The 575,371-nt window shown below is 46.9% G+C and overlaps 10 protein-coding genes across 13 annotated transcripts in view; 4 read left to right on the top strand and 6 right to left on the bottom strand.

The window, feature by feature from the left end:
- Positions 1–27,665, bottom strand: part of LGALS3 (galectin 3) — a 27,712-nt gene extending 47 nt beyond the window's left edge. Inside the window, exons 1-6 of the mRNA XM_035102440.2 lie at positions 27,519–27,665; positions 7,727–7,748; positions 5,075–5,503; positions 3,146–3,234; positions 1,697–1,865; positions 1–237 (exon numbers count right to left, since the gene is read on the bottom strand). The exon at positions 1–237 is cut by the window's left edge and continues 47 nt beyond it. Of these exons, the coding sequence (XP_034958331.2) occupies positions 82–237; positions 1,697–1,865; positions 3,146–3,234; positions 5,075–5,503; positions 7,727–7,744 (861 nt within the window). The 5' untranslated portion in view covers positions 7,745–7,748; positions 27,519–27,665 and the 3' untranslated portion in view covers positions 1–81. The remainder of the gene's footprint in view (positions 238–1,696; positions 1,866–3,145; positions 3,235–5,074; positions 5,504–7,726; positions 7,749–27,518) is intronic.
- Positions 27,666–38,415: 10,750 nt separating this feature from the next.
- Positions 38,416–57,668, bottom strand: MAPK1IP1L (mitogen-activated protein kinase 1 interacting protein 1 like). Its single transcript, XM_035102211.2, has 4 exons — positions 57,477–57,668; positions 50,235–50,262; positions 45,014–45,718; positions 38,416–43,016 (listed from the first exon to the last, which is right to left on the bottom strand). Exons 2-4 carry the CDS (start codon positions 50,256–50,258, stop codon positions 43,005–43,007), a joined length of 741 nt encoding a protein of 246 aa, XP_034958102.2. The 5' UTR covers positions 50,259–50,262; positions 57,477–57,668; the 3' UTR covers positions 38,416–43,004.
- A 25,787-nt stretch (positions 57,669–83,455) lies between these two features.
- SOCS4 (suppressor of cytokine signaling 4) lies at positions 83,456–99,397 on the bottom strand. 2 transcript variants are annotated; one of them, XM_035101829.2, is made up of 2 exons: positions 98,267–99,397; positions 83,456–85,418 (listed from the first exon to the last, which is right to left on the bottom strand). In XM_035101829.2, the coding sequence occupies exon 2, from the start codon at positions 85,306–85,308 to the stop codon at positions 83,998–84,000; it is 1,311 nt and encodes a 436-aa protein (XP_034957720.1). In that variant the 5' UTR covers positions 85,309–85,418; positions 98,267–99,397; the 3' UTR covers positions 83,456–83,997. The 2 variants fall into 2 exon arrangements, with proteins under 2 accessions (XP_034957720.1, XP_034957785.1); XM_035101894.2 differs by having other exon boundaries at positions 98,278–99,397.
- A 54-nt stretch (positions 99,398–99,451) lies between these two features.
- On the top strand, positions 99,452–131,119 carry WDHD1 (WD repeat and HMG-box DNA binding protein 1). Of its 2 annotated transcripts, none has more exons than XM_035101726.2 (27): positions 99,452–99,565; positions 100,714–100,844; positions 101,342–101,427; positions 103,466–103,577; positions 105,704–105,855; positions 106,833–106,944; positions 107,596–107,646; positions 108,518–108,613; positions 111,764–111,856; positions 112,729–112,835; positions 113,657–113,798; positions 113,972–114,176; positions 114,375–114,562; positions 116,395–116,579; positions 117,172–117,413; positions 118,565–118,702; positions 120,610–120,766; positions 122,044–122,158; positions 123,075–123,206; positions 124,679–124,914; positions 125,633–125,763; positions 126,170–126,211; positions 126,863–126,915; positions 127,028–127,186; positions 128,802–128,935; positions 129,116–129,251; positions 130,122–131,119. In XM_035101726.2, exons 3-27 carry the CDS (start codon positions 101,351–101,353, stop codon positions 130,323–130,325), a joined length of 3,399 nt encoding a protein of 1,132 aa, XP_034957617.2. In that variant the 5' UTR covers positions 99,452–99,565; positions 100,714–100,844; positions 101,342–101,350; the 3' UTR covers positions 130,326–131,119. The 2 variants fall into 2 exon arrangements, with proteins under 2 accessions (XP_034957617.2, XP_034957348.2); XM_035101457.2 differs by having other exon boundaries at positions 100,714–100,930.
- A 20,191-nt stretch (positions 131,120–151,310) lies between these two features.
- On the top strand, positions 151,311–194,047 carry GCH1 (GTP cyclohydrolase 1). Its single transcript, XM_060270910.1, has 6 exons — positions 151,311–152,071; positions 164,042–164,151; positions 171,261–171,316; positions 179,993–180,024; positions 181,351–181,435; positions 183,305–194,047. The coding sequence occupies exons 1-6, from the start codon at positions 151,726–151,728 to the stop codon at positions 183,429–183,431; spliced, it is 756 nt and encodes a 251-aa protein (XP_060126893.1). The 5' UTR covers positions 151,311–151,725; the 3' UTR covers positions 183,432–194,047.
- A 13,584-nt stretch (positions 194,048–207,631) lies between these two features.
- Positions 207,632–325,292, bottom strand: SAMD4A (sterile alpha motif domain containing 4A). 2 transcript variants are annotated; one of them, XM_060270895.1, is made up of 13 exons: positions 325,071–325,292; positions 322,425–323,215; positions 266,487–267,008; positions 252,499–252,762; positions 247,249–247,358; positions 244,579–244,665; positions 241,804–242,098; positions 232,591–232,676; positions 230,568–230,686; positions 229,248–229,449; positions 223,589–223,715; positions 222,587–222,670; positions 207,632–216,592 (listed from the first exon to the last, which is right to left on the bottom strand). In XM_060270895.1, the coding sequence occupies exons 2-13, from the start codon at positions 322,618–322,620 to the stop codon at positions 216,564–216,566; spliced, it is 2,121 nt and encodes a 706-aa protein (XP_060126878.1). In that variant the 5' UTR covers positions 322,621–323,215; positions 325,071–325,292; the 3' UTR covers positions 207,632–216,563. The 2 variants fall into 2 exon arrangements, with proteins under 2 accessions (XP_060126878.1, XP_060126884.1); XM_060270901.1 differs by lacking the exon at positions 252,499–252,762.
- A 10,184-nt stretch (positions 325,293–335,476) lies between these two features.
- Positions 335,477–347,832, bottom strand: CGRRF1 (cell growth regulator with ring finger domain 1). The gene is made up of 6 exons (XM_035101348.2): positions 347,600–347,832; positions 345,559–345,698; positions 344,282–344,459; positions 343,108–343,255; positions 341,320–341,427; positions 335,477–339,381 (listed from the first exon to the last, which is right to left on the bottom strand). The coding sequence occupies exons 1-6, from the start codon at positions 347,701–347,703 to the stop codon at positions 339,088–339,090; spliced, it is 972 nt and encodes a 323-aa protein (XP_034957239.2). The 5' UTR covers positions 347,704–347,832; the 3' UTR covers positions 335,477–339,087.
- A 2,031-nt stretch (positions 347,833–349,863) lies between these two features.
- GMFB (glia maturation factor beta) lies at positions 349,864–369,614 on the top strand. Its single transcript, XM_060270878.1, has 7 exons — positions 349,864–350,071; positions 356,215–356,311; positions 359,564–359,613; positions 361,169–361,220; positions 363,386–363,466; positions 364,540–364,613; positions 368,638–369,614. The coding sequence occupies exons 1-7, from the start codon at positions 350,069–350,071 to the stop codon at positions 368,707–368,709; spliced, it is 429 nt and encodes a 142-aa protein (XP_060126861.1). The 5' UTR covers positions 349,864–350,068; the 3' UTR covers positions 368,710–369,614.
- A 7,226-nt stretch (positions 369,615–376,840) lies between these two features.
- Positions 376,841–386,296, top strand: CNIH1 (cornichon family AMPA receptor auxiliary protein 1). Its single transcript, XM_035101022.2, has 5 exons — positions 376,841–377,024; positions 379,039–379,107; positions 383,133–383,245; positions 384,278–384,421; positions 385,337–386,296. Exons 1-5 carry the CDS (start codon positions 376,944–376,946, stop codon positions 385,362–385,364), a joined length of 435 nt encoding a protein of 144 aa, XP_034956913.1. The 5' UTR covers positions 376,841–376,943; the 3' UTR covers positions 385,365–386,296.
- A 2,159-nt stretch (positions 386,297–388,455) lies between these two features.
- On the bottom strand, positions 388,456–396,945 carry CDKN3 (cyclin dependent kinase inhibitor 3). The gene is made up of 7 exons (XM_035101117.2): positions 396,872–396,945; positions 393,098–393,150; positions 392,826–392,870; positions 391,902–392,124; positions 391,063–391,094; positions 389,693–389,796; positions 388,456–388,830 (listed from the first exon to the last, which is right to left on the bottom strand). Exons 1-7 carry the CDS (start codon positions 396,943–396,945, stop codon positions 388,744–388,746), a joined length of 618 nt encoding a protein of 205 aa, XP_034957008.2. The 3' UTR covers positions 388,456–388,743.
- Between the last annotated feature and the right edge of the window lie 178,426 nt (positions 396,946–575,371).

Below are 575,371 nucleotides of genomic sequence, written 5' to 3'. Positions count from 1 at the left end.
AGCCAGACATCTTTTTAGAAAAACGAAAGCTGCTGTTTTAATGAACGCAGCGTTGGCGTATTGGGGTGCTGCCGTCTTGGCTTAGATGGTTGTTGGTGTGACACTGGTGAGGGTGATGTCACCATCGATGCACAGCTTGTTGATCTGGTTTAGCTCCTTGATGCGGTGGTTGTACTGCATCAAATGAGCATCGTTGACGGCGATCTTCAGGTGATCGGCTTCGCACAGAATATGAATCTGAAAAAGGAGAGGTGTTCAAAACCAGGAAAGCAGGTTGGCAGAGGCTGTGAGAGATTAACTAAGTTTCAAATTATTTGAACAGAGCTTGGCTTCCTAGCACTCCAGCATCAAGGCTTAGGGCTATATTCACTTGCATTCATTTCAGTGGTTCTACCCTTGAGTCAAGTCAGTAAACCACTGCTGCAGGTCTTAAGTCTGTGAAACTCCCATTTGGGATTAGGTAGGCAACCTTGCTGCACACAGCAAAGACTTTCTTCCAGCAGGCGTAACATGCTGGTATTTAGTTTTATGGTGGTTTTTAATGGTTCTGTTCTTTGTATGTTTTGTTTTATGTACCCCTCTTAGAAATGCTGATAAAGCAGTCTGTAAATGCCATATATATATATATATATATATATATATATATATATATATATATATATATATATATATAAATCCAGGTTGTGGTCATCTTCTGTTCTTACTGCTATAACCACTAAGCAAGACTGCTGCTGAAATGCGTATGTTGCTGTCTGAATGATGGATGCTTACTAGAGGCGATGCAGAAATACGGTGGCAGGCGTATGGTGTAATGAAACAGTGGTACGGAAGCAGATGTAATTTTTGTGGATTTAGATCAGGTGTGGGGAACCTGTGGGGACCTGCAACTCCTGTGGCCGTGGAAGTTGTTCACTCCTTTAGGCACAGCTCATTGTGGAAATGCAGCAATTAATCAATTTTCATGGTAAAATAAGCCGCCCATCATTAAATGGCGTGCTATGGTCCATGGGGTCACGAAGAGTCAGACACGACTAAACGACTAAACAACAACAACATCATTAAAACATCAATTTCAGCCAGCGCTTTCATTATACAGCATAGACATTTAACCCTATGCCAAAGGATAAATGGACATAAATCTGACATCAGGAATCAAAAGACAGAGAAACCAGTAGGAGAACACTTCAATCTCTCAGGACATTCTATACAAGATCTCAAAAGTAGCTGTCTTATTACAAAAGAATTTCAGAAATAGACTGGAAAAAGAAGTTGCTGAATTGCAACTTACTACCAAACTTAAAACCGTGTAGAGACCTGGTCTGAATAGAGACATTGGATTCTTATCTCATTATACACGATAAAGCTATTTTTAGCCATCTCACCCCTTTTGCCTGTAAGACCAATTGCAGTAATTGACAGTCGTCCACAGGTTTACCACACCTATCGGCCAATCCCCCATTCCCACCACCCTTCTGAGTAATACCCCTCCGCACCCTCTCACTATATATCAGGGTCTGGTGACTTCTGCTTCAGTGTATCTGAAGAAGTGTGCATGCACACGAAAACTCATACCAAGAACAAACTTAGTTGGTCTCTAAGGTGCTACTGGAAGTATATATTTTTTATTTTATAAACATTTAACTCATTCATCTCGCTTCTGCTTCAGTTAAGAGAGAGAGAACCCCATTTCCCTTACCTTGAAAGGTTTGCCAGCCTCGAAGGGGAACCTGGGGGCTGTCCGGTCTTCCTTCCCCCAGGTGTTCTGAAGCATGGTGTTGCACACAATAACTTTCCTGCCCTCTTCGTTGAAGCGGGGGTTGAAGTGGAGAGCGATGTCATTGCCCTTCTTCAAGTCCACTTTAATGCTAACAAACAGGGAGACACGAGCTGTAACCTCTCCCGAGGAATGTCTCGACGTTTGATCGTTAATCACGCAGCGGGAGCCGTTAGGAATTAAGATCACTGGGATCAAATATTTCTTTCAATTTCTTGTTGAGTTTAGTCACAACCGCCCTAAGCTGTCTAAAGAACTGAAGTTATGTGCTGTTGACATGGGTAAAATGCTGAGAGCTTTTAGAACTCCTTGTCACAGTGTTCTCGCAGAGTCCAACAAATCCCCTTAAATAAGAATCTATTGCATACAGCCAAAGGTCTTTACAACGTACAGCAGAGGGCAAGAGCAAGCCTTTCCACTGAAATTGCACAACCTACCCTAGAAACATTTTCAGCATAAAAAATGTACAGCATAAAATTTTAAAATTGGAAAGCATTAACAGGGCTGGAACAGAACTTCTTAGCTGCCAGAGCAAATTTGGCTAATAGGTGTGCAATTTGTAGCTTTTTGTTAGCTTATTATTATTATTATTATTATTATTATTATTATTATTATTATTATTTTAAAAGCCATCCAGGAACTCTGACAGTCAAACTCTTAGCTGACAGTTTTGCAGTAAGGAATGTGATGAGGAAATGCATTTAAAAGTGTGAGATGAAGGATGGGGAAAATTATACACACCCTAAGCAAGGGGGTTAGACTGGATGGCCCTTGTGGTCTCTTCCAACTCTATGATTCTAGGACGAGAGCTCAATAAAGACAGGGTAGCATCTAACAAAGCGGGTGGTACTGCCCCCCTGGGGGGTCGGATTACATGGGGGGTGAGCAAAGAGAAGGAGTGGCAGGGGGCACTAGAGGTATAAATGACTGAAAAGTTGGTATCACAGGGATCAAGTTCGTCAATTTTGTTGACTTAAATAATCTTTTAACAGGATTTTGAATACCGGTAAATGCACCATTAACTGTTGCTGTTCTGAATTTTACTATGTTGGGAACCACTGATCCTAACGACTGCATATGCTTTGTGAAAAGCCGCTCAGAGATGACGATTTGCCTGGAGGATATGTGGGATAGCAGCCCGGTCTAGACCATGGTTAGCCGGCTCATTCATGCGCTTCCCCCTGGCTGACTCAAAATAGCACATCTCCACCCCTATCTCTGGGTTCCTCATTCTGAATTGTGAGCCTGGGGAGAAGGGACAGGGAAGAGGGAGACACCAAAGCCGTAATTGGGCCTCAAACATTCAGTCCCCTCCTACAGGAAACTCTGAAACACCTCCACACCCAACCCCAGTCCCTTTTCCATCTTTACCAGCTTGCCCTTTGATTCACCGTCCCGACAATGGTCAATAAAGTGCGAGGCTGGAGTCCGGCCGGCAGTGGGATGTCACAGGGAACTTTCTGCAAAAGATGGTATAATGTTCAGAGTGTTGGTGCAGTGGGTCTCAAAGGGTGTGGCAGGAAAGGATGGCAAATGGCAGGAAGATTCAAGGACAATCACAGGAACATTTGAACATTTCAGTGTATAGTATCAAAATACTTTTTTATTTTATTTGCAGAATAAAAAGGTAAAGGGACCCCTGACCATTAGGTCCAGTCGCGGATGACTCTGGGGGGGGGTTGTGGTGCTCATCTAGTTTTACTGGCCGAGGGAGCTGGCGTGCAGCTTCCGGATCATGTGGCCAGCAGGACTAAGCCGCTTCTGGCGAACCAGAGCAGTGCACGGAAACACCGTTTACCTTCCCGCCAGAGCAGTACCTATTTATCTACTTGCACTTTGACATGCTTTCAAACTGCTAGGTTGGCAGGAGCAGGGACTGAGCAACGGGAGCTCACCCCGTCACAGGGATTCGAACCGCCGACCTTCTGACTGGCAAGCCCTAGGCTCTGTGGTTTAACCCACAGCGCCACCTGCATCCCATATTTGGAGAATAGTGGATAGTTATCTTTCCAAAATGAGAGCAAGAGTGTCGGCAACCCATTGACTATAGTTCTGCACATCATATTGTTGTGAACAGGGATTTTCCAAGTTCAGAAGAGAGAAAGGCTTCTTTGTGGAGTTGGGGAGGTGGAAATTTGCTTGTCTCAAATTAGACGTAATGTAAGTGAGATTAGGGACCCAGGTGGCGCTGTGGTTAAACCACTGAGCCTAGGGCTTGCTGATCAGAAGGTCGGTGGTTCGAATCCCTGCGACGGGGTGAGCTCCCGTTGCTCGGTCCCAGCTCCTGCCAACCTAGTAGTTCAAAAGCACGCCAGTGCAAGTAGATAGATAGGTACCACTGCGGCGGAAAGGTAAATGGTGTTTCTGTGTGCTCTGGTTTCCATTACAGTGTCCTGTTGTGCCAGAAGTGGTATTTCATATTTCATATCAAGAGGAAATTTGGTGTGGTGTGAGCAAATATTTCTTCTGAAAGTGTAGCCCAAAGGGAAAAAAAAGCTTCAGAACCACTGGTGTAGGGCGGTACCCCCCAACCCCCAAGCAGCTCACAATATATAAAATATAAACAAATCACCAAAATATAGGTAAAATAGAATAGCCGTTTAAAGCCACAACTAATAAGATAGCTGGGGGTGGGGGAAACCTTGGTGCAACTAATAAAAAAATATTATTTTCACAGCAATTTTGGTCAGATGTCCCTCTGTTCTATGGGACCAAAGAATAGAAGACATTTGGGCATATAAGCAGTATACAAATCAGTATATAAAAGTGGGGTACAAATTAATAATGAAATGACTCTGGCTAGTTTAATTTAATTGCGTCAGCCCTCAGATCTTTGCTTTAAGCTGCGTAACTCATGTACCCTTGTGGAATGGAGTTTTGAGTGGGCAACTGTTGTCAAGCAGAAAAACCTATCTATGGGGAATGTTGCAAACTGATCCTAATCACAGCTTCACCCAGGATTAACTTTTTGTTCTGTGAACAAAGGGTATTCGTTTTCTTTTAAAAAAAACCCCACACAAAATCCTAAATCAGGCATCCCCAAACTGCGACCCTCCAGATGTTTTGGCCTACAACTCCCGTGATCCCTAGCTAACAGGACCAATGGTCTGGGGTGATGGGAATTGTAGTCCAAAACATCTGGAGAGCCGAAGTTTGGGGATGCCTGTCCTAAATCTTGCAAGCCACTTTTGATGTTATTGCTTACCGTCAAGCAGTGTATACATTTTCTGAAATAAGACAGATCAGAGAGAGAGAGAGAGATTTCTTAGCCTTAGAGGCACACACAAACAAGTTTCTCACCAATGGGCCGGAAGGTCCTCCGGACGGAACAGAAGGTGGGAATCCGGGTCCAATCTGCGGTGCGGTCGGCTGTGCTGCCCCACCACTTGGGGGCTGTCCGGGGCCAGGATACATGCCAGAGGCACCTGGTGGAACGATTCCGGGTGCGCTGGGAAATCCGCCTGGCTGGGGTGGGCCTCCAGGGTATGCGCCACCCGCTTGTGGGGCCCCTGGGTATGCGCCACCTGCTTGTGGGGCCCCTGGGTATGCACCGGGGGCCCCAGGATACGCGCCAGGGGCCCCCGGGTATGCGCCGGGTGCTCCAGGATATGGGCCGGGGAACGCTCCAGGATAACCCGGGAAAGTGCCGGGCTGATTTCCCCAAGGGTTTGGCTGGGCATTTGGGTTGGCATTGGGGTTGTTGGCCCCTCCGGACAAGGCATCAGACAACTGTGTAGAGAACAAAGCAACCGTTAGCAAAAATGTATAAGAGGCCCAAATATTTGCTGGAAATGTAAAGAAAAAGAAGGCACTTTCTATCATATATGGTGGTCTTGTAAGGTAATAAAATCATTCTGGGAAATGATATATGATGAGATGAAAAAAATGTTCAAATTAACTTTTGTAAAAATAAAACCCAGAGGCTTTTTTTATTAGGAAATATAGGTGCAGATATTCCAAGGGAGCAAAAAAGACTTTTTTATGTACGTGACGACAGCCGCACGGATGCTACTAGCCCAGAGATGGAAAGAAGATAAAGTCCCTACCAGAGAAGAATGGCAAATTAAACTGCTAGACTATGCCGAAATGGCAAAACTGACCGTAAAGCTCAGGAACCAAGAAATCAAAACTTTAATACAGAAGGGGAATTTTTTTTAATTTACCTTTGAGACGAGTGTAAGCAGATAAAAACATTAGCAGGATTGCAATAACACTTGTAATGTAGCAAGTAATATGGAAACAGTGGAGTAATATACAATATGGATTACTGAAAAATGTGCAGTAGATAAGGTTAGCAATAGGACCCATGGAGGGGAAGGTGGAAGTCCACAGATTCGGAGGGATCTTTAATTGTGGATGTGTATAGTTGGATTGTTACTCTTATATCTTTATACTTGTAAAATCAAATAAACATTATTTCAAGAGAGAGAGAGAGAGAAAGAGAGAGAGAGAGAGAGAGAGAGAGAGAGAGAGAGAGAGAGAGAGAGAGAGAGAGAGAACAAAGCAACAGCTGCAGTTTCGTTTCAGCAATTTCTGAGCATTGGCATATTTCTTGTGTTATACTGTACAATGTTGTTTAGTGTGCACCAGTGTGTCCCAAAGCAGGTGGCGCCACCCACTGGGGCGTGGTGGGATTACCTGGGGGACGCGCAGCCCAGCCCAAACCCAAATGGTAGCTTTCCATGTCTCCCCTTTCCCCCAGTCTCTGCCAACTTTTGAATACATTGCTTTGTAAAACTGAATTTGTGGCCTGTTTTACAGCTTGGAGTCTTGCGAGGCTGGTTCACCAGTAAGCAGGATTCAAAGCACAGGAGAACCTCTCCCCTCTTATGGTTTCCAGCAACCAACTGGTATTCAGAAGCACTGCTGCCTCGGGAGCTTGGGGTAGCTCAGTCGGTAGAGCAGGAGACTGTTAATCTCAGGGTCGTGGGCTCGAGACCCATCTTGGACAAAAGATTCCTGCATTGCAGGGGGTTGGACTGGATGACCCTCAGGGTCCCTTCAAACTCTACAGTTCTAAGGATCTCTCCTCCTTCATGAATTCGTCCAATCCTCTTTTAAAGCCAAAAAGATTGGTGGCCACCACTGCCTCCGCAGGGAGCATGTTCCATGCTTTGCTGTGTGAAGAAGGGGGTGATTTTTAAGACTCCTGCCCTTAGTGACTTTAAACCAGACACTGGGAAACTGTTAATCCATTGCATTAAGAATTGACTGAACAGCAAAGGTACCGAATGTGGTATCTTAGCCTCTTGCTAAATGGTCAACAGATTTCAGAAACCTGGTATCACTCAATCAAGTACATCAGTTTTGTTGGATTAATGAAACTACCATATTTTTCCGTGTAGAAGACTAGGGTTTCCCCCCCCCCAAAAAATACAGTCGTACCTCTTGTTACGTTGTGTTTTTTCAGGATACGAACACAGTAAACCCAGAAGTGTATACTTCCGGGTTTTGCTACGTGTGCATGTGCAGAAGCGCTCTGCACGTCTCACGCATGTGCAGAAGCGCTCTGCGCACCTCCTGGGTGCGCAGAAGCACTCTATCACGCCGTGTGCATGCGCAGAAGCAGCGCTCTAGTTGCAGACTTTTGGGGGTGCAAATGACACCCTGGAACGGATTGAGTGTCCGTAACTAGAGGTACCACTGTAATGTCAAAAATCAATGGGCATCTTATACACGGATAGTGCTGAGGGTGGACTGGCGATTGGTTGTTGCCTTCAAAATAGGGGACGTCTTATAGACGGAAAAAACGGGTATATAGTTTTCACTGGGTTTTGACTAAACGTGCAATTAAATGTCTCCGCTGAAACCGTGGCTGGTGCTTTCTTGATGATACAGAAAGCGCCCTGCTTTCTCAGGCCAAGATCACGTCTCAGCTCACAGCAACAACACAGTAATCCTTTTTAAAATTGGCATCAAAGGCACTACTGCATCAGGAGAGCAGGTACTTACTGAAAAGCCGTCAGACATCTTCCTGAAACAAAACAGAAAAAGAGAACAGGTGAATGCAAGGCAGCAGCCATAGATTCCAGTGGCCAAATGCAGATCTTGGCAGAGCCAAGGGAGGCTTTGTGGTACAATGGATAGAGCAGCTTTTGCCAATCTGGAGAAGAACCAGCTTGATGAAGGCTGGGATTTATTTATTTTCGGGCAATGAAACAGGTCAGAATCCCGACGTTGCTTTCAAGCCCTCATGTAAATTCACTGGCATTGGAGTGCAAACGTCTTTAAATGTTTACTTGCCATTTTGCCTAATGTAGAGCATGTTCGCCTCTTCTTTTCACTAATGTGTGCATCTTCATAAAGACTTTTACTGCAGCACCTTCACATTGCTTGGCTGCAGAAGGGCATTGCAAAATCCAGAATGGTACCAGTTTCAAAGGACGGGTGTTTTTCAGATCTCTAGTTTTTCAGCGCTTGTGTTGTTTCGTAAAGTGAGAATTGGGTAGGTTTGCCTTTAAATGCAAACCGAATGGAATTTCTCCCCCCCTTCCTAGCATTGAGCCATCCAGATCTGCTACCAATTCATTTCCTTCTGTGTTCTGAGTATACACATGATGTTGACTCATCTTGGAACAAGCAGCGAAGACCGCCCAGGAACATATTTCAGGTTTTGCCCTCACTTCTTAACACAAACAGAGCTGTCTTCCGGACAGGGTACACTCCCCTGAAAGCTGGCCAAAGGAGGGGGGGGGGAAGAGACCCACATACTTCATAGAAAGCCTACAAAACACGCACAAACACGCCCTTTCAAAGAGATATTCAGGGAAATTGCCACAGCATTCACTCTGGGAAAACACACAGCCGTTGTCCGTGGCTTCAGGCGAAAGCTCTGTGCAAATATGACTCACTCAGGCCTCGACACACTCATGACTCAAATAAAATGCTCCCCATTCATGTTAAGAAAGTGTATCTACCCCACGCAGTTTACTTAGTGCCCCACCATAAACAACAGCGCATTGGCATGACGAGCGCTGCCCTGCTGAATGAAGCCTTCCTCACAACTGTCCTTCGAGGTTTGTGACAACAGCTCATGCGGCAAAACTGTGACTCATCCCTTCACCCCACCCATGATTGATTTGATTCAAGTATGCTCACTCTACAATTTATCCTTCCCTGCCATTAACGATAAGGATAGATTCATGGAGGGGAGGGCTATCATGGAATCCCTGTGACGGGGTGAGCTCCCGTTGCTCTGTTCCAGCTCCTGCCAACCTAGCAGTTCGAAAGCACGCCAGTGCAAGTAGATAAATAGGTACCACTGTGGCGGAAAGGTAAATGGTGTTTCCGTGTGCTCTGGTTTCCATTACAGTGTCCTGTTGCGCCAGAAGTGGTTTAGTCCTGCTGGCCGCATGAACAAACACCAGCTCCCTCAGCCTGAAAGTGAGATGAGCGCCGCAACCCCATAGTCGCCTTTGACTGGACTTAACCATCCAAAGCTCCTTCACATTTATCTTCTCACCATAGAATCATAGAATTGTAGAGTTAGAAGGGACCCCGAGGGTCATCTAGTCCAACCCCCTGCCATGCAGGAATCTCAGCTACAGCATCCATGACAGATGGCCACCCAACCTCTGCTTAGAAACCTCCAAGGAAGGAGAGTCCACCACCTCCTGAGGGAGACCATTCCACTGTCAAACAGCTCTTCCTGTCAGAAAGTTCTTCTTGATGTTTAGCCGGAATCTCTTTCTTGCAACTTGAAGCCATCGGTTTGAGTCCTACCCTCCGGAGCAGGAGAAAACAAGCTTGTTGCCCTCCTCCATATTACAGCCCTTGAGATATTTGAAGATGACTCTCATATCTACTCGCCACGATGGCTCTGCTCTGCCTTCATGGCTGGAGGCAGCAATACTTCTGAATATCAGAACAGGAAACCACAGGAGGGAAGAGGGCTCCTGTGTTCAGATCCTGCTTGCTACTTTCCCACAAGCATCTGGGTGGTCACTGTGAGAACAGGATGCTGGACTGGATGGGCCATTGGCCCAATCCGGCAGGCGCTTCTCATGTTCTTACGAGTTCCATCTGCCATACAAGCTGTAAGTGGAGTCGCTAGGATAGCAAATGCCATGTATCGCTGTGTATTCTGTTGGAAGCTGCTCAGAATGGCTGGGGCAAGCTAGTCAGATGGGTGGGGTATAGGTAATAAATTATTGTTATCATGGGCCTCAGCAGAGGCATGTACCTAGGGCTTGTCTGGCACAGCTCGCAGGGTCGTTGTGAGAATAAGAGTCAGTTCAAGGTCACCCAGCAAGATGAAGGAGGATCTGAATCCAGGCTACGGGAGCCAGTGTGGTGTAGTGGTTAAGAGCGGTGGACTCGTAAACTGGGGAACTGGGTTTGTGTCTCCGCTCCTCCACATGCAGCTGCTGGGTGACCTTGGGCTAGTCACACTTCTCTGAAGTCTCTCAGCCCCACTCACCTCACAGAGTGTTTGTGGTGGGGGAGGAAGGAAAAGGAGAATGTTAGCCGCTTTGAGACTCCTTAGGGTAGTGATAAAGCGGGATATCAAATCCAAACTCCTCCTCCTCCTCCTCCTCCTCCTCCTCCTCCTCCTCCTCCTCCTCCTCCTCCTCCTCCTCCTCCTCTTCTTCTTCTTCTTCTTCTTCTTCTTCTTCTTCTTCTTCTTCTTCTTCTTCTCCTCCTCCTCCTCCTCCTCCTCCTCCTCCTCCTCCTCCTCCTCCTCCCCACTGGATCCGATTCCAACACTCCAAGATGTTGCACTACCCAGTTTCTGTCCTATTAGGAGTTGGCAAGGTCTCTGCACAAGCTCAGCTTCTTCTGCTATGGGAGATCCTCTCCGCACAGGCAAAAGGTTCCAGGTTCAATCCCCAATGGCATCTTCGTAGGGCTGGGAAAGCTGAACCCCCAAGAACCACTGCCACTTTAAACAGACGTGGTTAACGCCAAATAATTCTGTCAGCTGTCATTTGTTGAGGGGTGCTGAGCATTTTCAGGAGACCCCTATTCCTAAAGCAGTTTAATAGTCAACTCCTTTTCAATGGGACCTCTGAAAACCATAGCTCGGTGACTCCTTCTCTGCAAATGGTCATAGTGATTGCGGTAAATTATTTGTTTGTTTGTTTGTTTGTTTGTTTTTTTAAATAATTTTTATTAAGGATTTTCTTGGTTTACAAAGGTAGTACAATGTCTTATAATCTTTCCCATGCATCGTTTTTACACATTGAACTTGACTATTAAGACATTAGGAAGAAAAAAGGGGGGGGAGAGGTAGGTGGGTGGGGTGGGGGTGCCGATGTTTCTATTTTCCTTGGTATGTGTAGGGGTTCAGTGTCAGCGTTGGTCCTGCAGGTTTTCTGTTGTTCGTTTGTGCTCCTTTGTTAGTGAGAGAGGTCGGGGGTTGGCTTAGGATGCGCTTGTTCGTTTGTGTTTGGCTGTGATGGTCTTTGGTTTCTTGTGTGAGTGGGGTGGGTGGGTGTTTTGTTTAGGATAGCCATATTGATTTGTATGCTGGTGGAGGGTTTTTGTCATTGTCTCGTTGGGCTGTGTAGGTGATGAAGGGGAACCATATTGGGGTGAAGGTGTCTTCTTCCGTTTGTCCCCGTGTCAGTTTCAGCTTACTGGTTAGTTTTTCTAGTAGGGCTGTTTCCCATACTACTTGATACCATTGATCCATGTTTACTCCTGACAGGTCTTTCCAGTTTCTGGTTATGATGGTTCTGGTTGCTGACAGTAGGTGGGTTATGAGTTCTTTGTATTCTGCATGGGCGTTGTTGTCTTGGAAGATGTTTAATAAGACCAGTTCCGGGGTGATTTCTAGCACTTGCTTAGTTATCTTACAGATTTCTCGTATGGTTGTTGTCCAGAATGATTGGATTTTGGGGCAATCCCACCACATGTGGAGGTATGTGCCTGTGGAGGTGCATCCTCTCCAGCATTTTGGTGAGGTTCCTGGGCGTATTAGTGCTAGTTTTCTTGGAGTTAAGTACCATCTGTAGGTAAGTTTCAGGGAGAGTTCTCTTCTTTTCGTTGATATGGATTTAAAGGGGGTTTAGACCACATTCTGGTCCATTGGGTGGGGTTTATTTCATATCCTATGTCATCCTCCCATTGTTTTTTGATTGCGTCTAGGGGATTCGTGGGACTTTTGAGTAGTATTTTGTATATTGCGGATACCAGTCCTTTGTTGTGTCCCTTTGTCAGTAGGAGGAGATTTTCAAAGGCCGTTGGGGGTCTAGTTGCTGCTGGTTTTATTGCTGGGTTGTTTAGGAGAACCTGTATTTGGTTTTGTGCTAGCCAGGGTATTTCAATGTCTTCTAGTTTGTCCTGTATTTCTTGTGTTGTCAGGGGTTCGTTGTTTTTATAGAAGTCTGATAAGCGGTATAGGCCTTTGGTTTGCCAAGTTTTTATTTGGAGGTTTTGTGCTGCGTGGTGGAGTAGTGGGTGGTAGGCCAGGGGAATTAGTGGGGACGTGGTTGGGGATAGTTTGTCTATTTCTGATTTCCATGTTTTGAGCATGGTTTGTGTGTACCTGTTAAGCGTTGTGGGGATTTTTCTTAGCTTGTTTGGGAGGAATGGGTATGCTGTAGTGCTGATATTTTCGATTGTCTCCCTCTCAAGGTGTATCCATTGTTTAGTCTCATCTTCTAGTATATATGGTATTATATGGCGTATTTGGTTGGCACTGTAATATGCTTGTATGTTGGGGATTCCCCAACCTCCTTCAGAGGTGGGGAGGTGCAGGAATTTGGTGCTCATTCTTGGTTTTTTGTGTGAGAAGATAAATGAGTGTAGTTTTTGCTGCCATTTGTGAAGTTGGGCTGGGGGAATCCAGATTGGGAGGGTTTGGAATAGGTAGGTTAGTTTCGGGAGGGTGTTCATTTTGATCATGGCTATTTTGTCTGAGAGGGTGAAGTTCATTTTGCTCCATCTCTTTAGGTCTTTGTTTATCTGCTGCCACAGGGGCTTGTAATTTTGGAGGTATAACTTGTTGAGGTTTTTGGTTATTTGTACCCCTAGATATCTAAACTTGGTGTGGCAGAGTTTTATCTTGGTGATGTTAGTGAGTTTTCTTTGAATGTGTGGGGGGGTGTTGAAGCACATGGCTTCTGATTTTGTAAAGTTTACTCGTAGGCCCGACACCGTTGTGAATGTGTTGAGTTCCCTGATTAAGGAAGTTGCTGTGTTTAAGGGGTCTGGTGTTGTGACCATTAGATCATCAGCGAAAAGCCCTACTTTGTAGGTTTTGCCTTTTATTTCCACTCCCCTGATGTCTGTGGCTGCTCGGATTCGGATTGCTAGGGGTTCTAGAGCCAGGATAAAAAGGAAAGGAGACAGTGGGCATCCCTGTTTTGTGCCTCTTTGGATTGCTATGGTATTTGAGTCCATATTGTTGATTCTGCATTTTGCTGAGGCTTGGGAATATATTTGTTTAAGAGTTTGTAGGAAGTTGGGGCCAAAATTCATGTTGTTTAGTACCGCTAGTAGGTACTTCCATTCTAAGCAGTCGAACGCTTTGAGGATGTCTAGGGACATAATTGTTAGTGGGCATTTGGTTGTCTTGCTGTGCTCGATTAGGTTTAGTAGTTTCCTGATGGGGTCTGTAATATTGCGACCGGGGACAAAGCCGGTCTGGTCTGGGCCTATTAGTTTGGATAGGAAGATTTTTAGGCGATTGGCCAAGATTGATGTGAATATCTTGTAGTCTTGGTTTATTAGTGAGATTGGGCGGTATGATTCTGTTTGGAGGCTGTCCTTCAAGGGTTTCGGGATTGAAATTATTTTGGATTGGGTCCAGGTTTGGGGGATGGGTTCCCCTTTCATGATGTCGTTAAATAGACGTGTCATGTAGGGCATCAGGGGTTCTTTGAATTTCTTATAGAATTCTGTTGTGAAGCCGTCTGGGCCTGGGGCTTTGTGCGGTTTCAAGTTTTTGAGGACTTTGTCTATTTCTTCTGGGGTGATGGGGCTGTCCATGAATTCCTGTTCCTCATCGGTTAAGGAAGGCATGGTCAGTCCTGCTAGGAATTTACTGATTTCCTTCTCTGATGGGCTATGAGAGGTGTATAGTTTGGAGTAGAATTCTGCGAATTCTGAAATTATTTCTTTGGGGGAGTATGTTATGTCGCCGTCTTTTTTGGTGATGCAGTGTATTCTTGTTTTGAGTGCTTTTTTCCTGCATCTATTCGCTAATAGTCTGGAGTTTTTACCCCCGTATTCGTAGAAGCGTTGTTTAGAGTATAGAATGTTGATCATTGTTTTATTGATGTCTAGGGAGTCTATTTCTCTTCTTTTTTGTTCTATAAGGTGAAGGAGCTTTTTAGATCCTGTTTGTTTGTAGCGTGATGAGAGAGTCGTGATGTCTTGTTCTAACTTATTAATGTTTGAAGAGGTTTGTTTTTTGAGGAGTGCTTTTTCTTTCATGCACACTCCTCTGGAGACCGCTTTCATTGCGTCCCATAAGAGGGGGGTTGGTGTGTTGTCAATGTCATTTTCCTTGAAGTAATTTTGGAGAGTTTTTGTGAGCCTCTCTCTGATTTGTTTGTTTGTGGTTAGGATGGGACTGAAGGGGTGGTTTGTGTTCCCTCTCCTATTTTAACAGTGGCTTCTACTGGGGCATGATCTGTGATTTTGATGTTGCCTATGTTTGTTGATTCCACCAAAGGGATCAGGCCCTGTGTGAGTAGAATGCTGTCCAGTCTGGACATTGTGCCATGGCGTCCGGATTGGAATGTATGGGTGTTGTCTCCTGGGTTTTGTTCGCCCCATATGTCATATAGACCCCTGTTTTTTAATATTTTCAGTAGCTTGTGGGAGTCCCTATTCGTTGGGGGGGGGTTTTTTGAGGGAGGTTGCCCTTGGATTTGTAGGGTGGGTGTCTTTCAGGGATATGCCTTTCATATTTAGGTTAAGGTCGCCTCCTAGGATTGCCTCCCCTTCAGTGAAGGAAAGGAATTTGTTTAGTGTCTTTTGGAGGAAGTCTAGTTGTTTCAAATTTGGGGCATAGATAGAGCCGAGTGTCAGTTTAATTTTTCCGTCTAGTTCCCCGTTAACGAAGATGAATCTGCCTCTTTTGTCCTTTAGGACTTTTGTGGCTTTGAAGTTCAGGTCTCTATTGAGTATCACTGCTACCCCTCGGGCTTTTCCTGAGCCATTTGCCACCCACTGTTGATTGTAGCGGGGGTCTATCAGGAGCTTGTTCCCCTTGGGTGGGTTGTGTATTTCTTGTAGAAAGGTGATGTGTGGCTTCATGGAGTTTATGTATGTGGTGATGCGTTTTCTTTTGATGGGGTTTCCCAACCCCCTCACATTCAGTGTAATTGCTTTTAAGTTAGCCATCTTGCTTCACTATTGTGTGGGGCAATTCCTTGCCAACCCGCCCGGGCTGTCTTGTCTCTCTCTTTTTGTTTGGTGTACCACTGGAGTTGCGCTGACCTAGGGTGTGTTGGGTAAGGGGTAAGTGAGGTTGGAGTTAGAATTGGGTTAAAGAGTGGAGGGTAGGTTGTAGAGAGTTTCCTATATGTAGTCATATAGGTGTTTTGGGAGGGCGTTTCGGACCTTTTGGCGATTAGCCGGTTGGTCCTGGGTCTCGGCTGGTGTGGAGGTCCCTGTACTAGGACAAGACGACCCCCTTGTCGCTTGCGATAGGGGGTGTCCAGCGAGACGGTATAGGGCGTCTTTGTGACGCCAATGTCTAGTATGGGGTTCGGGAGCGATGTTGCCCGTGCGAAAGGTAACATCGTTGGGGTTTGTGAGTGTGTGTCTTGGTACGCTCTGGTGCCACCGTTCTGTATGTTAGTTATCAAATTTTTGCCTGATTGTGGATTGTGGTTTGGGGATTGTGAGGTTTGTTTTACCCTATTGTGACTGGGGGGGGGGGTAGTGAAGGTGTGGGTTGTTGGTTGATGGGGGTGTGGTTGGGGTTGTGGTTGTCTGGGCTGGTGCTGGGGTAGGGGTTTCTGTGGGGATGTGGAGTTGGGGAGGGTATTGTTGTTAGCTATTTTTGTAATTTAAGAAAAGGGATGGCGGATAGTCACCAGTCCTGCGATATGGGGTGTTTTCCGGTTGCTTCGTTTAGTTGTTGCTGCTGCTGTTGCTGTTGCCGTTGTCATTCCTCTGCGAAGTGTAGATTTGGGTGATCTTGGTTTGGTTTCTTGTGCTGACTCCTCGGTGAGGTGATTCTGTACGTGTCCGTCGTTGGTTGTCTCGATATGTCTTGTTGGGTCGCTTTTTCTGTCTTCCTTTCCTTTCCACTTTCGTCCAATTGTTTGCTGGTGTTGCATTGCTGTGGCCCTGGCTGGTACTTAGTGAGTCTCCTTGTTGTTCTTCCGGCGGGAGGTCAATTCCAAGGTCTTCCAGTAGTTGCTTGGCTTCTGGTATGTTGGTTGCCATGTGTTGTGTTGAGTTGATTGTTACAATGAGGCGGAAGGGAAAGCCCCATCGGTATTTGTACCCTGCTTGCAGGATGCGCTGGGTATATGGGCGTAAGCTCCTCCTCCGATTTAGGGTGTCCTGGGATAAGTCTTGGAAAACCATTATGTTATTTCCTTTGTACTGGAGGTTGGTTAAGTTCCTGAGATAGTTCCATATCTCCTCTTTTTTCCTGTATCGTGCGAAGCACACGATGATGTCTCTGGGACGGGCGTCAGCTTTTGCCTTAGCTTTTAGGGATCTGTGGGCCCTTTCCAGGTCGCCTATCTCGAGTGTCAGACCTGGGATTGTGTTTTTTAGCCAGCTTACGATTAGATCTGCTGGACTTCTTTCCTCTGCGTTTTCGGGGAAGTTGTGGAAGCGGATGTTGCAGCGTCTGCTTCGATCTTCAAGGTCCGCTTGCTTGATTCTCAGTTCTTCGTTTTCTGTTTCTAGTTTGTTCAGTTTTTCTTCCATGAGTGTATTCTCTTCCCGGTACTGCTCTATTGTTCTCTCTTGTATTTGATTCTTATTTTCTAGGTCTTTCACTTTGGAGGTCAGCTCACTGATTAGTGTCTTCAGGGGGGTCACTGCGGCTTCTACAGCGGCTTGCAGTGCTGCTTTTAATCTCTTTTCCATTTCCGTCATTTCTTCCCTCATTTCGTTTAGCGTTGCTGGGCGTTCATTTTCTTGGTGGGGTGGTGTGGCTTCGGCGTGATTTGCCATTGCCTTGGTTGATGTTGCCTCGGTCTCTTTGCTGGTTTTGGTATGAGGCCTGAGGTTTTCTTGGCTTGGTGTGTTGTGATCAGGGGTTGTGATGTTGGTGGCTTTTGGGTGTTGTTGAGTTGCTCAGGCGTTGTTGAAAGTTTGGTGGCTTGGCAGAGCGTTCGGTTTAGGCAGCCATATGTGTTACTTCCTGGTAGTAGATTAAGTTCTTCTTTAAGGTTTCCGCGTTCGTCTCGGTTGCGTTGTCGGTTAGGGGGGCAAGTAACTAGGTCGATGTGTGGACCGATAGGCGGGTGGTTTGTGCGGGGGGGGGATTTCCGTCAGTTGTGGCGCCGATGGTCTGTGGCTGTGATGGGGGGGTGTTCTGAGGGGGAATAGAGGGAGCGAGGCTCCTCTCTCGGGGTTGGTGTGGTAGGTAGGTTGAAGAAGGGGGCTTTAATTTGTGGGGAGGGAGGGGGAGGAGGTAAGGAAGAGGGAAGGGGGGTTAATGGACAAGGGTGGGGTTGTAGGTCCGGGTGTGGGGTGGTGGGTGGGATTAAGGAGAGACTGATGGGTGGTTGTTTTTGTTCTAGTGGGGAAGAGGGGAAGAAAAAGGGGGGGAAGGGAAGGAAGAAGAAAGACAGAAGGGAATAGTAAAAGGGTGAGAGGGAGAGAGGAGGCAAGGAGAGAGAGAGAAAAGGAGGAGAGAAAAGCAAAGATGGAAGGGAAAAGGAAGGGGGTGGATGTATGGGGGGGTAGTTTTGTGTATTGGAGGGTAGGAGCAATGAGAGCAGTTGTGGTTGGGGGTGGTAGCCTTATTGTGAAGTTGTTGTTATTGATTTGAGATCTATAATCTCGCCTTCACACACTTATCTATATTTTCACAGAGGGAGGAGGGGGAGAAAAGGGGGGGAGGCGGAGGGGGGGAGGGTAAGGGGAGAGGGCAAGATAAGGGAGTGGGTGGGGGGACAGTCTTTTCTGGGGGGATATTAATTGGGGGGGCAGAAGAGATCTTCTGGTTTTGGCTGGTTTTTACTTGTTTTCCTCTTCTCTTTATCCTGGGGGGGCGTTAGAGTGGTGGTGGCGACGATGTGATGGCCGTGGGGGGGGGGGAGGTTCCTGCCCTCTCACCTGGGTTGGGGGTGGCGGGGGCCCTCTTCTCCCTATCTTCCCCTCTTTCCCCTATCTTCCCCTCTTTCCTTTCCTTTCTTCTTTCTCCTTTCTCCTTTCTTCTTTGCTTCACCTTGGGGGTGGTAGTGTCGGCGGCGGCAGGCAGGCAGGAGCGCCAGAGGGGTCGGTGCGCCCCTTGGACTCTGGCGCTCCCGTTTGTTTGTTTGTTTATACCCCACCCATCTGGCTGGGTTTCCCCAGCCACTTTGGGCAGCTTCCAACAGAATATTAAAAACATGATAAAACATCAATCACTAAAAACGTCCCTAAACAGGGGTGACTTCGGATGTCTTCTAAAAGTCAGGTAGTTGTTTATATCTTTGACATCTGATGGGCGGGCGCCACCACTGAGAAGGCCCTCTGCCTGGTTCCCTGTAACCTCATTTTTCACAGGGAGGGAACCGCCAGAAGGCCCTTGGAGCTGGACCTCAGTGTCTGGGTTGAACGATGGGAGTGGAGACGCTCCTTCAGGTATACTGGGCTGAGGCCGCTTAGGGCTTGAAGGTCAGCACCAACACTTTGAATTGTGCTGGGAAACGTACTGGGATCCAATGTAGGTCTTTCAGGTTAATGCTTGATGTGTCGTGCTTAGTGGCATTCCCAGGGGGCGCCCCATGTCATCACCTCTGTGACATCCTCAGTGTCTGCCCCCTCCCCAATGACATTACCTTAGGTCTCAGATTTGAGCCCTAAAATCTTATGATCTGGGGTGCCCCTGACCTGACATCCCTATTCTCTGTCCTATTTGCATATATATATATTACTTAATTACTGCAGCTCTTAAATCATTCTGATTTTCCCATCAGGCAGACAGGCCCAAGTCCGCCTCTCCGTATAGTTTCTTTCATCCAGGACGGGATAGGATCAGGATGGTGCCTTCAAGAGGCAGAACCCAAATCCCTGCTTATCTCTAGTGAGTCACCTCTACAGTACCTGACACTTACAGGCACCTTGGAAGGAAACATGCCAGTTACCTCTTGGTACGCAAAGAGTATGTTTATCAAGACCTTCATCTGCAATACAAAACAGACTTCAAGATTCAGATCTGCCTAAAAACCAGGCATCAACCGAGGAAGAAACTCCTGCGCAATTTATTCCAGCGGCAGAACCTAGGTTTCGGGGGAACGGAATTTAAGACGATCAGAGTTTTAGGCAAGCGTCACTGAGAAAAGGAATCGCACCTGAAGACTGCAAGGCTGAGCAACCATTCTGTTTCAACTGCTATAGCGAAAGAGAGAGCCTTCATACCAAACATTCCAACCCAATTAGGCAATAAAATTAGGAGAGGTAGAAGTTGTTCAATAGCCAGCTCTAAACCAGCCCAGCGGGACTGGGTGACTTTACTTTTGTTTTCTTCTGGGGCTTTGTTGCAAAGTTTAGCAACAAATGCTAGTTTAGCACCAACCATGCAAACCGTTTCTCAAAATACGCTTACAGAAAATCTAGTATGTATCATCCTGGCCCTAACCACAAGGAATTTAACCGTGTTTACTCAGTGCTGAAGCTAAGGCACTCTGAGCAGTCTCAAAGGCGCTATTCTCTTATTCTTCCTCCAAGTTTACAACGTAGTGTACTTATATTTGCAAGATTAGCTCAGAGAGAAAGGTACTTGCCGCATGTCTACTCATACCTGTGTGAACTGTTATAAGGGGAAAAAACTGCTCCTTTTCCCTTATGGGGTATCAAAGAGCCCTTATAGAGTCCTTATGTAGGTTCCCTATCGGCAGGAGAAAATAACAGAAGCCAACCAGAGAATATTGAGAAGCAAAGCAGCTAATAAGCCTGACCTTTATTAAACTGTTGCAACAGGGTCCTCACTCACCACACGCAGGAGGGAGGAGGAACCCAGAAGAAAGGTGTGCAAGCCCTTATATAGACTTTTGAAATTGCCATCCTGTAGCTCAAGATCTTAAAAAGCAGAGACATCACCTTGCCGACAAAGGTCCGTATAGTTAAAGCTATGGTTTTCCCAGTAGTGATGTATGGAAGTGAGAGCTGGACCATAAAGAAGGCTGATCGCCGAAGAATTGATGCTTTTGAATTATGGTGCTGGAGGAGACTCTTGAGAGTCCCATGGACTGCTAGAAGATCAAACCTATCCATTCTTAAGGAAATCAGCCCTGAGTGCTCACTGGAAGGAAAGATCCTGAAGCTGAGGCTCCAATACTTTGGCCACCTCATGAGAAGAGAAGACTCCCTGGAAAAGACCCTGATGCTGGGAAAGATTGGGGGCACTAGGAGAAGGGGACGACAGAGGATGAGATGGTTGGACAGTGTTCTCGAAGCTACGAACATGAGTTTGACCAAACTGCGGGAGGCAGTGCAAGACAGGAGTGCCTGGCGTGCTATGGTCCATGGGGTCACGAAGAGTCGGACACGACTAAACGACTAAACAACAACAAGCTCAAGACCACCCTCCAATGCATCATACATACATCACAGAAAAGGGGGGTTTACAGCAGAAGGGGCGGACTACCGCAAAATCCTGTCTGGCAGGAAACCTGTTGATGGGTTTACGTGGAGAGCCTGGCTATTCTTTTGTGATAATAAATACTTAATTCTTGAATCCAGGTCACAGGCACTGGCAGAGGAAGAGGAGTGCCGGGGGGGGGAGAGCACATTGCCCCCGGCAGAACGATCCCGGTGGGGTGCCATCGCGGTTGCCCCCTGCCCATGCTGGGCGCCATGCCCCCCACAGGCGGCGCACCACACCCCCAGGACACATGCCAACCCACCCCCCACCCCCGGTGCCGGAGCATGAAGCTCCGCCACTGGTCACAGGCTCACCCTATTCATACCAATTGCGCCCTTAAAGCAGGATTTGTGAGCACACAGACAATGGGTCTTCTTCCATTTCCATCCAAACTGCAGAGGAATATTTGAGGTCACCGAAAGAGTCAAAATGGCTTTAGGACTGTCTTCCTGTACTACTGTTTCAGACATGTGGTTTATATATATATACAGTGGTACCTCGGTTTAAGTACACAATTGGTTCCGGAAGTCTGTGCTTAAACTGAAGCGTACTTAACCCGAAGCGAACTTTCCCATTGAAAGTAATGGAAAGTGGCTTAATCCGTTCCAGACGGGTCCGAGGAGTACTTAAACTGAAAGTACTCAAACCGAAGCGTACTTAAACCGAGGTATGACTGTATGTACCGGTATGTGTTTGCCTGGTACATTTATGAACATTTAGACCTTATAATTCTCATAACAGAACATTCTCTAGCATATTGATGGCCTGTAATAATAATAATAATAATAATAATAATAATATCAACAAACTGTCCCACTTGGTCACCTGGAGCCAACTGTGACTCACCAGAGGTGATCAAGAAAACTTAATACAAGCCTATTTAAAGTACAAGTTCATAGAATCATGGACTTGTAGAGCTGAGCAATTCTGCCCAGGAATACAATAGAATTATTTGCAGACAGGTGTTGGGCCTATCCCTATCAGGGATGCCTTAAAGCGCCTTATTGTAGGACTGCATGCAATGTCAACAATGGAAAGAACACTGCATCTTTCTGCATATGCTCCTTCTTCCGTCCTCCTCATCCCTCCCTGCCATTACAATGCCCTTTCAAGAACCAAGTCCAGGCTGGTGAAGGCAAGCCCAGGCTACTCTCCTGGAAGCAAAGAATGCCTTTACAAAACACAAATCAGGAGGCTCCGAGACTCTTGATAATAGCAGCCCTCTTGGAACAGCAACTATTTAGACAACAGAATCCCATTCTGTTTGGGCCTCGGAAGCACCAAACAGGCAATTAACTCTCTTGCCTTCAACACAATTGCAGGCAGCCGAGATCAAAAGGGTTGCATGGTTTTGTTTTTGCATTACTATCTCGCTTTCATTGCTGCCTGTTCTTAATGCTTTCCTTACGACTTACGTCATTCACCGTTTTGAAAATCTGCCCCATGCTAGAAAACTGGGAGAGCAATGCTAGAATTAAAAAAAATAAAGCGGAGCCTCCATTTCGCTTGATGCTCAAGCTGCCTCGGTAGCGCCGAATGCCAGCCATCAACTTTGGCTGGTGGCCCAGCTGTGCCCCTATCTGGACAAGGACAGACTAACTTCTTTTGTCTATGCCCTGGTAACCTCTAGGATAGAATACTGCAACACATTATACGTGGGGCTGCCTCTGAAGATGGTTCAGACACTTCAGCTGGTACAGATTAGAGTGGCCAGGTTGCTTCACTGGGACATAGGCTCATACTACTCAGAATCTGGCCCAACCTATAAATGGCTCAGGACCGCAAAACCTCAAGAACTACATCTCCTCATATGAACTGACCCCGGACCCTGATATCATCATCTGAGGCCCTTCTTTGTGTCCCCTCCTCCATGAGAGGTCCAGAGGATTGCAACATGAGAGCGGGGCCTTTTCTGCAGTGGCTCCCCATTAGTGGAATGCTCTCCCCAGGGCGGCTTACTTGGCACCTTTGTTACATATCTTTAGGAGCCAGGCAAAAACATTCCTTTCCCCACAGGCCTATTAATGTGCATGTGTGTGTGTGTGTATAATTGTTTTTGTTTGTTACTATGTTATGTATTTTTCTGCTTTTATATTGTAAACCGTCCTGTAATCCTCAAATGAAAGGCAGTACAGTATAGAAATTTAATTAAAAAACAACAAGAGCTTTATGCTACTGATCGGTAGGAACAGCAGGCAAATGCCCTCCCTTTGCAAAGGTGTTTGTGAACAAGATGTGTCAAGACGGATCTCTGTTCTAACCCGGCGAAGCAGTTGGTGCGTTAGGAGAGTGTCAGTTCAGACCAGAGCTGAATGGATGAAGCCATATTCTACTGAGTCACGTTCATTGGCCCATCTCTCCCAGTGTTGCCTACTCTGACTGACAGCAGCTCTCAAGGGTCTCGGGTGTCACCCACTACCATGTACTGGAAGAAGCAAAGATCACCAGTGTCGAAGCGATGATTCTTCAACATCAACTTCGTTGGACTGGTCATGTTGTGCAGATGCCTGAATATCGTCTTCCAAAGCAACTACTCGATTCCAAATTTAAAAATGAAAAGTGTAACGCTGGTGGACAACAAAAAAGGTTTAAACACTTTCAAGGCAAACCTAGAAAAATGTAGTATAAACACCAACAATTGGGAAACACTTGTCTGCGAGCGCTCCAGTTGGAGAAAGAGCCTTTACCAAAGGTGTCATGGGCTTTGAAGAAACTTGAACTCAGGACGCAAGGGAGAAATGTGCTAAGAGGAAGGCACGCTTGGCAAATCCACACCATGATCCACTCCTGCCCGGAAACCAATGTCCCCACTGTGGAAGGACTTGTGGATCCATAATTGGCCTCCATAGTCACTTACTGACTCATTTTTTATGGAAGTCAATCCATCTGGTATGCAGGCTGAGACCCTACCTGGCTGCAGACTGTCTCGCCAGAGTGGTGCATGCTCTAGTAATCTCTCGCTTGGACTACTGCAATGCGCTCTGTGTGGGGCTACCTTTGAAGGTGACCCGGAAACCGCAATTAATCCAGAATGCGGCAGCTAGACTGGTGACTGGGAGCAGCCGCCGAGACCACATAACACCGGTCTTGAAAGACCTGCATTGGCTCCCAGTACGTTTCTGAGCACAATTCAAAGTGTTGGTGTTGACCTTTAAAGCCCTAATCGGCCTCGGTCCAGTATACCTGAAGGAGCATCTCCACCTCCATCGCTCTGCCTGGACACTGAGGTCCAGTGCCAACGGCCTTCTGGCGGTTCCCTCGCTGCGAGAAGCCAAGTTACAGGGAACCAGGCAGAGGGCCTTCTCGGTAGTGGCACCCGCCCTGTGGAACGCCCTCCCACCAGATGTCAAAAAGAAAACTAACTACCAGATTTTTAGAGGACACCTGAAGACAGCCCTGTTTAGGGAGGCTTTTAATGTTTAATCGATTATTTTATTTTTCTGTTGGAAGCCGCCCAGAGTGGCTGGGGAAACCCAGCCAGATGGGCAAGGTATAAATAAATTATTATTATTATTATTATTATTATTATTATTATTATTATTATTATTACAGTGGAAGACAGGAGGCAGTGGAAGACAGGAGTGCCTGGCGTGCTATGGTCCATGGGGTCACGAAGAGCTGACACGACTAAACAACAAATTTTTATTACTCAGCTAAGAGTGATCGCCAAAGAAGAAAGAAAGAACTGGAGAGGCCATTGGGGACTGAACCTGGGACCTTCTGCACCCAAAGCAGCCACCCTGCCCTGAGGTATGGCTCCTCCCCAGCTGGGTGCATCCTGGGCGGTCAAGGGCTCAAGGCTGGGCTGGGCATCGGCGCTGGGAGGGGCTCAGACCTACAATGCAGAAATAATGCCAAGGGGATTATAGAGCCTCGCCCATTTCCAAGCAAGGGAAAACAGAAAAGGGGCCTTCTGTTCTCACACGGCTGTGATTTCAAAAGGAGGGATGTTGACACTGTGACAAATGAAAAAGCCACCACACAAAAAGCTGGGAGTCACAGGGAGTGGGGCAGAGGGGCAGAGCAGCTGTAAACCAGGAAGCCTCTCCTGAATCAAATCGCACAAAGTTTCCGTTAACTTTTTTTTTTAACCCTCTGCTTTGATATGCTACTTAGATACCTTCGCATTTACCTGTCTAAGCATTCTGCAAAATAAAATGCAATAAAATACATTTATCCAGTGTTTTTTTCCCCTAAAGAAAATGTTTAGGGGTGCTCTCATTTTCCTACTCATATTGAAATACTGCTCCTCAAAGAGGCCAAACTTAAGATTCAGAAAATGTTTAGGGGTACGCGTACCCCTAGCCCCCCCCAAAGCACTGTATTTATCTGCAAAATAAAATGCACTCACAAGCTGGGATCAGGCACGAACACTACTATATCATTATTACCAACCTTTGTTTTGTTTTATTTTAGGGCAAAATAAAAACACATTGCACCATTTCTTCCCATTTTGCTGAGGGCAGCATACTTGGATGTGGTGAGCATCAATGCTTGGATGTAGTGAGCACCACCTTATCGTTACAACAACCCTACGAGGTAGGCTGGGCTGTGGAATGGAGCCACAGGTTAATTCTGTGTCCAGGGCGGCTGTCTATCAGCTCCATCTGGTACGCAGGCTGAGACCCTACCTGCCCGCGGACTGTCTCACCAGAGTGGTGCATGCTCTAGTTATCTCTCGCTTGGACTACTGCAATGCGCTCTATGTGGGGCTACCTTTGAAGGTGACCCGGAAACTGCAATTAATCCAGAATGCGGCAGCTAGACTGGTGACTGGGAGCGGCCGCCGAGACCACATAACACCAGTCTTGAAAGATCTACATTGGCTCCCAGTACGTTTCCGAGCACAATTCAAAGTGTTGGTGCTGACCTTTAAAGCCCTAAACGGCCTCGGTCCTGTATACCTGAAGGAGCGTCTCCACCCCCATCGTTCAGCCCGGACACTGAGGTCCAGCGCCAAGGGCCTTCTGTCGGTTCCCTCCCTGCGAGAAGCCAAGTTGCAGTGAACCAGGCAGAGGGCCTTCTCGGTAGTGGCACCCACCCTGTGGAATGCCCTCCCACTAGAGGTCAAAGAGAACAACAACTACCAGACCTTTAGAAGGCATCTCAAGGCAGCCCTGTTCAGGGAAGCTTTTAATGTCTGATGGATTTCTGTATTTTAATATTTTGTTGGAAGCCGCCCAGAGTGGTGGGGGAAACCCAGCCAGATGGGCGGGGTATAAATAATAAATACAGTAATAATAATGATAATAGAATGCGTCGCCCAGCGTGGATTTGAAATGGCCAAAAGCAGTTCCTCCCTTTGCTGCTGTTGTTTCTATGATAGTTGCGCCCTAAGCGGAGCCTTCTGGATCAGGCCAGTGGGCCACCATGATTAGCATCCAGTCTTCCACAACTGGCCTGCAGAAGCATCACAGCCTCCGCCCACGCAGATGGAAGACTCTCTGCAAGTGTTACTAAACAGGAATCCGGATTGTAAACCGCTTTGGATCTTGGACAGAAACACAGGATATGAACTGCGATTGTCAATTACAGCAGTCACCGCACCCAGCTATGGATTTCTATTGGACGCAGAAAAAGCAAATGTTTGCTACCTATAGCTCTGTGGGAAAAGATCGGTGCAGATGTGACCTCACTGAAGCTAAACAGCAACTAGGTTTCTGTCACAGCGTTCAGTTGCGCCAGAAGCGGTTTAGACCTGCTGGCCACATGACCCGGAAAGCTGTCTGCGGACAAACACTGGCTCCCTCGGCCTGAAAGCGAGATGAGTGCCGCAACCCCAGAGTTGCCTTTGACTGGACTTAACCGTCCAGGGGTCCTTGACCTTTTACCTTACCTAAACAGCAACTTCTGAAAGAGAGAGAAGAAGCTGTTGCATGCAGGATTAAACTATTCTGTGCGACTGCAGAAGCCTTTTCGCTGCTTGGCTGCTTGCCAACACGTGCAAAAAGCCGAATCCGGAGTCACAGTTTAATGTTTCTGCACCACTCCGAAATCTGTACTCTTTTCCTCCCACGCACCAACCCCATTCTGCCTAGATTTCAGCACAAAACGACCATTACTTTACAATTCTGCGTTCTGCGTTTCCATTCTCCTCGCTGTGCCCAACCCCCAGCCCTGCCCCGCCTCTGCACGAGACACAGAGTTCGACCCACTGGTGGCCGCAGTACCAGGGGCTCAGGTCCAATCCAAAGCACCTCCCCAAGAGCGCCCTCCCCTCCTGCAACTGCGATTCAGAAGCATGGCTGTCTCCAAATGCGCAGGCGGAGCAGAACCAACATTTTTGTCCCCTGCTCTTTTGTCTAATTCATGGATAGCTCAGTTGATTAGAGCATAGATGGGCTGTTGGCCTGATCCAGCAGCCTCTTCTTATGTAACTTGCCGGATCCGTGCGTGTGGACTTAATATCGGACGGGGATGAATCACCCTGGCAGGGTGGCAGAGCTCCATGCTGTGAAATAGGCTACGGATTCAGTTTGACACAAACCCACATATTCAGACGTTGACAGCGGCTGGGGGGCGGGGGGGGGGGAGAGACGTCAAAGTCTGTTTCTTGCCTAAGGCCCCTTTTGGGTTTGGGCTGGGCTGATCCCGGACGGCTTCGGCTTTTGGAAGCTTTTGAGAAGTCAGCTCTGCGCAAGATGCGCTCTTGGCGGGGGTCTCTTTACTTAGGAAACTCCTCCACGCCCCTCGAGGGCGCAGATGCCCAAACCGGGGGCAGGAGGAGGAGGACCCCTCAAATCTCCGCTGCCAGGAGGTCATCGCAGACGGCGGGGGTTTGGAGGCGGCACCCTCCTGGGCCAGAGACCCCCCCCCTCAAAAAGAAAAGAAAAGGGGAAAAAAAGGTCAGACGGTTCCCCTTTTTGGAGCCGTCTCTCAACACCGACAGCTGGGTGGGGGGCTGGAGAAAGGACCACCCCCCCCAAAGTGGCACCATTCTCGGAGTGTGTGTGTGGAAGTTCGGCCAACTTTCCTCCCCAGCGCCCCCAAAATCTCCTGGGCCCGATTCCCCGACGCCCTTCTTCTTACCTGGCAGGATCCCGTCGGTGCCTCGGACTGAGAAGGGAAAGAAGAAGCAGCCGAGACGGGTTCGGGCGGGGCCGGCCAGGCGCTCATATCCCCGTCCCGGGACCGCCCCGTCGGGTGTCCCGCCCCCCGCAGCTTCCCCAAAATGCCCCTCCCAATCGCCCACGGCCTTGCACCGCCTTCTTATGCAGCCTGGCCCCCATGGGTGCCAACCACCTTAGGGCTGCCCACCCACCTACCCAGCCGGGGTTCCCCATCCCTCGCCATCCCGCCCCGTCCAGGATGCCAGCGACTCCCCTACGAGGAAAGCGGGCGGCGGTTGGGACTTTCCCCCTCTAGTGTAAAGGCGAGAGAGAGGAGAGACCGGGTGGAAGGTTGCAAATATCTGCATGGCGGCAGGGAGAAAGTGTACAGAAAGAAAAAAATTCCCCTCCTTCTTTCGTAAGGCTTGAGCTTGTAGGCATCAGCGAAGCGTTGGGAGACTTAAGACAGAGGGGAAAAGGCACTTTGTATTAGTATGTTAGTATTAGTACTAAGTATTAATACTTTAGTACTAAGTACTAGGCTAGCACCGATAAAATATCATTTTATTAGCATTTTAGTACTAAGTATTGATACTTTAGTACTTAGTATTTTAGTACTTAAGTAGTAGCACTGATTTAAAAAAATAGTATCTTATTAGTATTTTTGTTCTGAAAATGGAGCAGCAGTAAGATGCTTTTTTAACATTAAAAAGGGACCACGATTATTTCAAGGGCACGGATGCCTTGATCAGGTGACATTTTGGCCCCACACTCACCTGTTGTAATAATAATAATAATAATAATAATAATAATAATAATAATTCAACATCAACTTTGTAGGACTGGTCATGTTGTGCGGATGCCTGATGATCGTCTTCCAAAGCAACTACTCTATTCCGAACTTAAAAATGGAAAGCGTAATGCTGGTGGTCAACAAAAGAGGTTTAAAGACTGTGTCAAGGCAAATCTTTAAAAATGTAGTATAAACACTGACAACTGGGAAACACTGGCCTGTGATCGCTCCAGTTGAAGAACAGCCTTTACCAAAGGTGTCATGGGCTTTGAAGACACTCGAACTCAGGACGCTAGGGAGAAACGTGCTAAGAGGAAGGCACGCTTGGCATATCCACACTGTGATCAACTCCTGCCTGGAAACCAATGTCCCCACTGTGGAAGGACGTGTGGATCCAGAATTGGCCTCCACAGTCACTTACAGACCCATTGTTAAAATTGTGTTTATGGAAGACAATCTTACCTGGCTACGAGGGATCACCAAAGAAAGAAAGAAAGAAAGAAAGAAAGAAAGGAAAGGAAGAAAGAAAGAAAGAAGAAGAAGAAGAAGAAGAAGAAGAAGAAGAAGAAGAAGAAGAAGAAGAAGAAGAAGAAGAAGAAGAAATAAAGGCCTGACAGATAATAATAATAATAATAATAATAATAATAATAATAATAATAAATAATAATAATAATAATAATAATAATTTTATTTATATGCTACCCATCTGATGGAGTTGCCCCAGCCACTCCTGGCTGCTCCCAACAAAATATTTTTAAAATAATAAAGCGACCATTAAAAGCCTCCCTATACTGAGGGCTGCCTTCAGATGTATTCCAAAGTCAGATAGTCACTCTCTGAAAGGAGGAGGCAGGAGGGCGTTCCACAGGGCAGGCGCCACCACCAAGAAGGCCCTCTGCCTATAGTCTCTCTGCATGTTTTGCAGTTTTAAATCTCTGCTGGGGTTGGGGTCAGCTGGTTAGAGCATGGTGCTGAAAATGCCAAGGTTGTTGGTTCAATCCCCGTACAGGACAGCTGTATATGCCTTCATTGCAGGGGGTTAGAGCTGGCCCCCAAAACTTTGCATCTTGGGAGGACAAAGGCAAAATTGCAATGTGAAGGTCACAAGGCCTCTGATCAGGCAGGCATCTGCTGGAGGCTTGGCTCAGATTAGACTACTACAGCAACCTTTGCTAACCGGGTGCCCTTCAGAGGTTTCTGCACTACAGCTCCCAACAGCCCCAGCAGATGGGAACCGTAGTCCTAAAAACTCTGGGTTGCGCCTGGTTAGCAGAAGGCAAGAGAAGAGCATTGCCTCTTAGGAGTTAAGAGTAGTGCTTTTTTTCCTGGGGGGACGCAGGGGGGCACATACCCGTAAACATTTTGTGAATCTAAGTTTGGCCTGATTGAGGGGCAGTATTTCAACATGAGTAGGAAAATGAGAGTACCCCTAAACATTTTTTAAGTGGGGGGGGGGAAGCACTGGTTAAGAGCATTAGCACAGCTGATCTTATCACTATGGAAACAAACACATGGATGATTCATCAGAACTTGTTTTCCACCCTTGATCTGCATGTGCAACGTGGATGTCTTCCTAAGGGGTCACAAGGATTTGCATTTTCGTGAGGTTCTGCCAATGTTCAGGGGCATCAGAGCAGAGGGCAGTGGTTGAAATTCACCCAGAGAGAAATGTGAGGTGGCACAGTACTTCAGGGGCAGCCATAATATCATAAAGTTTATGAGTTTGCAGTGAAAATGTGGGTCCCATTTAACGTCCAAAAACGGAGGTGCTGTTATGGTTTAAGGTTCAAGCACCCGCCCATTGCTTTCCATTTGTTTTATTCATTTCTGTTAATGCTTCTGCACCACTTGATTGTAAAAGAAACCGACCACCTCAAAGTGGTCTGCAAAAAGATAAAAATAAAATAAAATCAAGAAACATTTGCAACGATAGTTTAAAATGGCTGAAAAAGGTTGCTGACCCCTGGATTAAATTTCTGGCCTGCCCTTCCATGGGAGCCCAGTGTGGCAAATAATGTATTTAGACTAGCCATATTAGGGTAGGAACAACTTTCTCATGGTATGAGTAGTGTGGGGTGGGGAATGCAACTTTCTATGGAAGGTGATGGACTCTCCTTGGTTAGAAGATTTTAAGCTGAGTACCTTATCAAGGATGCTGTAGCGATGGATTTCCTGTATTGGGGGGGTTGGGCTAGATGACCACTGAGGTTCCCGCAGATATTTGAAAGAGGGGGGAGTTGGGTTCAAGAGAAGACGTCTGTCTCCCCTCTTTTGAATTTTAAGAGATTTCGGGAACAGTTTATGAAAAAAATTCCACTGAAGTCTGCCGAATGCCTCCAGGTGATTCCAGAATTACTCCATTTCAGCTTGTGGGTCGCGATCTGGGTGTCCCATTCCTCAAAGGGGAGTGAAACTGTGGCCTGAATACATATTTCACACCCTTTCTTGAAATGCTTTTGTGCATAACTGTGGCTGGGTGGTGAATGCCTCATGACTCATTGCTTGGCATTCAAAACTGTTTTGAATGCTTGCAGAACTAAGCTTAACAAAACAACCATCATAATAAAACGGTGATTCCCCACCCCCCAATAGTAGTCCTCCTGGTATTCTGGAGTCCAAAGCAATGCAGGAAACCTCATTAACAGGCACGCAAGGCATAGAAAGGGATATCTGAGTCGGTACAGCATGAGGCTCTTAATCTGAGGGTCGTGGGTTCAAGTCCCACCTTGGGCAAAAGATTCCTGCATTGCAGGGGGCTGGACTGGATGACCCCATGTGGTGGGGCTGGACTATATTTCGGGGGGGGGGGATAATTGAACAAATTCCTATGCCCCACAAATAACCCAGAGATGCATCCTATATAATAATGTCCAAGATGTCCCTGCGTCCAAGCTGTCCCGTGTGTCCCTGGGTCACTGCGCATGTGCCCCAGGGATACAGGGATTGGACAGCAGAGACTGCGCACGCGCACTCTCCCCCCCCCTCTGCCTCCTCCAACCGCCGCTCCTGCCGGACACCGCCTCACTGCAGGGCACGTCAGGGAAGCGAGGGTGGAGACCGGTGAAGGCCTCCTCACAACCCTCCCTGGCCATGAGGAGCGGCGGTTGGAGGAGGCGGGGGGGGGGAGAGTGTGCGCGTCCTTCCTGTCGGCGGCTGCGGGAGAGGAACGGAGGAGGAGAATGCAGCGCTTTCTCCTCCTCCGTTCCTGTCCCCCTGCCGCCGACAGCAAGGACAGGTCCCAGGGTTCGGAGAAGCGCTGCGCAAGCGCTTCTCCGAACCCTGGGATGTCTTCTTCCTGTCGGCGGCTGTGGGAGAGGAACGGAGGAGGAGAACGCAGCGCTTTCTCCTCCTGCGTTCCTGTCCCCCTGCCGCCGACAGCAAGGACAGGTCCCAGGGTTCGGAGAAGCGCTGCACAAGCGCTTCTCCGAACCCTGGGATGTCTTCTTCCTGTCGGCGGCTGTGGGAGAGGAACGGAGGAGGAGAACGCAGCGCTTTCTCCTCCTGCGTTCCTGTCCCCCTGCCGCCGACAGCAAGGACAGGTCCCAGGGTTCGGAGAAGCGCTGCGCAAGCGCTTCTCCGAACCCTGGGATGTCTTCTTCCTGTCGGCGGCTGTGGGAGAGGAACGGAGGAGGAGAACGCAGCGCTTTCTCCTCCTCCGTTCCTGTCCCCCTGCCGCCGACAGCAAGGACAGGTCCCAGGGTTCGGAGAAGCGCTGCACAAGCGCCTCTCCGAACTCCAGGATGTTCTAGCGCCCGTTATTAAACGGGCTGAAATACACTAGTTTTAAATAAAAGCACACATTCTACTCATGTAAAAACACGCTGATTCCCGGACCGTCTGTGGGCCAGATTGAGAAGGCAACTGGGCCGCATCCAGCCCATGGGCTTTAGGTTGCCTACCCCTGATTTAATCAATCTGAACCCTTCATCTCAGGTCCACTGAATTTGTACCACTATGTACAAGGAGCAGCCTTTTACACCCAAAGCTTGCAATGTTTCCCTAATATTTACCTGATTGCAGGTAGACCAGGGCTGGATCTACAATGATCTGCTAAATGTTTTTATTTTATTTTAAATAACCTTCTACAATGCCATTGGCCGTGGCCATGGCAGTGCCCTCTGGTGTTGCATTTCAATAACGCATTTTTAACGTTCTAAACGACGAGTGTTGGTCCACCCCAGGTGGGAAGCAAGTACAGCAGTTCCACAGGCCAGGTGGCGGCAATTCACTATCAACTCCCTAAAAGGAAAACTGTCTCATCTTGCAGTTTCAAAGCTCAATCTACACTCTTGTGTATACTTACCTGGGAGCAAGCTCTATTGGGCATAGTGGGACTTACTTCTGAGTAAATATGCCTAGGATATGCATGAGCTGCAAAAAGGAGTTTCTTTTAGTCACAATGAATATAATGACCATAGCTGCCAAGTCTCTTGTTTTCCCTGGGAAATTCCCGTTTTTCCAGCTGTTCCTAGCTGAAAAAATGGATTTTTTTGTTTCCCCCCGGTTTATTCTGGCGCGGTGGCCATTTTGGAACTGGGCAGAGCATGCTCAGAAGCGACTTTTGATGCTGCTCTGCCCAGTTCCAAAATGGCTGCAGTGCGACTTCTGGCGTGGTGGCCATTTTGGAACTGGGCAAAGCAGCATCAAAAGTCACTTCTGAGCATGCTCCGCCCAGTTCCAAAATGGCGGCAGCGCTACTTCCGGTCTGCTATTTCCGGCCCAGTCCCTTATTTCTCTGACAGCAACTTGGCAGGTATGATAATGACTCCAACTCCCATAATCCCTGAGCGCTGGCCATGCTAGCTGGGGCTGATGGGAGTTGTAGTCCAACAACATCTGAAAGGGCCACAGGTTCCCCTCCCTTGGTGCAGCTGTTAGGAGTTTCAGTTTAGGATCTGGGTTCAAATTCCCACTCAGTCATGAAGCTTATTGAATGGCCTTGGGCCGGTCACTGTCTCTCAGTCTAACCTAGCTCACAGGAGGGGCAAAATGGGATATGTAAGTGTAATGATTAAAAATTGTTGAAAGCATACAGAAAATCAAGAGCTGGTATTCATCTCGGCCACTTTCTTCATTCCCAGGTGTGTCCTGCTCAATAACGGCAGGATCATCCCATGAGCAGGAAGGACCCAGATCTGTCACAGTCACAGGTATAATCTCTGATGTGACACAATTATCTCTTGCAAAAGCTGTTGTGAGTCACAAAGGAGCTGCCTCGAGTATCTCATCCCGTAGCAATTCATTCCACCTCTTTTCAAGTCCTTGAAGCAGTTTGCATTCATTATTCCACTAATCCACGCAAATACTTTGGAACTCGCTGCCTCTGGATATCAGGAAGGAACCTTCACAGCCCTTTTACCGGCTCTTACTAGGAAGATTTCTGCATAGACAAGCCTATGCAGAAATCTTGTATGTTGGTGTGTTTTCAGTTCATCGCTGATTTTAATTTAATTTTAAAAAATACCAGTAAATATGTAGCTGCTTTTAACTGTTTTTATCCGCAGGCAGCTTAGCCAATGGTCAGGGATGATGAAAATTGCAGCCCAACATCATCTAGACTAGAGAGCCAAGATTGGTAACGGTTGCATTTGGCAGATTGTGCAGGGTCAGGGTGTGTAAACCAGCTCACCTGAAGCAGAAGTGCTAGCATTTACTATTTCTGTGTCCCAATAGCCCTCGAGGAACCAGCAATCTGTTTTTCACCCAGGGCACCTCCCCTCTTGTTGCATGCAAATTGTGGATTCATGTTAACAAGAGACATGTTTCTGAGATCCCATTTTTGGAAACGAGCTTTTAGAAGGCAAGTTGCATGAATCCCTGGATGCAGGGCCGGTGCGTCCATTTAGGTGAACTAGGCAGCTGCCTAGGGCGCCAAAATGGAGGGGGCGCTGGCCAGCCTGCCCACCACCCGCTGCCACCTCCACTGCGCCTGTCAGCTGTTGAGCGGCTTCAGGCTGCTATCTTGAAGCGCACGCTTGCCTCCGGAGAGCGGCCTGAAGCCGCTCAACAGCTGACAGGCGCAGTGGAGGCGGTCCCAGCTCGTGCTCCCCGCGTGAAGCTCCGGAGGTGCGTGGGGAGTGCGAGCCTGAAGCTGCTCAACAGGCACAGCTGACAGGTGCAGTGGAGCCTCTGAGCTGTTTTTTATTTTATTTTTATTCTATTTTATTATTATTTATTATTAATGGGGGGAGGCGCCAGAAGGTGATCTCACCTAGGGCACAAAAAAACCCTAGCACCGGCCCTGCCTGGATGCACCCCACAAAACAGCTCTGGAAGTGGTTGGAAAGCGCATTTGTGACTCCATGGGCCTCCCGTTGGGAAGGTTCTTCTAACAGCACGAAATAAGCAGCTCTGCTTACAGTTTAATATTCTTGGTTGCACTCTGAGTCAATGCTGCTTCTCTTGCCCATGTAAGCAAGGACCGATCATACCTTACACTGCCCCCTCCGAAACACAGGAGGAATAAAAAACATCCAGACCCCCAACACAGCTCTTATCGATAAGTCTGTAGCCAAATGAAGCGGACGGAGTGCAATGTTCAACTTTAGGTCCAGGCAGGGGAGGTGGAGACACAAAAACTGACTCCATCAGAAGGTTGTAGACTCTCCTTCCTTGGGGGTTTTAAGCAGAGGTTGGATGGCCATCTGTTTTGGATGCTTTGGCTGAGATTTCTGCACTGCAGGGAGTTGGGATAGATGTCAAGGCTATTCTACCTATCGTCCTGCTGCATGCGCAAATCCAGCTTAAGGATAGGAGGAACCATCTTGCAAGAAAATGAAGTTTCCCAAAATGCCAGGCTTCGGGGTTTTAGGTCTGTGCTTAAAGACAGTGGTCCTTGCGCCCTCTCCTGGTTGAAGAAGGAAATGGCAGTTTAAATTGAAACAGTGGTACCTTGGTTCTCAAACAACTTGGAAGCCAAACACTGCAAACCTGGAAGTAAGTGTTCCAGTTTGCAAACCTTTTTCAGGAGCTGAACATGCTCCGTTTTGAGTGCCACACTTCCGTTTTGAGTGTTATGCTGAGGTCTGTCTGTTTTTGCTATTTATTTTGCATTTTTGTTTTTGTTTTGCGGCTTTTTTGTTACTGTTCAGCTACCGATAGATTGATTGTGTGACTACAGTACATTGTTTATTGCTTTCATTTTATGGATCAGTGGTCTCGTTAGATAGTAAAAATCCATGTTAAATTGCTGTTTTAGGGGTTGTTTTTAAAAGTCTGGAACGGATTAATCCGTTTTGCATTACTTTCTATGGGATAGCACGCCTTGGTTTTGGAACGCTTTGGTTCTGGAACGGACTTCCGGAACGGATTAAGTTTGAGAACCGAGGTACCACTGTACATCCAAGACAGCAGTCAAGTGTTTTCTCAACTTGGGTCTCCAGCTGTTTTTGGACTACAATTCCCATCATCCCTGACTGCGAGCTAGGAATGATGAGAGTTGTGTGTGGAGTCTGTGTTTCTTGGTACCCAAAGTATTGCTCTGATGTGCAGAGATCTTTCCTATTCTAATTAATTCAAGAGGGTACTGGAAGCTTCTCTTTGTGAAAGAAACAAGCCGAAGGTTCATGATGTTTGGGTTAGTCCTTCAGGGAACCAGAGTACAGCTGGCTTAAACTCTTTTCTGTCAAGGTCATGCTGACTATAATAAGGCCAGATGGAGACTGTGCTTCATTTTTCTGTCTTTCTTTCCTTTTGCTGTGGTGTTCTGTACTTAATATGCTTAAGTGTTAAGGTTTTAGTGTCATTTAGTGGAGGTGCTGACCTTTAAAGCCCTAAATGGCCTCGGTCCAGTATACCTGAAGGAGCGTCTCCACCTCCATCGTTCTGCCCGGACACTGAGGTCCAGCACCGAGGGCCTTCTGGCGGTTCCCTCGTTGCGAGAAGCCAAGTTGCAGGGAACTAGGCAGAGAGCCTTCTCGGTGGTGGCGCCTGCCCTGTGGAATGCCCTCCCAACAGATGTCAAAAAGGAAAACAACTACCAGACTTTTAGAAGACATCTGAAGGCAGCCCTCTTCAGGGAGGCTTTTAATGTTTAATAGTGTTGTGTTTTATTCTTCTGTTGGAAGCTGCCCAGAGTGGCTGGGGATACCCGGCCAGATGGGCGGGGTATAAATAATAAATAATTATTATTATTATTATTATTAGTTATTGTAAGTTTAAGTCTGCTGCAACTGGATTTCTTATGGACAGCGCCAGTCCTGAATGCATTGGATTTGTGACCATTATGCTCATTTACCTTCAGTAGCGGCATCAAACTCTGCTGGATGGAATACAATTGCCTCTGGTCTATTTTATGGGAATCCTGCAACGTGTTTTTATTCTGCTAACTACCGTATATGTTGGGAGTTCTGCTCTGGATCAATAACTGAATAGAATTTCATGACAAGTTATAGTCCAAAACCAGCTGGAGACCCAAGTTTGAGAAACACTGTTCTAGTCCTTGGGATTCTTAAGGAACTGCTAATTTAAAAAGGGAATGAGGAAGGTGTATTGCAGAGATTCAGGCTCTCAGTTCTTGCAGGGATGCGGGTGGCGCGGTGGGTTAAACCACTGAGCCTAGGGCTTGCCGATCAGAAGGTGGGCGGTTCGAATCCCTGCGACGGGGTGAGCTCCCGTTGCTCGGTCCCAGCTCCTGCCAACCTAGCAGTTCAAAAGCACGTCAAAGTGCAAGTAGATAAAAATAGGTACCACTCCGGCGGGAAGGTAAACGGCGTTTCCGTGCACTGCTCTGGTTTGCCAGAAGCAGCTTAGTCATGCTGGTCACATGACCTGGAAGCTGTACGCCAGCTCCCTTGGCCAATAACGCGAGATGAGTGCCGCAACCCTAGAGTCGATCACAACTGGACCCAATGGTCAGGGGTCCCTTTACCTTTACCTCAGTTCTGTCTGCAGTGACCAGTGGCCAGGTTTTCCTGCAGGGAGAAGTCCCAGCTCTACACGGAAATGCCAGGTATTAAATCTGAGGCCTTCTATACGCAAAGCAGTTGCTCTGCTCTGGAGCTCTGCTTCTTCCGGGAGCAGGCCCCCTGCCTTCTGGGCCCAAATACTTTCTCTTGCTCTGGTCCGTGATGTGACACAAGGCAGGTGTGTTTCTGGGGAGATGGGCAACTTTTCGAAACAACCCAAATCTGCATTGACCGAACTAGATCACTGCACCGTAAGAGCTAAATTTTAACAACTGCTAATGCCCAATACCAAGATGAAGGTCTACCCTTCACTGTTGAGCATGCCGCCTTATGGAAGTAAACCGTGGGCAACTTCAACCCGCCAAGAGTGATGCCTCGATGCCTTCCACACGCGCTGCATCGGGTGGAATTAGAGCAGGACAGAGGCTGAAAGATGTGCTCTCAGCTCTCCCAAACCCACATTCCCAGCATGTTCTCACTCCTGTCTCAGCAACATCTACGCTGGCTTGGCCATGTCTGCAGAATGGAAGATGGCAGGATCCCCCTAGGACGTGCTCTGCGGGGAGCTGGCTTCAGGCACCAGGCCCACTGTCAGACCAATTCTGCGTTACAAAAATGTCTGCAAGCATGACACGAAGGCTGGCGACCTCAAGCCGGCCATGTGGGAATCCCTTGCAGACGACCACAGTGCCTGGAGACAGACAGACAGGTTGTATGTTCACAGCAGTGACCAGAGGAAAAAGGACTGCTTTAAAACTCTTGGAGGCAGCAATGCTTCTGAATATAGTCATACCTCGGAGGTCGAACGGAATCCGTTCCGGAAGTCCGTTTGATTTCCAAAACGCTCCGGAACCAAGGCGCGGCTCCTGCAGCCAACCAGAAGCAGCGACGGATGTTTGGGTTCCAAAGAACGTTCGCAAACCAGAACGCTCACTTCCGGGTTTGCAGCGTTTGGGAGCCAATATGTTCGTCTTGCAAGGTGTTCGACTTCCAAGGTATGATTGTATCAGTTGCTGGCCGCTGTGAGAGCAGAATTCTGGACTGGATGGGTCATTGGCATGATCCCGCAGACTCTTATGTTCTTAAGATAGGGTACTGGATTATTGTCATACAGCGAGGTGGGAGGCAGCTTTCATCACCTACGGCAGAAGCCCTTGGAAGCACTCTGAACACTGTCATCTTGAAAATACGTTTAATGTCCAATTGTATACAAAAAATGACAGCATTTTCAAAAAATATCAAATCCTGTATTTAAAGCCTCTTCACTACCATCATACAACAAATTTACCATCTAGAAAGAAATAATAATAATAATAATACAGCAGCAGGTGATATGGTCTATGCTTCAGAAGTGTGATTGCTTAATAATTCCATATTGTAAACAAATGCAGTTAAATATCCACCCCAGAAGCACAAGCCAAAAAACAAACAAAATCCCCAACCCCAAATTTCTCAGCAGTTTTTTCCTAAAAAAACAAAACAAAACCCCAACTCACAAAGTACAGATTGATACAAATTCCATTGCATAACAAGCATCAATTGGGCTAAAAACTGCTCACACTCGGGACAGAATGATTAAAAAGTTTTACTACACAGCATTGAACAATTGCCTGGGATGGTGGGTAGAGTCTCTCCCCCCCCCATTATTTATGAGAAAGGGTAGTCTCATGACCAGGGGGGTGCGAGCGGTCCAAGTAACATCAAGGGATAATAAGCAGAGGTGGTGAATCCCCAGGAAGGATGCCTTGTTCATAACCAAGTCTAATCCATTTTGGATTTTTGGGAAAAGCTTCCTGGAGGAGCCAAGCACAAAGATGCAAAATACATTTTGATTCTTCACAGGACTTCCATCTCCCTTGCATATACTGCTATGACTCTTTCCATATATACCCAGAAGAGAAACTTTGAGATATATATATATATGTATATACTCCACATGCGCACACTAGGAGTGAGCACAAAGAGAAGAAACACCATCGTGCGTCTGCAGTGGCACAACCGGAAACCCTCACCTGCCCCAGCTGCAACAAAACATCTCTCTCCTGTATCAGGCTCTGAAGGTGCACTTTCCCATAGTTTCCCCGAGACGGACAGATGCCAACCGGGAATGCAGCCCTTTTATCCATGTTACCGGAGAATCCTTCCCCACAGCAGGGTGCCTTCCAGATGCTTTGAACTTCCAACTCCCATCAAGCCCACCCACCCACCCCCAACTTGGGACTGACAGGAGTTTGGCAGTTCGAAACATCAGACAGGCACCTGGCTGAACCAGAGCAAGGCACCTGTCAACCGACTCCTATCTAGTCGCTGCTGGGTTTGGGCAGCGTTTCTGAGCGGAGTGGAAAAGGAAGAGAACGTGGAAATCCGGGCACAGGACCTCAGCTTTCAGAAACCGGGGCAGATCTCCCAAGGGTGTGTTTGTCGCTGACTGGGGTTCCAGCAACCTGCTTGTCCCTCTGCTCCTGCCCATTCCTAGCACCCCAGAACTATGCCAAAGTAGTGAATGGCTTAAGGGTGGCATCGTGCACAAACTTCCGCACAGAATCCAGGCTCTCTCTTTCTCAGCATGGCATCTGGGCAGAAGTTTAATAAGTGTGCAAAGCCCTGAATTCAGGTCTCATCCTCTTAACCCGGAACAGATGAAGCAGTGGCCAGCCAGCCCTTTCTGTCCAAGCTGCTTAGTCCAGTGTCTTAAGAAACAGCAACCCCCCCCCCGCTTCCTTTCCAGGCAGGGTGTATACTCAGCTCTCTCTTGGGCTGCAATCCTATACCCACTTACCTGGGAGTAAGTCCCATCAAGTTCAGTGGGGCCTACTTCTGAGCACACCTGCATAGTGCAGCAGAGCTGCATCGTATGCGGGGATTAGGCTCCAAAGTCAACACGCAAGGTGAAAACAGTGTATAGCCAAAACCACCTCCTCGTCCTGGCTGAGAGATCCCATCGCTTGTTTGCACTGGGCTTTGTGCCTCCACTGCCTCCCCAACACTTATGCATGTGCATGATCAGCAGGAACAAAAGGGAGGCTGGCCGAGACTTGGAAGGTCCTTACAGTTTCAGGTGGGATCTTAGCAGCTGCATTTGCAGGAGCTTCTGCCAAGCAGGTTGCAGCTGAATTCACAGACAATGTGGTGCCGCTCTTAAGTCAGGTCTACAGTCTCTCTCCTCTTCCTCTCCAGGCGCACCCCAAATCCTGCAGTCTCTACAGAAGGTCGGCATCAGGGTGGAGGCACTGAGCACACATTTGGATAAGTCTGTCCTATGAGCTTGAGGTTCGGCACAACTGCTCCAGCCTTGTGAAAAACTTCTTTATCGTTTGTTATTTCCAAGAGTTCATTTTTTTATATTAAAAAAAAGCACACAGAAGACACACACGTGGGTCGTCTCAGGCTGGTTCGTGGTTCACATCTCTCTCCTGCACACCTCAGAAGCTCGCACGCTTCGGACCTGGAACAGACCACTCCCGCCCTGTCCAAAACCTGATGGAATGGCAATTACGGTGAACGACTCCAAGTGCTAACGGTGATTCTGGGGCCTTTCCACAGGTCAATGCATGCCCACGCTTCATTTTAGCTTTTGTATACTATGGCAAGTCCCCGTACAGGAGAACAAATAGCTTTGCTGAATGTGCATGCGGGGGATGGGGGGGGATATTCTAGCACAGAAGCAGCACAGCGCACAGCCTTCAAAGAGCCATAGTAGAACATAAAACCAAAGGTTGCTTTTTTCTTTTTCTTTTTTTAAAGGTTAGCAGGACTTTTAATTCAGGGTTTACTAGGCTTGGAGTTCTTGACAAAACTGGTGGAGTTGGGGATGGAGAGGGGAATTGTCACCCATCACTAACCTCAATTACCACACCGAACAATATCCGATAGTTGCGGGTGTTGCAAAGTCACATACCACCGAGCAAGTCACAACAACAATGAATGTGCTAGCCGGGGGGGGGGAATGCATTCTCCCCTCCCCACAACCAAGAAAATACTTAGGCTTTGAATTTCTGGGAGGGTGCTATATCCCCATCAGAGAAGCGCAACATGGAAGGAAGGCATGCAGCCAAGGGGAAATAAACGCTTGCCACAAACTTACACAAGCACAAAGACCCCTCAATTCTACACACGCAGGTTTTTTAATTTTGTTTTTACTCCCCGTTCCATGTTCACTCCACAGCACAGAATCGTAGAGCCGGAAGGAACCCAAAGGGGAACCTAGTCCTGCCATGCTTAACCAGTTGTTGTTGCTTTTTTGCAGCCGCTAGAGAAGAACATCTTCATCCTCATCTCTTCTCTTTCATGAACTCAGCCTTGCAATTCTCAGGGGTGAGACACCAATGAGCAACAGAATGCCCTCCTGCAGAGCCGTTTCCTACTGATGGCTTCTAAATAGCCACTTGCCTGTGAAGAGTTAAGAACTGCCTTTGGAGGAGCAGGCAGAGGTTTGTTAAACAGACGACACAGCTGGTTTTGCAGGCGACTAAACTGTGGATTTATTTGCAAGGCTGCCCTGTCCTGCAACATTGCTGACGCCAACAGCAGCCAGATGAGCGGGAACGAACTCTGAGAAGCCAGAATGGAAGGGGAAAGTACACACACACACACACACACACACAGGCAAGTTAAAACTGCTGCTGCTGCAACCACTGCTCAGTGTTGGCTATACACAATTTACTTTGCTGAACCAAGATGGCCTGAGAACAGACTTCAGGAGACACCCCCAGCTGCAGAACGACCTTCCTATTTAATCCTGTATTAGACTCTGCTATCTGATTTGGGAACAAGAAGACCGCACTCGGGTGAAGAACTGTGCAACCGTGCTTTGTGGAGTTGTGATAATAAACACAATCGGTTCCCAAGTGAGGGCAGCAGTTATGCAAGGACCATGGGTTCCGGAGCAACTAAGCAAAGAAGAGGATTATTCTGGTCAGATTCCTGTCTCCTCCCTACAATAAACATTTTAATTCCATTTGAAGGACAAAAACAACCCAAAAGTTATCAGCGCTCGTCAGTCAACCCAACGGCAGTTTTAGTCCTAGATTGAATATATGGACCACCTCAGAGGGAAAAATCCATTCTCTCAATGAAAACTGTGAAGTCTAATTCGGCTGGCAGACTAGCCCCTCAGAATGATCTATCCAAACTGCCCAAACACCTACGGTGCAACGATGCTCACAGCTGCCTGCAGGAGCTAGACATAAAAGTGTCAGATCTAAATCTCTGCAACTACCGTATCTCCCAGAACATGGCTAAGATAAATTGAATGCGATGTTGAGAATTGCCTCCAGATTAACATGGCTTGGTTCTTTGCAGTTTGATGAGTGACTCGTAATGTGTCTAGCCTATTTGTCCAAGAATTTCTCCAGAATACACCAAGTTTGTTGAATTGACTTGACTTGAATAACCTGAACACACAGACACGAGTCCGGAAATGGCGATGGGTCCAGGCCTTCCATCAAATTCCTGGACTATTCTGGAGCAGTCCTAACTCACTGGGCAAACAGCCGCATATTCCAAGGTGGGGTCCTCACCTCCCAAGTAAGGATCGGGGGCAGCTGGGGCGTGTTTTATCCTAATTCACTGACAAACAAAAAGGTTACTTCAGCATTTGAACAGAGTCCAGCTTACGCAGAGTCCTCCTCCGTGCCTCAGGTGAGCAGGCAGGTGGTGAGCGAGCTCTTTGGAGACTCCAAAAGGTTACAGAAAACGAAATGTTCAACTTCTCTTGTAAATAGCAGTTGTAGGGGAGGAGACTGCACTTCATCAGCCCGGCACAAGTTCAACGGTAAGGCTGGGGGGAAAGATTAAAGAGAGAGAGAGGTGTCAGTCAGATTCTGCAGTTCCACGATCAAACTACAGAGGGTTTGCTCCAGGAGCCAGACGAAGGTTGGACAAATGCATTTCTCTCAACAGATCAAAATCTATATCCGAGTCTATTGTGTGTGACTGAGGCCAGTTTTTTTTATCTGTGTGGGGAAAGGACAGTGCTAGACAGGCAGCAGATGCTTTTTTCTTTTTTAAAATGATGCTAACCAGGGCTGTTCTTGCAGTTGACATAGAACATGCTAAGGGGATAGGAAATTGCACCCTCCGACCAACAGAAACAGGGTGGATAAAAATCAATGATTTAAAAAAAAAATATCCGATTTTTTTAATTTAAATCCGATTTTTTTGATTTATATCAGATTTTTTAAAATAAAATGCTTTTTGAGGAAAATATATTACCATCCAAAGGTTGTTCCATCATGAAATAAAGATTAGTTTTTTTATTATGTAGAATAAGGTTGTATATGTTTAATTTTTTGGGTAAATAAATTCCATTAATCCATTCACAATGTCATGCTCTTCCAGAGGTTTTTGTAAGATTATTGGGCAGTTTCTCTGCCTACAAGATATTATCACAGATGCTTGGTTTACTTTTGCAGTTCTCAAAACTGAATCTGACTCAACAGAGATCACATGCCTCTTCTTCACAGCAAAAATGTTATAACATGAACAGAGTTGAGAAAAAGACCTTAATCCTATTGTTCTACAAACCTATGAATACAGAAGCAACCCCTTCAGTGCTAAGTTTCAAGAAGTTCAGTGAATAGAATAGAAACAATATTTTTCTGATTGTTTGGAGTGGACAGTATTTAAGTTTTTCATGTGTAGGCTGGGCTGACAGTCTAAGTTTCTTAAAATATATATATTTTGTTTTTGTTAAGCCAAATTAGTTAACAAACATGGATGTTTGTTTAAGCAAATAACATATGCTGTAATGTTATTGTTTCAGTTGAATAAATCTATTTAAATTGTAATTATTAAGGTATTGATTTTTTTCTCCTTCCTAAGTACAACAGTAAAGTTATCTAAGTATGAATGATTAACCTATTAAACTGGGGATAAAAAACTAATATGAAAAGTTGTTATTCTAAAAATCTTCATCTACTTGCATATTAAAGTTATACCAGCAAGAATTAGTCTTTATGCAGAAAACTATGATTTAAATCAAGCCTTACTGACTAGTGATTTGAATCGTGATTTAAATCAGTTTGATTTAAATGAAATCCACCCTGAACAGAAGCCATGCCTGGAGGCTCCCTGGTTTTTAGACTGTTGTCACCCACCAACGGGTTTCTCTCCTGAAGCATAAGGGCCCTAAACTTGACTCACTGAAATGCACAGAAGAGGCTACGATCTGCACCTAGCAATGCACCCAGGGCTATTTCCCACCCCCAACAGCAGGCTGCTGCCCATTGCTGGCTACAGTGGGGATGTTCTCCCTCCCCTGTGGGAGCTGCTAGGATGCCAGCTGCGTTGGAATCACAGGTGGGGAGGGGGCTGTGGCAATCAGGCCCTGCTGTCAGGATTCGCACAGGCATCTGGTTGGCCGCTGCGAGATGATGATGCAGGGCAGGCCAAGACGCTACGCGTCAAGAGGGCACTCCAGAAAACACCCCAAGATTCTTTGTGATACGCAGGAATTCCTAAGACAAGCTGCCATGGAAAAGCTTCTCTTAGAAGATCAGGGAGGGAGGGTTACTGTTTTGACGTTTCTGTTTTGACTATTTGCGTTTTTATCTTGTGAACCGCCCCGAGACCTTTTGATGAAGGGGCTGCATATAAATCTAATAAGTAAATAAATAACCCAAATAAATGGAATAAGGAAAATAAAGCTTATCAAACTAAAAGTTGCAATCCAACAGCTGCCCCTGAAGAGGTTCGCTGGCTCTGATGAAGCACAGCAATTGGGGGAAGGACATTTCTGAAGGACTATTAGAAGAAGAAGCAGCTTGCTGTACTCACATGAAGGCCCCCCGGCATGGACGGAGCTCCAGCGGGCGCAGGTGGCACTTGGTAAGGATTCGGCGGTGTTGGGTACAGTCCTGGAGCCGGATAGGACCCTGTGGGCGGGGGAAATGGGGCTGGCGGCGAAGGCCCCCATGGTCCAGGGGGGACGGCGCCCCACGGCACTGTAGGAGCGGCCCCCGGTGCCTGGGTCGGAGTGGAATACGGCCCTGGGGGTGGGTACGGCACACTAGGCGCAGGGTACTGACCCCCCACAGCGGGGCCCCACCCTCCTCCGGCAGACATGGACCCCCACGGCCCGACGGCGGCAGGGGGCGCGGCCGGCTCTGCTGGGCCCCCGTAGGGCCTGGGGAGTTCTGGGAAGGACATGCTTGGAGGAGGGTACTGCCCAGGTGGGGCAGAGCCCGGGGGCGGGTAAGGGGTGCCGGGAGGGGGGCAAGCCGACCCAGGAGGAGGAAAAGGAGCAGGGGCTCCGGGGGGGAGGGAAGGGTACATTCCCGTGGGAGGGGGTCCAAAAGGCACGTTGGAGGTGGACGTGCTGGGAGGCAGCCCCGACATTGCCGCGGGGGGAGCGCTCGGTGGGTTGTTCCAGGGGTTGGAAGCTGGCCAGGCTTGGGGGGGCTGGCCGGGTTGCTGAGCAGGTTTCGTGTTGCCCAAGGAGGCGTTCTTGGCAGGAGACGTGTCCGGCAGAGCATCCGCCAGCTAGGAAAACAAAACACCGGGTGAGACTCCACCCCTGTTGCTACTCCACCAGAGGAGCCAACATTTTATCATCACCACCACCATCTCTGGTATCAGCCACATACGAACCTCTCATCTCTCTCTAGACTGTTTGGATACCCTCCTTGCTGATCCCATCGAAGGACACCAGATTCAAGACATGGGTGAACTCTCTGTGCCTTTTCACAGCAAATTCTCTGCCAGTGAGTCCTGACCCGACTCTGGGGTGGCCAGCTTCTCACTGTGACCCACCAATATTACAGCACCTCCGCTTTATTGTTCTTTAAAGAAGGTTAAGGCGATCAATGGTAAACTCTTAAGTACAGTGGTACCGCGACCTACGAACGACTCGACAACCAAATTTTTCGACTTACGAATGGGGGTAATGGCCGCATGCTTATGAATGTCTCGACATCCGAAAGGAAACCGCGGCGGTTTTAGATAGGGATTTTTCGACTTACGAATTTTTAGATGGGGTTGCTTCGACTTACGAATGTTTCCGTTTCCAATGCATTCCTATGGGAAATTGCGTTTCCAATGGCGTTTTTCGACTTCCGAATTTTTTGACCTACGAAGGTGCCTTCGGAACGGATTAAAGTCGAGGCACCACTGTATCCCAGTAAAACCATTTCCAAGTTAACATGTAAGCCGGGTTAAGTGTGCTTTTCTCAAATTTCCCCCAGGTAAGCACTGTTCATTATTAAGGCGGGGGGGGGGGGGGGGAGACTATTTATACAGCTTGGAAATTTTAACAAAGCACTTTTAAAGTGTTGAAATATATAAAATAAAAAATGTCCAGTAGCACCTTAGAGACCAACTAAGTTTGTTCTTGGCATAAGCTTTCGTGTGCATGCACACTTCTTCAGATACTGTACACTGAAACAGAAGTCACCAGATCCTTATACAGTGGTCCCTCGACTTACGAACTTAATCCGCTCCGAATGCACATTTGTAGGTCGAAAAGTTCGTAAGTCGAAAAGCAGTTTCCCATAGGAATGCATTGGAAACAGGTTTTTTTGTGCAAAACTCTTTATCAAGTGTACTTTAAAGGCATGCAAACTGCACAGCAACATTACTTTTCAACAATAAACATTTACAACAGCACTTTATTATTTTTGGGGGGGACCTGATGCAGGTCACTGCAGTGCTTTTCAAAGACAGGCAGGCACAATGAACATGCCTCGGCCAACATTTTAAAGCATCACACACCTCAGCTTTGGAACATGTTAAGGACACAATTCTAAGGCAGGCCCTCTTCGAAGGAGCATGCCTCACCCTCAAGTTACATTTCTTTACACCACACACCTCGACTAGGGAACAGGAAAACCAGGAAATGCAAACTGCAAACAGCAATGAACTTTTTAATTTTGAAACCAAAGAGATCATTTCTGGGAAGAGGAGGCAGAGGGCGACAACTGGGAAGAGCAGCAAGGTTCTTCCTCCTGCCTCGCCTGCTTCACCACAAACCGGTCCAAGGTCTGCTGCCTCTGTCTCTTGTGGAGCATTGCTCGCCATGGGGCAACGACCACATTATCAAAGTGCTCCACAGCTTCCTGGGCTGCAGCCTGATCCTCACTGAGATCGTTCACAAAGGTCTGCAGCTTTCCCCACAGTTTGCAGGCCCTCTTATAAGACGACAAAGGCAACTGCCTTGGCTTTTCCTCCTGCTTCTCAGGTGTGTGCTCCTCAGGCATCTTGGTCTCCTCCTGTGTGGTGAAGGTCCTCCTTGGCATCCTTTTCCGAAAGAGGCCCGTCTCATCGCAATTGGAGACCTGCTCCGGAAGGTAGCCCTCAGCAGTCACGGTCTCCAAGAACTCCGTGGCGAATTCTTCCGCTGCAGCCAGATCCGAACTTGCAGCCTCTCCGTGCCGGACGACGCTGCGAATACCGGACCTCATCTTGAATTTCTCAAACCACCCGCGGCTTGCCTTGAACTCTTCGTGCGAAGTTCCTGGCTGCTGGGCGATCAGGTCAGCATGCAAGGCCCTGGCCTTGGCACACACAAGTGCCGAAGTCACAGTGTCCCCTGCACGCTCCTTCTCGCGGATCCACAGCAGCAGCAACTTCTCCACCTCGTCCATGATGGCAGAGCGCTTCTTGGTAAGGATCGTGACACCCTTGGCTGTCTCACGACCCTTAATCCTCTCCTTGTCCTTGAGGATGGTCGCAATGGTTGAAGCACTCTTGCGGTACTCTCTTGCAAGGTCCACCACTCGCATGCCTTGCTCATGCTTGCGGATGATGCCCTGCTTGACCTCCAAGAGAATCAGCTCCCTCTTGCGCTTCCCGGACTCTGCTGGCTTCTTTGGTGCCATGACACCACAAACACTAGGAAGAAGAAAAAAACATCATTAGGATCCTGAAGACAAAAGAGCAGAAAGCGCACTTTAACATGGCATGGAAAAAAGTTCAGCTTAACCAGACATGCAATTTAGCATCAAGTTGCAAAGAGCAGAAACCAAAAAGAACTCTTAAAACAGCAGAAAGGCCAGAAAGCAAAAAGGAGCCTTAAACCTGCTCAGAAAACCTAAACAAAACCTCATGGCCAGCCTGAAAAATTTAGCATCAAGGTGCAAGGACCACAGGCAAAGAATTTTTTTTTACACATGGCATGGGGAAAAGGGCAATTAAACCAGACATTCAGTTTAGCATTAAAGTGCAAAGACCACAGGCAACGAAAAAATAAATAAACATGGCATGGAAAGAACACCCCCTCACACACACAAGACCCACCCCACAACCCCCACAGTAAAGAGAAGGAAAATCAACCTACCTTTCCAGCAGCAGAGAATTGCAGGAAAAAGAAACTCCAACACTCTCCAAGCAACTCCAGCTGGCTCCAAATCTCTCTCTCTCCCTCCGCCGCTCCACACCTCCTCACTCCACGCCTCATACAACCCACAGAGGTCTGGAAGCATGGCACAGGGGTTTTAAAGCCTCTCATACGCAAAGCGCCATGGGAGAAGCCGTTTTCGGGGGGGAAATATTCGGGAAAATTCGTAAGTCGAGGGAACCACATTTAAAATTCGTAAGTCGAGGAAACCGCATCTAAAACCGCCAACGGTTTTTCGTTCGGATGTAGAAAAATTCGTAAGCATGCGGCCATTTTTTCCCGTTCATAAGTCGAAAACTTCGGATGTCGAGTAATTCGTAAGTCGAGGGGCCACTGTATATAGTGGGAGGGTGGGGTTTTTCATTATAACTTAAAAAGTGTTGTTATATCTGAAGAATCTGAAGTATGCATGCACACGAAAGCTCATAACAATGACAAACTTAGTTGGTCTCTATGGTGCTACTGGAAGGAATTTTTTTATTTTGTTTTGAATACGGCAGACCAACACAGCTACCTACCTGTAACTAGAAGGGTTGTTACAGTAACAATTGTACTTAGTCAGGTTTCTGTTGATTTGGGGCACTGGGAATTTTTCTGGGAACCCACATAGCTTACTGGTGGGTCACAATTTGTTCAGGCCCTTTCCAGTCCATGGTTGCCTGCCTATTCTCTCTCTCCCTCCACTCCACATTTCTTCCGCTGCCGATGTCGCCTCTGCCTTGCAATTTGTCAGGATGTCTCCAAGGTTTAGGCCTTGCCTTGCCTTCTTCAGAAAAGTTTTCTTAAACCTTATGCCTCCTCTTATCAAGCTCCTACCACACGCTTGTCAGGTGGACAATCTCAACCTCTTCCCCCCACCCCACAACAACGCAGGTTATAGTCCCAGTGGGCAGAGATTAACCACCAACATTGTGTGGGATGGGGGAGGTTAAGTGCATTTACAAAATGAAGCAGTCCAACCGTAACATTCAAGGGTCAGCATAAAAAGCTATAGCATCTTCATGTGCTTCGTTCCCCCCCAAAAAATTCAGCTCTCAGGTTTGCATTGGAATACACACTGTCATTTGTTCAAACATCTGAATTCTTCTCAATGCAATCACACATTGGTTGCAACCAGGGTGGATAAAATCAATGATTTTTTTTTAAAAAAATCAAAACAATCAGTTTTTTAAAAAATTATATTGGATTTTTAAAATAAAACGCTTCTGGAGGAAAAATCTTTCTAAAGATAGTTTTCTATTTAAGTTACATTATAGTCCAAAGGCTATTCATCAGGAAATAAGGATTTGTTTTATGTTTTTCATGTGTGCCCAAAACTCAGTCTAAGTTTTTTTTAAAAACAAACAAACGGTTTAACCACATCTGTTAACATCTATAATGTTATTGTTTTAGTTAAATAAGTTGTTTAAACAGTTAACTTATTAAGCCTCACAGTAATTTCATAATTATCTGTCTATGTATTTCTAATAGTATAACCAAATCAGTCATTTTTTATTTAACTGTAAAAACTACTCTGAAAATTTATTATTATTCCAAAAATGAAACCTTCATGTGGTTGTAAATATTAAGATTATACCAGCAAGAATGAGCATTTCTGTAAAAAAATGATTTAAATCAAGTCCACCCTGGTTGCAACTTAGAAAGTAGCCAAGTTGGAAGACTTACCGAGAAGTCGTCAGCAGCTGACATTTTCCTATAAAAGAAATAAATGAGATTGGTTTAATGCAGAATTTCAGACTACAGCAGGCATGTAATTTAGACGGAGCACATTTTGGTGAACAAATGAGAGTTCTTGAAGTGCATATCATCAAGACTTTGCATGCTCAGCCAGCTTCACCATCAACTGCGCTCCTACAAAGCACTACAGTCGTACCTTGGTTGCCGAAAAGAATGCGTTCCGGGAGTCTGTTCGACTCCTGGAATCGTTCAAAAACCAAGGTGTGGCTTCTGATTGGCTGCAGGAGCTTCCTGCAGCCAATCGAAAGCCGTGCCGGACGTTCGGCTTCTGAAAATCATTCGAAAACCAGAACACTCACTTCTGGTTTTTGATCGTGTGGCAGCCGAAACGTCCAGCAACTAAACCGTTTTAAATCCAAGGTACGACCCTATTTGAGAGTCACAGCCTGCAGCAGCCACCGTATCGGTGCCATCAGCGTCAGTATTATTATTAATGGGACTTATCAGTCACTTGTTACCAATGGTATATTTAAAAACATAAATACACAATATCATAAAAGGAAAAGGAAGAAGTCACATACAATAACATTTGTATAAATCAAAACAACCCCACCCAACATTGGTGTTGTTGTTGTTTAATCATTTAGTCGTGTCCGACTCTTCGTTACCCCATGGACCAGACCACGCCAGGCACTCCTGTCTTCCACTGCCTCCCGCAGTTTGGTCAGACTCATGTTCGTAGCTTCGAGAACACTGTCCAACCATCTCATCCTCTGTCGTCCCCTTCTCCTAATGCCCTCCATCTTTCCCAACATCAGGGTCTTTTCCAATGAGTCTTCTCTTCTCATGAGGTGGCCAAAGTATTGGAGCCTCAGCTTCACGATCTGTCCTTCCAGTGAGCAACATTGGTAGCATCTTGTAAAACCACAAATCATCTTATTGGTTGGACCCGCTAGACGCAGTGATGGCCAAACTTGGCCCTCCAGCTGTTTTGGGACTACAACTCCCATCATCCCTAGCTAACAGGACCAGTGGTCAGGGATGATGGGAATTGTAGTCCCAAAACAGCTGGAGGGCCAGGTTTGGCCGTCACTGTGCTAGAGTATGATAAAAGCAGCTGCTGCCTATTTCTGCTGGATAAAAAGGTCCTATATCACTGAGAATGAAAAGGGCCCCGTGTTAGTACAAGTGATCAGTTGAAGTGAGCACCTATTGCTCATTTGAGTCCTAGGAGACACCATCCCCAGTAAAAGATTCTTATTAAGACCCCTGAATAAGGACTGAGTCCCCAGTCAGGAAGAGCATCAGAAAAGAAAAATAATGGAAGCATCACAATACACACACACGTCAGAAGAACAAACTCTCCAGGTCAAGGTAGCCGGTGCTACCCGTGTTTAGCAAGAAGTTCTGCCTTTAAAGGCAAGTGACACAACTGCGCCAGTAAGTCTGCTGACGACACATCAGCTATTGGGCCAGCATTCCATTTAACACTGAGCAATACATAATTGCATGCCTGCAATTTGCAGCGAACTATTCCCAACCTCAGAACCTCTGCCACCCCTGTTCCTGAGCATCTGCCGCTGCCATTTACCCCTGGCTTAAATGCTGCACAATAACTTGAGAAAATTCTACCCCATCTTTCTTCCCCAGAGGAAGTGTTTAAAATGTACAACGAGCACAATCAAACCATGAGCTAAACGGTTAAGTTTCAACCGTAAAATCAGTAATCACAACAGGCATCCAGAAAGGCCAGCAGATCAGAAGGGAAAACAACAAAAGCCAATGATCCTCCATCCATTCAGCTTCCCTCAAAAGCCTCCCTAGAGATCTGGGTCTTCATCTGGCACCAGCCGGCATAGAGCAGTGGGGTCATTTGGCTCTCCCTGGGGAAGGCACTCCAAAGAGGAACAACGGAAGAAACTAAGGCCTTGGGCCCAGTTGCCAAACCAGAAAACAATGCCTTATACAGTATATTATGTTGAACAGAGGATGCAGGAGGGCACATAAGGGAGGTAGCTGTTCTTAAGGAACCCTTAATTATAGTTAAGAGCAGGAGCAGATGCTCCCCCCAAATTTAGCATACCCCTATTTTCCACGTGATCCACCCGTTCTGGTCGTCCTAACGTAACTGGGGTAATGAGGGATCCAGAGAAGAGTGGCAAATCCATCACACTAGCAGCAACACAGATGAGCCCCATTGAATCCCCTGATGCACAGGATGTCCTACAACACATCCAGAACAATATCAGGTACCCATAATATCAGAGGCAGTCTACTTAGGAATACTACTTGCAGGGGAAATGTAGGTAGGGGTGTCTGCGGTTGTGCCCAGGTCTTGCTTGTGGGCTTCCCATGGGCATGCAGCTGGCAGCTGTGAGAAAAGGATGCCCTTGGTTTGACGCAGCAGGAATCTTCTTGATCAGGCATAGGAAAACCCCAGCCCTCCAGATGTTTGGGACTACAATTCCCATCATCCCTAGCTAACAGGAACAGTGGTCAGGGATGATGGGAACTGTAGCCCCAAACATCTAGAGCAGGGGTCAACAAACTTTTTCAGCAGGGGGCCAGTCCACTGTCCCTCAGACCTTGTGGGGGACCGGACTATATATATATATTGGGGGGGGATGAATAAATTCCTATGCCCCACAAATAACCCAGAGATACATTTTAAATAAAAGGACACATTCTACTCATGTAAAAACATGTTGATTTCCGGACCGTCCGCGGGCCGGATTTAGAAGGTGATTGGGCCGCATCTGGCCCCCAGGCCTTAGTTTGGGAACCCCTGATCTAGAGGGCCGGAGTTTGCCTATGCCTGTTCTTGATGCTCTTAATAGGTAAAAGGTAAAGGAAAAGGACCCCTGGACAGTTACGCCCAGTCAAAGGCGACTATGGGGTTGTGGCGCTCATCTCACTTTCAGGCCGAGGGAGTCGGTGTTTGTCCGCAGACAGCTTTCCAGGTCATGTGGCCAGCAGGACTAAACCGCTTCTGGTGCAACGGAACACCGTGACAGAAACCAGAGTGCACGGAAACACTGTTTACCTTCCTACCGCAGCAGTACCTATTTATCTACTTGCACTGGTGTGCTTTCAAACTGCTAGGTTGGCAGGAGCTGGGACAGAGCAGCGGGAGCTCACTCCGTCGCAGGGACCGCCGACCTTGCAATTAGCAAGCCCAGGAGGCTCGTGATTAAGACCACAGCGCCACCCGCGTCCCTGATGCTCTTAATATCTTAACTGCAGCAGAGGCACTTGTGCTAGATACAAATATTAGCTGGGACAGAACTCTTGGCAGAAGGCTCCGTTCTTATTCACACTTGCATGTGTGTGTGTATAACATTTCTTTCTTCTGGGTTTGTATCCAATGTTGGTCCTACTCAAAGCAGAGCCACTGGAACCTGTGGGCAGGGCAATCTTATGTCCATTAATCCCAATGGGTCTACTCGGACAACAGCAACCCTTAGCTTCCAAGAAGGGAAGCAGGGAAGCAACAGACATACTGAATTACTCTAGTAGAGGAGTGGTATCCAAGAGTTATTCCTCCCTCCCCACCCTGATCAACACTCAACAAAGCCTAAAAATAGAACTGCTTCTCAGCACTAATTGTCGGCTTTGATGACCTCTGTACTGCCACACCCATGCCATGAATGGGGAAAGGGAATGGAGGAGAGAGGCAAGACCTTCAAGCCAGCTGCTGACTAAGCCCTGGATTGGCACAGCTATGACCAGAATGACAGAGATGCAAAGGCCCTTGGTACTAGTTTCACAGCCGCACCCACCAAGGGAAGCCGGGAATTCTGCAACAGTGAAACTGGATTATAAAACAAGTTGCACACAAGCGACTGAAACTAATTCAGCCTGGCTGCACAACTTCCCCTGGACTTTTGGATACTTTTCTGGTAGGGACGTGTTAGTGGGTTGGAGGAAGTGCTCAAATAAGGCACGGGCAAATGAAATCTGAGAGAACAGGGGGACAGTAGCAAGCTAAGCTCCCTTGTTGATCAGACCAGGAAGCAACCCCAACAAAGTTTTGACCTGCTCTGGTTTAATCCTATTCCAAGAATCTTCTTTGCTGATCTGATCCTTTGGTCAGAGCATAGGGCTGGGTCAATCACTGTCTCATATCCTTCAGCCCATAGCGTGTCAAGACTAATCTGAATTCTGACGGAGGCCATGTTCAGACATAATAATGAACTATGGGATGGAACCTGGACAAGTCTCAGACTGACACACAGCCTTCCTCCCCCTGCCCCACCCCAACCATAAGGAGATCAAAAGCCTTTGCCTCCATTTTCAAATAGCCACAGTTTAGTGGTATGTCCAACCCACAAGTTAATTTTAACTATAGTTTACTGAAGCAAGTAAGATTCATAAAGCAAGGATTGAAGTTTGTCTGTTTCAGTAAGACAACCCACAGTTTGCTTGGGTTAGAACAAAATGCTAAACCGTGGTTTGTTAGAAAAAGAAGCCAAAGCTTCTGAGGGAGAGGGAGGGAAACATGTGATTCTGATGCATTCAAAGGACCAACTAGCCAACCCCTTCACAACAGCTAATCATACCTACCTATGAACAAACGATAGCGTACAGTATCTGGAATCCTGTGTTATTCTTCTTATCCGCAAATTGTCTTGCTGCTGAAATCTCAGCAGGCAAAAAAACAGAGCTAAATTGTCTCAATTCCCTCATGGCTGTTTAAATTGTTTCATTGTTGGCAACCATTTGGCACCACTTCACTAGAAGCAAAACAGCACTTGTGATCAACTAGTATTTCCAGAGGTAGTGCAGTTCCAGCTTTTAAGTGCCCCATTAAACCTTGCCCTACAAAATAATCTTAGGTGGAAGGAATCATCCTAGCAGAATGGAAAACTGTGGTCAGCTATTTACGTAAGAACCATGATGATGGGGAAACCCAGCCAGATGGACGGTGTATAAAAAATAAATTATGATTATGATTATTATGTCACAAACCCAAATAAAAAAATATGGCAGGGGGTTGGACTGGATGGCCCTTGTGGTCTCTTCCAACTCTATGTTTCTATGATCAACATGCTGCATTATTGCTTAAACATACTGACCCCTAGGGAATGGGAGGGAGGGAAATACCATCATTTAACTGGAAACTGTTTTTGAATAAGCCATTTCTCGAAGTGCCAGAACACCCTACGCCCGAAAAAAACCCTCAGTTAAGTGATATAAGACACCTGAGGCCCCCCCCCACAATTTGATGTGGAAGGAGGGGAGCATTTCCCATCTGATTTGGTCCTAGAGATGCAGAATGCTGTTGCTTTGGTACAAAAAGCATTACAGAAACAGAGGTACTTTAGACGTCTACTGAATGTTGCAGTAGGGATCCGCAATCCATACGGTGTACGTTAACACAATTTAGGTCTCTGGAGTATGTGTGCACGGCGACAGCTTGCTTTCCAGCTTGCCACAGGAGTGCAAATATTGATTGTGGGCCTCCATGAAGTTTATGAAGTGTATGGTCCTCTAAAGCTTGTGTGTTAACAAACAGCAAAGCAAGAGGGCGTACCTGATCTTTATACACACACACACTAAAGGGCATGCCAGAAGAGAAAACGTTTGCTTGTTCATACATAAAATACAGCCATTCTTTAGGTATCAGAGAGAAGAGCGACATGGAGACCTGTGATGGTACAGCTGTAATTCTAGAAACGCTCCTTTTGCAGCAGAACTCACTAGCATTTTCTTTCTAGTAAACATGGCTAAATTCCAAGCCCCACAGCTGCAACATCTCATTTACAATTGCCAGCAACACTTTGTATCATTGTTTTTAGTCTTGATGCATGAGAGTGGCTTTGGTTTTTTCCTAGATGGAAACTACTACAGTACTACTAATAATAACTAATTAAATTTATATACTGCCTTTCATCCAAGGATCACAGGATGGTTTACACAAAAATGCGTCACATAATAATAAACAAAGCAATATCCCCCAGTTTAAAAGTCCCAAGGCCCGGGAGAAGAGCAATGTTAGCACTTGGCACCTAAAGATATGTAACGAAGGTGCCAGGCGAGCCTCACTGGAGAGAGGATTCAACAAGTGGGGAGCCACCATAGAAAAGGCCCGTTTATAGCGTAGTCGCCCTCCAGACCTTTCGTGGAAGGGGCACACGAAGAAGGGCCTCAGGTGATGATGATCACAGGGTCTGGATCAGTTCATATGGGGAAAGGTGGTCCTTGAGGTACAGTAAACCCGCAACTTATGTGGGGGTCATCTTTTGGGGATTGTGCCGCCCTAAAGCCAAAATCGTCTATAGTCAAAACACACTGGGTTCAGTAATAATAATAATAATAATAATAATAATAATAATTTTTATTTATACCCCGCCCTCCCCAGTGAGAGCCGGGCTCAGGGCGGCTGACATCAATAAAATTACAATAAAACATAAAAGAAAGAAAGAAAAACAATTGATTAAAATGCAGATTAAAATAAAATTTAGATTTAAAAATTGTTTTAAAATGCAGCCTCATTTTAAAATGGCCCAAATCAAAACCCAAAGGCCAGGCGGAACAGCTCCATCTTGCAGGCCCTGCGGAAAGATGTCAAATCCTGCAGGGCCCTGGTCTCCTGGTTCCACCAAGTTGGGGCCAATACTGTAGGGGGGGTGGGTTTGCCAAAGTCTGTGTGAAGGTGAATGTTAAATCTGCATAAGTTGTGGGCTTACTGTATTGCGGTCATGAGCTGTTTAAGGATTTATAGGCCATAAACAGCACTTTGAATTGGGCCCGGAAACTAATTGGCAGCCAGCACAGAATTTTTTTTTTCTTCAATCTGCTCTCATAACAATGGGAAGGCATCCTCATTGAAACATTGCCAGACATTCCAAGCACAGAGACAGGGCTGTGGTTTGTGGCAAATGGTGATATTCAGGGATTCCCACACACTAATCAGCTGTAGCTTACTTGGTCTCTAAGGTGCTACTGGAAGGAATTGTTTTGTTTCGTTTCGGATAATAATAGTAACATTTCGCCGTTCCGGTCTTAATTTTTTTGGAAACCGCTTTGAGGTGGCTTTCCGCCCTATGACCAGGCGGGGTCCAGATTTCATGAAGCAAATAAACAAAGGGATGGGGGATCCGGAAGGGCGAAGGGAGGCTGGCGCTACCGGGCGCCCCTCTCCGTTCCCACCAGGGCCGCCCCTCCCCCCTCACGAGACGCGCCCCTCCCCTCCCTCCGGGCCCCTTCCCCCTCCATGGCGGGGCCTACCTGAGCGCGCGCGTCGAGGAAGTCTCGCTACAGACGCCGCCGCTGCTGCTTCTCCTTCTCCGCCTCTTCCCTCGATGCCCTTCCTGAAGCAGGCGGAAGCGGAAACGAGCCTCGTTCTCGCTCTCTCCTTAGCCAGCCGGAAACGGAAACGAGCCTCGCTCCCGCGTCGCAAGGGGGGAGGGGAGGGGAGGGGGCAAGGAGCCGCGCCTGATCACGTGACGCTGCCCCGCTGCCTTCGCCACTGAGCAGGCGCGGAGTTGAGCTCCGCCCCCTCTTTCGAAGAAGTCGCTCGAAGTCTCTCCCCCGCCCCTCGCCGCGGCCACGTGACGGCAGAAAAAAAAACCCGCTCTCACCCATGCGCCGCCGCTGCCGGAAGAGGTAGAGTCTCTGTGGTGCCCCCTGCTGGCGGGAAGAGGGAATTGCACGTATCTCGGGTGGGCCGGGGAAGTTTCGAACTCAGCACCTTGAGTGATACTTTTTAAGAGCTGCGTGTGTGTGTGTGTGTGTGTCTAGCCATCTCTCTATCTAAAATATAATCGTGTGGTGTGTGTCTATATAATATGTGTGTGACAAAGGTCCGTATAGTTAAAGCTCTGGTTTTCCCAGTAGTGATGTATGGAAGTGAGAGCTGGGCCATAAAGATGGCTGATCGCCGAAGAATGGATGCTATAGAATTATGGTGCTGGATGAGACTCTTGAGAGTCCCATGGACTGCAAGAAGATCAAACCTCTCAGTTCTGAAGGAAATCAGCCCTGAGTGCTCACTGGAAGGACAGATCCTGAAGCTGAGGCTCCAATACTTTGGCCACCTCATGGGAAGAGAAGACAAAGATGGAGGGCACAAGGAGAAGGGGACAACAGAGGATGAGATGGTTGGACATTGTTCTCGAAGCTGCGAACATGAGTCTAACCAAACTGTGGGAGGCAGTGGAAGTGCTCTGGTCCATGGGGTCACGAAGAGTCGGACACGACTAAACAACTAAACAGCAACAACATATCATAGAATATGTGTCGATATATGTACGGTATGTATTGTTGTGAACTGCCTTGAGACCTGCGGATATAGGGCAGTATACAAATTTTATTATTATTATTATTATTAATAATAATAATAATTAAAGGGGTTGAGAAACCCCTCTTTTATTGTCCATTCCGTATCGCCCAACCACTGCCACAGTGTCTTTTCTCCTGGCAGAGGAGCAGGTGACAGCAAAGGTTGCAAGGTTTCTTAGCTGGGGCAATCAGAATAAGGTCCACTATCTGACCGCTGATTCAGGTGTTATCTGGCCCCTGTGGCAGTTTATTTATACAGTAATCCTAAAAAAGCTCAACAAGTTCAATCCTTAAAAAAAGCTGAACAGGTTTGTTCAGCCCTCACACATTTTCACTTCATCAAATCTGGCCCTCTTTGGGCACCCCTGGGGTTTGGATGGCTGCTTTGAGTCCTATCAGGGAAAAAGGTGGGGTATAAATAAATAAATATATAATAACAACAATAATATTAAATAAAAAATTCCTTCCAGTAGCACCTTAAAGGTAAAGGGACCCCTGACCATAAGGTCCAGTCGTGACCGACTCTGGGGTTGCACGCTCATCTCGCATTATTGGCCGAGGGAGCCGGCGTATAGCTTCCAGGTCATGTGGCCAGCATGACAAAGCCACTTCTGGCAAACCAGAGCAGCACATGGAAACGCCGTTTACCTTCCCGCTGTAGCGGTTCCTATTTATCTACTTGCATTTTGACGTGCTTTCGAACTGCTAGGTTGGCAGGAGCTGGGACCGAGCAACGGGAGCTCACCCCGTCGCGGGGATTCGAACTGCCGACCCTCTGATCAGCATGTGTGTCATTGGTATGAGCTTTTGTGTGCATGCACACTTCTTCAGATACAAAAGCTCAAACCAATGACAAACAACTTAGTTGGTCTCTAAGGTGCTACTGGAAGGAATTTTTCTATTTTATTTTTTGTTTTGTTTTGACAGCAGACCGACATGGCTACCTAACAATAATAATAAGTAAAATGAACCATGTTGGCCCCAAAAGGGGTAAACCCGAAATCAGCACAGCTGGGAAAACTTCTGGAACAGACAAAAAATTACCATACTTTTTGACCTGTTGGTTGATACTAATAAACAGTTGCTCATCTCTGCATTTCAGAGTCTTTCAGGCAGCACAAGACTCTTGGCATCAGATGACAAATCTGGTCCAAGACGCCCTTTGATAGCTCTGGCTGGTACTGTATAGCGCTGTCTGCTGCAGGACAGAGACCTTAGGCTCTCTCATCCATCTCTCTGTGTCTCTGAGTCTAGACTGCTGCAATTAAGCCCTTTGTGGAGCTGCCCAAAGAGACAGTTCAGAAATAGCAAATACCTGGTCCAGAATGCCACCGCCTGACGTGTGTGGGTTGGTGTGGTCATATTTCATTGAAATTGTGTTATTGATGATTAGCAGTGTGCTTCCGGTCCCTTTAAGCCCACTTTGACCTAGATATAGCGCTAAATGGTGCCGTTCTGGGATATCTCGGTGCTTGTTCCCAGATGAACTTCCCTGTGGCTTGAGATCATCTAAGAAAGCCGAGAGTTACGTACGTACATTCCCCCTTACAGGAAGCACAGCATTCTTCCTTGGTCCCTTGGAGCTGTGGAATGCCCTCTGCTGGGCCGTGCGATAAAAAATGACACAACTTTGCATGACTTTTCCACATGCGGATTTATATTGATAGATGCAAAAAAAAAAAAAAAAGGAAATAATTACAATTGTTGAAGGTAAGGAGCGTATGGCTCCTTCCCTTCTGGCGTTCCACAGGCGTGGGCACAAAGCACTCTCATTTCAACATGCCATCAGCCAGCAGGAAAAGGAAATCCAGGCTGATAATTGCATTAATCCCTGTTGCATTAAGTGTATTAATAATGATGCGCTCAAAGCTTTTTGGATGGAGGGGGAGGGATTTAATCCTCAAAGAGCTGCTGCTCATTTTCATGAAACAAAGTGAATGGAATACAAGTACACTTGGCAATAGGGGCAGTTTTGTACAGTGGCTAGAGTTTTTGACCTGAGCCATTCCTGGTTCATGACACAGTTTGCTGTGGGATATTCTCACTCTTTCAGCCTAACCAACTTTGCAGAAAACGGGAAGAGGACAAGAAGCATGGAATACATATTTTAGACTGGTCAGAATCTTGTTTATTTCATGCTTTGTAAACTGCCTGTTAATATTATTATTATTATACCATCCCTCTGCTGTGACCTTAATAATAATAATAATTTATTATTTATACCAGCCTCTCTGGGTGGCTTCCAACAGAAAAATAAAATACAATAATTTATTAAACATTAAAAGCCTCCCTAAACAGGGCTGCCTTCAGATGTCTTCTAAAAATCTGGTAGCTGTTTTTCTCTTTGACATATGATGGGAGGGTGTTCCACAGGGCGGGCGCCACTACCGAGAAGGCCCTCTGCCTGGTTCCCTGCAACTTGGCTTCTCGCAATGAGGGAACCGCCAGATGGCCCTCGGTGCTGGACCTCAGTGTCCGGGCAGAATGATGGGGGTGCAGACACTCCTTCAGGTCTACTGGACCGAGACCATTTAGGGCTTTTAAGGTCAGCACCAACACGTTGAATTGTGCTCAGAAATGTACTGGGAGCCAATGTAGATCTTTCAGGACCGGTGTTATGTGGTCCCGGCGGCCAATCCCAGTCACCAATCTAGCTGCCGCATTCTGGATTAGTTGTAGTTTCCGAGACACCTTCAAAGGTAGCCCCACGTAGAGCGCATTGCAGTAGTCCAAGCGGGAGATAACTAGAGCATGCACCACTCTGGCAAGACAGTCTGCAGGCAGGTAGTGTCTCAGCCTGCGTACCAGATGGAGCTGCCCTGGACACAAAATTGACCTGTGCCTCCATGGGCAGCTGTGAGTCCAAAATGACTCCCAGGCTGCACACCTGGTCCTTCAGGGGCACAGTTACCCCATTCAAGACTAGGGAGTCCTCCACACCTGCCCGCCTCCTGTCCCGCAAAAACAGTACTTCTGTCTTGTCAGGATTCAATCTCAATCTGTTAGCCGCCATCCATCCTCCAACCGCCTCCAGGCACTCACACAGGACCTTCACTGCCTTCACTGGTTCTCATTTGAAATAGAGGTAGAGCTAGGTATCAACTGCATACTGATGGACACCCAGCCAAACCCCCTGATGATCTCTCCCAGCGGCTGCATGTAGATGTTAAAGAGCATGGGGGAGAGGACAGAACCCTGAGGCACCCCACAAGTGAGAGTCCAGGGGTCTGAACACTCATCCCCCCACCACTACTTTCTGAACACGGCCCAGGAGGAAGGAGCGGAACCACTGTATGACAGTGCCCCCAGCTCCCAACCCCTAGACGATCCAGAAGGATGTTATGGTCAATGGTGTCAAAAGCCACTGAGAGATCCAGCAGGACTAGGAAACCGCTCTCACCTTGTCCCTAGCCCGCCGGAGATCATCAACCAGTGCGACCAAGGCAGTTTCAGTCCCACGATGAGGCCTGAATCCCGATTGGAAGGGATCCAAATGGTCCGCTTCTTCCAGGCGTGCCTGGAGTTGTTCAGCAACCGTCATCCCAACCGATAGGCAACGCCAGTGCTTTTTTTTCTTTAAAAAATGTTTAGGGGTACTCTTATTTTCCTGCTCATATTGAAATACTGCCCCTCAATGAGGCCAAACTTAGATTCACAAAATGTTTAGGGGTATGCGCACCCCTGCGTCCCCCCCAGAAATAAACACTGGGCAACGCCTTTCCCATCGAACTGACTCGACTCTGCTTAACATACTGTCTGCTTAACATGCTCTCCAAATATGGCTTTGCTAATGCAGTATAAATAACCAGGTTTCCCAGCCCCCACCCCGACCCCTTGGGGATTTTTATGACGGCAGTAGCAAATCCAGCGAATTCCATGGAAATCGCCTAATTCTTCCGACTCCCAGGGCTATTAATGTAATACCCACCAGTTCCTTTTTCCATTTATGAACAAAGGAAGAGATTAGGCTGCAGAGGGGCATTTGCAGAACAGCAACCGGTCTCCCTCGGGGAGTTTTATAGACATTTCGGTGATAAATTAGACTTGCTGCAAACTTGCTGCAAGGGGGGTGGTGGAGGGCAGAGCACTCTGAAGCTATTTGTTCTGAATGGGCCTGCTCAAGGGGCTGTTTGATGGGAAAGAGTTGGTCCTGCTGCCTCTGAGCTTCAAAAATCGCACTACCAAGGCTCCCCCGCCCCATCCCCAGCACCCTCTGGCCTGCCTGTCCAGGGCATTGGTCTCAGACATGCCGACCTCCCATAAGGAGGTTTGCAAGGATACAGAAGTGGGTGAACTGCGGGAATACTCCAGCAGCCTCAGGCGTCAATTGAGGGGAAGTCAGACTGTATAATTGAAGCAATCAATCTCTCCTTCGGCTCTGTAAGGCAGCTGACGGTGCTTCTAAGTTCATTTCCATCACTGCTCGCCAAACCCATTTCCAGCGTGATCCGTATCCGCTGCGTTGCCCGTTTTGTGATGGATGTGAGCACCGCTGTGCCGTGTCACTCTTTCACGTCCCTCTCTCTTCCTTCCTTGCCTCTGCATGCTTAATAAAATTAGAAATAAATCTTTCTGGAAAGACGTGCCGTCTTCTAAGCTGCTGCTGCCGTCTTCTTTTCTGCTGCTCCAGAGAAGCGGACACGGAGCAATGGATTCAAACTACAAGAAAGAAGATTCCACCTAAACATTAGGAAAAACTTCCTGACAGTAAGAGCTGTTCAGCAGTGGAATTTGCTGCCAAGGAGTGTGGTGGAGTCTCCTTCTTTGGAGGTCTTTAAGCAGAGGATTGACAGTCATCTGTCAGGAATGCTTTGATGGTGTTTCCTGCTTGGCAGGGGGTTGGACTGGATGGCCCTTGTGGTCTCTTCCAACTCTATGATTCTATGATTCTAAGCTTCACTTTTTGAGCTTCTCCTGAAACCCCAAGGAAAGAGCACTCCATTGCCTGGATGAAAATTCCCTGCCTGTTGAAGCCTAGCCTCCAGCATTTCTCCGATGAAAACGGGGGGTCCTATTTAATTAATTTAATAATAATAATAATAATTTTATTATTTATACCCGGCCCATCTGAATGGGTTGCCCCAGCCACTCTGGGCGGCTTCCGACATATATAAAAACATAATAAAACATTAAAAAACTTCCCTGTACAGGGCTGCCTTCCAGATGTCTTCTAAAGGTTGCGTAGTTACTTATCTCCTTGGCTTGGGGGGGGGAGTTGCATAACTCCATACCCTCCAACATTTCTCCGATGAATGTCCTAAGGGAAAGTGGAATATTCCAGGATCCAATCAGAAGCTGGGACGGCTTCTGTAAATCTAGGATTGTCCCTGGAATACTTTTTTACACCTCCATCAGGTCCCTTCTTCCACACCTTTTCTCTAAAGTTAAAGGGGTTGTGTGTTTGCCTATATACAGTTTCATCTGTGATAGTTGCAGTGGAACCAGGAAATGGCCGAAACCAACTTGGTCCCTAGCGGCAGACAAGAATTGAATTAGCTGGTGGGCTGAAATGCTTTGTGCCCTGTGTCGTCCATTGCTAACAACTCCCCCCCCCCAAAAAAAGAGAAAGACCCCACAGAGACGTGCTAAAGGACTTCCAGCCACCCCAGGTTGTTTTCTTGTTCAGAATAATAATAATGCATTAGCAGAAGATCAAACAAGGGTAATAAATCTTCTGCTGCAGCCCCCCTCATTACGCTAGATAATTTGAAATCGCCTCTTGGGCATTAAACAGTTCATTAGTGTTTTGTGAGGGAGGGGAGGCAAACGAAGGGAGCAAACATGAACTGCGGAGGAGAGGCGGGCAGAGGAGAGAGCCGTCCTTTTAATTGATATTTAAACCCTGACAAATTGATGCAACAAGCTGCAGCTGGGTGGGTGGGGGAATCAATTGGGCTCCACAGGTCGATGGCGGTGGCAGCAGCGGTGGAAGTCTGTTCCCAAAGAACCACGTTCCTGTACACCTAACAAATTGGTTCATTCATGAGGACTTACAGCTTGCCCACCTCTTGTAAGACACAGGGTTGGTTTGGGTGTCTCTGGGTTGCATCCCATGAGCCCTGCCTACAAAACAAAAATAAACAAAACAAAACTGTGTTCCGAAAAGGTTGGGGGGCAGCACAAGTTTGGATGGGGAGTACAAAGATCAAAAAAATCTTGTTGCGAAGATAGAAGTCCTTGTGCTAACGGGATCACTTTGTGGGATACAACTCCATGTTCCTCTTTCTCGGAGTGGTGAGGCGCTCACAGCATCTGTTAACTGATTTGGAGAAGGGGCCAGAGATGCTGGTTACAGGAGGGAACTTGAAACAGTTTGATGCTAATATCACATGCTGCAGACTTTTAGGGATGCTGAGGTTTTGCTTTTCTGCACTCAACTGGAAGCAGAATGGAAATAGTCGTTCTGCATGTTACTTTTCTGCAGAAATGCCCTTCATAATAATAATAATAATAATAATAATAATAATTTATTATTTATTATTTATACCCCGTCGTTTCTTTCTCATTGCTTTTGGTTTTCTGAATATAGGTAGAAGATGTAAAGAAAAAATTTGAGAACTTGAGGAAGCTCCAGGAGAATGGATGGCAAATGGCGGACAATGTCCAGGCCAAGAGACCACCCCTCAAGGTATGAGACGCTTCTGTAATTCTGCTCTTGGGTTGTCAATCTAACATGACTACCAAAAGATAGACTTTCCCAAAGCAACTCCAGGAGGTTGCTAAAAAAAAAACCCCACAAATACTTCTCTCACTTTTTGCAGTACATCTTGACTATGCCTTTAGGCAGGAAACCAACCTTTTCTCTCTATAATAATAATAATAATAATAATAATAATAATAATAATAATAATAATAATAATTTATTATTTATACCCCGCCCATCTGGCCGGGTTCCCCCAGCCACTCTGGGCGGCTTCCAACAAAACAGAAATTCTAAAATACAGAAATCCATCACACATTAAAAGCTTCCCTAAACAGGGCTGCCTTGAGATGCCTTCTAAAGGTCTGGTAATTGTTGTTCTCTTTGACCTCTAGTGGGAGGGCATTCCACAGGGTGGGTGCCACTACCGAGAAGGCCCTCTGCCTGGTTCCCTGTAACTTGGCTTCTCGTAGTGAGGGAACCGCCAGAAGGCCCTCGGCGCTGGACCTCAGTGTCCGGGCAGAATGATGGGGTGGAGACGCTCCTTCAGGTATACTGGACCGAGACCGTTTAGGGCTTTAAAAGTCAGCACCAACACTTTGAATTGTGCTCAGAAACGTACTGGGAGCTAATGTAGGTCTTTCAGGACCGGTGTTATGTGGTTTTGGCGGACGCTCCCAGTCACCAGTCTAGCTGCCGCATTCTGGATTAGTTGTAGTTTCCGGATCACCTTCAAAGGTAGCCCCACATAGAGCGCATTGCAGTAGTCCAAGCGAGAGATAACTAGAGCATGCACCACTCTGGCAAGACAGTCTGCGGGCAGGTAGGGTCTCAGCCTGTGTACCAGATGGAGCTGATAAACAGCTGCCCTGGACCGAATTGACCTGCACCTCCATGGACAGCTGTGAGTCCAAAATGACTCCCAGGCTGCGCACCTGGTCCTTCAAGGGCACAGTTATCACATTCAGAACCAGAGAAGGTTCTTCTAAGGTTTACTTACAAGTAAGTCCTGTTCACCAAAGGTCCCCTGTAATGTTAGTTAGTTGCTTTCTTCGTGCAGTTTTTGTCCTGTTGTTTCCTGTTCAGTGCTGCTGGAAGGATTGGTGATGAACTGGCCCCTTAGTTAGTCAGGTTCTGTTTCTTGTGGCATTGAGGAGCTTTTAATTTCTGCTTTCCTCTCACCATTATTGTTATTATTTATTTTATAACAAAACTAGCTGGCCTGGCCACGCGTTGCTGTGGCTCATCCCTGTGATTGGCCCCACCCTGTCTCGAGCCATGAGGTTTCCCTCCTCCTCCTCCCCCCATCCCTCACCCAGGAGAGCCCCCACCTCTACTCGGCCTATTCTGCAAAGCCGAGCCAAGATGTTGTGGAGAGGGAAGATTTCCTACCTGCAGTACCAGTGTAGCCGCCGCTAGAGGCCGCTGTTGTGCAACCTCTCCTGTGTTCCCAGCATCCCCGGCTGTCTGAGTTTTGTGTTCGGAAACAGTGGGTTTTACTTGCTTTACGTGCCGTAGGTGTGACATCTGTCTACGCAAATGGTATCCAAACCCTCGGATATTCGCATGTGACGTTGTGTCCAAATTTCAACGCAGTCGGTCAAGCGGTTGCAAAGGTCATAAAACACAAACATGGACCTTTTACATTTATATATATAAGATAGCACTTGATCACTGCAGATGGTGACAGCAGTCACGAAATTAAAAGACGCCTGCTTCTTGGGAGAAAAGCAATGACAAACCTAGACAGCATCTTAAAAAGCAGAGACATCACCTTGCCGACAAAGGTCCGTATAGTTAAAGCTATGGTTTTCCCAGTAGTGATGTATGGAAGTGAGAGCTGGACCATACAGAAGGCTGATCGCCGAAGAATTGATGCTTTTGAATTATGGTGCTGGAGGAGACTCTTGAGAGTCCCATGGACTGCTAGAAGATCAAACCTATCCATTCTTAAGGAAATCAGCCCTGAGTGCTCACTGGAAGGACAGATTGTGAAGCTGAGGCTCCAATACTTTGGCCACCTCATGAGAAGAGAAGACTCCCTAGAAAAGACCCTGATTTTGGGAAAGATGGAGGGCACAAGGAGAAGGGGACGACAGAGGACGAGATGGTTGAACAGTGTTCTCGAAGCTACCAACATGAGTTTGACCAAACTGTGGGAGGCAGTGCAAGACAGGAGTGCCTGGCGTGCTCTGGTCCATGGGGTCACGAAGAGTCGGACACGACTAAATGACTAAACAACAACAAGATAGCACTACTTTGCTTTAAAACACATTTTGGAGAGGAAAGGAAAGCAGGAAGCTGACTCATTAAGGAGCAGATAAGAAGCTAATCATCATCAATCTGCCAGCCCCTACTGAACAGGAATCAACAGAAGGATCAGAAGCTAAAGGAACAGGAACTTTAGAGCAGGGAAGTCTTACAGGACTGGATATTCAGGGTTAGCCAGTTTCCAAGACCAGAGGAGCACTGATCTTCATTGGAGATTACTGTATTACATTTATATTCTGCCTGTCCTCCAAGGAGCTCAAGGTGGTGTATACGATTCTTCCCCACCCTTGACTGACAACAACCCTGTGAGGTAGCTCAGGGTGAGAGACTGTTACTAGCCCCAATGGAAGCTTTTTTGAGACCGAGTGGGGATTTGAACCCTCACCTCTCAGCTCTACGTGGTCCTACGTGATAACACAAACCTGTTTCCCCACGTAGGCGGAAGCCCTGAGGAGGCACTCTCCAAAGGGAAGAGTCCTCCTTTAACATGGCGTTTCGGCAGCAGACTGGACTGCTTGCTCATTTCCCGAAGTGAAAATACTTCCCCGCTCTTTCCCGTTCTGCGCAACCTTGTTTTCCTCACAAGCCTGGAGCAGGAAAAACCTGAGAAGGTTGTTATCGTCAGTCAGATGATGTGATGCTCCGGGCAGCCGCTGTGTGGATCTACATCTTTTATAAATACATAACGACAACAAAAAAGTGGCCTTTTGACCGCAGCTGCCTCATCAAGGTTTTGTGCAGAAGCTGCTCGTCAGGGACTCCAGCTCTTATTGCCCCTGACAGTTGGATCCATGTTTTCCGGGGCTGATGAGAGTTGGGGGTTCAACAACATCTGGAAGGCATCAGGCTCACCCCAGCTCTGCTCTGAAGAGACCCCGAGTTTCCACTCGAGCTTTGTGAATTCAAGACACAGAAGTGGACGCCAGGGATTACGGTATAGTAGTTGAATATAAAGTGGAGGGGGAAAGAGAAGGTGTTATCTACTTAATAGAAGGCATAAGGCTGAACCCATCCCATCCCTGTTTCTGTATCAGTATTTATGTTATTTATCATGGACTGGTCGGACACTGAGCCTCTTGGAGCTCCTGTGGCTCTGTCTCAGCTCCTGCCAACCTAGCAGTTCGAAATCACGCCAGTGCAAGTAGATAAATAGGTACCGCTGCGGCAGGAAGGTAAACGGCATTTCCGTGCGCTCTGGTTTCCGTCACGGTGTTCCATTGTGCCAGAAGCGGTTTAGTCCTGCTGGCCACATGAGCCGGGAAGCTGTCTGTGGACAAACGTCAGGTCCCTCGGCCTGAAAGTGAGATGAGCGCCGCAACCCCATAGTCGCCTTTGACTGGACTTAACCGTCAAGGGGTCCTTTACCTTTTTTTACCTTTAGTTGGACACAGCGGAATGGTGGGGGGGAACCAGCTGGGGAATCACAAAGGGAAGAAGGCTCGGAGGTCGGGGATTGGTGGTGCGACGGCGAGAAGCGGTCAGAGGGAGAAGACTGGGAAGAGGAGGCGGTATTGGAAGCTGAAGAGGCAACAAGGCTTCGTGAGCGGGGAGAGTCTGTGGCAGAGAGCAGTCCAGAATCTGAGGCAGGCGCTGAAGCAGGAGAAGAAGGATGCCAAGAGGCAGAGATGAATCAGGCTGGTGAGAAGGCAAGGATACCTCCCCCTCCTCCTGCAACAAACTCCCCTCCCCCTTGTCTCCCAGAACCAGAAGAGGGATGAAAAGGGCGGAGGAGAAGCTTGCTTCATGCAGGCACCGTCTCAGGTAGCTTAGGGAGAACCCTGGAGAGGAGGGGGACTTAGGCAGCTGTGGGGAGGCAGGGACCTTCAGTCTCAGCAATGGCTGCACGGAGGCAAGACCTGCCGGTGATGAGATGCTGTGCTCATTAGGCCTGACCCTCCTGTGCAGATCCTGCTTTTGCTAATAAAAAGTTAACTCCAACTTGCTTGGTGTGATTTACTGCTGGCTGGCTCTTGTCATTATTCCTGCGCTGTGGAGGAGAAGGCATCCTGCCGATACCTGATGAGATGCTCACCTGGAAGTCCCATTTTGTAAGATGTAAGGATGCAGGGCCTTGAATGTGGTGGCCCCTAACTTTGAAACATCCTCCTGTTACAAGTCAGACAGTCACCGTCTCTGGGTTGGTTTCCCAACAAACCTTTTAAGCCGACAGCTTTACCCCAGTCTGCATCGTACAGTATTTGAAACTGTGTTTATGTTTGCAGTTGCTTTCTGTGTGTATTGCTGCTGTTTTCATTGTTAAATCGCTTCACAGAGGAAGCAATTTGTAAACAGAATGGGGGGGGGGGAACACACATACATATATAACATTTTCACTTCAGATGTGAACACACCTGCTAGGTTCCCTCCACTGGCTGATATTTCCTGTCCCTTACATACTAATTTTGAGAAAAGCTTGAATATACTAGAAGTCACTTATGTGTATCGTATGTTCGAGAAAGGTTAAAAAGCCCCCTGGTTTCATGGGTAATTTTGCTCCATTGAATGAATGTTCAAGTTCCTTATTGGATTTTTATTACGGCTCCGATTGACAGAGAAAATGACCAGGATAGACTTAAAAATGGGAAGGAAATGCAGGATCCTAATAAATAGGTCACCAGAGGTCTCCTGTTTCATAGGAAGGAAGCTGTCTCTCTGTTACGCCAGCCATAAAAAATGATTCAACCCGGAGCGAGACAGGAAGCTGATAATTTGATTTATCGTCTTAATGGCTACGATTCATGAATAAATAATAGGACGGGTTATGTTATCTCTCGTAAAATGAAAAAAAAAAGGGAGGGGGGGGGCGAAAGCAAGAGCCATTTCTCTAATGAGTGGCAGGCAGAACGACATTTGGGGCCACGTTTGCCCTGTTTAAAAAAGGTTAAGGGAATCACTTATTTCTCATCATTTCGCAGATTGTGTCTCGGTCTTATTTCCCCAAGTCCTGGGGAAAAAAAACGCACGCTTAACTAAAAGCCATTCACTTCCCATTAGCTTTAACATCCAGGAAAGAACGTGGAATTGATCACCGGGTCATCAATAAACCTGGCCAGAGATCTGGCTAAAAGCTTCCTTGAGCCTCCTTCCTAACCCCCAACCTCCACCCCAGGGCACATGTGTCCCCCTCCCCCCCAAAAAAACTGAGTTAACCCCCCCCCTAAAAAATATTTTTAATTATTTAAGAGCCTGTGTCTGCTTTACAATAAGGTCATATATGATTGGATCATACAAGGGTGACTTCTTTGCCCTGGAACCTGGGGGGCAGTTTATTTAAAGAAACGCACCGCAGGTTTGGTTTTAGAAACGGAAGCGCTCAAATATACTGGTGCCTTCATACAATTCCCTATCTCTTGGGATCCTGAAGCATGATGTTCACATGGTTCATTTCGGGAATGTCCAAAAATAGGCACGCATGTCCTCAGTTTTTCAGTACACGCCACTGAATGCTGGCTATCGCGCTCTGTTTTAACGTGCTGCGGTGGGACTCTGTGATGGAGATGGGCAGAATTTGGCCGAGAATTGTCAATACGTTCCTCTTGACTTTCGCTAAATTATATATTTTTTCCAATTTTTTGTTTCGACTACGTCAGACCACCACGGCTACCTACCTGTAGTAAATTATTAACAGCCACCTTAACTCTCTCTCTCTCTCTCTCTCTCTCTCTCTCTCTCTCTCTCTCTCTCACACACACACACACACACACACACACACACACAAATTCACACTGATACATAGCTGACGTGATTACTTTGGACCAGTTGCTGTCTCTCAGTTCACATAACCTCCCTTGCAGGGTTGTTGTGAGAATAGAATGGGAGTCCTTGTTTATTTATTTTAGCATTTACAGGATGCTTTGCGGCCTTAATTCTCCCAAGATCACTTAAAATGTTTTAAAAATGCAGAAGTCGTTATAACACATAACAAGCCTGCGTAACATCTTATTTATTTATTTTAATCCCTGTGATTCAGTATCTACAGACATAGAATCATAGAGTTGGAAGGGACCCTGAGGGTCATCTAGTCCAACCCTCTGCAATGCAGGAATCTCACCTAAAGCACCCATGACAAATGGCTGTTAGGTTTTAAAGGAACTGGGGCAGAATTTATATCACTGTAAAGGAACAGAACATTTATGCGTCAAGGTTTTTGTGCATGAGTGTTTGCGTGCATTTATTTATTTGCTGCGTTTCATCTCACCTTTTCCTCCAAGGAGATGAAGCTGGCATACATGGTTCTCCCACTCTCCATTCCACCCTCACAACAACATACCCTCCAACTCTTCTCCGATGAAAATAGGGTGGCGCTGTGGGTTAAACCAATGAGCCTAGGGCTTGCCAATCAGAAGGTCAGCGGTTCGAATCCCTGCGATGGGGTGAGCTCCCGTTGCTCGGTCCCTGCTCCTGCCAACCTAGCAGTTCAAAAGCACGTCAAAGTGCAAATAGATAAATAGGTACTGCTCCGGCTGGAAGGTAAACGGCGTTTCCGTGCACTGCTCTGGTTCACCAGAAGCGGCTTAGTTATGCTGGCCACATGACCCGGAAGCTGTCTGCGGACAAACGCCGGCTCCCTCGGCCTATAGAGCAAGATGAGCGCCACAACCCCAGAGTCGTCCGCGACTGGACCTAACGGTCAGGGGTACCTTTACCTTTATTCCATAATAACAATACTAATAATAATTTAATTATTTATACACCGGCCATCTGACTGGGTTGCCCCACCCACTCTGGGCGGCTTCCAACATATATAAAAACATAATTAAACATTAAACATTGAAAAACTTCCCTATCCAGGGATCCCTTCAGATATCTTCTAAGGGCTGTATAGTCCTTGGCTTGGGGTGGGGTGGGGTCGCATAACTCCATACTCTCCAACATTTCTCCGATGAAAATAGGGACGTCCCAAGGAAAAGCGGGATGTTCTGGGATCGATTCAGAAATCAGAATGGCTTCTGTAAATCCGGGACTGTCCCTGGAAAATAGGGACGCTGAGAGGGTCTTCAACAACCCTGTGTTGCAATTCAAACGAGAATCAAACATAGAGCAACACGTGACCATACATGGGAATGCAATATCAACCCTAAAAGAACTATTTATAATGTCAATAGGGCAGCAAATAATAGTATACAATATAAACAACTCATATATTTTAATTACCTACGGGACCGCCTCTCCTGGTATGCCCCGCGGAGGACCTTAAGGTCCACAAATAATAATATTCTGGAGATCCCGAGTCATAAGATGGCTAGATTGGCCTCTACTAGAGCCAGGGCCTTTTCAGTACTGGCCCCAACCTGGTGGAACGCTCTTTCCCAGGAGACCAGGGCCCTGCGGGATTTGTCATCTTTCCGCAGGGCCTGCAAGACAGAGCTGTTCCGCCTGGCCTTTGGGTTAGACTCAGCCTGACCCCTGTGTTTTTCTCCCTCATGGCTTGGATTTATGGCCTACTTGAAATGAGGCTGCACTTTAAATTTTAATACTGTATTTTAATCTGTATTTTAATTAATTGTTTTTATGTTTTATTGTGGTTCTGTTGGTGTCAGCCGCCCTGAGCCCGGTTTTTGACTGGGGAGGGCGGGGTATAAATAAAAATTTATTATTATTATTATTATTATTATTATTATTATTATTATTATTATTATATAAGATACTCTTCAATACAATAATAAAGCAGCATTCAATAGGCTATGAAAGTCTCTGCTGGTCAAAAATAAAAAAAGTCAATTGTCGAAAATCAAATAGGGAGGTAAGTGGTATAATGTTCCAACGATGCTGAATTATAATCAGTTGTCAAGATGAACAGTATTTCCAGATAATTCACTGTTTCGTCATTACTTCACCAGCAAAGTCATGGGTGGTAGAAATATATTCATGGGCAGCAAAAAATGAATGCAACAGTATAGTATATGTACTAAACAAAGAAGCTAGGATACATAATAATAAAATAAAATACAAGCCTGACACCACATTGACTCTCAATATTATGTAATAAATGGTGGGTGGGTGGGTGTGATACATAGAGGAGAAAGTAGATAGGGAACTTGGGAATATCCAACGAAGAGTGAATGTCTGATTCAGAACAGGCAGAAGAAAGTAATTCTGAATGCAGTGCAGCGTTAAACTGTGGAACTCCCTCCCACTGGAGGCGGCGAGGGGGTCACCAACCTGGATAGCTTTGAAAGAGGATGGGACTGATTCGTGGAGGTTAAGGCTACCAGTGGCTGCTGGCCCTGCTGGCAATGGTCTACTTCCGCGCCAGTAATGCTTCAGAATATGGCTCAGAAACACAAGCTGGGGGAAGTACTTTGGTGGTTAGCTCCCGCTCGCAGGCTTCCCTGGTTGGTATAACAAGCACACTGCATCCGATTTGGGGGGGGGGGAATACAGAACCCAATGAAAATGAAAATGACAGCAAATGCAATATATCAATTAAATAATTAAAACGGCAGCATGAGAAGCGCATAAAGCAACAGAGCCTGTTTAAAAATGCATCACCACAGCAGGAGGTTAAATCAGATTAAAGGCAGGGCAGGATAAAATACGGTAAGTCTTTGCCGCCTTCCTTGAACTCGAGAGAGAGAGGAAGCCAGGCAAACTTATTTGGGGAGGGAGGTGCACACAGGGTGTCCCATTTTAGAGAGGCCAGCTCTCTTTGAAGGTGTCCTCTGTTTGGAGGGCTGTTTGGTTTAAAGATTTAACAAAAAAAAAACCATGGAGGGAGAACATCAGGGACCTTGAAACTGCAGATGGAGAAGGACACACTGAGTTACCCTCTTCCCTACTAGTGCAAGAGGCACTATTTTTCTATTTAAGATATAGCCATTGTTTCTAGGTTTGACAGTGGGGCATAGTGGTTAGAGTGTAGCGCTAGAATCTGGGAGACCAGCAGTGAAAATAGGGAAGTCCTATTCAATGACAACAACAACAACGTTATTATTTATACCCTGCCCATCTGACTGGGTTGCCCCAGCCACTCTGGGCAGCTTCCAACATATATGAAAACATAATGAAACATTAAACATTGTAAAAAAAAAACCCTCTATCCAGGGCTGCCTTCAGATGTCTTCTAAAGGTTGTGTAGTTACTTATCTCCTTGGCTCGGGGGTCACATAACTCCATACTCTCCAACATTTCCCTGATGAAAATAGGGATGTCCTAAGGAAAAGCGGGACATTCCAGGATCAAATCAGAAACTGGGATGGCTTCTGTAAATCCGGCACTGTCCCTGGAAAATAGGGAGACTTGGAGGGTCTGGACCAGGTTCAAATCCCCACTCAGCCAGGAACCTTACTGGGATGGGCAGTGCCTCTCAGCCTAGCCTACTTCTCAGGGTCGTTGTGAGGAAGCGGAGAGCCATGTACACCACCTCAAGCTCCTTAGAGGAAAAGGTGGGATACATAAATTCATACATTTATGATTGGATGTTGGAGCGGACTACTTTGTGTTATAAGTAAATTGATAAGTTTCACAAAACAGAGCCCTGAATGGGAAAAGATGAGGGATGGGGAAAGGTGTTTGTGGGTTTTGTCATTAAAAAAATATTCTTTATGGGTTTTCAGTGGTTTTAGATTGGTTTCAACTAGGGCCAGGGCCTTTTCAGGACTGGCCCCGACGTGGTGGAACACTCTGTCACAAGAGACTAGGGTCCTGTAGGATTTCCGCAGGGCCTGCAAGACGGAGCTGTTCCGCCTGGCCTTCGGCTTAGACTCATTCTGACCCCTTATATGGGATTTGGTATGTAACTTTTCCCTTGGCTTTTTTGCTGGCCCATGTAGGACCAGCATGAATAGCTGGCTCGGGTGAATATCTAATGTTTCCTCCCTTTATGTTCTTGGTTTATGGGCTACTACTAAAATGAGGCTGCATTTTAAGCTGTATTTTAATTACCGTAGCTGTTTCTTTGTTTCTTTGTTTGTTTGTTTGTTGTTTCCCCTATTACGTTTATTGTAATTCATATTTGGTGTTAGCCGCCCTGAGCCCTACCCTGGCCAGGGAGGGCGGGGTATAAATAAAACTTTATTATTATTATTAATGATACAACAAATATAAAATCAAAACCAAAGGAACTTAGTGTGCATGCACACGAAAGCTCATACCAAAATAAAAACTTAGTTGGTCTTTAAGGTGCTACTGAAGGAATTTTTTTTATTTTACTTCGACCCAGACCAACACGGCTACCTACCTGTAACCAGACTTCTGATGGTAACTAAGGTGAAGATGGTATCAAGCATGAGAGAGAAGGAGCACTACAACACAGTTGCATACTAGTTGACAATGCAATGCAGTGTAGGAGATGTAAAGTATAACTTGTAATAAACAGAAGGCGATGGATTATTCATGGAGAGATTCATTTGCCCCGAATGCCTCGTGAAACTGCTGGAGAGAGGAAGATGTAACTTTTCCTTGTTGATATATATTCAGTAAATTCCCACCAGACTACAATAAATGGGTCCGACTTCGCTTCCCTATTCAAAAATCTGACGTGCCCAGTAAGTGTTTCTCGAAGGACTAAATTCCATGCATTGCTCCACCAGTTCATAAAGCTGGTATCAGCTAAAGTTTTCTCTGTTTGAACAGCACTGCAAAGAGCAGCGGTTAATAAAAATACTACCAGATTCTTTGCCTTAATTTCTTCCTTTACTCCTTCAAAAAAGAAAGCAAAGGCAATTTTGGTGAGAACAAGGGAAAGGTGTGTGTTTGAAAGTACATATGAATAAGGTACTTCATTTTTTTTAAAGGGTGGTTTTTCTTGTTTAAATTATTGCATTGTTGCATAAATTGTATTGTAGCATTGTATAAGTTTTATCCTTCAATAAAGTTCGTAGTAACAAAAAAAGCTGTATCTACGCATATAAATTGCCACATGCAAAGTTTATGCAAATCATTGTCCTGTTTTGTCCTCTTTTTTGGCAATGTGCAATTGGGCAAGAGTTCCACAGTCGGAGTGCTCCCGCTGAGAAGACGCACTCTCGTGTCCCAGCCAAGTGCACCTCTTCAGCCGCTGAACATCTTGTGTGAGCAACTATGGTTAATTGGGAGGTATATAAGCACCAAACTCCCCCCCCCCGGCACAAAGACCCATAGTGCCCTGTGCAGACAGATGTCTTGGCAGGAACGGGGTATCTGAACACATGATTAAACCATCAATCAAACAATGATGTGCTTTTATTTATTTATACCTCACAAGCATGTGGATGGTCGTTACTCAAGAGTAGTCACAACAGACCCTGACAGCAAGGCTGGCACTAAGGTGGCTTTCTTACACATGGCCAAAAATGAGGGCACAGATGTGCGTAGAATCTGCACATCCGAATTTATATTTATAGCTGCAGAATTTAGAAATAATAGGAGGAGTTCAACGTCCGGCTCTTCTGATCGTTCTGCCAGGGCAAGCAGAAATGCTTGCCAGACAGAACCATCTCCTCTCTCCTCCTGCTGCATGCTGCTTTGGGGGGGGGGTTCTCCTGGCCTTCCAGGGCAGAATTGGGGGAGGCACAGGGGCATGCAGAGAGTGTGCAATGGGGAACACCCGTTGTGCTTCTGCTAGCATGCCAGGTTAGCTGAATCCGGCTCAATTTCTGCAGCCAACACCATCAGTGTAAATTAAAGAGAAATGCAAAACATCTCATTGTACGGGAGAACACACCTGTGCAAAGTCTGCTGCTCAGGTGCTCACTGTTGATGGGCAACCTCAAGCCTTCTGTGGGTCTCCTTCCTTAGGGAAGGAGCACCTCAGAAGAACAGTCAGAAAAAGAGGGAACAGCCCTGGAGCTCAACAAGGCAAAATTCATTATTACAGCTCAGGGCCAGCACACCCATAAGGCAAGGTGAGGCGACCACCTCGGGCGGCAGGATCCACAGAGGCAGCAGTGCCTGGTGGAGATCTTTATTCAGCCCTTCTTCCCGATATAGATCTTCACTCACCCCTTCTTCCCTGGCAGGGAGGGTGGCATCTTGTGGTTTGCCTCAGGTGCCAAAATCTCCTGCGCCAGCCCTGTTACATGGGAAGAATTTTGAGTGCCTTATTTATCAAGTACCAGGACTTTCTCTGCACCACCCTCTTTTCTCTCGTTCTTCAGAAATTTACTCCAATATTGGGGGGCGTCTTCCACTGCACTCGAGGGCAGCAGGCTAGCATAGCAGTAATAACTGGTTTCTTCCCTTCTCTACTCTCCCACGTGGAAAACTGTAATTGCTATGTGGGGCAGTCATGACTCATAATGACCATTAGGCATCACTGACCTGTTTCCCCAGCTCTGCATGCTAATTAAAATGGAAACAATTTTGCTAGATGACGATGATGAACCTCGGATGCAACAAACCACTTGATGTAATGCATGTTTGTAACACAGACTTTAGGCTTGCCATACGTCAGGAAAATTCCTGACATGTCCTGGTTTTCGAGTGTAAAAATGGCGTCAGGAGGAAATTTTGCCGATTTGGTGGGTTTCCTTAAAAAGAAAGCTCATCAACAGCCTTGCGGGAATTTCACTTTTTGAACTACAGATCAGCTGAATGGTTGTAAATGGCCATGAGTCCTATGATGCCTGAGTGGTCCTGGCAATGGATTAATGCCTTGGCATGTAGACTGTCCCCTGCTATTTCGTCTCATTTTTTTCCTTGCCTCCCACTTAAAACCTTTGCTCCCTTTTCTCTCCAGTATCTTGCTTAACTACAACATTAGGAGGCCAGTTTATGTTAATCTATGTGGGCTTGTCTCTCTTCTTGTTCCCATGCAAACTTGCTTGGGGGGTGGGAACGTGTCTCTTGCAGCCGTCTGGACCGAGTGCTCCCTGTTTTATTTTCTTATTATTTAATACCACTTTTCCCTCCAAGGAGCCCAAGGCGGCGTACATGTTTCTCCTTCTTCCCCTCCTCATTTAATCCTCATAACAACCCTGTGAGGTAGGCTGGGCTGAGAGGCAGTGACTGGCCTAAGGCCACCCAGTGAGCTTCATGGCTGAGTGGGGATTTGAACCCCCATCTTACAAGTCGTAGTCTGACACACTGATCACTACAACATACTGGCACGGTTTGGAAGGCCCTCTCATGCATTCCTGCATTGCAGGGGGGTTGGACTAGATGATCCTTGGAGTCCCTTCTAACTTTACATTTCTATGATTCATGCACCTGAGTTTCTTTAGCTTCTGGCCTAGGGCTGCTCTCTCTCTCTCTCTCTCTCTCTCTCTCTCTCTCTCTCTCTCTCTCTGTGTGTGTGTGTGTGTGTGTGTGTGTGTGAGAGAGAGAGAGAGAGAGAGAGAGAGAAACTGAAATGGTCTTCTCTGCCTTACTACAAAAAATCTAGAGAACCGGAGTTCTCTAGACACATTTTGAAGGCTTAAGTGGATTGCTAGACCAATTTTTCTGCCAAGGTTAATACCTGTAGGACAGTGATGTGCAACCTTTTGAGCTTGGTGTGTCAAAATTCGCCAAAAAACCGAGCATAACTCGGGTGGTGTGTCACTTCGAGACAGAAACCATAATTTTGCGATATTTATAGTTTAAATACGGTAACAAAAATGTATAATTGTAATATATAACTGTATGTAATAAACCAAAAACTAATTAGAACCATAGAGTTGGAAGAGACTACAAGGGCCATCCAGTCTAACCCCCTGCCAAGCAGGAAACACCATCAAAGCATTCTTGACATATGGCTGTCAAGCCTCTGCTTAAAGACCTCCAAAGAAGGAGACTCCACCACACTCCTTGGTAGCAAATTCCACTGCCAAACAGCTCTTACTTCAGGAAGTTCTTCCTAATGTTTAGGTGGAATCTTTCCCAACCTGTTTGGGTCTACACTTCTCATTGCCCCTGGTCATTGACCATGCAGATATCCTAAATATCTGGAGGTCACTAGGTTGGGGAGGTTGCCAGATGTTTTGGACAACGCCTACCATCCCTGACCACTGTGATGTGCTGGATACAACAACAAAAAGTCACCATTGTTATAACGTCACTTGCTCCCATTCCCAGCCACTTTTGGGCACCATTTTCCTACTGGATGCTTTTATTGTGATAGGTTCAAGTAGCCTGTCTTTCCTGCTTGATGACACATATTTTAACTGTAAGGTCTCTTCTTTAGAGAAGAGTGCCATTTTTATAAGATAACCCCACCAACTCACCCTGTTTCTGGCTTGGCATTTTGTTGGCTAATGTGTAATTTCTCTACCTTTGAGGGCCCTAAATGCCACATACTGCAACTGTAAAGAGCTGCGGTCGCCGGCAGGGTCCGGAAGGAGTGGACAGTCCCTATTTTTGCTCACACAGTGGCCAATGAGATGAGCTGTTTTGCCTGCCGAGATAGTAAAGCTTGACGGAGAAAAACGGCTTCTGTTGTGGAAACAAGATACCACGGGAAGGAATGCTACGTCTAAGAAGAAAACATAAATATTGCAGCAAGTTGTAAGATTATCCCTTGACCTTCTGCTTTTAACTAAACGATCCTGGTTTTCTCTTGCTCAGAACGATGGTGGCTTCCATGCTAGCCATTTTTCCCAGATAGTGTCATTTTTCATTCATGTTAGTAAGGAGGATGTTGCTGCTGCACCTTTGCATGCCAAGTGTTTTGTCCTCCTGAGACTTTCTCAGGAGCTAGCTTTTCAGATGTTTTTTTCTGAATGGAATTGCAGTGCCGGCCAGCCCCAGTGTAGACTGCAAATACGCTCAGCAGGAGAAGGCTTGAAAATGAACTCAGAAACTCCTTCAGTGGGTGTGCGACTTCAGATTTCGCTTTGACTAGATGAGGTTTCATTAATGTCAGTCGTTATTATGACCTCGTTCATTGGCCAAGAAACACAGAAAAGCAGGCGCAGGCTAGTTTCTGACAAAACCAATGAACGCAACCTGTGCATTTCCCCTCTTGTGTCAGGCTCTGCACGGACTAGGCTTCTTTTCTAAGAAAAATGAAAATGGGAATTAGGGCTTCTCTGGGGAAATCTGCAGACGTACAGCAGAGACTGTTGGCTCTCTTGCCAGCTGGTTCCCTCAACATGAAAGGTGCTTTCTTAAGCTTGCTCATGCGTCAGGGTATACTTAAAGCACATTCCTGCAGAGACTCATAAAAGTCTGTGGCTCTGTCTGGTCACCGAGAGCGGGAGAGACAGCAAAAGAGAGACAGAGAAAAGGCAGGTGGGAATAACCTTCCTTTGTTCTGGCTCAGACAAAAGGTTTGCTACACTCCCCTTCCTCAACACACAGGAACAAGTGATGAACATTAGTAAGTGCAGTTGCCATGCTCCAGAAACTGAAACCTCTGCACCAGGCACCCCCAACCTGCGGCTCTCCAGATGTTTTGGCCTACAACTCCCATGATCCCTAGCTAGCAGGACCAGTGGTCAGGGATGATGGGAATTGTAGTCCAAAACATCTGGAGGGCCGAAGTTTGGGGATGCCTGCTCTGCACTATTATTTCCCCCCCCACACCCCCGCCAGACGTGCAGGCTGTATTTTCACACATGTGCAATGTGATTTTCCTTAAACATTTTTTCAAAAATAAGTTGCTTTCATTGTAGCTTAAAATATAAAAAAGTATTATCTTGGGAAACGCCGGAACAGATTTAGGAGGTAAGCAGAGAGAGAAGAGGGAGAGGAAGTTCTGTTGCACAGTCAAATGTCCTTGTGCTAGTAGCAGCACTTACCTGTATATCACCCGCTGCAAACATGTTTTCCATAGTCCATGGGTAGGCAAACTAAGGCCCAGGGGCCGGATCCAGCCCAATCGCCTTCTAAATCCGGCCCGTGGATGGTCCGGGAATCAGCATGTTTTTACATGAGTAGAATGTGTCCTTTTCTTTAAAATGTATCTCTGGGTACATTTATTTATTTGTGGGGCAAATAAATAACGTGCTGAAAACGTTTGCTGACCCCTGAGATGTGGTCCTTACATTGCCTCTAGGGAAAGGCTAGCTTTATTGGATTCCACACTTAAAAGCCTTGTCAAACAGTGTCTTTCTCTTTTGTACTGCAAGGAAATGGGGTAGGGTGGGGGTTAGCCCTCCCCTACTCATAGAGCCACAAGAAGCAAATGTAAATACAAAGCAATTAGGAGAGGAGGAATAGTTTCAGCATGCGGATGAAATAAAAGCAAAAGGAAGCGACTACAGGGACAGATTAGATATAGGTCGTCTTGAGAACTTTTAAAAGTGAAAATTGGGATTTCTTCTTTTTAAATGAAACAAGATTAATTCAAAAATATTAATCCTGAGGGGCAAAGGTATATGCGGGATGGAAGAAAGAATAGAAAGCTACACCACTGCCTGAGGTTTGATTAAAAAAAAAGACCCTTCCCATTGATATTATTAAAGCTGAAAACTAGGTAGTTTTATGACTGAAATAGAAGGAACTACAGTGGAACCTCGGTTTATGAATTTTCGGTTTATGAACACCGCGGACCCATCTGGAACGGATTAATTCACTTTCCATTACTTTCAATGGGAAAGTTCACTTCAGTTTATGAACGCTTCAGTTTATGAACAGACTTCCGGAACCAATTACACCCATGCTTCAGTTTATGAACGCTTCAGTTTAAGTACTCCGCGGACTCGTCTGGAACGGATTAATCCACTTTCCTTTACTTTCAATGGGAAAGTTCGCTTCAGTTTATGAACGCTTCAGTTTAAGTACTCCGCGGACTGTCTGGAACAGATTAATCCACTTTCCATTACTTTCAATGGGAAAGTTTGCTTCAGTTTATAAACGCTTCAGTTTATGAACAGACTTCCGGAACCAATTGTGTTCATAAACCGAGGTACCACTGTAATCGACAGGGAAGCAATGTTAAAAAGTGTGCCTCGAGAATAGATAATTCACCAAGTCCTATTCATAAATTTCTAAGTGAGTGTCTGGCGCTTGCTGTACGAGGATCCAAGGCCCTCTTGACTCTCCAGGGAGACTTCTGGAGTTCGAAAGCTATTTTAAAATAGCAAGTGAGGAAAAAGCCTAATAACCCACTTCTTAGTCCTGAGGGGACACAGTGCTGTCCTTGAGATGGGAGGACAAAGCGCATATCTAGTTCAATTTATACTTTGTTTGAGAGACGCATGCTTGAAAGAGGATGGTGTTTTCCTATAAACTTCGGTCTTCAGGCTACCTGCTTCTCTCTGCTCACGAAGACCCCCCAAGCTCTGCAGTGAAAATACTCTCCTGCATTAAGTAGGCAATGGTCCTGAAGAATGCAGATATAATACATCTGTCCAACCAGGTACTGTCCATGTGAAACTAGACTTGGGCAGTTTTAGGGATGGAAAAATGATAAGAGAGCGCTAATCTAAGCAAAACTAGGGCTGCCATACGCCCTGGTTTTCCCAGACATATCCGTGAATTGCATCTGGGCGAAATTTCTGAAAATGTCCGGGAAAACCCTTAAGTATGGCAATCCATATTGGAAGTGTTGATATAGCTCAAAAAGCAAGAAAAGCTCAACAACTATGCCAAAAAAAGCTCAGCAACCTTTGGGTCTGGATTTTCACTTTTTGAAACATGGCAACGCTATGCAAGACTGAGTTGTGTGTGTGAGAGAGGCAGGAAATCCACATCTCTCTTTCTTAGAACTGAAGAGTTGGAAGGAACCACGAGGGTCATCTGGTCCAGCCCCCTGCAATGCATGAATCTTTTGCCCAAACCCACAACCCTGAGGTTAAGCATCTCGTGTTCTACCTACTGAGCTATCCCAGTGTTGTCTTATTTGGGAAGGAAGGAAGGTAAAAGGAATGGGTGAGCAGGGAAGAGTAAGGAGTGGATTTGGTGAATTTAGATGTGCCTCCTTCAGCACATTTCAATCATATTTGTTTTAGCACATGCTTTATAGTGAATAGCTTGTGAGTTTTGCACTGAATCGGGTGCCCTGCCCATGATTTAATTCCTTGTAAAACATTTACTAACTTTTTACACTGGCATCGCTTAATATGGTGCATTATCGTTCTGGGTTCTTGATAGGTATTTCCAAACTAGGCAATCTAAGCTAAGTATATAGTTTTAACACAAGTAAAAAATGATCAGAAGACCAAATTGTGTTGTACCATATACCAGATTACGGTCACATGGACTCAACAGACAGATAATATATTTTTGTTATGACCAAGATTAAGAAGCCACACAGTAGCAGCAGCAGCATCATAAATAGACATTAATTTTACTTTTTATAGAGAGGACCAAGTACTAATTTTCAAAGAAAGGTATAAAATACAAATTAGTCACTTTTGAGTAGACAATGCATACAGTGTTTCAAACATGCCTGTACTGCATATAAATCACAGTATATAAAAGACAAGTCAAAATTCATTTTGACTTAGCTTCAATCTAAAAGGTTAGGCTTGAGTGAAAACTTAAAAAAATCTACTTGAAATTCCATAAAACCCTATAGAATATTATTACCAATAAAAGCACAAGTTTTGTGTCTTCACCCAAAAAATCTGCCTGTTGGAGCTGCAGAATAAAAATCTATTTGGACCATAAGGCTCAGGCAGAGTTCAGTTGAAACTATAAATATTTTTTTTTCCAGGGGAAAACAAGTATTTAGAGGGAAAAGGACAGACTCCCAAAGGTCTCTCAGAAAGTCTTCTAGAGTTGCTGGTCTGGTACATCAATCCTGAGGACTCGAACTTTGGACTTATAATGGTATTCTTTCAGATACAACTTCACAGAGGGAGGAACGGGAAGGGCGTCTATGCCATCGTAAGTCGTATGGTTGCAAATAACTGTCCTGCATATATGTTGAAGGGAAAAGGGGAAAGTCCTGTTTAAGGGAGTCGAGAGAAGCGGCTCAAAGAACATGCAAGAGCTTGGATCTTTGTAATGTTCCAGGAGTCCAGTGATGTCGGGAGAATGGAAGACACATGGGTCATGGGCATCGAAGCTGAAGTTGTGATTCCACTGCTCAATCCTGGCATGAAGGGAACGGCTGTAGCGCCTAAAGCTGACAGAGAACAAGTAATCTTCCTGGGCAGAGTCTCGTAGCAAAAAAGTCCCTTCTGGCTTCCCATCTAAAAGTGCTTCTGCAGCGTATTTATCCATCACTCCCCAGTAGCAGGGATTATTATTGATCTGAAGGAGGTCAGGGACAAGACAATGAACATAATCTATCTGGGTGTGATATTTAGGAGGCGTTTCCAGCTGCAGCAGCTCGTCATCTGTTTCCCACCGCGGCTTGTTTCTCTTCCTGGAGCTAGTGCATAGTGTCACCACTTCATCGTCTGAGTCCATGTCACTTTCCTCTCTGCTGTTCCTTAGCTGCTTGCCTGCGGCAGAGTCACCTTGAGGGTCGCACCTGCAGGCTGCAACGTCAGGAATGCTGCATGCCCGCAAAACCGCTGACTCTCCCCCTTCTGCACTCTCAATGCCCCGGAGTTCTCCGTTCCTCCCTTCCACTTGCGACGACTCCATACTTAACCAACTTTCGGAGGCCTGTTTTACGGGGGCAGTGTGCCGTTTGATTAAATGCCACCGGAAGGCTAGTTCAGATCGTGGCGGGAAAGGACACTTGTCCAGCATGAGCTCGCTGATATGTATCTTTCTCTTTGATGGAAGCACCGAAGAATGTCGACTGCTGCAGTTCTTTATGGGGAAGCACTGGCCCACAGCATCCTGCAGTTTCTGCTTAAGGGAGCGGCCTAGGAGTCTGTGGCCGCAGGAACGCTCCAAGTCAAGCTCAGTAGAGGAACAGCTGTGCTTCCTCTCCTGGTTCCTTAAACTAAACATGGATTTCCCTGAGGTGCTGGCCGTTTCAGCGTCAGAACTGCCTTCGCTCCTTTTTGACCAGGAAAGCTTCTTTCCGCTCCACACATAGCCGTCCTTTCTGTCTGCACTTCTACTGCGGCTGGTTTTAGGTCTCACGTCTGGGTTTTTAGGACTCCTCTCTTTATTTTCTGCCATTTCCCCACAAATGCAACCGGATTCACAAAAGTTCCAAGGCTACCGTTGCCAAATCCTCTGGTCCCAGTTTCTATCTCTGAAAGCTTCCGTCAGGTGCTTTTCGGATGTAGCTACGAAAACAAAAGAGACAATCCTCAGCTTACGTTATGAGTACATGCGTAATAAACCCAAGCATACACCCAGGCTTCCTTCGCCCAGGCATGAAGTGTCAGAGCCAGGCTTGCTTTCACAGCCTTTCTGCACCTTCCCTAGGAATATCTGGTGGCTTCTCCTTCCCCAGGCTTTGAACTACTTCCAGGAAAAGCAGTAGAGCCGCAAACAAGGGGCAAGGATAGTGCACGCTGCTGTATGTTCCTAGGGGAGGTTTTGAAAAGCATCTTGAAATAAAGGGCCCGGCCACAGTGCTTGTGTGCCCAGCAGCACAGCAGCAGCTCTATTAGAAAAGAAAGGACTATACTGGTTTCAGTGGGTTGATTAGAATTCCACCTGATCCGTTAAATTCATACTGAGACAAGCACTAAATATATTCTTCCTCTTTTGTTATCCCACACTTCCTTCAGGAGCTCAATGTGGCAGACATTGCCTGGAGACATTCTACCGCTTTAAAAATCCTGTATGTGGTGTTGTTTGGGAATTAAGGGGTTAACTTGTTTCCAAGAATCAAGCCTTGGCTGGCAGATATCCACTTAGGAAAGCGTTACTAATTAATTGGAGGGAGAGGTTGAATCAGATAATCTATATCTGCCACAGGATCAGGACAATTGTATTTTATTTGATATTTTGAAACGTTTTGTGGGTGGAAATGCAAATCAAAGCTAACCTCCCAAGTTATATCTTGCTAGCTTATTCCACTGATATTCAGATCAAGGTGATTAGCTCACATGGACACCATATTCACGCAAGATCCTTTTCACCTGTGGAGCTATAAATATTAGCATTTGTGCCAGCTACACACTGGAATACCCATAGCTACTTGCTTAATGTTGTTTTTTATTTTTTAAAAAACCAGACTACCAGAGTTCCAAATTCTTTATTATTTTATAATCTGTGTTTCTCAAACTTGGGTCCCCAGCCGTTGCTGGACTACAACTCTCATCATCCCTGATCGCTGGTCCTGCTAGCTAGGGATGATGGGAGTTGTAGTCTAACAACAGCTGAGGAAACAATTACAAATTATAGAGTAACAAAGGGTCCTAAAAATGTACAACTCAAGTGCAAAAGGCCATGGTAAATAGGGGTGACTTCCAGTGCTTCCAGACAAATGGAACTGTGCCTGATGGACCTCTGTATCAACAGAAGCACAACCCCAGCTTTCAAGGACTTCCTCCATGATCATGTTATGAGAGATAAACTGCAGAGAGGGCTTAGCATCATCGCTGGAAGTGGGCATTCTTCCAGCACCAGCACCACACTGTTGGGACAAGTGCTGTACAATAAACCTGCAACTTACACAGGCCAAAATCACATAAAGTCAAAATGCATTGAGTTCAATGGCGGGTGGGATTTTCCAAAGTCTTTCCCCCCAGATGTCCGCCCGCTTCATAGTGGCTGGTGGTAATGGGAATTGTGGTCAAAAACATCTGGAGGGCACCAGGTGAGCTAAGCTGTTGTAGAGGATTTTGCTATGCCTGTCCTTTTTAGACAAATGCTATATATATATTCATGCCAGTGAGTCATTCAAGAGCAAAAACCCCAGAAGAGAAGGCAAAGTAGGCCAAGAAATATAACATGCTCAAAAGATTCACGTTATGCTTGTTCAATATTAGTTCACATAAGTGTGATGTTAAGAGATGTTATTCTATACTGACACTTTCAGGTCACACTCAAGACAGAAATTAATTAAAAATACATAAGTTACATACTGGGAATCTCTTGGTACTCTTGTCACTTGCTTTTCAAGATGAAGGGTTTTCTCTTTTTCTTTTTAAAGGACACCCCCAAGGCACTTGAAGTATCTAGGGCTTTACATATTGAAGAGGATTATATAAAATCCAGTTCCTTTCATGAAAGCAATTTTGAAAGACCATGATGGATGGCTTTTTTTTAAAGGGATTGCAAGGGAGGGGGGAAATGACACTACCAAAATTAAGCCTTCTTCAAGATTCGACTCATGCACAACACATGCCTTTGTTTGCCTCCCCTACAGTAATGTTTATCTAAACACATTGCTGGTTGCAGGGAATAAGAAATGTGCAAGCGGAACGTAATATATTTATAATGTGGAGCAAGGGCACGTGAACCTCTGAGGCATTTCTAAATGAGTATTTTAATATTATTTATTATTAAGCCACATACAAGCTACCTTTAAGGCAAATATTTTAACTCAATGTGGTTTACATACAAATAAAACAAAGTACTGTATCAAAACTACAAGTTGTTTTAACCTCTCTTAAAAGATGGTAGGCACTATGCTTAGGGGAGCGGGTGGCTCTGTGGTCTAAACCACTGAGCCTCTTGGACTTGCCGATCGGAAGGTCGGTGGTTCGAATTTGCATGATGGTGTGAACTTCCGTTGCTCTGTCCCAGCTTCTGCCAACCTAGCAGTTCGATAGCATACCAGCGCTAGTAGATAAATAGGTACCACTGTGGAGGGAAGATAAACAGCATTTCTGTGTGCTCTGGCACTCATCACAGTGTCCTGTTGTGCCAGAAACAGTTTAGTCATGCTGGCCACATGATCTGGAAAGCTGTTTGTGGACAAACGCCAGCTCCCTCAGCCTGAAAAGTGAGATGAGCACCGCAACCCCATAGTCGCCTTTGAATGGACTTAACTATCCAGGAGTCCTTTACCTTCTACCTTTTTACAATGCTTAGATTCCCTAGAGGGGCTGCAGTTGAAAAGGCCACAGCCCTGTGCTAGAGATTAAGAGGACAGCCTCTTCCACAGGTCTCAAGAGGAAAACAGGCTCCAAGGGGTTTTAAGGGTCAAAACCAGCACTTTGTGTGAGGTCTGGAAACCAACAAGAAGCCAGTGACAAGAAATCACACGATTTTGGTGACAATAATAATAATAATAATAATAATAATAATAATAATAATAATTTATTATTTATACCCCGCCCATCTGGCTGAGTCTCCCCAGCCACTCTGGGAGGCTCCCAATCGAATATTAAACCGATACAGCATTATCACAAAAAGCTAGGCCCCTGCATTGCACACCAACTAATGTTTCCAAATACTTTTGGTGGGGGGGGGCTTCTCTGTGCCTCTCAGAGTGCACCACAGTCTAGCCTGTAAGTTACTGAAAAAGAATGGATGACAGATATAGTGAGACTGCCGTCCAAATGACCAGTTGGTGGAACCTGCCCTTAGCCACCACTCTGCTTCAGTTCTGCTTCTAATGGCAGACCAGGAGTGGGGAACCTTTGGCCCTCCAGCTGTTACTGAACTACAGTTCACATTAGCACTAGCAAACCTGGCCAATGGCCAGAGATGATGGGAGTTGTAGTTCAACAACAACTACAGGGCCCAAAGGTTTCTCCACATCTGCAGTAGATGCTGGAGCACAGGAAGATCGTGAACTTGGTTCACCAAAAGAGAAATACTATTATTCATCAAGTGGAAACCGATCCCTGGAGAAAAGGGACTACTAGCTGGCATTGGTAGCATTTTGCATATCCATCTAATTACGGTCTCCACAAGCTTGTTTACAGCTGAAGCTGCTGCCTTTGGGTCTCTTCTAAAGGAAAAATGGAGTCAGGCATCATCTGCACACCAAATGATTTCACCCAGTGATTTTATACAGATATTATACAGACTGAAATAGAGCTATGAAACTTTACAGAACAGCTCACAAGTGTCCATGAAGTAGTAAACCCTCAACTGCCTGGAGAGCATTAGAACCAGCATAAAGCTGCCCTGCTATTGACTCCAGCAGGAGGTCCAAAAGAAGTCACAATTAACATAATGTGTTCTACACCAAACTTCTTCTGAAATGTCTTCAGAAATTTCAAGTGATTTCTATGCATGTTTACTCAAAAGTTGTCCTCTCCTATTTCATGTGTTGTTAAAGGTCTAGTTTTGATAATGTTGTTGTTTAGTCGTTTAGTCGTGTCCGACTCTTCGTGACCCCATGGACCATAGCACGCCAGGCACTCCTGTCTTGCACTGCCTCCCGCACTTTGGTCAAACTCATGTTCGTAGCTTCGAGAACACTGTCCAACCATCTCGTCCTCTGTTTTGATAATACATAGCCGTAAATTTACATTGCCTGGGAACAAGGTACTTTAAGGGCTTTCTTCTCCTGGACAGTTGAGATAGTGACTGGAGGCCTTCTTCAGGCAACCCCATAGACTCTGAAGTTAAGCAGCTGCCCCCCGGAAATGGAAATGCCACCACTGGAGATAGAAAGCTTTGATTATAGAATTCCCTCTAGATGGATGTTCACCTGGAGCTGTCCGTCCTTATTATCTTTTAGGCATCCGGCAAAGCCTATCTTTGTTTATGTGAGCCTTTGGTGACCAGTAACACTGTTCAAATGGTGACCAGTGGTTTTAAACTGCTTGAATCTGCTGTTAATTATAATACAGTATTTTATGTTATGATGCTTACGGTTGTTTCAGGACTTGAATGCCATTTTTGGAAGAAAGTCAGGCCACTTAAAAAAAAAACCCCATTAAGCTTTCTTTTAAATGTCATCTCAAAAGCCACTGAGAGGTCAAGGGTAGAAAAACCTCAACAGGGAAATGTTTTCCTTGATGATGTCTGGTGATAGACTAAGCAATCCTATGCAGGCTTACTCAGAGGGAAGCCCCACTGTGCTCAGTGGGGCTTACTCCCCAGTGTTCACATTGCAGCCCGAGACACAAATCTGGTGCCTCATCTGTAAATGGCATGAATAACAGTGTCTCTTCTACTGCTGATAAAGATTTATTTAAACAAACACAATGCTTATCACCTTGAGCGGATAGGATATGTTGGACTATAAATCAAAAGCAATAAACCCTCTTTCTCAACAATAAACATTCTTCTGCAGAGAAATATTATCTTACACATGCCATAACCTTTGGAGAAATCTAAGCACGCACACACACACACACACACTTCTCCATGTTTATACCTCAAAGCATACAGTATTTCCCCTGCCCAGCTGAAGATAAAGAGGAAGGAGCTCATCTGTACACACTGAGGTGAGGCACAGAAACAGGGCTTTCCATCGGACCTTTGGAGCAACCATTTTACATCATGCTTACATTTCTACTTTTCCCAGCTCAGCTCTCCACCTCTTCTTGTTAAATGGACTGAGATGACTGAAAAAAGCAGCTGTCGGGTCTTCTCTCTATCTATTTAATTAATCTATTCCCTTCATTATATTTACCCCTCACAATACTGCTACTGAGAGACACCCAGTGTCTGTGTCCTATTCCCCAAGGGTAGATATCACTGATTTCTCAGACATTATCTCCTTCTCTTCAGTCAGCAAATGAGCAAGAGAAAGGGGCTATTTTATTAAATGTTATGCTTAGCCAGCACCATTTTTAAGGCTAGGGGAACCTAATAGTTCATTAACATGAAAAGCAGGTCCAAAAAAACAGAACAAGGTCTTATGCAAATACAAAATTCTAAATGTACAAGATTGCCAGCGTAACCTCAGTAACTTATTGTAAGTACATTTCCATTTTAACAACACAGCAAGCCAACAGAAAATTCCCGATCATCCTTGGTTTAGAGGAACACTCACAGAAATTGGATTCATGCCAGCTGTACCGACTTGCTTAATACCATGCCTTAACTTGTTCTCCTTCCCCTAAGTCTCCATCCCAACCCCCCACAAATCAGGCTTTAATGACATCTTCATAACCCAAGGATATTTGAACCAAATAAATGCATATAGCTTTATGTTCACTAATGCCAGCAACACAGATAAGAACAAAAGACCACATAGATATTAAGTATATTTTCACCCAGAGGGCAACATTGATGGAATGGGCCATTTGATAAGCCACGTTATGAGCATCTGCTTTGTAGGCTTTATTTTCACTACGGAACAGAGCGGATGTGACATAGGTCTCAGCAGAAAGGATGCTCACGTCTTCCATGTACAATTTACTTGTTAGTGGGCACACACTGAAAGCCTTTTAAAAGCATTCTGCCTTTGACAAAACACTTAAGCACGCAGCTAGCTCCCACACACAGACAATAAAATAAAGGCTTCTCTTTTAGACCATATGATTCCGCCACAGGGAAGTAATCAGAGCATGAAAAACACAGTGGTGGAGTTTGATTCATTGTTCTTTGACACAGGACTGTCTCTTTTGTTGGTTACAATCTCAATGGACTCTTATCTTAGGGAAGCCAACATTGTTCCTTTTCACTTCTCTCATACAGCTAGTGACTAGATCAGGCATGTCCAAAGTCCGTTCTGGGGGTTTAATCCAGCCCTCATAGGCAGTTCCTCTCTGTGGTTCTAAAAAACAGTCAACAACTTTGGGGTAAAATCCTAAAAAACGTCAACAACTTTGGTCGGCCCTCATGCATGTTCACTTCATCAAATCTGGCCCTCTTTGAAAAAAGTTTGGACACCCCTGGACTAGATTTTCTCCTACAGGAGCAACTGGGAGAAATTTGACTGATCTTTACAACAACAGGAAGGACAGCAGAAGATTGGAGAAGTCTGAAACCAATCACTTTGGACCCTGCATCATGTGTGGACAGATATAAGAGGCCCAGAATAACACTCCTCTTCTGAGACTAAGGGCATATCCAGACTTGCCTTTGCCCCACTGCTCTCCCCTGGGAAAATCCAATATTTACTGCTGAATCAGAGCAATTGTCAATTGGGTTCTCTCCAGGTTGACGTTTGCTCTGATTTATTGCCAAAGACCGGGTTTTCCATGGGAAAGTGGCAGGGCAAGGGGAAAACCACTGAGATTCCTGCACTGCAGGGGATTGGACTAGATGACACTTGGGGTCCCTTCCAACTCTACAATTCTATGATTTTATGACCCTTGCCTAGAAAGTATGGGGCATGCAGAAAGCCCAGACTCATGCTTTCTAGGCACGGGACAAGTGGAAATATGGATAACCTCCAAGTGGCTGATAGTTAAAGGCCAGGGAATCCATAAACCTGCATTTCCCTAAAGAGAGAAATTCTATCTCCAGTAATAAATCCATAGGAGCAATGGATATGTTATAACCGCATACATGCAGGCTGCAAACAAATAGTATTTGCTATCCCAGTGTAATTTAAACTGCAATCTTAGTTCCATTTGCTCAGGGTTGACTTCAACTGCTAGGTTGGCAGAAGCTAGGACAGAGCAAGGGTTGGCAAACTCCAGAGGCTCAGTGGTTTAGACCACAGCACCACTTCGTCCCTACACTTCATGAGCGTAGGCAGGGGGGGCAGGAGGGGGCAATTGCCCCCCTAGAAGCAAAAGGCTGAGGGGCGCAGCGTGGCAGCCCCAGGCTCCCGCTCCCGGTGCAAAGCTCCAGAGGCGCGCGGGGAGCGTAAGCGGAGGAGCGCTAAGCGGGAGCGGGGAGCGTAAGCGGAGGAGGCAGCCACAGGCTAGCGCTCCCCGCGCGCCTCTGGAGCTTTGCGTCGGAAGCGGGAGCCTGGGGCCGCCTCCTCGGAAGAGCTGGGAGGTGCAGGCCACGTAGCCCCGCCCACATTCCCACTGTGGCCCCTCCCCTCCCCTTGCCCCCCTAATTTTGATCCTGGGTACGCCCCTGCTACACTTCAACAGGATTTACATTTGAATAGACATGGTTAAGGTTGAACTGTTGGGAAGAAACCAGACAGATACCAAAAGCTGCTGCCCATCAGCACTCTTCTGTTCTTCAGGGCAATTCGTTCCTCCCTCCCACCACTCAAGGGACGGCTCTCTCAGCTTAACTCAAAATAAGCATCAGAAGAAAACCTACTAGAGCACCATTTAGTCTATAAAGCATATCAAGGACACACATTCTATGAAAGTTACCATATGCTATAAGCAAATAGGTTGTGAAAACTGCTTGCAAGTTTTTTTTGTTTTTAAAAAGATTTTTGCCCGGGAGTGATTACTGCTGTTGGTCTAGTGAGATTAAAAGCTAGCTTCAGCTGCAGAAATGGTAAGAGGAAATTCTCTTTTCAGCTCAGGTATTTTGTAACCTGTGTGCCAAATACATTAAAAACATATCTAAAAACAATATGTATAAAATATTGCTTCAAAGATTGATTGTATTTTAAAGCAGGTTCTCATTGAAGCACAACTGACTACAATTGACCTTATACAATTCTGCAGATGTTAACATGCACTCAAAATGTAGTAAATATATTGGGCTTCAGGGCCGTCTTAAGCTTATCTGGCGCCGTGGTGCAAGGATCCCTCCGGCACCTCCCCCCCCCCCCGGTGCCATGCGTTGCTTCCTTGAACACCAAGATGGGTCGTGGTAGGGGGTGGCCGGCATCTCCCCACTGCGGCGGCTACCCAAATACCCTCCCCTCCTTCCCCATTTTAGTCACCTCTCCGGCACGCTTGCCTGTCCTTGCTACGCCCAGTGCCGGCTTGGAGAGACGCGGCCCGCCATCTTGGAGCGAGAGGCAGGAGGACAGGTTCCCATAGAGTAGGTGCCTGGGAGCCGGCGGGGAGCACAGCGGCCTGGGGGCAAGGCGCAGCAGGAAGACCCCCTTGCCAGAGCGACCAGTATCGGCAGCCAGAGCCAGCCGGTCGGCCAGAGCCAACTGGCCCCTGCGCCCGGCGTGACAAGCAGCAGCTGCTTGGCTGGGTCGCCGACGAGGAAAGCGCGCAGAAGCGACTGCGCTTCAGGGCTCCCCGCGCTCGGGCTCTACGCGCAGGCTGCTCGCCACGCATGCCCCCAGCAACCGAGCCCGGGTGTCCACCTCGGGGGCGCTCTCGAAGTCTGCCTCGGGCTCCTCGCCCCACTTCCTCGGGCCACTGTTTACGGGGCGGAGCCACTGTTGCTTTGGCGCGCTTACCCGCCCACACTACGCCCGGCGCCAGCTCGGAGAGAGCAGCGGCTGAGGGGATTCCTGCAGCCAACAGAGAGGAGGCAGCAGCGGTGGAGGAGCCATAGGGTTCAGTGGCTCGTTGTGCCCCACTAATACTAGAGTGCCTCTGAGAGGCCCGGCACCCTGGCGCAACGCGCCACTAGCCCCTATGGGAAGGACGCCTCTGTTGGGCTTGAACTGCAAAGTGCCGAGAAAACAGGCTGTCAGCTTTTCAGTAAACTTAAGAGGGGACTGTGCAGTGTTGTACTTTTTGACATCTGGAGATTCACAGTGCAATCCTATATATGTCTACTTAGCAGCAAGCCCTATTTGAGTACTCCCAGAATGCAATACCAGCAAAATCCAATCCATTGCTTCAGTAAAGAGGCATTAGGTATCATTATTTGTGTGCTTGGTCACATGGGCAGACGAGTTGTGAGAATCATAGAATCTTAAGAGTTGGAAGGGGCCTAGAGGGTCATCTAGTCCAATGCCCTGCAATGCAAGAATCTCAGCTAAAGAATCCATGACAGATGGCCATCCAACCTGTTTAAAAACCTGCAAGTCCACCACCTCCCATGGGAGTCTGTTCCACTGCTGAACAGCTCTTACTGTCAGAAAGTTTTTCCGAATGTTTAATCGGAATTTCCTTTCTTGCAACATGAAGCCATTGGATCAAGCCCTACTCTCCAGAGCAGGAGAAAACATGCTTGTTCCCTCCTCCCTGTGACAGCCCTAAAGATATTTGAAGATGGCTCTCCTATTTCCTCTGTCTCCTCTTTTCCAGGCTAAACTTACCCAGCTCCTTCAAGAGCTCCTCATAAGGCTTCGTTTCCAGACTTTTGATCATCTTGGTTGCCCTCCTCTGCACACCTTCCTGCTTGTCAACATCCTTCTTAAAATTGTGGTGCCCAGAATTGGGCACAGTATTCCAAGTGTGGTATGACTAAAGCAGAACAGAATGGTACTATTACTTCCTTTGATCTGGACACTATAATTCTGTTGATGCAGCCTAGAATAACATTAGCTTTTTTTGCATCACACTGTGATAGTGAGATGGTGCCATGGGGTGGGGAAATCACTTCATGCAAAAACTTTGTTTTATCAGTGCTGTTTTTGGCAAATGATTCTCAGTCATCAGCATGTAAGGTATAAGAAGTGTGAAGAGTACTAAACTGTGCGTCACCTTTGTTTTCGTCCCAGAGGCAGAAAATTCAAACTGCATGCTTCCATAGGTTAATCAATACTACTTATTTATTTATGGCATTTCTCTGGGTAGTGAAGTGAAACACCTCACTTTCAGGTATAATAAATATTGCTAAAATTTAGCAATACAAAGAACAAATCTCTTATTTTTTTATTCCCCCTTCCTTCCTTCGTACAAATCCCTTATAAAACACATAATGCCAGAGAAAAATCAATAAAATTGGTACCTTAAAAGCCAAAACCTCCCTCAGAATCCTGGAAGGATAAAAATGTATTCATCAGGCACCAAAAACAAAAAACGGGTCAGGTGAGGCTCTCTGGGGAGGGCATTCCACAACCAGGGTGATATTACTGAGAAGGCCTTATCACTACTAGTTGGATCACACCTGGTGGTAGTACTCAGAGACCATGGACTCAAGGTCTGGGTATATGTGGTAACCTGGCACAAAACTGCCTGGAAATGAACAAGAAGCCAGAATAGCTGATAATGTACTAGCATAATATGTTTCAGTTGCCTAGTCCTGGTCAACAACCTCACTGCCCCATTTTGGACTAAGGTAATTGTTTTCAATTATGTACATAACACAATAATCTAAGGGGAAGTTATGAGACCATGGATGACCATATCGTAGCCAAGCTACCGTACGTCCAAGTAAGATTTTTCATCAGAAGCCGATAAAAGGCAGGACATTTTCAGCCCCCGAGGACACCTGTGCCTCTAGTCTAGTGACAATATTGGATCGCTGAGTACCTCCAAACTGCAAACTGGATCATTTAGGGGAGTGCAACCTCATCCAGAATAGGTTTATTATTATTATTATTATTATTATTATTATTATTATTAATTTTTGTATACCGCCCTATACCTACAGATCTCAGGGCGGTTCACAATATAAAACCACAAAATATATAATCAAAACAAAAAACAAAAACCACTCACTCAACTTGGGAGACAAACCACCCACTAACTGCCTCTCTGTCTTATCTGGATTAAGCCTCAGTATATTCAATCTATTGCCATCTCCAGGCATGAATGGGGACAGAAAGCCTTGGGTTCTCCTGTGCAAGGCTCATTCAAATGAATGGAAACTGAAGAAAAATATTACTCTTGTGCAGCTCCCATTTAAATATCTACAATTTGTTTCTCCCCTACACAGAAATATATTTAGCTTAATTACTGTTCTGCAATTGTATTTCTAGAAACAGAATAAGGCACCTATTTGTGTACAAAGTATATTGCCATATCCTGAAACATCTAGTGAGGCAGAGGGCCTTCTCGGTAGTCGCACCCTCCGGTCAGATGTCAAGGAAATGAACAACTATCTGACTTTTAGAAGACATCTGAAGGCAGCCCTGCTCGGGGAAGTTTTCAATATTTGATGTGGTATTGTGTTTTAATTTGTTAGAACCCAGTTCAGATGGGCAGCATATGCATTAATAATCGTAACAATAATAACTGTGCACACAATATGAGACCAGAAATATTCACACACGTATTGTAAACAGGGCCAAACGAACAATCCAGAGCTATTTCATGTATTTTGTCAGCCTAGATTTCAATAGCTACCAAGCTAACACTAAAAGGCAAGAACAAGCTTTTTTGTTCCTTGTGGTTTTTCAGTAAGACACACACAACTAGTGTTGCTGCTATATTTTTATATTATTATCATTAACACTATAATAAAGGACACACATCTTAAGACCTAGGTTTGGCTTTGAACAAATGGCTTCTGGAATATTTCCAGAACAGAAGGTGGCAGTGAATCAGACCTGAATTTTAGTCATTATTAAGTGGTATTTCCATGCATGTTTCAAGACATGAGATGTAAAATGTGTGCCATGTATGAAGTAGAACTAGAAGCAGCTACACTTGGAAATGCCATTTGAAAGAGAAGAAAGCCTCGCTTTTTAACTTTCTCAAAGTGTGGTGGGCATATCAAAGTTTTTTTTTAAATAAGTGCAGTGCTTGGTTTTGAGATGGGAATACTCCAGAATAAAGGGAAATCCTTTGAAATAAGGATGGTCTGTCAGCAGAGTATCACTTTCTGTCATGGGTGGATATAAGATACTGAAGTGACCCGTAACACAGTCAAATGCTTGGTTAGTCACTAGTAGTAGATGCTGTCCAGAAAAACCTTCAGCAATGTAGTCAAGGATCCTAAATATTTATTTGCCTATCCATTTTTTAATACACATCCCTAGAGCGGGTTAAACCTGGGAACTTCTTGAATCAAGATTTATTACTGAGCACCAATTCCAACCTTTAAAGGTATAGACTCATCAAAAAGTTTTGCCTTCAGCTGCTTTCTAAAAAAGAAGAAGTTACATTTCTACGACAGCAGTTATGAAACCAACAGCGAGCCAGATTTTGTCAGAATACAACCTACTACTCTTCCCACCAGAAAGATACCCAGCCAATGCAAATAATAGACCCCCAACTCCAGTTCCAATAACCCTCCAGATACACTTTCCCCATAATGTTTAGCAGTGCTCCCCCCCTTTTTTAAGGAATGTTTTTTAAGGGATGTTTAGGGGTACTCTCATTTTCCTATTCATATTGAAATACTGCCCCTCAATGAGGCCAAACTTAGATTAACCAAATGTTTAGGGGTATGCGCACCCCTGCAAACCCCCCCCCCCCAGAAAAAAAGAACTGATGTTAAGGAAGAATATTAGGGTTCATTAAATTTCCCACAATGTTAAGAAACATGCCACAAAGACGTGAACTGATAGAAGTCGGAAAACCTTTAGCAGTCAAAGAAAAAGCAATTTCCATAATGAAGGGGATGCTGTTCTACGCCCCCCCCCCCCCGTGAGCATGCTTACCTGCTGCTTACCAGAAGAGACATGTTGGTGGGGGGGCGCGTGGAGGTCTCGCACCCAAAAGAAGGGGCCCAAGAGGGTCTTCACCCCAGCAAGGACAGGCACATCCGCTCCCCATCAGACACAAAGCCAGACTGGATTAACTGCACAGCTGGAACTGGGGGGGGGAGTTGGTGGGCTGGGCTGAGGCAGCAGGAGATGGCGAGGGAGGAAGGAAAGAAAGTGGGGGGGGGCAAGGAAGGAGAGTTTAAAGGAAAGAGAAGGAAGGAAAAGGGAATTGGGAAGGTTGAGAGAGGAAAAGCATCGGGAAAGGGGGAAGGACGGAGGCAGCAGAAAAGGGAAGGTGGGCAGAATTGAGCACAGGGGAATTTTAATTACTGTATTTTTCTGTGTATAAGACTATATTCCCCCCCCCGCCAAATTTTTTAAGTTTAAAATTGGGGATCGTCTTATTCCCGGAATGTTGCCATTAATTGTTTCTTAATTTCGGGCTCAAAAAATAGGGGTCGTCTTATACACGGGGACATAGGGAGGCTCGGTTTTTGGGGGGGGGGTGCCGTCCTAAAACTTACTCCCTAGGAAGGAAAGAAGGAAGGAAGGGAACCCTCCTCCCCAATGGGGAAGGGGTTATTTGACAAAAAAATGCCAATGGGGAAGGGGTTGTTTGAGGAAGCAAAGGCGAGAAGAAATGAGAAGAAATAAACGCAGGAGGGGGGGGGAGATATAAAACAAAAACAGAAGAGAGAGTGGGGAGAATGGTGGGGGGACTCCGAAATAAAGAGATTAATGGGGAGGGGGAGGGGAGGAGCCCGTGAGGCAGAAAGTGCTGAAAACGGGGGAAAGTGTAGCAGTATATCCTATAAACCTCCACATGGAGATGTGGGGAGAAGAAGGAGCGGTGGGGGGAGAAGGGAGAGGGGGGAAAGGGCTCGGGAAGAGGAGCAGCTGAGAGGCCCGGTCAGCTGCCCGCCGCCCTCCTCGTCCGTCTCCCGGCCGGGCAGAGGCGCTTCTCCCCCGCCGCCTCCCTCTTCGTCTTCTCCTGCTCCCTCGCTCGGTGCCAGGCGGCCCGGTCACCTCAGGCGCCTCCTCCGCCCCCCCATCATGTTCTCGGGCGGCAGGAGGCAGGATCCGGCCGGCCCGGGAAGGAGGAGGAGCAGAGAGAGGGAAGGAGGCCGGCCGGGACTCTGACGCCGCGCGCCGGCTCCGCCTCAGGCCCAGAGCGCGGGAAGGAGGAGAGCGGGAAGGAGAAAGACCCCGAGGAGGAGGAGGAGGAGGAGAGGCCGGGGGGGCCTCCGTGTCGCGGTGAGGAGGGGGGGCTGTTGGGGGCCGTGCTGTGTTGGGGGGGGGGCGCGTGCGTGCCTCGGCCCTGTTTCTCTCCTCAGAGGAGGGGGAGGAAGAAGCGCCCCCTCGTCCTTCGCGAAAGGGGGGGGCGATTTGTTACCTCAGGCTGCCCCCCTAGGCGGCGCCACGAGGGGTGAGGGGCAAGCGACCCCCCAAAACAAGGACCTACTACTACTATTATTTTATTTTGTGGTGAGGGGCAAGCGACCCCCTGAACAAGGACTTATTATTATTATTGTTATTAGTGGAGAGGGGCAAGCGACCCCACCAAACAAGGACCTGATTTTTATTATTATTATTATTGATATTAGTGGAGAGGGGCAAGCGACCCCACCAAACAAGGACCTGGTTTTTTATTATTATTATTGTTATTAGTGGAGAGGGGCAAGCGACCCCACCAAACAAGGACCTGATTTTTATTATTATTATTATTGATATTAGTGGAGAGGGGCAAGCGACCCCACCAAACAAGGACCTGATTTTTTTATTATTATTACTGTTATTAGTGGAGAGGGGCAAGCGACCCCACCAAACAAGGACCTGATTTTTTTTAAAATTATTGTTATTAGTGGAGAGGGGCAAGCGACCCCACCAAACAAGGACCTGCTATTATATTATTATTATTATTATTATTATTATTATTATTATTATTATTATTATCATCTCTCTGACTTCCTTTCTCTCTCTTCATTCTTCACCTCTCCAAATACTGTAGCAAACCTTTTGGGGGAATAAGGTATGCAAGGCCATACCATAGCTGCCAAGTTTTCCCTTTTCTCGCGAGGAAGCCTATTCAGCATAAGGGAAAATCCCTGTAAAAAAGGGATAACTTGGCAGCTATGGGCCATACCCCCCCCTTTCAAACAAACCATTATGAGGCAGCATTGATCCCAGAATTTGGGGGCCTGAGAGAGAGAAAGCAGGATCACCTGTATGGCCGATACCTTTACAAAAGGTGTGCTTCTAAACAGTTCAATCCAAAGTATTTGCACTCCCCATGTCATTGCTTCTTTTATTCTTTGTGAAAGACACCCTCCTAATGTGTTGTTGATGATGATGATGATTTATCGCCTTGCATGTAAGTCCCACTGTGGTTTTTGCATTTACAGGACTATACGCTTTCACTGCTAGTCACTGAATCTGGAATTGCACTGCTTTTACCTCTACCTCAAGTCACTGGTGCCGATTAGAAAACTGCCTGTTTGGGGATTTCATCGAGGGGCTGCTGACAGAAGAAAACGTAAGCATAACAAGACAAAGGGAGGAAAGGAGTTGGTGAAACAGCCAGTCTAATAACAGCCAAGCCTTCATAACATACGGAGTAAGGTATTGACTTTTTCCTATCCTAAAGTACCGCGTCTGTGGCAAAATGATGAAAAAGGACCAATACAGTTGTCCATAGTATAGTAACTGAGATTCTCTATAATGACATTGCAGTCTGTACTCTCTTTCTGGACATAAAATGGTATTTATTATTATATGTTACCTACTACTATTGCCTCTCCACTTCCCCATGCCCCCCCCCCCGGCCTAAAATTAGGTAGTAAGCTTCTACAGGCAATCCTTTGGCTGTGTTACACTGTAAAATTTCATGCAAGTTAATGACTTCATATTAAAAAATAAATAAAAATAGTTTGGATGTAATTGTAGATTTGGTGATTTTTGAACTCAAAAACAAGACCTGTTAAATCACTTGTAATTGTTTTGCTTGAAGCCCTTTTTAACTTTGTAACCTAGATAAAGAATATGCCTTTGTCACAAAAGCCAATGAGATACGGCCACACAGAAGGTCACACAGATGTTTGCTTTGATGACATTGGGAGGTAAGTGACTGAGGGGCTCGGGTGTGTGTTAAAAGTTGCACTAATTTTGCAACCGAGTTGCATGTGATTAATGCGCGTGCACACACACACACACACACACACAGAGTGTATATGTTGGGGGTGGGTAACCTGTGGCCCTCTGGTTGACTCACAACATCACTTTTGTTGTTGTTGTTGTTGTTGTTGTTGTTGTTTAGTCTAGCCATATATAAAAAATTAAAAAAAAATTCTAGTAGCACCTTAGAGACCAATTAAGTTTGATCTTGGTATAGTGGGCATGCACACGAAAGCTCATACCAAGAACAAACTTAGTTGGTCTCTAAGGTGCTACTAGACAATTTTATTATTTTTTCATATTTTCTACTGCCTCAGACCAACATGGCTACCTACCTGAATCTTGAACATAATTAGCCATTGGCATTGCTGGCTAAGGCTGGTGGGGTTTGGAGTCCTGCAACATCTGAAGGATGATAGGTTCCCCATTCCTGGCATAGATGACAGGAAGTGATTGTTGTTCCCACAGTGTTTGTTTCATGTGAAGAACAAATAAATGACTTCATAATTCTTAAGACCCAAATATTTTTGTTTAGGCTATGGGTCAAAGTGATGCTGTGCCTTTATTGCCTATCCCACCTGAATGACTGCTGCCGAATTACAAGGGAACTCCAGCATTATGTGGAACTGAATACTCCATTGACAACTAAGAATAGTACAGTCATGCACAGATGGATTTGCATGATCTCAGTGCAAGCAGATTCTACATTCATCTTTTCTGCCAGTGGCTCAGTAGTGAAAAGCAACAGAGGAATGAGGACAAACTGTCATGGCCTGGTGGCCAAAACAGATGCACATAGCCAGGGTGCTGTCCTTTTTCAGAGTGGTGCAGTTTGAACTCTGGAAAAATGGATTTCATTGGTGCCAAATTTATAAGAACTGCCCTCCTGGATCAGGCTCATGGCTCGTTTAGTTCAGCATCCTGTTCTCAGAGTGGCTGACCAGATGACTGTAGGAAATCTGCAAGCACAACAGCAGTTTCCCCTTTGTAGTTTCCAGCAGCTGTTATTTAGAAGCATACTGCCTCAAACTATGGAGGCAGCACATAGCCATTGTGGCAAGTAACCACTGATAGTTAAATTCATGAGGGAGGAAGCAATTTGCCTACTATACACCATTCATTTAAACCACATGACTTCAGCTAAAGAACCCTGGGGACTGTGGTTTGTTGGGAATTGTAGTTCTGTGAGGGTTTCCCAGGATTCTTTGGGGGAAGTCATGTGGTTTAATTGTATGACCTTGCTGCCCAAGGTTGGGTTTTTTGCATGTATTCAAGAGATTGCTTCTTTCCTTATGCCTTGTTTTATCACCATAATCTATAAGGTCGAGATGTGAAATAGTCACCTGAAATTTATTAGGACACCTCATCTTTTTACAGTGTCATCCATAGTGACTGTTGACACCAAAGCCAGAACCTTCTGCTTGTGATCAACAGTCGTACTTTGGATCCCGAACACCTTGCGAGTCGAATGTTTTGGCTCCCAAACGCCGCAAACCCGGAAGTGAGTGCTCTGGTTTACGAGCATTCTTTGGAAGCCGAACGTCCCAACGTGACTTCCGCAACTTCTGATTGGCTGCAGGAGCTTCCTGCAGCCAATCAGAAGCTGTGCCTTGGTTTCCTAACGTTTTGGAAGTCGAATGGACTTCCAGAACGGATTCCGTTCGATTTCCGATGTACAGTGGTGCCTCGACTTATGAAGGCGATCCATTCGGAAGTCGAAAACTTCGGAAGTCAAAGCATCCATTTTGCGCATGCGCAGAACCCACGGGCGGCGAAAATACTTCCGGGTTAGCGGACTTTGGAAGTCGAAACCTGCGGAAGTCGAGGCATTTGTAAGTCGAGGTACTACTGTATGTTGTTTCTGAGAAATGAAAGCATTGGCAAAGAGACTTCCATCACTGTTTTACTTTAGTGAAAACTGTGAAGAATTTCGATACAGTTTTGTGCATGTTTGTGTAAGATTGATCTTATTTCTTTGAATAGCTGCATTGTAACTTGCGGCAGTGATGGAGATGTCAGGATTTGGGAAAGCCTGGATGACAATGACCCCAAGTCAATTAACGTGGGAGAAAAGGCCTATTCGTTTGCTCTCAAGGTACTGCAATTATGAACTAGTGTCATCAAATAGGCCTTGTGCATTAGGCAAATACCTACAACAAGGTTGTCATTTTCACAGCTGTGCTTTATACTGATTGGAAGTCAGCAACATTTGAACAACCTGTTGCTTCTGCTATGCCATCTATTATGTCAGGATTGAATATAGTCACTGACTTGATTACCTGTGACAAGTGAGAATTATGACTAGGCACCAAAACTTTTGTAAATTGGAACAGCTGGTTCTCTTCATTCACCTAGGTTGTCTATGCTACAAATTGTTTGTGTGAACTCATTAGACAAGTAAAAACTTCTGGTGTAGCAACTTTCTTTTCAGTGTTCTGCAGGGTGTTCAAAACTGCTAGCTTAATTGAAAGAGGTATCACTTATCATTTGTATCGTCATCTGCATGGGCAAACTAAGGCCCGGGGGCCAGATCCAGCCCAATCGCCTTCTCAATCCGGCCCACGGACAGTCCGGGAATCAGTGTGTTTTTATATTAGTAGAATGTGTACTTTTATTTAAAATGCATCTCTGCGTTATTTGTGGGGCATAGGAATTCGTTCATTATTTTTTTCAAAATGGATCCACCCCCTGCTGAAAAAGTTTGCTGACCCCTGGTCTTCTGTTTTAACACCAGCAGATAGTAGATGCATTTAGAGTTGGCTGGAATGTTTCTTGAAACAAAGTAATTATTTTATGTTTCCTGTTTTGATGGAAAAATAGAAAAAGATGAGTAAAACATTAGCAATGCAAATCCACATGTTCAGCATCAGCAACTCCTTTCTAAAACAAAATTTGCACTACATTTTATCTTGCTAACTTAAGTTGGGCTCTTGTTTCGGAGTTTAACAAGACTTTCTTCATTGCAATATTATCATTTTGTTAAATTTGATAATCAGACTGCAGTTTTTAATAACAGTATTTTATTGATAACAGTCGCTAACAGTCATCAACAGGTTTACCACTCCTATCAGCCCATCACCCCTCCCCACCCTCTGAATATATATAAGGGTCTGGTTACTTCTCTTTCAGTGTATCTGAAGAAGTGTGCATGCACACGAAAGCTCATACCAAAATAAAAACTTAGTTGGTCTTTAAGGTGCTACTGGAAGGAATTTTTAAATTTTGTTTCGACTCAGACCAACACGGCTACCTACCTGTTACCTGTAACCAGTATTTTATTTGTGAAACCTTGCCCAAGTCTGCCCTCTTGTGAATGCAGCAAGTTAAAGCAACTCAATTGATACTTATAATTGAGATTATTATTATTATTATAAGCCTCAAATGAGACTACTATTATAAGAAAATCACCCCCTAAATTTTTCAAATCTTTATCTTTTATTAAAGGTTGGTTATGCTGTGCTTGTGAATTTATCTGGCTACTTGTAACAACGCCAGCATTTAAGTTCTTGTGCTGTTGTGTGTTTGCTGCGACCATTTTACCATTTCCCTCTTACCATTTTTGCCCTGGGACTCATGTTTGCTGCCCCCACCCCCATGTCGTTACTGAATCTGTGCTTCAGTGGCTAATCTGCTACAGCATCCAATTATAGTACGTACTAGACCAGGCATAGGCAGACTTGGCCCTCCAGATGTTTTGGGACTACAATTCCCATCATCTCTGACCACTAGTCCTGTTAGCTAGGGATGATGGGAGTTGTAGTCCCAAAACATCTGGAGGGCCGAGTTTGGGGATGCCTGTACTAGACTGTTGCTTGCTATTCTTAGGTGGAAAGTATTTTGAAAAGGTAATTTTACAGTGGTTCTTAATTTTACAATTGTGCGTATATATATGAATTTTCCCAGAAATAGTTTTAATTGTAATTTGTAATCCATGCAAGGACATTCCCAAGCCCATATTTGCCAAGGGAACATAAATCGGGGAGAAGGAATGGCCTCTCCCCAGTCTATCCTGGCCATTCTTTGAGCCCAGCTGAGTAATATGTATATTTGCCCTGGTGTATTGACAACTTTATTAGTTGTCAATTGGAAAGGCAGTTTTCCAATCCTTTTTTGGATTTCAGTCTAACATCTTAAAATTACACGGAAGCATGGAATGAACTGCTCCTGGAGTCAGTGGGTGTTTATTTAAATCACCTGAACCTTCCATTGCTTTATTTGTAGAATGGAAGATTGATTACGGCAGTCTCTAACAATACTGTCCAGATCCATACATTCCCAGAGGGTGCTCCAGATGGTATCCTGACACGCTTCACAATGAACGCAAACCATGTAGTTTTCAGTGCTGATGGGAGCAAAGTAGCTGCTGGATCCAGGTAATTTGACTCCGAAGTAGAAGGAAAAGACACACAAACTGCTTTCCCTTGGATAGAAGACATTGTTTTAATATTCTGTTTATGTATGATAGAAAAAAAGTTTGCATGCTCTGCTGATTGACTGTATTTAATGTTGGGATTGTTGCAGGGACATAGTAAATTCTCTCTACATATAATTGGCATTCCCTTGAGAAAAATACATCAGCTTTGCTCATAGGAAGCTGTCTACATTCTTGCACTGATCTGGTGGAGAAGTGAGTCTGGCTGTACCTAATTTAATGCAGGCTGCAGAAGAGTATGTACAATACTGTATAAGTTATCACTTTACTGAGTTTCTGAAGGTTAGCTTAAAACACTCCAGCTGATTTTTACTGCCATTTTTCTACCTCTTGCTCTTGTTATAAGCATTTGCAGGTGATATTTGTGGAGGCGGTTCTCAGAGTCCTCAATTGTCATTTTAAATTACTGTAGATCAATTTGTTGTAATTGCCTTGAGGGGCTCATGGCAGGAAGACAATTTGTCAGAGTTAGTAGTTCATTATAATCAAGAGTTTTAATATGCATTATGAAAATGATTTTTATGTCTATAATGTTTGATAACACAAACGAATATCTGAATTGAAGAGATTCAACAGAGGTTGACTTTTTCTGTGGTAGAGTAATTGTGTGTGATTGTGTTAAGTGTGCCCACACTTGCGTAGAAACATGCAGTGCCTTTCAAAAAGTACATCTGCACTGTAATTGTAATTGAATCATTTTTAAATGGAAGAAATACAGATTCATTTATTCCAATAAAAGTTTTTCAATTTTTCATTATATAGCACAACTTCTAATAATAGAAACAAAATAAAAAAAATCCCTTCCAGTAGCACTTTAGAGACCAACTAAGTTTGCTACTGGAAGGAATTTTTATATTTTGTTTCGACTACGGCTGACCAACACAGCTACCAACCTGTTCCTATTATGATTATCCCTAGTGACTTCCTGGTGAAGATTGTGGAAGTAACTGACAGCAGCCAGCAAAAGACATTTCGAGGACATGACGCACCTGTTTTAAGTGTGTCACTCGATCCAAAGAACACTTTTCTGGTAACAACTTTTCCAGTGGACTTTCTCTTCTCTTGTCTCTTAAAAGTGGAGCACATATTTTAATTAAGGTGGTTTTTGTAAAACATCCTTCATGAAATAAATTAATAATTTAAAATTTCAAAACTAAAATTACTTTGTGATGTATATAGAGCACAGAATAACCTTCAAAGCTATATAACTATAACTCTCAGGATTCTTTGGGGAGAGACATGACAGTCAGATGCTAATAAAAAGTTTATAGTGTTCATTATCACTTTTTAAAAATGAGATTTTGTCTTGGCTTTGTAAATAATCAATCATTTCTTTTAAGAGTGCCTTCAAACAAAATATTTCATTCATATATATATTGATGTGGCACTGGCAAAGTGACTCCATGAAAAAGTAACTATGCCAAAAAGTAGAAAAGATAATATGAAAATCAAATTCAGGCTTGATTTGTTCAACTATTTATTCCAACATTTGATATGAAAACATCAATGGCACCTTAAAGGCTAATACATTTGAAGACCAGTATGTCCATGAACGTTTGATTGCATAATATGTTTATGATACTGTTTGCTGTGCTGCTGTTTTAAATGTAAACCTTAATGCAGTAGTACTTTGCTGGTTGGTCAGAGGCTAATGACTCTCTAAAAATGTTTCCTTGCACAGGCATCAGCAAGCTGTGATGGATCAGTCAGAGTGTGGAAAATTTCAGAGCAGGTAAAATGCTACTTCTTGGAGTTAAACCAGGAGTTTTACCACAAGAGATGCTTAAGTAGGTTTTTAAATTTTATTTCTCTCATGTCTGCATTGACCTCATACCAACTCCCATTGTCTGTGTTCAGATATTAACACTTTCGTGCTCTTAGAAAAACCACCCCCTTCTGTGTTTAGTGCAAGAGGGCCCATGCCTTCTGGAAGAGAGTGTTTCTTTACAGGAAAAGTGGTCACAGGCTACTCAGGCAACCAGGAACATACACTGTGAAGGCAGCAGGTTCACAGAGTACATATTAACCAAATCATTCAAATTCATGGCTTGTCCTACATATCATTTTCCACACCAACCCTGTTCAGACATTTTAAAGAAACATTCCAGTTAAGGGATGGAAGTGTCTCCATTTCACTTCTCGAAGTTCCTAATGATCTCAAAGTTTGGGTTGCACTATGTAGCAGGAGGTGGCTGAATCTCAGCAGAAGGCATTCTGCAGAGATACTTAACTGGCATAGTTGAATACCTTTTTTCGATTATCCTAGGCTGTGGATCCACAGTGGCTATCTGTCCTTCCTTGGGTGGGGACTTACATTGCACCCCCCTTCATCTAAAACTCATCATATTTAAATAAAAATAAAAATAAAATAAATGTCCAGTAGCACCTTAGAGACCAACTAAGTATTTGAAGAAGTGTGCATACACACGAAAGCGTAGACCCAGAACAAACTTAGTTGGTCTCTAAGGTGCTACTGGACATTTATTATTTATTTATTTATTTCGACTGCATCAGACCAACACGGCTACCTACCTGAATCTCATCATATTTAGGAAGAGTTCATCTCAAGATGGATAACCACTATTAACTTATTTTGCTTCCAGAGTTGTGAGGCAAACTGGCCATTGCTGCAGAAGTGTAATGATGTGGTGAATGCCAAAACAATATGTAGACACGCGTGGCAACCCAAAACAGGAAAGGTAACAAGTTGTCTTTATGTTTTTTAATCTGTGTGTGTGCAAATTTGTTGCTGATGTTTTTTAAAAATTATTATTTTCTCTCAATACATACATCACATATCCATAACATTCATATTACAATCCCTCTTCTCCCCTCCTGGGTCTCCCCCAACAACCCCTTCTGGTTTATTTTCCCTTATTATACACTGCTTTCTAAAAATACACTATATTCTTTCTTTATCTTCTACATATTTTGTTAATGAAGATGTGAGTGTTGATTTAGATCCTGTCATCAAGTCAGTAGTCTTCCTTTGCTTCAGCAAGTATAATATAAATGTGTGTGCAAATTTGGAAAAGCAATGGGTCGGGAAATGTTTTAGAATCTCTTCTTTTCAAATTGTTGTTCCTCTGAAAATCAACCTGCCCTGTTGCCACTGTGTAGTGGAGATGTAGCAGCTGAGTGTTTAGAAACGCAACATGTGGAATAATGGCAGAGCCTTGCTGGGGATTAAGGATGGAGAGTGTTGGTGAAGGTGCTGCTGTTCTAATCATAAATGGTGTGTCTTCTTAGTCGTTGTCTTCTTTGGCGATCACTTGTAGCCGAGTAAAAGTGTCTTCCATAAACACAGTTTTAACAGTGAGTCAATAAGTGAGTGTGGAGGCCAATTCTGGGATCCACACATCCTTCCACAGTGGGGACATTGGTTCCCGGGTGGGAGTTGATCACGTGTGGATTTGCCAAGCGTGCCTTCCTCTTAGCACGCTTCTCTCTTTCATCCTGAGTTTGAGGGTCTTGAAAGTCCATGACACCTTTGGTAAAGGCTGTTCTCCAACTGGAGCACTCGCAGGCCAGTGTTCACAGTTGTCAGTGTTTATACTACATTTTTTAAGATTTGCCTTGAGACGGTCTTTAAACCTCTTGTTGACCACCAGCATTACGCTTTCCATTTTTAAGTTCGGAATAGAGTACAGTGGTACCTCTACTTATGAATTTAATGCGTTCAGAATGCACATTTGTAAGTCGAAAAAATGTGTAAGTCGAATCCCATAGGAATGCATTGGGAGAAAAAAATTGTAAGTAGAAGCAACCCTATCTAAAAATTCGTAAGTAGAAAAAATCCTATCTAAAGCGCACCCAAGATGGCGGACGGAGCTCTATTCGTAAGTAAAAACATTCGTAAGTAAGAGTTATTCGTAAGTAAGAGTTATTCGTAAGTAGAGGTACCACTATAGTTGCTTTGGAAGACGATAATCAGGTATCCGCACAACATGACCAGTCCAATGAAGTTGATGCTGAAGAATCATTGCTTCAACACTGGTGATCTTTGTTTCTTCCAGTACACTGATATTGGTTCACCTGTCTTCTCAAGTGATGTGTAAAAAATTTCGGAGACAGTGTTGATGGAATCTTTCGAGGAAGTGGAGATGGCGTTTTTAAGTGGTCCATGTTTCACACGCATATAGTAATAATAATAATAATAATAATAATAATAATAATAATAATAATTTATTATTTATACCCCGCTCATCTGGCTGGGCCTCCCCAGCCACTCTCGGCGGCTTCCAACAGAAATATTAAAATACACTAATTTCTTGAAGATTAAAAGCTTCCCTAAACAGGGCTGTCTTCAGATGTCTTCTAAAAGTCTGGTAGTTGTTTTTCTTTTTGACATCTGGTGGGAGGGCGTTCCACAGCGCGGGTGCCACTGCCTGGTTCCCTGTAACTTGGCTTCTCGCAGCGAGGGAACCGCCAGAAGGCCCTCGGCACTGGACCTCAGTGTCCGGGCAGAGCGATGGAGGTGGAGATGCTCCTTCAGGTATACTGGACCGAGGCCGTTTAGGGCTTTAAAGGTCAGCACCAACACTTTAAATTGTGCTCGGAAACGTACTGGGAGCCAATGCAGGTCTTTCAAGACCGGTGTTATGTGGTCTCGGAGGCTGCTCCCAGTCACCAGTCTAGCTGCCGCATTCTGGATTAATTGTAGTTTCCGGGTCACCTTCAAAGGTAGCCCCACATAGAGCTCATTGCAGTAGTTCAAGCAAGAGATAACTAGAGCATGCACCACTTTGGTGAGACTGCAGGTAGGGTTTCAGCCTGCGTACCAGATGGAGCTGATAAACAGCCGCCCTGGATACAGAATTGACCTGCGCTTCCATGGACAGCTGTGAGTCCAGAATGACTCCCAGGCTGCGCCCCTGGTCCTTCAGGGGCACAGTTACCACATTCAGGACCAGGGAGTCCCCCACACCTGCCCGCCTCCTGTCTCCCACAAACAGTGTCAGGATTCAACCTCAATCTGTTAGCCGCCATCCAACCTCCAACCGCCTCCAGGCACTCACACAGGACCTTCACCGCCTTCACTGGTTCTGATTTGAAAGAGAGGTAGAGCTGGGCATCATCCGCATACTGATGAACACCCAGCCCAAACCCCCTGATGATCTGCAGATGCAGAGGGTGGGCAACATATGAAATGGCGCAAGAACCTCTTCCCATACAATAGATGATCACGATTAATTACATTTATTGGTTGCTCTTTTCACAAAGCAAAAAGGGCAACCAAAAGTAACTTCTACTGTTGCTAATCTTTTGCTCAGAAAAATCTCTGGCCACCTATGTAGCTTCAAATTTGGGAGGAAGGGTGGCTACTTGTCATGTTTGCCAGAGGGCAGTGCCACGCTTGTCATGGCAAACAACATTGTGGAAGACTGGTACTCAGTATAGCTGCTGTAGTATGCATGTGCTTGGCTGGTTTCAGACATTTGTTGGCTCAATCTCCATTTCTCCTGAGGGTTTGCAGTCTAACCATGGGAGCTGTCCTGCTTTTTCTGACTCAGATTGTTGCCACAGGCTGGCCTCTGCTTTGTTGGAACAGGACAGAACCCATACAATACATTGTGTGTTCTGTGTACAATGCTCTGTGTCTTGTGAGTCCCTTCCAAAATGAATGAAGCATCAGTGCCTGCTTATCAAACATTGTATTGTTTTTAACGTTGTTCTTTTATTGTTTTACACTGCCTTGATACTGCTGTGGCATAAAAATACTTTTATAACTAAAGCAACAAAACCAGAATTGCAATTGAGATTTGCAGGGAAACCTAGTCAGATGGGTGGGGTATAAATAATAAAACTATTATTATTATTAAAAACAAAACATTTCCCCCTCTGAATAGTTGCTTGCTGTTCCAGTAGAGAAAGTGGTCAAACTATACAGACGAGAAACTTGGGATCATCAATTAGATCTGCTGGATAAGTTCGTCACAATGGTTGGTATCCTTCAGGTGCTTGCTATTCAATCTGTACATATTGTAAGAAGAGGGCTTTCCTGGCACATGAAGGAAGTGCTGGCTATCCATTGTTAAACCGATTTTCTAAATGAACAGTCTACCTGCAGGGAATCCTGTATCTCCTTATCTGGGAGAGTAAGCCTCATTGAATTCAGTGAAACTTACTTCTGTGCAGACCTGTATAATAATTGTGCTGCAAGCATCCTTGGGATATAGCAGTTCCTCTTTGGAAATCTGATACAGTATTAGTGGTTGTACCGCTTGCTGAAAGGAGTCTACAACACTTGCTCTCAATATCCTATGCATATGTATAAACAGTTCATTGCAAAGGTACTGTTCAGTTTCAAGTGCACTCAGACATTGACTCTTAACCAAAGGAAACTAGACCCAGTACTCCTTCCTATGCATCATTGCTCAGGCAAGCACGGAGTGCATAGCAGGACAGTGGAATGTGTTACCTGTGGGATATTAATTTTCTTTCCAAATGTTAGAATTGTAAAATTGAACCTGACATTTCATAGGACTGAGCAGTGGTTGTGGCAACTGGAAATAGTTTCACAACTTTCATATTTATATAAGATACAGGGTTCCCCCCACTTAAATACAAGGCTCCTCATCCCTCACGAGGATGATAAATGAAAAGTTAAAACAAGTGCCCAGTATCTTCATACATTTGTTTTGTCTTTCAGTTTGCTTAGAAAATCCCAATATAGATGCTTTCTTTTCCCATAAAGAATTAATAATCAGCACAGTTGCTTGGTGCCCAAAATGAAAGTGAGATTGTTCAACTTGTTCTGCAGTTAATGACGCATCATTATTATTTTCTTTCTCTACCCCCCACTCCCTACCAGCCCTTCAATGTTGTAGCCTGGTCTCCGTGTGGACAGTATCTGGCAGCAGGAAGTGTTGGTGGCTGGATAGTAATTTGGAATGTGGACACCCAGGAGTGCTTGGAGAGGTGCCTGTAGTTTTCATAATGTGTCTTGTAAAGATGAGCTTCCACAAAGTAGAACAATTATTAAGAGAGCAATTGGGAGCCACAGGTCTATGAAATGAACATTTGGCCCTCTTAATAGCTTTTGCTTACCTTTGGTTTAATCTAGAGGTGAAGCAGCTTGTGACAGGACAGATGCCTGCCTTGTTTTCGTTGGGCCATCTCCATTCCACGCAATCATAACTGTCAGCCTCTTTGTACTGCAGTGCTAAGTGGTGTGGATTTTCTGGAATTTTTTGAATTGGGATTGTTTTGGGGAGAATAAAATCCATTGGAAATTAGGGCAACTTGCATTGGGTGAAAAATCCCAATGCCCTAGAGCAGGGATGTGGAATTTCAGGCCCATGGACCTAAGACATCCCTCTTTGTATATAAGCTGTGCAAACTGCAAACGGCCCACATTAATTTTTAGCTGGGTGTTGGGCCTGCCTGGGCATAGCGGTGTGGGTTGCACAGACCACATGTGATTCATCTGCCTTAGTAAGAACCAATTAGAATTGTTCTTAACCACATATGATTCAGAAGGATGTAGCACATTGAGCTTTGATGAGTCAGGAGGACTAGTGTGTTTGTTTCTCACTTAATTGATTACAGTTACAGTATTAGGACTAGTACATGGCACAGGGTTTCTTCACAGCGTTCTTGTGTTCTGCTGTAATGACCTTTGCTAAGCCAAGAATGATTTGTCCAAATCTTGTGAGCTAAGCAATTTTTTTCTGTAGCAAGGGCTTAACAGATCGCAATTTTAGACCTGCACAGAACACTGGTCTTTCATTATTTTTTAGGGTGAAGCATGACAAAAATTATACCATCTGTGATCTGGCTTGGCACCCAAAAGGCGGGCAGATTGCTTATACGGACATGGAAGGCAATCTGGGACTACTTGAGAACGTCTGTGATGTAGATGGAAAGAAATCAAACTGCAAGGTAATACAAACCGGAAGCTTTCTTGGCTTCTTCGGTATCCTTTCCCATCATGGACGGTAACCCTTATCTACTCATGTAAATCTGGAGTTTGGCAGGCTTGGGGATAAAATGTGATGTTTTCTTGATGGCAGTATGTGCATTTTATGACAGTAACTTTTAAACCACGGCTTTAGGCATCTGCTCCTGGTGTCAAAGATTACGATGAACTGTTTGATGAGGATGACAGCGAGGACTTCCTGAACAGAGACTTGGTTACAGGCGATGGGGGTTCCAAAGCAGCGAGGAATGATGAAGATGAAGACGACGACGACCTCATGATGGCATCAGGCCGTCCCAGAAACCGAGGGGCAATAATAGAGGATGATGAGAACTCCCTAGGTTTGAATTTTCCAAAGCATGGGTGTGTGGAGCGTGGGTGGGGGTGGGTGGACAAACACTGCAGGAACTGCAGACACATCATAGATGCTGCCAACCTGGCTCACAATTTCCTTTGGTTGGGGGGTGGGTGTTGAAAGATTAAAATAAAAAGCCCTTGCTTTCCTAAGCCACTGATACAAAGCTATTTATCTTTCATAGATACTGGATACCTGAAAGCTAACTCTGCCCTTGATAAGGAGGAACAAGAGGATGACCAGGAAAGCCTTGCCCCGCTGCTGCCTCTGTCGTCAACCCAGAGGCCTTTCTACGATGGGCCAGTGCCAACTCCTCAGCAAAAGCCCTTCCAGCCTGGCTCCACTCCGGTTCATCTCACTCACCGCTTCATGGTGAGTTTCGTTTCCTTGGCTTAATAATAATAATAATAATAATAATAATAATAGTTGGGAAAAGGCACTCTTGGCCATCGGTCCCACCTCAGGATCCAAGAGTGATACTGAACCGAGAAGTACCCCCAGGCTATGCAACTGATCCTTCAAGGGAGTGTGATGCCACCCAAAACAGTACCAGTTCCCAGATCAATTGGTCCCTTCATCAATTGTTGTCTCCTTTTTTTGGGGGGGGAGCGAGCTGAGTTCTTTTTTCTGTTCTTTTGTTGTTGTTGTTTAGTCGTTTAGTCATGTCCGACTCTTCGTGACCCCATGGACCATAGCACGCCAGGCACTCCTGTCTTGCACTGCCTCCCGCAGTTTGGTCAAACTCATGTTCGTAGCTTCGAGAACACTGTCCAACCATCTTGTCCTCTGTCGTCTCCTTCTCCTAGTGCCCTCAATCTTTCCCAACATCAGGGTCTTTTCCAAGGATTCTTCTCTTCTCATGAGGTGGCCAAAGTATTGGAGCGTCAGCTTCACGATCTGTCCTTCCAGGGAGCACTCAGGGCTGATTTCCTTAAGAATGGATAGGTTTGATCTTCTTGCAGTCCATGGGACTCTCAAGAGTCTCCTCCAGCACCATAATTCAAAAGCATCAATTCTTCGGCGATCAGCCTTCTTTATGGTCCAGCTCTCACTTCCATACATCACTACTAGGAAAACCATAGCTTTAACTATACAGACCTTTGTAGGCAAGGTGATGTCTCTGCTTTTTAAGATGCTGTCTAGGTTTGTCATTGCTTTTCTCCCAAGAAGCAGGCGTCTTTTAATTTCGTGACTGCTGTCACCATCTGCAGTGATCAAGGAGCCCAAGAAAGTAAAATCTCTCACTGTTCTTTTTTTAAAGCAGTGCATATCTACATAGGCTGCTGTTGCACAAAACAAAACAAAAACCCTTCCAGAAAGGGTATGTGTGCGCACCTCACAATTCCTGAATTGAGGCGAAAAGTAGCGTAAGATTTCTATGTGAGGGGGAGTGACTCTTCCCCGCCTCTTCCAAGAAAGAAGGTGATGGGGTGTTATTCCACAGAGGAGTAAACAAATTTCAATAAATAAGACGCCATCTTTACAAGGAGAGAAATGAAAAGAGAAATGTCCCAGGAGCAAGCAACTTGCCTGGTCTCTATAAGACATTGCCCCTGGCTTTTGCTGTTTGGAGTAATAAACCACAGTAGAATTTAAGTCTGCACTGCAGCCTAGAGCCCTAAACTCTTCTCTGTGGTATAATATTGGCCAGCATTTATCAGATCATTTCACAGCAGACATTGGAGTCCTCTCTTGGGCATGTGGTATTGTCATCCCCTTTGCTTTTTGAAATTTCTTCTGCCCTCAGCCCTTTAAACCAAACATGTCAAAATAATCAGCCACTTGTCCCCATCAAATTAAGGGGGAAACGGAGAGTTTATAATTTTTATTTAAGTTTTTGTATGTTGCTTTTCAAGAAAAGGATCGCAAAGTGGCTTCCAAAAATCCAGCAATAATGTTTAATAATTTATTATTTATACCCTGCCTGTCTGATATTTGTGTGAACATGTATCAGTCTAAAAACATAAGGATGATTTGCTTACACCATGTCCATCTACAGAGTGCATCTTTTCAGGACTTTGTGAATGGGGTGTATCCTACCATGCAGGCCCTGCTTTTCCACTTAAAGCAGACACAGACTCCGTGGGGGCCTCTGCTAGAATTAGACCAGGTGACCTGGGATCCATTCATAGAAGAAAGCAGGCATTAGAAGGCTATATGTTGCTTTTCTGAAAGTAGTGTTACTGTTGACATTCCTCCTATAGGTGTGGAACTCTATTGGTATTATTCGCTGCTATAATGATGAGCAGGACAACGCCATTGATGTGGAGTTCCATGACACGGCCATCCATCACGCAATGCACTTGCCAAATTCTTTGAATCACACAATGGCAGACCTTTCCAGTGAAGCTATTTTGCTAGCCTGCGAGAGCACAGAGGAGCTAGCGAGGTAACGCTTATTTGAATGTTTCTGTGAAGAACACAACTTGTTGAAAAAACAACAACTACCAAACCTATTTTTTGGCATGCCATGGGTTTACCTGTAGTGGTCGTGATCAGGATGAATGGATCTCAGAGCAGTTGTTAGTTGAACATACAGTATCTTGGAGATACTGTTACCGTTTGTTTCATGCAGAACCTCAAGGGAACAGCTGAGGAATGAGGAAAAGGTGGAGCTGATAAATGAAATAAGACTTACTAATTAATAAATTGGTGATCAGTTTTCCTAGTGTGTTTTCAACTTGTAACAGTACAAACCAGCATTCTGGTTTAATTTTGTCTCCAACAATACTGCTACTATTGGGTGACGACACCCCACCCCACCCCGAGAAACATGTTAAGCAGAAAGACTCTAGTTACAGGTAGGTAGCCGTGTTGGTCTGAGTCGAAGCAAAATAAAAAAATTCCTTCAGTAGCACCTTAAAGACCAACTAAGTTTATATTTTGGTATGAGCTTTCGTGTGCATGCACACTTCTTCAGAAAGACTCTAGTTTGAGCATCCCTAATCACTTGTTTTTTGTTCCCCCCCCCCCATTTTTAGCAAGCTTCACTGCATACATTTTAACTCTTGGGATTCCAACAAGGAGTGGACAGTTGACATGCTGCAGAATGAAGAGATTGAAGCGGTTTGTTTGGGCCAGGGCTGGGCTGCGTGTGCCACAAGCACCCTTCTCCTCCGCCTCTTCACAAATGGGGGAGTTCAGAAAGACATCTTCAGCCTCCCTGGCCCTGTGGTGTCCATGGCGGGACACGGAGACCAGTTATTGGTGGCTTTCCACAAAGGTGATTTCCCTGGCAGGCTTCTTTTTCCTGTTTAAATATGTTTCGGTGTTAGTTACGTTTCCTCCCCACCTCCTTTTTCGCTGCAACTTCCATTTCAAAAAATGTCATAGAAGCATCATGCTTTGATTTCGAATGGGGAAATGTCGAGTATGTTAATTTAGTTGCATTTCTAAAGTGAGCTGTCATCACATGCCCAACGACTTCCATTTGTTTGCAATTTTACTACTGGCTTTCCACCACCCGTCTCTCTGACACCCCTGTCTTGCCACAATGAAGTTTAGGCTTCATTGGAATTGTTTTAGGATAATGAGGGTGAAAGCTGACAGTATCCATCTGCTAGCAGAGCAGACACTGTTGACAGGATGGATTCTCTTCTCCCTCACAGACCCCCACCCTTCAGGATGGGGAACCCTCCTTAGCAGACTTGGGGGAGGATGGGGTGGGAGGATGAACGGCTGTGATGTTGTGGGGAAGAGAAGAGCGGAAGGAAATACTACATAACAAAACAATACATAAGAATAATAAAAGAAAGATAAAAAGAAGAAGAAAAAAGAAAAAAGAAAGAAATAAAAAGTAAAAGAAGTAAAGAAGATCTATCAATTTCATTAACATCTTTTTTTACATAGATATTTGACTTCCACCAATCTCACAACACTTCCTTTTTTACCTAACCTACCTATCTGTATTTCAATTTTCTCGTCTTAATATGCAAGTTTCTTCACGAGATTATTCTAGACACAGCCAAATTTTAACCCTTGAACCTTGTCTTTCGAAGTGTTCGTTCAAACAGTCCCATTCCTTCTTAACTATATTTATTGGTTTTTGTCTTATTATGTCCGTCAGCTTAGCAAGTTCCAGATATTCACAAAGTTTGCACAACCATTCTTCCTTGGTGGGTATTTGATTGCCCTTCCAATACTTAGCCACCAGAGAGCCAGCATGGTGTAGTGGTTAAGAGCGGTGGACTCGTAATCTGGTGAATGCTTAAAAATGAACCAGGGGATAGAAATTCAGCCAGGTCCTTCAGGTGCCCAGAAAATGGCACACTGACAGAGCAACTTCCAGGTATCTTCACTCACCATAAGCAGCTCCTATTCTGCAACTTCCTTCGGTCTAGAATTAATCGTCCCCCACCCCTTTTGCTTTTATAGGTACTGGCTTTGAAGGGGATCAGTGTCTTGGGGTCCAGCTGCTAGAGCTGGGAAGGACGAAGAGGCAGATTTTGCACGGTGACCCACTTCCTCTTTCCAGGAAATCCTATCTCACATGGCTAGGATTTTCAGCAGAAGGTAAGATGGTTCGCTTCTCTCCTTTATTCTGAGATGTGTCAATATCATTTCCCGGGGGGGGGGGGGGGAGAAATGTGCAACATTGTGTGACAGAGTTCCCATTCCTCTACTCTCCCCTGCAGCCCTCTCACGCCCCATCAGTTCTATTCTAGAAGTTCCTGTGATCCTTTATATTGAGGGGTGGGTGGGTACAAGGGGGTCTGCAAGCAGAAGAGCAAGTCCCATTGCACAAGTGAAAGTTCGTTCTGTTAGTGGATGGACACAACTGGATATTGCTCACCAGCTTGGATCCTAAGTTTCTCTTCATGAAAGTGAGGGAAGCCAGTTTCTACCACCTCCCCTGCAGCAATCTGCACTATATTCCAAATAATTCCCAAAGGCTCCCCCCTACCCCCAGGACAAGTGGGCGGGGGGGGGGGGGGGAGAAGGGAAAGCCCTGGTCCATGAATGTGAACTCCTTACGTTCAGACCCTATTTCTGCAACTGTAATTTGTTATAGCCGTTTTTAATATTCAGTTTTGAACGGGACGCGGGTGGCGCTGTGGGTTAAACCACTGAGCCTAGGGCTTAGAATCATAGAATCATAGAGTTGGAAGAGACCACAAGGGCCATTCAGTCCAACCCCCTGCCAAGCAGGAAACACCATCAAAACATTCTTGACATATGGTTGTCAAGCCTCTGCTTAAAGACCTCCAAAGAAGGAGACTCCACCACACTTCTTGGCAGCAAATTCCACTGTCGAACAGCTCTTACTGTCAGGAAGTTCTTCCTAATGTTTAGGTGGAATCTTCTTTCTTGTAGTTTGAATCCATTGCTCCGTGTCCGCTTCTCTGGAGCAGCAGAAAACAACCTAAGTTTTGCTCTTGAAAAACTCTTTGCGCAGATCCATCTACCACAGACCTGGATGTTCACTAATAATGCTGAACTTCCCCGCTTAGGAACTTCCCTTCCACTCATCAGTATCATTATTTTATTCCGATTCTTTCCTGCCCTTCACCATCAAGTCCAAGGGCTGCAATCATTCAAAAAAGGTAAAGGTAAAGGGACCCCTGACCATTAGGTCCAGTCGCGACCGACTCTGGAGTTGCAACGCTAATCTCGCATTATTGACCGAGGGAGTCGGTGTATAGCTTCCAGGTCATGTGGCCAGCATGACAAAGCCGCTTCTGCCGAACCAGAGCAGCACACGCAAACGCTGTTTACCTTCCCGCTTGAAGCGGTACCTATTTATCTACTTGCACTTGACGTGCTTTCAAACTGCTAGGTTGGCAGGAGCTGGGACTGAGCAACGAGAGCTCACCCCGTCGCGGGGATTCAAACCGCCGACCTTCTGATCGGCAAGGATACTGACAAGCTGGAACGTGTCCAAAATGGTCAAAGGCCTGGAAACAATGCCTTATGAGGAACGGCTTAGGGAGCTGGGTATGTTTAGCCTGGAGAAGAGAAGGTTAAGGGGTGATATGATAGCCATGTTCAAATATATAAAAGGATGTTATATAGAGGAGGGAGAAAGCATCTTTAAACTTGAGGAAGATACCAGGGTGGTGAGAGGGGAAAGCACTGCTCTTTTGTGAATGACAGATGGGTATCCAGCAAGAGTAACATCATTGTTGCTGTCGTCTACCACCTTAATAGGGTCACTGATACTTGTGCACTTGCTTGCTCTTGAAGATTACAAGGGGACATGGCTGTTAAAACCGAATTTCAACAACTTAGTTACTACAGACTACCAGAAGGTGGCGACATTTCCAAAGTTAACAGCCCCTGATTCTCTTCAAAATGTGCCATACAGTACTTTTTTTATTCAGTAAGGCAGAGAGGAGTACTGCACTTAACATCCTACCTGTAGCTCATGCGTCTGTTTCAGAGAGAACCCTCAAAACAACACTGTGTTCCTGATTTTGTAGGTACCCCTTGTTACGCGGATTCAGAGGGCGCCGTGCGCATGCTGAACCGAGGACTTGGTAATACCTGGACCCCCGTCTGTGACACAAGGGAGCACTGTAAAGGGAAGTCAGATCACTACTGGATTGTGGGCATTCATGAAAACCCACAGCAGCTCAGGTAGGAAGTTCAGAGTTTGCATGGTTATACAACTGAAAAGCACGTGAATATTCAGGTCGTTTTGTCCAAAGCCACCTGCCTGTTAATCCTCTGCTGCTGTCTGTCTATGACTTCCCCACTGCTGCCTGTTTAGTCCACACCCCTCCAGCTTAAATTCCTTGGGTGGGAAGAGGTCTGTGTGGAGCTGCTAGCAATGAAAGCGGCTCTTCCCCTTTAAACAGCCAGCTGTGCAACTAAAGCTGCACTTAATTGACTTGCTTTGGTTTATTTTCTGCTACCTTTCCACAGTGAGCTGTCCCCAGAGCAGCTTCTAACAGCAGCTAGCTAACAAAGCATGTTAATTAAGTAAAACAAAAACCGCAACAGTTTGGTAGGTGGAATCAATTCACTATTACAGAAGAAGTAATCGAGACTTATGTACCTTCAGAGTGAAAATACAGTTGACAAAGAAAGCTCCAGCTGCTGGAGAAGCAGGTCTTACTGCCCTTAGTCGCTCTTGCCTTCAGTGATGGTATTGTCACGAATACCATCACCTTAGGGCTGCCCTGAATCTCCTCTTTTACTGCAGACACCCTGCAGATATAGAGCGCAGCTGTACATGGTCGCTTTTCTTTTATCTTTCTCTTCCAGTGGTTGAGTTATTTCCCCCGATAAAGCTAAGCTTGGGCTCATTGCAGCCACTCAGGGAGGCATCTTGCTGTTATCTGTGGACTTGGCCAATTGTACAGAAATGGCATGTTCTTCTGCTTCCTCCATCGAATCATTCATTTCTAGGGAAACTAATGAAAAGCCCCAGGATACGTCTGGGTTGATGAATGCAAGTCACAGTCATTGTGGTTTTCCTTCCTCTTCCAAGAAAGAAAAAGACAGAAAGTGTGTTATTTAAATACAGGGTTTCTCTTTATGTGTATTTTTTAAAAATATGTCACCCAGGAGAGTGAGTGAATGCAAGATTTGATTGTAATAGTGTAATTGAATGGGGCTAAAATTTTAGATTTAGCAAATGCTTTTTTGGAGTTTTGTTCTACTTTTTGTAATATGTTACTTTTTTAAAATAAAAACTAATGCATGCCATTTTTCTCCCCTCTGATGGGGGAGAGTACAGAAACTGCCCCTCCCTGATCTGTAGACTGAAGTGGTAAAATGCAAGAAAAGCTGTACCTTTTATTTATTGTGCTGTGAGTGCATGAACTGCTCCTTTAGACAGAGCCTACTTGGGGGGGGGGGAGACACTGCTTTTAGGTGTGCATCTTAATTCTGTGCTTCCCTCCTTGCAGATGCATCCCTTGTAAAGGAGCCCGTTTCCCCCCTACACTTCCCCGCCCTGCAGTAGCAGTGCTGCCATTCAAGCTTCCTTTTTGTCAAACAGCAACAGATAAGGGCCAGATGGAGGTAGGGAAAGTCAACATTGGTTTGGTTTGCTGGCTATCTTGCATCGGTGCCCTCTTGACATGTGTGTCCAGATTATTAAAGCAGCCCTTGAAATGTGTATGTAGTCAGAACTTGTGATTTTGTCCCTAGATCCATATTGGAAATGAGTGTTGTTAACAATGAAAGTGTTGTTAATGAAAACAACATTTTGGTTGTTGTTATTTATTGCACTTTTCACCCTTCCTATGTTTGGATCCCAGGTGAAAAATAATAAACGCATAAAACACGGTTATGTCACATAAAAAAATATAAAAAGCGATTGCGGTCATAGACAAATTCCTTAAAGCAGCAACGCATAGCAAATGCTGGACTCAAAATAATACCAAGCACCAAAAACTGAAGTGGATACAATATATCTTTATTTGGGGCTGGAAGACTAAAGGCCTAAATAAGGGATTGCAGTTTGCTTCCTTTTCTCAGACCCATTTTGTATGATTTTTGCTTTCTCTGTATTGCATGGAAGTGGAGCACACGAGTTCCTTGAGTAGTTTATCTGACACACCACTGATGCAAATTATCTCTGTTGTGAAGAAAAGCACTGCAGAACCCCTGTTCTTATGTGTGGGGCTGGTCAGAAACATTTGTTGAATTCATATTTAAATTGCATGTATTGAACAGAAAATGCACAGAAGCTATGCCCGTAGTTGTCTTTGCATTCATTCATTCATTTAATACACCACTGGGTTGTAAAAACCCTCAAAGTGGTTTACATGCATTGCATGTGGAGCGCAGGCATTTGTGTGCTTGTTTATTGTAAGTACTAGAGCAATCTCAGGACCTTGTTAAATTCCTGCAAATATCGAGACCTACAAATGGTCCTGATTAAACAGCAACGTGTTGAACTGTTTCCCCCCTTTCTTTTTCATGCATGCTTTAGGAGCAATTTTGGCGCTCTGTCTTGTTTCACCGCTACCTCGACTACTTATCCCAAAATGGATATGAACACGATGAAAGTGTGAAAAGCCAGGCAACCCAAGAACAGCAGAGTCTCTTGATGAAAATGTTTGCAGTAAGTGAGGGAGGTTCTCAATTCAAAAAGCAACTAAAGCTCTTGAGCCAGTGTGGTGTAGTGGTTAAGAGCAGTGGACTCGTAATCTGGTGAACCGGGTTCGCTTACCCACTCCTCCACATGCAGCTGCTGGGTGACCTTGGACTAGTCACACTTCTGAAGTCTCTCGGGCTCACTCACCTCACAGAGTGTTTGTTGTGGGGGAGGAAGGAAAAGGAGAATGTTAGCTGCTTTGAGACTCCTTATGGTAGTGATAAAGCGGGATATCAAATCCAAACTACTACTCCTCCTCCTCCTCCTCCTCCTCCTCCAAGTATTTTGGTGTTGCACTGCTTAGCAAAATAGCATTATTTCTTTGCAGCTTGGGAATTTGGTTGTGACCCTTTATTAACCCCTGAAACATATAAAGGGTGTTTAGGCTTGAGCACACACTATTGCAAGATCTAGCTTGCCAACAGACATGTGTGGTCTGAGCGTGGATAGGTAACGCAGATAGATCTGCTTAATTAACACAGAGATCTTGTGGCTGGGCAGTGCCAACCCCTCTCCTGTTCCCAGGCTGCTGAGAAGCCCCAGGTGGGCTGGCTGTGACTGTAGCCAGAGCTGCTGCAGTGGGAGGAGCCAGAGGTGTCAGGGATGGAGCCAAGGCACAGCGCAAACTATGTGGAATGGGGCAGAATGGAGAAGGGTGAGGAGGGCTGGATCAGAGAGGAGGAATGTACCTGGGGGCTTAATGCATGAGTAGTTAATGCCTGTTGGGGCAGGAGGCTCTTAGGGGAGGAGCCTTGCTGAGCCAGGAGAAAGCTATGCCAAGAGAGGAAAGTGATGTGACAACTGCCCCCCTTTTGCTGGTGAAGCCTCAGTAAACTAACCCTAATGCGCCATAGTTCCTTGGTCTGCCGTGTCATAGCCCTAGAACTTTGCACTGCCCATTGCTGTCTTGTCACCTGTACAGTTTTAAAATTTTGAGGTCCACTTCTTAAATTAACAGTTTTCAAAGGCAGTGAAACTCCGGTAGCAGGCTGGTTCCCACCAAAGTTACTGCTTTTTGAAAAAGCAGTATCTGAAGAAGTGTGCATGCACACGAAAGCTCATACCAATGACAAACTTAGTTGGTCTCTAAGGTGCTACTGGAAGGAATTTTTTTATTTTATTTTTGCTTTTTAAAAGAATGCCCACAGGCAGGCAGCTTTTGCAGTGACAGGGAGGAGGATATGTGTACAGTGGTACCTCTGGTTGTGGACTGGATCTGTTCCAGAGGTCTGGTCAGATCCCGAGGTTTCCGCAGCCTGAGGACCTGAGGTAAAATACTTCTGGGTTTGCCGTTTTCGCATCCCGAAGTTTACATAACCATAGGGTTACATAACCAGAGGTACTACTGTATAGCTTTTGTTACCTTGATTTTACAAGACAGCGTTCCCTTGCTAAACACCACAGGACTTTGTTTCTCTTTTCCCCTTTCGTATGAATAGCTTTCCTGCACCCTGGAACGCGAGTTTCGCTGCATGGAGCTTGCTGAGCTTATGACTCAGAATGCCAGGAGCTTAGCTATCAAGTACGCCTCTCGCTCTCGGAAGCTGAATCTCGCCCAGCGGCTCAGTGAACTGGCAGCAGAGAGAGCGGCTGAGTTGGCAGCTGCTGAAGAGCATGGCATGCAAGAGGAAGAGAAGGAGGAGGAGGAGGATTTCCGAAACCATCTGAATGCTGGGTAAAAAGAACTCCCAGAGTGACACTACAGTTGGCAAACTTTTGCAGTGAAGGAGTTGCAGGGACCTCATCACATGGGCATGTACTATTGACAGATAGTGAGTGTGGGTATTTGTGTGGCTTGCAGTCCCATATTCTATCTGCCAGTGCCTGAGGTTTGGTGGTGTCCCTTCCCTGTCAGCATTGTGGATAATGGCAAGCCTTTATACTGGTGCTCAACCCCTGGACTTAAACAATGCTTAAAAAGGGAACAGGCACCATTGGAGAGCCAGTGTGGTGTAGAGTGTGCTTTTAACCAGATACTTGATGTTAGCTCTAGGACAGTCCGTTAAGGTGCTGTGCAAAATATGTTTCTGTTCTTTATATTTTCCCTGTATCCTCTCCTTCCTTTTAGAAACCTCAGAGCGATTGATATCTTCTTCCAACCACACATGCTTAGTTTCATCAGTGGTACAGCACTGTCTATTCCTAGCCCATCACTGAGTTTAACAGAAATTTGGTGATTTATTTATTTTGGTGCCAGGGTGTGTAGTTATCTTCTTTTTTTACCTAGGCATGCAGTTTTAAGATATTTTCTAGCGTGTGACCTAAATCGGTTGTTGTTTTAATCTTACTAATGACCCAGTGTGTTACATGTGTGGCAGCTGCCTCTTATCTATCTGTTTATCTAAATATCTAACTAAATGAGTAGGCTGCTGAGTTCATTTATCTGCTTTCAGTTACAGTAGCACCCCCACAGAATGGGGTCAGGCCCGGATCAGAAACCTTCAACGTCAGCAAAGTATGGAGACCTACGAGGAAGAGGAGGAGAAGGAAGAGGAGGAAGGCACATCTGAAGTGACAAAACCTAGTAAGACTGACAGATGCACACAAGTATTAAGGGCAGAACGCTGTATCGATGTCATCTTTCTCAGATCCTGAGGGTGGGTTGTTGATAAGAGCAGACAAATAATGCATGACAGGCTCTACAAAGAACTATTTTCTGGGGTTTATTTTTCTTGATTCATTTTCCTTTTCAAGGAAGGAAAAGCTTGCTTCTCCTTTCCCTCAGTAATCAAAGTAGCATGTAGGGTCTGTCTTCTGTGTTTTCTAGCTTTTAACATTTTGTAGCTCACCATCTATTTTGCTTACCTGGTGTTCTTCACTAGGGCTATAAAACAGCACTTATTCATGGTTAACCTGGAAGATGCCTCAAATTTCACTTCTCTTCTAGTGTTTGCACTTACATATACACCATTTGTCATATCTTTCTGAAGGACCTCCGCCGGTGTCTGAAAAGGTGTCTACTCCCAAATCTGGTGAGTTAAAATCATTATTATTTTCTAGGCAAGGAAAAAATATTCATGGTTGTGCCTTTTTGTGTGCAACCTTTGGTGTCAGCTGCCCAACTGCAGTTCCCCTCCTTTTGCCAAACAGCACGCTTGCATCACTTAATTCTGATGTAATAAATTGGAACACTTCCTCTCCAGCTCCCAGTGTGCCCCCAAAATCAGCTATGGGGAGTTGGGGGATTGTGAGGGGCATGGGGAGAGGTGGCTTCAGGCAAACCTCATTTTATTGTGTTTTGCTTTATTGTGGTTCGTGGATATTGCTCCTTACCAGGACACGGGTGCCCAGCCAGGGGAAGGAAGCTCCCTGCTACTGCCCCTCTTCTGGCCATAGGAGTAGACTATGGCTGGAGCTGGGTTTTATTGCAATATTAGCTGTATTACAATGGTCTGGACCCGAACCCGCAATATCTCTGAGGTATGCCTATAAATGGAATCCCATTGAATGCAACCCTAAAAATAAAGAACACATAACATTAATTAACAAAGCACTTCTGTATACGCAGGCCCACTTAACTATTGTAAATGGGGGAAAAAATAGTTCCTTTTCCCAAAAGGCACACAGAATGTTTTCTAAAGGTTTTCATTGGTGTTCTTCTCCCCTATCTCTTCTCACTCCAGTAACAAAAGCTGCAGTTGTGTCCAGCAGTCAAAAGCGAGTCAATCCCTTCAAGGTGAGAATTTGGTGGTTTTTAGTTCACTTCAAATTTTAAGTAAAATGTGTAAAGATGGTCAGAAATCCTGAGCGATGGAAAGTAAGGTTTTTTAAATGTTTTGCTCCTCTAGGTATCCAGTAGCCAAAAGGATCAACTGGTTCAGCTGGCTAATATCATAGACAACATATCCAAACAGGGCAAGAAAAATTCCATGCCAAACAGCCGAGTTGCTCCAAACAAGAAGAGTCCAGTTATAAAACCGCTGGTTCCTAAGCCAAAGTCAAAGCAGGTGAGGATCTTGAGCTTCATGTTGACTTACAGTCGTACTTTGGAAGTCGAACGGAATCTGTTCCGGACATCCGTTCGACTTCCAAAACAACTGGAAACCAAAGCACAGCTTCTGATTGGCTGCAGGAAGCTCCTGCAGCCAGTAAGAAGTTGCAGAAGCCCTGCCGTATGTTCAGGTTCCAAAGAATGTGCACTAACCGGAACACTCACTTTGGGTTTGCGGTGTTCGGGAGCCAAAATGTCCAAGTACCAAGACGTTTGGGATCCAAGGTACGATTGTATTGCGGTGGAGCTCAGCTAATTCATTGTTGTCAGCTCATATCAAGTGCAAGAAATGTTGTACCCTAAGTGAGGGTTGTAAGATCAGGCATGAATGTCAGTTTGTGAGATGAAGAAGTGAGAGAAACACAGAGCGAACAAAACAGGGCAACCCTCACCTCTTCTCTTGTATCCTTTATCAGGCTTGAAAGATCTTTAATACTTTTTTTCATCATTTAGGAGTAGCATACTAGTGATTTTATTGGGAATACTGGGTGATGCACAAAGACTAGATTATTGCATTTTCTCTCAAGGGCACACATTTTACCTGTTTTGCTTCTGAATTGTTGTTAGGTGTTGCTTGTTGTCACTGAAGAAGATTTTCATATCTGAAATTTGTTGGGCTCATCTCAAAAAACTGTTTTTCAGTCACTTGTTGAGGGTTAGGTTGTGGTGCACCATTCATAAATAACAATATGCACATGATAGACAAGTGAACACTGAACGGTCAAGAGTTGTTACTTTATCTCAAGGTGTATACAATTTTTCATTGGTTGTTTGACAACGTTTTTTTTAAGTGGGTAAAAAATGATGTTGCGTGGTCAAAAAGCTAAGACCCTGGAATACGTATTGTTTTTCAATACAAAGAAACAAAGTAGGTGAAGATAAAATACAGGCATACAAACAATAAATGCACACACACACAAACAAAGCAAAAGAAATGCTATCTCACTAACTTCTTCTGTTGTAGTTAATAAGGCATTTAAAACTGATGACTAGGAGAAAAAAAATATAAAGACACCTGGGAGGGCGTGGGCTTCCAGGGAACAGCCACCCCTCATCAACTCCAGTTCTTCAAACGGCTTTGACAACAGCGGAGGGGCAGGAGACAGGAAGGAGGAAATGAGCAGAGCGGGGCTGGGCTCAGGCAGCATCCAGGAGGACTGCCTACAGCCCGTGATACCAGTAAGGGAGGAGGGGCCAGCAGAGGTTTCTAGCGGGGAAACATCGGAGGGACGTCCTTTCAAATTCACCCCGGAACTGAGGCGATGAATTACTCCCCAAATTACTCTGTTGGGGGAGGAGCCGAAAAGCGCCATTGTGAGAATCTGATGATACTGAGTAGACATGTTTCCATGAAGCTCTTGCACTGTAAATAATATCCACAATAAAAGTCTTAAAGACAAGATGGTTTGGAGTGTCGTTGCTCGAGGGTAGCCAGCAACACCCCTGGCAACACCCTTTCAAGGGAAATGTTTAAAAATCAAGAGATGGGTTCCCAGGGTATTTTATGGTCTGAAATGCGTAAATAATACATGTTCACTCTGAATTTTAGAAATCTGTATCTATTTGTATAGGCTGCAGCAGCTGCGTTTTTCCAACCCCGAACACCCAGTACTGAAAAGAAGAACATAGACGAGAGAGGAGGGAAAGCTGAAGCACCCCCACCTGAACCACCTCAAACTCCGACTGAGAGCAGTGACAATAAAAGGTCAGTGTCCCGGGGGGGGGGCAGTCCCAGTCTTTCCCATTGCCATTGTGGGGTGGCAAATCCAGAGAGCTCCCCGGGTGTTCCAAAAGTTTCACTGCAGAATATTTCAGAATCCCCTTCTTCTTCTTCTTCTTCTTCTTCTTCTAATTCTAATTCTAATTCTAATTCTTCTTTTTTGAGGCCAAAGACTGGGTTCCAGATGTGGCTAGAAGAGAACAGAAGTTGCATTGGGGCAGATAATCCTCATTTTGAAGAAACAGAGATAATAAAAGAAGGCATGAGTCGATTCAGAAATCTGTCTGCTGAAGAAAGGATGGTAATGGAGTTCCCTCATGGAATGTTTTACTTCTGTTCATTTGCTTCTTCTATAGAAATCCTTTTTTTCCTGTTTCCTTTCCCGTCCTGGGGTCTTCTGCTTTTCCATTGTCTGCTCCAGCATTGTTACCATGCCCCAGAATGAATGAACATGGAACCAGCTGCGTGAAGCATTAATCTGCCATACGTTTGGCACAGTATGGCCTATGTTGTGCCACACCAGGTGTGTAGAAGCTTAGGCCCTCCAGATGTTGCTGCACTACAACTCCCACGAGTCCCTGCAGGCATGGGGGGGGGGGTAAGCTAATGTCGCAGAAGATGTAATCGGGATTCAAGATGACTTTAGCAGAATGGAGAACTGGGCCTAAACTAACCAAATGAATTTCAGTAGGAGCAACTGGGCACGAAGAACCAGCTACACAAATAAAAGATGGGTGACAGCTGACTTGCCGCTAGTAAATGTGAAAAGGATCTTGGGGTTTTAGCAGACCACAAGCTCAACATGAGTCAACAATATGAACTCACCTAGTGAGCTTTCATGACTTAGTAGAGATTTGAACCTGTTTCTCTCCAGGTCTATTTCAATGCTAATCACTACAGCATGCTAAGTATAATATTTGCACTGCACCCCCTGCTCAACATCTCCCCATCTTTGCTGCAGTTGGAAATCTGGTCTAGGGGTGATGCCAGGCTCTTCTGATCTTATTACGTTAGGATTCAGTGCTGGGGAAGGAGTATCCCATTCCACAGAATTCCCCAGTTGAGCAATATCATTCAGTGACCCTGTCTCATTCCTGCACCTTACCTCTGAATGGCTGAATAATGGCAAATCCCTGCTACGTTAGTTAATTGGTTTCCTCCCCTGCCCTAGGTTTGGACCGAGAAAGCCAAAGGAAAGGAAGCTGGCGACTCGTCGGAAGGGAAAAAGCGGAAGCGCTTGGAAGGTGTTAACAGTGATGGGCAAGAAAGCCAAGGGAAAAAATCAAAGGAGGACACAAGCTCAGTCACAAAACCCAGTTCTGTTGAGCAGTCTGCCATCGCAAAGCTATCAGCATTTGCCTTCAAGGGAAGATAAACCAGCCTGTGCTTTCCTAAGGGTACCTTGTGGGTTGACTTTAACCTGTTTGAACCAGCCTCCAAAGAGGTGTTCCCCTTTTTATGTCATGCCCACACATTTAGTTGGTCCCAGTAAGCCTGCTTCAGTAAGCCAAATCCAAATGTTTCCTTTGGGACTGCACCATGGCAGCAGAAAGCAGATATGGCAAAGGAGAAAAGGCAGACATTCCGTTCCATAGATGCCCACTGTTCCTGCTTGACAATGTTCTTCTGACCTTCTGTTTTCCACTACTTCTTTGTTGCTTTTTTCTTTTTAAGTTACAGAATGTGTGAAAGCCTTTGTTAGGCTCTGGCACTTTTGGGGTTTGCCTGTCTTGCAACGACAGCCTTGTGAGCTTTTGACTTGACTCACTGTGTGCTAATAGGTGAGCGGAGAACAGTGGAGCCATCATGCAACCCATTTCCCACCCAGCCATGTTGAAGAAGAATCATTCACCCAACACCCATCTGGTTTGTGTAACTTTGCCCTTGATCTACGTAGGAAGGGAATGTAGGAGAGACTTGTCTCTTAGGTCGGGGTAGCTAGCGCAGTGCCCTCAAAATGTTGCTGGACTCCCCACTGGCCCCAGCCACCCTAGCCAGTGATCGAGGATGATGGGTGTTGTAGTCCAACAACATTAAATACTCCTGCCTTAGGCATGGGGGCATCATTGGCTATCTCTGAATTCTGGTTGTTGTTTTTTCAAATGCTGGAATTTTGGTCTTTTTATGTAATGGTTCTACTAAATAAAGTGGTGACATTTGTATATCTTAGTTGATGAGTACTTTGTTTTCACTTTCAGCACTTTTATGTGATGTAGCTCCAGGTAACTCAGTTTTATATTTGGGTAGGTCTGTTTTGTCCCTTCCAACTTAACTGATGAGAGAGGAAATCCTTCTCCCCTCCCCTCATATGTCAGTTCAGCTCCCAGTACTTTCGAGCCCTGGAGAGGAAGGACTTAGCCTACAGATCAGGAATGGGGAGCTTGTGCCCCTCCAAATGGTGCTGGACTCCTAACTCCCATCATCCCCCGGTCCCTTGGCCATGCTAGCTTGGGGCTGCTGGGAGTTGGCGTCTAACAACATCTTGGGGGGACATGGGCTTCCCATCCCTGTGCAGTAGGGCATAACCAACTTGCTACAGCCAAGTTGATGATATCCAAAGAAGCAGTTATCACAGCCATTGTTATAGTAAACTCTGTTGGACTGAATAAATTCACTAATTCATTGGAAGGATACTGTTGAATTGAATAATCGATCCAAGGATAACAGTGCCCTGAGGTAAATGAGCAAAGAGATGCAGGAGCATGGCTGTCCTGAATTGCAAATCAAAAGCTTGTCGTTCCCTATCCCACTTTCATTCAGAGGTGTTTGGAGAGGGCTGCAGTTTGAAGAAAGCAAGGCGGTTTGCTAGTCTTAACGGACTGGGTATGAATGGACTGTGAGTCAGGGATGTCTACTTCGGAGCTCAGGCATTCAGCAAATGGCTTGCCTAAGGCTGCCAGTCTCTGCATCTGTAGCCCTTTCATTTTGGAATTAAAAAAATATGCTGAACTGCCTTGTAGGGCTACCCTGGCAGCTTATGTAGAAAATCTCTTAAGGTGCTTCTTCACACATGATAAAGCCAGGTTGTTAGCTAGGGATCATGGGAGTTGTAGGCCAAAACATCTGGAAGGCTGCAGTTTGGGGATGCCTGCCCTATTGCTTGCCCTCAGCCTCTGATAACCCAAGGTATGCTGCTTCTGAGTACAGAAGTTCTGTTTATTGTTTGGGTCTATTCTTGGATATTAGCCATATCATCCATGAAGCCAAGCTCTATGCGGAAATTCAGCATTCACTCTGACCCAGGTATCAGGGGTGCAGATTCTCTGACCCACACCCTCCCCGTAGCTGCACTTTGTTTTTAAACCACTGGGGCTGCTTCCATGTTAACTTCTTTTTTTCGAATCTGCCGTCATTCGTTCACTTGTTTTTTATGACGCATCCAGACGATGCTGTCAGTCTGCTCCACTCTGGGGTTTGCATTCCTTATCTGGACCTATGATTGAATGCTGGCGCTCTTCTGTAAGCATTGTGATTTAGTTCTTCTCTATCTGTATCTACGATAAAACAAACACTAAAAGCAAGACTGCCAGATATATGCAACTTGGCTAACTGACTGCTTTCACCTCTGCTAGCAAAGCATTGTGGGTTGCATCTGGGGGATAAGTGACGAGTTTCCCAATAATTAGCCTCTTTTAATTACCCCAGTGCTCGTTTCTGTTTCCACGAGGGAGCCTTTAATGCTTGCTCAATTAAAGCCCCCACCCCACCCCAGACAAATTGACAGGCAGCCTTAAAACAGGCTGAACCTGCAAACAAGATTTCAATTAATTCTAGCGAGGAACTTAGCTGAATGCAATTTACATACTTGTGAGCAACTGGTTCAAAATTGGGAAAGGAGTACGACAAGGCTGTATATTGTCTCCCTGCTTATTTAACTTATATGCAGAATTCATCATGCGAAAGGCTGGACTGGATGAATCCCAAACCGGAATTTAAGATTGCCGGAAGAAATAACAACCTCAGATATGTGGATGACACAACCTTGATGGCAGAAAGTGAGGAGGAATTAAAGAACCTTTTAATGAGGGTGAAAGAGGAGAGCGCAAAATATGGTCTGAAGCTCAACATCAAAAAAACCTAAGATCATGGCCACTGGTCCCATCACCTCCTAATAATAATAATAATAATAATAATAATAATTTATTATTTATACCCCGCCCATCTGGCCGGGTTCCCCCAGCCACTCTGGGCGGCTTCCAACAAAACAGAAATTCTAAAATACAGAAATCCATCAAACATTAAAATACAGAGATCCATCAAACATTAAAAGCTTCCCTAAACAGGGCTGCCTTGAGATGCCTTCTAAAGGTCTGGTAATTGTTGTTCTCTTTGACCTCTAGTGGGAGGGCATTCCACAGGGTGGGAGCCACTACCGAAAAGGCCCTCTGCCTGGTTCCCTGTAACTTGGCTTCTCGTAGTGAGGGAACCGCCAGAAGGCCCTCGGAGCTGGACCTCAGTGTCCGGGCAGAACGATGGGGGTGGAGACGCTCCTTCAGGTATACCGGACCGAGGCCGTTTAGGGCTTTAAAGGTCAGCACCAACACTTTGAATTGTGCTCGGAAACGTACTGGGAGCCAATGTAGGTCTTTCAGGACCGGTGTTATGTGGTCTCGGCGGCCGCTCCCAGTCACCAGTCTAGCTGCCGCATTCTGGATTAGTTGTAGTTTCCGGGTCACCTTCAAAGGTAGCCCCACGTAGAGCGCATTGCAGTAGTCCAAGCGGGAGATAACTAGAGCATGCACCACTCTGGAGAGACAGTCAGTGGGCAGGTAGGGACTCAGCCTGCGTACCAGGTGGAGCTGATAAACAGCTGCCTTGGACACAGAGTTGACCTGTGCCTCCATGGACAGCTGTGAGTCTAAAATGACTCCCAGGCTGCGCACCTGGTCTTTCAGGGGCACAGTTACCCCATTCAGGACCAGGGAGTCCTCCACACCCGCCCGCCTCCTGTCCCCCACAAACAATACTTCTGTCTTGTCAGGATTCAATCTCAATCTGTTAGCCGCCATCCATCCTCCAACCGCCTCCAAGCACTCACACAGGACCTTCACCGCCTTCACTGGTTCTGATTTAAAAGAGAGGTAGAGCTGGGTATCATCAGCATACTGATGGACACCCAGCCCAAACCCCCTGATGATCTCTCCCAGCGGCTGCATATAGATGTTAAAAAGCATGGGGGAGAGGACAGAACCCTGAGGCACCCCACAAGTGAGAGCCCAGGGGTCTGAACACTCATCCCCCACCACCACTTTCTGAACACGGCCCAGGAGGAAGGAGCGGAACCACTGCATAACAGTGCCCCCAGCTCCCAAGCCCTCTAGACGGTCCAGAAGGATGTTATGGTCGATGGTGTCAAAAGCCGCTGAGAGATCCAGCAGAACAAGGAAACAGCTCTTACCTTTGTCCCTAGCCCGCCGGAGATCATCGACCAGTGCGACCAAGGCAGTTTCAGTCCCATGATGAGGCCTGAATCCTGACTGGAAGGGATCCAAATGGTCCGCTTCTTCCAGGCGTGCCTGGAGTTGTTCAGCAACCACTCGCTCAATCACCTTGCCCAAGAATGGAAGATTTGAGACTGGGCGATAGTTGGCCATATTGGCCGGATCTAAAGATGGTTTTTTAAGAAGCGGTTTAATAACCGCCTCTTTCAGCGGGTCTGGGAAGGCTCCCTCATGGAGAGAAGCATTTACCAACCCGCGAAGCCCATCGCCCAGCCCTTCCCGGCCAGCTTTTATAAGCCAGGATGGGCAAGGATCAAGGAGACAGGTGGTTGGTTTCACTCGTCCAAGCAGCCTGTCCACATCCTCGGAGGTAACAGATTGAAATTGATCCCACAAAGCTTGACTAGACAGGACTCTAGCACTCCCCCGCCCCGGCCCTGCTCCCACGGTGGAGTCTACCTCTTCCCGAATCTGAGCGACTTTATCTGCAAAAAACTTTGCAAAATCATTGCAGGAGATCATGTGGCCCATACTGGGCCCGGATGGAGCAGGTGGTTCCGCTAAATTGCGAACCACCTGGAAGAGTCTCCTGCTGCTGTTTTCTGCAGATGCGATGGAGACGGTGAAGAAGGTCCTCTTCGCCGTCGCCATTGCCACTTGGTAGGCTCGAAGTTGAGCTCTAGCCCGTGTCCGGTCTGATTCAAAATGAGTTTTCCGCCACCGGCGCTCTAGCCGTCTCAATGACTGTTTCATCACCCTCAGCGCCGGGGAAAACCACGGGGCTGTCCGGGCTCCATGCAATCTGAGAGGGCGCTTCGGAGCCAGACAGTCAATAGCGCTGGTTAACTCCGCATTCCAGCGGGCCACCAGGGAATCAGCTGAAAGGCCATCGACATGGGATAAAACATCCCCTACCACTCTCTGGAAGCCAATTGGATCCATTAAGTAGCGGGGGCGGACCATCCGAATTGGTCCCACCTCCCTGCAGAGGGGAAGGGTTGCGGAGAAGTCCAGTTGCACCAGAAAGTGATCTGACCATGGCACTTCTTTTGTTTCACTTTTACTTAATGTCAGATCACCAACATCCATAGAGGTAAACACCAAGTCCAAGGCATGTCCACGGCTATGAGTTGGGCCAGACTTATTCAGGGACAGCCCCATGGTGGCCATGCTTTCCACGAAGTCCCGAGCAGCTCCTTGTAAGGTCGTGTCGGCATGGATGTTAAAATCCCCTAAGACAACCAAGCTAGGTGTCTCCAGGAGCACATCCGACACGACCTGAAGCAGCTCGGGCAGGGAATCCTTGGTGCAGCGGGGAGGTCGGTACACCAAAAGGAATCCTGTACTGCCCCTATTGCCCAACTTCCAGAACATGCACTCAGAAAACTCCATCTTACCAATAGGACGCCTGGTGCAAACTAATGACTTCCTAAAAATCACTGCAACCCCCCCTCCCCGCCCAGATGGCCTGGGTTGCTGTGCATAAGAGAAACCTGTTGGACAAGCAGCGCCAAGAATGGGCCCATCGGCTTCATCCAACCAGGTCTCTGTCACACATGCCAGGTCAAATCCTCCATCCACAATCAGGTCGTGAATGGCAGTGGTCTTATTCATCATCGACCTGGCATTGCACAGCAGCACCTTCAGGTCATGTGGGTATCCCTTGCTGATTCCAATATCCGTCCGGTCAGGACCAGACCCGGAGGCAGGGATAGTCTTCAGACAACGACTAAGTCTGCCTCCTCGGTAATGACATGGTCTGGTCTTAGCGTAACTCCTCCTCCTACCCGTGACCACTGAGATCGGTTGTCCCAGTGCATCCCCCCCTGTGGAATCTGCCCCAGCCATTTTGCTTGCTGGGACCCCCTCCCGGGCAGCCCTGACCCCTCCCCTTAAAAACAAAATAAAACCTCTGTAAAAAACAGCAAGAACGGAACAAAAGAAAAACACAAAAAACACAATAAAACAATAAAACCAAAAACAATAAAAATTACAATACACCAATATTTAACATATTCCCACACCCAACTAAAAATCCCTCCCACCTACCACCCCAAAGAAAATACCCTCCCACCTACCACCCCAAGAAAATAAAAACATACAAATTCTTTAAAAAGCATTTTAAAAAGAACTCTGTGCTGTTTTAAGTTCCCCTGGGCAGCACCAGCAGCAGAGCAGCGGCGGCAGTCCTTATGAGGCCCTCCAGGCCCCGCCCTAGACCAGGTGGAAGGAGGCAGGGACAGGGCCTGTGGGCACTCACAGCAGGAGAGAGTCCTGGGCAGCACCCACCACACAAAAAACACAATAAGACAATACTAACCAAGAAACAAAAATCACAGAAATAACAAAATTTAAAAAATTCCCAGACCCAAGTAAATAACCAACCCCCCAACATAATGTGTTTAAAATGATAAAAGGAGAATTTAAAACATTTTTAAAAGAACTCTGCACAGTTCAGAGTCCTCCTGGACAGCAACCTTCTGGCAAATAGAAGGGGAAGAAATGGAGGCAGTGAGAGATTTTACTTTCTTGGGTTCCATGATCACTGCAGATGGTGACAGCAGTCACGGGATTAAAAGACACCTGCTTCTTGGGAGAAAAGCAATGACAAACCTAGACAGTATCTTAAAAAGCAGAGATATCACCTTGCCAACAAAGGTCCGTGGTTTTCCCAGTAGTGATGTATGGAAGTGAGAGCTGGACCATAAAGAAGGCTGATCGCCGAAGAATTGATGCTTTTGAATTATGGTGCTGGAGGAGACTCTTGAGAGTCCCATGGACTGCAAGAAGATCAAACCTATCCATTCTGAAGGAAATCAGCCCTGAGTGCTCACTGGAAGGACAGATCGTGAAGCTGAGGCTCCAATACTTTGGCCACCTCATGAGAAGAGAAGACTCCCTGGAAAAGACCCTGATGTTGGGAAAAATCACAAGGCCACAAGGAGAAGGGGACGACAGAGGACAAGATGGTTGGACAGTGTTCTCAAAGCTACGAACATGAGTTTGACCAAACTGCGGGAGGCAGTGCAAGACAGGAGTGCCTGGCGTGCTATGGTCCATGGGGTCACGAAGAGTCGGACACGACTAAACAACAACAGAGCAACTATCATGGAAGGATTTTGGCCATGGGGAAGTAGAAGTCCTGTTTTAATTCAACTTCCAGCTAATTGCTGATAAGCAATACCCCTGCATAGAATATTGGAGTTGATGGGATCTCAAAAGGTCATCCAGCCGAATCAGAAAGACCTCTGCTACAACATTCCTGAAAGGTGACCTCCCAGTCTGGAAAGAGAGTCCAAGTTCACTGCATTGTCTAGCTGACACCCCTTCAAGTATCTGAAGATGTTTATCCTGTCAATTTTAAATTGCATTTTCTCTTAGCTAAACAACTCTCTTAAGATTTCCTCCCAGGAAGCTCCCACATTCTTCTCTGGGCGCTAGAGGATTCTAGCATGCGAGTAAACTTAAGCTTTTTCATGCAGGGCAGGGGGGCAGGAACTTTGCATTATCTGAAGCTCACTGTTTGGTTTTGCAGATGTGTTGAAATCTGGGGGCACGGCCTTCTGTTTATTGATTAAACAAGATGTAATACCTGGCCTTAGGGCAGCCTTTACCCTGACCCTAGGCTCAGTAGTTTATCTGTTACAACATACCATCCTTGCCGTGAATTACAAAGCTGGAGAAATTCATTACACACACTGAAAAAAAAGTTAGAAGTAAAGAATGTGGAGACTCGCGTCAAGCAGCATAACGTACAGCAATCTTAGCAAACAGGTGATGCGCAGTGTTTTGGGTGTCTTCTATGAAAAGGTCCTTCTTGGTGGTAGCACCGCGTCTTTGAAATAGCCTCCCAAGAAAGACTCGCCTGATGTCTTCTCAATGGTCTTCTCAGCCCTGGAGAAGTTCATTGACCCAGGCCTTTTTATTTGTTTTACGCTTACAAAGGAGGAATGACCGCTGGGAGGAGCACAGGGAGAAGAAATGTTGTGGTGCATCTGCATCAGCCCAACCAAACACCATCTGCCCCAGCTGCAACAAAACATGTCTCTCCCATATCGGTCTCTACAGCCAAAGCAGGCACTAATTCTCCAATGGTCTGACTTCTCCCCCAAAAGGTGCACTCCTCCACTGTCTCCCGAGACAGACGGATGCCAGCCAACAGTTAAGCACTTAACATTTTCTATATTTTGGAAAGTTGTCTGTCTCCACGCTGCATTCAGACACCTCCTAAGGTATTGTAGCCAACTTTGGAGATTGTAGAGCAGGTTTCAGTCTATGGATGCCATTGGGTGCCATTTTGAACCAAGATGGCGGACTGAACCTTCAAAACAACACAGATTTGGACACCTAAAATATTGTAACTCATGTCCCCGAGTTACACTACTGGCCAATATATTCCGAAGCAGATAGTCTGCCACTGAGATATATTCCTACCTCATGGTTGTGGCTGAGGGTTGCATACTGTATATAATTTCTGCAACAATTTTGGTACACAAAATTATCTTCAGCTCATCGTGAGGGTAGGAGAGTTGGACCAGTGGCCATGTATGCAGAACTGGATGGGGGACTCCTGAAATTATTGGGGAGAAAGAGTCCTCAGCAGAATAGGCTTATAAAAATTGAGACTCTTCACTTGGGGGGGGAATGATGATGGAGAGAGGCTGCAAACCTCACTGAATTACTTGCACATGCCATCAGTTCATCCTTTGCACCACGTACACTTCATACAGATCTCTTGTTTTGAGTAAAAATGCATTTAAAGTAGTTGAAATGTTGCAATATTTATGTTGTTTTCCTTCCCCTCTGGCTTCTGTAGACTTAAAAGAAATCCACTACAATATTTTCAAAATGTTCTTTGCAACCATCCTCTGGAGTACTGTAGAACTCTCTTCACCATGGTGATGATGATTAAAAGAAGACTTTATAATAGTTTATAATTAACAAGGAAGCAAAGATCCCCCAGGCTAAGGAAATGGGGCTTCTTCTTGTGTTGAAAGTTGCATGTGTCTTTTTGCTGTTATAGCCCTGGTGGTGATGGTGCGCAAACACAACCCCTGAACACTGAGCTGCCCGTTCTGTTTTCTCTTGTTTGAATGATCTTCTTTGGCGATCACTTATAGCCAAGTAAGATTGTCTTCCATGAACAAGGTCTTAGCTTGTGTGTGTCTGTAAGTGAGTGTGGAGGCCAATTCTGGATCCACACATCCTTCCACAGTGGGGATGTTATAAACAAAATGCCCTTATTCCCTTATGGGGTACACAAGAGCCCTTGTAGAGTCCTTTGTAGGTTCTCCATTGGTAGGAGAAAATAACAAAGGCCAACCAGAGAATACTGAGAAGCAAAGCAGCTAGTAAGCCTGATCTTTATTGAACTGTTGCAACAGGGTGCTCCCCACACAGGCAGGAGAAAGGAGGAGGACCCAGAAAAATGGCGTGCCTGACCTTATAGACATTTAAAACTGCCCACCCTGGAGTCCAAGACCACCCCCAGAACCATCATACATACATCACAGAAGGGGTGTAGCCCAAGACCACCCCCAGATACAGTTCACACAGCATCATTGATACTGTATATTCCTGCGTATAAGACTAATTTTTAAGCCAGGAAAATCTTCTCAAAAGTCGGGGGTCGTCTTATATGCTGGGTCGTATTTCTTATACGACGAGTATATCCCAAACTCTATATTTTAACTGGAAAAGTTGGGGGTCGTCTTATACGCCCAGTCATCTTATACGCCGGAATATATGGTACATCATCTCTATATCACTGACATGTCACAAAAGGGGAGGGGTAGGCAGGGATCAATTGAATTGAATTGATCCCTTCATGGATCAATGCCTTGTCGTGGCGAAGGGGCTTGAATAACTCAGAGAAGCTATGAGCTATGCCATGCAGGGCCACCCAAGATGGACAGGTCATAGTGGAGAGTTTTGACTAAACGTGATCCACCTGGAGAAGGAACTGGCAAGCCACTCCAGTATCCCTGCCAAGAAAACTCCATGGACAAAGACAACAGGCATATAAAAGTTATGACGCTGGAAGATGAGCCCCTCAGGTCGGAAGGCGTCCAACATGCTACTGAGGAAGAGCGGAGGACAAGTACAAGTAGATTCAGAGCTGATGAAGCGGCTGGGCCAAAGCCGAAAGGACGCTCAGTTGCGGATATGCCTGGAAGCGAAAGGAAAGTCCGATGCTGTAAAGAAAAATATTGCATAGGAACCTGGAATGTAAGAACCATGAGTGGAGGTAAGCTGGATGTGGTCAAAAATGAGATGACAAGAATAAATATCGACATCCTGGGCATCAGTGAACTAAAATGGAAGGGAATGGGCGAATTCAGTTCGGATGACTATCATATCTACTACTGTGGGCAAGAATCCTGTAGCAGAAATGGAGTGGCCCTCATAGTCAACAAAAGAGTGGCAAAAGCTGTAATGGGATGCAATCTCAAAAATGACAGAATGATCTCGATACGAATCCAAGGCAGACCTTTTAACATCACAGTAATCCAAGTTTATGCACCAACTACCGGTGCTGAAGAAAGTGAAATTGACCAATTCTATGAAGACCTACAACACCTTCTAGAAATGACACCAAAGAAGGATGTTCTTCTCATTACAGGGGACTGGAATGCTAAAGTAGGGAATCAAGAGATAAAAGGAACAACTGGCAAGTTTGGCCTTGGAGTTCAAAATGAAGCAGGGCAAAGGCTAATAGAGTTCTGTCAAGAGAACAAGCTGGTCATCACAAACACTCTATTCCAACAACACAAGAGACGACTCTACACATGGATATCACCAAATGGACAGCATCGAAATCAGATTGATTATATTCTCTGCAGCCAAAGATGGAGAAGCTCCATAAAGTCAGTAAAAACAAGACCTGGAGCTGACTGTAACTCAGATCATCAGCTTCTTATAGCAAAATTCCAGCTTAAACTGAAGAAAGTAGGAAAAACCACTGGGCCAGTAAGATACAATCTGAATCAAATCCCTTATGAATACACAGTGGAAGTGAGGAACAGGTTTAAGGATTTAGATTTGGTGGACAGAGTGCCTGAAGAACTATGGATGGAGGCTCGTAACATTATACAGGAGGCAGCAATGAAAACCATCCCAAGGAAAAGGAAATGCAAGAAAGCAAAATGGCTGTCCAACGAGGCCTTACAAATAGCGGAGGAGAGGAGGCAAGCAAAATGCAAGGGAGATAGGGAAAGATACAGGAAACTGAATGCAGATTTCCAAAAAACAGCAAGGAGAGACAAGAGGGTCTTCTTAAATGAGCAATGCAAAGAAATAGAGGAAAACAATAGAATGGGGAAAACCAGAGATCTGTTCAAGAAAATTGGAGATATGAAAGGAACATTTCGTACAAAGATTACCATAATCAAGGACAAAAGTGGTAAGGACCTAACAGAAGCAGAAGACATCAAGAAGAGGTGGCAAGAATACACAGAGGAATTATACCAGAAAGACATGGAGGTTTCGTACACCTCAGGTAGTGTGGTCGCTGACCTTGAGCCAGACATCTTGGAGAGTGAAGTCAAATGGGCCTTAGAAAGCATTGCTAATAACAAGGCCAGTGGAAGTGATGATATTCCAGCTGAACTGTTTAAAATTTTAAAAGATGATGCTGTTAAGGTGCTACACCCAATATGCCAGCAAGTTTGGAAAACTCAGCAATGGCCAGAGGATTGGAGAAGATCAGTCTACATCCCAATTCCAAAGAAGGGCAGTGCCAAAGAATGCTCCAACTACCGCACAATTGCGCTCATTTCACACGCTAGCAAGGTTATGCTTAAAATTCTACAAGGCAGGCTTAGGCAGTATGTGGACCGAGAACTCCCAGAAGTGCAAGCTGGATTTCGAAAGGGCAGAGGAACCAGAGACCAAATAGCAAACATGCGCTGGATTATGGAGAAAGCTAGAGAGTTCCAGAAAAACGTCTACTTCTGCTTCATTGACTATGCAAAAGCCTTTGACTGTGTCGACCACAGCAAACTATGGCAAGTTCTTAAAGAAATGGGAGTGCCTGATCACCTCATCTGTCTCCTGAGAAATCTCTATGTGGGACAAGAAGCTACAGTTAGAACTGGATATGGAACAACTGATTGGTTCAAAATTGGGAAAGGAGTACGACAAGGTTGTATATTGTCTCCCTGCTTATTTAACTTATATGCAGAATTCATCATGCGAAAGGCTGGACTAGATGAATCCCAAGCCGGAATTAAGATTGCTGGAAGAAATATCAACAACCTCAGATATGCAGATGACACAACCTTGACGGCAGAAAGCGAGGAGGAATTAAAGAACCTTTTAATGAGGGTGAAAGAGGAGAGCGCAAAATATGGTCTGAAGCTCAACATCAAAAAAACCAAGATCATGGCCACTGGTCCCATCACCTCCTGGCAAATAGAAGGGGAAGAAATGGAGGCAGTGAGAGATTTTACTTTCTTGGGCTCCTTGATCACTGCAGATGGTGACAGCAGTCACGAAATTAAAAGACGCCTGCTTCTTGGGAGAAAAGCAATGACAAACCTAGACAGCATCTTAAAAAGCAGAGACATCTGCTAGTCAGAGCTTGGAGTGCAGCGGCGCGCGCCTAGTGGCGCGCGCAGTTTAACCCATCTTTTTGACCTAGGGCAGCAAGTCTCATACGTTTGTTAGGGGGGACCTAGGCCTCTTCCTCTTTCCCCCTTGACCTCAAGGTTTTCAAGATGGAGGTGGAGGGAACAACCATTGTCACCTGCAATTCCTGTGCAATGTTTGTTTTCTTGCCAAAGGATGTGGGTAGCTACACCTGCAACAATTGCAAGTTGGTTGCCCTACTAGAAAACAAGGTTGCCCTTCTGGAAGAGAAGGTGCAGCAGCTTCAGGGGCGTGTATCTACGCTCCAGAGAATTAAAGAGCTGGAGCTTTTCTTGGATGCAGCAGAGCACACTGTCTGCACCAAGGAGGAGACAGGGGATCTCCCTGAGGAGGAGGTCAGTTCCCCAACACAGCAGCCAGATGTATGGAGGAACGTGACTCATAGAAGTAGAAGGCCCAGGGATCGCTCTGAGTGCTTAGAATTACACAACCGTTTTGAAGTGCTCATGGAAGACGAGGAACAGACTCCCCCTGAGGATCTCTCCCTCATCACAGTTGATGAGGAATATGAAGACGAGCAACCAAGTCAGTCCTCTGGAAATATGCAGGTAACCTTGGAAGGGACAGCACATAGAAGAATCCCAACCAAGCCTATGAAGAGGCGTGTAGTGGTGATTGGGGATTCCCTACTGAGGGGTACAGAAGCAGTGATCTGTGGGCCTGACAAGATGTCTCGAGAGGTGTGCTGTCTACCTGGGGCCAAGATCAAAGATGTAACAGAACGGCTGCAAGGAATCATAAAACCCACCGACAAATACCCCTTCCTTTTGGTGCATGTGGGAACCAATGACACTGCAAGCCATAGCTTACAGAAGATCAAAAATGATTATGAGGCTCTGGGCAGGAAGTTGAAGCAATTAGATGCACAAATTGTCATCTCTTCTGTCCTCCCAGTTGAACGACATGGCCCAGGGAGAGAGGGAAAAATAGGGGAAGTGAACAACTGGCTTCGCAAATGGTGCAAACAGGAACGGTTTGGATTCCTAGATCACGGTCTGCAGTTTCTTGAAGATGGACTTCTGGCAAGTGATGGACTGCACCTCACAAAAGTTGGGAGGAATGTTTTTGCCACAAAACTCAAAAACCTCATCAGGAGGGCTTTAAACTGACTTATGTGGGGGAGGGAGACAGTGGTCCTGAAGGTAGGAGTCTATCAAATGCTGAAGATGATCATCCAAATGTCAAGGACCAAATGGAGCAAGCAGCATGCAGACCTAGTGGTGGGACGAAAATATCCTTAAATAAGAGACATGGGGGAATGATCAACGGTCTTCAATGTCTGTATACTAATGCACAGAGCATGGGAAATAAACAAGATGAACTTGAGCTCTTGGTACAGCAAACTAAATATGACATAATAGGCATCACTGAAACCTGGTGGGATGAGTCTCATGACTGGAATGTAGTAATAGAGGGATACAATCTATTTAAGAGAAATAGACCAAACAGGAAAGGAGGAGGAGTAGCTTTATATGTTAGGGATATGTATACCTGTGAAGAGATCCAGGATTTAAAACTTCAAAGCCAAATTGAGAGTATCTGGGTCAAAATTAAGGGAGAGAAAAACAACAGTGATCTCATTGTGGGAGTTTACTATAGATCCCCAAGCCAAACTGAGGACACAGATGATGCCTTCCTGGAACAGATGGCCAAGCATTCCAAAGGAAGTGAGATAGTAGTAATGGGGGATTTCAACTATCCTGATATTTGTTGGATGTCAAACTCAGCCAAGAGCATAAGGTCGAACAGATTCCTCACTGGCCTTGCAGACAACTTCATTGTCCAGAAAGTGGGAGAAGCAACAAGAGGATCAGCCATTTTAGATCTGGTCCTAACCAATAGTGATGACTTGGTTAGTGGGGTAGAAGTGGCAGGATCATTAGGTGGGAGTGACCATGCTCTTCTGGAGTTTATTATCCAGCGGAAAGGAGCAACCAAGCATACCAAGGTCCAAATTCTAGACTTTAAGAAAGCCGACTTCAGAAAACTTAGGGAAACGCTGGGTGAAATCCCATGGACAGTAATACTAAAAGGGAAGGGAGTTCATGATGGTTGGGAGTTTGTTAAAAGGGAGATATTAAAAGCACAACTTCAGGCAATACCAATGAGACGGAAACATGGAAGGTGCCTAAAGAAGCCAGGCTGGCTATATAAAGAACTTTTGACTGAGTTAAGATTTAAAAGGGATATGTACAAAAAATGGAAAAGGGGGGAATTCTCCAGAGAGGAATTCAAACATATAGCCAGCACGTGTAGAGACAAAGTCAGAAAAGCTAAAGCACAGAATGAACTCAGGCTCGCCAGAGAGGTTAAAAGCAACAAAAAGGGCTTTTATGGGTATGTCCGTAGCAAAAGGAAAAACAAGGAAACAGTGGGGTCACTCAGAGGAGAAGATGGTGAAATGCAAACAGGGGACAGAGAAAGGGCAGAACTCCTCAATGCCTTCTTTGCCTCAGTCTTCTCCAAGAAAGAAAACAACGCCCGACCTGAAGAATATGGAGCAGATGATTCAGCAGGGGAAACACAGCCCAGAATAAGTAAGGAGGTAGTACAAGAATACTTGGCTAGTTTAGATGTATTCAAGTCTCCAGGGCCAGATGAACTACATCCAAGAGTATTAAAAGAACTGGCAGAGGTGATTTCAGAACCACTGGCAATAATCTTTGAAAATTCCTGGAGATCAGGCGAAGTTCCAGCAGACTGGAGGAGGGCAAATGTTGTCCCTATTTTCAAAAAGGGGAAAAGAGAGGACCCAAACAATTACCGCCCAGTCAGCCTGACATCAATACCAGGAAAGATTCTAGAGCAGATCATTAAGCAAACAGTCTGTGAGCACCTAGAAAGAAACTCTGTGATCACTAAAAGTCAGCATGGGTTCCTGAAAAATAAGTCATGTCAGACTAATCTGATCTCATTTTTTGACAGAATTACAAGCCTGGTAGATGAAGGGAACGCTGTGGATGTAGCCTATCTTGATTTCAGCAAGGCCTTTGACAAGGTGCCCCATGATATTCTTGTAAAGAAGCTGGTAAAATGTGGGCTAGACAATGCTACCATTCAGTGGATTTGTAGCTGGCTTACTGACCGAACCCAAAGGGTGCTCATCAATGGCTCCTCCTCATCCTGGAGAGTAGTGACTAGTGGGGTGCCACAGGGTTCTGTCTTGGGCCCAGTCTTGTTCAACATCTTTATCAATGACTTGGATGATGGGCTTGAGGGAATCCTGAGCAAGTTTGCGGATGACACCAAGTTGGGAGGGGTGGCTAACACCCCAGAGGACAGGATCACACTTCAGAATGACCTTAACAGATTAGACAACTGGGCCAAAGCAAACAAGATGAATTTTAACAAGGAGAAATGTAAAGTACTACACTTGGGCAAAAAAAATGAAAGGCACAGATACAGGATGGGAGACACCTGGCTTGAGAGCAGTACATGTGAAAAGGATCTAGGAGTTTTGGTTGACCACAAACTTGACATGAGTCAGCAGTGTGATGCAGCAGCTAAAAAAGCCAATGCAATTCTGGGCTGCATCAATAGGAGTATAGCATCTAGATCAAGGGAAGTAATAGTACCACTGTATTCTGCTCTGGTCAGACCTCACCTGGAGTATTGTGTCCAGTTCTGGGCACCACAGTTCAAGAAGGATACTGATAAGCTGGAACGTGTCCAGAAGAGGGCAACCAAAATGGTCAAAGGCCTGGAAACGATGCCTTATGAGGAACGGCTTAGGGAGCTGGGTATGTTTAGCCTGGAGAAGAGAAGGTTAAGGGGTGATATGATAACCATGTTCAAATATATAAAAGGATGTCATATAAAGGAGGGAGAAAGGTTGTTTTCTGCTGCTCCAGAGAAGCGGACACGGAGCAACGGATTCAAACTACAAGAAAGAAAATTCCACCTAAACATTAGGAAGAACTTCCTGACAGTAAGAGCTGTTCGGCAGTGGAATTTGCTGCCAAGGAGTGTGGTGGAGTCTCCTTCTTTGGAGGTCTTTAAGCAGAGGCTTGACAGCCATCTGTCAGGAATGCTTTGATGGTGTTTCCTGCTTGGCAGGGGGTTGGACTGGATGGCCCTTGTGGTCTCTTCCAACTCTATGATTCTATGATTCTATGATTCTATGATTCTACATCACCTTGCCGACAAAGGTCTGTATAGTTAAAGCTATGGTTTTCCCAGTAGTGATGTATGGAAGTGAGAGTTGGACCATAAAGAAGGCTGATCGCCGAAGAATTGATGCTTTTGAATTATGGTGCTGGAGGAGACTCTTGAGAGTCCCATGGACTGCAAGAAGATCAAACCTATCCATTCTTAAGGAAATCAGCCCTGAGTGCTCCCTGGAAGGACGGATCGTGAAGCTGAGGCTCCAATACTTTGGCCACCTCATGAGAAGAGAAGAATCCTTGGAAAAGACCCTGATGTTGGGAAAGATTGAGGGCACTAGGAGAAGGGGACGACAGAGGACAAGATGGTTGGACAGTGTTCTCGAAGCTACGAACATGAGTTTGACCAAACTGCGGGAGGCAGTGCAAGACAGGAGTGCCTGGCGTGCTATGGTCCATGGGGTCACGAAGAGTCGGACACGACTAAACGACTAAACAACAACAACAGGCAGGGGTTCTACTAGTTCAACCTTGGCAAACACGTCCAGACAAGCAGACATGTCAGGCAAGACCCATGTATAAGATTAGCATAGGCAAACACCTCTGACGTCCCACCACTCAAAGTACAATAGAACTTCCTTTGCATGTCTGGACCCCTTGGCAAATCCGGTGATGGGATTAAGCTTTCCTTTGCCAGCAACCAGCTCAGAAATTGCCACCTCTGGGCACTTCTTGGAGTCCCTTTTTCAAGGGCAAAATAGCGTTGGAATGGAGAAAACTGGCAAGGAGTTGATTTTATATGATTTTTAAAGCTAGGTAAGCTCCCTGAGCTGTCAAGTCAAAAGAATAAATTTATGCATAATATTTGTAACATTTAACAACTTTAAAGATGTGCCCCCCCTAATTTCCATAACAGGGACATAGGTTTCCGAGCAGGAGTTGATTACGGAGTGGGTTTGCCAATATTGTCTTCCTCTTAGTATGTTTCTCCCTTTTGTCCTGAGTTTAAGCGTCTTCAAAACCCATGACACCTTTGGTAAAGGCTGTTCTCCAATTGGAGCGCTCGCAAGCCAGTGTTTCCCAATTGTTGGTGTTTATACTACATTTTTAAAGATTTGTCTTGAGAGAGTCTTTAAACCTCTTTTGTTGACCACCAGTATTACACTTTCCATTTTTAAGTTCGGAAAAGAGTAGTTGCTTGGAAGACGATAACCAGGCATCCGCACAACATGACTAGTTGAACAAAGTTGATGTTGAAGAATCATTGCTTCGACACTGGTGATCTTTGCTTCTTCCAGTACACTGGCTCCGCTCACAAGGATCGTGCAAGCCCATTCACCACAAGAAGGTGATGATTCAGCGAGTGAGGTTTTGAATGATACTAGGTGCCCCAAAGGGACAAAGAGGAAATGAGTCACTAAAACGTATTTATGACATATTTTCCTTACCCAGGTCCTTATCTCCTCAACAACTAACAATTTCCTCCTTTCCATTTGGCAGCAGGAATACAGTACTGACCACTGAGCTAACAGAGATCTGCAGGCAAGAGGCAAAAAACAGTGGAAAAACAAAACAAAAAACAAAAGCACACAGACGGGGCTTGCAAGATCAAAGTCTTAAAAGGTTATCTGGTGCAATCTTCCTTCTTATTACAGTGCTGGAATGGGTTGAGAGGGTTGAACCTCACTCCCAAAGGAGGGAGTGACAGCTACCAACCTAGATATGGCTGATTGGGGACACTGTGTGCCTGTCTCCATGGGAGAGAAAGTGTGTCTGCGTCTATATCTGCACTGTGTGGCCTCGCCAATCACTGGCATGGAGCTCTCCGGAGGGCTGGCGATGAGGAAACGGCAGGTTTTCAGGGTCAAAAAGGTGGCCTGCGCCCAAGGCCAGCTCAAAACATTTTGCTGCCTGAGTTGAATGACAAGATGGCACACACAAGCACACACATGCCCAGTTACACACAAAGTAGCCGACTAGACTAGCAATGGAGTAAGACAATTGGTCCATGTTGCTCAGTATGGCAGCAGCACGCCAATTTTTCAGACAGGCATGTATTTCTCAGCCTTTCCTGGACATCTTGGGATTGAGCCAGGGACCTTTTGCAGAGAAAGCAGATGTTCATACCACTGAGCAACAGCCAGGTGCGGGACAGGCCACACGGTGTACACAGTGTTGTGTAGTGGTTAGAGTTTTGGACTAGGACCTGGGAGACCAGGGTTCAAATCCCCACTCAGCCACGAAGCTCACTTCGAGAGCCAGTCACTGTCTTTCGGAGAATCATAGAATTGTAGGGCTGGCCTGCTACAGAGAAAGGCAGGATACAAATGTGAGAATCTTTTCCTACCCTGATTCATTCCTATACCTCCAGGTCTCCTTTCCTCTAAGAAGACTCCAGGCCATTTTGCACACGCTACATTTATTATTTGTGCCGCTTCCTGCTAGAATTTGCCAGGTACGAAGCATCACGGGACCAGTGCATGCCTTTCTTCACGGGGAGGAAACCCCTAATGGTTTGATGGTGATATAAATGCAATCCCTTACAAGGAAGCAGCGTCTCTAGCGCCCGATATTACCCCAGCTGAAACAGACATGGCTTAAGTGAGCCTGTGGTTCACTCCCACTTGTATCTCCTTACAAGTTTTCAGGAAACATTTAGCATGTCTCTTCCTGAGAGCTTCCTCCAGTCAGAGGGTAGAGGACTCAGTAGCCAATATTATGCATGCATGAATTTAATAATGTGCATCGTACAGTACATATATTAAAAGCTGAGACACTCCCTGCCATAGCTGTCAAGTTCTCCCTTTTTTTAAAGGGAAATTCCCTTATGCCGAATAGGCTTCCTCGCGAGAAAAGGGAAAACTTGACAGTTATGCTCCCTGCCCACAGGTTCATTCTCTGAGGGATCTTAATCTGTTTTATACACTGTTTTTCTTATTGTGTGCCTGGTTTTCTGCAAAGGAGCTTATCTCACTTTGCCATTGCAAAGACCTGGGGCTCATGAATAGGAGTTTGAACCCTTTTCTTGTCTGTGTACTAAGCCATCCTGGAATCACCCTCAAGGCACTTCATATGCATTATTCACTAACCCACACAACAATCCTGCAAGGCAGGCCATTATCATTATTCCACCTCTCTCTTTCCCCCAGTCTCTGGCTGTTATACTCACCCTCACTTCTCTGAGCAGGGAAAAAGCTCCTGGGGCAGAAGACTCACTCAGTTTGGGTTCCTCTGGAAGGAGGATGATGCTACTTACTCCCCCCCCCCGGGAACTTTTGAAGAATTGAGTACAGTCAAGAATAAAGATTATTAATGGCTGATTGCGCTTGGTAATATTGGTACATGATTTTTAAAAATTCCTTCCAGTAGCACCTTAGAGACCAACTAAGTTTGTCATTGGTATGAGCTTTCGTGTGTATGCTACTGCTACTAGACCCCTTATTTAGAGGTTTCTAAGCAGAGGTTGGATGGCCACCTGTCATGGATGCTTTAGCTGAGATTCCTTCATTGCAGGGGGTTCGACTGAATGAGCCTTGTGGTCCCTTCCAACTCTATAATTCAACAACAACAACAACAACAACAGATGGATCAATGGGCTGACTCGGTGCCCATCTGTCCTGGATGCTTTAGCTAAGATTCTTGCATGGGGGGGGGGGGGTTGGACTAGTCAACCCACGGGGTCCCTTCCAAATATTAAATTCTGTGATTCCAAGAACATTACAGTGAGATTAAATTTTAAAAAAACAGGAACGAAAGATAATTGGACTCCACGCTGGGCATTCGGGTTTTTGCGATTTCACATTGTTTTGATGTTTTCATGATTTCAACGTACCCGTCGGCCAGGATATTATTTTTTTACGAGTTGGCGGTGCGCAAAGATCCTCATGAACCAAATAAAAGAATCACGCAGCCTTCCGCGACGACCCGGGCTTCTCCTGTGCTCCCCACGGCGACCCAGCGTCTCCCACTTCGAAAGAGGTCCCTCCGCGTCCCCGCTTGGCCCAGCCTGGGCTCCCCCGGTCGGCCGCCGCTACCCCCGCTTCCGCCCGTGGAGCTCGCCGACCGCCTGATCCTCTTACAGGCTGCCAGGGCGGGTGACGCACGGGCAGGGGAGCCCAATAGGAGCTGCGCCGAAGCCTGGCGCGCTATAAAGTGGGGCGAGCCGGCCGGGGGAAAGTCCGAGGGTGGAGCCGGGTGAAAGGCAGGGCTGGATCCTGACATCGGTGTACTTTTCCCTCCTCCGTCGAGGCGCGCCACGCTGTTCCCTGCCGGAACACGCGCCCCCAGGAACTTCCCAACCTCTCCAGCGCAAAGGCGCACGGGTCACCGCTTTGGCGCACCGTCTCCAGCGCTGGAGACGACGCTGCGCTGCGGATCCCTGCGCTCCTCGTGGGTAGAAAGACTCGCCCCCTCCTTCTGAGACCGGGCACGGCCCCTCGGGTGTTCGTCCCTCCAGGGCGCGCGTCCTTTTGCGCGCAAAGTCGCCAGATCGGTTCGGTTGCAGAGCTTCTCGGGGATCCCCAGCCCAGATCTCCAGGGTTTCCCCCAGTCGCGCACGGACAGGTCTCCCGGTTCCGGCGCAATGGAGAAGGTGAAGGCGCGGGCGCTGCTGGAGCAGCCTCTGCGAGCCGCCAGCTACAACGGCTACGCGCTGGCGGAGAAGCCGCCGCAGGCGCTGCCCGGCCGCTCCTCCGCGGACGCGCCGCGCTGCCCGAAGGCTGCAGCCAGCTCTTTCGAGAGCTGGAGAGAGGAGCGCACCCGCAGCGAGGAAGACAACGAGATGAACCTGCCCGGCTTGGCCGCAGCCTACAGCACCATCCTGCGCGCCCTGGGCGAGGACCCCGATCGCCAGGGGCTGCTCAAGACCCCCTGGAGGGCGGCCACCGCCATGCAGTTCTTCACCAAAGGCTACCAAGAGACCATCACAGGTGAGCAGGGCTCCTGTGCACGAGGGTGCACCTGGAGAATACATCCCCGCCAAACTAAAAACAAAGCAAAATGCCCAGTGCTTTGCATTGTTCCTGTTCCCAACAGCCCTGTGAGGTAGGCAGGTTGCTCTTCTCAAATTAGGGGCAATTCGAGCTGGCTGTAGTCTCCTGTTTCCAATAAATGAATGTGCTTAAAGGGCTCCCTGTAGGACCTTTCAGGCACCCTCCAATGGGGTAGATTACAGCAGACTTGGTGCCTTCCGGCTGTTTTGGACTGCAGTGCTCACTAGGCAGTGCTGCCCAGGGCTGGTGGCCTTGTTTTAGTCCAAAGCAACCAGAGGGCACCGGAATGGAGAAAGGTTGGGAAAGAGACTTGCCTGAGGCCCCTTGAGGAGCTGGGATGAGGTCATCCATGGGTCACCCTGCAGGAGATTACAAAAGTGGGGAAGTGAATTTCCAATGAAATCGTTGTTACTTTGGAAACACCTTGGAATTTAAGAAGCTGGCTTGTACAGAGGTAAGCTGTCTAGCTCAGTATGTCCACACTGACTGGCAGCAGCAGCTCTTCAGGATTTCAGAAAAGGAGGGTTTCCCAGCTATAACTGGAGATAATCATAATACAATAATTTATTATTTATACCCTGTCCATCTGGCTGGGTTTCCCCAGCCACTCTGGGTGGCTCCCAACAGAATAATAATAATAATAATAATAAAGCAATAAAACATCAAACATTAAAAACTTCCCTAAACAGGGGTGCCTTCAGATGTCTTCTAAAAGTCAGGTGGTTGTTTATTTCCTTGACATCTGATGGGCGGGTGCCACTACCAAGAAGGCCCTCTGCCTGGTTCTCTGTAACCTCACTTCTTGCAGTGAGGGAACCGCCAGAAGGCCCTTGGAGCTGGACCTCAGTGTCCGGGCAGAACGATGGGGGTGGAGACACTCCTTCAGGTATACTGGGCTGTCAGGTTAGCAGTGCAGATGAGGTCAGGTGAATGCCATAATCCCATTGTTCATCAGGCTACCCACTCCCAATAACTTTTTTCATGGTCAGTCACCACCAGTATAGACCACATGAGCATACATGCAAAGTTGGGATGCGGGTGGCGCTGTGGTCCAAACCACTGAGCCTCTTGGGCTTGCCGATCGGAAGGTCGGCAGTTCGAATCCCTGTGATGGAGTGAGCTCCCATTTCTCTGTCCCAGCTCCTGCCAGCCTAGCAGTTTGAAAGCATCCCAGGGCAAGTAGATAAATAGGTACCGCTGTGGTGGAAAGGTAAACGGCATTTCTGTGTGCTCTGGTTTCTGTCACGGTGTTCCATTGCACCAGAATCGGTTTAGGTTTAGTCCTGCTGGCCACATGACCCGGAAAGCTGTCTGTGGACAAACACCAGCTCCCTCGGCCTGAAGTGAGATGAGCGCCGCAACCCCATAGTCACCTTTGACTGGATTTAACTGTCCAGGGGTCCTTTGCCTTTTTTTTTTACTTGTAAAGTGAGTTGGGTATTTTGTCCCAATCACTTTGCCCTTGCTTGCATTTTTGTCCGTCCTGGACAGGGGCCACACCAGGACAAATTCAGAACCGCTTCTGCCGAAGGCGTAGCGAGGCAAATGCTTCAAAATTCATAGAATCATAGAGTTGGAAGAGACCAGAAGGGCCATCCAGTCCAACCCCCTGCCAAGCAGGAAACGCCATCAAAGCATTCTTGACATATGCCTGTCAAGCCTCTGCTTAAAGACCTCCAAAGAAGGAGACTCCACCACACTCCTTGGCAGCAAGTTCCACTGCCGAACAGCTCTTACTGTCAGGAAGTTCTTCCTAATGTTTAGGTGGAATCTTCTTTCTTGTAGCTGGAATCCATTGCTCCGTGTCCGCTTCTCTGGAGCAGCAGAAAACAACAATTCTTGCTCTGCATTAAACTACAGGCTTTGGAGTTAGCGCTGCAGCTGGCTGCCACTTGTCAGTTTGTTTGCTTTTGTGTGTTGTAAGGTCTAGCCGCGTGCACTTAGCTGCTGAGCAACTAGCACGAACCGATAAAGCGACAATGGCAACAGCTTCTCCTTACTGACTTCTGCCTGGTGAATCACCTGAAAGTGCATTGCAGATCACTGTTTTGAGAATCACTTGCGATTTTTAATCAGTAGTGCAACTCACTTGGTGTAGCACTTTCCATTTTCTTGACTCGATACTTGAGAACATTAGATCATGGATCCGAACACAGGTGAAGTAATCTTAAGAGACTCTCAGGATCTGGTGCCAGATGTAAATGTTGTTGAACCAAATGCGGATAGTGACCCTAGTGCTATCAAATTCAATTTATATGTAAATGGGCAATTGCCAAGAAAGTCCAGCCTATTGACATTTTACTTCAAAATACCTGAGAAATTTGGGGAACTGGTAAAAGAGGAAGTTGAAAAGAGGAGTCTAAAGTGGTTAAATCTCTCCAGAATGCTTGTGGATATTCAAAGCCACAATATTAGAAGCTTGGCTAAAATATACACTGTAGGACCAGACTTTGGGACAATTGATAAACGGCTTCTGCTATTAATTCAGGCACTGCACGCAAACACGGCCCTCAGAGTTAGGTGTAGCCACCTAGGACATCTAACAGATCCCATTAAAACCTATAAGGGTGTCAGACAAGGGTGCCTTCTGGCCCCACTACTATTCAATTTTTATTTAAATAATTTAGTAGCCGCATTAAATGATTTACAATTCCATCCACCGAAGCTCGCAAACCGGCACATTTCGGTTTTACTATATGCCGATGACGCGGTAATCCTCTCCAGAACCCCTATTGGACTCAAACGGGCACTAAGGAAGCTTGCTACATACTGCGAAACCGATCGCCTTAAAATTTATTACCAAAAAACCTTTGGGGGAAAAAATCACAGCTCAGAAGCTGGGAACTTCAAGGCCACAAATTAGAACAAGTTACAAATTACAAATACCTCGGAATGGTGGTACAGGCCTCAGGATCCAACAACCTTCACGTAAGTTCTATCAGCCGAAAAAACCCCGCAAACTTCATCCTCAAATTTTTTAGAACACAAGGTTTTTTTTTGTTTTGTTCCTGCGGCCCTTAAGCTATTTAAGGCCAAAAGGCTGGCTCCGCTCCTCTACAGAGCCTTCCTGGGTCCGCCCTCCTCTTCCTTCTCTCCCTTGGAGCGCGTACAATCCAAATTTCTCAGAGCCCTCCTACACGTCCCCAGATGCGTTTCGAACTCATGGGTCAGACTTGAAACGGGAATGATGAGAGTGGAGGCTTTAATCAGCCTATCATCAATCTACAAATGGCTGGCATTAAATCTGCTCCCCCGATGAATAGCTCCATTGATCCTCTGTGACCAGTTCCAGTCCGGCTGGCAGTTAGCAGTCCTTAGCTGAACACTCTCCAGAAAATGGGCTTTGCCCTCCAAGCCCTTCTAAGTATGGGATTGGGCCAAGCAAAAGCCACGTTCAGACAAAGACTCATACCATAGACATTGAGAGACAACAGGACTGCTCAAGATGCCCTGAATATAAAATTTGAGAACGTGAGAGAGATATAGCCGCTCCGGCACCCTACCTCTCCTTTCTCTTATCAAAAACCGCAAGAAGGGCGTATACACTCACCAGAAGCACGGCCCTGCCCACGCCTGTCTTGGAAGGATCCTACAAAAAAATACCATATGCTCAAAGATTCTGTGCCTGCCCATTAGGGGAAACAGGAAGCCCAGAGCACCTTTTCTTTCAGTGTTTCCCAACCTTGTGCCTCCAGCTGTTTTTGGACTACAACTCCCATCATCCCTAGCTAGCAAGACCACTGGTTCCGGAATGATGGGAATTGTAGTCCAAAAACAGCTGGAGGCACAAGGTTGGGAAACACTGCTTTAGATGCCCCTTCTATGAAGAGGCACGCAGGGAAATCTTGGACCCCATACTGGCGAGGTCAGTAGGCCTCCCGGAAAAGCAAATATACGACCTGCTCCTTTTAGGTAAAGACCAGAAGATAACCAGGACGGTCGCCAGATTCTGTGTCCAGATATGCAGACATAGACTCTCTCCTCAGAAGCACCAGCCCGTCTGAATGTCCCAAAACACAGTTCCCCGAGTGTCCCAGGCTCAGTTTTCTGCGGCAGCTTTTTAAGTTTTAAGCTTTAAGCACTCTTATCCCCCTTGCTTTTATAAATATCAATTCTATTGTTGTATAAAGCGTCACATGTATGATATGTTCTCTGGAATTGTTCTTCCAAAGGAATTTTTATAAGAGCTGGTCTTCGACCGTAATAAAGTATTCGTATTCGTATACACTGTATATCATTTGTTTGCTGGCTTTCCAAAGTTCAAACCATGCTCAGGACTGCTTCCAACGGGAAAATACACGTAACTGCAAACGTAACGACAAAACTACTCATAATAAGCAATATAGGAAACATTTAGAAAATACAAAACCAAGCCAAACAGTTTCCACAGTGGATAGTTTTGTGGCAAAGGATTTGTGCAAAAGAGACAAGTGTGTCGGTCTGCCTTGAAAGTGGCAGAATAAAGCCTGACTCTGCCCTCCCATTTCCCCTCGCACTGTGTGCAATCACAAATGTGAATTAAATTAGACCTCTTTTCTCTGCTGCCAATGTTGATGGAGGAACTAGCAGATGCTTTCCAAACAATTGATTCTATTTGGGGCTCGGCGCATGATTCCAGACCTCTTTAGAGACACTGATGGCAGAAGCAAACCTTGTTGCCTCTTGTACGTCACCCTTCTTGTAAATACCATTTTTGGCAGGAAAGCAGAGTGAAGAAAGGCTGCAATTTCGACCAGGTGTCTCGGAAAGCCTTTTATTGCCTCTGAATGATCTGCCGTGTTTTCAACTTGTTTAAACAGTCAATGCATTGGGGAGAGTGCCTTGATTTGACTCTCATGAAAAGTAAACTTACCAAAGCTCTTTTTTATTTTTCAGAATTTTTTTTAAATGTTGGCATAATTTTTTATTTTCTTTTTTACAGTTAAGCTGAAAGGAGTAAAACTTTGTAACCAATAATATTTTCTTCTGAAGGCAAGTTTCGTTCTGCGGTGTTTATGTTCATAACTATAAGACTTCCTTGCAAGTGGTGTTGATGAAGCAGAGAATGGGGAAAATGCAGAGTGCACCCCTTCGATGGGCGGTTACTTTAATGGGCATAGTCATAGTACCACCCTATTCTGCCATGGTCGGACCCCACCTGGAATACTGCGTCCCATTCTGGGTGCCACAATTTAAGAAGGGTGTTGACAAGGCTGGAATATGTGCAGAGGAGGGAGACCAAGATAATCAAGGGTCTGGAAACCAAGTTTTATGAGGAGCACTTTAAGGAGTTGGGGGTGTTTACCCTGGAAAAGAGGAGATTGAGAGGAGACAGGATACCTATCTTCAAATATCTGAAGGGCTGTTGTACTATTGCTTTTCTGTTCTCTCTTGGAGATGAAGAAGGAGAGAGGAGCCATGATTTATTTTGTTCTGTTTTGTATATAATAAGAGAGCTGGACCATAAAGAAGGCAGATCGCCGAATAATTGATGCTTTTGAATTACGGTGCTGGAGGAGACTCTTGAGAGTCCCATGGACTGCAAGAAGATCAAACCTATCCATTCTTCAGGAAATCAGCCCTGAGCACTCACTGGAAGGACAGATCCTGAAGCTGAGGCTCCAATACTTTGGCCACCTCATGAGAAGTGAAGATTCTCTGGAAAAGACCCTGATGTTGGGAAAGATGGAGGGCACTAGGAGAAGGGGACGACAGAGGACGAGATGGTTGGACAGTGTTCTCGAAGCTACGAACATGAGTTTGACCAAACTGCGGGAGGCAGTGGAAGACAGGAGTGCCTGGCGTGCTATGGTCCATAGGGTCACGCAGAGTCAGACATGACTAAACAACAACAACAACAACAACATTGCTTTTCTGTTCTATCTTGGAGATGAAGAAGGAGAGAGGAGCCATGATTTATTTTGTTCTGTTTTGTATATAATAAAGTAGCTTAGAAATCCACCCCCCCCCCCAATGCTTAGCTTCTGCGTGGACTCTGCTATTGTATTGTGTGCACATATCTTCGGATATGTGTTGCAGAAGCGTGTTGGGAAAGATGAGTGACGAATCATCTTGGGGGTCGCTTGTGGGGGGGAGAACGTTGCCCCCTGGCGTTCTCTAGTTGGTGCAAGAAGCCCAGTGAGGTCCAGCTCCGTGTACCCATTCACTAACAGTGCCCAGAACTAGACACGGACGAGATGGGCCAGCAGCCTCTTTTATTATGTTCTCAAGAGACCAAAGGATGCGGTGCCTTTGGCACTTGCTTGAAAATCCAATGCTCTCACAGGCATTGAAAGGTTGACCCCCCCCCCCGCTGTAGCAGAGTGCAACTCTTGCCAGTTATGTGGCAAGATGGGAGATGGAAAGGCAAGAGGCAGGAGTTTTGAGGAAAGCCCTTTGGCACATGGGATAAGCATTGCTGGCTGATGTTTCGGTCGGCTCCTGCGTTTGAAGCAACTTCGTAAACTTCTCGTGGTTTTGGTTCTTCCTGCTGTGGCTGGAGAATGCAAATGCCCCAGACAGCCTTCCATCCTAGCCATTTTGTGTCTTCCGTTAACCTGCCCTGAAGGCAGCCTCTTCAGCCCCATTACGGCTGTCAAGACTTTGCTTTCCGCTTTCCGCTCGCCTCCCGAGTGACATTAAAGCCATGCAAATAGTTCCTATAGCAACAGGCTCTTTTACCTCTGACGCAAAGGCTCCAAATCATGGGCGATTCTCTTCCCTTCCTATTCAGGTTTTATCTCCTCCCAACTGTTGCGATCCTCTCTTTCATCTCATCCAACGTCCACTTTTGCCTGTGGGGAGTTTGCACTCCACACATGCTCTCAATACCCTATCGGCGGATGCTCTGTTAGTTGTAGGTAAATGCATTTCAGGGGGTTGGACTGGATGACCCCTGGGGTCCCTCCCAAAACATCACACAGAAGTTAAATTCTATTGAGTTCAGTGGGGCCTTGCTGTGCTTTTACCTGGGAGTAAGTCCGGTTGGACTCGATAAGACCTAGCATCTGTGTAGACGGGGATAGAGGATCACACTCCTGTTTGCGTTTGATTTCAGTAGGACTTAAAAGCATTTCCCTTGGGCAGGGAGTCCAGTTTCCTTTGCTAGTTGACTCTGGTTCCTAAGCAGCGCCTTCTTAAGAGCAGCCCCATCAGAACCCAGGCGTAATAACCGCTGCTAATATGATGGTGGTGTTTCCGTCCGTTATTCCTGCACCAGGGTATAAAAGTCATGATTGAATTCATTCTCACAACAGCCTTGCGAGGCAGGCAGTTTTGTAGCCATTTTACAGAGAGTGAGTTGCCTTCCCCGACCTGGTGTGCTCACGAGAACATAAACAGAGCCTGCTGGATCAGGCCAATGTCCCACCTGGTCCAGCACTCTGTTCTCGCAAGGCCACATCCAGTTCCCTGTGGGAAACTAGCGAGTAGGATTCATGTATAAGAACCCCCTCCCCTCCTGTGGCTTCCAGAAACAGGTGTTCAGAAGCATAGCGAAGTATTAAATGTATGATTGTGTTTTTATATTTTGCTGGAAGCCACCCAGAATGGCTGGGGCAAGCCAGTCAAATGGATGGCTAACAACAACAACAACAAATTTTTATTATCTGAAGAAGAAGTGCATGCACACAAAATCTGAAGAAGTGTGCATGCACACGAAAGCTCATACCTATGACAAACTTAAGTTGGTCTCTAAGGTGCTACTGGAAGGATTTTTATTTTTTGTTAAAATAAACTCCCCATAGGCAAAAGTGACGTTGGATGAGATGAAAGAGAGGATCACAACAGTTGGGAGGAGATAAGAAAGGTTGTTTTCTGCTGCTCCAGAGAAGTGGACACGGAGCAATGGATTCAAACTACAAGAAAGAAGATTCCACCTAAACATTAGGAAGAACTTCCTGACAGTAAGAGCTGTTTGGCAGTGGAATTTGCTACCAAGGAGTGTGGTGGAGTCTCCTTCTTTGGAGGTCTTTAAGCAGAGGCTTGACAGGCATATGTCAAGAATGCTTTGATGGTTTTTCCTGCTTGGCAGGGGGTTGGACTGGATGGCCCTTGTGGTCTCTTCCAACTCTATGATTCTATGATTCTTTGATTCTAACTTTTTATTATGTGTGGCTTCCCACACATATAAAAACATGATAAAGTGTCAAACATTAAAAACTTCCTGATACAGGGCTGTCTTCAGATGTCTTGTAAAAGTTGTGTAGTTCTATATCTCCTTGGCATCTGATGGGAGGGCAATCCACAGGGAGGGCACCACTGCCGAGAAGGCTCTCTGCCTATTATTATTATTATTATTATTATTATTATTATTATTATTATTATTATTGCTGCTTCCAACTGTGGAGGTAGAGCATAGCCAAAACGGTTAGTACCCACCGATTACCTCTCCTTCATGAATTTGCCCAGTCCTCCTCTTCTAAAGCCATTCAAGTTGGCAACCATCATTGCCTCCTGCGGGAGAGAGTTCCACCGATTAACTCTGCACACTGCATGAAGGCACCCTTTATTTATCTGTCCTGAACTCTCCAACATTCCGCTTCATTTGCTGTCCACGATCCCTGGTGTTCGGAGAGAAACTTTCCTCCGTCTCCTTGCTCTGGAGGCCTTTGAAGTCCCCATCAGTCACGCAGCCGGAACTGATTGACGGGAGTTGTGACGCACAACATTTGCAGGGCACCAGGTTGGCAAAGGTTGCCTTACGGGAAGGGAGTTGGCCAGAGGCAAATGTAATTGTGGCTGCCCTTTGTACTCGCTTGGAAAGCCTCCCTGCTCTCCCCCCCCCAACAACCCGCCTTCTCCAGACACTTCCTGGTGATGGACATGACAGAGGAGCCGAGAGCCGCTCCATCCCTGGTCGCCAGGGTTACCTGCATCTGGCTGCGCACAGGAAATTAAAACCGCCCGCGATAGCATATCACTATCAGCCCCAAATGGCAGCTCCTAGGCATCCATCGGTGCCTATGTTTGTGAGGGGTGTTTGTGCGTCTGTGTTTGTGTCAGAGGAAGCTGTAAAAGAAAAGGCGTCTAGCACAGCTGTAGGTTTTTTTAAATTAGCTTTTGAGTCACTTGGAGACGGGGCGGGGAGCTTTTGATGGGCTCCGAGGGTGGGGACCGCTGCCCGAAAGCCCTTTTGTTCTTATTCAGATTGGCTCTTGCACAGGAACTGTGTAAAAAGTAAAAAAATGAAGTCCAGCAAAGCATTTATGCATAGACTTCCTTTCCTTTCCCTCCCTCCCTCCTGAGGGCAGGTAACCCAGAGTAGGAAAATTCCAGACGGCAGCAAATGTGTGATTCTGGTGACGCCTCTTTCGACTTTCCCCATCTGCTTTACGGTTTGTTTGTTTGTTTGCTTGCTTTCACAATAGTGCGAGGGAGGCAGCTGCTGTACCCATTTTACAGATGGAGAACTGAGAAAAAGATGTTGCTCGGCGGGGTCATGGCAGCCTCATTGCAAAAGGTCGATCACTGCCATTTCCCAGGAAGGACTTAGGAGAGTGCCCTTTCTGAAATAATAATAATAATAATATTCTGAAATAATAATAATAATAATTATAATTATAATACCCCGCCCATCTGGCTGGGTTTCCCCAGCCATTCTGGGCGGCTTCCAGCAAAATTAAAATACAATAATTCATCAAATATCAAAAGCTTTTCTAAACAGGGCTGCCTTCCGATGTCTTCTAAAAGTCAGATAGGTGTTTATCTCTTTGACATTTGATGGGAGGGCGTTCCACAGGGCGGGTGCCACCACTGAGAAGGCCCTCTGCCTGGTTCCCTGTAACCTCGCAGTGAGGGAACTGCCAGAAGGCCCTCGGCGCTGGACCTCAGTGTCCGGGCACTACTATGGGGGTGGAGACGCTCCTTCAGGTATAGTGGGCAGGGTTGCTGACCGTCAGGGTTGATAATACTGACCTAGGTGGGTCTGTGGTCTGACTCTGTATAAGGCTGCATCCTATGCTCCTAAGCTGAGACACAAACTAAAATCTCACAGATCCAAGTCTAACGGGGCTCCTCGATGCTTTGCTGTTGCTTGAGGCTCAGGTGGCCTGGAGCGCCTTCCATCTGCTTTGGCTGGTGGCCCAGCTACGCCCCTATCTGGACACGGACAGCCTAACTACTGTTGTCTGTGCTCTGTTAACCTCAAGGTTAGATTACTGCAATGCGTTAAACGTAGGGCTTCCCCTGGAGACTGCTTGGAAATTTCGGCTGGTGCAGAATTTGGCAGCCAGCTTGCTCACCGGGGCAAGATGGTGTGAGCAATTATCACCGATCCTGGCCTGACTGCACTAGCTGCCAATTAGTTTCCAGGCCCAGTTCAAAGTGCTGGTTATAAAGCCTCAGGACCTCAATTCCTCAAGGGTCACATCTCCCCATAGGAATAGATCCAGGCCCTGCAATTGTCATCTGAGGCCCTTCTTTGTGTGCCTCCTCCTCGGGAAGTCCAGAGGTTTGCAACACAAGGAAGAGCCTTTTCGGTGATGGCCCCCTCTTTGTGGAATGCTGTCCCCAGAGAGTCTCACCTGGTGCTATCATTGTTGTTGTTGTTGTTGTTGTTTAGTCGCTTAGTCGTGTCCGACTCTTCATGACCCCATGGACCAGAGCACGCCAGGCACTCCTGTCTTGCACTGCCTCCCGCAGTTTGGTCAGACTCATGTTCGTAGCTTCGAGAACACTGTCCAACCATCTTGTCCTCTGTCGTCCCCTTCTCCTAGTGCCCTCAATCTTTCCCAACATCAGGGTCTTTTCCAAGGATTCTTCTCTTCTCATGAGGTGGCCAAAGTATTGGAGCCTCAGCTTCAGGATCTGTCCTTCCAGTGAGCACTCAGAGCTGATTTCCTTCAGAATGGATAGGTTTGATCTTCTTGCAGTCCATGGGACTCTCAAGAGTCTCCTCCAGCACCATAATTCAAAAGCATCAATTCTTTGGCGATCAGCCTTCTTTATGGTCCAGCTCTCACTTCCATACATCACTACTGGGAAAACCATAGCTTTAACTATACGGACCTTTGTCGGCAAGGTGATGTCTCTGCTTTTTAAGATGCTGTCTATGGTGCTATCATTACATGTCTTTAGGTGCCAGGTGAAAACATTCCTCTTTACCCAGGCCTTTGGCCATTAAATAATCTATGGCCTGTTAAATGGGGGGCGGTGGTGGGGGAGGACTGTTATTATTTAAGATGTATTTTAAGCTGTATTTTAATTAACTGGTGTTTTTTTCTATTACGTCTTATTGTAATTATATTTAGTGTTAGCCACCCTGAGCCCGGCCCTGGCTGGGGAGGGTGGGGTATTATTATTATTATTATTATTATTATTATTAATTATTATTTTCTGCATTATGTTCTTGATGTTGTGCACTGTTGCAGGATCTTTGGATAAAGGGCAGTCTATAAATCAAGCAAATAATAACTAAATAACTCTGTAGCCACAGGCCCATGTCAGCAGAGGTAATTCAGCTCATATATATTCCTCTAGGAGGACTAGACACTTGTTTTAAAAGGGTCGGGGATTGTTCTGTCGGTGCAAGCATTTCAGCTTGCCAGGCAGAACAATCTCACTTCTCTTCCCTTGCACACTGTTCTGCCGGGTCTTAGCTAATTGTGGGGGGCGTTGCGTGTTTGTGGGGGGGGGAGAGTGGAAGCGGAAAGCCCCATTTGCAAACAGAAGTCATTGCCCAGGGCTTCTAATGATGGGACCCATAAAACTGGGCCAGCCAGATGCAGAAATCTGTGCCTGTATCACAGAAGTACAAATGTGCAGAAATACGATATATAATTGGGCCAAACAAGGATCGATACCAGATATTTGGTTTGGCGATGACCCAGCTGGGAACAGCAAGGGCGGAAGCAGTCAAAACACACCGTTCTTCCTTCACCGTAATCAGTAGCAACTTGGTCATTACTAATGTGCTTTGCTTGATTTCAGATGTACTAAACGATGCCATATTTGATGAAGATCACGACGAAATGGTGATCGTGAAGGACATAGACATGTTCTCGATGTGCGAGCATCACCTGGTTCCATTTGTGGGAAAGGTAATTTTTGACTTGCTTTCCTCCTTTTTCGCTTTTTTGTTTATTTTTAAAAAACCAACCACACACAGAGAATGAACAGGCGTATGAATCTGAATGTTTGGTTCACCAAACCCTTTAGGGCAGGCATCCCCAAACTTCGGCCCTCCAGATGTTTTGGACTACAATTCCCATCTTCCCTGACCACTGGTCCTGTTAGCTAGGGATCATGGGAGTTGTAGGCCAAAACATCTGGAGGGCCGTAGTTTGGGGATGCCTGCTTTAGGAATTCCATCGGCAAGTTATTGCAGAATCATAGAACTGAAGAGCCGGAATTTACCCCCAGGGGCAAGGGCGTACCCACCACGGGGCAAGTTAGGGCAGCTGCCCTACTCTAGAAGCAGGGCTGGTGGGCAGAGGCGGAGCACAGCCCGGCGGAGCGCGAGTTCACCATTCCCGCCGCGCCGCGCCGTACCCTCCCTCCAGCTCCCCGGCGCGCCCTCAGGCAAGGCCAAGCACGGCGGGGAACCAGGGAGCGCGGCGCGGTTGGCGGGAACGCCGAACACGCGCTCCGCTGGGCTGGGCTCCGCCTCCGCCCACCAGCCCTGCTTCTAGGGAGGGGCACAGCCCGGCGGAGCGCGAGTTCGCCGTTCCCGCCCACTTTGTGGCCCCTCCCCTTCCGTGCCTTGGCCCCTCCCCTTGCCCCCCCCTAGTTTTGATCCTGGGTACGCCCATGCCCAGGGGTCATCTAGTCCAACCCGCTGTAATGCAGGGATCTCAGTGTCTGAACAAAAATGTTTTAAGCGGGCTCCTGCTTGATGCCCGTTTGTTGTGGGTTTAGCTGTGTGAGGATTGTCTCATTGATCTTTTTGATTGATTTTCATGTAAATCCCACCTTTTCCCTCCCAGGAGCTCATGGAAACATACACGGTTCTCCCTCTCCCCATTCAATCCACACAACAACCCTGTGAGGTAGGCCAGGCTGAGAGGAGGCAGTGACAGGCCCAAAGTCGCACCTAGCGAGCTTCATGGCCGAGTGGGGGGATTTGAACCCTGGTCTCTCCCAGGTTCCAGTCCGAAACGCTTAACCCAGCGTTTCCCAAACTTGGGAAGTCTCCAGCTGGTTTGGACTAAAACTCCCATCATTCCTAGCTAGCAGGACCAGTGGTCAGGGATGATGGGGATTGTAGTCCAAAAAAAACTGGAGAAACAGCTTGGGAAACCCTACTCTAACCACTACATTACAACATAGGGCTGTCTTTCTAGTCCTCATGGAACAGGATACTTGGGTAGTGTTTGGTATTATGCGAGAAGCAAAGTGTTGACCTTAGCCACATGGGCTGCATTGCATGTTAGTTTCACCTGCGGCTCTGTTTCACCTGCTGCTGAATTTTCTGCCCAGAATTGCCACCTGGAACCAAGCGAATGTCGGTGCAGAGCTCAGCACTGATCCAGCCGGCAACTGGTTTCTGGAGGCGGGTGGTGGTGGGGGGGTGGGCTCAGTGTCAGCAGACAGCTTTTCCAGTGCTGGATTCAGAAACCCAAACTTAGGAGCCAAGGAAACCCGAATTGCGTAAAAGAGGATAAATGGCACAAGTTGAAATTGCGTCTCTTTGGTCACTTAGTACAATTTGCTTTGCCTCAAAGTGAGTTTTGCAAAGCGAGTGGGTGCTGGTAAACAGAGGAGGTCTCAAACGAGCTGTTTCCAGGATGTGAAAGCGTAACTCGCTTGTTGCGCTTTCAAGATCCATGTTTTTCGAGAACGGCTGGTGTGTGTGTGTGTGTGGAGAGAGAGAGAGAGAGAGAGTCTCTCTCTGATGTCTCCCTGTAAATCCTACCAATGCAGTTTCTGGAGACCTTTCCTTGCCGAAGTCTTTGCCGACTTCCCTCTGGAAAGGTCGCCCCCCTCTCTTCACGCTGGTCTTTGCCTCCTTCATCATAGCTTCTGACATTTCATTTCAAAGCCCTTTGTACCAGCAGCCTTCCTCGAGGGCAGATGTCTGTGCATTAAACCTGATTGCCCTGGACATAAGCTCTGATCTCTTCCAGGTCACACGAACCGTCAGTTAAAAAGGCATCATCGCAGGAGCACAGAACCTGCTGTGAGCAATAAACTTCTGCTTACTTTTCATATTTTTTAACAAAGAGGAGCTTTCCCCCCCAAAACAATAAGGAAACAGCTGGGGGAGCAAAAAAGACTCTTCCCCCATTGCTGTGGGAGGAGAAAATACAGGCAGAGAGGAAGCAGGATAGTGCCCCAAATCTCTGGCAAGGCTTTGCACCTTCTTGCATGATTATGGTTTAATTGCTGTTTATCAGCTCCATCTGGTACGCAGGCTGAGACCCTACCTGCCTGCAGACTGTCTCGCCAGAGTGGTGCATGCTCTAGTTATCTCCCGCTTGGACTACTGCAATGCGCTCTACGTGGGGCTACCTTTGAAGGTGACTCGGAAACTACAACTAATCCAGAATGCGGCAGCCAGACTGGTGACTGGGAGCAGCTGTCCGGACCACATAACGCCGGTCCTGAAAGACCTACATTGGCTCCCAGTACGTTTCTGAGCACAATTCAAAGTGTTGGTGCTGACCTTAAAAGCCCTAAGCGGCCTCGGCCCAGTATACCTGAAGGAGCATCTCCACCCCCATTGTTCAGCCCGGACACTGAGATCCAGCACCGAGGGCTTCTGGCGTTTCCCTCACTGAAGTTACAGGGAACCAGGCAGAGGGCCTTCTCGGTGGTGGCACCCGCCCTGTGGAAAGCCCTCCCATCAGATGTCAAGGAAATAAACAGCTATCTGACTTTTAGAAGACATCTGAAGGCAGCCCTGTTTAGGGAAGTTTTAAATGTTTGATGTTTTATTGTGCTTTTAATATTCTGTTGGGAGCCGCCCAGAGTGGATCAAAATAAATTATTATTATTATTACTACTACTACTATTATTTACACAACATGCTCAGTGTGCATTGTAGGCAATAAGCGGGGCAGGTCCATGCCTCAACGAACTTAACAATCAAAAATGAAACACTCTGGAAACGAGGCAGAGATAAACAGGGAATCAACATGCAAAGTGACTTTTTTTTTTTTTTAGAAGATCACTTTTGTGCATAGGCTTAGTTATGGTCAGGCCTGAGAAACGAGGGTGGGGGGGGGGGCTGTATCTGGCCCCATCTGCATTACACATTCGAAGCAGTTTAGTGCCACTTTAAACAGTCGTGGCTTCCCCCAAAGTCTGAAACTCCAGAGAGCTGCTGCCAGTCAGTGCAGACAATACTGAGGAAGATGGGCCAGTGGTCTGACTCTGTCTAAGGCAGTTTCTTGCATTGCTCAGGCTAAATATTATTGTGTTTTAATATTTCTGTTGCAAGCCGCCCAGAGTGGCTGGGGAGATCCAGCCAGATGGGCGGGGTATCTATATATATAAAGTGTGTGACCCTGGGGTACTGCGCATGTGCCCCAGGGACACACGGATTGGACGCAGAGACTGGACGCACACGCACACGCGCTCTCCCCCCCACCTACCGTTTCCCTGCGGCTGCCGTTGGCGGCGGCGGCGGGGGGGGGGGGAGAGCTTGCACGTGTGTGCGTCCAGCAAGGACAGGTCCCAGCAGCGGCGGACCAAGATGGCGGCATCGGGCTCCGGGGCCTTCCTCAAGCCCCTCAGGTGTGGGGATCCAAGGAAGGAAAGGCGGCCTCCCGTCCACTCCAGGCCCTTCCCTGAGCGCTACCCAGCCGGCGGGAGTCCGAGGCGAGGCAGCCTCCGTTTCTTCTCCCCGCACCTGGGCAGGGGACGGGCCAGCCGGTCGCCCCCGCCAAAGACTCCCAGTCCTCCGGCTCCTGCTGCTGCAGCTCCGGCGGCCAGGCTTTCCCCCGTCGTCGTCGTCGTAGGCGAAGCCTGCGCCGAAGCACACCATGGCTGAGGGAGGCGGCTAGGTTCCAGGCGCCGGACTCCGCCTCCCCTCGCGCCTTCCCCTCACGCGCTTTCCCTCCGTGAGGGGCCTGCCCTTCAAGGCCAGGCGCTGCTTGCCGTGCCCGCCCCCTGTGCCTCTGGGCGTGAGCAGAGGGCTGTCCCTCTCTCCTCCGCCGAAGCGGAGGGCGAAGGGCGGGCTGCCAGGCGCCCACAAAGGCAGGTTTAGGTGAGACCGTGTGTGTGTGAGGGGACGGCGGCAGGAGGGCTTGGCCGGCGCTGGGGGAAGGAAGGGGGGAAACCTTTGTGTAGTGAGGGGAAGAATAGGGGGCTCTCTCCTTCGCCACCCTCCCCTCGAATCAGCCCCCTCTTCCCTTTGTCTCGCCTCCCTACCCCCTTTTCCCAGCGGCGGGAGCGGTGCTCGCTCCGGAACTCATTGTCGGGCAGCAACGCCTCTGAGTGTGTGCAGAGTGCCCACACTTTTCTAGCGCCCGTTTTCTAAACGGGCTGAATGACACTAGTAAATAATAAATTTATTATTATTATTATTATTATTATTATTATTATTATTATGACAGCCAGGATGACATCAGTGGCAACCACGATTGTGGATTTCTTTCTGGGGCCTGGCAAGCAGCTGACGTCTGCTCTAGAGAAGAAGAGGTTTTTTTTGGGGGGGGGGTATTTTCTTTCTGCTCTCCAACCTCCAAACTTGGGCCCTGATGCTTGTTCTTTCCTCCTTTCTTCCCTCATAAAACAATGGCACTGTGGCGCCCGTAAGATTATTCTCTCTCCAGAGAAAGTACATTCTGTGGCTTTCCTAATTGTTATTGTTATTTTTCCTTTCTAAGTAGTTCCAGCTAATTTGGCAGGGGACAATTTGTCCCTTCTTGCAGCTCCATGTTCAGTGGGGCTTTTCCCGATGCTTTGATCACGCAGACACAACCACTGTCTGTTTCCCCCCCCCACTTGGAGGGCAGTGTGCTTCTGGGTACCAGTTGCTGGGAGCCATCGCAAGTAGAGGGGACCGTCTTTTGAACTCGGGTCCTGCTTTGGGGCTCCCCGTCGGGGCATCTGGCTGGCCACTGAGAGAAAAGAACCCTGAATTAGATGTCCTTTGGGCCTGATCCAGCAGCCCAACTCTTCTTACATTCATTAAAGAAGCCTTCGCCTTTACATTTGGAAATAAAATATCATTAATAATAATCTAATTTAATAGCTCTTCTCTCTATCTAGGAAACATAGGGGAAACGATTTATGTAATGGCGAAACTTGCCGGAAGCATAAGAAATCAAGATAACAAACTTTTTTAAATAAAAGAATGGAAATGGTTTCTTGAATATTTGCAGATAAATTGTGAACATATGAAACATTAGCAGGATTAATGTCATAACCTGCAGTTTTATAAGAGTATATATTTACAGTAGGTATATAAACGAGCAAGTTAAATGAACTTGAGTATGCAGAAGACATAAACAAATTAATTTAAGGAGCCACAGGAAGAGGGGGAAGGAAGTCAAAATTTGGAAATGTTAAATTGATTGTAAAACTAATGAAATGTGTAAAGTTGAAAAATATAAATAAAAAACTTAAAAAATAGAAAGAAATGATTTATGTAGTTCTGAGTAGGTATGAGATTTACAGAGATTTTTTTTTAAAATCATTTTTTTAAAAAGTTTTTCTTGCATAACATTTACAGAGAATCTACACACCTTTGGGGTGGGGGAAAAAAGGTATCTGCAATTCTTTGCGGGAAGCTGTGATTGTTCAGTATAAGCACAGAAAGGCATAGAACTTTCTGTGAGCAATAACCTTCTGCCTTATTCCCCCCTTTTTAAAAAAAAAAGAGAGAGAGAGAGAAGTTTTTTCCAAAGGCCGCAAAAGTTCTGGAGGCTGGGACTATCCATGGCTATGAACCTCCAGAACTGGAAGAAGCAATGATTCTGAATACCAGTTTCTGCAAATCACAGGAGGGCGGAGAGGGCTCTTGTGCTCGGATCCTGCTTGTAGGTATCACACTGTTGGCCACTGTGAGAACAGGATGCTAGACTAGGTGGACTGTTGGTCTGATCCAGCACTCTCTTATGTTCTTGTGACCCATTGAAGTCCTCAGCTGTTTAAAAACCAGCTCCGTGCAGCAGCGTGTCAAACGGATTTGTGTCGCCGTTCTTAGACCTCCCAAGCAATCTTCTCGGCTCTTTTGGAAGCCTACTTTGAATGGTTCAATTCAATTCAATAACCTTTATTAGGCATAACAGACCAATACTTTTTGAAAGTATTCTATATAAAATATTTAAAATATGGACTCAAAAAATAAGACTTGTATTAATTAAATCATTAACTCTAGAATTCAATACTAATCCATAGAAATAGATTAAAACTTCTCATAATAAACAATTTATATAAATGATATAACCATAGCTGCCAAGTCTCCCATTTTCCCTGGGAAATCCCCGTTTTTCCAGCTGTTCCTAGCTGAAAAAACAGATTTTTTTGTTTCCCCCCGGTTTATTCTGGCGCGGCGGCCATTTTGGAACTGGGCAAAGCAGCATCAAAAGTCACTTCTGAACATGCTCCGCCCAGTTCCCAAATGGCGGCAGCGCTACTTCCGGTCTGCTATTTCCGGCCCGGTCCCTTATTTCTCTGACAGCAACTTGGCAGGTATGGATATAACAGTTTTATAATGCCGCATTACTATTTAACTAAGATCCCTAATCCTCTTTATGATAGCTTAATCTTTCTATATGGACTGAACTTAAAAATTCGGCTGCAATGGAAGTAATTTTATCATTACTATCCGATAACAATGTTTGAATAGGTGGAAGCATAAGCCTTTCCCTTTGTAGGGCATCCAATAATTGACTTCTAGCGTTAGTGCCAAAGTTGCAAGAGAAGAAGAAAATATGTCCCAATGTATCCAATTCCTCCTTACTGCATTCACAAATAATGGTTTCTGATTGCCGCTTCCCTTCTTTACAGGAAGCAGAGACAAACTGGAAGTGAGTTCACCGAGCATGTTGACTTTTCTGGTCCTTCTCAGCCTCTTAAGGCAACTTGCATGACCATTATTGCCTCTTCCCTGCACAGGCTCAAAAGCGCACTCCTGGGTCATGCTTGATCCGGCATGGATGCACATGCATGAACCCCCCAGGTCTTGCCCGACAGCCGCGCACCTTTGTGATCTCTTTCATGACTTTCCTCCCCCCTCCTTCCCCCCTCCCTCTCTTAGGTGCACATAGGCTACCTCCCTAACAAACAGGTGCTTGGACTCAGCAAGCTGGCAAGGTAAGAACTTCCAGGTAATTAAAGTAATGCTGTTTGCTAAAGTGGATTCCCTTGAGCTTGAGCTGCATAATCGGACCCTTTTCTAAATGCCAGGAAGCTGTGCTGTTGTGTGTTGGCCTCCTAGTCTGGGGCGAGACTCACTTGCAGGATGACAGACAGGTGCCCTGACAGACCGATTGTCTTAGCGTTACATTGAATTCCTCCATGCGCAATTTTGATAGGTGCACGTTGGCCAACATTTCAGCCTTTTTGCCACTTTGTTAATGCCTTGCTTGCCCAGGCATTGTGTTTTAGTTGAAACTGCTTTCAGGGCTCCTTGGTTTAATGTCCTTTCTTTGCCTTCCATCTTTTTGCTGTTGGTCGTTCCATAATCCTAAATTGTGTGGATAGTTTTATTTTTGTGAATTGGCCCTGGAATTTCCCGATACAAATTCAATGATTAAAAAATGATTTGAAATAGCAAAGCACATGCTAACGTCTTTAAACAGTAAACCCTCCATTCACAATTTGGACTGATATGGAGCTCAGCTACATTAGTAAAAATATATATGACGTTTTGAATTCATTATAAACATGCAACACCAGATGGCACCAGAGAGCAAAACAAATTTGATGTGGTTTTTACATAGTGTTTTTTTCCTATTGTTATAACGATTTAATTTCTGACTTATTTATAGCGTTTCCCCCCCTGTGTGTAGATCCACCTGTGGTCTGTACTGCTTATGTTGATTCTCCTGCTTTAATCAGCAACTCAATTAAATCTGACCTTCCACATTTCTTTACAGCCACTGTTTGCTTGCGTGATTTGATTTCTATACCACCCAATATATTAGAAATGTCTCTAAGCAGTGTACAAAAAAACCGAAGCAGCGACAAGCAACTCAGGTTTTTTTGCTTACAAAAACACACATGTAAATATAAAACTGTAACATAATACAAAGTTACTAATATGTGAAAATCAAGATCAATTCATTTTCCTTCTCACCCACCCTCTGGGTTCTCACTGAGGGTCCAAACAGCCTCTCAGCTCGCCCACAAAAATCTCACCATGAGAAAAGTTCCTGGAAACAGTGGACGTATCACCCCAGACTTGCTTTTTATGGGCAGGCCATAAAAGGTAGATGGTTCTTACTGCCCATAGCTGCCATTCAGCACAATCCCCACACCCAATTCCAGTTGCAGCAGAGTGCGAGAGGGGCCGTTATGCTATTGGCCTGGTTGTGGGTTCCCCAAAGGTAAATGCAAGTGGCGCTGTGGTCTAAACCACTCAACCTCTTGGGCTTGCCGATCAGAATCCCTACGACAGAGGTGGTTGAATTTTAACAAGGAGAAATGTAAGGTACTACACTTGGGCAAAAAAAATGAAAGGCACAAATACAGGATGGGTGACACCTGGCTTGAGAGCAGTGCATGTGAAAAGGATCTAGGAGTCTTGGTAGACCACAAACTTGACATGAGTCAACAGTGTGATGCAGCAGCTAAAAAAGCCAATGCAATTCTGGGCTGCATCAATAGGAGTATAGCATCTAGATCAAGGGAAGTAATAGTACCACTGTATTCTGCTCTGGTCAGACCTCACCTGGAGTACTGTGTCCAGTTCTGGGCACCACAGTTCAAGAAGGATACTGACAAGCTGGAATGTGTCTAGAAGAGGGCAACCAAAATGGTCAAAGGCCTGGAAACGATGCCTTATGAGGAACGGCTTAGGGAGCTGGGTATGTTTAGCCTGGAGAAGAGAAGGTTAAGGGGTGATATGATAGCCATGTTCAAATATATGAAAGGATGTCATATGGAGGAGGGAGAAAGATTGTTTTCTGCTGCTCCAGAGAAGCGGACACGGAGCAATGGATTCAAACTTCAAGAAAGAAGATTCCACCTAAACATTAGGAAGAACTTCCTGACAGTAAGAGCTGTTTGGCAGTGGAATTTGCTACCAAGTATTGTGGTGGAGTCTCCTTCTTTGGAGGTCTTTAAGCAGAGGCTTGACAGGCATATGCCAAGAATGCTTTGATGGTGTTTCCTGCTTGGCAGGGGGTTGGACTGGATGGCCCTTGTGGTCTCTTCCAACTCTATGATTCTATGGTTCGAATCCCTGCGACGGAGTGAGCTCCCATTGCTCTGTCCCAGCTCCTGCCAACCTGCTTGGCAGGGGGTCAGACTGGATGGCCCTTGTGGTCTCTTCCAACTCTATGCTTCTAGCAGTTCGAAAGCATACCAATGCAGGTAGATAAATAGGTACTGCTGTGGTGGGAAGGTAAACAGAATTCCCATGCGCTCTGGCTTCTGTCACAGTGTCCCATTGCACCAGAAGCGGCGTAGTCCTGCTGGCCACGTGGCCCGGGATGCTGTCTGTGGACAAACGCCAGCTCCCTTGGCCTGAAAGTGAGATGAGCGCCGTAACCCCATAGTCGCCTTTGACTGGACTTAACCGTCCAGGGGTCCTTTACCTTTACCTTTACCCCCCGAAGCATCCGATTGGCCATGTTGGAGCATCACAAGAGACCTGCTGGATCAGGCCAGCATCCTGTTCTCACAAGAGCTAGCCAGATGCCTGTGGGGAAACCTACAAGCAGGATCTGACCACAAGAAACCCTCCTGTGGTTTCCAGCAACCTGTATTCAGAAGCATTTCTGCCTCTGCCCATGGAGGGAGAGCAGAGCCCTTGATCGCTCCATGAAACAGGATGCAGGTCTGCTCTTTGATTCCTCAAACCTTGTGGCAGCATCTCGCCTCTTACTAGCCTCAATTTCTTTATTGTTTTAGCTTGCTACTGACATCAGTGGGGACTTTCTGGCCTTGTGGCATTTGGTGACTCACTTGCCTCTCAGCTCTCGGCTTCCTGGGCACAGGGGCTCCGGAGGGCAGCCTGCATAATTGCTGGCTTTTGTCTGTCTCTGGGCGAGCAAGTGCTAAAATTACCCTCCAGCGTCTCGCCCGCCTTGCGGCACTTGCCTTCATCCTCAAGTGTAGGGGGGGGATTCACTTCAGATGCATTTATCGGCCCCCTGCTCCTGGCCAATCGATGGGTTTGCATCACTCCACACAATTATCCCCAAATTGCCCAAGCACAGAAAGGACTTTTTGGCGAGAATGGCCTCTCGCGTCTGATGCTAATAACGGCACTGAAAACATGTCATTTCCTGCACGTCTCCCAGCACTCAATAAATCACTAAACAATGTTCACTCGCTGGATTCCTGGCCGGTGTCAAAGATGTTGTGACATGACTGAGCTTCAGGGCCAGAGTTTAAATCTTCCTCCGGCCATTTACTCACTGGGTGGCCTTCGGGAAACAGCTACAGTATGCCGTTCCCCAAATCTGTAATATGTGGAGGAAACAACCCACACACAACAGCCCTGTGAGGTATGTCAGAGCTTAGAGCAGTGGTTTTCTTTTCTTTTTTTAAATTTAAAAAGTTCTTTATTTCAGTTATTAAAACATTACATATCATAAGACAACATTCAAAAGAAAAATAACATACAATGATCTAGAAATGAAAAAAGTCATAAAAAGAAACCATAACTTACTCCCATAGTACATAAACACAGCATAACATAGAATAACATAACTCAAATATAACTCAGGTATAACTCAAATATTTTCAAATACCGTAGCCCAAAAAGAAAATTGTGGACTTAAATTATGAGAACAAAGAAAGGAAAAGAAAGAGGTGGGGGGGGGGAGAAAAAAAAGAGAGAAAAGGAAAAAGAAAGGAAAACACAGGATAGAGAAGAGTTAAAATACAAAAGGTATAAAATACTTCCGGTTGATGACTAGTCGCTTGCTTTTCTTTACACGTTTAACCTGCTTCTCTTCTTCAGTTAATTTTTTAAGCCACCTGGTATAGGTGTGCCTTCATCTTTTATCTAATAAAATTCTCTCTTTATACATTCTTTAATTTAAGCGGATCACCAAGTTCGTTCTTATCCTTTTTTCAGTGGTTTTCAAAGCGTGTGGCATGCCACACTGGTATGGCAGGAGAGAATGATGGGCCGCTTCAAGCACAATCAAATACACATAAATACACATTTTAGTATGGTATCAAATTTATTTATTTGCAGACTATGGACAAATATCTTTTCAAAACAAAAGCAAGAGCATCAAGCGATACCGAGGGCAATCCTAGTTGCATTTTCCAATATACAGTGGAACCTCGGTTTATGAACACCTCGGTTTATGAATTTTCGGCCGCAGACCCATCTGGAACGGATTAATTCACTTTCCATTACTTTCAATGGGAAAGTTCGCTTCAGTTTATGAGCGCTTCAGTTTATGAACAGACTTCCGGAACCAATTACACCCATGCTTCGGGTTAAGTACGCTTCAGGTTGAGTACTCTGCGGACCCGTCTGGGACGAATTAATCAACTTTCCATTACTTTCAATGGGAAAGTTCACTTCAGTTTATGAACGGTTACTCCGCGGACCATCTGGAACGGATTAATTCACTTTCCATTACTTTCAATGGGAAAGTTCGCTTCAGTTTATGAACGCTTCAGTTTATGAACAGACTTCCGGAACCAATTGTGTTCATAAACCGAGGTTCCACTGTACAGTATTTCTATTTTAAAATTGGTGTAGTGCAAACAAATTTTTATTCTCAAAGTGTGGCCCAGAGAAAAAAGTTTGGGAAACACTGGCTCAGAGGAACTGACCTGAATACTCTCAATGCTTTGTGGCTTGGCAGGGACTTGAACCCAGGTGTCCCCATATTATTATTATTATTATTATTATTATTATTATTATTATTATTATTAATTTTTAAAATCTTTATTATACATAAACTTAAACAATACACACCATACTGTACATACATGCCTGCAAAACATACATTACCTATATACAAACCCAACATAGTGTTTGACTTCCAACTCTTCTCATTGTGCTATTTTACAATTTATTAATCTGTACGCATTTCATTTTTATTATTCTGTTTTCCCAGTTCTTTTTCTAGACGAGTTTTGCTATACATTTTCTAGATTCATTCTATGTCTGTCAGGAGATCCACCTTATCCATATAATTTTTAAGATGTTCTTTTAAAAAATCATCCATTCCTTATCAACTTTTTGCATAGTGTTTCCTCTTACTCTCCCTGTTAACTTTGCAATACAGTATGTAAATATTCAATCATTTTCGCTGACCAGTTGATTAGCTGGTTATTTTAACTCGGATACCCTCTCCATCCGCTATGCTGGCACAGAGGATTTAGGAGACTTCTGGGGACGCAGAAAGCTGGCTTATACCGAGTACCCTAGCTCAGTGCTGCTTACACTGACTGGCAGCTGCTCCCTAGAGATTCAGAGATTTCCCCATCCCTACTGGAGGCCTCCGCACCCCTGGTGTGCACAGAAGCATCACATACAGACCGGGCCTCTGAATCTTGGTTGCTGGGAACCAGAGCAGAGAGAGGGGGCTATTGCCTTCCGGTGGGCTTCCTGGATGCATCTATTGGGGTCCTCCTGGAGAGGGAATGATGGACGGCATGTGCTTCTCGATCTGATCCAGCAGGCCTCTTCTTCTGATTCTCTGCTCATTCACGCAGAGCATTGATATCAACTATTCCTCAGTGGGCACGTGAATGGCAGGTGCCAGGCTCTGTGATGCGGCCGGGCGTTTGTGCCGACAGCTGCCCTCTGGGGGTTTCTCCTTTTCCTTGGAAACTGAACTGCATTAATTCGTAGATGGATTGAAAGGCCTCGTGCGCCACAGCCACCCACCCACTGCCGTTCCCTTCGTACGCATGCAACACATCCCGTTCACAACTCGGTCTCGCTATTGAGAGCTCCTTCTTTCCTTTTGATCTGCCGGCAACTCCGTCTGATTCCTGGCCATTTAAAAAACACACACACAAACAACTTCTGAGCAATTAGAATACCCCCGTCTTCACCAACCTGGTGCCCTGCGCTACAACTCCCATCTGCCCCAGCCAGCAGGGCTGTATGATGCTGAGGCTGATGGGAGTTGTAGTTCTGTAGGGTGCCAAAGGCTGGAATACTGCATGGTGCCTCGGGAGTGCAAGCAATGCTTAGGAACGCTTTGTTTTGACATAGCGTTGTGTGAACCCCAATCTCTGAGTGGCGGGAGACTCTTGGGGTCCTGGCACTTATCCATCTTTTGCTTTCCTTGGAATGAAGGTCAATGGAGACTGAAGTGTCTTTAGGATAGAATAGAATAGAATAATTTATTATTGGCAAAGTACATTTTCCAACATCCTTGGAATTTGTTTCGGCTACATTGCAATGTAAACATACACACACTGTTCCACTCACAATACAAATAAGCAAAGAAACCCACCCATAATTGACCTCCCCTTCAGCTACCGTGCTTCTCCGAAAATAAGCCATACCCCGAAAATAAGCCATACCCTGAAAATAAGCCATAGTAATAGGCAGTTTAACCTTGTAGGTTAAACTGTACCATACTTAAAAAACAAAAAAGACATCCCCTGAAAATAAGACACCGTTTGTTTGTTTTTTGAGGAAAAGTAAATATAAGATGGTGTCTTATTTTTGGAGAAACACGGGACACATCTCCAAATTTAACAATTTAATGGCACAAGGGGAAAAACTGTTCCTGTGCCTTTCTGATTTTGTATATGAAGACCTGTAGCGACGTCCAGATGGGAGTAAATCTAGCAGATATATGGCTTTATTTAAACATCTATGTAACCTAAGCATAAGGTGGAAGGGTTCATGGCATTAGCATGCCAAGAGATCTTGGAATCGTAGAATCTTTGAGTTGGAAGGGACCCAGGGGTCATCTAGTCTAACCCCCTGCATTAAAGGAATCTCAGCTAAAGCATCCATGACAGATGGCCATCCAACCTCTGTTTAAAAGCCTCCGAGGAAGGAGAATCCACCACCTCTCGTGGGAGTCTGTTCCACTGCTGAACTGCTCTTACTGCCAGAAAGTTTTTCCGAATCTTTAGTTGGAATCTTCTTTCTTGTAACTTGAAGCCATGGGTTCGAGTCCTACCCTCCAGAACAGGAGAAAACAAGCTTGCTCCATCTTGCCTCCCCATTAGGTTTCCAGGGGAGCCTCAAGGCACAGTTTGAGTTCAGCACAGATCAAGATACAGTACATCTCTGTTGTTCCAGCTTCCAGCATCCCTCCCCATTTCCCCTCACACACAGCTGTCCTCTTCTGCCTATTTTTCTTAATCTCTGCCAGGTGAGGTGGGAAAAGTCTCACCCATTTGTCTCCATGGCAACAAAGCAACCTCTTTGGATATGTAAATGGAAGTCCTTAACTGGCCAGCTAAGGCCATTGCCTTAACAAAGGAAGTGGTTGGGTCAGTTCAGCAGTGTTCATAGAATTGTAGAGTTGGAAGGGGTCCTGAGGGTCATCTAGTCCAACCCCCTGCAATACAGGAATCTCAGCCTCACAGAAACAGGAACCTGCAACAATACAGTGAAGCTAGTATTCTTGCAGTCAGTAGCTATGGAGGTTTCCAAGATTGCAGCCTGCTGACCTTGGAGCATTGGGGGCTGATTTGGGGACGCAGCAAATTTGAGAAGTCCATGATTTTGTTTTGCTACTTCATTTGTAAGTGCTGCAACTGATTATCCAAAGCTGGCTTTTGCTTCAGGTAACTTTGCACACAAAAAGCCACACCTTCTCTTTGTCCTATTTTATTTAAAGCTGCTTGTTGGCTCCAAATCAGGTTTGTCAACAGGAGAAGAATAATCTCTCCTAATAGGATTTCTCGGACTAATGTGTCGGGTTAGTATACTTGGGGGCATGACCCTGGAACAGTAAACAATCACTTTTTTTAAAAAACTGCATTTTCATGCAGATTAAATTTTGGAGCTGTAATTGGATCAATGCACAGTTCCCTAAATGCTTTGCCTGGCATTCTCATTGAAGTGCCTGGGACAGATCTTTTCTGGCAGGGAAAACTGCATCGGGGTGATCTCTGTCTCTCTGTTTGTGCTGTTTCTCAACACCGAGCAACTAGACCCAGGTTGCACCCAGGTGGTACAAGAAGGATTCAGCCTGGAGTTGAAAGCAGAACCTTCTGCTCCCCCCTCCAAAACTGATTGGTCAGGTGGGACCCCCGTCTAAATACGCTGTTTTGAGAACTGGAAGCTAAAAGGTGTCTCGGGAGACACGTATGTCTGGATTGACAAGCAGGTCAGAAGAGACTGCTCCAGTAACTTTTTGACCCTGCCAGTTAGTATGCTCTGCCCCTGCCCACCTCCGAGCTCCAGACACTTTGCAATCCCTTTGCATGATCCAGGTTGGTGGGTCTGTCTCTACCCAACCCAAGCTAAGAATGTTTGAAGTCCTGCTCATTTTGATGGGAGCGACCAAAAGTGTGCACATAATTCTCCTAAGGTGCCTTGAAAGAGATTAGCATGGGAGGGAGTTTCTCAGTCCTGGAAATTCACCTGTTCTGGTCTACTATCTTGATTTCTTGGGATAGTTTACAGGTGGGACCATAACAGGAAATTTGTGTGATTGATGATTGGGGGGGGGGATACAAAAAACAGTGATAAAGTGTGTTTTGGGGAGGGCGTCCCGTTTGTTTTTATTGTTATCAATTAATTTCTATTCCGTCAATGCCCAAAACTTGCTTTTTTGTGTTCGTACGTTTGACATCTGCTTTCAAATCTACAATTTGAAAGTGCCGTTGTAACAGAACGCTGCCTTCTCTCCCCCCCCCTTTTTTAAAAAGGATTGTTGAAATCTACAGCAGAAGATTACAAGGTGAGTAATCCTTTGGGCTCTACCTAATGATATCTCTCTCTATAATAAAAATGAAACTGTGTCATCGCACAGCCCTGCCATTGGAGGATTGGAAATGCCTCATACTATACAACAAATACAAAACATTGCTTTGTCATCCCCCCCCCAACCTCCGAAGAGAACTCTAAATACGACTGTGCTCTAACTACATGAAAATGATCTACAGGTGGTATTTAACTCCGAGCAGACTTGCTAAAATGTGTAAGTCCGAATCAGATAAATGCTGGAGATGTAACAAAGGTTGAGGGTATGTTTTTTATCATACGTGGCGGACTTGTAAAAGGGTAAAAGAGTATTGGGAAACGATATATAATGAACTGGGGAAACAATGTTTAGAAGCACCTGTCCAAACAACCAGAGTCCTTTTTGTTGGGGATAATTCAGAGTGAAATTCCTAGGTGTCAAAAAAGACTATTTATATATGCTACTATGGTGGCCTGTGTTTTGTTAGCCCCCAAATGGAAAAGGAGCGAGGTCCCAACCAAAGAAGAATGGCGACTTAATCTGATGGAATATGCGCAGCTTGCAGATTTAACATACAGTATAGAATAATGTATGTTTAAAGAATGTACGTTTAAAGGAGACTTGGAAAATGTTTACTGAGTATACGGGTGAAAATTGTGTTCATTGAAAAACACTGGTAGCATTGAGATAAATTCAACACTGAAAGTAAGTTCTGATGGTTGTAACAATGGATTACTGAATGGTTTGGTTCATGAAAGAGAAGAAGGGAAGTCATTGATTTAAGGTTGTTTAAATAAACAACCCAGGGACCCAGGTGGCGCTGTGGGTTAATCCACAGAGTCTAGGGCTTGCTGATCAGAAGGTCGGCGGTTCGAATCCCTGTGACGGGGTGAGCTCCCGTTGCTTGGTCCCAGCTCCTGCCCACCTAGCAGTTCGAAAGCACATCAAAATGCAAGTAGATAAATAGGGACCGCTATAGCGGGAAGGTACATGGCGTTTCCATGCGCTGCTCTGGTTTGCCAGAAGCAGCTTTGTCATGCTGGCCACATGACCCGGAAGCTGTCTGCGGACAAACGCCGGCTCCCTCGGCATATAGAGCGAGATGAGCGCCGCAACCCCAGTCGGACACGACTGGACCTGATGGTCAAGGGGCCCTTTACCTTTAAATAAATATTTTGAAATGTAATCTCTACCACCTAGTGCTTTGAAGCATTGCTGCGCTCCCAAACAACCCTTTCCTAATGGATGTGACTTGCAGAGATGTCCTGTAAGAGTTACAGATCTCTCTCCCCCCCCCCGCCCTGTTTTCTTTCCTCGCTGCAGTTCAGGAGCGCCTTACGAAACAGATTGCCATCGCCATCACGGAAGCCTTGCAGCCCGCGGGTGTTGGGGTGGTGGTTGAAGCGACGTAAGCATGCGCAGAGCTCTGCTGAGTTTCCCAAGAGGGGAGAGGGCTCCTTCTCTCCTGGACGGCCAGTGGTTAAGTGGGATGGGTGGGAGGGGCATTGCTCAGTGGTTTAGCATCTGATTTGCATGCAGAAGGTTCCAGGTTCAATCCCAAAACCATCCCCAGGTGCAGCCGGGGGGGAGACTCCTGACTGAAACACCCACCCACCCCGAGAGCTGCTGCCAGTCAGTGCAGACAGTATTGAGGTAGATGGACCAGTGGTCCGACTCAGAATAAGGCAGATTTTTGTGTTTCTATGGCAGACTTTTTTTAAAATGAGAAAATATTGTCCCCAGTCAATGTCCACCAACCTTCTTGCCTTTAAAAGAGGGTAAGGCCCAGGGGTAGCATTATTACCTATCAGTTTACGACGGGGTGGAAGGTTCGCAGGTTAGGAAGGACTTGATCACAAATTTATTGACAGCTGCACGAATTATGATAGCTAAGAAGTGGAAGGGCCAAGCAGAATATGAAATTTAAGAATGGTATAAAGAGGTGTGGGATATAACTATTAACGATAAATTAACATGTGCCATTAAGGTAAGACGGGCAATACAGTGGTACCTCTACTTACAAATAACTCTACTTACGAATGTTTCTACTTACGAATGGAAATCCATCCGCCATCTTGGATGCGGTTTAGATAGGATTTTTTCTACTTACGAATTTTTAGATAGGGTTGCTTCTACTTACGAATTTTTCTCCCAATGCAATCCTATGGGATTTGACTTACATTTTTTTCCGACTTACGAATGTGTGTTCAAAACGCATTAAATTCGTTAGTAGAGGTACCACTGTATGCAGGAGAAATGATTTTGAGGAGATAGGGAGGGTGTTTGTAGAATTTGTACTGTTAAAACGGAAATGGGTCAAACCATTGCAAGAGGTGTTGAAATTTTGGGAGGTTGGATAGTCACAATGGAATGGTCTCGGTGGTGGGGTGCACATTTTTATTCTTATTTATGCATGATTATTACTTTCTCAAAAAGAGGAAAGGGGGAAAGGGAAGCTGCAGAAAGAATGCAGTTGGTCAAGGGAGCTGCGGAGTCAAAAAGGTGGGAAAACTCTGATCTATATGGTGGCTTTAAAAGAGGATTAGCAACTGTTATAGAGGAGAGGCGTATCAATGGCTACTAGGCACAATGTCTATGCTTTGCCTTCACAGCTGGAGACCTCAGAAGGGGAGAGTTGCTCTCCTGCTCGGATCCTGCACAAGGGTCAGGGCTGCCTTAAGCATATGTGGCACTGGGGTGCAAAGATCTACCCAGCGCGCCACCCCCCCGGTTGCCCAGTCCCAGGCGCTCAGGAGGGCAAAGTCGGCCGGCCTCCTCAGCGTCTCGCTGGCTCGGTCGCCCCCGAACTCGCGGCACAGAGCTGCCTGCAGCAGAAGAGCCTGCCGCGGCACTCCAACCGATGGGCGGGTTCTTCCCCAGACTCAACTCTCAGGCCCTGGACTCTTGGCCTGGCGCCCCTGAGAGCCTGGCACCCGGGTGCCCCGCACCCCTAGCACCTACGGGTAAGACTGCCCTGACAGGCCTTTCCCCACAGGCAGATATCTGGTTGGCTGATGTGAGAACAGGCTGCTGGACCAAGATGGGCCATTGGCCTGATCCCGCAAGCTCTTCTCATGCTCTTATCTCTGAAACATTTAATTAGTTGGTGGTTTGTTTGTTTTTGCTGGGGATGTGACTGATTCCAAGGTCTCCCAGTGAGCTTCATGGCCGCACAAGGGTTTGACCCCGCACTAGGGGTCCTAGTCCGGCACTCTAACCATTTCGCCATGCTGCTTCTTGCCTGACGGCATCTCCTCCCTCTTCCTTTTCCCCACAGGCACATGTGCATGGTGATGCGAGGGGTTCAGAAAATGAACAGTAAGACTGTAACCAGCACGATGCTCGGAGTATTCCGGGAAGACCCAAAAACCCGGGAAGAGTTTTTGACGCTCATCCGCAGCTAAAACTGTGCCATCTTCCTCCGGATTGTCTTGTCTGCTGTTGGTTATTTTGCTGCTTTGTTCCCTCCTATCTCTCTCTCTTTCCTTAAAGTAACTGTCCACTTAAATTCCCTTGTTTTTTCTTATTATTGGTTCTGTAAAAGATTCTTCATGGTAAGTCCATTGTGACCTTTCATTCGCTCAAGGCAAGCTGACCCCCATCTGGGCGGTTCCAAATAGTCTTGAAAAATGTTTTCTCAGTCGAAATTCTGGGCAGGCCCCTCTCACAGCGCTGTCTGTTGATTTTGGTGGGTGGTTCGAGTGGGATTTTACCAAATTTGTTCTGCTTCTTGAGATCGTTTAAAGCGCTTTTAAGGAAATGCTCCTGCAGAACGAGGGAAAGCGAAACCCCTTCTTTTCCAAATAACTCCCAAAATGCATCCTTCCTTCAAGGGGTGGAGCAGAGGCAGGGAACCCAAGGGCCACATTCCTTCACAGGGCCAACCGTCCAGGGGGCCGCATGCCAGCTGTGATCCCTGCATTGCCGGGGGTTGGACTAGATGACCCCTGGGGTACCTTGCAATAATTCTGTGATCCTATGAAGCCCTTCTCCCCAGACTGAAAACTCCCTGGTTCCCAACACATGGCCAGCCACTGTCCTTTCATGGGGATGTTTTTCTGTGTGCGTCGAAGAGTCCCGTCCCCTTCCTCTTAGGTAACCAAAATGCCACCATCGTCAGAAGTAGTTTGCTGCAGTCTACACAGAAAATTTATTGAAGGGATGTTTTGTAAACCTCTTTAATTAAGAAAAGGTGGTGCAGTAACTGGAAGCAAGTGTTGAGCAGGCTCTTAAGCTCCCCCCTCCCCAGCCTGTGTCTGACCCACTTACTCAAAACATGGGGAAATCTATCATTTGCCAGAGCTTGGATCGGTAAGTCAGTAAACTGGGGACACCTGGGCCTCTAGAAGTTGTTGGACTCCAATTCTCACCTGCCCCAACCAGCTTGGCCAAAGGTCCCAGGGATGATGGCCGTTGTCAGAAAGCTTTCAGGAAAGGGAAATAACCAGGAGCGACTCCCTTCCGAGGAAAGGTTGCAACATTTGGGACTAAACTGAAAAAGCGAGGGAGGCGGAAGTTAGCCATGGAACTCACTGCCACAGGATGACCACCAGCGTGGATGGTTTGGAAAAGGATTAGACAAATTCGTGGAGGATACCCAGCTCTACCTCTCTTTCAAATCAGAAGCAGTGAAGGTGGTGAAGGTCCTGTGTGAGTGCCTGGAGGCGGTTGGAGGATGGATGGCGGCTAACAGATTGAGGTTGAATCCTGACAAGACAGAAGGACTGTTTGTGGGGGACAGGAGGCGGGCAGGAGTGGAGGACTCCCTGGTCCTGAATGGGGTAACTGTGCCCCTGAAGGACCAGGTGCACAGCCTGGGAGTCATTCTGGACTCACAGCTGTCCATGGAGGCGCAGGTCAATTCTGTGTCCAGGGCAGCTGTCTATCAGCTCCATCTGGTACGCAGGCTGAGACCCTACCTGCCTGCAGACTGTCTAGCCAGAGTGGTGCATGCTCTAGTTATCTCCCACTTGGACTACTGCAATGCGCTCTACGTGGGGCTACCTTTGAAGGTGACCCGGAAACTACAACTAATCCAGAATGCGGCAGCTAGACTGGTGACTGGAAGCGGCTGCCGAGACCACATAACACTGGTCTTGAAAGATCTACATTGGCTCCCAGTACGTTTCCGAGCACAGTTCAAAGTGTTGGTGCTGACCTTTAAAGCCCTAAATGGCCTCGGTCCAGTATACCTGAAGGAGCGTCTCCACCCCCATCATTCTGCCCGGACACTGAGGTCCAGTACCGAGGGTCTTCTGGCGGTTCGCTCATTGCGGGAAGCCAAGTTGCAGGGAACCAGGCAGAGGGCCTTCTCGGTGGTGGCGCCGGCCCTGTGGAACGCCCTCCCATCAGATGTCAAAGAGAAAAACAGCTACCAGATTTTTAGAAGACATCTGAAGGCAGCCCTGATTAGGGAGGCTTTTAATGTTTAATAGATTATTTTATTTCATTTTCTGTTGGAAGCCGCCCAGAGTGTCTGGGGAAACCCAGCCAGATGGGCAGGGTATAAATAATAAATTATTATTATTATAGCCATGATGGCTTTTCTCTGCCCTCTACTGTTAGAGGGGAGGGGAGAGAGCGGAAGGCCCATCTGGATTTTTCACAGACGCTCACTTTCAAAATGGCAATCCAGACTTTTCCAACCTGCTCTTGGCCTTGAAAATCCCGTCAGTGCCAGCCAGTATGCCCAGTGGTCAGGGGCGATGGGCGTTGGTGGTCCAACAACATCTGGGAAGCCCTGGGATGCAGAAGGCGGTGACCCTCATCCTTGTGCAACGGAGGAAGAGGCTGGAGCAGAGCTGCTTCGTTTTTCCCTTGGGGACGGAGCCGGCATCATTCCTGTCCAAACTCTGCTTTTTTGTTTCGCCACAGAGTCCTTCCAATATACCTCTTAACTGGACTTTTGGAAAACTTCTCTGCTGTCTCTATAAAGGAGAGCTGGTTCAAGGGAGCGATTTATTCCTTCTCTTCCCCGTACCACGAGCAAAAAGAATCATAGAATCATAGAGTTGGAAGAGACCACGAGGGCCATCCAGTCCAACCCCCTGCCAAGCAGGAAACACCACCAAAGCATTCTTGACATATGGCTGTCAAGCCTCTGCTTAAAGACCTCCAAAGAAGGAGACTCCACCACACTTCTTGGTAGCAAACTCCACTGCCGAACAGCTCTTACTGTCAGGAAGTTCTTCCAAGAAGTTCCAAGCAGCTTGCACCCTTTGTGGCCTTAGAATTTGTTGAACTTACAGCTTGGTGAATTTGTTATTTATGGGAAGCTTTGCTCCCCTTGGCCTCATCTAGGTGTTTGGGACTACAGTCCGGGGCGGATGGGAGTCACAGTCCCCAAACGGCTGGATGATCCCCGGGTGAGTAAGGCTTGCTTGTGCCTCTTCTTTTGCGGGGGGAAAGTGACCCTTAGTCAACGTTTTCCGTGCCCAGTCTGTACATAAATAAACGTAAGCCATGCACTGTCCGTCGTCATGTTCCCCTTCTGTCAAACTCTCTTCCATTCAAAAATATTAAAAGATAAATACAGCCTTGGTCATTTTTTTTGGAGACTCTCCGCTGTGTGATTTGTGAGTTCAGGACTGCCAGCCTGCAATGTCGCACCCAGGGGTTAAACAGCCTGAGAATCGCATGCATACCTGCGAGCTGTACCTGCTGTGCTTTTGGGAGACATGGGGCAGGGTGTTGCCGCTACCATGTGTATCTATGGCAGAGCTTTCCAAACTGTGTGTTGCGACATGTTAGTGTGTCGGTTGCAGAGTGTCGGTGTGTCGTGCGAACGCTCCCCGCGCTGCTCCCGGGGCTGGAAAGGGGTCGGTTTAACCTCTGGTTTGCTTGTGAAACTGAATGACTGTCTTGCGAAATCATAGAATCCTAGAGTTGGAAGAGACCACAAGGGCCATCCAGTCCAACCCCCTGCCAAGCAGGAAACGCCATCAAAGCATTCTTGACATACGCCTGTCAAGCCTCTGCTTAAAGACCTCCAAAGAAGGAGACTCCACCACACTCCTTGGCAGCAAATTCCACTGCCGAACAGCTCTTACTGCCAGGAAGTTCTTCCTAATGTTTAGGTGGAATCTTCTTTCTTGTAGTTTGAATCCATTGCTCCGTGTCCGCTTCTCTGGAGCAGCAGAAAACAACCTTTCTCCCTCCTCTATATGACATCCTTTCATATATTTGAACATGGCTATCATATCACCCCTTAACCTTCTCTTCTCCAGGCTAAACATACCCAGCTCCCTAAGCCGTTCCTCATGATGCAGATTTGAAAAGTGTGTCACCAGCAAGAAAAGTCAGCTCTGATCTTTGGGGTAGAAAGTAGTGCGGCAGCCTCCAGGTGTGAGATAAAGTGGGTGCGCCGGACTTGGAGAAGGTTCACGAAAGGGGATGGCGCAACTCAAAAGTTGTAAAAGGCCCGGAAGAGGCAGCATGTGAGGAGTCGATACAGGGCTGTCCTAAGCGTATCTGGTGCCGTGGTGCGGAGATCCCTCCGGCGCCCCCCCCCCCGTTTCCCAGCGCAGCGCCCTAGCGCATTGCACTACCCAGCCTTGCCTCAGAGCCAGCCCTGAGTCGATAGAATTGCCTGGCAAAGAGGAAGTGGCTAGAGTAAAGCTTTTTTCCTGATATCACTGGCGGGCATCCCAGGAAGCTGAATGTTGGAAGTTTCAGGACAGATTTAATAATAAATATAATAAAAAATAAAAATTAATGATAATAATAATAATTTATACCTCGCCCATCTGGCCATTTATACCTCGCCCAGCCACTCTGGTCAGCTTTCAACAAAATATTAAAATACAATAGTCCTTCAGATATTAAAAGCTTCCCTAAACAGGGCTGCCTTCAGATGTCTTCTAAAAGTCTGGTAGTTGTTTTTTCCTTTGACATCTGGTGGGAGGGCGTTCCACAGGGCGGGTGCCACCACTGAGAAGGCCCTCTGCCTGGTTCCCTGTATCTTTGCTTCTTGCAGTGAGGGAACCGCCAGAAGGCCCTCGGCGCTGGACCTCAGTGTCCGGCCAGAGCGATGGGGGTGGAGACGCTCCTTCAGGTATACAGGACCGAGGCCGTTTAGGGCAGGGGGTCCCCAAATCTCCGCCGCTGAGGGCCAGTGCTGCCAGCGCCAATTGCGCTGTGGGCCGGAGCGTGTGGGGTCACACGCCCATATGTGTGCACACACACAATTTCCGGCGCACTTCCAGGTCACCGGAAATAGCTTGTGCACATGTGCATGGGCGTCCTCTGGCCCAGAAGTGCGCTGGAAATGACGCTTGCGCATGCGCACAAGCTATTTCCAACGCTCTGGTGGCCCGGAAGTGGGCAGCTGTGCCGTGCCACGCAGTTAAGAGCGGGCAGCAGGGGTTGCTGGGGCCGCATAAAAGAGCCTTGTGGGCCGCATCCGGCCCCCGGGCCTTAGTTTGGGGAAGCCTGGTTTAGGGCTTTAAAGGTCAGCACCAACACTTTGAATTGTGCTCGGAAACGTCCTGGGAGCCCATGTAGGTCTTTCAACCGGCCGCTCCCAGTTTCCAGTCTAGATTGTTCACACAGTGCATGGTTGAACTATGCCACAGGAGGCGGTGACAGCCGCTCAATTAGGTGGCTTAAAAGAGGGTTAGACAAATTCATGGAGGAGAGGGCTATTGATGGCTACTAGCCAGGATGGCTTTGCTCTGTCTCCACATTTGGAGGCAGCGACGCTCCTGAATGCCAGCTTCTGGAAACCACAGGAGGAGAGAGTGGCTCTCGTTCTTGGATCCTGCTTGCAGGTTTCCCAAGGGCATCTGGGTGGCCTCCGAGAATAGGATGCTGGACTAGATGGGCCACTGGCCAGATCCAGCAAGCTCTTACGTTCTTAAGGGAGAGACTTGATGCCTAGGCCAGGACATGACCTGATGTTTATGCCCAGCTCCATGACTCTTGTAGGAGAACTTGCTGCCGTTCCAGAAGACTTATCAAGATCTTATGTCTTGAGTGCATGTAAACCGGCCCCAGAAAGGGTGCTCATTTTCTCTCCCCCCCCCCCACAACACAATGCCTACACTTCTTCCAGTACATTGTGTTATTTTCTCTCCGTTTGAATCTTTTCTCAAAACCAGACCATCTTTTTAATTTCATTTGAAGTGAAGAAGCACCCCCCCAGAGGGAGGAAATGGCTCGTTTTTGTTCATCCAGGAAGAACTGACACAAATGCTTAAGAAAGGCACAAAGTAACAGAGGTATAAAAATAAAAAAAAGCAGTGTCAACATTAGGTTACTCAAACACCGCTGTTTGGCCTAGCTGAGGTATCTAATACTCTTGAGATTCCCCTCTACCTCCCTGCTTTTGTTCTTTGTTCAGCTTTCTTGAGTCCACAAACTGACTGAAATGCTGACCTTTATTTCCCTGAAGAGCCTGGATTTTGTAGCAGGTGAATGCAAGCTGGGCAGCTGTTTCGTGAGCGAAGGAAAAAGCAAAACTTTACATTCCCACCTCCTGACACACACATGCATCTTGCCTTTCAGCAAACGTAGAGTCCACAATTTGCCCATATTTACCTTCATCACACCCACCTTGCAAGGAAAGGCTAGGAGGAGGAACATTTGGCTCTCCAGATGTGCCAGGACTGTGATTCCCATCAGTCCTAGACAGCATGGCCCGATGTCACAGAATCAAAGAGTTGGAAGGGACCCCCCAAGGGTCATCTGGCCCCAACCTCCTGCATTGCCAGAATCTCAACTAAAGCATCCATGACAGCAGTCCCGGGGGAGATGGGAGCTGTAGCCCAACACCATCTACAGTGGTGCCTCGCTTAACGAACGCCCTGCTTAACGAAATTTCCGCTTAACGAAAGGATTTTTCGAGCAGAGGTTGCCTCACTAGACGAATGCGTTTTCGTCTAGCAAATAGCAGTTTCCCATAGGAATGCATTGAAATTCAATTAATGCGTTCCTATGGGCAAAAAACAATTCAGAAAAAATTCAATGCATTCCTATGGGACACGCTAGACGAATTTTTTCGTTATAAGAAAAGACCCGTGGAACGAATTAAATTCGTCTAGCGAGGCACCACTGTACAGGTTTCCCCATCCCTTGGATGCAATGGAAGAGCGATGGACCCAATTTTACTTCCTGGCTTGGCTCTGACCCAGGTGTCTCTCTGGTCCAAACTTAGCATGTCAAATGATACATGGATTATTTCAGGCACAGCCCAAGGCCCTTCAAGTGAATAGAGGACCATCCAATGTAGCTGAATGCTGGGAGATTGCAGGACTGAAGAAAGGAAGTGCTATTTGCTATCAGAGGAGGCAATGGTGCCCTTCAGTTTAAAAGAGGACCAGAAAAATTAATTTAAAAAATTCCTTCCGGTAGCACCTTAGAGATCAACTAAGTTTGTTCTTGATATGAGCTTCCGTGTGCATGCACACTTCTTCAGATACACTGAAACAGAAGTCACCAGACCCTTATATATAGTGAGAGGGTGGGGAGGGGTATTACTCAGAAGGGTGGTGGGAATGGGTGATTGGCTGATAGGAGCAGTAAACCTGTGGACGACTGTTAACGACTGCAATTGGTCTTGCAGGGAAAAGCAAGGGGTGAGATGCCTAAAAATAGCTTTATCACAGGCATCCCCAAACTTCGGCCCTCCAGATGTTTTGGACTACAATTCCCATCTTCCCCGACCACTGGTGCTGTTAGCTAGGGATAATGGGAGTTGTAGGCCAAAACATCTGGAGGGCCGCAGTATGGGGATGCCTGCTTTATCATGTATAATGAGATAAGATTCCAATGTCTCTATTCAGACCAGGTCTCTCCATGGTTTTAAGTTTGGTAATAAGTTGCAATTCAGCAACTTCTCTTTCCGGTCTATTCCTGAAATTATTTTGTAATATTACAGCTACTTTGAGATCTTGTATAGAATGTAGTCAGAAAGAAGATGTCAGTTTGTACCTGTGCAAGTTTCTTGGTGAGGTTGATGGACTTCCATTTCATGCGGCTCAATGTGGTGCCTTCCATAGTTCTAGTTACAGGTAGGTAGCCGTGTTGGTCTGACGTAGTCAAAACAAAATTAAAAAGTGAATGGCGGACAGGGATGTCGATGGCTGCCGGTCACGATTGCTATACTCTGCCTTCACAATAAGAAGCAGCAATGCTTGTGAATCCCAGTCACTGGAAACCACAGGAGGGGAGAACCGTGCCGAACGTCACCCCCCCTTCAGGATGACATCCGCACCCCTCCTTCCTACGCCCCTGGCTGGACTACATGGGCCATTGACCTGATCCAGGAAGCTCTGATCCAGGAAGCCCTTCAGCTCTCTATATTGGACAAACAGGCCAAACCCTACGCCAAAGGATAAATGGACATAAATCTGACATCAGGAACCACAAGACAGAGAAACCAGTAGGAGAACACTTCAATCTCCCAGGACATTCTATACAAGATCTCAAAGCAGCTGTTTTATTACAGAGAAATTTCAGGAACAGACTGGAAAGAGAAGTTGCTGAATTGGAACTCATTACCAAGCTTAAAACCATGGAGCCACCTGGGATGAACAAAGACATAGGATTCTTATCTCATTATGCATGATCAAGCTTTCTTTAGCGCCTCAGCCCTTGCCTTCCCCCCCCCCCCCGCAGGACCAATTGCAGTCATCAGCAGTCATTAACAGCCATCAACAGGTTTACCACTCCTATCAGCCCATCACCCATTCCCACCCCCCCTCTGTATATACATAAGGGTCTGGCTCTTCTGTTTCAAGTGTATCTGAAGAAATGTGCATGCACACGAAAGCTCATACCAAAATAAAAACTTAGTTGGTCTTTAAGGTGCTACTGAAGGAATTTTTTTATTTTGCTTCGACTCAGACCAACACGGCTACCTACCTGTAACTAGATCTATGATCTTATTGGCTATCACCCGTTAAGCCTCAAAGCAACTCCACTGCAAGGAACGCAGTAATTTTTGCTCCACATATTACAGATTTGGGGGACGTCAGAGGAATAGCCGTTTCCCAAAGGCCACCCAGTGAGTCAATGGCTGGAGTGAGATTTAAACTCTGGCCCTGAAGATCAGTCATGTCACAAATCATGCCAGGAATCAAGCCGGTGAGCATTGTTTAGCAATTTATTGACTGGTGGGAGACATGCAGGAAATGATGTGTTTTCAGTGCCATTATTAGCATCAGATGTGAGAGAATTCTCTCCGACAGCCTCTTACACCGAAAGGGAGAAAGCAAGGTGACTGTGGCTATGCCAGTGGCCCCATCAGGGCAGGAGGGCCTACCTTGGAGGGTAGGACTTGAACCCATGGCTTCAAGTTACAAGGAGATTCCGACTCAACATCAGGAAGAACTTTCTGACAGTAAAGGGCTGTTTGACAGTGGAACGGTCTCCCTTTGGAGCTGGTGGGCTCTCCTTCCTTGGAGGTTTTTAAGCAGAGGTTGGGTGGCCATCTGTCAGGGATCCTTTCGCTGAGATTCCTTTAATGCAGGGGGTTGGACTAGATGACCCTTAGGGTCCCTTCCAGCTCTACCATTCTGTGATTCTACCCAGGAAACTGTGCAGGAGGGCTCCCAAAGCCAGCATGGATGGTTTGTTTAATTTGCGGGATTTATGCTGGGTGTAGAATCCAGCTTTCCCCGGGTGCTGAATCTAAAAAACTGCAGAGCAGAAACGATTAAGAAAAACAAATCTTGGTCCAAAATAGAGCCTTGCAAAGGACAGGTGTGTGTGTGTGTGTGTGTGTGTGTGTGTGTGTGTGTGTGTGTCCCGCCCCCCTTTCCGCTTCTCAAACCCTAGCACTGCCCTGGTACGAAGAAGTTAATTATTATCAGTAAAACTATTGATGAGCTGTTGTTTTTCAGGACAATGATGTAACTCTGGAAAGATGTACTGTACATTCGGCCAGCAGTACAGGAGGCAGAAAGAGGGTCAATTTGTCACTGGATCTCATTCGTTGGGTGGGCTGTTTCAGCCCCTTGCTCTGCATATTTGCCACTAGGCTGTGCGTCTCTCTCTCTCTCCCCACCCCGTCCATTTGCTCTTTTGCAAAAGCTTTGACGTTATGAGGACCTTGTGAGGAGCTATTTCGAAAGCTTCGTGCCCTTATTCAAACACTAGAAACTTTCTGCCCTCACCAGTTAAAACTGCTTTTAAGTTTCCACTGAGTGCAAACCGAAAGGATGGCACAGCCGTTAGCATGCAGTGGTTTGCTTGGGAAGACCTGGGTAACATAGTGCAATTAGCTTATTAAATTTATGAATCACATCTCACCAGAAAGAGGTCCCAAAGCAATTTGTTTAGGCTCTTGCAGAATTGGCTACTGTTCTTCTTTCTCCAGGTTAAATAGGGTTGTCATATTCCCAAAAGTGAAAATCCGGACAAAATTATTGGGGCTTTTTTTTTTATTTGTAAAGCATTTTTTAAAAAATTGCCCTCCGTCTGTGTTTTCCTGGATATTTTGCCAATTCAGCGAAAATCAACCCGGAAGCCGTTTTGACAGCCCGATTCCCAGACATATGGCAGCCCCTTGGTTGATGTAAAAGATTTTCCAAGTCCATGCCATGGATGACTGCATACAAAACTCAACATCTGTACACGCATTTGTCCTGGAAGACAACGTATCGCCAAAAAACGACAAAGCGGGACCTGGGTGTGCATAAATGTTGCTTATGTTTGTGGTTGTTAACAAGAAAAAGAAGAGGAAGAAAATTTATATACTGCCCTTCATCGTAACATCCCAGGGCAGTTCACAGAATAAAAAACAGGATAAAAACCAAGTAGATAATTGAAACAAAACAGGAAAATAATAAACCCCTCCTTCCTGCAGACACATATAAAAGGCTGTAGAATATTAATCAGCCCAAGGGCTGGTGCCTAAAATATATACAGGTGAAACTCGGAAAATTAGAATATCGTCGAAAAGTGCATTTATTTCAGTAATGCAACTTATTATTTTTTTTTATTTTAATTTTTACAAATGCTTTCTTTTGGAAATTCCAAAGTAATAAAACAAATAGTTACAATAATACAAAAATAAACATCGCAGCTATTACATTTCATTAATTACATTCCATTTATAATTGACCCGCCTAACGATAAATAATTACAATTACAACAAAAAAAGGCTTGACATATCTTGCTTTGCATGCCATGCATCTATCTCATATATTGGTTTCACCTTTTAAGTTGCATTACTGAAATAAATGCACTTTTCGACGATATTCTAATTTTCCGAGTTTCACCTGTAAAATGAAGGTGCCAGGTGAACCTCCCTGGGGAGAGCATTCCACAAACAGGGAGCCACTTCAGATAAAGCCCCGTTCTCATGTTGCCACCCTCCGTACCTCTTGAGGAGGAGGCACACTAAAAAGGGCCTCAGATGACTATCCCAGGGTCCCTTAGCAAACTACAGTTCCCAGGATTCTTTGGGGGAAACCCAGGACTGTTTTAAGTGATGTGATACTGCTTTAAATGCACAGTGCAGATGGCCCCCGAGACAGACCACTGGTCAGTACTGTCAAATCCTGTAACAGAATCATAGCATTGAAGGGGAATCAAAGGGTCCTCTAGTCCAACCCCCTACAATTAGATCTGAATGACCCATTTGCAACATAAAACCCCGAACCCTGGACCCCATGGGGCATCCAGTGAAGCTGGATGTTGGAAGATTCAGGAGCGACAAAGGAAAGGACTCATTCAGTTTGGAACTCCCTGCCCGTGTTGGCCACCAACTCAGTTAGCTTTTTTTTAAAAAAAGGGTTAGACAAATTCATGGATGAGAACACGGGTCCCCAAACTAAGGCCCGGGGGCAATCGCCTTCTAAATCCGGCCTGCGGACGGTCCAGGAATCAGCATGTTTTTACATGAGTAGAATGTGTCCTTTTATTTAACATGCATCTCTGGGTTATTTGTGGGGCATAGGAATTCATTCATTTTTTTTCCCCAAAACATAATCCGGCCCCCCACAAGGTCTGAGGGACAGTGGACCGGCCCCCTGCTGAAAAAGTTTGCTGACCCCTGGATGAGAAAGCCATCAATGTTTGCTAGCCACAATGTCTATAATCTCCCTCCACTGTTGGAGCCAGTAAATGCCTCTAAATACCAGGTGCTAGAAGCAGCAGGAGCAGTGAGTGTTGCCGTCCTTCGTTGGAGCTGTCATAAATGAGTCTGCATCGCCATCTGCAGGTGGAATCACCATCGCCGGCAAAGGAAGGAGTTATTTTGCTAACGACAAAAGCCAAAAAGTCTCCTGCGAGGCCACACCACCTTCTGACAACCCTCTGGGTTGTGGCTAATCCTATATAAAGAAGAAGTATCTGAAGAAGTGTGCATGCACACGAAAGCTCATACCAAAATAAAAACTTAGTTGGTCTTTAAGGTGCTACTGAAGGAATTTTTTTATTTTACTTCGATCCAGACCAACACGGCTACCTACCTGTAACCTATATAATAATGTGCAAGTGTCTCTGCGTCCAGATTCCCTGTGTCCCTGTGTCCGCGCTACTGCGCATGTGCCCCACGGACACAGCGATGGGACACAGAGACTTGACGTACACACGCACACACACACTCTCTCCACCCCACCCCCACCCCTCTGCCTACCGTTTCCCTCGCAGTCCTCAGAAGAATCGCAGCCTTGCTGTCACAGTGGCCGGAGTGGACTACTTCAGAGTAACGACGCTACGCAGCTCTGCATTTTATTCTTTTATTGGTGCTGCGTATTTACAGTGCTCAAGTCATTGCTATTTACACGGAGCGATGTTGTCAGTCGGTTTCAGAACCTCCTAATGGCTTTTGGCGCGTCTTTCTCCAACACAAAAGCTTTGGCAGACCCATCCTCTTGCCCCTCCTCTTCCTGCGTAATTCTGGAGTTGGAGGGATGGGTCTTCCCCCCTTGCTTGCCCCTTCCTGTCCCACCTGGGACCCTGGCTCCTCTACCTTGCCTGAGCCTCGGACACGACTTCCTGCTTCCCCACTGGAATCGGAACTCTCCCTGCTTTCCCCTTTGCTCGGGGACGGGCTTGAACTCAGGAGGGGAGGGACTTCGCGATATCCCCTGTCCCTCACATCCACCCCCCTCCCAAGCTCTCCTTCACCCCTCCCCAGGCCCCCCCCATGTGTCGGTGACGACTGGAAGCCTAAGAACTCAGTGCTCTCCGAGCCCGTTGGTGTGAATACCTCCCCCCAGTCCTGCGAGCCCCCCCCTTCCGCCTGGGCGGACGGGAATCCCAAAAAGTCCGTGGCGTCAGAGCTGGTGGGGGTAAAAACGTTCTGCCAATCTGCTCCTTCCTCTGACTGGGTGGATCTCGGTGACACCCATACCTCATCCTCTGGTTCCTCAAACTCCGCTTCCCAGCGCCATGGTGAGCTGCTCTCCCGTGCCTCCTCCTCCTCCCCCTCCCTTTCCATGTGCCAGGGCTTGGGTCTGTGGGGAAAGAGGGCGTGAAATTCTTCCACCAAGAATTCCTCCTGTATCTGAGTGGCTGGGACCCATTCATTCTGGGACGGTGGAGCATCCTCCCATGCCATGAGGTACTCCAGTCCCCCCACCCCCCACCTTGAATCCAGGATGGCCGTGGCCTCATTGAGTTGCTCCCTGCCTTCCCTCTCCCCCCCTCCCTCGGGGGTTTGTTCGCTGTCTCGGAGCCTGCTGCTTTCCCTGTACGGCGACAGCAGCGATCTATGAAACACTGGATGCACCCTCATGTCCTCTGGCAGTGCCAGCCTGTATGCCACCGGGTTTACCTGTTGCGTGACCGTGAAGGGGCCCAGCCTTTTGGGTGCCAGCTTTTTGCACCTCCCTCTGGTGGGAAGGCCCTCCGAGGACAACCACACCTTGTCCCCCACCCTGATGACCTCCCCTTGCCGCCTGTGGCGATCTGCCCCCTTTTTGTACGCTTCCTTGGCCCTCTCCAAGTGTTCTCTGAGCTGCTGGTGCACCGTCTCCAGTTCCTCTGCCCAATCCTCAGCCTGTGGGCCCTCCTCCTCCTCCTCCTCCCTCTCCCTCTCTGGGAAAGATCTGAGGTCGCGCCCGTAATTGGCCTTAAAGGGCGACACCCCTGTGGAGACGTGCACTGCATTGTTGTAGGCAAATTCTGCTAGTGGCAAGCGATCCACCCAGTCCGTTTGCCGCTGGCTGACGTAGCATCTCAGGTACTGCTGCAGAATGGCGTTGACCCTCTCCGCTTGTCCGTTGGTCTGCGGGTGTCTAGCCGTCGACAAGCTGACCTCCACCTGCAGGAGGTTCATGAGCCGCCGCCAGAACCTGGAAACAAATTGGCGGCCACGATCCGAAATAACCCTTAAAGGTAATCCATGCAGTCTGAAAATGTGATCAACAAACAGTTTGGCTGTCTCTTCTGCCGAGACTGCCCTGGCACACGGTATAAAGTGACACATTTTGGACATAAGGTCCACCACCACCAACACTGCAGTCTTACCCCTGGACGAAGGCAGATCTGTGATGAAGTCCATGGACACCACTTCCCACGGCCTGTGTGGTGTGGCTAAGGGCTCCAGCAACCCTGGTGGCGCTGCTCTGACCACCTTCGCCCGCTGGCAGGTGGTACAGCCCCTTACATAGTCTCGAACATCTTCCCGCACCCCTGGCCACCAGAAGTGTCTCATGACTAGGTGAGCGGTTTTGTCCCTTCCAAAATGCCCCGCTGTAGGGTTGTCGTGCATCTGCTTGAGGACCGTACGTCGAAGCTGGGTGGTGGGTAGGTACAGCGCACCCTTGTAGAAAAGCAGCCCTCTGCGTTCTGCAAAGTCTTTTGCCTGCTCCCTCCCCCCTCTCAGTTCTCTGAAGATGCGGTTGGCAAATTCATCCGCTGCCGTCAGTGCTGTGAGTTCTGCCTCGCTCACCACAGCTGCTCCGCAGGACCATGCCGACGGGGGGAAAATGTGCCTTGGGGCTGGTGGCGCCTCCTCCTCCATGTACTCTGGCTTGCGGGAGAGGGCATCCGCCCTGACATTCTGCTCCCCCGGGATGTAGTGGATGGAGAAGTTGAAGTTCGAGAAGAACTCTGCCCACCGTATCTGCCGCTGGTTGAGCACCCTGGCAGTTCTCCAGAACTCCAGGTTCTTGTGGTCTGTGCACACCTGGATGGGGTGCTTCGCGCCCACCAGGAAGTGTCGCCAGTGCTGGAACGCAGCGTAGATCGCAAGAAGTTCCCTATCAAACACTGTGTAGTTGCGTTCAGGCTGTGTCAGCTTCCTGGAGAAGAAGGCACAGGGTCTCCACTCCCTGTTGGCGTCCAGTTGCAACAAAATTGCGCCCACAGCTTTTTCAGAAGCATCTGTCTCAATGCGTAGGGGCGCGTCCTGCACCACATGGAACAGGTTTTGGTCTGAGGCGAACACTCTCTTGAGGCTTTCGAACGCTGCTTGCGCCTCTGGTGTCCACTTGAACTTCTGCTTGCCTCTCAGGCAGTCCGTGATGGGAGCCGTAACGCGAGAGAAGTTCTTGATGAACTTCCTGTAGAAGTTAGCGAAGCCTAGTAGGCGTTGGGCATCTTTGCGCGTCCTGGGGCTGTGCCAGTCCAGGATGGCCTGCACCTTGTCCTTGTCCATCGCCAGCCCCTTGTCTGACAGCTTGTAGCCCAGGAAGTCCACCTCTTTGGTGTGAAACTTGCACTTCTCCAGCTTCACATACAGGTGGTGCTCCTTCAGGCGTTGCAACACCTCTCTGACATCTTTCACATGCTGCACTGGGTCATTCGAGTAGATAAGGATGTCATCTAGGAAGACCAAGCATTTCCTGAAGAGGAGGGACCCCAGGACGTGGTGCATGAAGGCCTGGAAGCATGCTGAGCCCCCTTGCAAACCGAAGGGCATCACCAGATATTCAAAAGAGCCCAGAGGCGTGAACATCGTGGTTTTCCATTCATCTCCTTCCCGGATCCTGATCAAGTTGTACGCCCCCCTTAGGTCCAGCTTGGTGAAAATCTTGCCCCTGCGTGCCGCTGTCAGGAGATCATCCACTCTGGGCATGGGGAAAGCCACGGGCTCTGTCACCGAATTCAGCCGTCTAAAGTCCACCACAAGACGGCGCTGTTGCGTGTCTTTCTTGTCCACCCAGAAGACCGGGCTGCCCCCTGCTGCCTTGCTTTCCCTTATGAACCCCCGCTTGAGGTTCTTGTCGATGAAAGCGCGCAGATCCTCCAGCTCCTGGTCTGACATGGCGTACAGCTTGGCTGGGGGTATCGTCGCCCCTGGCACCAGGTTGATCTGGCAGTCAAAAGGCCTGTGCGGGGGTAGGTGGTCGGACTCCGCTTCGCTGAAGACCTCCTGCAGGTCCCAGTACTGCTTGGGTATTGCCTCACCCCCTTTGATATGCATGGTGGCCACCGTGGCTATCGGAGGCCCCTCCCCTGGTTGGTGCTGCATGCAATGTTCCAGACAAAAGTCTGACCCAAACGTGATGCACCTCTGGTGCCAACTGATGGAGGGGTCGTGGCGCGCCAGCCAGCTCATGCCCAAGACGATGGGGGGGTCTGAGATGGTGGTGACGTTGAACGCCAGTGTCTCTGAGTGCCTTCCCACCGTCATTCTCATGGGGGGGGTTTGATGTGTGATGGCCCCTCCCAGCAGCTCCCTGCCGTCAATGGTTGCTACGTGCAGAGGAAAATCCAACTGCAAAAGCTGGATTTGGTGCTCTTCTGCAAAGCTTCTCGAGAAGAAGTTGGCGGACGCCCCACTGTCAATTAAGGCGAGGACCGTCAGGGGATAGCCATTTGGGAGCGTTAGCGTCACTTCTAGAACCACTCCTGCTCTGGGAGGGGTGGGCTGGCTCTGCACCTCTCTGTGCGGGTGGGCGGGCTGGGGCTGTTGTCTGCTGACTGTGCCTGGCTGCTGCCCCTTGTCTCCTGCAGCCAGGCTTTCCCGTTTCCCTGCTGTGGTGCTGCGTCAGTGGGGGAGGGCACCACCGTTCCCGCCTTTCCTTGCCACTCCCTGCGATGTGGGCAGTCTCTGACGAGATGCTGGGGTGAGTTGCAGAGAAAGCAATTCCCGCCCCTTCCCTCCTTGCGTCTTGGCGCCGCTGGGGTTTGAAAAGCCCGCGCGCGCGCGCTATCAATCTGCATGGGCTCCTGGTCCTGGCTGGCTCCAGGCGTGGCCTGAAAGGGTTGTTGAGGGAGTGGCTTCTCCTGCGACCGTGGGAACCAAGCCCGCTTTGCGCGCGTCGCTTGCTTGTCGTTCCACCGGGATTCCTGCCTCACCCCCACCGCCAGAGCTGCTTTGCTCAGCTGATCCATAGTACTGGGCTTTGGACCTCTCGAGAGTTCATCCTTCACCTCCTCGCTCAAACCCAAGTAAAACGCAGCTTGCATGGGAGGCGAATCCAAAACCCACCCCAGTCTGTGCACCAGCATGGTGAATTTCGCCCAATATGCGCGAACTGTCATATTTCCTTGGCGTAAATTATGCAGTTCCTCCTTAGTCTGGTCCAAATGACTATCGGACGAATACATCGTCCTCAAACCTTCTAGAAATTGTTGGACATTTTTCATGCAAGGATTCTTGGTTGCGATTAATGGTCTTAGCCACTCCCTGGCTGCTCCGGTGAGATGTTCCACAATAAACGCTACTCTGTGCTCATCATCGGGGAACTCATTCTGGTGCAGCTCAAGAGCATACACGATCTCAGTCTCAAAGCCCTGAAACTCCTTCGGGTCTCCATTGAACTTGCTTACAAGGGTCCCTGCTCTCCTTCCTGGCAGCACTTGGACTTGGGGAGCCCCTCCCGCCTTGTTTTTCTCTGCATCCAGCTTGTTTTGGAGGTCTACCGCCACCGCCCTTAAATGCTGCTCTTTTTCCTGGAGCTCTCTCACCTGTTCCGCAAGTTGTAGCCGGTCGTCCTGGACCTTCTTAGTCTCCTCTTTAGCTGCCTTCAATTCTCCCTGCGCCTGCAGCGACAGCTGTTGCAGTTCTAGCTGGGCTTGCTCAGCGATCTGCCGCCACTTCTCCGCCTCGGACACGCTCATCCCGGCAACTCCGAAGTAGCCCAAAAATGATTAGGAGGTTGCTGTCACAGTGGCCGGAGTGGACTACTTCAGAGTAACGACGCTACGCAGCTCTGCATTTTATTCTTTTATTGGTGCTGCGTATTTACAGTGCTCAAGTCATTGCTATTTACACGGAGCGATGTTGTCAGTCGGTTTCAGAACCTCCTAATGGCTTTTGGCGCGTCTTTCTCCAACACAAAAGCTTTGGCAGACCCATCCTCTTGCCCCTCCTCTTCCTGCGTAATTCTGGAGTTGGAGGGATGGGTCTTCCCCCCTTGCTTGCCCCTTCCTGTCCCACCTGGGACCCTGGCTCCTCTACCTTGCCTGAGCCTCGGACACGACTTCCTGCTTCCCCACTGGAATCGGAACTCTCCCTGCTTTCCCCTTTGCTCGGGGACGGGCTTGAACTCAGGAGGGGAGGGACTTCGCGATATCCCCTGTCCCTCACACTTCTCCTGGGTGCCCGCTGGCCAGCTGGGCTCAGCGGAGCGCCCCGACGAAGCGGCGGCCATGGGAGGGACCAGCTGCCCCCCACGCGCCGCCGCCGAAAGAGGCTGAATCGCGGCCTTCTCCTGGGTGCCCACTGGGCTCAGCGGAGCGCCCCGATGAAGCGGTGGCCGTGGGAGGGGCCAGCCGGCCCCCCTACGCGCCGACGCCGAAAAAGGCCAAATGTGGAAAAGGCCGGCAGTGGAATTTGAAGGAGTGTGGTGGAGTCTCCTTCCTTGGAGGTCTTTAAGCAGAGGCTTGACAGGCATATGTCAAGAATGCTTTGATGGTGTTTCCTGCTCGGCAGGGGGTTGGACTGGATGGCCCTTGTGGTCTCTTCCAACTCTATGATTCTATGATTCTATTCTATGATTCTAGCACCCGTTTATTAAACGGGCTGAATGGCACTAGTGATTTATAATATGCATACTGAACCAGGCCATTAGTGCACATGGTTCTCTACAAAGGAGGAGATCAGGTCTCTGCCCTGAGGAGGTTGGCACAAATCCTGCTCTCCTGAAACGATGCCAATACGGGCCTGGCTTTCTCTCCAAATGTGACCGCAGCTATAAAAGCACAGTCTCTCTAAGAGCATCAGGCAATAGGGCCTCGTCTCTTGCCTCAACGGTCTGATATGGGGAAAGCGAGTGCGAGAGGCACTTCCAAGGGGCACTTATCGTTTGCATCATTCATTATCCTGATGCAGGGGGTGCTTGTTCCGTTCCCGCCTCCCTCCCACCCACAATGTGCACCAAGGCTCCCTTTTGTGGCAGACATGCTTGCCCGGCCTCGAAGGCTGATAAGGCCTCCGATAAGGCTCCTGCTTCCGGGAGAGACAGGAGATTTTAATAAAGATTTCGCTCGGTCCGGGAGAAGCTCGGCTGTTTTGTGTCATGTTGAGCTGCGATTTGATGACGGGCGGGGGAACGGGTTGCAGTTTGGCCACGAGTAAGGTGGGACGCGGGTGGCACTGTGCTCTAAACCACAGAGCCTAGGGCTCGCCGATCAGAAGGTCGGCGGCTCGAATCCCCGCGACGGGGTGAGCTCCCGTTGCTCGGTCCCAGCTCCTGCCAACCTAGCAGTTCAAAAGCACGCCAGTGAAAGTAGATAAATAGGTACCACTCTGGCGGGAAGGTAAACGGCGTTTCCGTGCGCTGCTCTGGTTTGCCAGAAGCAGCTTAGTCATGCTGGCCACACGACCCGGAAGCTGTCTGCGGACAAACGCCGGCTCCCTCGGCCAACAAAGCGAAATGAGCACCACAACCCCAGAGTTGTCCGCGACTGGACCTAACGGTCAGGGGTCCCTTTACCTTTAAGGACCCAAAGGGAAAGGAGCAGGGCCAGCTCTGCCATTAGGCAGAGGGAGATGCCCAGTTCAGGTGGCTGATGCTGCGGGTGGGTGGGGAGTGTCCGCGAGCTGCCACACGGCCTGCCCAGATTCCTTTAAGGTGGCCGCCTGAGCACAGGTACAGTGGAGGGGGCTGTCTCAACATGGGGTGAGATTCAGCTGCCTAGTCCTATCCAGCTTCTGTACATAGAAGGGTGGGGGGAACCTGCCGAAAGAAAATCGGACATTCTTTATGTATGCTACAACAGCAGCAAGAATTTTAACAGCACAAAGAGATACCATCAATAGCGGAGAAATACCATCAAAAGAACAATGGCAAGAAAAGCGGATGAACTATGCAGAGTTAGCAAAGTTAACAGATAAACTGCGTGAAAAAGGCAATAGTGACACTGAAAAAGAATGGGAACCCTTTGCAACTTATTTGCAGAAACAAAAAAACCGGACTCGTTGGCAGGATTTAAATAAACATTTACAATTTTATTTACAGAGAACAAGAAATATAACAGGTGATAACATAGTAAAAGGTAAAGGTAAAGGGGCCCCTGACCATCAGGTCCAGTCGTGTCCGACTCTGGGGTTGCGGTGCTCATCTCACTTTACAGGCCGAGGGAGCCGGCGTTTGTCCGCAGACAGTTTTTTCCGGGTCATGTGGCCAGCATGACAAAGCTGCTTCTGGCGAACCAGAGCAGCGCACGGAAATGCCGTTTACCTTCCCGCTGGAGCGGTCCCTATTTATCTACTTGCACTTTGATGTGCTTTCGAACTGCTAGGTGGGCAGGAGCTGGGACCGAGCAACGGGAGCTCACCCCGTTGCGGGGATTCGAACCACCGACCTTCTGGTCAGCAAGCCCTAGCCTCTGTGGTTTAACCCACAGCGCCACCTGGGTCCCTGTGATAACATAGTATTATGTACAAACAGCAGAATGTAACATTTGATGTAATAAACTAGAAATGGAAGTTTCTAGGAGGGGGGGAATTGGAAAATGAATGTTAAGTAATGATATTGGATATTTGTTATGAGAAAAGAAAATTGATTATTTTTTTAAAAAAGAAGTAGGGTGGAGGACACCAAACCCATCTTGTCCTTTGCTTCAGGCGGCAAAAAGTCTTGGACTGAGCACATCTTATGGTCTTCCTGCTCAGACAGGCATTTGAAAACTAAGATGCAGGCAATGCTGGCCACTGTTACATCATTTGTAGTTACATATAGGTAGCCGTGTTGGTCTGCCATAGTCGAAACAAAAAATGTGTCTAGACGTATTTTAATTATTGTTTTCAATTGGCACTTTTTTTTTTTATAAAGAAGAATACTAAATGGTGTCTTTAAATGTTGCAAGCTGCCTTGAATCCCAACTTGGGAGAAGGCGGGATAGAATTAGGTCAAATAAACGAATATATCCTGGCGTAAAACAGGCACAAACTCACGGTCTTTATATATATTCCATCTTCCACTGCTCCTTTGTCAACATCTGAAGGGTCACATTTAACTTTTTATCTGAATTTTTATTGAAGTGTTACATTTGCTGAATGTTCTGTTATTATTCATTTGCCACTATTGTTAAAACTGGGCTTAACAACTGATGTTTTTTAAGGGCACGTTCTTCCTAAATAGCCACTGCACAGCCAGGGGAGAAGTACTCTTACAAGACCATTGATATGGAGGGATTTTTCTTTTCTTTTCTTTTCTTTTTACTGCTGTTGAACAAGCATGCTGCAGTTTCTCATATCTATATATATAATTTTTTATTAGTTTTTCATAAGAAATATACATACAGAAAAGAAAAAACAGAAAGAAAAAAAGGTTCTGTCGAGCCTTTCATCTCATCTTCCCTCCATCCCTCCATGGGTTCCGTTTCTAAAATTTGTTCCCGCATCTTTTACTGCAATCTATCTGTTATATATCCATAGTGTCCAAAGTTTGTGTTCCTTTACAAGTGGTGTTGTATTCCTGCCAATAAGCACGCTGCAGTTTCAAGCACTGGCTCTGAGCAGCCATGTTTAGGGTCAGGCTTCCCGGTTAACGGGAGATGCAGACATTTAGAAAAATACAGTGACACAAAGAGTCGCTTGAAGAAAAGGAAGTTACCTAATCACTCAGGTGTACAAATTAATCTATTCAATGTCTGTGGGGTTCGAGTTGTGGTTGGTGACATGGAAACACACTCCCCCCCCCCCAGGGCCTCCTTGTGCCATTTGGAGCATGCTTTCCCCACCAAATCTGGAACGCTTTACTCGAGTTTTCCACCATGGTGGCTAAACACATGACACACGCACACTCTGAGTTAGGGCATCAAAAAGGCATTTGAAATCCAAACAGCAGGCCTACGTCCACGGAAAATCCTGACTTCTTGGAAGTGGCATTTTCTCCAGCATTTGGGAGGCTGGTTGCATAGCGACTCTTGAAGCAAATGAGCGACAGCAAATATTATCTGCTGCAGCAGCTGTCTCCAACGTGGTGCCCTCCCGATGTTTCTGACTACCACTACAGGGCAGCTGGCATCAGTTTGGCAAAGGCTGCCCTAGAAGCTGAACCAACCTGGGAGTTTGAGGTCCAAATCCAGCTGGTTTCGCTACTTGTACACGGTGGCGCTGTGGTTTAAACCACTGAGCCTAGGGCTTGCTGATCAGAAGGTCGGAGGTTCGAATCCCTGCGACGGGGTGAGCTCCCGTTGCTCGGTCCCTGCTCCTGCCAACCTAGCAGTTTGAAAGCACGTCAAAGTGCAAGTAGATAAATAGGTACCACTACAGCGGGAAGGTTAACGGCGTTTCCGTGTGCTGCTCTGGTTCGCCAGAAGCGGCTTTGTCATGCTGGCCACATGACCTGGAAGCTGTACACTGGCTCCCTCGGCCAGTAAAGCGAGATGAGAGCCGCAACCTCAGAGTCGTTCGCAACTGGACCTAATGATCAGGTGTCCCTTTACCTTTACACAGTGGTACCTTGGGTTAGGAACCCATTAACCTGAAACTGTTCTTAACCTGAGGTACCACTTTAGGTAATGGGGCCTCCTGCTGCCACCGCACCACCGCTGCGTGATTTCTGCTCTCATCCTGAAGCAAAGTTCTTAACCCGAGGTACTAATTCTGGGTTAGCGGAATCTGTAACCTGAAGCGTCTGTAACCCGAGGTACCACTGTATAGTGTGTGTGTGTGGGGGGGCCCCACAGGGGGTTGCCCTGGGTGCAAAATTTGTTAGGGGCGCAAGATTTCAACACCCGGTGCTGCCTCAATACAGCTGCATGCTTTCGTTGCCGGGCTCCGTTGAAAACAACTTCTCCATGCGAGCCAGGAAGTGACCTCTCCAGACAACAGAACAACTCTTCTTGTCTTACCTCTGCGGCTGCGATCGCTTGGGTGACGCAGATGCCCGTTAGGCAGTCCATTGCGCATGCTGCGAGAAGCAAAGCTACAGGGAACCAGGCAGAGGGCCTTCTCGGTAGTGGCGCCTGCCCTGTGGACGTAGCTGCCAAGTCTCCCGTTTCCCCCGGGAAACCCCCGTTTTTCCAGCTGTCCCCAGCCGAAAAAACGATTTTTTTTTTGTTTTCCCCCGGTTTATTCTGGCGCGGTGGCCATTTTGGAACTGGGCACAGCAGCATCAAAAGTCGCTTCTGAGCATGCTCCGCCCAGTTCCAAAATGGCCGTCACGCTACTTCTGGTATGCTAAATCCAGTCCGGTCCCTTATTTTTCAGAGAGGAACTTGGCAGGTATGCCTGTGGAACGCCCTCCCATCAGATGTCAAAGAGATCAACAACTACCTGACATTTAGAAGACATCTGAAGGCAGCCCTGTTTGGCGAAGTTTCTAATGTGTGACATTTTAATGTATTTTTAATCCTTGTTGGAAGCCGCCCAGAGTGGCTGGGGAGACGCAGCCAGATGGACGGGGTATAAATAATAGATTGTTAATATCATGATGATGCGTACTCTGTCCATTTCCCTACCGCACCGCCCTGGGCTCTGGCAACCCACGCTATGCCACTGCTTCTACAGTCCAAGGGGCTGCCAAGGGAAAGCTGAGGGCACGGTTGGTCTTTATGGGGGTCTATTGATGCTGCTGGGCTGCTTTGCTTCCCTACCTATCCCCAGTGGTGCCTATTGAAGGAACATGTAGCACAATAGGAAGTGCTGAATTTTTCAAATTCCCCAAATGAGGGGTGCTAAAAAGTTGTTGCACCACTTAGGAATTCAAAAGCCAGTTTGGTTCAATTGATAGGTGAAACTCGGAATATTAGAATATCGTTATAAAGCGCATTTATTTCAGTAACGCAACATAAAAGGTGAAACCAATATATGAGATAGATGCATGACATGCAAAGCAAGGTATGTCAAGCCTCTATTTGTTGTAATTGTAATTATTTGTCATTGGGCACGGCGGGTCAATTACAAATGGAATGTAATTAATGAAATGTAACAGCAATGTTTATTTTTGTATTATTGTACCTATTTGTTTTATTACTGTGGAATTTCCAAAAGAAAGCATTTGTAAAAATTAAAATACAAAAATAATAAGTTGCATTACTGAAATAAATGCACTTTTCGACGCTATTCTAAATTTCCCGAGTTTTACCTGTAATTCTGTTTGGCTTGGTGGGTAAAGTGTGTGTGAAGATTGCGTAGAAATAATTAAAAATCATTGCCAAGTACTTTCGGTTAGTAGATTATTCTGCTCACTTCCAAAGGGTTTGCGCAGGGGAATGTCCCAGCAGATGGCGACGAGAAAGGATAACTTTCTTCCCCACTCTAAATCACAACCAAACCAAGTGCCCACACAAAGAGCCGACACTCACCAGTGTTACAAAATCTTGTATTAATCATCTCCCTTCACTTCCAATATAACGTTGATATGAAACATAGGCATGGTTCCTAGTTACATGGGAGGAGGACGAATAATAAATATATATCGTAGCAAGTTGAAACCACGAGGGTGTTTCACCAGTAATAACAACGAATTGAAAACTGTACACTTGCAAAGAAATTACAGCATCCCCAAACGTTTATAGTGTGTTTTGTTCCCCCCCTACCCCTTCTTCTTTTTCTTCTTCTTCTGTATAATTAGGAAGCTGAAACATGTAAACAAACATGCTATTTCCATATATGACAAATTTCCTTTCTTAAAAAATATGCATTGCTTGGCAACATTAACTAGGCAAAAATATTTCTTTGTGCACTAATTTTATACAGGGGAAATACATCCTTCCCCCCCACCAAAGAAAAAGAAAAGAAGAGGTCAAGACTAAAATACATGCATGAACAACAGAAGGTGTGTTTCAGTGCCAAGAGCAGGCATGCAGCAGAACAGAAATCCAAGCTTTTTTCGTTTTCGTTTTCATTTGCTTACAGGAGGCATAAATACATAAGAGTTATATATTAATAAGGGAGGAAGTATTTTGCTTTTTCTTCTTCTTCAACATTTATTAACATTCCCGTTTTCTTGCAATTCCTCCCAGAGGAATACACATTCACCATTTATTCATTTATTTTTTTAAGTAAAGATTAAAGGAATACAAAAAATAAAACTCACTTTGCAAACTCTGATGATTTGTATAAAATCAACTTTAGTGTTATCGTAGCTGTGTGCAAATTATACTGTCTACAAGGTCTACTCTTTCCTTCCTACTTCAAATCAGGCACATCCAGAAAAAAAAACCTCAAAGACCGGGGAGTTTGGGGCGGGGAGGGCAAAAAGGGGGAGGACAAAAGGGCTCTGCGGACAGGCTTCAGCAGATCTTATATTGGGACATGGGGTTGCAACTGTTCTGGGAGTATCTTCGCCCTCCTCTTCCCGCGAAGGTCTCAGCCAGTCTTTGCCAGCCTGCTGCGTTCTGGGCGGCTGCGCCAGCCGGCGCTGGTGGAAACTGGAGTCCAAAAGCAAGTGGGAAGGGCTAGGTTGGCAAAGACTGATCTGGGGGAAATACCACATGCCACACACTGTCTGCCTTTGGTGCAGAAAGAGGAGGGAAAGGGTAGCATCTAGATCAGGCATCCCCAAACTTCGGCCCTCCAGATGTTTTGGGCTACAATTCCCATCTTCCTCGACCACCGGTCCTGTTATAGCTAGGGATCATGGGAATTGAAGGCCAAAACATCTGGAGGGCCGCAGTTTGGGGATGCCTGATCTAGATCCGCCCTGAGAAATCCAGAGAGAGAGAGAGAGAGAGAGAGAGAGAGAGAGAGAGAGAGAGAGAGAGAGAGAGAGAGAGAGAGAGAGAGAGGATGCTGATGAGAGGAAATAGCCAAGTGCTGACTTTAAACATGGGAGCCTGGTGCCATATGCAGAGTGCTAATTCTGCAGCAATCTGAACTGCCTGCAGGCCTCTACATCTAGCTTCATAAATGTTGGTTTGGGGAGCAGGGCTGTGAAACCCCCTCTTCCCTCCGTGATCTCAGGATAGCAAGGGGAAGACGCCCAGGTTGCGTCCGAGGAAGCTGCACAAAAAGGGAGCATCGAATGACACCTCAAAAGAAAGGCTTGGTTTCCTCAGCGTCATTCGTCCTTGGCCCCACCTGGGAAAAATAAAGGGGGTGAGAGAGAGAGAGAGAGAGAGAGAGAGAAAGGCACTGCCATGGCCCAGAATTTGGGGAGTCTAAGGAGGCTGCGGCGTGTGTGTGTGTGTGTGTCTCTCACTGCGGAAAAAGCAAACTGCTTGACAGCAGCTGTGCAGGTGGTCATTTCGGACACCCAGGGGGAGTTATGGGCGATTGCAAGGCTTTTCTTCAACAGGCAAGCTTGCCATGGGGCAGGGGGGATTGGGGAGATGTATTTCTGGGCCCTGTTTTGCCAGGCACAGAGCACTGTCCCAAACGTCCCTGAATCCAGGCCCCAAATCCAGGTAGGCTTCTGGTGGGCTTGTTCTTCACGCAGCAAAGGCCACCTTCTTTGGTGCCCGAGCAAGTTCCTTGGCTAAGGAACACAGCTCAAGGTCTGCTGGGGACTTCCCTTTCGCAAGTCTCCCGGGAACAACAAACGGGGACCTTGTCGTGCAAGGTCACAGAGGCGCCTCGAACCGCTGCAGCCTTGCGTCCCCTCGCAGCCGGGCCGTTTCCCTTCCAGCTGATGGGCCTACGAAACGGCGGAGAGAACTGCGTCACCCCGCGGCCTACACAGTTTGTTTCTGCAGGGCAGAACACAGCCAAGGGCACTTGGAGGTATAGTAGGGTTGGTTCGCGTTGCAGTACAGACGGTATCACAGTGCAGGAAGTAAAAGCGACGGTGCTCCCCCCCCCCAAAAAAACCGCCCCCGTTGCTTCGTTCTTCTTGGTTCCAACCCCGCCAGCTACTGCCCCCAAATGAATTCTGCCGCAGGTGGGGGGGGGAAGCCAGAAGCCCCCTTCCCAGAAGCCCCCGCAGCCGCAACCTGGATACGTGAAATCTCGTTTGCATTCCCCCGTCCAACAATTAACTCGCAAACCGCTAAAAGGAAAAGCAGCAATATAAATTTCATAGGTGATACAATCGCATAGTAACAAGTTCTCTCTGGGAGAGGCGGCCGACATAACCAACTTAATACACTCTTGTAATGTGAGCAAGGAGAAGGGGGAGGACAAAATAATAATAACAACAACAATAATAGTAATAATAATAATAACAGAACTCCACACATTTCTACATAGTGAAATATTTCGCAATTTCTGAAGCTATCCTATAATTGCTTATTATAAAACGGTTGCATTTGGTGATAAATGGGTAAATAGAAAAATGAAAGGCACTGCCACTTTTTTATTTTGTTTTAAAATACTAAACATCTCACTTCCATGGCCTTTTGCATGCAGCTTCCCCACATTTTTTTATAAATAGATTTAATTTTTAGTTTAGATACTTATGGGGTGTCCCCACCCCACCCCACCCCCTTTTACCTGCAGTCAATACAGGAACTAAGAGGGAACGGGGTGTGTGGGGGCTTCTTGAAACGTATATAAAGCCTCTTTTGATTAAACAAGAAACACACAAACACGCACACACGCAAACACACAAAACCTAAGACAATGTCTCAACACACTGCCAATGGAAAAGAAGCTCTCTTATTCCAAGCGAAAGAAAGAAAGAAAGAAAGAAAGAAAGAAAGAAAGAAAGAAAGAAAGAAAGAAAGAAAGAAAGAAAGAAAGCATATGGTTATTCTCAGAATTTCTATCATGGTTACCAGCCATAGCGAGTTATAATTCATATATTTATCCAAAATAATATATCTTAATAATCAGATAACCTCTGTTTTCTTATATTCAGCAAATGAATAAATAAAAGGGTCGCCCCCCCCCCAATATTTCTAAATACTTTTCAGGAACTTCTTCCTTTTCTATCCATCCCCCCAGTTTCCATGCACAAGCAACGCCACTCAAGTTTTGTAGACCCCCCCCCCAAAAAAACCCTCTCCACACTCAGAACAGTCATTCTGTCCCCCTTCGGTGTCCAATCTGCTCCCCCCACTCTCTGATGCCCCCCTTCTCCTCCCTCGCCCCTCGCAATTGATAACCTGAGCCAAATTGGTCAGGCCGGCCTCCAGAGAAACTCGTACCCTGCAGCGGCGAAGATGCAAACCTCATTCCCAGCAGTGCAGGCCGCGAGGGAGAGGAGCCCAGCAGTTTGTGGCTCCTCTTCCCAAGTGCCTTGATATAAACCACTTTCTGAAAACCTTCCCCCCTCCAGGACTGCGTTCCTTCTTTGCTACGATCAAAACAACACACCCACACCGTCCCTTAGCATCACGCGTTCCGCTAGAAACACAGAAACGAAAACGATATTTTGGCACCTTTTGTTTTAAGGAGGAGGAAAATTAAAAACGACCCATGCCTTCAAAATAGGGCATTTACATAGATCTCTCCCCTCCGCTGATTGGAAAAGAAAGTCGCAGCAAGTGTTTGGCACCAAGTTAAACCTCGATCAGGTGGAGAAAGAAAATGGCTCTTCCTGAATACAACGGGGCCATGCGAAGCTCTCTGGGGGGAAAGGCAATTGACTCACACGGGACATGTGTGTCGGGACAGGGGCTTCCTGGACCACTTCTTGGGCCCACCCACATGCCAACCTGTTTCATATTGGTGTAAACCAGGAGTGGGGAAACGTTGTCCTGCCAGATGTTGCTGAACTTCCACCTCCATCAGCTGCAGAAAGCAACGCCAGGGGCCAGGGATAATGAGAGTTTTAAGTTCAGCAACATCTGGAGGGAGGGCCAAAGGTACTGCACACCTGACTTAAACTATGATGGCTTCCACCTGCCAGCTGAAGTTCTGTGATGGAGCTGAGGATACGCAGCAGAGGACGCCCAGGGTCTCCCCACAAGTTCAGTCAGGGGGTTAAGGGGGCCACATCCACTTAAAACTGGCCTCAAGCCCATTTAAATCTGCAGGATGAACTCCATCGCAATGATTCCTGAGCACCCTCTCCAAACTACATTTCCCAAGGCGAGCCGGTAGGGGATTCCCTGTATTGAAGGGGGGTTGGACTGGATGACCACTGGGGTTCCCTTCCCACTCTGCAGTTCTATGATTCTATGGAGGTTCTTCCAAGGGGAGCCACAAGGATGAAACTGGTTTCAAATCAAATTTATGATTCGCAGCGTGGAGATGCCCGTTGCCTGGCACTGTGGCACACATCTGAAAACGGAAGAAGCGTCCCAGGGGGAGAAGACGCAGAGGTGTTTCCTTTCCCCACAAATGAAGCCAGCGTGGCAGGAACAGGAATGAGGAGGTGCAGAGAACTCTACTCCCACCGCCAGCCCTGAGGGGTCGGCTAGTGCCGTGCCAGCTTGGCTGAAGCGGGCTGCGCTCCTGCCCTGCCGAGCCCAGAAATGCTGAAATGATGCACCAGTCTGCATGGTGTACAGACCCCCAAAACAAGCGCTGCCTAGGTGAGCCCTTAGAATCAGGTATTACGCAATATGCTGGTGTGATGTGATGCGCCAAAACGTGACGTATATTTCAGCTGCGCACACTTATTTTTAAAGCCATTATCTTCCTGCAGGTGGCAACAGCACGCCATTGCAAAGACAAGGAAGATTGGGCGTTTGGGAGTCCGCAAGTCACACTCCTTCTCCAGCAGCCAAGTTTTTTTGGGGGGGGGGCGGGAGGAGAAGGATGGCATGGGGAGGAACTCTGCGCTGCCTTTTTCTGGACACCGCCAAGTAGCCACAAGAAACGGGGAAATCACACTTGCCGACGGTGTCGGTGCGGCTCCTGTTTAGACAGAGCAAACTGTATCGATGCCACGCAAACCAAGTTTTCGAGGTCACCTCACATCTCTCGCAGGTTTACACAGAGGCTGCCTTCAAACATTGCTTGTATTAAATCTGGCCAGGTCTGAGATGGGAGCGTCAGTGGAAAAAGTAGGCGCATGAGCGGACCGACTTGTTTGGGAAGCCATGCTCGGCCAGAGCTGTTTTCTTTTGGAGCCTTGTTTCCCCCTCGACCCATCCATGCCCTGACCTCGCCTGCCTGCGCTCATGAGGGGAGCCAGGCCTTGCCCTGCTTCCTTCCCTTCCTGGCCTTGCGCACAGACCCCCGTTCGCCAGGCCCGGAGAAAGGCGTCAGTGTCTGCCTTCCAGCACAAACACGCTGGGGAACAGACGCCCTATTTAGACGGGGAGCCTGCTGCCTCCAGCCATTCTGTTTACCCTTCCCTCCTGCGCAGATCTTCGGCACAGGAGAGGCACGTTCTTACCCTCCTGAGAAGACGCCTCGGCACCCTCTCCTCCGATTACCTCACAGGCCAGGAAAAGAAAGCGTTGGCTCGCTGGCTGAATGAACAGCACACCGGCCCCCAAACACATCGGTGTGGACATCAGGCCCTGCTGGTATTTCAAAGGGTCTTCCAAGGGTACCCAGATTGGAAGTAGGCTTACTTGGAAGTCAGGGCTACCTTCCAAAGCAGGCATCCCCAAACTCGGCCCTCCAGATGTTTTGGGACTACAACTCCCACCATCCCTAGCTAACAGGACCAGTGGTCATAGAATCATAGAATCATAGAGTTGGAAGAGACCACCAGGGCCATCCAGTCCAACCCCCTGCCAAGCAGGAAACACCATCAAAGCATTCTTGACATATGCCTGTCAAGCCTCTGCTTAAAGACCTCCAAAGAAGGAGACTCCACCACACTCCTTGGCAGCAAATTCCACTGCCGAACAGCTCTTACTGTCAGGAAGTTCTTCCTAGTGTTTAGGTGGAATCTTCTTTCTTGAAGTTTGAATCCATTGCTCCGTGTCCGCTTTTCTGGAGCAGCAGGGATGATGGGAATTGTAGTCCCAAAACATCTGGAGGGCCGAGTTTGGGGATGCCTGTTCTAAAGTTCTAAAGTTATGTCATGGGCATGGGAGCTGCAGCAGAGCAGCTGTTTCCTTGGCCAGGTAGGAACTCCGACGCCATGTGGGAGGCTGTCTATGCCACCTTTTGACAATCTGGGGTTCCCCAGATGCTTTGGGGCCCCCAACTCCTACCAGCAAGGCAGTGCTGGCTGGGGCTGACCAGAGCTGCCAGCCAAAACATCTGGGTGGCAGCAGGTAGGCAAAGGGCTACACCAACTGTTCCCTGCTACCAATGGAGGCTAGTCCATTTGGTGCGGAGGGGGCACCGCCTTGCCAGCCTCAGTCAGCCGCCACCTCCCTGCCTTCTTGTATACAACCTATCCAGGGGGTGGCATTGGCTGCCAACTTCCCCCCTTAGCCTCAGTGTTGCCCGTGGAGAACTCTGCAGGGAGTAGATGGGGACATCTCCATCTCTCACTGGCTCTAGCGCCACCTGCTGTTGGGCTCCACGATGTCCGCCCTGTCATTCCCAGTGGGCACTGGTTGCTAATGCTGCAATGGATTTGACCCAGGTCTCGGTAGGTCTCGAAGCTTGTTATATGGCTTCCTTGGGGAGAAATCCGATGTGCTATCGATCTCATGAATGGTATCCCCAGCCTTCGGCCCTCCAGATGTTTTGGACTACAATTCCCATCATCCCTGACCACTGGGTCCTGTTAGCTAGGGATCATGGGAGTTGTAGGCCAAAACATCTGGAGGGCCGCAGGTTGGGGATGCCTGGTTTAGGTGACCTGACCCTTCCCCACACCAACACTTCTGGTTCTCAACTGGACCTGTCCACTTGAGTGGCAAGCAATGCCAAGCAAAACGGCTTGGGCCCTAGAAATAGGGTGGTCCAAATGGACTTCCTGCTCTCATGGCACCCACCAGCAGCTTTCAGTCTGACACAAGATGGTCATGCCTGTGTTGCTCTATGTGCCGAGCGCTTCCAGGGGACACACGGGCCCATTGCCACCCTACACTTCAGGTACCAAGCCAAAAGCAAGATGAGTCTCTGAGTGGACATGGTTCTCCTGTTTTCCCAGACAAGCATCTCTGAGATGTTCTCTTCCTCCTAGGATGTGAGCTCATGAGTCCATATGCAACATCTTTTCTATTTTCTCTCTCTCTCTCATACATACAAATATATGCACACAGACACAATCTAAGGAGTGGAGGCTTCTCTGCGGCAGCACCTTGAGACGCAGCTCCTCCTGCCTGCCCTGAGACAAATCTCATTCCTTCCTTCGGCGCCCTGCTCCGCCCCCAGCTCGGAAAACCAAGAAAAAAGCCACACAAGTGCCTCCCGTGGCCCCTCCATAGAAGCAATAGCTTGGCAGTTATTTTCAAAGGCAAACCTGCTGCTAGAAGACACACACACACACACACACACAAACACACAAACGCCATGCAAAAGATCCTTTACGACAGCGAGACGAGTCCTTGCGGTGCGGTGGCAAAATTCTTCTGGCAAGACCAAAGGGCCTTGTTCCGCTCCCCTCTCTCGCTGTGCCTGCCGTTTCCCTGCTCTGCCTGGTGGTAGCACCCTTGACCCTGGAGAGAACGTGGCAGGCGAGAGTGGGGTGCTGGCAAGGGCACAGAGCAGCAGGAGCCTGGGCCGCGTGAGAGGTGCCCCCCCAAGTGGCAGGCCAAGGGATTGGGACTGGCCCACCCCGTCAGCTTATCAATTTAACACTGCGAGAAGAGGAGGAAGAGGCTTGGGGGGGGGGGCGCTCTGCACACCTGCCACGCTCTCTCCTGCCCGCCTTCGTGTAAACAATGCGCAGAACCCAAAAGCTGCTCTTTTGGATGCCAGTGGAGGGGAAATTAGTTTGGCCTTGTTAATTTCCTTTCCACCGCCGCCCCACCCCGACAACGACTGCAGCTCAAAACGGCGAATGTCAGTGAAACACAGCTCCTATTTACAGATGGCCGACGCGTCGCTCTCTGCGTCGTCGTCTTCGTGCTTCGGTGACGTCATTTCAGAAAGTCTCTTTCTTCGCGAGGAGCGGTTCCACCTGCCACCCCCCGCTGCCCGTTCCCAACGGATGCTCCATGCGTATTGTTCGGCCGCTAAGATGCTTGCCCTCAGCCACAGTTGGGGAGGCCTGCCCCTCTGAGGAAGCCCTCCGACATCTTTCGCTCCCCACCCAAGGTTATTTCTCTGTTTTGTGCATAATAATAAACCTGGCCGATCCCAGTCCTGTTTCTTTACGATGCGTAACAGCAATACAAGCGACCCTTTTACAAAATGTAAACAGAGATGGAGAGAGGAGGAGACAAGAGACAGACAGACAGAGAGACAGAGAGAGAAGAAAACGGCAACGGAAAGGTTGCAAATTATCTCCAGGGATCCTTGACACGCCTGGGGACTCGCTGCCAACTTTGCCGCTGGTCCAGCAGCCCAATTTGCCGACGGCCAGCGTTCTCACTGCAGACACCTCCGTCTTCTAGATCGTCGAGGTTCTGTCGACACCATCTGAAAGGGTGAAGTTCACCGTTAAGAGGCCGCCAGACCCAGGGCTGCAGGCTGGCCGAGATGGAAAACTTTTCCTATGCAGGAGGAATTTCAGGGCCAGGCGAGTGAAGGCCAACGATTCCTCTCCTCCGCCACCCCGAGGAAACTGAGCCATTTAAGAGCACAAGAACAGGAGGCGAGACTGCCACCTAGTCCAGCATCCTCTTCTCACAGTGGCCAGCCAGATGCCTGTGAGAAACTGGCAAGCAGGATCCGAGCACGAGAGTCTTCTCCCCTCCTGTGCCAGGGCTGGTGCAGCAGCAGTTCAGCACAGAAACTCAGAGAGAAGCAGTAAGCTTGATTTTTTTACTCGTAGAGACAAAAGAGGCAGGCAGGACTAGCCCCAGTGAGAGCTGAGGATCTGAGCTCCCCACCTCCTCCTAAGGCTCCTACCCAGCTGGGTGCCTTCCCAACGGTTGCAAACTCCTCCTCCGAGGGGCTCTCCGTGTATATGTAATGCCCTCCTCGTTCTTGGAAACGGGGGCTGGCAGGTGGCTGGGGATCTGATGCAGCCTTAGACCACTCCTCCTCCTCTCCTCCTCCTCTGCCTCAGTCTCGCCTAAACCTGTTGCTTGCTCAGCCTCCAACCTGCCTGCAAACCCTTCCTCCTCTGGTCCGCCTCCTGCATCCCACCATCATTCTCCTGGCTCTGAGCTTTCCCCCTCTGATGCTTCCCTGTGTGTGTGTGGGGGGGGGTTCCCACCATTCCTCCTTGTCTAGCCAGTCCCGGACCTCCTGTGGTTGCCAGCTACTGGTATTCAGAAGTGTGACAGCAGGAGGCAGAGCACAGACATCATGTGCCATGCAAATGAATGAATGAATGAATGAATGATACCCCGCCCATCTGACAGGGTTGCCCCAGCCACTCTGGGCAGCTTGCAAAATATACAAAGACATAACAATACAGCAAACAATAAAAACTCCCTTATATAGTACATTTCCGAGCACAATTCAAAGTGTTGGGGCTGACCTTTAAAGCCCTAAACGGCCTCGGCCCAGTAGACCTGAAGGAGCGTCTCCACCCCCATCGTTCAGCTCCGAGGGCCTTCTGGCGGTTCCCTCACTGTGAGATGTGAGGTTACAGGGAACCAGGCAGAGGGCCTTCTCGGTAGTGGCGCCCAGCCTATGGAACGCCCTCCCATCAGATGTCAAAGAAATAAACAACTACCTGACTTTTAGAAGACATCTGAAGGCAGCCCTGTTTAGGGAAGTTTTTAATGTTTGGTGTTTTATTGTGCTTTTAATATTCTGTTGGGAGCCACCCAGAGTGGCTCAAAATAAATTATTATTATTATTATTATTATTATTATTATTATTATTATTATTAGTAGTAGTAGTAGTAGTACAGTCACACCTCAGTTTAAGTATGCCTCGGTTTGAGTATTTTCAGTTTAAGTACTCCGCGGACCTGTCTGGAATGGATTAATCCACTTTCCATTACTTTCAATGGGAAAGTTCGCTTCAGGTTAAGTACGCTTCAGGTTAAGTACAGACTTCCGGAACCAACTGTGTTTGTAAACCGAGGTACCACTGTACTTACACGACATGCTCAGTTTTTAACGTTTGATGTTTTATCGCTTTTTTGTTATTATTAAAATTCTGCTGGGAGCCGCCCAGAGTGGCTGGGGAAATACTACTAAAGGTAAGGGTAAAGGGACCCCTGACCATTAGGTCCAGTCGTGACCGACTCTGGGGTTGCGCGCTCATCTCGCATTATTGGCCGAGGGAGCCGGCGTACAGCTTCCAGGTCATGTGGCCAGCATGACAAAGCCGCTTCTGGCAAACCAGAGCAGCACATGGAAACGCCGTTTACCTTCCCGCTGTAGCGGTTCCTATTTATCTACTTGCATTTTGGCGTGCTTTCGAACTGCTAGGTTGGCAGGAGCTGGGACCAAGCAACGGGAGCTCACCCCGTCGCAGGGATTCGAACCGCCGACCTTCTGATCAGCAAGCCCTAGGCTCAGTGGTTTAACCACAGCGCCACCTGGGTCCCTATTATTAAAATTCTGCTGGGAGCTGCCCAGAGTGGCTGGGGAAATACTACTACTGCTGCTAATAATTATATACAGGGCTGCCTTCGGATGTCTTCTAAAGGTTGCAGAGTTACTTATCTCCTTGGCATCTGATGGGAGGGCCTGCCACAGGGCGGTCACCACAACTGAGAAGGCCCTCTGCCTGGTTATACACTTCTGCCGCATCTCCTCATACTTGATCTTTTCTAAGCTAAGAGCGAGGTCTAGTACGGGAGTTGCCCCCATCCCCTTGGCTGCTTGGGTTGCCCTTTTGCCGAAGCCTTTGCAGCTCTGCAGTCTCCCTCTATGAATGAGGCAAACCAGGAGGACACAGGGAGATGTGGTGGGAGGAAGGGTGAAGAGTCTGCCCTTTTAAATTTCAGCCCCCGAAGGATGCTCTCCATTTAGCACATGAGCGAGACGGAGGAAATGCGTCCGGGGAGGGGGGGGGGCTGCGGTGGCACGGCACCGGCTTCAAAGTTACACGTGGGCACAGATGGGGGAAGGAGGAAGACACACAGCCATGTTTTGTTGAGCGGCAACCCAGCCTACGGTCTGCAGCCAACTATTACAGCTCTCCCGGCTAAATAATTGTGGAAACTGCCCCACGCTCAAATTCATCCCCCTGTGGTTTTTTCAGACTTAAGGGGGGGGGAGAAAGGAAAAAGACGAAAGAATGGAGCTTGCTCAGGTCTCCTTTCAGAAAAGCAAACAAACAGCAAAACCACCTGAGCTCAAAACTCAACGACCCCTTTCTTTAAAATATTATTTATAGCACTGCTCGACGGGCCATCGTTGGTCTAGCATTGCTGAATGAAAACAACCAGCAAGGAACAAGATCCTGCCTTGGAATGTCTCGGCAAGATTCCTTTCAAAGCAGCTGCAGGAAAAAAATAGGAATTCCTCCCCTTACTAACGCAGCTAATCCACTTCCAGTAGCCTTGAAGATCTCAGGCTTACGTTGGTGTGTAATGCAAGCAGAAAACCTGGCCTTTCCCCTTCCTCTTTGTCCTCTCAGCTAGAATTTTTATTTTATCCCGAGACCTGTGGGTATAGGACTGTAGACAAACGAACCAGTTTTTAATGATTTTAGTGGCTGCTGCATTCCACGACTAACAGTGCAATTGGTTTGTGGCAGGGGTTGGGAACTTCAGGGGCCGAATGCGGCCCCCAGCTCTCTCTTTCTGGCCCTTGGAATCCTTCTCAGGCCACCCGCCCTTCGCAGCCTTGCTCTTCCTGCTTCTCAAGTGCTTTTGCCTGGCTTGGAAGCTGCCCTTGGATCTCGCTTGCCTGGGCAGTGGACGGAGAGATTTGTGAATCTAGAAGCCTCTGCCTTCTGCATGGCTGGGACCTAGTAGCCAAGTCTACAAGGGCAAGACTTTTGCCTCTGGACCAACCTATCATTAGCCTTCAAGCCCTGGAAGGTTGCCCCATCAGGGATATGTGGCCCCCCCAGGCAAAAAAGTCCCCCACCTTTTGCCTATTTGAAGATGCTTTGGCCATGAAAAAGAGCCACTTTGCCTAACTCCTCAAAATCTCTGTTTTTCCTTCTTGGTGGTGGCGCCCACCCTGTGGAACGCCCTCCCATCAGATGTCAAGGAAATAAACAACAATTTGACTTTTAGAAGACACCTGAAGGCAGCTCTGTTTAGGGAAGTTTTTTTAAAAAAATGTTTGTTCTCTTAATGTGTTTTAATTTGTGGGAAGCAGCCCAGAGTGTCAAATGGGTGGCATATCTATATATATATATATAAATGTAAACTGGCCATGTCCGTTAGTACCCGCATTTCACCAAAACCGCTTGCGTTCAAATTTTGGCACAATGCTGCATGCAAATATGAGGGTAACCCCGTACCGTTTTCAAAGACAGATGTCACACCTGTGCCAGGTAAAACCCCCATGTTTCAAAACACACCACTCAGACAAAAATGCATGCTGGGAAAAGAACCAGGTTGCAAACCAGCGCCCTCTAGTGGTGGCTACACGGGTACTGCACCTATAAAACCTTCCCTCTCAACAGCACCTCGGCTCCCATTTACATACTAGGCCGAATGGAGGTACTGAGTTGCCTGGGTGGGGGTTGGGAGGAGGAGGGGACGGGATAGGTCAGGACACGGTGGGGCCAGTCACAGGGATGAGCCGGGTGGTGGGGGGAAGAGGGGGCGTGATACGTCATGGGTTGGGACAAGGTGGGGGGAATCACACAGATGAGCCACAGCAATGCGTGGCAGGGCCAGCTAGTAAGTAATAATAATAAAAATCATTTTTTTCATCGGCGGTAAGTTTTCCTAAATATTTTTATGCTAAACATTCCAGGCGCCCAATGAAAATGAATGTTCATTCAGGCTAAATAAAAGGAAGCATGTCTTCATGCAACGTTGTTAATCTATGGAACAGTGATGGCCGCCAATTGGGATGGCTTCAAAAGGGGATTGGACAAATGCACAAAGAAAACTATGGATGGTTACTAGTCACAATGCCTATGCTCAACCTCCACTGTAAAGCTTCTGAATACCAGTTGTGAGAACCCACAGGAGTGGAGAGTTGTGCTTGGATTCTGCTTGCGGGCTTCTCATTCTGGCATCTGGTTGGCCACTGGGAGAACAGGATGCTGGGACTATAGGGGTCATTGGCTTGACCCAGAAGACTCTTCTTATGTTCTTCAGAAACAATGGCATACACTTAGTATTAGTCAATTTCTCTCTTTCCCCCCGTTTAAAGAGTATTTAAGTGTAGAACTGCATATTATCTGCTGCAGGGCTCCCAACTCTCCCCGCCCCCCAACCCGCCAACCACTTGAAAATTGCTGAGGGTCTCAGTGGACCTCTTAATGCCTTTTCTGTCTGTTTTCCAGCAGTTGCGATTCCAGAGAATTCTAAATGCAACGCAGCAAAATGCAATGATACAGGAAATAAAGCAAGCAATAAAAATACAATTAAGAACCAATATGATGCTTTCATGAGAATGCTGTGTGACGTCTCTCATCTTCAGCCACAAACCCACAGATAGACTACAGACCATGTGGATGAAGCTCGTGAATCGGCGGTGGTCCACCCGGCTACAACTTGGGAACTCCAGAGCTGTTTTATTAACACTAGAATTGTGCTATTCTGATTTTTCAGCTGAGCACCTACAGCTCATAGCAGGGTAGCCAGCACGGTGGGCTCCAGGTGTTCTTGGTACACAACTCCAGCGGGGTCAAAGGTCAGGGAGTGATGGGAGATGTAGTCTAACAGCCTCTAGAGCAGGCATTCCCAAACTTCAGCCCTCCAGATGTTTTGGACTACAATTCCCATCTTCCTTGACCACTGGTCCTGTTAGCTAGGGATCATGGGAGTTGTAGGCCAAAACATCCGGAGGGCCGCAGTTTTGGGATGCCTGATCTAGAGGGCCCCACCTTGGTTGGCTGAACCAAGAAGTAGGAACGGCCAAGAGGTAGACAACAGAGATTAAATTTAGCAAGGCAACACATTTATCTTACAAGAGTTCATAGAATCATACAAACTTCAGATATTTGAAGATGGCTATTTTATCGCCTCCCAGTCTGCTCTTGTCCAGGCTAAGCATACCCAACTCCTTCAACCGTTCCTCATAAGGCTTGGTTGACTTGCCCTACATAACTCATTATGGTAACTTCGGCTACAGTGGGTAGCAAAATGGTTTCAGCAGAAAGCGAACTGTAGCTGAATGGAAACGGTGTGCATTGCAACGAAAGCAAGACAGGACAGAAATTGCTGTCTCCTTGTATCCCAAGCCCAAAGGGCTTGTGTCTCTCTGTGTGTGCCTTTCTCACCCCCCCCCCCAAAAAAATCTCAATCCCTTAAACTGTAGCTTGACATGGGCTCAGTCTGGAATTCTACCGTCTTCCTGTGTGTCATGTGTGGATGGGATCTCAGGACATTCCTGACACAGATAAGAGGTTGGAGAGAAGGGAAGAGCTTACCTCCAAGTGCATGTTCTGTCATACTGAGGCACAACGACTCCAGCCTGTTATTGATGTCAGGTTCTGTCACTGGTACCTGAAATTCTGCAGAAAAAAACAGAAAGTGTGTTTCCATGCGAATAGGAAATCTCTGCAGCGTAGCACTTCCTGCATGTGGAAGGAAATTCAGGCTGCAAATCTGGTTAAGACAAAAGTTTTTCCTTCTGGAGAATTATTATTATTATTATTATTATTATTATTATTATTATTATTATCCATTCTGGCCCGAGTGGGGAACTTGCCCGCCTCTTTTCGTCTGGGAGATTGCAGTCAAATTCTACTAGTTAGTGCATGAAGGGGTAAAGGACCACAGAGTTGTATTGCTAGATAGTCTCAGCCAGGCTACACCATAGTCTACTCTGCAAAGGAAGTGAAGCCATTCTCTTTCTCTCTGCAACCAAGGAGGATGTGTGTAAGCTTGCTCCTGAGCTTACAGCACATATTTGGAAATACATCCTGTATTTTCTACCCAATAGTATTGTGCCTGTATTATCCTTGCTGCTGCACGCAGCAATGCATGACTGAGACTTTGAATATGTAAGTAAAATATTTTAAACTTACTTAACAGTGTGTGGTCTGCTCATTTCAAGAGCGGCAGAAAGAGTGTGCAGCTGAATGGGATGTAAAGGTTTAAGAACCTATATTCCTGACTGTTTCTTAACTTTTGCGAGTTTAATCTCTGCTACTGGGGCTCTCTCCCTACAGGAGCATGATGATTTGAATTCAGGCACCCAGCCGTTTTCTTTCGCTGCTCACCCACAAACCTAGGTCCACAGGGATCCATATATTTAACCCCCCACATTTCCCTCCCACCTAAAAATAGTCTTGAAAGACTTTGGAGTGTGGTGGCATTGGTGGAGGGAGATTGCAAGCTTGCCCAAATGCCCACTGTCTCGCTTAGGCGGGCAGGGAGATAAAGAGGAGGGTGAGGATTTGCAAAGGAGGAAGACTTCTTTGGCCTACCTGGCTGCTGAAACATAAGCATGGTCTGCGGAGAGGTGTGGACCGGCAGCGAGCGCGTCCTTTGCACAGAGCTGTGAGTCCGGCTGGGCATGCTGTTGCTCCCTCCAGGGTTTGCAAACCAAAGGTTCTGTAAGGCAGAAGAACATGCACTGTCAAGTCGCAAATGCAGAGGGCAACGGGGGGCGAAGGTAAAAGATGCCCCACCCCACACTGGCTGTGTACACCCTAGGACCTGTAGGGACGCGGGTGGCACTGTGATCTAAACCACTGAGCCTCTTGGGATTGCCGATCGGAAGGGCGGCGGTTCGAATCCCCCCGGTGCTCTGTCCCGACTCCCACCAACCTCGCAGGTCAAAAGCACGCCAGTGCAAGTAGATAAATAGGTACTGCTGTTGCGGGAAAGTAAACGGCGTTTCTGTGCACTCTGGTTTCCGTCAGGGTGTCCCACTGCACCAGAAGCGGTTTAGTCCTGCTGGCCACATGACCCGGAAAGCTGTCTGTGGACAAACAACACTGGCTCCCTCGGCCTGAAAGCTAGATGAGCGCTGCAACTCCATAGTTGCCTTTGACTGGACTTGACCGTCCAGGGGTCCTTTACCTTTTACCTTACACCATGGGTAGGCAAACTAAGGCCCGGGGGCTGGATCCGGCCCAATCGCCTTCTAAATCCGGCCCGCGGAAGGTCCGGGAATCAGCGTGTTTTTACCTGAGTAGAATGTGTCTTTTTATTTAAACTGCATCTCTGGGTTATTTGTGGGGCCTGCCTGGTGTTTTTACATGAGTAGAAAGTGTGCTTTTATTTAAAATGCACCTCTGGGTTATTTGTGGGACATAGGAATTCGTTCATTTTTCCTTTCTCAAAATAGAGTCTGGCCCCCCACAAGGTCTGAGGGACAGTGGACCGGCCCCCTGCTGAAAAAGTTGGCTGACCCCTGCCTTACACTTTAGGACCTATCGTGCTGCAGAAGCAGGAAGGCACAAGGGAAATGGTCGGCACGCCACACTGGGCATTCTGGAAAGATTTTGGATGTGTTGCGTAAATTGGGAAGCAGCAATTCTAACTTCTGAGCCCTCGAGTTTTGTTAAATGCCCAGAGTCTCTCCAAGGCTGGCTTCATCGTGCAGAGCTTCCCGTCAGATTCTTTTTGTAGCTGACTCACATGGTCTTGATCAACTGGTGTAGGAGCGGATTAAGAACGTAAGAATAGCCGGCTGGATCTGCCCCATGGCCCATCCAGTCCAGCATCCTGTTCTCACAGAGGCCAGCCCTATGGGAAACCAGCAAGCAGGATCCGAGCGCAAGACCCCTCTCCCCCTCCTGCAGTTTCCAGCAACTGGCATTCCAGAAGCATTTGTCCAATTCTCTTTTAAAGCCGCCCATCCCTGCCTCCTGTGGCGGTGAGTTCCGCAGTTTAACTATGCACTGTGTGAAGAAAATACCTTTCCCCTCCCCTCTATCCTGACTCTCCCAGCATTCAGCTTCACTGGATCTGCAGGAGTTCTGGAGTTACTAGAGAGGGAGAAAAACTTTTATCTCGCCACCTTCTCCCCGCCATGCTCAGTTGCATAAATTCCTATCCTGTTGCCCCACCCCTCTCCTCTTCTCTAACCTAAATGGCTCCAGACCCTGCTCACAATTTCTCCTCACATCGTTGCTTACATCTTGTGCAAGGTTTTATTTTAACTTTCTAAATGCCGCACTTGTTTTTATTTTAAGAAGAAGGCAACTCCACCCTCCAGTCCTTTCCTCAAAGCATTCCCTCCCCCCCCCTGATCGCTTCTTCCTCCCCTTTACAGGACCTCTTTTTGCAGCAAGGATAGAGTGAAAACAGGAAATGCCTACAGATCATTCTGGCTCCCTTTCTTTTAAATCAACTCCCCCCCCCCCCCGTCTCCGAGAAGGACCTAGTTTCAGTCCAATGAAGGAAAGTGGTGACAAAGCAACCTTTGGCAACTAAACAACTTGACTTCTTCTCCTGCATTGGGGAGTGGGCTATTGGGCTCGGAGAAGATCTCTTTCCGGGATAGGAATGCCGCAACTGGCTTTTTGTGTGTTTGCAAGGCGGGGGGGGGGGACACCCTCCCAACCTCACCCCAACCCCCCAATTCCAGTTTAAATACTTGTTCGCAATACCTCCCCCCTTTCTCCTCATGGGCTTGTTAAAAATTCATTTGTACGGATCGCTTTGTTGGTTCAGATCATGGGTAGGCAAACTAAGGCCCAGGGCCTGGATCCGGCCCAATCGCCTTCTCAATCCGGCCCGCGGACGGTCCGGGAATCGCCGTGTTTTTACATGAGTAGAATGTGTGCTTTTATTTAAAATGCATCTCTGGGTTATTTGTGGGGCATAGGAATTTGTTCATTTCCCCCACCCAAATATACCGGCCCCCTGCTGAAAATGTTTGCTGACCCCTGGTTCAGATCAAGCCCCATCTGGTTTTTCAGCCACAGCCAGCAAGATGCTCCTGGGAGGCCTACGGACACCTCTGCTGTCTGCGGGAGAGTTTCTCCTGTAAATATCAAATTTCTCCTGTTCTGCAGTAACTCAGACCAGGGCTTTTAGTGTGGTGGCTTCTGCCCTGTGGAATAGCATCCTGTCGAGATGCCTGCTACCTGCACTTTCTGGAAACAGCTGAAGACGGTTTCATTCCTACCGGTAGAGGTTTTCTCAGCTGGCAAAGAGTGCCCACTCGTCAGGGTATCGGCCTTCTTTAAATGCATTTGTCGTTTCCGGGTTCTTAACTGTTTTCAATTATCTTTGGTATAAATCGCCTTGCGACGGTGGTTTAGAAGGCAACTCATCCATCAAAGACAATAATGATAATAATAAACAATTTAGAATAATAGAATCATAGAGTTGGAAGAGACCACAAGGGCCATCCAGTTTCCTGCCAAGCAGGAAACACCATCAAAGCATTCCTGACAGATGGCTGTCAAGCCTCTGCTTAAAGACCTCCAAAGGAGGAGACTCCACCACACTCCTTGGTAGCAAATTCCACTGCCGAACAGCTCTTACTGTCAGGAAGTTCTTCCTAATGTTTAGGTGGAATCTTCTTTCTTGTAGCTTGAATACATTGCTCCGTGTCCGCTTCTCTGGAGCAGCAGAAAACAACCTTTCTCCCTCCTCTGTATGACATCCTTTCATATATTTGAGCATGGCTATCATATCACCCGGAATCATCCGGATTGCCGGAAGAAATATCAACAACCTCAGATATGCAGATGACACAACCTTGATGGCAGAAAGCGAGGAGGAATTAAAGAACCTTTTAATGAGGGTGAAAGAGGAGAGCGCAAAATATGGTCTGAAGCTCAACATCAAAAAAACCAAGATCATGGCCACTGGTCCCATCACCTCCTGGCAAATAGAAGGGGAAGAAATGGAGGCAGTGAGAGATTTCACCTTCTTGGGCTCCTTGATCACTGCAGATGGTGACAGCAGTCATGAAATTAAAAGACGCCTGCTTCTTGGGAGAAAAGCAATGACAAACCTAGACAGCATCTTAAAAAGCAGAGACATCACCTTGCCGACAAAGGTCCGTATAGTTAAAGCTATGGTTTTCCCAGTAGTGATGTATGGAAGTGAGAGCTGGACCATAAAGAAGGCTGATCGCCGAAGAATTGATGCTTTTGAATTATGGTGCTGGAGGAGACTCTTGAGAGTCCCATGGACTGCAAGAAGATCAAACCTATCCATTCTTAAGGAAATCAGCCCTGAGTGCTCCCTGGAAGGACAGATCGTGAAGCTGAGGCTCCAATACTTTGGCCACCTCATGAGAAGAGAAGAATCCTTGGAAAAGACCCTGATGTTGGGAAAGATTGAGGGCACTAGGAGAAGGGGACGTCAGAGGACAAGATGGTTGGACAGTATTCTCGAAGCTACCAACATGAGTTTGACCAAACTGCGGGAGGCAGTGGAAGACAGGAGTGCCTGGCGTGCTATGGTCCATGGGGTCACGAAGAGTCGGACACGACTAAACGACTAAACAACAACAACAACATCATATCACCCCTTAACCTTCTCTTCTCCAGGCTAAACATACCCAGCTCCCTAAGCCGTTCCTCATAAGGCATCGTTTCCAGGCCTTTGACCATTTTGGTTGCCCTCTTCTGGACACGTTCCAGCTTGTCAGTATCCTTCTTGAACTGTGGTGCCCAGAACTGGACACAGTAATTTAAATAGTTCTTTCCTTATTTATTTATAACAGCTATCTCAGATAGTATTTCAATATTGTATCTTGGGCTCATCCACCTGGGAGAAGGAAAACTCTGATCCTAAATCTTTGCTGCCTTGCAGGAGATCTTCGGGAACAGAAAGGGCTGAGTAAACCCAAATCTGGAGTGGGGTCCCTGAGGTGGTTGGATGACGTCAGATGGGTGGGGTATGTATGCATGCATGAATGAATGAATAAATAATTGCACCCCTCCTTCCAACAACTCCTGCAGCCAAGCTACTGCCAAATGCATCACTCTGCTTACCAGACCATTTCAGTGAGGCTGAGGAAGAGAGTCTTGTTTTCTAGGCAGCCCAGAACCTCCAGGTGTGTGTCCCGGGGGGGGGGGGTTTCACTTGGTTGCTGCTAACACACCCTTTTAACCTCACCCTCAGAGGTGTAATCCTCTCTCTCTCGACGCCAGCAACCCACCCTGGGACCTCAATCATAGCCATAATAGCAGAAACTGAGGGTTATTCCCTGCTGTTTGCTTGCAGAGCTCACAAGATAGACTGCCCTTGGGCGTGGAGGCTCCACTGAGCCATTGACAGGTTTCTCGTCCTCCCTCGTTTTGCACCTTTCTCTTTCGAAGATATCTGAAGGGGTGGCCGTCCTCGACACCCGGGTAAGGTAGTTACAGGTGAAACTCGGAAAATTAGAAGATCGTCGAAAAGTGCATTTATTTCAGCAGTGCAACTTATTTTTTTTCTTTTAGTTTTTACAAAAGCTTTCTTTTGGAAATTCCAAAGTAATAGTTACAATAATACAAAAAAAAAACAAAAATAAACATCGCAGCTATTACATTTCATTAATTACATTCCATTTATAATTGACCCGCCTAACGATAAATAAGGGACCCAGGTGGTGCAAGGGACCCAGGTGGCGCTGGGGGTTAAACCATAGACCCTAGGGCTTGCTGATCAGAAGGTCGGCAGTTCGAATCCCTGTGACGGGGTGAGTTCCCGTTGCTGGGTCCCAGCTCCTGCCAACCTAGCAGTTCGAAAGCACATCAAAATGCAAGTAGATAAATAGGTACCGCTACAGCGGGAAGGTAAACGGTGTTTCCATGTGCTGCTCTGGTTTGCTAGAAGCGGCTTTGTCATGCTGGCCACATGACCTGGAAGCTGTACGCCGGCTCCCTCGGCCAATAATGCGAGATGAGCACGCAACCCCAGAGTCGGTCACGACTGGACCTAATGGTCAGGGGTCCCTTTACCTTTACCAATTGACAAATAATTACAATTACAACAAACAAAGGCCTGACATATCTTGCTTTGCATGTCATGCATCTATCTCATATATTGCTTTCACCTTTTAAGTTGCATTACTGAAATAAATGCACTTTTCGACGATATTCTAATTTTCCGAGTTTCACCTGTAGTTGTCTAGGTGGGACACTTCCCTTATGTTCTTAAGGAGCTGTCTGCCATGGAGCAGATACGCACCTGTCTCCCTTGCTTCAGGATGGTGGGGTTGGCGGCCGTGCTGCGCTGGCTGGCTCCCAGGAGGCCGCTGGAGCCCAAGAGGCCCAGCCGCGTGGTAGGCAGGTTCCGGGAGGGGATCTGGAACTGGCGCGGGTTCCGGCGACCCATTCCTGCCCCTACAGATCCAGCTGTTGGCAGGGAGTTCGACTGGCCGAAACCTCGGCTGGAAAAGAACAGACACACCTGCTTACCTCTGCTACCCCAGGGGCGTTATTCTGAACCAAAGATTTAGCCGCCCGGTGCCACCGCTGCTTAAAACGAAGGGTCGTGCCTTAATTCAAAATATAAAATCGCGGTGGTTTTTGGCTTAATGGCTTTACGCTTCCACTTTCTGTTCCTCATCAGACAGTGGCGTTTCCACCTGCCTTGCCCCACCTAGCCTTTCCCAGACTACGATTTGTACGGGGTATTTTATGCGTTGTGATTTGCTGTTACTTTTATTGATTATAGGATGGTAATTCTTTATTTAGAGAGGGAGACAGTTCCAGTGTCGAACAGCTTTCACCCTCAGAAAATTCTTCCTAATGTTTAGTTGGAATCTCCTTCCTGGCAATTTGAATCCATTGGTTTGGGTAGAAAGGGGGCTCTTCACCATATCCCACAATGTAGGGAAATCTACTATGTGGCGATGACGCAGGACAGAGCCTACTGCGGAATGCTGTAGTTTTAATTATTTCGCTTATTTATTAAATTTCTACACTGCCCTTCATGCGTAGATCTCGGGGCACTTCACGACACAAAATACAAGATAAAAACTGCAAAATACGTTAATAAAAACAGGACCAAACCAATATTCCCCCCCCAACCTGCCCAGTTGGGCACAGACACTGCTGTTCCCGTTCAGAGTGGCCAAATGGGTGGAGCATAAATAATAAAATTATTATTATTATTATTATTATTATTATTATTATTATTATTATTATGTTAAAGACATATTTGTTTGCATGGGTATTCCAAGGGTTTTGGTCTTGACTGCTCAACCTGCTCTGGGTGAGGGTCGTCCTTAGCTGCCTTCATTTACCCACGGTTTGCCTGATACTTTTAATCGCTGCTGTATTCCCTGCCTCCTCTAAGGGGACTCCGCTCATTGGCTGCCCCCGAACCTAGTGGCACCCTAAAGACTTCTGGGTCAGGCTGGCCTGGACTTTTTGCCTTGACCTCCTGCCTTCCGCCCACATGCAGCGGCATCAAAACACCAGCGTGGCCCCCCGCCCCGCACAAGTGACAATGGCGAGCACCCCAGGGCCCCGTATTCTGGAGAGAAAAGGCCCCCAAACCTACGTTCTCTGCTGCCGGTACCCCGAGAGATCGAGGATGGATTTCCGAGGGAAAGCCCTGAAGAGTTTTTGCACCTGCTGTTTCCATGACAACAACCTTTTCTTCTGCGTCTCTGTAAACGCCTGCCCAAAAGAAAGAGGGGTGGGGAGAGGAGAGGAGGCAACAACAGAAATATAATCATAATAATAATAGGATGCACCCGAGTTGTTGATAAAAAAGTCTTAGCAAACATGGAATTCTAAAATGGGAGAACCTTTCCCTGTGACCCGTTGGGGAAGGGCCGGTACTAATAAAAAAACACATAGTAATGAAGGGGGATCTTTATGGTTTTAAAGCCTAATAGGCTTGCCCTTTGGAGAAAGACAGTTTTTGCCCCGGGCACTTTCTTGCATGTGAGTCGTTTGGAGGGGACAATACAGAGCAAGGTTTTGGACAATATCCACTGTGTGGATATTGCGGCCCTGGTGTTGATCTCTTGGGGCGTGTTGGGCAGAAGCAGCCTCCCCGGAGATCCTGAACCAACGGTCGCTTCCTTTGACAGCCAGCAGCAGTCTTCCCTGCTCCTCTTGCAGAGCAGAACATAAATCTCATGGCGAGTGGTAAAAACTCGTCAACGCCCAATGGTCTTCCAATGAACACGTGTGGGATTCACATCAGAGGATGGTGCCCAGTTCGGTGGGGAAGTCCGACGAGGGGCTCCAACCATGTCCATTTGAACGCAGCCAGAACAATCTCCACAATCAGGAACCATGTTAAATCTGTATTTATTTATTTAGAGCATTTGTACCCCCCCCCCTTCGGTCGGAAAGGCTTGCATGAAATCAAAACAAGGCATTCCCTACACACGGACTTACATTCTAATGAAGAACCGAACAAATGAATAAAAATACAACTCTAAGGGCCAAGGACAGAAGAGATAAATGAAACTCAGACACCAAATTCTAGGTCCTGATTCCTATACAGTGGTGCCTTGGTTCTCAAACACTGAAAACCCAGAAGTAAGTGTTCTGGTTTTTGAACGTTATTCCGAAGCTGGACATCCGATGCGGCTGTCGGCTATTGTTTTCGGGGCACAAGCTGCGTCTTGGTTTTCGAATATTTCAGAAGTCAAACGGACTTCCGGAACGGATTAAATTTGGCGCTTTGTTTTTGCTATTTCCTTTGCGTTTTTGTTTTTGAGGCTTTTTCGGTTATTTTTTTTTTGTGACTGTGTGGAACCCAGATCAGCTACTGATTGATTGATTGATTGTATGACTGCAGAAATGGATGAAAGCCCCCCATCCAAACAATGACAATCGTCAGTGCTGGTAAGAAAATGGTTTAATTTTAAATTTTAACATCTACCATACTGTCTTATTTATTTTATAGTACAGTACATTGATTATTGCTTTCATTTTATGGATCAATAGTCTTGTTAGATAGATAATTCATGTTAAATTGATGTTTTAGGGGTTGTTTTTAAAAGCTTGGAACGGATTAATCCGTTTTGCGTTCCTTTCTATGGGAAAGCGCACCTTGGTTTTGGAACAGACTCCTGGAACGGATTAAGTTTGAGAACCAAGATGCCACTGTACTGGACAGCCACTCAAAGGAGTCAACTCCTAGGAGCCGACGTCCCTTCAGTCTCTCCCCCCCAATAAAAATATTTGAGGGACAGGGTGCTCCTCAAAGTTGATGGACACTGCCATTTAAATGGTGTGCGTGCATCAAGCTATGTGATCGATTATACGGGGTGTGGCTTACCTGCCCCCATATTTTATTCAAGTTGGTACCCATGCAACCCACTTCTGCTCCTGCCATGAATAGCATGAGGCCCCTGGGAGATTCCCCATAGGGCAGCGGAATCCCCTTGGGAAGAAAACGGTCCCCCACTTCTGCAATACCAGGCGTTTTGGCCTACAACTCCCAGCAGCCCCAGGGAGTTGTAGTCCAAGACGCCTGAGCTGGTATTCAGCTGAATACCAGTTTTCCCTGCGTTCCTAGAAAAGAACAAAAGCTAAGCAAAGACCCACCGGGCGGCACTCACCTCGTGAATTAGGCATTTGTCGATCAGCTGGAGATAGGAGCTGATATTCTCCTCATCCGGCCTGGAGACAAGGAGCTGGGTGCACACTGCAAAGCGATAAATGTATTATTATTATTATTAATAATAATAATAATAATAATAATAATTTATTATTTATACCCCGCCCATCTGGCTGGGTTTCCCCAGCCACTCTGGGCGGCTTCCAACAGAAAAATAAAACACAGTAATCTATTAAACATTAAAAGCCTCCCTGAACAGGGCTGCCTTAAGATGTCTTCTAAAAGTCTGGTAGTTGTTTTCCTCTTTGACATCTGTTGGGAGGGTGTTCCACAGGGTAGGCGCCACCACCGAGAAGGCCCTCTGCCTAGTTCCCTGCAACTTGGCTTCTCACAACGAGGGAACCGCCAGAAGGCCCTCGGTGCTGGACCTCAGTGTCCGGGCAGAATGATGGAGGTGGAGACGCTCCTTCAGGTATACTGAACCAAGGCCATTTAGGGCTTTAAAGGTCAGCACCAACACTTTGAATTGTGCTCGGAAACGTACTGGGAGCCAATGTAGATCTTTCAAGACCGGTGTTATGTGGTCTCGGCGGCTGCTCCCAGTCACCAGTCTAGCTGCCGCATTCTGGATTAGTTGTAGTTTCCGAGTCACCTTCAAAGGTAGCCCCACGTAGAGTGCATTGCAGTAGTCCAAGCGGGAGATAACTAGAGCATGCACCACTCTGGAGAGACAGTCTGCAGGCAGGTAGGGTCTCAGCCTGCGTACCAGATGGAGCTGGTAGACAGCTGCCCTGGACACAGAATTGACCTGCGCCTCCATGGACAGCTGTGAGTCCAAAATGACTCCCAGGCTGCGCACCTGGTCCTTCAGGGGCACAGTTACCCCATTCAGAACCAGGGAATCCTCTACACCTGCCCGCCTCCTGTCCCCCACGAACAGTACTTCTGTCTTGTCAGGATTCAACCTCAATCTGTTAGCCACCATCCACCATATATTAAGTGTGGGAAGGGAGGGGGAGAGGCAGAAAGAGGCCTATCCTTTGCTTGGGGAAATTTGACTTGTTTTCACATTAAGGAAGGATTCGAACCAGCCCTGTTGCAGCGACCTGCGTGGAAGAGCGAAGAGCCCTCCATGAAGAATGTTCACACACACACACAAGCCGGATTCCATTAATGCCTTTCTCCCTTTAGCTCGTTATTTTGCTCCTCGTTACTATGGCGTCAATCTGCAATTACTCCATTTAAGTCTATTTATAAAGAGGGAAAAGCAGCTGGGGTCCTCTGCCTGAGTGGACAGGTCAGATGTAGCGCCTCGAGGAGGAAAGGCTCTCACTTGCCACAAGGGGGCACAGACGGACATTTGGTGATGCAGAACACGGGCCCATTGTTATCTTTGGCAGGTGGACGCTTCCACAGAAGGGTCGCTTTCCCAGCTCCGCGCTCCGAGGTCTCCTCTAGACAGTTTGTGTTTACTGAGCAATCGCCCCGATTCGCTTGCACAAAGCTTGCGCAGGGGTTAGACGCTGGCTGCATCCAGATGTTGGGGGTTGTTGTTAATTCTGCCGGTTATAATACCAGTGCTTCCGTTCTGATTTCTAATGCTCCTTTCAGACGGCAGCACCTATTGCGTGGCTTTCGGGCCGATATACCACCATGCCACAAACTAAATTTCAAACAGCAGAAAAGAACTGGATACCTCCCTGTCACAGTGGCCGGAGTGGACTACTTCAGAGTAACGACGCTACGCAGCTCTGCATTTTATTCTTTTATTGGTGCTGCGTATTTACAGTGCTCAAGTCATTGCTATTTACACGGAGCGATGTTGTCAGTCGGTTTCAGAACCTCCTAATGGCTTTTGGCGCGTCTTTCTCCAACACAAAAGCTTTGGCAGACCCATCCTCTTGCCCCTCCTCTTCCTGCGTAATTCTGGAGTTGGGGGGATGGGTCTTCCCCCCTTACTTGCCCCTTCCTGTCCCACCTGGGACCCTGGCTCCTCTACCTTGCCTGAGCCTCGGACACGACTTCCTGCTTCCCCACTGGAATCGGAACTCTCCCTGCTTTCCCCTTTGCTCGGGGACGGGCTTGAACTCAGGAGGGGAGGGACTTCGCGATATCCCCTGTCCCTCACATCCACCCCCCTCCCAAGCTCTCCTTCACCCCTCCCCAGGCCCCCCCCATGTGTCGGTGACGACTGGAAGCCTAAAAACTCGGTGCTCTCCGAGCCCGTTGGTGTGAACACCTCCCCCCAGTCCTGCGAGCCCCCCCCTTCCGCCTGGGAGGACGGGAATCCCAAAAAGTCCGTGGCGTCAGAGCTGGTGGGGGTAAAAATGTTTTGCCAATCTGCTCCTTCCTCTGACTGGGTGGATCTTGGCGACACCCATACCTCATCCTCTGGTTCCTCAAACTCCGCTTCCCAGCGCCATGGTGAGCTGTTCTCCCGTGCCTCCTCCTCCTCCCCCTCCCTTTCCATGTGCCAGGGCTTGGGTCTGTGGGGAAAGAGGGCGTGAAATTCTTCCACCAAGAATTCCTCCTGTATCTGAGTGGCGGGCACCCATTCATTCTGGGACGGTGGAGCATCCTCCCATGCCATGAGGTACTCCAGGCCCCCCACCCCCCACCTTGAATCCAGGATGGCCGTGGCCTCATTGAGTTGCTCCCTGCTTTCCCTCTCCCCCCCTCCCTCGGGGGTTTGTTCGCTGTCTCGGAGCCTGCTGCTTTCCCTGTACGGCGACAGCAGCGATCTATGAAACACTGGATGCACCCTCATGTCCTCTGGCAGTGCCAGCCTGTATGCCACCGGGTTGACCTGTTGCGTGACCGTGAAGGGGCCCAGCCATTTGGGTGCCAGCTGTTTGCACCTCCCTCTGGTGGGAAGGCCCTCCGAGGACAACCACACCTTGTCCCCCACCCTGATGACCTCCCCTTGTCGCCTGTGGCGATCTGCCCCCTTTTTGTACGCTTCCTTGGCCCTCTCCAAGTGTTCTCTGAGCTGCTGGTGCACCGTCTCCAGTTCCTCTGCCCAATCCTCAGCCTGTGGGCCCTCCTCCTCCTCCTCCCTCTCCCTCTCTGGGAAAGATCTGAGGTCGCGCCCGTAATTGGCCTTAAAGGGCGACACCCCTGTGGAGACGTGCACTGCATTGTTGTAGGCAAATTCTGCTAGTGGCAAGCGATCCACCCAGTCCGTTTGCCGCTGGCTGACGTAGCATCTCAGGTACTGCTGCAGAATGGCGTTGACCCTCTCCGCTTGTCCGTTGGTCTGCGGGTGTCTAGCCGTCGACAAGCTGACCTCCACCTGCAGGAGGTTCATGAGCCGCCGCCAGAACCTGGAAACAAATTGGCGGCCACGATCCGAAATAACCCTTAAAGGTAATCCATGCAGTCTGAAAATGTGATCAACAAACAGTTTGGCTGTCTCTTCTGCCGAGACTGCCCTGGCACACGGTATAAAGTGACACATTTTGGACATGAGGTCCACCACCACCAACACTGCAGTCTTACCCCTGGACGAAGGCAGATCTGTGATGAAGTCCATGGACACCACTTCCCACGGCCTGTGTGGTGTGGCTAAGGGCTCCAGCAACCCTGGTGGCGCTGCTCTGACCACCTTCGCCCGCTGGCAGGTGGTACAGCCCCTTACATAGTCTCGAACATCTTCCCTCACCCCTGGCCACCAGAAGTGTCTCATGACTAGGTGAGTGGTCTTGTCCCTTCCAAAATGCCCCGCTGTAGGGTTGTCGTGCATCTGCTTGAGGACCGTAAGTCGAAGCTGGGTGGTGGGTAGGTACAGCGCACCCTTGTAGAAAAGCAGCCCTCTGCGTTCTGCAAAGTCTTTTGCCTGCTCCCTCCCCCCTCTCAGTTCTCTGAAGATGCGGTTGGCAAATTCATCCGCTGCCGTCAGTGCTGTGAGTTCTGCCTCGCTCACCACTGCTGCTCCGCAGGACCATGCCGACGGGGGGAAAATGTGCCTTGGGGCTGGTGGCGCCTCCTCCTCCATGTACTCTGGCTTGCGGGAGAGGGCATCCGCCCTGACATTCTGCTCTCCTGGGATGTAGTGTATGGAGAAGTTGAAGTTCGAGAAGAACTCCGCCCACCGTATCTGCCGCTGGTTGAGCACCCTGGCAGTTCTCCAGAACTCCAGGTTCTTGTGGTCTGTGCACACCTGGATGGGGTGCTTGGCGCCCACCAGGAAGTGTCTCCAGTGCTGGAACGCCGCGTGGATCGCAAGAAGTTCCCGATCAAAAACTGTGTAGTTTCGCTCGGGCTGGGTCAACTTCCTGGAGAAGAAGGCACAGGGTCTCCACTCTCTGTTGGCGTCCAGTTGCAACAAAATGGCGCCCACAGCCTTATCAGAAGCATCTGTTTCAATGCGTAGGGGCGCGTCCTGAACCACGTGGAACAGGTTCTGGTCTGAGGCGAACACCCTCTTGAGGCTTTCGAACGCTGCTTGCGCCTCTGGTGTCCACCTGAACTTCTGCTTGCCTCTCAGGCAGTCAGTGATGGGAGCCGTAACTCGAGAGAAGTTCTTGATGAACTTCCTGTAGAAGTTGGCAAAGCCTAGTAGGCGTTGGGCATCTTTGCGCGTCCTGGGGCTGTGCCAGTCCAGGATGGTCTGCACCTTGTCCTTGTCCATTGCCAGCCCCTTGTCTGACAGCTTGTAGCCCAGGAAGTCCACCTCCTTGGTGTGAAACTTGCACTTCTCCAGCTTCACATACAGGTGGTTCTCCTTCAGGCGCTGTAACACCTCCCTGACGTCCTTCACGTGCTGCACTGGGTCGTTGGAGTAAATAAGGATGTCATCCAGAAAGACCAAGCATTTCCTGAAGAGTAGGGACCCCAGGACGTGGTGCATGAAGGCCTGGAAGCATGCTGAGCCCCCTTGCAACCCGAAGGGCATCACCAGATATTCAAAAGAGCCCAGAGGCGTGAACATCGTGGTTTTCCACTCATCGCCTTCCCGGATCCTGATCAAGTTGTACGCCCCCCTCAGGTCTAGCTTGGTGAAAATCTTGCCCCTGCGTGCCGCTGTCAGGAGATCATCCACTCTGGGCATGGGGAAAGCCACTGGCTCTGTCACCGAATTCAGCCGTCTAAAATCCACCACAAGACGGCGCTGTTGCGTGTCTTTCTTGTCCACCCAGAAGACCGGGCTGCCCCCTGCTGCCTTGCTTTGTCTGATGAACCCCCGCTTGAGGTTCTTGTCGATAAAAGCGCGCAGATCCTCCAGTTCCTGGTCTGACATGGCGTACAGCTTGGCTGGGGGTATAGTTGCCCCAGGCACCAGGTTGATCTGGCAGTCAAAAGGCCTGTGTGGGGGCAGGTGGTCGGACTCCGCTTCACTGAAGACCTCCTGCAGGTCCCAGTATGGTTTGGGTATCGCCTCACCCCCTTTGACGTGCATGGTGGCCACCGTGGCTATCGGAGGCCCCTCCCCTGGTTGGTGCTGCATGCAATGTTCCAGGCAAAAGTCCGATCCAAAAGTGATGCATCTCTGATGCCAACTTATGGAGGGGTCGTGGCGCGCCAGCCAGCTCATGCCCAAAACGATTGGGGGGTCTGAGATGGTGGTGACGTTGAATGCCAGTGTCTCTGAGTGCCTTCCAACCGTCATTCTCATGGGGGGGGTTTGATGAGTGATGGCCCCTCCCAGCAGCTCTCTGCCGTCAATGGTTGCCACGTGCAGAGGAAAATCCAGCTGCAGAAGCTGGATCTGGTGCTCTTCTGCAAAGTTCCTCGAGAAGAAGTTCGCTGACGCCCCACTGTCAATTAAGGCTAGGACTGTCAGGGGATAGCCATTAGGGAGCGTGAGCGTCACTTCTAGAACCACTCCTGCTCTGGGAGGGGTGGGCTGGCTCTGCTCCTCTCTGTGCGGGTGGGTGGGCTGGGGCTGTTGTCTGCTGACTGTGCCTGGCTGCCGCCCCTTGTCTCCTGTAGCCAGGCTTTCCCGTTTCCCTGCTGTGGTGCTGCGTCAGTGGGGGAGGGCACAACCGTTCCCGCCTTTCCTTGCCACTCCCTGCGATGTGGGCAGTCTCTGACGAGATGCTGGGGGGAGTTGCAGAGAAAGCAATTCCCACCCCTTCCCTCCTTGCGTCTTGGCGCCGCTGGGGTTTGAAAAGCCCGCGCGCGCGCGCTATCAATCTGCATGGGTTCCTGGTCCTGACTGGCCCCAGGCGTGGCTTGAAAGGGTTGTTGAGGGAGTGGCTTCTCCTGCGACCGTGGGAACCAAGCCCGCTTTGCGCGCGTTGCTTGCTTGTCGCTCCATCTGGATTCCTGCCTCACCCCCACCGCCAGAGCCGCTTTGCTCAGTTGATCCATATTACTGGGCTTTGGACCTCTCGAGAGCTCATCCTTCACCTCCTCATGCAACCCCAAGTAAAACGCCGCTTGCATTGGGGCAGACTCCAGATCCCACCCCAATCTGTGCACCAGCATGGTGAATTTCGCCCAATACGCGCGAACTGTCATATTTCCTTGGCGTAAATTATGAAGTTCCTCCTTAGTCTGGTCCATATGACTATCGGACGAATACATCGTTTTCAAACCTTCTAGAAACAGTTTGACATTCTTCATGCAAGGATTCCTTGTTGCAATTAACGGTCTTAGCCACTCCCTGGCCGCCCCTGTAAGGTGCTCCACAATAAACGCTACTCTGTGCTCATCATCAGGGAACTCATCGTGGTGCAGCTCAAGAGCATACACAATCTCAGTCTCAAAGCCCTGAAACTCCTTCGGGTCTCCATTGAACTTGCTTACTAGGGTCCCAGCTCTCCTTCCTGGCAGCACTTGGACTTGGGGTGCCCCTCCCGCCTTGTTTTTCTCTGCATCCAGCTTGTTTTGGAGGTCTACCGCCACCGCCCTTAAATGCTGCTCTTTTTCCTGGAGCTCTCTCACCTGTTCCGCAAGTTGTAGCCGGTCGTCCTGGACCTTCTTAGTCTCCTCTTTAGCTGCCTTCAATTCTCCCTGCGCCTGCAGCGACAGCTGTTGCAGTTCTAGCTGGGCTTGCTCAGCGATCTGCCGCCACTTCTCCGCCTCTGACACGCTCATCCCGGCAACTCCAAAGTAGCCCAAAAATGATTAGGAGGTTGCTGTCACAGTGGCCGGAGTGGACTACTTCAGAGTAACGACGCTACGCAGCTCTGCATTTTATTCTTTTATTGGTGCTGCGTATTTACAGTGCTCAAGTCATTGCTATTTACACGGAGCGATGTTGTCAGTCGGTTTCAGAACCTCCTAATGGCTTTTGGCGCGTCTTTCTCCAACACAAAAGCTTTGGCAGACCCATCCTCTTGCCCCTCCTCTTCCTGCGTAATTCTGGAGTTGGGGGGATGGGTCTTCCCCCCTTACTTGCCCCTTCCTGTCCCACCTGGGACCCTGGCTCCTCTACCTTGCCTGAGCCTCGGACACGACTTCCTGCTTCCCCACTGGAATCGGAACTCTCCCTGCTTTCCCCTTTGCTCGGGGACGGGCTTGAACTCAGGAGGGGAGGGACTTCGCGATATCCCCTGTCCCTCACACTCCCCAAATCTTGTCACCTGAAAATAGGATGTAAAACTCTCACTTCTTAGTCAATGAGGTTGCACAAATGGGATGTTTTCTGGAAACAATTAGCACAAAATTGGATCACTGAACTTTCACATGTTTCCAGAATCATGGTGATGATGGTGATGATGATGATCAGGCATCCCCAAACTGCGGCCCTCCAGATATTTTGGCCTACAACTCCCATGATCCCTAGCTAACAGGACCAGTGGTCAGGGAAGATGGGAATTGTAGTCCAAAACATCTGGGGGGCCGAAGTTTGGGGATGCCTGGTGATGCTGATGAACTGTGCCTTCAGGGTGGGTAAAGGCGGGTAGGGGGGTGTTCAGTTTGTCGCTTCCCTGCTTTTCAATATATAACATTAAATTGATGTTATTATTTTATTATATTATTAAATTAATATTTAATTAAAAAAAACATGGTCAGAGAGAATTGAGGAGGAAGAGAAACAGCCGAGTACAGATCTAAAAAGGCACATAGACACATGGAATATGCCTGAATGTTATACACAAGACAAACTTTTTCTTGAAAGTGGAAACAAAAGATGTACTCCCCCTCCCATTTATCTGCTTGTTTCGTAGGACAAGAAAATCTCTAATAAAAACTAATTTTTAAAAAGGGTCCCACATTTCAGATTGCAGTGGAAGGTGCTCTCTGCATGTGAAAAGCCCTGGAGCCTAATTCTATTTTATTGTCACCACCCATTTGTCCCCCGGACAAAAGCTAACGCAGGCATAGGCAAACTCCAGCCCTCCAGATGTTTGGGACTACTATTCCCATCATCCCTAGCTAACAGGACCAGTGGTCAGGATGATGGAAATTGTAGTCCCAAACATCTGGAGGGCTGGAGTTTGCCTATGCCTGAGCTAACGGATTGCTCTTTGTCCAGATTAGACTGGCCGACGCACGGCAACGACACCGAGGCACTTTTACAACACCAGACGAGGCTGGAGAGCAACGAGAAAGGAATGCTAACCGTTTTGTTTGCTATGGATTGTTTTCTATGCCGCTTTTGGAGCCAAAGAGGTGAGCAGAACATTAATACAAAAGCAAGATACAAGTGCAATCAATGAATGAGAGCCACATAAAATTGCAAAATGGGCAAACTAAATGGCCTCGGTCCAGTATACCTGAAGGAGCGTCTCCACCTCCATCATTCTGCCCGGACACTGAGGTCCAGGACCGAGGGCCTTCTGGCGGTTCCCTCGTTGCGAGAAGCCAAGTTGCAGGGAACCAGGCAGAGGGCCTTCTCGGTGGTGGCGCCTGCCCTGTGGAACGCCCTCCCAACAGATGTCAAAGAGGAAAACAACTACCAGACTTTTAGAAGACATCTGAAGGCAGCCCTGTTCAGGGAGGCTTTTAATGTTTAATAGATTACTGTGTTTTATTCTTCTGTTGGAAGCCGCCCAGAGTGGCTGGGGAAACCCAGCCAGATGGGCGGGGTATAAATAATAAATTATTATTATTATTATTATTATTATTATTATTATTATTATTATTATTATTATTATTATAAACCACATCCTTCCCACTGCTTCTGTGGAGTCACAGGATCTCCAGCATCCCAGCACTTACCTGGGAGCCAGGTGAGGTTCCGTCCCGCCCCACCCCACCAGGGCCACCACCTGCTCCCGTCTCTCCCTTGGGATCAAGACCTTCCCCAATCACGGCTCCTTACCTTTGCCCATCACCTTAGTAAACTGCCCTGGGATGTCCCCTTCGGGCAAAGGAGCCCCTCCGGATTCCCCCTCGCAGCCTGGCAGGTGGTGGTGGGGCATGCCCCCCACGGCAGAGTCCTTGCAGTCCGGCCCCTGGCCGTCGGAGCCAATCAGGGAAGCCGTGCGGTGGGGCTCAGGATCCCGGCTGCGGTTGTCCGCCGTCAGGTTCCGAGAAGAGTAAGCTTTGATTGGGGTGAGGATCATTTGGTGAAGCTCCTGCAGGGGCACACGCAGGTTTCCCCCTTCGAGGATGTCCTGCGGAAAACAACACCCCCCTGGACATTAATGTCTTGGCTCCTTAGCCTCACCCTGTGCTTCACCTACTGCTTTGGTTTAGCCACACAAAATCGTAGAGTTGGAAGGGACCCCAAGGGTCATCCAGTCCAACCCCCGCCAATGCAGGGATCTCAACGAAAGCATCCATGGCAGATGGCCATTCACCCTCTGATTAAAAACCTCCAAGGAAAGAGAGCCCACCACTTCCTGTGGGAATCTGTTCCACTGTCGAATGGCTCTTACCTTCAGAAAGTTATTCCTAATGCTGAGTCGGAATTTCCTTTCTTGTAACTTGAAGCCATTGGTTCGAGTCCTACCCCCACCCCACCCCACCCCGGAGCAGGAGAAAACAAGCTTTCTCCATCTTCCACATGGCAGCCCTTGAGATATCTGAAGATGGCTATCCTATCTCCTCTCTCATCTGGTTTCTAGAGGAAAGAGAAATCGGCTTTCCCCGCAGCAAATGCACACATTCTGCGAATTAGATTTCTCTCCCAACAACCTTGGTGTGTGCCCTGAAAGGTTTTCTAAAACTGGCTTTTCTCTTTGTAACAGACATATAAAAGCAACTTGTTAAAGGGCTCTTCCCATCCTATTCAGAAAGTCTTCTTGCTCTCTGGCCAGATCCTGCTCATGCCACTTCCAGAAGACCCTCTTTCTTTCTTTCTTTCTTTCTTTCTTTCTTTCTTTCTTTCTTTCTTTCTTTCTTTCTTCTTCTTCTTCTTCTTCTTCTTCTTCTTCTTCTTCTTCTTCTTCTTCTTCTTCTTCTTCTTCTTCTTCTTCTTCTTCTGGGAGTGGTTAGATGATATTGCATCAAGGGAGTGTTATCTCACACTAGTGGATTTTCCTGTTGCTTTCCTTATCACCAAAAAAGTCCTAAATTTCCCAGGTGGTATGTGATTGAACCCCACTCAAAAGAACAACAACAACCCTTAAAATTGATTGCTCTCATTATGTTCCTTGGAGCTTGCTCACTAGTAAATACATTTTAGGATTGCGGCCTCAGAGGAAAAACGGCAACAACTAAGCTTTGATTCATCGCCTTCTGTTTTACAGAGAACGCAGCAGCAAGACTGTGGTTGTGCTTGCGTATCCATGATAGCCAAATCAATATATCAATATTTCAGACGCAACAGGGGCAGGGAAGCAGCGGGAGAAAGAGACCCATGAAACTGCTCAGAAATCACACATGAATCATGCAGGCTTTTCTCCCTCTTCTTGGCCTTTAAGAGCCTCTGAGAGGGATCTATTATGGCATCATTATCTTCTGCACGATTCCTAAATAAGTCGTGTACTATAAATGAGGGGAGCAGAGGCGTGAGCTAACCCAACACAGACAGACACCCTGCCGAGCTACTGAAAAGGCCCAAACCGAGGTGGGTAGTGAGCTAACTATAGACTTATCATACTCCTCAATATTATTTTCTAGCAGCCTTGCGCCCGACACTCCTAAGGAATTCCGAGAAACCAAACTTTTAGTGCAGTTTTGAAACCAGCGGTCATAGTCAAGGCAGTTTTGAAAGGCTCGGTCCGCCATCTTGATTCAAAATGGCACCCAGCTGTATCAAAACAGACAAAAGCCTTGACCGTGCAAAATTAGGTTATGGTATCTTAAGAGGATGACAGAGGACGAGATGGCTGGACAGTGTTCTTGAAGCTACGAACATGAGTTTGACCAAACTGCGGGAGGCAGTGGAAGACAGGAGTGCCTGGCATGCTATGGTCCATGGGGTCACGAAGAGTCGGACACGACTAAACGACTAAACAACAACAACAACAACATCTTAAGAGGTGTCTGAATGCACAGTAAACAGGCAAGCTGGAAGCTTTATGAAATATATAACAGGATGGAACACTTAGTAAGACTTCCTAGAAAGACTTGCATTGCAATAATCTCTCCAATATTCTTTTTTGTTTTCTCCTTCTTCCTTTACTCATGAGGCCCATTCTCCCTTCTAGTCCTTGTTTACAGACACTGTCCTATAGAGCATCCTTTGCTAGCCTGGTGCCCTCCACAACCTTTGGACTACAAGTCCCATCATGTGGCCTGAGGCTGCTGGGAGTTGTAGTCCAAAACATCTGCAGAGTCCCAGGTTGGCAAAGCCCAGAGCATCGGACCTCTTCCTCTTTCCTTCCTTTGCCCAACCCCTCAGCTCTCAACTCTTCATTTTCTACTTGACTTCTGACCCATCTCTCCATACGTCCCCTTCTTTCCTGCAGAATTAGAACATACTGTGACATCAGAGCAGCTTAGCCAATTGCAATGCAGGTGGGCGGGGAGGAAGCAAAAACATTTCACGGCAGCTCATACAGGAAACCATTGGCACACGGGACAAAGAGGAGATATAGGCAGGAGCAAAAAAACAAAAGAAGATTGAGAACCTTCATTATTAACACACTTAACTGAAGCTAACGGCCGAAACCTCACCAGTTTTGAGGGATAAACTGAGTCAACTCACCCTTTCCAGGGACTTGAGAAGGTTCTGCCTCTCTTTTAGCTTTTGGATGCTGATCACAATTTTGTGCCTTGCACCTTTGGTAACGTTCTGCAACAACAAGGTAGATCTCTGTGTTAATATATGCACACACAGGTGGGCCAGCAACTGCAAAGCGGACAGGGGGCTACAACATATAATTCAGGGCGATGCTCAGCAACATGTAGGGGACCCCGAGAGAACTTGAAACCTTCAGTCCATTCATCAGATCAGTGGTTCCCCGAGTTTTTTGGGGGCCACCGTCCCCTTGGTTCCGTAAAACTCATCCCCAGTGGCCCCCTACCCTATAAAAAAAAGCATTCTTCAAAATAGCAGTTTGCACAACCCTGTAATGAAGAGATAAAAACGCGCTAAAATCCAAAACAGTAACTATTAATTGTATTCATAATACAATTGAAACTATTTAATTTTAATTGTACGTTTCAGAGCACAATTCAAAGTGTTGGTGCTGACCTTTAAAGCCCTAAACTGCTCAGTATATTTGAATTTCATTTTTAACCTTCTATTTTGTAATCTACCTCACACTCCACATTTTAATCTAGACATATCAGCATGTTTTTTTTTCCTGAGCAATGTTTTTACCATATAAGCATCAAAACATTTCCATTCGTTTTTCAGTTTTTGACTAGATTGCTTTCTTATTAATGCGGTTAAATTTGCCAATAATAGGTATTCATTTACTTTATAGATCCACTCCTCTTTTGTTGGTATTTTTTCTTGTTTCCATTTTGCCACTATCACCATTCTCGCAGCTGTACTCATATATAAAAAAGATTTTCCTTTTTTCTTGTAGTATTTCCTTATCTAACAATCCCAGAAGATATGCTTCTGGGTGTTTGTTTAATGTAATTTTCAATAGCTTCTTTAATTCTTCATGTATCACATTCCAGAACTTCTTGACCTTCTCACATCTCCACCACATGTGGATCAGTGTTCCTATTTCCCGGTTACATCTCCAACACAGCTTGGATGTCTTTTTATCAATCTTTGCCAGTTTCACTGGTGTCATATACCATCGGTGAAACTTTTTCCTTAATAGTGTAAGAGGCCGTGAATCTTATATCCTGTTGCCAAACTTGTTCCCACCGCTCTAAATGTATTGATTGTCCGAGATCCTGTGACCATTTTATCATCGTTTCTTTGACTACTTCATCCATAAGCTCCCAATCTAGTAACAAATTATATGTTTTTGATAATAACTTTTTACTGTTTTGTATCACCAAATTATTAAATTTAGATTCCTCCTCTGAAAATCCTCTCTTTTGATCTGCCTTGAAGACACTTGTTGAGTTGTATATACAGTGGAACCTCGGTTTATGAACACCTCGGTTTATGAATTTTCGGTTTACGAACGCCGCGGACCCATCTGGAATGGATTAATTCACTTTCCATTCCTTTCAATGGGAAACTTCGCTTGAGTTTATGAACGCTTCAGTTTATGAACAGACCTCCGGAACCAATTACACCCATGCTTCGGGTTAAGTACGCTTCAGGTTGAGTACTCCGCGGACCCGTCTGGAACGGATTAATCCACTTTCCATTACTTTCAATGGGAAAGTTCGCTTCAGTTTATGAACGCTTCAGTTCATGAACAGACTTCCGCAACCAATTGTGTTCATAAACCGAGGTACCACTGTATTTCCACCTATCTATATGGAATTCCTTCAATTCCTCATATGATTTTAAATTGTATTTTCCCTGTTTTTCTTCAATTAATTGTTTACATGTAGGCCAATTTCTGTCCATATTTAATTTTTTAATGCCAAATGCTTCCACTGGTGAAGTCCACCATGGTGTTTTCGGTTCTAGAGTCAATCTGTATCTGCTCCAAACTTTATATAATGCCCCTCTCAATATATGATTTGTGAAATCTCTATTAATCTTAGCTTTTTCATAATTTAAATAGGCATGCCATGGAGCAGTGATTTTCGATTGATGTTGGCAAACCGCATCAGATAGAAAGCTAGCTGTCAAAACCCTCAGCTGTCAAACGCAACGTACAGTGCTGGAAAACCTTCCTGTACGTCAGTATGCATAAACACGCATTCACAAGTTGGGTCAGGGGGACATTAGAGGGCAGCAGGTCACTACTGGACTGGCCAGAGTTGGGAGGATCCTGATGGAACCAGTTAGAGCAGGTTAGAACAGGGGAGGCTGGTCCAAGCCTGAAGGGTCAGACCCAGGTTAGGGGGAAGACAATGGGAAAATGGCAGAGTGGTGGAAAAACCCCAAGGATCACAAGTTAGAGAGGAGGGGGATGTTTGAGGAGTGGGCAGGTGACAGAGCCATGGTCGTGGAGAACGTGAGAAACAGGGACTTCCCTTATGGTGGGTTTTGGGGGTGTTGGCAGGATGTGACCTATGCAAGAACATTGGGGCTTGACCAATTGTCATTGGATGAAGGATGCACCTCTGGTTAAACATTGACAGTTCTTAAAATTTTCAATAAAAGGGGGCGCCTGCTTTCATTCTGGGCGACCTTCCGGATCCACATTCTGTCTCCCGCTGTGTTCTTTATTGCGAGCTCCCCACAATGCCAACCGAATCGATTATTGAAACCCTCCAAATCCAACATACTTTTTTTTTCTAATTTATAATAATAGTTTTCAATAATTTGCTGGGTGACCTCACATACTTGCGCCTCCAGCTGACACTCCGTCAGTGACATCATGTCGTCGTACGTCATCTGGGAGAAAAGGGCAGCGTACTTGTGGAGGCGAAGACTCTTTAGCCAGGCAGGGACATCTGCAAGTCGGGAGACGGAGACAAAGGCACACGTTAGATCTCATGGGGTTGAACAACAGAGCACGGAAAGCTGCAGTACAGAGTTCATGTTCGAGGCGTTATTACTTTTACTAAATAAAGCCCGTAACAACTTTATCTGGGGAAACCCAGCCAGGTGGGCGGGGTATAAATAAGTTATTATTATTATTCTGTGGGACTAGTCTCCTTGCAAGATTGCATGCCCTTCTCGACCGCATTGATCTGCGGAACTAGCACTGCTATGAGCGCCAAATCATAATACCCATTCTGTGGTTGTATGAAACTGATTTCAGTAAACTTTGGAACTCCCTGCCTATGGACATCACTTCACTGCACACGCTTTTTGGTGTCTGCTAAAAGCATTTTTGTTGTTGTTGTTGTTCAGACAAAATTCAGACATGTGGAATGTTGATGCGTGTTTGGTTTTCAGATCATCGCTGATTTTAATCTTTTGAATGTTTCAGACAGTTGCTTTCAATGATAACTTCATTGTTTTATTCTTTTCGTAAACTGCTTTGAGGGTGTTTTTTTTAAATAAACAATCAAGCAGTGTATTCTGTAAGAACTCGATTACTTCATGTGGCAGTAACACTTTGGAACTCCCTGCTTATTGATACCAGACAGGCGCATTCACTGCAACTGTTTTCGGCGTCTGATGAAGACACTCTTATTTAGACAAGTCTGCCCATATGTTTAGAAGTTTGTATGAGTTTTAATTAGTTTTGGTCTATTCTGTTGTGGTTTTAACTTTCTGCCCGTCTTAAGTTAGGGTTGTGAATTTGTCAGTGGTAATTTTTTTCTTTTTGTAAACAGCTCGGAGGAGGGCTTTCTTTTCTACAACTCAGTGGTGCTCAAAGTTTATAAAATAAAGAAAGAAATACAAATATTATGGAATGAATAAATAACGAAAAGTTCACGAAATGAATAAATATGACTGTTAAGAAACAAATGAATAGACTGTTTATGCTGATTGAAGTTCTGGATTTTGGGTTCCTACAAACCATCCTAGGATCTGCTGGTGGAGGGTGGGTGGATAATAAATTTAATACTGTTCCTATTCCTGCTACTTAGCATTGCTTGTTGAACAACCAGTGTAGCTGGAAGCCTTCTGTCCTCATCCAATCAGAACCCAAATACAGTTGTTCCTTGGAAGTCAAACGGAATCTGTTCTGGAAGTCCGTTCAACTTCCAAAATGTTTGGAAACCAAAGCGCAGCTTCTGATTGGCTGCAGGAAGCTCCTGTAGCCAATTGGAAGCTGTGGAAGCCCCGTCGGACGTTTGGCTTCCAAAGAACATTTGCAAACCGGAACACTCACTTCTGGGTTTGCGGTGCTTGGGAGCCAAAACGTCTGAGTACCAAAGTGTTCGGGATCCAAGGTACAACTGTATAGGGCAGAGGTCAGCCATCAGGGACAGGAAGGAAGAAGAGCCCAGGGGGAAAGAATAATAGATCTGTAGAGTTGGAAGGGACCCCAGGGGTTATCTAGTGCATCTAGTGTAACCCTCTGCAATGCAGGAATCTCAACTAAAGCATCCATGTCAGATGGGCTTCCAATCACTGCTTAAAAACCTCCATTCTGCAACCTCCTGAGAGAGACCGTTCCACTGCTGAACAGCTCTTGCTGTCAGAAAGTTCTTCCTGATGTTTAGTCAGAATCTCCTTCTGGTAACTTGAAGTCATTGGTTTGAGTCCTACCCTCCAGAGCAGGAGAAAACAAACTTGTTCCCTCTTCCATGTGACAGCCCTTGAGATATCTGAAGATGGCCATCATATCTCCTCTCAGTCCCCTCTTTTCCAGGCTAAACATTCCCAGCTCCCTCAACCGTTCCTCATATGGCTTGGTTTCTAGACCCTTGATCATTCTGGTCGCCCTCCTCTGCACACCTTCCAGCTTGTCAACATCCTTCTTAATTGTGGTGCCCAGATCTGGACACAGAACTCCAATTGGGGTCTCACACCAAGGCAGAATAGAATGGACTTTTACGTTCCTTGACCTGGACACTATACTTCTGTTGATGCAGCCTAGAATAGCATTAGACCCCTAGGTCTTTTCCCCATATAAGCCAGGTGTCCCCCATCTTATATGGGTGCCTTTGTCAAAAGCCTTACTGAAATCAAGATACGCTATGTCCACTGCATTCCCCTGATCCACCAAGAGGGCTTCATTGCATCTGTTGAGATCTGGCTACTACAGGACCTGGGACAGCTCCCAGGAGCAACAGTAGGTCCAGAAGAGCATTTGCACTGTGCTGACCTCCCTGCTGGTAAACAGCAGCGACCCAGATGTTGGGAGGGCAAAACATGGATAATTAAAATGTAAAGTTTGCAGTGTGACCGACAGACAGACAGGAAGAAGGCAGAGAGGTCCGAGAGAAGCTAAAGATGCCGGCTTTGTGCTGTAAGAACCACTGCTTGAATTTGTGAGAATTTGACTCCAAACTACGGGAAGGACACACTCTGGGTTAGACGAATTCCAGCTCAGCCACAATGCTAACTAGATGCCCCAGAGCCAGTCACTCTCACAGCAGCCTAACTCCCCTCATATGTTCTAGTTACAGGTAGGTAGCCGTTTTGGTCTGCCGTAGTCGAGACAAAATAAATTCCTTCCAGTAGCACTTTAGAGACCAACTAAGTTTGCTATTGGTATGAGCTTTCGTGTGCATGCACACTTCTTCAGATATCTGAAAACTCATACCAATGACAAACTTAGTTGGTCTCTAAGGTGCTACTGGAAGGAATGTTTCTATTTTGTTTCCCCTCATATGGTTTCTAGAAGGATAAAAGGGTGGGGTTAAAAATAATAATAAAGAAAACGAATGAATAAATTAATGAATTTAACTAGTTAATAGCAGCTGGCCCTGCTCCTTCTTAGTAGGGGCCATCATGGCCACAAGGCATCCTGGGACAGAGTCCACAAGCACTCTCTCGGTGTCGTCAACTCTGCTAATTACAACATGCAAATGAGCAGCTGTCCACTGATTGGTTTATGAGGCCTGCTGTGTCGTCTTTGGTTCTGAACATCCCCTTTCTAGTGCGTTTCTCGAAAATAATATCTGGTCCACGCTGGCATTGCTTAGTTGAAATTAAAAAGAGAAAATCCACATGCAGCTAGCTTCCGAGGGGAATTAATTCAACCCACTTTTAAACGACGGCACGAGGAAAAAAGCGCAAGTCCAAAAAAAGCCACTTCTCTCGTGAAAACACAAAGCAACAGACTAGAAGGGAAGAGTGTCCGTTTCAAGCTAGGCTGGTGGCAAGAGGCAGCAGATGGAAATGGCTGAAACCTCCAACGAGCGTGCCATCGAGGCAGCACAGATTGATGAACACATGGAAGGCCGTTAAGAAAGCCTGTAAGTATTTCTAGCAGAGGGAGGACTATTCATATACATATGCCAAGGGGAAAAAATCTGCACCCTTGCAAGTTATGCAGACAAATCACATGAGGGAGGCTTGCTGGACCAGACCAACAGATCCAGCTGTTCATCATCCTGTAGTGGTGAATCAGATGCCTTAATGAAACCTAGAAGCAGGGGAAGGAGGCAACACCGGTCTTGAAAGATCTACATTGGCTCCCAGGACATTTCCGAGCACAATTCAAAGTGTTGGTGTTGACCTTTAAAGCCCTAAATGGCCTCGGCCCAGTATACCTGAAGGAGTGTCTCCACCCCCATCTTTCAGCTCGGACACTGAGATCCAGCGCCGAGGGCCTTCTGGCGGTTCCCTCGCTGCGAGAAGGGAGGTTACGGTAGTGGCGCCCGCCCTGTGGAACGCCCTCGCATCAGATGTCAAGGAGATAAACAACTACCTGACTTTTAGAAGACATCTGAAGGCAGCCCTGTTCAGGGAAGTTTTTAATGTTTGGTGTTTTATTGTGCTTTTAATATTCTGTTGGGAGCTACCCAAAGTGGCTGGGGAAACCCAGCCAGATGGGTGTGGTAATAATAATAATAATAATAATAATAATAATAATAATAATAATAATAATAATAATAGTTACAGGTAGGTAGCCGTGTTGGTCTGACATAGTCGAAACAAAAAATAAAAAAATTCTTTCCAGTAGCACCTTAGAGACCAACTAAGTTTGTCATAGGTATGAGCTTTCGTGTGCATGCACACTTCTTCAGATACCAGATTGGTATTTGAAGAAGTGTACATGCACACGAAAGATACCAGATTGGTATCTGAAGAAGTGTACATGCACACGAAAGCTCATACCTATGACAAACTTAGTTGGTCTCGAAGGTGCTATTGGAAGGAATAATAATAATAAACATTCTCCATATCGAGATTTCTCAAACTGGGGTCTCCAGATGTTTTCGGACTACAATACCCATCACGGTATTTTGGACTACAAAACCAATACTGCGGGTGGCGCTGTGGTCTAAACCACAGAGCCTAGGGCTTGCCGATCAGAAGGTCAGTGGTTTGAATCCCCGTGACGGGGTGAGCTCCCGTTGCTCGGTCCCGGCTCCTGCCCACCTAGCAGTTCAAAAGCACGTCCAAGTGCAAGTAGATAAATAGGTACCGCTCCGGCAGGAAGGTAAACGGCGTTTCCGTGCGCTGCTCTGGTTTGCCAGAAGCAGCTTAGTCATGCTGGCCACATGACCTGGAAGGTGTATGCCGGCTCTCTCGGCCAATAAAGCGAGATGAGCGCTGCAACCCCAGAGTCGTCTGGGACTGGACCTAACGGTCAGGGGTCCCTTTGCCCTTTACCCATCATCCGGATGTTAGGCAACCCTAACATAAAGAAAGATTAACTTGCAAACCACCTGGTCTATAGAAAAGCAGCATACAAATTAAAAGTGAAACAAAATGAAAGTGGTAAAACTCACAGCTCTCCTGTTGTTAAAGGCTATGCAAAGCTACGAGCCCTGAAGGCTGTGCCCTGCCTCCACAGTCGGAGGAAGTAAATAATAATAATAATAATAATAATAATAATATTTATACCCCGCCCACCTGGCTGAGTTCTGAATACCAGTTTCTGGAAAGCGAGAGAGCGCTTGGGTCCTGCTTGCGGGTGCTGCACTCCACGGGCCTCTGGCCTGATCCAGGATGCTCCGCCTTATGTTGTTACGCGAACAGAAGGAGGACGGGGAACCTGGTTTTCTCGCCACCACTCACCTTTCATCCCACTCCCTTCTTCCTGGAATGTGTTACGAGCAGAATTCTGATCTTCTAAGTGTTCGCTCCCACCACTTCCCGAAGAGGCTACACTGCTTTGAGGAGACAGGGGGGCGTGATCGGAAGGGATGCCTTGGGGTCCTCTAGCTCGCAAGTCCTCGTGTGACAGCCAGCCGTGTCCTAGGGGCTGGTTGGGGACGGTCATGGGCGGGGTAAGGGACACAGACCGTTTCAAAGGGCTGTGGTGGGTCTGGCTCGAGAGAACTGAAACAAACAAAAAAGCAGGGAACAGAAAATTAAAACAAGGTATTTCACGACCGCGACCCCCTCCGCCCCAATCGCTTCAGCCCTTCGAAAGTTTCGGTTGCTCTACCAGACCCAGGGACGCAAGATGGAGCAACTGGTGAACCGGCGTGGATTCGCCCAATGAATCCTGGGAAGGGTAGCTTGAGATGTTAGGAGACGCCCGCTGTTCCCACCACGGAGCTACAATTCCCAGAGCGGTTTAACAACCAGCGCCTCTTCTGAGGGAGTTTCAGCTCTCCGAGGGGAATAGGGATCTCTTAGCAACTCTCCGCAACCTTAACGGAGTCCTGTTCCTTTGCCCTCGCAGACTTACGATTCCCCTCTTCCCAGGGAACTCTGGGAATTGTAGCTTTCTCCTAACGAGTCTTGGCACCTTTAGCAAACTACAGTTCCCAGGATTCTTGTGTGGGTGGGGGAAGAGCCATTGCCGCTGAAAACAGAATTAATAGGGATTTCGGTGTCTGGTGTGGAATTTGTCTCTGGGTAGAAAGGAAAAACGAGCCCTAGAATTGGTCTACTCAATTCCTCTCGGTGCTCCAAATACTCATTTTGTCTGACGAGGATTTCCGTTAAAACTCAAAAGCTTGCTGTACCAATAGGTACTTTGAAGAGGATATGGAAATATAACCTGTAAATGAGCAGGCGATTGAGTGGCCCTGCTCCACTTCCCTTGCCCTTGTCCCTGGCTTCCTCCTCCACCTGCTCTCTTGGGGTCTTCGCCCCAGCCGCCCACCCCACCTGCACCCTTGCCTCGGGCCATCCCTGTCTGTAAGATCCCCAATCTTTATGAGGAACGGTTGAGGGAGACGACGAAAGAGAAGACTGAGAGGCGACGTGAGAGTCATCTTCAAGTATCTAAAGCGGGCACCCCCAAACATGGCCCTCTAGATCAGGCATCCTTAAACTTCGGCTCTTCAGATGTTTTGGACTACAATTCCCATCTTCCCCGACCACTGGTCCTGTTAGCTAAGTATCATGGGAGTTGTAGGCCAAAACATCTGGAGGGCCACAGTTTGGGGATGCCTGCTCTAGATGTTTTGAGACTACAATTCCCATTATCCCTGACCACTGGTCCTGTTAGCTAGGGATGATGGGTGTTGTAGTCCCAAAACATCTGGAGGGCTGAATTTGCCTATGCCTGATCCAAAGGGCTGTCTCATGGAAGCTGGAGCAAGCTGCTCCGGAGGCCAGGACCCGAAATGATGGATTCAAGTTACAAGAAAGGAGATTCCCGACTCGAGATCAGGAAGAACATTATGGCGGTAAGAGCTGTTCCGGCAGTGCAACACGCTCTCAGAAAGTAGTGGGCTCTCCTCTGCGGATATTTCAGTTGAGATTCCTGCATTGCAGAGGGTTGGACTAGATGAGGGCTCCTTCCAACTCTACGATTCTGTGATTCCATGAGTGCAAAAGGGAAGTTTCTCCCTCCCTCCTCTGACACATTTGCGTGACCTCTGCAAAATCTGCAACTCTTTCCACGGAAGACGTAAAAAAGCTCCCGGAGTGCAGACAGATGGCCGGTGCCGCGGCAGTTGCTAAAATAAAATGACGGGGAATAATAGAAAAGAGCAATCATGCGGGTGCAAAAATCTGCGACTCGCTAAGTTTCCCCTGCAACTGAAATAAACAAGGCCTAGCAGGACAATTCTTGCGTACTGAGGACAGGGATGGGGATCCCTCTGGCTCAGGGGCCCAATGTGGCCCTCAAAGCCTCTCTCTATGGCCCCGGGGTCTCTGCCCACACCATGCCCCTGTCCTGGCCACCCACCTCTGCCCAGACCTGATCCACATCTGCCTCAAGTGCTTTTGCCTGCCCGGAACATGTCTTTGGGATGCGAGAATGGACGGAACACTGCCTATAGTGCAAAAGTCAGGATTATCTCTGGGGAAGAATGGAAGCCCCTCTTGGGATATTTAAGGGAATGTTTTATTATGGTGAACTCATGAGCAGGATTTGAGATATGAGCAACAGAAGGAATGAGAAAATACACTCTTAATGTGATGGAATGAGAGAGAGAGAACGTATAAGACTCACAAAGGGGAGGAGAGAAGTCCAGGAGATTCTTTGGAAACTTGTTTTTATGATTTCTGTTGGGTATGTGATTGTAAAACTTTAATTTGAAAAACCAAATAAATAAATTTATATATATATATATATATATATATATATATATATATATATATATATATAAAGAAGGTATTGTTCATCCGGGGGGGGGGATTAAAATGCCATGGGAAATGGGGTGGGAAGTTCGGAAAGGACAAAGTTCTTATGTATTGAAGGTCCAATTTTTTAATAAATCATTTTTTAAAAACAAAACAAACAAAACATAAAAGTAAGGATTACACCCACATTTGCCTGTGGCCCAGTGCATGACTCACATGTGTGTGTGTGTGTCCCCCCCCCCCCCCCCCCCGCGCCAAAGGGAATGCAGTGCTTGGTCTGACTTTGGAGTAAGCCCCATTAAGTGGCACAAATATAAATTTTATGAAATTAAATAAATGGGATAAATAAATGAAAAGGCTGCTGAAACCAGCAACGACGTACACTCCCGATCTAGTGCAGGCGCCGCTTTAAGGAATGAAATTCAATACAGAAATCCACCAGCCGTTTACTCCAGTGAAGTAGCTTTAAAGTAAGTGGTTTGACTTATTTCTCAGGGCTGTTGGTAGGATCGTTTATTATTATTATTATTATTATTATTATTATTATTATTATTATTATTATATTTTTAGGAAAAAAAGGTTCCACTTTCTTGCAGAATGCCGTCCCCAAAGAGAAAAACTGTTAATCAATTCTGTTTTGGAAGGTTGTATGAAGAATTCAGTCTGTGCTTTAATTGTAGACCGGGGTAGGCAAATTGTAAGGCCCGGGGGCCGGATGCTAAAGTCTAAATCCAGCCCGCGGACGTTCTGGGAATCAGCGTGTTTCTACATGAGTAGAATGTGTCTTTTTATTTAAAATACATCTCTGGGTTATTTGTGGGGCCTGCCTGGTGTTTTTACATGAATAGAATGCGTGCTTTTCTTTAAAATACATCTCTGGGTTATTTGTCGGGCATAGGAATTTGTTCATTTTTATTTTTCCAAAATATAGTCCGCCGCCCCCCCCCCACAAGGTCTGAGGGACAGTGGACCGGCCCCCTGCTGAAAACGGTTGCTGACCCCTGTAGACAAATAGGTTTCATGCATAGCTTTCTAGAACTAGGAAACTGGGGTGTGTGAGTGTGCACAACACTTCCTGGATCTGTGGCAGCCCCTCTGAAAAAGCCCGCCCCCCCGCCCTCCACACGCAATTGGGGGGGGGCTCACCTGTCCTTCCCTGTTGGCAACCTTGAAATAACCAGGCTGGCAAATGCTACCCCTCCCTCTTGTCTCTTCCCGGCCTGCTCTTTAAACCCCTGTTTTGGCTGATACATTATTCAAGCGGAATCAAATATGCAAATTTCAACCTCTCCAAAATATACATGCCAACAGTAGGAAATGTGTGAATGTGTGTGTATTTGGGGTGGTGGTGGTGGGGGGGAGCGGTTCCTCAGTTAAAATTATCATTCTGCAGCTGTGTACTCTAAAAAGGAAAAACAAATAAAACCAAAAGGACAATATTGCTTTTGAACTGAGTAATTGGGGAGGAAATGCCGGTTGCCAAGAAAACACAGCAGGCAATTTTAGAAACCGACGTTTTAATACGCAACGGGTTTCATGCATGGATTTGCTGCGATGCCACCAGTTACGGTGGGGGTACAGCAGTAGGTTTCGCCAACCACAGGTTGTCCTACGAACTACGACTTGTGTTTTCCAGCTGCTCTTGCCTTTATAGCCTGGCGAGCATCTGGGTTGGGGTGGCCGAACAAACCATAGTTTAAGGAAGGCGGCTAGGTTCCCACGGAACACCAAGCCATAGTTGAAACAAACCAAGGTTTGTAAGCAAACAACGTACCGTAGGTTCACACATAACACTAAACCATGGTTTAATAAACCATGGTTTGTCGATATGTGCAAACCAGGCAATGAGAATCTGTTGCCAAGATTTGGATTGCCGAGTACCTGTGGCCTGATTCTGGTCCTTGCTGCTGTCTAGGTATCTGAAAAAAATCTGCAAAAGGCTGCAGTATTTTGGGGCGGGGCTTCTAGGCCTTGCCATTCATTCCCCTGTAATTTGAAGCCACCCTCACAGGTGGAGAAGGCACACTGGAATCAGCGCTAATTTCTGGCGAGATCTTGCTGAAATCTTGTGAGATCTCGCCGGACCCTGTGGCGAAGCGAGACACGCCATCGCTGCATATATGACTACCACCCATTGCCTACCAAGACTTATCTCCCCTAACCATCACATCAATCCCAAAAGGGAAATAAGTTAGCAGTGTATTGCAGAAAATATAGCTAACTGTTCAGGAGTGATTGCCTGACTGTAGCAGGAGCCGTTGCGAGAACCAGACCACTTTCAGAAGTCGTATAGCACCGTTGCTTTGGGTGCAGAAAGCTAAGGTTTCTGGGCAAAAATTTGGACCATTTGCCAGAAATCCCAGGTCATCTGCATTTTTAAAAATTAATAATAGTAGTAGTAGCTCTGCCTTTGTCAAACCTCCGGCATTCCCACCTACAATGGGTTTCCCAATTGCGGGGCAGCGTTAAAAAACGATTCTCTCTCAACAGGATCTTGGTGTGCTTAATAGTGTTGCAAAAATTTAATCTGGGTGGTGGTGAATTGAATTTATATACCGCCCTATACCCGGAGGTCTCACCCGCGTTGATCTTAAAGATCACAGCAGACCCTAGAGATGAAGTTTAAGCCAATTTGGAAATGTTCTTACTGCCATGGCTTACTCCTGAAAATCAAGAGAGTTGTAGTTTTGAGAAGACAGTAAGAATATTGCACGCTAGAGCTGCCTTTTAAATGTTTTGGACTACACCTCCTATGAGCACCAGCCAGCCGGCAAACCTTTCTCCTCATAGAGTTAAAATTCCCAGAGTTCCCTGGGAAGAGGGATCAGTTGTTAACCCACTCTGGGAAGTGTAGCTCCGTGAGTGGAACAGGAGTCTGTTAAGATTGCTGAGAGTTGTTAGGAGGTGCCTATTGCCCCCAGAGAACTACAATTCCCAGAATTCCCGGGGAAGAGGGATTAGCTGTTAATCGACTCCAGGAGGAACTCTAGCTCTGGGAGGGGGCTGGAGGATCTCTTCACAACCTTCAGCGCCTGTAACAAACTACAGTTCCCAGAATCCTTTGGGGAAGCCCTGACTCTAAAAATGACGTGATAGTGCTTTAAACGCATGGTGCAAAGGTGGCCTTAGTTTCATCTAGAGAAGGGACACCAAACCTCTCCGTGGCACAAAAGAAGAGAATGACGGTTCCGCAAAACGCTCTCCAACTGCTGGCTAGCCGTGTGTTTGCTTGCGAGCGAGTGAAGCATCTGACAGAACTAGGCAAAGGAAGAACAACAACAGCCCCCTAACCCACCCCAAATGCTTGCCTTGCTGCGATCGTAATGCCATCACTGCTGCCAATTTCTGAACTGCTCAGTTACTGTACCCAACAGCTCTCTCTCCTTTGGACGCAATTTAAGAACAGCAGCTTACAGCGTGTGAGGAAAAAGGCTGCTTTCGTGGCAATCTGCTTATCGCTCTCTGCAGGAGATAAATGGGTATCAGAATTGGGTTGGCAAGGAGGCTTCCTGTGGGACTGGTAAAATCTTAAATGGAAAGGGCGAAACGCTAGGAAGCCCAAGAAATTCCTTTTGAAAGCCAGGTGGCCTGGAAGTTGGCAGGAGGGAGCCGAATCTTCAGCTAGGGTAGGAAATAGCAAGCGGATGATTCTCGTTTTAATTACTCTGATTGCTTTGTCAATGCAATTATTATGTACACAACTCCGAGAGCTAGTTGATTAAGTGGTTCACAAATGGTTCTAAATTGACAATTTCCAATGCTGCTCTTCTTCTGCCATTCTTAAAATTATAATGCTGCTCCTACGCCATTCTTAACTTGTTCTATTTTCCAAATGCTACATTACGCGGCATCTCAGGGACTGTCTCTCCCCTTATGAACCAGCCCAGACCCTGCGATCATTATTCGAGCTCTGGAAGGTGGCAACACAAGAACAGGCCTTTTCCGTGGTGGCCCCCCACTTGTGGAATGTGCTCCCCAGGTGTGGCTTGCCTGGCACCACCGTTACATATCTTTAGGTTCTCGGCAAAAACACGCATTAAGCTGCGCATAATTGCGCCTCTTCCTATTTGCGATTCCCAGCTCCAGCATTTACTGCCTCCAACAGTAAAGAGGTAGAAAACAGCTGTTGTGCCTAGTAGCCTTATCCTGCAGGAACTTACCTAATGTGAGAGACGTATTTATGAAAATCAAGGAATCCAAATTTACTTTTTTGCTCTAGTGCAAACAGGCTTAATGGAGAGGTTCCCTGCTGTTTGCTTTTCCTTTTAAACGGGGCTTTCTTAACCAACTCTGCCTTTCAGCCAAGCCGAATCCAGTGAAATGCAAAATAAGGAAACAACCTTTCTGCTTGCCCGACCTCTTTAAGTTTCCTTTTTATTAATGCCTACTCCTCCGAGCGACCAGGAGCGGGCAACTGGACTTGGCAGGCAGAAGGGAACCTTCGCTGAGAAGGGGGGGCACCCAGGAGTCTCGGTCCGGCCTGAGATTGCTGGGGGATTCGTTTTAAGTTGAGCATTTTGACAAGATGCCAGCTCTGGTTTTACAAGATCCCTAGAGGAGAAGAACCACACCTCCCAACGAGGAGCTGATCGTTACTGCAGCTTCACTTGACAAATGAAGACGTAGCAGTGATCCCAGGAACATCAAGATATTTTTCAAAGAGAACCATTTATACATGGAATGGAGGAGACTGAGAGAGAGAGAGAGAGAGAATATGAATATATCATAAACTGGTGGTCTGAAATGTTTTGCTTGCTTCTCTCCTCCGCTGTGCAGCAGATTACAACAGGAAGAGCCAAAGATTTATGCTGGCTTTATTGCAATTCAGTTTCAAAAATATCCTCTCTCTCTCTCATCTCACTGCCTTGCGCTGGGCGAAATACTGAAATGATGTATTAATAGCTTCGAAAGAAACTGTGTTCCTGCAGGCAGGGAGAGAGAAGAGGTGGCCTTTGTGAAAGTAGGAAGCCACAGTCAAAACATACTAAATATGTCTGGTTCTAAGCTGGAGCACACCAGGCGTGCTTCCTGTGAAAGGCTTTTCTGTGTGCTGCTCTGGGGACAAGTTGGCAAATCCTGCGTTTTGCCACCAGGGTTCGACTACTAACTTAACACCAGAACTCAGGGGAACTCAGTGAAGTTGAATGTTGGCGATTCAGGCCAGATATATACACATATTCATACAGTGCATAGTCTGACTGTGGAACTCACTCCCACAGGAGGCAGGGGCGGCCACCAACCTAAGGTAAAGGTAAAGGACCCCTGACAGTTAAGTCCAGTCGCAGACAACTCTGGGGCTGCAGCGCTCAGCTCGCTTTACAGGCCGAGGGAGCCGGCGTTTGTCCACAGACAGTTTTTCCAGGTCATGTGGCCAGCATGACTAAGCTGCTTCTGGCGCAACGGAACACCGACACGAGAGCAGTGCATGGAAACACTGTTTATTTACCTTCCCGCCAGAGCGGTACCTATTTATCTACTTGCACTTTTGGGGCATGCTTTCATACTGCTAGGTTGGCAGGAGCTGGGACCGAGCAACGGGAGCTCACCCCGTCACGGGGATTCGAACCGCCAACCTTCTGATCGGCAAGCCCAAGAGGCTAAGTGGTTTAAGCCACAGCGCCACCCGCGTCCCCGGCCACCAACCTAAGTGGCTTCAAAGGAGAACGAGACAGGAGATGGCTATCAATGTCTACTAGCCATGCTGACTATATTCTACCTTTCCTTCTTGGAGTCAGTCTCTCTGTAAATGTTCCTTTATAAACAGACTTTTGGCTAATTAAACATTCTATGCCTTTTAAATGTGTTTGTATGTGTGTGTGCTTTTATTGTGCATTTTTTGTTCTCATTTTGTATTTTTATGTTGTGAACCACCCTGTGAACTTTGGAACTAGGGCAGTATACAAATATTATTATTATTATTATTATTATTATTATTATTATTATTATTAGAGAAAAGCAATGACAAACCTAGACAACATCTTAAAAAGCAGAGGCATCACCTTGCCTACAAAGGTCTGTATAGTTAAAGCTATGGTTTTCCCAGTAGTGATGTATGGAAGTGAGAGCTGGACCATAAAGAAGGCTGATCGCCGAAGAATTGATGCTTTTGAATTATGGTGCCGGAGGAGACTCTTGAGAGTCCCATGGACTGCAAGAAGATCAAACCTATCCATTCTGAAGGAAATCAGCCCTGAGTGCTCACTGGAAGGACAGATCCTGAAGCTGAGGCTCCAATACTTTGGCCACCTCATGAGAAGAGAAGACTCCCTGGAAAAGACCCTGATGTTGGGAAAGATTGAGGGCACAAGGAGAAGGGGGCGACAGAGGACGAGATGGTTGGACAGTGTTCTCGAAGCTATGAACATGAGTTTGACCAAACTGCGGGTGGCAGTGGAAGACAGGAGTGCCTGGCGTGCTATGGTCCATGGGGACACAAAGAGTCGGACACAACTAAACGACTAAACAACAACAACAAAAATAATAATACCCCCCCCCCCCGCCAACACTGGCTGCGTCACACCTGCCTGGCCAATCTATGCCCACAGGGTGTGCGGACGTGGGTATTTTAAACACAGTCGGGGGCTTCCCTCTCTCACCTCCTCACAAGATAATAATATCAATACTAATGGGTAATGGTAAGGTAAAGATAAAGGACCCCTGGACGGTTAAGTCCAGTCAAAAGCGACTATGGGGTTGCGGCACTCATCTCGCTTTTCATGCCAAGGGAGCCGACATTTGTCCACAGACAGCTTTCCGGGTCATGTGGCCAGCAGGACTAAACCGCTTCTGGCGCAGCGGAAAACCGTGACAGAAACCAGAGCGCATGGAAACACCGTTTACCTTCCTGCTGCAGTGGTACCTATTTATCTACTTGTACTGACATGCTTTCAAACTGCTAGGTTGGCAGGAGCTGGGACAAAGCAACGGGAGCTCACCCTGTTGCAGGGATTTGAGCTGCCGACCTTCCGATCGGCAAGCCCAAGAGGCTCGGTGGTTTACTACTACTGCTACTACTACTACTAATAATAATAATAATATAATTTATTATTTATACCTCGCCCATCTGGCTTTGTTTCTCCTGCCACTCTAGGTGGCTTCCAACAGAAAAATGAAATAAAATAATCAATTAAAGATTAAAAGCCTCCCTAAACTGCCTTCAGATGTCTTCTAAAAATCTGGTAGCTGTTTTTCTCTTTGACATCTGATGGGAGGGCATTCCACAGGGCGGGCGCCACCACCAAGAAGGCCCTCTGCCTGGTTCCCTGCAACTAATACTAATACTACCATAATACTAATACGCACCCTGGTCACCGTTTCTTCAAGCTCCTGCCATCAGGACGGAGATATAGAACAATGCAGGCAAGAATGAGCCGTCTCAGGAACAGTTTCTTCTCTAGAGTGATTTTGGCCTCAAATAGAAAGTCTGGACTTTGAAGTCATCTTATTTTTGCTTGTTATATTGTATCGTATTGCATTGTTTTAATTAGTGTTTTGTAGCAATTTTGGATTATGTGGAATATCTGAGCTTTATCTGAGTGGATGTGGGAACCGAGTAATTTCGTTGTTTCCGCCAAGGGGACCATGACAATAAAGATGATCTTATCTTATCTTATTATCTTATCTTATTCAGGCAACTCCTGTTTCCGGTGCCGCAGCACCGAACCCAGAAATGTCATAAAGATGTCGCTGAAAGGTCACTGAAAGGGCAGAATGGGGTGTTTGTCGGCTTTTCTGATGGGTGTCCGATTTCACGCGACTTCATGCAAGTGACCAGGACCTGGAACAACACAACCCCCATGAAAACAGGGAGTTGCCTATATGCTTCTGAACACCTTTGATGGGAGTCTCAGGTGAGGCGAGCGCTGCTCCCCTCAGATGCTGCTTGTGGACTCCCCAGGGGCGTCTGTCTGGCCTGTCTGCCCCAGGGGCGTCTGTCTGGGTCCGATCTGGCAGATCTCTTCTTGTGCTCCCCTCGGCGCAGCTTGCACGTTTCCATCGCTTGGAAGTAAACAAAAGCTCAGTAAGAGCTGCATCAATAGGAGTATAGCATCTAGATCAAGGGAAGTAATAGTACCACTGTATTCTGCTCTGGTCAGACTTCACCTGGAGTACTGTGTCCAGTTCTGGGCACCACAGTTCAAGAAGGATACTGACAAGCTGGAACGTGTCCAGAGGAGGGCAACCAAAATGGAAACGATGCCTTATGAGGAACGGCTTAGGGAGCTGGGTATGTTTAGCCTGGAGAAGAGAAGGTTAAGGGGTGATATGATAGCCATGTTCAAATATATGAAAGGATGTCATATGGAGGAGGGAGAAAGGTTGTTTTCCGCTGCTCCAGAGAAGCGGACACGGAGCAATGGATTCAAACTACAAGAAAGAAGATTCCACCTAAACATTAGGGAGAACTTCCTGACAGTAAGAGCTGTTCGACAGTGGAATTTGCTACCAAGGAGTGTGGTGGAGTCTCCTTCTTTGGAGGTCTTTAAGCAGAGGCTTGACAGGCATATGTCAAGAATGCTTTGATGGTGTTTCCTGCTTGGCAGGGGGTTGGACTGGATGGCCCTTGTGATCTCTTCCAACTCTATGATTCTATGATTCTAAGATCCAGCAAAGGAGCCTTGCCTTGTGCAGGCCGTCCCTGCGAGCCGAGAGTGCAGAAAGACTCCTTTTCCAGAGCGGCTTCCCTTAAGCGCACGCTTCGTGCCACAAAACCCTGCCCGGAAAGTCCCAGCGAGGGAGGGGGGGGGAGACTCTGCAAACCCCTCGGTGGAACTGAGAGCTGCGTGTTGGCCTGAGTGAACCGGGCCAGGAGCAGAACACCCTCATTGTACGGAGCCAGGAAGTGCCTTGGGGCTGGGATAAGGGCTGTTTGTGCAGGAGAGGCAGCCTGGAGAGAACACGGAGCGAAAGAGGAAAGTCTCACACAGCAGGCTCCTTCGGTGGGAAAGTCTGCCCCGTGCCAGGAGAGAGGCTTAACAGGAGGACATTTGTGCAGGGGGTGGGGGGGTGGGAGGCAGACTCAGATGGGGCAGGGGGCACCCGGAAGGAACTCGGATGGCAATGACGAACTTTATGACCTGCCCTTCGCCAGCAGGTCCCAGGGTGGGCTGTGAACATTTGAATTTCAGAACGGAAAAACTGTCCAGAACATCTTTAAACAGTCATGGCTTCCCCTGGAGAATCCAGTTTGCAAAGGGTACTAAGAGTTGTTGTTGATATTATTATTATTATTATTATTATTATTATTATTATTATTATTATATTGAATTTATATACCGCTTTATACCCGGAGGTCTCAGGGTGGTTCCCAGAAAAGATCACAATATATAAAATACAAACAAAAACAATAACACTCCCCCCAAAATGAGCCACATTTTAAAAGGGCATAGGATGTTGATCAGGTCAACCAATGGCCTGGTTAAGAAGGAACGTTTTTGCCTGGCACCTAAAGGTGTATAATGAAGGCACCAGGCAGACTTCCCTGGGGAGAGCATCCCACAGATGGGGAGCCACTGCTGAGAAGGCCCCGTTCTCATGATGCCACCCTCTGGACCTCTTGAGGAGGGGGCACACGAAGGAGGGCCTCAGAAGACGATCTCAGTGTCTGGGTAGGTGCATAGGGAAAGAGGTGGTCCTTGAGGTATTGGGGTCCTGAGCCGTTTAAGGCTTTCTAGGTCAAAACCAGCACTTTGAATTGGGCCCCGGAAACTAATTGGTAGCCAGTGGAGTCAGACCAGGATCGGTGTTAAGATGCTCAAACCGTCTTCCTCCGGTGAGCAACCTGGCCGCTGAATTCTGCACCAGCTGAAGTTTCCGAACTGTCTTCAGAGGCAGCCCTATGTATAACAGTTGTTAGAGTCACATTTCCGACAGCCAGTCCCTCTTCCCAGGGAACTCCGGGAACCATAGCTGTGTGAGGGGTGCAGACGGCACTGTAGGGGTCCCGCAACACCTCCCTTCGCCCTGACAGATCCACCTGGCAGAAAACACGCCTGACTTTCCAAGCGCCAGCTCGTCATTGCCAGAATGCACGGAAACCCTGTTTACCTTCCTACCACAGCGGTACCTATTTATCTACTTGCACTGGTGTGTTTTCAAACTGCTAGGTTGGCAGGAGCTGGGGCAGAGCAGCGGGAGCTCATCCCGTCGTGAGGATTCGAACCGCCGACCTTCTGATCGGCAAGCCCCAAAGGCCCAGTGGTTTGGACCACAGCGCCACCTGCATCCCAACCGTTGGGCATGCTGGTTGGGGCTGACGAAAGTTGGAGACCCACAGGTTTTCCCCCACCCTACTTTAAATAATAATAAAAAGACTGCATGAATAGCCTTGTGAGTGAACGGATTGGCAGGAGCAGGCATGTGCCAAGATTAGTCCTGAGAAACTGCAGGGCAAAAGTGCAGTGTGCCCGGGTGCACACATTTATTATTGCCGCATTTTGTTCTACAGATAACAGCTTGCTTTGCCGGGTGCAAGTCACTGATGTAAACAATGGAGGAAAGTTCTCCGGAGGTGATCCGCGCGCTCCTATTCGTCAGGTTTTGTTGCTGCTGTTGGTGCGTGGCGGATCCCGTCCGGAGATGTTTCCTCTGCTGCCGCTTGCATTCCCGTCGTTCTGCGCTGGCACCCCATGTTGGGCGGTGCTGGGAGCGTGCGCCAACAGCGGAAAAGCCAGCAAAGGAACCCGCAGCTCAGCGCACGCAACAGGATGCGTCACGCAGCGCCCACAATGTTACACGGCACTCTGGTTGCGGTGTGCGCAGCCGAAACAGTTAGCTGCCATGCATCTGGGGCAAGAGCCGACAGCCGAGCGGAGCAGAGCAGTGGCTCGCCGTGAGTTTGGGAGCGAGCATTGGAGTCTGGGGAAGAGCCGGCCGTGGCGCTCCGACGGGCCCTGCTCGGCTGTTGACGGCACTACCCTGGACTCCAATGCTCGGCCTCGTACTCTCGGCCTGGCATCCCTGAGAGCCCAGCGCCCAGGCACTGTGCACCCTAGTGCCAACTGTTGAGACGGCCCTGGGTGCAACACAGGAGACATACACAATTCCACTCCCTCTTTCCTTGCTTGGAACCCCAATGGATGTTTGTTACCAGGGCTGTTGCCACATTTTGAAAACCTTCGAACAACAATATTTATTTAAGGAATAGGAAGTGGGACGAGATAGGCAAACCTGCCACAATGGCCACAGCAGGGATCATTTGGCTTGTAACTCGAGGGTTAATACAGTGCTCGGTAAGCCCACTGAGCCAAGGGACGGTGGTGGAGGGGTTGCTTAGCAGCCAGGGATGCTTGATAGAGGCAGTACATGCTCTGATTGGCTGCATAGCTGTGACATTCCTCTGGCTGCCTAACGGAACCTGACCCTGTTCTCCACCAGCCCCGACCCTAATTCAGGCATGGCTTCTTTCCCCTCGAGTTATACGCTGTTTTGTTCAAGTTTGCTCGGTGCGGTGCTACCGGGGGGAAAGGTAAGAGCCCTCCCCCCACCCCACCCAGAGACCGCCAGTCGCGACTTACTTGTGCCCGTGCCCGTTCCGATAGTGTTGATGGTCGCGGGGACGGAAGAGGAGGAATAGAGAGGAAGGTGGCCGTTCTCGCAGCCCAGGTTCTTATCCTGCCAGCTGGAGGCGTTGACGCAGATGCCGGAGTCCCGCGAGCTCTGCCACCCGTTGAGCTTATCGTCAGAGTTCTGTCTTTGGTGATAGTAGTGCGACGGTCCGTAATCGACCGAGTCGGACCGGCCCCTGCTCTGGCTCCCATAGGTGCCCAGTGATGTGCGGTCCTCTAGGTGGTTCAGCCACATTGCCAGGGCGCTCCTGTCCTCCAGGGACGTGGCGGGGTGGATCAAGGCGTAAGACAGGAGCTGCCTGCTCTCCTCTATGTGCTGGTTGTGCTCGATGGAGTGAGCCAGGATTTTGGGGAGGAGCTTCATGTACGCCACTTTCGCCTCAACGTTCCCCGGCTTCAGCAGAGGCAGGTGGGTCAGCAAGAGGGAAATCACCTTGTCCTTCGATTCCTGCTGCCACTGGTTAATGATTCCTGTTGCGCCGGGGAAGGGGGAGAAAAGGGGGCAGGAGAAACAGAGTTGTGAAATCAGCAAACTATCCGAGCGAGCAAATAAGGAGATTCAGACGCACCGAGGCGGCTTTGTGAGGCTGATCCCCGCAGAAAAAGGAACGACGCAGTCTAGTTCTTTTCTTCTCCTCCCACAAAGTGGAAGAAGAAAAGGGAGTGCAAAACCAAACCAAACAGGTGACTTGATCTCTCTGCTGGGAGTGTGCAGACTTCTGAGCTACACAGAACACCCAGGTGGGGAAAAGGCGCCATGCACCGATTATCTCAGCCTGCTATTGCAATCAGGAAAACTAAAGAAATTTAATAGATGGCATAACATTTTAATAAATGGAATAATGTGTTGTGGAAGGGGGATTATTGCGTTGTTTTTTGTTTTTATTATGCATCCCGTGTTTTTTATATTGCAGTTTTGTGTTGCGAACCGGCCTGAGATCTACGGGCACAGGACAGTATACAAAATTAATAAGAAAATAAAAATTACGAATAAAATAAAGAAACCACACCTGTGTCGGCTGCCCTGTTGCCGCTGGCACAAGATACAGTCAGAAAAGATATGCGAGGGTCGCTGATCCACACACACCTGTTCTGATCATTTGTGGACCAGAGGAAGAAATTAACTTATTACCTGTTACACAACCCTGATTATTTTATATTTGGGGTTTTTGTGGTGGATATAACAAGTTCAAAATTAACAAAGAATAGCAATACCTGTCACACAGACTCAGTTCACATGCAACACAAAGCCAAAATACGTCTTACCATGAACTTCCAGAGAAGAAAGAGCAGTGACTGTAGCCAAGGTTTTATCTGTGGCTTGTTCTTATTTATTTATTAAGATTTATTTACCACCCATCATCATATTTATTATTTATATCCCACCCATCTGGCTGGGTTTCCCCAGCCACTCTGGGCGGCTCCCAATCGAATATTAAAAACACGATACAGCATTAAACATTAAAAACTTCCCTTTTAAAAGTAGGATAGTTGTCAAAAGATCTCAGGGCAGTTCCCAAGATAAAGATTCAAGATGAAAGCACAAATAAATAGTCAAAACAGAATCAATGAAACGGTATCACACTCGGTTTGTCCGGAAGAGGCAGAGCCTGAGTTCAGATGTAATATAGTACAGGAACACTGACGGTTGTTAAAGTGAATTCTGCTACCGGGCAAAATTTCCTACTGTCATTCACGGTTTTAATGGGCAAGGCTGCGATCCAATGTTTACTTACACGGGCACTAAGTCCCACTGAAATCAGAGGGCCTTACTCTTGAGTAAACATAGTCAGGATTGTACTGGTGTAATTTATTCACTCTTGCTGAGAAAATATCTGAGGTACCCTGTTTCTCCGAAAAAAAGACGTAGCCATAAAATAAGCCCTAGCAGGATTTTTAAGCATTCAAGGAATATAAGCCGTACCCCGAAAATAAGGCATAGTGATAGGCGCAGCAGCAGTGCCGGCTGCAGTAGGAGAAGGAGGGAAAAAATAAGACATCCCCTGAAAATAAGCCATAGTGGGGTTTTTTGAGGGAAAAGAAATACAAGACAGCGTCTTATTTTCGGAGAAACACGGTAGAAACAGAAAGCTTGTGTTTAACGCAGTGATGATCTCTTTTGGTGACTTAACCATTCTGACAGAAGCCAGGCTTCCTATGCAGCTTCCCCAGAACCATTCCTAATTCTCGTTTCCATTCTGGGTTGTCCAGGTCCACATCCACCATCGCTGCCCTTATCCTAACATTGTGCAAATTCCACTTGGAGAGCCGACAAGGAGCCAAATGTCTCTGCATGTGGGTTATGGCAGGTTCACAGATAAAAGTGGGGGCAGAAAGGCAGGAGCTGCTGCAGAAGGAAGGAAGCGGAAAGCCGCGTAGGAGAAAAAGAATGACAAGCATCTCGGTCCAAAGGCACATTTGTGCTTCAGTCGCCCAAACCCTCACAGCCCTATGGCGGTCATGGAACCGCCTCCAACATCACACGCATACCCAGATGTACTTAGCTCTCTCCTCGTGTTTCATGGCCGACAACCGCCCCCCCCCCGCACTAAACACCACCAGCTGAAAATCCAACTGGCCATATCAGGGTAGTTTCTAATCAGATCTAACACACTCACACACACGTAGCCTTCAAGAAACCTTTAAGACAGTGGTTCCTGAATTTCTTTTGGGGCACCGCTCCCTTGGTTACGTAAACTCACGTCAGTGCCCCCCCCCGCCCTATAAAAAGCATTATTCATAAACAGCCATGTGCACGGCCCACCCAGGAAGATTTAAGCACAATCAACAGCAACGGCGCGTTTATTCAAAATCCAATTAAGACTATGTAGTTTAATTAATTCAACAAAACTGATGGACTTGATGATCCAGTGATACCAGCTTTTCGAGGTCTAACAGTCATTTGCACCTCCTCCCTGCAGACCCCCTTGCCTCTTAGCGCCCCCTCCCCCCAGGTGATCCCACTGCCCCCCCGGGGGGTGTTACTGCTCACTTTGGGAACCAGACTGCTTTAGGACTCCCTGGATTTTTGATACTCGAGCATGGTGCTTTCTAGATTAAAGAGGCACACTTCAAAATGCAATGTTACGTGCATCCTCATCTCAAAGCAGCTGCGAGAGACTTCGGGGGTGCCAGTGCGTACCTTGGTCTCAGTAAAGGGTGAGGTCACTGGAGGCCGCGGTGCCTTTATGATATACACTTGTATTTACAACTCACAGCATCAACAGTCCACCAACTCTTGCTTTCTCATTTGGTTTCCAGGCAAGCCCCTCTGTGCCATAACTTCGGACTCAGTGCAGACAGCAAGTCCAGCTCCAGGTGAGACTAGCTCAGACTGCCCCCTGGCCTATGTTTCTGCTATCCCCCAGTTCCCAAAACTTGGGTCTCCAGCTGCTGTTGGACTACAACTCCCATGATCCCTAGCTAGCAGGACCAGTGCTCAGAGATAATGGGAATTGTAGTCCAACAACAGCTGGGGACCCAAGTTGGAGAAACCCTGTGCTATCCCTAGGGCAGTGGTGGTGAGCCTGTGGCACGCGTGCCAGAGAGGGCACTCAGAGCCCTCTCTGTGGGCATGTGCACCGTCGCCCCAGCAGGGCCGTAGCTAGGGGGTGAAACTGGCGTCCCAGCACTGCAGGAGGCTCCTGGCCACTTCCAGCATGGTCCCAGCGCTGCTAGGGCACCATTTTCACCCTCGGGCTCGTGCCAGGAAACTGCCGCTCTGTCCAAAGCCTGCGGCACCGCTACTCAAGTCACTGACCAAGCCCATCTGCCACTGCAAGCAAACCTGACGGCCGCTGTGGCGAGATACACCGGTAAAGGGCCCCCGGACGTTTAGCGGTCTATGGACCCAGTACCTCCCTCGCCTATTTTCTTCCCTTGCTGCCACCAACCATTAAGTCTGTGTACTGGCACACCAATAATGGATTCCAGTCAGATGAAAAGTGAACCAAACAAATAAGTTTATTGAGGTGATGATCTTACAAGCATATAATTTCTTATTGGTTTCTCAAGTACTTTTCTTTAAACTTAACCTTTAGTATTAGTTCCCCCCTTTTCCTCCCTGACTGAAGTTCCCTTCTTATTATTCTTTCAGATTCTGCACCACAGCTCACCTCACTAGCTTCTCTAACCCTCTCTCTATCTCAAAATCCTCTCCACCTCTCTCATCAACTCCCATCAACTCCCCCAACTCCCCTTCTGACTGCCTGCTTCTCCTTATATACCCCTGCTTCTGCCTGGAGAGCTCCCATTGGCCATTTACCTCCCTTGCAACTTAACTAACTCGGGTGCATTTAGGGCCATAGTAACCCTGGCAAGCTGGCGAGCGAGGGGTTGAGCAGGCGTCAACTTTTTGATGCGCCAGGGCCTCCCGCCAGTCTGTTGTTCCTACTCGGGAGTAAGCCGCCTTGAGTTCAGCAAGGTTAGACAAATTACCAGAAGGGCAACAGCAAAAATTACATTAATTGTTCAAAAGCATGCCAAATGCAAACTTTTGCCTTTCAATAAAAAGTTGTTTGTATCGTTGAAAGCTCTGTTATTGTGTTTTTCTTTTAAGACAGAAGATGTTAATGTATGAGTTGATTTTTCTAAACGGAAACCTCAGTAAAATAAAAAAAATTCCTTCAGTAGCACCTTAAAGACCAACTAAGTTTTTATTTTGGTATGAGCTTTCGTGTGCATGCACACTTCTTCAGATAACATGCACACGAAAGCTCATACCAAAATAAAAACTTAGTTGGTCTTTAAGGTGCTACTGAAGGAATTTTTTTTTTATTTTACTTCGATCCAGACCAACACGGCTACCTACCTGTAACCGGAAACCTCAGTATTCGGGTTAAATCGCCGTGTTGGGTTTTGGGTTGCAGTTTGGGCACTCAGTCTCCTACTGGAGGCACTATTATTAAGTTGTTTCTACGGCAACATGTCTGTACTTGACCAACCCTTTAGACATGTAAAAAGGATGTATAACTTAGGGGCATTAACTTAAAGAGATTGCCTTGACCACTTCAGAAGTTTGTTCAACTGCAGGCTCCCATTATAATGGCAGGCGTGGATGGGGCCCAAAGACATCATCCACATCAAGTCCCTCTTCTTACAATAATATATTCACTCATTTCCCAACACCTCCTTTCTCTCACTTTGCCCAGTTAAGTCAAGGCTCAGGGATGGATCTCAGCTTTCAGGCCAATGGCAACACTTCTGAGATTCCTCTCCACTCATCAGCCGCATCTCGGAAGCCTCGGATGTCCATTGATACTAACTTGAACTTTACCATTCATTGTACGTACTCTTTCCCAACCCAGTGCCCATTGGAGTCCAACGCCTATCTCACCTGACCTTTGACCTTGTTTGGTGCAGGTGATATACCTGAACGGCAGCAGGTCGGTCATTGTGCTTTCGGCAGTCTTCACATACAGTTTTGGTAGAAGCCCAGCAGATATTTCCTCTCAATACTGTGTTTCTCATATTATAAGACACGTCTTATATTTATTTTTTCCTCAAAAAACACACACTATGGCTTATTTTCAAGGGATGTCTTATTTTTTTCCTCCTCCTCCTGCCGCGGCCGGCATTGCTGCTGCGCCTATCACTATGTCTTATTTTCGGGGTATGGCTTATATTCCTTGAATGCTTAAAAATCCTGCTATGGCTTATTTTATGGGTATGTCTTAAAATATGAGAAACAGGGTAGAAAGCCAGTTCCTGTCAGTTGTATATTCTCGACACCTTCGGCTTTTACGTCCAAACATCTCAAACACGGTCAGCAAAATTCTAGCACTTAAGTGATCTACACTAATCACTTATAGGCAGAATGGGTGCAGGCAGGTTATGGCAGAAGCTGAACATTGTGTTCCATAAGCACGGCTAGGAGTGTGTTCACAACCAGACACTTTCACACTCAGGTGCAAGACACAAGCTGAAGCCACTCGTCTCTGACCAAGGTGTCAGGGGGACTCCCTACAGGGAGCCTCCCCCCCCCCGTCATCCTGACCAGCACTTTGCCCAGTGACAGCACGAGCAGCGAGTCAGGAGGAGGGAATGAGGAAGAGAGCAGAATGGAGAGGGGGCTCAGTGAGGTGTCTGAGCCCTGGCACCGCACTGGTCGAGGGTCAGCGGATGAGGGACTCAGCGAGACGTCGGAGCCCAGGTGCCGCCCCAGCCAGCAAGAGGGGAGACCTCTCCTTCCGGCGCCCGAATTAAGGCGCGCCCCCACACGTAGGGCAAAGGGGCGGCGTTTTGGGGTGTCCAGGCTTTTATACTGGCCGAAAAGCAGACGGCAGCCATTGCTGGGTTCTGAATTGGACTAGGCTATCTCTGCACTGTAAATAGTATGCACAATAAAACTCTTAAAGACAGAGTGGACTGGAGCGTCTTTACTCGAGAGTAGCCGCAACAACCCCCTGACACAAGGGAACCACAGTACAAAGCCACAATATCAGCTTGCTTCCTGAGTAAGCCCACATTCATACCACATTTAAAAGCACCATGAAACCACTTTAAACATTCACGGCTTCTTCCCCCAAGGTGTTCTGGGAGCTGTAGTTTGCTAAGGGTGCAGAGAGCTGTTAGGACACCCCTGTTTCCCATCACAGAGCTGCAACTCTCAGAGTTCCCAGTTATCTGGGACCGATTGTTGAACCACTCTGTGAAAGAGTGGCTTAGTAATATTATCACGCTCCCTCTCTCTTTGAATGCAGAACTAAAATCCAGGAAAGCGGATGTGCTCCAGGTACTGAACATTTGGGGAACACTGATCAAAATACACCCCATATCGGTGGGACGATCTCTTGGAGTCAGGTGCTCCAAAATAACCAAAATGCCACCACCGCTGCCTTGAGAGTTGGAAGTTTCACAGGAAGGAGGAGGCAGCCCTCAATAGACTCTTAGCTTTCCGTAAGAATGTGAATGAGCAATGCAAAGAAATGTGGCAGGTGGGAGAATCAATGAACACGTGCACAAAAATCTCCCCCAATGATTTCTTCTTCTTTTTTTACCATTTGTAAACAAGACAGCAATTTATAACAAGGAGCCAGGAGTATAATTAAAGACCACTAGGTTATGTACTGAGCTGAATCCTAGAACAATAGGATCCAGAATCAGCAGTCTGATTGGTCCGCAGGAGCCACTCCAGGTTGAAGTGAATCAGCAACCTGATTGGCCTGCAGGAGCAGCCAATCGGGCTTCTGGAGGAAGTGAATCCACAACCTGATTGGCCCCCAGGTGTAGCCCTGAAGTAGCCAATCACGCAAGGCCCATTGTGTAAATAATGTATATAAGCAGATGGTTTTGGGAAAAGAGCCATTCTTCTCTTCTGACGATTGCGAGCTGAATAAAGAACATGAAATTCACTCTCGACTCAGAGCATATTTCAGTAAAAATGAAGAAGGAAAAACACACCCCTAGGAATCCAAGACATGCGCAGCAGCAAATGAGGTCTGTTACCGAGGTGCATTTAAGAGCTCTGCTTGTTAGCAGACCAGCCTTAAAATTGCTGCTTTATTACGCTCTTGTTTTCTGTTTCAGAGGTGCGGTCCCAACACATCTGGAAGGGCGCCAGGTTGGGGAAGGCTAGAAGGTGATGGTAGTCTAAGAAGAGGAAGTTTAAGGGGAAAGGGGGGGAATAATACACATACGCTTTCTGGAAAACATAGCGCCAGCAAACTAAACCATCTCGGTTGCTCATCTTCAAATCCTGTTAGGAGAAGTCAACAAAAATGAAGAGCGAGTCAGACCGATGGTCCGTGCAGAAATAAATCGGCTGCATCTCTCTGGGATGCCTTTTTTAGCCGTCCTAACCTGAGGGTAAATTACGCAACATCTCGGGGCTAGTGAAGGGGATGCAACGGCACCATCCTTGCTTTCCAAGGCACACAGAGAAGTTTCTATACTGGAGCTCAGAAAAACCCTGCAGACTTTTGACACAGCTCAATCTGAACTGGGTAAAAGATGACAGCAGAGGGTCCTTATCGGCTTGTGCCTGTGATCACCATCACACAGTCGTGGAGGAAAGGGCTATCGGCGGCTACTAGCCATGATGAGCAGATTTTGTGGGAGGAAAATATGAATCTCTGTGACCCATGTGTGGGGGGTAAATAATGAATGAATTGGCTGGTTGCCTGTTTTCAAAACGCGGGGCTTTGCACACTTTACAGAAGGTTGTTAAACTCTTTTATCCCGTTTAATCCACTTGCAAACAATGCTTCTCTCTTTCTATCTCTCTTGCAATGAACAGACCACACACTGTTAAGTTTGAAACGCTTTACTTACAAAACATTCCAAAGGTCATATTCATGCACTGATTGAAGCAGCAGCAAGGAGAACACAGGCAGAATACTCTTGGGTAGAAAATGCACGTAGTTTCAAGCACGTGCTCTAAGCTTGGAGCAAAGCTTAGACCTGCCTTCCTTGGTCAGTTGCATGGCATGGAGAGAGAGGGAACAGGAAGAGAAGGCTTCACTTCTTCCGTCATCAAATAGAGTGGAGGTGACCTGAGTCTAGGAACACAGCTCTATCATCTTAACCCCTTCATGAGCCAACTAGCACTCATGCAAAGTTATGTTTGACTTCAATTCCCCACAGATTCTGCAGCTCTTTTTGAAAATGCTTGTGAATTTGGGACAGGGCAGGATTAAGGTGAAGGATTGCCACTTAAAAAGGCGGCGAGAGACACTTGGACCACATGATGCACATGAGAAGGGGCAGTACTGAACAGGCTGGCATAGGAAGCAAGCCACTCACTGTAATGCTATGCATGTCTGCGATATTGCAAAGTGCTGCATCCAGACCAGAGCTTCCCACTCCCCCAAGCCGGGACCATGATGTAAGGGGACTCTAGCTCAGGGGCAGAGCCAGCCCACGTTTGGCACTCAGAAGGTCCCATGTTCAAATCCTGGCATCTCCACTTAAAAGGATCGGAGTGGGAAGGAGTCTCTCTGACTGAGTTCCCGGAGAGCGGCTGTTGGCCAGAGCAGGCAACACTAGGCTGGATGGGCAAATAGCCTAACCTGGTGTCGTGCAGTTCTCTATGCAAGGGGAAGAAACAACAGCTTTGCCATCCTGCCAACAGCTGCTCTCTGCCCAACAGCTGGTGCAGGTGTGGCCGAGACACCCTCCCCTTTTCAAACAGCAGGCAGCTCGGAAAGTTCCGTGCAGCCTTGTCAAAACAAGAACAGAAGAGGTCAAAGGCGATTAGGAACTACTGAAACGCCACATTTTCAATTAGCACCCGTAAGCCTTTTGGACCTCTGCCTGCAAACAAGGCCAGGGGGGCTGCTGCACTTCGGTGATCTAAAGGAAGGGGTGGACCACCTCAGATTTCTTGGGGGGGGGGCTCATTCCAGGCATGGGCCTAGGGGCCAGACATGCCACATGACGGCAAAGCTCTGTGAGAATATAAACGCTTTTCCCTATTGGGAAAGGGCTTTGGAGTCCGGGAACCACTGTATTCTGCTCTGGTCAGACCTCACCTGGATTACTGTGTCCAGTTCTGGGCACCACAGTTCAAGAAGGATACTGACAAGCTGGAACGTGTCCAGAAGAGGGCAACCAAAATGGTCAAAGGCCTGGAAACGATGCCTTATGAGGAACAGCTTAGGGAGCTGGGTATGTTTAGCCTGGAGAAGAGAAGGTTAAGGGGTGATATGATAGCCATGTTCAAATATATGAAAGGATGTCACATGGAGGAGGGAGAAAGATTGTTTTCTGCTGCTCCAGAGAAGCGGACATGGAGCAATGGATTCAAACTTCAAGAAAGAAGATCCCACCTAAACATTAGGAAGAACTTCCTGACAGTAAGAGCTGTTCGGCAGTGGAATTTGCTACCAAGGAGTGTGGTGGAGTCTCCTTCTTTGGAGGTCTTTAAGCAGAGGCTTGACAGGCATATGTCAAGAATGCTTTGATGGTGTTTCCTGCTTGGCAGGGGGTTGGACTGGATGGCCCTCGTGGTCTCTTCCAACTCTATGATTCTATGATTCTATAACTCCACGTTCCTGCTTGCTCGTGTGTTTGCTGCAATATATTAGTTTATCTATTGTAAGGTGCTTTGAGTTACTTTGGTTAGAAGAGACCAATACATTTAATAAATGTTTCCTAAATAATGGTCACGTGGCATGAAATCATGGACTGAGCAGCATGTGTGTGAGCATGCCAAAACAATAGATCAGTAGTTCCCAAAGCGGGCACAAGAAAGCTGGTTTTCTCCTGCTCTGGAGGGCAGGACTCGAACCCATGGCTTCAAGTTACAAGAAAGGAGATTTCCCACTCAATATCAGGAAGAACTTTCTGACAGTAAGAGCTGTTTGGAAGTGGAACGGACTCCCTCTGGAGGCGATGGACTCTCCTTTCTTGCGTGAACTGACTGAACCGTGAACATGCAGATTGCAATTTAACCTGCTCAAAAAATAATGACACTTGATCCACTATGGCGCTGTCCAATATATCTCTTTGGGGAGCTGGCAGATGCCACTGGGTGGGGTGACACAAGGAAGGAAATGCTAAAGCAATGCATTGGTTTTGCTTTGTTTTGTCAAAGCGGGGCGCACAAACTATTTTAGTGCTCTCAACCAAACTGAAAACAAAACGGATCGTTCCTTGCGCAAGCCTCCTCTTCATGTGACGCTGTCATGTGACCGCCGGTCTTCTCTCGCCCCCCCCCCTTTTCCAATTTTATTTTTGCAGTTTCCACGTGTGACCGGCCACTCGGCTTGAGCTCCAAGCTGGCTCTCTTGTGACCTGTAATAACACCGGTCTAAAATTAGATCGCACACGGTTTCACTCGGTCCCTCTCCGCCCCTGCCAAGTTTTCTGTCCCACGCTTGTCCATCCTGCAGGTGGAGCTCTGGAGCAATGGCTTCCCAATACAGTGGAGTACCTTCGTTCTCAAACTTAATCCATTCCGGAAGTCCGTTCCAAAACCAAAGCGTTCCAAAACCAAGGCGCGCTTTCCCATAGAAAGTAATGCAAAAACGAATTAATCCGTACCAGACTTTTAAACACAACCCTTAAAACAGCAATTTATCAGCAATTTTACTATCTAACGAGACCACTGATCCATAAAATGAAAGCAATAAACAATGTTCTGCAGTCACACAATCAATCAATCAGTCGCTGCACTGGGTTCCACACAGTCACAAAGCCCCAAAAAGAGACACAAAAATGCAAAATAAATAGCAAAAACAGACAGACCTCAGCGTAACACTCAAACGGAAGGGTGGCACTCAAATCGGAAGCATAAGACTCAAAACAGAGCACGTTCGGCTTCCGAAGAAAGTTCGCAAACCGGAACACTGACTTCCGGGTTTGCAGTGTTTGGGTTCCAAGTTGTTTGAGCACCAAGGCGTTTGAGAAACAAGGTACCACTGTAGTCAGCTTTCAGAGTTTCCCACAGAAGCATCTGGGTGGCCACTGTGAGAACAGGATGCTAGACTAGATGGGCCCATGGCCTGATCCAGCAAACTTTTCTCATGTGCTTGATTTAGCAATGACTGGAGATGCACTCTGTTATTTCAGGTCCATCCAACAAATTAGGAGGAGAAAAGCTGTCCAGATAGAATTCGCTTTGCAGATCTATTCATTTATTTGGTCTGGTTCTGATTCCAGGCAGAACTGGGTGTTTTAACCCTCGTGCTGCTCTGTTTACTGAGCATTCACCCTGATTTGCTTGCAGAAAGTGGAGGCGGAGATTAGGCTGCATCAGGTCTCTATATTCAGCATTTGTTCTGATCTATTTAACGATGTGCTAATTTTATTATTTGCACCTCGCCCAGCTGACTGAGTTGCCCCAGCCACTCTGGGCAGCTTGCAACAGATAGAAAAGCATAATAAATCACCAATAATTAAAAAACCTCCCTATACAGGTCTGCCTTCAGGTGTCTTCTAAAACTTTTAGAGTTATTTATCTCTGGTGGTAGCTACCAACATGAGTTTGACCAAATTGCGGGAGGCAGTGCAAGACAGGAGTGCCTGGCGTGCTATGGTCCATGGGGTCACGAAGAGTCGGACACGACTAAACGACTAAACAACAACAACAAAATCTCTGGTGGGAGTGAGTTCCACAGGGCGGTTACACAACAATGTTCATTTGTCCAGCATTCATCCTGATTTGCTTGTGGGGAGTTAATACAGTGGGTTACAGGTGCTTCAGGTTACAGACTCCGCTAACCCAGAAATAGTACCTCGGGTTAAGAACTTTGCTTCAGGATGAGAACAGAAATCGCATGGCGGCAGCGGGAGGCCCCATTAGCTAAAGTGGGGACCTCAGGTTAAGAACAGTTTCAGGTTAAGAACGGACCTCCAGAACGAATTAAGTTCTTAACCAGAGGTACCACTGTACGTCTTCCTGTTAAATCGTTCATTTGTCCGTCGGAGGTTTCCAGAGTGGCACACAATTAACACTGGTAGAAACCTAAAGCAAGCTAAACCGAACAGCATCTTATAAGGTTAATAACTATCACAAATAAAATAGGCCGTAGAAGCTAAAATAAGGTATCACCAAGGATTTCACCCCTCCCCAAAAACCTGGGCAGAGGGGCTGCAACTGTACCTGAATGAAAGCATTGTCATCTGAAAGTATCACCGGGGTGAAGGGGCTTTCAAAGGTTCCTGGATACCCTCCCCAACACAAACACACCTCAAATATGGGTTTGTGTGAAGGCGGTCCAACAAGAAAAGTGTCTCCCCAATTTAAAGGATCGAAGTGTAATTTTGTGTGTGTGTGAGAGAGAGAGAAAGGGAGGGAGAGGGAGAGGGGGAGAGAGGGAATATTTGAGGATTCCATTCAATCCACATTTTTCAGCAAACTGGCTTGATTTGCCCTTTTCTTGGGCTAATGTACAGGTCATAGCGATCCTTCTGCTTCACGCTGAATTTCACCACAGAGTTTTCAAACCCAAAAAGTGTACTTATATATACATTGTTGTTGTTGTTTAGTCATTTAGTCGTGTCCGACTCTTCGTGACCCCATGGACCAGAGCACGCCAGGCACTCCTGTCTTGCACTGCCTCCCACAGTTTGGTCAAACTCATGTTTGTAGCTTCGAGAACACTGTCCAACCATCTCGTCCTCTGTCGTCCCCTTCTCCTAGTGCCCTCAATCCTTCCCAACATCAGGGTCTTTTCCAGGGAGTCTTCTCTTCTCATGAGGTGGCCAAAGTATTGGAGCCTGAGCTTCACGATCTGTCCTTCCAGTGAGCACTCAGGGCTGATTTCCTTCAGAATGGATAGGTTTGATCTTCTTGCAGTCCATGGGACTCTCAAGAGTCTCCTCCAGCACCATAATTCAAAAGCATCAATTCTTCGGTGATCAGCCTTTATATGAATATGTAAAATACGTAAAATGGTTTTTAACCATGAAAAATATAAAGCAAATTTCCATTTGTAAAATAAGTAACCAAATCACAGCGACTTGTGGGAATGGGACAAAACATACAAGCCTTCAGCAACCAGGAATCCTCCAGATGTTTTGAACTATAACTCTTATACAGCCGCGGCTGGCACCCTCCTGATGTTTTGAACTACACCTCCCCTACAGCCATGGCACCAGGTTGGCGAAGACTGGAACAGATTTATGAATGAACACATAAGGAACTGATTCTCCCATTCCTAACCCTAAGCTGGATTTGCCTTTGGTCTCATTTTTTTCTTCTTGGGACCAGAAGAGGAGGAGGGCAGGAAATTACACTAAGAGATAAACGGGCAAAGCAAAGAAGCATCATCGACCCCCCCCCCAAAAAAGGGGGGGGGAAGAAAGCCAGAACAAAGAGAGCAGAGGGGGGGAATCGATCAAACACAAATTCCAATCGAGTGACATGGAAGCTGGACAAGCAACAATGACTCATGCAGGCCAATAAAAATGTGCCTGGGTCCCCTGCCATAATATGACGCAAAGCATCAATGACTACCACGTTTAAGGAAGGGGGGGTGGAGAAGAGGGTGAAATCATTGCAGCGCAAGAGCCAGACTGGAAAGGCGGCCGGCCAAATGGAACGCCACCGGCTGCGATCGCCATGGCCAACTGGAAATTTAAAAAGGAAAGGAAGAGGGGAGAGAGAGAGAGACTCTTGGAAGGGAACACGGAAGCAAGGCTTAGGACATCCGAATTTCCTCTCTGCCTCTCCCCTGGGCTGCTTTTCTCTCTGTCCCATTTTGAAGAGCCAGAAGTCTTCCTCGGCAGGATGGAGGGCTTGCGGCATGCCGGAGATCAAGCCTCTAATCCAGCTATAGTTCCATACAGTTAAAGCTATGGTTTTCCCAGTAGTGATGTATGGAAGTGAGAGCATAAAGAAGGCTGATCGCCGAAGAATTGATGCTTTTGAATTATGGTGCTGGAGGAGACTCTTGAGAGTCCCATGGGCTGCAAGAAGATCAAACCGATCCATTCTGAAGGAAATCAGCCCTGAGTGCTCGCTGGAAGGACAGATCGTGAAGCTGAGGCTCCAATACTTTGGCCACCTCATGGGAAGAGACGACAAAGATTGAGGGCACAAGGAGAAGGGGACGACAGAGGACGAGATGGTTGGACAGTGTTCTCGAAGCTACCAACATGAGTCTGACCAAACTGCGGGAGGCAGTGGAAGACAGGAGTGCCTGGTGTGCTCTGGTCCATGGGGTCACGAAGAGTCGGACACGACTAAATGACTAAACAACAATAACAATAACTATTGCTCGCATATCAACCTCCCAAACTGAGTAAGGTCATCCCGCAGGAGTACTTTTCTGGAGTAAACTTTGGGCAAAATGAATTCTTGCAGCCCTTGGCCATTAATATGTGTTCTTATAGAATCAGAGAACTGTAGTGTCAGAAGGGAGACCCTGAGGATCATCTAGTCCATCCCCAGCTGTCCCATACGGGGATCACACCTGCAACATTGGGAGTTATCAGCACCAGGCTCTAACCAGCTGAGCTAGCCAGGCACGTGTGGAATGGATATTATGTGTATTACGTGGCACCCGTATTTTGGGGAAATGGGAAAGTGAGAAAAACTGAACTTGGTAGATTCGCCTGTTCCTAGCTGAGATCTTCCCTAAACATACTAAGAGTGCCCCACCCACCTACTGCTAATGCATCTGAAACCGTATCCAAATATATCGCTTAAGCACCGCTAGGTGTGCATCTATGCCTCTGTGGGCACATGGTGGCAGTAGGGGGGTTGGCAGACAGTGTACATATTGGAGGTGAAATCTTAGCTCCCCGTCCGAGTTGGCTTTAGAACCTGCAGGCCCTGCTTCTGCGTCTGGCAGTTTTAACAGCCTTCCCTTTCGCACCATTTGCCATTTCAGAAGAGAGACTCGGCACGCCCTCCGCCACCAAACGGCCGCTTTCCATTTCATGGCCGGGCCACCTGGCAAAATGTCTAACACTGCGCAGCAGGCGGCCTAAACCCGGCAGTGACTCTTTGAACCCGAGGCGTTAGGAGTTGAATATAAAAATAGCCGCGTGATGCATGCAGAACCTCTGAGCTGCCAATCACATCGTGGAACGTCCAGGGCTCCATTGCAATTCCCAGGCTAATACAGTTGCTTGCCCCTCTGAGTTAACTTAAATACTTTGCATTTAAGTTGAGGGTGGGGTATGCAAGTTCAAAGGAGGGGCAAGGGGATGGTTAGCTGTATGTTTGCTTCCCACCCCCACAGGGTACCCACCTTGTTTCCTCCAAGGAGATCAGGGATTTTTACCCCATTATTCACAACAATCCTGCAGACACATGAAGGAGCCTTGTTGGACCAGAGTCACCGGACCAAAGGTCCAGCTGTCAATCATCCTGTAGCAGCCAATCAGATGCCTTCACAAAACCTAGAAGCAGTGCAAGGAGGCAACATGCTCTAAACCAGGGTTTCCGCAAACTGGGATCGCCAGCTGTTTTATGACTACAACACCCATCATCCCTGACCACTGGTCCTGCCAGCTAGGGATGATGGGAGTTGTAGTCCAAAAACACTTGGAGACCCAAATTTAGGAAACACTGCTTCAGGGGAATGGTTATTTGCTCGTGCAATAGAGCAATAGATGTCTGGAAAACTCTGGTTTCTGAAGGAATAATGGCTAGCTAGCTGGACAAATTTTGGAGTTAATCAGCGGGACACAGTTCATGGGGCTAAAAGAACAAAACATGACTTTCGCTGCCTCAGCTCCAGCATGATATTCCCAATAATGCCTCTCCTTTGCCCCGACTTAAAAGAAAGCTGGTAGAAATATAATTTAGAAACACTGCTCTTAAGAGGATGTAGCAAGGCTATTCCGTGCCTTATTCCTGGGCAAACGTTATGGAGCCATCTATCTGATGAGGGCATCTAGAGACTCCTGCGTAAGGCAGCTGTTTTTGGAATATGAGTTATTCTCAGGTGATTAATGAACGATTTTCCATCAGTGGGTGCGCAGCTACAATCTGTTTTATGGCTGCACTTATTGACATGTTTTGCTTGCAAGAGCTGACTGCTTTTCTGCAAAGGCTCCGTTCTCTGAAGGGAATGCAGCAGCCTCCGGGTTTTTAAATTGTTACCAGCCTCTCTCTTACGAGATTTGTGTGTGTGTGTGTTTTACCACTTAAGAGGAGGAAAACTCTCTCTCTCTCTCTCTCTCTCTCTTTCTCTCTCAACAGTTAATCTTGTTCTGTTAAGCTTCTTTTGCTTTGTTTTTCACTCATGGAAACACCGCAGGGAGGGAGATGGGAATTCTGCACCCGGTGGGAGACCGCGCAAGACGCAATACAGTGGTACCTCTGGATACGTACCTGATCCGTTCCGGGGTGACGTTCTCACCCCGAAAAGTACATACCCGGAACACCGCTTCCGCACATGCGTGAAGCGCCAACAGAGCGCTTCTGCGCATGCGCGCATGGCGGAACCCAGAAGTAAACACTTCTGGGTCTGCCGCTTACTTAAACTGAAAATACGCAACCTGAAGCGGATGCAACCAGAGGTTCTTCTGGGCAACCAGATTCTCTTCTGGGCAACGTTCCAGGGGCCACATGGCCCTGACAGGCATGGCCAGAGGCAAAGTGGACAAAGTGGTGAATGCGAATTTCTCCTTTTGTACAGTAGGCACACACTCACACCCAGTGTCAGAAATTCCCCAGGCTCCAGGCACATTTTGCGATTGGTGCGGGTCCAATTGCGACCACTTGGCGATCTCTGGAGGGAAGGTTGGCGGTGGACATCTCCGTATGGCTGGCCCCTCCAGCTTTCTTAAGCAGAAAAGCCTATTTATTGCAATTATCTCCCACCTTTTCTTCCAAGGAGTACATGGTTCACCCCCTCAATTAATCCCTACAACAACCTTGTGAGGTAGGCTAAGAGGTTGTGACTGACTCCAAGGTCACCCAAGGGCTTCATGACAGAGTAGGGATTTGAACCCTGATCTCCCAGTCACTAAGGGACCCAGGTGGCGCTGTGGGTTAAACCACTGAGACTCTTGGGCTTGCTGATCAGAAGGTCAGCGGTTCGAATCCCTGTGACGGGGTGAGCTCCCGTTGCTTGGTCCCAGCTCCTGCCAACCTGGCAGTTCGAAAGCACGTCAAAATGCAAGTAGATAAATAGGAACCGCTACAGTGGGAAGGTAAACGGCGTTTCCATGTGCTGCTCTGGTTTGCCAGAAGCGGCTTTGTCATGCTGGCCACATGACCTGGAAGCTGTACGCCGGCTCCCTCGGCCAATAATGCGAGATGAGCGCGCAACCCCAGAGTCGGTCACGACTGGACCTAATGGTCAGGGGGCCCTTTACCTTACCTCCCAGTCACTAGTCTGGCCCTCTAACCGCTACACCCCACTGCCTTCTTAGAGTGCTTCTGCTATGGGGCAGCTCTATAAATTAAGTAGGTGAATAAATATGGGGAAAGCAAAATGTCACTTAGAAAAGGATCAGAGATATTTTCCTTGAAGCTTGAATCTGTTTTCTTCTGGTCTGTTTTATTTGATGTTTTCATGCATTTTAGATCCCCCCCTTAAAATATAAAGCAGCATAGAAATGAAATGAAAGCAGCAGCAGGAACAAAAAAATTTGTTGTTGTTTAGTCGTTTAGTCGTGTCCGACTCTTCGTGACCCCATGGACCACAGCACGCCAGGCACTCCTGTTTTGCACTGCCTCCCGCAGTTTGGTCAAACTCATGTTCGTAGCCTTGAGAACACTGTCCAGCCATCTTGTCCTCTGACGTCCCCTTCTCCTAGTGCCCTTAATCTTTCCCAACATCAGGGTCTTTTCCAGGGAGTCTTCTCTTCTCATGAGGTGGCCAAAGTATTGGAGCCTCAGCTTCACGATCTGTCCTTCCAGTGAGCACTCAGGGCTGATTTCCTTCAGAATGGATAGGTTTGATCTTCTTGCAGTCCATGGGACTCTCAAGAGTCTCCTCCAGCACCACAATTCAAAAGCATCAATTCTTCGGCGATCAGCCTTCTTTATGGTCCAGCTCTCACTTCCATACATCACTACTGGGAAAACCATAGCTTTAACTATACGGACCTTTGTCGGCAACAAAAAAATTACACTGGGGTAAATGGTGCCTAGACGTTCCGTTCTGGTGACTGCAGGGCCATCTTTACCTGGGGGTGCAAGGAGTGCAGGGCACCCGGGCGCCAAATTCTGGTGGGTGCCCAATGTATTCCGGGGGGCGCCCAATGTATACCTACTGTATACCAGTCCCCCTCGATCGGCGGCAGTGAAAAGCAATGGAGCAAAAGTCCCCCCCCCCCGTTGCTCTGTTACTCCATAGTGTCAAATATTCCTGATGAGTCAGGAAACAAAAGCAGTTATTTCTGCTGCATCGTTGTTACAGGTGAGTGATTTTCCTTCCCAACAACCTTGGCATCCTCCCTCCCCAAAAAAGCTCATCAACTTTGAGTTTGCCTCCCCCCCTAAAAAATTTGGGGGCGGCTAAACTAATTTCAGGGAAGCTGGACAGATCTTTGCACCCTGTCGGTGCATATGCTAAAGACGGCCCTGGGTGACCGTAACCTTGTTTTCAGGTGCCATTTGGCAATTCTAGCTTATATATCTGAGTTTCTAACACGGCTAACGCCCCTCCCTCTTTTCCATGCATACAAGCATCTATTCTAGCTGGGGGGGGGGGAAACACTCGAGGGGTGTGTGTTTGCGCGCATGCACAAAGTGTCTTCTTCTTCTTTGGCAATCACTTGTAGCCGAGTAATATTGTATTCCATAAACACGGTTTTAACAGTAAGTCTGTAAGTGACTGTGGAGGCCAGTTCTGGCTCCCTGGGTTAGATAGTGGAAAAGACTCTTCTATACTGGGGGTACTTAACTGGGTGGCTGGGAAAACCCAGCCAGATGGGCGGGGCATAAATAATAAAATATGATGATGATTAACTCGAGGCTGGTGTCCTTTCATTGCACAGGAGGTCATGTTGTTCAGATGCCTGATGATTGTCTTCCAAAGCAACTACTCTATTCCAAACTTAAAAATGGAAAGCGTAATGCTGGCGGTCAACGAAAGAGGTTTAAAGACTCTCTCAAGGCAAATCTTTTAAAATGTAGTATAAACACTGACAACTGGGAAACACTGGTCTGCGAGTGCTCCAATTAGAGAACAGCCTTTACCAAAGGTGTAGTGGGCTTTGAAGATGCTCGAACTCAGGACACAAGGGAGAAACGTGCTAAGAGGAAGGCACGCTTGGCAAACCCTCACCGTGATCAACTAGGTGCCTCCAAGACTCCCCCCCCCAACTCTTTGCAATGCCGTAATTCAGTGCTGCATTCTGCGCCCAGGGTTCTGACAAATACCAAAGGACTCTATCCAGCAATGTGCGAGCACAGTTCCACTCATGCAACAAGGCTTCCTCCCCGCAAATCTGCTCTGGAGTGTCCCCCAGCCCCTCTTGATCAAGAATGTGAAGGGGGCTCCAGGAAAGAGGAGAGGGAAGTTTCACTGAGCACGCAGAACATAGCTGCCAAGTCTCCCGTTTTCCCCGGGAAATCCCCGTTTTTGTTTTTCCCCGGTTTATTCTGCCGTGGCGGCCATTTTGGAACTGGGCGGAGCATGCTCAGAAGCGACTTTTGATGCTGCTCTGCCCAGTTCCAAAATGGCTGCAGTGCGACTTCTGGCGCGGTGGACAATTTGGAACTGGGCAAAGCAGCATCAAAAGTCACTTCTGAGCATGCTCCGCCCAGTTCCAAAATGGTGGCAGCGCTACTTCCGGTCTGCTATTTTCGGCCCGGTCCCTTATTTCTCTGACAGCAACTTGGCAGGTATGACGCAGAAGACTTTTACAAGAGCTGAACCCAATGTCTGAAAGTCAAGGCATCAATATAATATCCTAGGCTTGGGGACTCCAAATGGATTCTGCAACCTGTAGCGGTTGCAGAATAGTTCACAAACAACCGGAAGGAATACAGCACCTTCTCTAGCTTTACAAGACATGTCAGTAGATTGCAAACAGAAGGAATCTCCAATAGATGGTACCTTTGGTCAGAGAATGAGGGCTTTGCACCAAATGAACATACTATACAATTCTGGCCTCTGGGTGGTGGGGGTTCTGCGTTTGTGAACGGCCCTCCCAATAATGAGATCCCCCTTTCTTTCTCATTATAACTTTTCAGAAGGAATTTAAAAGCAGCAATTGATGGCCGAAAGATACTGTTCCTGGCAACCTTGAAATTATTAGCAGTGAGGTTATATAACAGGTTTTTAACCTTCTTAATGATTTAAAATGTTTTTAAATCATTGCACTTGCTTTTTTTTAAAGTTTATTTTTAATGCCATTGCTCTGGTGTTTCAGCGTTTGGTTCGCGGGGAACGTTTGGGAAGAAGGATGGGATAGAAATTCAAATCATAATCGCGGCAGCACTTTTTAAATATTAACCGAAAGTGATGCGGCCGTTGCTGTTTTTAGCAATTGGATGGTTGGTTCAACTTTTTTAATTGGCTCATTGGAAAAAAAAATCCTACGGGTGTCATATCACTTTATGGGGCCGTCTCCAAGAACTGACGTTTTAAATACATTAGCAAAATGATCCCTAAGAACGGCTATCTAGTAAAGGAGGCCACAATCCTCTTGAGTAGATGGGGAGAAAAAGTACAGACACACGCCAGATATAGCAAACATATGACTGCGTTTCTAAAAATACACTTGCGGTCTCACCAAGAGCCAGGAATAAACCGGGGCACACCGGCTCCTTTGTAACAGGGCTGCTCTGTTTCTACCATTTAATACTTCACTAGTGCTTGCGATTCTCAGAAAGAAAGCTTACAACAACCGTATCACTTGTGGCAGTGGAGCCCCTGAGAAAACAACAGCCCAAACTGGGAGGGTGGCACAGAACATTCACAAACGTCCCAAACTGGAAAAGCGCAGCTGTCAGAATATTTGCAGGCCAGCTTCTGTGAGAGACTGGGAAATTGTCCGTTTGGCTGGGAGTGAAGCCTTTGCAGAAGACAACTCAAAACCTTTGTTTTGGGGGAACCTGAAGGAGGAAGCCACCGTGTTTTGTTTAAATTTTTGCTGCAGGCGTGTGAATCTATTGTCAACCTGGTGTTCTCCTGTTGCACTACAACTCCTATCAGTACCGGCCGACATCATCATCATCATCATCATCTATTCATACCACGCCCATCTGGCTGGGTTTCCCCAGCCACTCTGGGCGGCTTCCAACAAAATATTAAAATACAATAGTCTGTTAAACATTAAAAGCTTCCCTGAACAGGGCTGCCTTCAGATGTCTTCTAAAAGTCTGGTAGCTGTTTTTCTCTTTGACATCTGGTGGGAGAGTGTTCCACAGGGCGGGCGCCACCACCGAGAAGGCCCTCTGCCTGGTTCCCTGTAACTTGGCTTCTCGCAGCGAGGGAACCGACAAAGCTGTCCTAGCAGGAGCTGATGGGAGTTGTAGTCCACAACATCTAGAGAGCAACAGGTTGTGGAAGGCTGGCTCCAAGAATGCAGAACTTTACAAGGCTTAAAAGTAAATGATTCCTTAGAGAAAATGCACGCAGGTTCCTATCTATCACGTACCTAGTACCGTAAATGAAGCTGCCTAATACAGCCTAATACAGAGTCAGACCAATGGTCCATGTAGCTCAGTACTGTCTACTCCAGGGGTCAGCAAACTTTTCCAGCCGTGGGCCGGTCCACCATCCCTCAGACCTTGTGGGGGGCCAGACTACATTTTTTTTGGGGGGGGGAATGAATGAATTCCTATGCCCCACAAATAACCCAGAGATGCATTTTAAATAAAAGGACACATTCAAGTCATGTAAAAACATACTGATTCCCGGACCGTCCGCGGGCTGGATTTAGAAGGCGATTGGGACGGATCCAGTTTGCCTACCCATGGTCTACTCTAACTGGCGGTTGGCTCTCCAGGTGTTCCGGGAACCCGCTTCCTGTCGAACATGAGTCTCTGATGGAGGAAAGCCCAAAGTCTTCCACGTTTACTGAACGCTAACAGAAATAAATAACATAATTTGGCAAGTGCCACCCAAAAGTTCTGTTAAAGGAAGCCTTCTACAGTCTTGATATTAGATACCTGCCACCTATGACTAAATGAGATGGAACCAGGCAACAGAAATGAACCTTTGGATCTTTTAAGCTGTGATTCCTGCACTGCAAGGAGTTAAGACTCGATGACCTTTGGGATCCCCTCCCAACTCTAAAATTCTAGGGTTCTAGGGTCCAAAGGAGAGCAGCGGACAGGGAATCGATTCCCCGAGGGGGTGAGTGGGGAACCAAAACCCCACCAGGAGATGAGAAGAGGGCTTGCTGCTGCTCTTTTTCTTCCTTATAAAGTCTATAAATAAGAGAGTGTCCCGGGAGCAAGGTTTTGAAGAGGGAGGAGGGGGGAGAGAAAGAGGTCAGCGAGATAACGTTCTCATCTAAAAATTAAAACAGGAGAATCGCCGCCTTCGTCACGAGCTAAAAATGGTTCTGAAAACTCTCTTGCAGAGAAAGGACAGAATTTAGAGGGTTTTCTTTTTCTTTTTAACTTTTCTTTAAAAAAAAAAATAAGAATCACATTCCCTCCCTCCGCCCCAGCGTGTGCAGATCCCAGCGGCCACTTATTCCCTTCCACCTCACAGGAGTGGAATGTGCTGGCACACCACAAGTGAGCTCGAAGAATTCGGCGTTTCCGTAGCGCAGAGCTTCAGAGAGGATCCCAAATGACAGCAGTTAGCCGCATTCTTTTGCCCCGAGATCACTGATCCCCATTTAGAAAAGCACGACAGTGGAAACAAGGGATGGAGGAAGGAGCGGAGGCAGGGAGGAGAGGCAGAAGGATGGATCTCAACATCTTCGTGCCTTGAAAAGCCACACGGCAAGAAGAAGAAGAAGAAGAAGAAGAAGAAGAAGAGGAGGAGGAGGAGGAGGAGGAGGAGGAGGAAGGAAAGCAAGAACAGGTGCAGCTGGGTAGGAATATGTGAAGAGGAGGGAGACTAAGATGATCAAGGGTCTGGAGACCAAGCCTGATGAGGAACGGTTGAAGGAGCTGGGTATGCTTAGCCTGGAAAAGAGGAGACTGAGAGGAGATAGGATAGCCATCTTCAAATATCTCAAGGGCTGCCACATGGAAGAAGGAACAAGCTTGTTTTCTGGAGGGTAGGACTCGAACAAATGTCTTCAAATTACAAGAAAGGAGATCTCAGAAAAAACTTTCTGACAGTAAGAGCTGTTTGACAGTTGAACAGACTCCCACAAGAGGTGGTGGACTCTCCTTCCTTCCTTGGAGGTTTTAAGCAGAGTTTGGATGGCCATCTGTCATGGATGCTTTAGCTGAGATTCCCCGTGTTGCAGGGGGTTGGACTAGATGACCCTTGGGTCCCTTCCAACTCTACGATTCTATGAAAGTGTCGGGCATATTATCCTCTCCATGGGACATTAGGACAAATGCTAAAATACAATGCAATACAATAAAGAATAATAAAACGCAGGTGGTGGAAACAAGGTTGTGTGGGCCTGGACTTATTTATACAGTCACCCCAAACATTTGCTTATGTGGGATTACAAAACACGACAAGGTGATGTAGTGGTTAGAGTACTGGACTAGGACCTGGAAGAGACAAGGGTTCAGATCCTCACTCGGTCCCCCTCACTGGGGGACATTGGGCCAGTCAGAGCCTCTCAGCCTAACCTACTTCACAGGGTTGTTGTAAGGATAAAAACAAAGAGGAGGAGAACCTTGTATGCCATGGGTAGGCAAACACGCTGATTCCCAGACTGCTCACGGGCCGAATTTAGAAGGCAATTGGGCCAGATCCAGCCCCCAGGCAGTCCGGGAATCAGCGTGTTTTTACATGAGTAGAATATGTCCTTTTATTTAAAATGCATCTCTGGGTTATTTGTGGGGCATAGGAATTTGTTCACTCCCCCCGCCAAAAAAAATATAGTCCCCCCCCCCACAAGGTCTGAGGGACAGTGGACCGGCCCCATGCTGAAAAAAGTTTGCTGACCCCTGATGTATGCCCTCTTCAGCGCCTCGGAGGAAAGGTGGTGTATAGATATAGCTCTACTCTTTTTGGCGCATGCTAAAGCCGTTCTTGTTTAAGTAAGTGTACCCAGATACCGTTTTTGAATTATGGTGCTGGAGGAGACTCTTGAGAGTCCCATGGACTGCAAGAAGATCAAACCTCTCCATTCTGAAGGAAATCAGCCCCGAGTGCTCACTGGAAGGACAGATCCTGAAGCTGAGGCTCCAATACCTTGGCCACCTCATGAGAAGAGAAGACTCCCTGGAAAAGACCCTGATGTTGGGAAAGATGGAGGGCACAAGAAGGAGAAGGGGACAACAGAGGACGAGATGGTTGGACAGTGTTCTCGAAGCTACCAACATGAGTTTGACCAAACTGCGGGAGGCAGTGGAAGACAGGAGTGCCTGGCGTGCTCTTGTCCATGGGGTCACGAAGAGTCGGGCGCGACTAAACGACTAAACAACAACAACCCAGATACCGTACTTAGAGAGCTGCTGAGAGTTTTAATATGTTTTTTAAATCTTTTTTTGTAAACCGCTTTGAGGCTGTTTTTGTTTTTAAAGTCGCGTGGTGCACAAATTTTATGAAATAAAAATGAATAAATAGAATTAAGAAGCTGGGCCGACTCTTAAATGGCTCACCAGTCTCTCCATCCTTTATGCCGATTTACAACAGAAGCATGTCGACAGCAAATATATAAACTGGGTCCAAGTCTGATTAAATGCTTTTAAGAAAAAAAAAACATTTCCAGTGCTCTATGCTAAGGAATGCAAAAAAGGGAGGAGGGAAAGATCTCAAACCATATTACATTTTTTAAAAAAAGAACGAAATTGAGCTGCGCTAGTCATTTTAAAGGAACACACAGCTAGGATGCACCATGGATGGATGTTTATTTGGAAGGAGCCCACAATGGAACCACAGAGTGGGGAATTAGAAAGGACTTCCTTCCTTTTATCATCTCTGCATGCAGATGTTACCATTTTCTGCTCTGGCAGCTGAAACCAAAACAGAGATGTCTCAACCAGCCCCATCCAAAACAACGCGTTGGAATAGAAAGCCCACTGCAATTGTAGATGCCTTTTCTGGCAGCCTCGGCCACAAAGCCTAAGCGGAGGGGGGGGGCGAGGATTGTGAAGCATCCCCCCCCAAAAAAAGAAGCTGCTTTTTCTATAGCACTGAGGACACAGCCAGTCCAGGCACTGGGAGGTGGAATTATTCCACGCCTATTTAGTGGGTGCGATTTGGCCACCTCATGAGAAGAGAAGACTCCCTGGAAAAGCCTCAGCTTCAGGATCTGTCCTTCCAGTGAGCACTCGGGGCTGATTTCCTTCAGAATGGAGAGGTTTGATCTTCTTGCAAGTCCATGGGACTCTCAAGAGTCTCCTCCAGCACCATAATTCAGAAGCATCAATTCTTCGGCGATCAGCCTTCTTTATGGTCCAGATCAACAACCTCAGATATGCCGATGACCGCCATCTTAATTTGCCCCAAATGCAATGGCCTTGCTGATAGTTCTAGAGATCTATAAGCTGGGTCAGATTATACATCAATGAAATATTTGGATTTGCTGATGGAAATAAGGACTCCTTCAGGAGGTTGTGGGCTCTCCTTCCTTGGAGGTTGGATGGCCCTCTGTCATGGATGCTTTAGCCGAGATTCCTGCACTGCAGGGGGTTGGACTAGATGACCCTTGGCAGTACCTTCTGCAATTTTATGAAAACCTCCAGAGGATACCAGCCTGGGAAAAGCTGGTCTACTCTGACTGGCAGGAGAGCCTTAGATGTGTGTATGGAGTGTCCTGTGTCTCCTTCCTTCCTTCCTTCCTTCCTTCCTTCCTTCCTTCCTTCCTTCCTTCCTCCCTCCCTCCCTCCCTCCCTCAGAAGAGTTCCTTCACTGAGACTTTGTCATTTAATCACCCTACTGAAAGCTGGCCAGAGGTGGGAAAATATTGTAATTCCCTCCTCCCTTGGATTAGAAGACCCTCCAAACCCTGGACTGGATGGCCCTTGTGGTCTCTTCCAACTCTATGATTCTATTCTAATTCTGTGATTCCACAAAAAAAAGCAGGAATCCCTTAAAAGGCTTTAATATATATATATCACTGTATGTTAACTTCTGGAGCATTGTGAAGCCTAACCACCTGCGGCTGAAACGGTTCTATCTGGAAAATATGAATCAGAGGCAGTGTAACGCGTGAACTTTTCCATCCTGCCGTATATACAGTGGCTGTGCGGTGTTTTGAGGCCTTTGAGAGGGGCGGGCAGGGGGGGCAGGAAGAGAATTAGCTCTCGGAGCAACAGAAGCAGCAGCTAAACCCCAAAACCTTGGCAAGCAAAGTGAGTTTCCATTATTTAAATAGTGGGGGGGAGGTGATTTAAGCGTGGAAAACAGTAAGTGGAGCTAAGATGCAGCTGAAGATATTGTTGCCGCCACGACATCCAACCCCGTTAATTTTTGCCAAGTCGATGCCCTCCGGGGATTTTGGACTACAATTCCCATCGGCCTCAGCTGCCACTCCCCTGCACTTGCTAAGGCTTGTGGGAGTTGTAGTTCAGAAGTCCTGGAGGGCACCAGGTTGGGGGAAAAGCTGGATTGGACGGCGCCGTGTCGTGACCACAGGAATTGCGCACGGCGGCTGGGGTCATCCGTGCACAGCTGTCCCATGGTGGCGCATGATTGGCATGTGGCCAATGTAGCTCTCATAGGCAATTCTATGAATGGGATTCCTGCATTCCACTGTGAACACAGAACTTTCCTGTGGAGCTCCATTCACACGTTCACCTGCGCATCATCCAGAGATGAGCCACATGTTTGTGTCTCCAAACAGCTAAGATTCACCTAAACCTGAAACATGCACCCAGGGCAGGGCAGACTCTTAAGGCGCCCTCATGCCCTGGGACCCCAATGCCTGTTCAACTCACCTGCCCAACAGCTTACCTGGATCCCAGTGGCCTTCCTACAGGACCCCTAAGCACTTGACGGAGCATTGGAGCACCCTTAATAAAATGAACCTTAATAAAATTTAATAATAATAATTTATTATTTATACCACGCCCATCTGGCTGGGCTTCCCCAGCCACTCTGGGCGGCTTCCAACAGAATATTAAAATACAATAATCTATTCAACATTAAAAGCTTCCCTAAACAGGGCTGCCTTCAGATGTCTTCTAAAAGTCTGGTAGTTTTTTTCTCCTTGACATCTGGTGGGAGGGCGTTCCACAGGGCGGGTGCCACCACCAAGAAGGCCCTCTGCCTGGTTCCCTGTAACTTGGCTTCTCGCAGTGAGGGAACCGCCAGAAGGCCCTCGGCACTGGATCTCAGTGTCTGAGCTAAAAAATGGGGTTGGAGACGCTCCTTCAGGTATACTGGGCCAAGGCTGTTTAGGGCTTTAAAGGTCAGCACCAACACTTTGAATTGTGCTCGGAAACGTACTGGGAGCCAATGTAGGTCTCTTAGGACCGGTGTTATGTGGTCTCGGCGGCTACTCCCAGTCACCAGTCTATCTGCCGCATTCTGGATTAATTGCAGTTTCCAGGTCACCTTCAAAGGTAGCCCCACATAGAGCGCATTGCAGTAGTCCAAGCGGGAGATAACCAGAGCATGCACCACTCTGGCGAGACAGTCTGCGGGCAGGTAGGGTCTCAGCCTGCGTACCAGATGGAGCTGGTAGACAGCTGCCCTGGGCCCAGAACTGACCTGCACCTCCATGGACAGCAGTGAGTCCAAAATGACTCCCAGGCTGCGCACCTGGTCCTTCAGGGGCACAAACTACAGTACCCGGAATTATTTGAAGGAGAGGATGTGCTTTAAAAGTACTGTATAGCAATCTATTAGATTGCAAACTGCCCTGTGATCTTCAAGTGAAGGGCAGTATAGAAACTTAATAAATAATACTAACGACAATAATAGCATGTAGAGAGCCACAGAACGCCTCCTGTAAATGTGGGTGTTTGTCAGGGTTACCGAGCAGTTGGAGGGTTCTACTTGCATTGAGAGCTGGACCATAAAGAAGGCTGATCGCTGAAGAATTGATGCTTTTGAATTATGGTACTGGAGGAGACTCATGAGAGTCCCATGGACTGCAATAATATCAAACCTATCCATTCTGAAGGAAATCAGCCCTGAGTGCTCACTGGAAGGACAGATCCTGAAGCTGAGGCTCCAATACTTTGGCCACCTCACAAGAAGAGAAGACTCCCTGGAAAAGACCCTGATGTTGGGAAAGATTGAGGGCATTAGGAGATGGGGATGACAGAGGACGAGATGGTTGGACAGTGTTCTCGAAGCTACGAACATGAGTTTGACCAAACTGCGGGAGGCAGTGGAAGACAGGAGTGCCTGGCGTGCTCTGGTCCATGGGGTCACGAAGAGTCGGACACGACTAAACGACTAAACAACAACAACTTGAATTGAAGTGAACCACCCATGGAAAACCTCCCGTGCTCGACACAAGGAAGCTCAGGAAGGGATTGGGACACACACACACACATTTCAGGCCATGCATGCTGAAGGCAAATGCCTGAACCTCTGTGTATAGTTCTGGTAAAATATTGCAGGGCTGGAAAAGGTTCAGAAAACTATAAATGGGCTGCTAAACCTACCCAGCTCCTTCAACCGTTCCTCATAAGGCTTGGTTTCCAGGCCCTTGGTCATCTTGGTTGCCCACATGTTCTGGCTGGCCAACATCCTACTTAAATTGTGGCACCCAGAACTGGACACAGGACTCCAGCTGTGGTCTGACCAAGGCAGAAGAGAGTTGAGAACAAAGTAGTCATTGGCTGCAAGCCATGATGCCAGGGTAGGAGGCAGTATAATTTGGAGGGGAGAGTTCTGTTGAGCTCATGGGCCTTGGCCCGATCCTGCAGGGCTCGTCTTGAGTCCTTAAATGTTTTTTTTTTTAAAAAAAATGCATCAGTCACATTGGGCCAACTGCTTTGTCCCTTGCCAGCTGGACCACTGGAAGGAATAGAGGGGGAGATTACAACATTCAAATCGGCTCCCAAGCACCAAGCGAGCAAACACCCCCTCACACCGACATCACCGTTTTTCCAACGTTCGACAAGCTGCTTCATTCTTTTGATGGAACTATCTCATTCCAGTTGCCTCTTCCAAGGAGGGGAAGTGCTTCCGTTATTACTCTGAAATGCAGCTTGGTTTTTTTAAAAGATGCTCCATGATTCTCCTTCAGGGAATCAGAGGAGGGAACGTTCCTTCGGAACCAGGAGCCATCCCTTTTGAAAGGGACGGTTTTGTCCCTGCCCAAAACACGCAAAGCGAAAAAGAGCAGAGGACCCCCCCCCGGGGTGGGTGGGGGCGGTTCAGGGGTGGCTACGGAAAGGAAGACAAGCCCAGATTCGATATTATCTTTGGATGGGGAGAGGAGCGAGCGAGCGAGAAATAAGAGGCACTTCACGCCTGCCAAGGCAAGCGATGCTTTTTTCTTTTGGCCTCCAAACAGGGAAATTGAAACAGAAAACACCACTCGAAACTCTGCATGGGGCTTTTTTAAAAATTCAAAGAGGCTGGTTTTATGATTGGCTCTCGGGAGCCAGCGCAGAGATGTCCACCCTGCGATTATCTAGCTCAAGTGTTGCTATTTAAAAATCCAAACAGGAAATGTCAGAGCTGGAAAGCACTGGACTTCTTTGCCTGGAGGTCGCAGCGCCTTCAAAATAAAGTCTCAACTGTCAAACATTCTCTGGACTCAAAAGACTCCCTCCCAATTCCCCTTTTTCAATCTGGCTCTAGAGTCAAACCGAAGCAGAATGCTCACCAAGCATTGGCAGAAACAGGGAGAGAGGAGGGAATGGTGGTCTCTGCAGCCAACAACAACAACAACAACAACAACAACAACAACCTGCCGATCTGGCCTGGTTGCTGCCAATGGCTGGCCTGGGTGGGTGTGCTCCCCGCCACTGGCGGAGGAAGGGTATGTGGTGGGGGCAGCCTGCCCCAGGTGTTATCCCTGAGGGGGGGGGTGACATCCCCGCCCCACCCCCTCAGATACTCGCCCTTTACATGGGACCCTTTACATGGTCGGCTATCCTTTGTAAGCAACAAACCAGTATTATTTAGGGAGCAGGCTAGCAGGTGGGGCCCATGACTTACATCCTAGAATCATAGAGTTGGAAGAGACCACAAGGGCCATCCAGTCCAACCCCCTGCCAAGCAGGAAACACCATCAAAGCATTCTTGACATATGCCTGTCAAGCCTCTGCTTAAAGACCTCCAAAGAAGGAGGCTCCACCACACTCCTTGGCAGCAAATTCCACTGCCGAACAGCTCTTACTGTCAGGACGTTCTTCCTAATGTTTAGGTGGAATCTTCTTTCTTGTAGCTTAAATCCATTGCTCCGTGTCCGCTTCTCTGGAGCAGCAGAAAACAACCTTTCTCCCTCCTCTATATGACATCCTTTTATATATTTGAACATGGCTACCATATCACCCCTTAACCTTCTCTTCTCCAGGCTAAACATACCCAGCTCTCTAAGCCGTTCCTCATAAGGCATCGTTTCCAGGCCTTTGACCATTTTGGTTGCCCTCTTCTGGACATGTTCCAGCTTGTCTGTATCCTTCTTGAACTGTGGTGCCCAGAACTGGACACACTCCAGGTGAGGTCTGACCAGAGCGGAATACAGTGGTACTATTACTTCCCTTGATCTAGATGCTATACTCCTATTGATGCAGCCCAGAATTGCATTGGCTTTTTTAGCTGCTGCATCACACTGTTGACTCATGTCAAGTTTGTGGTCTACCAAGACTCCTAGATCCTTTTCACATGTACTGCTCTCAAGCCAGGTGTTCCTGCAGAAATGGTTAAAGCTGTATGTAGGTTTTATATTATTTGTTTGTTTCTGAGCACAAGTGTTGGTACTTACCTTTAAAGCCCTAAACGGCCTCGGTCCTCTATACCTGAAGGAGCGTCTCCATCCCCATCATTCAGCCTGGATACTGAGATCCAGCACCGAGGCCCTTCTGGCGGTTCCCTCATTGCGAGAAGTGAGGTTACAGGGGACCAGACAGAGGGCCTTCTTGGTAGTGGCACCCGCCCTGTGGAACGCCCTCCCTTCAGATGTCAAGGCAATAAGTAACTATTTTACTTTTAAAAGACAACTGAAGGTGGCCCTGTTTAGGGAAGTTTTTAATGTTTGATGCTGTACTGTTTTAATATTCGGTTGGAAGCCGCCCAGATAGGTGGGGTATAAATAATTTATTATTATTATTATTATTATTATTATTATTATTATTATTATTATATTTTGGAAATGTACATCCAGTTTTATTTTGCTTTAAATCCCCCCCCCAGAGAGTGAGGCCCTGAGCTATAGCTTGTTTAGCTTATACATAAATCCGGAACTGTCTTGGACGCTCGCCCCGCCCCCAGGTGCACAGCATGTGTGTCGCTCCAGGTGCCAGAGCACCTCTGCACCCCGCACAAATGTGCAGACCCTAGGACTTATTAGCTGCTAACTGGTTTGTATATTGAAGTAAATTTGTATAGCTCAATACTGCTACAACAATATAATATACATTAAAAAAAACACAGAGGTAAAACTCTCACAATGATCAACTAAGTAAAACCATTCCAAATAGATCAGGACAGTAAAAATTCTGGAAGCTTTACCCTGTGGATGTACCTGCCAAGAACAACTACGGCAAGTGGATTGAATCATACTGTCTTGGGAGCAAATGCTGTTGTTCTCTCTCTCCTGCACCTGTCTTCTGGAGAAGAAAAAGCTAAGGAGTAAACCCAACGCAAATCCAGAAAGGGGTCCCTAAAGCGGTTGGATGGTGCCTCGTACGCCTCTTTCCAGCAACTCCTGCAGCCAAGCTGGTGCCAAGTATATTGCTCTGCTTTCCTTTGGACCACCTCAGCGAGGCCGAAAGGGGGGCCTTGTCGTCTGAGCAGCCCAGGACCTCCAGACACACTGCCCAGGCTTGCACCCTGGAGAGGACTCTTCAGCGTTGCAAGCGCAGTGCTGACCGCTGGGAGGAGCGCAGAGAAAATAAACGCCATGGTCCATCTGCAGCAGCACAACCGGCTGCCTTCATCTGCCCCAGCTGCAATAAAACATGTCTCTCCCGTATCGGTCTCTACAGCCACAGCAGGCGCTGTAATTCTCCAGCGAGACAGATGGAGGCCAAGAACAGCAGCTTGTGTGCATTTCTATAGAATTTCTGGTTGGTGGAGGAAGCTTGTCTCCTGAGCTCTACCCAGGGGCAAAAAAAATTGCACCTGGAGAGTCAAATCCATGAACTTTCTTGATCTCCATGACCGTTGGTTCATCCAGCTCTAAGAGACTCAGCTCCTTGAGCAGACAGAAGGACGTAAGCATTTACTCGCGTCTGTGATGGAAATCTGGGACGCGGTTGCCGACAGAGCTCAGCCCTAACTAGAGGCAAGGTAAGTCCTAAGGTCAAAAGATGGACATTCCGATTCTGTTCCAGAGCAAGGGCAGATAAGAGACAACGGAGGGAGCTGCCTGCTGAATTCAAAACAGCTGAGACACAGAAGCTTTGAAGCAGATGCCAGCAATCTCAACTTTAAACAAATGCCAGGGGAGGGAGGGGCTGAATCGGAGCTCTTTCTCTTGCTTCTTTTCACAGCGGGGCATGGGGAAGACATTTGGACTACAACTCCCATCAGACCAAGCGCTTCCGACTGTGTTGGGCAGGGCTGATGGGAGTTGTAGTCCAAAACATCTGGAGGGCACCGGGTTGGCTCAGCATAAATGAAATCCACATCCTGTCACGCTTCCACCTACGGCACCTTTTTATCGCAGTATGGGGAAGGACGCACAAGCGTTAAAGAGAGGGTTATTGCTAAATAACTGCTTAGGAAGTGGTCGTGAGGCACTACCCAATGGCAGCAAAGTAAGATGGAAATGAGAGACAGACTGCCGGCCCATTGCTTGCCTTCCACGCAGAGGATCCTGAGTTCAAATCCTTGGCACCTGGCACCTTAAGAAAAAGGTGACAGAAACTTGGAAAGAATTTGGAATTTGGACTAGAATGGCAGCAAGAATCGTTACTCAGAATCATCAGATTTTGAAGCATGGGAAGTCAAAAAATTTATGATTTGGCATAATATTTGGTTTAATAGATATGTATTTGTATATCAATTTGAAACAATTGATATGATATGATTGGTTTGTAAGTGAAAATCTAATAAAAATTGATTTTAAAAAAAGAAAAGAAAAGCTGGCAGAAACGGCTCTTCTCCGCCTGAAACCTTGGGAGTGCCACTGCCAGTCAGAGTAGGCAACACTGGTCTAGATCAGGGACGTGCATTTTCTTCTAGGCAGCCTTTTGAAAGCCACGTGTTGGGGTGGCCGTGGCCAAAGGTAAAAGTGGGTGGAGCGAATATGATACCATATTTAAATGATACCTGGTTCATAAAAGGCCATGCCAAGGTTGCAGCCATTGGGGAGAGTTTGGCCTGGAAAGGGCAAGTGAGAGGAGAAACAATAAAGGTGTATAAAATTATACAGTACATGGCAAAATGATACACCCCTTTCTCCTAACACTAGAACATGTAGACACTAGGACATGAAGCTGAATTTTAGAAGGCTCTGCTCTGCCTTCCCAGTTGGGGCAGCCATGCTTCTGAGTCATGTTCAAATATATGAAAGGATGTCATATGGAGGAGGGAGAAAGATTGTTTTCTGCTGCTCCAGAGAAGCGGACATGGAGCAATGGATTCAAGCTACAAGAAAGAAGATTCCACCTAAACATTAGGAAGAACTTCCTGACAGTAAGAGCTGTTCGGCAGTGGAATTTGCTGCCAAGGAGTGTGGTGGAGTCTCCTTCTTTGGAGGTCTTTAAGCAGAGGCTTGACAGGCATATGTCAAGAATGCTTTGATGGTGTTTCCTGCTTGGCAGGGGGTTGGACTGGATGGCCCTTGTGGTCTCTTCCAACTCTATGATTCTATGAGTCCCAGTTGCTGGAAACCACAGGAGGAGAGAGGGCTCCTGCGCTCGGATCCTGCTTGCAGGTTTCCCGCAGGTATCCAGCTGGGCCCTGGGAGAAGAGGATGCTGGACTCGGTGGGCCGCTGGCCTGACCCAGCAGAGTCTCTTCTTATGCCCACGGCAAGACAGGAAGGACTGTGCTGGGGCAGCTGTGCCGTTGCCCGTTGCCGGCTGCCTTCACCCGCCAGCTTCCCACTGCCGTGACCTTTATGCGAAGGGCAGGAGGGAAGGCAGGGAACCCCCAGCTGGGAGGCAGAGAAGCAGGATCAGAGGAGGAGGGAGAAAACCTCCGCAGTTTGCCAGCCAATTACAGAAGGCTAAATGCGGAGCTAAATGCTTTCAACTGCAGTTTGTGCACCATCTGAACGCTTGCTAGTAACTGCATGCTTTGAAAGGCAGCTTGATGCTGAAGCAACAAGTGTGCCTACAGAGTTGCAGCTGCGGGAGCAGGCGGAGGTCATTTTCCCTTTTCCAACTCTCGTTTTGTTGGTTTGTCTGTCCCTCTGGAGGCAGATGGCACCCAGCAAACAGGGGCAGACGGGGAGTCGTTTCCGTGGGGCCTGCATGCCTTCCCCCCAAAGGGAGGAGCCCCCACTGAAATAAAGGAGGGTCCCCTTTGGTGGTAGGTTTGGGGCATTCTCCTTGGAGATACACTTGGTCAATTGCTCTCGGGTTTCACCAAATCTTGGCAAGCAGGATTTGAACACAAGAGCGCTCTCCCCTTCTCGGTGCAAAATCTGGGTTACGGTACCTTGAAATATGTTGGTATATAGAAGCACAGCTATACACAAAGGTAAAGACCCTTCAGCAGAATGTGCATATGCTACCTTAAGGTCTAAAAGGGTAAGCGCCACAGCCTGAGAAGGAATCAAGTGTAGCCTTGCAAGCTTGCATAGTGCAGGAGCCGCTGAACCATCATGTCTCAGCAAAGTTTGCAACCAGGAATATTTTTCAAATGCAGCTTTAGGCTTATTTCTATTCAATAGATCAGGCACCCCCAACCTGCGGCCCTCCAGATGTTTTTGGCCTACAACTCCCATGATCCCTAGCTAACAGGACCAGTGGTCAGGAATGATGGGAACTGTAGTCCAAAACATCTGGAGAGCCGAAGGTTGGGGATGCCTGCTATAGATGTTTGCTTTATAGAGCACGAGCCTCTTAATCTCGGGGTCGTGGGTTCGAGCCCCACATTGGGCAAAAGATTTCTGCATCGCAAGAGGGTTGGACTAGATGACCCCCGCGGTCCCTTCCAACTCTACGATTCCATGACTCTAAATACTTTTGGCTTTCGTTGTGTGGCAAGGGAGGAGGGGAGACCCTTTGGAGATTCAGGTATCAATCAATTTTAAGCCCCGAGGGGGAGGAATTTTCCAGACAACCCACAGCCATGAACATTGACCTCTCGCTTCCTTTCCTCCCAAAAGGAGAAAGCTCGTCGTGGAGGTTTTCCTTGTTTTGTGGGTCTGCTCCCTCCTTGCTGCTTCGCCGTCCTCCCAGCCCTACCTACTGCCAAGAGAGGAAAGCAATGGAATGCACACATTCTTCTGGAGGAGGCCCTGACTAGCCGCTGGAAAAGGAATTTTCCCCTCCAACGTCTGGCCCTATTGTTCATGGACATAAATAGATCTGTTTGCGGTACATGCCAGAATCTTTCTGTGTAACCGAGGGAATGCACAAACCAGTTCACCCTCAACCGGGAAAAGGAAAAACTTGCCTGCTCAAAACTAACCAGCTGACAAACCTAGGGTGCCATCTCTGAGAGGGGAAGGGGCAAGAAACATTTTTGGGGGGGGGCAGAGGGTCCCATGTTCAATCCGACACCACAAGGGCTGCCATATTTAAAAAAGCAGGGAGGCTGGTGGCGCTGTGGTCTAAACCACTGAGCCTCTTGGGATTGCTGATCGGAAGGCCGGTGGTTTGAATCCCCACGAGGGGGTGAGCTCCTGTTGCTCTGTCCCAACTCCTGCCAACCTAGCAGTTCCAAAGCACACCAGTGCAAGTAGATAAATAAGTACCGCTGTGGCAGAAAGGTACTTTCCGTGTGCTCTGGTTTCTGTCTCGCCGTTTCCGAAGCGGTTTAGTCCTGCTGACCACATGACCCAGAAAGCTGTCTGCGGACAAATGCTGGCTCCCTTGACCTAAAAGCGAGATGGTGCGGCAAAGTGGGACTAGCAGAAAACCGCTCGGGCCTAAGGGTAAATTGTGCAAAGTCGGAAGCTATGTGCTTCAACGTGCACAACACCCCCCCCAAAAAAAAAGAATTGCTGCACCAAGGTCAGATACCTAGGGGTACAAATAACCAGAAACCTGAACAAATTATACCTCCACAACTACAACAAAATTAACAAAGACCTAAAGAGATGGAACAACATGAAACTTCACTCTCTCGGACAAAAAGTAGCCATGATCAAAATGACCACCCTCCCAAAACTAACCTACCTATTCCAAACCCTCCCAATCTGGATTCCGCCAGTCCAACTCTGCAAATGGCAGGAAAAAACCTACACTTATTTATCTTCTCACATGAAAAAAACCCAAGAATAAGCCCCAAATATCTGCACCTCCCCTCCTCAGAGGGAGGATGGGGAATCCCCAACATAGAAGAATATTACATCGCCCACCAGGTATGCCACAAAATCCCATATATACTAGAAGATGAGACAAAACAATGGACACACCTAGAGAGGGACACTATTGAAATTACTGCACACCATAGCATACCCATTCCTCCCAAACTAAGGAAAATTCCCACAGCACTAAACAGGTACACACAGACCATGCTTAAAGCATGGAAAGCAGAAATAGGCAAACTGTCCCTGAATCCATCCCCACTAATTCCCCTGGCACATTATTCCATCACGCAGCACAGATAAAAGCCTGGCAAACCAAAGGCCTATACAGTATCGCCTAACAGACTTCTACAAAAAAACAGCAAACCCTTATCAATACAAGAAAAACATAGTGTCGCCAGGATGCCGGGAGTCCGTCCCTCATCAAGCGGATGTTGCGTCAAGGAGAGCAAGCGACAGGTTCTTCTTCTTCTCCTGATAGCTGGGCACCTCTCTCCAGCTTTTGGAATGCGATACCCACCTGTGCTTGGAGAAGGAGAAGCGCCTCCAGCCAAGGGGAGGGGGAGAGAAGCAGCTGTTGGGATTTTGAGCTGGGTGGCAGAGACGCAGCTGTGAGCCGGCTGGCGTTTTCTGCGGGACGCAGTTGCTCTCTTTGGGGGAACCGACGCAGGGTCGGCAGTTTGGCGAGGCAGACGCGAGAAAAGATGCCGCAAATCCCTCAGTCCAAGGCGCTGCAAGCTTCGCCCCCCTAGAACTTCCCACCGCTAGCAACAATGGAACAAGGTTGCTTTTCAAGTCCCGGGGACTTCTGGAGTGGCTTTTGCCGTTTAGCTCTTTTAAGAAGTTTATAAATATTCTTTTCAGCAGCCGGGGGGCCTACTGAGAAAAATGGAGAAAGCACCATGCAGCTTAAGTAGCAATTAATTTATCCATGGTGAAACTTGAGTTTTATTAAGCACTGCAACGTTGGAAAGGAAAAAATAACTTATGGATGCAATAATAATAATAATAATAATGATGATGCAGTAAAACAGGCACACAGCCCTTGCTAACCACTGCCAGGAACCCTGAATCATCAGTTTTGAAATTCTGAATATGAGGGTGTTCATTCATGCCCAATTTACACATGCTGTTCAATGCCTGCTGAGTTTAATGTGCTCTTCTAGGAAGTGGGGAGTAGCAGTGCTGCTTCCCCACAGAAAGGAACTACAGGTCTGGATTTTTTTTATCCAGCAGACCAATCTCCTTAAATCCTCCACGCTGGGGACGGGTTTTAATTCTTGCATTCAACATCCATGTAAGGAACTGGCACATCAGTTTCTTACAACACAGAGTAGACACAGTTCTACTCTGAAGCAATCCCCACTGAGGGGATTAAGTTTAGGGATACAGAAGAGCAACAAAATGAGGTCCCTTTTCCGGACGTCCTTTTGGGCTGTGCCTTCAGGACGATTTGTGCTCAAGGTGCTATTGGGGCGGTTATATGAAATGTTAACAATACCGTGCGAACCAGGCCACTGTAACCCATAGCTGCCAAGTCTCCCGTATTCCCCGGGAAACCCCCCATTTTTCCAGCTGTTCCCAGCCGAAAAAACAGATTTTTTTGTTTTTCCCCGGTTTATTCTGGCGCGGCGGCCATTTTGGAACTGGGCGGAGCATGGTCAGAAGCGACTTTTGATTCTGCTTTGCCCAGTTCCAAAATGGCTGCAGCGCGACTTCAGGTGCAGCGGCCATTTTGGAACAGGGCAGAGCAGCATCAAAAGTAGCTTCTGAGCATGCTCCGCCCAGTTCCAAAATGGCGGCAGCGCTACTTCCGGTCTGCTACTTCCGATCCAGTACCTTATTTCTCAGGCTGGAACTTGGCAGCTATGCTGTAACCACGGTTATGGCCATGGTTAAGCACCAGTGCTTGGTAAACCATGGTTAAGCACCAGTGCTTGGTAAACCATGGTTAAGCCTGGGGAAAGAAAGCAAGGAGAGCAGGGAGGAGCGGCCACCAGACTACATCCCGTACTGTAATTATATCCAGAACATTTTACTTCTTCATAAATGTGCAATGTTGTGTGAACCGGGCCGCTATAACCACGGTTATGGCCATTGTTAAGAACCACTGCTTGGTAAACCATGGTTAAGCTTGGGGAGAGCAAGGAGAGCAGGGAGGAGCTTCCAGCAGACTACATCCCGTACCGCAATTATATCCAGAACATTTTGTTGTTGTTTAGTTATGTACAACTCTTTGTGACCCCATGGACCAGAGCACGCCAGGCACTCCTGTCTTGTACTGCCTCCCGCAGTTTGGTCAAACTCATGTTCGTAGCTTCGAGAACACTGTCCAACCATCTTGTCCTCTGTCGTCCCCTTCTCCTAGTGCCCTCAATCTTTCCCAACATCAGGGTCTTTTCCAGGGAGTCTTCTCTTCTCTTGAGGTGGCCAAAGTATTGGAGCCTCAGCTTCAGGATCTGTCCTTCCAGTGAGCACTCAGGGCTGATTTCCTTCAGAATGGATAGGTTTGATCTTCTTGCAGTCCATGGGACTCTCAAGAGTCTCCTCCAGCACCATAATTCAAAAGCATCAATTCTTCGGCGATCAGCCTTCTTGATGGTCCAGCTCTCACTTCCATACATCACTCCTGGAAAAACCATAGCTTTAACTATACGGACCTTTGTCAGCAAGGTGATGTCTCTGCTTTTTAAGATGCTGTCTAGGTTTGCCGTTGCTTTTCTCCCAAGAAGCAGGTGTCTTTTAATTTCGTGACTGCTGTCACCATCTGCAGTGATCAAGGAGCCCAAGAAAGTAAAATCTCTCACTGCCTCCATTTCTTCCCCTTCTATTTTCCAGGAGGTGATGGGACCAGTGGCCATAATCTTGGTTTTTTTTATGTTGAGCTTCAGACCATATTTTGCGCTCTCCTCTTTCACCCTCATTAAAAGGTTCTTTAATTCCTCCTCACTTTCTGCCGTCAAGGTTGTGTCACCAGAACATTTTACTTCTTCTTAAATGTGCAATATTTACAAAAGAGCCAGTAATTAACGGGAAGGTGTGTTGTCCTCCTACATTTATGGGGAAGATTTCATTCACTTCTCCCTTCTCTATGTTTAATTTTAGATGCAGCAGAGAAAATGATAATCCAGTTCTCAAACCAAGTACATAGCAGAGCGGAACAATGGCCCCTCTGTGATAAAATTCCACCGAGAAAGCCGGTTCCTTCAGCTGCTGTGAACTAGCCTCTTGGGAGACCAAAAGGGATTTCTGTTGCCCCCCACCACACACAACACGGTTCCCCCGTGTGCTCCTCACTCCTCGAGAAAACCGGAGACAACCCGGTTGGAAGAGAAGAAAGCCGCCTTTTAAAAGTACCAGGACCAGGCATTGTTTTCGTTCCGAGCCCTCGCCTCCAAAGGCTGTGTTGCTGCTTTCCGGGGAACAGCGGCCGGCCTCTTCCCCACCGGCCACCTGTTCCTGGGGCACAGCGCAGACTTTGAGAAGCTCCCGGACAGAGTAGCCCTTTAAGCTGCCCTGCGCCCATCCTTTGCCCAACCTACAACTGGCGAACTAGGTTAAGCCTCTCTGGCCGAGGGACGGATCCTTCACCACCATTTCGCGGAAGGAGGAGGCAACAAGGATGGGCTTTTAAAACGCGACAGCTGCACGGCGCAGTCGGACCAGGGAACCAGCGGCAGATTTTCCATGGGGACGGAGAATTGTTTCCATGCTGGGATGTGGTGTTAAAGGGCATGATTATTTTTTACAAGTGCTTTTAGTTCTGGTTATATTGAGGTTTTTGTTTTTCACACACACACAAGTGAAAAAAGCAGCATGCATTCCCAGGGAGATCCACTAAACTGCGTTTGGCTTCCTGAAGGCTTATTGGGTTGTTTTTGTTTATACTGTCTTTTCATTATGTATTTTGTGATTTTATGTTGGAACTGCTCTGAGACCTGCGGGTATAGGGCGGTGTACAAATTTTAATAATAATACAGTGGTACCTCGACTTACGAAGACAATCCGTTCCGCGGGCGTCTTCGTAAGTCGAGGTTTTTGGTTGTCGAAGCACCTTTACGGCGCATGCGCAAAGCACGATTTCACGCTTCTGCGCATGCGCCGACCGCGCATGCCAAAAACACTTCCGGAGGCTTCGACTTCCGAAGTCGAAGCTTTCGTAAGTTGAGGTATGACTGTAATAATAATAATAATAATAATAATAATAATAGTAATAGGAAAGCGCGAGAGTCCTAAGGTAGGCCTACTGTATCTTTGGAATATTTGCTTTACTTTCAAATAAAAAGGCAGAGCATCGGAGGAGGAGAACCAGGGTGTTAGACTAGATGAGTCCATGGCCTGATCCAGCCTGCTGGTCATATGATCTTAAAAGTGCAATCCTCAAGCTCATATGACCAACAGTAATTCTGAGAAGCCAAGCTCTTGTGACCAGCAATAATATACTGAGAACTCATTTCAGCCCACAAGGGTTATTCCTCAGTGGTCAACATACGAATCTTAATGGTGTCACCAAAGGTGAATCGTCTGATTGATCCGTGTGGATAACATTAACCGACCTCTCTTATCCATAGAATTATTGTGCACATAGAAGTCTGGAGATAAATAGGTCTCCGTGACTTGGTCATGATGTCCCCAGAATGGAAGATGACTGGATCCCCAAGGACGTGCTCTGCGGGCAGCTGGCTTCAGGCACCAGGCCCATTGTCAGACCAAGTCTACAGTATAAAGATGTCTACAAACATGACATGAAGGCTGGTGACCTCAACCCTGCCATGTGGGAATCCCTTGCAGGGGACCGCAGTACCTGGAGACAGGTTGTGCATCCATAGCAGTGACCAGAGGAGGAATGACGACTGGGAGGAGAGCGGAGAGACAAAACGCCATGGTGCATCTGCAGAAGCCCAACCGGCTGCCTTCCTCTGCCCCAGCTGCAACAAAACATGTCTCTCCCGTATTGGTCTTTACAGCCACAGCAGGCGCCGTAATTCTCCATCTGTTTGAGCTTAACTTCACTCCTCCGTTGTCTCCCGAGACAGACGCCAACAACAATATAGGTGGGACAGGAAGGTTGTGTCCTTAGGAAGAACTTCCTGACAGTAAGAGCTGTTCGGCAGTGGAATTTGCTACCAAGGAGTGTGGTGGAGTCTCCTTCTTTGGAGGTCTTTAAGCAGAGGCTTGACAGGCATATGTCAAGAATGCTTTGATGGTGTTTCCTGCTTGGCAGGGGGTTGGACTGGATGGCCCTTGTGGTCTCTTCCAACTCTATGATTCTATGTCTTTCTACCACCTTTCTAAAGCTTTCTCCAGGTTTCCCGTTATCAAAGGCCAACCATCCAACATTCAGCATGACTGGACAATCTCACTGGCTTGACTGCCTCAAATCACGGTTTCAAAAATCTAGGTGGAAAAACCCTGATTAGACGTGATGGAACTCAACCCAGGCCGATAAATTTGGGAACTTCCAATGTTCTGCCCACTTGAGCCAACAGCCCTCACCTACTGCCACATCATGGCCCAGTTCTAATTAAGAGGACCGTGGAAGAAATTAAAGAGACAAGAGACATCAGCTCTGAAACATTTGGGCTCACAACCACAACAGTTTATATAAGTGTCCAGCAAATGCTTTCTCTCTTAAGAGCTCAGAGCTTGTCAGAGCTCTGGAATTTGGCACCGGGGGGATATTCGGTGATCTAATCAATTATTACATAAAAAGGAAACAAACGCAACTGCAGATTCTTACTCCTCCTGCATCAGAAGATGCTTTTCTAGGTACTCTTGACAAGATGAGGCTTGGAAATTGCTATGCTACTGGGGGTGGGGGCAGGAAGGCGTCAGAGAAAACGAACTCAAAGGCCCTAATAAATGAATTGTGTTTAGTAGGACAGCAAATCTACATGAGCGGGGTTTTTCCCTCCAAAGGTACGGAGGCATCTCCTAGTAATCGAGCAAAATGTTTTTTTAAAAAAAAGTACGTTAACAGAATTACTTATTGAAAACTGCGGATGTCGGGCACCATCGAAGCATTCTCCTGCCACCCACTTCACTCACACAAATGCCACAACCCCTGCATAACTCCCTAAAAATAAAAAAGAGATCGCTATTTTTAACTTTGATTCCCCCCCCACTCATATGCATATTCATGCAGAGATTTAATGTTGTTAAAATCTAAGTTGATTAATCAAATCAATTTCAGCCTGGTGACAGTTCTAATATTTTGCTTTTTTTTTCAGAGAGAGAGAGAGAACTATTCGCCACTATTCAAACCACTGTTGCAGATGGGAGAACTGAGGCACTGAGACGATGGTTATTATTAAGCTTAGTTTATATCGGTAGCACCCAAACTTTTTCAGGCAACCTCCCCCTCGGTTCCGTAAACTCCTCCCACTTCAGTGCCCCTCTACCCCTATCCTATCCTGTTCTGTAGAAAGCATCATTCAGAATAGCGCATTGCATGATCCACTAAGGAAGATAACGGCACAATAAAATTCAAAGCGGCAACGATTAATTTCACACTTATTCAAAATCCAATATAAATTATTCCGTTTCATCAGTGCAACAAAGCTTGTGAACGTGATCCAGTGATACCAGAGTTGCTGTAAAGGTGAGAGTAATGGCCACTCTGGAGCAGGAGAAAGCAAGCTTGTTCCTTCTTCCATGTGGCAGCCCTTGAGATATTTGAAGATGGCTATCCTATCTCCTCTCAGTCTCCTCTTTTCCAGGCTAAGCATACCCAGCTCCTTCAACCGTTCCTCATCAGGCTTGGTCTCCAGACCCTTGATCATCTTGGTCTCCCTCCTCGGCCTACATTCCGTCTGGTAAATATCCTGACCTCTCCTTGCCTTACCTCCCATCCCACTTTAAGAACCCTGGGCTTGCTTGGGGCCATCACATTCCCTTGGTGATGGGCATGAATCAGGACACCTTCGCAGCTAGCTAGCCCAAAAGGATATAATATACAGTCATACCTCGGTTTAAGTACGCCTCGGTTTGAGTACTCTGCGGACCTGTCTGGAACGGATTAACCCACTTTCCATTACTTTCAATGGGAAAGTTCGCTTCAGGTTAAGTACGCTTCAGGTTAAGTACAGACTTCCGGAACCAATTGTGTTTGTAAACCAAGGTACCACTGTACTGAAAGGCGCTCAGAAGCACAGGAGAATCAAGAGAATCTGCCCCCCAGTCCATCTCGTCATGCAGGTCATTTGTCAGCACAACCAAGAAAACATTGGTCCCAAACTCAGTTCAGAAGCGAGCCTAGAAAACATCTATACCAGTAGTTTCCCCTACGCCATGGACCATCAGTGGATGATTCTATTGGCAGAGCACGAGTCTCTTAATCTCAAGAGTCATGGGTACGAGTCCCACGTTGGGCAAAGGATTCTTGCATTGCAGGGGGCTGGACTACATTACGCTCATGGCCCCTTCCAATGCTGTGGTTTTCTTTGCCTGTTGCAACAACTGCAATTCCACAGAATTCAAATGCAGCATGAGGAATAAAAGCAGCGATAAAAACACAATTAGAAACCAGTATGAACATTCAGTGGGGTGGAAGTGCCATCTCCTTCCATCTTCAAATCCATAGACAACCTGCGAGCCACATGGAAGTAAAAAATGGCAAACCACCGGTAATGAATGGATTTCAGAACCGCCGATCTATGCAATCACTTTCATCCAGGGGTTCTCGTAAGCAGCTTACGTTCAAGAGGTGTATAAATTGTGCTGTGGTTAAACCACAGAGCCTAGGGCTTGCCGATCAGAAGGTCGGCGGTTCGAATCCCTGTGACGGGGTGAGCTCCCGTTGCTCGGTCCCAGCTCCTGCCAACCTAGCAGTTCGAAAGCACGTCAAAATGCAAGTAGATAAATAGGAACCGCTACAGCGGGAAGGTAAACGGCGTTTCCGTGTGCTGCTCTGGTTTGCCAGAAGCGGCTTTGTCATGCTGGCCACATGACCTGGAAGCTCTATGCCGGCTCCCTCGGCCAATAATGCGAGATGAGCGCGCAACCCCAGAGTCGGTCACGACTGGACCTAATGGTCAGGGGTCCCTTTACCTTTACCTTAAATAAATAAAACAAATGCACCCAACATGTTCTGGAGTCAGCTTGTCAACAAGCAGTCAAAACACCTTGCCTCCTAAAATGTAACATTTATGCAACTCGCCAAACACCCGCTCCCCAAAGAGCGATCTCATGGCAGCCTCCTTTGTGAGCTGAATCATCTTTCCTTAATGAAGGAGTTGTATTCTGCAAGACCCCCATCCCTTTGCCCCGATTCAAGGAGCCAGACGGGCCAGGACGCAAACGCGGGGATGGATCTCACCTCTGCAGAGATCTTGCCCACACCCCCAGGTTACAAAACCTGATGCATTTGTAAAACAACCACAACCGACCACCGTAGCAGCCGCCAGGACCGGTTCTTAAGGAACTTTTTGTTGTTTAGTCGTGTCCGACTCTTCGTGACCCCATGGACCATAGCACGCCAGGCACTCCTGTCTTGCACTGCCTCCCACAGTTTGGTCAAACTCATGTTCGTAGCTTCGAGAACACTGTCTAACCATCTTGTCCTCTGTCGTCCTCTTCTCCTAGTGCCCTCAATCTTTCCCAACATCAAGGTCTTTTCCAGGGAGCCTTCTCTTCTCATGAGGTGGCCAAAGTATTGGAGCCTCAGCTTCACGATCTGTCCTTCCAGGGAGCACTCAGGGCTGATTTCCTTAAGAATGGATAGGTTTGATCTTCTTGCAGTCCATGGGACTCTCAAGAGTCTCCTCCAGCACCATAATTCAAAAGCATCCATTCTTCGGCGATCAGACTTCTTTATGGTCCAGCTCTCACTTCCATACATCACTCCTGGGAAAACCATAGCTTTAACTATACGGACCTTTGTAGGCAAGGTGATGTCTCTGCTTTTTAAGATGCTGTCTAGGTTTGTCATTGCTTTTCTCCCAAAAAGCAGGCGTCTTTTAATTTCGTGACTGCTGTCACCATCTGCAGTGATCAAGGAACTACAGTGTCTGAATCAAAACAGGTAAAGGCCACAAGGTGAGACTGTGGCCCAGGTGAAATGTGAATTTGGGGGGCGGAGGCTGCTCCGAACGCCCTGCAGGGCGATAAACGCCACCCCTTCGGAACAGAAATGTTTCAGCTGGCAAGTGCAATTCGGGAGAAGCAAAAGCGCTGACTAACGTGGCCTAAAAATAGAGCAAAGCATTCAGACTAATTATTATTTCAGTTACTCGGGCTGATTGCAAGACGCAAGGCAATTCTTGGCGGGAAGCAAATGTCAAATTCACCTTGGCGGACCACAAAAGATAGCGGGAAGGGAGGTGCTGGAAGGCAGCAGTAAATGTGGGGGTGAGATTAAGGCAGAGTTTGTAACCAGGAGGCAGGAAACTCAGTAGAAGTCATAGAATCATAGAGTTGGAAGAGACCACAAGGGTCATCCAGTCCAACCCCCTGCCAAGCAGGAAACACCATCAAAGCATTCCTGACATATGCCTGTCAAGCCTCTGCTTAAAGACCTCCAAAGAAGGAGACTCCACCACACTCCTTGGCAGCAAATTCCACTGCCGAACTGCTCTTACTGTCAGGAAGTTCTTCCTAATGTTTAGGTGGAATCTTCTTTCTTGTAGTTTGAATCCATTGCTCCGTGTCCGCTTCTCTGGAGCAGCAGAAAACAATCTTTCTCCCTCCTCCATATGACATCCTTTCATATATTTAAACATAGCTATCATATCACCCCTTAACCTTCTCTTCTCCAGGCTAAACATACCCAGCTCCCTAAGTCCCTAAGTCCTAGTCCAGCCTCCTGTTCTCACAAGGGCCGACCGGAAGCCTGCGGGAAACCCATTCAAAGGACCTGACCACTAGAGCCCTCTCCCCACCGTGGTTTCCAGCAAAGAGTATTGAGAAGCATTGTTGCCTTCCAGCTGTGAAGGCAGAGCATAGCCATTGGAGCTTGTAGCCAGGGTTAGAAACTCCAAGATATATAAGCCAGCCGCCAATGGGTCCTCAAACCAGGGTTACAGTGGCCAAAACAGAATGCCTGCTTGCCATCTTTGGGCCAGACGGCTCAGAAGTCATCTTTTTTTTCAATATGACCTTTCGGTTCCTGGAATTCGCTCTGATTGCGCAGATAAAACATCGCAGGCAGAGTTCCACATGGTGTGTCGCTAGTGCCTGGAAACTGTCACGATCCAAGGATCCTCAGGCATGCAACTCCAGATGGTGGAGACACCAGGCGCCAAGACTCGGGCATCTCCACTTGGTCGCAAGTGGCAGACAGCCAGGTGCAAAATGCGCCCGGCGCCTGGCTAATTTCGAACACGGCTAGTTGCCACTGATGGCTTTTAAAGTCATCCCATAGACAGATATAGCTAGGTTCCAACCAGTGTTTAACTCCTTTTTAATTATTGAGGTTTTTATTCTCTATGTTTTTAGCTGTTCCTATTCGTCTATAAGCTGAATTAAATCTCTGTCTGGGGAAAAGGCCAGGATATGAATCAGGGCCGGCTCCAAGGCAAGGCTGGGTGGTGCACCAGGCTGCCAGGGGGGCGCCCTGCGGCAGCCGCGCACCACCCACCTGCCCGCCAGCCGTGCTGGGAAACGGGGCGGGGGACGCCAGAGGGATCTTCTAGCCAGGGCGCCAGATACGCTTAAGACGGCCCTGATATGAATGAATATAATAATAAAGGAAGCATGCTAGCTTACTGGTCATCACTGCTACCTGTGCACTGCATAAATAAGTTCTTCCTTCTATGTGTCCTGAATTTTCCAACAGCAGGTTCAAGCTGGGACAGACAACATCACTCCAGGGACCCTGGGCTGGATGGCAGCTTTCTTCTGGAGGACATGTCAACTCCCAGAGGGCGTAACTCAGAGCAAAACCAGGGACAAGGAGCAAAACCAGACCCAAGGAAAACTGCAGCATAGCTTCACACTTCAAAAGACAAGCGGAAGCTCTTGTGACCCAAAGCCCAAAATGAATGTGTTATCTTCAGTTGGTGGATTTTTAAAGATAAATATTCACCAGGCACCCCCAAACTCGGCCTTCCATGTTTTGGGACTACAACTCCCATCATCCCTAGCTAGCAGGACCAGTGGTCAGGGATGATGGGAATTGTAGTCCCAAAACATCTGGAGGGCGGAGTTTGGGGGTGCCCGGTATTCACAATACACATGGACGAGGATGCTCAGACAGACATAGCGAGGCTCAGCAAGGCAAGAGTTAATGACACAAACCATTGCACCGCAGGTGGGGAATCTTTGTTCCTCCAGATGCTGCTGAACTACAACTCCCATCAGTCCCAGCAAGCATGGCCAGTGGTGATGATGTAGTCCATCAACCATCAAGAGGCCTGAAAAGGTTACACATATTTGCATTGGCTTCCGGCACAGACATGGTCCAAGAAAATGCCACAGGAGGCAAGCCCAGTGTGTGCAATCCATTCGTAATCTGGGACAGAATGCACAAATAAAAATGAAGATTGTGCACCTACACACGGACAAAAGAAGAAGGTTTTCCCCGCAGAGCAAGCCAGCCTTTTTGCAGGCCCAAGTCTGTGTGTGTCAAATCTTCCTAGGAAACCCAACTTCGTCACTGGTTCAGTGCAATGCTATACAGTCGTACCTCGGCTCCCGAATCTCTTGGGTGTCAAACGTTCCGGCTCCCGAACGATAAAAAACCGGAAGTGAGTGTTCCGGTTTTCGAATGTTCTTTTGGAAGCCAAACGTCCGATGGGGCTTCCGCAGCTTCCGATTGGCTTCAGGAGCGTCCTGCAGCCCATCAGAAGCCACACTTTGAAATTTGAACGTTTCGGAATTCGAACGGACTTCCGGAACGGATTCTGTTTGACTTCTGAGGTACGACTGTACCTGCAAGTCTCCCTCAGAAAAATGGGTCGCAGCTTCAGCCGGGCCTGCCAGCAACGGTCAGATGTTCAATTGATTGAAGGATATATATTCCACCCTTTGGAGCGAAGGAGCCCAGGGTGGCAAAGATGTCCACAATTTCTTGTTTTCTTTTTAAGGAAAAAAGCATTTTGAAAACAGTAACCATTAAAAGCATTATTTCACCCAGTGATCTTAGGGTTGCCAGGGTCGGTATTCTTCAGCCAAATGGGGAGAAGACAGCCAACAGTCCTACGTGCCAAAACTCTTACCTGTGGTTAAAGACAGCCGCCAGCTTTATTTGTGAAACAGCTAAGGACACATCCACCCTATTCATTTAAACATATACTAAAAACACATGGCTTCTCCTGGAGAATCCTGGGACGTGTAGTTTACTCCCAGAGAGCTACAATTCCCAGCATCCTCAAACTACAGTTCTCAGGATTATTTGACGACGGCGGGGGGGGGGGGGGAAAGAGACCATGTGCTTTAAATGTGCATACAGTGTGCGTCATGACATGGCAGGAGAAGGCTTGCCTGGCGCTTGACAACCTGGGAAGGGAGCCCATCTTGGAGAACGGAAACTCTGATCCTAAACCTCCACTGCCTTGCGAGACAACTTGGAGAGAAGTAAAGGCTCAGGAGTAAACCCTACACAGATCTGGAGCGGAGTCCCTAAGGCGGTTAGATGGCACCTTGTACGCCTCCTTCCGGCAACTCCGGCTGCCAAGCTGGTGCCAAATGTCTTGGTCTGCTTTCCTTTGGACCCCATCAGCGAGACCGGGAGGGGTGGTGGTGGTCTTGTCATCTGGGCAGCCCAGGACCTCCAGACACACAGCCCAGGCTTGCACCCCGAGGAGGTCACTTTGGATTTGATATCCCGCTTTATCACTACCCGAAGGAGTCTCAAAGCGGCTAACATTCTCCTTTCCCTTCCTCCCCCACAACAAACACTCTGTGAGGTGGGTGGGGCTGAGAGACTTCAGAGAAGTGTGACTAGCCCAAGGTCACCCAGCAGCTGCATGTGGAGGAGCGGGGAATCGAACCCGGTTCCCCAGATTACGAGTCTACTGCTCTTAACCACTACACCACACTGGCTCTCTCTGATACAGTGGTTTGACTTCATTGTCTCCCAATACCATGGGTCGACCTGGTAAGGCCTGGGGGCCGGATCCGGCCCAATTGCCTTCTGGATCCGGCCTGCAGACGGTCCAGGAATCGTCGTGTGGATCGGCGTGGGGATTCCGATCGTTCGGGCTGCGCCATTTCCCGCCCCCTCTCCCTCACACACACACACACACTCACCGTGACAGCGTCTCCTCCCTCCCTCCTCCTGGCTTCTCCCTGCCCTGCCTAGAGGAGGAAGGGGGCTGGGCTGAGCTGGCTGAGAGCCATTTTAAGCAGCCCCTCTCTAGAGCCAGCCCTTTCATGCCCCTCCTCGTCCCTCCACCGCCACTGCCAGCCCCTGCTGCTCGCAAGGCCCAGGTAAGCAGCCACCGGGGCTTTTGCTGACCCCTGCTCAAGACAGACAGGTGCCCCCCCTCGCCAAAAGGTGCCCCCAACTGCTTTTCGGGGGTGACCCACCAGATAGGTTTCGGAGACACAAACTTCAGCACAGCCTCTGAGCAGCCAACCGGCTGGAAGCTGCTCTCCGAGAGCAGGAGGGAACAGCTGCCAAAGGAACTTTGCAAGCTCCGTGTTCCAACGCAAACTGGAAGGACACACAGAGTTCTTCCCTCCGCGTAAACACTGGGGGCTCTGTTCAGCATCCTGCTGCAGCTGGGCCTCCTGCGAAAGGAGGACAGAAAGAAAGCAGCCTCCCCCAAAATGGGGACCGGCCCATGCATTTCTGCCCCCCATCCCGCCAAGCCACGTGCAAGCCGCAGGGTGCAAACATTTCATCCGCAGCCAGAATCAATCCGGCTCCTTCTCCTTCAACAAACAGCAAAGGTAAGAAAAGAGCTGGGAAGAGAGGGTTCCCCTCCCTCCTGCAAATAACACAAAGCTGAAACAGGGTGCAACCCTCCATTGACAAGGAATTGTCCGGGGGGGGGGGACCTCAATATCTGCAAGGAATCTCCAAACAGGAATAGGCAGCGAGTGCAACAGCCTTCGCCAACCTGGCGCCCTCCAGAAGCTTTCAACTCCCTTCAGCCTCACGCAGCAACTCCCAGAGCAGACAGAAACTGCAAGGGTCTTTGACAGAGCATCCATTTGTATCAGGGCTGTTCCTGGAATGCAGTTAAAAGGTAGGCCAATTCCTGCGATATGATGAAGAGCCTCTGAGCACATGCAGAGAGCCCTTGCCTCCAGCGCAAATAAACAGCCATACACTTAAGATTAAGTCAGGGAGGAGAGCTGCCAGGCAGGCTCAAATCCTGACACTTCCCTGCCCAAGTGGGCCCTGCAGTAGAATTTTGTTGTACTGTATAAAAGGTAAAGGGGCCCCTGACCATTAGGTCCAGTCGTGACCGACTCTGGGGTTGCGCGCTCATCTCGCATTATTGGCCGAGGGAGCCGGCGTACAGCTTCCAGGTCATGTGGCCAGCACCCAAGGGGGAGGCAAACGGCGAAAAGCACCCGCCGCGCCACACTTCGGCTCGGGGACTGGCTTGGCGGCAGGGGCTTTTCGCCATTTGCCTCCCCCCTGGGCTTCCCCTCCGTATATATATTGGGGGGCGCCAGAAGGTGATCTTGCCTAGGGCGCAAAAAACCCTAGCACTGTCCCTGAGGAAGTGACATACAAAAGCATCTCCAGCAAGACAGCATGTCACTCATTTTCACCATTTGGTTCCAACTGCCTGCTAGCCATGACTCCTTATCTGGGAGAGGAGCTAAATTAACCGTGTGGATAAGCTCAGTTGATCGAGAGGACAGTGCTGGTAACACCAAGGTTGCAAGTTTGATCTCTATATGGGACACCTGCATATTCCTGCATTGCAGGGGGTTGGACTTAGATCAGGGGTCAGCAACCTAAGGCCCGTGGGCCACAAGCGGCCCACGGGGGTCTTTTAACTGGCCCACGAGCCACCCCCGAACCAAGCCGTCCACTCGGCGAGTCCCCACGCGCTGCGCTAAACCGGTGCAGCGCGGTGGTGCAGGGACTCGGTTCCGCGGCGCCAGAAATCATGTCTGCGCATGCTCAGACGCCGAAAACCGTGTCTGCGCAGACACAGGTGCCAAAAATCGCAGCGCAATCCGCCCACAGAGAGATCTCCGCTAGATCATGGGTAGGCAAACTAAGGCCTGGGGGCCGGATCCGGCCCAATCGCCTTCTCAATCCGGCCCGCATACGGTCCGGGAATCAGCGTGATTTTACATGAGTAGAATGTGTCCTTTTATTTAAAATGCATTGCTGGGTTATTTGTGGGGCATAGGAATTCATTCACCCCCCCCCCAAATATAGTCTGGCCTCTCACAAGGTCTGAGGGACGGTGGACCGCCCCCCTGCTGAAAACGTTTGCTGACCCCTGACTTAGATGGTCCTCAAGGTCCCGTCCAACTCTACAATTCTGTGATTCGGCTCCAAAACCAAGATAAGCATGCACAACGAGGGGACCCTAGAGAAGCCAGAACGAATATTAGAAGGGGTGCTGTCACAATGTGGAATGCCCTCCCTTCCGAGGTGCACCTGGCCTCATTTTGACATCAATTCAAAACACGTCTTTTTGCATAGACCTTTGGGGGTGGAAGATCTTGCATGAATTAGCTGTACGGAGCTATATGCAACCTGCCCTGAGATTGCAATGTGAAGGGTGAGTTATAAATACCCATAAACAAACGAAGAGAACAGCAAGTGGGCCTAGGCTTGCATTTGCAAAACCAGCGCAGCACCAAAGCAGAAAGCACAAGCCCACAAGCCCTTCCTTCTCCCCACTCGAGAGACTCCTTTGCATTTTGCATTCCTGTGACGTGACTACTCCTGAGCAGCTGTTACACACCATGTTCGGCTGGATATTTTTTAAAGGGCTACTATGAGACATTCTTAAAACCAGCAGCTGCTTCGGAGGGTCCAAAGAGGTGCCCTTTTCTGGTGGCTAATACCACTGAGCATTTACAAAGCACTTCCCAGTGTTCAAAGTGCCTTGCATACATTATCTCCAGACATTACAACAACCCAGTAAGGCAGGCCACTTGGCTGAGACTGAGACTGGCTTATCTAAGGGCATCTGATGAGTTCATGGCAGATGAGCCATTTGAAGCAGACTGTTACCGGTATTATGATGATTATTTTACTAGAGTGGTACCTTGGTTCTCGCCTTGGTACTCAAACGTCTTGGAACCCAAACACTACAAACCTGGAAGTAAGTGTTCCGGTTTGAGGATTATGCTTCCAATCTGAGTGCCACTCTTTACGCTGAGGTCTTTCTGTTTTTGCCTTTTTATTTTGCGTTTCTGTAGCTCTTTTTTGTTTTGTTTTTGTGACTGTGTGGAACCCAGTTCAGCTACTGACTGAATGATTGCTTCTTCAGATACACTGAAACAGAAGTCACCAGATCCTTATGTATAGTCAGAGGGTGGGGTGGGGGGGTTGATGGGAATGGGTGATGGGCTGATAGGAGTGGTAAACCTGTTGATGACTGTTAACGACTGTCAGCCCATCACCCATTCCCATCACCCCCCCACCCTGACTATACATAAGGGTCTGGTGACTTCTGTTTCAGTGTATCTGAAGAAGTGTGCATGCACACAAAAGCTCATACCTATGACAAACTTAGTTGGTCTCTAAGGTGCTTTTTATTTTGTTTTCACTACGACAGACCAACACGGCTACCTACCTGTGACTGAATGATTGTGTGACTGCAGTACATTGTTTATTGCTTTGATTTTATGGATCAATGGTCTCGTTAGATAGTAAAATTCATGTTAAATTGCTGTTTCGGGGGTTGTTTTTAAAAGTCTGGAACCGATTAATCCATTTTGCATTACTTCCTGTGGGAAAGCACGCCTTGGTTTTGGAACGCTTTGGTTTGGGAATGGACTTCCGGAACGGATTAAGTTTGAGAACCAAGGTACCACTGTATTAAGCTGTCTGTCAGAATGCTTTCTACTACCGGTATGTTTTTATCCTTGATGATTTGTAATGTGTCTCAAATGTTGTACACTGCCCTGAGATCTTTTGATAAAGGGCGGTATATAAATTGAATAAATCATCACCATCTTTACTTTCTTTGGTTCCATGATCACTGCAAATGGTGACAGCAGTCACGAAATTAAAAGACGCCTGCTTCTTGGGGGGAAAGTGATGACAAACCTAGACAGCATCTTAAAAAGCAGAGACATCACCTTGCCGACAAAGGTCCGTATAGTTAAAGCTATGGTTTCCCCAGTAGTGATGTATGGAAGTGAGAGCTGGACCATAAAGAAGGCTGATCGCCAAAGAATGGATGCTTTTGAATTATGGTGCTGGAGGAGACTCTTGAGAGTCCCATGGACTGCAAGAAGATCAAACCTATCAATTCTGAAGGAAATCAGCCCTGAGAAGGACAGATCCTGAAGCTGAGGCTCCAATACTTTGGCCACCTCATGAGAAGAGAAGACTCCCTGGAAAAGACCCTGATGTTGGGAAAGATCACAAGGGCACAAGGAGAAGGGGACGACAGAGGACGAGATGGTTGGACAGTGTTCTCGAAGCTACTAACATGAGTCTGACCAAACTGCGGGAGGCAGTGGAAGGCAGGAGTGCCTGGCATGCTCTGGTCCATGGGGTCACGAAGAGTCGGACACGACTAAATGACTAAACAACAACAAATCTCAATTTTGTTGCTACAGTGCAATCTGATGCCCTCTCAAAAGCTAGCCTCACAACATCAGAAGTTGTAACAAACATTTTGTTAACTATCCCTTTTTTCCACCGGAAGCATGTTGATCTTCAATTATCAGCCCCATGCAACGAGAAACAAACATGCAAAAAAAAATAATCTCTATTTGGCAGCAGCAAACTCTTGGGGCACCTGGCAGAACAGGTGCCTGGATTTTATCTCATTCTAACCCAAGCAAATCTTTGCACTCATTTCCTTCATGCCACTGCACCGACACCGAGGGAGCTGCTACTATGCAGCACCCAAGGGAGAATACCAAAAATTAAAACCAAGCCTGCCCATCTAATTTTATGAGGCAAAACACAGCACTTTCCAACGAAAGGACATATTCCCTCGCTGAAACGTTTCCAGTAAAGATTTCTTGCAAAGCGGCACGAACTGCTTAAATTGACCTATATTAGGAACGCTGCATATATGAAAACAGCAATTGCCATTAACACACACACACACAAAATTAAGATTTCTCTCACTGGATCTTCCAAGATTGGAAGTGGGTGGGTGGGAGAATTATCTACCGTGTTTCTCATATTATAAGACATGTCTTATATTTATTTTTTCCTCAAAAAAACACACTATGGCTTATTTTCAAGGGATGTCTTATTTTTTTCCTCCTCCTCCTGCCGCGTCCGGCATTGCTGCTGCGCCTATCACTATGTCTTATTTTCGGGGTATGGCTTATATTCCTTGAATGCTTAAAAATCCTGCTATGGCTTATTTTATGGGTATGTCTTAAAATATGAGAAACAGGGTAGCAACCTGCAGAAGGCCACACTCGATTGCTTCTGCTTCTTCACGCTGCTGAAGAGGCAGAGGCAACATTGCTCAGAAGGAGCCTAGGAAATCCAGACTCTACGTGACCTGAGTTACTTATGTGACAGGAAGTTCCGTGCAAGGGAGGGAGAAGCTGTATCAATCATTCATGCTACTGGAGTTACACCAAAGCTTTTTCTGCTTGCAGCAAAAGAGAGGAGAAGAGGAAACAGGGGGGGGGGGGAAATCCCAGCAGCAGAAAATTGCTTGTTTTTTTTGCTGCTGCACCTTGTGTGGAACCAGTGTGGTTTCTATGGGGTGCCCCCCCCCACAACTCCCTCCAAGTACGAGCGTTGTGCACCGGTCACTCCAAGAGAACAATGTGGCATTCAAGAGAGATTGGATGCACCAAGCGGCGAAGGGGAGGGGAGGACGGAGAGAGGGAGGGGCAGAGGAAGAGAGAGAGAGAGAGAGAAGGATCTTACCAGGATTGTTGGCCTCGTTCTCAAGGATGTGGAGTTCGGTGCAGTCCGCCAGGGAATGCTCCAGGCAGAGCTGCAGGAAGCGAGCTTGGCTCCGGCTCACCCTCTTCAGCAAGGAGAGCAATGCAACAGTTTGCTCGCACTCGTTCCAGCCCTTGAACCAGCCTGCCAACACTCCGACCTGGTCTCGAAACATCATGGTTGGCGTGTTTGCGTGCGTGTGTGAATGCACTCGTGTGTGTGCAGTGCTAAGAGGAAGGGGGAAATGTGTGCATATACAGGGGCGGAAAAACTACAGGAAGAAAACCCTCCTTAGGAGTCTTTTCTTCTTCTTCTTCTTCTTCCCACCCCCTCCTGAAGTCTACTTTACGATGGTGTTGTTATTGCAGAAATAAGACAGATGTTTGCGGATGGATCTTGACGTGCGATTGCTTTCCTGGTGCGCACAGGCTCCCTCTTTCTCTCTTTCCAGGCCGAGATGCCGGTGGCTGCCTCTTAATTCTTCCAAAGACGACGACATGCAGCACAGACAGAAATCGGGACACGACACGCGGACTTATATAGCTCTACTTCTCAACAAGGCACAGCACTGCGTGGAGATCATGCAGGTCCCTGCGTTGTACAGCCGCCGCCGCCGCTGCCACCCGTCACTCTCCCTTTCCCAGTCTGGTTATTTTAGCCCAGTCGTCGCTGGCTCCTCGCTCCTTGCTGGGGAAGCGTTCTGGACCATCCGCAGCCGCAGCATTCCTTGCCGAGGAGGGGTTAAAGAGGAGGAGAAGCAGCAGCATTCACAACTGTTGGAGAGGGAGGGAGGGAGGGAGAGAAAGAAGAATTTTGCTGTGATGGTAACGATGACACACTTTGCAAGGCAGTGCTATGATTCAGCATGACAGAACCCTCGGCTCACTTCCTAATATGACAGAGGGAAAATTGGGGATCTGCGATAACAAGGAGGGAGGGGAAGCGTGCTCCTTCTTTTATTTTGCGAAGGAAAGCAGCAGTGTGATGTTTTGCAAGGTTTCTTTAATTAAAAAAATCCTCTTCCCCTCCCGGAAAAAAATAACAGGTCAAGCAAACGGAGGGTGCGGGGAGAAGGGGCGAGACAGCAGACACTAAATATGCAGCCCACACACAGCGGCAGGTGTGGGTTTTGCATCCTCAAGAGATTTAGAAGGAACCTCCCTCCCACACAGTGCGGAGGAGGAGGAGAAAGTAGGGAGCTCCCCCTGTTGCTTCTATAGCCCATGAGCAGATTCTCCCAAGGTAGGAATGTTATCTGGATTGGGCCAGAGGGGAAAGAGGAGCAAGGGACTGCAATCCCATCACTCACGGCAGGGAGGACAGAAGAGGGGAAAGTGGAATGGGGGGGGGGGAGAAGCACACACACTTTAACACTGTGGCTACAGAGAGCTGATGCAAACCAGCCCCCAAACCCTGGTGTTCTGCTCTCTCCTCTCCTGCCTCCTGGACCAGGAAGCAGTGGAAGAACCACTGCAGCTCTCCCGGACAGGATCCAAGCATCTCCTAAGCAGCCGGCTAGCCAGCCAGACCCTCCTCCCCACTCCTGGATTTAGGCCCCCCTGGCAGCTCCAGCAGGCAGGAGACAAAAATAAACTCTACCAGTCGGTTTGCTCAACCCCCCCCCCCCTTTCCCAAGACCACAGGCGCACACAGTTCAACAGAGGAGGAGGCGCTCTGCTTGGATCCCGTTCCAGGCTGCTAAAATAAAATTCGGGGGGGGGGGGGGAAACAGGCTCCAGTCGCCGTGCCCCCCCTCCTTCTCCAATCAGCTGTTCAAGCTCACAGGGGGCCACCCTGCGTGTGCGAGCACAAGCGCAACTCTCACTTCGCACAAACTAACGCGCGCCCGCGACTATTGGGGGTCCGCCTGCCCAAGCTCTCTCTCTCGCGGAAGGAACGAAACAGCCCACTTTTATCGCCCGAACCCCCCTAGACGGGGCGGGGGGAGCCTTTAATCCAAGGACCGTCTGTGGGTGCTGGGAAAGGGGAGAAAAAGTTTCCCAAAGGCAGGTGGGATTCTTGAACTGAACTCGGATTATGGAGGGGGGGGGGAGAAGGGTTTTCTGTTCGGGGTTGGGCTCCCGATCTCCCCCTCCGGATAAACCGCAGCGGCGCGACGTGCTGCGCCCACCCGCCCCTCTGCGGTCGACGAAGCGGCCGGGCGGTTGCTTGGGTGGGGGGCGCCTGGGGACCTGAGATGGGGATCCCAGCATAGGAGCCAGCTCCTAGGGGCTGGGGGCCTTTTGGGGGCCCCAATAAAATATTTGAGGGCCCCAAAGTTGATGGGCATTGGCACTCAAATGGTGTGCGCGCGCCACCACGTCTTGGGGTCGATTACCTCCCCCCCCCCACAAAAACCCAATTTATTCGAGTTGGCACCCTTTAATCCCAGGAAAAGTGTAGCCCGGGACCTCCTTTCGATGCTCCCCCTGCACTAGCGCCCTGCGCCCTCGGAAGGGTCCCGAGTCAGGGCTTGGACCCCCCCCTCAAAGTCTCTCCCACTTAAGGAGACCCTCTCCAAAGGAACTCCGTGGAAGACGTCGGGCTACACTCTCAGGACACCCTCCGACGCCGCCCGCCCCCCTCGCGTCACGGACGCCCCGTCCCAGCCCAGCCCGAGATGCCCACCTGGCTGCGGTCCGCCCTGGGCTGCCGCTGGACGGGAGGGGGCGCCGCTTCTGGTGGCGTCGGCGGCGCCTGGCGGTGCCCGGGCTGGGCCATGGCGTGCAGCCCGCGCAGCGCCCCCGGCAGCGCCCCCCAGCCCACCCTCCCCGGCTCCGGCTGCGTCTGCTGCGCTGCGTCCCCTCGTGGCACCCGCTTCGCTTCCTCGGCGCGACTGAGCCGCGCGCCCCGCGGAGCCCCCGCTCCCCACCGGAGGGTCATTTGCATAGGCCATGACGTCATGGCCGCGAAGAGGCGCAACGCCCCCTCCCCCGAGGAGCGGCCGGGGGGGGCGGCGCCTCCTGCTCGCCCTCCCCCTCGCATTCTTCCGCCGCTGACTCAGCCACAGGCGAGGCGGGCGCACGGGGCGCGCTGCAAGGATGCCTGCGTGCAATGGGGTGGTTTTTTTGGGGGGGGGCTCGTGCAAAAATACCATAAAATAAGACACCAAGGCGGCCCCTTTGCAGCGTCTCCAAAGGCATCTCCGCCCTGCCTGCGTGCCTACAGGTTGGGGGTGTCTGAGCTGGAAACGGGTGGGGTGCTCCCTTTTTTTTTTTTTTTGCAACCGACCTGGCCTTGCAAGGAGGCGCGACCTGGCGGCCGGAGTTCGGTGCGCGTCCGCGGAAAGGCGCTGGAGGAGCCTTGCAGGCGCGCACACAGACTCACACACACACCCGCCGCCCGTTTAACGCTGCTGCATTGCAGATCGAGGCTTCTCCTCGGTTGGGGCGGGTAGGTGGGGTGGGGGTGGGGTGGCGGGAATGGCGTTGCAACCGAGCTCCCCAGCCTGCGCGCCCCGGAGAACTAAACGTCGTCCAGGATCTTGGCACGGCGCGCCAGGAAAATGCCTGTCCCCACTTCTCCGAGCAAGGGGAACTTCGTGAGCAGCGGTAGGAGGGGCGAGGACACCTCCCCTTTCTAATAGCTGTCAGAACCCAGATGGCTGCATCCCATCGAATGGCACTACAGCACCCCAGGGTGCTTTCCCCTTCAGCCTAGCTCTCAGGGTCTCTCCAAGTCCCCAGGTGCATACTCCCTGCAAACCTTCCCCTTTTTTTATTTAATAATGATTTTTATTGATTTTATAAACACAAAAGAGATAAACAAAAGATCAACAACAACTTAAACAGTAGAACACATTAAATAACAATAACATAACAATAAAATAAAAAAATTCCTTCAGTAGCACCTTAAAGACCAACTAAGTTTTTATTTTGGTATGAGCTTTCGTGTGCATGCACACTTCTTCAGATACAGTGAAATGGAAGTTTCCAGGCACTTATGTAGAGAAGGGGTGGGGAGGGGTGGGGATGGGGAGGGGGGATCACTCAGAAGGGTGGTGGAAATGGGTGATTGACTGACTGATAGCTGTTGATGACCGCAAACGACTGCAAATGGTTTTGCATGAAAAAGCAAGGGTTGAGATGGCTGAAGATCGCTTATCATGTATAATGAGATAAGAACCCGATATCTCTGTTCAAACCAGGTCCCTCCATGGTTTTGAGCTTGGTGATAAGTTGCAATTCAGCAACTTCTCTTTCCAGTCTATTTCTGAAATTCTTTTGTAGTAAGACAGCTACTTTGAGATCTTGTATAGAATGTCCTGGGAGATTGAAGTGTACTCCTACTGGTTTTTCTGTCTTCTGGTTCCTGATGTCAGATTTATGTCCATTTATCCTTTGGCGTAGGGTTTGGCCTGTTTGTCCAATATAGAGAGCTGAAGGGCACTGTTGGCATTTGATGGCATACACAATGTTAGAGGCTCATCCTATATTGGACAAACAGGCCAAACCCTACGCCAAAGGATAAATGGACATAAATCTGACATCAGGAACCAGAAGACAGAAAAACCAGTAGGAGAACACTTCAATCTCCCAGGACATTCTATACAAGATCTCAAAGTAGCTGTCTTACTACAAAAGAATTTCAGAAATAGACTGGAAAGAGAAGTTGCTGAATTGCAACTTATCACCAAGCTCAAAACCATGGAGGGACCTGGTTTGAACAGAGATATCGGATTCTTATCTCATTATACATGATAAGCGATCTTCAGCCATCTCAACCCTTGCTTTTTCATGCAAAACCATTTGCAGTCGTTTGCGGTCATCAACAGCTATCAGTCAGTCAATCACCCATTTCCACCACCCTTCTGAGTGATCCCCCCTCCCCATCCCCACCCCTCCCCACCCCTTCTCTACATAAGTGCCTGGAAACTTCCATTTCACTGTATCTGAAGAAGTGTGCATGCACACGAAAGCTCATACCAAAATAAAAACTTAGTTGGTCTTTAAGGTGCTACTGAAGGAATTTTTTTATTTTACTTCGATCCAGACCAACACGGCTACCTACCTGTAACCATAACAATAAAAAAGAAAGAAAACAAACATCTAAATACAAATCCAAATTTCTTTAACATTGTATATAGGAACCTCCTCGAGTTCCCTCCGTCTGCTCTTCATTTCATTTTTATCTTTTAGCAATTTCTAATGCATTTCTATATACATATCTTAAAATTTCAAATCTACCGGTATCCTTTCTGTATACTTCACTTAGATTTTAAATCCTCAGCTTCTATACAATTCTAAATCTATTCTTGGTATACAATTTTTGCATGTTTTTTCAAATAGATTTTAAAGTCTTTCCACTCTTCTTCTGTCGCTTCTTCTCCCCGGTCGCGGATTCTTCTGGTCATCTCAGCCATTTCCATGTACACCCTCATCTTCATTTGCCAATCGTCCACTGTTGGTAATTCATGGGATTTCCAGTTCTTAGCTTTGTTGTTGTTTAGTCGTTTAGTCGTGTCCGACTCTTCGTGACCCCATGGACCATAGCACGCCAGGCACTCCTGTCTTGCACTGCCTCCCGCAGTTTGGTCAAACTCATGTTCGTAGCTTCGAGAACACTGTCCAACCATCTTGTCCTCTGTCGTCCCCTTCTCCTAGTGCCCTCAATCTTTCCCAACATCAGGGTCTTTTCCAAGGATTCTTCTCTTCTCATGAGGTGGCCAAAGTATTGGAGCCTCAGCTTCACGATCTGTCCTTCCAGGGAGCACTCAGGGCTGATTTCCTTAAGAATGGATAGGTTTGATCTTCTAGCAGTCCATGGGACTCTCAAGAGTCTCCTCCAGCACCATAATTCAAAAGCATCAATTCTTCGACGATCAGCCTTCTTTATGGTCCAGCTCTCACTTCCATACATCACTACTGGGAAAACCATAGCTTTAACTATACGGACCTTTGTCGGCAAAGTGATGTCTCTGCTTTTTAAGTTCTTAGCTAGCAGAATGCAAACTTTTCCCTTTTTGCCCCTCCCACTAGCTTTGATGAGGGTCGCATTCCAAAGGCGGAGAGAGAGATTCCAGGCCATTAAGGGATGTTCTTTGCTCCAGCCATGGGGAACCTCCAGATGTGGTTGGATGGCAACCATCAACGCCAGCCAGTGGTGAGGGACGACGGGGGGGGGGGTTGGAATCCATCAACATCTGGAGGGCCACAGGGTTCTTCACCTCCTCTGATAAATGCCTTCAAATATCTGAAGGGCTGCCCCATGGAAGATGGAGCAAGCTTGTTTTCTGCCACTCGAGAGTAGGACCTGAACGAAGGGACAATGGCGGACCTATGCAATGCCAAAATTTGGTGCCACCCGCCTCTCGCCTTCCATTCTGCATCGGAGTTGCAGTGCCCCTGAGGCTCTGTGCCCAGTGCGACCAAACAGCTCATGCTCCCCTAAATCCGTATCTGCAATGGATTCAAATGACAAGGAATAAGATTCTGGCCAAACTTTCTAACAGTAAGAGCTGTTCAACAGTGGAAGGGACACTCTCAGAAGGTGGTGGACTTTCCTTCACTGGAGATTTCTAAGCAGAGCTTCTATGCCCGTTTATCAGGGATTATTTATCTGTGATTCCTACATTGCAAGAATTGTAGAGTTGGGAGGGACCTGAGGGTCATCTAGTCTAACCCCCTGCAATGCAGGAATCTTTTTGCCCAACGTGGGGGCTCAACCCCACAACCCTGAGATTAAGAGTCTCATGCTCTACCTACTGAGCCATTGTTAACTAGTAGCCTTTGATTTTCTAATTTTTATCTTTCATTCCAAACTGCATTACAAAAGTGATATGGATTACAGTTTAAATATATACATTAATTACCCCCTCCCCCATGAACGGCATTTTAGGATTCAGAATGCATTTCTTCAAAACGCAATATAGTCTACAAGTAGAATTAAGAAACTTCTATTTAATCTAATATTTGATCTAATTTCCCACTCCCCACTTATATAACCTAACTAAAGCAGTAGTCATAGTCCCAACTCTATTCTGCCTTGGTCCGACCCCACCTGGAGTCCTGTGTCCAGTTCTGGGCACCACAGTTTCAGAAGGATGTTGCCAAGATGGAAGGTGTGCAGAGGAGGGCGACCAAGATGATCAAGGGTCTGGAAACAAAGCCTTATGAGGAGCGGTTGAAGGAGCTGGGAATTTTTATTCTGGAAAAGAGGGGACTGGGGGAGATATGAGAGCCCTCTTCAAATATCTCAAGGGCTCTCACATGGAAGAGGGAGAAAGCTTGCTTTCTCCTGCTCTGGAGGGCAGGACTTGAACCCGTGCCTTCACGTTATAAGAAAGGAGATTCCAACTTAACATATGGGGGGGGCTGGCAGTAAGAGGTGTTCGACAGTGGAACAGTCTCCCTTGGGAGGTGGTGGACTCTCCTTCCTTGGAGGTTTTCAAGCAGAGGTTGGATGGCCACCTTTCATGGGTTCTTTAGCTGAGTTTTCTGCATTGCTGGGGGTTAGACTAGATGACCCCTGGGTACCTTCCAACTCTGCGATTCTGTGATTCCATGACTCCATTGATTAGGTGGACATTTCGTTTTTCTCAGTTCCCAGAAAACTCTTATTCAGTGGATCATATTTTCCCTTTAAAAGGTCCAGACCGGTAGGCTAGCTCACCTTATCCTCGTTGCTTTGCATGCAGAAGGTCCCAGGTTCAATCCATGGCATTTCCAGGTAGAGCTGGGAACGTCCCCCTTGCCAGAAACCCTGGAGAGCTGCTGCCAGTCAGTGCAGACAGTACTGAGCAAGATGGACCAATGGTTTGCATCACTATGCAGCCTTTAGTTACTTGAATGAGAGCTGCTGCTAAGTGTGACCCGATTGCAGCCGTTGCAGCAAAGCTGATTCTTCAAAAGCAGGCATCTTGCATACTCCATGCCAATGTCCAATACCAAGATGAAGGTCTACCAGGTTGCACATTGAGAACACTCACTTTATGGAAGTGAGTCATGGCCAACTGACAGCTGCCAGGAGCAATGCCTCAAGGCCTTCCATATGCTCTGCATCAGGACGATTTGGGGCATCACATGGCGGGAAAGTCTCAAAAGATGTGCTCTTCCAAGCAGCAGTGGAGCTTCATGCTCCGCTACCGGGGGCGGAGAGCAGGCGCGCTGCCCCCAGTGACGTGGTGCACGTTCTGGGGGCGGGGCACACTGTGAGCAATGATGTGGTGCGCGGGGCGGGCCATGCCCAGTGACGTGGTGCGCATTTTGGGGCGGGGCACACGTTTTGGGGGCGGGGCGGGCAGCGGCGATGGTGCCCTTGGGATCGCGTCGCTCGGGGCGATCCGCCCCCACCGCCCCCACCTTCCTACGCCCCTGCTTCCAAGCCCACATTTCCAGCAAGTTCACACTTCTGTCTCAGCAATGTCCACCCTGCTTGCTTGGTCCACAGAATGGAAGATGGCAGGATCCTCAAGGACGTGCTCTTGCGGGGAGCTGGCTTCAGGCACCAGGCCCACTGACAGACCAACTTTGTAACACAAAGATGTCTGCAAACTTGACATGAAGGCTGGCCACATTAACCCCGCCGTGTGGGAATCCCTTGCAGATGACCGCAATGCCTGGAGATGGACAGTCAGGTCGGGCATCCACAGCAGTGACCAGAGGAGGAATGACCACTGGGAGGAGAGCACAGAGAATAAACTCTATACAGTAAATGCATCTGCAGCAGCCCAACAGGACGCCTTTATCTGCCCAGGCTGCAACAAAGCATGTCTCTCCCACATTGGTTTCTACAGCCACAGCAGGTGCTGTAACTTCACCCCTAAAGGCACACTCCTCCATTGTCTCCCGAGACAGGCGGATGCCAGCAACTAAATGGGATTGTCTTAAGTTCCTTTAACAGATGGGAGGCGGCTGCAAGGCAGGGAAAAGCCTAGAGCAGGCACCCCCCAAACTGCTGCCCTCCAGATGTTTTGGCCTACAACTCCCATGATCCCTAGCTAACAGGACCACTGGTCAGGGTTGATGGGAATTGTAGACCCAAAACATCTGGAGGGCCGAAGTTTGGGGATGCCTGGCCTAGAGGAACCTCACAAGGCGAAGCAGGCAAATCAAGCTCTTCTGAAACTTTGTGCCCATTTGTTTGCAGGTGTCAAGTGCAGCAGCAGATGAGCACCGTTTGAAAAAAACGTGCACATTTGAAACTGGCCGCTCTCCTAAGAGGAAAGTGCCATCTAGTGGGTAACTATCAGAATCACAGTGCCGTGTTTGAGAATTCCTGCAGGATAGCTTAGCTGTGTGCATTACCTGGCTTCTTCTAGCTCACCTGCCATATTCTATGGACAAGTTGGAATCTGAACCTGGGTCACTCATATAAAATTTTAATTGAATTTTATAAATATTTTTTGACAAAACATCCATTTTATAATAAAGGTAAAGGGACCCCTGACCATTAGGTCCAGTCGTGACCGACTCTGGGGTTGCGCGCTCATCTCGCATTATTGGCCGAGGGAGCCGGCGTATAGCTTCCAGGTCATGTGGCCAGCATGACAAAGCCGCTTCTGGCAAACCAGAGCAGCACATGGAAACGCCGTTTACCTTCCCGCTGTAGCGGTTCCTATTTATCTACTTGCATTTTGACGTGCTTTCGAACTGCTAGGTTGGCAGGAGCTGGGACCAAGCAACGGGAGCTCACCCCGTCACAGGGATTCGAACCGCCGACCTTCTGATCAGCAAGCTCTAGGCTCAGTGATTTAACCACAGCGCCACCTGGGTCCCCCATTTTATAATATCTTCTTCTTTTTTGGTGATCCCTCCTAGCCAAGTAAGATTGTCTTCCATAAATCCGGTTTTAACAACGAGTCCATAAGTAACTGTGGAGGCCAATTCTGGATCCACATGTCCTTCCACAGTGGGGACATAGGTTTCCAGGCAGGAGTTGATCACGTTGTGAATTTGCCAAGCGTGCCTTACCACTTGGCCATCTTGGCCTGAGACTTCCCTCCTCCTCAACTAATGGTTTTCCTAATTATGCTCTGATATTGCATTTTGTTATTGTTGTTGTTGTTGTTGTTGTTGTTGTTACCCTTAAATCCAAATCTTAAATACAACATTTAAACATCATATTGATAATAACTGATCTCTCTAACCTTACAAAACGTCTTGTAGCCCTACTAACGATGTCAATTGTTTACAATTGTCTCTCAAATACAATGTAAATTTATTCGTCTTTCAAAATGGTCTGGTCCTACTGGTCCCAAATTTTCCTGGTTAGTTTCGCCAACTCCGCATAGTCCGTCAACTTCATCTGGCACTCTTCTTTTGTTGGGATCTCTTCCTGTTTCCATTATTGGGCCAATAATATTTTTGCTGCAGTTGTTGCATACAAAAACAATGTTTTATCTTGTTTATGTGTTTCTCTACCTACAATAGGAAGACTTCTGGTTTCTTGAACCTGGGTCACTCTGGTCCTTGTCTGTCACTCTTGGCCCTTGCAAAATACAGGTTGTGGAATGAGATGGCAACTAGCTCAGTGGTAGAGCAAATGGTTTCACCTCCGATATCGCCTGATGTCCCTAGGGTGTCCCTAGTCTGAAATCCTGGAGAGTGTAAACAGTAATGAGGTAACTGGACCTATTTCACGGTCCTGTCCCCGTTACCATTTGGCCTTTGCAACTGTAAATAGTAATGCCCTGTGACTGTCCTTCTGAAAATTGGCTGCCCATATCAATTTGTGAACATCCTTCGGCTCCTCCATGATAATATGACAGCAACAATCGCAGATAACAATGGCCCTCAAAGTGAACCATTCACACTGGGATCAGGCGTTAACAGGGATGTGTTATCGCCCCAACTCTATTATTTTCATCGCCATGATCCTACACTTTGTTGAATGGAAACTCACTACCTGAGTAGAAATCATATATCGAACAGATGGAAAGCTCTTTAATCTGCATAGGCTGAAAGCAAAGAGTAAGGTTACCGTAATTTCCATCATAGAGCTTCAGTATGCTGATGACAACGTAGTGTGCGCATGCTCAGAGGATGACCTCCAAACCATCCTAAATATCTTCGCAGAAGCTTACGGAAACTTTGGCCTATCACTCAACATCCAAACAAACACAAAACAACCCCTCTGCAGCGCCATAAATTCAACTCCTACCTGGGCAGTTATTTTGCCACAATGGCAGACATTGATGCTGAAATCCAGCACTACCTGAGTTCTGTGAGTGTAGCTTTCTCCCGATAGAAGCACTGAGAGTTTGAGGACCGGGAGATCTTGTTTACAAAGCTATTTTTCTACCCACCTTACAGTATGCTTGTGAAACATGGACCACTTATAAATGCCACCTCAAGCTCCTTGAAAGATTCCATCCATGGTGTCTCCAAAAAAATGTTACAGATCACTTGGGAAGACAGGCAAACTAATGCCAGTGTACTGGAAGAAGCAAAGATCACCCGTGTCGAAGCAACGATTCTTCAACACCAACTTCGTTGGACTGGTCATGTTCGGATGACTGATTATCGTCTTCCAAAGCAACTACTCTATTCCAAATTTAAAAATGGAAAGCGTAATGCCAGTGGTCAGCAAAAGAGAATTAAAGACTCTCTCAAGACAAATCTTTAAAAATGTAGTATAAACACCAACAATTGGGAAACACTGGCCTGCGAGCGCTCCGGTTGGAGAACAGCCTTCACCAAAGGCGTCATGGACTTTGAAGACATCAACCTCAGGACGAAAGGGAGAAACATGCTAAGAGGAAGGCACGCTTGGCAAACCCTCACCGTGATCAACTTCCGCCCGGAAACCTATGTCCCCACTGTAGGACGTGTGGATCCAGAATTGGCCTCCACAGTCTCCTACAGACATCCTGCTAAGACTGTGTTCATGGAAGACAATCTTACTCGGCTACGAATGATTGCCGAAGAAGAAACTGAACCAATGGTCTGACTTGGCATACAGTTGTACCTTGGTTCTCAAATGCCTTGGTACTTGTATGTCTTGGCTTCCAAATGCTGAAAACCCGGAATTGTGTGTTCCGGTTGTTTAACTTTTTTGGAAGCCACACGCCCAACACAGTTTCCGCTTGAGTGCAGGAAGCTCCTGCAGCCCATCGGAAGTCGTGCCTTGGTTTTCAAATGGTTTTGGGAATTGAATAGGTTCCACTGTAAATCTGCTTTCTATGCAGGCAGGCACTGTATGCCCAAGCCGTTTCTTCTGCAAAGGAGGAAGGCTGCATTTGGCCTTCTATCCCACCACCTGAATGCTGTCTTCTGCTCCATTTATTGTATTCACCGCTCCCCTCCCAGGGACCCATATAAAAGTGGGAAGGCAGCGGAAGCTGCTTCAGATGGGGAATGCCAACTCTTTCATTGGCACCACCCCACAGGGAAGGTGTGCAAATGCAGGTACCAGGCACACACCTTGCTGAAACTGGATTTAACACTTTGCCTAGTATTTTGGGACAGGTAAGGGAGCTTTGGCGGCATATCCCAGAAAGAGAGGTGCCGGAACTCCCCATGAATGCCTCCCTCTTTTTCTCTTAGAATGGCAATGGCGCCCACCCGAGAGGTGCTGGCAGGAACTATCCAGGCATTCTTGCAGAAGTCTTCTGCTTGACCCTTTTAACTGGAGATCCGACGGACTTGACCTGGGATACTGCACCTCAGGGGCGGAGGAAGCGGGGGGGCGGTACGCCCTGGAGGGGGTGTTACCTGGGACCGCGCCCGGCGCCTCCAAAGCCGTGCGCCTCGTTCCAGCTACTGAGCACCACGCTGAGCAGGCTTTTTACCTAGAGCAGTGGTTCCCAACAGGAGGTCCGCGGACCCCCCAGGGGTCCGCGAGCTATGCCAGAGGGGTCCGCAAGATGCTATTAGAATAAAAAATATATTAAATATATTTCGTATGATAACAGATTTTTTGTTTTGCCGGCTTCCTGCAAGAGCAGAGTCTAGCGCAAAACTAGAATTAGAGGCAGTAGTTCTGCTGTATGCCGTTAGGTGGCGCTTTACAAACACTACTGTTTTGCAAAGAGGCAGCGCGCGCATTCTACTAACGCTCACCTCCCCAAGATGCTTTGTGCGTGTCGGCTTCATTTGTGCGCTACTGCGCAGGTACCCTGTCTTCTCCATTTCCCTCCCTCCTCCCTGGCGCGCGCTGCCTCTTTGCAAAACAGTAGTGTTTGTAAACAAAGCGTTGTTTTTCGCGGAAGCTACAGTTCGCGTAGTTAAAAATGGACCGTTGGTTAAAAAGTGGTTCGTTAAAACGACAAAGGCCTACAGATGAAGAGGAAGATAATGCATTTGATGTTCAAGCAAGTAAGTCAGTGACTCTCGAACCGATCTTGTCAGTGTCCATTGAACCTAAATCGTAACTGTAAAAAACGTATAAATATAAAATATAAAAAGACTCTTAATTTGGCTCTCAGTTTTAATTTTAGGATTAGGAATTAATGGGGGTCCTTGTCACAATAGCGGCTCGATGAGGGGTCCTCGAGAAAATTTGGTTGGGAACCCCTGACCTAGAGTTTCCCCTGACCTAGAGTTTCCACCCGGGTGCATGGCAATTTGCCGCCCCGGGTGTCGCAGCGCCTTGCTACGCCCCTGCTGCACCTGGAAAGCATGTGCTCCGCCACTGAGCTGCGTCCCCAAGTTGCTGTCTTATTCCAAGGGGACGGCAAGGTGTCATTGGAAGCCTATCGTGCAAACCTCCATGATGGGAGTGAGTTTCGGATTTGAGAGTGTGTTTTGGATTTGATATCCCGCTTTTATCACTACCCGAAGGAGTCTCAAAGTGGCTAACAATCTCCTTTCCCCTCCTCCCCCACAACAGACACCCTGTGAGGTGGGTGGGGCTGAGAGACTTCAGAGAAGTGTGACTAGCCCAAGGTCACCAAGCAGCTGCATGTGGAGGAGCGGAGACGCGAACCCGGTTCACCAGATTATGAGTCCACTGCTCTTAACCACTGCACCACACTGGCTCTCACTGGAAGCGCACCTGACCTCTTCTTGCCACCTTATTCCCTGAAGGCAGCCCTGTTTAGGGAAGTTTTTAATGACTGATGTTTTAATGTACTTTTAATCTTTTGTTGGAAGCCGCCCAGAGTGGCTGGGGAAACCCAGCCAGATGGGCAGGGCATGTACCGTGTTTCTCATATTATAAGACACGTCTTATATTTATTTTTTCCTCAAAAAAACACACTATGGCTTATTTTCAAGGGATGTCTTATTTTTTTCCTCCTCCTCCTGCCGCGGCCGGCATTGCTGCTGTGCCTATCACTATGTCTTATTTTCGGGGTATGGCTTATATTCCTTGAATGCTTAAAAATCCTGCTATGGCTTATTTTATGGGTATGTCTTAAAATATGAGAAACAGGGTATGTATGTATGCATAAATTAAATAATAATATTATTATTCTTAGCCCTATTTACATTTGTTTCAAGAGGAACTGGAAAGAGGCTGCATCTCCCCCAGACAAGTTTGCCTCGTAACTCCAAGAACCACGCGAAGGCTGAAGCCTCTCTCGCATGCAAACAGGCCTTCGCTTTCAATATGACATGCGACTAATTACGCAAACATGAAACCTTGCCTTGCCAACATGACGGGAGCCATCTGTTGGAGGAGCTGCAGCTCAGTCTCTCGTGCCATGTTGCAAGCAAGGAGCCGTTTCCTGAGCCTAGACGCCGACAGCTCAGGTGCAGCCCCAAGAGGCTGCGGAAACAGCAGACGGATAGGGCCGTATCAGCAGGTGGCAACACCGACATGTGGGCATGCTACCAGGGGCAAGGAACTACAAGCCAAACACACACACACACACAATGATGATGATGATTTCTGCCACACTGAGGAATCACAATACCTAGCAGATTTGCATGCCTTGCAGTCTTACGCAGTTCCTGTCCAATATGATTGTCTCCCAATTCAATCTCTGCTTATGTCTTTAAAGCAGGCGTGGGGAGCCTTTTCTGCCAGATTTCCTTGTGGGCAATCTTCCATCTACCACATGCTGGGGAGGTGGGCAGTGGCACAATGCAATTAATTAATTAATTCCCCGCCCGTCTGGCTGGGTTTCCCCAGCCACTCTGGGCAGCTCCCAACAGAATATTAAACAGAATAAAACATCAGAATAAATAATAACATCAGAATAAAACTTCCCTAAACATGGCTGCCTACAGATGTCTTTTAAAAGTAAGATAGTTGCTTATTTCCTTGACATCTGCTGGGAGGGCGTTCCACAGGGCAGGCGCCACTACCGAGAAGGCCCTCTGCCTGGTTCCCTGCAACCTCACATCTCGCAGTGAGGGAACCGCCAGAAGGCCAACTCTTGAAGCCAAGCTGGTGCCCAGTGTCTCGCTCTGCTTTCCTTTGGACCACATCAACAAGGCCGGGAGGGGGATCTCGTTGTCTGGGCAGCCCAGGACTCCCAGACCCACTGACCAGGCTTGCACCCCAAAGGAGGTCACTTCAGTGCTAACACAGCTGTTTGACTTCGCTCCCATACATTGCACTGTCTTTCGAGGCACAGATGCCCACAAGAACTCGGCTTAAAGTAGAAATAGAAGTCTTGGATAAAGTGTAGAGCAAGCAGCCCTGGACTGAAGGTTACAAAAAGCCCCTGGAAGAACATCGTTTTAAGTTCTAGGGGACCTGGCAGTATGGTTAAAGGATGTTTTGCAATGTACCGGTTTTATGTACTTTAAAGCAGAGGTGAAGAATTGCAAGCATGGAGGCTAAATGTGACCCTATTTAGCCTTTGGGGCTAAGGTCCCAAGGCAGCTGACAACAATTTGAAATGCAACATTAAAAAAGGTGGGCAGCCAAACTGCAAAAAATGACGCTTGCAAGGAAGATGGAAAGGAGGCACATGGGTGGAAACTGCCAGCTTCTTCATGGTTAGAGCGCAACCCACTATATACAAAGGCTGGAGTCACATCCATGGGGCTCTGCACACATTGGCATTGTGCCACTGCCCCCACCCCCAGTATGTGGTACCATGAATATGGCCAATGAGGGAACGCCATGAGAGAAGTCTCCCACACCTGCTTTAAAGACCTATACAGGGACTGTGACTTGGGAAACAATCATCATATTGGACAGGAACTCCGTAAGATATTTAATCTTTGAAGCAGAACTGATCTGCAGTTGTCCACAAAATATATGTGTACCTACTGAAGAGTTGCAAGAAAAACTCTTTCTATATTTTATTTCTTTGTTTCTGCCCCACCCCCACTTGCTGCACTTGCTGCAACTGAAAAGAGCAGCATTACTATCAAGTAGAAAACCAGGCTGACGGCACTTTTTAAAACACACACACACATAAATACAAATTAATTGTTCTCAGGGGATGTTTCCTCTTTCTCCACATCAGTCTGTCGAGAGAAACTTCTGGGTGAAAAGTGCCACGAAAATACCCAATAAATTTATCTGCACGTACAAAGAGATATCCTTCATAAAGAGTTCCAAGCACTGTTTCTGCCTGTAATGTGCACACTTCTGCACTGTTACTTCCAAATCAAATCCACTGCTAAGGGAAGGTGCTTTAGAGCAGGCCAGACAACCAGCCCCCAAAGTTCAAGAGGAAGGGAAGGTCTTGGGTACTATTCCAGAAGGTCGAAACTCATCTTGTCAACTCTTTGCATGAATTTCTCTTCTCTCCCTGCCTGGATAAAAGTACAAACTGCTCTGTCCTTTCCACCCCCCCAGTTCTTCACTCTTTTCGGCCGCACAGGGGAAAGGACTCCCCAACAAACTGCCGGCACATTGGGCACTGCTTGAAATATTTCACACATTCGTCACACAGGCAGGTGTGGCGGCAAGGGAGGAGCACCCAGTTGACAGCCCTGTTCTGGCAGACGATGCAGTCCTTGCTGTTTTCATCTGGCAGCTCCGCCTCGTCCTCAGCCAGCCCGGCTTTCTCGAGGAGGACGCGGTCCTCTGTCCTGTCACCCGAGGGAGGGCTGCTTAGAGATGAGGCGTTGCTGTTGGCAGACATGAAAAGTTGCTGGGGGGGGGGTTGGGAACGAGAAGAAGCAGGGAGAAAAAAGAGACAAACGTTTAGGCATAAGACAGGGGTCAGCAAACTTTTTCAGCAGGGGGCCAGCCCACTGTCCCTCAGACCTTGTGGGGGGCCAGACTATATTTTGAAGAAGAAAAAAATGAATGAATTCCTATGCCCCACAAATAACCCAGAGATGCATTTTAAATAAAAGGACACATTCTACTCATGTAAAAACATGCTGATTCCCAGACCATCTGCGGGCTGGATTTAGAAGGCGATTGGGCCAGATCCGGCCCCCAGGCCTTAGTTTGCCTACCCATGGCATAGTATGTTAAGAGTACTAAAAGCACACGCACATGCACACAAACACAGAGTGTGTTTCAGTGCCCAGGTGTCAGGGAGTGGTCTGAAGACGAGGACTGGGGAGTGTATTCTATGGCAGACCAGCTTCTCTCCAATGGAGAGCTGGAGCGGGAATAGTTGCCCTCCCTGGTCCGCAGCATGTTCAGAAGCAGAGAGAGAGAGAGAGACAGAAGCTGAACAGCTTAGGAAGGAGTTACCCAGTTATGAGATAATGACAACAGAACCAGAAGGGAGGGGGCAGCTAGCTGAGACGGGCCCTGAGTGTGGGGGACCCCCCACCACCACCATGGAGGTCCAAACATATCAGAGCGCAAAGGAGTCAGAGGGAGGGAGGAACTTCCCGTTGGCGCCTAAAATGCTGCGGAAGTCGGATTAGACTGCCCTCTTGCGGAGAGCTGTATATTTGTGCTTGCAACATGATGCTGTAATAAAAGGACTATAAATCTATCAACTGCTCGTTAATTCTTACCAAAGGGAGGGGAGGACTCCCCATGCCTGACACCAGGTCTCCCATGTTTTTCAGCCCATGGGCATTTTCAAAATATGCCACGGGTGGCATAAACTCAGGGGAGGCTGCGCTATGAAACTAATGAAGCTTAAGCCTCAGGGCCCCGAACCTAGAGAGGTCCCAGAAGCAGATTTAGTTCACACTGCTTACCAAAATTGTGCTTCAAAAATTCATCATGCATGTACTGTATATAACACTTCCCGAATTTCCCCGAGTCTCTGTAGCCAGAGAAATTTAACTTGGCCTCCATGCACATCAGGATTAGGTCATAGAAAGAGCCTGCACCACTTCGGATTGCATGCAGGCAATACTATTTTTGAAGTGTTCCCCTATGTGGAAAGGATCGTGCAAGTGGAAAACTACAAACAGGTAGCAAGAGAGACCAAGGCTAAAATCTTCCTAATGAGAATACAATTTTATTTTATTAATAATAAAACGCCCTCCCATCAGATGCCAAGGGGACAGAGAACTACACAACTTTCAGAAGACATATGAAGGCAGTCCTGTATCGGGAAGTTTTTAACATTCGACGTTTTATTGTGATTTTCTGTTTTACTGGAAGCCGCCCAGAGTGGCTAAGGAAACCCAGCCAGATGGGCGGGGTATAACAATTAAAATTATTATGATTATTTTAGATTTTTTTACCTGCAGGTAGTGTTTTACAAAGGGGGAGAATTAAAAAATGTGACGAGCCACCTACAGTCCATTATCTCATCTCACTCTGCTGCACACCTGGGTTGCAACCAACTGCATTTGCAAAAATGCGTTTTGTATTTTGATCATTCTACAGTTGCGGAATTGGCTTTTCTGGGTGGCAGAAGTAAACTAGAGGAAAATGCACAGATCAGTGACCCAGGGGCACCCTGCTCTACACCCAAGCCCAAGCAACTCCCAAGTAAAAAGAACGGTATTAGCAGTCCTAGGAAATGATCTGCCTAAGTCTCTGGAGAATTGCTGCTACTCAATAGTGTTAATATTGGACAGGATGGGCAACTGGCCTGATGCAAACCGAGGCAGTTATTTCTAGCCACTTTTGAGATGTAAAACAAACCACAAACCCCAAAGCTTACCTTTAGATCATGAAATTGACCTTGGGCCATGAGGAGATACTGATACAGTATTCGACAGGAAAGCCTATAACTGTCATCAGTAATGTGGATTATAGATACCATAGACACCTTTGAAAAGAAAAGAAAACATTAGAATTCTATGTTGCTTTATTGTTCAAACAACATCCAACCCGACAGTGAAGAACTTAAAAACGAGGCATTGTGAATGGTGAAATAATTGAACACTCCTTAATGGTCATTTCCAATGAGCTACCGGTAATGCCCATATCTTGTATATAATTGCCTTGATCACTTTGGGTTCAGATTCCAATATTCGTCCTCTTATGCCACACAGCCATCAATTTTTATTAATGTATTACACAGCACATACATACCCACCCTGAAACAGAGCATTGAAATTTATATATGGCCTTTCATATTACATCGTTTACATTCCTTCCTTAATTTTAATGGCTGGTCTTCATTATTGATTTTATTTGCTGCTACTGGTCTTTGATTAGGTTGCCTGCTTTTATGGGCTAGTGATAAAAGATTTATTAACCACTAGTAAGATTTTACTCCTGCCAACCTAGCAGTTCAAAAGCACGTCAAAGTGCAGGTAGATAAATAGGTACCGCTACAGCGGGAAGGTAAACGGCGTTTCCGTGTGCTGCTCTAGTCCGCCAGAAGCGGCTTTGTCATGCTGGCCACATGACCTGGAAGCTATACGCCGGTTCCCTCGGCCAATAATGCGAGATGAGCGCTGCAACCCCAGAGTCGTCCGTGACTGGACCTAAAGGTCAGGGGTCCCTTTACCTTTTAGTAAGCTTTTAACATAAAGTCCCAGAAGAGGTTACAATGATATACTATAGTTATGGAAACGAATAAAATAATTACAATTATAAAAACAAGTAAAAGCGTTCCAAATAGAATACAATTGTATGTAAGGGTTTGTTTTGTTTTTAAAGCACCTCAGAGTGGATGCTTGTAAAAGTGAACCATGTAGCCTTCATTTTATTTCTTCATATAGAAATCATTGTAGTCGTCAAGTTTCCTACTCTGGGTCTAGTGAAATCCCCAATGGCAGTAATTCTGCCTTATAAAGGTAAAGGTAAAGGTACCCCTGACCATTAGGTCCAGTCGTGACTGACTCTGGGGTTGTGCGCTCATCTCGCATTATTGGCCGAGGGAGCCGGCGTACAGCTTCCAGCATGACAAAGCTGCTTCTGGCAAACCAGAGCAGCACACGGAAACGCCGTTTACCTTCCCGCTGTAGCGGTTCCTATTTATCTACTTGCATTTGACGTGCTTTCGAACTGCTAGGTTGGCAGGAGCTGTGACCAAGCAACAGGAGCTCACCCCATCACAGGGATTCGAACCGCCGACCTTCTGATCAGCAAGCCCTAGGCTCAGTGGTTTAACCCACAGCGCCACCTGGCCAATTATGTAAACCATTTCAACTTCGTTAATTGCCTACCCAAATTTCAGATCCACCCAGGTAAAACCTATGCATGTGAAGTGATGGGTAATGAACTTTGTGACTGTTTCCAGCAGACTGAAACAGATCTGGCTTCTCAATCTGTGGGATGGGGCAAGCTCGCTAATAATAATTATTATTTCCTTATCTAATCCAAGGATCCAGGATGAGCTGTCATTTTAAATAAGGAATATTATTAGCACACGCCAATAGCTATGACAAAAAGCAAAAGCAAGTGCCCTGCCAAACTCTGTTCAACGGTGATTTTTCCACAGACAATTCAAAGCAAACTCCTGTCCCAGTTCCCTTTTGTCAAGAAAGAAGTTACCTACAATGTCATATATTTCTCTGTTGCCTTCATCCTCTAGCGTCAGCAGTGCAACTAGCGGGTACCGAGATCTGGGCACAGGGCCAAAGTCAATGATTTGTGCCTCTTTGGGTAACTGGCAATGCTTTCCCGCTTTGTCAGACGTCTCGATGCTTTCTTTGTGTCAAGGAACAGAACCGCAAATAATGACAAATGCAATGTTTGTGCCACAGATGTTCTTGGACATGGCGGACAGGCTGAGGCTCAATATGCACCAAGCTATCTAGCATCAAGCTTGTCTTTACCCGGCACAGACAAACTGTGTTGCGTCCCATCTGTTACAAGCACAGAATTCAGCATTCGTTACAACGTTCAGCCCTCTGTCAGGGCAATCCTACACATGTATATTCCAAAGTCTCATCACTGACTTCAGAGGAACTTACTGCATGGAGAGTAGGGATCAGATTATACCTACAAAGGAAGCTGTCTTGCGTCGAACCAAACCACTGGTCCCTCTAGTCCCGTACTGCTGACAATGGTTGGCAGCTGGATATGCCATGGATTGAACCTGGGACGTTTTGCATGCAAAGCAGACCCTTTACCGCTGCTATGGATCTCCCGCAAAGTAGACCAAGAGAATGCAATAGTTAAACATGTCCATTGGCTTTCCATGATAGCGAAGTAGTGCATGTAGGAGCAAAGCAAATGGCCAAAGGGGCTGCTTTACGTTCTGCTGATCAGCCTTTTAATGGCAGCCGAGCAGCGAGTTAAGAGGAGAGCTATGGCAGACGGCTTCCAAAGAATTAAGTACTTAGAGCCAAAAGGTATTCTGCATTCAAGTTAATTCTCCAATTTACACATTCATTTCTACGTGCAGTGAAAAGGAAGACTTCCAAACTGCAGCCCACTCTTGTCCTCACCCTGTACAGAGGTAAAGGGAGAAATGAACCTCAAAACCTTTCAATAAAGAGGTTTATATTCTAAATAATGAGGCTGTTGATTTTAAATAGACTAAGTACAGGGAAGACTAATGGGCAGTAACGGCACTAGACACCCATTCTCTGGAAATCTCTTCCCCTGGCTTTCCCAACTTTTTGCTAAATCTAGAAACTTGCTTTAGATTATTTGCTTAGAAGCAGAGCTGTTCAAGATTCTGCACCTCTACATGCCAGAGATACGCAACTCTGATCAAAGGATACCAATACTGCTGGCGGTAGAGATACTCGTTATACACGGCATCCTCAAAGGCCTGCGGAGTTTTTATTCGAAAGCAATAAGCGTGTTTCTGCAGAGCTTCGTGGATTTTCTGCACGCTGCAGCCCCAGTAGCACGTAAGGAGGCAGTCTTCCAGGCAATCAGGCACCAGTGTTATGCCATCTTATGAGGAGGGGGGAAATAAAAGAACATGGAGTCACAAACAGGAGTTTTGAAAACTGAAAGCTCCAAAGGTTGGGGGGAAACCAATTCCAAATAACTATGTAGCAGGGAAAGCATTGTTTTTTTTTTGATGAAAATCACCAAATCCCTAAATCTTCCATGCTTGACAGCTCTTCTTCAGGAGATGAAAGGGCTTTTGCAGACAGGGGATGAATTTGCCACCAGGTTTTTGAAATGTAACACACGTCATTGCCAATGGAATTTTTAATTTTTTTTTACTGGATTTCCCCCGTAAACAATAAATCCAGATTAGATGGGGGAAATAAACAGTCTGCCATTTTGATGCCAGTGACTTGGTGAGGCCACCACAGAAAACTTGCACGTGTGAAGAGCACCCAAAATCTTAAATCATAGAAACTAACTTCATAAAACATGCAACTTCTTTGAGCAAGACTAAGTTCTAAACACATTTAGAATCATAAAAACTAACTTCATAAAACATGCAACTTCTCTGAGCAAGACTAAGTTCTAAACACATTTTTTTGTCTCCTAGAGAAGAACTATCAAACCCAAAATGCGTTGCTATTGTCACTTGGTGGCGGCTGCCTAACAATTCACTAGGGACGCACCTCTGCACAGCTGTGACACTCAGACCCTGGCTGGCCATTGTGAGAACAGGATGCTGGAATAAATCGGCCTTTGCTCCGATCCAGCAGGGCTGCCCCTATGGTTCCCTGTTAATGTGTTCGCATCTTGTCATCCCTCTGGCACAGAGGACAGGTATCCATGAGATCAGTGGCGTTTTCATGCTGTTACGTTCATACTGACAGTGTAAAAACCTACATTAGCAAGAATGCCAGATCGCAGTACACAGCATATCTCCTCTGCATGACCATATGCTAGAAGAAATATAGTCAAGCAGACCAAGGAAGCAATCGTCTCTTTGCGGGGGGCCAGCTTAAACTGTGTTGGCTCATTTCTGTTCAAAGGGTCTAACAGGGATAGTTGCTATGGCTAAACTGACAGCCAGTGCTTGGCATAGCAGGGAAAGGTGGGGGGAGAAAATTTGAACAGCAACCAAAACACGCAATCTACTGACTTGCAACTGAAGCCGTTTCCAGGTTTTTTATTTCCAGGCTGAATGGGTTTTTCACCTGCCGCATCTGTTTCTGGGACACTTTCACTGTTGATTCAGCTTCGTCTGAATTTCTCAGAATCACGGGAACATCCCACCCAAACCTAAGCAGTGTGAAATAAAATCAACAGCAACGCTTAATATTAACAACAGTCAAATCTGGTTAAGGTCCAGCCAAAAAGCAACAACTGTTTTAAAACAAAATAACCAAGTCTCCAACCATGTGGTATTTACTTCTCGATGCAACTGACCCTCTGCATGTGGATTTTACCACAAGGCTGGGCTGCCACTCTTATTTGCTCCCTCCTGTTAAAAATGCAATCCACCCACCTCCGCAATGGGAAAAAAAGGTGCACCTCCATGCTCTGCGCACATCCTTTCCACTTACCCCCCCCCCTGCCTCCTTGCTTTGAGCAGCTCCTATCCCTCCTAAACTCTACTCCCCTAACACCCATTTAGAGGGCTCTTCCTCACCCAACCCTGCAGACAGCTATGTGGGTCTCAAAAATTATCCTACCCACAAGATCGTTGGTAGCATATTAAAAAAATTCCTTCAGTAGCACCTTAAAGACCAACTAAGTTTTTATTTTGGTATGAGCTTTCGTGTGCATGCACACTTCTTCTGAAGAAGTGTGCATGCACACGAAAGCTCATACCAAAATAAAAACTTAGTTGGTCTTTAAGGTGCTACTGAAGGAATTTTTTTATTTTACTTCGATCCAGACCAACACGGCTACCTACCTGTAACCGGTAGCATATTGTGGGCTAGGGTCAAGGTCCCTGGACACTTCAGGTGGGGTGCATGTTAAATGTTCTAGTACGCCCCTCTGTCTGCACTAAATTTATGGCTTTAATAGATTTATATATATTTGTGTCAGTGTGTAAGATATATTCCATCATTTTAAAATTGCTTTTAAATTATTGTTTCCCCTCTCATGTTTTCGGTTGTTCTTACTTTTACTTCTAAGCTGCCTCGAGTACCTGGCATGGGGAAAGGCAGGGTATAAATATGTATTTTTGTGTTTTTATATTGTAATCCTCAGCTAAAGGGAGGGATCGGAACAATAAATAGTAATCATCATCATCTGCCACCACAATCTAGCATCCTCTCCCCACTTCCTCAGATGTAGCAGCCCCTCACCCCCTTAGAGCTTTATTACATCTCTAACAACTATATTTCTATACGTTTTATGGCTTTAACAATTTTATCTTTGTTTGTTTTCAATTTGTGAAAGCCGCCTTGAGTCTCTGTTTGGGAGGAGAGAAATAATAATAATAATATACCTAAAGGAGCATCTCCACCCCCATCGTCCAGCCCGGACACTAAGGTCCAGTCCCGAGGGCCTTCTGGTGGTTCCCTCACTGTGAGAAGCCAAGTTACAGGGAACCAGGCAGAGGGCCTTCTTGGTGGTGGTGCCCACCCTGTGGAACACCCTCCCATCCGATGTCACGGGAATAAAAAACTATCTGACGTTTAGAAGACATCTGAAGACACCCTGTATAGCGAAGTTTTTACTGACTGGTTTAATGTATTTTTAATCTTTTGTTGGATTTTTTAATGTATTTGTAATCTTTTGTTGGAAGCCATCCAGTCTGGGGAAGTCTGGGGAAACCCAGCCAGATGGGCAGGTATAATTAAAAAATTATTATTATTATTATTATAACATCCTCCCCCCACTTTCCCAGATGCAGCAGCCCCTTACCCCCTTAGAGCTTTATTACGTCTCTAAGGACTATTTTTCTATACGTTGTATGGCTTTCTCCATTTTATCTGTGTTTGTTTTCAATTTGTGAAAGCCGCCTTGAGTCTGTCTGGGAGGAGAGAAATAATAATAATAATAATAATAATAATAATAAGCCTCCCTCTCTCCACAGCTCCCCATCTTCCGCTTACCGCCCCCCCCCATTCACTGGAATAAATCCCCCCCCAGCCAAGCCCCCTCCCCTCCCTGGACCCCCTCCTTTCTCCCCCCCGTGACCTCTGACCCTCCCACTCCCCACTGACCAGCCCATGACTAGGCCGCTGGTGACCAGGAAGCAGATGAAGACGACAGAGATGTAGAAGAGCGGCGAGTACTCGTACAGCGCCACCAGGAACGCCGCAGCCATCGGGGAGAGAGAAAGAAACGCCGCCACCTCAGTCCCTCTTTGTTGTCGGCCCAAAGCGCCTGCGCGAACGAACCCTGCGCATGCCCGCCAGGGGCCAACGAAGCCTCCGGAGCTACCCTTTCTTCCCTTCCTCTTTGCCCTTCGTTCTCCGCCCCGCCCCCACCCGTCTCCCCGTCAAACGCTGCGGGGAATGTGGGGGGCGGAGCCTCGGCGTGGGTGGCGGGCGGGAGCCTCAGCCCCTTCTCAAACTACAGCTCCCAGAATTCCACGGGGTGGAGGATGCCAGGACATCATACTGTATAGCGCTTGAAATGCATAGCGCACTGGTGGAATGTGTGTGGCCGAATCTGGACACGCCAAAGAAGCGTTTCGCTTTAAGTCGCTGTAAATTTGAACAGGGAAAACGGGTACTGTATAGAAAAACCCGGGACTCCGCGTCGCCATCTGGTGGCACAATGTTATATCGCATATACAAGGCATATAAATCACTTGTTCATTAGCAGTCCAGCTGGGTCCTGTGTATGAAAGAGAGAGCGAGAGAAAGAAAGAAAGAAGAGAGAGAGAGAGAGAGAGAGAGAGAGAGAGAGAGAGAGAGAGAGAGAATCATAGAATTGTAGAGTTGGAAGGGATCCTGAGCACCATCCAGTCCAACCCTCTGCCATGCAGGAATATGCAGCTGTCCCGTGTGGGGATCGAACCTGCAACCTTGGAATTACCAGCACCAGCCTCTAACATACAGTGGTTCCTCGGGTTACAAACTCTTCAGGTTACAGATGCTTCTGCTAACCCAGAAATAGTACCTCGGGTTAAGAACCTTGCTTCAGGATGAGGAGTGATGTAAATATACTGGTAATTATTGTTATTAGCTTCTTCTTCTTTGGCGATCACTTGTAGCCAAGTAAGATTGTCTTCCATAAACACGGTTTTAAATGTGAGCCTTGAGAGAGTCTGTGAACCTCTTTTGTTGACCACCGGCATTACGCTTTTCATTTTTAAGTTCGGAATAGAGTACAGTAGTTGAATTATGGTGCTGGAGGAGACTCTTGAGAGTCCCATGGACTGCAAGAAGATCAAACCTCTCCATTCTTCAGGAAATCAGCTCTGAGTGCTCACTGGGAGGACAGATCGTGAAGCTGAGGCTACAGTACTCTGGCCACCTCATGAGAAGAGAAGACTCCCTGGAAAAGACCCTGATGTTGGGAAAGAATGAGGGCACAAGGAGAAGGGGACGACAGAGGACGAGATGGTTGGACAGTGTTCTCGAAGCTACGAACATGAGTTTGACCAAACTGTGGGAGGCAGTGGAAGACAGGAGTGCCTGGCGTGCTATGGTCCATGGGGTCACGAAGTGTCGGACACGACTAAACGACAACAACAACAACAAGAACAACAAAGTAGTTGCTTTGGAAAACGATAATCAGGCATCCACACAACATGACCAGTCCAACGAAGTTGATGTTGAAGAATCATTGCTTCGACATGGGCGATCTTTGCTTCTTCCAGTACACTGGCATTAGTTCGCCTGTCTTCCTAAGCAATGTGTAAAATAAACACATCTGCTTGTGGGAGATGAGTGCCACACCCCATAGTCTCCTTTGACTGAACTTCATTGCCCAGGGGTTCTTTGACCTTTCACCTGAGGGAGGTGGGTTATAGGTGTATTTTATTATTGTTTTTATGATGTGTTTTAGGTTTTCATCCTGCATTTTTATGCTGCAAACCGCCCTGAGATTTATGGGTGAAGGGCGGTATGTATGTATGCATGTATAAATAAAATAAAATAAAATAAAATAAAATAAAATTATTTGTTCGATTGTAGCAAATCTGCTGCCAATAAACACGCGGCTGTCGCTTTTAATTTCTTATGCCTTTTATTATTTGTCAGCCACCTGGGCGTTTTAAATTTATCAACGTCTCTCTCTCCCTCTCCCCCCCCCACGCCTCCTCTGGTTGCCATGGCAACGCCGCTTCCTGCCGGGCAAGGAGGGAGGGGGCAGGAAGTAGAATCCCCGCCCGCCCCCGGGCTATCGAGAGAGGCCGCGGGGGCGCCTTCAGTCTCGGGCCTCTCTAGGCGTGGGCGGCTGGACGGATGCCTGCCTTGGAGGAGGATAATCACATGAGAGAGGGTGGGAGGGGGGAAGAAAAAGAAAACGCTAACAGGACTGGCACTTTCCGCTCGCCGTAGCTCAGGCGGCGCCTACGGCCGTGCCCAGCTGCGCCTCTGATTGGCTCGGGGGCCGGGACGGACATGCGCGCTGAGCGGGTCTGAGGCCAGATTGAAAGTGAGGCGGGGAGGGCCCCCGGGGGCTCTTAAAGGGGCCGCGCTGCTGAAGGGACTTGAGGGAAAGGCTGTTGCTGGAGCAAGATGGTGAGTGCGGGGGGATCGCTGGGGCCGCGCGGGGAGGCCCGGGCTGGGCTGGCTTGGCTCCTTCGCCGCTTCCACATTCCCGGGAAGATTTGTGCCCTTAGAGTTCCGAGGTGGGGTGTCTTAAAAAAAAACCCTCCCGTGTCCCTGTGAGAAGGCGGCTGGGGGGTCTCCGCCGTCGGGGGTGGGGAGAGGAAGACATGGAAGTTTGAGCAATAAATGTGACTTATGACAAAAATATAGATAGATGTCGCGATGGCCTCCCGCTGCATATGTTTGGTATTTGTTTAAACCATGTATGATCCCGTGCGTATTTGGGGGGGGGGAGTGTTTTGTTTTGTTCTTGTTCTTCCTGTCATTATGTATCTTTATTTTCTATTTTTTAAATGCTGCGAACTGCCCTGGGATCTTTGGAGGAAGGGCGGTATACAAATTTAATAAATAAGACAAGCACACACACAAAGTTAAAACATAACAATGCATTTTCCCAGACCTTCTGGGAAGCCTAGAGAAGACCCCTGTCCCTCAAAGGAAAAAACAAAACAAAACTGTGATGCTTCATTGCAAGGAAAGGGCCAAATTTGCATTTAGTGGGACTGTGCTCCGAAAAGGCACTGGCGAGGCTGCCTCCTTGCCCCGCACCCTCTTTTGTCTTATTTTTACTGCCCCACCCTGATCCACTCGCCCTCTGCAAATGGCAGGATTGGGGGGGGGGTGAATTCCAAAGACTGATTGATGTGGATTTGTTTCTCTTTGCCACACTTAAGTGCCATGCACAAGTGTGTGTCTTCCTGTACTCCTTACTCCAGCAAAATAAAAAAAATTCCTTCAGTAGCACCTTAAAGACCAACTAAGTTTATATTTTGGTATGAGCTTTCGTGTGCATGCACACTTCTTCAGATACATACAAGTGTGCATGCACACGAAAGCTCATACCAAAATATAAACTTAGTTGGTCTTTAAGGTGCTACTGAAGGAATTTTTTTATTTTCCTTACTCCAGGACAAGTATACTTTATATGTCTGTACTCACACCAGGAATGTGGATTAAATTCCCCCTTGTCACTCACTGCAAGCATGAATGGAGAGGGTGTGGAGATGAGTGGCTGGAAAATGCTCTAACAGCGATAAATCCACATTCTGTGATGTGGAAAGTGCAGTCCTGCGTGTGCCTACTTGGAAGTAAGCCCTACTGAACTCACTCCCACATAGGTCTGTCCAGGATTGAGTCCTTGTCCTCGTGATGGGAGGGGTTGATGGTAGGACTCTTCCCCCTTAATACATGTTTATTCCTAAAGTGGAGGATGGAATCTGTATTGTCCCATAATACTTCAACCCTGTTCCCACTAATGGACTCACAGCTATCCATTGAGGCGCAGGTCAATTTTGTGTCCAGGGCAGTTGTCTACCAGCTCCATCTGGTACGCAGGCTGAAACCCTACCTACCCACAGACTGTCTTGCCAGAGTGGTGTGTGCTTTGGTTATCTCCCACTTGGACTACTGCAATGCGCTCTACGTGGGGCTACCTTTGAAGGTGACCTGGAAACTACAACTAATCCAGAATGCGGCAGCTGGACTGGTGACTGGGAGTGGCCACCGAGACAACATAACACTGGTTTTGAAAGACCTACATTGGCTCCCAGGACGTTTCCAGGCACAATTCAAAGTGTTGATGCTGACTTTTAAAGCCCTAAACGGCTTCGGCTCAGTATACCTGAAGAAGCATCTCCGCACCCACCGTTCCGCCCGGACACTGAGGTCCAGCACTGAGGGCCTCCTGGCGGTTCCCTCACTGTGGAGTTACAGGGAACCAGGCAGAGGGCCTTCCCAGTAGGGGCGCCTGCCCCGTGGAACGCCCTCCTATCAGGTGTCAAATAAATAAACAATTATCGGACTTTTAGAAGACATCTGAAGGCAGCCCTGTTTAGGGAAGCTTTTAATATTTGATGAATCATTGTATTTTAATATTCTGCTGGAAGCCGCCCAGAGTGACTGGGGAAACCCAGCCAGATGGGTGGGGTATAAATAATAAATTATTATTATTATTGTTATTATTATTGTTATTATTGTTGTTGTTGTTGTTGTTGTTACTTGGAAGCTAGTTTTCTTGCGGTCAGTGGGACTCCTTCATTTTATGTACAATGTGGATCAACACTCAATAGCGATTTTTGCGTGTGTGTCATTATGCACTTTGGCCACCCTGGAAAATAATAACATAAAGAGCTGTGAGAGGATGGATTTTTTACTTGGTATCTCTTCCAAGGCACACCCTTGCCTAGTCATTCTAATCTGCTTCTGTTAATGGTACGGTAAATTTGGAACCGGGGCTGGCTGTTGTGTTTGGCTAATCTGGTGTAAAAGGTTGTGGTGTGTATGCATACATCTTAAGTTCCCTTTTGGCTCCTTCTGTCCACCTAACTGATCTCTCGGGGAAAGCTAAAGTAGAACAGTTGCACTTTTCCAAAAAGGGATGCCTTCGCTTTGGGCAATAATTGAGGTAAGGGTGCCCACCCGACCCCACCCACGACTGCCTTCTCTCCCCTCTTCCCCAAAACTCACTCATGGAGCCCAGAAAGGGCTGAATTTGCTGTCCGTCTCTAGTCTCTTGGGGAAGTTCACGCCAGTATAAACATCCTCTTCTTCCTCTTCTGCTCACCCACCACTGCTGCTTATGTGTAATTCTGCTCACCCTCCAACCATCATCACGTCTTCTGACAGTGAACTCTCGTGGTGTGGCCACATTTCTAGCCAAGATGGGAGTCCACAGAGCATCTGCTTTACATGAAGAAGGCCCCAGGTTCATCTCCAAGTAATAATAATAATAATAATTTATTATTTATACCCCATCCATCTGGCTGGGTTTCCCCAGCCACTTTGGGCAGTTCCCAGCAGAATACTAAAAACATGATAAAAGATCAAACACTAAAAACGTTCCTAAACAGGGTTGCCTTCAGATGTCTGCTAAAAGTCAGATAGTTGTTTATTTCCTTAACATCTGATGGGAGGGCATTCCACAGGGCGGGTGCCACTACTGAGAAGGCCCTCTGCCTGGTTGGGCTGGGAGAGACTTCCTGTTTGAAACTCTGGAAAGTTGCTGCCAGTCAGTGCACTGTAGACAGTACTGAGCAGGCATTTTGGAGCAGGGCAGCTACTTATCCTATCGTAAGTATCAGTGTTCTCAGGAGAAGCCTGGGGATTGCAAAAATCTTTTTGAAACACCTCAAGGGTGCCAAGAACCAACCATGGAAGCCTAAGCATGCTCAGTGGACAAGGAACTTAGGGTGGGAGAAGGGGAAGGGAGTAAAATGCCCAACCCCCCCCAAAAAGAGGAACACCCCCTTGAAGAAAAGAGGCTACTCTGCATTTTCTTGCAGGTTCCTTTGTATAGTTTATTTTCTGCCCTAATGATACTGTTCCTCCACCTACCCAGCATGGTGGATCAACTGCTGGAGGAGAGTTACAGGTGTGGCTTGGCTTGCTTATTTGCTTTTTGACAACAAACTCTGACCATTTGTGGGTTGGAGGGAGGATGTGTTAGCTTTGTTACTGTTCTTATTATGAATTTTGTGTTTTAATTTTGTATTTTTTATGGTGTGAACTGCCCTGAGATCTGTGGACGAAGAAGGGCAGTATACACATTTAAATAATAATAATAATAATGACCATTCTTTGCAAGCAGCCAGTGTCAGCTGGAGGGAGGGGGCTGGTGCTTGTATAGGAAGGCCAGTTTGGTCAGATGGCCCTGGGTCTTGGTCTTGGCTCTTTGGAAGCAAGCAAATCTGCTTTCTCCTGTGCCAGGGCCATTGGTCCATCCAGCTCAGCATTATCTACACTGACTGGCAGCAGCTCTTCAGGGTTCCAGGCAGGGTCTCTCCCAGCTACACCTGGATGTGCTGGGTATTGAACCTGGCCACATCCGCACCCCCTTTGTAAGTTTGTTTGCTCGCCCTCCCCAACCTCTCTTAAATTCTTAACTACTTGCGATGCTCAAAAGGCTAGTTCTCAAGGAAACTGACTTGTGTGCCAAAAGCCTGCTGATGTAAAACTCTTTCAACAGGCTTCAGTTAGACTTTAGAGGCCTTGAGCTCTTTTGTTTGTGAGAGCTCTTAGCCTTAAGTCTGGCTGTGAGTAAAAAATAAATAAAAAATGGAGAGAAAAGTAGGGCATGTCTGCCTTGCAAAACCTAATCCAGTTTTACTGTCAAGATATCTGTCTCCTCCCCACCCCAAGAATTATGTGCTTTGTAGGTTTGCACAGGAGCTGGAGCTCCTCTGCTACCGGTAGATTCCTCACTCCTTTGAAGAAAAATTATTTTTAGTTCCAGCAAAAGAAACAGTGAGATGGACCCTGCCCCAAGCAGCTTACAGTTGAAACAGCAGCAGCAGCAGCAGAAGTGGACTCCCTCTGCTCCCCACCCCCCAAAACCCTCTGGCATTTAAGCAGGTTTAACCCATTGCACAGAAGTCGTTCCAAATCCCCACACGGCAGGGAGATATAAGCTAGAGACACGCAAATGCCTTTCCTTCTCTTTTCCTTGGCAACAGGGCTGCAATAAGCTGTTCTGATGCTCACGGGTGCCTTGCCGGCTCAGCGCCTCCTATGATGAGCAAATGATTTCTGGGTGGTGCAAGTACCTGGAGGCAGCCTATTCAGGGAACTGGGCTGTGCCTCCGCTTGACACAATCGCTGAGCTGCATTTATTTGTGAGTGTAACCGCCAGGAATACATTTTCACAAAGCTACTTGTAGGAGCAGAGAAGCTCAGGCTGGAATAACGAAGGACGTCTTTTGCAACGACACTTTGCCTCTTCTCTCCCATTCCTGCTCTTTGCGGCCCTTCCACTTGCCTCGGCTTGGCCCTTCCACGCTGGAAATGACTATCTGAGATGCATTTCACTGCAGAGAGCAAAGGAATTTGTAGGATGGGCTGTTTTGTCTTAGCTGTATAGTGTAAGATGAACATTGAGGCAGTGATGTATATCCAGAAAGTCTCTGGTGTGGGCTAAGTCCTGGCGGGGACGACGACTTCATCTTGTCCCCTTATTTGCTTATTTTTATATCCCAACTTTCATCCATGGAGGCATACACGATTCCCCCCTTCTCCATAGCTGCCACGTTTTCCCTTTTCTCACGAGGAAGCCTATTCAGCATAAGGGAATTTCCTTTTAAAAAACTTGGGGGAAACAAGGTTCCAAAAAGACTGGAGTAAATTTGTGGAGTATATGGAAAAGAACTGTAGAAGTTTAAAGACACTTGCAGGACTGAAATAAATCCTACGAATTGATTTTAAATGGATGGAATAAAGGAACTGCGAGATTAAGAGTTGAAAAGAAAACCAAATGGGAGGGAGGGAAGTCAAGCTCGGCAGAGCATTGGGAATGAGAGAATCGGGAAGAATTGTTAAAAATATAATTGTCTGTGTGGTATTTGTTTTTTGAATGTATGTTTTGTTTATCGTCTTTAATGTGTTTATTTGGAAAACTCAATAGATTGCTTTAAAATAATAATAATAAAAAAGGGAGAACTTGGCAGCTATGCCCTTCTCATTTTATCCTTTTAGAAACCCTGTGAGTTGCGGTTCAGCAACACCTGGAAAGCCCAAAGTTCCCTATACCTGGCCTGTCTCATCCAGCATCAGTGGTCAACCAGATCTCCTCTATTTCTGGACTTTCCCAGTGGCATGAGCAGAAAAGTCATTTCCCTCAAGTTCTCTGCTTGCAGCAGGAATAGGGAGGCGTGCCTAGACTCCTGCAGCCAGCAGGACCAATGGTTACGGGAAAAGGGAGCTGCAATATCTAGAGGGGGCACAGGTTCCCCATCCCTGGTCTGCAGTAACCTTCCTCATACTGGGGCTACAACTCCCATCAGCCCCCCGGTCCCACGTTGGGGAAGGCTGCTGTTGGCAATACGGAGCCGACAGACCAATGGTTGGACTTCGTGTAAGGCCGCTTCCTCTGTTCCCACTGCAGGATCACGGAGCTATGTCCCCACAAAGCATTTCGGAATAGTTACGTGTTTCCTCTTACTAGTTTCTGGGGCTTTGCGCCTGCTCCAAACCTCCCAACAGCCGGGGATCGGAGAGCTGTGGCTGACTGGAATAAAGAACGTCTTATTCATCTCCCCCCTCGTCTCTCCTTCCCCCCGCAGAGTGAATCCCTCGTGGTTTGTGACGTGGCCGAAGACCTCGTGGAGAAGCTGAGAAAATTCCGTTTCCGCAAAGAGACGAACAATGCTGCGATTATCAGTAAGACGCCTGCCCACCAGGGTTTCAAGGCCTTGTGCTGGGTTGGGGTGGAGGAGAAGGGATCTGCTGAGTAAGAGCAGAGGGCATTGTGGACTCTGCATTTGGCCTGAGACCTCCTTGCACTTTGCTTTCGGAGAGCAGAGTCGAAAGAACTTTTGCATTTTGATGTCAGCAAAAAAAACCTGCCCTAGACAATTTGGAGAGCTGGTTCAGTGGCAGCCTTTGTGCCTGCCACAGTTGCTGGATACTGCTGGATGGGAGAGAACTCTTGTGCTTGAATCCTGCTTGCTAGCTCCCCGCAGGCCATTGTGAGAACAGGGCACTGGACTAGAGGGGCCAGTGGCCTGATCCAGCAGAGCTCTCCTTGTGGATTTGTGAGTCCGCTGAGTGACCAGAGGCAAGATGTGGGCACTCAGTCCCAATTTTGTATAGCGGGAGAAATGTTGTTAGAAGGTAGTGAGCAGATATATAAGCTAGGCGGCAAATGGCTCCTTAGACCAAGGTTATGATTGCCATTTGAAGCGGAATGCCTAGTTGCCATTTTGGGGGCAGGTGGCTCGAAATTGGTCTCGAAAATTCATTCTGATTGTGCAGATGAAATACAAAATTCTACAGGACATGGTATTAGTGTGTGAAAACAGCCAAGAGCCAAGGATCCCCAGGCAGGGACTTTCAGGTGGAGATATCAGGCGCTATATTGGCTCCCGGTCATCTTCACTTGGCCGCAAGTTGCCGATAGCCAGGTTCAAAATGCGCCTGGAGCCTGCCTAATTTCGAATGCTGGCGGTGAGAAGTATTGAAGTGCCCCCCCCAAGAGCCAGTAGTGGGCGGGGCTAGAGGCAAAAGTGGGCGGGGCAATGGCCATTGCGATTGCCTTTGTTCTGTCAGCCAGATTCCAGCTGTTGAAAGATAAGGGGGCTCTCTCACATTTTGTCTGCACACAAACACACATTGTTTATATATAAGCCTCATTCCATGCAAGCAAAAGGTGTTCTTGGTTGGAGGATACAAGCCAGCCAAATAGGTTTGGGGGCGGGGCTTGAGGAGAGGGGGGGTGGCTTAGAGGGAGCCCTGAGGGTTGCCTCTGGCCCTGGGAACCCCCACTCCTGGTGTAGCGAAGCAGTAGGGTATAAAATGGCCAGCAGAGTCTTGGAGGCGGCTTCTCCAAGATGTCCTAAATTATGTCAACAGTGTAATTAAGCTTCGGGTCTGTCGGTCCAGAGCTGACCTTGTTGGCTTCAGGGACTGCTCTGTGGAGCCTCTTTTATCATCCTGAGGATCCCTTTAAAAAGAAGAAATAGAAGGAGATTACTGCCCTCATGGTTACAAAGATAAGTGGATTTATCGCGGTTTATGTTATTTTCCAAATGATTCTTCTTTCTCCTGTTTCTCCTTCCCTGCCCTGGTTGAGCAAACGTCTCTTAACTACAAGAATCTGCTGTCGTGGCATTTGCTATGGATGCCTTGGTGAAGTTGGGCAGTATCGTATGTGTGTGTGCATGCATGTGGATGTACTATTTATATCCCACCATAATAAAACTCAAGTTAAAAGCTAGCTAGCAAAAAAGAAAAGGAAAAAATAATTGCTCATCAGCCACAAGGCAAAAACACATCTAAAAGCATGATTTTCACCTGGTCCCAAACAGCAAGAATACCTTCCTGAGAAAGCAAGTTCTGTAACTTGGGTGCTGTGGCTGAGAAGGCCCTGTCCCTGCTGGGTTGTTGTCCCCCATCTGAAATTTATGCATCCGGTTCTTCCTGCCTAAGTGCCGAACCTGACATTTGTCCCTATTGAAATTCATTTTGTTACCTTGGCCCCAGTTCTCCAATCCGTTAAGGTCATCTTGAATCCTGATTCTCTCTTCTGCGGCATTAGCTCCCCCTCCCAGTTTGGTGTCATCCTCAAATTGGATGAGCACCCCCTCAATTCTTCATCCAAATCATTTATAAAGACGTTGAACAACAGCGGGCCCAGGACAGAACCCCGTGGCACCCCACTTGCCACCTTTTTTCCAGGATGATGAGAAACCTTCCCTTGTGTTAAAACAACAGAGCAAAGTCTTAATAAAAGCTTTTATTTTTTTTAAAGCATGTTGTTAATAGCACACAGTGAGTACAGGTGGATCGCCATTGAAGAGTCAGTGTTACCTGGTAATCACCCTCTGCCACAAAGACACTCCTTTTCTGACAAACCTCAGACCCGGGGGGCCACATGCAGCCCTCTAGGCCTCTCTCTCCGGCCCTTGGAACTCTTCCCTGGGTCTCATCCCCCGCCAACCTTGCTTTGCACCCTCCTTGAGTGTTTTTGCCTGGATTTTCTGGATGGAGGACAGAGAAGAGTGTCCAAAGGGGTGTGGAAAATAGCCTCCCATACAAAGGAAAACATACGCACCTTTCATTCCTCCTTTTGCCACTGGCCCTGCTAACTTCTGGCATTTGGAACAGGGTCCAGAATCCTCTTGGTGGGTCAATTGAGAGTTACTCCCAATGCTGGCCTGTTAATTGTGCTACTGTTAATTGAATGGATTTATTATTTCGGTCACAGACCAGTTCCAGCTCACATACAAAATCAGGGAAGTCATGAAACACAATAGCGATACATTTAAATTCGCAGTTCGGTAAAACAGGGACAGTACAGATACAGCAGCAATTAAAATATATAAATTAGATCTTGCTCACTAAAGCAGGGGTCGGCAAGGTTTGCCGGCCATGGGCCAGATCACTCCCATGGAGATTGTCCGTGGGCCAGACGGGCGCAGCGTGACGCCGAAAATTGTGCCTGCGCAGAAGCGATTTCTGGCACAGACGTGATTTCCAGCGCCACTTGGCAAGTCCCCGCACCGCGCCGGTTTAGCGCAGCACACGGGGGACTCACCAAGCCAGTGGCTCGGTTTCGGGGTGGCTTGTGGGCCAGTAAAACGGTCTGCACTAAAATATAACCTGAAGTTGTCATTTAAAACCTTAGTCATGATGATATCACAGCTTGTTCCCTAAGTTTTATGGCAATCACACAGAATTTGGCCACCTTTAATGTGATCTCTGGATCTTTGTCCTCTACCAGAGATTTTAAACATTGGAGTTCGGACCCATTTGAAGATTTTTCCTGTTAATCAGCTGCAGCCAGAGAGTAAGGGAGGGCGAGCAGCCCTGTAAAAAAGGAAGCAGTAGAACCATTGACATTAGTGGTCCTAGCTGATCGTGTTCATTAATTTCAGTGGGTTCATTTCCATTTCTTTCTCCCTTTTATTATAGTGAAGATTGACAAGGATAAGCAGCTGGTGGTTCTGGATGAAGAACATGAGGTTTGTGGATGGTCTATTTATATGGTGTGGATTTTGTGTCTTCGCCTCGAGCTTCAAACTGCTTCAAAGCTGGGGCTGCAACTTCTGAACAGCAAAGATTTTCTTATTGCTGGATTTCGAAAGTGAACCGCTGCGCCATTTGGAAAACTGTCTGTTTTCCACGCCACGCTGGCTCTGCCCTTTGCAACGCTGGTTCCTGCAGGAGGCTCTGAAACCACGCCTGGGTGGGTGGTCTTGGCAGAAGTAGCAACGTCGTGCTTGGCATGTCTGTTCAGAAACAAACCCCACTGAGTTTAGTGGGCTTTATTTCCTAGCTTTTGCCAACCTGCTGCTGTTCAGATGTTTTGGACTACAACTCCCATCAGCCACAGTATGATTTGTCCCTGCTGGGTTGAGCTGATGGGAGTTGTAGTCCAAAACATCTGAACAGCCCCAGGTGATGATGAAGATTTAATAGATTTACATACCAGCATTCATCATATCAGGGTGGTTCACAGAATAAAATGGGCAAAGGCTCTTTAAGGGAACGTGCTTCAGATCTCAACCCATGTTGAGTGGTGGGAACAGATTGCTTGTGGGGAGGTTCTCCCCACTGGGAATGGTTTGCATGGCTATTCCTGAGCAGAAGGAGCAGGTTTTCCTCTTCTGTCTGGTAACAGGTGGGTGCCATTTTGGATCAGGGGGGCTGGCTGAACGAACCTTTCAAAGCTGCACTGATTTTAACCAGTGGTTTCCAAACTGCACAGATTTCTTTGGTTGGGTGGAGTTTCTTAAGAGTTTCTGAGCAACACTGGTTTCGAGGCTGCTAGTGCTTTTATGTGGCTTCTCAAAGGATGGAGAGACTCAAAGGATGGAGGTCTCTGCCCTAGCAGGCTTAAATCTAGAAAGTGGCAGAAACAGCAGCAAACAGAGTATGGGGAGGCAAATGGAGAGAATGATGGAAGTTGTAGTCCAAAAACATCTGGTGGGCCCCAGGTTCTCAAAAGCTGCTCTATGCAGCATACAGCATTAATAATAATAATAATAATTATTATTTATACCCCGCCCATCTGGCTGGGTTTCCCCAGCCACTCTGGGCGGCTTCCAACAGAAATATTAAAATACACTAATTTCTTAAAGATTAAAAGCTTCCCTAAACAGAGCTGCCTGTTATAGAATATAGACTAGAATTTATAGAATAGAATTTAAAAGCCTGTATACTAAACAGCCTAATACTAAACTTAGGAATCTAATACTAATACAGCCTAATACTAAACAGCCTAATACTAAACTTAGGAATCATTAACAGTATTGTAATGACGTCTAAATATGGCACCAAGAATCTTAAAAATGGGCCAGTCTACAGTGGTGTGTTCTGCTATTATTAAATTAAATTAAATTTATATACCACCCTTCATCGTAAGATCTCAGGGCAGTTCACAGAATAAACACAGCAAATAAAATCAAGTAGATAACTTAGTTACTGGTGTGTATACCATTTTATATAGCTGTTGGATATATCTCTAGATTCTTGTCTTCACAACCCTGTCTCTTGTTTTATTTTTAATGCTACCAGGGCATTTCTCCGGATGAGCTAAAAGACGAACTGCCCGAGAGGCAACCTCGATATCCTTTTTTTGGCGGTGGCAATATTTTGCTTTAGAAGAACCCATTTCCGGTCCGCATATTGGTGCTTGCAAAAGCCTCAAGCCAGCGCACCCGGCTCTGCCTGGGCACGTGGGTTGGGCCACGAAACGGGTGTACAAATCGATGGCTCATTGGTAGCGATTCCGGATTCAATTCCCAACATGGGAATGGCCCCTGCCTAAAACCTTGGAGAGCCACTGTGTAGACTGTGCCCCATGGACCACTGGTGCCCCCCAAGAGCTTCGTTCATGCCTGCGGCATGTCTGTAAAAGTGCAATTAAAAACCCTACAGCATCTAGCATGGCACATTAGGTCAAGGTATAGGACCCCTGGACTGTTTAGTCCAGTCCAGTCCAGTCTATGGGGTTGTGGTGCTCATCTCGCTTTCAGTCATGTGGCCAGCGGGACTAAACCACTTCCGGCGCAACGGGACACAGTGACGGAAAAACCAGAGCGCACGGAAATGCCATTTACCTTCCCGCCGCAGGGGTACCTATTTATCTACTTGCATAGGCATGCTTTTGAACTGCTAGGTTGGCAGGAGCTGGGACAGAGCAATGGGAGCTCACCTTGTCATGAGGATTCCAACCGCTGACCTTCTGATCGGCAAGCTTAAGAGGCTCAGTGGTTTAGACCAGTGTTTCCCAACATTGTGCCTCCAGATGTTTTGGGACTACAACTCCCATCATCCCTAGCTAGCAAGACCAGTGGTCAGGAATGATGGGAATTGTAGTCCGAAAACAGCTGGAGGCACAAGGTTGGGAAACACTGGTTTAGACCACAGCACCACCAACGTCCCTATGGCGTATTACAATTGCTACACTAGGCAGAAAAAGAGTTAAGTGGTCTGCCAAGAACCTTGGCGATTTTCAAGTGGTCCATGGTGTAGGTACGTAGTTTGGGAGCCACTGGCGTAGACACTTTAAAGATAGGTGGGCCAATGGTCTGGCTTGGTACAAGGTCCCTTTTTACTGTTCTTGCCCACTAGGGGTGAGAGGCTGTCTTTATGGGAGCCCATTATAAGCTTGGTAAGAGCTAGTTGCAGTTGGGACCTCAATGGAAAAGCAGGAGTAAGATGGAAATTGTTGGTGAGAAAGGCCAATGCTCAGGATTCAGAGGAAGACATTTAAAGCAGTGTAATACTGTTTTAAACAACTGCAGCCTCACCCCAAGAATCTTGAGAAGTCTAGTTTGTTAAGCATGCTGAGCATTAAGGGACCCCCTCACGGAACTGCAGTTCCCAGAGTGGCTTAACAATCCATCTCTCTTCCAAGGGAACTCTGGGAATTGTAGCTCTATGACGGGGAATAGGGAGCCTCCTAACAGATCTCAGCACCTTTAAACTTAACAAATCTTAAATTTGCAGGGGAAAATATTCTTTTGACTTCTATACCCAATACATGGAACCTAATAAAGGGAAAATATGAATGGACTGTCCACGCCCTTACCAAGGCAAAAAGACAGGTATTGATGAACTGGATTTTTTTTAATGCAGCTCTCTTCAATGAATGGATTAAATATATGTACAAACCTGCAACACATGAACAAGTCGTGTACAAATGTAGATTCACCATGGACATATTTAATGATATTTGGAAATCATTTTTATTAACACCGTATTAGGTTAAGTTTAGGTGAACTACCATAACAATCATGTAATGCTTATAGTTTTTTTGTTTTTTAAACGGATGTTATTTTGTTTTATTTTCACATTTTCTTTTACCAGGTGCACTTAAAATTTTATACTTCTTATTTTTCCGTAAAGAATAAAACAAACAAAACTGCATTTCCTAGCATTCTATAGGGAGAAGATGTGACTGTTTTAAAGTGGGGCGATCCTGCTTTAAATGCATAGTGCGGATGGGACCTCAGGATGGAAAGCTGGGGTGGGGGTGGGGGGAGGCGCTGCTCAGACCAAACAAGGGTCCCTAGGAAGTGCTTCCAACTGTCTGATACTATCATGGCCTTCTTTAGTCCATTTCAGCGTTTCATTGATCCGAACGTAGCAGCCCCAAGTATAAACTGCCCCCTCGCCTGCAAACTCTGCTTAAAAACTCAGCTACACTGAGCACTTTGTAACAGGCAGGTTTCAAGATCCTCTCTTGCCCATCCCTCCTGCTTCCATTTTCCTTGACTGAGAAAACATTCATCGTCTACAGCTACAAGTACCAGCACGACGACGGAAGAGTCTCTTACCCGCTCTGCTTCATCTTCTCCAGCCCCGTCGGTAAGGCAAGCTCCGGCTGGCTGATTGGGGGGGGGGGAGTTTCTTTTGTACAAATTCCTGCTCTGGAATTTGTACAAAATTCAGGGGGGTTGGACTGGATGACCTTTTGAGGTCCCTTCCAGCTCCCTACAGTTCTGTGAAGCAAAACGCAGCTGCCTGCTGGGCTTCAAAATGGAAACGGCTGATTGCCATAAGGACAGCAAGTTCCACTGGGAGCCATGTTTTGATCGGACAGGACAAACACACGTCTTAGGATAGCCCTAAGAACAGCCCACACGTGATCTGGGGGGAGGTGGTGTTGGTGAAGCTTGTGAATTGCCCTTTTCAGGACCCCCATGCTCTCAATTTTAAGTATTTACACCCACCTTTGTTGGCCTGGCATCGGACTAGAACTCCCATCGTGCACTGGCAGGGGCTGATGGGAGTTGTAGTCCAACACCCTCTGGAGGGCGCCAGGCCGGCAAAGGCTGGCTTAGATTTTGGAGCCCATGTGTTGCAATTCTTAAGAGTGTCAAGCTAGGACCTAGAAGAGACCAGGGTTCAAATCCCCACCGGGCCATGAAGCTCAATGAGTGTGACCTCATTGCCTTCTGTTAGCCCAGCCTACCTCGCAGTGTTGTTGTAGGGATTAAATGAGGGGGAGAACGGTGTACAGCTCCTTGGAGGAAAAGGGGGGATATTAATGCAACCAATTAATAAATAAAAAGGGCAACTTGCAAGGAACAATGGGAGTTGGAGTCCAGAGCATCTGATGGGTGACGCGTTGGTGAAGGCTTTAGCAGAGCAAGGAGCCAATAGTGCAGGCACCCCCAAACTTCGGCCCTCCAGATGTTTTGGACTACAATTCCCATCTTCCCCGACCACTGGTCCTGTTAGCTATGGGAGTTGTAGGCCAAAACATCTGGAGGGCCGCAGTTTGGGGATGCCTGCGATAGTGAGTGGGGAGAAGCAGCAGGCAGGCAGTGAAATGGCTGGCCTATTCCGTCTGTATCCCTGCCCCATTCCTCCTGAATGGGCTGCCTTCATGCTGATCTTGCTTTGTCCCTGATCTGATTCCCTCCTGATAATTGCAGGGTGCAAGCCTGAGCAACAGATGATGTACGCCGGCAGCAAAAATAAGCTCGTACAGACGGCGGAACTCACAAAGGTAAAAGTGGAATGCCCCCAGAATTTGCTGGGCATGAACTTATTGCATTGAGGAAGGGTATTGGCTTAATGGAGGGGGGGGGGAGAGAGACCTGACTGACTCCAGCTGCAAAGGCTGAGGCTGCTGAACAGAATCTTGAGCTGGGGTGTTGTCTTGGGTTGTTTTGTATCATTTTCAATCCTGTTGTGAAATATATACACAAATTGCTCCTTTTGATTGCATATTTTAAATGATTGATTTATTGTTCACGACTACTTTGGTTATGTTGCTGTGACATTTCCCCCCCATGTTGTAAGCTGCCTTGAGCATGGTTTGAACTGTGGAAAGGTGGCGTGCAAATGAAATTAGGTATGTATGTGTTGAAGAGCAAATGCCTTGCATGCAGAGGGGTCCTTGGTTCAATTCCCGACTCCTGCCCAAACCTCGGGAGAGCTGCTGCCAGTTGGTGTAGCCAGCACTGAGCTTAGATGGACCAGTGGTCTGATTAGTCATAAGGCATCTTCCTATGCTAACTTGACGCTTTCCCCATTGCCTAAACTCTTCTGTCACTTTTAAAAACTTCTCATATCAGGGCATGTGTGTGTGTTTGTGTGTAATGTGGTGCCCATAAAATTCTGTGCTAAGGGGAAAACTGAACTTTGTAGCCTATGCGCACTATACAGATCTGTCCCTATAAATTTATTAGACAAAATTACTCTGCTAGTTGTACAGAGAGGCAGAGACCTGGCACTGAGTCACTGTCTCTTTTTCTGCAAGAGATCCTCTGGCATGTGGGGGAAAGGCGTCCTGTGGCTGGCTTCAGACTTCATTGGGCTTCCATTTCCTTTTTTAAAAAAATGTTATTGGAGTTTATAAAGAAAAATACAAAGATTGTTGTCAAATATCTCCTTTCTTTTTGTCCAAACTAAAACATTGATCCAGAGGCAAAAAAAAAAAAAGATGGAGGAGAGGGGTGGTGGAACTGGAGAGAAAGAAAGAGAGAAGGAGGGAGGGAGGAATAGAAAAGAAATTAAAAGAGAAAGTGGAAAGAGAGAGAAAAGTTACGAAGTTGGCTTTCCATTTCCAGTTTCAGAAGGGCTGGCCACTGAGCTACATGCGCGCGCATGAATGCACAGGTGTGCCAGGGTGCTGTGTGCTTTGTGGTTTGAGGGATGGGGACACGCAGGCGTGCACACGGACAGCACTGGCCGGTGGCATCCTTTCACCTCTGGATAAACCCTTGTAAGTTTCAGATGTGTTGGGAAGGTGGGCAAGAGAGGGGCGCCCGCTCTCGCCTGCCTTCATGCCTATTCAGGGCTGACAGGGACCAGCGCAAGATGCCTGGCTTACAGTCTTGCAGAGCAAATCTGGTGTGGAGGACTGGATTTCTAGCTGTATTCTCCAGCTTACAATAAAGACAAGAATTAGATCAGCCTTCTCTAACCTGGTGCCATCTACATGGTTTGGACCACAGCTCCCCTCTGCTCCAGGCATCTAGGGCAGGGTGAACTAGACGACTTCCAGTTTATTATACCCTTCAGCTTCCTACTGTGCCCTTAATCCTAGCTGGCCTGTCTCCAGCAAGTTTTTGTTCTGCCTGCCTGCTCCTTCCATCGCTCCCCCGAGGAGACTCTTCCTTCCACACCACCATGTTTTCCATAGTCATCCTACTGGGGTTTTGAATGCTGCAACTAATCTGCGCTGTGTGATTGAGCTTCAGGGGCCCCCTCCCGTCTTTCCGTTTTACATCAATGCATGAATCAATAGCGTAACATGCGGTCTGAGCTGACATCTCTGCCTGCATTCAGAGGAAGCATTAAATAACACTGCAGCGGCTAATGCACCCCTCTTCTGCTGCTCCCCTGTTCCTCAGGCAATTCCTAGGGTGGGGCAGCAGCAGCAGCAGCTCTTCTTTTTCTGCCCCTCTGAGTGTCGCGGTCACTCTGACCTGCACATCACCCCCGGACGTTTGACGGTCTATTGGTGATGTGCCAACGACAAACAAATACTTTCAATCACTCACACACCTCAGACCAGGATATAGTAAAATAAAACAAGATGGTTTATTGAATGTTCTTATGCGTATTGGTTACTGTACAAAGCTTAAACGGTTTCAAAATCACAGATGGTTCCTATACCGGCCTAATACCTCTAAATATGAATTACCGGCCTATTACCTCTAAATATAACTAATAATAATTATCACTAAACTCATAACACTGTCTCCTGTCTATCTCACTATTTAACAGCCACCACAATAATAACCAGCTCTTATCTTCACACCAACTCCTCTCATCTAACTCACTCTCCTCACACCTAACTCTCATCATCTCATATCATCTAACTCTCCTGCCTGCCTGCATTCTTCCTATATACACCCTGCTTCTGGCTGGAGAGCTCCCATTGGTCGTTTCCCTCCCTGGCAACTTAACCCCTTCTAGGCCCTCTAGAGGTGAAACGCCACACTGAGAGATCCCGCAGAGCAGGGGTGGGTGACTCTCGGGCCAGTCTTGACCCACCCACAGGGTCCAAGTTGGCCTGGGAGGCTGTATCCTGCAAACCACACTGCCCAAAAGGAGACGTCTCTGGGTTAAGTATCAGGGATGTACTCAGTGTTTGTTGACCTTTAAAGCCCTAAATGGCCTCGGCCCAGTATACCTGAAGGAGCGTCTCCACCTCCATCGTTCTGCCCAGACACTGAAGTCCAGCTCCGAGGGCCTTCTGGCAGTTCCCTCGTTGCGAGAAGCCAAAGTTGCAGGGAACCAGGCAGAGGGCCTTCTCGGTTGTGGCGCCTGCCCTGTGGAACGCCCTCCCAACAGATGTCAAAGAGGAAAACAACTACCAGACTTTTAGAAGACATCTGAAAGGGAGGCTTTTAATGTTTAATAGATTACTGTGTTTTATTTTTCTGTTGGAAGCCGCCCAGAGTGGCTGGGGAAATGGGGAAACCCAGCCAGATGGATGGGGTATAAATAATATATTATTATTATTATTATTATTATTATTATTATTATTATTATTATTATTTATTTGCTATTGTCAAGAGACAATGGAGTGTGCCTCCGAGGGTGAAGTCGAACCTCTGTGTTAGCAGCACCGAAGTGACGTCCCTGGGGTGCAAGCCTGGGCAGGGTGTATGGAGGTCCTGGGCAGGCCAGATAAAGAGACCTCACTGATGGGGTCCAAAGGAAAGCAGAACAAGGCATTTGGCACCAGCCTGGCTGCAAGAGTTGCTGGGAGGAGGCACTCTCATCCTCTCAATCCTCTGGAGCCTGTCTTCGCATGCAGGGGAAGCCCCAGGTCACTGAGGGTTTGAGAGGCATCGGCTACCCTCACCTGGTTTAGCCGGCCAGTCACATCTGTTCCTGGGGTGTGTCGTCGCATGCTGGCAGCTTACCAAAGCGTTCTGTCTGTGCAAAGGTTTCTCTGTTAGGAAAACATCATTTAAGACACAGATAAAAGTTCCCGGAAGCTTTAAGGAGGTTTCCAGATTTTTTTCTTTAGTGTGTAGGAGTGCCACTCTAGGCTTGATTGGTGTCAGCTGGAGGTGCCAATAAAGGAAGTTGCAGGCCGCAATTTCCGCATAAGGAAAGCACATGCACACACACACACACACACACACACACACACACACTGAAAAGAAGGTTGGAAGTAAGACAATGTGTGCTGCTAATACTGTGAGTTTTGCTGTGTCAGGATTGTTAATTACTGGACTGAGATTATACCATGCTGGAGAGAGGAAAAAGGAATGTAAATAGTTTGTAGATAATAGTAACAGAAATGCTTGTGCAATAAAGTCAAGCAATAAAGAAGCTCTTGACTGTGAATTTGAGGATGACTCCTGTTCTTGTCCTCTGCCTCCGGGGAAAACTCTGCTACAAAGAGTAAGAAGTGGTTTTTACCAAGGTGCCACCACACAAGCAGAAAAGCGCAGCAGAAGTGTGTGGGTGGTAACCTCTAATATTCTCCTTTTATGTTGTATCGGCTGAGATCATAGTTGCTAACACAATACTTTTCTTTTCCTCCCCCCCCCCTTTTATTAAAGGTATTTGAAATCAGGAATACAGAAGACCTCACTGAGGAGTGGCTGCATGAGAAGCTTGGCTTCTTCCATTGAAAGACTCTTTAAGCATTCCAGCCTGGTGTGAACTGGAATCAGACACGGCGACTCCTCCTCCTCCTCCTCTTTTTAGGCCCACAAAGGATGCACAGTATTTATAGTCGTTTCCTGCAGTGTGTGTATGTATGTACATATATATTTTTGCGCGCGCAAAGTTTATACAAGCGTGGGGAGAAGTGGCAGTTCCTGCGTAACCAAACTTTGCCCAAGGGGTCGTTTTTCCTACCCTCTCTTTATAACTGTTTTAAAAGGGAACAGCTCTCCTGCAGGGACAATTCCACCTCCCCTCCCTCTTGTGACTAATATTTCTATATGGCTTAATCTGGAACTCGTAACTGTGACAGGTATGTGGCACAGTCTCCCTCCAAGGAACGCTTCCTGCACAAGCCCCGCTTAAGATGAATGGGACCCTCTCTATCGCTCTTGCTTGTGTCCATGGGCTCTGCTTGCAGGATGTTCCCAGTCAAATGTGTAGCCTTTTCTTTCCCCCCTCGCCTGAGCTGCAGAGGCATCCTTGTTTGACAGAGACTGGACACTTAATGGCTTGTATGTAAAAACAGCATTTTCTTAAGTGACTTGAATCTTCTAGACATAAAAGGGTTTAGAACCAATCTCAAATGCAATTTTTCTGAAGTATTAATCACACCCTCGCTTCTTAAGTTTTGAGAATGGACCGCTTCCTTTCCTCTTTAAAATTCCAACGATATTCTCAGTTGTTCTTGCGTCAACCCATTTCAGGTCAAAAGTTTGACTCGTCTATTTTTCTTTTATGTGCGTGTAGTAGATAGTCCCTCTTTTTTTTCTTTTACTAGTCCAAAGGGAAGTAGATTTCTAAAAAAAAAAAAAAAATCCGTAAGGGCTCAGTAACACTCTGGTGAACATCCATTCCTTAAGTCTTTATACGTAGTTTTTATTAACTGTTCTCTTGTCTTTTTTATACAAGCACTTCTCTGTGTGCCTTTCTTTTCTTTTTTTACATTTCTTTATCTCTCCATTGATTGTAAGAGAATCTTACGCTGCCAGTTTTTAAACACTAGACTTGACACACACAGGTCGACTCTGCCTAAAAGAAGAGGCCACACGGTGTCTGATCAATTTCATCTGCAGGGGCAGATTCTGTGGCTGCTATTGCCACGATTTAAAGCGGGATGCTTTGCCCGGTGGAAACCCAAAAAGGTCCACGAAAACAAACCCTGCTCCTTAGTATTTGAATGTCCAGCACAGCTCTGCTCTGGGCTCTGTGACCCACGGACAGGACTGTGCACATGCTGTGATTCTGCAGGTAGCACACATTCGGAATTCAGCTTGCAGAATTCCTGACCACCTTGGCTGTCTTGTTCCTCTTTCAAGCTAGTCTCTAGCCCACCTTGGTGCTCTTCAAATGTTTTGGCCTATTGCTCCCCTTAGGCCTAAAACCGGCTAGCTCGGCGGTCAGGGACGATGGGAGTGGCAGTCCCAACAGCACTTGGAGGGCACTACGTTGGGGAAGGAACGCCCTAGCTCCTTGCAGCTGCAAAGGCGAGCATGTCGGAAGCATGTGGGGCAGTGCTGGCTTGCCTCTTTGAAAACAGCTTGAACTTTTAATCGCTCCGCCTGCGGGAGGGGTTGACAACAGAGAACAACCGGCCTTGCCTGCCGGGGCATTTCCCCAGTCTGTGCTGTACGCCCTTGACCTGCTCTTCTTAAGCTCTGGGATGAGCAACCATTCTCAGGCCCCTGACTGGAGGTATATTAGTATACCTTGCCTCAAGGGCTCACCTCCCTCCCAGCTGATCCAGCTCTATAACTGGGGGCAGGTGTTGCTCAACGCAAAACAGCGCCTGCTTTAAGGCTGTTACTGCTCTCCTGTCTGCGTTTGGGGACTATCTTAAATGCTTCCCTTTGAAGAAAGCAATGGGTGCGTAGGAGGGAAAGAATCCACATTCTACAGGTTCCTTTAACCTTTTTTTTCCTTTTGCTCGCTTAAAGGAGAAGGCCCTGCCTGTCAGCTGACACCACCAGCTATGTCATCGGATGGGTAAATTGGGCACTGTTTGGGAAAAATAAGCCCAGTGTCACCCTGCTGGCTGGAGGTCCCCCACTCCTCGACTACAATTCCCATCATCCCCTGCCCGTTGGCCACATTGGCTGGGGCCAAGTCCCGACAACACCTGCAGGGCCCACAGGTTTGCCATCTCTGTTCCACTCAGTGCTACTCCGCTGCAAGCGCTTTGCATCATTTCTGGAGCAACATTCTCTTGCATGGCAGAGGGCGTCTATAGATCTCTCTTGATGACACTAAAATGTGAAATCTCTTCTCGACTTATGGGAGCAAACTGGCCTTTCACCTTTGGATTGAGACTGCAGGAAACTCTTTTGCCTAGCGTTGCTTAAAACTAGGCAGGGCCACGAGTAGATGGGTCTGGGTTGGGAGTTGCCAGGCAGCAATCTCCTCTGTTTCCTGGGGGTAGCAGGAAATTCAATAGTCCTGGATTTAGCCCACGGGCCATAAAACTGCTTGCCCCTGCCTTGGAGAATGGAGGAGGTGCCCTTCTCTTGCACCTTCCTGGAACCTTGCCCAGCTTGGCAAGATAATCAGGCATTTAAGTTGTTGTTGGGTTGAGCCCCTTCTGGGCTGCCTAATCCTACAAGTTTTTGAGCTTGTGCAGCAGCTGTTGATACATCTAGGCTGTTAAAACATTGACACTGGTGATAAAAATGAAGCCTGGTATTTTTTCTTTCTCTTTTAACATGTAGGAGACCTTATTGTCCTTTTTGTAAGTGGCATTATTCTAAAGTGTTGTGCTGAGCATCTCTCTTTCCCTTTTTTTTTTTAAAAAAAAGCTATTAGACTAACGACAATCACCTAACTTTGTTCAATTTGGAATATTCATTCCAGCCTTAGATTTTTAGTTTTTGCATACCTATTATCAGCCATGTTAAGAAAGACCAACACACAAACACACAATTGGGGCGGGGCGGGGAAAACAGTCGACATTCCCATAAGAAAACTATAGTTTTTCTAACGAAGTAAATAAATTAACCTTTCTATTGACAGCGTGCCCTTTTTAATACGCTAGTAGTTTAGGTTCCTCTTTGCTAGAGATTAATGGAGTCTGCAGAAATTACACTTTTTAATAATATTTCGATATATTACTTGGAAAAGATTTATTGAGGAAGCATTGCCTAAAGCTGCCCTGAGTTCCCCTGGTGGAAGAGCGTGGTATAAATGCATAGAAATAATAAAGAACAGTTTCTATGGGGAGAAAACAAAATGTGCCACGGAAGTTCTCATTCTCAAATTGAAAAGCAGGCTGTAAATACCTGAAATAAATCTTGTATGCTCTGAAGGAGTGAAACGCTTGTGTTCTTTATCTGATGACGTGAAGCCAACACAAAGGATGGATAAGCTTGTATTTGTAGAATGCAAAAGCCCTCTGCAAAATTATTGGTGGGTCAGTTGGGCCCTCGGGTGCGTCTTCCGCTTGAGGGAATTTGCAAAAGAGGCGTTCCCAGCAGACCAAGGTTGGGGGGCTCAACACAAGCACATTTAGTACCAGAAACTTGGAGCTACACTGTCCATTTCCAAGTGGATTCTGATTTTTGGGCTGGTGAGGCAGCCGGCTTCTAATCGTCTTGGGTCTCCACAATCCATGTCCTAACTGCTCATTTTAATCTACCATTTAGATTTCCTGCCTTGGACTGGAAATCTCTCAGGAGTCCCCCGTGCAAGAAAGGCTGGGCATTTGTTCTTTGCTTAACTGGAGAATCCGTTCTTTGATAATCCTTCTTCAAATCCCTTCCACACACACCCCTTTGGTTTTTTGCTAGGTAGCAAGAAGTACCATATTTTTCCATGTATAAGACTGTATTTCCCCCCTATTTTTTCAAGTTTAAAATGGGGGGTTGCCTTACACACGGATAGTGCATATGGGGGATTTCTTTATTTGGAGTCCCCAAAAATAGGGCTTGTATTATACATGGGGGCGTGTTATACATGGGAAATATTGTTACTGGTACCCAATCTTGGGTTTAGTTTGCGGTGACGTCATCACGGGGCAACAACCCCATTCTTCCTTAAACCTTGGGCTGTTTTCTGTAATGCAAAGCTGAAGAGCGTCTGTAAAAAAGAAATGAAAAAAATAACCTTCCAATAGCCTGAGAAAGGTTGGCAAGAGATGTGTGTTGTGCTGCCGAGAGCTCCTTGGATGTGCCTTTTTTCTGGAATGGGGTTGTTTTGGGAAGTAACTGAGGGATGCTGTAGACTTCATCTTGACCCCATTTTTAAGATCAGAAGTAATGTGGAGAATTGCAGTCTCCTGCCATTCCCAGTGCAACCTTAGCCATTGTTTGAAATGTGTTTGGGCTATTTTTTTATTTTTTTGCTGTGGTGAGAAACCATAGAATCGTAGACTTGTAGAGTTGGAAGGCACCCCAAGGCTCATCTAGTCCAACCCCCTGGAATGCCGGAATCTCAACTAGATCATCCATGACAGGTGGCCATCCAACGTCTGCCTACAAAACCTCCAAGGAAGGAGAGTCTGCCTCCTCTGACTGTCAAAACAGCTCTTGCCATCAGAAAGTTATTCCTGATGTTTAGTCGGAATCTCCTGGTAACTTGAAGCCAATGGTTCGAGTCCTACCCTTAAGGCTAAGTGGAATTCTTCTCGACCTGGATTTGAATCTCTGGAATCCTACTTGAATTGCTGTTTTCCATTGCTCCCCCCCCCCGCCGCCTCCCATTCCCTGATCCCCAGTTTGCCTCCTTTCCCACCCTGCTCAGAAAATGTTTCGACCTAGAAACATTACAGTTGGTTCTCGCATGTGATGCAGATCAATAGACCGCATCGAACTACCGGCATGTTGCAAATGAAGTGTGTTGCGCAAACTGGCTACTTGCAGTGCGGTTGTGCTAGTTTCGAAAGCCTGTTTAGGGCAAGCTTTTGAGTTCTTATACTAGGGATGTTGCATAGCTTTTTTTTTTAAGGGTTTTGCAGAAGTATGTACATAAAAGGGGCGGGGTGCCTCTCCCGGAGGGGTTATTCAATTTATACATTGCTCCCCTCTTTAAAAAAAAAGTCCCAAAGTGATTTACAACTAACATAAAATAAATTCAATAAAAATACACATGAATGTTACCAAAAATAAAAATTAACCATATCATATCACTGGTGCTGAAATGAGGGGCAAGGGCTGGTGCTGGTCAGGTCTCCTTGGGAAAAACATTCCTTAAATGGGCTATTGCAGAGGAGGCCATAGCTCTGGCAGTGTCTGTCTTGTATGCAGAAGGTTGTGGGTTCAATCCCCAATGGCATCTCAGTGTTTCCCAAACTTGGGGCTCCAGCTGTTTTTTGGACTACAGTTCCCACAATCCCTTACCGCTGGTCCTGCTAGCTAGGGTTGATGGGAGTTGTAGTCCAAAAGCAGTTGAAGACCCAAGTTTGGGAAACAAGAGATGGACCAAATTGTCTGGCTCATTCTCTCACCACCTCCTTCTGGACCTGCGGAAGAAGCAGGCGGTTAGGGGCCTTGGGTAATGATCTCAGGATGGTATGGGGAGAGACTGCACGTGGGGCACACTAGTGGGGCACACTCACCAAGATGGAAAATGGAAGTCTGTGCATGTTCAGAAGCAGCCTGTTCTCACTTTACAAGACCTAGACTTTGAGATTCCAGGGTGAGGCCATCTCCGCTGTCTATTTCTCCCCTGGCATTTGTGCTGGGGGAGTGAAAAAGGCAGTGTGGGGAGTGTTCCTGGCTTGCTTGAGTTTCCTGCAAGCATCTGGTCAGCCCCTGTAAGAACAGGATGCTGGACCAGATGGGCCTTGGGCCTGATCCAGCAGTATGTTTAGGATAGAACAGGAAGGTCTGTGCTTGGGCAGCTCTCACAATATCTCGTCAGCTTCACTGGCCAGCTTCCAACTGGCACTGATTCTCAAGGTCTTATTCCTAGTCAGTCATCACCCCATGAGCAAAAATATATTGGATTTTACTGCCCATTCAGTCCTGTTTGGTTACCAGTTTTGGGGAGTTCCTCCCTACACATTCCGTTCCAAAAGAAACAACTCTTATGGCACCTCAAAGATTAATGCATTTACGGCACAAGGGGGTTTTTTGGGCTACATTGCCCACTGGTGAAAAACTAGCTGCATTTATTGTAGCGGCTGAAGGCTTCATTAGTTGGACGGCCACCTATCAGGACTGCATTAAATGAGATTCCTACATTGCAGAGGGTTGGGCTAGATGATCCTTGCGGGTCCCTCCCAATGCTACGATTCTATGCTTCTGTGCTTCAATCCCTCCTCAGCTTCGCTACGCCTGATGCTCTGCCCCCCCCCTTTCCTGCTCATGCCACAACAGACACTTGTCCTGATGTCCTGATTCACCTCTTGTTAACAGCCAGGGCTGGATTCAGGTTTGATAAGGCCCTAAGCTCCTGAAGGTAATGGGGCCCTTTCTATGTCCAGCTGTCCTTTGTCAACAACCAATTGTCGCTGCTTTTTGTGTTGAATATATGCTATATGGTCATTTATGGACCTAATAGGTATCTCAAGCCATTGGCACATAACAAAGTAGTTATTTTATCAAAGTATCGTATTTTTCCGTGCATAAGACTAGGTTTTGTTTTGTTTTGTTTTTTACAAAAAAATAGGTTTAAAATTGGCTCGTGTTATACACGGGTAGTGATGAGGAGTGTTTTCTTAATTTGGAGTCCCCCAAAATAGGGGGTGCCATACAGGGGGGGCATCTTAAACACAGAAAAATACGATAATTATTGAACTGAAATACAATTAAGTAGTATATTAATATGCCTGTTGTCTTTGTCCATGGAGTTTGGTGCTGGAGGAGACTCTTGAGAGTCCCATGGACTGCAAGAAGATCAAACCTATCCATTCTGAAGGAAATCAGCCCTGAGTGCTCACTGGAAGGACAGATCGTGAAGCTGAGGCTCCAATACTTTGGCCACCTCATGAGAAGAGAAGACTCCCTGGAAAAGACCCTGATGTTGGGAAAGATTGAGGGCACTAGGAGAAGGGGACGACAGAGGACGAGATGGTCGGACAGTGTTCTCGAAGCTACGAACATGCGCAGGGTATTTGCTTCCCTAGTCGGGCCCGCGGTTTGGTCTTCTAGGGGGGGCAGCTGCACCCCCTGCCCCATGCTGAGTACACCCATGCTCTGGTCCATGGGGTCACGAAGAGTCAGACACGACTAAACGACAAGTATATTAATAGTGAAATACAATTAAGTATATTAATAGTGAAATAATTATTAAGCTCTAACTTAAAATGATTTTTTTTTCATAACAAACTTAATAATGGAAACACATTGGCATTTGGTAATAACAAAAGTTCCTTTAGAAACGAGCAAACCAGTGATATTTTAGGGAGCAGGCTAGCAGGCAGGGCCCATGACTTACATCAGGGGTAGCCAACTCCGAAGAAACTACGATCTACTCACAGAGTTAAAAACTGGCAGTGATCTACCCCTTTTTGGGGTGTTCAGGTCAAAGTTGTTTAGGGAGGAGGAAAGCCCTGTTTTTTAGGGGTTCAGGTCAAAGTTGTTGAGATTTTTTAGGAAGGAGGAAGGCCCATTTTTTAGGGGTTCAGGTGGGAAGAAAGCCCTGTTTTGGGGGGTGAAGGGCTAAAATGTTGAGCATTTTTAGGGGAGCCAAAGTTGTTGAGCTTCTTTGGAGGGAGCCAGTGATCTACCAGTGATCTACCACAGAAGTCCAGTGACCTACTGGTAGATCACGATCTACCTGTTGGACATACCTGACTTACATCATAGGGGCCTACACAACATAAAACACTCTTGCCGCATGTAGGTCTTATTTTATTTGTTTTGCGTTCACACGTTCGCCAGCCCTTGCTATTCCGGCGCGAATTCGTGCCTCTCAGGCGCGTGCGGTGGATGCAGCGGCCCTTGCAGAGCGAAGAAGAGGGGGAGGTGCCCTTGCCCAGCCAGCCGCGTCGTGAGAAACGGGGACGGGGGAACAGAAGAAGCGGGTCCGAGCGGCGCTGCAGTTCCGGCGCCGGCCGCGAGTGGCCGCTGAGGGGCGCCTTCGAGGGAGGGGCGGGGCGGGGCCCGCTGCTGCCGCCCCGCCGCCGCCGCCCGCGCATGCGCAGTGGCGCTCTCCTCTCGGCCTCGCTGTCGCTGCCCGGGCTCTTGGCGGCCGCCCTGAATGATCCGGCCCGGCATCCCCCGCGCGCCGCTCGGCCGGGGCCTCCTCTTCCTCCGCTGCCGCCGCCATGGCCTTCACGTTCGCCGCCTTCTGCTACATGCTGGCGCTGCTCCTCACCGCCGCGCTCATCTTCTTCGCCATCTGGCATGTGAGTGAACCGGGGGGGATGGGGCTGTGGAGGTTGGGGGGGGGGTCCGTGGGAAGAGAGAGGGGGGCTCCTCATGTGGGGAGGGAGGGGGCTGTGTTAGGGGGCAGCCATGAGGGAAAGGGGAGCTGGGGTATTTGCATGGGGGGGTCGATGGGTCGGGGGGGGAATGGGGCTGTGGAGGTTGGGGGGGGTCCGTGGGGAGAGAGAGGGGGGCTCCTCATGTGGGGAGGGAGGGAGGGATGTGTTAAGGGGCAGCCATGGGGGTGTTTGCATGGGGGGTCGATGGGTCGGGGGGCAGGGAAATGGGGCTGTGGAGGTTAGGGTCCGTGGGGAGAGAGGGGGGCTCCTCATGACTGAGGGGGCTGTGTTAGGGGGCAGCCATGGGGGAAAGGGGGGCTGGGGTACTTGCATGGGGGTCCATGAGCGGGGGGGGGGGGCTCATGAGGGCAGGGAAATGGGGCTGTGGAGGTTGGGGGATTGGAGAGAGGTCTGTGGGGAGAGATGGGGGCTCCTCATGAGGGATGGGAGGAAGCTGTGGGTTGGGGGGGAAGGGGGCTGGTGTTTTTTTTTTTTTGCATTGAGGTCCATGGGGCGAGAGTGCTCCTCATGGGGGGCGGGGAGTTGTGTGTTGGGGTTGAGATGGAGCAAAGCTGGGTCCTCATGAGAATGTTGTGGTTTTTTTTTGGGGGGGGGAGATGCTTGAACACTCAGTGTTTCAAGTGTTTGACATTAGATCCATGGGGTGAGGGAGACATGGGGCAAGGCGCAGCTTGGGACTGGGGTGTGTGTGTGGAGTGTGAGGGAGGAAGGGGATTCTGGGTGCATTAGTGGTTGACCCATGACATTGCAGGCAATCGCAGGGGAGAGCAACGTGTGTGTGTGTGTGTGTGTGTGTGTTTGTTTGTTGGGGGGGGGGGAATAGGTGCTCCTCCCCGGAGGAAGAAGGCAAGTCAAGTTATGAGTGGTGTGTATTTGGGGGTGAGGAGATAAGACAGGGAAAAGTGGGGTGCGTGGGTGATTGCATGAACTTATGAAGTGATTTCAGGGGAGTTCTGGGTGGGGAGAGAGTGCCAGAGACGGATGCATATTTGGTGGGAGGGGGGGGAATAGGACCTGTTTGTAGGTGGTAAAGGAAGTAGGTTTTGTGGGGCACTGAAGTGGTGGGTTAGAGGTATTTGGGTCAACCAGGAGTTGCCAAACCAGAATCTTGCGGCAACTTGCAGTTTTATTACTCCAGCCCCGGGGGTGAATTACTGGGACTTTGCCCAGGTATTAGCAAAAGGGAGATGGAGAGCATTTTTTGTTGCCCATCAGAGGTGAGCTCGCTCAGGGGGTTGGAGCCTGATAGAACAAAGGGCACTTTCCTCCCAGACCTCCCCCCCCCTTCTTACAGTTACTACCAATCTCTTAATTTGACAGGACTGCAAAATCTGCTTCCCTTCAGCAAATGTTTGGCTGGGGTTACACTGTGTAGAACTGGGAAGGGTTAACTAAGTAGCATCAGGATAAATTGTGTCCATGTGGCTGGGACATGAAAGTGCTACGAAATAGCTGTACTGTTTTAAGCAATCTTTTGCCTATATAGAATACATGTCATTATCATATTTCACTGGATTAGCTAATTGTGTCAAGGAGCGTTGCCTACTTCCAAGGTAAAGGAGAGCTTGTACAGTATTTTGCCTCTCCTCTTTACCCCCAAATTACAGAAACCAGGATGAGGAAACAAGTGAAGTGAGCTGTCTTGCTCAGGTCAGGGAGTGAGCCAGGGCAGCCGCTATTGTTTTTGTGGAGACAGGAAATGTCTTTTGAGTTCTTTAACATTGTGTCCAGACTCTGCATAGCTGTTCCATACATTTTAAGAGACTAGCTGGCTGGGATCTAACCCTTGGGAGGGTTTCCTCTGAACTTGAAACTAGGATTTTGTCTTTTCAGGGCGTGGTGCTTTTGAACAGGGCTACACATTCCATTTGAGCTGTTCTCACCCTACTGTCTAACTGTTCTAATTTTATTTTAGATTATAGCTTTTGATGAGCTGAAGACTGACTACAAGAATCCCATAGACCAGTGTAATACACTCAACCCTGTAAGTTTACGTGAGAGAGATCTCTTTGCATTCATTCTTAGCCAGGTTTTTCGTAATTAATATTGACTTACGATGCATTAATAAAATGTTACTTGGTAATATGTAATAGATCTAAGATTTCTTGGCAGATTTCTTTCTCTTTTCCTCTAAGCTTGAAGTTCTGACTTGCTTGTCTGCTGGTAATATTGTCAGCTGTCATACTAACATTCTTTCAATCTGCTTTTTACATTTTCGGCACAAAGACAGTTGAAAAGGTTAAAAAGATTAAGAGAGTCAAAATTGCATTAAAGGTGTGTACTGCTTTTTAGTTTAATGTTTTAATGCCACTCTCTACTTTTCATTTTGTTAGGAACATCTGTATTATTTCTGTTGACTTCTTTTTGTTCGGTGTGCTTGCTCATTTGCCTGTCTTTTGTCTATTCAGGGGTTGTAATAACTTCATGGACTTTGTGCGTTGTGAGTTGGCTTGCTTAATAAGAGATGGGGAAAACTGTTACATGCTTAAATTCTTCTATAACTAAGCCAGGCTGGCAAGAATCCAATAGATTTGACACTTGTTTAACGGGGAAAATGCCAGGTTTCCTCTCAACCAGAGTTTGCAAATCTAGTTCGAAACATGGCTTCAAACTCTGGTTCCTATGTGAACCCTGATTAGTGTTGGTGCAGATCACAAAACCATAATTATGGGAATTCGTGTTAGGGAGTCGGGGGACTGGGATACAGGAGTGTGCTCTTCCAAGGCTGCCCCCTTTATTTTCTTCTTATACATGGGGTTGTGTCCAGTGCCAGTCCTACTCAGAGTAAACCCACTGAAATTAAAAGACAAGACTAACTTAAGTCCATTAAGCTCAATGGGTGTGCTCTCAGTTGGGTTTGCATCGGGTACACCCCAGGGTTTGTAGGTAGCTGCTGTTACATTTGCACCAGACCTTAGTGACAGACGTAGTCCACATTCTTTAAAAGATTTTCAGTTTAAACCAGAGCTGGATAACCTACAGTTTGTGGACTCCTAATTTGAGGTGGCCCTTCCTGGTGGGGGATTTAATCCCTACATTTTGTGATTTAGGAGAAATTGTTGCCACAGCCTCAGGAGATGTTACTGGCACTACTGTTAGCTGTTGGAACAGGTTGCACTGTTTAAATAGAGAGCAAAAGATGGCAGACACTCATTTTATATATGTAGCATTACAATTGTACATGTGCTTGCTTAGCTGATTGGAGAGCTAAAGTAAGTGAAACAACTTCTCGGGTGTTAACCCCGCCTTCACTCGAAGTGTTTCCCTTTTGCCTTCAGCTACTCCATTAATCAGGGGTGCTTGAGAAAGTTGGGGGAAACAGCATTCAGTGAGAGCAGGAATGGAGAACCTCTGGTCCTCCAGATGTGTTTGGGCTCCATCTCTCCTGTCAGCCCCAGCCAGAATGGCCATTGGGCAGGGGTGCTGATGTGAACTGAAGGCAAGCAGCACCTGGAGGGCAATGAGATGTACACCTCCCAGCTAGATGATTTTTCAGTATTGCCCTGCTAACTTTGAGCCAATGGGTGTCAGTGCTGAATGTAAACCAATCAGCTAGAAGCAGGTTATGGGCTGTATGGGTACAACTGCTTGAAGCTGCTTCCACAAAGCAGATCCGTGGAAGTGAGAGAATGTAGCAAGCTTCGATAGTGGTTACGCATGGAACAGTTTACCCTGCTCGGTCATCTCTCATTTGATTTGGGAGGGTGAGAAAAATGTTCACTCCATGTATGCATCCCCTTATCACAGACTTTTAATCGAAAAGATTCTACCATATGCATGTTGGACAACTATGTTTTAAATATTCAGATGAGAGTCTGCAGACTTTCTTGTGACTAAAGAGCGTACTTATAAATGCTTTCCTCCCAATAGGGATGCAATAGGTTTGAAAGAAGTGCAGGACTCTTAAAAGCAGGGTTAACGTGCAAGATTAGGAAATGGCCAGCAAGTTGACAATAATTTTAGCCACAAGCACAGGCATGTCCAACAGGTAGATCACGATCTACTGGTAGATTGTGGGGTGTTCCTGGTAGATCCTGCCTGATCTCTGGCCCCTCAGTGCTCTTCTTACAAAAAAAGCAAAAAAACATCAACCCAGCTTTGGCTTACTAAAAAACCCTCAAGCTCCACAATTTTGGCTTCCTAAAAAATGCTCTACAACTCTGGATAGATCACTGCCAGTTTTTTTATACTGTGAGTAGATCGCAGTTCTATTGAGAGTTGGTTGTTTTTAATGCTTTGTGGCTGAATGTTTGTAATAACTCATGTTTAGGTCTCGTAAACAGAGAGCCAGTGTGGTGTAGTGGTTAAGAGCGGTAGACTCGTAATCTGGGGAACCGGGTTCACGTCTCCGCTCCTCCACATGCAGCTGCTGGGTGACCTTGGGCTAGTCACACTTCTCTGAAGTCTCTCAGCCCCACTCACCTCACAGAGTGTTTGTTGTGGGGGAGGAAGGGAAAGGAGAATGTTAGCCACTTTGAGACTCCTTCGGGTAGTGATAAAGCGGGGTATCAAGTCCAAATTCTTCTTCTTCTCTTCTTCTCGTATTGCTTAGCAGACACACAGCTGGAATCTCAGCCTGTATTTGGGCACATGCGAATTTGAATAGACTGTGTTAACTGCAGCGCTTTCACCTTTCACACTAGATACAACAATGACTGCAAGCTGAGACAGAGTGAGCAATATCAGATCAACAGCAGTTTCTCTAACCATCTGCGGGTGATGGTTTCAGTTTTTGTTGGCTACAAACTGCTGTCTATGATATAAACAGCTCCTATATAAACAGAATACACTGTCTTTGTAGGTTTTCACTGGAAAGCATGATGGTTAAGAAGTGAATATATTAGAAATGTAAATTGCTTTTCTTAGAACGTAAGAAATGGGCTCCTATTAAGTTGATCCTAGGCACTGTTTGTTCCCTTCTGCACAGCAGGATTTGTGCTGTTTATATTTGTGTACATTGTTTATATTAGAGTATTGGTCCCATCTCTGTACAATTTGTAAAGGAAAAAAAGCTTTTTAAAGAAAACATTTGTTTTACTAGCATACACAACACTTTAAAGTTCCAGGATTTAGACAACCAGTAGTGCACAGCTTTATCTGAATAGTTTGGGACATCCAAAATTTGTAGAAATGGAGCAATAGAAGGTTAGCAAGGAACTGTGCAGTTGCTGAGTCTTGGTTTGAATAAAGAAATTCTCAGGATTTTATGTAAGTTTCTAGTCCTCATAATTTATAGATGTAACTGAGGAAGCCTGAAAGCGAAATTTTCTAAAAACCAGAGTGCAGAAAGCAAACAAAGTTCAGAATTGCTTTTAAATTGATTTTGAAGGGAGAAGTTCATTGATGAATTTCAAGGAAATCAAGACTTGAGATCTCTGTGTCCACCCCAAATAAAATATAAATGAAATACCAAACATCCTCCTCTTTTGCTATATGTGTAGACTTGCACAGTTTCCACCATTCCCAACAATTAGGATGATGAGAGTTATCTCAAATATTTGGAGGGCACCTGGTTAGGTAGCTGAAATCCCACCTGTAAATTGTGGTTTGGATGTAGCTCACTAGAGGTAAGCAGAAATCGTTTGGAGGGTTGCTGTAAGGTCGCCTGCTAGTCTAATATGAAGACAGATGGGCATTGCCTGTGGAAAATCTAACTTTCCCTGGGATGTAAGTTGTAAAAGATATATATGAGTCCTCAGTTTAAGCGATGACCCTCTCCAAAATATGCAAACTTGCCTTTTTAATTCTCATACCGCAGATTGTATAAATGGTATTCAATGTGAGCAGCGACCAGTTTTATGCAAATTGTAACAAGTATTGTTTGCACGCTTTACACACTCATGACACAGAACGTTGAAACTATTATGTTGGCTTTTCTTGTCTAATGCTGGCTTTGCTTATTGCCCCTTCCCTTTTCTTTTGACGCAGTACGCCCCGTCACCATAAAGCAAATAAAATACACTAAATGTGGAAGCAGAACTGCCTTGACTTGTGTGTCTTCCTTTGCAGCTTGTGCTTCCGGAGTACCTCATCCACGCTTTCTTCTGTGTTATGTTTCTGTGTGCAACAGAATGGCTCACGCTGGGTCTCAATATGCCGTTGTTGGCTTACCATATTTGGAGGTAATGCTGGCCATGGTTCAGTCTCAATATATTCATGGAAATGCACTTATTGAACGGTTTGATGTAGACTTCCTGTGGAAATTAAGCCTACGGAGAAATTGGGTTAACAATGTAGCTGGAGCTTTTTTCATGTACGGTTGTTGAAGAATGAATAATACAATAGCCAAAGCTGTTCAGTGTGTGTGTGTTGCACATCGACTGGCCTCTGGAAGTCTTTGCTTTAACCTAAAGCAAAACAAGTTTCCACCTCTTATCGTTTGGGAGAGAGGAAATCAGGAAAGGAGGCAAACTTGGATCTAAATTAAATCTTCAGCATCCTACATGGTTCTCTGCCATTTCCATGACTTCCGTTTGCAAAGTAGAGGGAGATTCGTTTTTCTGATACTTAAAGCACATGGGTAAGGCCTTAACTTAAATAGATAAACCCTGTAGTTCTGCCTTGAGCCTGCTTTCGCCTTTATAAATGTGTAAAGAGCTGCCCAAGAATTTGTCTAGTCCAGTGCTTTGCAACAGTAGGAAAGTTGGATGCAGAGCAAGATGGAGATAACACCCGTCTGCTGCTTGTCCTCACTCTCTAGTAATCATTGGTATTGCTTCATGAAATCATTGCAAGGGACATTTTATTTTTCACTGTGAAACCAATAACAAAAACAAGGAATCAGGTCAGTACCTAGTTGCTGAAGCTGAAACACTCCTTCAGTGTGATCTGGATATGTCAGTGTTGCAGTGGATCACAGGGAATGTTTTTGTTAGGTTGGATTTTGTCATGCACTTCACTAAACTGGTGCAATTCTTTTAGGCTCAGGCTTCTTATAAGCTGCCTTGGGCTCCATACTGGAGGAAAGGTGGAATGCAAGTCTGATAAATCAATACATTTTGATAAGTCGGAAACCTTGAAAGGGGGAAGGAGGTGAAGAGAGATCTTCCAATTTGATGAATGCAGCTGCATTTTTATTTCTTCTCATTGCTAAATGCCTGAAAACCAAAATTTATTTTCTTGTACCTTTTAAAAATGCAAATTCGTTTTTCCAGGTATATGAGCAGGCCTGTAATGAGCGGCCCAGGACTCTATGACCCTACAACCATCATGAACGCAGATATTTTAGCATATTGCCAGAAGGAAGGATGGTGCAAACTAGCATTTTACCTTCTATCTTTTTTTTACTACCTATATGGGTAAGTCGCAAAGTACATTTTTATTTGTTGCAGAACTTTTGATACTGTCTTTCCAGCAACTCAAGGTGGTTGACGATTTAGGAAAGTTAAGATAAGCATTATACAGAATTTGTTATTAAGTATCAATAGTTGGGTTTTTAAAAAATTACTAAAAGCCCAGGCATCTCATACGTGTCTCAAGGTTATCCAGAATTCATCTCATGACTTGCCTCCTTTTCAGCAGGGGGCGGGTGGAGTTCCATAATTGGATTAGTGTGACTGAGAAGGCCTTGCCCAGAGACTGCATGAGAGATGCCTCTTGATAAGCTGCGGCCTTGCCACTAGATCCTAAAAGGCAAAGCAGCTCTTAACTAGAAAGCAAATTCCTTCCATTTAGATGCATTTTCTGAAGTTGCTATCTGATGTGGATTTTGTGTTGTACAAAACCTCTTTCTTAAAAAGGCATGCTCTTCAGATATTTTGTTGCTTTAAAATGTAAGCAAAGTAAAATTGTGCACAACTGTTGCTTAAATTGCCAGAAAAAGCATGCTTTTGCTACTGCCACTTGAGATTGTCTATTAGAACTGTGCAAAAGAGACAAGTTTGCCCACCAGAGGCACCAAGTTGTGAACGTGTGAGGCTTTTACTGGGGGATATGCATGTTTTTGTTTTGAGGGCACCAGGAAGTAAATAACCACTGCAAGCACTCCATTTATAATAAGAGTGAGTGGCAGCGGCAGTAACAACTGTGTGCAGATATCAACTTCCCTTGTGGTCACACTAGTCTAGTGAGTATCTGGCTCTGGCTTGTGGTGGTACATAATGAGCTCAGTGGTAAAGGCTGAACATAGAAGTATGCAACAAAACAGAAATATTTCTGCTAAATTTAATAGATACAGTATGTGTATATTATTCTGTTTATCCTTCTTCCAACAGCATGATTTATGTCTTGGTGAGCTCTTAAAAGATGGTGTCCAGCGGACTTGGTTCCAGCAAAGTGCATGCAGAAAAGCCACAAGACGAAAGGATTGTTTTCAAAGAAGAATCTGGTATCAAGATTTAACTACGGAATCTGACGATCACAGTTGCAACTGGTTGGGGGGAAAGACGACTACTACATCTTCTCCTCCTGCCCCTTTAAATTGTGCCCATACTTTAATACTCATGGAAAGACGGTTTCATTTTCTAAATTTTACTGGGATGTTCAAAGTGATGAAAATCACATATAAATTAATGTAAAGCGGTTACCTCTGGCTTTGGACAGTTTTGACCCTGCACTCCATAAGGAACAGCCCATTCCTTCAATTATAATAGTATTAATTGCTGTCCTTAGTATAATAGGATTTTGTTTTTGTTCAATTGACTTCGTAGTGGATCATTTGGGTTGTGGACTGCCATCTAGCTGTCACCTGTAGGTACCAAGTGCTCCTGAAAGACTGAATGCTTTTCTGTCTGTTATCTCATAGGTAACCTCTCTGTGTCTTATAGATGAATACATGACTACAACTGCAGGAAGAATTGTAGTTCTATTTTTTACCGTTTGGATATTACCTCCCTATAATGTGCATGGCTCAAACTTCCCATATTTACGGCAAACAGTGAATGCCCCTTGCTTTAATTTTCTACACTAAGTGGATATGGTAAGGGAAGAGGGAATTACTGGTGAAGAGTACATATTAAAACCACCTTATAAAAAAGAAAATACCTTGTGTAGCGGTCTCAAATTAGCATACAACCTGGGTCAAGCGTGGTAATAAAGAGAGTTTGTGAGTTTGCAGGTAGAATTGCATACAATTTGAGACACTTGTTCAACGAGTTTGGGCGAATATCCCTGCTGTTCCTTAGTGCAATACAATAAAAAAACTTCAAAGACGGATTAAACTTTATTTTCTTCTGCTTTGGCTTTTTCGAAGTGCTTTGGAACTGCTGACTTTAGCCAGCTGCTACTAGGTAATACTGTTCCAGTTTTAAAGGTAAAGTGATAGCTTGAAAAAGGACATCTTGTGCTAAACAGCAAAGGTCTTTAGAGCAAAGGTGATTAGAAGCTAGGCCAATGTCCTTCAGGGGGCAGCAGGTCAGTTACTAATGGATTCTTGCAAAGCTAGACTTCTGGCCTGATCCTGGAATATACTGCCTCTGTTCTTAGGCAGGACCAGGGACAAGCTAGGCTTTCACTCTGTAAGAGATTCCAAGTACGGAGTCTCGGTTTGTAAAGCAAAACACTCTGGATCTTTAGAGGGGAAGTCAATCACACCAGACTGAAACTGGTCAATCCTTCTGTCGAGCATCTTATGCCCATTGCTGTTGGAAGTCAACTCTGTGCAAGAGCTTCTGAGTGTTTCATGCTCCTTGGAATGAAGGCCTTCAAGAGCACAACGGAGCTGCTTTTACTCACAAACAGGCCGGTTTGATACCTATTATAGGTCCTAGGAAGACAGCCATGAGCACTGCTGACCTAAGTCCATAGGGGTGGATGAAATAGGAATGGAAATGAAGAAATTTCAGCCTGTCCTTGCCTCATACATATTCTAAGTTTTCAAGATCCTGTAAAACATTTTCTTACTGCATTGTACAGCTATGAAATTTGATTTTAAAATGAATTCAGTGCACCAGGATGCCAAGAAGCTGCAAGTCCTTATTCTGACAGCTGTGCAGTTTTAAAAATAGGTATTCATCTCATTTGGCATATTCAAAACCATCATTATCTATTGGCGACAAGTGTCACATGCTTGGGTAGATTATGTTCACTTGATCCTGCATCTCTAGCTTTAGTATTTGCTGAAGGATCTGAAATTGTGCCTGTCATAGCTTTAATGGCATGCAGTGCCCATAGCAGTATGTTCACATAGAAAAGATTACCTATTACTTTCTGTGTTGTGACTGATATTTCACATGGCACCAGCATTCGCTCCTTTAAGTAAATGTGCTTTTAAGACAGCAAACGAGGTTTTTGCCCATGATGTGTGCGTAGCATTTGTTTTCCACAACTTCCTATAGGACAGAAACAAATTTTTTATAAGATACTGATGCTGTCACCAAACTCCCTCACTTAAAATACAATGTCTACTTTCATTCAAAGTAGCTTAGTTTGTGGTCCTTTTTTACATATAAGGTACTAGGGTGTGAGTGTAGGAGAAACTGAAGAATCCCTGTAGAGAGGTGTGAATCTCTTTATAATATATAGGCATCCCATAAACATAGGATAGCGATAATGGCTCCTCAGCGCTAATATCTCCTGGGGTTTTTTTAATTGGGTTGGATAATTTTTTTGGGGGGGGGGGAGATCAGATAGCAGTCGATGGGAAAGAACTCTTAAGACCCTCTCGATTGACTGCCAGTCAAGAGTAGACAGCAGTGGACCAGATGGAGACACAGTTTGACCTACATATGTAGGTATTTCTAAGGCTGAAACAAAGGGGGGGGGAACATTTCCACTTTTACAGAGCCTTCCAAAGTCTCTTAAAGAAGCAGCCTGCCCAAGCTAACATCAACCAGGGTTTCTGCCTAAGCTTACCTTTGATATGGCTGGCTACATCAAATAGATCAATTTGCCCTTGATGATTTCAGAATGGGAAATTCAAATGGAACAGGAGGCACTTCTGGTTTAACAGGTACCAGCTGGTTTTTAGAAAGCCTCAATAGCAGTAAATTGTTTCAGGATGATAGGAAATCAGTGGGGGGCAGTTACAGGAACAGCACATAGGTTTCCAGAGAAGTGAACAGGAAAGTAAGGTGCAAGCTAGCAGGGGCAGTATTTTGTGCAATATTTGTTCAAACCTCATGGGAGAGACACATTTGGAAAGGCAGCCCATGTTAAAGACATCGTCCAGAATGCCAGCTGTTGCGGGTGTGTCCTAGGACATAACTTAGCAGGAAATCTTTCGACGCACCCTAAAGTTTAAAAATGCCAGATTCTGTTTTCTTCTATAGGGCTTCCCACAAACCAGAGAGGTGCAAGAACAGAGAACAAACAGACATGTCCCACCCAAAGCACAGAAAATAAGACGTGGGATGGAGAGTTAAAAATATGAACAGAAGGTTTGATACTAATCATATTTATTGTGAATTCAACCACATATTGAGAATGTTACGTTTCAGGAATCCATCGACAAATGTGCGCTTTAAAACATGAATTTATGCTGTGAAAACATCACAGTATTGCTCTTGCTCACAGAGAACCCTCACAGCTTACATTTGTTGTATTTTGCATCAGACAGCTTGCCAGGGAGATAGTGCCAGGATAACTTGACTAAGTTCCAATGAGACGTTGGAGGCAGGTGCATTTTCACCTGCATGCCCAAAGCAAAGGCAATCCAGAAGCAGCTCAATTCCTCTGCCGCTGTTTATCGTGATACTGATCTTGCTATTGCACCTTCTGTCGCTAGATGGACAGCCAGGGTCTCTCGAAAATCATGTAGGTAGTTGTATTGCTGCAAGGGAAAGCAGGATGGATAAGCCCCTGTTCTCTAATCACAGGTGCTAAAATGAGGACGGTTGTGAAAGGTGGTTGTGAGAATAGATTTCTGAAGGCCCAAAGGAAGTACTCCTGACTCCCTACCAATCCACTTTTTAGCTGTCAATCAGATCCCCTTCCTTTCTCAGGTTCTACAAAGTATTGTCTGCTGGGAGTGCAGGTTCCTAGAGTATCTTTCAGTTTCTCCTCCCTCCCACCTGAACTTGCTTAGAGAGACCAGGCCCAAGATCCTTCTAATCTGCCTGCTCACATGTCCCTGGTTTTTGCAGTCCATTCAATGGCAAGCTCCCTGAATAAGAGGACAATGGGAGATGCTGGGTAGGATTCACTAAACCAGCACCATCAGTAGAAGCCTGGCGCAAGGACTTCCACTTGTGCAATGGGGATTTCCTGCCATCTCCTCCCCCTGAAATTGGCTTCAAGGGGGTCCAGAGAACATCCCACAGAACAGCACATGGGGGGGGATAGGAAAGGGGGGATTGTTCCATCTGGCAAGCTGCAAGGTTTGCACAGATGGAACGATTGGAAGAGCACAGTGTTGAATTCCACGCAATAATTACTTTCGCTTGTTTCATGCCTAGAAAGCACGTCTGAGGGGTTTTCTGTAAGGGCAATGCAGGATTCTGGTATGGCCTTGTGGTCAAGAGCAGAAATGGTGAATTATGGATACCGTCACCAGTAGCACGATATCCTGCTTTAACTCTTAGAAAGCCAGGAGAGATTTTCAGTCCCAAACAAAAGACTGCCTTTAGTCAGCTGTTGCCCTTTATCTTGTCCTCCCACTCCCAAGCAAGGCCCAGCATGGCCTTCCCTCATACCTTTATGGTTTGTATAGCTCCTGAACCTCTCAAGTCTCGCAGGCTGTCTATGGCCTGTTGTGGGCCTATTGTGTCAGATATCTGAAGCAGAAGGCAAGCTGCTACTGTAAAAAAACCGAAAAAAAACCAAGAGATGTCCTGCTTAAGGAAACTAGTAGTATTTAGTGAGGAGGCAGAAGCTGCTTGAAAGCCTGAGTGAATAATAATAATAGTAACAATGATGATGATGAGGATGTTATAATTTGTACCCTACCCATCTGCCTGCGTTGCCCCAGCCACTCTGGGCAGCATCCAAAATATAAAAATACAGTGAGACATCAAACATTTTAAACTTCTTTATACAGGGCTGCCTTCAGATGTCTTCTAATAGTCATGTACTAAAGTTGTTTATCTCCTTTTCATCTGATGGGAGGGCATTTCACAGGGCAGGCGCCCTCTGCCTGGTTCCCTGTAACTTCACATTAATATATTTAAGATTGCAAATCCTATATGCATTTACCTGGCAGTAAGTCCAACTGAACTCGGGGGAGATTACTCCCGATTATATATGCCAGGGATTGTGTTGCATGTGAAGGATGAGCAACATCTGGCTCTCCAGATGTGGCCAATTGTTAGGAATGAAGGGAGTTGTAGGCCCAACATCTGGAGAGCTGTAAGTTCTCCATTCCTGCTGTACATGCTCAGAGCACATTCTCTCACCTATCCAGGGTACAAGAATCTTGTGAAGCAATCATTACACTTGTTGAGGCTAAAGCTAAGAGAGTGGCTTGCTTAAGGAACCCCAAGGAAGTCACAGCTGAGATACAGGGCAGCACAGAAATATCATATTATACCTTCTGCATTTCATGACCTTTGTCCCCAATGGGTATATAACCTGCCAGCTGAGAATAACTGTTCATGAAACCTTCTGCCATAATACACCTGTATTTCAGGTGCCACAACAATCTTTGAGCTTTAAAGCAAGGACTCCCAGCTCCAATCTCATACTGTTCACCATGACACAGGTCTTGCAAGGAAGTTCCACTTTCCTCTTTTTATTGCCCATCTTGGCTCTTCATGGGCACATCAGTAATATTAATAAAAATAAAAGATTAATAGTTCTCACAACTTGCAGGGAAAAAATTGCACTCTGCCAGTGATGCTCCTCTTCCAGAGTTGTTACTCAGGGAGTAGAAGGCATGGAGAATTCCTCCAACTCAGCTGTAAAAGAGCTTCCGCCTTTTACATCTGCAAAGATGAGTCTGAGGCTACTGGTGGAGAAAATTGTGTAACATACTAGAGGACATAGGTTCACGATCAGATGGATTTATGCAGGAAAATGCCAATATTAAACCAAGTAATGCTTTTTTTTAAAAAAAGTAGTTACTTACTGAGACAGGATCTTCCAAGCCCTCCATAACAGCTGAAAGGGGGGGGAAAGGATTGGGCTTTTTTTTTCTTTCTTCAAAAACAGAACAAGTACATTGTGATAGTATCAAGAGTCAAAATGAACCAGCTCTGTCTTGTTCCAGAAAGGGGTTTCCAATCTGATATTGAGAGGCACTCCTTAACATAGCCACCCCAAACCTGCTACCGTTCATTTGACTTTCATCAGTGTCAGGTTGGGGAAAGATGCCCTGACATAGGCATGTTCAGGGCTCCATGTAGCTCTGTGTTTCTTGAGCTCCCCTTCAAAAACCCAGTCCTAACCTACAATGACTCTTTATAAGGGCTCTCCAGTTTTCTTATAATGAACCCTTATTGTTGCATAGGACAGAAGCGTCTCTGTGGCACCATTTTTTTTAAGCTAAGCGAATCTGGGTGCCGCATGGGAGAGTGCTGGAAATCTTTTGAGGGCTGCCTTTAAGCTTCTTAGAGCAAAGGCAGGATAAAAAAATAATTACTAAGAGTCTACAGTGAAATCTTGGGAATGGCACACATCTTCCTTCTCATCCTGACATCGCAAGCTCACCGCTCTTCTCCCACTTTTCCCTAAAGCATTCGATTGTAGGATTTTCTTGATTTAGGAAGATTCTCTAGGATGCGGCACACCTGCTTTTTATTTTATCCCACCTACACGGGAATGGCGGAAACATTCAAGGGGGTGGCAGAAGCTGGGAGGCAAATTTCTGAACTGTGGTGTCAGCAGAAAACGTAGGTGGATGTTTGCAGGTTGTGACCATCTTTACTTGTGGAGAGAGGACAAAAGACCTGGTGCACTGGAACTCACTGTATTAAGGTTTTCCGGTCGCCTTCGAGGCAACTCCTCAGGTCCTTTAGAATCAGGCAACATTTGGCTATGTCTGGAGTGTCTCCATCAGGTATAGGGTGGTGGTGCACAGCAATCCCTTGGCTCTGATATGCCTCTAGGAGGTGTGGGACACGGTATTTTGAAAGCTCTCCTCTGGTACAGAGGACAAAGACTTCCTGCACCCCGTAGCTCTTCAGTTCATCTGCAAAGGAACAAAGCTGTTTGCCTTGTTAAAATGCTACGTGAAACCATACAAGCCTTGTGAATCCTAACTCATAAAACAATTCAAATTGACTTTACAACAAGGAATTTGTGTGTTCCATGACCTGATTATTAGGCAAACCACGGGTGCTAGGCATAAAGCTTGCCTAATTTTAGCAACTGAAATTGCAGCACTGCCCTGGAATTTGATACTCTGGCAGGGCGGAATTAGTGCTTGGCTCAGGATACAAGGAAAATAAATGTTCCAAGGAGAGCAGCAACATTTAATAATTTATTGGTTAACTAATTTTTTAAAAAAGATGATCAATAAAAAGCTGTCCCCAATTAGACACTAAATTCTTAAAATGCTCAAATCATTTTTTAAATTGTAATTTTTTAAAATTAAAATGTAAAAATTCATTTAAAATAAAAATCTCAAATCATCATTAAAGCAATAACTGCAGGTGGCAAATGCCATCTTAAGAGCTTTTCTCTCAAGGGAGAGGGAAGAGGAAATGTCTCTTCTGGAACCCTTTATCAGGAAAGATGTTACACAAAGAAGGGAATAAGGAAAAATAAGAAAACCAAAAATGCTTATCCCAGAATCCTCTGCCAGTTGCAAGGCATAAGAAATGGGAAACTTGGAGCGAACAGGCATTGAAGGAAGGCTGAAAGATCCCTACGGCACTGTTATATAATTACCTATATCTTTCTGAAGGCTTCTTCTAATACTTTTGAATCGGCAACCTAAAATGATGCATGAAAGAACATATCAAGTACTGCTAGAAATATAACAAGTATTTGTTAAATACAAGACATCTATGTCTATTTACCACCAACAGGCCACCTTATTCAGTTATATTTCATTTTACCTCAAATGTAGTGACATAGGCAGATTAATGTGGGGTGGGGTAAGTTAAGATTCCCCCCCCCTATCAAATGAATGAGCTTTTAAGTAAGTTTTTATTGCATACCTGGTAGTGAGCAAATTCCCAGAAATTGGGAATAGGTTGATGATAGGGCTAACCTACAGAAAGAAAGAAAGTTAAAAACCTTTACAGTGAGATTTACATTTGCAATCAGCAAGTTCTCTTTACAACTACAGGTCTGGTACACGGAACAGCAGGAGAAGAGTTTAAAATCTAGCTCACAACTCCTCTACATGTCCTTTTCATTGCACATGCATAGTTTGTGCTCATGATGCAATCGGGGTGGTTACATGTGACCCCATTTTCAACACTGTTTGAGTCTGCAACAGTTCTGGGGAGCAGTCACACTGCTTCATTTCCAGCCAGTGCATATCACACAACATCCTGCTGAAATCCTGTAACCTTTTATATTGGTTGATCTTTGTCCCAGTATTGTTGTGCAATAATGTGGAAGGATTGGGGAAGCCAGCTTGACAAGGGGAGGAATGACTGCTGGGAGGAATGCCTGCGAGAAGAAACGCCATGGGGCATCTGCAGCAGTGCAACCGGATGCCTTCATCTGCCCCAGCTGCAACAAGACATGTCTCTCCCGCATCAGTCTCTACAAGCACAGCAGGTGCTGTAACTCTCCAACCGTTTGACTTCACCCTCAAAGGCGCACTCCTCCATTGTCTCCCGAGACAGATGAATGCCAACAAAAAATTGAGGAAGCACCACAGAACAAGCTAAAACAGAATAACACACCCACCCCATGCACTATTATTGTGCAAAGAACACGTTGCAGAACACACCCACACTAAAAAAAAAGACTAGTCTGGAAAGGCCCTCAGAGATTCTTCAGATGGTTACAGACAGTGAAAGGATTTATGATGCTGACCTGTGGAGGGACATTCAAGTTGCAAAACATAGGGGTATATAAGAAGATGTGTTTAACACAATCTGGAAATTACAAGGTTGCGGCTGATCAATTAGTGTGAAATAATTTTGGAAGTGGGAGAACCTTGTGTAGCCACCCAGGTGAATTGTGGGTAACATCTGGGGTACTGCTTATGCCAGGGGTTCCCAACAAAATTTTCTCGAGGACCCCTCATCGAGCCGCTATTGTGACAAGGACCCCCATTAATTCCTAATCCTAAAATTAAAAAGTGAGAGCCAAATTAAGAGTCTTTTTATATTTTATATTTATACGTTTTTTACAGTTACGATTTAGGTTCAATGGACACTGACAAGATCGGTTCGAGAGTCACTGACTTACTTGCTTGAACATCAAATGCATTATGTTCCTCTTCATCTGTAGGCCTTTGTCATTTTAACGAACCACTTTTTAACCAACGGTCCATTTTTAACTACGCGAACTGTAGCTTCCGCGAAAAACAACGCTTTGTTTACAAACACTACTGTTTTGCAAAGAGGCAGCGCGCGCCAGGGAGGAGGGAGGGGAATGGAGACAGGGTACCTGCGCAGTAGCGCACAAATTAAGCCGACGCGCGCAAAGCATCTTGAGGAGGTGAGCGTTAGTAGAATGCGCGCGCTGCCTCTTTGCAAAACAGTAGTGTCTGTAAAGCGCCACCTAACGGCATACAGCAGTACTACTGCCTCTATCTAATTCTAGTTTTGTGCTAGACTCTGCTCATGCAGGAAGCAGCCAAAACAAAAAAATCTGTTATCATACAAAATATATTTAATATATTTTTTATTCTAATAGCATCTTGCGGACCCCTCTGGCATAGCTCGCGGACCCCTGGGGGTCCCCGGACCACCTGTTGGGAACCACTGGCTTATGCTATTGAATTACTTAAAAGAAGGAAAACTCCCGTTACTTTCCATCCAAGGGTTACCTTGGATCCAACCAATTTCCACTAAACCAATTCATGGCATACTACAGCAGTTTTCTTGACTCTCTTTTCTGTTACAAATAATCTCTGCAGCCCAAAGGAGAAATGCAAGGTATGCTTTGGATGGTTATAAACACAGGGTACCTGCATTCAGTGCAAAATGGTAAAGCTGCTGTGACTTAGAAACTTGTTTGGCAGAATGTGCTGAAAACTGGCCATATTATACTCATCACAAGGTAGGTTATCCATGCCCCTTGAGAAGGCAGGTTCAGGGTGTGGGGGGTTTCTCCTAGATCCAGCAGTATCACTAAAGCACAAGTGACCTCTGTAGCACAGAATGCATTTTATCAGCTATGGCCAGTTCACCACCTGTGGCTACTTTTGGACAAAAATAGGCAAGTCACAGTCCATCTACGCTCATACAATGTTCTGATTGTATTACTGCAATGTGTTATTGTGGAACTGCCCTTGAAGACAGCTCAGAAGTTTCAAGTAGTACAGTGGTACCTCGACTTACGAAGGCGATCCGTTCCGCGGCGCTCTTCGGAAGTTGAATCCTTCGGAAGTTGAAGCGTCCATTTTGCGCATGCGCAGACCGCGCGCACAGCGAAAATACTTCCGAGTTAGCGGACTTTGGAAGTCAAGGCATTTGTAAGTCGAGGTAGCATTGTACAAACTTGTTGGCATCTGTCTGTCTCAAGAGACAATGGAGTGTGTCTCAGGGTGAATTCATTAGCAACACTGAAGTGTCCTCTCCGAGGTGCAGGCCTGGGCAGTGTGTATGGAGGTCCTGAGCTGCCCAGATGACAAGACCCCGCCCCCAGGGCCATCTTAAGGCTATCTGGCGCCGTGGTGCAGGGATCCCTCGGGCGCCCCCCCTTCCGCCACCTTGATGGAGCACAACAGGAGGTCCCCAGCCTGGGAATCCGGCCCCTGTCTCTTCCCTCCAGCCCCAAGGACAGGCTTGTGCACCCGCTTTGGGGAGCCCCCACACGCTCCTTGGAAAGGTTACCTGGCCCAGAGCGCAAATGGGGCCACCGTGCCGCTCCTCCGCCCCCCGGGCAGATGAGGCGTCTCCGCTTTACAAAGATCGCTGAGCCGGAGGCAGCAATGGCGGCGGTGGCAGCGGCAGAAAGGCAGGCAGGGACGCTGCCACCTGTGCTCCGCCTCTGCCTGCTCGGCTGAAGCGGCTGTGCAGTGCTGCTGCCCAGGGAGCCCTGGCTGCCATGCCGACGGGAGGCTTGCGGCCGGCTTCCCCGCAACAGTGGCCGCAGCCCGAGAAGAGGCAGGCGAGGGCGGCTCCTCCCGCAGGGAGGAGGCTCTGGGCACAGCATGGCGGTGGCGCCCTCCAAAGCACCCTTCAGAACGTGGTGTCGTGGCGCCTTGCGCCAGTAGCCTCTATGGCTACGATGCCCCTGCTCCCCCCCCTTAGATTCACTGATGTGGTCCAAAGGAAAACAGAGCAAAATGGTTGGCACCAGCTTGGCTGCAGGAGTTGCTGGAAGGAGGCATACAAGGCACCATCCTTAGGGGCTCCACTCCGGATTTGTGTAGGGTTTACTCCTTAGCCTTTTCTTCTCCTGAAGATATTCCGGAAGGCAGCAGAGGTTTAGGACCAGGGTTTTCCTTACCTTATATGGGCTAGTTTCACAGATTAATGAACCCCACCTGCCCATCACTTCCCTCTGCAGCATGTGCAGAAACCCACTCTTGGTCTCGTCCACTCAATCTGCCAGAGCCTGTCTTCGCATGCAGGGGAAGTCCCTAACACATTGTGGGTTTGAGACCCATCGGCTACCGTCACCTGGTCGAAGCTGTTCTTGGTGTGTGGCCACTGTCGCATACTGACAGTTTCCAGGAGCCGCAGGCGAGAGCTGAGTGTGGGTTGCAGGGAGCACAACTACCCCTCCCCTAACACGCCATATGAAGAAAATTAAGAAAGCTATGAAACTGGAAGGGATCCCCTGAGGAAATCTGGACCTACCAGGATACTTGAAAGGGTACCTGTTCTTCCTCCGAGGGTTCTTCATCCGATGAGTCGAACTCGTTTGCCTGCATTGCAACATTTTACACCATCAGCCCCACCTACTGCACACACGACACCTCGGGGTACAAATCAACTTCTCCTTCCCACACGTCTAATAAATTGTTGATACCTGTATAGCTGCTTCATGACTATTGTTCATTCTGGCTGGCCAGGAATGCCTTGACCAGAATTAGTTTTTATTATTATTACATATCTCCCTTTATTGTGACATTTAGATTAGTGACATGTCCTCCAGCATTTAAGTTGAAAATAAGGGCACAGTGTCATCACAGGGTGGTGGGTGAGGAAGTTCCAGGCCTATTGAGCAGCAAGGGCAAATGGGCAGAGTCTTTCCAGGGAGCAGGAGATCTTCAGCTGTCAGAGGGGGATGGAGCAAAGATTTAGGGTGGCTATGGGGTCTACTTTACAGAGGACTGTCCACTATATCTGTTTTAATGTGGGGTTTATTGCCTGCTTGGTTGTAAGTCACTTTGGGTTGCCCTGGGCTAAAGCAATTAAGAAATTTAAATAATAATAATATATGAAGCGCTGTTTGGTTTAAAGCAGGCATGGTCAAAGTTGGCCCTCCAGCTGTTTTGAGACTACAACACTCATCATCCCTAGCTAACAGGACAAGTGGTCAGTAGTCCCAAAACAGCTGGAGGGCCAAGTTTGGCCATGCCTGGTAAAGATAAACAACTCTAAGAAGGAAGATCACCATGTGTCTTGAAGTTGCAGACAGCTGGACAGCAGAACGAACAGGTTCCTTGGGTCACTCACCCAGTTTACCCCCACTAGGATAAAAGGTTACAGTTTCTCCATTTAATTATACTGTCGACTTTCAGATGTTGCAACTGTACATTTAAATGGCCACGTGCAAATGTTCCATGCGTCCTCATCTTTTTTTGGGGGGGGGGGCATTGCATAAGTTTCCGTGTGCTGCTCTGGTTCACCAGAAGCTGCTTAGTCATGCTGGCCAAATGACCCGGAAGCTGTACGCCGGCTCCCTCGTCCAGTAAAGTGAGATGAGCGCCGCAACCCGAGTCATCTGCAACTGGACCTAATGGTCAGGGGTCCCTTTTAAGGGGTCCCTTTTAAGTGTAATTGGTGGGGTTGCAATGGGATATAAGAGTGGAGAGACGAGGCCACGAAGGGCTGGGAAGGCAAGAGCCATGGGCTATAGCCAGCCTCATATAACCATAGCTGCCACGTTATCCCTTTTTTACAGGGATTTTCCCTTATGCTGAATAGGCTTCTTCGCAAGAAAAGGGAAAACTTGGCAGCTATGCATATAACCAACATGCTTAAGGCTAATTAATAGATGATGGGGTTAAGACCATGGAATAAATAAGCTATCCTGCCTGCCTTTGCTACATCACTTCCCCTCACCTTGAAAGTAATAAAGCTCTTGGGTCTCCCAGTTTCCATCTTTGGATGCTTTATATTATTATTATTATTATTATTATTATTATTATTATTATTATTATTCTAAGGAAGGGGGAGATTGAGTATCTTCCCTGATTACTCCCCGTGCACGAGCCACACAGGGAACATAAATCTGTGTTGAAGGCATGGCGTGGATTGTGTTAATGAAACATAAAACTGAGCACCTGCATATCATGCATTTCATATAACTACCCCAACCATGACTTTAATATTAAATGCTTTGTTTTTTGTGGATTTGCTCTTTTACATGTAGACCTCCCTGGAGAATTCTACCCAAGAGCACCATAGAAAATGCTACAATAATAACAATTAATAATAGCAGTAAGAATCATAGAATCATAGAGTTGGAAGAGACCACAAGGGCCATCCAGGCCAACCCCCTGCCAAGCAGGAAACACCATCAAAGCATTCCTGACAGATGGCTGTCAAGCCTCTGCTTAAAGACCTCCAAAGAAGGAGACTCCACCACACTCCTTGGTAGCAAATTCCACTGCCAAACAGCTCTTACTGTCAGGAAGTTCTTCCTAATGTTTAGGTGGAATCTTCTTTCTTGTAGTTTGAATCCATTGCTCCGTGTCCGCTTCTCTGGAGCAGCAGAAAACAACCTTTCTCCCTCCTCTATATGACATCCTTTTATATATTTGAACATGGCTACCATATCACCCCTTAACCTTCTCTTCTCCAGGCTAAACATACCCAGCTCCCTAAGCCGTTCCTCATAAGGCATTGTTTCCAGGCCTTTGACCATTTTGGTTGCCCTCTTCTGGACACGTTCCAGCTTGTCAGTATCCTTCTTGAACTGTGGTGCCCAGAACTGGACACAGTACTCCAGGTGACCAGAGCAGAATACAGTGGTACTATTACTTCCCTTGATCTAGATGCTATACTCCTATTGATGCAGCCCAGAATTGCATTGGCTTTTTTAGCTGCTGCATCACACTGCTGACTCATGTCAAGTCTGTGGTCTACCAAGACTCCTAGATCCTTTTCACATGTACTGCTCTCAAGCCAGGTGTTCCCGCAGAAATGGTTAAAGCAGAAATAAATCCCTTTACCAAAGGTTTTTTCTTTCTTTTTTGCCACCATTCTCCTAGAGGCCGTGCCTTGGGCACCCCCTTGCTTTCTGCTTTCCTAGAAGTGCCAATAATTTGTGGGTCTTGGGAGTTACAATCTTATAAATCGGGTAGTTGTTTTTTAGGTTCCTTACGTGGGTTTTTGTTTATCTGTTTACTTGCAAATCACTTTGGCTCGCCTTGGGCAATATAAAGCGACCGACAAATGTAATAAATAATATAAATAAATAAATTGGTCCTACAAGCCTGTGAGGGGCGAATTAACACCGAACATTTTTTTTTTTGCCTTCTGTCGCCTTTCCCTTCCCTCCCCCCCTTAATCTCCAATCTGAGGGAAATTCACACTGCACGTGCTCAGAGGTACCCTTAAAGCGGCCGACGTGGAAAAACGAGATTGGTAAGGGGAGGCGGGGAGAGGCTGAGAAGAAAGGGGTCCCATTCGCCCCGCGCTCAGTCCGTCACAGGAGAACGAGGTGGGGGCAAAGCCCCTTTTCCCCGCCCAAAATACAGAAAACGGCGCAGGATTGGCAGTTCCCCTCCCACTCTCCCGCGTTGCTAGGATACAGCCTCTCCTCACCTCAGCTGCGCGGACTCGCGCCATCCTCTCTGCTGAAAAACAACAACAAACCGCCGTCGGCCGCCAACGGTTTCGAAAAAGAGAGCTCACGCCGGAGCCGAGAATGGGGATTGGCCCTTTTTCCTACCGCCCCTTTGCCGGCGCCCTATCAGCCGGCAGGGAATAATAAAGCTCCCGCCTTGCTAGGGCTTCTTGGAAGGACGTTTCTTATTGGACAGTGGCCTTGAAGAACCCGCCCCCGCCTGCTCTTAACTCAAAGCGGTTTACAAGTACTAAAACAATAATGAAAAGACAACAGCACATAATTAAAATCCACAATGAAACAATTCCAGTTTTTCACATTAAGTATCAGTGAATTTTTTTTTGTTTAAAAGGTAATCACAGCATCACATTAAAATTCCATTAAAATTAAAAAGATACATTTCATTATTATTTCATCTTTATCTATAATCTCTCATAATTCAGTTGCAGAATCAGTTACTGTTTTGAAATACACATTATTTTACCCGACAGTTTTACCCTTGCTAGCGCAGAGGATCTATGTAAATAAGGCATTTTGTTCCACGTTTTTATGAATTAGTTCCCCCCCCCCTTTCTTCAATGGACAACCCAGCCCTATACAGTACGTGCCTACTCAGAAGTAAGTCTCGCTGAGTTCAACAGAGCTTACTCCCTTGTAAGTGGGTACAGGACTGTGAGGAAAAAAAGGAGTTTTAGTAAAACACGACTGCAGCAGTAGAGGGCACCCTTGCTTTATAAATGCAAAACACTCTTTTAAAAATCTGCTTTGTAAAAATATGTTTGTTAGCATCACATTGTTAGCGTCACGAAATTAAAAGACGCCTGCTTCTTGGGAGAAAAGCAATGACAAACCTAGACAGCATCTTAAAAAGCAGAGACATCACTTTGCCGACAAAGGTCCGTATAGTTAAAGCTATGGTTTTCCCAGTAGTGATGTATGGAAGTGAGAGCTGGACCATAAAGAAGGCTGATCACCGAAGAATTGATGCTTTTGAATTATGGTGCTGGAGGAGACTCTTGAGAGTCCCATGGACTGCAAGAAGATCAAACCTATCCATTCTGAAGGAAATCAGCCCTGAGTGCTCACTGGAAGGACAGATCCTGAAGCTGAGGCTCCAATACTTTGGCCACCTCATGAGAAGAGAAGTATCCTTGGAAAAGACCCTGATGTTGGGAAAGATTGAGGGCACTAGGAGAAGGGGACGACAGAGGACGAGATGGTTGGACAGTGTTCTCGAAGCTACGAACATGAGTTTGACCAAACTGCGGGAGGCAGTGCAAGACAGGAGTGCCTGGCGTGCTATGGTCCATGGGGTCACGAAGAGTCGGACACGACTAAACGACTAAACAACAACAAGCATCACATTATGCACTTGCAAAATAATAATGTGCTCAATAAAGCACCACTCATGGTTAGCCTTTTGCACATCATGTACTTGAACAGCAGGGTGTAAAAACTGGAATGGTTTATACATATCTATATGAGCCTGTCTGTTTCCCCCCTTGTTAAAAAAATGTTACTAGAATCATAGCATCTTAGAGTCTGAAGGGACCCTCAGGGGTCATCTAGCCCAACCCCCTGCCATGCAGTAAACTCAGCTAAAGCATCCAGGACAGATGGCCATCCAAAAACCTCTGCTTAAAAACCTCTAAGGAAGGAGAGTCCACTACCTCCCGAGGGAGACTTGCAAACAGCTTTTCCTGTCAGAAAGCTTTTCCGTATGTTTAGTCCCCTTTCTTGCAACTTGAAGCCATTGGTTCGAGTCCTACCTTCCAGATGAGGAGAAAGCAAGCAAGCTCCCTCCACCATGGGACGGACAGCCCTTGAGATATTGGAAGTTGGCTATCCTCTCTCCTCTCGGTCTCCTCTTTCCCAGGCTAAACATACCCAGCTCCCTCAATTGTTCCTCATAGGGCTTGGTTTCCAGACCCTTGATCATCTTGACCAGGGGTCAGCAAACTTTTTCAGCAGGGGGCAGGTCCAAAGTCCCTCAGACCTTGTGGGGGGCCGGACTATATTCTGAAAAAATAAATAAAAATGAACAAATTCCTATGCCCCACAAATAACCCAGAGATGCACTTTAAATAAAAGGACACATTCTACTCATGTAAAAAGACGCTGATTCCCGGACCGTCCGTGGACCAGATTGAGAAGGTTTTTGGGCCAGATCCGGCCCCCGGGCCTTAGTTTGCATCCCCATTATCTTGACTGTCTTCCTCTGCTCACACAGAATCGGCAAAATCTCACCCAAAATTGCTGCTGACGGAAGCAGCACTTGTCTGTCATGATGGATGGAGGAGGGTGGCACAGTGACGCAGCAGCAAAAAAAGGCTAATGCTATTCTAGGCTGCATCAGCTGAAGTCTAGTGTAAGGTTACCAGATTTTTTTTCAATGAATCTGTGGTCACTTTTCAACCTTAATGGATTTTGTCAGGGGACTGATTTGTAAATCCGGGGACTGTCCCCAGGAAACGGGGACGTCTGGTAACCTTACCTTAGTCTAGTGTCCAGATCAAGGGAAATAATAGTACCACTCTATTCTGCCTTGGTCAGGCCACACCTTGAATACTGTGTCCAGTTCTGGGTGTTGTGGTTTCTGATATAGGTACAGTACTAGATCAATGCTATCTTCTATCTATCTGGAGAGGTCTGGAGGGTGGCAGCACAAGAACGGGGCCTTCTCTGCAGTGGTTCCCCGCCTGTGGAATGCTCTTCCCATGGAAGTTCGCCTGATGCCTTCATTATACACCTTTAGGCGCCAGGCAAAAATGTTCCTTTTTAACCAGGCCTTTGGCTGATCTTATTGACACCCAACACCCTTTTAGAATGTGGCTTTTTGAGGGGTAGGTAGGGGTTTATTGAGTTATTGCTTTTGGTTTGATTTTATATGTTGTGGTCTTGATGTGAACCACCCTGAGACCTCCGCGTATAGGGCGGTGTATAAGTTGAATAAATGTGATAATAATAATAATAATAATAATAATAATAATAATAATAATAATAATAATACCACCAAGCACTCCAGTAAAGGTGGTTCAGAGGCTTCTAACATTAGCGTATAAACACTTGATTGATTTTTTCTTATATGCTGCTTTTCCAGAACGAGTTGTGTCCAAAGCAGCTTACTGCAAACATCCAAAACATTAAAAGACACAACTTTGAAAATGCAAATATACAAAATACAGAGCATGTCAGTAAATTCAAAGCAACAAAAAGCAACACTTGCATGCAGTCTCTCTCTTCCAATGTCTTCGGTGCTTGCGTTGCCAATGGAAATAGTTTGGGCTACCGAAATGGTTAACAATAGCATAATCTCAAGTCAGCAAGCATAAAATTGACTTGAGCTGTGGATGTGATTCCCCAGTTTGCAAGACTTTTCCCGAAAGGAGTGAAAAAGCCATCCATTCTGGCCATCCAAGGGAGGGAACGAAGGCGAAAGGGAGACAAAAAACTATAGGATGATCTGAAGTGTTTTTAAGGGCACGTGCTCTAAGAATCTGTTTGAAATAAAATAAAAATAAAATAGAAAAATGCCTTCCAGTAGCACCTTAGAGACCAACTAAGTTTGTCATTGGTATGAGCTTTTGTGTGCATGCATATTTCTTCAGATACGAAAGCTCATACCAATGACAAACTTAGTTGGTCTCTAAGGTGCTACTGGAAGGCATTTTTCTATTTTATTTTTATTTTGTTTCGACGGCAGACCAACACGGCTACCTAACTGTAACTGTTTGAAATAGTTGCAGGTAGGTAGCCGTGTTGGTCTGAGTCGAAGCAAAATAAAAAAAATTCCTTCAGTAGCACCTTAAAGACCAACTAAGTTTTTATTTTGGTTTGAGCTTTCGTGTGCATGCACGAGGAAGTATCTGAAGAAGTGTGCATGCACACGAAAGCTCATACCAAAATAAAAACTTAGTTGGTCTTTAAGGTGCTACTGAAGGAATTTTTTATTTTGTTTGAAATAGTTGAGCTATAATGTGCTGAAAATGGTGTGCAAAGTTATTTTCAGAGAAGAGACGAGTGAAGTATTTGGAAACAGAAAGGCTTAAAAAAACGATATCAGAGAGATCGCAAATATCAGAGAGATCACAAATAATACACAAAAGACATGTTGTGAAGAAGGCAGTGGCAGCTTCTGCTTTGTGACTCATAAATCACAATCCTGTTCTCCATCCTTCTTGCCTCTGAGGTCAGCTTTTGATTCCCGAGCCCCAAATCCCAAAGGATGGCTGATCCTTCTGTTGGCAAGTCTGCATCTTCATCGCCCCAGGCTGGCTCTTGCCAGTCTTGCTGTCACCATGACCTATTCTTATCTTAATCTCTTTTACTGCCTTAGGTCCTTCTTCCTGGAGCCATAGGGAAATATAGAGCAAGGGCTGAGATGTGGGAAGGGGGGGGGGGCAGGCGGTGCCCCAGAGAAGACAATTGCAAGCAGATTAATTCCCAAAGATGCTTATCAAGGAAGGTCATCTGCAGTAATGGCTCATCCACCTTCACAGGGACCCCCCGCTGGCTTTGTGCATTCATTAGCAGGTGAGACATTAGACCCCTTTTCAAATACAAATCGTATGTTCCAAAATCTGTTTGTCTTTTTTTTTGGTGGGGGGGGGGTTCCATTTGCACTATTGAAGAATACTCTTTTTCTTTCCTAAGCATGCTTCAATCCCAAAGGCTAGGCTATTATTATAATTTGTTTAATTAGTGATGTATGGAAGTGAGAGCTGGATCACAAAGAAGGCTGGGGTCAAGGAAGAATTGATGCTTTTGAATTATGTTGCTGGAGGAGACTCCTGAGAGTCCCATAGACTGCAAGAAGATCAAACCTATCCATTCTGAAGGAAATCAGCCCTGAGTGCTCACTGGAAGGACAGATCCTGAAGCTGAGGCTCCAATACTTTGGCCACCTCATGAGAAGAGAAGACTCCCTGGAAAAGACCCTGATGTTGGGAAAGATGGAGGGCACTAGGAGAAGGGGACGACAGAGGACAAGATGGTTGGACAGTGTTATCAATGCTACCAACATGAGTTTGACCAAACTGTGGGAGGCAGTGGAAGACAGGAGTGCCTGGTGTGCTCTGGTCCAACTAAACAACAACAATAAATTATTATTCTAGTTACAGGTAGGTAGCCGAGTCTTTATTTTAAATTATTATTCATTAGACTTCTATACCACCCTTCCTCACAAGATCTCAGGTCAGTTTGCAGGATAAAACACAAGGTAAAAAACACAAGTCAATAGTTAAAACAGAAACAACAAAACAATAACCCCCCCTTCCCACAAACACATTTAAAAGGCTGCAGAATATTCTTATATTTTCCCCTTCCCACCCCAAATAATCACTATCCCAGAATTTATTAATTTCTATGTTTATCCTAAGTCTACTACAATATTAATCAGCCCAAGGCTTGGTTGAAGATGAATGTTTTTGCCTGGCGCCTAACAATGTATAATGAAGGCGCCAGGTGAGCCTCCCTGGCGAGAGCATGCCATGAACAGGGAGCCACTACAGAAAAGGCCCCGTTCTTGTGTTGCCACCCTCCAGACCTCTCATTGAGGAGGCACATAAAGAAGGGGATCTGATGGTGAACACAGAGTCCAGGTAGGTTCATAGGGGGAGAGGGAGTCCTTGTGGTATTGTGGTCCTGAGTCATTTTTTCTTTTTAAAAATAATTTTCAAATTAATTTTTCTGTTTAGCAATTTAAAATACTCATTTTAACATCCTTATAATATCAGTGACTTCCATTCTTCTCTTTCCATGGTTCATTTTACATATCATAAATCTCTGCATATTTTACAAAAACGAAACCATTCAGTAGTCAATTATTACATCCATCTAAACTTATTTACACTGGCTGCCAATGTTTTCAGGTGTACACAATTTCCCCTCATATATTCAATAAACATTTTCCAATCTTCTCTAAATGCATGTTCTTCCCGCTCTCTTATGCCATATGTTAAGTCTGCAAACTGCACATATTCTGTCAACTTAAGTTGTCATTCTTCTTTAGTTGGGTCCTCGCTCGTTTTGCATTTTTGGGCTAAGAAAACACGGGCCGCAGTAGTAGCATACATAAATAACTTTTTGTGACACCTGGGAATTTCAGTCTGCATTATCCCCAACAAAAAAGACTCTGGTTTTTTTTTTAAAAAAAGTACTTTAAAACACCCCCCCCCCAATTCATTGTGGATTTCCCCCCAATACTCTTACCTTTTTTTGGTCCTGAGTCATTTAAGACTTCACAGGTCAAAACCAGCAGTAGGATACAACCTGTTGTCTTTGTCCATGGAGTTTTCTTGGCAGGGATACTGGAGTGGCTTGCCAGTTCCTTCTCGAGGTGGATCACGTTTAGTCAAAACTCTCCACTATGACCTGTCCATCTTGGGTGGCCCTGCATGGCATAGCTCATAGAGTTATTCAAACCCCTTCGCCACGACAAGGCATTGATCGTGAAACTGAGGCTCCAATACTTTGGCCACCTCATGAGAAGAGAAGACTCCCTGGAAAAGACCCTGATGCTGGGAAAGATGGAGGGCACAAGAAGGAGAAGGGGACGACAGAGGACGAGATGGTTGGACAGTGTTCTCGAAGCTACGAACATGAGTTTGACCAAACTGCAGGAGGCAGTGCAAGACAGGAGTGCCTGGCGTGCTATGGTCCATGGGGTCACGAAGAGTCGGAAACGACTACACGACTAAACAACAACAACAGGATACAACCCCCACCCCCTGCCACAAATAAAACCCAGGGGGGACTTAGCAAAACATCAGATTACAAACATAAGACAAGCCTTCTGGATCAGGCCAATAGCCACTGGCAGAGGAAGGGGGCGCGGTGGGTGCGGTCTGCTCCAGGTGTCATCCCTGGTGTGTGTGTGTGACATTGCTGCACTGCCCCCCTAGGCCGCACACTGCAGGCAGCGCCCCCCTGGGCCGCTTGCCGCTTGCGGCAACCCCTGGGCTGCTTGTTGCTCATGGCAGCCCCCTGGGACACTCGCCGTGGGTGGCACCCCCCTGGGATGATCGCCGCTTGCCGCGGGTGGCACCCCTGCGGGCAGCTAGCCCTGCCTCTGCTCTCCAGTATCCTGTCCTCACAGTGGCTGAGCAGTTGCCTGTGGGAAACCAGCAAGCAGGATCTGAGCCCTTGAGTAACTCTTCCCTTCTGTGGTTTCCAGCAACTGATTTCCAGAAGCGTCGCTGTCTCCAGCTGTGGGGGCAGAGCACAGCCATCGTGGCTCGTAGCCCTTGACTGAGCTACAGTACTTGGAAGAATGGCTTGGCCCAGAGCGAAACAGTTCTCCTATGCCTGGAGAGCCTTCTTGAAAAGCCTTGACAAAAAGAGAGTGTGCGCACCCCGCTAGGTGGTGCTCCATTCTCCCCCGCTCCATTCTCCTCTGCAGCCTCATGCTGGAAGCGGGACGCATGTTCGTTTAACGTTATTGCAATTAAGCTTTTGCCACCATTCCCCCCCCCCGGGTGCCATGTCATTCAAACCATGCTGGCGTAGACTGTGCAGCCCCTTCTCACTCGGCAGACACCAAACAGAAGACGACAGGGACAGGGAGAGAGCAGCAAACAATAAACCAGCCATGATAAAAGGCCTTCTTCCATTTACAGCTTTCTAAGAAGTGGGAAGCGGCTTTATGTCACTTTCCTGGCAAAAGACCCAGGAAGCCTCTTCATTAATGAGCGAAACGCCTCTCGTCCCTTGAAGCTTTGCTCTGGTTTTGCAATGACAGAAGACAGGCCCAGGGGAAACTCCCCAGGGAAATTCCACCATATTAATTCTTCTTATTATTATTATTGCTGGTGTGTTATGGGGAGTACTCCCTCCAAATATATATATATAGCTAAGGGGCCACTTCCTAATTAATCCCCCTACAGTGGGATGGCCGAGGGAAGAGACCCCTAGCACTTTGCCAAAAGAGACAGCCAAGGAGCTTTCCGTCTGGGTGCTAAATGAGGGAAATGTAGCAGGATCACTGGATCACAGAATTGTCGAGTTGGAAAGGGGCCAAGGCGTCATCTAGTCCAACCCTCTGCAAACGCAGAATGGCATGGAAAGGAAAGCGACATGCCGGAGGAAGGAGGCCAGACAACTCTCGCAACGGGGGTGCAAAAGTTGTGATTGCACGGAAAGAGACATGGAAGGCTACTGACTGGTTTTAGATCCTCTTTTGGAGGATCAAATTCATGGAGGAGAGGCTATCAATGGCTACTAGCCAGGCTGGCAATGCTCTGCACTCCGCAATCGGGGGCAGCAAAGCTCCCTTAGAACAGTCAAAGCAGGGCCGTCTTTACCCGAGGGTGCAAGGGGTGCAGGACACCCGGGCGCCGAATTCTGGGGGGCGCCCGGCGTCCTCCATTGAAGCCACCTACGCTCTTAACTATCTACCTGTTATGAAAGAATAAATAATTTTGATCAAGCTAGAAAAACAAAATACATATATACCTAGATGTTACCGAAATGTATACCTACAGTTTCACTAAAGGACTTTCGACTTTGTGCGTTCATTTACCAAAGACGCGCCATGCTAGCGGCGGCACCTGTCATTCACAACTGCGGCGTGCGTGCGAAATTAACTCTTACATCAAAATATTATGTTACATTTTGGGGGCCAATTTGGGGGCTAAACTAAATTTGGGAGCACTGGGCAGATCTTTGCAGCCCGGCGGCGCATGTGCTAAAGACAGCGCTGAGTCGAAGGGCTCTGGATAAAACAGGAAACATCCGCACGATACATTTAAAGCACTATGTTGCCACTTTAGCTTCCACCAAGGAATCCTGAGAGTTGTAGTTTCTTAAAAGAGCGGCGAGAGTTCTTAGGGGACCCCTGTCTTCACGGAGCCACAGTTTCCAGAGCTGTTTAACAACCAATCCCTCTGTTCAGGGGAGTCTGGGAATTGCGGCTCTGTGAAGGAAATAGGGGTCTCCCACCACCAACGTTGAGCACCCTTAACAAACTACAGCTCCCAGGATTCTTGGTGGGGGGCAAGACACATTTGAAGTGGCATGGTAGTGCTTTAAACCAGGGGTCAGCAACCTTTTTCAGCCGTGGGCCGGTCCACCGTCCCTCAGACCATGTGGTGGGCCGGACTATATATTTTTTGGGGGGGGGGGAATGAATGAATTCCTATGCCCCACAAATAACCCAGAGATGCATTTTAAATAAAAGCACACATTCTACTCATGTAAAAACACGCTGATCCACGGGCCGGATTCAGAAGGCGATTGGGCTGCATCTGGCCCACGGGCCTTAGGTTGCCTACCCCTGCTAAATGCATACCAGTGTTTTTATACATTTACCAGTGTTGAAGCAATAATTCTTCAACATGGACTGGTCATGTTGTGCAGATGTCTGGTTATCGTATTCCAAAGCAGCTACTCTATTCCGGACTTAAAAATGGAAAGCGTCATGCTGGTGGGCAACAAAAGAGGTTTTAAGACTGTCTCAAGGCAAATCTAAAAAAAAGTAGTATAAACACCGACAACTGGGAAACACTGGCCTGTGAGTGCTCCAGTTGGAGAGCAGCCTTGACCAAAGGTGTCATGGACTTTGAAGACACCCGAACTCAGAACGCAAGGGAGAAACGTGCTAAGAGGAAGGCACGCTTGGCAAATCCACACCGGGATCAACTCCCGCCCGGAAACCGATGTCCCCACTGTGGAAGGACGTGTGGATCCAGAACTGGCCTCCACAGTCACTAATGGACCCATTGTTCAAACCGTGTTTATGGAAGACAATCTTACTTGACTACGAGGGATCGCCAAAGAAGAAGAAGAAGAAGATAGTGTGAATGAGTCCAACGAGCACATTGTTGGTGCGCTTCAAATGTGTCGCCTACCTCTGTTGCTTTGGATATCTAACGAGAATGAGTGGAAAGTGTGCGTCCTTTACCTGGAAATGGATAGCCAAGAGGTGTGGGGTTCTCCTTGGGCAGAAAACGGGTCTGGCAGCCACATGTTCTCCCCCTCCTCGGGTGTGATGATTAGGATGAAAGATGTCACGCCTGGAAACTGCCGTCGAGAGAGATACATGAACCGCAGGCCGCATCTTTCAACAAAGAACATGGCTTCCAGCGTCGGCCAAGCCTTGAAGCCCACCGCTTTGGAAAAAGACATCTGCAGACTCCTAAGGGGGTGGAGGTTCAGATCTCTCTTTACACAGCCATTTCATGCTGTCAAACCAATGGATGCTTAAAAAAATAAAAATAAAAATTATGTTTTAACGGGATGGGTGAGCCACAGCTGTTGGCTGTTCTGTTTTGGCTTAAAAGTCCGCACCCATCAAGCAGTATAATTATCACAATTCGCCCCCCCCCCCCGGATTGGTCTTATACCTGCCACGGCCTCTTTGCACCTTCCACAAGGGCTCTTATGGGTAGGGTTAATATTTATACTGCACTGTGTTTGAAACACTTCACAAGCACTCCTTTGCATTGCAGCCATGAAACAGGTGAAGGAGGCAACATGACAGAAGTCTGATGTAGAATACTATAGAATATTATTCATTTGAGCAGCTGAAGACATTACAAAAAAAGCAAGATACATAGAACAAAATAAAACACACTACACAAAATACTAGTAATTGCTGAAACAAGGCAAGAGTTTGCTTCCCTGAAGAATTAGACTTAGCATCTCCACAAACTTTTCTCCTTAAAATCGCCGTTCTAAAGGCAAAACAGGCCACTTTTTCAGAAGTGCAAAGGGACTTGTCCCCTGATAAAACCTCAATCAGATAACCAATTGGTGTCTCAGCTGGGAAATTTAAATTAAAACAAGATTTCAAATCCATTTTGATTGAGCACACCAGAAAGCAGTGGGGTAAAATCTTCAGGCACATTACTTCCACTTTGGCAAACTCTCTCTAGAGGTTTATAAAATGATGCTTGGCACGGAGAAAGTGGATTGTGAAAAGTTTTCTCTCTCGTAATACTGTAACACATGGACATCTAAGGAAGCTGAGTGCTGGAAGATTCAGGACAGATAAAATGAAGTCTCTATGCACAAGGTCTGTGAGGAAAGCTGCCCCCAGAAAAAAGGTGTTTTGGGAGCTATAGTACGTACTGCACCTGCTTTGATAGATAGCCTACCTGCGAAGAGGTATAAAAACTACAAAAAGAGAGTATGGAAGGATACTTATACTCAGAAAGTACAGTGGTACCTTGGTTCTCAAACTTAATCAATTCTGGAAGTCCGTTCCAAAACCTAAATGTTCCAAAACCAAAGCGCATTTTCCCATAGAAAGTAATGCAAAACAGATTAATCCATTCCAGACTTTAAAAAACAACCGCTAAAACAGCTCTCTCTCCCCCTCCCCCCCCGGCCCGGTGCCACTTCTCCAGCCCGCCACAAGGTCTGAGGGACAGTGGACCAGCCCGTGGCTAAAATTTTGCTGACCCCTGTCTAAGCTCCTTGGAGAAAAAGAGGGCTATAAATGCAATGCAATGCAATGCAATGCAATGCAATGCAATGCAATGCAATGCAATGCAATGCAATGCAATGCAATGCAATGCAATGCAATGCAATAAAATAAATAAAATAAAATAAAATAAAATAAAATAAAATAAAATAGCAGTTTCTTATGTAAGAGAGGTGGCTTGCACACCTTTTGTTTTCTATTTGGCTCTCTCTCTTTGAGTCCAAAACATTCCAGAAGAAGTCGCCTCTGTTTCTACATCTCTTTAGCGACTTATCTCCCCAGGAATACCCAGGAGACTGCTCTCTTAGCCCCAGAGGTGGAAGCTTCCTCCCCCCCCCCCCCCCGGCTACCCTCACATGCCACTCTCAGCGGATGACGGCAGTGAAGAGGGAAGCGAACTCCCTGCTTCTGCCAGATCCTCTTCAGAAGAGAGCAACTTACCAGATTCCTGGTCCTCATGGAGATAAGAGCAAGTGGGCAGTTAGGTTATCGGCTGTCCAAGCTTTTCAAATAAGCGGGCTGCAATTCAAGTCAACACCAGACCAGTTGAAACCTGATTATAATAATAATAAAAAAGACTCGGAGGGTAATGCAGGTTGGAAGAGAGGGTGGTGGTTTGATAAACTTTACTGGCAAATATAGACTCAGGCAGGGTCTTCTTCCTGAATTTCCCACTGCCCCCCCCAATAGCTTCACCCTTCACCTCTCATTTTGCTTTGGGGGTTCAGCTGAAAAACCCCACCCCCACTTGACCAAGCCACCAAAGTGAAACAAAAGGATATTGTCTCTAATATTAAAGGTAAAGGTAAAGGGGCCCCTGACCATCAGGTCCAGTCGTGTCTGACTCTGGGGTTGCGGTGCTCATCTCGCTCTATAGGCCAAGGGAGCCGGCGTTTGTCCGCAGACAGCTTCCGGGTCATGTGGCCAGCATGACAAAGCTGCTTCTGGAGAACCAGAGCAGTGCACGGAAACGCTGTTTACCTTCCTGCCGGAGCGGTCCCTATTTATCTACTTGCACTTTGATGTGCTTTCGAACTGCTAGGTGGGCAGGAGCTGGGACCGAGCAACGGGAGCTCACCCCGTCGCAGGGATTCGAACCGTCGACCTTCTGATCGGCAAGCCCTAGGCTCTGTGGTTTAACCCACAGCGCCACCTGGGTCTCTAATATTAACGGAACCCAAATGCTGCAGAATGGCTTGGACTTAGTAGGCATAGAACACAACTTTGTCCATCTTATTTTTTAAAAAAATCTAAACAAAAACAAGTTTTCTAGGATTTGCTGAAAACCTTTTTCAGCCGTTCCTCCTTTTTTTCCAATGAAAATTTTCTGCGCACACTCAGTAAGCCTAGCCCATTTCTTGTTTCAGTTAAGTATTTTGATGGGGAGGGGCAGCTGCCCCTCCTCCCTGGCTATGCCCATGAAAGGGACATCTTCGTTTAGGGACAAGATGAGCAAGAGGCATCAAGATAGAAGTTTATTGAAAAACGTTTTTCTACCTCTCTTAATATGCTAGAACTCGTGGTCAGCCAATGAAGCGGAATGTTGGAATACTCAGGACAGATAAAGCAAAAGACTTCTTCACACAGCATGTAGTTTGACTGTGGAACTCCCTGCCACAGGAGGCAGCAATGGTCACGAACGTGGAGGATTGGACACATTCATGGAGGAAATAATATTGTCAACGGCTATGCCCTGACTCCACAGTCGGAGCCAGCGATGCTTCCGTATACCATTTGCTGAGAACTGCCGGAAGGGAGAGTGGCCTTGTGCTCAGACTCTGCTTTCTGGTTTCCCACAAGCCTCTGACTGACCACAGGACATTTTGGACCAGATGAGCCATTGGCCTGATTCAGAAGCCTCTTCCTATTTCCTTATGACCAGCCTCCGCTGATTAAGACATGGCATTGCAATGCAAATGGATGCCGGGAATGAGCTCTGAGCTCAGTGTCAAAAGGATTTCACCATTCCCAGTGGTGGTGTGATTCCGGAAAGCGCTCTGGAAAAGTGGGAAGGCGGCCTATGCCAAGTCCTTCATCACTCGCCTGCAATGCAGCTTCCTTCCTGCTTTGTATAAATGAGTTTCCCATGGCAGATCAAGGGAAAATATGTCACTCTGACAACCAAAACAGATAAGCATATGTAGAGCAGCGAACCCAGCTGGGCTGCAAAGTTTGGCTCCTCGGAGGGAGCGTGGAGGGGAAAAAAAAATCACGGGCTCCTTTAAGTGAGTTTTCAGATCCTCCAATCAACCTCGGGACAAAGGTGACAAGTTGAGCACTTCTCCGTCAGGGCTGTCTCTGAAGCAAAACACAGGAAGCCACAAGGCAAATCATCCTTCTGAGTGCATCGACTGTGGCAAAATATCATATCATCATCTCTCGTGAACCTAGCCTGAAGTCAGTTGCAACTCACGAGGTCCAAAGTGAAATGTGCTTGATCCTGCTAAGGCCTCTCTGAATTTTCATGTTGGATATCCTCCAGACAGGCTCTGGATGTTTGGATATTTCCCCCCAAGCAGCCACCAGATATTTCACATCTTATGATTTTGCTGTTGAATATTACTTCCCCTTTTTGCGATGTAAGCTCTTGGGGGGGGCATATAAGTTGGTTCACATTCTTCCTCTTTACTATGGGCTGGATCCCAGACTTTGCCTTGCGCAAATGAAAAAGAAAGCTTTTCATCTGGGGGAGGAATGCCGCTGTTAGAATAATAGAATTGGAAGGAACCCAAAGGGCCATCTAATGAAAGAATCACAACTGGAGAAGGGTGTGTGACTTTTATTTATTTACTGATTATTTTAAAGCAAGCTTGTTTTCTCCTGCTCTGGAGGGTAGGACTCGAACCCATGGCTTCAAGTTACAAGAAAGGAGATTCCGACTAAACATCAATAAGGACTTTCTGACAGTAAGAGCTGTTCGACAGTGGAAAAGTCTCCCTCGGGAGCTTGTGGACTCTCCTTCCTTGGAGGTTTTTAAGTAGAGGTTGGATGGCCATCTGTCAGGGATGCTTGAGCTGAGTTTCCTGCAATGCAGGGGGTCGGACTAGATGACTCATGGTGTCCCTTCCAACTCTACAATTCTATGATTGCCTTAATAGTGTTCTTCTTAGCTGACCCACTGTGCATGAAGGAACGGCAAAGATCCATTTATGAACGACATCTCCGTCCACATTCCTCACTGGCTAATTCTTGCTCAAAGCTCCCTGTGAGATTGCTTTGTGAATAGGAAAAGGCAAATCCTTCATGTGGAATAAAATAAAATACAGTCATACCTCGGTTTAAGTACGCCTCGGTTTGAGCACTTTCAGTTTAAGTACTCCGCGGACCCGTCTGGAACGGATTAATCCACTTTCCATTACTTTCAATGGGAAAGTTCGCTTCAGGTTAAGTACAGACTTCCAGAACCAATTGTGTACTTAAACCGAGGTACCACTGTACTAAGTGGAGCTAAGCATCATATAAATGTGCATGGTAGATTTCACTTCATCTGGTGCTCTCGGAGAAAGAGCTTGGCTCCCTGAGGGTGTTTGCAAAGCTGCAGTGACCTGCTGTTTGAAGGCCTCTGGCCTGAGAGATGAGGGGAGATCGAGATGAGGGAGTCGGAGTCACGGCAGCTTCTTTAAAGACTAAAAATAAATGTTTAAAAAGCGTCAGAGGAAATGAATCATTTGTTACCAGTTGTTTCAGGGTTTTTTTTTTTTTTAAAAAAAAGCTCCCTGAACTTTTCCTAGAAAATGAGGTAGAGAATTAGAAAGGAGTTTCAATGAACTTTTTCCTAGAAAATGAGGTAGAGAATTAGAAAGGAGTTTCAATGTGGCTTTCAAGGGGGGGGGGAACCCACACAAGTGTGACGTTCATTGTTGGGAAGTAAACAAGAGTCACATTTTCATTAGGGGTGTACAGGGTGGGCAGAGTGCATACAAGCGAGGCTGGCCCAAGGTGTTTTGCCGCCTGAGGCAAAGGAGAAAATGATGCCAATTGAATCTTACTTCACATCCTCTGTTGCACCTGAGCTGAGATCAGCTTAGGACAGGGGTCCCCAGACTACGGCCCGGGGGCCGGATGCGGCCCAATTAGCCTGCCAATCCGGCCCGCGACGACCCCCACTGCCCGCCGCTGCCGCCCGCTCTTACGGTGCGCAGCGCGGCAGCGCTCTTCCGGGTTGGGAAAAAAGCGCCGAAAATCCTTTGTGCGCATGCGTATGGGCCTCTCCCGACCCGGAAGAAGTCATTTCTGGCGCACTTCCGGGTCGGGGGAGGCCCACGCGCATGCGCACAACGGATTTTCGGCGCTTTTCCCACCCTGGAAGCGCGCCGCCGCGCCAGTAAGCGCCCGTGCGCATGCGCACAGGCGCGCACTCCCCCGCCCGCCGGCCCGCACAGGCGCACGCTCCCCTGCCCTCCGGCCCGCCGCGCGATCGGCGCGGTGGGAACCGGCCCAAATGCTGGTAAGTCTGGGGACCCCTGGCTTAGGAGGTACAGGATATGCCACAAGGTGTATGCTCTGTCCATTCGCCACCCTCCAGTATCTGCCGCCTGAGGCAGCTACCTCACATCGCCTCCTGGGAGGGCCGGCTCTGCCTACAAAGCCTTCTAAAAAACATTTCCTTCATCCCCTTCATTCCTCATGCAATTACTTCAAAATGCCAATACTGCATTTAAATCTCTTATTGGTTTGTTACTGGAAAAGAGGAGACTGAGAGGAGATATGTTGTTGTTGTTTACTTGTTTAGTTGTGTCCGACTCTTCGTGACCCCATGGACCATAGTACACCAGGCACTCCTGTCTTGCACTGCCTCCCGCAGTTTGGTCAGACTCATGTTCGTAGCTTCGAGAACACTGTCCAACCATCTCATCCTCTGTCGTCCCCTTCTCCTAGTGCCCTCCATCTTTCCCAGCATCAGGGTCTTTTCCAGGGAGTCTTCTCTTCTCATGAGGTGGCCAAAGTCTTGGAGCCTCAGCTTCAGGATCTGTCCTTCCAGTGAGCACTCAGGGTTGATTTCCTTCAGAATGGATAGGTTTGATCTTCTCGCAGTCCATGGGACTCTCAAGAGTCTCCTCCAGCACCAGATATGTTAGCCATCTTCAAATATCTTAAGGGCTGTCACATGGAATCATAGAATAATAGAGTTGTAGAGCTGGAAGGGACTCCAAGAGTCATCTAGTCCAACCTCCTGCAATACAGGAATCTCGACTAAAGCATCTGTGACAGATGGCCATCCAACCTCTGCTTGAAAAGCTCCAAAAACCCTGCTCTGAAGGGCAGAACTCTATCCAGTGGATTTAAGTTACAAGAAAGGAGATTCCAACTAAACATCAGGAAGATCTTTCTGACAGTAAGAGCTGTTTGACAGGGGAATGGTCTCCCTCAGAAGGTGGTGGACTTTCCTTCCTTGGAGGTTTTTAAGCAGAGGCTGGAAGAAGAAGAAGAAGAAGAAGAAGAAGAAGAAGAAGAAGAAGAAGAAGAAGAAGAAGAAGAAGAAGAAGAAGAAGAGTTTGGATTTGATATCCCGCTTTATCACTACCCGAAGGAGTCTCAAAGCGGCTAACAATCTCCTTTCCCCTCCTCCCCCACAACAGACACCCTGTGAGGTGAGTGGGGCTGAAAGACTTCAAAGAAGTGTGACTAGCCCAAGGTCACCCAGCAGCTGCATGTGGAGGAGCAGAGACGCGAACCCGGATCACCAGATTACGAGTCTACCGCTCTTAACCACTACACCGCACTGGCTCTCTGGATGACCACCTGTCATGGATGCTTTAGCAGAGATTCCTGCATTGCAAAGGGTCGGACCAGATGACCATTGGGATCCCTTCCAACTCTACAATTCTATGATTCTATGATTTTATTGTTAGCAGCTGGGTTTGTTATATGTAGCTTGGGCCCAGGCTACCGGAGAGACCATGTCTCCCTATACAAACCTGCCTTGGGTGCTAAAATCCTCGGGTGAGCCCCTTTTCTCACTTCCATTTGTTGGGGTTGTGGGCTATATGCACTGCAGAAGCTCAGCCAAGCGGTTAAGCTCACCACAAAAAACAGCTGTTTAGCAGAGTTGTCTTTACTAGGCCAACACCAGCATGCACCACTAGTATACCACCATTTACAGTTGTTAAAAATAGTCTTTTCTTTCTCTGATCCCAGAGAGGGTTCTTTGCTTCAAAATCCTTGCTGTGATGAAGTCCACAACTGAGTCCTAAGTTGAGCTGCTTTCAAAATCCTGCAACTTGATAGAGTTCTTGGAGTTTTAAATTGCTGTAGCCCACTCTGGAGGACCCAGGTGGCGCTGTGGTTAAACCACTGAGCCTAGGGCTTGCTGATCAGAAGGTCGGCGGTTCGAATCCCTGTGACGGGGTGAGCTCCCGTTGCTTGGTCCAGCTCCTGCCAACCTAGCAGTTCGAAAGCACGTCAAAAATGCAAGTAGATAAATAGGAACCGCTACAGCGGGAAGGTAAACGGCGTTTCCATGTGCTGCTCTGGTTCGCCAGAAGCGGCTTAGTCATGCTGGCCACATGACCTGGAAGCTGTACGCCGGCTCCCTCGGCCAATAATGCGAGATGAGCGCGCAACCCCAGAGTCGGTCACGACTGGACCTAATGGTCAGGGGTCCCTTTACCTTTACCTTTAGCCCACTCTGGAACCTTAGGATGAAGGGAGGATAAAGAAGGAGGAGGAGGAGGAGGAGAATGTTGAAATGCTAATTTAATTATGCCCATTAGCTTCAGTTGGTATACTCTGAGTAGAACGTAGAACTTACAATAGTTGAATATTACCCTTTATCCCCAAATAAGCAGCCATTACTTGTTGGGTACAGAAATGCGCTTTGCACATGCTCTAATGGAAGCCATCACACATTCTGTGCCTGAGCCCTGACACAGAAAACAGTTCCTAACCCTTAGAAAACAGGCCCTGTACTCAAATGAACATCCTTTCTCGTGGGTCTTGTTAGGAGTGATTCCCTTTCAGCGAGATGCGCTGATAGAAATTGCTCTTCGCTGCATCATTGCCTTTGAAAACAAGGTTCCTGGACTGAGCCAAGCCTTGCATTTTAAGCCCACTGGTGCCATCCATCATTACAGTTTTGAGGAAATAAGAAAAATAAAAATCCCTGGTGGTCATGGTGGGTGGTGGGTTTTCTCAGAAAAACTCGTCACTCAGAGAGGTTTGCAGACAGGCCCCAAATCCAGAAGAGCCTGCTCTTCAGCCACACAACTTGTTAACTGCCTCAGCTCTCCTAATAGATTTACCATCCTAACCGCAACAAAGAGCTGGAGTTTTGAAAGAAACGGTGCTCTACCTTTCTCCAGCGAGAAGCCCAGTGGACCAAACATTTGCTCCAATAGCTCTGTTTTTTCATTTTGCACTATTTTCATTTTAAAATATCTCAACTCAAAACTCAGAACTTAAAACTGTGCCCTCGAAATACCTCTCAATAAAATAAAACAAAACACAATAAAATTTTTTTTAAAAACAAACAAACTTAAATCACAGCACGGAGACCAAGGATCCAGCTAAGGTTCGCTCAGAGTCGGCCCAGTGAAATTAATGGACTTAAGTTCACACCAATTGATTTCAATGGACCTACTCCGAGCAGGATGGAAGTTTGCGGATGAACATTTGCGGCCATCCAGAGCACCTCTCTCTTTCAACAAGACTTCAAAAGGGAGGATTTTACCCCAGTCAGCCTCCACTATTGGATTCAAAGTTGTTGTTTTAATTGCATTCACATGTGAAATTGTTTCATTGTGGATGTTTTCTTATTTCTCAGCTATTTATTTAATAAAATTTATGCACTGCTTGACTGTAATAATAATAAAAACACCTGCTTATCGGTTCCCTCTTCGATCATCTGCTCAGCCATTGTGGGAACAGGACGTTGGACCAGATAATTGGCCTGATCCAGAAGGCAGGCTCTTCTTACGATCTTAGGAACGAACATTTCCCCTGGGGATGTCTGGGAGGAATGAAGGTTGCACAAGCTTTTGTGAATAATGTAATTCACACAGTGCCGGATTGACGTATAAGCTAAACAAACTATAGCTTAGGGTCCCACTCTCTTGGCCCCTCCTAAAAAAACTTTTAAAGAAAAAACAAACCTGGATGTACGTTTCCAAAATATAAGATAAAAAACAAATACTGTAAAATAAAACCTACATACAGCAACAGTGTTTGGTGTTGTGTAGGCTCCTATGATGTAAGTCATGGGCCCTGCCTGCTAGCCTGCTCCCTCAAATATCACTGGTTTGCTCCTTTCTATATATAGGGTGCCTACATTCTGCTATTTATAATTATTAGTAGTTGGCACCATACCTATTACGGGAGCCAGGTGGCGCTGTGGTTAAACCACTGAGCCTAGGGCTTGCTGATCAGAAGGTCAGCGGTTCGAATCCCTGTGACGGGGTGAGCTCCCGTTGCTTGGTCCCAGCTCCTGCCAACCTAGCAGTTCGAAAGCACATCAAAATGCAAGTAGATAAATAGGAACCGCTACAGCGGGAAGGTAAACGGCGTTTCCATGTGCTGCTCTGGTTTGCCAGAAGCGGCTTTGTCATGCTGGCCACATGACCTGGAAGCTATACGCCGAACTCGCGCTCCGCTGGGCTGGGCTCCGCCTCCGCCCACCAGCCCTGCTTCTAGGGAGGGGCACAGCCCGGTGGAGCGCGAGTTCGCCGTTCCCGCCCACTTTGTGGCCCCTCCCCTTCCGTGCCTTGGCCCCTCCCCTAGTTTTGATCCTGGGTACGCCCATGGCTGACCTTCTGATCAGCAAGCCCTAGGCACAGCATGACAAAGCCGCTTCTGGCAAACCAGAGCAGCACATGGAAACGCCGTTTACCTTCCCGCTGTAGCGGTTCCTATTTATCTACTTGCATTTTGACGTGCTTTCGAACTGCTAGGTTGGCAGGAGCTGGGACCAAGCAACAGGAGCTCACCCCGTCACAGGGATTCGAACCGCTGACCTCAAGGGCGTACCCACCACGGGGCAAGTTAGGGCAGCTGCCCTACTCTAGAAGCAGGGCTGGTGGGCAGAGGCGGAGCACAGCCCGGCGGAGCGCGAGTTCGCCATTCCCGCCGCACCGCGCCGCACCCTCCCTCCAGCTCCCCGGTGCGCCCTCAGGCAAGGCCAAGCACGGCGGGGAACCAGGGAGCGCGGCGCGGTGGGCGGGAACGCCGAACTCGCGCTCCGCTGGGCTGGGCTCCGCCTCCGCCCACCAGCCCTGCTTCTAGGGAGGGGCACAGCCCGGCGGAGCGCGAGTTCGGCGTTCCCACCCGCCGCGCTGCGCCCTCCCTCCAGCTCCCCGTCGCGCCCTCTGGCAAGGCCAAGCATGGCGGGGAACCAGAGAGCACGGCGCGGCGGGCGGGAACGCCGAACTCGCGCTCCGCTGGGCTGGGCTCCGCCTCCGCCCACCAGCCCTGCTTCTAGGGAGGGGCACAGCCCGGCGGAGCGCGAGTTCGCCGTTCCCGCCCACTTTGTGGCCCCTCCCCTTCCGTGCCTTGGCCCCTCCCCTAGTTTTGATCCTGGGTACGCCCATGGCTGACCTTCTGATCAGCAAGCCCTAGGCACAGCATGACAAAGCCGCTTCTGGCAAACCAGAGCAGCACATGGAAACGCCGTTTACCTTCCCGCTGTAGCGGTTCCTATTTATCTACTTGCATTTTGACGTGCTTTCGAACTGCTAGGTTGGCAGGAGCTGGGACCAAGCAACAGGAGCTCACCCCGTCACAGGGATTCGAACCGCCGACCTTCTGATCAGCAAGCCCTAGGCTCAGTGGTTTAACCACAGTGCCACCTGGGTCCCTTTTATTTTCTTAGGTGGCTACCAAATTCATATGTATATATGGGATCTCCATTCATCTTCTCCAAAAGCTTCTTGAAGTATTTTGTTCCCATTTTATCTGCTAACAATTATTTAATATTTTCCGATTATTCGATATTTTCCGATTTTATCGCCTCGGCTATTATGCCACCCCCGGGGAGAAAACCATTAACTGAATTAATCTGGGAGGAACAGGGAGTCTTGGTGGGCACTAAAGGGGTTCCTGGGGCACTATGTTGGGGAAACTCAGTTGCAGGGCTATTTAGCAGTCCACATCTGTGACGGAGGTCAGTGCGAGAGCTGTCTAGGCCGGGTCATTGCGGGGCTGGACCAGGAACACTTTCTGAAAATCCCTCGCTCACCTCCAGGCTGGAAGCATGTCTGAGAACCCAGCTGGTTGCTGCTGACATTGCGCCACTGAAGTCGCCAGCTGGGAGCACTGAGGCAAGACTTTTAAGGAAAACACAGGTGTTAGGTACGCCGTGATGAGAGGTCAAACTAGCTTAGATCACAGAGAAGTCTTTGCAGGCCATGTGAACATCACCTCTTTTGACTCTCACACACACATCACCGGGCACACGTGGGAGGTGGGGATCTAAGAGCATCTTTAACCCTTACTCGCCCAAGGTGGAGTTGCAGCTTCGAATGAGAGCAGTCAAGGGCAAATATCTCAAGTCAGGGTTGTTAGTCTCCCAGCTGCAAAAACCTGAGCAATTCACCAGCTTTCACCTGCTTCACTCCAGGAAGTGTCAATATTCAATCTCGGCACAATATAGAGTATATTCTATGGAGTATAGAATTGTTCTGCCCCAACTTTACACAAACTTCCTTCATACATGTGGGGACAATGGATACATGGGTAGGATTGTGGTGTGTGTGTGTGTGTTTATTCTTTGCCTTGGCTGTGCGTATATAGATCAACAAATTTTCAGGCTTCCTGTAAATTTAGCTGCTTCCCCCCCCCTCTTACTGGCTTTGTCACTTTTTAATTTTGAATGTAAATACTGATTTAGTTAAATGGTTTTGATTTTCTTTCACACACAAAAACGAGGTAAGATATATAAGGTAGTCTGGAAAATGTCCTTTTTTTCCAATTAGTTAAATAAAAACAAATCAGCCACTATTCAGGTTCTCATTTGTTTTTGCTTGGGGCAGTTCATGATCATTTTTCTAAACCAGGCATGGCCAAGCTTGGCCCCCAATGTGTTTTGGGACTACAATTCCCATCACTGAGAGGCAGCGTGGTGTAGTGGTTAAGAGCGGTGGACTTGTAATCTGGGGAACCGGGTTCGCTTCCCTGCTCCTCCACATGCAGCTGCTGGGTGACCTTGGGCTAGTCGCACTTCTCTGAAGTCTCTCAGCCTCACTCACCTCACAGAGTGTTTGTGGTGGGGGAGGAAGGGAAAGGAGAATGTTAGCCGCTTTGAGACTCCTTCGGGTAGTGATAAAGTGGGATATCAAGTCCAAACTCCTCCTCCTCCTCCTCCTCCTCCTCCTCTTCATCCCTGACCACTGTCCTGTTAGCTAGGGATGATGGAAGTTGTTGTCCCAAAACATCTGGAGGGCCAAGTTTGGCCATGCCTGTTCTAAACAATGTAATAAGAGCTCTGCTGAATCAGACCAAAGACTCATCCAGTCCACCATTCTCTTCTCACCATGACCAAACAGATGCTTGTGGGAAACCTGCAAGCAGGACATGAACTCACCGTAATTCACCCCTGATCAACCGGAATTCAGAGGCAGAGGATCGCATGGTCCATGGCAGGCTAGTGTTCATGAGAAGGGCATGTGACCTGAAAGACGGCCAGCCTTTGAAATTGGCACTTCTCTGAATTTTGCAATGCAGTCTCCCAGCCAAGTGATAATTTTGAGATGTTGTAAGGTTTTTTCTAATAATAATAATAATAATAATAATAATAATAATAATAATAATTGCTTGGCATTTTCAATGGGAGGACTGTGCGCCAACAACCTTAGTGGACCCTCCCCTGAGATGCGTCTTTAGCTTGATCTAGCACACTGGATCCAAACCCCTTTTTTGGCCATGCCCCACCTTGTTGTTGTTTAGTCGTTTAGTCGTGTCCGACTCTTCGTGACCCCATGGACCATAGCACGCCAGGCACTCCTGTCTTGCACTGCCTCCCGCAGTTTGGTCAAACTCATGTTCGTAGCTTCGAGAACACTGTCCAACCATCTTGTCCTCTGTCGTCCCCTTCTCCTAGTGCCCTCAATCTTTCCCAACATCAGGGTCTTTTCCAAGGATTCTTCTCTTCTCATGAGGTGGCCAAAGTATTGGAGCCTCAGCTTCACGATCTGTCCTTCCAGGGAGCACTCAGGGCTGATTTCCTTCAGAATGGATAGGTTTGATCTTCTTGCAGTCCATGGGACTCTCAAGAGTCTCCTCCAGCACCATAATTCAAAAGCATCAATTCTTCGGAGATCAGCCTTCTTTATGGTCCAGCTCTCACTTCCATACATCGCTACTGGGAAAACCATAGCTTTAACTATACGGACCTTTGTCGGCAAGGTGATGTCTCTGCTTTTTAAGATGCTGTCTAGGTTTGTCATTGCTTTTCTCCCAAGAAGCAGGCGTCTTTTAATTTCGTGACTGCTGTCACCATCTGCAGTGATCAAGGAGCCCAAGAAAGTAAAATCTCTCACTGCCTCCATTTCTTCCCCTTCTATTTGCCAGGAGGTGATGGGACCAGTGGCCATGATCTTGGTTTTTTTGATGTTGAGCTTCAGACCATATTTTGCGCTCTCCTCTTTCACCCTCATTAAAAGGTTCTTTAATTCCTCCTCACTTTCTGCCATCAAGGTTGTGTCATCTGCATATCTGAGGTTGTTGATATTTCTTCCGGCAATCTTAATTCCTGCTTGGGATTCATCTAGTCCAGCCTTTCGCATGATGAATTCTGCATATAAGTTAAATAAGCAGGGAGACAATATACAACCTTGTCGTACTCCTTTCCCAATTTTGAACCACTCAGTTGTTCCATATGCAGTTCTAACTGTAGCTTCTTGTCCCACATAGAGATTTCTCAGGAGACAGATGAGGTGATCAGGCACTCCCATTTCTTTAAGAACTTGCCATAGTTTGCTGTGGTCGACACAGTCAAAGGCTTTTGCATATGCCCCACCTAAGCACCTCTAAAATCCTGATGCCACCCAGTGACATATCATTCTTATTATTCAAAAAGTGAACTCCTATTCATGTCGAGGAAGCCTAAAAGGCTATCCACTCATTCTTCAATTTGCCCCCCTCTTAAAAATCAGATTGCCCCTGGACCCTGTGGGGTGTGATCCCCACGTTGGGAACCATGGATCTAGCAGGTTGAGGTTTCCCTCCGCTCTTCTAGGAAGCAGATCATAAATGCAACAGAACAAATAAGGTTCCAAAAGGAATGGAGTAAATTTGTGGACTATATGGAGAAAAACTGTAGAAGTTTAAAGGCCCTTGCAGGACTGAAATAAATCCTACGAATTGGTTTTAATTACTGTAGTTGGACTATAAGAAACTGTGAGATAGGAGCAGAAAAGAAAACCGAATGATGGGAGGGAGGGAAGTCAACGCTCGGCAGAGCAAAACGAACTAAAATAGGTGAATAGAAGAAAAAAATGCAAAAAATTATGTTTTTGTTGTTGTTGTTTGTGGTTGTTGTTATTTGTTGTTTGGTTGTTTGATGTTGTTTATTTGGAAATGTAATAAAAATTATTTAAAAAAAACAAAAGCAAATAATACGCAACAGTTTCTTTTGGTTTCCTTATCCTTGTTGTTGTTGTTGTTTAGTCGTTTAGTCGTGTCCGACTCTTCGTGACCCCATGGACCAGACCACGCCAGCATGGGCGTACCCAGGATCAAAACTAGGGGGGGGCAAGGGGAGGGGCCAAGGCACGGAAGGGGAGGGGCCACAAAGTGGGCGGGAACGGCGAACTCGCGCTCCGCCGGGCTGTGCCCCTCCCTAGAAGCAGGGCTGGTGGGCGGAGGCGGAGCCCAGCCCAGCGGAGCGCGAGTTCGGCGTTCCCGCCCACCGTGCCGCGCTCCCTGGTTCCCCGCCGCGCTTGGCCTTGCCTGAGGGCGCGCCGGGGAGCTGGAGGGAGGGTGCGGCGCGGCGCAGCGGGAATGGCGAACTCGCGCTCCGCCGGGCTGTGCTCCGCCTCTGCCCACCAGCCCTGCTTCTAGAGTAGGGCAGCTGCCCTAACTTGCCCCATGGTGGGTACGCCCTTGCACGCCAGGCACTCCTGTCTTCCACTGCCTCCCGCAGTTTGGTCAAACTCATGTTCGTAGCTTCGAGAACACTGTCCAATATCCTAGTAAGCCTCAACTACAGTACTGTATTCTTGAAGTGCTTCTCTCTACCCTTTCGCCCTGCAGTGAGCTCTCCTCCCACCCCGACTCTGGTTGAGAGAAGCAGATGATTCTATTAACAGAGCAGAGAGAGAGAGAGAGAGAGATTGCCTGTTGTGACCACCTATTTTTCTGTGGTGCAACTCTGCTGAGGGCAATGGGGGAGAGTCGGAGTGACCCATTGCACATGTGGCTCCATTTCCCCCTCTTATTTGGAAGACACAGGCCTAAATGAGTAACAGCTCCCTCCAGGCTCCTGAGGGGCTCTTGGTAATAATAAGAACTGGGTGGTAGATACGTTTGCCGGTGGAGGCGCATGGGGGGGGGGGAGGAGAGGAGATGCACTTGATTCCTGATCTTTGTTCAAAGGCACCTGTGTCAGCTATTAAAACCCCACCGACAGCAATTATCCACTTTCGACATGAAGTGTTTAAACCCCGGACCACATTAATGGAGCTTAACGAGTAGGCATGTCATTGCAGACTTCCTGATCGGGTGGGCGGGGGGCAAGGAGGGGCACATGAGAGAGAGAGAGAGAGAGAGAGAGAGAGAGAGAGAGAGAGAGAGAGAGAGAGAGAGAGAGAGATGGGGGGGAAAGAGATGTCTTCTTGACGCAGCTGAAAGAGAGTTTGGGGATGGAACAGGAGATGAATCAGCTTCTCCATCCTGACAGCTTCAGACAAAAGGGGCCTTTTGAGCCACCTGGTCTGTGTCTCCTGCACCTGCACCGAGGCTGGGGAGGGGGACGGTGACACAGGGGGCTTTGTGCTCTCTCCCCTTGATCCTTTTGTCTGCAGGTATCTGTCTGCAGCCACCCTGGGTCACTTAATAGCCCTTCAGAGGGAGACAAAAGCCGGGAGGATTCACAATGGATAATTATCTCCCCCTCCCTGCACACCCACCCCACCCGTCCGCCTGACATGAAGTGATAACCCTTTTTTCTGCAGAATTACGTGGGTTTGTTTGGTTGCTGGGGGTGGGAGCGAGGAGCTGGATGGCGGAAGAAAGGCGGGATCTCATTCGGTCTGGGATCTGCCCTTTGTAGGTGAGGGAATCCTCACGGGATATCTCCGCCTGGCGAGGCAAGGGCACCGACTCAAAGGGCACTGGAGAGCACATTATGCGCATTTGCACAACACATTTCCAGCTCTACGGCACCACTTCAAGCAGTCCCAAATAATCCTGGTAACTGTAGTTTGTTAAGGGTGCTGAGGGTTGTTAGGAGAATCCTCTTTTCTCTCCCAGAGCTACAGTTCCCCGGGCGGTTTAACAATTGATTCTCAATGATACATCAGGCAATAGATGTCAGACATATCAGTGTTGGATTTACATATAAGCTAAACAGGCTATAACTTAGGGCCCCACCCTTTTGGCCCCCCCAAAAAATGTAAAGGGAAAAAAACCTGGATGTACATTTCCAAAATATAAGATAAAAAACAAATACAGTCATACCTTGGTTTAAGTACGCTTCGGTTTGAGTACTTTCAGGTTGAGTACTCCGCGGACCCGTCTGGAACGGATTAATCCACTTTCCATTACTTTCAATGGGAAAGTTCGCTTTAGGTTAAGTACGCTTCAGGTTAAGTACAGACTTCCGGAACCAATTGTGTTTGTAAACCGAGGTACCACTGTAAAATACAGTAGTACCTCTATTTACGAATAACTCTACTTATGAATGTTTCTACTTACGAACAGAGCTCCGTCCACCATCTTGGCTGCGGTTTAGATAGGATTTTTCCTACTTATGAATTTTTAGATAGGGTTGCTTTGACTTACGATTTTTTTCTCCCAATGCATTCCTATGAGATTCGACTTACATTTTTTTTCGACTTATGAATGTGCGTTCGGAAAGCATTAAATTCGTTAAGTAGAGGTACCACTGTAAAACCTACATACAGTTAGAGCTTAATATTTCACTATTAATATCCTTCTTCTTAATTGTATTTCACTATTAGTATACTTCTTAATTGCATTTCAGTTCAACAATTACTTTGATAAAATACATACCAGTATTTTGTTATGTGCAAATGGCTTTAGATATCTATTAGGTCCATAAATTGCCATATAGCATATATTCAACACAAAAAACAATGACAATTTGTTGTTGACAAACAACAGCTGGACATATAAAGGGCCCCGTGACCTTCAGTAGCTGAGGGCTTCATCAAACCTAAATCCGGCCCTGGTCATAATATTATAGATATGGAAGCATGGGAACGATTGTGGAATTTGGATATAAAATTTACAGCATGTTATGGTTTAAGAGAAAAATTATATGAAAATGATATATTATTGAACTCACGGGTGCCACAGCAGAGTGGGCCCTGGCTTTTGCTCGGGACATTATTTCGTGACTTCCCTAATGGCGTTTCTGCCCCGTCCTCTAGATTAAAAGGGTTGTTGAAACCAGCCCTAAGACGGTCTTTGCCCTCAGCCCGACCATCCTGAAAGAAACAACATGTGAGGAAAAAGGAACAGGAGGGAGAAGGAAAATAACAAGCTCCAGCACAAGTTCTGAAAACTATGACAGGTGATGTCAAGTGGGTATCTTGGACTTGATAAAGGGCAGTTGCTCCCTGGAAGACCTCCTCCCTCCAAAAAAAAAATCAGATCCAGGAGGGAAGTTGGTGGCAACATTTAGGCCAGGTGGGCAGGGCAGCTTCTGCCACACAGGCAGTTGTCCAGGTGGAATTCAGGCCCTCCAAAAGAGGGGATTTTGCGCTGAAATGCAAAACACCATGGTTATTTGGCACAGGCAAAATAAAGGCACGCAGTTCTTATAGCTCCTTTGGTAGAGCACGAGACTCTTAATTTCATGGCTGTGGGTTCAAGTCCCATGTTGGGCAAAAGATTTGGGCTTTGTAGGTGGTTTGGACTAGATTTGACATCCTATACCCTTTTAAAATGTGGCTCTTTTTTTTTGGGGGGGTGTTATTGGGTTATTGTTCTTATTTTGATTTTATATATTGGGATCTTTTCTGTGAACTGCCCTGAGGCCTCCAGGTACATTTACAAACTCTACCTGAGTTACAAACGCCTCAGGTTACAAATGCTTCAGGTTACAAACTCCGCTAACCTGGAAGAGTTACCTTGAGTTGAGAATTTTGCTCCAAGATGAGAACAGAAATTGTGTGTTGGTGGCGCAGCGGCAGCAAGAGGCCCTATTAGCGAAAGGACGCCTCTGGCTCATAGCTGCCAAGTCTCCCGTATTCCTTGGGAAACCCCTGTTTGTCCGGCTGTTCCCAGCCGAAAAAACTGTTCCCCCCCCGGTTTATTCTGGTGCGGCGGCCATTTTGGAATTGGGCACAGCAGCATCAAAAGTCACTTCTGAGCATGCTCCGCCCAGTTCCAAAATGGCGGCAGTGCTACTTCCGGTCTGCTACTTCCGGTCTGGTTTCTTATTTCTCAGGCTGGAACTTGGCAGGTACGCTCTGGTTAAGAACAGTTTCAGGTTAAGAACGGACCTCCGGAACGAATTAAGTTAGTAACTAGAGGTACCACTGCATAGGGTAGTACATGAATTCAATATAGATAGATAGATGATAGATAGATAGATAGATAGATAGATAGATGATAGATAGATAGATAGACAGACAGACAGACAGACAGATGAACCTCGTGGCCCCTTTCTTCTTCAACATCAACTTCGTTGGACTGGTCATGTTGTACAGATGCCTGATCTATCGTCTTCCAAAGCAACTGCTCTATTCCAAACTTAAAAATGGAAAATGTAATGCTGGTGGTCAACAAAAGAGGTTCAAAGACTCTCTGAAGGCAAATTTTTAAAAAATGTAGTATAAACACCAACAATTGGGAAACACTGGCCTGCGAGCGCTCCAGTTGGAGAACAGCCTTTACCAAAGGTGTCAGGGACTTTGAAGATGCTCAAACTCAGGACACAAGGGAGAAACGTGCTAAGAGGAAAGCACGCTTGGCAAATCCACACCATGATCAACTCCTGCCTGGAAACCTATGCCCCTACTGTGGATGGATGTGTGGATCCAGAATTGGCCTCCACAGTCACTTACAGACTCACTGTATGGAAGACAATCTTACTCGGCTACAAGTGATCGCCGAAGAAGAAGCTATTTCCTTTTCTTTACAAGTTAGAAAGCACCACTCTAGCTCCCCTTTCATGCAATGGGATAAAATCCTGACCACTGCCCCCCACATGCTACCACCAGCAGTGCAGCAGCTCAGGCCCCCAGAGATGATTTGGGCAAACTCCAAGAAATATTAGCAGCTCCGACGAGGTTCTCGGATCAAATTGCCAAGGCTGCTGAAAGCTTTGGCCGGCCGTTTCAAAGGCATCGACAACATCTTTCTGGGTCTGGGTTTTTAAAAAGCATTTCTCATGTTGAAAAACAAAACCCTCCAGCTGCTGGTCCCTTGCGCAATCCCCATATGCTGTGCCTCGAGGCCTGCGATGGCTAATGCTCCCAGGGCAGCCTCTCTTTTGGGGGAAACTGCGCCGGGCCTGATTCCGACAGGGAGGCAGAGAAAGCTCTGTTGATTGAGTGCCAGGAATGCCTCTCGAGCAGGCCAGCTTGTTCATACCCGCCGACATTTCTCCAGTGAAAATGGGAACATCCTATTCCACATCAGGAAGTTTCTCCCACAATGGATCTCGCCGAACACATAGACATCTTCTTCTTCTTCTCCTTTGGCGATCACTTGTAGCGAAGATTGTCTTCCATAAACACGGTTTTAACAATGAGTCCGTAAGTGACTGCGGAGGCCAATTATGGATCCACATGTCCTTCTACAGTGGGGACCAGGGCCATCTTAAGCATATCCAGCGCTCCCCCCCGTTTCCCAGAGTCTTTTTTAGGGAGGATGGTGCTGCCGGCGGGGCTGGAGAAGGCGGGCAGCGGCTCATATACACATCAACATCTGTCACCTTGAGGCAATGACAGCCTCTCAGCCTACCTCGCAGGGTTGTTGTAAAGAAAAAAATGTGCAAGGAAAGGCAATCATGTACAACACCTTCCGCAGATAAATGGAATTAAATAAATAATTTTTGGTAAGCTAACAAGTCCCTGTCAGGGAAAAAGCTGTGATAAAATGATGATGATGATGATAATGATGATGATAGAAGCTGTGAGAATGATCAAGAACATACCAGAGAGTAAATCCTATTGAACTCAGTGCGATTTTCTGAGAAAAAAATGCTTAGCATTGCAGTGTAAGCGTGCCCAGTCTTTATCCAGTTACCTGGAAGTAAGCTCTCTTGAATACATTGCGACTTACTTCTGAGTAGGCAGTGTAAGGCTCAGTTTACAATACAGTGGCACATTGGTTCTTGAACAGCTTGGCTGACAAACGAATCGGCTCCAGAACGCCACAAACCCGGAAGTAAGTGTTCTGCTTTGCGAACATTTTGTGGGAGCTGAATGTCTGACGCAGCTTCCAATTGAGTGCAAAAAGCTCCTGCAGCCAATCGGAAGCCACGCCTTGGTTTTCAAACTGTTTCGGGAGCCGAATGGACTCCAAGAATGGATTAAGTTCGAGAACCAAGGTACCACTGTAAAGGAATAAACACTCCACACATTTCCTAAAAATGCCTGGCTGCTGAAGCTCAGCAATTAAAGAATTTAAGGTGGATTGGTGACATTTTCCTGCAAAATTATAGGCAGGGCTTTTTATGTCAGCTTCACCATTTCCTTCTTTGGGTGCCAATTTTCCACACTTTTCCTGCAGCTGCTCAACACTCAATGGGCCAAATGCATCTGAAAAAACCATATTTTTAAATTTTCATTTCTTCTCTCTCTTTTTGGTTTCCCTTTGGTGTCTCTCTCTCCGTGTGTTTTTATTTGCATTAGTTTCTTTAATATTCTTGTACTATGGAAAAGTTTTAATGAAATCTTATTTAAACAACAACAACAACAACAACACCACACCACGGGGACAACATTCTAATTCTGATTCACTCGAAAACGTAACCTGACAACCCCGTTTGCCAATTGTGCTCCTATGACCATGTTCAAAATACATGGTACCATTGGCTCTATCCAGTGCTTTTTTTCTTGGGGGGTGCGCATACCCCTAAACATTTTGTGAATCTTTGTACTTTGGTTCATTTATTGTATTTATTCCCACCCCCCCGTTTAGAACTCTAAAATGGTGATTTTCTTGCATACCCCTAAACATTTTTAAAGGGGGAAAAAAAGCACCGGCTCTATCCATCATTCAAACACAATGCCCCCCCCCGCCCCCTTTTGCTCTTCCTCCTTCTTCCGCAGTGCGGCGAGGTGTGCAGAGATGGAGTTTGGCGCGCCGAGCATGGGAAGGGGTGGAAGAAAACGCAGGCTGCCAGTCCGGACGCAGAGCCAGCAGGATGAATTACAGTCGGATGAAACGCAGCTGATGCAGACAGCCTGCCAGGAGTCGGAGAGGAGAGCTTTGCTCCTTGCAAATTAAACATCTATTATTTACAACGGGATGGCGGGATCTGCCAAAAGTTGTCTGAACAATAGGAAAGGCAGGAGGATTTGAAATATGAAATAAGTGGTGTGTTTTTTTTATAGGGAAAGTTGGGAGGAAACCACCCATGCTTCTGAAGTAGGAAAACTCTTGCCATCGGAGGATGGAGGGGGGCTGCCCTAACTATTTCCCACGGTTGTTCACAGCAGGATGCCCCCTGCAGATATTTTGGACAACTGTGGAGGAGCAGGAGGCTGAGGAAGCATAGGGGATGGTTGGGGGCAGAGAAGGTGGCAGCAGGTGGCAATAGGAAGAGTCTTCTTCTTTGGCGATCCCTCGTAGCCAAGTAAGATTGTCTTCCATAAACACGGTTTTAACAACGAGTCTGTAAGTGATTGTGGAGGCCAATTCTGGATCCACATGTCCTTCCACAGTGGGGACATTGGTTCCCGGGTGGGAGTTGATCACGTGTGAATTTGCCAAGCTTGCCTTCCTCTTAGTATGTTTCTCCCTTTCATTCTGAGTTCGAGCATCTTCAAAGACCATGACACCTTTGATAAAGGCTGTTCTCCAATTGGAGCGCTCGCAGGCCAGTGTTTCCCAATTTTTGGTGTTCATACTACATTTTTTAAGATTTGCCTTGAGAGTCTTTAAACCTCTTTTGTTGACCACCAGTATTACGCTTTCCATTTTTAAGTTCGGATTAGAGTAGTTGCTTTGAAAGACGATCATCAGGTATCCGCACAACATGATCGGTCCAATGAAGTTGATGTTGGAGAATCATTGCTTCAACACTGGTGATCTTTGCTTCTTCCAGTACACTGGCATTAGTTCACCTGTCTTCCCAAGTGATGTGTAAAATTTTACCGTTGATGGAATCTTTCAAGGAGCTGGAGATGGCTTTTATAAGTGGTCCATGTTTCCCAAGCATATAGTAAGGTTGGTAGTACAATAGCTTTGTAAACAACCATTTTGGTTTCCCTGCGAATGTCCTGGTCCTCAAACACGCTGCACTTCAATCGGGAGAAAGCCGCGCTCGCAGAGCTCATGATGGGAAAACATGGAGGTGGTGACAGTTATGAGCAGCAGGGTAAGCTTAAGACCTTTTGGTGTCCCCTTATATATCTAATTCAAAATGTGAACAACAGTAAACCGTAAAATAAAATTTCATTTTCCCAAATGAATCAAGATGGAAAATAATGTTTATTTCGGTATACATCTGCTTTGTTTAAAACTGAAAATATTTCACCTACATTTTCCAATTGCAAAGTCTTTGATCAGATCCCCCGAAACCAATCTGATGTGAATGGATCGCAAAACTCAAGGACTATGTGGAATTGGCGAGGTTGACAGCAAGAGTGAGAGGCCGAAGCCACTTACTTTTTTACTGAAGAATGGAAACCCTTTCTGAAATATTTGAGAAAGAACTATAGTCAAATGAAATTGCGGACTGGATTCAAATTATGAGCAGTGGATCGAGAATGACAATAAATGTAAGGAAAAATGTAGTCGATAGTGTTTGACATATAATGTAGCAGAGCAGGCTTGGGAATAAAAACACCACAGAGCTCAGGGTGGGAAGACACCTTGTTCATTTTGCAAGATGAAATGTATACGCACACATTCCTTATTATGGTCCAAAGACCCGCAAAAACGATCTCAAAAGCGAAGTACAGCAGAAACACAGAGAAGACATTACTAGGCAGCCACTGTGTTTTATCCAAGACATGTTGATCTCTAATTCTTACTACCTCCAGAAGAAATTTTGCCACGGCCAGGGTTATATCATGTTTCTTATTGAATTAGAAATTAATGTGTTTACGTTTTCAAAACTGAATAAAATTTATTATAAAAACAAAGCGCATCCGCTTCTATACTTAGTCGAGATAAGGCATCCAGCATTGTTGTTCTGTGGGGATTTTCAATATACTTCAACTGAGAAAAGGAACACTCAGCTAAGAAATTAATTGGTGGCTGTTAATGTTAAAAAATTAATGCTCCAAGCGGGTGCTTATTTTGCTTAATGGTTAATCCAGCCAGAATGACCTACCCAAAAATCACCTCTGTGGCAAGTGGTGGTGAGCAGCAGCAGAGGAGGCCAGGGAATAATAATAATATTAGCCTAATAATAATAATAATAATAATAATAATAATAATATATTATTTATACACCCATCTGGCTGGGTTTCCCCACTCTGGGCAGTTTCCAACAAAAGATTAAAAATACATTAAAACATCAGTCATTAAAAACTTCTCTAAACAGGGTTGCCTTCAGATGTCTTCTAAAAGTCAGAGAGTTGTTTATTTCCTTGACATCTGATGGGAGGGCATTCCACAGGGTGGGCACCACCACCTAGAAGGCCCTCTGCCTGGTTCCTGTAGCTTCGCTTCGCTTCTCACAGTGAGGGAACCTCCAGAAGGCCCTCAGAGCTGGACCTCAGTGTCTGGGCTGAACGATGGGGGTGGAGATGCTCCTACAGGTATCCTGGGCCGAGGCCGTTTAGGGCTTTAAAGGTCAGCACCAACACTTTGAATTGTGCTCGGAAACGTACTGGGAGCCAATGTAGGTCTTTCAGGACCAGTGTTATGTGGTCTCGGCGGCCACTCCCAGTCACCAGTCTAGCTGCCGCATTCTGGATTAGTTGTAGTTTCAAGGTCACCTTCAAAGGTAGCCCCACGTAGAGCGCATTGCAGTAGTCCAAGCGGGAGATAACTAGAGCATGTACCACTCTGGCGAGATAGTCTGCGGGCAAGTAGGGTCTCAGCCTGTGTACCAGATCGAACTGGTAGATAGCAGGCTGTGCAGGCTGGCCCTGGCCGTATATCTGCAGAAACAAGTCACCTTTCCTTTTGGGCAGCCTTTTCCCAAGCTGCCGTTCTATAGTTGTTTGGCGCTACAACTCCCCTCACCCCTGGCCGGCACGGGATCATGAGCACTGTTATCCATACCTGCCAAGTCCTGGACGGAAAGATCCGGGATCGGCAGCCCGCAACACCGGAAGTTGCATAGACGCAACTTCCGGTGGAGCTTTGCCCTTCTATGGGCACCAGAAAATGGCTGCGCCAGCACCGGAAGTCGCTTCCACGCATGATCGGAAACACGTAAAAGCGACTTCCGGCGCCGCCGCCGCCATTTTCTGATGCCCATAGAAGGGCAAAGCTCCACCGGAAGTCGCTTTTACTCGTTTCTGGTCATGCGTGGAAGCGACTTCCGGCGCCGGCGCCGCCATTTTCTGGTGCCCATAGAAGGGCAAAGCGACACCAGAAAAATGGCCGCCGGCAGAAGCAGATTTAAGGGAGAATATCGGGATAAAAACCTAAACGGGAGACCGCCGGGAAACGGTAGGAAAAAAGGGGTTTTCCTGGCGGAAACGGGATACTTGGCAGCTATGCTGTTATCCAAAACAGAGCTGGAGAAATGGCGGCTTGGATGGAGGAAAGTGCTCTCTGGGTGGCCTTTGGCAAGTAGCTCTTCTGCCACCCAACCACCCTTGCAGGGTTGCTTTGAGTATAGAATGCCACCATGAGCCTCTCAAAGGAAAAGGTGGCTGGCAGAAACTCCTCTCTTGCTGTTCTCACTTGCTTTCCTGGTTGGCACTGCCTGTCCATCACCCTTTATCCTGCGCCGCTTCTGGAGACAGCACACACCTTTCCCCGGTCTCAAGGCTCTGGAAGAAGGCTCTTTCTGCCTCAGTGAAACTGCAATGTTTTGCCATGTTCTGTTGCTGTCAACTTCCCCCTAGGAATGGGGGAGAAGATGGATTCAGTTTTTGTTTAAAGTCGGACTTCCCAGATCTACGTTTTTCGAAAGAGTCTGCAAACCGAAATGACTCTCCTTTGAAATTTGCACTTTCCAAATCCTGCCATTGCAGTTGTCCGGCCAAGTAAGACACACATACAGTGGTCGAGTCTGCCTATAGATGTGCACATTAGTGAAAGTAAAATATAAAAGTGTGTTAAATGTGAAAACGTGTATATTCTGAAAATTCACACGCAAGAAGCTTTTTCATGGGGACTTTTCCTTCTTAAATAAACGCATAAAATGATGTAGCGATGAGAAGAGTTTAAGACAGGAAAAGTGAGAAATTGAGAGAAACCCAAACAGGCATAGTTGCCCACTCCCGCTTCCGTCTGAGCAATTAGGATCTTTGCGAACATTCCATGATGTCACAGCAGGTCAGCCAATGGCAGTAAGAAAAAGGCAACCTCTTCACCGGTTGCATGGAAAACCCCAGGCTTACTTTACTTTCCACCTGCCGACGTTGTGTTTGCTCCCTTCCATTCAGCAAGCAGCTCTTTCTTTTTCATTTTGCCTGGTGTGGATGAGGGCATTAGGGTTGCCAGACTCAATAGAGGACAGGACTTCTGTGCCTTTAATTGCCCTGCGCTCTTTTGAGTCTGGGAACCTTAAAGAGAAACCAGCAGACCCTTTGCTTGGAAATTAAACAAAGGGCCTGCTGGTTTCTCTTTAAGGTTTCCAGACTCAAAAGAGAGCAGGGCAATTAAAGGCACAGAAGTCCTGTCCTCTATTGAGTCTGGCAACCCTAGAGGGCATGCACACACACTCCACAGAAAGATGCACATTCCCAAATGTCCGCTGTGCATGACATCAGCATGGGTGGAACCTACCCTGGGACAAAACAACGCCTATGCAGCGTTCGAGACGCGTTCCTGCTGCACCCCTCTGTCGAACTTTGAGCAACAAGCGTCTTAATAATAGAATCCTCATGCTGAGATCACTCTCCTTTTAACCTCTCGCTGCCAAGGCGGGTTCTAAAATAAGCCCAGCTGTGGCTGCTAAGTCCATTTAACGGAGGGCTGTTTTGCATTTCCGAGCTCACCCCTCCTGCTTCGTGCACCCACCCCGTTCTTCCTTCGGGTCCGGCTCTCTTTGTTCGGAATGGTCCTTGTCACGGCGGAAGGTGCCAGAACCCAGCTGTTCCTCCCTAGACTTCCGAGAGAAAGAGAGGGCGGGTGCTTGAGAGGCCTTGTGGCCGCAGCTCGTTCCCGTAAATGCAAAATCCAGTTCGGACGAGTCTCTGAGCCAGGCCGGTTGTTGCACCCGTGGCAAGAGCGTCATTGGAAACAGGCGTTGGGGGGGGCATGTAGAGAGAGGACAGCCTAGAGGAATGTGGCTCTTCTTTCCACGGCCCCCTCCCCAAGGCATACATGTCATGAAATTCCTTCTGGTATGGGGGGGGGAGAGGGAACATATTTTTTGCACATTTCCTTCTTATTTGTGGTGCATGGTTGTATGCCTAGCGCTCCAAGATAGGTAGATAAAATATCACAATATTAGTTTATTTAAGTGGTGTTTTTTTTGCACCGGGGACAAGAAGATGCTTCTTCCAGAAACCAGATGAAGTGCATTTAGTGGGGAGGGTCTTATTGGGAACCTAGAGACAGCCTTTGTCTTGGTAGCTGGTATATAACACCCCTGCTCCCCAGATGTTTCTAGACCGAAGGCAGAAAGCATAGCGCACACCACCTGCGTTGTCTTCACAGGAAAAGCAGCCCTGGAAGGGAACCTGAGGGTCATCTAGTCCAACCCCCTGCAATGCAGGAGTCTCAGCTGAAGCGTCCATGACAGATGGCCATCCAACCTCTGCTTAAAAACCTCCAAGGAAGGAGAGTCCACCACCTCCTTTGGGAGACCGTTCCACTGTCGAACAGCTCTTGAATGTCAGAAATATTTTTCCTGATGTTTAGCTGGAATCTGTCCTGTAACGTGAAGCCATTGGTTCGAGTCCTACCCTCCAGAACAGGAGAAGCTGGACACAGTATTCCAGGTGTGGTCTGACCAAGGCAGAAGAGAGTGGGACTATCACTTCCCTTGATTTGGACACCTAGACTTCTCTGGCTGCAGCCTAGAATAGCGTTAACTTTTTTTGCTGCTGCTGCATCACACTGTGGACTCATGTTAAGTTTGTGGTCCACCAAAACCCCTAGATCCTTTTCACATGTACCGGTACAGTGGTACCTCGGTTTATAACCACAATTGGTTCTGGAAGTCTGTACTTAACCTGAAGCGTACTTAACCTGAAGTGAACTTTCCCATTGAAAGTAATGGAAAGTGGATTAATCCGTTCCAGACGGTCCACGGAGTACTTAAACTGAAGCGTACTTAACCCGAAGTATGAGTGTAACCCGAAGGGGAAGAAATGGAGGCAGTGAGAGATTTTACTTTCTTGGGCTCCTTGATCACTGCAGATGGTGACAGCAGTCACGAAATTAAAAGACGCCTGCTTCTTGGGAGAAAAGCAATGACAAACCTAGACAGCATCTTAAAAAGCAGAGACCTCACCTTGCTGACAAAGGTCCGTATAGTTAAAGCTATGGTTTTCCCAGTAGTGATGTATGGAAGTGAGAGCTGGACCATCAAGAAGGCTGATCGCCGAATAATTGATGCTTTTGAATTATGGTGCTGGAGGAGACTCTTGAGAGTCCCATGGACTGTGAGAAGATCAAACCTATCCATTCTGAAGGAAATCAGCCCTCAGTGCTCACTGGAAGGACAGATCGTGAAGCTGAGGCTCCAATACTTTGGCCACCTCATGAGAAGAGAAGACTCCCTGGAAAAGACCCTGATGTTGGGAAAGATGGAGGGCACTAGGAGAAGGGGACGACAGAGGACGAGATGATTGGACAGTATTCTTGAAGCTGCAAACATGAGTTTGACCAAACTGCAGGAGGCAGTGGAAGACAGGAGTGCCTGGCGTGCTCTGGTCCATGGGCTCACGAAGAGTCGGACACGACTACACGACTAAACAACAACAATGAGTGTAATTGGTTCTGGAAGTCCGTACTTAACCTGAAGCGTACTTAACCTGAAGCGAACTTTCCCATTGAAAGTAATGGAAAGTGAATTAATCCGTTCCAGATGGGTCCGCGGCGTTTGTAAACCAAGGCGGTTGTAAACCGAGGTATGACTGTACTGCTAGTAAGCCCAGTGGAAGTAAGCTCAGAAGTGGAAGATGTTTCAGGACGTTTATATTGACCAGGGGTATCAAAAAGTTTGGTGATGTGCTCTTTTAGAGAAATGATGAACACAAAAACTAAGTGCAAAAGATTAAGGACCTATTTGAGAAAACCTGGAAAGCGTCTATTGACTATAGAATGGTAAAGGTTAACATTTGCCCCCCAACCCACCCTCAATAAACCTGCAGCAGCCTTTCTCAACATTTGATCACCAGATACTGTTGGTGGGAGTTGTAATCCAACAACATCTGGGGACCCAAGGTGGAGAAAGGCCAATCTAGGCTATGAACTTTCGAGTTAACTTTTCACCTCATTACCCTGTGAATACAACTCTTGCAAAGAAATCCCGGTGAAGAAAATCCGAAGGAGAATGAAAACACTTGGATCATCAGTACGTTGTCTAGTTGCTGAGGCATCTTAAACCTGTTACGGTATGTTAATAGCTTATCAATTGCATCTGTTTCGTAGGATTCATTTTTAAGCTGTGGTGTTTTTTCTCGTAAAAAAGTTTAATAAAGAGGAAGAGGAAGGTTGAAAAAACGAGAGAGAGAGAAAGAGAGAGAGAGAGAGAGAGAGAGAGAGAGAGAGAAATATCAAGGCCGAAACAAAAAAGGACACCGAAACACCGGCCCAAACCCATTAGCCTGTCTGCAGAAAACAATTAGAAAACTTAGAAAGCCACAGATTTGGCAGAGGCAAAACAGGATGTTTTTAAATCTTTATTTTTCAAAGCATCAGTGCGGCCCATCCTTTTTCAATTATTAATATTTTGAGTATTTGTTTCCCCTTATTTCCATTCTCACTTATTCATCTTTTTAGGGAAGGGGTATGTGTGTAACTGTTTAGCCTGTAGTCCAGGGGTAGGCAACCCAAGGCCTGGGGGCCAAATGTGGCCTAATCGCTTTCTCAATCCGGCCCGTGGACGGCCCGGGAATCACCGTGTTTTTACATGAGTAGAATGTGTCCTTTTATTTAAAATGCACCTCTCTGGGTTATTGGTGGGGGCATAGGAATCCGTTCATTCCCCCCACCCTTCAAAATATAGTCCAGCCCACCACATGGTCTGAGGGACAGTGGACCGGCCCACGGCTGAAAAAGGTTGCTGGTATACAGCTTATCTCCCTCCTGTTATTTCTCAATATCAAATCGCAGCAAGAAAAATGATTTGCTTGCCTTCAATACAGGTAGTAGTATCCCTCTTGGGGAGCGTTAATGACTTCAGCAAAGATGTTTCCACCTACAGGGCGAGCGGTTTGATCGCTTTGCCGTCTGCTCCAGCCGGCAGCCGATGTCGAAATCCAGGTTTTTTAACGGATCACATCACCTGTGGCTTTTAAACCTCTCCAGCTTTTTCGAACTCACCGCCCCATCTCCCAAACACAGCCGCTCGCCCCCCTCTCCCTCCCAGGTGAAATGCAAAAGCAACAGAAAGGAAGGCTTGAAAGTCGAAGAGGGAAAATATTTTCTCCGGTTCAGCGAGCAACTGGGAGACCATCCACTTTCGGTTGACTCGGATGGTCCTGAGTGGGTCCGCCGTGGGTCAAGGAGGGGTCAGTTAATTTAAGTTGCAGCTCATTCCTCTGATGTCTTTCCCCCAGCAGGAGGGGGAAGTCCAAGCCAGCAGGTGTCATAAACACCAGTTTCCCCAAATTTCATAATCACTTAAGATCTAATTACAAACCCAAACGTCCTTTTTGACTTTCCCTTCAAAATGAGTATCTCCCGCTGTGAATGAGATGAGCTTTCATGCCTCTGTGTCATTTGGGAGTTGGTGATTTTTAATATAGGGTAGGAAATTCAAATTGTTTCGCATTCATGTGCCTCTTTAAACTAATTTGTTAAGAATACCAAGTTGACTTTAGAAAGGATATTATTGGTTTCCATCAGAAGCCGTGGACTTCTGATGGAGAGCCAGCGTGATGTAGTGGTTAAGAGTGGTAGACTCGTAATCTGGTGAACCGGGTTCGCGTCTCCACTCCTCCACATGCAGCTGCTGGGTGACCTTGGGCTAGTCACACTTCTCTGAAGTCCTTCCTTGTGCAGTGTAGTGGGATGGCTCTTGATTGCTAGCGGCCAAGTCTTAGTGGGTGTGCGCCGAGCATGGATTTCTCATCTGTCCACAGACATGTTGTCCTGGAATCACGAGTCCCCGCCGTTCTCACTCGCTTGCTCCATGCTTATGTGGCCACCATAGCTGCCAAGTTATCCCTTTTTTAAAGGGATTTTCCCTTATGCTGAATAGGCTTCCTCGCGAGAAAAGGGAAAACTTGGCAGCTATGGTGGCCACACAGGAGAAATGGCATTAAAGTCTGTCTGCTGCAGTGCTGAGCCAAAATGGAGGGGGTCAGGTGTCTTGCATAAACACTTCTTTCTCCCTGCTCCCTGCCCCAAAGTTTTGTCAATGTTCACGGTAACCATGTGGGTGGAGAGATATGTGACGTTCTTTCATATGTGGTGGACCTGTAAAAGAGTATTGGGAAATAATTTATAATGAATTGGAAAAAAAATGATTAAAAGCACTCCCCCTCCCTAAACCCAAAGTCCATTTCTGTTGGGGATAATTCAGATGGAAATCCCCAGGTGTCAAAAAGGTTATTTATGTATGCCACTACTGTAGCTCCAAAATGGAAAACGAGCGAGGTCCCAACCCAAGAAGAATGGCAACTTAAACTGACGGAATATGCGCAGCTTGTGGACCCAACATATAGAATAAGAGAACAAGAAGAACAAGAAGAACACATTTTGATGTATTTTAATGTTTGTTGGAAGCCGCCCAGAGTGGCAGGGGAAGCCCAGCCAGATGGGTGGGGTGTAAATAATAAATTATTATTATTATTATTATTATTATTATTATTATTATTATTATTATTAGTTTAAAGAAGATTGGAAAATGTTTATTGAATATATGGGGGGAAATTGTGTACATTTGAAAACATGTGCAGCATTAAGATAAATTCAACAGTGTAAATAAGTTTTGATAGATGTAATAAATGAATACTGAATGGTCTAGTTTACATAAAATCTGCAGGGATTTATGTTATGCAAAACGAACCATGGAAAGAGAAGTCAGGAAGTCATTGATATTTTAAGGTTGTTTAAATGAATACTTTAATTTGTAAAACAGAAAATTTAATTAAAATTATGTAAAAAAAAGGAGAGAGAGAGAGATGTGACTAAATGCATTGTGGCTTTTAGTGTGCATGCACACGAAAGCTCATACCAAAATATAAACTTAGTTGGTCTTTAAGGTGCTACTGAAGGAATTTTCTTATTTTGCATTGTGGCTGAGACCCACCCAACCCCAAATTCAGCTTGCGCTTCCATGGAAGCTGTTGTTTGGGAATTACATCCCACCTTTTTCTCCGAAGAGCTCCTCAAGGGGATGTGCCTGGTTCTGCTCCTCTTCATTCAACAATGACAACAACCCTGTATGGTAGGTTGGGCTGAGAGGCAGCAACTAGCCCAAGGTCACCTAGTGAGCTTCATGGTTGAGTAGAGATTTGTACCCAGGTCTCCCAGGGTCCTAGGGATGCAGGTGGCGCTGTGGGTTAAACCACTGAGCCTAGGGCTTGCTGATCAGAAGGTCGGCGGTTCGAATCCCTGTGACGGGGTGAGCTCCCGTTGCTTGGTCCCAGCTCCTACCAACCTAGCAGTTCAAAAGCACGTCAAAGTGCAAGTAGATAAATAGGGACCGCTACAGCGGGAAGGTAAACGGCGTTTCCGTGCGCTGCTCTGGTTCTCCAGAAGCAGCTTTGTCACTCTGGCCACATGACCTGGAAGCTGTACACCAGCTCCCTCGGCCAATAATGTGAGATGAGTGCGCAACCCCAGAGTTGGTCACGACTGGACCTAATGGTCAGCGGTCCCTTTACCTTTACCTCCCAGGGTCCTAGTCCAATAGTCTACTAACCCATGGGTAGGCAAACTAAGGCCCAGGGGCCAGATCCGGCCCAATCACCTTCTAACTCCGGCCCACGGACAGTCTGGGAATCAGCATGTTTTTACATGAGTAGAATGTGTCCTTTTATTTAAAATGCATCTCTGGGTTATTTGTGGGGCATAGGAATTTGTTCGTCCCCCCCAAAAAATGTAGTCCTGCCCCCCCCAAGGTCTGAGGTATGGTGGACCAGCCCACGGCTGAAAAAGGTTGCTGACTCCTGGTCTAACAGTTACATCTCCCAGGCTTATCTTTTGTGGAATAAGCAAAATGATCACTAAATCTATCGTCCTTCAAAACAACGGGTGAACCGAAACACATCCATCACACGTCATCTGAATCTTACGATACAGTTCCCCAACCAGTGTTTACAAAACTGCATCTCTTAGGGAAATGTGTGCATAAAAAGGATCTTTTTAAATAAACACAAACAAACACAAAATTGCATTGTTTAAGGAGAATTGCTTGCCGAAACATGTGCATTAGTCAAGAGTGCCTACAAAAATGTGTTTGCTAGGAGAAATTTACACTAAATAAAATGCTGGTGAATTCTCACTATGTGTTTTTTTAAAAAATTAACAAAAAAAACACAGTTTGCTGAGGAAATGAGGGGAACTGAATTTAAGAGTGGGAAAATGAGAAATTGCAAGGAGAGGTGTTGAGAGCTCCCTTCCAGCCCTAGTGCTGACATCTCTGATGAGGAGCTGAGGAGAAATTCCCAAGCTCTGAATAGCTTTGTTGGCCCTTGTTGGCATCATGTGTGTGTGTGTGCGCACAAAATAATAATGGATCTCCTTGGGAGTTTAGCCATAGGGGCTGTTATGATGAGCTCTTACATGTCCTTATCATGTCTCAACTAAGAAGGACTGTCATTCAGTCGTTTTGTCCTGGACCTGTTTTTGTTCAACATCTTTATGAATGATTAGGGTGAAGGAATTGAGGGGATGCCCATCACATTGGCAGAAGACACCAAACTGGGAGGGGTAGCTAATGCTGCAGAAGAGAGAATTCAAGATGACCTTCACAGATTGAAGAACTGGACCCAAACTAACCAAATGAATTTCAATAGGGACAAATGCAAAGTTCTGCACTTAGGCAGGAAGAACCAGATGCACAAATATAGGATGGGGGACACCTGGCTTACTAGCAGTACATGTGCAAAGGATCTAGGGGTCTTGGTGGACCACAAGCTGAACATGAGTCAACAGTGTGATGCAGCAGCAAAAATAAAAAGCGAATGCTATTCTAGGCTGCATCATCATGAAGTATAGTGTCCAGATGAAGGGAAGTAATAGCCCTGTTCTATTTGGCTTGGTCAGACCCCACCTGGAATGTACTGTGTCCAGTTCTGGGTGCCACAATTTAATAAGGATGTTGACAAGCTGGAATGTATGCAGAGGAGGCTGACCAAGATGATCAAGGGTCTGGAAACCAAGCCTGATGAGGAACGGTTAAAGGAGCTGGGGATGTTTGACCTGGAAAAGAGGAGACCGAGAGATTTGATTTGTTTAGACGTTTAGTCGTGTCCGACTCTTCGTGACCCCATGGACCATAGCACGCCAGGCACTCCTGTCTTGCACTGCCTCCCGTAGTTTGGTCAAACTCATGTTTGTAGCTTCGAGAACACTGTCCAACCATCTCGTCCTCTGTCGTCCCCTTCTCCTAGTGCCCTCCATCTTTCCCAACATCAGGGTCTTTTCCAAGGATTCTTCTCTTCTCATGAGGTGGCCAAAGTATTGGAACCTCAGCTTCACGATCTGTCCTTCCAGGGAGCACTCAGGGCTGATTTCCTTCAGAATGGATAGGTTTGATCTTCTTGCAGTCCATGGGACTCTCAAGAGTCTCCTCCAGCACCATAATTCAAAAGCATCAATTCTTCGGCGATCAGCCTTCTTTATGGTCCAGCTCTCACTTCCATACATCACTACTGGGAAAACCATAGCTTTAACTATACGGACCTTTGTCGGCAAGGTGATGTCTCTGCTTTTTAAGATGCTGTCTAGGTTTGTCATTGCTTTTCTCCCAAGAAGCAGGCGTCTTTTAATTTCGTGACTGCTGTCACCATCTGCAGTGATCAAGGAGCCCAAGAAAGTAAAATCTCTCACAAATTTGATAGCCATCTTCAAACATCTTCGGGGCTGTGACATGGAGGAGTGAACATGCTTGTTTTCTCCCGCTCTGGAGGGTAGGACCTACACCAGGCACCCCCAAACTTCGGCCCTCCAGATGTTTTGGACTACAATTCCCATCTTCCCCGACCACTGGTCCTGTTAGCTAGGGATCATGGGAGTTGTAGGCCAAAGCATCTGGAGGGCTGCAGTTTGGGGATGCCTGACCTACACCAATGTCTTAAAATGAAAAGGAAGGAGATTCCAACTATAAACATACAGGAAAATTTTCTGACATTAAGAGATGTTTGACAGTGGAACCGACAGTCTCCCTTGGAAGGTTGTGGACTCTCCTTCCTTGGAAGTTTTTCAGCAGAGGTTGGATGGCCATCTGTCATGGAGGCTTGAGCTGAGATTCCTTCATTGCAGGGAGTTGGACTAGTTGAGTCCTTCCAACTCTACAGTTCCATGATTCTACGAGCTACCACTGCTTGAGAGTAAATGGCTCAACAGTTCTTTATGATTAATGTAAGGGGGAGAGAGTATAGAGAACCTCCCCCTGTCATCAGTAGCAGCTCCTCCCCAAGCAGCCATGGAAGCGCAGGGTCTGAAGGAGCTAGTCAGGAAGCAGAGAGGGAGAGCCAGGGCTCCGGCAGCAGGGAAGAGCCCCTGCTCCACAGGCGGGAAGAGAAAGAGACGGAAAGGGGGGAGAGGGAAAAGATGGAGCGTAGACCCTTTCCCCCGGCAGCGGAATTAAGGAGGAGGAGGAAAGGGAGGAGATTCGCTGTCCCCAGGCTCTTATGTTGGTCCAAGGGGCGGAAAGGGGCAGTGCCGGATTCTGACATGGAATAGCGCGGACATGAAACCGACAGCTCATCACACTGTAAATAATGTGCACCAATAAAGACTCTGAAAGACAAGTTTGTGGAGAGTTGTTACTCAGGAGTAGCCGTAATAACCTCTGACAATTAAGATCTGGATTTCTACCTGAGGCAACATTCAGCAGAACCAAAACCAGGGATGGATGTATCCGTTGACCAGCGATGTCACAGATCTCCTGGCATTTTCACTTCCAACTCCACCACATGTGGATGTTTGTGCAGATCATACTACCACACCCTCTCTAACATACAGGGGAAAGCAAGGGCAGATCTACTTTAAATCTGAGGAAGCTTAAGCTTTAGGGCTCCTAATCCCAGAGAGGCCCCAGAAACAACTTTAGGCCACATTGCTTAAGTGTGACTCAAATTGATTAATTTTTTGTTCTATGTATTCCAACTATCTCAAAATTTTGAAGGTGGAGTATTGCAGTAAGTTAGCTGGTCTGCTGTGGCTAATGCAACCCCCCCCCTTTTAACAGAGGCTAAGACCCTAGAGGAATAACAATGGGTTCATGAAAGTACTTAAAACCGATACCCAAAAATGCAATCTCATGGAAAAGTTGTGGTGATCTGTCAAGGAACAACTGAAGAAGATAACAGTGGCTATCTAGACTTCATTGCTGGTTGCTGAGAGACCCCCATAGCAGTTCAAGCTTCGGGTCCCCCCAAAACATAGGTCCACTACTGGCAGAAAGATTAAGGTTTCTCAAGGACAACTTAAAGGTAAAGGTAAAGGGACCCCTGACCATTAGGTCCAGTCGCGGACGACTCTGGGGTTGCAGCGCTCATCTCGCTCTATAAGCCGAGGGAGCCAGCGTTTGTCTGCAGACAGCTTCCGGGTCATGTGGCCAGCATGACAAAGCTGCTTCTGGCGAACCAGAGCAGCGCATGGAAATGCTGTTTACCTTCCCGCTGTAGCAGTGCCTATTTATCTACTTGCACTTGACGTGCTTTCGAACTGCTAGGTGGGCAGGAGCTGGGACTGAACAATGGGAGCTCACCCCGTCATGGGGATTCGAACCACCGACCTTCTGATCGGCAAGCCCTGGGCTCAGTGGGTTAGACCACAGCGCCCCAAGGACAACTTCCTTGGTGTCAAATACCATTTATGCAACATTTTCTAGGGCAGCTCCCTTAGTAGTTTGTTTTGTATGGTGACTATAATCACAGTTATAGCCCCACATGCTTTAAGGATGAAGGAGTGCGAAAGAAGGAGAGACAATTCCTCAAATGATTAATACAGTAATGGGGAAAAGCTGGACCACACGGGTGCTTTGAAAAATGAAAATAGCATCCCTGCTCCAGCCATTCTTGTGGCTTTCTGGGTCACCCTGACAATGGTTTTCTGTAGAAGGGCTAATGTGTTTGGGATGGTGTTTCAGTTCTGCAGAAATCCCAAAATGGCAGGGCATAGAGAGCATGTGCTTTCCATTCCAAAGAGAGCAGGAGAACAAATGCTATCCTCCAGCAACAGAGGCTGTTCCAGTGAGAAAGGGCTATTGCCCTGATGGTCTCTCTGCTTTTGGGCCACCCAGAGTAATTCATTTGGCTACTATGGAAGAGAGGGTGCTAGATCAGATGGGAAACGGCCTCGACCCTGTATACTTGAAGGAGCGTCTCCACCCCCATTGTTCTGCCTGGACACTGAGGTCCAGTGCCGAGGGCCTTCTGGCGGTTCCCTCGCTACGAGAAGCCAAGTTACAGGGAATCAGGCAGAAGGCCTTCTCGGTAGTGGCACCCTCCCACCAGATGTCAAAGAGAAAAACAGCTACCAGACCTTTAGAAGGCATCTTAAGGCAGCCCTGTTTAGGGAAGCTTTTAATGTTTGATGGATTTCTGTATTTTAATGTTTTGTTGGAAGCCTTCCAGAGTGGCTGGGAGAACCCGGCCAGATGGGCGGGTATAAATTATTATTATTATTATTATTATTATTATTATTATTATTATTATTATTAAGTCCTGTGTTCCTAAAACCTGCCACACATCATGCTGTTTCCCCATTCCTTATTATTATTATTTTTAAAAATAATTTTCAAAAAGCCCCCAAAGGTTATACACTATTCTCTATACAGTATAGGGACATCCTATTTAGCAGCAGCAGCAGCAACAACAACAATTGTATTATTTATACCCCACCCATCTGGCTGGGTTGCCCCAGCCACTTTGGGCTGCTTCCAACAAATAAAAAAACATAATAAAACATTAAACATTATTTTTTAAAAATCCCTATACAGGGCTGCCTTTAGAAGTCCCTGCAAAATTTGGCTTCATCTCTCAGGTTCTGCAAATGATAGGAACTTGCTTTTGTAAGTCCAGCTGCGACAGCTCAGTCAGAAGAGAATGAGGCTCTTAATCTCAGGTTCATGGGTTCGAGTCCCGCGTTGGCCAAAAGATCCCCGCATTTCAGGAGGGTTGGGCTAGATAGATGACTCTTGTGGTCCCTTCCAATTCTACAATTCTATGATTCTCTTCTCGTCCTCCTCCTCGTCCCCTAAATAGCAGAGAGGATCGGAGGAGAGGGAAGCTTGTTGCTGCCGTCACCCAGATGCGGGCACCCAGGCGCATGCATGTTGAACCAGCAACATGTGGCCACAGATGGCCAAACATCAGCGGCTCCCAAACACCCCGGCTGCGAAGCGAGCGAGAGCAGCAGCTTTTTCTCAGGGTCACGAATCAGAATACTTTCTTTTTTTCCCTCCTCTCCATTCTTTTAGGCTTCTTTATTTGTGCCAAACAGATGCCGTTGGGCTGGCACCGATCCTTCCCTGGCAGGGAGCGGGGAGCCCAGGGAACCGAGAGGTTCCGAGACGGAAGAGAGCCCAGAGACTGTTTGTCCATAAACACAGCTGGGCGCTTTGGTGAGCAACCTGCTTTCCGCCTTTTTTGCTGGACGGATTCCTTCCACGCAGCCACCCTGCGAGGGGGAGAGAGAGAAGGGGGGTGGGAGAAGAGAGGAGAGGAGAGGAGGGGGGGGGGCACCAGGCCTACACGGCCAGCCTCCCCCCCCCCCCTGGCCCATGCGCCGGAGAAATAATTAAACAGTTTTCCTTAACCTTTCGACCCTCTCCATTTATCCTCCTCACCCATTACGCCTCTCTCCCCTCCCCGATCGCAGGATCCCTGAAACGGAGCCACTCGGGTCAAGGGGTTTATTGTTTAATGGAGATGAAACATTTTGTAAATTGCACAAAGTCACAATGTTTAGAGTGGAGGCTTCTGCAGAGCTAGATCTCTCTCTCTCCCTCTCCCTCTCCCTCTCTCTCTCTCTCTCACTCTCTCTCTCCCCTCCCCATCGAACAGGGAGATCTAACACATGTTCTCCCTCCGTCTCAGGAAATTTGGGATAAGTGTAGACCTGGCATCGACATGTTACCAAATCCTTCTTATAAACCAAATGACATCTGCATTCAAATAAAAACATTCCTTCCCTCCAAATACCAGGAAATGCTAAAAGTATCACTATTCGAAGGTCATGCTGAAATGAAATTTTTGGCGTCCACAACACAAAGAGAGTTCACCAAAGGCCAAGAGTTTCTTTCTCTCATTTCATTCTCTCTCCCCCCCCCAACAACTTTTTTTTTTTTTTTGGTGTGTGTGTCCAAACTCAACACATTTGCTAAGGCAAATCTCAAGAGTCCCCCTTCTGGGTCAAACATGTGCCTCTGCCTGCAACGGTGTGTGAGTATATGTGCACACATCTCTTTGTGTGTGTGTCTCGAACATTGCAAGCGTTTAATCTTCTTCATATGAATCCGTATAAATATTTGAGGAGAACGGACCTACATTAACAAATACCCCGGCCGCCTTTTGTTTTTGCAAGGAAGAGAAGGGCTCGTTGCGAAGCAAAGCAAATATCCTCCGAGCTCGCTGTGCCAAAATAATCAAGGGGGATAAATAGCCGGGGATTTAAGGAATATGAATATTCCTCGGTAAATAAACGGAAGAAGAAGGAACAATGGCTGTGGGGAGGTATAACCAAGTATAATGGATTTATTGCATCGCCAGGCTGGGAGGAGGGTCAGGCCGGGGGTTGGATGTGGAGGCTGGCAAGACCCGGAGGCCAAAATCCCAGTACAAGGATCGTTTTGGAGACCCGGTGTGTGTGTGTGTGGGGGGATAACCTCTCTAGGAATCACACTCATCTATGGTCCTCCCTCTTCACCACTTCCTGCTTCCTGGTTTTCTCTCTGGTCATGTGGTTCCCCAAAATTTTTGGGCCATCGCCTCCTTGGTTTCACAAACTCATCTCCAGTGGATGCTACGCCATGGAAAGCATTATTTGGGATAGCTGTTTGCACAACCCACTAAGGAAGATAACAACACAAGGAAGTTCAAAACAGTAAAGATCTCTAAACCACAAAGTCCCAAGCGCTGCAACCTTTGTTCATAGAGAAGTTGCTCCATCTCTCTGATCGTTTTGGTATCCATTCTCTCATTCATTCATTCATTCATTCATTCATTCATTTGGTTTATTCACAAATAAAACATGCCCAAAATGGCTTAGAACAAAGAAACTACAATATTACTATTTTTTTTTTGCGTAAAACATAGCAAAACATTAACAATTTCATAACAACTTAGGAAAAGAAAGATATAATACCATGTTGCTCAGCGTTTTCAATTCTACAATATCCATTTTGAGGATGTTCGTACTTCTAGCCAGGCTACGTGCTGCCACTGTCAGGGTAACTGGGTGTGAGGTGACACGAAAACAGAGTTTTTTTGCAGGGTATTCTGGGAAGAAGAAGGAAGAAGAGAGACTGGGATCCATCTTGGGCAGGGTGGCTGAAGGCTGGCTGCTCTGCTGCAGGTGCCAAGCCCCTCTTGAAAGGACCATGCTGTAAGATCTGGACTCCCTCCATGCAGACTGAAGGTGTAAATAGGTGTTTAGGGAAGGTTTTAATATTTGATGTCTTATTCTGTTTTTAATCTGTTGGGAGCTGCCCAGAGTGGCTGGGGAAACCCAGATGGGTGGGGTATTATTATTATTATTATTATTATTATTATTATTATTATTATTATTATTATCCATCCAGCATACCATTATCCATGGTTCTTACATTCCAGGTTCCTATGCAATATTTTTCTTTACAGCATCAGACTTTCCTTTCGCTTCCAGGCATATCCGCAACTGAGTGACCTTTCGGCTTTGGCCCAGCCGCTTCATCAGCTCTGAATCTACTCGTACTTGCCCTCCGCTCTTCCTCAGTAGCATGTTGGACGCCTTCCGACCTGAGGGGCTCATCTTCCAGCGTCATAACTTTTATATGCCTGTTGTCTTTGTCCATGGAGTTTTCTTGGCAGGGATACTGGAGTGGCTTGCCAGTTCCTTCTCCAGGTGGATCACGTTTAGTCAAAACTCTCCACTATGACCTGTCCATCTTGGGTGGCCCTGCATGGCATAGCTCATAGCTTCTCTGAGTTATTCAAGCCCCTTCGCCACGACAAGGCATTGATCCATGATCAGCCCTGAGTGCTCACTGGAAGATCGTGAAGCTGAGGCTCCAATACTTTGGCCACCTCATGAGAAGAAAAGAATCCTTGGAAAAGACCCTGATGTTGGGAAAGATGGAGGGCACTAGGATAAGGGGACGACAGAGGACGAGATGGTTGGACAATGTTCTCAAAGCTATGAACATGAGTTTGACCAAACTGCGGGAGGCAGTGCAAGACAGGAGTGCCTGGCGTGCTCTGGTCCATGGGGTCACGAAGAGTTGGACACGACTAAACGACTAAACAACAACAACAACAAAACAACAACATTATCCATATTTCTTAAAGCTACGACAGTCTCCACCATGTCTCAATTCTCCAAATGACCCCAGGCCCTGGGTGAGAGTCTGGAACCCCAGACTAACTTTTGTAATATTATTATGGTTGAGCTGAAATGACTCCATTTTCAACAAACACTTTTGGGAGTGTCCCCAACCGCTGTTGCTGGTGTGTTTTTCGGTGCTGCTTGGGAAATATTCGCCTTGGCCTGCGGTCTTTGCGCTCCTAGCTGACTCCCAGCTGAATACCCACCAAATTCAGGTTATCCCCGGCAGCCCCGCTCTTCTCCCTGCAAAAAACCCGGAAATTATTGTTTTGGTAGGGTAGGGTTAACTTTGGTTGCTCAAAACAGGCCGGCTGGTGCGCTGGGAAAGCTGTAACAAGGGGGGGTTGGAATTAACTAAGCTGTCCGTGAGGACCACCCAAGAGGACCTAAATAGGGGGTTTCTTTTAAGTGGGGTTAGGATCAAAGAATAAAAAGAGATTAGAGCCAATAAGGAGCTACAGGGGGAACATCTGGTCCTTTTCAAAAATCACCAGTGGAAAGGTGAAGCGGCTGTTGCTGCTGGAGAAGGGAATTGCGGCAGAGTTCTCTCCCGACACTCACTCCGGAAGACAGGAATGGGCCGGGCTGACTCTTCTCACCAGGACTGCTTCTTGATGGCCTTATTTATTTGCAACGTAGAAACGTTAGCGATCCCGTCTTGGAAACAAGCAGAAATCACCTGGCCTTACTCTGAGGCTCAAAGCGAGCAAATAGGCACTTGACCAATGACCGACCCCCAGTCCAGGCCGCACCATGCCACTAGTAGGTGCAAAGGAGGGCTTCTGTTGGGTGACCACAGGCTCTCTGTGATCTAAACCACCGAGCCTCTTGGGCCTGCCGATCAGACGGTCGCCGGTTCGAATTCCCATGACGGAGTGAGCTCCCGTTGCTCTGTCTCAGCTCCTGCCAACCTAGCAGTTCGAAAGCATGTCAAAGCGCAAGTAGATAAATAGGTACTGCTGCAGCGGGAAGGTAAATGGCGTTTCTGTGCGCTCTGGTTTCTGTCACGGTGTTCCATTGTGCCAGACGTGGTTTAGTCCTGCTGGCTACATGACCTGGAAAACTGTCTGTGGACAAACGCCAGCTCCCTCCGCCTGAAAAGCAAGATGAGCGCCGCAAATCCTTGGTCACCTTTGACTGGACTTAACCACCCAGGGGTCCTTTACCTTTACCTTTTCTCTCGATGGCTTCCAGCTGCAATGGCTATGCACTGCTGCCACGGTCAGTGACGGCACTGCTTCGGGTTCAAATCCTGACCACGGTAATAATAGGATGCTGGACTAGGTGGGCCTCCTTTGGCCTGATCCTGCAGGCTCTTCTCATATTCCTATGCACATCACTAAGGAAGTTCTGCAGCGGTGGGCAATGTGACCATCAGGGCCGGTCCATCCATGAGGCAACGTGAGGTGACTTCCTCAGGCGGCAGGTTATATAGGAACAGTAGATCTTGATGTTGAGTTTTCTTTCTCCTCGTCTCCCCCGCCTGCTTGTTTCTGATGTTGACCTTCCCTCACCCCCTTCTTCCCTGGAGGGGAGGGGGTGCCATTTTGGGTGCCCATTGTGCAGTTTGGGGGTCCGCATGGCATTTTCTGGCCCAGCTGCATGGTGCAAGGCATCACACCAGCATAGCCCAGTAAAACTGTCCTGTCCACCACTTGTCCAGCTGTGGCAGAGGTCAGAGTTCAAAAGGCCGAGAGGGAATGGACTTTTGGGAGGGAGAGCTCCTATCCTGAAGGCGAGTAGCAAAGGTTCCCTCATAGCTCATGCAAATGGCGCCACTTAGGCCAATAACTTGAAAACTGCCATGCATAATAATAATAATAATAATAATAATAATAATAATAATAATAATAATTTATTTATACCCCGCCCATCTGGCTGGGTTTCCCCAGCCACTCTGGGCAGCTTCCAGCAGAAAAATAAAATAAAATACTCTATTAAACATTAAAAACCTCCCTATTATTATTATTTACATTTGTATACCGCCCTTCATCTGAAGATCTCAGGGAGGCTCACGGCATGAAAACACAGGATAAAAACACAAAATACATAATAAAAACAAGAACAAACCAATAACAGTAAGAAAGCATGTCATATATTTCCTTCCCATTTTGGTAAAAATCACTGAACTGCTTAACTCTGACTTGCATGCTTTCAAGGGTTTGGTAAACTTCTGGTCAGCAATGTCATGCATGGCTGAAAGCAGAAGCACAGTCAAAATTTTGCCAGAACTGCAATGTCTGCAAAGGGAGCCACTAGGGCCAAGTGTGCAACACCTGTTCTTAATGGGATTATTATTATGACCGGAATGTCATTGAAATTAATAAGATTTTAGTAGATAAATAGGTAGCGCTGTGGCAGGAAGGAAAACAGTGTTTCCGTGCGCTCTGGTTTCCGTCACAGTGTCCTGTTGCGCCAGAAGCTTTGTTGTTGTTGTTGTTTAGTCGTTTAGTTGTGTCCGACTCTTCATGACCCCATGGACCAGAGCACGCCAGGCACTCCTGTCTTCCACTGCCTCCAGCAGTTTGGTCAAACTCATGTTGGTAGCTTCGAGAACACTGTCCATCCAACCACCTCGTCCTCTGTCGTCCCCTTCTCCTTGTGCCCTCCATCTTTCCCAACATCAGGGTCTTTTCCAGGGAGTCTTCTCTTCTCATGAGGTGGCCAAAGTATTGGAGCCTCAGCTTCAGGATCTGTCCTTCCAGTGAGCACTCAGGGCTGATTTCCTTAAGAATGGAGAGGTTTGATCTTCTTGCAGTCCATGGGACTCTCAAGAGTCTCCTCCAGCACCATAATTCAAAAGCATCAATTCTTCGGCGATCAGCCTTCTTTATGGTCCAGCTCTCACTTCCATACATCACTACTGGCAAAACCATAGCTTTAACTATACAAACCTTTGTCGGCAAGGTGATGTCTCTAAAGCCAGAAGCTTTACCTTTACCTATTTGTGAGAGAGGTTTTTGTTCATTGCACCTGTATCATTTTAATTCAGCGTTGCATTTAATGCCCATCTTGCAAGTAAAACCGGCAGCTGGTTATCCTGACTTTTTTTTTTTGGTCCTGGATATTAGTGGCCAGGATACACGCCACGTGTGTGTGTGTGTGTGTGTGTGTGTGTGTGTGTGTGTGTTTTACTCGAGATAGAAACTCTGGTAAAGGATTCCTGTGAAGTGTATGCCACTGGACCAGGGTCGGGAAAGGGGATCTGATTGGCGGGCCGGATCCTTCCTTCCCTCATCCCCTGCAGGTGAAATTTGACAGGTGTTCAGAGCTGCCCTCCTGTCAGTCACCTGATGTCATTATGACCCCTGGTGACCACTTGAAAAGACTATTGCAGGTATTAATATCACACAGTTTTGGGAACGCAGGGCATCACTGCTGATCTCAGGGCACGTCTGTTAAGGCTTTGACATCCAATTTCTCAGCTTTGTGGAACTTGAGACGACACAGGAGACATCCCTGGTCTTAAGCTGCCAGGTTTTTTAGATCCTGGAGTCAAGATCCCTGAAGCGCCAGCTCCTCTCAGATGTCACAGCAGCCCAGTGCTTTGCTTCAGGAAAAGAAGGTGGGCAGAAACGTTTGTGGTTTCAAACACAGAAGGGTGGGATTGGACTCCCTTATGTTTGTAGATTTTAAATTTTAAAATTTTAAAAGATGATGCTGTTAAGGTGCTACACCCAATATGCCAGCAAGTTTGGAAAACTCAGCAATGGCCAGAGGATTGGAGAAGATCAGTCTACATCCCAATTCCAAAGAAGGGCAGTGCCAAAGAATGCTCCAACTACCGCACAATTGCGCTCATTTCACACGCTAGCAAGGTTATGCTTAAAATTCTACAAGGCAGGCTTAGGCAGTATGTGGACCGAGAACTCCCAGAAGTGCAAGCTGGATTTCGAAGGGGCAGAGGAACCAGAGACCAAATAGCAAACATGCGCTGGATTATGGAGAAAGCTAGAGAGTTCCAGAAAAACGTCTACTTCTGCTTCATTGACTATGCAAAAGCCTTTGACTGTGTCGACCACAGCAAACTATGGCAAATTCTTAAAGAAATGGGAGTGCCTGATCACCTCATCTGTCTCCTGAGAAATCTCTATGTGGGGCAAGAAGCTACAGTTAGAACTGGATATGGAACAACTGAGTGGTTCAAAATTGGGAAAGGAGTACGACAAGGTTGTATATTGTCTCCCTGCTTATTTAACTTATATGCAGAATTCATCATGCGAAAGGCTGGACTAGATGAATCCCAAAACGGAATTAAGATTGCCGCAAGAAATATCAACAACCTCAGATATGCAGATGACACAACCTTGATGGCAGAAAGTGAGGAGGAATTGAAGAACCTTTTAATGAGGGTGAAAGAGGAGAGCGCAAAATATGGTCTGAAGCTCAACATCAAAAAAACCAAGATCATGGCCACTGGTCCCATCACCTCCTGGCAAATAGAAGCAGAAGAAATGGAGGCAGTGAGAGATTTTACTTTCTTGGGCTCCTTGATTACTGCAGATGGTGACAGCAGTCACGAAATTAAAAGACGCCTGCTTCTTGGGAGAAAAGCAATGGCAAACCTAGACAGCATCTTAAAAAGCAGAGACATCACCTTGCCTACAAAGGTCCGTATAGTTAAAGCTATGGTTTTCCCAGTCCTGATGTATGGAAGTGAGAGCTGGACCATAAAGAAGGCTGATTGCCGAAGAATTGATGCTTTTGAATTATGGTGCTGGAGGAGACTCCTGAGAGTCCCATGGACTGCAAGAAGATCAAACCTATCCATTCTGAAGGAAATCAGCCCTGAGTGCTCACTGGAAGCACAGATCCTGAAGCTGAGGCTCCAATACTTTGGCCACCTCATGAGAAGAGAAGAATCCTTGGAAAAGACCCTGATGTTGGGAAAGATGGAGGGCACTAGGAGAAGGGGATGACAGAAGACGAGATGGTTGGACAGTGTTCTCGAAGGTACGAACATGAGTTTGACCAAACTGCGGGAGGCAGTGGAAGACAGGAGTGCCTGGCGTGCTCTGGTCCATGGGGTCACGAAGAGTCGGACACAACTAAATGACTAAACAACAATAACAACATGTTTGTAGAAGAATGGACTATTTGATGTAATATGGGCAGTTCTTCTTGGAAATAATGCTTTTGCTGTGTCCCACATTTGCTAAGTTTTGAGATAAAATGCTGGACTACATAAACAGGGCACTAAGGAGAAATGCAAGGTTTTCAGAGGTGAAAATAATAATAATAATAATAATAATAATAATAATAATAATAATATATATTTAAACATGGCTATCATATCCCCCCTTAACCTTCTCTTCTCCAGGCTAAACATACCCAGCTCCCTAAGCCGTTGCTCATAAGGCATCGTTTCCAGGCCTTTGACCATTTTGGTTGCCCTCTTCTGGACACGTTCCAGCTTGTCAGTATCCTTCTTGAACTGTGGTGCCCAGGTACTCCAGGTGAGGTCTGACCCGAGCAGAATACAGTGGTACTATTACTTCCCTTGATCTAGATGCTATACTCCTATTGATGCAGCCCAGAATTTCATTGGCTTTTTTAGCTGCTGCATCACACTGTTGTGTGTCAGTTCATACTGAGCTGATAATGGTTCTGAAAGGACCGGTACCACAAGCCACAATATTGTTGCTGTCACACGACTCTTCTTGTGTCAGACTAAGACAGCGGCTAAATGTTATTCGACTGCAGCCCTTCGGATAAAATGCCCCTCCTCACTATTTTTCCAGGATTTCCGGTTGAAAGAACAAGGACTAGAAACTTGTTTCCCTTTCAATTTTTTCATACGTGAGCCAATGCAATATGGCATGTGCTCTGCCATTAAGGACATATTCACAGCTATCTTGTGTACACACGACTCCTTCAAAGAGGTCCATCAACACGAACAGAGCTCTGGAATGTCCACCAGATTTGTGAGCTGCCGCTGATGATATTGATTCATTGCCCCGAAAGCAATTAATAACCCTCAGCCGCTCAGTCCCCCTATTTATTGGGAATGATTTGCAATAGCAGAGCAAGAGTTGGTGTTTTTTTTCACATGGAATCAGTTTAATTAATCACACTGTTTGAACAGCTGGGTTGACCACGTATTTATACTAGAGTTCAGCGCTCTGCAAAAACTTGTCGAGCCCAAATCAAAATAATACAACTGGCCGATTAATCACGCCTCTCTCCCCCAACCCCCTCTTAAAAGGGGGGGAAAAATCGTTCACATGTTAATGTCTTGGAAATTAATGCTCCTCGGTCCAAAACCAGCCTTAAGTTACTCTGCGCAAGATAATGCTATCAAAAAAAGATTTGGCTTTTGACCCAAGAAATGAGCACACAACTCTCCTCTTAGCTGACAAGAGGAAGATTTCCAGAATAAAGCACCATTTATGGGGTGAGAGGAGGAACATCCCACCCCTCTGGGGTTTTTTCTTTTCTTTTTAGAGTAAGAAAAAAAGGAAGAAAAAAGCGAGAGAGAATGAAAAAAAGAAAGAAAATATTATTATTATTATTAAGATGGAGAAGAGAAGGTTAAGGGGTGATATGATAGCCATGTTCAAATATATGAAAGGATGTCTTATGGAGGAGGGAGATAGATTGTTTTCTGCTGCTCCAGAGAAGCGGACACGGAGCAATGGATTCAAACTTCAAGAAAGAGGATTACACCTAAACATTAGGAAGAACTTCCTGACAGTAAGAGCTGTTCGGCAGTGGAATTTGCTACCAAGGAGTGTGGTGGAGTCTCCTTCTTTGGAGGTCTTTAAGCAGAGGCTTGACAGGCATATGTCAAGAATGCTTTGATGGTGTTTCCTGCTTGGCAGGGGGTTGGACTGGATGGTCCTTGTGGTCTCATCCAACTCTATGATTCTATGATTCTATTCTAAGAAAGAGCTGTCGTTCAGCACTGGCTAATCCTTGACATGTTTATTTTATTTTTTAAAAAACTTTCTCATGCACCTTTTGGGGCACCTTGCAAGATCACAGACCTGAAAAAGCACTTAGTGGGGCATGCAGTCCACAAAACCATTCTGAGATGCTTTGAAATCGTGGACCTGAAAAAAATATATGCTTGTTTCGGGGGGCAAGATGTTGGCCCGAAATGACATGAGAGCAATTTGGCCACCATGCTCTCGTCCTGGTTTTTCCAAGGCAGTTGATGGATATGTACTGGTGGCCCCCAGAAGGTATTGTGGCCCTTGGGCTACAGATGTCTCCTCACTGGATGAATACGAATGACCCGCATATTAAAACTGGGAAGAATGAGGCCAAAAGATATGTGGCTTCCCAAAGGCCTCTGAGTTCACGGGTGAGATGAAATGAGCCTTCCTCGCCCACAGATCATTCGGAAATGTGGGTCAAGCAAAATCCCTGGAGAAGTCACCAGACACATTTGTCGGCGCAGCCAATGTGGGCGGGGATGAAGACAGCAGGCCGCTGACAGCCGGGACCCCACCTGCTTTCCATCTCAGCCAAGTCTCCACACAGTGCACCTTGCTCTGACCCCAGGAGGAACGTCTTTCAAATGTAACTTTTTCAAAATGCCTCACAGATGTCCCTCCAACCGTGACACGGCTTCCTGAGCTGACTTCCAAACTTAGTGTCTCCCGGCTTGAATGATCAGATTTGGAGTTTCAAGAACGGTTAGACATCTGGAATCTCAAAAGTGAGAAAGCTTCTCGGAGGAGACAAAAGAGAAGTGGGAGGAAGGTTGCAAACACCTCTCCTCCCTTGATGAAACAAAGGGCCTTTTCTGCAGTGTCCCCCTGCATCTATTATTATTATTATTATTATTATTATTATTATTATTATTATTAGGGATGTATAGGGTGTTCAGGGAGGGATAATACCTGTAGTAGGGGACATGTCAAACTTCTTCTGGGGTGGTTTGTAGGGTGGCTGGGGCAACCCAGTCGGATGGGCAGGGTATGTGATGAATTGTTGTCATTATTTGTCCATCTTTGGTCCCCTGCCCTCTGGACTCAGCTCTCACCTGTGCCTCCTAAAATCTGTTAGCATGCGACAGTGGCCACACCCCGGGAATGGCTTCAACTGGCGGGCTAAACCAGGTGAGGGGAGCCGATGGGTGTCAAACCCTCGGTGTGTTGGGGACTTCCCCTGCATGAGAAGACAGGCTCTGGCAGATTGAGCGGACGAGACCAAGAGTTGGTCCAACGGTCAAGAATGCAATTTCTGCACATGCTGCAGAGGGAAGTGAGGGGCAGGTGGGGTTCCTAAATCTGTGAAAGTAGCCCATATAAGAGAAGGAAACACTGGTCCTAAACCTCTGCTGCTTTATGGAATATCTTTGGGAGAAGAAAAGGCGAAAAGGCTAAGGAGTAAACCCTACACCAGGCACCCCCAAACTTCGGCCCTCCAGATGTTTTGGACTACAATTCCCATCTTCACCAACCACTGGTCCTGTTAGCTAGGGATCATGGGACTTGTAGGCCAAAACATCTGGAGGGCCGCAGTTTGGGGCTGCCTGCCCTACACAAACGCAGGGTGGAATCCCTAATAATAATAATAATAATAATAATAATAATATTTTATTTTTACCCCGCCTATCTGGCTGGGTTTCCCCAGCCACTCTGGGCGGCTTCCAACAGAAAAATAAAACACAGTAATCTATTAAACATTAAAAGCCTCCCTGAACAGGGCTGCCTTCAGATGTCTTCTAAAAGTCTGGTAGTTGTTTTCCTCTTTGACATCTGTTGGGAGGGCATTCCACAGGGTGGGTGCCACTACCGAGAAGGCCCTCTGCCTGGTTCCCTGTAACTTGGCTTCTCACAACGAGGGAACCGCTCCTTCAGGTATACTGGACCGAGGCCGTTTAGGGCTTTAAAGGTCAGCACCAACACTTTGAACTGTGCTCGGAAACGTACTGGAAGCCAATGTAGATCTTTCAAGACCGGTGTTATGTGGTCTCGGTGGCCGTTCCCAGTCACTAGTCTAGCTGCCGCATTCTGGATTAGTTGTAGTTTCCGAGTCACCTTCAAAGGTAGCCCCACGTAGAGCGCATTGCAGTAGTCCAAGCGGGAGATAACTAGAGCATGCACCACTCTGGCGAGACAGTCCGCGGGCAGGTAGGGTCTCAGCCTGCGTACCAGATGGAGCTGATAGACAGCTGCCCTGGACACAGAATTGACCTGCGCCTCCATGGACAGCTGTGAGTCCAAAATGACTCCCAGGCTGTGCACCTTGTACGCCTCCTTTTGGCAACTCCTGCAGTCAAGCTGGTGCCAAACGTCTTGCTCTGCTTTCCCTTGGACCACCTTAGTGAGGCCGATAGGGGGGTCTTGTCCTCTGGGCAGCCCAGAACCTCCATACACACTGCTCAGCTTTGCGCCCTGGAGAGGTCATTTTGGTGCTGGTAATGCAGTGCTTAGACTTCAGCCCTGGAGGCACACTCCATTGTCTTTCGAGGCAGATGCCAACAATTCACCTGTGCAGATGTCTCACAATTAATACAGGACTGCTGGTGGGGCTGTGTTCTCCGAGGGACATTCTTCCACCCATGGTGGAAATGCCCTCAGGTTTTGTTATCCTGATCTCAAGTCTATCTTGAACACTCTAAAGTAATCCAAACATCTGCTTTGGTTTCCTGGAACGTATTACTGAATATGCAGGCGAACAATGTGGAAGCTTGAAACGCTCAAGAGCTTTCAACATGGAGCTAGGATTTCAATCGCCCGGCAATGGGAAACCTTGAAAAATTCAACATCCACAACCTCTGGTGTTTCAAGGTAGGTCTGTCCTCTTTCACCATGCCATGCTGAAGCCTGAATCCTATCTTCCTGGTCAGACCACACCTGGAATACTGTGTCCAGTCTTGGGCACCACAATTTCAGAAGGATGTTGACAAGCTGGAACTTGTGCGGAGGAGGGTGACCAAGATGATCAAAGGTCTGGAAAACAAGTCCTACGAGGAGCTTTTGAAGGAGCTGGGTATGTTTAGCCTGGAAAGGAGGAGACTGAGAAGATATATGAGAGCAGGCTTCCTCAACCTCGGCCCTCCAGGTGTTTTGAGACTACAATTCCCATCATCCCTGACCACTGGTTCTGCTAGCTAGGGATCATGGGAGTTGTAGGCCAAAAACAGCTGGAGGGCCGAGGTTGAGGAAGCTCGTATGAGAGCCATCTTCAAATATCTCAAGGGCTGTCACATGGAAGAGGGAACCAGCTTGTTTTCTTCTGCTCTGGAGGGCAGGACTTGAACCAATGGATTCAAGTTACAAGAAAGGAGATTCTGACTAAACATCAGGAAAAACTTTCTGACAGTAGGAGCTGTTCAGCAGTGAAACGGACTCCCCAGGGAGGTGGTGGACTCTCCTTCCTTGGAGGTTTTGAAGCAGAAGTTGGGTGGCCATCTGTCATGGATGCTTTAGTTGAGATTCCTGCATTTCAGGGGGTTGAACTATATGACCCTTGGGGGTCCCGTGCAACTGTATGGTTCCACAATTCTATCTGCAGCCAGCGCACACTTACAAATCCACCGGTCTCCCACTCGAGAGCCATCTCAGGGGGCTATGGTCTTTGCCCTGCTGCTGATCCTTGGCAGAAGACTCCCTCCCCTCCGCCCGGCCCAGTTTGCCACGCATCTTGGCCTGAGAAACCCACCTGGAGGGCGGCCCGCCTTGGAAAGAGATTGGCCAGAGTCCCGAATGCAAGCCCAGCTGCAACCCACCTGCGATTTATTGACTGGGATTAGACGCTTATTGGGTATGACACTTTAAATACCATTACATCGGAGTTTATACAAGAGAGCCCCAGTTTTGAAAAAGCGGAATCTTAGCAGAAAACAGCTGGGCCGTTTGTTTACATGATAGGCAGGAAAGAATCTGGCTTTTGGCTCCAGGATGTGCCGGGCTGTGTGTGTCAGAGAGAGAGAGAGAGAGAGAGACCCAGGCAACAACTTGAGTGGGTGGGGAGATTTAAGGGAGAAGCTGTCTCCTTGTTCTGCTCTCCAATTTACACCCGCCACCTAATTCCCCCCCAACATTGAGAGCTCTCGAATCTCCCCCACTGCACACCGGCGCAATAGGCCCCTGAAATGCCTAGCCTCCCCCCTTCGCCCCCCAAATCCCTGGTCATTGTGGGGTTCCTGTACTCCCGAGTTTGATGATCTCCCCACAGGCTGCCCGCATTCCAGGTTGCGTCTCTAGCATGAAGGACTTTGTTTGAAATCATAACAGTCACCAGGCTGAAACGGCAGGGTGATACACATGAAGAGAAAGGAAGAAAGAGGCAGGGAGAGAATCGTGTGTGCTTTGGGTTTGACAGCCTGATTTATGGCAGCGCGTTCCCTGACACAGCTGCGATCATGTTTGCTCACCAAGATGTTCCCGGTTTGTCTGTTCTCTTGCTCTCCTTGACTCTTGCCTCGGAGGGTTGGGCGGGGGGGGGGGGGAAGCCAGGTGATGATCATTCGCGAAGATTATCCGAGAATGGTTTGCACGGCTTATTGCAGCCATTGTATTTTTGCAAAACGAAAGGACTATTTTAAATCAAAGAAGGAGGAGATCAACTGTGTGTTTGCTTCTTAGCAGGATTTGATTGATGAAACTTGCACAGGTTTCCCCAAAGAATCACAGAATTGTAGAGCTGGAAGGAGGAACCCAAGGGTCATCTAGTCCAACCCCCCGTGGTGCAGGAATCTCAGCTAAAGCATCCCTGACAGATGGCCACCCAACCTCTGCTTAAAAATCTCCAAGGAAGGAGAGCCCACAACCTTCCAAGGGAGACTGTCGGTTCCACTGTCAAACATCTCTTAATGTCAGAAAGGGAGAGTATCTCAGCCGTCGCCAACTAGGTGCCCTCCAGATGTTTTTGATGGCAACTCCCATCAGGCTGTGCAGGCTGGGGCTGATGGGAGTTTCCGACCTGGGGGAAGGAAGGCTGCCTTCTCCTATTTTTGTGCAGGATGAATCCAAGCTGAGCTGATAGCGATAGGGGAAGCCAGTGCCCGTCATATCATGTTGCAGATGTTTTCAATTAACCAGCACAACTGTGTTGACATTGAACCCCTGTGACCCCCATTAGAAATTGTAGGGATCTTTTTACTTTTTGGCCCGGGACCACTTTTTTTAAAAAAATGCAAGCAGACTGCAGATTACACACACACACACCCACACACACCCACCCCCACACACAATTTTGCAAATACAACAAAAGGGGGAGGGGAATTAGCTAATGTTAACAATAAAAAGAACCCATCAATCCTGACTAATTTATATAGCACTCATATGCCAAATGGCTTCTAAGCAATATAAAATCAATTATAACATGAATACACAATTAAAACACACCATAAAACTGTTCTGTCAAAACAGGAAGAACATCCATAATTAAAATTTACAACAAGACAGGCCGGCTGAAAAAGCATGACAATTAAAACAATTAAAAGAGCTATTAAAACAGCTGAAGTTCAGGGGAATGGTTGCCTCAACAGGTGTGTCTTCAAGAGCCGGCAGAATGCCAATATGGATGAGGCCCACTCGTATTTCAGCGGGGAGGGCATTCCTCAACACCAGTGTCACCAGTGAATAATCCTACCCAGGCCCGTCTTACCCATTGAGGCTAGTGGCACAGGGTGCCCGGGTGCCAAGTTCTGGAGGGCACCAGGTGAGAGTCCGGGGAACACCAAACGAGCGCGCTGAGTGAGCGAGGGTGCATATGTGGCTCCTGCCGAGTGTCGGCTCAGTTTCTCCCCTTTTAGCCTGCAGGCGCCGAATTCTGCAGGGCCCCAGGTGGCGCTGTGGGTTAAACCACAGAGTCTAGGGCTTGCTGATCAGAAGGTCGGCGGTTCGAGTCCCTGCAATGGGGTGAGCTCCCGTTGCTCGGTCCCAGCTCCTGCCCACCTAGCAGTTCAAAAGCACATCAAAGTGCAAGTAAATAAATAGGGACCGCTCCGATGGGAAGGTAAACGGCGTTTCCATGCGCTGCTCTGGTTCACCAGAAGCAGCTTTGTCATGCTGGCCACATGACCCAGAAGCTGTCTGCGGACAAACGCCGGCTCCCTCGGCCTATAGAGCGAGATGAGCGCCGCAACCCCAGAGTCGGACACGACTGGACCTGATGGTCAGGGGCCACTTCACCTTTACCTTTAAACTTACAACTAGCAGTTAAACAGATTATTATTCGAAACTAAAGAATAATTTAAAGCTAGAGTAATGTGGAAAGTGCAGTATGAATTTTTTTAAAAAAAAAACCACAAAAAGGGGGGGTCAAATATATGTGTAATAGAAATAAATGTCATTTGTTTCTTTGTTATTTGCATGTTTGTAAATGTTGTTATTGTTATTGCTATTATTTTTTAAATAGAAGTTATGTTGGCTTTCTCATTTAGGTGTTTGCCACCCTGGGCTCCTTTGGGAGAAAGGGCAGGAGATAGATAGAACACTGTCCAACCATCTTGTCCTCTGTCGTCCCCTTCTCCTAGTGCCCTCCATCTTCCCCAACATCAGGGTCTTTTCCAGGGAGTCTTCTCTTCTCATGAGGTGGCTAAAGTATTGGAGTCTCAGCTTCACGATCTGTCCTTCCAGTGAGCACTCAGGGCTGATTTCCTTCAGAATGGATAGGTTTGATCTTCTTGCAGTCCATGGGACTCTCAAGAGTCTCCTCCAGCACCATAATTCAAAAGCATCAATTCTTCGGCGATCAGCCTTCTTTATGGTCCAGCTCTCACTTCCATACAATTCTTCGGCGATCAGCCTTCTTTATGGTCCAGCTCTCACTTCCATACATCACTACTGGGAAAACCATAGCTTTAACTAAACGGACCTTTGTAGGCAAGGTGATGTCTCTGCTTTTTAAGATGCTGTCTAGGTTTGTCATTGCTTTTCTCCCAGTGATATAGGACATGCCAAAATGCTCAAAGGCCACAGTCCGCATCCCAACACCACAGTTGCTGTGGTTGAAGGCATTGCCATTTGGCTCTAGCAGGTATGTGGTTTGAAGCCTGGTGATCTAAAGAATGTTGGGCAGCTGCCCTGAGCTCCTGTTTTAATTTCTTGCCATGACCCTGACAGAGCATTTCTTAGTGGGTCGATGGGAAATGAAACTGGGGTGTGCTCTTTGTATTTTACCCTGTTTCTCATATTTTAAGACATACCCATAAAATAAGCCATAGCAGGATTTTTAATCATTCAAGGAATATAAGCCATACCCTGAAAATAAGACATAGTGATAGGCGCAGCAGCAATGCCGGCCGCGGCAGGAGGAGGAGGAAAAAAATAAGACATCCCTTGAAAATAAGCCATAGTGTGTTTTTTTGAGGATAAAATAAATATAAGACGCGTCTTATAATATGAGAAACACGGTAGCACTTTGCTGGAAGCTGCCCAGGGTGGCTGGGGAAACCCAGCCAGGTGGGCGGGTTATAAATAACAAATTCTTATTATAGTACTCCACTCCACCCCACCAGCCTTCCTGAAAGCATATTGGATACCCTGGAACCGAGGGTGTTGGACTAAATGGACCTGCCTTCTCCAACCTGTTGCTCTCCAGATGTATTAGACCACAGCTCGCATCATTCTTGACCAGGCGTCCCCAAACTTTGGCCCTCCAGATGTTTTGGACTACAATTCCCATCTTCACCAACCACTGGTCCTGTTAGCTAGGGATCATGGGAGTTGTAGGCCGAAACATCTGGAGGGCCGCAGTTTGGGGGTGCCTGTTCTTGACCATTGGCCAAGCTGGCTGGGGTTTTTGGGAGGTGGAGTCCCCCGGTTTCAAGGCCCCCAGGTTTGGAATTGCTTCGCTAGACCTTTGCTCTTCCGACCCATCAGGGCTTCTCTTTCATGCTTCAGAACATCTCCAGATGGTCTCCTCATTCCTTTCTTGTCGTTTTCGATTGTGGAGCACATGGACTTGGCCCTTGCTCCCTGGCTTTCAACGCTTGCTTAGAAGCCAAGGGAACCCTCTTCTCGATCCCTGCATCTGGCAGCCTTGGCAAACACCACAGAGTTCCCCCATGCAGAGTTTCCTCTCTACTTTTGAACTCCCGCCATTGGCTGGTGACTCGACAACTTGTTAAAAGCATGAAAAAGAAGCAGGCTTCTCCTCCTGAACTTTGGTGACCACCTCAGGACCAAAACAGCTTACTCCAGTGTGGTATAGTGGTCAAGAGTGGTAGACTTGTTATCTGGTGAACCGGGTTCGATTCCCTGACCCTCAACATGCAGCTGCTGGGTGACCTTGGGCTAGTCACACTTCTCTGAAGTCTCTCAGCCCCACTCACCTCACAGAGTGTTTGCGATGGGGGAAGAAGGGAAAGGAGAATGTTAGCCGCTTTGAGACTCCTTCGGGTAGTGATAAAGCAAAGCCAAACTCCACACTAAAATCAGTCAAGCAATCTTGCAGGAAGGGAGCATGTTTCACGGAAGGTGATAGAGTGCGGCCTTTGCTTGGGGTCAAGCGGGGTCACCCGCCATTCTCCATTTAATTGATCTTAGAAGAAGAAGAGGAGGAGGAAGAGGAAGAGGAGGAGGAAGAGGAAGAGGAGGAGGAGAGCCGGCCACCTTCTGAAGGAGTCTGTCACCTTTGTCATAGTTCAGGGATGCATTCGAACCAGGCAACATCACTAGAGCAAGGTGCAGATCAGGACCAGGGAAGAGTGTGGCCTGGCCTGGGAAAAGTTCCAAGGGTCAGCTAGAGAGTTCTGAGGAGTGTGTGTGTCACATTTTTGCCTACAGGCCTGAGGTTCTGCAGCACAGTCATAAAACAAGACATTGGGATTGCACTCTTGATTGACTGCAGGTTCAGGCGAACACACAACACATGCACAAAAATGCAATCTCTTTTCCAGAAATGTATAATTCCCCCCAGAAGATGTGGTCCTGGCCAGATGTGCTGGTGGCCTGTGAAAATCCTTAGGCAAGTTCACAGATCCATCCGTTGCTCTCAACATGTAAAAAAGAAAAGAAAGAAAAAAGGTAAAGGTAAATGTAAAGGGAAGGACAGATCCTGAAGCTGAGGCTTTTTTTGCAGATAAAGTCGCTCAGAAGCATCTCCACCTCCATCATCACTGAGGTCCAGCACCGAGGGCCTTCTGGCGGTTCCCTCGTTGCGAGAAGCCAAGTTGCAGGGAACTAGGCAGAGGGCCTTCTCGGTGGTGCCGCCTGCCCTGTGGAACACCCTCCCAACAGATGTCAAAGAGGAAAACAACTACCAGACTTTTAGAAGACACCTGAAGGCAGCCCTGTTCAGGGAGGCTTTTAATGTTTAATAGATTATTGTGTTTTATTTTTCTGTTGGAAGCCGCCCAGAGTGGCTGGGGAAGCCCGGCCAGATGGGCGGGGTATAAATAATAATAATAATAATAATAATAATAATAATAATAATAATAATAAAAAATTATTATTATTATTATTATTATTATTATTATTATTATTATTATTATTATTACTTTGGCCACCTCATGAGAAGAGAAGACTCCCTGGAAAAGACCCTGATGTTGGGAAAGATTGAAGGCACTAGGAGAAGGGGGCGACAGAGGACAAGATGGTTGGACAGCGTTCTCGAAGCTACCAACATGAGTCTGACCAAACTGCGGGAGGTTGTGGAAGATAGGAGTGCTCTGGTCCATGGGGTCATGAAGAGTCGGACATGACTAAACAACAACAGCAACAACAACAACAACAACAAAGGTAAAGGATCCCTGGATGGTTAAGTCCAGTCAAAGGCGACTATGGGGTTGTGGCGCTCATCTCACTTTCAGGCTGAGGGAGGCAGCGTTTGTCCACAGACAGCTTTCCAGGTCATGTGGCCAGCAGGACTAAACTGCTTCTGGCACAATGGGACACCATAACAGAAACCAGAGCGCACGGAAATGCCGTTTACGTTCCCACCGCAGTGGTACCTATTTATCTCCTTGCACTGGTGTGCTTTCGAACTGCTAGGTTGGCAGGGGCTGGGACAGTGAAACAGGAGCGCACCCCATCACGGGGATTCGAACCGCCAACCTTCTGATCAGCAAGCCCAAGAGGCTCAGTGGTTTAGATCACAGCGCCACCCGCATCCTTCTCAACATGAGAGCCAAATGCAAGAGCCATGTTCTGAGACAGTCTATCTCTGAGACCTGCTGGCATAGGGCTTTATACAAATTTAATAAACAACAGCAACAACAGCAGCAACAGCAACAACAACACTGGATGCTCAGAGAAGGCTTCCCAACCAGACCACTGCCGTAAAGAAAACGGTGGACAAGATAGGAATGCGATTTAAGCCAGCTAGGCAGCTCTGAAGCACAATGTGTGATTCCTGAAGGATCTGTAATGGGGGTCTGGTAAAAGTGTGTGCTTGTGTGTGAGCCTTCGGGCAGGCGGCTATCTCTCTTTCTCTCTCCCTGCTGCATACCAATCCAGTTACAACCCTGTTGGCACGGGAGTCGAGCACAACAGCTCTCCACCTTCCCCTCCTCCTCCTCCTGTTAACATCTTTCAAACTGCTTCCTCCATAACCACCTCCCGTAGGTGGCTGGCTCAGCAGCTGGGCCCAGGGCAAACATCACACATACCCAGGATGTTTTGTGTGCTGCAACTCCCAGATGTTCGGGCCTGGAAAACGCGCTCCTCCGAGCAGGTTGCAGAGCCTGCCTGCTGCTTCGCTGTTTGTAATGAGGAAGGCAGGTGATGCTCACGAGTCTTTGAGGAGCTCAGAGAACGAGGTGGTCTCTCTTAATGCTCTGGGGTTGAGCGGAGATAGGAAAAATAAAATTCCACGAAGCTCTCTATAGGTGACGTGGAGGGAAAGGAATGCCTGGAAGCACTTTCTCTGAGAAAAGGCATCGCATTCGAAAAAACCATAGAATCATAGAATTGTAGAATTGGAAGGGACCCCCCAGGGTCATCTAGTACAACCCCTGGCAATGCACGAATCTCAGCTAAAGCATCCGTGACAGATGGTCATCCAACCTCTGCTTAAAAACCTCCAAGGAAGGAGAGTCCACCACCTCCTGAGGAAAACCGTCCCACTGTCTAACAGCTCTTACTGTCAGAAAGCTCTTCCTGATGTTGAGTCGGAATCTCCTTTCTTGTAACCTGAATCCACTGGTTTGAGTCCTACCCTCCAGAGCAGGAAAAAAAAAACCAAGCTTGTTCCGTCTTCCACCTGACAGCCCTTTAGATATTTGAAGATGGCTCTCCTATCTCCTCTCAAGTCTCCTCTTTTCCAGGCTAAATGTTGCCAGCTCCTTCAAGAGCGTCTCATAAGGCTTGCTTTCCAGACCCTTGATCATCTTGGCATAGCTGCCAAGTCTCCCGTTTTCCCCGGGAAATCCCCGTTTTTCCAGCTGTTCCTAGCTGAAAAAACGGATTTTTTTTGTTTTCCCCCGGTTTATTCTGGCACGGCGGCCATTTTAGAACTGGGCGGAGCATGCTCAGAAGCGACTTTTGATGCTGCTCTGCCCAGTTCCAAAATGGCTGCAGCGTGACTTCTGGGATGGCGGCCATTTTGGAACTGGGCAAAGCAGCATCAAAAGTCACTTCTGAGCATGCTCCGCCCAGTTCCAAAATGGCAGCAGCGCTACTTCCGGTCTGCTATTTCCGGCCCGGTCCCTTATTTCTCGGACAGCAACTTGGCAGCTATGCATCTTGGTTGCCCACCTCTGCACATGTTCTTGTTTGAATGGGATTGTTTTGCTGCATATCTTAGTTATGGAAGCTTATTTTAGTGTCTGAATGGAATTATTTTATTGTGCATTTTATTTATGGGTATTCATCTTGGTGCAGTGCACCGGATGTTAGAGGAGAGGCAATACCTCTGTTTAGGGCAGAGATTGGCAACCTAAGGCCCATGGGTCAGTTCCGGACCATGAACTTCCTGGAACCGGCCCATGGCTGTTCCGTGGATCAGCGTCGGAATTCCATGCTCTTTTTTTCGTGGCGCCATTTTTTCCCCTCGCTGTGGGGACTGACTTCCGGGTCGGAAGAGCACCAGAAATAGTGTGTGCGCATGCGCACGGGTGCTCCTCTGTCCCGGAAGAGTGTCAGAAATAGCTTGAGTGCACGCATGGGCGTGCATGCTCTGGCCGCCCAAGAGGTCTGCCGGGGAGTGGGCCGGCCCGGCCTCAGAAAACGTTGCCGACCCCTGGGTTAGGGTAATGTCAAGCTCCTTCTGGGGTAGTTTGTCCATCATTGGTCTTCGCTCAACTCTTACCTGTGGCTCCTGGGCATTATCAAAGGGGAGAGAAAATTCCTTTGGAACCGTTGTGGGTGGGATGTATCTCTGGGGTGGAGATTAGGGATGGGGACTTGATTCAGGTCACATTTAAAGGCGAAGCTACGTAACCCGCGCTTTCTGAAACAGTATATGCACTGTAACACAGCAACCCTTTGAAATTCACACATTGCCGAATTTTGTAGCGTGATTTTCCAGCCGAGGAATGAGTATAAAAATGCATATTCCTGTTGGTGAATTCTCACGTGAACTTTTCTAAATGGGTAATAATAATAATAATAATAATAATAATAATAATAATAATTTATACCCTGCCCATCTGGCTGGGTTTCCCTAGCCACTCTGGGTGGCTCCCAACAGAATAATAATAATAATAATAATAATAATAATTAATAGCTTTAAAATATCAAACTTAAAAAAACTCCCCTAAACAGGGCTGGCTTCAGATGTCTTCTAAAAGTCAGGTAGTTGTTTATTTCCTTGACATCTGATGGGAGGGCATTCCACAGGGAGGGGGCCACCACCGAGAAGGCCCTCTGCCTGGTTCCCTGTAACCTCACTTCTCACAATGAGGGAACCGCCAGAAGGCCCTCGGCGCTGGACCTCAGTGTCTGGGCTGGAGACGCTTCTTCAGGTATACTGGACCAAGGCCGTTTAGGGCTTTCAAGGTCAGCACCAACACTTTGAATTGTGCTTGGAAACATACTGGGATCCAATGAAGGTCTTTCAGGATAAGGTGTTATGTGGTCTCGGCGGCCGCTCCCAGTCACCAGTCTAGCTGCCACATTCTGGATTAGTTGCAGTTTCTGGGTGACCTTCAAAGGTAGCCCCACGTAGAGCGCATTGCAGTAGTCCAAGCGGGAGATAACCAGAGCATGCACCACTCTGGCGAGACAGTCTGCAGTCAGGTAGGGTCTCAGCCTGCGTACCAGATGGAGCTGATAGACAGCTGCCCTGGACACAGAATTGACCTGTGCTTCCATGGACAGGTTGACTTCGGATAGTGCAAGTGTGGGGAAGTGAACTCAGGACTGAATAATAACGGATTCACCCATCCCTATGCTGAGGTGGCCAAGGGGGTTTGTAAGCATCCTTGCTTCTGTTTTCCAAGTCATCTCTTTGGCAGATTTGGCCGCCTTCTCTGCCCTCATTTCCCCAAAGCCCTGTGACATCCTCAACTTGGGTTTTCCTGAAAGTGCCGGAAACCGAGGAGACTGCCTCACCCACCTGACAGCTGTTCATTTGTTATTTAAAGCAAAGTCTTCTTACTGTTAAAGAAATCAGTGTGGGTTCTTTCCCTTTTTTAAAGAAGGAAAAGGAAGGATTTTGCTTAAAAATGGAACCAGCGAACACACCAATCCGAAGCGCTCTGTTATCCACCTCCCTGACTTCCCTCACTTAAGTTAAAGCCCCAGGGGTGGGGGTGGGGAGAGATGTCATGAGGTGACTTTTGGGGTGTTTTTTTTCAGACCAGGAAGGCAGGGAAGCTGCAGAGTGCTGCTGTTGTTGTTTAGTCGTTTAGTTGTGTCCGACTCTTCGTGACCCCGTGGACCATAGCATGCCAGGCACTCCTGTCTTGCACTGCCTCCCGCAGTTTGGTCAAACTCATGTTTGTAGCTTCGAGAACACTGTCCAAGCATCTCATTCTCTGTCGTCCCCTTCTCCTAGTGCCCTCAATCTTTCCCAGCATCAGGGTCTTTTCCAGGGAGTCTTCTCTTCTTATGAGGTGGCCAAAGTATTGGAGCCTCAGCTTCAGGATCTGTCCTTCCAGTGAGCACCCAGGGCTGATTTCCTTCAGAATGGATAGGATTGATCTTCTTGCAGTCCATGGGACTCTCAAGAGTGCTGAGGAAATGTTTATTTAAAACATTTATAAACCTCTTTTTTAAAAAAACAACAAAAAACAAAAACTCTAAGCGGCACACCACATTAAAAGCCAAAAGCAGTGCAATCATAATAAAAATGCAACATAAAAGGTATAAAAACAGGAATTTGGGGAGCACAGTCTGAGAAAGCCTGGGCAAAAAGGTATGCCTGCCTATACATGAGTTCTGAAGAAACTTCTGGTCTCTGCCTCAACTGTGGGTGTTCTAGCAAAACTTCCTTTTATTCCATGGTGACAAGGTAAATGCCTCAGCTCAAAAAAACCTTTGTAACTGGTGCAAGTCTCCTGCAGAATGCAGGAGTCAGTCGGGAATGTAGGTTATTGCAGCTATGGAATCATAGAATTGTAGAGTTTGGAAGGGATCCACAAGGGTTATCTTGTCCAACCTCCTGCAATGCAGAAATCCCAAGCAGGGGGGGGGGGCAACTTGAACGGAATTATTATGGAAGCCCAGGTAAGCCCTGCCCCGCATAATCGATCACATGACGTAGTGCACACACACAACATTTGAATGGTGATGCCCATCAACTTGGCGGACAGGGCAGCCCCGTCAAATATTTTATTGTAGGGGCTGAAGCCCCACAGCCCCTAGGAGTTGGCTCCTATGTTCCCAGGTAATGCCACCCAGTTTGGTGACCATCAGAGCAACAGCATAGCTGTATTATGCGCCACATGAAGAAGGGCTTTTTGAAAAATCTGCCCTGAGTCTTCTAACATTCCATTCTTGCCAGATGCAAAGGTTGCAGACATGGGCTGGCAGCGGAAACTGGGCTTTGCCACATCCAAAAGCAAGCATAATTGTTTGCATCAGTGGACGCCCAAAATAACTGCGTGTGCAGGATGATAGAAAAGCAGGACTATCTATACGGGGATTTCTCCTCTTTGGAAACAACCCAGCCCTTCGTCAAGATCAGCAAGGCGGTCTGCTGGAAGTCTGCGTTTACAAAAACTCGAGCCTCTTTCCAATTGCTTTCGCAAGGAAGGCATTGCAGCAGCTGTGCTTCTAAGAAACCAAGGAAGGGGTGTGATCTGTTGTGTGGAGAAGGAGCAGAGCCCTTTCTGGATGATGGGTTGCAACAATAACCATACTTGAAAGGTAGCAGCGGCGGTGCAGAATGAGGGGTAGTAAGTGGATGAGGAGAGCTCTGCTGGATCAGGCCAAAGGCCCATGAATTCCAGTATCCTACATGCAGGAGCATAGGAAGGGGTGTGCGGGGAGGGGGTACTGTCCAGCTCGAGTGCCACGGGTGTGTGTGTGTGTGTCAAAATGGCGGGCGGCACTCGCCGTGGGGCCTGCAGCATGCATGAGCCACATGTCTCGGTGTCTGCAGGCTCCGCGCTGTCCGCCCGCTGCCTCCCCCCAGCTGACACCTCGCAGCGGGCCCTGTCACAGTCCGGTCAGCGGGCGGTTGAAGCCCTGGCTGAGGACGTCAGGACCAGAGGCAAGATGGTGGTGTAGAAGCAGGAACAGGTGCAGGGCTGAGGGTCCAGCAGCAGGCAGTTGCAGGGTCAAGGAGCAAGGCAGAAGCGAAGGTCTGGGAGACAAGGAGCAAGGCGTCGGCAAGGCAAAGGTCCAAGGGTCGAGGAGCAAGGCATCGGCAAAGGCGAGGGTCCAAGGAGGAAGGAGCAAGAGGCCAGATGCAACCAGGCAGGGATAGTGTCGCTGTGGCAAAGAGCTGAAGGGAAATGCTGAGCTTTTATCCCTCCCAGCTCCTGACACCAGGTGCAGTGAGGTATCAAGTGGCCTCACCTGAGTGACCACTCCTTGCCTCCCCAGCACAAGCTGAGGTCTTCACCTGAGGGGCCACTCCTTGCTTCTCCAGCACAAGCTGAGGCAGGCCCCAGTCCTGCAAAGCACTACAGGCCCCAGAGCCTGACTCCTGCCCATACTTCTGACAGGCCCCATCCCTATGGGCGCTACTCGCCCCGTCCCTATGGGTGCCATGCACCCCGTGCAGCATGGGGCGCATGGCATCCATAGGGATGGGGACAGGATGTGGCGCCCGGCGCCCATAGGGAAGGCATGGGCCGTGCGGCCCCTATGGGTGCCATGCCCCGCTCCTATGGGTGCCCCGCCCCCGCAGCGCCCCAGGGCATGCCTCCCCAGGTGCCTGAGAGACTTCCTCCGCTGCTGCCTACATGCCCAGTAGCCAACTCTCCTCAACTGCAACTCCCAGCAAATGGTATTCAGAAGAACATGGACTCCCACCTTGGAGGGAGAACAGAGCCAGCTGCACTGGAATTCTAAACTATTCTCTGTATCTGCCCCGAGTGGCTGGGGTAACCCAGTCAGAGGGGTGGCATATAATTACATCATCATAACCACCATCATCATCATCACCACCATCACCATCTAGTTAAATTCGGACTGACCGTGGCAATTCCCCATAAGGGTAGTGGGCGCATTTGGATGGCATACCCTCACAGGAACCAAATGATACCAGATATGCTCAAAGAAACATGCAAGGAAAAAAAGCAACTTTAAAGGCCCATTGGAGCATTGTCATGCAACTGGGTAATTGACGGCAGAGAATCAGGTGTTTCCAACAGAACGTAAATTCAGGCAAGGTCAGGTTTAAAATATTATTATGAGTAGTGTTGGAGCAGAACAGAGATGGGAAGCGAAAGCTGATGGTCTAAGCGAGCCTCCGAGCTTTAAAATCCAGGCCAGGTGGCAGGTCTACAAAATAAACATCTCAACTCTGTTTGCGCTTTCAAACTAAGTGCTGGGAATTTTCAGTTCGAGGTGCTCATTGCTGATCGGCCGCACCCAATGTTCGTTGGGTTGGAGGAGTTTCTGGCAAACCTGATTTAGTCTGCAGCAGTCTTCTGCAAGCTGGTGCCCCCCCTGATTCACCAGACTGCAGTCCCCATGAGCCATGCTGAACCTGGGGGAGGCTGGTCTATGTCCAGAGAAACACTGGCACAGCGGGGGATCTGGTGCAGAAGGTTGGGGTGTACGTGCTCGTCTGCATCTGCAAAATCTATTCCAGAGCAGGAAGAAGCTAAGACAGAAGGTCAGGCAACATTGCAGATATTAATATTGCCCAGTTTGAAGTGACTGGATACATGAAAACCAACTCCTTTTGGAAATAAAGCATTATCCAGACCCATTAGTTCTGCAAAATTTACCTGCAGAACTTTCTTCAAAACAAAGCAGAAACATCAAATGATACATCCAAACAGTTCCATAAGACATATGCCAGTCCAACACCTTACAAGATATGAAATAATTCCAACAGACCTAGCATCAGATGTCTGTAGAGCTTCATTTACACATCCTTACTTTCATAGAGTCTGAGAATGAAGAACTAGCCACCACCCTTCCAAGATGGCAGATTTGCAATTCAATATGATCTAAGGTTAAACACTCACAAGTTAGCTAGCAGAAAACAATAGTTAATTATCAACTCAGTTGAAGAGTCCCTTTGAATACTGCTATGGAATTTTTCCATTGTTAAACCCTTTCCAGTAATACACATTTAGGCATTTTCATTTCTGTGTGAATGAAACAATTATATTTAACAGGCAAGAAAGCAGGAAAACTTGAGAGCATGGCACAGGTAGCTAAAGCTAAGCTGGTCTGGTCAGTGCATTGATGGGAGGCTACCTGAGGACCCATGCCTCCATCTTGAATTCTATGATGTAAGAAAGGTGAGATACAAATGAAAGAAAATACTTTACAAAAATATTTTAAAAGCCTAAATCCAATGAATGACTGGGCTGAGATATCAGGGGCATTCACAAATTACATTCAACGATCGAGAAACCCAACCAGATGAATGGGGTATAATAATAATAATAATAATAATAATAATAATAATAATAATAATAATAATAATAATGCAATCTGTACAGCTGCAAACCCAAGTACATTCATATGTTATTCACATAGAACACCTATGAGTGTACAGGATGAGACAGATTCAGGGAGAAGAGGGCTACCAATGGCTACCAGTCAGAATCAGAGGCAGCAAACCAGTAGCTGGGCACTGAGCAAGGAGAGAGAGCTCTTGTGCCCAAATCTTGCTTGTGGGTTTCCCATGGGCTTCTGGGTGGCCACTGTGAGAACAGGATACTGGCCCAGATGGACTGTCTTGTGCTCTTATGTTATATTACACAATAGCTGAGCTGTACAAATCAACAAGCATACCCTTTTCCACACAACCATTTGTGATTTTTTTTAATAAATAAAATCATTTAAAAATTCAAAAAAAGGCCCCAAACGTAGGTTGTCCAGATTTTCACTTTGGGGAATATGGCGATGTGGTCTAAACCACTGAGCCTAGGGCTTGCCGATCGGAAGGTCGGGGGGTGAACTCCCGTTGCTCGGTCCCAGCTCCTGCCAACCTAGCAGTTCGAAAGCACGTCAAAGTGCAAGTAGATAAATAGGTACCACTCCAGCGGGAAGGTAAATGGCGTTTCCGTGCACTGCTCTGGTTTCGCCAGAAGCGGTTTAGTCATGCTGGCCACATGACCTGGAAAAAACTGTCAGCGGACAAATGTCGGCTCCCTTAGCCAGTAAAGCGAGATGAGCGCCGCAACCCCAGAGTCATTCACGACCGGACTTAACTGTCAGGAGTCCTTTACCTTTACCTTTCAGCAAAGAATCCCATTGCCATTCTTCTTTGGCTGTCGTATGCATTGCAATGCTGTCTTGGGGGGGGGGAAGTGGGCATTCCAGGAAATATCCTGCCTCCTCCGAAAGCTGCAGTTTGGGGAAAGCGAGCATTTGGCGCAGCTGTATTGCGTTAGCCCATCCCCGATTCCCAAAGGCTCACCAAAAAGTTTGGCCGCTGTTGCCATCTGCATTATAAACAGGATGCCACATACGAGCTGTGGTAGGAGGAATCCTGGGAAGCCAAACTTTGTAGACTGAAACGGAAGTGTGCAGAAACCCTATGAAATGGGGGGGGGGGTCCCTCTGCAGAGATGGGTACCTGGGTCCACTTTTGCCAATGATGCATGGAACTTGAACTCTCTTTGCGTCCCTCCAGCAACTCAGCGAACCCTTTCACAGAAGCAAAGAAAAAAAATATATGGCTATTTGTAAATAGGCTAAGTAAACAGGGCCATAGAAATTGCATTTCTATTTTAAACAGAGAGTATAGCCACTTTGGATAGAAACTCGAGACGTCCTGTCTACAAGGCTATTTAGCCAATGAGTTTGATGCATGTGGTTTCTGAATAGGGTTGACTTCCATCCAAGGGACACAGCTGGGATAATTTAGTTCCCAAATAGCTTTTCCTTGGCTCTTTACAGCACGGCCTTTAATATACCTGCTGTTGTCGGAGCTGTAAGGGAACACCTCGGAAATGCCGTTCCTGTCGAAAGCTAATTTGTGAGTGTCTGTGCTAATAAGCATGGCTATGGTTTTTGGACACACTTATCGCCCTGTTCGTATGACCCTTTTGGATCTCTGGAACATGCAGAGGGCAGGGGGTGGGGTGGGGTCTGTGGTTTGCAGGCCGTACGCACAAACAGCTCACAGGGTCTGTACAGAGGAATTATAGGAAGACCTGGGCATAGGCATCACGCAGAAAATCTGGCAAAAGGGGGGAGGCCCTGGGCATAAGAATTCGGAAAAGCAAAGATGCTCTGCGTGAGAGTTCTGGGTGGGTTTTCCCAGACATGTCCGGGAATCAGGCAGTGAAATGGCATCTGGGCAGATTTTCACTGAATCAGCAGAAATGTCTGGGAAAGCCCAGATGTATGGGAAGTAGGGCAATTTATTTTATTTTATTTTGTTTTTAAATTCTATTTATGCTTTTCAGATTTATACATTTCACTGATTTTACAATCCTTTTAACATTTCAAAACTTGACTTCCTTCCCCCTCTTTCCGTGGCTCCTGAAATTTATCTTCAATATCTTCTGCATATCCAAATTAACTTAATTTGCTTATTTATTCACCTGCTTTAAATATATACTCTTATAAAACTGCAGGTTTTTACAATAATCCTACCAATGTTGTTATTTGTTTACAATTTATCTGTAAATATTCAATAAACCATTTCCATTCTTTTATATATAAAAAAGTTTGTTATCTTGATTTCTTATTCTTCTGGTAAGTTTTGCCATTTCTGCATATTCCATAAGTTTTTGTATCCATTCTTCCTTTGCTGGGACTTCTGCTTCTTTCCATTTTTGGGCAAGTAATATTCTTGCCACTGTAGTAGCACACATGAATAAGTTTCCATACAGTCTAGGAAGTTCTGTCTTATAATTTTCAAAAGAAAAGGTTCTGGTTTTTTTTGTTTTTTTTACAAAATGCTTTAAAAATAATAATAGAAAAGCCTAAAAATGTTTTATTTGTTTGGAGATGTTCCCTAAAAAAGCTCAACAACTTTGTCCTGATTTTCACTTTTGCGAATATGGCAACCATAGCTCTGGGTTTAATCTTTGCAAAGAAGGCCTGATCTGATGAAAGAGATGAGGCTCAACGCACAGATCCTGAGATCTTCAAAAGGGAGGAGACTCTATGTATAGACTCAGTGAGGGCTAGAGGGGGTCTTGACAGCATAATCACATTTATCCACTCAGGGCTATTCCTGCATTGCAGGGGGTTGGACTAGATGACCCTTGGTGTCCCTTCCAACTCAACAATTCTAATCCAGACATTTTTGTGCCGCATTTCGAGGCAACAAAAATGCATTAAGAAATAAATTTGATCCATCTATCGACCGATCGACAAACTTGCCAGGTAAATCCATTACTGAATTATGACTGAGGTAGTTTTCAACTCAATGGAGAATGTCTGGCTTTACATAAATGACTCTCTTGTGTTACTCTAAACTCTTTCAAATTTTGGAAGGTCTTCTTCTTCTTCTTCTTCTTCTTCTTCTTCTTCTTCTTCTTCTTCTTCTTCTTCTTCTTCTAATGGAGGGATTAAAAAAGAAGAAGCAAACGACGATTGCCAAGCATCTTGCCTAATTTCATTAGCTACTGTTGGCTTCCTTGGAATGCTCTTACAGAGCAACAGGATAAACATTCCCTCAGTGATAAGGCAGAGTTTGTAAACTGCCTTTTGGATGAAAGAAGCGCAGCGCTGGTGTGTTTTTACAGCGAGGCTAATGGTGTTTTAATACCCTCGGCCTTCGTCCTGGAAAGCTGCAGACATTTGGGCTTCAGTACCAAGCCTGGCAGGGGGACCCAGGTGGTGCTGTGGGTTAAACCACAGAGTCTAGGGCTTGCTGATCAGAAGGTCGGCGGATCGAATCCCTGCAACGGGGTGAGCTCCCATCGCTTGGTCCCAGCTCCTGCCCACCTAGCAGTTCAACAGCACATCAAAGTGCAAGTGGATAAATAGGTACCGCTTTGGCGGGAACATAAATGGTGTTTCTGTGCGCTGCTCTGGTTCACCAGAAGCAGCTTTGTCATGCTGGCCACATGACTTGGAAGCTGTCGGCGGACAAACGCCGGCTCCCTCGGCCTCTAGAGCGAGATGAGTGCCGTAACCCCAGAGTCTGATCATCATTTTCCTGCAGGTCATAGCAGATGCACAGATTCGCGCTACATCAGAGGGTTTCTATCTGATAATAGGCATTTAAGGGTTAAAATGATGGAGTATTCGGAGTTAGCTAGAATGACAGGAAGGATAAGGGAACAAAAGGACCAGAAGTTCCAAAAAGATTGGAGTAAGTTTGTGGAATACCTAAAGGAGTACTGTAAGACTATAAAGACACTATGACCAAGATCTTGGCCATAACATCCTAATGGAACAGTGGGAAAGGCTGTGGAGGTTTGATCTAAAATTTACCACCTGCTATAACCTGCGTGAGAATATATTAAAAATGATGTACAGGGGGTATCAAATACAGTGGTACCTCGGTTTATGAACACAATTGGTTCCAGAAGTCTGTTCATAAACTGAAGCGTTCATAAACTGAAGCGAACTTTCCCATTGAAAGTAATGGAAAGTGGATTAATCCGTTCCAGACGGGTCCGCGGAGTACTCAACCTGAAGCGTACTTAACCCGAAGCATGGGTGTAATTGGTTCCGGAAGTCTGTGCTTTGAAAAATGAAAATAACATCCCTGCTCCAGCCATTCTTGTGGCTTTCTGGGTCACCCTGACAATGGCTTTCTGCAGAAGGGCTAATGTGTTTGGGATGGCGTTTCAGTTCTGCAGAAATCCCAAAATGGCAGGGCAGAGAGCATGTGCTTTCCATCCCAAAGAGAGCAGGAGAACAAATGCTACCCTCCAGTAACAGAGGCTGTTGCAGTGAGAAAGGGCTATTGCCCTGATGGTCTCTCTGCTTTTGGGCCACCCAGAGAAATTCATTTGGCTACTATGGAAGAGAGGGTGCTAGATCAGATGGAAAAGTCCTGTGTTCCTAAAACCTGCCACACATCATGCTGTTTCCCCATTCCTTATTACAGTGGTACCTCGGTTCATGAACACAATTGGTTCCAAAAGTCTGTTCATAAACTGAAGCGTTCATAAACTGAAGCGAACTTTCCCATTCAAAGTAATGTAAAAGTGGATTAATCCATTCCAGACGGGTCCGCGGAGTACTCAACCTGAAGCATACTTAACCCGAAGCATGGGTGTAATTGGTTCCAGAAGTCTGTTCATAAACTGAAGCGTTCATAAACTGAAGCGAACTTTCCCATTGAAAGTAATGGAAAGTGAATTAATCCGTTCCAGATGGGTCCATGGCGTTCGTAAACTGAAAATTCGTAAACCGAGGTGTTCATAAACCGAGGTTCCACTGTACCTGAAAAATTAGCCAAAATGTACAAAAATAAGTCATCAAAATGTTGGAGATGCAAAACAGAAATGGGAACCCAAATACATATGTGGTGGAAATGTCCAGTAATAAGCAAATTCTGGAATAAGATCTACGAAGAGTTAAAGAAAATGTTGACATGTAAAATAAAAAAAGACCAGAAATGTTCTTATTAAATATAATTCCAGAAGAGATCAGAAATGGAAATAGAATATTACTCATGTATGGTATAGTAGCAGCAAGGGTTTGGGTTGCGAGAAACTGGAAAGATCAATATGCACCCAACGTAACAGATTGGCAAATTTTAATGAAAGAATATTCACAGCTTGCTAAATATACAGGAAAAATTAGGGGACAAACAAAACAAAAAATAAAAAAGGAATGGAAGATTTTTGAAGAATATTTGAGTGAATAAGGATGCAACAAAATCTTAAAGGCAGAACAGATTTGAACCTAATATAAAATGTAAAAGAAGAAAACAAAATAAAGGTTAAAAATTGTGTGATAAAATAAGGTTGAGTTATACAATTTACATAGAGAATAATTGGAAGCCATTTTTCTTTCGTTTTTGTTTTTTCTTTCATATCTCCTTTTTTCGTTGTATAATTCTTCCTTTTTTGTGTATGAAAATGTGTATGTATTATATTGTATGTTGATGTTTTTAAAATGAGAAATAAATGATTTTTTTAAAAAAAGACTATAAAGACACTAACAGGATTGACATAAAACCTACAACAGATACAATACAGACGTATTTAAAATATGGTAATGCAATCAAGAAGATGATAGAGATATGAATGAAGAAAGCGCAACATATATGATGATAACTTAGAAAACCGAAACCGAAAAAGGAGGAAGTTTCGTTCGGCAGAACAATAGAATGTATATAGCAAATAGTAATAGAAATGTAAAAGATGAACTGTTTTTATTATGGATTATTTTTCTTGTCTGTATATTGCAACTTTGTGTTTAAGAAAATAATAAAAAATTATTTTTTAAAAAAGATAATAGGCATTTAAAATAAAAGGACAGCTCCTGAAGCTGAGCATCCAATACTTTGGCCACCTCATGAGAAGAGAAGACTCCCTGGAAAAGACCCTGATGTTGGGAAAGATTGAGGGCACTAGGAGAAGGGGACGACAGAGGACAAGATGGTTGGACAGTGTTCTCGAAGCTACGAACATGAGTTTGACCAAACTGCGGGAGGCAGTGGAAGACAGGAGTGCCTGGCGTGCTATGGTCCATGGGGGTCACAAAGAGTCGGACACGACTAAACGACTAAACAACAACATGACACTGCACCCAGGTACCATAGAATTGCAACCAATTCTACGTCTATCCACCTGCATCTTTCTCCTTAGGGAATTCAGCATGATGTTTGGTTTGTGTGTGTGTCGAAATCTATCTTTCGCAAGGACAAGACGTATCGACATTAAGATCACCATGACCTGCTCCCAATGCTCATTTGTGAAGAACACATTTCATAACGCACAGCCACTCCCCAGGCTCCCTCTCCCTCTTTTTTGCCCTCTTGGAAAACTACTCAGATGCCACCACACGGATGACATCACCCTAAGCTGAAGTCACAAGAGACGAAAGTTCAGGATTACCTTTGTGAGTGCAGTTTGGCTGAACAGCTGGCAAACAAATCGGCTCTCCTCTTTTTTGTTTGGGTTGGGTTTTTAAAATAAATAAATAAATAAATAAATAAAGGCCCTCTTTTATTGGAACTTATTTCATGTTTGTTTACAATGCATAAATGTGAGTCAAGGTGAGAGGGAGCTTTGAACACCGAACAGACGTCCCTTGTCGATGGGAGCTGTTGCTGACATATGAAGTAGCGCAGGGATGAATATTTCTCCCGCTGTTTCCCCACCCCCACCCCACCCGCTACCTTTCTCCATCAATTTGCACTTGAAAATTTTGAAAGGGGAGAGAAAATGCCAGAGAAATTTCAAAAGGTGGGATGTGTGTGGGGGGGTCTTCCTCTTCCCTGACTTTGGAGGGGTGTTTCTGACTATGAAACCCATGCTGATGTTACCCTACTATTGTTTAGACTGTCTCAAGGCAAATTTTCTGTACTTAAAAATGGAAAGCGTAATGCTGCTGGTCAACAAAAGAGGTCTAAAGACTCTCTCAAGGCAAATCTTTTAAAATGTAGTACAGGGGTCAGCAAACTTTTTCAGCAGGGGGCCGGTCCACTGTCCCTCAGACCTTGTGGGGGGCTGGACTATATTTTGGAAAACAAATGAACAAATTCCTTTGCCCCACAAATAACCCAGAGATGCATTTTAAATAAAAGGACACATTCTACTCGTGTAAAAACATGCTGATTCCCGTAAAAACATGCTGATTCCCGGACCGTCTGCGGGCCGAATTTAGAAGGCGATTGGGCTGCATCTGGCCCCCGGGCCTTAGTTTGGGGACCCCTGATGTAGTACAAACACCAACAATTGGGAAACACTTGCCTGTGAGCGCTCCAATTGGAGAACAGCCTTTACCAAAGATGTCATGGGCTTTGAAGACACTCGAACTCAGGACGAAAGGGAGGAACGTGCTAAGAGGAAGGCACACTTGGCAAACCCTCACCGTGATCAACTCCTGCCCGGAAACCAATGTCCCCACTGTGGAAGGACGTGTGGATCCAGAACTGGCCTCCACAGTCACTTACGGACTCATTAAAAACTGTGTTTATGGAAGACAATCTTACTCGGCTACGAGGGATCGCCAAAGAAGAATTATTAAGAGAAGGACAATACATTACAAAACCAACCGAGGTGCCTATCAACTGACCCCCTCCTCCCCTCCTCTCCACAGTGGTGGAGCGTCCTCAGTAACCTGCTCTTCTGGGAAAGTTCCGGAAGCCAGCTTGGAAGAGGCGATGCTCCGCAGGGCTTCAGAGGAGGCCGTGGTGTTTGCTTTAAGCCTGTTTCCAATAATTGCCTATTTCTCCAGGTCCCAGATATGGCTGCAGGATCCAGCGGAGAATGCCTGCAACCATCTGTGAGCTTCATCCTGATTAGAACATGTACTTGGAAGGCTGCAATCTCTCGAATTCTTCAAGGTTCAAAAAGTCCTTCATGCCGCAGACCCTCCCAGTTTCCCTATTTTCCAGATACAGTCCCGGATTTACAGAAGCTGTCCCGGTTTCTGATTTGATCCCAGAATGTCCCACTTTCCCTTAGGACGTCCCTCTTTTCATTGCAGAAATCTTGGGAGGTACAGTATAGAGTTATGTGACCCTGGAGCCAAGGAGATAAGTTACTATACAGCCTTTAGAAGACATCTGAAGGCAGCCCTGTATAGGGAAGGGTCTTTTTTTAAATAGTGTTTAATGTTTTATTATGTTTTTATATATGTTGGAAGCCGCCCAGAGTTGCTGGGGCAACCCAGTCAGATGAGCGGGGTATAAATAATAAAATAAAATAATAATTATTATTATTAAGATTCATGGAGGAGAGGGCTATTGAAGGCCACTAGCGATTGAGAGCAGTACATGTGAAAAGGATCTAGGAGTCCTGGTAGACCACAAACTTGACATGAGTCAACAGCGTGATGCAGCAGCTAAAAAAGCCAATGCAAGTCTGGGCTGCATCAATAGGAGTATAGGATCTAGATCAAGGGAAGTAATACTACCACTGTATTCTGCTCTGGTCAGACCTCACCTGGAGTACTGTGTCCAGTTCTGGGCACCACAGTTCAAGAAGGATACTGACAAGCTGGAACGTGTCCAGAAGAGGGCAACCAAAATGGTCAAAGGCCTGGAAACGATGCCTTATGAGGAACGGCTTAGGGAGCTGGGTATGTTTAGCCTGGAGAAGAGAAGGTTAAGGGGTGATATGATAGCCATGTTCAAATATATAAAAGGATGTCATATAGAGGAGGGAGAAAGATTGTTTTCTGCTGCTCCAGAGAAGCGGACACGGAGCAATGGATTCAAACTTCAAGAAAGAAGATTCCACCTAAACATTAGGAAGAACTTCCTGACAGTAAGAGCTGTTCGACAGTGGAATTTGTTACCAAGGAGTGTGGTGGAGTCTCCTTCTTTGGAGGTCTTTAAGCAGAGGCTTGACAGGCATATGTCAAGAATGCTTTGATGGTGTTTCCTGCTCGGCAGGGGGTTGGACTGGATGGCCCTCGTGGTCTCTTCCAACTCTATGATTCTATGATTATGACTGTGCTCTGTCTCCACAGTCGGAGGCAGCAATGCTTCTGAATGCCAGTTGCTGGAAACTACAGGGGAGAAGAGTTGCTCTTGTGTTCGAATCCTGCTTGCCGGCTTTCTGCAGGCATCTGGGTGGGCCCTGTGAGAAGAGAATGCTGGATTAGATGGGCCTTTGTTTGGCCTGACTTTGCTTATTCGTGGAGGAGGGGAAGGAAAGAGAGGTGGGTTTCCAAATGACGAATTTACATAAATGCAAACCGATTTGGATGGATTTCTGACTATTCGGAGTTTCATTTTCATTTTTTTTTAAAAAAAAAAACATAAGACGTATAATATCTGCCGTAAAAAAGGATTGCCATGGAAGTGGAAGCTGTCAGCCTAATGAGACTGATAAGATCGCCTTGGCAGAGAAAGTAGCTGCAAGAGGAAATGTATATTGTTCTAAGCCTCAATTAATTTAATCCAGTCTATCACCAAAAACAAATGATCATGTCAGAAGAAACAAAAGCCCAGCGAGTAAGAAGGGAGAGGGGGAGGCAGGAGAAGAAAGCTAATGACTCCCGATTAGCGCTTCAAAGCCCTCCTGTTTATTTGGACAGTTTGCAGAGATCCATTTCTCCGAAAACAGCGCCTGAATTATAATGGAAGGTTGTTTCCTATCGCGCTTTCGATATGGGTCGGCCGATGCCAGCTCAGGGAAACTGCTGATAGGCAAACAGTGGTCGGATATCAGCCCTGCAAACTTGGCTCTCGCCTTCTGTAAATAAACGGCTGGGAACAAATGAGGGTGATTGTTCTTTTGCTTTGACTACTGTTGACGATGCCAAAGGATGGGCAGAAGAAGCTGCCTTATACTGATGAGTCAGACCACTGCTCCATCTAGCCCAGTATTGTCTGCACGGACTGGCAGCAACCCTTCAGTGTTTCAGGCAGAAGACGTTTGCAGTCCTACTACCTGGAGATGCCCTTGGGAATTGAACCTGAGACCATCTGCATGCATTTAAAATGCTCTACCAACTGCCTTATATGCGCATTGGTTGGGAAGGGACAAAATGAGGCCACCATTGAAAACATACCATAGTTGGCATAATCAGATTTCTGGAGCCTAAGGCTATGAAAGCATGATGGCTGCATTCTATCTCCCCTGTTGAAGGATTCTTCTTCTTCTTCTTCTTCTTCTTCTTCTTCTTCTTCTTCTTCTTCTTCTTCTTCTTCTTCTTCTTCTTCTTCTTCTTCTTCTTCCTCCTCCTCCTCCTCCTCCTCCTCCTCCTCCTCCTCCTCCTCCTCCTCCTCCTCCTCTTCCTCCTCTTCTTCTTCGGTAATCACTCGTAGCTGAGTAAGAATGTCTTCTGCAAACACGGTTTTAAACATGTTTAAAGGCTGTTCTCCAACTGGAGTGCTCGCAGGCCAGTGTTTCCCAATTGTCGGTGTTTATACTACATTTTTAAAGATTTGCCTTAAGTCTTTGAACCTCTTTTGTTGACCACCAGCATCACGCTTTCCATTTTTAAGTTCGGAATAGAGTAGCTTCCTTGGAGGACGATAATCAGGCATCCGCACAACATGACCAGTCCAACGAAGTGGATGTTGGAGAATCATTGCTTCAACAGTGGTTTCTTCTTCCAGCGGTGCTGAGATTTGCAGGTGTTGCGTTCAAGTCCAGTTCGTTACCTTCCCATATCGGCATCTAGTTGGCAACTGTGGGAACAGGAAACTGGACCACATGGGTCCTTGACCTGATCAAGCTGCAAGGCTTATGTATTTATGACCTTAAAGGTTTTCCCAGACTACCCTGTGTTAGGCTGCAGTGCAGGATCATAGAATCACAGCATTGTAGAAGCGGAAGGGACCACAAGAGTCATTTAGGCTGACGCCCTGCAATGCAGAATCTTTTGCCCATTGTGGGGCTCGAACTTATGTTTAGCCTGGAAAAGAGGAGCCTGAGAGGAGCCACCGTCAAACATCTCAGGGCTGCCCCGTGGAAGATGGAGCAAGCTTGTTTTCTCCTGCTCTGGAGGGTAGGACTCAAACCAATGGCTTCAAGTTGCAAGAAAGGAGATTTCGACTAAACATCAGGAAGTATTTTCTGATCATAGAATCATAGAATCATAGAGTTGTTCGACAGTTTCCCTTGGGAGGTTGTGGACTCTCCTTCCTTGGAGGTTTTTATGCAGAGGTTGGATGGCCATCTGTCATTGATGCTTGAGCTGAGATTCCTGCATTGCAAGGGGTTGGATTGGATGACCCTCAGGGTCCCTTCCAACTCTACAATTCTATGATTCTATGCTCTACCGACGGAGCAGTCTCAGGAGGCACCATGGAGGGGAGGTCTTAATCTGGTTTGACGCTACCAGTGCTTCTGTGCAGTCCTGACCTCACCGTGGCCCTGCTCACGAGGGCAGCTCCCTGTCTCCTTGTAAGGGGGAAAAAGTACAGAGAACCGCCCCCTTGCATCAGAAGTAGCTCCTCCCTAAGTAGCGATGGAAGCGAGGGCTCTGAGGAAGCTAGTGAGGAAATGGAGAGAGAGGGCCAGGGCTCCAGCAACATGAGAGAGCCCCGGCCACACAGGAGTGAGGAAAGGGAGGGGGAGAAGGGAGAAAGTGAAAGCCTGGAGCGTAGACCCCTTCCTCCGGTTCCGGAATTACGCAGGAGAAAGAGAGGGAGGAGATTCACTGTCCTGAGACTCTTATGTTGGAGGAAGTCATGCGGAGGGGCAGTGCCGGATTCTGCATCGGACTGAGCAGACATGTTGTACATACCCAGCTCACTGTAAATAGCCTGCACTAATAAAAACTGCTAAAAGACAAGCATGCGGAGCGTCGTTACTCTAGAGTAGTCACAAGAACCTCTGACACTCCTCTTCACCACACCACCGTTTCTGCCCTCGGGTGATTTCACAGCCCTGGGCAGTCTGGTCCAGAGGGATACAGAATGCCAGGTAGCCACCAATTGGTAAGTGGGCTGCTGGAGGTGGCGAACCAGCCTCCTTGCGGCACAGAGCTGTAGGGAAGTTGGGATACGAAGCTTAATGACAAAAACAGGAGCCAGACATTTCCGGGGCAGCCACTTCTAACGAAATGGTCCGTCCTCTTTTGCCTGCATGGAGACCGTCATGTCAAAGCCTCTTTGAACGGCTCATTCCTGGAGATGCAAAGCCCAAAAGAGCCGCAGATGGAGCAGCTCAGAACAAATTGACCTCGCTCCTGGTCACTGCAACCCACCGTTTTGTCATCTCTCCACTCTGGGGCGAAATACCCACTTCTGAAGATGCAAACTTCTTGCAGCTGTGTCACGTCAGGCGGCCGAGCTGCCTGTGCCAGCTTGACCTCAGAAATTTAACTTGTTAGGCCTCCGTCTGATGTTGTTTTACGAGGGTCTCCTTTCTTTTGAATTATCGTGTGTAATTGCCGTGCCAAAGTTTATGAAATTAGGAACAGTCTGGAGTTGGAGAGAGATATTTTCCCCTTTCTTCACATTGTAGGAGGATTTGGGGTGACCAAAGAAAATGGATAGATGGGAGGTGCAGAACAAATAGGGTTGCCGGACTCAATAGAGGACAGGACTTCTGTGCCTTTAATTGCCCTGCTCTCTTTTGAGTCTGGAAACCTTAAAGAGAAACCAGCAGACCCTTTGTTTAATTTCCAAGCAAAGGGTTCTGCTGGTTTCTCTTTAAGGTTTCCAGACTCAAAAGAGAGCAGAAATTAAAGGCACAGAAGCACTGTCCTCTATTGAGTCTGGCAACCCTAAGAACAAAAGGGGGGGGAGCTTTTTTTTTTTTTTTTAGCAGATCTGGTGTTACGTACTAAGCTTGGATCCTAGAACAATAGGCAAGTAGGATCCTAGAATGCAACAAGTGATTGGCTGGCAGGAGAAGACCAATCAGGCTCCAGGAAGCAGTTAACCAGCCTATTAGGCTGGTAGGATCGTAGAATGCAACAACTGATTGGCCTGCAGGAAAAAAGACCAATCAGGCACCAGGAGGGAAGCAGAATCAGCCAATCAGATGGGACTCATTGTGCAAATAATGTATATAAAAGCCTGAGGTTTTTTTTTTGGGGGGGGGCATTTCGTCCACTGCTTTACAAGCTGCAATAAAGAGTGTGAAGTTACTACAGGACTCCGAGTATATTTCAGCTGGCCCTACATATTTTTTTGCCTGGGATGAAGGACGAGATCCCTCCTTTGCCCCATGTACAGAACCTGACCGGACTAGCAGTTGACTCCATCTTGAGTCCATGTTGAATCAGATCATTGGTCCATCAAGCTCAGTATTGTCTAGCAGGAGTTGCCAGCCTGGTGCCCGCGGGTGTCATGGCGCCCATGAAGGCTTTCTTTCTCTTCTTATGGTTCTTTATCCACAGCTGGATTAAGACTTTTAGAGGCCCTAGGCACTTAAAAGATTTGGGTGTCCCCATATATATCTGATTCAAAATATAGAGAAGAATAAACCATAAAATATATTTTCTAAATGAAGTAAAACCTACAGTAAGATGGAAAATAATTTTTAATTTTGTATACTTCCACTTTATTTGTAATTTTATCCTGCTTTTTCTGATTGCAAAGCCTTTGATCAGATCCTGTATACCTGAAGGAGCTTCTCCACTCCCATCGTTCAGCCAAGACACTGAGATCCAGCACCGAGGGGCTTCTGGCGGTTCCCTCATTGCGAGAAGGGAGGTTACAGGGAAGCAGGCAGAGGGCCTTCTCAGTAGTGGCACCCGCCCTGTGGAACTCCCTCCCATCAGATGTCAAGGAAATAAGCAGCTATCCTATTTTTAAAAGACATCTGAAGGCAGCCCTGTTTAGGGAAGTTTTTAATGTTTAATGCTGTATTGTTTTTAACACTCGATTGGGAGCTCGATTGGGAAACCCAGACAGATGGGCGGGGTATAAATAATAAATTATTATTATTATTATCCTCAAAACTAATCTTACGTAAAACATCTGCTTCTAAACTTAGTTGAGATAAGGCCTTGTTGCATAGTTGTTCTGCATGGATTTTTAATATACTTCAACTGAGAAAATGAATGCTCAGCTGAGCAATTTGTGAGCATTAATGTTAAAAACCTGGCAATGGGAAATTTCTGTGGTGCCCCCCTTCCCATGATGCCCAAAGCACGAGTTTATTTTGCTTAATGGTTAATCCAGCCCTGTCTTTATCCTTACCCCAGATTTGGATCAGAAAACTAACTGAGTGCATCATTTTCAGACACTGGTTATGATATTTTCATATGCTGCAGGTTTTAATTCATTGATCTTGCTGCTTTTACTTGCTACTTTTATTTGATTGCATTGTTTCTGGTGAGTGTTTCGCTGTAAGCTGCTTGGCATATCTTATTAAGGTAAAAACTAGGAATAATAATAATAATAATAATAATAATAATAATAATAATAATAATATAACTTTTATTTATATCCCACCCACCCTAATAAAATAACTAGGAATAATAATAATAATAATAATAATAATAATAATAATAATAATAAAATAACTTTTATTTTAGCTGGATTTCGAAAGGGCAGAGGAACCAGAGACCAAATAGCAAACATGCGCTGGATTATGGAGAAAGCTAGAGAGTTCCAGAAAAACGTCTACTTCTGCTTCATTGACTATGCAAAAGCCTTTGACTGTGTTGACCACAGCAAACTATGGCAAGTTCTTAAAGAAATGGGAGTGCCTGATCACCTCATCTGTCTCCTGAGAAATCTCTATGTGGGACAAGAAGCTACAGTTAGAACTGGATATGGAACAACTGATTGGTTCAAAATTGGGAAAGGAGTACGACAAGGTTGTATATTGTCTCCCTGCTTATTTAACTTATATGCAGAATTCATCATGCGAAAGGCTGGACTAGATGAATCCCAAGCCGGAATTAAGATTGCCGGAAGAAATATCAACAACCTCAGATATGCAGATGACACAACCTTGATGGCAGAAAGCGAGGAGGAATTAAAGAACCTTTTAATGAGGGTGAAAGCGGAGAGCGCAAAATATGGTCTGAAGCTCAACATCAAAAAAACCAAGATCATGGCCACTGGTCCCATCACCTCCTGGCAAATAGAAGGGGAAGAAATGGAGGCAGTGAGAGATTTTACTTTCTTGGGCTCCTTGATCACTGCAGATGGTGACAGCAGTCACAAAATTAAAAGACGCCTGCTTCTTGGGAGAAAAGCAATGACAAACCTAGACAGCATCTTAAAAAGCAGAGACATCACTTTGCCGACAAAGGTCCGTACAGTTAAAGCTATGGTTTTCCCAGTAGTGATGTATGGAAGTGAGAGCTGGACCATAAAGAAGGCTGATCGTCGAAGAATTGATGCTTTTGAATTATGGTGCTGGAGGAGACTCTTGAGAGTCCCATGGACTGCTAGAAGATCAAACCTATCCATTCTTAAGGAAATCAGCCCTGAGTGCTCCCTGGAAGGACAGATCGTGAAGCTGAGGCTCCAATACTTTGGCCACCTCATGAGAAGAGAAGAATCCTTGGAAAAGACCCTGATGTTGGGAAAGATTGAGGGCACTAGGAGAAGGGGACGACAGAGGACAAGATGGTTGGACAGTGTTCTCGAAGCTACAAACATGAGTTTGACCAAACTGCGGGAGGCAGTGCAAGACAGGAGTGCCTGGCGTGCTATGGTCCATGGGGTCACGAAGAGTCGGACACGACTAAACGACTAAACAACAACAACTTTTATTTATATCCCACCCACCCTGGCCAAAGTCGGGCTCAGGGCAGCTAACATCAGATATATAACATTAGTATAAAAATCAAACAATAATGAAATTACCTCCTAAAACAGGTCAAAATCAAATTAAAGTCCAATTAGATGGCTTTCTGCAGGGTTAGGGTTGGGAACAGTAAATGCTCATCAGGCCCAACTGTAGAAATCTTTTGAATAAAATAGATATTAGCCGCCCCATTTTCTCTTCCCTCCTCCTCCCTTTCTTCATTTGTGCAATGCCTTTTAGATTTTAAAGCCGAGGGCGGGGCTTGATGGATAATAAGACAGCCAATCACTATTTGAAGGCATCTAAACGGCTCAGGACTGCAATACCTCAAGGGCCTTCTCTTTCCATATGAACCTACTCAGACCCTAAGATCAACTTTCGAGACCTTTGTTTTGTGTACCTCCTCCTCTAGAGGTCTGGAGGGTGGCAACACGAGAACGGGGCCTTCTCTGCAGTGGCTCCCCGTCTGTCGGATGCTCTCCCCAGGGAAGATTGCCTGGCACCTTCATTATATACCTTTAGGCGGCAGGCAAAAACGCAACATTTTAACCAGCCCTTTGGTTGACCTGATGGACATCCTATACCCTTTTTAAAATGTGGCTCTTTTTGGGAGGGGGGTATTATTGGGTTATTGTTTTTATTTTTATTATATATATTGTGATTTGCTTTGTGAACTGCCTTGAGACCTCTCGGTATAGGGCGGTATATAAATTCAAATAATAATGATAACAATGATGATGATGATAATCATCTTCATCATCATCTGCTGTTAGAGGAGCTTGCAGTTACCAGCAATACCTGCAAGCTATGACATGGTTACCTTCAAAGAGAGGACTGTCCTTTTTGAAACAGGACACATGGCCACCCGAGTTGCAGCCTGTTTCGAATACACAGATGAGAAATCGGGTCCTCCCGAACATAGCTTCCAAGTCTCCTGTATTCCCCGGGAAACCCCCGTTTTCCCAGCCGTTTCCCGCTGGCAGCCCGGATTTTAAAAAACCCCATAAATCCCCCGGATTCTTACCGGCCCGGGGAGGCTCCTTCTGCGCATGTCTGGAGTCTCTGGACATGCGCAGAAGTGATTTCTGGCGCTGCGGCCATTTTGGAAATGGGCAGAGCATGCGTAGAAGCGACTGCCGGTGCTGCTCTGCCCATTTCCAAAATGGCCGCAGTGTGACTTCCGGTGCTGCCACCATTTTGGAAATGGGCAGAACATGCGTAGAAGCGACTTCCGGTGCTGCTCTGCCCAGTTCCAAAATGGCTGCAGCGCGACTTCCGGTGCTGCGCCGCGCCGATCCCGGATTTTTCAATCTGGGAGTTCGCACCTATGCTCCCTAACAAGAGGACACGTGTTGTGGTGGAACCTGGCAATCAGACCCTGTGTTGTGGGTGGACCCGCTCCCCTCTCCCTATATTTAGGGCTTGCGCTTGACCTTGCTATGCCGCCGTGTGTCGCCTGTCGTTGGGACAGGGGCACGGCAGGAATTTCCCCCACTTGGCTGGTGCCATTTGGGTTTCGCCTGCTGCGTAGCAAATCGTCACAACTTGTAAGGTTGCGGATAGGCTCTGGTTCAGGTGGATAGGGGTGGCAGGATGCTTAGCCATCAGGGCAGTCTGGAGCAGGTCGGCACCCCCGCCCTCGCAGCGTCCTGCCCGGCTTCGCCGCGCAGCGCCCCACCTCCCGGCCCAGCTGTGCCGCGCAGCGCCCCACCTCCCGGCCTGGCGCCCTGGCATGCCGCGCCACCGGGACCTTACCTAGAGCCGGCCCTGCTAGCCATCCCTGTGTGTTGGGTATTCCTTTAAGAAGGAATCCAACGGACTCATGGTTGGTCTTCCCCGTGCAGGGTTGTGCCCTGAGCCTGAGTTCAGGGCTCATCTGGGGGAGGCGTGGCAGACACCCCTGTCTGCCTCTGTCCCAGGTGTTCACCCAAGGCTGACTTAACAGGAGCCAGCGCTGCCTGCAGGGCTGCAGGGAGCTAGTCAAACCAGAGCCTACGCAACCACTTGTAATCAATAAAGATGTAGCCTAAATTCTGCCAAAAACCAAACCAAATTTGAGTCTGTCTGAATTTATTTCTCAGGGATGGTTAAAAGGTCCCCACACGCAAGAGATTAAGCCTCTCACAAGCACTGCAATGTTCAAGACCATCCCTCTCCGATTAATAACAAAAGGGGAAACGAGGACTTTTATTGCCACAAGATGCTCGGAGTACAATGGAAGGAATTCCAAGAAGATGAGACAACCAAAACAAATGATGACATTCTGAAAGCCATCTCTAAACACTCACTTAGATAGCAGTTCCTACTTAGGAAGGTTCATGAGAAAGATGGAGTGAGAAGGGGAGGCATGAGGTCATTTCTGAAAAAAACTGGGAAAGAGCTTGCCTCTTCCCCAAACATAGCTCTGAAATTCAGACCCTGTTGTGTTCCTGGTGACATCATCTGATGTGTGATGGGATCTGAATTCCTGACCTATGGCTACCTTTTCATTCATTTGGCAGGAGCCGTGAGGGGTAGAGGAGTCTTGTCAGAGGCCACTCCACAAGGCCTCATTCCCCGACGTCACGATCTCAGCAACAGCAGCATCTCGGGCACCAAGGACCCTGAGAAATGCAATTTTCCCATGGTACCTAAATATGACTGTCATTCAGGCATCCTGGAAACTGCATGTCTCAGGACTCATTGCATCTGTGCTGCCATTACAAACACCCCAAGAACCTGATCAATGATGGCACTAGTGAATAGCTCTTTATTCCCCATTCCAAAACATCAGCATTAAAGGCTGAAGACATGGGATAGAGATAACCCATGTCTGAAACATTTTCAGGCTAAATAAAAAAATTCCTTCAGTAGCACCTTAAAGACCAACTAAGTTTTTATTTTGGTATGAGCTTTCGTGTGCATGCACACTTCTTCAGATACAGTGAAATGGAAGTTTCCAGGCACTTATGTAGAGAAGGGGTGGGGAGGGGTGGGGATGGGGAGGGGGGATCACTCAGAAGGGTGGTGGAAATGGGTGATTAAAAACTTAGTTGGTCTTTAAGGTGCTACTGAAGGAATTTTTTTATTTTACTTCGATCCAGACCAACACGGCTACCTACCTGTAACCATTTTCAGGCTAGTTAGTAGAGCAATTGCTTTATTTCCTTGAAGACGCTGGCACCCAACTAGTAGAAACCCTTTGTAAGGTTACTGCGCGCATTGGACTTGTGTGATTTCCAACTTGTGTGGTTGAAAGCCAGCCAGCTGAAATAGTAATAATAATAATAATAATAATAATAATAATAATAATTTATTTATACCCCACCCTTTCCAGTTTAGAAACCGGGCTCAGGGCGGCTAACAACAAATATAAAACATTGATTAAAAACGACTTTAAAAATAGCTTAAAAACAGCATAAAGTACAACATCAATATAGCATCGCCAGGGCTAACTGGCCAAATTAGTCCTGCTAAGGCCAGCAAGGAGACCAGGGAAGAATTTAAATGTGGAGACCCAGAAAGGTTTCTTCATAGAAAGAGGGAAGGGAAAAAGGAATGGAGGATCAGGCTAAGTTCAAGGCCAGGCAGAATAGCTCTGTCTTACAGGCCCTGTGGAAGGAGATCAAGTCCTGCAGGGCCCTAGTTTCATGGGGACAGAGCATTCCACCAGGTCGGTGCCATCACTGAAAAGGCCCTGGCGGAGGATAATCTGGCTTCTTTAGGGCCCAGGACTCTTAAGCTGTTATTATTTGTGGACCTTAGGGTCCTCTGTAGGGCATACCAGAAGAGCTTTGAGGCAACCTGCCTCGCTTGCCAGGCAAGGCTTTGTCGACATTCAGTGGATTTGTAACTGGCTGACTGACCGAACCCAAAGGGTGCTCATCAATGGCTCCTCCTCATCCTGGAGAGTAGTGACTAGTGGGGTGCCACAGGGTTCTGTCTTGGGCCCAGTCTTATTCAACATCTTTATCAATGACTTGGATGATAGGCTTGACAGCATCCTGAGCAAGTTTGCAGACGACACCAAATTGGGAGGGGTGGCTAATACCCCAGAGGACAGGATCACACTTCAAAATGACCTTAACAGATTAGACAGCTGGGCCAAAGCAAACAAGATGAATTTTAACAGGGAGAAATGTAAAGTACTACACTTGGGCAAAAAAAATGAAAGGCACAAATACAGGATGGGAGACACTTGGCTTGAGAGCAGTACAGTACATGTGAAAAGGATCTAGGAGGCTTGGTAGACCACAAACTTGACATGAGTCAACAGTGTGATGCAGCAGCTAGAAAAGCCAATGCAGTTCTGGGCTGCATCAATAAGAGTATAGCATCTAGATCAAGGGAAGTAATAGTACCACTGTTTTCTGCTCTGGTCAGACCTCACCTGGAGTACTGTGTCCAGTTCTGGGCACCACAGTTCAAGAAGGATACTGACAAGCCCACCCGCCCAATTGCCACAGCTGCCAATCGCCTGCCCTATTGCCGCAGCCACAGCCAATTGCCACCAGGCCTTGCTGCAGCCACACCCAATTGCCGCTGCCAATATCCGGCTTGTTGCTGCCATTAATCACATGTCCCCCCTCTGCGTTCACTATCCGTGTATAAGACGACACCCAATTTTTGCCTAATTTTTTTAATAGCAAAAAACACCGTCTTATACATGGAAAAATAGTACCACTGTATTCTGCTCTGGTCAGACCTCACCTGGAGTACTGTGTCCAGTTCTGGGCACCACAGTTCAAGAAGGATACTGACAAGCTTGAACGTGTCCAGAGGAGGGCAACCAAAATGGTCAAAGGCCTGGAAACAATGCCTTATGAGGAACGGCTTAGGGAGCTGGGTATGTTTAGCCTGGAGAAGAGAAGGTTAAGGGGTGATATGATAGCCATGTTCAAATATATGAAAGGATGTCATATGGAGGAGGGTGAAAGGCTGTTTTCTGCTGCTCCAGAGAAGCGGACACGGAGCAATGGATTCAAACTTCAAGAAAGAAGATTCCACCTAAACATTAGGAAGAACTTCCTGACAGTAAGAGCTGTTTGGCAGTGGAATTTGCTGCCAAGGAGTGTGGTGGAGTCTCCTTCTTTGGAGGTCTTTAAGCAGAGGCTTGACAGGCATATGTCAAGAATGCTTTGATGGTGTTTCCTGCTTGGCAGGGGGTTGGACTGGATGGCCCTTGTGGTCTCTTCCAACTCTATGATTCTATGATTCTATGAAATACGGTACCTTGAGCCGCCCCAGGCAAAACACACACCCCACCTGTGATAGGTTGCCTTAATGCTGCAATTAGCGAATCACAACCCTGGCCCTGTCTCAGCAGGGATTGGCTGCCTACCAGCTACTCGCAATGTCATTGGAGGGCTTCAGAATCCCCTCTGTCTTTTGTTATGCAGATGAAGCTCCTGAGCTGCAGGAGGCCTGAAGGCCCAGGTCTGCATTGCAGGCACACATAACAAGGAACTAAGCATGGTAGTTAGGAAAGCATGTAAGGAGCTGATCAATGAGGCAGGGGGGAGGGGACACACTTAGCACAACAGCTGAGAGAGAGAAAGGGAGACAGAGAGAAGGTTAAGCAGGCCTGTTTAATTTCTTTTCAAAAGTACATTTCATATATATCTTGACGGACTCTTAATTGGATAGTGTCATACCCAGTTTAATCACTAGGTGGCACTAGATGCGTTCTGTTCCTGCGTTCTGTTACTGTCGGAGAAAGACAATAAAGCTCTTGTCATAAGAGCTGAAAAGACCCGTGGAACGAATTAAATTCGTCTAGCGAGGCACCACTGTATATCTTGACCGACTCTTAATTGGATAGTGTCATACCCAGTTTAATCACTAGGTGGCACTAGATGGAGTGTTCCTGCGTTCTGTTACTGTCGGAGAAAGACAATAAAGCTCTTGTCATAAGAGCTTAAGAAGAGCCTGCTAAATTGGGTCAATGGCCCATCTGGTCCAGGATCCTGTTCTCACAGTGGCCGACCAGATGTGAAACCCACAAGCAGGATTTGAACACAAGAGCCACTCTTCCCTCCTGTGGTTTCCAGCAAATGGCATTCAGAAGCATCACTGCCTCCAGGGCATCGCCATTGATGGCTTGTGGCCATCAAAAGCCTTCTTTTCCATGAATTTGTCCGATTCTCTTTTAAACCCATCTAGGTTGGTGCTCAGACCTGGGGGGTCTGGCATCCATCCACACTTCCCATCAGGGCTGTGTGGATTTCACAGCATGCTCCCAGTTTGATCCTTAGTTGCAAAATATAGCAGGAATAGCGGACCTCTCACCCTCCAGATGTTCCTGCACTACAACTCTCATAATCCCTGACCACGTTGGCTGCTGGGAGCTGGATTGCAACAACCTCTGGAGGACCACCGATTCTTAATCCCTGAAACGTAGGATCTCTCACTTACGTGAGATGGCTTTCGAAGTGCAGCATTTCAGCCAAGAACACGCCCCGCACTTTGCCAGACTGGGAAAGTGCCTGCAGCCAACTCAAAGCCCCTTCTCATTAAATCAAAGTGGTTTTTGAATGCCTTAAGAGCAAAAGATGGATTCACACTACAGCTCAGTAACGCATAGATGGATTCCACACCCGTCCACCAGAGCACCAGCTGTTCAATTCTCCCTTGAGCTCTGACTTCTGGTTCCCCTCTTAGGCTGCGCTCAGAAGACAAGGATCAAGTGATGGAGTTCAGTCGCGATGAAGTCATCAAACACATTTTCTCCGGGCCCTTGAGATGAAATTTTGGCATGAGGAAAGGCAGAGAGGGACCTCCACCCATTAGGCTGGGATAGCTCAGTTGGCAAAGCAGGAGACTCTTAATCTCAGGGTCGTGGGTTTGAGCCCCATGTTGGGAAAAAGATTCCTGCTTTGCAGGGGGTTGGAATAGATGACCCTCATGGTCCCTTGCAACTCTACAATTCTGGGATTCTCTCTAGTCTGCAAGTTACCAGAGCATGGAACACATTGGGCAAGCCGTCTCTATCTGAATGAGGTAGAAAAAACAGGCAAACCTTGCCACCTGAGCACAAAGGGGTGAAAAAATTGCATGCAAATAACATCAGGAGAAATTGCTTGCAAAAATGTGTGAGAGAAAGGCAGGCTAAAAAAATGTCGACCAGTTTTCATGAGGACTCAAAACAAAAGCCCGCAAAATGATGTGGAAATGTGGAGGGCAGAGTTGAAGATGGGGGGAAAACGAGAAAGTGAAGTGGACGGGTTTTTCTGCCCCTTCCTGTGGTCCTTTTCGTACCAGTTGGGAATGAGTTTCTTGAGTTTCCACCCGGTTTCCAAGCCATCTCCATGGACGGGGCAGGGATGAAAGGTGAAACAGCTGGTCATATTTAAGCCCCATGTTGCTGCCTCTCTTCCCCTTGATCTCAAACACCAGGGAAGGAGTCCTAAGAGGCAGCCTCCAGTGCCAAGCCATTAGAGAACATACTGTAATTCCCTAATGCAAAACAGAAAGGCTCCTTCCCTGTGCCGAGCTGGGACGAGAATTTCTGAGATAATCCATTTACATGTTTTATGGTAATCACTTCCATCTTGGGGACACATGCAAACAATGCCCCCATTAGACATTGATGTTTGGCAGGAAGACAGATGTTCAGAACCGCTGGGTGCCCTGAGCTTCCCGGTAGAAAAGATGTTCGGAGAGAGAGAAGGAGGCAGTGCCCAAAAGCAGTTGCACAATGGGAAGGGGGTCAGATCCTGGCTTCTGCAGCGCTAGGGCTAGGATTCCCCAATTCCCAAGAAGAGCTCTGCTGGATCCGAGCAAACTCCACCTTGCCCAGCAATCTGTTGCCAGACACTATCTTGATTAAAAGGTAAAGGACCCCTGACAGTTACTGGTAAGTCCAGTCGCAGACGACTCTGGGGTTGCGGCGCTCATCTCGCTTTACAGGCCAAGGGAGCCAGTGTTTGTCTGCAGTTTTTCTGGGTCATGTGGCCAGCACGAATAAGCCGCTTCTGGTGCAACGGAACACCGAAACCAGATCAGCACATGGAAACGCCGTTTACCTTCCCGCCGGAGCGGTACCTATTTATCTACTTGCACTTTGACGTGCTTTCGAACTGCTAGGTTGGCAGGAGCAGGGATTGAGCAACGGGAGCTCACCCCGTCGCGGGGATTCGAACCGCCAACCTTCTGATTGGCAAGCCTAAGAGGCTCAGTGGTGTAGACCACAGCGCCACCCGCATCCCATTATCTTTATTAACATGGGTTAAATGCAGGGCTCCCCCCAGCTGGAGTTCATAGGAGTTCAGCTTCGGCACCTCTCAGGTGGGTGCCATTGCCATTCTAAGAGAACGAGGAATGGAATCTGTGGGGTATAACATCACTGAAGCAGTCAAATACAACATTTATCCTAAATAAATTTATCCTAAATAAATATAATTTATTATTTGAACCCCGCCCATCTGGCTGGGTTTCCCCAGCCACTCTGAGCGGCTCCCAACAGAATATTAAAGGCACGATAAAACATCAAACATTAAAAAACATCAAACATTAAAAACTTCCCTCAACAGGTAGGTAGCCGTGTTGGTCTGGGTCGAAGTAAAATAAAAAAAATTCCTTCAGTAGCACCTTAAAGACCAACTAAGTTTTTATTTTGGTATGAGCTTTCGTGTGCATGCACACTTCTTCAGATACAGTGAAATGGGAGTTTCCAGGCAATAAATGGACATAAATCTGACATCAGGAACCAGAAGACAGAAAAACTAGTAGGAGAACACTTCAATCTCCCAGGACATTCTATACAAGATCTCAAAGTAGCTGTCTTACTACAAAAGAATTTCAGAAATAGACTGGAAAGAGAAGTTGCTGAATTACAACTTATCACCAAGCTCAAAACCATGGAGGGACCTGGTTTGAACAGAGATATCGGATTCTTATCTCATTATACATGATAAGCGATCTTCAACCATCTCAACCCTTGCTTTTTCATGCAAAACCATTTGCAGTCGTTTCCGGTCATCAACAGCTATCAGTCAGTCAATCACCCATTTCCACCACCCTTCTGAGTGATCCCCCCTCCCCATCCCCACCCCTCCCAACCCCTTCTCTACATAAGTGCCTGGAAACTCCCATTTCACTGTATCTGAAGAAGTGTGCATGCACACGAAAGCTCATACCAAAATAAAAACTTAGTTGGTCTTTAAGGTGCTACTGAAGGAATTTTTTTTATTTTCCCTCAACAGGGCTGCCTTCAGATGTCTCCTAAAAGTCAGGTAGTTGTTTATTTCATTGACACCTGATGGGAGGGCGTTCCACAGGGCGGGCGCCACCACCGAGAAGGCCCTCTGCCTGGTTCCCTGCAACCTCGCTTCTTGCAATAAGGGAACTGCCAGAAGGGCCTTGGAGCTGGACCTCTGTGTCCTGGTTGGGCGATGGGGGTGGAGACACTCCTTCAGGCATAAGATGCTTCTTCAGGTATAAAGACACCACAGCCTCCGCTGACCTTCATGCCGAGGAAACTGAACCCTGGGCCTGGAACCTCTAGATTCTCTCTCTGCTCAGAGATGGTGCTTATCATGAGGGAGAGCAAGACTCAACCCTTGGACCTGAGTTTTGGTTCCTTTTGGTTTTTGTCATCAGGCCTGATGCTCAACCAAGTCTATGGAGATTGTGTTTTCGTTGATAACTCCAGCTTTGATCTGTGCAATTACTGGCCGGCAGCTTCACCAGGTGAACCCGATGTTTAGCATTGTAAATGACAGTTCCTTCTGCTCACACTCTCCCAGCAATTTTTGGTCTTATATTGATATTATTTTATTGTTTACTTTTAGAATGCCCTTCGTCTCGAGGGGAGCATACAACTCAAGCAAATCAAATTGCAGTGGGTTGCAGCCAAGTGAGTTCTACTCAAAGCAGACCCATTGAACTTAATGGACCTAAGCTCGCCGTGTTCATTAGTTTCGTTTGGTCTGCTCTGAGGATGACTAATGTTGGACACAACCCAACACAAATATTTAAATTCCTTAAATGATCAAGTAAGGAATTTCTTACTTGATAGAAGTTTGGAAAACTGTGACATGGAGAAAGTGGCCAGAGAAAAGTTTTTTTCTCTCTCTCTTCTAACTCTAGAAATCATGGACACCCAAGGAATCTGAATGTTGGAAGATTCAGAGAAAAGAATGTGCTTCTTCATGTACAACAAACTATGGACCCCCCCCCAGGAGGCAGTAATGGCCACCAACTTCAATGGTTTTAATATAGGATTGGACGAATTCATGGAGGGGACAGCTATAAATGGCTACAAGACATTTTGTTTATTTGTTTGTTTATATTTATTTATTAAATTTGTATACCGCCCTTCATCCATAATAATAATAATAATAATAATAATAATAATAATAATAATACCTTTATTGTCAATGTACAACCTGTGTACCTGTACAATGAAATTAACTGAGCTCCCCCCCCCATAGAGCTTAAAAACACAATATACATAATAAAACAAGAAAAGAAACCAACCAATAACCCACTCCCCATTCCATAAACACATTTAACAGAGCCTGGTTGAATAGGAATGTTTTCTCATTGTTAAAACCGTGTTTATGGAAGACAATCTTCCTTGGCTACGAGTGATCACTAAAGAAGAAGTAGTAATGTAGGCACCAGGCGAACTTCCCTGGGAAGAGCATTCCACAAACGGGGAGCCAATGCAGAGAAGGCCCCGTTCTTGTGTTGCCGCCCTCCAGACCTACCTGTCCTGGAGCAGGCAGATGAAGGAGAGCCTCAGAGGGTGATCTCAGGGTCCGGGTAGGTTCATATGGAAAGAGGCAGACCGTGAGACATTGCAGTCCAGAGCCATTGGCCTGATCCAGTAGGCTTTCCTTAGGTTGTTTTTATCTTGGTTGTGATTCCTTTAAGACCGCTTCGCAGGATGCCTACAGACTCTTAGCGTTGGATATTGTTTAGGGGTCTGTTGGGGTCAAATTTTAATTTTGGAGATGCAATTTTTTCTGTATTTGGTATTATCTTTAGGTGTTATTGTAGCTTCCTTGGAGGCTGTTTAATTTTGTTATATACCGTATTTTTCCATGTAGAAGACGCCCCCATGTATAAGACACCCCCTACTTTTGGGGACCCCAAATTTAGAAAATGGGCATATGCACTATCCGTGTATAAGACGCCCCCAGATCGTTAACCTTATTTTAAAGTAAAAAAAACCCCCATGTCTTATACACAGAAAAGTATGGTACTTCTTGAGATGCTTTCATTTTTTGCTTGTTATGACTACTGTTTCTTATATTTTAAGCCACCTTGCGTATAAATAATTTTATTATTTATGTATACCCCGCCCAGCTGGCTGGGTTTCTCCAGCCACTCTGCATGGCTTACAACACATCTAAAAACATAATAAAAACACCAATTCTTAAAAACTTCCCTAAACAGGGCTGCCATCAGATGTCTTCTAAAAGTTAGATAGTTGTTTATTTCCTTGACATCTGATGGGAGGGCGTTCCACAGGGTGGGCGCCACCACCGAGAAGGCCCTCTGCCTGGTTCCCTGCCTGTAACGTCGCTTCTCACAGGGAGGGAACTAGCAGAAGACGTCCACCTTGAGCTTTCTCTTCTTTCGCCTCCTGATGAGATGCCTTTCCCTCCCTGCTTTCTGCAGCTGCTCCGTCTCCCCCTCTTCCTCCCCTCTTCGCTCAAACAATATCCCTTCAGGTTGCATCACGTTGGGAGATAGCATGCCAGGAAGAAAATTTAATGTTCCACTACTCTTGCTCCGCTATATTTAGGCCGGGATCCTGATGAAGCCTCTCTTTGTGCGACTCCATGTCTAGAGGGCAGTTTGGAGAGGACTCCCTAATTCTGTCAGGATGTTGGCACATGGAGGCGCTTGGACAGCGACACAACATCTCTGAGGCTTTTTAGGGCTCTGCTGCCGCTTGCTAGATTACAGAAAGCTGGGCTGGATTGCCAGCAAAATGAGAGCTTTGCTATCAGCACGAGGACTCCGCCACATTTGCTGTTTCGTTGGGAGGAAGCAATCGGTGCCCTGTTCAAGCTTTGCTCATCAAGCACCCTCTGAAGTCCAGTGGACCCTCGGGTTACACTACCTTCGGGTAACATAACTTTCGGGTTGCGAATGTGGCATGCCGCGCGCGCATGCGCAGAAGCACTCTATTGCACCGCGCATGTGCGCAGAAGTGGTGCCTCATGTTGCGGGCTTTTCGGGGTACGTACGGACCCCTGGAACGAATTAAGTTCGTATCCGGAGGGTCCACTGTAGAGCTGCCGCCACCACATTCCATCTAAAGTAAAATTTGGGGCATTATGTGCGAGTAGTGTTTCCGGGCCAAGAGCACCCCAGATCCTGAGATTGCAGGGCCCAAACCTGAGACCTGGAGGCGACCCCTAGTGATATAACAGGGGCGGCCCCTGGTGATGTCATGGAGTGAGCCCTGGAGATGGAGGTTAATTGGGAGAGGAGAAAGGCAGAGTGCAGACCCCCCAACCCTGTGTCACGGTCCAGTCGGCGGGCGATTGAAGCCCTGACTGAGGACGTCAGGACCAGAGGCAAGATGGTGATGTAGAAGCAGGAGCAGGTGCAGGGCTGAGGGTCCAAGCAGCAGGCAGTCGCAGGGTCAAGGAGCAAGGCAGAAGCGAAGGTCTGGGAGTCAAGGAGCAAGGCGTCGGCAAGGCAAAGGTCCAAGAGTCGAGGATCAAGGCGTTGGCAAGGCAAGGGTCCAAGGAGCAAGAGACCAGAGGCAACCAGGCAAGGATAGCGTTGCTGTGGCAAAGAGCTGAAGGGAAATGCTGAGCTTTTATCCCTCCCAGCTCCTGCCACCAGGTGCAGTGAGGTATCAAGTGGCCTCACCTGAGTGGTCACTCCTTGCCTCCCCAGCACAAGCTGAGGTCTTCACCTGTGTGGCCACTCCTTGCTTCTCCAGCACAAGCTGAGGCAGGCCCCAGTCCTGCAAAGCACTACAGGCCCCAGAGCCTGACTCCTGCCCATACTCCTGACACCCTGAGTGTCTATGTTATAATGTCCTCCTGGTCCTTGGGGACAGTGGAGTAGGGGATGGAGGCGATTCTGCCAGCCCTTCCCTCTCAGGCACCCCGTCTTCCTCTGCTCCTGGCACATCCTGCCTTTCCACCAGCCTCAGCTCCTGCCCCGCGTCCTGCACCTCCTCTCCACCATCTCCAACTGCTCATGATCTTCCCTTTCCTCCAGCCCTGGCTCCTGCCTCCCGGGAGACACAAAACCCCATAAATCGCTGCCCCATGCCCCTGGATCAGCCTCTGGCCCCATGGCCTCTGCCACCCACTCCTCAGAGCCCCGCCAGTCCCTGACATCTAATTTGCAGCCAGCTCCTGGTAAGCTACATGGACAGCTTCCTTCCTTCCTTCCTTCCTTCCTTCCTTCCTTCCTTCCTTCCTTCCTTCCTTCCTTCCTTCCTTCCTTCCTTCCTTCCTTCCTTCCTTCCTTCCTTCCTTCCTTCCTTCCTTCCTTCCTTCCTTCCTCATCTATCTTGGTTAAGGGCACTCTCACCCACCAGGAGATTCAGCCCCTCCATGTGCTACCTGAAGTGGGGGCAGGAAAACGAGCTTTCAGGTCTGACCCGGAGGTCTAATCCTATCTGGAAAGCTCCTGTTGAGGCAGAACCCCCGGAGACAGTCAAAGGAGGCCCCCAAAAGGTCCTGATATCAGACAGGAGAAACTACTCACTAGGGTGCACAAATTGTTTACACCTCACAGTTGCTCCAAGAAAGCAGAGGAGAGGACTGGACGCAATATTCTCCAAATGGCTTTGTCCTGGCTCAGGAAAGGCCAAAACATCTGGGCCTCTTCAGTTTAGGGAGAACAACAACAGCTAAGGTTGGAGCGACACATTGTTTCAGCAAACATGTGTTCCCAAACCTGTACTTACTGCTTCCATCGCTGGGCTCTGTTGAAAGCGGCTTCTCCATGCAAACCAGGAAGTGACAGCTGTAGATGGCGAAACGACTTTTCTCATCTCTGCGGCTGTGATCTCCTGGGCGACTCAGATACCGCTGGCAGTTGAATGCACATGTGTACTCCATCCGGTTGCCTCACACCCCGCTATGCCACTGAGAAGAGGTATTCTCACCCTAGGAGTGAATCAGAGGAGAAGGCGGGGAATCAGCTACGGAGGATCGGCTCCTGGGGTCACTCTAGAGAAGGCAAGTGGTGAGAACAGCAAGGAGAAGTTCTGCATGCTCTGAAGCTAAGCATTTAGGAACACTGAAAACACAAGGTGCTTCCGTTTCAAGAGTTGCAAGTTTCTCTTCCTTCCACTTCTGGGCAAGTAGCATTCTTGCAGCTGCTGTCGCATAAATAAATAGCATTTTTCATAGAATCATAGAGTTGGAAGAGACCACAAGGGCCATCCAGTCCAACCCCCTGCCAAGCAGGAAACACCATCAAAGCATTCCTGACAGATGGCTGTCTAGCCTCCGCTTAAAGGCCTCCAAAGAAGGAGACTCCACCACACTCCTTGGCATACCTGCCAAGTTCCTGCCGGAAAAATAAGGGAACAGCAGACCAGAAGTAGCGCTGCCGCCATTTTGGAACTGGGCGGAGCATGCTCAGAAGCGACTTTCGGTGCTGCTCTGCCCAGTTCCAAAATGGCCGCCGTCCAGAGACATGCGCAGAAGGAGCCTCCCCCGGCCGGTAAGTAAATCGGGGAAAAACAAAAAAAATCTGTTTTTCCAGCTGGGAACAGCTGGAAAAACAGGGGTTTCCCGGGGAATACGGGAGACTTGACAGCTATGCTCCTTGGCAGCAAATTCCACTGTCAAACAGCTCTTACTGTCAGGAAGTTCTTCCTAATGTTTAGGTGGAATCTTCTTTCTTGTAGCTTGAATCCATTGCTCCGTGTCCGCTTCTCTGGAGCAGCAGAAAACAGCCTTTCACCCTCTTCTATATGACATCCTTTTATATATTTGAACATGGCTATCATATCACCCCGTAACCTTCTCTTCTCCAGGCTAAACATACCCAGCTCCCTAAGCGGTTCCTCATAAGGCATCATTTCCAGGCCTTTGACCAATTTGGTTGCCCTCCTCTGGACACATTCCAGCTTGTCAGTATCCTTCTTGAACTGTGTTGCCCAGAACTGGACACAGTATTCCAAGTGAGGTCTGACCAGAGCGGAATACAGTGGTACTATTCCTTCCCTTGATCTAGATGCTATACTCCTATTGATACAGCTCAGAATTGCATTGGCTTTTTTAGCTGCTGCATCACACTGTTGACTCATGTCAAGTTTGTGGTCTACCAGGACTCCTAGATCCTTTTCACATGGTGAAGCCAGGTGTCTCCCATCCTGTATTTGTGCCTTTCTTTCTTTTTGCCCAAGTGTAGTACTTTACATTTCTCCTTGTTAAAATTCATCTTGTTTGCTTTGGCCCAGTTGCCTAATCTGTTAAGGTCATTTTGAAGTGTGATCCTGTCCTCTGGGGTCTTAGCCACCCCTCCCAATTTGATGTCATCTGCAAACTTGCTCAGGATGCCCTCAAGCCCATCATCCAAGTCATTAATTCTTTTGGATTATTATTATTATTATTATTATTATTATTATTATTATTTTTTTTTAAATATATAGTGCGAATGGTGCCCTGGGTTGAAGATTGGTCCAGCTTTGAAATAAGTGTGGGTCTTGGGGTTTTGCTTTGTTTTTCAGTAAAATTACCTGGAAGCTGGCCATATCTTCGTTTCCATGCTGCCCATCTCGCTTATTGCTGTGATCAGTTTCAGAGGCGCCCTGTGACAATGAAGCCACATTAAGAAGATGCTACAAGGTTGAAACCTGACCCTGGAGAGGCCAAGCTCAGGAAGTTCAAAGGTACAAAAGGGGGAAAGATGAAAGGGACCTAACCTGCGAAGTGTCTTCCCTACGGGTTGCTAGCTCAGCTGTCTTTTCGCTCTCCTTCCTCCCGGGACAATAGAAGAGGGCCGGCATTCAGCTCGCCACTTAAAAGAATGGTTTCCACACATGGTATTGTGTATCTCCCCCCTCTCCACCCTCTGAAATACAACAGAGGTTTGGGGTGCACAGGGCATACTTTGCGGAGAGAGACTGACAATTGGGTCATTGTCTGGGCAAGGGGCGCCCCTTTCACAATCAGTCAGGAGAGCTCAGCTCCTTGCCCAATTGGGAATATCTTTCATATCACACTTTTGTGTCCTCCTCTCAGTTGATTGGTTAAAAAAATGGGTGGTGGGTCAGCAGGTGCTATAGCAGGGGTCAGCAAACTTTTTCAGCAAGGGGCTGGTCCACTGTCCCTCAGACCTTGGGGGGGGGGGCGAACTGGAAAGAAGAAGAAGAAAAGAACGAATTCCTATGCCCCACAAATAACCCAGAGATGCCTTTTAAATAAAATCACACATTCTACTCATGTAAAAACACCAAGCAGGCCCCACAAATAACCCAGAGATGCATTTTAAATAATAGGATGCATTCTACTCATGTAAAAACATGCTGATTCCCGGACCGTCCGCAGGCTGGATTTAGAAGCTGAATGGACAAGATCCGGCCCCTGGGCCTTAGTTTGCCTACCCATGTGCTATAGCACAGTGGTTTGCTGTGTGCCAGTGTGCTGAGCGTAGCTGCCAAGTTATCCCTTTTTTTAGGGGAAATTCCCTTATGCTGAATAGGCTTCCTCGCGAGAAAAGAGAAAACTTGGCAGCTATGGTGCTGAGGCACCCTGGGGTGCTTTACATAATGGCAAGGGGTCAAGAGTCAAATCAAACTTTATTTGTGTAGCCGACAGGCCATAGTGTCAAAAGGACGAACACTAACAAAAATACATTACATATATGGTTACCCAGGTGGCGCTGTGGGTTAAACCACAGAGTCTAGGGCTTGCTGATCAGAAGGTCAGCGGTTCGAATCCCTGTAACGGGGTGAGCCTCCATTGCTCGGTCCCAGCTCCTGCCCACCTACGGTAGCAGTTCGAAAGCACGTCAAAATGCAAGTAGATAAATAGGAACTGCTACAGCGGGAAGGTAAACGGCGTTTCCATGTGCTGCTCTGGTTTGCCAGAAGTGGCGTTGTCATGCTGGCCACATGACCAGGAAGCTATACGCCGGCTCCCTCGGCCAATAATGCGAGATGAGCGCGCAACCCCAGAGTCGGTCACGACTGGACCTAATGGTCAGGGGTCCCTTTACCTTTTATATGGTTACCAATAAAACCTATTAAAACCCAAAGTAAAAGTTGGGTGCTGCAGGCAACACTGGCCTCTGTCTCTCTCTCTCTCTTTCTTTCTTTCCCTCCCTCCTCTGATGCCCTTTGAGATGTTTCGTTCCAACAAAAACACAATGGTGATTTTTCGATTGACTTGCCTGAGATCCAGAGCAAAGCACCGCCTTTCGGAAATTCCCCACAGACGTCAATTCCGACTTTGAAATCCCGGGTAGTGTCCGGGAAAATCCAGGCGTATGGCAGCCCTATGCTCAAAGGCATATGCCAGCGTATGCAATCCTGGTGCCATCCTGATGTTTTGGACTTCAATTCCCATCAGCCTTAGGGCATTCCTGTAAGTGTGGGGAAGTGGGGGAAGCTGTCTCTTGTACTTTGCCTCTTCATGCCTGGACACTGCATGAGCCTGTCGGTATGGATACCATACCTTGTGCCCCCAGCTTGACAGAAGATGCTCTCCGTAGCGAAGTGTGTTGTATGCTAAGCCTCCTCCATGCACTTAAGTCAACAGGTGATGACACTTTACATAAATATATGGCGGTCTCGTCTGCTACTCAGCGTAATGAAAATCCGCTGCATGAAACGTGGAAGAAATCCCCCAAAAGCAGATCTCACTTTTTTGCCCTTGTTAAAGTCAAATTCTGACATGCTACGATTAAAAACCCGGCACACATTTCAAATTGAAATATATAGGGACCCTCGTCCGCCTCCCTCCGCAGAAAATGTTATACTGCCGGCTTGCTCTCTTTAAATATCAAAAACATCACATTATTTTATTCCAGATATCACAGTATGTTACACATCACCCTTTCACCTTGGAGTTTTGGTCCAAGTCCAGCTCTTAGCGGAGGAAATAAAAAACATCTGACTGGTTTTTGGGAGCCTCATCTTGGGCCTCACAGACCCTGCACTGCTCATGCGACAGAAAGCAACCAAACGGAGAATTTCGACTGCAACCCTGGAAGATGCCCTTGCCTTGCAAGGAAGTCCCGTTGAGCTCAATGGGGCTCACTGCAGAGTTAGGCTTCCCAAGGCACATAAACAGAGGTACTCGTGTGGGCACGACGTACGTGCCAGAGATGGAGGACGCATCCTGTTCTGGTTGCCTTTTAATGGGAACCTGCCCAGTTCCACCTTCTTTGGACAATACAGGAATCATGAAATGCAGCTGTCCTTTGAAAATCGCACTCTCCAGATTTTCAAGTGCAGAATGTGTGCTTTGTGTGCCTGATCTTTAGTGAGGAGGTTTATTTATTTATTTATATTTATGGCGCACCGGCAGGGTGTGCTTGGTGCTGTTGGGAATTCAAAGACACCTCCCTCCACCAAAAAAACAATAATAGTTATAGAGCATTTTTGCTTTATGGTGTATTGGTGCGTTATACAGTCATACTTCATGATACGTCCGCTGCGGGTTGCGTCTTTTAAGGTTACGGATGCGCCAAACCCGAAGTCCCAGAACGGGTTACTTCTGGGTTTGGCGCTTCCGTAACCTGCGCACATGCGCAGAAGCGCTAAATCACGCTTTACGCATGCGCAGAAGCGCCACATTGCGTCACGAGCGTGCACATATGCGGCTCTTCGGGATGCGGCCTTTTCATGTTGCGAACGGGCCTCCAGAACGGATCCCGTTCGCAACAAGAGGTACCACTGTATCTGGTTTTAATGTTTCTTGTTACAGTCGTGCCTTGAGTAACAAACACCTCAGGTTACAAACGCTTCAGGTTGCAAACTCCGCTATCCTGGAAGAGTTACCTTAAGTTGAGAACTTTGCCCCAGGATGAGAACGGAAATTGTGTGCCGGCGTCGCAGTGGCAGCAAGAGGCCCCATTAGCGAAAGCTCGCCTCTGGTTAAGAACAGTTTCAGGTTAAGAATGGACCTCCGGAACGAATTAAGTTCGTAACTAGAGGTATCACTGTGAACCTCTAGTTCTTCTTGTAAGACTCTCTGAGGCCCTTGGGCCACCAACTTGGGTGGTTTCAGAAGGGGAATAAGACAAACTCGTGGAGAATTAAAGGTAAGAATGTCCTGCCTTGACTGTCAGAAGCTCCAAGTGTCCCTTTTTAAAGCACCTACAGATGGGTGGAATTTAATAATAATAATAATAATAATAATAATAATAATAATAATAATAATAATAATGAAAAACATTGGAGGTTATGGGATGCCAGCTCAGAATAGGAGGATGCTGTGGCGTTCAGGCCTTTCTTATGAGCTCCCTATAGGAATCTGGTTCATCACGGCAACCATCAGATGCTGGCCTAGAGAGAGCCTTGGTTCCATCTAGTGGAGTCCTCCTTATAGTCTGATGTTCTAGGCCAGAGGTAGCCACCTCCAGATGTTGCTGGACTACAACTCCCATCATCCCGGATTGTTGGCCATGTTGACTTGGGCTGATGGGAGCTGGAGTTCGACAACAGCTGGGGGGCAGCACATTGGCTATCTCTACTGTTGACAGGCAAGTTCTGGTTGGACGGATGGCTCAGGAAGCAAATACAGAGTCACCCAGCTATTTTAAGGCCACAAAATAGCACAAGCATGTGCAAAATATACAGTCATACCTCCAATTACGAACACAATTGGTTCCGGGGAGCCGATTGCTCCCCGAGTCCGTCGCTCCCTGAGGCACACTTCTGTGCATGGGTGCGCTGTGCAGATCATTTCTGCGCATCCGAGCACCGTGGAACCCGGATGTAAACACTTCCGGGTCCGCGGTGGTCGGAAACCGAAGCGGTTGCAAACGGAGGGGGTCGCAAACCGAGGTTTGACTGTACATTACATTCAGCAATAACCACCCCCCCTTTTGAAAAAGTAAAGCAAGAATGTAGATGTTCTATCGTCCCTACAATCTGCCACATTCCTATCTACAAATTCCTGGCTATGTTTAGCTGCAAAAACAGCTAACTGTTGAGGTCACTATTGAGGTCACATATTTATCCGCATCATTTAGCAAATATGTTAACTTATATACAGCAATGGCCAGTCCATCGTTCTGACTGGAACAAAGGGACTCGATGATACGACTGGAGGGGAAATAGACTTCCAAAGGTCTCCACACAAAATGAAAGGAGCATGGGGAGCTTTTGCTGAATATTTAGGGTAAGTGTCCCATCCCTCCATCTAACCCAGCATCCTGTTCTCACAGTGGCCACACAGATGCCTGCAGGAAACCTACACAAGTGGGTTTGGGAATCACAAGTGGCAGATGGCCCTGGTGGTCTCTTCCAACTCTATGATTCTATGCGTCATTTTTTTATTCATCCTGTTGCTTCAAGCAGTGCAGTCTTGATACCTGCAATAGGAAGCATATCCAGGACAGACCAAAGGAAGTTCTTCTTCACACAGAACATAATTCAATTATGGAACTCGCTCCTCCAGAAGGCAGTGATGTCCACCATCCTTTGTTGTTGTTGTTGCTTAGTCATTTAGTCTCGTCCGACTCTTTGTGACCCCATGGACCAGAGCACGCCAGGCACTCCTGTCTTGCACTGCCTCCTGCAGTTTGGTCAGACTCATGTTGGTAGCTTCGAGAACACTCTCCAACCATCTCGTCCTCTGTCATCCCCTTCTCCTTGTGCCCTCCATCTTTCCCAACATCAGGGTCTTTTCCAGGGAGTCTTCTCTTCTCATGAGGTGGCCAAAGTATTGGAGCCTCAGCTTCAGGATCTGTCCTTCCAGTGAGCACGCAGGGCTGATTTCCTTCAGAATGGATAGGTTTGATCTTCTCACAGTCCATGGGACTCTCAAGAGTCTCCTCCAGCACCAGAATTCAAAAGCATCAATTCTTCGGCGATCAGCCTTTTTTTATAGTCCAGCTCTCACTTCCATACATCCCTAGTGGGAAAACCATAGCTTTAACTATACGGACCTTTGTCGGCAAGGTGATGTCCACCATCCTAGATGCTTTCAAAAGAGGATTTGACAAATTCATGGAAGGGAAGGTTGTCAATTGCTGATAGAATCAGATCATCCTGCTAAATAGCTGAACTGAATTGCAGATGGGGGAAATTAGAAGCTTTGAGGACCCAAATTGATGGATCCTTCCTTTCCTGGAGGGGACCTTCCCATGGAAGACTGTCTTCATGGTGACATGGTCACCACCAGCAAGACTCTTTTGTGATGCTCCAAAGTTCCTGCCCATCTCCTGAAGAAGGGACTACCCTCCCTCCATTCATCACCACCATCTCTCAGACCCTGTGGTAGGGTTTTTGGCAGCAACTTTCAGCAAGACATATTTCCTCTGAGATATATGGAGGAGAACACCCCTCCCACCTGGCTGGGTTGCACTCCAAAGGGATAAAAATCTATGCAAACTAAAGTGAGAACACTCGGGTCCTGTTTACACCATACATTTAAAGCACCTACAATTCCCAGCCCTTTTAACAAACTACAGTTCCCAGCATTCTCCATGACTGTTAACGTGGTGGAAGGAGGCTCCAAATACACGGTACGGATGCGATCATAGCTAATGAAAGGCTGGCACTTGCAGGGCCTGCTTTGTGTTTGGCTAAAGCAGAGGTTGGGACGAGAGGCTGGTATTGTTTAGCGGGACGCCTGGCTGGTTCTGCTTTGAGCTTCTTCCCTGGAAGGGAAATGACATTCCTTGCAACAGACGAACAGCTTTCTTGCTTTGAGGTTGACCCAGAGCATGAGCTGCTCTTCCAGATCCCGAGAGGATGACAGATCCCACCAACCACCCAGAGCTGTTGCTTGCTCTCTGGCTTTGCTGGGACATGTTTTGGATCCAGTTTTGGTCTTGACTGATGTTGTTCCAGTATGGTTGAATGAAACAATGGCCTTGGCCCATTCTCCTTCCAGATCATAGAATCATAGAATCATAGAGTTGGAAGAGACCACAAGGGCCATCCAGTCCAACCCCCTGCCAAGCAGGAAACACCATCAAAGCATTCTTGACATATGGCTGTCAAGCCTCTGCTTAAAGACCTCCAAAGAAGGAGACTCCACCACACTCCTTGGCAGCAAATTCCACTGCCAAACAGCTCTTACTGTCAGGAAGTTCTTCCTAATGTTTAGGTGGAATCTTCTTTCTTGAAGTTTGAATCCATTGCTCCGTGTCCGCTTCTCTGGAGCAGCAGAAAACAATCTTTATCCCTCCTCCATATGACATCCTTTTATATATTTGAACATGGCTATCATATCACCCCTTAACCTTCTCTTCTCCAGGCTAAACATACCCTAAGTCGTTCCTCATAAGGCATCGTTTCCAGGCCTTTGACCATTTTGGTTGCCCTCTTCTGGACACGTTCCAGCTTGTCAGTATCCTTCTTGAACTGTGGTGCCCAGAACTGGACACAGTATTCCAGGTGAGGTCTGACCAGAGCAGAATACAGTGGTACTATTACTTCCCTTGATCTAGATGCTATACTCCTATTGATGCAGCCCAGAATTGCATTGGCTTTTTTAGCTGCTGCATCACACTGCTGACTCATGTCAAGTTTGTGGTCTACCAAGACTCCTAGATCCTTTTCACATGTACTGCTCTCAAGCCAGGTGTCAGATCTCCTCTCTTAGATGCTTAAGAACATAAGTCAAATCTGATGGACCAGGCCAATAGCCCATCGAGTCCAGCATCCCGTCGGCCAACCAGATGCCTCTTGGGAAACCTGCAAGCTGTACCTGAACACTTCACAACCCTTCCACATAACGGGGTCAGTGTTGCCAACTTTCATGTCAGGTTTGCAGAAATGTTTGTAACGCAGAGTTGGTCGGCCAACGGGCCTGGTGCCTGAAGCCAGCTCCCCACAGAGCACGTCTGTGCGGGATCCTGCCATCTTCCCTTCTGTGTACATGACCAAGCCAGCGTAGATGTTGCTGAGACAGGAGTGTGAACATGCTGGGAATGTGGGCTTGGGAGAGCACATCTCTGAGTCTCTGTCCTGCCAGATGGTGTGGACAATACTGACCTAGATGGCCTGGGGGCTGTGGGAGCCATTGTGGCATAGGGGTTAGAATGTCAGGCTAGGACCTGGGAGGTAAAGCACCTCTGACAGTTAAGTCCCATCGCGAATGACTCTGGGGTTGCGGCGCTCATCTCGCTTTACAGGCCGAGGGAGCCGGCGTTTGTCCGCAGACAGTTTTTCCGGGTCATGTGGCCAGCATGACTAAGCCGCTTCTGGCTCAACAGAACACCGAAACTAGAGCAGCACACGAGAACGCTGTTTACCTTCCTGCTGGAGCAGTACCTATTTATCTACCATACTTGCACTTTTTGGCATGCTTTCAAACAGCTAGGTTTTGACAGGACCTGGGACTGAGCAACGGGAGCTCACCCCGTCGTGGGGATTCGAACCACCGACCTTCTGATCGGCAAGCCCAAGAGGCTCAGTGGTTGAGACCACAGTGTCACCCGCGTCCGCTAGGACCTGGGAGACCAGGGTTAAAATCCCCACTTGGCCAAATGAAGATCACTGGGTGATCTTGGAAGCCAGTCACTGCCTCTCTCCAGCCTGGCCTACCTCACAGGGTTGTTGTGGGGATTGAATGAGGAAGGGGGAGAACTATGAATGCCACCCTGAACAATTTGGCAGGAAAAGTGGGGCAGAAATGCCACATATAAATAAGTATAAGGCAGCTTCCCTGTGTTCCTAATGTGTGAACCGTCCCCCAAGGGTCCGGAAAACCAGGCTATGTGCCTGTATGTGTGAACAAGCTCTGGTTTGTGTTGAGTGAATATCCCGCTGCACATTTCTTCAGCGAGCTGACACAACGGCCCAGATCTCTCCCACCATATGGAAACAATTCGGCTCCATTGTCATGCTCTGCATCGGAATCTCGGGGCCTTCCGAGCAAACTCTCTCTTAACTAATTGCATAATATTTATCCAATCCTCTTTAAAGCACACTTAAAAGTAAGGAAGACTGCATTGCTTATAATAAACTCGCCGTCCTGCATTGTAATCTAAACTGTGCCGTTATAGATGGGGAAGGGAACAAGCGTTTTGAGTTACGCCCCTTGGCAAACATTTTTAAAGGATTGCTTGAATAAGCACTACGGAAACCAGATGTCATTTGGTAAGAGGATCTGAATGGCCAAAAATTTGCTGTCTGGGGTGCTTTTTCTTTCTTTTCTCTCTCTCTCTCTTTTTAAAAAATAAACTTTGCGAAAACATGAGAAATTCTTTGGATTTATATCATATTTAGCAGCTGTGAAATCGCGCAAACAGCTGTTGCTACCTATGGGGAGATGACCCCAATGGTCATCACCTCTTTATCGCTAAGCAACCAAATTGTCCCACATGCATATCTGTGCTGTTTTCATTTCAAGTCACCTCTTCCCGGAGACGGACCTGCCAGGGCGAGAGTCAGGTGGATGGTTTCAGGTGTCCGTCTAGAGCGATCTGTCAGGAAGTGCTCTCGCACAAGCCCCATTGAAATGAGGAGGAGCCGCGCAAGACCAGTGTGCTTTTTCCAGAAGCCCAAGGGCTTTGGGATCTGCAACAGGACTTCCCCACCCTCATCAAGTTTGCAGATGACCCCAAACTGGGAGCAGGTAGCTAAATGCTGCAGAAGACAGAACCGGGATTCAAAATGGCCTTAACAGATTGCAGAACTGGGCCCAAGCTAACAAAATGAATTTCAACAGGGACAAATGTCAGGTTCTGCACTTAGGCAGGAAGAACCAGATGCACAAATATAGGATGGGGGACGCCTGGCTTGCCAGTAGTACATGTGAAAAGGGTGTAGGGGTCTTGGTGGACCACAAGCTGAACATGATGAGTCAACGGTGCGATGCATCAACAGAAGTATAGAGTTCAGACCAAGGGAAGTAATAGTCCCACTCTATTCTGCCTTGGACAGACCACACCTGGAGTACTGTGTCCAGTTCTGGGTGCCACAGTTTTTTAAGAGGGATGTTGGCAAGCTGTCAGCTGTCTCTTGTGGAGATGAATTCTGTAGTTCAACTATCAGGAAGTTTTTAATGTTTGCTATTTTACTATGTTTTATATATGCTGTAAGCTGCCCAGAGTGGCTGGGGAAACCCAGCCAGATGGACGGGAAATAATAATAATAATAATAATAATAATAATAATAATAATAATAAATAAATAATGGGACCCAGGTGGTGCTGTGGGTTAATCCACAGAGTCTAGGGCTTGCTGATCAGAAGGTTGGCGGTTCGAATCCCTGCAGCGGGGTGAGCTCCTGTTGCTCGGTCACAGCTCCTGCCCACCTAGCAGTTCGAAAGCACATCAAAGTGCAAGTAGATAAATAGGGACCGCTCTGGCGGGAAGATAAATGGCGTTTCCGTGTGCTGCTCTGGTTCGCCAGAAGCAGCTTTGTCATGCTGGCCACATGACCCGGAAGCTGTCTGCGGACAAACGCCTGCTCCCTCGGCCTATAGAGGGAGCGCCGCAACCCCAGAGTCGGACACGACTGGACCTGATGGTCAGGGGCCCCTTTACCTTTAATAATAATAATAATAATAATAATAATAATAATAATAATAATATTTTCCTGTTCTGAGCTTTTCAATGTTTTCCTTTATTAGATGCCCCCAATTTCTAGTATTATGAGAGAGGAGGAAAAACGTCTTCCTGTCCATTTGCTTTAATTTGCACAATTTCTAATTCAGTAAATCTTAACCTTTCGACTGTGCATTGTAAGCTGCAAATATAAATTGCCATGTCCGGCGACTGACCTTTTCTATCTTATCATCTGTGAACATAGAGATAGAGAAAAGAGCGTTTGGGGCTCCTTTCGTTTAGAGGAGAATGGAAACTGGATAGAGATTTGGGATGGATAAAAAAAAAACACCACACACTTCTTTCCACCATGCGTAGCATCTAGACCAGGCATCCCCAAACTTCGGCCCTCCAGATGTTTTGGACTACAATTCCCATCTTCCCCGACCATTGGTCCTGTTAGCTAGGGATCATGGGAGTTGTAGGCCAAAACATCTGGAGGGCCGCAGTTTGGGGGTGCCTGATCTAAACTTAAATCATGGAAATCACTGTGGGGTGAATAGCTGCATTATATGGTTTCGTCAGTAGGTGGCACTGGACTCAGTTGCATCTGGGTGGAGTTCTGAGTTTCTGTCCTTGCTCAAGAGAGACAATAAAGTTCTTGCCTGGATTACTAAATTGGGTGTCCTCTTCGGCTTCCATGCCAACTGCCCCCCCCCCCACGGCAAGACACTGATGGATTTTATTTCTAATCCATTCTTCACTAGGCATAGAAAACACAAACGAAACTAAATACAATCTTAACGCATCGTAAAACATACCACCCAGCAGAAAGTATAATCTCCTAAATGTCATATTAAGCCTCATTATCTCAGGATTGCATCCAACTAAGACTTCTGCAAGCACAACACAACTTCTCGCCCCACGCCCCTTCCGAATCACCTCTGGGGGTTCCCCCCCCGAAACCCTCCGGAGCAGATTTGGAATATTTTATGCACATGAAATGTCTTCGCTGGACGCAACCCTCAGTTGCTTCCCAATGGTGTGAAAAGACAATGTTATGTGGGGGGAGGGCAATGGTGTCTCCATCAGGAGAGAATTTCTCAACTGAGGTGCTACTACAAAGAAGGCCCTGCCCTGTGTCACGGCCATAAGAACATCAGAAGAGTCTGCTAGCTTAGGCCAATGGCCCGCCTAGAGCATAGCTGCCAAGTCTCCCGTATTCCCCGGGAAACCCCCATCTTTCTAGCTGTTCTCAGCTGAAAAAACGGATTTTTTTGTTTTTTCCTGGTTTATTCTGTTGCGGCGGCCATTTTGGAACTGGGCGGAGCATGCTCCGAACCGACTTTTGATGCAGCTCTGCCCGGTTCCAAAATGGCTGCAGTGCGACTTCTGGTGCTGCGGCCATTTTGGAAGTGGGCAGAGCAGCATCAAAAGTCGCTTCTGAGCATGCTCCGCCCAGTTCCAAAATGGCGGCAGCGCTACTTCCGGTCTGCTACTTCCGGTCCGGTCCCTTATTTCTCCCACAGAAACTTGGTAGGTATGGCCTAGAGCAGCATCCTGTTTTCATTGTGGCCAGACAGATGGAAAAACCACAAGCTGGATCTGAGTGCAAGAGCCCTTTGCCCTGGTTTCCAGTGAATGGTCCTCAGAAGCATTGCTTCCTCTGACTGTGGAGGCCGAGCCGAGCCGAGCCATTGTGGCTAGTAACCATCGATAGCCCTTTCCTCCATAAATTTGTCTCTTTTGAAGCTATTCAAATTGGTGGAGCATCATTGCCTCCTCCTGCAGGAGCAAGTTCAACATCCTTCTTCAGCTGAGGCAACCAGAACGAGGAATGAGATTCCAAAAAAATTAAGGAATTTTTTAAATGTACGAAATAGCACCAGAAAGAATTTTAATTGCTAAAGGATGGAAAGGAGACTCCATCCCTATTGCCAGACAAAAATATGTTAGAATACGCAGAGTTAGCAAGAAGGACAGCAAGATTCCTAGATGACACAGGTCAAACATTTAATAGAGAGTGGGACATTTACAGAGTATACCTAAAAGAACATTGTAAAAATCTAAATTCCATGGCGGGCCTGGATTGACTTCTGCACGAAATAAGAGAATTTTACAAAATCAATACAACTGAAACAATTTAGGAAAGATAAAGGAGAGTGTGTACACTGGTACCTTGCTTTACAACCACAATCTGTTCTGGAGGTCCGTTTGTAAACCAAAACAGGTTGTAACCCAAGGAGCACTTTTGCCAATGGGGCCTCCCCCCAAAATTTGTCCGTAATCCAAAAATAAATAAATATGGGTTGTAATCCCAAAAAAGTTTGCAAACTGGGACACGCACTTCTGGGTTTGACATGTCTGTAATCCAAAACGTATGCAAACCAGACTGTTTGCAAACCAAGGTACCACTGTAGTCAAAAATGTAATGTTGGAACCACAATGGGGTGATTGGAAGTCATGATGGAATTAGTTACGTATGAAGTTAAATCTTTTTTTTTGGGTATCGATTTTGGATGGTTTTTGTTGACTGTTTTTTAAAAAATCAATATAGCAATTAAAAACAAACAAACCCAGAATGTACGCAATAGTCCAAATGTTTCTGTTTAGAAACATATCTAAACAGAAATCTCTATTGGAATGGGAATGTGTAGAAGTTTATTTCAGGAAAAATAATATAAAAACTGAGTTAGCGATCTGTTGGGATTAGAGCCACACGGGGATATATTTATATTCCGTAGGGGAACTATAAGGATGGGTAAAATTAGATCTAGCAGAAGAACAACAAAAGGGTAATGCAAGCAATAGGAGAATTTATAAGGAAAGCGATATATAATTGGTTTGGAAGAAATTTTAATTGGAGTGTATTGATGGGTTTTTTTAATTGTAGAATTGTGTTTGTCGTTTGTTTGTTTGTCTTTTTGTGTATTCATATATATTTTTTGCTTATAGGTTTGTATTGTTTCATTTACTGATTTGTTGTTCTTTTAAGATAAGAAATAAAGTTTATTTCATATTTTTAAAAAAGAGCAGATTTTGACAGCAGCCACATTCATCACCTGTGAAGGTGCTAAAAACTACGGCAAGCTGTCTTCCTAGGTGGTTTTTTTTGGGGTCTCTTCTGGTTCTGGTGAAATACAAATTGGCCCCACCCTGTAGCTTGACCCATCGTGGCTAGGAATAGCTAGGAGCTGGGTGGTCATAAAAATAAAAAAGGTGTAGACTTGCACAAGCTGGCCAGCTTCCGTTTTGACTCGAAATGCTCATTTTGGGTTTCTCGGGAGTACGTAAAGGCAAGAAGCGCCACCTGAGAGGTGCTAGGATGCGCTCTGGCGCACTTGGGCTGAAAAAAAGTGCTGGTCCTGCAATGCGCTCTACGTGGGGCTACCTTTGAAGGTGACCTGGAAACTGCAATTAATCCAGAATGCGGCAGCTAGACTGGTGACTGGGAGCGGCCGCTGGGACCACATAACACCGGTCCTGAGAGATCTACACTGGCTCCCAGTACGTTTCCGAGCACAGTTCAAAGTGTTGGTGCTGACCTTTAAAGCCCTAAATGGCCTCGGTCCAGTATACCTGAAGGAGCATCTCCACCCCCATCATTCAGCCCGGACACTGAGGTCCAGCACCGAGGGCCTTCTGGCGGTTCCCTCATTGTGAGAGGTGAGGTTACAGGGAACCAGACAGAGGGCCTTCTCGGTAGTGGCACCCGCCCTGTGGAACGCCCTCCCAGCAGATGTCAAGACAATAAGCAATTATTTTACTTTTAGAAGACAACTGAAGGCAGCCCTGTTTAGGGATGTTTTTATTGTTTGATGCTCTACTGTTTTTAATATTTGGTTGGAAGCTGCCCAGAGTAGGTGGGGAAACCCAGCCAGATGGGTGGGGTATAAATAATAATAATAATAATATATTATTATTATTATTATTATTATTATTATTATTATTATTATTATCCCCAGCAACAATCTCTTCCAATTTCTTCTTTTGCAACAGTGAAGTCCTTGGGACTTTCCAGCCTTGCCGGAAAAAGGTGCGACGATGTCAGGGCCAGACCAGGAAAGATTTGCAGGTGAGAGGGATGACGGCAGGACTGGTGCTCCTCCGCTCAAAAATAAGATTCTCCCCATGTGAAACCCTGAAACAACTGCAGGAGGGGAGCGCCATTCCATCCTATTCGAGAACCAATAAATCATTTTGGGGGGGAATCTAAAACAAATGGGCTAAGCAGCTGAGAGGCATTCAGATGGTCTGTCCAAATGGAGAATTACAACAGGGAGGGTGGGGGTGGGTGGGCAGAGCCTTCAAAAGTGCAGATGTAAGCAGGCCCATTATATAAGCAGGAAAGATTGCAACTTGCAGGCTGATGAGTAGGAGGAAGCTGGACTTATCAAAGGCAGAACTGCCAGTCAATCTTTTAAAACACCCCCCCCCCGGCAAAAAAAAAAAATCCTGAGCAAACATTCTTTTTTGCTTATGTTAATATGGAATTTGTTAGGACAACAGGGTGTCCTTTAAAAAGGGGGGGAAGAAAGAGAGAGAGAGTGGGAGGGAGGGAGATGCTTATAGCTCTTGTCTATCAGAGTTCACAGACACATTCAATACAGCTGGAAATATTTTTCTAATTATGTAAAAACAAAAAATGCTTTCAACAGAATCTATATTACTATCCCCCTAACATATGCAGCCTGAAAGTGTGGGGAGGGAAAACAATTTCAAACAAGGGTGATGGACTTCAAGCTGGGCCAACGGGCGGATCCGTACCTCCAGAGGCAGTTTCATCTGGTCCCAGCGAGGCATCCAAGAACTGGTTAATGGTCTTCCCGCAGGAGGGAGCTGCCTATGTTTAGCCTGGAGAAGAGAAGACTCAGAGGAGACATGCTCTTTCCCTAAGCTTAGTTAAGGGTTTACCAGGAGGTGGGAGACCTGCGAGAACCTCACACCTCCATCCCAAAGCCCAGCACCTCACTTATCTGGCTTTGGGAAGGCAGCATGAGAGCTGGAGGGTGTCAGGCTTCGGGTAAGCGGCTTCCTCCCTCCCTTTGGCCACGGATAAGCAGAACAAAGCAAAAATAGTCTCTTACCATTTAAAGAGATTTTAATGATCACAGCAAAAGAACGAAAACTCCATTCTTGGAGTAAAGGCACTCCCAATTAAGGTTTACACCCATTACAAGTCATTTCCTCGTTTTGCAACGTGATCTCGCAACCACTGTGCCTTCTGTGCTACCTTATCTAATCTCCGTAACCTTGGACTGATCGGCTGGACACTTTCCAGCGAACCAGAATCTGTTAACTCTCCCTTCTTCTTCTTCTTCTTCTTCTTCTTCTTCTTCTTCTTCTTCTTCTTCTTCTTCTTCTTCTTCTTCTTCTTCTTCTTCTTCTTCTTCTTCTTCTTCTTGCTGTTCACCACCCAGTTCTTCCCAACTTCTGTCTTCTAAACTATGTCCCTCTGTGAACCACTGTTCCAAATCTATACTGTCCTCCTGCTCCTGGGAAGATTCAGGATCCTGAGTAGGAGCGGGGGGGGGGAGAGGCAAATATCTGCCCAGCACCCCCCAAATTACCATGGTTAGTGTTGGGGTGGCCGTAGCTGTGGGAGAGCGATCTCCACAGAGGCTTGGGAGTGAAGTTGCGCCCCTCCCAAGCCTCCTTGGGAGGAGAGCGATCCTCACAGAGGCTTGAGAGAAGAGCGCAGCTTCCTTCCCAAGCCTCCTTGGGAGGAGAGCGATCCTCACAGAGGCTTGAGAGAAGAGCGCAGCTTCCCTCCCAAGCCTCCGTATGAGGAGAGCGATCCCTGCAGAGGCTTGGGAGGGAAGCTGCGCGCCCGCCAGCCTTATGGTTGGCAGGGCGCAGCTGGCGGGCGCGCAGGGAAAGGGGAGGCCGCCGGCAAAGCTGCGCAGCTCCCCCACTTGCTGGGGCGCACTGAGAGGCCGGCGCCCTGGTGTGACGCACCACTAAGCCCTATGGGAAAGACGGCTCTGAATGTGGCCTTCAGCCACAGCCCCAACAAGGGCTGGCTTATGTGGGATACAGATCCAGAAAACCAAAGGCTTCTCTTTAGCTGCTGCTCCTGGCCTGGCCAAGGCGGCCACCCAGCTCCCTCTGTTGCTCAACCGCACCTGCTCCGTGCAAGGCTGTTTTCTTCCATGCGGTGGCCCCGGTGGAATCCCAGTGAGGCCCACACTTTGAAAGTATACCGCTTTGAAGGATCAAGAGCACTACCTCTGGGAAACTCCAACCCTCCTCGCTGAAAACATCATGAATCAAAGGCATTATTCCTCGAGCTCTCTAAATATAGCCCCCTAAGCATCCTGAAGCGAAACTGAAATATTGGCTTCCTTGCTGGGACGAAAACAATCTGTTCCGTGGCGGTAGACGTTTAATTCCTAGGTCAAGTTTCTCACAAACCTCATTTGCTTGGGTCCACCACGATCAAATTTGCGCTTCCACCTGTAATTCATTTAAAGATTAGAAACAGTCCATTAAACCCTATTCTTGCCACTTTGGAGAGGGGAGTGTAGGAATATAAATATTGTGGCCTTGAGAACCTCTGCTTTCTGGTTTTGCAAATTGCAGAGGAAAAAAATAGGCTTTGCCCTCGCAATTTGACTGATTTGAGGTTAGGGAAGGGAATTTGTCCCAAATCAGAGAACCAGTGATCTTGGCGGTGGCAGAAGGGGCTTCTCCCCACACTGTAAAACTTAAGTCGTCTCAGAGACAAATGAGGGGAGACACTGGAGAAAACTGATGATGAATAAGATCAATGTGATGCAATGGTTTGGGTGTTGGACTTAGAACCTGGGAGACCAGGGTTCAAATCCCCTCTCGGCCGTGAAGCTCACTGGGTGAACCCACTGCCTTGTGGATTGACCTACCTCGCAGGGTTCTTGTGAGGATAAAATGGGGAAGTTAAAAAACAACAACACCATACATGCCACCTTGAGCTCTGTGGATGAAAAGTGGGGTGTGAATCAAATAAATAAATAAATTGAAAAGCAGCTGGTGAGGAAGGTATGCGTGTGTTTGTGAAAAAAACCCAACTGGATAAAAATACAGGCAGAGGAGAAGGAGATGTAGAATTCAGCAGTAACTAAATTACAGCTAACTCTAATCTTGTGTGATATTCATCTGAGTTAAGTTTAAAAGTTAAGTTGCACATTCGTATTCTGGTTTTGTCCCCCGTGTGTTATTTACTTTTTATCTTCCTCAATTCTCCCTTCCCCAAGAGTCGTTCACATGAAAAGTGCTTTCAATTTCTCATAGCTGGTATTACGCTTTTGCCATTTATCAGTGCTTTTTTTTTCCTGGGGTGGGGGACACAGGGGGACGCATACCCCTAAACAATGTCTTTTTAGAAGATGTCTTTTTGGAAGACATCTGAAGGCAGCCCTGTTTAGGGAGGCTTTTAATGTTTAATTATTTTATTTCATTTTTCTGTTGTAAGCCGCCCAGAGTGGCTGGCAAAACCCAGCCAGATGGACGGGGTATAAATAATATATTATTATTATTATTATTATTATTATTATTATTATTATTATTATTATTATTAACATTTTGTGAATCTAGGTTTGGCCTCATTGAGGGGCAGTATTTCAATATGAGTAGGAAAATGAGAGTACCCATAAACATTTTTAGGAGAAAAAAGCATTGCCATTTATCAATGGTAATGCATTTACTGATCTCCCACTGGCATTTGTATTTATTATTACCTTAGTATTATTATTACTAAAAAATTTTTTTTTGCTTTTGCAAACTGATTATACGCTCTCAGGTCATGTTTGGTCGCCACCCTCTTACCCACTGGGGGTATCTAAGAACTTCATTTTTAGGGGGGGGTAACCCTTCCCCCCACCCATTCTCTTGATGTCAGCTGTGAGCACACACACAGAGTGATCACACCCCATTTCACACCCCATTGCATTGCAGGGGGCTGGACTAGAAGACCCTTGGGTCCCTCTATGATTCTATGAAATAGTGGGGGAAGACAACTCCCTATATTATTCCCCACCCCTCCACACACACTTCATAACTAACAAAAGTAAGGAATATTTGCCACTTGATGCTTTAGAGTTTTGTTTTGTTTTTGAAAAGACCACTGCAGGACCTATGTTCACCTTACAAGGAAAACCCATATTTTTTGGGGGGGGGGGACAGATACACCTACCAGGAAACTCTGTGATTTCCTGCTGTGTTTAAATGACCCATCTCCTGCTATATTTTTAATGACCCGTGTGATATTACAGACTCATCTTCTGCAACTGGTAAAACCATAACATTGGAAATGTGATCACATCGATTACATTTTTAATAATAATAATAAAAAACCACTTTGACCCTGCCTCCTCTCCATCGCATGGTTTTGCAATGCAGATTCTTCATTTTTTAAAAAAGCAATAGGACACGAAAGCACTCTAACCGAATTGTTCTAGCAACAAACCAGAGATGTAAAAGGAACTGCTCCTTGGTTCCATTCCAGGAAAACCTTAGCTGAACCGAAGGTCTCCATGTCCGGAGACTCCCAATAAATTTCCAAATCCAGCTCTGGGGGTTCTGAATAGCTATCCCAGACCCCCCAAATAATGCCCAGAGTGTGTGCTGGTGCATTGAACACTAGAGGGGTGTGATCAACCTGCATTGTCACGAGATGAAAAGACGTCGCTAATTGGTGGCGTAGCATGGGCGGGGCCATGGGGGTGCAGAATTATTAGGGGCACAAGATTCCGAAAGAAAAAGTAGTAATAATAAATTTTAAAAAACCAGTGTGCCCTCCCCCTCACACACAAAACCTCCCAATGTACGCGTAGGCAGATTTGGGTGATGGCCAGTTGCTAGGGGGCCCTCTGAATGGGCTTTGGAAAGATACCCGCTGTTAAGAATGGACATCATTTATGGAGCATAAACAAAATTATTGTAAACCAATTAAGGCTTAATATAAAAACATGCGGTAGTAAAAAATACTGGTAATCTACATGGAACATAGGTAAAGGTAAAGGGGCCCCTGACCATTAGGTCCAGTCGTGTCCGACTCTGGGGTTGCGGCGCTCATCTCGCGTTATTGGCCAGGGAGCCGGCGTTTGTCTGCAGACAGCTTCCGGGTCATGTGGCCAGCATGACAAAGCTGCTTTCTGGCGAACCAGAGCAGCGCACGGAAACGCCGTTTACCTTCCTGCTGGAACAGTCCCTATTTATCTACTTGCACTTTGATGTGCTTTCGAACTGCTAGGTGGGTAGGAGCTGGGACCGAGCAACGGGAGCTCACCCCGTTGCAGGGATACGAACTGCCTACCTTCTGATCAGCAAGCCCTGGACTCTGTGGTTTAACCCACAGCGCCATAGGGGATAAATAATAAATTGGTTTAATTTGGAAATGCAGTAAAATATTATAAAAAACAAGGCACCGCAGGAAGATGGGGAGGGAGTCGAAATAAGATATATATGATAAATTGTTTGCGTTTCAAGTCTGTCTTTCTTTTTTTGAATTTTTGTATGATGTGAAATTAATCATATGAATAAAAGGAAAGAGAGAGAGAGAGAGAGAATAGAAAGATACCAGCTCTCTGCTGTGCTCAGCGCTCAAATGGGTGCTGCAGCTGCCACTTGGGTAGGTTGCCGAGCTACTGCCCCTTCGTTCTAGCCTATCGACAGGCGGTGCCAAGGATATTTGCCTTGCCCCGGGCTCTGGCAACCCACACTATGCCACTGCCACTAATGCTTTGCTCGTAGGGTTCCCAGACCTCCAGGACTGCCCCGGGCTCTGGCAACCCACACTATGCCACTGCCACTAATGCTTTGCTCGTAGGGTTCCCAGACCTCCAGGACTGCAGGGCCCCCTTTAGGTGACGGGGGGAGGGTGAGAGTGTCTTTACTATGACTACTATGCATTTAGGCTGCAAGCTTCAGCCCAGCAGCAACCAGCTGCAAATTACTGCACAGTAATTGTTTTTTTGGGGGGTTCTGCCCTCCCTTGCTCCCTCCTCCCCTCTCCCAATTTACCTCCATCTCCAAGGCTCGGTGATGGGAGGGAATGCAGTGGAAGAATCTACTTGGGGCCACCTGCCATGACATCAGCCAGGGCCACCCCTAGGTCTCAGTTTGGGGCCTTGAATTCTCGGGGTCTGGGGTGCTCCCGACCTGCCAACTCTATTCACCCATAAGACCTAGGAAAGGCTGGGGAATACTTTGAAATGATCCAGGCCGATTGACAAATCCCTATAGGCCTGGCATTGGGAAAGTATGTTCCACAGGCGTTATTTTTTATCTTTATTTATATCCTGCCTTTCTCCTGGGACCCACAGCATGTATTAAAACAAATAGAGCTAAAAGTAGGCAATCAAAATAAATATTTTTTTTCAACAACAACGCAAATAAGTAACCCTATTTAAAATAACACTGAAAACCAGGGCTTTTTTTCCAGCTGGAACTCCCTGGAACTCAGTTCTGGCCCCTCTCAGGTGGGCGCCATTCATAGCGAGTTCCTGCACCAGAAAAACAGCCCTGCTGAAAACCATTTAAAATCACACACATAGCCCAGAAAAACCAGCACAACACCCACCTTTAGAAGACTCTGCCTCAACAGCCAGTTAAGAATATAAGAACTTAAAAAGAGTTTTCCTGGATCCGGCCAGTGGCCCATCTAGTCCAGCATCCTGTTCTCACAGTGGCTGACCAGATGCCCGTGGAAAACCCCGAAAGCAGGATTCAAGCGCTTCAATTCTCCACTCCTGTGGTTTCCAAGAACTTGTATTCAGAAGCCTTTCCTAGCATCATAGAACTGGAGGGTTGCACGGGACTCAATGCAGGATTCACAGCTATCTCTTCTTTAAAAAATTACTCTTTTATTAAATTTTACAATTTTATCAATCGCAATCTACATTGTTTAAAAAACAAAATACAAAGTCACACCCCCCACCCTGGGGACTTCTCTCAACTTCCTTTTCTGGTTCTTAAGTAATAATAATAATAATAATAATAATAATAATAATAATAATAATTTATTATTTTTCCCCAGCCACTCTGGGCGGCTTCCAACAGAAATATTAGAATACACTAATTTCTTAAAGATTAAAAGCTTCCCCTGCTTGTTGTCATTTACTTAATATTGCAATCTTTAATTTACATTATATTCTTATCATTTTTGTACCGTACTTGTTATCATATTTTCCCCTTAGACTTTGTTGTTTCCCAATGATTACATCTTCATTTCTATATTGTTAATTGTAAGTGTTTGATCAAACTCTGCTAGCCAGTCCATTTCTTTATATATGAAGGTAAAGGTCCCATTAGGTCCCATTGCGGGGATTCGAATCGCCGACCTTCTGATCAGCAAGCCCTAGGCTCTGTGGTTTAGACCACAGCACCACCTGGGTCCCTATCTCTATCTATCTATCTATCTATCTATCTATCTATCTATCTATCTATCTATCTATCTATCTATCTATCATCTATCTATTTGTAAATATAAGTGAAATATACTCGGAGTCCTGTAGTGATTTCATGCTCTTTATTGCAGCTTGTAAAAGTGAATGAAACTTTCCCCAAAAGGTCTGCTATATATACATTATTTACACAATGGGCCCCGTGTTATTGGCTAATTCCGGGCTGCTCCTGCAGGCCAATCAGGTTGCTGATTCACTTCCAGCTGGAGCTGGATTGGGTGGCTCCTGCAGACCAATCAGACTGCTGCATCCTGGATCCTATTGTTCTAGGATTCAGCTCAGTACATAACAATAATATAAATGGTTCCCAGTCTTTTTTGAAGTCTCTGTTGTCCATGTCTCCGAGTTTCCCGGTTAGCTTTGCCAGTTCAGCATATTCCATCAGTTTATCTTGCCATTCTTCTTTGGTTGGTATCTTTTCATCTTTCCATTTCTGGGCTAATATAAAACCCTAGCTGCTGTTGTTGCGTACAGAAATAGCCTCTTGATTCACAGCTATCTCTAACCATAGAGGAGCTGGAGTTATTGTCCTGTCAAAACTAAAAAGTATTTTCCTGACGGCAATGCAATATATGACTCACTCTTCTCTGGGGGGCCACTGCTCTTTAAAGGGAAAATGCCCCCCCCTTTGTAGGCACTCGCCTCATTTTCGAGGTGTTCTGCCAGTGCAGAACCCCAAACCCGCCACCACCCAAATCCAGATTTAAAAGCCTCTGCATGTCCCCATTAAAATAGCAGCATGCGAAGCCCTTCAATGAGGTTCTGTTTTACACTTTTAAAAAATCTGCTTTCAATTGCGTGTGTTGTAATTAGCCAGCCCAAGCCTTTGGGGCAGGGCTGGTTAGAAAATCCCAACGAATAAATAAATATTGACCCATGTTAGTTAAATAATCATGGGAAATGTTGCCGGTGGTCCATATTTCCTGCAGAAGTTGCTGTCTTCTCAGAGGAGCAAGGAGTATCCCCCCCCCGGGGGGGCAAAAAGGTGGTGGAACAGCATCTTGGGTTTTAAATGCCACCATCTGTAGGACGGCAAAAGAGAGAGAGAGATGGTGGGGTTCTTATTAGTTTTTCTTAGAATCCTGCCTATAACTCTTCGTGTACACATCTAAATATTCCCTTGAGCAGGACTGAATATATTACAGGAGTTTATTTCTAACCCTACTGCGGGTTTTTTTGGCTGAGCCTCTCTGCAATTAAAGTCTGTTTATTGACCCTGCATGTAGATCTTTGAGCAGGTCTGTTTCTCCATCAGAGAATCAGGAGGAGGAGGAGGAGGAGGAATATTTTGCTTGCTTGCTAATTTGACTTTTCAACCAGTCCTCAGAAATCCCATCGGTTTCTCTTTCCAACTAGGGATAGGGACTACAAGTGAGACTCCAGCTATTGTTAGACTCTCATCTGCCCCAGACCACATGGCCAGTGGTCAATCACTCTTCCAGGCGCTGTTCATGAGATAGAAACAGCAGCAAGCTTTAAAGGCCCCCTAAACACCTATCTGTCGAAGCAAGCAATCCCGGACTCATAAGAGCCTTCACACCGTTCTGTTTTCTTATTTATTGATATTTAACCCAATGTTTTGTTGGTGCTTCTCTGTCTTTTCCTGATGTGTTGGTTTACATTTCCGTTTTAAAATCTTCATAGAATTGTAGAGTTGGAAGGTACACCCAGGGTCATCTAGTCCAGCCCCCTGCAATGTAGGAAACTCAGCTAAAGCATCCTTGACAGGTGGCCATCCAACCTCTGCTTAAAAACCTCCAAGGAAGGACAGTTCACTGCCTCTTGTGGGAGTCTGTTCCACTGCCAAACAGCTCTTACTGTCAGAAAGTTCTTCCTGGTGTTTGGTTGGAATCTCCTTTCTTGTAACTTGAAGCCGTGGATTCGAGTCCTACCCTCCAGAGCAGAAGCAAGCAATCCCGGGCTTGTAAGAGCCTTTGCACTGTTCTGTTTTGTTATATATTGATATTTAACTGAATGGTGTGTTGGTGGCTTGCTTCTGTTTTTCCTGATGCATTTCTTTGCATTTTTGGTTTTAGATGTTGTGCATATATATATTTTTTCTTGTTCTACTTATCTTGTTGCTTAGTTGTTTAGTCGTGTCCGACTCTTCGTGACCCCATGGACCAGAGCATGCCAGGCAATCTACTTATCTTACTGTCTTTTATGGGAGCGGCTTAGGGATTTTGCATATTAAGCAGCATAGAAATATCATGGGTGATGGTGATGAAATCAAGAGCGTTGCCAGCCTCGGTCATGGACAGCTCGACACCCCGCCAGCTGCCTACTGCATGTACAATGAACACATGGATCTGCCTCCTGCAGGATCAGACCATTGGCCCATTTTTATTTGTGCTGTCATTCCTGGAACCTTCTACATGCAAAGGAGATGTGCTGCTGCGGAGCTGAAAAGTAAGATTCTGGCATTCATGGTTCTCAACAAAGTGCTGTTTAACCACTAGGTGGACACTGGGCCTGATCCAACAGGGTTTTTTCTTAATCTTAGTTGGTGTTCACCACACTTAAGAGTTGGTGCAAATGTCCCACTCAACCATGGTTCAGTGCTGGACCAGAAGGAACCATTGACCTGATCCACCAGGGTCTTCTTATGGACTCTGGGGGAAGATCAGCTTCCTGCTTCCAGTGGTCGAACCGTGGAACCGTAATGCAGATGTGACCTGCTCACCGGCGCCACCTCTGGCCTGGAGGAAGAGCAACAGGTGGGGCATCAAAGCCTCTCCCCTAAAGGCTGGTGTCTTGTGAAGATCTTGCCCAAGGGGACTCACAAGCAGAAGAGAAACAGGCTGGCCTCGCTCGGCCACAGGAGAACACCCACGGTGTGTTGCGCCACCCATGTGGCGCACAGAAAGCTTTCCAGCGGCTTGACAAGATTCTCCTGTTGCAATTTGGGTGGTGGTTCCCCCCCCCCTTTCCACGTGCAAAGTTCCAGCAGGAATTGCTTGCCTGCTGACATAACCCTTGTTATTGTCATTTTGTGCTATTCCGCCTGGGCCTGTTTTTGCCAAAAATGCCCCAAGTACTTTAGCCGACACGATGTCCTCAAGGCCACACAAAATATATGTTAGGATAAACATGTTTTTAAGTGCTTAAGCTGTGCACTTCTCTCCTTTTTTTTGGAAGAAGAAGAAGAAAGAAGGAAGAAGAAGAAGATGCTTGGCAATCGTCATTTGCTTCTTCTTTTTTAATCCCTCCATTTAAGAAGAAGAAGAAGAAGAAGAAGAAGAAGAAGAAGAAGAAGAAGAAGAAGAAGAAGAAGAAGAAGAAGAAGAAGAAGAAGAAGAAAGCAGTCAGAGGGCCCCAAAACAAGGGACATAGGAAATGGCTTTATTCTGAGTCAGACCCCCTGATCTATCTAGCTCAGCATTGTATACACGACTGGCAGCAGTTCCTCTAGGCAGGAGATTTCCTCTTCTCCTACGTGGAGATGCCATTGGGGACTGAACCTTCTGCATGCCAAGCAGATGTCCTGCCATTGAACTGCAGCCCTTTCCCTTTGGGTTGCCTTTCCTGTGTGACTATCTGGAGGCAGTTGGAGGGTGGGTGGCGGCTAAGAGATTGAGGTTGAATCCTGACAAGGCAAAAGTACTGTTTTTTTGGGGGGGGGGAACAGGGGGCGGGCAGGTGTGGAGGACTCTTCCCTTGCCCGCCCCCTGGAAAGGAAAAGAGAGATTTATCATTCCTATCCAACCCATGTCTGAGATCATGGATCCCACCTGTGCAGAATTACAGAAACAGAAAAGCAGATCTCCTAAGGCTGAGAGAGATGAGGGAGCTGCGCCAGGAGCGAGCCAGAGATTCTTACGGGATAAGGCATAAGCCTTCCACAATAAAACACCCCCCCCCCATGTCCAGGACAAGGAAGCTGAACCACACACTCATTCCCCTCTCCATTTTCCCCCTCCCTTTTTAACCTGCGGGGAACATTCCATGCTGAGCCCAAATATGGCAATTAGGTAAGACCTTGAACGAGGGAACAAATCCTTTCTCCTGAGCCTCCCCTAAATAGAAAAACATTGCAGATCTCCTTAGCGTTTGTCCTCGAAGTTGAATATTCAAGGTGCATTTTAGGACACCGGAGAGGCCGGAAAGGAAAGGCGAGGGGATCAAAATTGAACATCAGATACTTAAACTTTGGCATTCCACGCTTGCATTCATGTTGAGAGTTGTTGGCACCTGTCTGTCTTGAAAGACAATGGAGTGGGCCTCCGGGGATGAAGTCAAACTGCAGCGCTAGCAGCAAGGAAGTGACCTCCTTGGGGGTACAAGCCTGGGCAGTGTGTCTGGAGGTCCTGGGCTGCCCAGAGGACAAGACCCCCTTCTCAGCCTCACTGATGAGGTTCAAAGGAAAGCAGAGCAAGACATTTGGCACCAGCTTGGCTGCAGAAAGGAGGCGTACAAGAAGGTGCTATCCAACCAGTGCTTTTTTTCTGGGGGACGCAGGGGTAGGCATACCCCTAAACATTTTCTGAATCTTTGTACTTTTGTCCATTTACTGCATTTATTTCCCCTGATTTGAACTATAAAATGGTGATTTTCTTGAGTCAAAAAGAGAGTACCCCTAAATATTTTTTTCAAAAAGAAAAAAAAGCACCGTGTCCAACCATCTTTGGGACTCTGTTCTGGGTTGAAAGGTTGTTTTCTGCTGCTCCAGAGAAGCGGACACGGAGCAATGGATTCAAACTGCAAGAAAGAAGATTCCACCTAAACATTAGGAAGAACTTCCTGACAGTAAGAGCTGTTCGGCAGTGGAATTTGCTACCAAGGAGTGTGGTGGTGTCTCCTTCTTTGGAGGTCTTTAAGCGGAGGCTTGACAGGCATATGTCAAGAATGCTTTGATGGTGTTTCCTGCTTGGCAGGGGGGTTGGACTGGATGGCCCTTGTGGTCTCTTCCAACTCTATGATTCTATGATTCTATGGGTTTACTCCTGAGCCTTTTCTGAAGATATCCTGCAAGGCAGTGGAGGTTTAGGACCACAGTTTTCCTTTCCCCTAGGTCGCCCCCCCCCAACTTCCCTTTGCAGCTTGTACAGAAATGGCCTTTTTGACCTTTGGCACTGGCAGAGGAACGGGAGTGCGGAGGGAACGGACTACCCCTGGCACCACTATTCTGGTAGGGTGCCATCGCAGCAGCCCCCCTGGACACGTGCCACGCACCCCCACGCGTCGGGTGCCACGCCCCCACAGATGGCGTGCCATGCCCCCAGAATACATGCCACGCCCTCGCGGGTGGCATGCCATGCCCCTGGGATACATGTCATGCCCCTGCGGGTTGCGTGCCATGCCCCCGGCGCATATCCCGCACCCTGGGGGGGGCCACACCCCTGCCTGCTCTCCGCCCCCAGTAGTGGAGCATGCAGCTTCGCCACTGACCGTTGGACCAACTCTTGGTCTCGCCGGCTCAATCCCACCAATTCCCCCCCTTGTCTACAATCCCATACATCAGGCATGTCCAGAGTTTCGGGGGCCTAATCCGGCCCGGGTGGCAGCTTATTTCCTGGGGTAAAATCCTTAAAAAAGCTCAACAACTTTGGTCGGTCCTCATGCATGTTCACTTCATCAAATCCAGCCCTCTTTGAAAAAAGTTTGGACACCCCTTCCGTACATGGACCACTTATAAACGCCATCTCCAACTCCTCGAAAGATTCCATCAATGGTGTCTCCGAAAAATTTTACACATCCCTTGGGAAGACAGGCGAACTAATGCCAATGTACTGGAAGAAGCAAAGATCCCCAGCGTGGAAGCAATGATTCTTCAACATCAACTTCATTGGACTACCGGTAGTCATGTTGTGCGGATGCCTGATGATTGCCTTCCAAAGCAACTACTCTATTCTGAACTTAAAAATGGAAAGCGTAATGCTGGTGGTCAACAAAAGAGGATTAAAGACGCTCTCAAGGCAAATCTAAAAAAATGTAGTATAAACAACAACAACTGGGAAACAGTGGCCTGCGAGCGCTCCAATTGGAGAACAGCCTTTGCCAAAAGTGTCATGGGCTTTGAAGACACTCGAACTCAGGACGCAAGGGAGAAACGTGCTAAGAGGAAGGCACGCTTGGCAAATCCACACCGTGATCAACTCCCGCCCGGAAACCCATGTCCCCACTGTGGAAGGACGTGTGGATCCAGAATTGGCCTCCACAGTCACTTACGGACTCATTGTTAAAACCGTGTTTATGGAAGACAATCTTATTTGGCTACAAGTGATCGCCAAAGAGAGACACCCCCATGCTCAAAGTTAACCCACAGACATTGATGGGCTTAAGTGATTCAATTGATTTTTTTCATGGGTCTACTCTGAGCAGGACCTAGTTAGATTCAAGCCTAGTTCTCCCCCCCTCCCCTATTCTGTACGAGGTTTTTTTTTTATCAGTAGGGAAGAATTAGCGGCACGCGCCTTTACTTTTGGGTGTTTTGCTAACATGGTGGATTTTAAAGACAAAGAAACAATGTTTACTGGAAAAATAGCAGCTATGCCAAAGAAAGGTCATTTTGGCAGTGAACTTTCCAATGTTGCAACACGTCGGTAAGGCTTGAGGCGTTGATGTGACCTTGGGAGTGTTACATCCCTTTTAGCTGTATTAATAATGCTAACTGCTACTCTTTTTTTGGGGGGGGGGTTGAAGTTATAAAAAAGAGTTTGTTCTGGCCCTTTATCTGCCTGATACAAAGTTGAAGGTGATAACTTGTCCTGCCTCGCTGTCAGGAAATTCACGCTAGACACGAATGAATGTCTACTTTATTTGCTGTGCTGTAGAATGGCTGTTTTCGATTTTTTTTATTTAAAAAAACCAGACCTTGAGATTCTTCTGGAATAAGAGCAGTTCTTAGGAAAGAGACAAAAAAGCCTTCACTGTTTACATACTCCAACAAGAAGGTGCTTTCTTTTTTTAAAAATGGACAAGTCAGAAAAAGAGGGGGAAATAATTTTTGGTAACTTCATTCTGGAAAGAGGAGATCGCCTCACCCCACTCAGATGGGCAGCATATGAACATATAATAATAATGATGATAATTATTATTATTATTATTATTACAGGGGCCACCTAATACAGACTCTGCATTTGTAACAAATCAACCTACTCTTGGAACTCCCTGCCTATTGAAGAAGAAGAGTTTGGATTTGATATCCCACTTTATCACTACCTGAAGGAGTCTCAAAGCGGCTGACATTCTCCTTTCCCTTCCTCCCCCACCACAAACACTCTGTGAGGTGAGTGGGGCTGAGAGACTTCAAAGAAGTGTGACTAACCCCAAGGTCACCCAGCAGCTGCATGTGGAGACGCGAACCCGGTTCCCCAGATTAGGAGTCTACCGCTCTTAACCACCACACCACATTGGCTTTTGACAACAGGAAGGTGCCTTTGCTATACTCTTCTTGGCGTCTGCTAAAATCATTTTTGTTCAGACACGCCCACCCAGAATGTTGGTGCGAGATTTAATCTGTTTGCCTATTATTATTTGAACTTTTCCAAAATCTTAAATTATTGTTGCTAATTTTTATTGACAATTTTATTGCTTTTATCTTTTTTTGGTAAACTGCTTTTGATTGTGTGTGTGTCTGTGTGTGTAATCAAGTTGTGTTTAAATTTAATGAAACAAATAAAAAGGGAAGAGTAAGGTTGCCTGACTTCCAGGTCTGACCTGAAGATTCCAGCTTTGCTTGCAGGTGGATGGCTTGAATCTCCAGGTGGGTGAGAGTCCCTTTAATTGATATAAAATGAAGACTATGCATACCTGGCAGGTGCCGGCTGCAAATTATAGCACAGACATTCATTAGCACAGACAGAATTCATTTTTATAAACACTGTATTAGTTAACTACAATAACAATCATGTAAAGTTGATAGATTTGTTGTTTGTCTGTTACATAGGCGTTATTTGATTGTTCTCTTGTTGTTGGTTAGTCGTTTAGTCATGTCCGACTCTTCGTGACCCCATGGACCAGAGCACGCCAGGCACTCCTGTCTTGCACTGCCTCCCACAGTTTGGTCAAACTCATGTTCGTAGCTTCGAGAACACTCTCCAACCATCTCGTCCTCTGTCGTCCCCTTCTCCTAGGGCCCTCCATCTTTCCCAACATCAGGGTCTTTTTCAAGCATTCTTCTCTTCTCATGAGGTGGCCAAAGTATTGGAGCCTCAGCTTCACAATCTGTCCTTCCAGTGAGCACTCAGGGCTGATTTCCTTCAGAATGGATAGGTTTGATCTTCTTGCAGTCCATGGGACTCTCAAGAGTCTCCTCCAGCACCATAACTCAAAAGCATCTATTCTTCGGCAACGAGCCTTCTTTATGGTCCAGCTCTCACTTCCATACATCACTACTGGGAAAACCATAGCTTTAACTATACGGACCTTTGTAGGCAAGGTGATGTCTCTGCTTTTTAAGATGCTGTCTAGGTTTGTCATTGCTTTTCTCCCAAGAAGCAGGCGTCTTTTAATTTCGTGACTGCTGTCACCATCTGCAGTGATCAAGGAGCCCAAGAAAGTAAAATGTCTCACTGCCTCCATTTCTTCCCCTTCTATCTGCCAGGAGGTGATGGGACCAATGGCCATGATCTTGGTTTTTTTGATGTTGAGCTTCAGACTCTATTCACGTCTTATTTTACCTTGCACTTTTGTGCTGGAGTGTGTACGTGTTCCCTGTCCTCCTGCGCTGCATCCTCCCCTTTCCCAATTAACCTCCGTCTCCAAGGCCCAGCCCTGGAACACACTAGGGGCTGCCCCAAGGTCTAAGGTTTGGGCCTTGACCTGGCAACTCTGGCGGAGAGCCCTTGGCGGCATACTGGTTAGCAGTGCCGCATTTACGTACAGTGGACGCTCGGGTTGCGAACGTGATCCGTGTGGGAGGCAGGTTCGCAACCCGCAGCACCACATCTGCTCACGCGCGGGTTGTGATTCGGTGCTTCTGCGCATGCACAAAGCACGATGTAGTGCTCCTGCGCATGCGCGAGCACCGAAACCTGGAAATTACCCGTTCGGGTTCTTCCGAGTTTGCGCGGTGCGCAACCCAAAATGACACGACCTGAAGTGTCTGTAACCTGAGAGGTATGACTGTATAAGCTAATCAAGCTATAGCTTAGGTCCCCACTCTATTGGGGGCACCCAAGAAATTTAAAGGGGGAAAAACTGGATGCACGGTTCCAAAATATAAGATAAACAACAAATGAAATAAAACCTACATACAGTAACAGTGTTTTGTGTTGTGTATGCTCCTATGATGTAAGTCATGGGCCCCGTCTGCTAGCCTGCTCCCTCAAATATCACTGGTTTGCTCATTTCTATATACAGTGGTATCTCGGGTTACGTTACCTTCGGGTAACATAACTTTGAGTTACAACCACAGCAAACCCAGAAGTGTATACTTCCGGGTTTCACCACGCGCGCATGTGCAGATACGGACTTTTCAGGGTAAGTATGGACCCCCGAGATGAATTAAGTTCATATCCGGAGGGTCCACTGCATAGGGTGCCTCCATTCTGCATGGACTGGTCGCATGGCAACATGTGCAAATGGCTTTCGATACCTATTAGGTCCATAAATGACCATATAGCATAACACACAAAAAACACAACACAAAAAACCAGTGAGCAAACCAGTGGTATTTTAGGGAGCAGGCTAGCAGGCAGGGCCCATGACTTACATCATAGGAGCCTACACAACTCAAAACACTGTTGCTGTATGTAGGTTTTACTTTATTTTATTTTGGAAATGTACATCCAGTTTTTTTCTCTTTAAAGTTTTTTGGGGGCCCCAAGAGAGTGGGGCCCTAAGTTTTAGTTTGTTTAGCTTATATGTAAATCCAGCACTGGGCGGGGGGGGGGGGGGAGGGCAATGTTATGAAGGCTAGTTGTGCAAGGATGATGTTTTCCACCTTCCGACAGCTTTCCTCCTCCACAGGGGAAGGGAGACAGGTATGGGAACAGCCTGTGCCAGCTTCACACTAGAACTTTCCTGAATTTGGAGCCAGAATTGGCGTTCTGGAAACAAACAGAAAGGGGGGGGGAATGAAGCTTCTCAGCCGGCTTGGTCTTCAGCACGCATCTTGAAAGTGGCAGTTTTTATAAATTTTGTTTTATTATTAATTTATCCATTATGTTTGTATCCCACAGCTTCCTCCAAAGGAAGGTGGAAAACATGTCACTACTAAAGGAATAAATGTGAAGAAGAAGAAGAAGAAGAAGAAGAAGAAGAAGAAGAAGAAGAAGAAGAAGAAGAAGAAGAAGAAGAAGAAGAAGAAGAAGAAGAACAAGAACAAGAACAACAACAACTTTATTTGTTGGCCTTCAACCTAGTAATTTCAGGGGTACCAGGGATAGGACTTTCAGGCTTCAAGTGCCTGGGCACATTTCTCCATAAAGTTAATAGTCAGGCAGATTGATGTGCCTTGCTAGGGAGGGTGTTCCACAAATGGGGAGCCACCACTGAAAAGGCCCTGTCAGGGGGTGCCAACTTGAATAAAATATTGGGGCAGGCCAGGTAGGCCCCGCCCCACATAACTGAGCACAAGATGCAGAGCCTGCACCCCATTTGAATGGCAGTGCCCATCCACTTTGGGGGGGGGGCTGGACCCCTGAAATATTTTGTTTCATTGATTAATTAAATTAATTAACACCCCACGTTTCCTCCGTGGCAGTCCACAGTGTGCTGCACATAGATTTAGCTTTGCTGCTGTTAACAGACCCTCCCGGTGTCCCTATTTTCCAGGGACAGTCCCAGATTTACAGAAGACGTCCCAGGTTCTGATATAATCCTAGAATGTTTCCTTAGGATGCCCCTGTTTTTATCAGAGAAATGTTGGGATGGGGTGGGGGTGGGGGTGGAGTTATGCAACTCCTGAGCCATCTGAAGGCGGCCTTGTGTGGGGAAGTTTTTTTAAAAAATGTTTAATGCTTTATTATGTTTTTATATATGTTGCAAGCCACCCAGAGTGGCTGGGGCAACACAGTCAGATAGGTTTGGTGCAAATAATAAAAGAGTTGTTGTTGTTGAATAGGATGTCCCTATTTTTAATGGGAGAAATGTTGGAGAGTATGTGTTAATTTGGGACTGAGGGCTGGGGCAAAGGCACCCAGCGCATACCCTCCAACATTTTTCCAATGAAAATAGGGACGTCCCATTCCATAATGATAATTTAACTCTTTATGCCCCACACATCTTACTGGGTTGCCCCAGCCACTCTGGGCGGCTTCCAACATATATAAAAACATAAAAAAATATTAAACATTTTTAAAAAAAACTCTTCCCTATACAGGATTGCCTTCAGATGGCTCGGGGGTCGGATAACTCCATACCCTCCAACATTTCTCCAATTAAAATAGGAGGAAAGTGGGACATTCCGGAATCAAATCAGAAACCGGGATGGCTTCTCTAAATCAGGGACGTCCCTGGAAAATAGGGACACTAGGATCAGATTGATATCATGAACAATAGGGAAAATAGGGGAAGTGAACAACTGGCTTCGCAAATGGTGCAAACAGGAACGGTTTGGATTCTTAGATCACAGTCTGCAGTTTCTTGAAGATGGACTTCTGGCAAGTGATGGCCTGCACCTCACAAAGGTTGGGAGGAATGTTTTTGCCATGAAACTAAAAAAAAACCTCATCAGGAGGGCTTTAAACTGACTTATGTGGGGGAGGGAGACAGTGGTCCTGAAGGTTAGGAGTCTATCAAGTGCTGAAGATGATCATCCAAATGTCAAGGACCAAATGGAGCAAAAAGTACGCAGACCTCTAAATCAGGGACGTCCCTAGAAAATAGGGACACTTGGAGGGTCTGCCAAGGGAACTGTGGTTTTGGGGGGGAGAGTTTGGATTGTGTAGGTGTCCCGAGGAGTTCTGGGTAGAAGCAGAAGGGAAATCTGAAAGGAAGTGCCCCTTTTCGTCCAAAACCTCTCCTTCATTGGAAGGGAAATTTTTTTCAAGTGCTCAAGTTCAATTTAGCCCTCAGCACAACGCAGTCTCAAGGCAGGCTTCGCGTCCTACAGGGCTGCATCATTTCAGCATAGCTGTGAGAAAACCCCATTGGCAGGATGCAAGGCATCCTGGCCATAAACCCAGCTTAGTTCCGTCTGCAAACCGTGCAAACAGCTGAGAGGAGTTAGCCAGCTCTCTCTCTCTCTCTCTCTTTTAATGACATGTCCACGGTGGCAAGGAAAACAGGAAGCGGGTGTTTATTAGCCGTTTCCAAATATACCAGCCAAACTCAAAGAAACCTCTCCCGTGCAACTGGAGGGATCCAAAACAGAGGGGGAAATTCCTAAAATTATAAAAGGGCAATTAATCACCAGCTCACCTTTCACAGGCCAGCAACTCGGAGGCTTCTTTTCATTCTCTGTTCTTCTGGTGGAAAAGCTAAGGGTCAAAGCGAGACCAATTGGGGTTGGAGAGTTGGGATGAAATGTGGAATTTGCTGGGTTGTTCCCTATCAGACCCACACGCCTCTCAGAACGATTCCACCGCACCACACAGAAGGAGCTCAGCCCAGAAACAATTTATGTTTTCGTGTTTGCTGATTATCTGTAAATTGTAAATTATCTGTAAATTATCTGTAAATTGCCCCCAAAGCTCAGCTATGTTATTTTAGCCTTGTTTCATGGGAATGCAAGTGTACTTTAGAGTTTGATTCATTTTTTAGAAAAGGAAGGAAGGAGAAATTTTTCATGCTTTATTTGGAAGTAAAAGTGAAAACTGAAATGGAAAACTGAAATGCATTTGAGACTAGATGTGTTAGATAACTCATTCATAAAAAGGCAGCCATTACTGTATTCTGCTCTGGTCAGACCTCACCTGGAGTACTGTGTCCAGTTCTGGGCACCACGGTTCAAGAAGGATACTGACAAGCTGGAATGTGTCCAGAGGAGGGCAACCAAAATGGTCAAAGGCCTGGAAACGATGCCTTATGAGGAACGGCTTAGGGAGCTGGGTATGTTTAGCCTGGAGAAGAGAAGGTTAAGGGGTGATATGATAGCCATGTTCAAATATATAAAAGGATGTCATATGGAGGAGGGAGAAAGGTTGTTTTCTGCTGCTCCAGAGAAGCAGACACGGAGCAATGGATTCAAACTTCAAGAAAGAAGATTCCACCTAAACATTAGGAAGAACTTCCTGACAGTAAGAGCTGTTCGGCAATGGGATTTGCTACCAAGGAGTGTGGTGGAGTCTCCTTTGGAGGTCTTTAAGCAGAGGCTTGACAGGCATATGTCAAGAATGCTTTGATGGTGTTTCCTGCTTGGCAGGGGGTTGGACTGGATGGCCCTTGTGGTCTCTTCCAACTCTACGATTCTATGATTCTACTCCGTCGTATCATTTTATACAGTGTGATGTGTGATGCATGGCTTTCCTCTGGAGAGGTAGGGGGACAAAACTTCCCCTCGCACCTAGAAAACTAGGGTGTCAGGGAGGATACTGTGATAGAACCCTTCGCTTAGGGTCTCACGGAGGGCAACGTTTTGTATGGGAGGCAATGCAAGATGTTCACCATCAACACCAGTCTGTAGTTGGTGCAGCCCCGGCACAGGGCTATCGCTGGCTACTAGCCTCAGAAGGGGAGAAGGCTCTTGTGTTCGAATCCTGCTTGCAGGCTTCCCACAGGCATGTGGCCAGCCACTGTGAGAACAGGATGCTGGAATTAGTGGGCCAGTGGCTCACAACTGCTATGTGGCCCCCAGAATATTCTCTTTTGAGGGAATGTGGCCCTTTGGCTGAAATGGATTCCCCACTCTTGATCTACTTTGAACAGCAGGGGCGGATCTACACACAGGGAAACCCCCCCCCCCACACTATAAATAAGACAGAAATTAAATTGTTATAACAAAGGGGAGGGGGGGAAAACACTATGGAAAATTGCATATAATTTTTTTTTTACTCTCCAGCACCATCTGGTGTTGCACGTATATAACATTCAAAATGCTGTTTCTTTACTAATGTATCCAAGTCCCAGGTGTTTCCCAAGCTTGCAGCCTCAAATCCTTTTAAACTATAAATGCTTGTGGGTGGTGTATCCTAAGAATGTTCTCTACCGTTGACTTTTCCCCATGCTATGGAACAGGAGGGCTCTCCTCCTCCCTCCCTTTTCCCTTTTAAGGGTAATCATATTTTTCTCTTAAAAAAGAAGAAGTAAAGAAACGTCCACTGAAATGCTTTGCTCTGATGTGTCTGGGCCATCTAAGTTCAAGGAAGGAAGACTTGTTGCTGTTGCTGTAGACAGGGAAGAATGCTGTGAACAAAACCCTTTTACAAAGGATTAAATTTCCCCTAAACGCATTTAATTCTCCATCGCTCCCAGCGAGCTCCTAATCTTCATATAGACCGGCCGAGGAATTCAAAGCCAGCGGGATTAAATGAAAAATGTGAACGAAAAGCTGGCTGCTGCTCCTCGGCGGACACATGGAAATAACTCCAGCTCCTTCCAAGTCTTGCATGATGAAGTCTAGAAGGGCCATTGTGGGGCTTACGCTCTCCCCACAGCCAAAAATATATACAGTGGTACCTTGGTTCTCAAATGCCTTGGGTTTTCAAACACCGAAAACCCGGAAGTATTCTGGTTTTCGAACGGTTTTTGGAAGCTGAACGTCCGATGCGAGTGTCGGCCATTGTTTCTGGAGCGCCTGCACCAATCAGAAGCTGCGCCTTGGTTTTCGAACATTTCGGAAGTCAAACGGACTTCCGGAATGGATTAAGTTTGGCGCTTTTGTTTTTGCTACTTATTTCGCGTTTTTGTTTTTGAGGCATTTTCGGTTCATTTGTTTTTGTGACTGTGTGGAACCCAGTTCAGCTACTGATTGATTGATTGTGTCACTGCAGAAATGGATAAAAAAAAATCCATCCAAACAATGACTATCATCAGTGCAGGGAAGGAAAAAAATAAAATTTTAATTTTTATCATCTACAATACATACTGTCTTATTTATTTTATAGTACAGTACATTGATTATTGCTTTCATTTTATGGATCAATGGTCTCGTTAGATACTAAAATTCATGTTAAATGGCTGTTTTAGGGGTCGTTTTTAAAAGTCTGGAACGGATTCATCCATTTTGCATTACTTTCTATGAGAAAGCGTTTTGAAACGCTTTGGTTTTGGAATGGACTTCTGGAACGGATTAAGTTTGAGAACCAAGGTACCACTGTACCACTGCCTCTTGAATATGGCCTGGAATCCACAGCTGGTCCAGAAGGCAGCAGCTAGACTTGCTGACGGGGGCTGGTGGTTGGCGGTAGTTTCGTTAACAACAAATTCTCTGCACATAGCTGCCAAGTTCCGGCCTGAGAAATAAGGGACTGGACCGGAAGTAGCAGACCAGAAGTAGCGCTGCTGCCATTTTGGAACTGGGCGGAGCATGCTCAGAAGCTACTTTTGATGGTGCTCTGCCCTGTTCCAAAATGGCCACCACACCAGAAGTCACGCTGCAGCCATTTTGGAACTGGGCAAAGCAGCATCAAAAGTCGCTTCTGAGCATGCTCCGCCCAGTTCCAAAATGGCCGCCACGCCAGAATAAACCGGGGAAAACCAAACAAATCTGTTTTTTCGGCTGGGGACAGCTGGAAAAACGGGGGTTTCCCGGGGAATACGGGAGACTTGGCAGCTATGTCTCTGCATCCTCTCTAAACGACAGTCATCTGGATTCGTTGTCAGGAAGTCATGGCTGGTATAAAATGGGTACAGTACCAGTTACTGCTTTCCCTGTGTCCTTTTGTCACAGATTTCCTCCTTAAATTAAGCCCGTACTCTGCACATGTTCAGAGGCACACCCTTGATTACATTTGCTCCCTTTGCTTCAGGACTGAGTGCACAAGAGAGAAACTTCCAGTACTGTATGTTGGAAATGTAAAGAGAAAGAAGGTTCTTTTGCATCATATGTGGTGGTCTTGTAGTGAGGTTAAAGGTTACAGGGAAATGATATATAATGAATTGAAAACTGATGTTCGAAATAAATTTTATTTAAAAAACACCACAGAAGCTTTTCTTTTGGGAATTATAGGGACAGAACTACCTAAATTGAATAGAAACTTATTCATTTATGCGACTACAGCGGCAAGAATGTTACTTGCCCCCAAATGGAAAGAAGCAGAAGTCCCAGCAAAGGAAGAATGGATACAAAAACTTATGGAATATGCAGAAATGGTGAAACTTACCAGAAGAATAAGAAATCAAGATAACAAACTTATAAGAATAAGAAATCAAGATAACAAACTTTTTTATATATAAAAGAATGGAAATGGTTTACTGAATATTTACAGATAAATTGTAAACAGATAAAAAACATTAGCAGGATTATTGTAATAACCTGCAGTTTTGTAAGAGTGTATATTTACAGAAGATAATTATATAAGTTAAATTAATTTGGATATGCAGAAGATATTAAAAAAATAAATTTCAAGGAACCGCAGAAAGAGGGGGAAGGAAGTCAAATTTTGAATTGTTAAATGGACTGTAAAACTAATGATATGTATAAATCTGAAAAGTCTAATTAAAAAACTAAAAAAAGAGAGAGAAACTTTGAGAGCTTGTGCCCTGGCTGCTTTCAAATTGCTATTTAGCATCAACCATTATCTATCTATCATCTATATCTATCTATCTACCGTATCTATCTATCTATCTATCTATCATCTATCTATCTATCTATCATCTATCTATCTATCTATCTATCTATCTATCTATCTATCTATCTATCTCTATCTATCTATCTATCTATCTATCTATCTATCTATCTATCTATCTAATCTATCATCTACAGTATCTATCATCATCTATCTCACTAATCATTGCTTAGCCCATATCCTGCTTCTTCATTTGTACATTTTATAGTCCTCCTGTTTTCAGAAAGGTAGTTTGTTTGCATGAGGCGCTGGGGGAATGAGAGCCATTTAGCCAAAGAGACAAATTATAAGGTATTGCATAAGGACGCAGCGCAAGGTTGACTGAGTGATCCTCAAAGCCACGCTCTTTTGTAGTTCTGTGGCGTGAACTGTGCGGTGAACTTCTCCAGAACGTATGTGGATGAGATGTCACGGCCGGAGAGGGTGATGTTTATCTCTCTAAACCTTGCCTTTGTTTCTTTCAGGCTCCCCCCTCTCGTTTTATGGAGAGTGGCTTGGAGCTTTGATCTTGCCAGAAGCCCAGGGGGCAGCGCAAAGTGTTGGCTTCAGAGTCTCCCTCTCCTGTGGCCCCCCTCCCCCTGTGCTGCCCCCCAAGGAGGGACAGAAGGCTTCGCACCAGACAAGTGAGTCCCTCTTTGTGTGTGTGTGTGTGTGCGTTTTAAGCCTCAAAGCAAACGGGGGCATACCCTCCAACATTCCTCAGGAACATTTCTCACTCCCCTCGTTGCAACTGACCCTCCTCGACCCACCCATTTTTTGTCCACCCCCCCTGCAGAGCATTTCCTATCAGAAGAAGGGAGGGTGCTGCCATCACGACCCCCAACGGGACACAACATAAACACCCTCCACCGTTCTGACAATGCCCCTTAATACCGATTTTATTGTACAGACAGACGTACCTTGGAAGTCGAACCGAATCCGTTCTGGAAGTCCGTTTGACTTCCAAAACCTCCGGAAGCCAAAGCGCGGCTTCCGATGGGCTGTGGGAAACTTCCTGCGGCCCATCGGAAGCCCCGTAGGGCGTTCGGCTTCCAAAAAATAGTTCGCAAACCAGAACGGTCACTTCCAGGCTTGCGGAGTTTGGGAGCCGAAACATTGGAGAACTAAGCTGTTCAGAAACCAAGGCATGGCTGTATTTTATTCTTTGGTAGATTTACAAAAAGGAAAGCACACACTAATACTTTGATTTTTAGAAAGGGGCAAGATTAGATGCGGACACACAAAGCATTTTGTTTTGTTTTGTTTTTAAATCAAGATTCTTTCTGCTCGGCTTCGCTGCCTCTTTCTCCCTGCCCAGGACAGCCCTGCCTTCTGCCTGCCCCTCAGAGCTGGTGTATGCCACCAGGCTGGACCTCGCTGGCTGCAGCCTCTCGGGAGATTCCCCCCTGCCCGCTCTCCAGCAGCCACTATGAACCGCCTAACAGAGGAGGCTGGCAGCAGCGGCCATGGAGAGGCCACAGGATCAGGGCCGGATTTAGGTTTGATGAGGCCCTAAGCTACTGAAGGTACTGGGGCCCTTTAAATGTCCAGCTGTCCTTTGTCAACAACAAATTGTCACTGTTTTTGGTGTTGAATATACCGTTGTTGTTTAGTCGTTTAGTCGTGTCCGCCTCTTCGTGACCCCATGGACCAGAGCACGCCAGGCACTCCTGTCTTCCACTGCCTCCCGCAGTTTGGTCAAACTCATGTTGATGGCTTCGAGAACACTGTCCAACCATCTCGTATACTATAGGGTAATTAATAGGTATCTAAAGCCATTCGCACATAACAAAATTATGTATTTTATCAAAATAAAAAAATTCCTTCAGTAGCACCTTAAAGACCAACTAAGTTTATATTTTGGTATGAGCTTTCGTGTGCATGCACACTTCTTCAGATACGATTGGCATTTATCAAAGTAATTCTTGAACTGAAATACAATTAAGAAGAAGTATATTAATAGTGAAATACAATTACGGTAAGAAGAAGTATATTAAAAGTGAAATAATTATTAAACTCTAAGATGGGGCGGTGGGGGAGGATCGCCTGAGCGGCGCGATCCCAGGGGCAAGTGGGATCCCATAGAGGGCAAGTGGGATCCCATGGATCCCATAGAGGCAAGTGGCGTGGGGCGTCTGGGTGCCAGGTTCTGGAGGGCGCCAGGGAAGAGGCGGAGGCTGGGCACCAGCTCACCGTCCTCTCCCGCCTCGCTGAAGCAGCGCCGCGCCTGGAGCCTCCGCCTCTTCCCCGCTGGAGGAGCCGCTTTCCAGCCGCTGCCCGCCCCCTCCAGCCCTGCAAAGCTGCCGGCAGCGCCATATAAAGGCTCAGAAACTCTGGGAAACAGGGGGTGGGGGTGCCGGAGGGATCTTTGAACCACAGCGCCAGATATACTTACTTTTTTTTTAAAGACAATTTATTAAATTTTCCAATTAAACACATTTAAACAAAAACAAACCATACAACTTCAAACACAACAAAACAACACATAAACATAATAAACAAAAAAATTTCTTCTTAGCATCTAATCAATTATTTCAATTTTCTTTGCTCTGCCGAGCTTTGACTTCCCTCCTTCCCCCCAATCGGTTTTCTTATCCACTCCTATCTCACAGTTCCTTTATTCCTTCTACTTAAAGTCAGTTCGCAGGATTTATTTCAATCCTGCAAGTGTCTTTAAACTTCTACAGTTCTTCTCCATATAGTCCACAAATTTACTCCAGTCCTTTTGGAACCTTGACTCTCCCTGGTTTCGGATCCTGCTAGTCAGCCTTGCTAATTCCACATAGTCCATCATTTTCGTCTGCCACTCTTCAATCGTCGGTAACTCCTGTGTTTTCCATTTTTGGGCCAACAAAGTCCTAGCCGCAGTTGTCGCATACATAAATAATACTTGATCTCCTTTCTCTATCTCTTGTCCTATAAGTCCTAATAAAAAAGCTTCCGTTTTTTTGGGGGGGAAGGTGCATTTAAAGATCTTTTTCAGTTCATTATATATCATTTCCCAAAATCTTTTGATTTTTCCGCATGTCCACCACATATGATAAAATTCACCATCCTTCTCTTTACATTTCCAGCATGTTTTGCTACTCATCCTAAACATCTTAGCCAATTTTACTGGTGTTAAATGCCATCTATACATCATCTTCAAAACGTTCTCTTCCAGGGCAGTGCATGCAGTAAATTTCAATGTTTGGTTCCACAATTTCAACCACACGTCATATTAGCGCCAGATATACTGAAGACGGACCTGGGTTGGCATGCCTAAGAAATTGCACAGCCGACCTGTCCCACCCCCACAAAAGGAGGGAGAGGAAGGAAGCGTGCCTTGCAAAAGCTGAGACTTTGACTCTGCCTAAATCCCATTAACAACCCTGGATTGTCACACGGCCAACTTGGGTGGAATACGGGCCACGCCAAAGCAAATGTGTCAGGGCGCACAGCAATGTCCGCTCACCATCCTGGAATGGTTTTTGTCATTTGCGGGGAGAAAATGCATCATCTGTGACTTGATTCTGGGCGGTGAATGCGTCAAAACATAAGGCGCTTAAGGTTTAAGCCCCGGGCTGGATTAACCCCTCAGCCTAAACGCCAGGGAAAAGGATTTGGCAATGGAAGCCAATCAACGCCATCATTTGCCCTTCTCCCAATGACTCTTACGGAATGGTAGAACTGCGGAGCTGGAAGGCACCCCAAGGATCATCTAGTCCAACCCACGCCCCACCCATGCAGGAGTCAAAGGAACCTCGGTTCTTCCATAGTTCTCATGTGACAGCCCCAGGTTTCTCTCCCATCCTTGATTGGCCAGCGTGGGTCACCTGGTTGCCAATTTGTTTCCAGGCCCAGTTCCAAAGGCTCACAGTGATGTTGAATGCCCTAAATGACTTAGAGCCCAAATATCAGGAGGAGCATAGCCTTCCCTGAGTAAATCAGCCATCCCCAGAAGTGCAGGAAAAGGGGCTGCAGGAGAGGGGAGCTCCTATATTAGGGGTGAGTCTAGAACAGGCACGTCCAACAGGTAGATCGTGATCTACCGGTAGATCACTGGACGTCTGTGGTAGATCAGTGGTAGATCACTGGCTCCCCCAAAGCAGCTCAACAACTTTAGCTCCCCTAAAGAAAAGCTCACATTTTTGCCCTGAATCCCCCAAAACAGGGCTTTCCTCCTCCCTAAAAAGCTCAACAACTTTGACCTGGACCCCCCAAAACAGGGCTTTCCTTCATAGAAAAAGTCCTTGACCTGAACCCCAGAAAAGGGGGTAGCTCACTGCCAGTTTTTAACTCTGTGAGTAGATCGCCGTCTCTTGGGAGTTAGCCACCCCTTGTCTAGAACAATCCAAATTTAGCCTCCATCACATGCTGAATCAGGAAGCCCAGTCCCATTAATTTATAGACATCTTCGCTAAGATTTCCAATTCTGCTGCATTTCATAGAATCATAGAGTTGGAAGAGACCACAAGGGCCATCCAGTCCAACCCCCTGCCAAGCAGGAAACCCCATCAAAGCATTCCTGACAGATGGCTGTCAAGCCTCTGCTTAAAGACCTCCAAAGAAGGAGACTCCTTGGCAGCAAGTTCCACTGCCGAACAGGTCTTACTGCCAGGAAGTTCTTCCTAATGTTTAGGTGGAATCTTCTTTCTTGTACCTTGAATCCATTGCTCCGTGTCCGCTTCTCTGGAGCAGCAGCATTTGATTCATAACTTTCTACATTTGCAGAAATAATTAAATGGGCGCTTAGATATTTCCTTTCCTTTACAAAAAAAAAGGGGGGGGAAGAGGTGACAGGTGAATAAATGACACATGAGTCCTTTTTGGCTCCTGAATTCTCAAGAAAGAATTAACAACCAATTGAGACATGATGACCAGCTTAACCTACGGCTGTTTATCCGATAAATCTGAAGAGTGCCAGCTTCAGAAGGATCTGCATTCTGATTCTGGCAAGCTTACGTATGCTCTTGGGCGCTAAGCACTAATCAGGATGGAAGGGAGCGTGTGTTGGCTTTGGCTCCTTGGCAATTACGCACCTCTTGACGTCGCCTTTGCGTGTTTTCTCCTATTCCTCCACAACACCCTGACTCAGAAGGAAAATAAGTTGGGGATCTCACACAACAAACCCTTTCACGTCAATATCAATAGCAGCGGCCGAGCTCAGCCCAGTCTCCCCATGTGATACAGTGGCTCAGCATTCCATGATGATGATGATGGTAATAATAATAATAATAATAATAATAATAATAATAATAATAATAATTTATCATTTATACCACACCCATCTGGCTGGGTTTCCCCAGCCACTCTGGGCGGCTTTCAACAAAATATTAAAAATACAATGGTCTGTTAAACATTAAAAGCTTCCCTAAACAGGACTGCCTTCAGATGTCTTCTAAAAGTTTGGTAGATGTTTTTCTCTTTGACATCTCATAGGAGGGTGTTCCACAGGGCGGCTGCCACTACTGAGAAGGCCCTCTGCCTGATTCCCTGTAACCTCACTTCTCGTGGGGGGGGGGGCGACAGCCAAAAGGTCCTCGGTGCTGGACCTCAGTGTCCGGGCAGAACGATGGGTGTGGAGACACTCCTTCAGGTATACTTGGCCGAGGCCATTGAGGGCTTTCAAGGTCAGCACCAACACTTTGAATTGTGCTCAGAAACGTACTGGAAGCCAATGTAGATCTTTCAAGACTGGTGTTATGTCATGGAAGGTCTTCTTCCTTTCCAGCAACACCTTCCTCCGGGGATGCCCACCCAATGACAACTTTACACAGGATGGGGGAAATGGAGGCTATGAGTTGGGTGTGTACATGAGTGATGCAGCTAGGAAACAATCGATGAGATGTTTCAGGGCCGGACTGAGGTTTGATGAGGCCCTAAGCTACTGAAGGTCATGGGGCCCTTTATCTGTCCGGCTGTCCTTTTTCAACAACAAATTGTCGCTATTTTTTATGTTGAATATATGCTGTATGATAATTTATGGACCTAATAGGTATCTAAAGCCATTTGCACATAACAGTCCATACAGATTGCAGAATGTAGGCACCCTATATATATAGAAAGGAGCAAACCAGTGATATTTTAGGGAGCAGGCGAGCAGGCGGGGCCCATGACTTACATCATAGGAGCCTACACAACACTAAACACTGTTGCTGTATGTAGGTTTCATTTTATTTGTTTTTTATCTTATATTTTGGAAATGTACATCCAGGTTTTTTTTCCCTTTAATTTTTTTGGGGGGCCCCAAGAGAGTGGGGCCCTAAGCTAGAGCTTGTTTAGCTTATACGTAAATCCGGCACTGAGATGTTTCCATTATTTCACATACTCCTGATGACTGGGATAGTGTCGTAAATGTGCTGGCGCATGAGCTGCCGTTGCCACCCCACATCTCAGGGTACCGAGGTCTTCCCTGGGGCACCTGCGCAGGGATGAAAGACACCAAGAGTCTTTTAGGTCTTCCTAGGCTAGCTTAGGGGCTGCCATGTGAATCAAAAATAAGTCAGTAGTTAGAGCACTGTGGACGGAATAAATTATACAGCTGCGATTATTCAGGGGACAACAAGCAAAGTCTCCTAGCTTGAGGGACGACCCACCATTTAAAATCCTAAATGGCTCAGAAAGAGCGGTGGGGCAGAAGTTTGGCTCACATTTCTCACTACAAGAAAGAAGATTCCACCTAAACATTAGGAAGAACTTCCTGACAGTAAGAGCTGTTCGGCAGTGGAATTTGCTGCCAAGGAGTGTGGTGGAGTCTCCTTCTTTGGAGGTCTTTAAGCGGAGGCTTGACGGCCATATGTCAGGAATGCTTTGATGGTGTTTCCTGCTTGGCAGGGGGTTGGACTGGATGGCCCTTATGCTCTCTTCCAATTCTATGATTCTATGATTTTGAGGCAAACCCACCTCGTTCGAATTTAAACGCTAGGCCTCTGATTGATGGATTGAGTTTACTCACATGCTACTTTCCCACAGTATGGTGTGCCCGAAACGGCTTACAGGGAACGTCCAAAACATCAAAATACTTATATGCAGATGTACGAAATACAGAGCACGTCAGTAAATTCAAAAATGGCAAAAGCCAACAGTTTAACAAGCGCAGAATGAATTCAATATTGCAAATAATAATAATAATAATAATAATAATAATAATAATAATAACAACAACAACGGCAACAACAGTCAGGGCTTGTGCCATAGGTAATGCAAAGTTAAATGAAAAAACCGAGTCCCAAACTGAGTAGATTCAAAGGGATCCAGTCTTTCCCAACTTCATCTGCCCCTCCCTCAGTTGCCACCAATGACAGCAGAAGGAAGGCTACATTTTAAAACATCTATTCATTCATTCCTTCATTTATGAAAACACAACCCCATTATTATTATTTTTAAAATAATAATCACTAAACAGTTATTAAGAGCAGCAGCAATCAGGTCCCTCCTCCAAATGCTACCTGGGGAAAAAATATGACTTTTAAAAATAGAAACAACACACACACACACACACACACACAATACACTGAACATTTTCTATGAAATAAACAGCAGTAAAAACATTTAAGTAGAGGATGGGAGGCATACAGAAAACAGAAGAGAGAAAAAGGATTATATTTAAAAGGCATATTGAAAAATCATATCAAATAATACCGCTAAATTGTGCTGCATTTGTGGAGTTTACTGAACATTGCATAGAGATGACTAAAATTAAATGTTGTATAAAATGTCTCAGTCAATCAATCAATTATGGTCTGTGCTTAAAGGTCTGCTTTGTCTCCTGTACAGCTGCCCATTTTAACCTGAGATATAGATTTGACAGGTTTTCACCTTCACCAAGTGCCTCTGCCTTGAAACGTTCAAGGGGCTACCAGGATCAGACTCTCTGCAGGATTTTTCATTCTCATTCTGTTTCATTCTTTCTTGCTTACCTGACACAGTTTGGGGAGATCAGGATTTCTGCTTGGGCGGGTGGCATTCGCGCCTCTCCTCTGCCTTGGATGCAACGTGGGTAGAGATACCCTGAGCTTCCTCTACTTGGTGGAAATTATGCGAAGTTCTCTTGCCACAAAAACCACGCTGGGTTACAAGCTCAGCCAAAACATTCCAAAGAAAGCTTTGCCAGGCCTCGGAGCTGTTTCAGCCAGTACCTGCAGGTGTATCCAGGAGAAAGGGCCAGCTTTGAATCTCCTTTCACAAGACCTTTGTTTCTGGATGATATTTCTGGAGGGGACGTATCTGCGGGCCAAATGGGGGTCTCGCGTTTCCTTCGGTGGACTGAGGCAAGCCAGCCTGCTGCCAAGACATACACAAACTGTCCTCAAGTGAACAGTTTTGGTGTAGTGGCAGTGACACAGCTGTTAAGTATAACTGGTTAAATTCACACTGAAGTGGTAATGGCTATGTGTTTTGGTGAAAGGGTTTAAATGGAAGATTCCATTAAAGATAAACTAAGAGGGAAAAGGGCTCTATGAGCTTTAACTGGGTTGATAATGTATTATGGTTTTCTGCTAGCTAACATGTGAGTGTTTAACCTTAGATCACACAAGAGGTATTGAATTGCAAATTCAATCTTGGAAGGGTGGTGGCTGGAGGTCTTTGTTCTTAGACCCTGTAGAAGTGTTGTTGTTGTTGTTTAGTCGTTTAGTCGTGTCCGACTCTTTGTGACCCCATGGACCATAGCACGCCAGGCACTCCTGTCTTGCACTGCCTCCCGCAGTTTGGTCAAACTCATGTTTGTAGCTTCGAGAACACTGTCCAACCATCTCGTCCTCTGTCGTCCCCTTCTCCTTGTGCCCTCAATCTTTCCCAACATCAGGGTCTTTTCCAGGGAGTCTTCTCTTCTCATGAGGTGGCCAAAGTATTGGAGCCTCAGCTTCAGGATCTGTCCTTCCAGTGAGCACTCAGGGCTGATTTCCTTCAGAATGGATAGGTTTGATCTTCTTGCAGTCCATGGGACTCTCAAGAGTCTCCTCCAGCACCACAATTCAAAAGCATCAATTCTTTGGTGATCAGCCTTCTTTATGGTCAAGCTGTAGAAGTAAGGATGTGTAAATGAAGCTCTCTGTGTAAACAGCCCCAGGTAGGGTGCAGGCTGGAACGCAGGCTGTGGGGAAGGACAGACATCTGTTTCTAGGTCTGTTGGAGTTCTTTCATATTTTGCAACATGCTGAACCTAGGCCTTTGAGCTGTTTGGATGTATCATTGGATGTTTTTGTTTTATTTTGAAGCAAGTTCTGCAAGTGAAGTTTTTGTTTTTTTTAAAAAAAATATATATTACGCATCCAGTCCTTTCAAACTGTGCAATATTAATATCTGCCATAGGTAAAGGTAAAGAACCCCTGGATGGTTAAGTCCACAGCACCACCCACTTCCTAACTGCAATAACAACACACGGCCCCCATCCTGACACTACCCTCTTGCTGCCACCACTGGAGGAGGGAAGGGCATGAAGAGGAGAAAATCTTCCTCCCCTTTCTACACGCGAACACACACACACACACACACACCTTTTGGTAGGGAGGAGGTGGACAAAGGAAAGGAAGACATTCTCCCCTTCATTCCTCTGCCCACCACTGGTGACTATGTGAGACACAACAAAGGGGCATGCCGGAAGGCTGTCTGAGTCACCTGCCTGCCTGCTCAGTCGCTCACTCACTTGCTTTACTGCCCTGCTCATGCACAGCTTATCACAGGGCCGGCCCTCACATGAGGTGAAGTGAGGCAGTGGCCTCAGGGTGGGAGACTCTACACAGCCAAAAAGGGTAGCAGATCTGCGTCCTGTGCTGGTTGGTAAAGGGAAAGGTTAAGTCCAGTTGCAAACAACTCTGGGGTTGCGGTGCTCATCTCACTTTACTGGCCGAGGGAGCCGGTGTTTGTCCACAGACAGTTTTCCGGGTCATGTGGCCAGCAGGCCAGCACTTCTGGTGCACAGAGGACCGTGATGAGTGCCTAAGTGCACAGAAATGCCGTTTACCTTCTCGCCGCAGCGGTACCTATTTATCCACTTGCACTGGTGTGCTTTTGAACTGCGAGGTTGGCAGGAGCTGGGACCGAGCAATGGGAGCTCACCCTGTTGCGGGGATTCGAACCGCCGACCTTCTGATCAGCAAGCCCAAGAGACTCAGTAGTTTAGACCACAGCGCCACCCATGTCCCGTGCTTGTTGGACACCTTTGCCCAACCACCATGCACCCTTCTCTTTGCTTTCTAGCTTTCCTGCTTTCCCTCTCCGCCCCGTGCCCCATTTGCCTTCTCCATGTTGCCCCCCTGGGCTCACCACATCATTGCCGTCTTCCTCCCCGTAAATGCATCAGGCCACGAACCCGCGGAGTCCTGCTCAAGTCCCGCACTGCAGGAGCAGGTGCAAGGGAGCCACGTCAGTCTCCAGCCAGTAAGCCAGGCTGCAAAGGAAAGAGAGCAGTCATGTATGCCAGCAAGAATATTATTAGCCAAAAATTGGAAAAAATGAAGAATTACCAACGATAGATGAATGGCAGAAGAAGATGATAGAATTTATGGAACTGACAGAGCTAACTGGGAGACTCCGAGACCAGAGGGAAGAAGCGGTGGAAGAAGATTGGGGAAAAAATTCAAAGTTTATTTAAGAAATAAACATATTACCGGTATTGGAAAGAATTAATAGAAGTTTAGGAGGTACAGGGAGGTTGTAGAAATAAAAAAATATGTTTAGATAAATATTGATATTGAGGTGTAGTTATAAATAAATAAATAACAAGTGTGAGATTTTGTGTTAGGATATAAGATAAGATTAGAAAAAGAACAGTTATAGGGTAAATAAGGTAAAAGAACAAGATTTAGAAATTACTAAAGAGGATTTACAATGTAACGCAGTTGGAAGGGACATAAAGAAGTCACCAATATTGGAACGGATATATGTTGAAGTTTTGGAATTTTCCTTTTTCTATGTTATTTTTTGTACTTTGTATCTTTTGTATTTTATATTTTTTGTGTTTAGTATTTTTTGTATGTTGTATTTTGTATGGTTTTGCTTTTGTGTCTTTGTTTGTTATAAAATAATAAATATATTTTGGGGGGGGGGGGAAGGTAAGAGAGTAGTCGTTCGGCAGAATGGAAAGAGGAGACCTGTTTTTCAGGAGAGAGGAAGAAAATGAAAAACAGAGAGAAACCAACGCTGACAAACTCATCCATCGCTAATACTCGCCCACAAAAACACCCCTTCATGTGCATATGGGGGAAAAGCCTGCTGTGTTTGGTGGGGCGGGGGGGGGGAGTTTGGCCTTCTCGTGGAAATGTTATTATGCCCAGGTGAGTGAGCTTTGCATGATTCCAGGAGCCATTTGCAGATTTGCAAAAGAAATCTCCCTCCCCCCGCCACTGCCGCCCGTAGTGTAGCATAGCGTTCCACCTACAGGTGCAGAACTTTGGCACACAGGCGGGCTCTGACACCTGCTCTGAATTCAAGAGCAGCCAGAGGACCAAGAATGAGGAGCAAACAGTTTCTCATGCCTTATGAATGTGCGAAGACCTTTCATGGTTGCCCTAGGGGGAACTGGGGGCACACTGGGACCTGCATGTGCCATGTTGGCAACTCCTGGGCTGGCTGGTATGAGGAGAGACTCCCGTTCAGATATTTGGGTCCCATGCCTCTTAGGGATTTCAGGGGTGAAACTTAGGTCCAGGTTTTCTCAGGAATCATCGAGGTCATCCGGTCGTTCCCCGAGTTGGTGAGGCTCGTTTGACGACAATGAGAAACTGAGCTGTTAGGGTCATGGGCCCAGTCCTGTGGAACGGTCTGCCACTAGAAACAGAGTGGGCACCTTCTGTGCCAACTTTTAAACACCCGCTGAAAACTTCTCTCTTACACAAAGCCTATGCAGGCCGTTAATAATGGTCAGCTGAGGTCTGTTTTAAACTTTTTTATGCTTTTAATTACTGGTATATGGTTTTACATTTTTATTGCTGTAAACTGCTTTGGTATAATTTTTAAATAACACAGCAGGATGCAAATATATTTTATAAACTGATGAAGCTTCAGCTTCAGGGCCATTAATCCCAGAGGGGCCCCGGAAGCAACTTCAGTCCACATTGCTTTATAAAATTGCTTTAAAAAGTTCATCATGCATGTACAGTCGTACCTTGGAAGTCGATTGCCTTGCCAGTCGAACGTTTTGGCTCCTGAATGCCACAACCCCGGAAGTGAGTGTTCTGGTTTGCGAACGTTCTTTGGAACCCGAATGTCCCGACGTGACTTCTGCAGCTTCCGATTGGCTGCAGGAGTTTCCTGCAGCCAATCAGAAGCCACGCTTTGGTTTCCAAATGTTTTGGAAGTTGAACGGACTTCCGGAACAGATTCCGTTCGACTTCCGAGGTACCACTGTATATAACATTTCCCTAATATTCAACCCACAAACTAAAAAAGCTATAAGGCATAGGAAATATTTATTCACACCAGTGACTTTGTCATGTGAGATAAATCCGGAACAGCTATTTTAATCAAAATCTGAGATGTAGTAGTTAATTAAAAAATGAAATAAAATGTGGTGATCTGTCACGAACAACCCCAATTGAAGAAGATAACAGGGGTTACCCAGAACCTATTGCTGGTTGTGAAGGGGCACCCATAACAGGGCCCCCAAAATGTAGGTCTGCCACTGCCAACAGTACTAGGAGGAGAGGAGAAGAGAGAAGAAACATTTGTCTATCTACTTCTTCCATTTTACAGACCTCTAGCATGAAGCTCCCTCAATATCGTCCTCCCTGCCTAGCAGTGACTCTCCAGAGATTTGGGGCAGGCCTCTCTACTTGGAGAAGCCACTGGAGATGGAACCTGGGAGGTTCTGCACACAAGACAGATCATAGAATCCTAGAGTTGGAAGAGACCACGAGGGCCATCCAGTCCAACCCCCTGCCAAGCAGGAAACACCATCAAAGCATTCCTGACAGATGGCCGTCAAGCCTCCGCTTAAAGACCCCCAAAGAAGGAGACTCCACCACACTCCTTGGCAGCAAATTCCACTGCCAAACAGCTCTTGCTGTCAGGAAGTTCTTCCTAATGTTTAGGTTGAATCTTCTTTCTTGAAGTTTGAATCCATTGCTCCGTGTCCGCTTCTCTGGAGCAGCAGAAAACAACCTTTCTCCTTCCTCTATATGACATCCTTTTATATATTTGAGCATGGCTATCATATCACCCCTTAACCTTCTCTTCTCCAGGCTAAACATACTCCCTAAGCCGTTCCTCATAAGGCATCGTTTCCAGGCCTTTGGCCATTTTGGTTGCCCTCCTGTGGACACGTTCCAGCTTGTCAGTATCCTTCTTGAACTGTGGTGCTCTACCCACTGAGCTGTGAACCTCGCCTAGAGGTTTCTGCCCCATTGCAGGATATCTCTTGCAACCAGACCATTACGACCTTGAATATAAGAGCAAGGAGCATCCTTAAGAGAAAGAAGGTTGGCAGTTCCTGGGCCTGGATTCATTTTCCAGGATGATAGGGTGGCAGACATCTGTCAGCCCGCTGGGCTCTTTTATATGTTTGGGTTCTTTCATAGAAAGCCATACCACAAAAGCAATAAACATCCCCCTAAGATCCCAGCTGCAGGCACAGCAGAATGAACTCATCCCTCCTCCACAGCCTCTTTCCCTCTCTTTTCTTCTTCTTTTTCTTCTTTTTTCTTTTTGCAAAAGGCACTCTTGATTCAAACCAGATTTGAATCTCGGGCGGTGCCAAATCCACTGCCGTGGCGAGGGCTCTGCACACCTGTGTTTGCAAATTCCTTCTGCTCTCCGCCCACCCCCAACCACATCACCAGCTTCCACAATTTGCCAGTGCATTTATTCCAACCCCTTTTTGGAGCCAGCTGCAAAAAGAAGGGGGAGGGGAGAGAGCTCGCGCGCGGTGCCTTTAACCGTTGCACCACCGCACGTTTCCCCAACTTCGCCGGGAAATATTGGTAGCAATTGTGCAAAAGCACCGGTCTTAAAATAGCCATTGGGGAGTAAACGGATCCTTTTGCAAAAAACAGAGGTGCATGTTCCTGAATGCTTGCAAGTTGAAATCTTGCGAACTGGGGTGAGTAGTGGGAGAGCATCTTCCTTGCATGCAGATGACGGCAACTTCTATGCCCACCTTCTCGAGCTGGGACTGAGAGACCCCTCTAACCCCCCCCCCAAACTGCTGCTTGGCAGTAGAGCCAGCATTGTGCAGGATAAAGCAACACTCTGTCTCAGTATAGGAGTCAAAAAGTTCTCCCTGATGTTTAACTGGAATCTCCTTCATGTCCAAGAAAGTAAAATCTCTCACTGCCTCCAGTGAGAGATTTTACTTTCTTGGGCTCTTTGATCACTGCAGATGGTGACAGCAGTCACAAAATTAAAAGTCGCCTGCTTCTTGGGAGAAAAGCAATGACAAACCTAGACAGCATCTTAAAAAGCAGAGACATCACCTTGCCGACAAAGGTCCGTATAGTTAAAGCTATGGTTTTCCCAGTAGTGATGTATGGAAGTGAGAGCTGGACCATAAAGAAGGCTGATCGCCAAAGAATTGATGCTTTTGAATTATGGTGCTGGAGGAGACTCTTGAGAGTCCCATGGACTGCAAGAAGATCAAACCTATCCATCCTGAAGGAAATCAGCCCAGAGTGCTCACTGGAAGGACAGATCGTGAAGCTGAGGCTCCAATACTTTGGCCACCTCATGAGAAGAGAAGAATCCTTGGAAAAGACCCTGATGTTGGGAAAGATGGAGGGCACTAGGAGAAGGGGACGACAGAGGACAAGATGGTTGGACAGTGTTCTCGAAGCTACGAACATGATTGGCCAGTAGATCGCAATCGACCTTTTGGACAAGTCTTCATTATACAAACAAATATATAAATACTATTTACTGCTACAATTTCAGTACCTAGAGAAAACAGAAAGCTCAGCATCCATCCCAGTTCAAGGAAGTGAGGGGAGGGTTGCCGGAATCAACTTGCTCTCTTACAGATGGCTGGATTCAGTGACCTACTGGTGCAAGTGATTCCCGCTTGCACAAAGGGGCTTTCTCCCTCTCCTTTCCCCCTACTACACATGCCTTGCGCCCTCCCCAGATCTGCTCCAGAAGGTTTGGGGAACCCCTAGAACCAATTTAGAGGGCGAGAGAGGGGAGGCAGAGATTGCAGAAGCAGAAATCCTTGAGCTGATGATGGAGCATGGGCCTTAGTGATGTGATGGGTTCCCCATGTACTTCTGCCTCTGACCACAAGGAGGCGACACCATGGGCACAGGCTCAGCTCCATAGCTGCCAAGTTTTCCCTTTTCTCGCGAGGAAGCCTATTCAGCATAAGGGAAAATCCCTGTAAAAAAGGGATAACTTGGCAGCTATGCTCAGCTCTTCTCCTCCAGCGGCCATAAGGTTGCTGTCTAGGGCACCATTTTGTAAGGGGGGCTGCTTCTGCTACAGCATCAGACTCAGGACTGCGAAGGTTAAGTGATCCAGCTGGTGAACCAATCCCCTAAAACTTTAGTTGATGAATCAAGGCCTTATCACTGTGTGCCAATTTTTTTTATCAAGGAGGGGTGTAACAGAAAAACATGCTTGACTATTTTTGGCACGCTGAACTAATGCCAAAGTGACGTTTCCGTCTAACCTGGAGTGACAGCTTGAAGTTTAATAAACAAAAAGCTACCGGGCACCTATACTAAGGCTTTGGTGGCATGCAACCATATTCAATTTAATTAAAAGGCTGGTGATTAATCAAATAAAAATTCTTTAATTACTTGACAGCAATAAAAACAACTTTCTTAATGCGACTCCACCCTCCCTCTGCGCACAGGTGCAAATGCACACCCCGATAAACTTCGAACAAAACCAGAAAAAGCTACTGGCACATCAAGTATTCACATAATCTCAAATGCCAGGATTTTGTTGTAAGGCTCCCTGGAGGTATTTTACACCATGGTGCATTTTCCCAGCTCAGACAATAAGATTTCTGCAGGAAATCCATTTCCCTGTTACGTTTTCAGGAACAGTTTTCCACCCCAGACCCTTCCCTTCCCCTTCTCTTTTCACATGTGCAATTTGCTCAGGATCACGGTGCATCATGGGTTTAAGTCCACAGAGACAGGTCCCATGTTGCAGCCAGAGGTGGGTCTCAGGTCTGGACCAGTTGAGGACCACATATCTATTCAGACTGCCAGAGACTCCAGGATTTTGGGCAAGGAGTTCTAGTTCTACGGCACCAGATAACTTCACCACCAAACTACGACTCTCACCAAACTGGGTCAGATGTCAAAATACATGTGGGGGAGCACGTACAGCCTCCTGGGATTCAGATCAGGGCAAACTTTGTTTTCTTTGGCTACCAGGTGTCTATAAGTTGTGGGCAGTTAGAGGGAGGGAGGGAGAGAGAGAGAGAGAGAGAGAGAGAGAGAGAGAGAGAGAGAGAGAGAGAGAGAGAGAGAGATACTTCTCAACCGTCTTGAGCACATCTGCTTCTGTCAGGCTGGCCACAACTGGACTTAATCATCCCAGGCGCTTATTAAAGCAATTATCTGCAAACTATGGGAGAAAACAACCATCTCCACGGCTCATGTCCCAACTTGGTACCTCTCCTTAACCACACCCCAACTTGACTTTGGGTCTCTCCAAGGCAAAGATCTCTAGTGGCCACGAAATGCGCTGCAAGGGGTTGTGCTGTCACTGCCTTGGGGTTCCTCAAGTTGCATACCGTGTTTCTCATATTATAAGACATGTCTTATATTTATTTTTTCCTCAAAAAAACACACTATGACTTATTTTCAAGGGGTGTCTTATTTTTTCCCTCCTCCTCCTGCCGCGGCCGGCATTGCTGCTGCGCCTATCACTATGTCTTATTTTCGGGGTATGGCTTATATTCCTTGAATGCTTAAAAATCCTGCTATGGCTTATTTTATGGGTATGTCTTAAAATATGGGAAACAGGGTAGCTGTCAGCTCAGTCTTCTTCTTCTTGGTTTTTTGTTTGTTTTTAAATTAAAAGCCTTTATTATTTAAAACGTTACAGAAAAAAAGATATAAAAAACAAAATTTCATCAGATCTTACCAATCCAAATAATCGCTCACAATTATACAAAAAGGAAACAAAAATTTAAGAAAAGAAAAGAAGAAATTGCAAAAGTTATACATAAATATATATGTTTCCCCCTCCCCCCTCCCATCCTCCCTCCCTTTCATTTCCTCCACTTCTGCCTACCTCCCCCCCTACCTCCCATTCCCCTCTTCTATTTATGTCCGACTATACATTTTATATATCCACCCTGGAATATGGAGAGAGAGTCCAGTGGAGATCAATAAGGTGGAAAGTGTTGAAACAAAAAGGGTCTATCTGGTTATTTCTTTTATAGATTTCTTTACTTGTCCGACTTCCTGCCATTTTCTGGTGTATTCTTTAACTTTATGCGAACGTACTAAACCCAGTAGGTTTCTCTAATACCCTTATCTAATACGTCCATTTCTCTTCATGCATCAAATCTTTATATATAGGTTTTGTTTTTGTTTCCCCCCATTCTTTTTGTTTAATTAAATATTGCCAAATCCAGTGCACTTTTAGTATATTTTTGAACATATAGTTTGTATTTTACCCATTTTTCTGTAAAGTTTTTTTTTTGCGATTTGCCATTCAGGTTATTAGTTAATAGAGCCATCTCTGCTCAATCTTGTAGCTTACTTTGCCAGTCCGTCAAGGTGGGCGCCTCAGTCTCCTTCCAACCTTTCGCTATTAGCAACCTAGCTGCTGCGGTCGCGTACAAAAATAGTTCTTTCATGGAAGCTGGGATCTCATTGCCAATAATACTTAAAAGAAAGGCTTCCGGCTTCTTAACAAAAGTTGTTCCTAACATTTTTTTGATTTCCTCATGAATTTGGTTCCAGAATATTTTTATTTTTTTGCAAGTCCACCACATGTGGAAGAGGTCACCCTTGCTTGTGGTATAAGCAAGCTCAGTCTTCTTCTTTGGCGATCCCTCATAGCCGAGTAAGATTGTCTTTCATAAACACAGTTTTAACAATGAGTCCATAAGTGACTGTGGATGGAAGCCAATTCTGGATCCACACCTCCTTCCACAGTGGGGACATGGGTTTCCGGGTGGAAGTTGATCATGGTGAGGGTTTGCCAAGCGTGCCTTCCTCTTAGCATGCTTCTCCCTTTCGTCCTGAGTTTGAGCGTTTACAAAGTCCACGACACCTTTGGTAAAGGCTCCAAGTGCTCGTAGGCCAGTGTTTCCTATTTGTCAGTGTTTATACTACATTTTTAAAAAGATTTGCCTAGAGAGAGTCTTTGAACCTCTTTTGTTGACCACCAGCATTATGCTTTCCATTTTTAAGTTCGGAATAGAGTAGTTGCTTTGGAAGACGATCATCAGGCATCTGCACAACATGATCAGTCCAACGAAGTTGATGTTGAAGAAGCATTGCTTTGACACTGGTGATCTTTGCTTCTTCCAGTACACTGGCATTAGTTCGCTTGTCTTCTCAGGTGATATGTAAAATTTCCCGGAGACACTGTTGATGGAATCTTTGGAGGAGTTGGAGATGGTGTTTATAAGTGGTCCACGTTTCACAAGCATACAGTAAGGTTGGTAGTATCATAGCTTTGTAAACAAGCATTCTGGTTTCCCTGCAGATGAAGAGAGATGCTTGCTCAAACCAAGCAGCTTCAGCCTTCCCAAATTCTTCTGTCTGAACCTTAGCTTGGTGGTAGAGCAACTGCCAATCCATGCAGGCAGCCTAGAGCTGAAGGGACCAATTGTTTGGCTCGATATAAAATAGCTCCCTATGTTGCTATGGCCCTCGCAATGTTTCTTTTCAAAGTTTCCCACTTCCCCTAGACCACATGTTTAGTAAGTTAAAAATGGTTTACTTACAAACATTTCAAAGGTCAGGTTCATGTGCTTTTCCATAGATCAGTCAGAAAAACTGCACAGGCAGTAAAACTCAGTTTCGTTCCAAAGTAAGGAAAGTTCCTAATTGTTTGTATAGGAACTCAAGAGTGGTTTGTAAGAGCCATGCGGTCTGAGCTGGAGCAACCAGCTCAAACCTCTTCAGGTGCTGAGCTTTTTAGGTAGACTGGGAGATAACATTAGGTAAAATTACCTAGTGCCTCCCAAGGTGAGGGGAAGCAGACATAGCTAAGCCTGGCAGAACAGCTTACTCTATGGTATTAACCCCTACATTTAAGACTTAAGTATGTTGATTATATGAGGCTGGTTATCCAGTTTCATTGCAAGAGTCTCTGTTTTTAGAGATGCATTCCTTTGTTATTTGGGTTTCAGATGTTGTATATACATTTCCCTTTTCTTTTTAAAAATGATCTTACTGTGTTTTATGTAAGGGTTTTGCATATTAGTGGTATATAAATATAAATACAAATATAAATATGGTGATGATGATTGATGGCTGAACCCGCATGTTCAAACCATTCCAAACACCCCAGTGAGATGTTGGTCAATTGCCACATTACCCATATTCACAAGCTCAGTAGCACATCTACAGGATGAGGAAATGGACAGGAGGTTTATTTGAGCTGGGAATCCTTCAACCTGGCTCTCTTTCACTCTCCTTTAACTCGTAAATCCTTCTGCTACCCAGTTAAGAGTGAAAATGGAAGGGGAGATCCTCAGATATGTTTACATTCTGGCGATTAATTTGATTTAACGGTGCTCAGGCTGGCCAGCCCTCCTCTCTCCGCCCCCCAACAAGGTATATAATCGATTTAGCATGCTTTTGCTAATCCTGGCATGAAGGAGTTGACTTATTTCAGTGTTAAATAACAGGTGTTCATTACAATGTAGACACAACGCACAAGAATCCAATGAAAGCAAAGAGGCGTGATGCCTACTGCTGCCTGTATAATTTAATATGTATAACAGCCCAGGCTATTTTGGGCTATTTTCATAATATATATTCCTCTACTAACAGGAGGGGGAAATGCAAGGGAGTAATGGATGTGGGGCAACAGACACTGGGGTTTGGCTGACAAGAGGAGCCTGCTGGGCCAGGCCAATGGCCCATCCTGTTCTCACAACCAGATGTTTGAGGGGGAAACACAAGCAGGATTTGAGCACAAGAGCTCTCTCCCCTCCTGTGCTTTCTAGCAACTGATGTGGAGGCAGAGCAGAACCATCGATAGGACTCTCCTCCACTTAGGCGGGAAGAACTAGATGCACAAACTTAAGTGCGGGACAGCGACCCCTGGCTTCTCAATAGCACATGTGGAAAGGATCTGGGGGTCTTGGTGGACCACAAGCTGAACATGAGTCCACAGTGCGATGCAGCAGCAAAAAAAGCTAATGCTATTCTAGGCTGCAGCAACAGAAGTAAAAAGATAAAAAGTAAAGGACCTTTGGAGGGACCCAGGTGGTGCTGTGGGTTAAACCACAGAGTCTAGGGCTTGCTGATCAGAAGGTCGGCGGTTCGAATCCCTGCGACGGGGTGAGCTCCCGTTGCTCGGTCCCAGCTCCTGCCAACCTAGCAGTTCGAAAGCACGTCAAAATGCAAGTAGATAAATAGGAACCGCTACAGTGGGAAGGTAAACGGCGTTTCCGTGTGCTGCTCTGGTTCGCCAGAAGCGGCTTTGTCATGCTGGCCACATGACCTGGAAGCTGTACACCGGCTCCCTCAGCCAATAATGCGAGATGAGCGCACAACCCCAGAGTCGGTCATGACTGGACCTAATGGTCAGGGGTCACTTTACCTTTTTAAAGGACCTTTGGACGGTTAAGTCCAGTCAAAGGCGACTTTGGGGTTGCGGCGCTCATCTCACTTTGAGGCTGAGGGAGCCAGCGTTTGTCCACAGACAGCTTTCTGGGTCATGTGTCCAGCAGAACTAAACTGCTTCTGGTGCAACGGGACACCGTGATGGAAACCAGAGCACACGGAAACACCGTTTACCTTCCCGCCGCAGTGGTACTTATTTATCTACTAGCACTGGCATGCTTTCAAACTGCTAGGTTGGCAGGAGCTGGGACAGAGCAATGGGAGCTCAGTCCGTCGTGGAGATTCGAACAGCCGACCTTCTGATCGGCAAGCCCAAGAGGCTCAGTGGTTTAGACCACAGATCAGGGAAAGTAATGTTGTGGGCGAGAAACGACGGAATGTGCAAAAGTCAAATCACCGGCTCCTAGGGGCCAAGACACTTTCAGCCCCCATCCAATGTATTTTGAGGGGACTGCCCCCCTCCATCTCTAGAGGGTGTTTGGCTCCACCCCCTGGCTCCTCGTGACGTCAGGCATCAGGGGGGGGGGCTCAATCAGCTGAGAAGATAGCGCCTCTGGCAAAAGTGCATGTACTAGGGTAAAATATGGTTATGAATGCATGTGTCCGCAGCATTTCAGAATGCTTTATATTAGGGGAAGTCGCTTCACAAAATTGAATATACCGAGCAAAATCGTGTACAGAATATTAGGAGAAAATTGCACTTAGAAAATGATGAGTCTTCAGGATGATTTTTAAAAATAAAATAAAAATATCTCAAACTGGTGTAAAATGGGGGGATCTTATTCCCAGTTCCCTTCTATGATGTCCAGTCCGGCCGAGCTTTTTCTGAGCGCTGTTCTCCCTCCCACAAACTCTTTGCCTGCTTTCTCATCTATTACTGATCATTGCATCTTATTGCCTGTGGACTGAGGCTTGGATGAGGGGGGGATACAGCCCTGAGTGACAGCTGCCTCAAAATTACAGCTCCTTCAAAAGGCGGCCACTTTCTCAAGCCTTCCCGCCTCTGTTGAAACGCCCTGCAAGCTTGCTCCAGATTTTCCTCGCTGCCGATGAGCGATTTTTTTCTTTTTCTTTTTTTTAAAGAAGAGGCCAAACTAGCAACTACTGGTTTTGCCTGGGATGTGCAGGCGTCCCCTCCCTGCCGTGAAATGTGCAGACATTTGCACTTTGCCCAAAAGGAGGAGAGGAATTAATTGTCAAAGCGAAGCATCCCTGTTGCAAAAGTGGATGGGATGGTCACAGGCAATCTGCAAAATGCAACGTGGGTATTGCAGCAACCTTTTAGGAGGTTCTGGGTTTGTTTGGGGTTGTTTTTTTTTGAAATTTATTATTATTGCCATTATTTGCTGTCGCTTTACTGTGAAGTAATTTAACTGGCAGGCAAAAACTTTTGTGTGCAAAATGAAAAGCGGATCCCGCAGATTTTCCCCAGGCCTCAGAACCAGGCAAACTAGATTTGAGATTATCCTAAGCAGGGAAGGCTTTCCGAGAAAGGGCTGGGGCATCTCGGGGCTAATGGACCAATAAATGCTGACAATTCCCCATGGGAATTCACATCTCTGGGTCAAGGCATAGGAATAGTCTTCTCACGCCCAGCAAAATCTTGAGCCAGGTGTCGCCAAGCTTTGGGAATGGAGAGCATAGGCAAATTTCCAAACTGGAAATAAAACCTTTGTGGGCACCACACCACACCACACCACACCCTTTTGAAGAAGATAGCTCCATCAGTAGAGTACGAGGCTCTTAATCTCAGGGTTGTGGGTTCGAGCCCCACATTGGGCAAAATATTTCTGCATTGCACGGGGGTCGGACTAGATGAGCCTTGGGTTCTTTTCCAATTGTGCAATTCTATGAATTGATTATTCTCCTGGCTGCAGTGGTACCTTGGTTCTCAAACTTAATCCATTCTGGAAGTCCGTTCCAAAACCAAGGCATGCTTTCCCATAGAAAGTAATGCAAAACAAATTAATCCATTCCGGACTTTTAAAAACAACCCCTAAAACAGCAATTGAACGTGAATTTTACTATCTAGCAATACCATTGATCCATAAAATGAAAGCAATAATCAATGTACTGTACTATAAAATAAATAAAGACAGTATTGTAGATGATGAAAATAAAATAAATTCTTACCTGCGCTGATGATAGTCATTGTTTGGATGGGGGGCTTTTATCCATTTCCGCAGTCACACAATCAATCAATCAATCAATCAATCAGTAACTGAACTGGGTTTCACACTGTCACAAAAACAAATGAACTGAAAAAGCCTCAAAAATTAAAAATGCAAAATAAATAGCAAAAACAAAAGCGCCAAATTTAATCCGTTCCGGAAGTCCGTTTGAGTTCCGAAATGTTTGAAAACCAACGCGCCGCAGAAACAAAAGCCGACAGCCGCATTGGACGTTCGGGTTTCCGAGAAGCGTTTGAAAACCGGAACACTTACTTCCGGGTTTCCGGCATTTGAGAACCAAGGCGTTTGAGAACCAAGGTACCACTGTAGTTATTTGGCACCTCATTTTAGGGAAATGTAGGGACACTGGGCTCTGCTGAATGGCTTAGGGAGCTGGGTATGTTTAGCCTGGAGAAGAGAAGGTTAAGGGGTGATATGATAACCATGTTCAAATATATGAAAGGATGTCATATGGAGGAGGGAGAAAGGTTGTTTTCTGCTGCTCCAGAGAAGTGGACACGGAGCAATGGATTCAAACTTCAAGAAAGAAGATTCCACCTAAACATTAGGAAGAACTTCCTGACAGTAAGAGCTGTTCGGCAGTGGAATTTGCTACCAAGGAGTGTGGTGGAGTCTCCTTCTTTGGAGGTCTTTAAGCAGAGGCTTGACAGGCATATGTCAAGAATGCTTTGATGGTGTTTCCTGCTTGGCAGGAGGTTGGACTGGATGGCCCTTGGGGTCTCTTCCAACTCTAGGATTCTATGATTCTATGAAGCTCTCTTGTGGGCACATGCATTCAAACACACACAAGAACGTAAGCACTTGAGATCCTTGACGGATTACACCAAGCCTACCTACTCCAGTATCCTTGCCACCGTGGCCAATCAAAGACTTCTAAGAAGCCCATGGGTGATGATGGAACCTCAATGGCGCCCCTCTGGAGGCTTCACTCGGGGCAAAAAAAAAAACCCTGGCTAGCTCCCCACCCCACCCCGGTAGCTACGACCCAAAGAATCATGGGAACCTGACAGATTCCTATATTTCCCAAGATATGGACGACAGTTGCAAGATCACGAGGTAAAATAAAAAAATTCCTTCAGTAGCACCTTAAAGACCAACTAAGTTTTTATTTTGGTATGAGCTTTCGTGTGCATGCACACTTCGTCAGATACAGTGAAGATCACGAGGGTTATTTCCCACCAAAAGGAGAGTTGGTTTGCAAAGATTTGTTTCCCTGTTTAGTTTCTAACGTGCTTGGAAGCTCTTGCCAGACATCTCCTCTCTGCACCACGGAGGAAAGGAAGCTGCTTGTCCTTTCATGAAGAGAACATGATAGGAGAGTTGTTTTAAAAGAATCATCCATTCGTTATACACTTTTAAGTGCCAGGCAAAAACGTTCCTTTTTAACCAGACTTCGGGTTGATTTGATTGTCATCCTATGGCCTTTTAAAATGTGGTGCAGATTTTTTTGGGGGGGGGTAGGGGTTATTGTTTTTTTAAAAAAGAAATGATTATGCATTTTGTGGTTTGATATTTTGCTTTTATTCTGTGAACTTCCCTGAGATCTCCAGATATAGGGTGGTATAATAATAATAATAATAATAATAATAATAATAACAACAACAACAACAACAACAACAACAACAACAACAACAACAGGAGAAAAGTCAAAATAAAGAGGCAGGGAAAAGTGGGGTGCAATTATGAAGGGTGTGGAGAGTAGGGCTCTCTCTCTCTCTCTCACACACACACACACACACACCATTGTGGGTCAGCTGATGAAGCCTCTGGGCAGTGGGTTCAGGACCTGCCAGAAGGAACTCCTTCTTCAAACAGCCCGTAATTAACTTACGAAATCCACTGCCACAAGACATGGCGATGGCCGCAAGCTTGAAAGGCTTGAAAGGGATTAGACAAATGCACAGAGGAGATTTCTGAAATCATGGCGGTTAACCATAACAGCTAAATGGAGCCTCCAGAGGCAGAAGCAGTATACCTCTGGATTCCAGCTGCTGGGGGGGGGAACCACAGTTTCCAGAGGATGGCTAGCAGCACAGCATCTTAACTTTTAGGTGACTGTTGAAGACATTGTTGTTGTTGTTAGGTGACTGTTGAAGACGTTGTTGTTGTTGTTGTTGTTGTTGTTGTTGTTGTTGTTGTTGTTGTTTAAGAAGACTTTCCATGAAGTGTGGCCCAGCCAGCTTATAGAATATTAGCTGTATAATTGCAGAAGTGGCTTCTTTCCCATTAGAGGATTTCCTTGAAAATGGTTTTACCGTTTCTAGAGTTTGGGGCCTTTTGTATTTCATCGTATTTTATCTGATGGCACATCTCTCCAACAGCTTCTGGCTGCGAAGCGGTTTAGGTAAAGGGACCCCTGACCATTAGGCCCAGTCGTGACCGACTCTGGGGTTGTGGCGCTCATCTCGCTCTATAGGCCAAGGGAGCCAGCGTACAGCTTCCAGGTCATGTGGCCAGCATGACTAAGCCGCTTCTGGCGAACCAGAGCAGCGCATGGAAATGCCGTTTACCTTCCCGCTGTAGCGGTACCTATTTATCTACTTGCACTTTGACGTGCTTTCAAACTGCTAGGTTGGCAGGAGCTGGGACTGGGCAACGGGATCTCACCCCGTTGCGGGGATTCGAACAGCCGACCTTCTGATCGGCAAGCCCTAGGCTCTGTGGTTTAACCCGCCACAGCGCCACCTGCGTCCCTGTGAAGCGGTTTATAAATCTGCAAAACAAAGAACAAATAAAACTCCTCCCTTGCAGCAAAAGCCATTCTTATGGTCTTAAAATTAAAAACACAGCAACAAAGCCGAACCTTTCAGGAAGGAAAATTCAGCTCCATAACCAAAGTTTGGATTCAGCAGCATTTCCATGCTGAAAGGAAACTGGACTTTGTGGGTTTATTATTTTATCAAGTAGCCATTGCAGGACCCCAATCAAATTTTTTAAAAAATAAAAATTCAAAGTCCTTTCTGCTAGGCACGAACGTGCAGTAAAAGAATGAATAACTGTGCAATAAAATGTGGGCAACAGATATTATCACATGTTGTTATGCAATGCTATAGATTTCACCAGCCAGAGGGGGGTAAAATCCTCAATCTGTTTGAGTCAATAAATACTCTCTGGCTTCCTCACCCCTCTCTTTCCAGGCTTGAGTTTGGGTTATGGAATGCGCTGGCCGGAGGGGAGTTCTGCGCTGGGATTTAACCTGTTGTGGTCTTGTATCCACAAAACGTTGACGTGGGTGTCTGAATTCCCACCCCAATGATCAGACACTCTCAGTTTGCTGGGTTTTTCCTGCAAAGACCCACCATGGGATTTTGTTCATTTAACTGGTTCGCATCCAACACTGTCATTCTACTCACGCAACAGACTTATTCTGCTTTTTGCGACAGAACGCCTCCTTCTTCTCCTTTCACTTGCAGCCCCCTGCCCTCAAAATCTGCTCCAGGGGGTTGTTGTTGTTGTTGTTGTTTAGTCGTTTAGTCGTGTCCGACTCTTCGTGACCCCATGGACCATAGCACGCCAGGCACTCCTGTCTTCCACTGCCTCCCGCAGGGTCTTTTCCAAGGATTCTTCTCTTCTCATGAGGTGGCCAAAGTATTGGAGCCTCAGCTTCAGGATCTGTCCTTCCAGTGAGCACTCAGGGCTGATTTCCTTAAGAATGGATAGGTTTGATCTTCTTGCAGTCCATGGGACTCTCAAGAGTCTCCTCCAGCACCATAATTCAAAAGCATCAATTCTTCGGCGATCTGCCTTCTTTATGGTCCAGCTCTCACTTCCATACATCACTACTGGGAAAACCATAGCTTTAACTATACGGACCTTTGTCGGCAAGGTGATGTCTCTGCTTTTTAAGATGCTGTCTAGGTTTGTCTAGGGGGTTGGGGGGTATGCAAAGGGGGTTGGGGGTATGCAAAGAGAGAAGAGGGTTAGGAAAGCCCCATTGCATGGAGGAACCGCCTCGGGTGGCAGGATCAACAGGGGCAGCAGGTCCCACCTCCAAGGAATGCATTGCCCACTACATACCCTCCAACATTTCTCTGCTGAAAATAAGAGACGTCTTATTCCATAACCTCCAACATTTCTCTGCTGAAAATAAGAGACGTCTTATTCCATACCCTCCAACATTTCTTTGCTGAAAATAAGACACGTCTTATTCCATACCCTCCAACATTTCTCTGCGGAAAATTGGGGCATCCTATTCCATTAAGATAAATTAAACTAAATTTTAATTGGAGTTTGAATAAGTGGGCAATTAATTGTAAATGTTTTGAATTTTACTGTGTTACTCTCTTCCTTCGTGGATTATGCAAACCACTGTTCTGAATAATGCTTTTAGAGGGTGGAGGGATGCCAGGGATTAATTTATGGAACCAAGCAGAAATGTTTGGGGACCACTGGGGTTGATTGCATGGAGAAATTTTTAAACTCAGACCCAAGAACAAACACCTAAGCTAAGAACCTCCAAAAGACCTCATGACGACTGAGATGAACACTTGAGATGTGCTCAGTAAGTTGTTATTGTTTTTTTTTTAAAGAACAACAACGAAGAAGAAAAACCTCTGGGTTGTTGCTGTCAGTTGTTTTTAAGCCTCGTGAGTTTAAAGGCGAACTTCACGACTTTTGAACCCTTGCAGCCTAGTGTTTACAATGGAACTTTTTTAAAAAACAACAACAACAACCTACTCATCCGGAGAAAAAGCAGGATTTTAGGAAATTTCCACTGTTTGGAAGCCTGCGAATGAATGGAATGAGAAAACTCCGGAATAAAAAAGGCACACGGCACATGACCTCAGCTGCAGTGACCCTTAAGCAGCGGAGAATCACAATGTACTCTCATGAGGACTAGTGGATTGACCAAAGGGCTGATGAATGGCTCAACAGATAGCTTAGACAGACAGATGAAATAGATCATATTACCTTTCTTCTTTCTGTTGTTGTCGGTGGTGGTGATCTGGGACCTGCAACAAAATGTTTCTGTCTTTGGTGTTTTGGGCAGTTCGTCTCCACTTTAGGGCCTGGGAATAAAAAAGAACAATGTAGAAGTAAAAAAAGAGAAAACTACAGTGCCCAGAATTCTTTGTGCTTTATATGTGTGCATCTGGTTTAGGAAGTGTTCCAGATTGGGGGGGGGGGTCTCAGTTTCTCTGTGGAGAAAACTGTGTGCCCCTACATGCAGAAAAATATGGGGGTAGTTGTTAAGAGTGCCAGACTAAGACCTGGGAGACCAGGGTTCAAATCCTCCCTCGGAGCATGAGTGGCTTTCTGCCAGCTGCTGCCTCTCAACCTAACCTACCTCCAGGGCCGGATTTAGGTTTGATGAGGCCATAAACTACTGGAGGTAATGGGGCCCTTTATATATCCAGCTGTCCTTTGTCAACAACAAATTGCTGCTGGTTTTTGTGTCAAATATATGCTATATGGTAATTGATGGACCTAATAGGTATCTCAAGCCATTTGCACATGTTGCCCTGCAACTGGTCCATGCAGAATGGAGGCACCCTATATATAGAAAGGAGCAAACCAGTGATATTTTAGGGAGCAGGCGGGGCCCATGACTTACATCATAGGAGCCTACACAACACTAAACACTGTTGCTGGGTGTAGGTTTTCTTTCATTTGGTTTCTTTATCTTATACTTTGGAAATGTACATCCAGGTTTTTTTCCTTATTTTTTGGGGGGGGGGCTCCCAAGAGAGTGGGGCCCTAATCTATAGCTTGTTTAGCTTATATGTAAATCTGGCGCTGCCTACCTCGCAGGGTTGTGGGAATGAAATGAGGAGGGGGAGAACCATGTATGCCACCAGGAGCTCCTTGGAGGAAAAGGTGGGATAGAGATGAAAAAGGAGAAGGAGAAGACTTGAAATTCCCTCTCTCCTCCTGCCTTTTCCCAACTTCCCTGTTGGCAGCAGTTGAGTTTTGCTGCCGTTTTTTAACCAGCGACTGTGGAGCCCCGAAGTTAATTCTCCTCGCGGGAGCGAGAGCCATAGCCGGCTGACTGACCAACTGGGGCTGGTTACCAGTGGAAATGTGTGTAATTGCCCCTGTCAACGAGCTGAAAGACTCTCCCCCTTTGGCTTCTCCCACTTCAAAATGAAATTCTTTCTTTGGCATGGGCTATGCCTGATATGTAGGCATCAAAGGAGAGGCAACAGGCCATTGCCGCCTCAGGTGAAGTATCTACCTTCTGAAGAGAGGGAGGAATGAGATGGAGTGGAAGTTCCCGAGACAAAGAGCAAAAGGGCAGGGTGGGGAGAGAGGGAGAGGGAGAAGGAGAGGAAAGAGCGAGTCACTGGAGAATAGGATTGCCTTCCTTGCTGGTGGAACCACTCCGGATTGACGTACAGTATAAGCTAAACAAGCTATAGCTGAGGGCCCCACTCTCTTGGGGGCCCCAAAAATTTGTAAAGGAAAAACACTGGATGTATATTTCCAAAATTGAAGA

Source organism: Zootoca vivipara, chromosome 1 (genome assembly GCF_963506605.1).
Source record: "Zootoca vivipara chromosome 1, rZooViv1.1, whole genome shotgun sequence".
Taxonomy (NCBI): Eukaryota; Metazoa; Chordata; class Lepidosauria; order Squamata; family Lacertidae; genus Zootoca; species Zootoca vivipara.
This window is presented reverse-complemented; position numbering and strand designations above follow the sequence as displayed.

Bases quoted from the DNA above. Each gene is read 5' to 3' on its own strand.
- MAPK1IP1L (XM_035102211.2), bottom strand. From the start codon at position 50,258: ATGTCAGCTGCTGACGACTTCTCG. The intron at 45,719-50,234 runs GTAAGTCTTCCA...TTGTTTTCCTAG, and splicing joins CAGCTGCTGACGACTTCTCG to CTGGCGGATGCTCTGCCGGA.
- SOCS4 (XM_035101829.2), bottom strand. From the start codon at position 85,308: ATGGCAGAAAATAAAGAGAGGAGTCCTAAAAACCCAGACGTGAGACCT.
- WDHD1 (XM_035101726.2), top strand. From the start codon at position 101,351: ATGCCTTTGTCACAAAAGCCAATGAGATACGGCCACACAGAAGGTCAC. The intron at 113,799-113,971 runs GTAATACAAACC...CCACGGCTTTAG, and splicing joins GAAAGAAATCAAACTGCAAG to GCATCTGCTCCTGGTGTCAA. The intron at 114,563-116,394 runs GTGAGTTTCGTT...TTCCTCCTATAG, and splicing joins ATCTCACTCACCGCTTCATG to GTGTGGAACTCTATTGGTAT.
- GCH1 (XM_060270910.1), top strand. From the start codon at position 151,726: ATGGAGAAGGTGAAGGCGCGGGCGCTGCTGGAGCAGCCTCTGCGAGCC. The intron at 171,317-179,992 runs GTAAGAACTTCC...TTTTTTAAAAAG, and splicing joins GGACTCAGCAAGCTGGCAAG to GATTGTTGAAATCTACAGCA. The intron at 180,025-181,350 runs GTGAGTAATCCT...TCCTCGCTGCAG, and splicing joins CTACAGCAGAAGATTACAAG to TTCAGGAGCGCCTTACGAAA.
- SAMD4A (XM_060270895.1), bottom strand. From the start codon at position 322,620: ATGATGTTTCGAGACCAGGTCGGAGTGTTGGCAGGCTGGTTCAAGGGC. The intron at 229,450-230,567 runs GTAGGTTTGGGG...GTTCTTTTCCAG, and splicing joins GGGTACCGGCAGCAGAGAAC to CCGAGGTTTCGGCCAGTCGA. The intron at 222,671-223,588 runs GTAGGCCAAAGA...TTTTTTCTGCAG, and splicing joins GCTTATGTTTCAGCAGCCAG to AATTTCAGGTACCAGTGACA.
- CGRRF1 (XM_035101348.2), bottom strand. From the start codon at position 347,703: ATGGCTGCGGCGTTCCTGGTGGCGCTGTACGAGTACTCGCCGCTCTTC. The intron at 344,460-345,558 runs GTCAGTAGATTG...CCTCCTCATAAG, and splicing joins GGAAACGGCTTCAGTTGCAA to ATGGCATAACACTGGTGCCT. The intron at 343,256-344,281 runs GTATCCTTTGAT...ACACAAAGAAAG, and splicing joins CTCTACCGCCAGCAGTATTG to CATCGAGACGTCTGACAAAG.
- GMFB (XM_060270878.1), top strand. The intron at 359,614-361,168 runs GTTTGTGGATGG...TAATGCTACCAG, and splicing joins TTCTGGATGAAGAACATGAG to GGCATTTCTCCGGATGAGCT. The intron at 364,614-368,637 runs GTAAAAGTGGAA...CTTTTATTAAAG, and splicing joins AGACGGCGGAACTCACAAAG to GTATTTGAAATCAGGAATAC.
- CNIH1 (XM_035101022.2), top strand. From the start codon at position 376,944: ATGGCCTTCACGTTCGCCGCCTTCTGCTACATGCTGGCGCTGCTCCTC. The intron at 379,108-383,132 runs GTAAGTTTACGT...CTTCCTTTGCAG, and splicing joins AGTGTAATACACTCAACCCT to CTTGTGCTTCCGGAGTACCT. The intron at 383,246-384,277 runs GTAATGCTGGCC...TCGTTTTTCCAG, and splicing joins TTGGCTTACCATATTTGGAG to GTATATGAGCAGGCCTGTAA.
- CDKN3 (XM_035101117.2), bottom strand. From the start codon at position 396,945: ATGCAGGCAAACGAGTTCGACTCATCGGATGAAGAACCCTCGGAGGAA. The intron at 391,095-391,901 runs GTGAGTTCCAGT...CCCCCCTTTCAG, and splicing joins GACCGGAAAACCTTAATACA to CTGTTATGGAGGGCTTGGAA. The intron at 389,797-391,062 runs GTAAGTAACTAC...GTTTTTTTACAG, and splicing joins GCTTGGAAGATCCTGTCTCA to TAGCAGCTTGCCTTCTGCTT.